This window comes from Micromys minutus (genome assembly GCF_963924665.1).
Source record: "Micromys minutus genome assembly, chromosome: 1".
In the NCBI taxonomy this organism is placed as follows: domain Eukaryota; kingdom Metazoa; phylum Chordata; class Mammalia; order Rodentia; family Muridae; genus Micromys; species Micromys minutus.
In genome coordinates, this window is record NC_137969.1 from 112,782,971 (window position 1) to 113,359,584 (window position 576,614).

Here is a 576,614-nt window from a genome sequence, read left to right on the forward strand (position 1 = left end):
TCCATGAGATCCAGCTATAAGGCATTTTCTCAACTAGTGATCAAGGGAGGAGGGTCCAGCCCATTGTGGATGGTGCTATCCCTGGGCTGGTGGTCCTGGGTTCTATAAGAAAGCAGGCTGAGAAAGCCAGGGAAAGAAAACCAGTAAGTAACATCCCTCCATGGCCTCTGCATCGGCTCCTGCTTCCTGACCTGCTTGGGTTCCAGTCCTGACTTCCTTTGATGATGAACAGCACTGTGGAAGTGTAAGGTGAATAAACCCTTTTCTCCTCAACTTGCTTCTTGGTCATGATGATTTTGTGCAGGAATAAAACCCTGACTAAGACTCTATCTATCTGTCTATCTGTCTGTCTGTCTATCTATCTATCTATCTATCTATCTATCTATTCATCCAGGGTTTCATAAAAATATCTCAGGCAAAAGGAATAACATATGGAAAGAATTTAGGAAACCTAATTCTATACCATGGGTCCATGAGGGACTGTGTAGAACCTTGGGGATGAGATTGGATGTCATTGTGGATATGTCCTTGGAGGGTTTATTTTGTCCCTTGGACCTTCCATCCTCTCTTTGATTCCTGCATCTCCAGAAGTGAGCTTTATCGAAATTTTAAGGAACTACACATTTTGACACTGACTTGGTTCCTTCCTTCCTTCTTTTCTATTTTCTATCTCACTATTTTCATGTTCTATCTCACTTGAACAAATTTCTCTCAAAGAAAAGGAATAAAGAAGAGGCAGCAAAACCAGAATATGTTAGCTTCTCATTGCTGTGTCAAATTCCTGAGACTATCTGCTTAAAAAAAGTGATTTATTTTGGCTTATGACTGTAGAAATGTAAGTCTGTTACAGATTGAATTTAAAGTGTTCCTTGTGAGGGTCTGGAAACTGCATGAGGTGAGTTTCTGACAGAAGAAAGTCAATAGGGACAGGCTCCCTCTGTTCCCAGATGGTTGTCTCTCAAAGAAAAGGAATGGTTGGATCAATGGAGCAATGGATAGATTTGCTCAAGTGAGACAGAACATAAAAATACTGAAATAGAAAACAGAAAATAAGGAAGAAAGGAACCACGTTAGTATCAAAATGTGTAGTTCCTCAAAGTTTAGATAAAGTCTTCTCATTGATACATTGATCCACTATCCATCCACCTGTCTGTCTATCTGCTTACTACTTGAGAATTATCCTTTACTGAGCTTCCATAGATGCTTCCTGCTTCCTCCCTCTTGCCCCTGTGCTTATGGTCTTTCACATGTGATGCTCACCAGGAATTAGAGGCTTAACAGCAGAAGATATTTTTTCCTGTCACCTTAGGTTACCTTGGTTTGTTTGCCGTCGTCCTTTGCTCTGATTTGCAAACAAGAAACACTCTTGTTCCTCCCCCCACTTGTGCCTGATGAAGAAATAATCTTTTAGTTTTACTGACAATTAAGTATAGACGGATGGAAAATACCATAGTCCAAAGGCTTTCCTGCAGGCTCAAGTCAGGGCTCGGAGCATAGGCACAGCGTTCTAGGACTTCATCCCTTGTTACTTACAGGATTTACAACAAAAAGTCGGACATGCCTTTTCTGCATGAATTTTAACTCTCACTTGAGAATTCATGACTTGTGGAAATCAGTCAGTCTGATATTTCTGACTGTCGTACAATAAATCTAACTCAATAAATTTAAGCCAAAGCTAATAGAAGCCATGCAGAATCGGAATGCAGAGTACATAAGACCCTGAGAATTCCGTGTTTGAGGATCAGAATCAGTGGTGGAGAGAGTCTCATTATAATAGCTTCTAACATTCACAGGAAAGAAAATTTAAAGTAGCTCTCTCTGCTTTTCTTGTAAAAACAAAGAAGTCACTAAGTCAATATAGACATAACCAGGCATGATGGTATGTGCCTGTGATTGTAGAAGTGGAGGGACCAAGAGTCAAGAGAATCACCACAGTTTTGAGGCTAGCCTGGGCTACATATAGTGAAACCATGGCTCAAAGTGAAAATAATAAATAAACAAATATAATAGATTATAAGGCCAGAAAATGAACTTTCTGCCCATTTTTGCTGATTTTACACAGTTTTGAAATTAATCTATAGCAACCTGAATAGCTACCTTAATTTTAAAGAAATTTTGACTCAAGTTAGACCATAGGGTGATCTCCATGAATTGACTGGGATCATAGCTGGTAAACTAATCCACTATGTCAGAGTATCAGGTAGAGCCCTGATGTATTTTCTATAAAACAGAGTTTTCCCCTTAGTTTTAATATTCTAAGAAAATGCAGGAAGGCCATACCTGGAGGTCATATCTGCATAGGACATAAGCAGGACTCATTGACTTTGTCCACATTCCCAAGTTCTTTTTCTACTCTATCTCAATCTAGGGTCACAATCTATACTATGTCTTTGTTAGAGCAGCAGTAAACGTCCATTAATGAAACCTCCTTAGGATCAAGAGACTAGGATTCCTGACCCGGGATGGAGACTTAATATTCTAGGCAGGTTTTATCAATCATCTGGCTAAAGGATTATCCTAGGTTGTGGGCTCACCTTAAGTCGTGCTAAAGAGATAGGTAGAATATTTATTTTCTTTAATGAGTTATCATACTTCTTGCTTCCCAGTGTCCCCACCCACCAGGGTAGGCCCTCTGAGTCACCGTGGACATGATGCTGGAGAAAGAGGTGTGAGTTCTACATCATGACGCACAGGCAGCAGAAGGAGACTGAGCTACCAAGTCTAGTTTATGAGACCTCAGAGGCTGCCCCCAGTAATCCACATCCTCCAACAAAATCAGGCCTAGTTCTGTAAGGTCACACCTCCTAATAGAGCCACTCCCTATGAGCCTAAGGGCGCCATTTTCTTTCAAATCCATGCATAAGCCCAGAAAAGTTCTTTAGGGATAATGAAAGTGGGGAACCAGGCCTTCGCTTTCTCTTTGAGTGACACATCTACAAGGCAAACTAAACAGTCCTTTTTCTGGTTAATCGTGGTTCCTAAGAGCAAGCCAGTTAGGAACCCTGTGCATTTTCATGCTAAGAGCCTTAGTGATGACTGAGGGTGAGTAGTCTGGATTTATGAAGTAGATAGGGAAGAGAGTAAAAAGCGGAGTGTGGAAAAGTTTTTTAGAATATTTAGCCAGGGACCCTGTAGCCATGACTGGAGTTTTCTCCAATCCAAGGCGTGCCTTCACTGACTGACTCTAGACTTTACACTTGTGTGACTATGCTTAATTTCTAAAGGCATTATCTTCTCCTCCATCCTTTAACTCAGGACGTGATTCTATTTGACACGGAGAAGGTCCAAGGGTCATGACTGTGGCAGGGATGAAGATAATTCACAAAGAGACTTCTGCTCACTGTTTTGGCTTTCAGACTTTTAAGAGTAACAGACCCCAAGGACTTAGTATTCCCCCAGAAATCTTGGTGGGACAAGGAAAACCATGTGGACTGGTGCTACCACAGGGCAAAATTGTCTTCTAGAAAGAGGGTTTACAGGATTCTTACCAGATAGCCTCGCAGGACAGAATGATATAGAGACAATCAGGATGAGCTCAACCGCACTTTGACTAGGACTGTCCTTTATTTGAACCCCCACAAGCTGGACATGGGGTGGATGGGGAGGGTCACTGGACCTCTTTGCTCTTCTCAATGTGGCCACGTGGAATTAATCCTTTTTTCTGCCCCTCAGCAACACTTGCTTCTTTAGTTGGCCTTTTGATGCCAGTGGCTGAGCCTTGGGTTACTCTGGGCGGTCATGGCTGGTGATGTCATGTCTCATGCTAGAGCCCTAACAGTTCCAGACACAGGAGCCTGAGTGGACAGGAGGCTAGGTTGTCTGGGTGTGGGAGGGACTATGAAGAAGGTCTGCAGCTACCCAGCCAGAAGGAGCCCAGACTGTTTCTCAGGTCAGGAGAACCTGGGATGGAAAGAAACACAGATAAAAAGTCACCCCACATCTGCACCAGGGACAGAGCAGCTTCTTTACAGCCAGGCAGCTGTGACAAATGAAGACATCGCCAAGAGCAGATAATGAAAAATTTTGAATTATTGCCATTGTTTCTCATATTTCTGAAACTCTTGGATTAATATAGCAAACGAAGGCTGAAGATGAAAAGCCAGAGACTTTATCAAATACATTAAGTCTGGCAGACTGTAAGAACTGACTCCAAATCTCCAAATCCTGGTTGGAATTTGTCTTAGTCAGGGTTTCTATTCCTGCACAAACATGATGACTAAGAAGCAAGTTGGGGAGGAAAGGGTTTATTCAGCTTACACTTCCACACTGCTATTCATCACCAAAGGAAGTCAGGACTGGAACCTAAGCAGGTCAGGAAGCAGGAGCTGATGCAGAGGCCATGGAGGGATGTTGCTTACTGGCTTGCTTCCCTTGGCTTGCTCAGCCTGCTTTCTTATAGAACCCAGGTCTACCAGCCCAGGAATAGCACCACCCACAATGGGCTGAGCCCTCACCATTGATCACTAGTAGAGAAAATGCCTTACAGCTGAATCTCATGGAGGAATTTCCTCAACTGAGGCTCCTTTCTCTGTGATAAGTTCAGCTTGTGTCAAGGTGACACAAAACCAGACACTACAACTGACTCCTTGCCGACTTGACACACAAACATATTTCCATAAAGCCTCAACCCTTACTTTCTTATTCATCCCCAAGATCTGAATAACCTCACAAGTCCCACAGTCTTTACAAAATCTTACATATTAAAATTTCAGTCCCTTTAAAATATCTATTCTCTTTTAAAATTCAAAGTCTTTAAAATTTAAAGTCTTTTAACTGTGGGCTCCACTTCTTCTTTCAAGAGGGAATAGTTTGGGATTTACTCTCGAAATTCTGTGATCCTCCAACAGCTTGAGTCACTTCTCCAGCTCTGCCCTTTGTAGCACACACCTTGTTTTCTAGGCTCCAGCTGCTGTTCCTGGTGGTCATCTCATGATACAGGCATCTCTAAAACACTACTGTCAGTCCTGGGGCACTAATTGCAACTGAGGCTGCACCTTCACCAATGGCCTTCCATGGCTTCTCACAGTGCTAAGCCTCAGGGGCTCTTCATGACCCCTTCAATCCTACAAAACAAGTACCACCTGGCTGACTCTTACACATTACCAAGTCCAGCCATAGCTCGAGGTACAACTTTGGCTATCTCTGGAACACAGTTTCTTTGTACTCTCAGGAAACAGTTCCCAGAAGATTTCACCTCAATGGTGTTGGTCTCTTCTTAACCACCACTAATTTCTTAGCTCCAGCTGACCAGCATCAATAGTTCCAGTAATGCAAAGGTTTTGCTTTAGTAGTTCTGGTATCTTGTTAATCACGGCAGATTCATCAGTCCCAGCTAGCCAAAACCACAGAATCTTCACAATCAAAAGAGAAACATTCCTGACAAGAGTCTTTAATCTTCCCTCTGAACGTTCACAAGCCAGGCCTCCATCTTCTGCACTGTTCTCAACACTATCTTCCAAGCTCCTACAGAACGGTCCACAGAGCTCTTAAAATCCCAAAGGCTTTTCTAGCTCCAAGTTACAAAGTCCTTCCACAGTACTTCTCAAAACATGATCAGATTGTCCAAGGAATACCCACCCCGCTCTTCTGGTAGCAATTTGTCTTAGTCAGGGTTTCTACTCCTGCACAAAACATCATGGCCAAGAAGCAAGTTGGGGAGGAAAGGGTTTATTCAGCTTACACTTCCACATTGCTGTTCATTACCAAAGGAAGTCAGGACAGGAACTCAAGGAGGTCAGGAAGCAGGAGCTGATGTAGAGGCCATGGAAGAATGTTACTTACTGGCTTGCTTCCCCTGGTTTGCTCAACTTGCTTTCTTATAGAACCCAGGTCTACCAGCCCAGGAATAGCACCACCCACAATGGGCTGGGCCCTCTCCCCTTGATCACTGCCTTACAGTTGGATCTCATGGAGGCATTTCCTCAAGGGAGGCTCCTTTCTCTGTGATAACTCCAGGTTGTGTCAAGTTGACACAAAAACCAGCCAGTACAGGTGGCCTGGATTCACCTGTCTTTTGTTTTTTTTTTTTGTTTTTTTTTTGTTTTTTTTTGTTTTTTTGCCTGCTTTGGCCTCCATTTCTGTGAAATAAGGGTGACTTTGATTTATTTTTTAAAGCTTTCTTTCTTCTTTGTCTTTTTTTTTTGAAGGGGGTACCAGGCATCAAACCCAGAGCTTTACACACCCTAGTCAAGCACCCTGTTTCTTAGCTACATCACCAGCCCTCAGAGTGCTTAGTTCTTAGGACTTCTGTACTTTTCTGTGGAGGTTTCAAAGATTCCCTTTTAGTATTAGGTTTGGGTTTATCTCCTCTCCAAAGCAAGGAGATATGATTTTCTATCGATCTCAGGAGTACTTTTTGGGTGAGGAGATAATAAATTTATAAATTTCTGGTTAGCGTAATACCCAGAAAGTGGGTTTTAAGCATTGATCTGTGGGAGATGCTCAATTTGTACAAGAATTAGTTACTTTTATAGTAGGTAAGATATATCCCTTAGTGAAATGTTTAACCTTTGCATTTAAATAGTTTTAAAAACCAGCTCAAATTCCAGATGCACTTGGTATGTTTTTCCATTGCTCCATGCAAAAGAATAGTACTTTGGTATACATTGTCCACAGACTCTAGAGTAATATGGATAGCGTTTTTACATATATTGTGTGAAAATAACACATCAGTATCGTCAAACCTGTGGCATTACACACTTTCTAGAAGACTTGGAATTTTAGAATTTACATAGAGTAGTCCTGGCCAGGGTTGGTCCATGTCTGTAGTCCCAGTATATGGAAGGCAAATAGGAAAGGATCAGGAGTCTAAGGTCATCCTCCACTACTCAGAGAATTCAAGGCTAGGCTGGGAAACACAATATGTGATGCAGTCTCAAAACTCAAACCAAAACAACTGGACTTTTAATCTAATAGATGAGAAATGATTTCTTGATTTGTGAACTTCCTTCTGACTGTGGTTTATAACTGTTGACATAGAAACTGTAGTTGGTGAGCCCAGTGTTTGGCATTTTGTACATGTCTTCATAGTCACATGTGCATTTTCATATAAAATCCTAAAATATAATTTGTTTATAATTATCAAATTTCTAATGGTCATAGTTTGAATTCCCCTTCCCTTCTTTCTCCCCCCTGAGACAGGGTCTTACTAGGCAGGCTAGACTGGCCTTCCTGCTTCAGGCTCCCGAGTTCCCTTCCCACCACATGGAGCTTTCTGACAGTGTTCTGAAAGTTGGCAATTTGGAGCACCAAGAGAGGGCCACTGCACCCAAAACCCTCAGAGATCTTTTGGGCTATAACATACTCTGGAACTGTAACATTTCTCTGATCCCCAATGGCTCTCTGTGAGCGTCATATTATTGAGAGTGTAAAGCTCTGTAGTTTAAATGCCACGGGGCAGTCTGGTTTAAGTGGATTTATGCTTGTAAGGTTGTTAGTCCCAAATTAGTAATTAAGTACTTCCGATATGCTTGTTCCATTGTCCCCCTACTACAGTCTCAGAACCTGTCTGGAGATAGAAGATGGTCCCTGCTGGAGACCTCATTGGGGCTGTAGCCGGGAGTCACGGTGCTGTCATTTCATAGTCTGCCTCTGCAGACAGAATGTAGGCCTGCTGGGCAGTGGGGACTTTAATCCCAGCATCCAGGAGGCAGAGGCAGGCAGATCTCTGAGTTCAAGACCGACTTGGTCTACAGACCTGGTTCCAGGACAGCCAGGGCTACACAAAGAAATCCTGTCTTGAAAACAAAACAAAACAAAACAAAACAATAACAAGCAAATCGAGAATGTGCATTTATGTCTTAAAGAAAGCTATGATAGATTTTTGTCCTAGACTCTTCCAAGCCCAGTAGAGAAAAATGGGACTGTAGCATTCCTAGTTTATTGGCATTTTTTTTTTATCTTGTTCTGTTTTGCACCTAACATTGTGCTTACAGAGTCAGTTAACTCAACATACATGGGATACTTCAAGGGCTTAAATACAGAAACAATTTCAATGTTAATTTCCCCAAAGAGACTTACTAATAAGTGTTTTGGAGGACATATTAAAAAATAATAAGTAAACACTCTCTCACTTTCATAACCCCCTCATGTAGTTATAAACCTAAAGATCTTTTGTTCCCATTGCTCCAATACTAGACTCACAAAATAAACCAACCATCTTGTAAAAGTCAAATAACATTGTAGTATAAAATGACAACCTATTTTTTTCTACCACCCCTACTTCTTTCAGCATAAGGAGTCAGCTCTGAACCTACATCTTTATAGTCACCATCTCTCTTAGTCTCGGATGAACATGGCACATCCGTTCTTAACATTGGTTTGACCACCTGGCTGTAAACATACTGAGCTACTCTGAGGGAAAGAGCCACTGACATTCTGTGAAGATTTCACTGCCTTCCTGGCAGGTCAGGTATTTGAAAGGCAGGTTCACACCTGTCTGAATGCTTCCCTGTGCTCTGTAGGAGCACAGCAGCTGCTGTTAAATGCTCTCATTTTCCCCTTGGGCATAGAAGTAGTTTCTCCCACTGCCAGACCACCAAGCCAAAGGTTTTCACCATGGAGGGGGTGTGGAAGAGGGCTGCATAAAAAGCCAGAACTTACTCACTGCTTCAGGGTTAAGAGGAGGCAAAAGCAACGAAGCGCCTGGATCAGTTCTCTGTGGTTCGGCACTGTGGGACTTGGTGGAAGTGGTGGAGGACCTGAGTTTTAGTTCCCAGGGCAAGAAACATTTATTCACTTCTCACTGGCTGGACCAAGCCCTTGGCAGACTCTCATCTCTAAAAAGTTCAATTTCCTCTGAGAACGGAGTTCTTTAAGAAGAAGAGAAAAGGAATGAAAAAGCACTTCATTGTTCTGCAAGACACCAAATCAATGGCAAAAACAGACCTCACCTAATTTCTTTCTTTCTCTTTTTTTAATGTCACATAGGAGAGAATGCTTTGTCCTATTGATAAGAGCTTCTCCTCTTAAGGATAAGATGTGTGCTGGGGTGTGGGCAGTGCAGGGGTACACAGTACACATGAAGTGGTGCACGACTGGAGGCCAGAGGGCGACTGTCAAGAGTTTGTTGGTTTTGTCTTCATGTTTTGAGGCAGGGTCTCTTCTATTTCTTTTGCTGCGCTGTGTAATACTCCAGCTTAGCTGCTCCCTGAGTGTCTAGACTATTCTCCACCTGTTTCACTGTAAGAGGGCTTAGAGTGACAGAGAAGTGTCACCACATCCAGCTTTTCATGTGGGTTCTGGGGTGTTGGGCTTGTACGACTAATGCTGTCAACAGCTGAGCCGTTTTCCCAGCCCCTGAATTCTTACACTAAGGTTTAAAGTATGTGCATGTTTGTAACATATCTGTGCTTTCACCTTACAGCTAAAATGCATATATCTGTCTATAAATGTATGAAATACCTATAATATACAAATATGTAATATATGGTTATAAACACGTTGTATGTTGTGTGTGTGTGTGTGTGTGTGTGTGTGTGTGTGTTTATTGGAAAGACAGGTACAAACTGCTTTCTATATGGTCAGCAAAGTCCTGGCCTGGCTTCTTAGGCCAGCTGCCTGTACAAATGCAAATGGGGAACAACTTTTCATAATGCTGTATAAAAGGCAAGCTCAGCTAGGCATTGATCACCAAATAGACTTGCAAATGACTGTGCCTGCTGGCATAAATCAGCGCCACCCAGAAAACAGAGGCGCCAGACCAGAACGTGGTTGTTGCTTTTCCTGAATTCTTTCTTAATATATCTATTATATATTTTTTTTGAAAAAAATGATTCTAACTGTCAACTGGGATTATTAGACTGCATAATGATATTTTTTATGTCCAAAGATATGAATAAAATTACTTTCTCACCATGTATATTATAGTTATACATGTTTTCTGAGAGTAAATTAACATAGAAATAAATCTATAATGTCAAGAATATGCATTAACCTGTTCGGGCCTTATAAATATGTAAAAATAGCACCTAGCTCTTTGCCTCTCTCTGGTAGGATAATATCTTATACTAATCCAGAGCTGGGCATTTGTATATTAGCATACCCAATTATATGTACTCAGTTCAATTTAACAATTATTTTTTTAAATGTTGTGAGCCTTGTGCTCTAAGGAATGTGACAGATGTTTCCAATGGGGTCTTTCCTTCCTCAACCAGATAGTCCTGCCGTAGGAATCTGCTTTGTCTTCGTAGCCGAGTCACCTGTAACTCTCTGCGAACTGCCTTTGTGGAGTCTTTTCTAAAAAAAATCCACCCTCGCTTCCTACCCACTTCCCCTCTTTTACTGAATCAGGACATCCTCACTGTCACTGGCCCCCAAGCACCCAGAGCCCTGGCCACAGGAACCGTCATGGTGACTGTCATTTGACATGCTCATACATCTCAGAATGTTCCAGAGAGTTCTTTCTCTGCTCCTGTGTCATTTGTCCACGCTCCTGTTCTCTTTGATCGCCTCTCTAGAGATCTTTACATACTATGAGCCGCCATTTCTGTTGATTTCCTTCATTAGCTTCAGAGCTCTTGTCTGGCAGGGTTAGCATCTTAGGGTTTCATCTGTCTTTGTACCACCACAAGGCATAGTAGGGCAGACTTCTGATAAATGCTTCTAAAATGCACAGTGTCTTCATCACTGAAAAGTGGTTTCCAAATACCACTGTGCCTGAGATAATCAACTAGGGGAGTGAAGAATTTGCTTTGGCTCATGATTCTGGAGGCTACAACCCATGATGAGTCACACAGCCTTTTGGGTCCATCTTGGTAGGAGCACATGGTAGCCAAACTGCTTACTTACATCATTAGCCAGGAAACAGATCAGAGATGGAGAGTGAACAGACTCCCACCATTTACTGGGACCTACCTCTAGGACCCATCCCAAAGGTTCTTTAATATGTGATTCATGGTCATACAAGAGTACCGAGAATGATACTGTCCTCATAGAGCCTATGTGTTAAAATCATCTCTGTGTCCCTTAGTTAAGATCCACCACCTCTTCTTCTTCCTTCTTTCTTTCTACTCTACTGACTGCTTTACATGAAGAAGAGCATATGTCACACAGTGAAGCCCCCTTTACTGATTTAATGCTTGAGCACAGTTTTCAATCATCCTTTGAATAAACTCCAGGCCTTCCTTTGGTCTGCTAAGCTGGGCCTGGTCTTGCCCTGTGGTCATGTGTTGGTATCTCAGACTCTGCTCACTGTGCTCAGACACACAGACCTCTCTTTTGGTTTCTAGAATGTGCTAGATTCTTCTGTCTAGAGGCCTTTGCAATCGAGGTCCCATCCTTGTTCTGCAGGTTGGGTTCCACATCTTTCAGATGTCAGCTGAAAGACCACCTTCACAACATCACTCTTCCTAACCTGCATCCTACCTTTTATAGACTCTGCCCTGTTTTATCCTACAGAAGCAGACCCACAAGTGGAAATTCTTTCTTTTCTCCTTCCCTTCCTTCCACCCCCACTCTCTCCTTTTATCCCTGCCTCTCTTCTTGTCTCCCTCCCTCTCTTCCTCTTTTCCTCCCTTCCATTTCTCTTTCTTAGTTTTTTTATTCTCTCTTTTCTTTCCCCCTTTAGCTCTACCTCTATGAGAACAAGAACTATGCCATTTTCTTTTCCTGCACTGAGTCCTCCAAGGTCCTTGGCTGCATACAGCAGTGTCAGTGATGATACTCCTTGAACATCAAATAAATGACTAACTCAAAGCAAACTTGTACCAGGGCTTTCCTATAAAATATGTTTATGACAAACAAATGAAAGGCATGTAGATATCACTAAAATTACCTTGTCAGTGAACACCCCAATGAAGGCCACATGAGGACACAGTGAGAAGGTTTCCACTGATAGATGCCACAAGGGATTGATCAGTGTCCCAACCATGCTAGTTCCCAATCTCCGGAGATCAGTGTTTGTTGTTTAAGTACCTGGTCTAGGCTTTTTCAATTACAAATGTATGAACTGGCTATAACTTGGTTGAAACCTGGCTCACGGTAAGCTTTGTCTAGTTTTGTTTCTCTGCTCTCTTATCTTTCTAATTTCAGACAAATTCTCCAGTGTCTTCTTGGAGATAATAGTATTTCAGGAAAGTAACCAAGCAAAGGGCACTATCAATTCTTCTCCTGGAGAAACAAAGCACGTATGATTTATGTTGGAATGTGCACATTTCTACAGCCCCACATAGGCTAGTGCTGGTGTATGTCTGGTGCTGCTGGTTGCTTTGGTGAGCAAAAGTTGATTTTTATAAAATATTTATTATTATTATTATTATTATTATTATTATTATTATTATTATTATTATTAGTGTGTGCATGATATAAATGTGGGTGCCCGTTTTGTAGCACATATGTGAAGGGGTAAGAGGACAACTTTAAGAATTGGTTTATGACTTCTATAGATTACAAAACAGTACCCACAAGGAACCCGATATTTAAGAGCATACCTGGGGCACTCCCATTGAAACCACAATACAAGGTAAGTACTTTGCCATCAGCTCCATCCCTGGTTCCGGACTCTTTGCTAGACAGAATGCAGACCACACTAGCGAAGGCCATCATCCTAAAGTCCTGATGTATTTTCACCCATTTTTTATACTGTGTGGGGGAAGCAGGCTTTTTTCAGGCTCTATTAAATGCAAGAGTATTTGTGATTCTTACTTGAAGCCTATATCGAAAGGCTATCCTTTAAAACTCTTGAGTATAAGTGTCAACCGTTTCAAACAATATTAATAGTTTTCTTTGATTGAAAATATTTTTTTATGTAGCTCATTCTGATTATGGCTTTCCCTTTCTCTACTCCTCCCTATCTCTCCTCCCTTCCTGACCCTTTCAGTCTCTCATTGGAAAGCAAACAGGGTTCTACGGGATAATAATAAAACATAACAAGAGAAAATGAACACATTGGAATAGGACAGAACAAAAGGAAAAGAACCCAAGGAAAGGCACAAAAAACAGACAAAGAAGTAGAAACTCCCCTGTTTGCACACTCAGGAATCCATGAAAAAAAAAATACAGACTGGAACCCATAATGTATATAACAGAGGACCTGGAGGAAAAGAACAAAAAATGAAAGAGAAGAAGAAGGAGAAATATGTAAAAAAAAAAAAAAAAAAAGAGGATACAATTTTTAAAAGCAAAAAGAGAGAAGGAAGAAAAGAAAGAAATGGAAAGAGAAGGACAGAGGCCTGGCACAGCATTATGAGACAAGAAACCTTCAGAGACAGGGCTGGAGAGATGGTTCAGTGGTTAAGAGCACTGACTACTCTTCCACACGTCCTGAGTTCAATTCCCAGCAACCACATGGTAGCTCACAACCATCTGTGATGGGATCTGCTGCCCTCTTCTGGTGTGTCTGAAGACAGGAACTGTACTCACATATATAACATAAACAAATCTTAAAAAAAAAAGAAATAAAAGAAACCTTCAAAAATGATTTTTGTTCCTTTTCTGTTAGCCATCTGCTGCTGGGGATGCAGCCTACCTTTAAGAGTAGTTTGTTTCCCCAGAAGAAAACTAAATTTTCACTTGCTAGTGGTTATAAACTGGAGAAAGCCCCTGGTTAGGTACCTTCTAGTACCAAGCACACTAGCCTGTAGGGGTGAAGCTTTTATTGGGGCACCTGCTTGACTTCTCCATGTTCAATGAGTTGTAAGGGTGTTATCTTCAGCAATAGAACCTTGCTGACCGTTTGTGGAGAGCAAACTATAGCCTTGGCAACAGCCTGGGTTGTTTGGTGGTTACCAAGGGACCCCTTTGGTCAACAACTCAATTAGATATAATCCATTCCCAGTACTGGGAACTTAATTTGGATTTGGTGACAAAAGACGTCTAGTTTGGGTTCTGTCTCCCTTATTCTTTTTTCAGTTTTATTTAGATTTCCTTCATATACGTATAGCTCTTACTGTGTTAGGTTTCCATACTACCTTTCAGCAGCCCTTAATTTTGGCTTTCTCTCACTTTCCTTCTCTCATCCCTCTCTCGACTTGATCCTCCTGCTCAGTCCTCCCATCCATCCATCCTGTCTATTTCCAGTAGGTTTATTTTTATCATCCAGTGTCATGCACCGAGTATGCTCACAGTTGCTTTTCTTTAATAAGCTGGTCGTACGGTGAGTTTGGGGGAATTTGTCTTTACCGAGAACATAACTGGTGCATTGCACTCTGACCCATGACTTGTGACAGCAATGACAGTGTCAGGTCGGGGACAGGATCTTCCACTGCCGCCTACACTGCCTATTCTTGCCTGACATAGGCCTGCATGCCTCTTTGACTGCAGTCACTCTGCAGAGGGAACATTCACTCCTACTCTATTCACGGTACAGCTATGCAAAACCTACTCACATTATCTCCTTTGTGACTGCTTCCCAGAATGCGCCTCAGCTGTGTAAGAGCCAGGGTCCATTTTGTAAAGGTACAATTACACATTAGATATATGCCTGTCATGCCAGGAAATCCTGTCTTCGGAATTACCAAGCATAGATGCTTACCTACCACTCCCTTTCCGGCTTTGTGTAATTTTGGGAAAACAGATAAAAATCATATTCTTTTTTATGTCTGTATTTTACAAGATGTAACAAGATGGGGAATGTAGACTGAATGATAGTGTCTTTTTTTTTCCATTGAGATCATGGCTGGAAAAGTTTTTTGTCTAGGAGTCTGTCAGTTGCTTAATTCCGTATGGAGGCTCTGGTTCTGGGCAGGAGGTCTATATGTTAATTGGTCTTTAGCTCTTTTCCCTTTTAAATAGACCACAAACTCGCTTTCTTTGAGATGCTAAGTGGCCTGGAAATGGGAAGGGAATGACCCTGCAGCTCCATAAATCCACTAGGCTTCTAATTCCCAGTAGGAGCTGTCTTGGTTCCCAGGTGTAGAAAGGAAGAGATGAACTCAAAAGCCTCAAGGATTCTCCAAGCAAGGATCAGAGCAGCTTCACCCTCATTCCCCTGTAGGGTTATGAGACCCCAGTAGCGGGAGCTAAAGATGGTAGAAAGCCATGGTGCAAGGTATTTGATAGAGCAAGTTTCAAATTCATGCCAATTTTGAACCATGTGATTTCCAGCAAGTATAGAACAAAAGTAACAAACTTGGAGTAAAGGCAGATGCCTGTAGTCCAAGGACAGGAAGGAGACCGGGCTTGAATCTGAGGTCAGCTTGGACTATCTAGGTGAGTCCTTATTTCAAAAAAACCAGATTAGACTTGTAAGTTCTGGTGTGAGTTTTAAAAGACACTGTTAGGTAAATAATTCAACATGTATATGTGAAGGCCACATATACAGAAAGAAAAAAAGAAGAAAGAAAGAAAGAAAGAAAGAAAGAAAGAAAGAAAAAAAGAAAGAGAGAGAGAGAGAGAGAGAGAGAAAGAAAGCAACCAGAAAGTTTAGTCGGGAATAAAGAAAAAAATGGCACAGTATCTCACAAGAAATGCTTGGAGGTACTGGGGATGCTTAGATGAAAGAAAAGACTATGTTAGGTTTCAAAAAGGAATGTCAAGGTGGGTATACAGTGGTCAGGGGTGGGCGCACAGCAGGCGGGGGCTCAATCTGGTCTAGTACCCGTCCTTCTGTGTGGCCTGTAAGGTAAGACTTGCCATCCAAGTTTGAAGTGGCTGAATATTCGCTAAAGGACAACGATATGGCTCCTCATCCACAAGCCAAACTTCAGACAACAATTGCTTTTCTCTTCCCTTCTACTGCTTGCTTAGGCCAGTGACCTTGGCAGACACTTTGAGGCTTGAAGACCTAACACTGCTCTCAGACTGTACAGAAGGTGTTTTCTGACACCTGCCACACCCCACAGCTGGTACAGAGAAGAGGAAACAGGCTTGCTCCATCTCCTCCAGAAACTGAATAGAACCACCTGGGGAAACTGGTTAAGCTGGTCATTAATTCACATATAGCACAAAGAAGAACTTCCTAAGGACAGGAGATACAAAAAGGTGAGCTGGACCATTCAGTCAGTTGGGGCAGGTTTCTGCACACAAAACTAGCTAAGCAAAGCTGTATTACTTCTGCAGGAGATACAGAAAGAATTCAGGCAAGGGAAGGAGGTTTGGTCCGAATATAGTTCTGAAATTCTAATTTTTATGACCTAAAGTTTTGCTAATTTTGGTCTCTTTTAATCCTCAATACGCATTTCTATGTGGTCACTTATTATTTAGACTAACAGATCACTATAAGGATTAAAGACCACTTTGTAAAGGGATAAACCCTTTTAAAAAGATGCACATTCTAGCCCTTAAAGACTCACAATCTGCCTACACTTTTAAAGTTTTCTTATAATTCAAGCAAAGAGCTGCAGTCCACAGAAAGCCTGAAACTCGACTCGAATTCAGCTGTTTTCTTTATCAAGCCATTTGGTTAAGGATACGTTATGCATTAGAGTTGTATAAGAATTATGCAATTGAAAGCACATTTATTCTTCTGTGTGTTCGTGTGTGATGTATGGCACGCTTTTGTGTATGAAGGCTCATATGAGCTTAGTGTGCACGTGGAGGTCAGCAGACAACCTCAACCTCAGGTGTTGGCCCTCATTTTCCAGCTTGTTTGAATCAGAGTTTCTCTTGTTGCTTGCTGTACACTGCAAGTCTTGGGTATTCTCCTGTCTCTGTCTCCCACCTCACCATAGGACATGCAACCATATATGGAAAACTTTGGAAACATGAGCCAAAGATGAATCTCTCCTTGTTTTAAGTGGATTGACTTGGTTATTTTATCAAGGTGGGCAGAGGAGGAAAGGTCAAGCTAACGGAAACAAACATGTAACCATTTTTGCAGACAGGGCTCATGAATCCCAGGCTGACCTTGAACTTGTTATGTAGCCAAGGATGATCTTGGATTGCTGATTTTCTCTGCCTGCATCTTTTAATTACTAGGAGTACAGGCCTTTCCTACCATGATTGGTTTATGGAGTGCCAGTGACTGAACCCAGGGCTTTGTGCATATTAGGCAAGTATTAAACAACCCCAGCCTCATAATCATGTGCAGTAACTAAACACTCCGAGCAGAAATGAAAGTGAAACCTGGAGTCTTTCTCTTTGTCCTTGCTGGAGAGCTTGCTGTGTAGACCAGGGTGACCTCAAATTTATAGAGATCCTCCTCCCTCTGCCTCTTGAGTACTGGGGCTAAATTCATATACTACCTGTCAAGTATTTAGGTTGGCCATCTTCATTTCTTGCGGTGTCTGTCTCTGTGTGTGTCTCAATAAATATTGTAGTGTTTTGAATGAGAATGGACCCTATAGGCTCATTTTTGAATGCTTGGTTTTCAGTTGGTAGACTGTGTAGAAAGTATTAGGAGATACTTCTCTGCTCTTGTTGGAGAAGGTGTGTCACTGGAGGTGAGCATTGAGGTTTCAAAAGTCCATCTCAGACCAGATCTGGTCTTGTTCTCATTCTCTCTCTCTCTCTCTCTCTCTCTCTCTTTCTCACTCTCTCTCTCTCTCTCTCCCTCTCTCCCTGTCTCCCCCTCTCCCCCCCTACACCTTGTGGATCAGATATGAGTCTTTACTCCAGAGCCCTGTCTGTACCCACACTTCCCCACCAGGATGATCATCGTCTAACTCTCTGAAACGTTCCCCATTAAATGCTTTCTTTCATGAGCACCATGGTCATGGTCTCTTTGCACAGCAGCAGAAGAGTAACTAAGACAAATATCATTTGCTCTTAGGAATTAATCTGCCATTTTTAGATACCAAGAAGTCAGTTTTTCTCAATATTTTGAGTTTGTCCTCAAGTTACTTGTTTCTAAAAAAATCAAGTGCCAGAAAGACTGGACAGATAAACAGACACCTGAATCAGTGAAGAAAACCAATAGCCCATAAACTTTTTGGTTATTAGTGATTTAGACCAAACAACATGATCAACAAGGAATGAGTTTCTCCCATCTCACCTTCATTAGATTATGAATCAGGACTAATGCAAACCTGCAATCTTGCCTATAGACAGTGGAGAGAGGCGCACAGTGGGTTACGGCCAGCTTCTCCTACACTCAACTTCCAGATTTCCATACTGGCTTGGGCTCCATGAGACCCTGCCCAAAAGAAGCCAAATAAAATAATATCAACAAAAGAATAAAATGAAATAAGTAAATGAGTAAGAACAAAGTAAAGTACATTTTCAGCGTGTGTGTGATCTGAAGGTGTTTTTCACACACTGGCTCATATTGAGTCCGAAGACTTAAAGCCAGGAACACAATAGGAAGTGACCTACATATTTTTCTCAAACCACATTTTTCTTCAATTGACCCAAGGACTAAAATATTCTAGGGATTTATCCCTTTGCAACATATTAGCCCAAGTTCTCCATTTCCTTCATTCAGTAGACTAGCGGGGTGACTTCTATTTTCTTCAAATGAGCATCATTCTATTACCTACTGTGATTAATGTCCAGTGCAAAAAATCCTGAGTGCTGTAATTTATATAGTTATGGTCACGCATGCGGATCTCTTTCTTTCGGAGAGTCACTGCTTTGAAAGTGAGGCTGGGAATGCAGAGGCTTCAGCGTGCTGGTACGGCAGAGCCTGTGGGCAGAAGGCCAGCCAGTCTTCCACTGGAGAGATAATTAAGAGACAGTAGCACAGGATGCGTGCTGCAGCACACACAGCAACACTCCTGAGGATTGACCTTACAGCTCCAAGCAACATAAAGAATGGCTGGCTTTTCAAAAACACAATTCCTCCCAGGTTCTGGAGGAAGGCACGGATAAGATTCTTCAGATTTTACACTGGTGGGGTGAGATAAAAATACCTAGTGTTGAGAATTCTGGCCTCCTCCTGGGAGACCTGGCTGAGATGCTGGAACCTCAGACGCATGACAGATGCAGGGCGCAAAGACAATCTGAAAAGTTGCCGGAAGGAAGCAATTTATTTATTTATTTATTTATTTATTTATTTATTTATTTATTTATTTATTTATTTATTTTTGTGCAAAGCTTTGCAATGTCTGAGAGGCAGAGGGAGAGAGCAAGAGAAGGGAAAGGAACAGGTAGTTAAGCCAGGTGACAGGCTGGGCTCACTCTTTCAGTTCAGAGAGTCCTGGAAGGGTTTCCTGTGCTTCACACCTTTTAATAAAGGAGGAGGAAGATGATGGGACTCATTCTAGGGATAAAGACTGAGACAACCAGCTCCCCCCGCCCCAGGTAGCACAGGGTTGTTGGGAATAATGTCCATTCCAAATTTCTGCCCAGCAACAGTGATAGAAGCCAGGGGCAGCCAGGGCAGCTGGATCCCTGGTTGCTATTATGGTCTCTTGACTGGCTTGGCTTAAAATCAATACAGGAGCAGAATAAAGGGGGGGTTGTGGGGAGGCTAGAGCAAGGTAAAGAAATATTTAAAGAGACCCATAATTCTATAAGCCCAATAACAATTAACATAGTATATGCATGAATGAAAAACTTAGGGAATAAAAATTTCCCCCAATCAATTATTAACACATTAACAATACTACTGACAATAACTCCTTTGCCCAGAATGTCAACAGCCTTCTGAAGCACTCAGTTGAGTACAGTCTGAGGCCACACAGATACATATCTATGCAGAAACTAAATCAGTATCCTTTTTCTTGTACAGATTATTTGGGGCTCTATTAAGTGAAAATAAATAAGGTTTCACGTGTAGAACCTCCCCATGTGTGCTTCCTTTTCAAAATATTGATTTCTTTTTATTCTATCCAAAAGGGAGAACCATGAGGAGTAGAGAGAGGAGGTGCCACCTCTGTATGAATGCTAATAAGGACATCAAGGGAGACGGTGGCACTTCAAGTTTCATCTTTCCTTTTCCTAGAGGCACAAACCCTGCAAGTTGTCACCTTGGTGTATTCAGTGCCTTTTGAAGCACTAGACTCCTCCAGAGAGAATGTCAGCCCCAGCCCTGGGCAGTTTTGACAAACAGAGTATATATTGATACATGATAAAGTATGCTAGGAATCACCCCAGCGCTAAAGGCTACTATAGTTTTAATATCGTCATTTGAATTAACAGGCATTCTGTGGAGAAATAATGAGCCTTCATTATTCTGAGCATCATCTTTTCCCCGGGAACTCAGAAACCATTAGCTCTTGAGAACTTAATGAAAAGATGATAAAGAATGTTTTAGATAAAAGTTTGAACGAGCACACTTGATAACTGAGGTGCAATATTAATGTTTGTTTGGATGATGGATTAGGGCTACGCATTGAGGCTCGCCAAAGCGATTGATGTCAAATGTGTGGTCACCTCACCCCTACCGGGATCTGGACCTCCCTGGAGACGGTGTGAGACGTCAGGCTTAGTGAACCTGTGCTCACTGAGTTCACAGCATGGAAATGTCTCTACTTGTTTCACAGAGAGCAGTGGGTAGAGGTAGGCAGGGCAAGGGGCATGGGTGTGTGTGTGTGAAGATGGTTCATAGGCATAGATGACTGTATCCAGCAAGTCACTGTGTCACAGCCTAGAGATTACCTTAGATTTCACAAACTTTAAACTTACTTCAGACTTTAGGGTGAATACTTTTCCCTTTTCCCAGCCAAAGGTTTAGGAAATTCCGAGTTACCTTTCCAGTTTTTAACGTTATAAAATTGCATTGGGAGAGTTTGTGCAATGTTTCCAGATAAGGTCATGTGCTTGAACGCTTGGTCCCCCGGGTGGTATCGTATGGGGAGATTGCAGCTTGTCTGTGTACTTTCAGCTCCACTGGGCTATGTGCTTACTTATTTGAGAGCTCATATGGCATAGGCCAAATCATGAGGCATATTTTAAAATCTCTTTTCTGATTGCGAAACTTACACAGGACAGTGGCTTACAATGAGAAGATTCTGGGTGTACTCTTTGAACACCAACCTGGGGAGCTCAGTCAGAGCAGATTTTGTACACTTGAAATGTCTAGAACTGTGTTAAACCGTCTGTTTCTTTGGGTATGACTGCAGGAGGTTTTGAATCTTGGGTCTGTCATTTAACAATAAGTATCTATGAACACATTACTTTACCTCCTTATACTGAAGTTGCTCTACATGTAAGTTAGGAGTACATAAAGAACATAGCTCAGGCTGTTTTAAGAATTACATGACCACAAACACATAGATTGTTGGCATATAATGTGAACGCAAATGTTAGTGATTAGTATTGTTATGGTTATATTAATCTTTATCTGAAGTTATGACAAGCGCTCGGATGCTTCCAACGGACCATTAGAATCACCTTTCTTCTTCTATATTTAAGAATATCTTTAAGATGATACTGAGGTGAACATGGTAGGTTGATATCTAATATATTTCAGGTTTTTCCTGCTGTGATTTCTTGCATATTTTCTAGAGTTTTTTTTTTTTAAATTAAAGATTCCAAATATGGTTTAAATTCCCCAAAGTAGAAAATTTTGGTACCCAGATATAAGATTTGGGATGTGAGATTCAGGCAGAGGCTGCCCTGTGCTTGGCTGTTCCAACAAGCAGAGGTGAGAAGTTGGTTTTTATGTTCTAACCTCAGGAAGAAAGGGACAGGTGCCAGATCATGGAGTGATTAGATGTGTGGGTTCACTTGTGAGGACAGATCCTGGTAGTCTTCTGGTTAGGAGGTAGCAGCTTTGCCATTTGGCAGAAAGCTTCCAAACTGTAGGAGGTGTCAGGATTTTGAGTCACTCCTCTTCCCCCTCTTTTCTGCTCCCCTCATTTCTCCTTCCCTTCTCTCCTCTCATCTTGTCTCTCTCTCCCTTTCTTCTTCTTCTTTTTGTTCTGAGACAGGGTTTCTTTGTGTAGCCTGGCTATCTTGAAACTCTCTGTAGAACAGACTGGCTTCAAAATTCAGAGATCTGTCTGCTTCTGCCTCTTGAGTGCTGAGATTAAAGGTATATGCCACCATTACCACCATCAGACCTTCTGAGCCATTTTAAAAATCTAATCTACAGGCTGTTTCCTCAGCTTTCCCAACTTGATACTTGATAAAATAAGTGCCTTCTGCTAAACCAGGCAGAATGGATCTTGTTCTTTGCAACTTAAACCTGACAAGTAGGATTACATTTACTGTTTGAACATCACTATTAAATAGGAATGTTCTCAGGTCTTAGAAGAAAAATGATAACAGAGATCATAATATCCCACAAGTCATCTTATTATCTTTCAATTTATTTACGTTTTTTGAGAAATGGTTTATAATGTATATATTTTAAAGATGTACAAAAGAAACCAAGAGCTGAGAATCTTGGCAATGAATACAGTCTTTCTTTTGGGCTCCACAGATCTGTTTTTGTGAAGGCCAAAAAAAAAAAAGGCCACTTTTTAAGAGACTGTGAGAAAAGTTTGCCCTTCAATAGCAAGTGTCAGTCCAGAGAGCATTGTTTCTGGTTTGAGGTGATCATTGAAAAATCATGAGCACAAATTGGCAAGAGAAAAGTATAGCTGAAGGAGCATTCCTGACAGTGGGAAATCAACAACCAGAAAGAAAGCAGCCCTCACAGGAACTCAGCTGAACTTCTGTAGGATGGAGGGCTGTCTGCTGCTGATCAATTTGAAAAGTACATTCTTGGGTAATAATTTTCTTCCCCCATGTCTTTGGTTGTATATTGAGCCAAGATATGGTTGTGTGTAATTAGTAAGAGCCAATAAACAGTCTCATGATAGAAATTCTTTCAGTTACTGTCCATCTGTCAAATAAAACTTGGCTGGATAGGATTTTTTTTTTTTTTTTTTTTTTTTTTTTTTTTTTTTTTTTTTTTTTTTTTTAGTGCTTAAAGTTCTGCTAAATTTTTCTACTGTAGCCTGGTATTTAGGGATCCAGGAAAAAATCTGAAGACAGTCTAATTTTTATTACACAGCAGATGATATTTCTGCATTTACTTATTCATTTAGGGAATGTAATTGAAAAAAGGCAGCAAAAAAAAAAAATTGGTCCACCCAGCTGGAAGGAGCTAGTCAGGAAGACACTGCATCTTGGAAGGTATAGTCTTTGCAAGTTACAGTGCATTCTGCAAAATGTAATTTCTTATGTACTTCTTAGACTTTGAATGGACCACTTGAGTGTCAAATAAGATTCTACATTGACAAGGTTTGCCTTTTTACAAGAACAAAAAAAAAAAAAAAAAAAAAAAAAAAGAAAAGAAAAAAACAATAATAACGGTAACAACAAAATGCCCACCGAGGAATGTGGCAGATACCAGACAATCAGGTTGCCAAGATTGATGCCTTAAGGAGACACAAAACATTAGAGGCACTAGGCTGGCTGGCACAAGAGAACTGCTGTAAAATTGAGGCCAGTCTGGACAGTGAGGCCCCGTCTTAAATTCAAAGTAAGATAGAGTCACAATAATAATGATAATTAAAAAAGGCTGATTAGACAGCTCAGTGGGTGAAGTGAGTATGAAGGTCCCATAAATGTAACAACCTGAGTTTGAATCTGTAGCCTCCATATAAAAAACCAGGTTCGGCGCTGAAGAGATGGCTCAGTGCTTTTAAGAGCACTGGGTGCTCTTCCAGAGGACCTAGTTCAGTTCTCAGCATCCTTACTATGACTTACAACCATCCTTAACTTCACTGCCAGGGGATGCAACACTCTCCTTTGACCCCAGAGGACACCAGGCATGCACAAGGTACACATGCATGCATAAAGAAAAACATTCATACACATAAATAATCACATCTAAAAAAGAAGTAAAAACAGGTATGGTAGCAGGCACTTGTAATTCCAGCACTGCAGAGGTAGGACCAGTGGATCTCCTAAACTTGTTGATTGGCAGGCAAGTTTAATTGTCCAGCTATAGGTAAAAGTCTAAGATCATGAATCAGAGAACAAGATGGACTTTGTCCTGTGGAATGACACCAATGATAACATCTGTCTTCTACATGCATAACAAAAAAACACACAAGAGCACAGATGCACACGAACATACACACACATATACACACATACATGAGAGAGAGAGAGAGAGAGAGAGAGAGAGAGAAATTGGGCCTGATATAAGGTTTAGAACCACCCCTCCAGTGGCACACCCACCCCAATAAGGCCACACCTCCCAATCCTTCCCAAATGGTTCCACTAATTGGGGACCACTTTCAAACATATAAGCCGATGGGAGCCATTCTCATCCAGACCACCACAGTTGTCTACTGCTCTTTTTGGTGCTTTTGCCTGTTATGAGCTGTGCCTCATCCTCTCACTCCAATTCATATGTTGAGGTTCTGGCTTCCCAGTCTTCAGTGTGTGGCTGTATTTGGAGAAAGGGCATTTAGGAAAAAGTAGAAGTTGTCTAAACAAACAATAGATAACAATTTGCATTGTATAGAAAACCTATATATATATAAATTACAAGTGAACTTAGTGACTGCTAGATTACAAAGCTGAGAATACTCTCAGCAGCAGAGACCTTATCCAGCATACCCCATGTCAGTCAGAAAAGAGAAAGAAGAAATGAAAGAACAAGAAAACAATGGACAGGAATTCTATAAAATAATCAACTGAGTCCTATTTGTGTGCCCATCTACCCACTAGTATGGAAATATTCACTGAAGCATGTTTGACCCACCACTGTCAGCCCATTTAACTACAACGATGACCGACTCGGCAAGAGAAGCTCACATAGTGGCATGGATGTCATGGGGGTAACCAACCACTTTCTGACTGAATTTAAAGCCTACTTCACAGGAGGAAATATGCCAGGCAGTGTAAATCTGGACAAGAGCTCAGATGGGAAGTGAGTCTACAGGCCCCAGGGATAGTCCTTCTACCATTATTTTGCTAAATGGACACAGTATCTGTCTTAGAGTTTTACTGCTGTGAACAGACACCATGACCAAGGCAAGTCTTGTAAAGGACAATGTTTAATTGGGGCTGTCTTATAAGTTCAGAGTTTCAGTCCATTATCGTCAAGGCAGCATCTAAGCAGGCATGGTGGAGGAGGAGCCGAGAGTTCTACATTTTCATCTGAAGGCTGTTAGCAGAATACTAGTTCCCAGGCAGCTAGGATGAGGGTCTTAAAGCCCACACCCACAGCAACATGCCTACTTCAAAAAGGACACACCTACTTGAACAGGGCCATGCCTTCTAATAGTGCCATTCCCTGGGCTGAGTATATACAAACCTTCACAGTATCAAACTTCTTTCCAAATTTATATTTCTATACTCTTAAATCATTGCAGTTCTAAGTTCTCCCCAGAGAGATTTCTTTATCCAGTGAATGGTGGTTAATGGAGAAACTCACAACTGGTCACAATGCAGAGGAGTGCTCATTCATAAATGGGACAGCATAGTATCTGTGGAGTGCTTGCCCATAAATGGGACATCACAGCATAGTCAGTGGTTGGAAAGAACCATGATGAAACAGTATCTTCTAGACACATCAGATTCACTGTTCTCAAAATGAACTTGCAACAGTTATGTTTGCCTCCCTAGAGGAACACAAAATAAAGCTAATCCACATCCTAGCAAGGCTGGGGTCAGACTCTACCAGTCTCTGTCCATAGCTGAGGAGCTATTGGGAAAAGAAGAGTCTATTTTTTTTTTTGAGACTTAAATTTTTAAAAATACTTTTAGTCTTTTGAATTTTCTCTCCCATGTACTATCTCTTCATAAACTTTTATTCTTATGAGATTAGTTCTATTTTGTAAGTGTTTTGTACATTTAAAAACTATGTTCTTTTTAGCATATGTTAATTATGCTAATAATGCGTATCATTCTCTATATTTTCATATGTGCATATAACGTATTTCTATCATGGTCACCTCCACATTATCTTCTCTTGTCCACGCTTATGTTCACTAATCCCCATCTTCTTTTCAGGTGATTCTATTTTATGCATTTATTGATTGATTTCACTAGAATCATTCACAGCTAGAAGTGTTTACAGATTATAGGTGGTATAAAGAGGTATCACAGATACCTCATTAATGTTGGTTTTTCTCTGTGCTTTAAGCAGTTATGAGTCTGTAGCCACCACAGCCCACTGCAACAAGAAGCTTTTCTGACCTTCTAAAAGTGACTACAATGCTATTCTCTAGGCATACCCACAGTTATGTAGATGGTAGTTCGACAGTCATATTACATCCATTTGCCAAATCACAGCAGTAGTTTGTATAGGTCTATGTATAGGTCTCTGATATACCTGGTCATGAGGTTTTGATCAAATTTACAATGCCACAGGAACTCATCTTGCTTGCATGATTAGTATTATTGTGCACCAGGTGCACTGCCAGAGAAGATTGTAGGTGATAATTCTCCGTGGTAACAAGCGCATCATCTTTTGGGCAACTATGAGGAGCTAGCTACCAGGAAGGAAGCTTCTGGGCTGGTTCCAGGAGCATTTTTTTTATTTTAAGATCAAGACATTTGGCATCTTGAGAATCAATTAGTTTTGGTGGGCAACCAAGAGGGGTTTTAATTGCCTATATTGTTTGGGAAACATTAAGGAACCTCAATAGTCAACAATCCAAGGGAAGGAGAGTCTGGTCCTAGAAAAGCATCATTTTTAACTGCCAAGAGAGTTTTGTTTAATAACCTTTAGTTTCTTCCAGACACTTCATTCAACTCGTTTTTTAAAAGAATTTTTTTTTGATTAGTTGGCCTTATCGTTTTCTCATACATTGTTAATTTGGTGGGTCCTTAGACCCTCATCTCTCACATCTTTCCTTGCTTAAACTTCTCGATTTTGGAGGCTACAAACTTTTGAAACAAGCCCTGAAAGTATAATCTTTCAACCTTGTCTTTTAACATGAACAGATTGTGTTAATTACATTTTATCTCAATTTTCAGTCTTTATAAGTGTCATTTTATTTTCCTTTATGTGTCTGAAGCTGGAGTAGCTGTGAGCCACCTTGTGTGCGTACTGGGAACCCAACTCAGGTCCCCTGGATGAATAGCAACATTTTTAACTGCCAAGACATTGCTCTCAGACTCTGTTGGTAGCCTTTCAATCTGTCTTTTGTTACATACAGCTTTTTCTTTCCTGCTATAATTTAAGCATGCTTTCTAGGAGAGCATTATACATTCTGAACAAAGTTTTTATTTTCTAATGTACACATTAACAGGCCTCTTCGTAACTCACTGGTTCATATCTTGGTTGTCTTAAGACTTAGATTCTTAGGTTCACCTAACAAGTGATAATAAGAAATGTGACAACATAATTTACCCATGAGAATTTGTAATATAGTGTATTATATCCTTGACACTTAACTGTTGAAGCTTTGTCAACTCATTGTGTTGATAATTACACTCTCTGTCTCTGAAATGTTTTTGGTTTTATTTTCCTAAAGTATCATTTATGTATGCTTTAATGATTTCATGCATGCATACAATGTATCTTGATTCTATCCACCTTAATTCTCTCTCCTCCCCTCTCTGCTCCATGCTGAAAACAAAACAAAACAAATAACAAAAAAGCACTGCACTAATTTTGATTAGCACTGCCTCCTGGAATGTTGGGTGATCTTGTTGTCTTGACCTTGTCTTATGCAGGCAACTCAGTTACTGTGAGTTCATGTGTTCAACAGTTGTGACATGTCTGGGAGACAACATGTCATACACAGAGCACTCCTCTGTTGTTTCTTATTGTTCTCTTTCCCCCTCTTCTCTTCACTTCTTACCAACCTGGGGCATGTTTACAAGCTTTCCATTACTCAACTTATAGCTTTGCTTTCTAATAGTGACCACGTTCTATGTGATGCCAATATTTGTTCAGCTAGCTTACTGGGTGGGTAAAAGTTAACTTAATCACAAATTTACTTTACCTGATATTTCAAAGATTTATAACCAATAAATATATATGAATAAATCATATTATTTATACTAGGTTAGTATATATTGACTATACTTTTTGCATTTCTAAAAAGCTTACAAAGAGACATCTGATTTGCAGAGTCACCCTCGGTGGACATGCCAAAGAAATACTCTCACACAAATCTAGCTTGGGGAACCAGTGTGCTTCTTGGAATTATTTTAAGGAGCACCGGTAACTCGAGGACAGTTGCACCAGCAAAAGGTCCATCCCTGCATGGGAGACAACTTAGGAAAGCTCCTAGTAGCTTCAGGAACAATTTGCAGGCAGCTCTACTGTGGGAGATTCTCCTCTCTGATAATTGTTTAGTGTTTATATAACTTTGGCCTCATGAATCTGGCAACTTTCAGAGCTTCTAGAGAAATACGATCCTCCCTCCTCCCTCCACGAGGAAATGTTTTGATTAAAATTTTGTAAGTGTGAGTGTGTGGGGTGTGTGTGTGTGTGTGTGTGTGTGTGTGTGTGTGTGTGTGTGTGCTCACGCCCACACAAGTTGGTTCTCTATTTTCACCTTTAAGTGGATTCCAGAAATTAAACTCAAGTATACAGACTGGCACCCTTACTTACTCATGCCAGCCCTGCCAATACCTGAGTCAGGAAAATCATACACACAGCAAGCATGGAGGTATTAGAAGAGTTGTTTTACTAAAGCCCTCTTGGACCTTCCATTCCTCCTCCACTGATCTCTCTGCAGTTCTCCTAAACTCTTTTTTCCCCCCAGACTTTTCCCACCTAGCTGGAATCAGATATTGTAGAAAACATTGAGGTTGGCTCCTCTCGCTTAGTAATATGCACCTTTGTTTCCTCTGCATGTTTTCATGGCTTAATAGCACTCATGTAGCCTAGGCTAGCTTCATACCAGGTAGCCCATGGTGACCTTGAAATTCTCTGATCCTTCTGCCTTTCCTTTCACTAGCTAAGACTACAGATACTATCTATGCCTGGATGGTGTGGGTCTGGTGATCGAATCCAGGGCTTTATGTGCTCTAGGCAATCATTCTACCGGCAGAATGACATTCTGCGTTAGCCCTTCTTAACTAATCTCTTTAGCACTAGATAAATGTTCCATTTACAATGTGCCCCAGATTTTTACTTATCCACCCACCAAAAGATGACTTGATTGCTGCTACATCTTAGTAACTATGAAAATCTATTTAGCTGTGTATGGTGATGTGTATCTATAAATCTCAACACTTAAGGTCCAGCCTGGGCAACATAGTGAATTCCAGGTCAACCTGGAATACATAGGGAGACTTTTATCCTAAAAAGCCTACATTCTCCCAATCCCTTCCTGCTGTCCCCAAATAAAATCAGAAAAGGAAAAGAAAGACATGCCATCAAACAAAACCCAGTAAAGCTATTGCAAACGGACATGTTGGTGTCTGAGTGGATGGAGAGTTTCAGGTTCTTTCTCAGTTGCTTTACTGACTGCGAAGAGATGCTTGCTTTCTTATTTAATATTTAACTTCTCTTATGGACCATGTTTTTAATCAATTTACCCTGTCTGACATTGACCCCTTAACTTTACTCTGAAAAGAAGTCCTTTGCTGTCTTAACTCAATAAGATTAGTAAAAGAAACTAATTGTTACTTACTGAAACAACCCAATGAAACATTTCAGTTCACACACTGTTTATAACATAAACTTTGTTTTAAACCTTTGTTGTTTTAAATTGAAACCTTTATTAACAATAACAATACTTCACTACTAGTTTGTTTTAGTTCACTTAAAAATTCAAACTGGTCCCAAATTCAGTTTGTCTTTGAAAACCTGCCACTAAGATTTTCCTGGGCACTGGGGCATGCAAAAAGCCTTCTTCTTGATGTAGACTTTAATCTCTGTGTTTGTATATAGGTTTGTGGGGAAATTTGTAGTTTAAAATAATTTCTTAACTATCTTTCAAAGGTAGACATTGGTATCCTATCTCAGTGCACACACTGTTGAAGCTTTATACAGCTCTTGACTTGGGCTAAGTTTAACCTACTAACGTATAATAAGGACAACGAGTTACTTTAGGTATGTGGTTGTCACGCTATGGATGCACACATTGTTGAATGTGATGATGACGATAACGAGAGGTGAGAGGAAGACCAAGAGCATTCATGAAAATGGAATGCGGAGAGGGGGTGGGAAGAGAGGGACAGGAGACAGAGACTGGGAAAGAGGGACAGGGAGAGGGGGATGGGAGGAGGGGGGAGAGACGTATGAGCAGAGCAGACTGGGTTTATACACAGGCGGGTGTGAAGCATTCTGGGAAATGGGAGTTGCCATTCTTAGAAATCCCTGTTGAGACGTTTCTTCTGTCATAAAACTCTGAAGAAAAAAAAATATATAAGCATTTCAGTTTTATCAGGTGTAAACCATTAAAGAGGTACTGTTTTCCTGCAGTTGATGTGGCTCACAGACTGGGCTGCTCACTGGAGCACAGATGTATCCCTGTCCAGGATGGACCAGAGACAGGTAGAGCAGAAATTCACCTGCCTTGCTTCCGAGTCAGAGGTCCCCTTAGGACGTAGAACCCATCATTCCTGGTAAGACTCCCCCTCCACCGGAAGTAGTGATGATGCAGTGCGGGGAAGCATGGGAATAAGCGTCCCGACCGCGTGTTTGTCAGTGATGATCGCTAACAGGCAAATTAAGGTGGATGCTGTTACCTCAAGAAAAGCTGTCTTCTGGGGATCCTTACCATAATTTTATTTTAAATTCGAACAGCTGTTGTTTAACTACCACAGACCACAATTTATCTACTGCTCGCGGCCATAAAGTTAGCTTTAATGGACTCTGTTTCTTTTCTTCCCTCTGTATTTGATTTAATTTCCATGCATCTGACACTCACATGCTGTATAGCATTTGCATATTTCAGTGTGTGCTTTTGCAGGTCCCTGAAGTACTCAGGTGTTCAAAGTGGAAAAATAGGTTTGCTTTCCTGTTGAAGATTCGGAACAATAAGAACATATTCTGAACAATAAGAGTTATTTCAGGCAAAAAGCAATCTCCCCAGGGTTGTTCATATATACATCTGGGTTTGTTTGTTTGTTTGTTTGTTTGTTTTGGACAACATAGCTTATTTCTCTGAACTGAGCCCTGGGGTTTATCAGGCAAGATCTGAGTGAGATCTTCTGCTTTATTTAAGATGTCAGTGACAGTATGACTGTGGTCTTAAATGTGTGGTCAGTGACATGTCTATAATCTGCTTTTCTCTTCTAAAATTCACATGCATTATCCTTTCATTTGCAGGATTTTTACAGATGAGGTTTTAGTTTGCAAACAGAAGAAAACTCTGGAGAGAATAGTCAGAAAATAATAATAATAACAACAACAGCACCATCACTACTCTTGGGGAAACTTTGCCAAAGGTCCCCTGTGGGCTGTTGTGTCCCATTTATCCACCACATTTTGTCAGACAGGCCATGAACTTGAGCAGTCACTGGATGGAAAATCAATTTTGGTCAGGGTTAGATGGACCCAAGATTTGTACTTCTGTCTTAACTACGCCATGTAAAACCTTCAACCAGAAGTCAGAAGAACTAAGGCTTTTTCTTGGCTTAGCTCTGTGGCTTGGTGGCGCAGATCCCTGACAAAGGTGGAGAATTCCAGTCTTCATCTCCTTTACATTTTCTAAGTTGACTGCTGTGTTTAACTTTCGGCTTCAAAGTTATTTAGTGACCTTTAGGCCTTGGTGATCTTCACAGTTTTACTCAAGGTTGAGTTCAGGAGAGGAGTGGTGCACACTCATTATGGTGTCTGAGCACAACTGCTGAGGACACGGAGATGACCATATCTACACACATGAGCTAAAATCACCATCACACAGAAGCTCTGTGGGTGGAACCAAACAGGCTCCATGGTCTTGATTTCTGAACCAGTACAGATGATGGGGGCAGGCTAAAGAGGAACTGAGAATGAGTAGGAGGAAGTACAGGGCTTCCCTAGTGCATCTGCTTTTGCAAATGAAGACACCCTGTAATATGAAGGAGGCTTGCACCTAGGAAGGCTGACTGCTTGTTTTATTAGTTGACCCTTGACTTAGAGAGGATGGAAAACTGAATCTGTTATTCATTTTTTTCAGGAAGTCTGCTGTTCTAGGTTTCATCGGATTATTTTTGAATTATGAGCCGATTTCCAAAGTGAGGAGGACTCTACAGTCATGATAGCGACCCTTCCATGGAGCAGTTTAAGAGTATGGCAAGTGCTGAATTAAGACACATCATTATACTTTCCTGCGAGAGCTAAAGAAAGCCATTTCATCACTTATAGGGTGCCAGTCTCCCCATTTTTCTCTTTCTCCTGAACAGCTCTAAGGGGCTTGACTCAGAAAGTTAGGGGACCACAGAGAATGACTGTGGGTGGGGGGCTACTCTTCATGGCTATGGGCTGCAACTTGGGAAACCACTTGATTTGATAATGATGACATCTCTCTCCCAGGTCCCTGAAGGTAGAAAACTTATGAAAAACACCAGGAGTCATAGACACAATCATCACCAACATACTATAAGAGATGGAAGAGAGACTCTCAGGCAGAAGGTATCATAGAAAACATAGACAAAATGGTCAGAGAAAGTGCAAAAATTAAAAAACACCTAACCCAAAACATCCAGGAAATCAAGGACATAATAAGACCAAACCTAAGTATAATAGGTGTAGAAGAGAATGAGGAGTCCCAACTAAAAGGCCCAGTATCTTCAACAAAATTATAGAAACAACTTTCCTAACGTAAAGAAAGAGATGACCATGAACATACAAGAAACCCACAGAACTCCAAATAGGTTGGAACAGAAAAGAAATTTCTCCTGACACATAATAGCCAAAACACAAAATATTCAGAACAAAGAAAGAATACTAAAAGCAATGAGAGAAAAAGGACAAGTAACATATAAAGGCAGACTGATCAGAATTATACCAGACTTCTCAACAGAGACTACAAAAACTAGAAGATCCTGGACACATGTCATAGAGTTCCTAAGATAATACAAATGCTAGTTCAGGTTACTATATTCAGCCAAACCTTCAGTTACCATAGATGGAGAAACTACAATATTCAAGGACAAAACCAAATTTACATAATATCTGTCCACAAATACAGCCCAACAAAGGATAATGGATGGAAAACCCCAACACAAGGAGGAAAACTACATCCTAGGAAAAGCAAGAAAATAATCTTCTTGCAACAAACCCAAAAGAAGAAAAGCACACAAACATAACCCTACCTCTAACAATGAAAATAATAGGAAACAACAATTATTATTGCTTAATATCTCTCAATATCAATGGACTCAATTCCATAATAAAAAAAAACATAGGCTATTAGACTGCATATGTAAACAGGAACCAGCCTTTTGCTGCATATAGGAAACTCAGCAACAAAGATAGACACTATCTCAGAGTAAAAGACTGGGAAAAATTTTTCCAAGGAAATGGTCCCAAAAAACAAGCTGAAGTAGCCGTCCTAATATCGAATAAAATCAACTTTCAACCAAAAGTTATCAAAAAAAGATAAGGAAGGACACTTTTTACTCATCAAAGGAAAAATCAGTTAAGATGAACTCTCAATCCTGGACATCTGTGCTAAAATAAAAAGGCGTCCATTTTAATAAAAGAAACTTTACTAAAGCTCAAAACATATTAAACACACGGAATAGTAGTGGGAGACTTCAACACCCCATCTCATCAATGGACAGACCATGGAAGTGAAAACTGAACAGAGACACATGAAACTAACAGAGGTTATGAAACAAATGGATTTAACAAACATCTATGGAACATGTCATCCTAAATCAAAAGAATATAGTTTATTCTCAGCACCTCATGGTACCTTCTTCAAAATTGACATCAGAAAACAGGCCTCAACAGATACAAGAAGATTGGAATAATCCCATGCATCCTACCAGATCACCAAGGACTAAGGCTGGTCTCTAATAACAACAAAAACAACAAGAAGCCCACATACAAATGGAAGCTGAACAATGCTCTACTCAATAATAACTTGGTCAAAGAAGAAACAAATAACGTAAAGACTTTTTAGAATTTAATGAAATTGAAGGCACAATGTACCCAAACCTTTGGGATACTGTGAAAGCAGTACTAAGAGGAAAACTCATAGGTCTGAGTGCTTCCAAAAAGAATCTGGAGTGAGCATAGACAGCACACCTGAAAGCTCTAGAACAAAAAGAAGCAGATATACCCAAGAGGAACAGAAGGCAGGAAATAATCAAACTCAGAGCTGAAATCAACCAAGTAGAAACAAACAAACAATCAAAAAAAAAACTATACAAAAAGTCAACTAAACAAGGAACTGGTTCTTTGAGAAAATCAACAAGATTGATAAATCCTTAGACTAACTAGAGGGCACAGAGAGTGTATCCAAATTAACAAAATCAGAAATGAAAGGGGAGACATAACAACAGAAATTGAGAAAAATCAAAAAATCATCATTTCCAACTACAAAAGACTATACTCAACAAAACAGTAAACTCTAGAGGAAACGGACAATTATCTAGACATATAAGAGTACCAAAGTTAAATCAGGATCAGATAAACCATCTAAATAGCCCCCTAATGCCTATAGAAATAGAAGCTGCCACCAAAAGCCTCCCAACCAAAGACAGCCCAGGACCAGATAGGTTGAATGAAGAATTCTATAAGACCTTCATAGAAGACCCAATACCAGTACTCTCCAAATTATACCACAAAATAGAAACAGAAGCAACACTACCCAACTCATTTTTCAAAACCACAGATACACTCATACCTAACCAACACAAAGAAAGAGAACTTCAGACCAATTTTCCTCATGAACATTGATGAAAATATACTCAATAAGATTCTTGCAAACCAAATCCAAGGACACGTCAAAACTATGGTAAAGCTTCATCCCAGGGATGCAGGAATGGTTCAAGATATAGAAATCCATCAATATAATCCACTCTATAAACAAACTAAAAAAAAAAAAAAAAAAAAAAAAAAAAAAAAAAAAAAAAAAAAAAAAAACCAAAACAAAAAAACCCAAAAAAAACCAAAAAAAACCCAAAAACCCACATGATCATCTCATTAAATGCTGAGAAAGCATTTGCCAAAATTCAACACCTCTTTATATCAAATTCCTTGGAAAGATCAGGAATGCAAGGTCTATACCTAAACTTAGTAAAAGCAATATACAGCAAACCAGTATCTAACATCAAACTAAATGGTGAGAAACTTGAAGCAATTCCACTAAAATCAGGGACTAGACAAGGCTGCCCACTCTCCTACTACCTATTCATTATAGTGCTGGAAGTCCTAGCCAGAGCAATTTGACAGCAAAAAAAGTCAAAAGGATACAAATTGGAAAGGAAGAAGCCAAAATATCACTATTTACAAATGATATAATAGTATACCTAAATGACCCCAAAAATTCCACCAAAGAACTTCTACAGTTGATAAACAGCTTCAGCAAAGTGGCTGGATATAAAATTAACTCAAATCTATGGAATATCCGTCTTCTACTCAAAGGCTAAACAGGCTGAGAAAGAAATTAGAGAATTGACACCCTTCACAATAGTCACAAATAATATAAAATACCTAGGTGTGACCCTAACCAAGCACGTTTAAGATCTGTATGGCAAGAACTTCAAGTCTCTCAAGAAGGAAATTGACGAAGATCCCAGAATCTCATGCTTATGGATTAAAAGCATCAGCATAGTAAAAATGGACATCTTGCCAAAAGTAATCTGCAGATTCAATGCAATCCTCATCAAAATTCCAACTCAGTTCTTCATAGAGTTAGAAAGAACAATTTGAAAATTCATTTCGAATAACAAAAAAACCAGAACATGGAAAACTATTCTCAAAAATAAAAGAACTTCCGGGAGAATCACCATCCCTGATCTCAAGCTGTTTTACAGATCAATTGTGATAAAAAACTGCATTGTGTTGGTAGATCAATGGAATAGAATACCCAGAAATGAACCCACACACCTGTGGCCACTTGATCTTTGACAAAGGAGCTAAAAGCATTCAATGGAAAAAGGACAGCTTCTTCAACAAATGGTTTGGTTTCAACTGGAAGTTAGCATTCAGAAGACTACAAATTGATCCATTTTTATCTCCTTGTACAAAGCTCAAGTGTCCAATTGGACCAAAGACTTTATAAAAAACCAGGTACACTAAAACTGATAGAAGAGGAAGTGGGGAAGAGCTTAGAAAGGCACAAGGGGAAATTTCCTGAACAGAACACCAATGGCTTATACTCAAAGATCAAGAATCGCCAAATGAAATCTCATAAAATTGCAAAGCTTCTGTAAGCCAAAAGACACTGTCAAGAGGACAAAATGGCAATCAACAGATTAAGAAAAGATCTTTACCAATCCTACCTCAGATAGCTGGTTAATATCCAATATATACAAAGAACTCAAGAAGGTAGACTCCAGAGAATCCAATAATCCTATTAAAAATGGGGTACAAAGCTAAAAAAAGAGTTCTCAGCTAGGAAGACCAAATGGCTGAGAAGGACCTAAAGAAATATTCAACATCCCGGGTCATCCGAGAAATGCAAATCAAAAAAAACCCTGAGATTCCACCTCATACCAGTCAGAATGGCTAAGATCAAAAACTCAGGTGACAGCAGATCTTGGTGAAAATGTGGAAAAAGAACATTCCTCCATTGTTGGTAGGATTGCAAGCTGGTACAACCACTCTGAAAATCGTTCTGGTGGTTCCTCAGAAAATTGGACATAGTAATACTACCTGAAGACCCAACCCTATCACTTCTGGGCATATACCCAAAAGATGATCTAACATATAACAAGGACACATGCTTCACCATGTTTATAGCAGCCTTATTTATAATAGCCAGAAGCTGGGATGTACCAATATGTCCTTTCATAGAGGAATGAGTACAGGAGTTGTGGTACACTTACACAATGTAGTACTACTGAGCTATTAGAAACAATGACATCATGAAATTCCTAGGCAAATCGATGTAAGTAGAAGCTATCATCCTGTCTGAGGTGACCCAGTCTGTAAAGAACACACATGGTTTACACTTGCTGATAAGTAGATAGTCGCTCAATTGGAAAAGAGAAAGGCCTTTGATCCAGTGAAGGCTCATTTTCCCAGTCTAGGTGAATGCCAAGGCACTGAGGTGGAAGAGGGTGGTTGGGAGAGGGAGCACCTTCAAGGAAGCAAGGGGAAGGGGAATAGAAGTAGGGAGAAAGGGGATATTTGAAATGTAAATACAGAGAATATCCAATAAAAAATAAAATAAAAATTTATCTTAGGAATAAACAGAAAATGGAATAGGAAAAAAAAAACTCTCACAATGTTTTAAGTGAGTTTAATATTTTGTTTTGTGCTACAGTTATATTTATTCTTAGCCAGATCTGGCCTGTGGACAATAGACCCAATGAGACATTGGGTATTTTAACAATATTAATATCTAAGGGATCAAGAATAAATAATTACAGACCAGGTAGAAGACAGATGAGCATTACCTGTTCTGAAGGTACAGAAGATCTTAGTCATATATTCAGAGCAAGAGTAAAAAGAGAAATGCAAAATGTTCCCCCCCCCCCAAAAAAAAGTAGAGACATTCTAATCAAAACCAAAAAGGCCATTAAAAAAAAACAACCTAGAAGCTAAGAAGACATTAGAACACACATGTTAGATCAGTGGACACTCTTTCAATTTATGAAGAACCCCTGCAATTGAATTAAAAGGTAAGCACATCACTATTACATAAGAGCCAGAACAGACCACATACAAAATGTAAATATAATCATTCAACAAAGCAAAGAAAGTCTAGTTCTATTCATAGGACATATAAATTACTCTGAAGTGTGGGGGAGAAGTTGTGAAAAGAAATATGGAAAGAATCGGATGAGAGAGAAGGAGGCTGAAATATTTGATAGTAGCTTAAATAAATAAATAATCACAAAAAAGGAAAACTTTATGCTATTCTAGTTTTTCTGTAAGGTAGGGAACTCAGTATCTTTAGTAGGAAGGCAGGTGTTCATACAGAATAAAATGGCTTGTATACTTTCTATTGTAGATACTGAGTCTCATTATGCCCAGCCCATCTGACCTTTGTCTTCTGGTGTGGGAATTCTGGTGTGTATCATCGTCTCTGGCTTGTTTTGTATTTTAATGGAATTAAAATTTTAATGGAATTTAGTATATATATATATATATATATCACAGTCTGGTATGCTATTTCAGACAAAGCTTTCAAGATTCAAACATCATTATGTATATTTTACTAATATACAGAAAACTTCAAAAACAAACAAAAAATCTTCCTGACTTAAGTAGTATATATATATATATATATATATATATATATATATATATATATATATAGTGATAAGAGAGGGGAGAATATAAGAATTTTTGATGTGAAGAAGATGAACTGTATTAGACATTAATGAATTAATTTTTAGCAGTATTAGAAATTAATATAGGTCAAGACACAATTAATTTGGTAGTAGCTATTAAAGAAACCTTCACGGCAGCTGAGATGAATAGACCAGCCATATCCTTTGACTAAAGGAAGTACTGTCTTGTTTTCAGTCGAAAACTACAAAGGACCCATGAACAAACTTATAAAAGAGTGAGCATAGTTTCATAAATATTGCCAGGAGATACAAAGCTCTTAGGCAGAAGAAACAAAGGTTTTCCTGAACCCCAGTTCTCGGAGCTATATAAAGTTAGCCAAGTGATACCTTCACATACTAAGGATTGTACAGTGGAAGGACCCTAAGCTTCTGTACCCTGAAGAGAGCCCCCTCCCTCATTCACTGGACCATAAACTTCATGGTCCAAAGGGCGATACCATCTTTCAAAGCTGTTTGCTTCACAGATATTGAGGAGCAAAGACAGTCAGGTGCAGAAACTTCAGACACATAGAAGGTTCTTTTCTAAATATATGTGTCTTAGTCAGGGTTTTACTGCTGTGAGCAGACATCGTGACCAAGACAACTTCTATAAGAACAACATTTAATTGGTGCTGGCTTACAGGTTTAGAGGTTCAGTCCATTATCATCAAGGTGGCAACATGGCAGCATCCAGGCAGACATAGTGCAGGCAGAGCTGAGAGTTCTACATCTTCATCTGCAGACCTCTAAGAAAAGACTGATTTACAGGCAGCTAGGACTAGGGTATTAAATCTCATGACCATAGTGACACACCTACTCCAACAAGGTCACACCTCTTCGTAGTGCTTCTCTCTGGCCCAAGAATATACAAATATGCAAACCCTATTTATAAGCCATCCAGATCTACTTCGTTGGCCACACTGACTAATAGGATCCTGTCTCTGATATGTTACATGTTACATTGTTTCCAGAATTGGCAACAGGATGGGGGCCAAGTCCATACTAGCTTCCAGATATAGTTATCTCTAGAAAGAAAATACCTTTAACCTTTCATTGGTTCCTACCTTAGATCTTTATCCAATTGGGGGCACAGGTGGACAGTCCTTTTAATAGCTTTCTGGCCTCAGCAAACTGGCATTTTCACTTGGTTTAAGAACCAAGTTTAATGTTTTTCAGGAGGGATTGCCTGAGGACCATGAATCCAGCCTGTCCTGTCTGTTTGTGGCACCAGTCCAGTGTCATGAACTCGTCCCATGGAATGATTAATCCACAGCTGTGGAGATGTGAGCTGGAATGACAAAAAGAGAGGTGGGTGGTTTTTCAGGAGCCAAGGAATCTCTGATGCTTCTTGAATCCTCAAGGGGAACAGTGACTAACTCAAAGAGCTAGAAACTGACAGCCCCAGCACCTTTGGAGAGCTGCCTCATGGTTATTTTTCTTGGTGAGTCGTCCTTTGTAGAGAACTCTGAAAGGCAGAATGATCAGTGTTCACTGCTCTTTTCAGCCTCCCAGGACCTTAGCCACCCTCCCCTCACTGCAAACATCAGGGTTATTGGTCAGCATCCACCTACACAACCTTGGTGCAGCCTGTCCTGAGAAGGGATTTTTCCATTCACTCCTATCACTCTTCACTAAGCCTATATTTAAAACATTTAATTATATTTTTACTTACCTGTGTGTCTTTGTATGTGTGTTCGTGCCTGTGTGTGCGTGAGCTCTCGAGCATTCCATGTGCACACATACAGATCAGAGAACAACTTGTAGGAGTCCACTTTCTTTCTACTGTTTATTTTATTTTTACGTTGGTCCCATGGATGAAACTCAGGTCATCAAGCTTCATGGCAGTGTCTTTATCATCTTGCCTAGATTTTTTTTTGTCTGGAAATTTTATGCATAGACAGATATGGCATTTTTAATAAAGCTTACAGGAGTGCATTCATTCCTATTTAACCCATCTGGGCCAAAGGTACTTAGCAAGCAATGTGCTCAATCTTAGAGGTTTTTTTGTTTTTGTTTTTGTTTTTGTTTTTCCTTTTTAGACTATGTCACTCCAACATGAGCTCCAAGTGGTGGAATCAGAATGAAAATTAACCCTTCATCCCCTATTCTGGCGACACTGAAATCCTCAGAGTTTGAATTTGCTACTAAGGAAAAGAAAAGGAAACATTTCCAGTAGTTGTTAGGGAGGAAGTAAGTGTATAAACCTATGTCATCTCTATGGTTTGATCATTTCTCCTATAATAGCAGAGAAAAATAATTGCTTTTATGAGACATTGAAACACCCAAAATTATTAGTAGATTTTGTAGAGTTGAACCTAGTGAATTTATCTCATTCTTCTTCATAGTGATGTGCCTTTTGTCTGGCAGGTACTTTCAGGAACCTAATTCTACAGAGAAGGCATAATCATGCTGCAGCCTTGAAGGAAGTCTACTTGAGTTGGTGGGTGTCTTAGTTAGGGTTTTACTGCCGGGAACAGACACATAACCAAGGCAACTCTTAAGAACAACGTTGAACTGGAGCTGCTCACAGGTTCAGAGGTTCAGTCCATTATTAAGAAGGAAGCATGGCAGTGTCCTGGCAGGCATGGTGCAGCAGAAGCTGAGAGTTCTGCATCTTCATCTGAAGGCTGCTAGCAGAATACTGGCTTCCAGGCAGCTACGTTGAGGGTATTTAAGCCCACATCCAGTGACACACTTCCTCCAACAGGGCCATGTCTTCTGATAGTGCCACTTTCTGGGCCAAGCATATACAAACAATCAGAGTGGGCATTCCTGTGAATCATTTAATATATTGCTTTTAAGATATCTGGATTATTTGCAAACAAATGATCCCAAATGCAAACATTCTTTCCTTTATTATGTTCCATGAATTTTAAGCCTGTGGCTTCGGTGGAGCTGGGGATGGTTCTGCTTTGTGCATCTTTCGTTGATTCTCTCAGAGCCATTCCATAGTCCTGAGTTCTTTGCATAGCAGGGGCTGAGATATAAGTGACTATTTTGACACACACGAGATACCTGATAGCTAGAAGATCATCCTATTTCCTTATCTCATTATCCAAGGAAATATTTAACTGAGCTGACATCCAAAGGCTAGGCTCCTAAAGGTCCCATAAAGAAGAGTGTCAACAAAGGGCTGGAGAACTTGAGCTCTCAACAGTTTGTCGCACATGTTAACAGAACAACCTCCATAGACACAGCTCAGTCACTCTCTGCTGCTTTGCCCCCATACGTTCTCCCTCCTACTGTTTATATCTTCGTCTACTCTAATCCGCTTGAGGCTACACTATATTTACTGACTTACCTCTGAGAAAAAAGTAACCTAAGATTATGTTGTAAAACACGTGGGTTTGGCTTTGCTCTCCCAATCCCGACCCCGGCCTTCTTTAGTTAGCATTTTCGGGTGAAGTCACCTGTTGTATTTAGGTTTTGGAGAGAAGGCCGAGGACAAAGATCACTAGCAGTTCCAGGAAATTTTCAACAAAAATCTCAATCCCTAAGTCTGCATGTCGCAAGAACATGCATGTTTGGAAGTAGATGGTATCCTAGTCACAACCAGGTGACTCTGCCTGTGGGACACCTTATGTACAGTTTGCCAAGAGACACTGGGGTAGAGTACTTTATGAGTCATGGCCAACAGAAACTTTCAGACAGTAAATAATGTTTGTTGATTCTCTTTGATAATGGATACCAAGGTCTCACAGGGCCAAAGCACATTTTGTTATGTTAATTTATTGTTTATATGTGTTCCTACATACAAGTAGTGGTATATGTGTAGAGGTCAAGAGGACAACTTTTGGAAGTAAGTCCTCTTCTCCTCCCAGGTGGATCCTGGCTAGGAATGGAACTCAAGTTGCCAGTTTTGTTCATCCCGCCTGCTGAGCGATCCTACTGACCCAGCAGGTTCGACCTACCCCTCTGTGCAGCACTTTGAGGTAATGTGTGCTGTTGGTTTTCCATGAGATCTGCAGTCAGGGCTGTCTGTCCTCAGAGTTTGGCTTGATTTGGCATCTCTTCTTGATGCTTGTGGTCTACTTAAATACATACCTGAGTATTTTATTAAAGAATTAGTAAAAAACAAGTATGGAGTTGGTTTTTATCTCACTGAATTTGGGTGGCTTTTCCCCTGCCCTTCCAAAAATAAAAGTACAAATCTGACTTTGGACTTTGATTTTGTATAGACTGTCAGAGAGCTCCAATTGTAGAGTTATATGAGAATCATTGACTCTGACCTACCAGTTTATTGAACAGATCACATCGATTTTGTGTGGCTCTGCTTTGGCCCAGCACCTCCTGTGGCCTGGGATAGTCAACCCAAGAAGTAGTAACTGTTGCTGTATTTTGGGCTGTGAACATCAGATTACTCATGATCCTCTCTGCCACTCACTGTTGTATGATTTCACTAAACTGTCCTTGTTGACTTCATGTCCCTTGTCTCTACATATATTAGAGTACTGAGATCTGATGATATTTATTATAAGACTCCATGATGTTGCCAGTCTCTAGGCTTTCATATAGTACCTGCCAGATGGCTAACACTCAATAAATGTTAAGTACAAGGAGTCCCACACATTCCTTGAATACTTATTTATTAATTATCTGTTATTGTGCTAGATAACAGGGTCCCTAAAATGAATTCAAATATTCATCTTCTAAGGAAAGTACAATCTTACAAATGAAAAACCATTTGCACAGCACCATTGCTTCCAATAAAACAGAAGCATTTGTGTCCATCAGTTGTTTATAGCACAAAATCATTGCTGCCCCTGTTTCCCTGCCTAGCCTCCAATTGTACAAAACCAATGGTCCAAGTTCTGAAAGAGTTTGGTTGCAATTTTAGGTCAAATCTAGATTCTAGTTGAGGACCTAAATGGTCACCTCATAGCCAGCGGGTGCCTTCCTTAGACTGTACCACATGAGGCGTGAGTAGAATGGAATGCTGAATGAGCAGGTTCTTGAGACAGACAGAAATGGCTTTGTTGATGGAGAAGAGAAATGGGAGGAACCGTCCATTGCATCTTTTCTGAGAATAAAGGTGAGAAAGTGGCTTTGATGCTTAGGGGAGCTGCTTTCACACACACACACACACACACACACACACACACACACATACACACTGGTCTCACACACGCACACACACAGGCACAAGCATATGCACAAGCACACGCACATGAGGAAAACACCAGGCAAACACCTGGATCCCTGTCTTAGTTGTAGTTTTACTGCTGTGAACTGACACCATGACCAAGGCAACTCTTATGAGGACAACATTTAATTGGTGCTGGCTCACAGGTTCAGAGGTTCAGTCCACCAAGGCAGAAACATGGCAGCATCCAGGCAGGCATGGTGCAGGTGGTGCTCAGAGTTCTACATCTTCATCTGAAGGCTGCTAACAGAATACTGCTTCCAGGCAGCTAGAATGAGGATTTTAGAGCTCATTCCCACAGTTACATACCTGCTCTAATAAGTTCACACCTACTTCAGCAAAGGTCACACCTACTAATATTGCCACTCCCTGGGCTGAGCATATACAAACCACCACAATACTCAATTAGTTTTCATGACAGATTCATTTTCAGAGGGAGAGCAGTTTAGCTTACTGACCATGTTGTCAAAAACCCAAATAAGAATAGTTCTCCTGGTCATGCCCTCTAAAATAAAATGATTCAGCAAGCAAACAGCACAATGAAATATCTAGCCCTATCAGGATGTGCTGGGTTTGCAGGCCCAGGTGACTGTGTGTCCTGTAGGAAGCAGGACTGAGCCGGTGACTTTTCATAGCTTCTGGCCAGAAGCTGGGAGGCCAGGTGCCGGTAGCTCCTTCGTCTTGCTGTTCATTTGTGTGGCCCTCAATGCTGTCGGGCATGTTTCCTTAGTGTTTTTCCCTTATTAAATATGAAAATCATGTCAAAGGTAAGTGTCAAGAGAGTATGAAATTACCCTTCCTATCTTCCATCCGTTCATCATTTGATAAATGGCGAGATGCTGCTGCCAAAATAACCGAATGAATAATTTATACGTGACTGATGCATCTCGTATGTTGTTGCAAGCAGAAAATGGTAGGACATCAATTATCAAAATAGGCTGGATTCATTTAGCATTATTTCACTATTGATACTTTTATCCAGATGCTGCCATTTACAAGACTATGTATGGCTTGGGAAGTCTCCTTCCTGCAACATTGAAGCTCTGCACCTAGGGCAGAAAGTGGAGAGGAAGAGCCCCAACCCCCACTTTAAAGGTTCTTTCCTTCCCTCTGATAAAAAACATTGTTAGCTGCAGCAACATGGGATCTGGGTCTCCATTCTCTCTTTTTCTCATTTGGTTGCTTGTTGTACTTAAGCCAAGAATGTGAAATTACCTTTTGATTAAAAAAGCCTCATATCAGCACTAAAGTGTGTGTGTGTGTGTGTGTGTGTGTGTGTGTGTAACATATCTGGATACCAGAGGGTGTTGCTGATTGCCGTTCTCAGTCACCTTTCCATTGTTTTTAGATGGCCCCTCACTGATCCTGGAGCTCTCTGAATCTGTTTGGCCAGTCACCGAGCCCCACGGTTCCTCCTGTTTCTACCTTCTCAGTACTGGGATTACAGATGCATAGCACCATCCCTGATGTTTTTATGGAGTGTTGGGATTTGAACTCAGGTCCCCTTGCTTGTATGATATGTACCTTACCGAGTCATCTCTCAAGCCCCTCATACCTGAATTTTAACATTTCTGTGAGTCACCTTTTCCCCTGACTCATGTTACATCCAACCACTCTTATTGTTGACAGCTTAGCTTCCTTAGCCAATCACCATCTTCACCACAACCACCACCATCATAATCATCCTCACCACCACCACCATCATCACCACCACTACCACCATCATAATCATCACCACCACCACCACCATCATCACCACCACTACCACCATCATAATCATCCTCACCACCACCACCATCATCACCACCACTACCACCATCATAATCATCACCACCACCACCATCATAATCATCACCACCACCATCATAATCATCACCACCACCATCACTACCACCACCACCATCACCACCTCCATCACCACCATCATCACTACTATTTGTATTTGCACACACAATGCAGGTGTACATGGAACAGCATACACACGGAGGTCAGAGGTCAATTTTTAATGGAATTAGTTCTCTCCTTCTATCATATGGGTTTGAGGCATCAGACTCAAATCAACAACTTGTTTAGTAAATGATTTTTGCTCTCTGAGCTGGCCAGGCAGTCTAGCCAAATATTTAAAACTTCTTTTTAAAATGAAATGGGGACAGAAAGCCACAGCTTTTGGCTAGTCGCCTGGCCATGCACCAAGAATCGGAAGGGTGGACCTGCAGGATTTCCTCCTGGACATATCATGGCTAAAAACACAGACAGAAACCAGATTGAGAATCTCCTGTACAGGGTAAAGGAGCAGGAAGTGGAAAGACTTAAGACAGAACAGGCTAACAAGATAAAAGATTCGAGGCCCTGGGAATATTCTTTAGGCTCTGGAGAAGCTAAGCCTGCTTCTGACATCAGAGCTCATGGCTGTAGATATGTAGCTCTAAAATTTGCCTCTCTGGGCTGGGGAGACTAGGCCTTTGCCAGTCAGGAAAACACAAGCAATGCCATTGAAGAGAAACTGCTTGAGGCTTTAACTACAACCCAACGAGTTGAAAGCAGACAGACGTCCAACTGCCACCGGTACGGTCAGACAGACAAAGGAGTTAGTGCCTTTGGACAGGTGATTTCTCTGGACCTACGTTCCAAGGGGGCAGGGATTCAGAAGATTCTAATTTAAGAGATGAAGCTGCTGATGTTGAAGAGATCCGTTAAACTCACATCCTCAATCAGGTGCTCCCTGCACACATCTGAGTATTGGCCTGGGCCCCTGTAGAACCGAGCTTTAGTACTAGGTTTAGCTGTCTTGAGCGGGCTAACGCTATTTTTTTCCCCGTGCTGATTTAAACATTGCAATCATGAATTATGCAACTCAGAAATATGTTGGCACTCATGATTTCAGAATCTTGTGTAAAATGGTTGTAGCCAATGGAGTGATTAACTTTCAGAGGACTATTCTGTCTGCACAAGTACAGCTAGCGGCCCAGGGCCCAGGTGAGGGGAGAAGGCAAGAAGCTCTCCAGTTATGTCAGTTTGAAGTGATTGGTCAGGCATTCTTGCGTCATCAAGTTCGATGTATGATGGCTATCCTCTTCCTGATTGGCCAAGGAATAAAGAAGCCAGAGATTTTTAATGCACTGCTGAACATACAGAAAAATCCCCAGAAACCTCAATATAGCATGGCTGTTGAATTTCCTCTAGTCTTGTATGACTGCAAATTTGAAAATACCAAGTGGATCTATGATCACGAGGTCAGGTGTTCAATGTTTCTCACCTAAAACAGCTGTGGGCTAATCATGCTGTTAAAACGCACATGCTATATAGTATGTTACAAAGACTAGACTGTTATGGTAACCTGTGCAGCAGGAACAAAGATGGATGAAGAGACAGAATGGAGAAACACTCAACCCTCTGTCATAAAGCACACCAGTGCCTTTGTAGAAGGAGAGGGAACGCACACATATGAGCCCCTCATGAATCGCCCCGAGTGCCAAGGACGGGAATCCTGGATCCAGCATTTTGTACGAAGAGGACAAATTGAGCACCCACATTTACTCCAGAAGAAAGAAAAGAAGGCCAAAAGGGACTGTGCTGACAAAGAAGAAAATACTGTTTTAGAGAATCCAGCGGAGAGGGTTTGTATAGTAGATGTAGAAATTAACAACATTGTATAATCCCAGGAATCTAGCACCTTTACCAGGATCCAGGAAGCAACACCAGTCAAAGTTCTAATGACTGGCAAAAGGTCTAACAAGTTCCTAAACAGGAAAGGGTATATTTTCTAATCCCTATCCAAAAGAATTATGAAATGGATGAAGCAAAGAGCACGTGTCAGTTATATGCACCTGGAAATCTGTGTCTTGTGTTCAAATCCATTAAAACCTGGTCTACAAATAAAAAAAAAAAAATGAAATGCTTTTAAAAATCTATGGATCCGGAGAGATGACTCAGAGGTTAAGAGCGATTGCTGCTCTTTCAGAGGTCTGGAGTCTAGAACCCAGCACCTGTGTAGAGTGGCTCAATGCTGCATAAACTCTAGCTCCAAATGACCCGATGCCTGTTTCAGACATGAACACACACACACACACACACACACACACACACACATGCACGTGCACAAACATTTTTAAAAGTAGAAAATAAAATCAAAGCGTCCTATGACATTGCAGTCTGGGTCACTCTAAATAAAGAGTACCCTCCCTGCCTTGTTCCTCCTGTAAGGTGCTGGCTGAGAAAGCGCAGCTCCATGCTCCGCCTACAGGCTCTGCTCCACCATAGGGGGGAACCAGAAGATTACTGGCCAGCAAACAGACATTGGTGATGGCACCTCACTGCAGGGACAGAAAAGGGACAGTGCGCCCCAGACAGGTGTAGAGTGCAGCCCCCGAGACTCAGCTTGGATTTGGAAGTCTCACTTGGAATTTGCTTTCTTGGATGGTTAAGAAGCTGCATACTCTGGGAAACACTAACAAAGAGTGAAGGGTTATCTGACCACTTCTTGACTCAGTTGGTGTTTTGGCTAAACAATAAAAAGTTATTTATTTATTTATTTATTTATTTATTTATTTATTTATTTAAGACCACAGTTACCTTATCTATTTGAGTGCATATGTGTCATTTTAGGTGGGATGGTAGTAGAGATGAAAGGACAATCTGTGGGTGCTGGGATAACCCACTCAAGGCTGATTTGCTTCTTATAGGAAGATCATTTCATAAATAAAACATTTGAAAAAAATCCCACCCTCACCAAATCTAGAGGCCTGCTTCTTTGCCTACTGGTGGTCAGAAGGGCCTTGCCTGGGGCCACCCAACCCTACCACATGAGAACAGGGACAGCTATCATGTTGCCCAACATCAGGCAAGGCTGGCCCTCCCATCACCACCCTGCCTGGGCTCCAAGTAGATGCAGAAACAATCCCTGGCCTCCCAGGACTCTAGGGCTCCCCAGCCAGGCAGTTATCGGCAGCTCTGCAGTTAGCTTACTGCTGAGATGGAAGAGAGGTGGGCTGGGGTGTAGGGTAGTCCCCTCCCGGGGCCCAGGGCTGATCTGCAGAATTGGCCCAGACCCTGGAACTTCACAGACAGAGTGGCAGAAGGCTCTCTCTTGTTTGGGCATTTGTTACCCGGAGCTAAATGTGCAGATAATGAGGCAGTGGGCTGATTCAGTGCTACGCAGCTGGCTAAGCCAGAGGGGCTGGCTGCCGAACCTGAGCTGGCAGCCCAAGATTTTACTGTTAGCCATTTTCCCTGAGCACCTCGAGACAAAACATAGGCTGCAAGATCAAAAAGCAGAAGTATCAATAATAAAGAAGGGGCGGGGTGGGAGTGGGGAGGAGAGAAAGGGAGAGATGGAGGGGGCCTTCCTCTGTTTTGAAGAAAGTTATTTCTCCTTCATCTAAGTTCCGGGTTAACTTCTTCCCACTCTTTGGGCCTTCACAGTCCGAATCAACCTTTCGTTAATGAATTCGAGTTTTTGCTTTATTTATTTTTTACTCTTTAAAGCCTTTATGCTTCCCAGTGCCTTTTGGCACAACAAACCCTAACAGATTTGTTTTCCCACCTACAGAGACATACACAGTACCTGTGATAGAGATGAAGGTGTGCCCTGGGCCAGCAACCCCAGGCCTGGATGAAGACTGACAAGAGACGTAAGCCAGGTGCTTATGGTTCCCCGTCTTTCTGTACCTGCTAACATTAGGTCATGACCCCCTTCTCTCCCCCACTAAACACCATATGCAATAAATATTAGGTCTTGTTTGATCAAATATGCTTAGACACATGGAGGCTCATCTGCTTGCTGACACAGTTAAACGGAACTCTAGGACGACCGGCTTTAATATGAAATCTATCGTCATCATCTTTTAAAGTAGATTGTGGGTTCCAGGACATGAATCCTAACTGTTATGGGGACACAGTGACCTCCAGACTCCCAGAGAGAGGCTCCCTCCACAGTTGGGGTTGCCTGTGAGTTCTGGGGAGCAGAGGAAGCAGACAGCATGTAGCTGAGTCTGTCAGGGGAAGCTGGGACTCTGGACTGCACACAGGTGAGCTCACCTAGGGTAGAGAAAGCAGAAAACTGCAACAGTTGCTCTTGCCTGCAGCCTAGAGTCTGCTTTTAGGAGCTTCAGGGAGGCATGACGTCAGTGCCCCAGCTCCCCAGGGTCCCCCTTTTTCCTCTTGGGAGTTTCCTACTCACGGTACTCTGTGATGTGCAAGCCTCTTCTTTTCACGGTCCTTAAATGAATGAGGGCACTTCATGAACTTTTAAGTGGCTTCTGTCCTAGATTATTTATTTTCCTTAAATGAAAGAACTTGATAAACCCAAGGGATGCACATGCACACACACACACACATACACACACACACACACACTTGACACACAAACACATACACACACACACTGGCCATACACACACACACACTGGTCTCTCTCACACACACACACACACACACACACACACACACACTGGCCACACACATACACACTGGTAACACACACACACACACACACACACATACACACACACTGGCCACACACACACTGGCCACACACACACACACACACACACACACACACACACACACACACTGGCCTTGGAACTCAGAACCAATTTACATGTGGCCAGCCTTGAACCTCAGTGTTCTGTAGATATGTTGTGATCCTAGCACACATTCATCCTTTTGACCATGTTGGCTAACTTACTTTGCAATGAGAAAATAAGAAGAGAAAAGAATAACAGGAAGGGTCCTTTTCAGTTTCAAGATCCTTTTTAACCTTTGGGAGAAACTGGTTGTCACCAAATCTAATGTCTCTGGTTTTGAGAGAACTGAGTCTCACAAAGAAGAAGAGTAGGGGAAGGACCTTGGTTCTGGAGAGGTCACTGGTCACCAGTGTGTGCTCTGTCATTAATGTGACTCATCTGACAGTCATATGTCTGTTCATCTCTGCTTTATGTTCCTCACATTCATTTTCTTTTCCTGTTTGCCTTTCCCCTCCCCTTTTGGACAGGGTCTCCTGTAGCACAGGCTACCCACAGAGTTGCTATGTAGATGAGGATGAACTTGAACTCTTTGTCCTCCTGCCCCACCTCTCAAGTGCTGGGATTTTAGGCACCATAATTGGCTACATTATTTCTAAGTGGCAAAGGTTGTATATAGTTACAGGGTCCAGTATAACACACACACATAGTATATGATGATTCGATCAAGCTAATTGGCATCTATTGCCTGGCTTAGTTATAATGTTTGTGGTAATAGCATTTAAACCCCACAGCAGTCTTTAAATGTGTACCATAGTGAGATTCACTCCACTCTCCATGTTAGGTAGCCAGTACTGGAACCTGGGTTCTTCCTGTCTGACTGAACATTCTGTCTCTGCCTTTGCCTCTGTATCCTTCTTCCCCATTTTCCACTCCAGCCTGTGGTAGCATCACCATATCTCTGTCTATGGTGGCATGTTTTAGACTTCATATAGACATGGGGTCAGTGCCTCGCTTATTTGAGGAGCAGAATATCCTCCATGTTCATTTTTAAAAGCCAAATAATATTTCAGTGTGTGTGTGTGTGTGTGTGTGTGTGTGTGTGTGTGTGTGTGTGTGTGTGGTAAGTGTCTTATGGTATTCCATTGTTGTGAACAGACACAAGGACCACAGCAACTCTTAAGAGGACAACATTTCATTGGGACTGGCTCCCAGTTTCAGAGGTTTAGTTCATTATCATGGCAGGAAAGATGGTAGCACACAGGCAGACATGACACCGTAGGAGCCGAGAGTTCTACATTTGGACCTGTAGGCATCAGGAAGAGAGAGACACTGGGTCTGGCTTTGAATTTTGAAACCTCAAAGTCTACCTCAGTGATGTACTTAAGGCCAAACCTACTGTAAGAAGGCCAAACTTCCTAATCTTTTCAAATAGTACCACTCCACCTTCAAACAATAAGCCAATGAGAGCCGTTTTTATTCAAATTACCACAGTAGATGCTCTAAAAAAGGTACTTAATGGTCACATCCAACGCATGTGAATTTGGATGCTCTGGGAATGAGAGAAGAAACTTTTTTGCTTCCCTCACTTGTAGTATAGATACTTACCTTCAACAAGCAGTAACAGTGAGCAACAAAACTGATGTCGAGGGTAGGAAACATTCACTGACATTGTGGGAGGCAATGCCATAGAGTCAACAAATATCTGGGTCTGGACTGTCCATGTGCACACAGCCTGTTGCAGCTTGTATGTGTGTGCCACGGTTATGGTGTCCACAGCTCACTAATTTTTATACACTTTTTCATTCCAAACCAAGGACCACAGGAGAAAAGAGTTTCATACATGAGCCATTCAGAAACATCATTTCCTCTGAAATCCTGATGGAACATATACATCTATATGGGGCACACTGAAAGAGGGGACTGAAAGAACAGTAATAAAGAGGTGTTCAAAGAAGTCCAGGGTAGAGTCAAGAAAAGAAAGACCTGATGGGGAAGTGCTCAAGAACTTTCACCTCTGGCAGTGTTTTGTAGAGAGACACAGTTCTAGAAGAATAAACTTGAGGGAACACATCTGGTGATGAGCATAGTTCCAAGGTAGAGCAGAGCACTACATGGCAAATTTGTGTGTGTGTGTGTGTGTGTGTGTGTGTGTGTGTATGCACACATGCATGCATCTGTCTGTCTGTCTGTCTAGGGTTCCTTTCTTATTCTTAGGAAACCACCAGGATTCTATCATGGGCCTATACCCCATGACCTTTTCCAACGTTAATCACCTTCCCAAGCTCTCACCTGTAAACACCACAGTTGGATGGGATTATGTTTCCACCCTCTAAATATTGCAAAAATCAGGATTAAGTTTCAACACATGAACGTTGGTGGGGCACACCTAAGCTATCTCCAAACAACAAAAGTGGTGTCACAAGCATGTCACCACAGCACGAGGCACAGAAAAAGGCTTTCCTGGTCTGGCAAGGGAAGAACTGTGGGAGCAATTATCTCCCAGTTCCTCTACAGTTCTTTCCAAGGTGCCTCCTGTGGCCGAGCAAGTGTGTGAGGTGGGGTCTACAGAGGACAAGGGAGGGCGGGATATAAAGTGCACAGAGGTCAAGGGAGTCTAGAATATGGGGATTCATGCTGGTGAAACATGTTTATATATAGAGTTCATGGAGGGATGATTTGAGGACATGGTCAAAGCCGAGAAGTGTAGAGCAAAGATCTGAAGAAATGAATGGAGAGTTACAGGTACTATATATACATTGTAGCTCCTTTCAAACACACCAGAAGAGGGCATCAGATCCCATTACAGATGGTTGTGAGTCAATATGTGGTTGCTAGGAATTTAGGACCTCTGGAAGTGCAGTCAGTGCTCTTAACCACGGAGCCACCTCTCCAGCCCCAAATTCTTACTTGGCTTTACCTGGAGGAAAACTAATCTATGGAGCTAAATCTATTTAGAGCCTTCCTAAATGAACAGCACCCCTCAAAAACTAAATGCTCTTGATGATATAATTCCACTTACAATGCTAGAAAATAAATACTCAGACTTGATGGCTTGATACTAAATGGACCCCAGCAACTTTGATGGGCTACCTTTCTTATTACACCATCATTTATTTATTCTATTTGTGTGTGTGTGTGTGTGTGTGTGTGTGCATGAGCGCACACACACACACACCATAGTGACTCTGAAAGGCAAAGGACTACCTGCCTTTGTTGGTTCTCTCCTTTTGTCATGTGTGTCCTGGGGGGTGGGGGGGTTGGACTCAAGTTCTCAGGCTTGTCAGTAGGACCTTTTCTTTACTGAGCTATTTCATCAGCCCTGATAGGCTACTTTCAAAATCTTAGGAAAAGCAGGAGAATCCTTTAGAGAGTAACTTAGATAACCACTAATAAACTATCTTGTTTCTTAGCATTATGTCAAACTATCTGAATCACAACATACCTACCTGTTCAGTAGTGTATGCTCAAAAGATTAAAGACATGTCCAAAGAGCATTTGCTATTTGCATTGGAGAAATAAGTCTAATGTTTTCTGACTTGCAATAGGAAGTCTCACCTGTGCTGAATTGGCAAGCCTGTCCATCCATCACACTAGATGCTGTGTAATGTCTGTGCATTTAATGATTATCATGTAGACAGGTGGAATGTCTGTTTTGGTAAGATGGTCCTTAAAGGTGACCATGACAACTCACAATAGTGTTGTGACAAAATGGAGTCAGGAAGCCATCATCTGAATGACTAACTCAAACCATCAGGCATGAACTGACTCACTAGAATATATTGTAAATAAAATAAGTGTAGTCTGCTCAAGTGGTGGTTCAAGCCTCTGCCAATAGCTAAACGCCCAACTGCTCAAGTCCCTTGCACAAATCATAGTATTTTTCTATCTCTTATGTACTGCCTCTCGTAATCTTTGACTCATGTCTCAATTCCTCGTAATATCTAACATGACGGAAATGTCATGTAAGTAGCTGTTATGCTGTATGTTTTTATAGAACAATGAAGAAAACTATTCTGTAGTATTCACTGCTGACAATTTCTCCTAACATATATCAGTCTGTAGCTAGTTGAAGGTATAGCCAAGGGTTTGGAGGTGAACTATGTCTCAGTAAGATCATGACTCTAAATAATATATTACCTAGACCACATAGTTTAGGTTAACACTGCAGTTGAGTTTTATTTGTTTGTTTTGTTTTGAGTATATACTTTTGCAAAGCTGAGACGAACCACTGGGCTGTGGTAAAAAAAAAAAAAAAAAAAAAAAAAAAATTCCCAATCGGGAAAAGGTTAAGGGAGGGAAGGTTTATTTCGGCTCATAGTTTGCAGGGCGCAGCACATACTCTTCTCTCATCGGGATGAGACACTGATCAAAGCAACTTACTGCGTGAAGAGCTTATTTTGGCTTACAATTCCAGAAGAATGAGTCTGTCATCTTTGGGAGGCATGGTGGTCAGAACAGGAGGCTGAGAGCTCATGTCCTCAGCTGCAGGGAGAAAGCAGAAGGTGCAAACTGGGCAAGAAGCAAAGATCTCCAAGTCCCCAGTGAAGTACTCCCTACAGCTACTCCCTACCCTCACAGCACCCCCACAACAGTGCCATCGACTGGGAAGCACATAGTCTAATGTCAGAGCCTACTGGGGGGAGAATCCCCATTTGAATCACCACACAGAGATATATCCATCAAAGGTACAGAATCAGGAGTGTAAGGTAAGGTAAGGTAAGGTAAGGTAAGGTAAGGAATGTGCCACATTCGTTGTCCTAGCATTCAGGAAATAGAGAGCAGACAGGAGGTTGGGTAGAGATAGGAAGCCTCCAGACCTGACTCCGGTGACTCAGAGAGGGTCCACCTCCTAAGGGTTTCACAACCTTCCAAAGTAGCACTACTAGTTAGGGACCAGGAGTTCAAACACACAAGCCTCTAGGGTCATTTCCCATTCAAATTACAATGGCTGTGTTCAGAGAGACCACCTCTACTGACAGAGAAAGCCAAGGCTTGGGTTGTATGCATACCTCTGTGAGCAGTTCTGTATGGACTTTAGCAAAGTAATTTGTGGTTTAAGAAAAACAAACAAGAGTCTTCCGCACCCCCCCTCCCTACACACACCACTGATCCTGGCTATTCTAGTTGTACAACATAGATGGTGTTTCATTTCTGTTTACCCAAATGACAAAGCTCTGGAAGAGCCTCTGTGAGGTTGTGATGTGCAAGTGTTAATGAATGACCATTAGTAATTACGCAGTTATCATCTTTGATGATAACAGTAGTAGCCATGGTAACACAGAGCAGTTATCGTGGGCATCTATGACGGTGCTATAATAGTGTTTCTCATGCCAGGACACTGTGGCCAGCATTAGGTGTGTTAGCATGCTCTTCTGAGAGAACAGAGGAGCTTGCTGGGAAAATTGAGGGCCAGGAACTACAATGCTTAGTTTGTCCTGGGACAAACAGACTCCACACATTCATATTCACATATAATTTTTAAAAACATGGCACGGTAATTAGAAACTGGCAGTAATAACATCACACAAGTGGGACTGGCAAGATGGCTCGGTGGCTAAGAGCATTACCGTTCCTCCAGACACCGGAGTTTGGTAATCAGCATACATGTTGGGTGTCCCTCAAATACCTGTGACCCAAGTTTCAATGGGTCAGGTGACCCACCTTTTTTTTTTTGGTTTTAGTGGGCACCAGCACTCATGTGCTTATACCTCCCCATGCATACACATAGCTTAATAAATCAATAATAAGATAAATGAATAAAATAATAATTATAATAATAAATATAAAAATAATAAATATAAAAATAAATCATTTAAAAAGTACACATATATCTCCCATGCACCCCAAACTCCTGTCACAAGCTTGACTAGTCCTTTGCTGAAAGGTTTCTCATTTCTAATGTTTTTGGCTTTTCAAATAATGAGATATCTTGGGGGAAAGGAAAGTCTGAACTTGGAATTCATAGACAACTTCTACACATGACTTGAAGGCAATTTTAGACATTTGAAATAAGTTTGCATGTGAAGTAACGTTTACGGTGTAGAACCTGATGTCAGGCCTAAAAGAAGATTTGTGGTCTGGATCGTTGCTGATTTTGTTACTTGTTGCTAGAAAATCTCAGTGTGAACATTGCCCTAGGTTCTCTGATAGTCATTGGGCACACAGAGCCTGCTAATCACATCCCTCCAACCGCCAACTAGATACTTACACTAAAACCAGAGTAGAACCTAGGGAAAAGAATTTCTGCACAATTTCCATTGGTGTATCTTACATTGTGTCTATAAAATGTCACAGAATTTTGTTCTCAAGGACACTCTATCCCAGGGTGAGACAGAAGCTTCAGTGAAAAGACCTCAGTGAACCCATGCTTTCAAGAATGCAGCTCTACAGAAGGCCGTTCTGAGTTTAGGTACCAGAGTTTTGTGACCTCGGACAAGTTCTTTACTATAGGACATGTGAAAGGTTTTGTCTCATTATTGAGTTGCCAGGTCACTGGAAACCAATAGAAGTGGCCTTTACTTACCACTCCTCTCTCCTGCCCCCAAACACACTCATGCCACTCGTAACTAAATCTTTGCAGTTAAATCTGCCTTTTAAGGCTCTGAGAACTGAACCTAGGGCCTCACATGGGCTCAGCACACTTATGCTGAGTTGCACAGCCAAACCAAGCATAACCATGTCACAATACATCTAGACCACATTGCCGTCACTCCCCATTGCGTTGTCACTAAACTGTAGGCTTGTACAAATTGCTGATGCTCACAACACAAAGGCTTGTGATTTGGGGGCCTCCCACGGCCCAAGTGGTCAAGCGAGAGGTATCGCTAAACTCAGGTAGATGTCTCTTTTTGACCCAGTGAAGATGACTCCTATGCTTATCTGTGTTCTGGGGGCTGTTATGAGGATTAATTAATGCTTACAAAGAGCTATAATCAGTATGGATGAAAGGCAGGTAGAGGGCTAATGATACTTCAGAACAACACGGTACCTTTCATCTGCTGATCTTCAAGCACTTCACAAGTCTGAATTAATTACATCAAGGTAATTGCAAGGTATAATGGCAATCACAGCAATGGTGGTAATTACCTTGCAAGTTAGCCTCAAGAATCTGATTTGAAATCAATTTCTGAACCAGCCTCCAAGTGGTATAGTTGCCCACCCGCTTACTCTTGGTGGCTTGCATCATGGATGTCTTGAAACTGCACTCCCCCGTCCCTTTGAGGCCTCCTCTTCAGCAGTGCTTATCGCTTCTGCCCTCACCATAGAAGGAATATATAGGCTTCATATAAAAGGGAGTTTAACTTTCTGGGTTGGTGCTTGTATTAGTGATGGGTTTTGGAACGAGAAGGTATGTGTTAGAGAGGGTAAGATTCGTGTACTGTGTTTGGGCAAATGCATCCTTATCGGTTACTAAAGCAGCTTATGCTCTTAAAATGTCGAAGGTGGTGGGCACTATGTGCTTGCTATGTGGTGACTTATTTGAGTTTCCAAATGCTTTGTGGGGTAGGTGCTGTTATCATTGTCATCTTTGTTTTATAGATGGGAAAACTGAGACACAGCACAATTCAGTAACTTACACAGGACACAGAGTTTGTCCCAATTAGGTCATAGATCTGCTGAGTGGCAGAGCTTGACGTTTATGTCTAGAGTAGTCTGAGGCTGGGAACGATGCTCTTTAGAACCTCTACCCAGAGGAATCTGAATGAGCACTTTCTATTGTTATTAATTTCCTTTGGAGACAGGGTCTTATTGTATCATCTAAGATTACCATGTCTCCTACGACTGACCTATCAGACTTATGACACTGTCTCAGATGACAGATGTACACCAAAGTGCCAGGCAAGAACAGCTAAACAGAAGAAACAGTTCTTGTGCGTGCGTGTGTGTGTGTGTGTGTGTGTGTGTGTGTGTATGTATGTATGTGCTTATGCATATAGAGGATAGTATCTTTGTCAATCCTTCTCCACTGTTGATCTTCCTTAGCAGTGACTGTGGCTCCTTTTTTCCCATGGAAGGAGTGTTGGCTTTGTGTAATGGGAAACTGTACTTCTAGGTGCTTATGTTACTGATGGGTCTGAAACTGTAAAGAATTTTCAGGCTCTTCACTGAACCTGGAGCTCACCAGTTCTGCTAGACAGGCTCATTAGCAAGCCCCAAGAATATTTTCTTTCTGTCTCTAGTGCTGGGATTCCATGTGCTTGTAGCTATGCCTGACTTTCATGTGTACACTGGGTGTTGAACACAGATCTTTAAGTTTGTGCAGTAAGTGTTTTTCTGACTGACCCACCTTCCTGGCTTCTGGTTCTACAGAAGTAGAAGTTCTTACAGAATACTTCTGCATTTTCCTTTAGTGTGTGTAAAGTGTGGCTTTGGAGTGGATCAACCTTAATGTGTTGCTTGGTGTCTTTTGAAACTTATGCCAGTAGATTGAGTTTTTTGATTCTTCAAGTGCTCCATCTGTAAGATGGAGACAAAGAATCCATTCTTCACACTGCTGGGTGATGCCTCAATCTATATGAACTGCTCATAATCATGTATGGTATACAATGCACAATCCAAAGACTAGAGCTGCTAAAGTTTGGATGGGGATTGTCTTCCAAAGGTCTGTGCATTAGACGCTTGGTCCTCAGTGTGACATTGAAAGGCAATAGCATGTCTGAGAAATGGAGTCTAATAGAGATGAATAACACACACACACACACACACACACACACAGAGAGAGAGAGAGAGAGAGAGAGAGAGAGAGAGAGAGGGAGAGAGAGAGAGAGAGAGAGAGAGAAAGGATCAATGCTTTACCTGCGAATTGAGTTGGGTTTCAAGAACTGAATGGATTAGTCCCTCAGATAACAGGAAGTTAGGAAAGAGCAGGCTTGGCTCCCTCTTCAGCTCTCTGCAATCCATGCTGCTTCCCTAGTCTCATGGTCTTCCTCATGGTCTTCCCCCAGATGCTGCCTACCAGCATGTCTTCCCTGGCAGTGGACATTAGTGCTACACCTCTATGCATCCAGAGCCAAGACCTATACAGGTATCATATAAAGTACTGACCCGAGAGGCTGAGGCAGGATCCCCGTGATGCTAAGGTTGGGTAGCTTCAAGGCATGTATATCGAAGCCTATAGCAAACAACAGGCATAATAATAGAATTTTAAAGATAAACCGTTATGTCTCAGATCTTTTATTACAGCAACACAAAGCAGAGAAGACACTTTACTTCTTGAAGTTAGCAGGACATTTACAAAGTGACTCTCCAAGAGAGTTTGCAATGTATGCCTAACATTAAGATAGAAGCACAGGTGGTGAACAGGCCTTTAACCCAGGAGGCAGAGTCAGCCAGATTTCTGAGCTAAGGGCCAGCCTAATCTACAGAGCAAGTTCCAGGACAGCCAGGGCTACACAAAGAAACATGGCTTAAAAGAAGACGAGGAGGAGGAGGAGGAGGAGAAAAAGAAGTAGTAGAAGGAATAGCAAAAGAAAAAATAAAGAACAAAGATGGAGGATGTCTTAGAAGTTGTTCAGGCTTGTGGAGTCTCATGGGCAAAAGAAGTTCTCCCCAGATCTCAATGGTCCATTCTGTGATAAAAAAGAGAATCTGGAAATTTTTCTGCTCTTAGTGGGCGTGGCCACCCACATAGTGGGAGGAGCCTCATACTTAGTGCCTCTCTCACCAGTGATTCACAATGAGTTTGGAATCATGTGACCCACTTACTGCCATTTCCTTCACTATTCCTACAACATAAAAGCTATCGGGTAATTCTGTTGGTAGTCTATTGCTTTTTTCTACGCTTACATATTTTGGGGCTATAGTTGGGTTTTTCCTAATGCTTTTGAGAAACCTTCCACCAAGTCACATCTATAATATCCTATTGCAATGTCTAGTACATGTTCTATGGAAAAGAAGAAAGAGAAAGTCTGTTGCTTCAGGGCTGGCTGACAGACCAAATGACATAGCTAGATCCCTCATTTCTCAAATAAGGCTTGGGGGCATCCTCTGCTTCCTGTTCTGAGGGCAGCATGAGCTCGGCTTGACACTGTTCGGATTCTCCTGTGACCAATTTCTTCTGAGCACAGGGTGACTTTAACGTGTCTCACATTTCAGTAAACCAAGTTGCCTGCAGAATCACCCAAGAAAGTATCCCTTATGTGGTGCTGTGTTAGCAGTTAGAGTTCTTAAATGGGAGAAATAATGTCCACCCAAATCCCTGACTATATAATCTGGAACTCATTTATTCTTTCCCACAGTTCATGATGCTTTCAGGTAGCTGTCTAACTCTGGCACTCTACCGAGGCCTCACCATTAGCAGCAGGCTCTCTGGGTAGGACCAGTGTTTATGTGAACCAGTTCTGTCCCTGGTCTCATAGAGTTTTTTTGTTTATCCTTGAATTAGTTAAGTATTGTAGATGCACTATCAGAGATACTGAATAAGGAAGTTAGAGAAGACCTATCTTGCCTCTCATTCTTACAACTGAATGTCTTTTTTTGGGGGCGGAGCATGGAGATGCCTACCTAGTTATTGTCCTTCAAAAGAAAGCCTAGGGATACAAGGGAATGAAAAGGGTTAAGTGTAGCTGCAAGGACCACTGGAATAGTGCACACAAGCTCACTGGTATGGTGCACACAAGCTTCAGGTAACATGTGATGCTGCTTCATCTGATTCATCTGAAGCAGAACACGAGCTCCGGTGCTCCACTGTCTTCACAGGGAGCTCACTAGGTACCAGGTCTGGAGTGTGCACTAAGAAGCTCTGCCCTCTCTTCTTATGCACATCCACGCATCCTGGTCACGTCTGCACTACACCCTGCGTTTTGGGAAAGCCTGTGGATGGGATAAGGGGAACCCCAACTTTCTGTCACCAGTTTTTGTTTCTTTATTGTTTTGTGATTTTTATTGGGTGTAAATATTTTTCTTTTTTTATTTATTCTTCTCTCATATATTACATCCTGATGGCAGTTTCCTCTTCCTTCTCTTTCCCCTGTTTTTCTCCCTCCCTTTCTCCCCAATCCACCCCTTTCACCTCCCCTCAGGACAGAGCTGGCCTCTCAAGGACATCCACTAAATATGACATAGCAAGCTATGATAAAACCAGACACACATCCTCATATCAAGGTTGGACAAGGCAACCCAGCAGGAGGAAGAAGGTTCCAAAGGCAAGAAGAGTCAGAGACAGCACCTCTGCTCCCAATGTTAAGAATCCTACAAGAATATCAAGATACACAACTAAACATATTCAGAGAGCTTACATCAGACCCATACAGGCTCTCTGATCATTGTGAGCCGGCGTAAGTCCTGATAAGTTGATTCTGAGGTCTATGTTCTTATACCTAATATTTGGCGGTGGACGCTGCTCTTCTCCCATCGGTTGCTAGACGAAGTCTTGTCTCTCTGATGACAGTTATGGTCTTCTTGAGGCCTTGCCAAGTAGCAGAGATTGTCCATTTCAGTCTCCATGTCACCCAGCTTTTCAGAGTGGCTCCCCACCATGTTCTGTACCCATCGGCTTTAATGGAAGGACAACACTGAGTGGTTGGACTTTCCCAGCTTAGCCTAAATTCAGCTCTCCAGCGAGCTGTTCACTCCAGATACAGTGAAACCATCACAAACCATTGAAGCTTGATCCTAAATTATGGACTGCTAATGGGAAAAACCCCTCAGGTGGCTGGCTAGGCTGGGAGACCCTGTGCCTGGTATTTTTTCCTACTTTCCAAAGCACATCAGACTGATGTCATGCTAATCAGCAGTTAGAAGACTTGTAGCTGAATTATCTTCTGCTTTATTCATAGCATTTGCAGATGATTTAAAAATTGCCTTAATGACTTCTCTTGGGGATCTAAGTTTTATTTCACACTCTCAGGATGGGAGCTATCTCCCATTGTATCTCACCGTGAACTTGTTGGTACTGTCCGTGGATGTAATACATGGTGAACCTTTCAGAATCGACTGAGGGTTCTTATTACCGACATTTTCAGGTTTCCACCCATGGCTACCAGGATCAGTAGTGTCAGCTGAGCTTTGGGAACAGAACTGGTTAACTGTCATGCTGCTGGGCTCAATGGCAGTAGAGCAACCCTAAGTACAATTAGCCTTTTAACCAATTGCTGAGCATATCTGGGTTGGCCATTTGCTGTTTTTATTTTGCCTTATAATGTTTTTCTACTACATTTACTTGATTGTTTCATTTCCAAGTGTGGATGTACCTCACGGTGGGAATCAGAGGACAACTTGTGAGAGTCTTTTCTCTTCTTCCACCATGTGCTTTCTGAAGGTCTTGGCTTGGTGGCCAAGTGACTCTCTCTACCTGCTTAGCCATTCCACTTGTTGGGAATGTTGCTGCTTGTCCAGTGAGTAACAGTAAAACTGTCCTGTTTGCTAACTCCATCCTTTTACGGTAACTCAGCTCTTCTCACGGAGGTTTGACTTTTGTAAAATTGGATATTGAGTGCGGAGACACGTGCAGATGCCCGGAAGTGCTCTGTTGCTGAACTACAGCCTCAGCGGTGACTCGGTTCTGCAGTCGGCCATAACTGATCTCAGGCTCCCGTACTGCATGTTCTCAGCCAATGCTGTTAGACCAGGGTCTCATGAGAAGCAAAGAGGATGAAGATTTTGCCAGCTCTCTCCAAACCTAGAAAGATGGTACTAGAGAGATGGCTCATCTGTTTAAAAACCCTGGCTCCTCTTCCAGAAGACCCAGGTTTGATTCCCAGCATCCATATTGGAGCTCATAGCTATCCAGTCTGGGATCCACTGACATTTTCTGACCTTCACAGACTCTCCCTGCACAGTGCACTGATGCACAGATACACATTTAAACAACACACCCATACTTATAAAAACAAAGTTTAAAACACCGTCATCACTAACATCACCACCACCACAGCAACACTGGACATAACAGTTCCTTCTTCTCCTCTGCCTCATCTCTTCTTCGTCCTTGTCTCTTTCACCCGCTCTCCACCTTTCACTCTCTTCTCGCCTTGTTTGTTAAGCTAATGGCAATGGAAAGAGGAAAATACCTTCTGGTCCTCACACACACTACCAAGAAAGGGGCAAGTTGCCTTTCTCTTCTGCCTGCGGAATAGGCTCAAAACAGACTTTGTTTTCTTTTTCCTCTACAAAGTCAAAGGCTATGTTTTTAGAAACACAGGCAGCAGAGCAGACAAGAAGATGAAAAATGTCTTCCTATGTAACACTGTAAAAACCTTAGATGAGAACATCCCGTTTTCTTAGAAAAAGATTTATTTTTATGATTTTTCTGCATGCCTGTCGCATGCATGCATGAGCGTGGTGTGCACGCTTGTTACCCTCACAACTCACTCTGTAGAGCAGGCTGGCTTCGAACTCACAGAGATCCACCTGCCTCTGCCGCTCAAGTGCTGGGATCAAAGGAGTGGCCCACAACCACCTGGCCAGTCTCTTGTGTTCTAACCTGTTCCATTTTTGCTCTTTGCCTGGGAAAGTTAAGTCAACCATGGGCATAGTTGGCCCTGCTAAGTGTGATTTGGGCCCTTTTTCCCCACTGTCTCTGTAGAAGTGACCCACCTTCCCAATGTCCCGCTGCCTTGAGCTCCCACTCTAGAAGTAAGATGTCTGTTGATGAGCGTTGGCAAAGAACAGTTGTAGCACACTCCTGAGAAAATCAGAGTACACTTGAGATATCCTTGAGGAGGAGCTCAAGGCCGACAAAGGCCAGGTTTGTGTGGAATGCTTCCCTGTGCCCATTCAGGCACTCCGTTCCTTCTACAATCCATGTTTTTCTCCACGGGGCACGAGGAGCTGGCAGGAAAGAGAAAGGTCAGATTCCAGATGTGGTCATGTGAGCTTCACCTTCACCATGCAGTGGACATGCTTCCACATACAGCTGGAAGGCAGAGGTGCTTCTGTTTTGTTCTTTAGCTGAGAGAAAGCAAAGGTAGGAAGTAGGGAATAGAAGAGGAATTTTGTGCATTTGTAAATTCTATTTTATTTTAAACCTAAGGCTTTGTCCATGGTGGGCAAGTAATTTACCACCAAGCCACGCCCCTAGCTTTCTTATCCTTTAATATTGATACAGGGTTCAGGTTTGATACAGGGTTGCCTAGGCTGGCCTTGAACTTTTACCTGCTGCCTCTGCCTCCTGAGCTGCTGCAATTACCAACCCTTGTCAGCCATGCGTTTCCAAAAGAGAGCAAGCAGGTTGAGCATGCGCCTCACTAGTAGAATGCTTTCCCATCATGCATAAGGCCCTGGGTACTATCCTTCCACCAGAGAGGACGGGAGTAGAAAAGAGAAAACACCATATATACTAGTGAAGGAAATATAGAAAGTTTAGAACCATCTGAAGGATGGGTCTGGGAGGGAGGCTTTATCCGACCCATAGTTGTGAATATCAGTTAGTTCTCTAAGTGACTCTGAAAGGAAAAACCCCAATTTCAAAGCACAGGCAGGTGTTGTAGAAACTAATACTGTACTCCAGACAGGATCTCTCTTTTGAAATGTGGAGGATGATGGTATCTGGCTCTGGGTAGTGAGTCATCAGAGAGTACATATACAGTCCTGACCCACAGTGCTGAGTGCACTTCACCCATAGCATGGACCTAGTTAATCAAAGCCAACATCGAAGCCACCTAACTGCAAGGTGCTGTGGGCTTGTTTGTTCAAAGCAGCTATAAAAATGTAAAGATAACAAGAGCATACAAAGTCAAGTTGATATTTCTCTTTACGGCAAGGCTTGGCTCAATAAATAAACAATGAAGGAAGGAGACAGAGATGGATTAGCAGTGGATGACAAAGGACTGAACAGGGCACCAGACACTGATAATTTGGCAACAATGCGTCCCCTCGTCTAGCTTCCACTACAGTTGGTTAGTTCTAAGACCCAAGGTATGGGTGTGACCTGGCTGTTGTTTGTTGACGAGAGAATCTGGGAAAAACTGGAGAACTTTCAGTGTCATGAACGAACTTACTTGGTGCAGTCAAAGGAGCTGGGTCTGAGTCTCACTTTTACCATGGTTTAGGAGAGCATCAGTGGACAAGGACGACGACTACAACAAAACCCAAAGTGACATTTTACACCCCTGAAGAGGTGCACACATATGTACACACACAGACCCACACACCACATACACACATACACACACACAAACACACACACATCCACACTATATACACATACAAACACACAAACACATACACACACATACAGACAATACACACATACACACAAACACACACACAAACACACACACATACACACATACATACACACACACACACATACACACACATACATACACACAGACACATACACACAAACAAACACACACCTTTGAAAAAGCATGGAAGTGGTTGAATCCTAACGAAAAGCAAAACACCTTTAATCGTATCTTAAAATGATCCAGGAACAGTCCTGTAAGTTTCTCAGGATTGAAAAGCCAGATGGCAGTGGGTCCCAAAGGCCCCAGCACAGGTACAGTCAGAACCTCTCCAGGGGGGAATTCTGAGGCAGATGATAACAGGAGATCACAGTTTTCTCCTTGGGCAGGATGTGGGTTTCTCTGTGGAAAGGCTCCCAGTTCCCAACCACAAGGGAACCCGCCACAATTCCTTCATGGCGTGACAACACATGCTTCCCGGCTACATAAAAGCAAAGCCGAGTTTGCAAAGAAAAAGCAACTCTGTGCAGAGGGCGCAGCGTGGGAAACTCGCTTGTCTGGTTTCGCTTGGGCTGAATCTGCTGTGAGCAATTTTCAATGTCAGCTGTACACCAAGTAATATTACACTATCACCCTTACACGAGTTTCTGGTTTGGTGTAAAACATGCACACACACACACACACACACACACACACACACACACACACACAACTTACTGAAAACTTTAAATTTACATAACTTCTCAGTTGGCCAAAGAACTTTAAAGAGTTAGAGAAACATCAGATAAAATTGTGTGTGTCAGTTGTGTTTGAAAGTGTTTTAAATACTTGGCAGGGAGTTGTTGTTGTTTTGAATATGCAGTAAAGCAAAGCGAGCTTTAACAGACTGGGAAAGAGCGATCCCTGTGTTGCTGTTGGTTTTTATCCTAGTCTCTTTGATGTTTTTGTCCACCCTGAAGGCAGGCACAGTCTGGTTTCCTCAGTGCAGGGCGCAGGGCAGAGGCTGAGACTGGAAGCCTGCAGCATTTCTGCCTCCTCGGGAAAACTGGGCCACGGGGATGTCAGCAGCCTTCCGCTGCCCTGCGCCGAGCGCACATGCAGGCTTCAGAACACCTTTGTCAGTAGAGCTGTTTCTGGAAGTCGGCCAGCTGCAGGGGCCAAGGTCATGCAACCACCATGACTATCCACAACAAGCAAAGCCTTGGGGAACCAAGGAGGTGACAGCGGGTGGAGAGGCAGTTAGTGAGTTCCGCAGGGTTGCCTGCTGACTGCTGTGGCTTCTACCGCCGCAGTAGCTAGGCTGAGTGCCGGGAAGGTTTTATCTACTGATCAACGCAGTGTGCCAGAGGGCTGATGGGACAGCCCATGTTGGCAGAGGCTACAGTGGTAGCCTGTAACTAAAAGGCAGAAGAAATAAGGGGGTTGGGGGTGGGGAGAGATCTAGTAACCAAGCATCAGGACCAGTTGCTCAGAGAATGAATATTAAGCCCAGGTCGCCACTGCACGCTACCTCGCTCTTGCACTGTGGCTGCCCATTCGCATGCATCACCTCTTTTCCCGCATGCATTTCTGCTGAGTTACTTTTAGAGTTTGGAGAGCAGGAGCCGAGTGACTTGAGTTGAAAGCAATTAACAAACAGGTTATGAAAAATTGACAGATTTTTTTTTTTTCTTTTTCACCGGGTACTTACTGTAAGAGTTTCTGTGTGCCGTGCCACACTGTAATGCTTTGAGTGGGATTTTGGGGTAAGTGCGTGTAGACGTAATTCTGAGAGTTTGTGCACCCACAAAAGTACAGGGGCGGGGGGGGGGGGGGCGGGGGCTAGAGCCTGGTGTCAAGTTTCTTCCCCTGGCCCTCCCTCGGTACTGCAGTGCTTTGAGGCAGGTCTCCCGGTGAACCTGAAGCTCAGGTTCAGGTAGGCTGGGTGGCCCATGAACTCTCAGCCTCTCTGTCCCACAGTGCTTGAGGACCAGGCACACACAATCATGCTCTGTTTTTTTAAGAGGATGCTGGGTATTTGAACCCAGACCCGCATATTTACAAAAAAAAAAAAAACTGTGCGCTTAGCCAATGAGCCATCTCCCTAGGTCTAAGAATATTTCCTTTAACAACCTCTCCAGTAGTTCTGTGAGATTGCAATAATTTATTCAGACATATTTATCAGAAGGACTGAAAAGGCAAATGCTTTGACAAATGTCTCTGCTATTGTTTGTTTGTGTATGCAAAAGATGTTTTAGTTTGTGTGGATGCACTAATTTGTTCTCAGTTTTTATTTTCATTTTGGATTTTTCTACCACTCCAGCAACACTTTGGTAGTTACCTTTTTTTTTTTTTTTTTTTGGAAGCATGGTGATGACTAATCTTGGTTGTCAATTTGATACACCTGGGAGGAGGGAACCTCAACTGAGACATTGCCTCAACCAGTGGCCCGTGGGCATGTCTGTGGGGCATTGTATTCAGTGGTGATTGATGTGGGAGAGCCCAGCCCACTGTGGGTGGTTCCATCCTTAGGCTGGTCTGCTTGTGCTATAAAAGTAGGTTAGATGAATGTCAGCCTGGGAGCAAGCCTGGGAGCAGCCCTCTTCAAGGTTCTCTCCTACTGTATGAAGGTGGGCTGTGACCCTAAGATCAAATAAACCCTTTGCTCCCCATGATGCTATCGGTTATGGTTTTACTGCAACAGCAACAAGCAAGCTAGGACAGCTATATTGCCAACTCCTGTCTGATATAAATGGTTATGGCTTTTCTATTATACCTTGAAAGTAGGTTCTCTGTCCATGTTGTCTTAATGAAAATGCTGAATGAAGAATGTATTGCCTCCTACAGTTCAAATCAGGTAACCGTGGAAGAAAAGCCCAGACTCGACTCCAAGATTCTCCAAGTGAATAATACCCTATCTATTGCTTCATAAATGAGTTTTCCATAGGAAAATGGCTTCCTTGACAGCATTCAACATAATTTGATTTGAATGAAGCTTTCCAGGGTCCTAATAAGATAAAGTAGGAGAATACCCTGTAGGTTATTGTGGGTGATAGTGTCACCCAGGGAGTAGATGTGTTTCCGTGTCGTTTAAAGCAGCAGTAAATTCATATTGATTAAAACAGGTGCAAAAACACGTAGCCTGCTACATTGCAGTAGGGCCTAGAGCACTGTTAACACTCAAGCTAAGGACAGGGCTGTGGTGTGGCTCAGTTGGTAGAGCACTGACTGACCTAGTTAGTGTATGAGTCACTTGTAGCTGCTGTGTTAAAACATCATGACTGAAGGCAGGTTGAGGAAGAGTTTATTTTTGCTTCGTGCTCCAGAGAGATGAGTCCATCTTGGCAGTATGGAATCATGGTAACATGTGGCAGACAGGGCGCTGGAGCAGGAAGCTGGAAGATGACATATTTTAGATTCTAACAGGACGCAGAGAGAGTGAACTGGAAGTCACAAAGCTCATCTCCAGTGAGACACCTCCCCACAAACCACCACTTAGTGAAGACAAGTGTTCAAATAACTGAGCTTATGGGAGACATGTTTCCCATTCAAACCACTGCATTTCATATACAAGAAGCCTTGGGTTTTATCCCCAGTGCTGCCCAAACCTGGTATGGTGGCTCATACTCATACTTGCAGAACTCAAGGTCATCCTCAATTACATAGTATGTTCAGGGGTAGCCTGGGCTACATACATAAAATGCTGTCACAGACAGACCAAGTTAAGGGCAATAATGTCTGACAACACTAGATCCCTCCCACTTCTCCCTCCCCCCTTTTTTTTTTAACAAATCACTGAATAGAAATGACTAGGTGTGGGATTCCAATTACAATGACTAACAGTAAAATGTGTTCTTTAGCTTGATGAAGGTCAGTAGACTTGGGAGGTTGTTCTCATCGATTCTTTTCCCCGTTGATTCGTTTCCTGGTGATACTGACTTTTCATTTCATTAAAGGACCAGAGACAAGACCCACAGAGTCATATCTCCTCCTACCCCCTTCCTTCTGCATTTCTTTCTTTTCTGAGGACAAAGTCTCCTGTAGATTAGTCTAGCTTCAAACTCATTATATAGTAGAGGCTCGCCTTGAACTCCTGATGCTACTATTTTTTGCCTCTAACTTAGGTGCTGGGCTTACAGAGGTGTGTTACCACACTCACCTACAAGCCCACATTGAGACAATTCAGTTAAATGCCAGGGTCCTAGATATAAGACTGTCATGAAAGTTGAAATGCAGATGATACAACCTCTAAGACAGTAAGCCTGGTTTCAACCAAATGACTAAGTGGGTGTATCATGAATTTGCCATGAACCAACAGAGTCATAGTTTGCTACTTGTAATGTTTCTGGAGAAAATTTGGCTCTTTGGGAAATACTTTGTCCTTTGGGGGGTGTGGCTTCTGAGATGAAGGTAGGAATACTGAATGCAAGGCTTGCCTAGGCACTGTGGCTGACACATGCTGGGACTTGAGTTTTCTGCCTTCTTGGCTTCCCCTCTACAGCATGTCTCTGAGAGGAGGTACTCTTTTTAGGTATAAAAGCCTATGATTCTACATAAGGAAATTCAAACAGAGGAAAATTTGTAAGCAACCGACAGGCTGTCAAGCTCACCAGAGAAATGGGTGAATAGTGCAAAAATTAGGGCTAGACAAGAAGCAGGGACCTGGATTGTGCTTCTATGTTTTGCTCTGAAAATATACTATTTTCTAGTCTAATGAGAAGCATTCTAATGTGTAATTTACTAGGCTGTGAAAGCAAATATAGAAACAAAAGAACGCCTAATAGTTGGGGTTCTGTAGACCCAACCCCTCAATTACCTAGCAACAGCCAGATATACCTCACCCCATCAGTTACCTGGCAATAGCTAGGTATGCCCCACTGCAGTGACCTGACACTAAAAAAGGGGCTGCTTGCTCCCTCCTCTCTCTCTCTTGCTCTCTCCCCTTACCTCTCCTTTTCCCCTACTTTACCCCCTTTACCTCCTCTTTCTCCACGTGCTCATGGCTGGCCTCTACTCCTCTATTCCTCTCTTCTATCTCTCTACTACCCTCTTAACTCCCCATGATCTGAATAAACTCTATTCTGTACTATATGGTCATGTGGCTGGTCCCTTAGGGAAAAGGGATTCACAACATGGATCCCCCAGAGGCATCTGCCTCGCCTCCATGCCTCTCAGTACCTCCATGGGCCATATCTCCCCACTCTCTTCATTCTTTTCCTAAAATTGGTGCTGAAACACGGGATGTCATCTTTGAACAACACTAATACCTTCTTCTTCTTCTTCTTCTTCTTCTTCTTCTTCTTCTTCTTCTTCTTCTTCTTCTTCTTCTTCTTCTTTTTGAAAAAGCAAACTATATTTTTTTCCTGTATATTATGCAAACACAATCCATAGGTTTGGGTCGTATGGGCTACTAAGTATTGTAGCTTTCTGTCTCCAAAACACATCCAATCTCATTTAGTTGTTTTCTTTCTTAAAGTGTAGTAGTCTTAAAAATTTGAACTTCACAAAAACAATGTCTTAAAATCCAGTCTTGGTCTCTGCAAGGTACGTGGACAAACTTGCAATCAGAAGAACATGATTATTTTCTCTCATTTAGATAACTAGGAAACAAAAACACTGATTGAGGTATAGCCAGGAATAGGATCCACCATTAGTTTAAAACCCTTTAGTCAGATTCATTTCCCTGTTTCCATTTGTGCGGTGACATTATTCCAAACCTTCTCTTTGGTTAATTTACGTGTACAAGCAGGGATGGGCACACACAGTATCCAGGCATTTGGAAGGCATCTGGTTTCGAATGGCCTTCATTTGCAGGATCCCAATCAATCTCAGGAAAGCTCCTGGGCTAATCTCTCCCAACAAAATGGAAAGAACCACATCCAGAGCAATAGAAGAACCGAGACAAGGACTTTACATGACTAGTGGGGATGCTGAGGCAGGAAAGACCTTTTCATAAAATCCAACAGCTAGCCAGGGTCAGTTCGGCAGATGCCTGTGTGTCTCCTAGGATGGAGGTGCGGGCTCTTTGGATTGCCTGCCGTGTCTGTGGTAAACATGCTGGCAGAGAGGTTTGCTTTGCAGATGGTGTGCTTCATTGCTTTATTCCTCTTTCCTCAGCTTTCTTGATAGGCCCGTCCAGGCCTCTTTCAGTAGCCATGTGACTGAGGGACACCGTGACATCCCTCCATGCAAGGAGTTACCATTCTTTACATTCTTGGTTCTTGTTTGTATTCTGATCATGCAGGGAACTCCTCCCCAGATCTGCAAAATTCCCTTCATTTTTTCTTATGCATCCTCAGGAAACTAAGAAGAAACATAACCTGCCTTTCATTTCCTATCCAGGCTTGTTCTTTATACATCAAATAATATCTGTGCCACCAGGCTCCAGTGAGGCCTTAAAGGGGCAACTTTTATGCATTATAGTACCCAGCCAGGTCTTTAAGGTCCTCATCTTTGCAGCCGAGTCTTTTAGGGACATCTGACATACTTCTAGGTTACATGTACGTTCTTTTGGAGTTTTGAAATAGAGTTTTACCATGTGGTTCTAGCCAGCTTTGACCATGCCATCCTCCTCCCCTGGTCCATCCGTTCCCCTTCCTCCTCCCTCAGTGAGTGTTGAGGTTATAGGCATTTGCTATGATGCCCAGAATGACAACTACATTTTCCTAAAGAAGATCTGTCACTAATTTGATTGCTCTGTGGGATGTTCTGTAGGAGCTTGGAAGACAATATTGAGAACAGCGCAAAAGATGAAGGCCTGGCTTGTGAAATTTCAGAGGGAAGATTAAAGACTCTTATCAGGGTTGTTGCTGGTTTGATTGTGACAATTCTGTGGTTTTGGTTAGCTGGGACTGAACAATCAGCTGTGATTAACAAGATACCAGAACTACTAAAGTGCAATCTTTGCATTACTGGGACTACTGATGCTGGTCATCTGGAGCTAAAAAGAAGAGACCAGTGTTACTGAGGTGTAATCTTCTGGGAAGTGGTTTTTGAGAACACAAAGAAGCTGTGTTCTAGAGATAGCCATGGTTGTACCACATGTTGCAGATGTATTTGGTAATTTGTAAGAGTTACCCAGGTGGTAGTGGTTTTGAAGGAATGAAGGGGTTACGGAAAGAAGCTGAGGGTTGGCACTGTGAGAGGCCATGAAAGGCCATTGGTGAAGGTGCAGCCTCAGTTGTAGTTGACTGCCTAGGACTGAAGGTGTCATGCAAAGGAGTTGAGGCTTGGCACCATGAAGACAGCCTATGACATGGCTGTTAGTGAAGCCTAGCTGTGGCAGAAGACCCCAGTATATTGAAGATGCCAGTACCATGGGATGATCACCAAGAACAGCAGCAGCAGTGAACTGGATCAACCTGAGCTTAGAGTGCTACGAAGGGTGGAGCCAGAGAAGTGACAACAGTCTTTTGGAGGAACCCAGAAGATCATGAGTAGATCCCAGACATAGAGTTTGATTTTGCTTTTGATTGTGACTGTGCCCTGATATTTTTCTCTCTTGAAGAAAGAAAGTATTTTAGTGGAGCCCACAGTTAACAGACTTTGAATTTCAAGAGACTGGATATTTTAAAGAGATTGAAATTTTAATATGTAAGAATTTGTAAAGACTGTGGGACTTTTAAATGGGAAGGGCCCAGCCCATTGTGAGTGGTGCCATCTCTGGGCTGGTAGTCTTGGGTTTTATATGAAAGCAAGCTGAGCAAGCCAGAGCAAGCAAATCAATAAGAAACATCCCTCCATGGTTTCTACAACCTCTCTTATCTCCAAGTTTCTACCCTGTATGAGTTCCTGTCCTGACTTCCTTTGGTGATGAACAGCAATGTGGAAGTATAAACTGAATAAACCCTTTCCTCCCCAAATTACTTATTAGTCATGAAATTTTGTGCAGGAATAGGAGCCCTTACTAAGATAGTGTGGTTCCAATGTTCTGAGCATTTTCTTGTATCAGCAAATAGTGGTGGGATTAGGAAGTCCAAGACTGCAAATTACTATGTCTTTATGCTGGAAATGTCGGCTCTGAAATTAATTTGCCTGGCATTAAGGAGGGTGCTAATTGCAGGCTCAGTAGGCACAATACATTTTATTAGCACAAACTATATTATCGTGTAATTATTGTTTGCTTGTAATACAATCATCCTATTAATTTGCCAGAATTTGGTTTCCCTTGCAATTATTTTTTCTATTGCTAATCAATAATAGGCTAGCAGCTAAAGAGTAAGGCAAGCAATGATGAAGGTGATCGTACTTTCTGTTTACCAATAGCAAGGTTCCTGATTGAGAAGGGAACAGAAAGAACAACTATTAAAGGACCACTGGTAGAAATAGAACTTCAGGGTTTGGGAGAATAGTGGCTCACAGGTCTTGCCTGAAGAAGTTGGAAGTGCTGTGTTCTGGGATTAGTTCTTATGAGCTAGCATGATGAGACCGGCAAGCTTCAGGGCTTTTGTCCTGTAAGCAAGCATCTCCTAACTTTGTTCGGAATGATGATCTTCTACAGGGATGTGGCTGCCCATAGAGGATGTAGTGGGAAGGAGGAAAGCAGAGCACAGATGTGCTTCTCTGGAGGGCAGGGATGGCTACTGATCAAACTCTGGTTTGTTGGGGGCTTAGGAGAATTTTTCTAACCTCATGTGAATGGAAATACAGTGGTGTCAGTAGACCTCTGGGGACTTCATCTGAAGCAAGCAATGTCAGAAGGGAATAAAATTCTGATTTGGGGACAGGTACCTCAGTATTGTTCAATGGCATAGCTGGCTGAAATATTCTGAGCCGCTTACAGGGTGTGTGTGTGTGTGTGTGTGCACGAGCGCCTGCATGCATTAACTTAAAAAAAAACAATGTTTTTTTTCTAGAAGGGGCTCAAGATTTTCAGTCTTTAAGTGGTGAGTAGTAATGGCTTCTTAAAATGTTTGCACTCTGTGGGAGGAGTTAGAACTGGGAAAGAAGGTCAGGTCCGCATCTAATTGGGCATTTCTGGAATTAGATGCTAATTATCTCATTATTATCAAATGGCTTTTTAGTCATAAAGTTCTCAGAATGAATAGTCTTATTTGGGAAATAAATAAGTCGAGAAAAAAATATGTAAGATCATTTTCTGCTTGCACAGCCTTGCCCACGTACCTACTTACCTACCTACGTACGTACTGGTTGGATGCCAAAATACCTCTCACCTTTGCGTTTTAACACTTCAGAAATAAGATTTATTAGGCAAGAAAGCATCATAACCACAGGAGCTATGGTTGGGGCTTGAATGGGAGAGAATTTCAAAGATCAGTGGGAACCGGAAGGTGACCCATCTTCCAGAGGATGCAGGCTCAGTTCGTAGCAGCCAAATGGTAGCTCATAGCTATTTGAAACTCCATTTCTAGAAGAGCCAATCCTTTCTTCTTGTCTCCAAAGGCACTAGGCACATACATGGCACATATACACACAGGCAAAACTGCCATAAGCATAAAATAAAAGCTCTTTTTTCCAAAAAAAAATTAAAAATAGTTGGTACATCATCCGAGAGTCATCAGGATGGGGTCATAGAGGAAAGGAGCAGCCTCCCTTTCCAAACCCAGAGAGGACCTTCATTAAGAAGGTTAGTTAAGTGTGGAGAGGCTCCTCCAAAGGCAGGGTGACAGGAGAGGGGACTCAGTCTTCACTTTCCTGTGTGGATCACCAGCCACTTCTCAGCAGGGACTCCTACCCACTTCTCTATTTCCTGATGTCTAGCAACACAGGGAAGCTTAGCAAACAAGCATCAAGGCTTAGCAAAGCTACCGCTCTGGTTCAGGCTGTCAGAGATGAATGTAGAACACCATTTTTGGTAGACAGGATGAAAACAAGCAAAACAAGCAAAAACAAACAAACAACAAAACACTCGCTTGAAAAATAAGCATTTTTTTATGTCCACATTAAATGAATACCTCTTTGTTCTACCTATAAGATTTATAAGGACATATATATTACATCCAGACATATATGTAAGCAAAGTGGAGGTGGTTTCATTTAGCATCTCTAGGGTCCATCCCTGCCTTTCTCTTAAATAGTAAGGTACAGATTGTCCAAACTGTGCCAATGATCCATCACTCCTACCAAATCTGAGAATCAAATTAACACAGCTTCACTGACCTCAGGCCTCATAACTGCCGCTTTAAAGATGTGGTTTCATTCCCTGGAGACGAAACCCGTGACCACAGAGAGAAGGGTCCTCTTCAGGAAGCCAAATATCGTGAGTCAAGTTGGAAAACCACTTCCAATGCTTTGGAATAGAAAGGTTCATTCCATAAGCCCACCGAAAATCTGGGAAGTGTCTAACTGACCGTGACAGGGAAACCCCACAATCAGAGGTTCAGGTGCCCATCATGTATGTATATAAAAATTCAACCCTCTATTTCTTAATCTGCATTTAGCCTCAAGACCCAAGAATCTCATCCGAAAGGATGAAATCAATGAAGATTTTAAGTTTTCGTCAATGAAAAGTTAAGTGTTTTAAATTTTCTACAATTGTATATGTGTATGAGGGCCATGGCTGCACAGTGGCTGCAGAGCCTAGAGGAGGACATTGGGTCTCCTGGAAGCTGAGTTCAGAGGGGTGTGAGCTGCCTGGTGTCTGTGCTGGGAACTGAATCCAGGCCTTCCGTTCTTAACTGCCGAGTCATCTCTTCAGCCCACCTCCTCTAATTCTAAAAGTAGAATTGTATTTCCTTCTTGAAAAATTTAAAATCTTGCACAACTTTTAAGGGAGAAGACGAAAAATGTATTTTGTAATGCCTGCTAATTTATCATTACCGTAACTGATTCTATGATACCTTTCTTAATAAGCTTCTTTAGTCTAATAAAAATTATTGATATTCTAGTATTTCCTTAAAATGTACAGCTGTAAATGAATAACATGTCTGCGTGTTTCTTTAGTCTGGATACTTTGGCATGCTGATAAAGACAATGACTAGTGTAGGGTTTGAGACACTTCTTTGTAATAAGTAAGTTGAGAAATTTTAATCAAGATGTAAGCAAAATAGTTAATCAATGCTTTTTAATGAAGATAAGTAGAGCTATAAACATCTTGAAGCCATTCGAGCACATGCGCAAACACACACACACACACACACACACACACACACACACACACACAAGTATGCTCACAGGTGCTTACTGTGATGATCCAATATTTGCCATTGTTATGCATTTTCTGTTCTCCCCACCCAAGAATACATTTTGGAAGCTTACTTCATCAAAGCTCTCCTTGTTTAATCCTCTTTCATTCCAGAGTTACCTAACCCCATTGTGTATGTGAGGTGAAAGATACCAGGCACCTAACATCTGCTGTCCTGGGGAGTAGAAGCTGAAGGGGTGGGTGGGGTGGGTGGAAGGAGGGACCATGATTTCCTCATGAACTGTCTCCTACAGCCCCAGAGATGCTTACCCCTTTGTTACCATAGTTATCTCTGTTCATCTTGTATTGAGTTATTTATGTGTTGTTTCTTCATCTAGCTGTGTTCTGTTGAAAGTATCTGCAATAGCTCTGGCTGCTCCTGTCACGGCTTGGATCTTAAACATACCCTAAAGGACACACAGAGGTTTGATCACTGGCCTATGGCACATTTGAGTGGTAATGGAATCTTTAGAGATATGGCCAAGAGGTAATCAGGGGTGAGCCCTTGAGGGGGATGTGGCACTTGGGCCTCTTTTTCTCCTCCTTGTCATCTGCTCACCACAGGATGATCAGTTTTACCCCACTATATATGTTCTACCATGTTGCATTCACTCAACACAGGTACCCCCTGAAGGAGTCAACCAAACAATACTGGACTAAAAAGTCACCACCTCCCTCACTTTCCTGTTACTGGTTCAGGGACTCTGCAGCGTTGGCAAGCTGGATACCAAGTCTTCTGCTGTTTACCTTCTTTACAGCTGCTCCTGTATTTGCAGGCACCTCGTATCCTTCTTGTCTTCTTCAGAACAACTTTCAGCACCCAAGTCACCTCCTGAAAGTGACAACTCACCCCATCGTTAAGTCTTAGTGGTGAAGGCTTGAGCTCCTGACAATGGAATCTGAGAAGAAGGAGGCAATCCCCTGGGGGAAAGAATTCTCTTTTAATTCTTCATACATTGGCATCAAGAACAGAACATTGCTCTTTCTTTATACACCAACCACCAAGAACTCAGTCCCTGTGGGCATCCAGTCTCATCTGGATTTCTCAAACCCTGTTTCGATCAGGATGTGAGTAGGTGAGAGCATTCAAAAGAGGAAGCCCTAGGGGCTTCTAGCAACCCTCTCTTCCTGTGATGCCTCCTTGGTGCTCTCTGGCCTGAGTCAAGCCTGGCTGTCCTGTGGAATGATAGATCAGACAGCTTCGAATCCCAGATCAGCACTGACCAGCGGGGAACCTTCCTAACATCTGTGCTTCAGTTTGCCCATCTAACATGTGACCTTAATAACATTATTTATGTCATACAGGTACTATGAGGATCCAATGATCAAATACATGTTAAAATGACAATATACACTCGGGAAACTGGGGGGTTGTGTATAGGTGCGTGTACATGCAGATGTGTGTGTGTGTGTGTGTGTGTGTGTGTGTGTGTGTGTAAAACTCAGGCCTATTAGCCCTGGCTGGCTTTCCAATGAGCCCGAGAAGTCTGTCAGTCTCTACTGCCCCTGCTCTGGGATTATAAACATAGCCCACATTACCTAGCATTTTACATGGGTTCTGGTGATCAAGCTTGGATCCTTATATTAGCTAGCATGGCCACCTTTTTGTTTAGTCAAATGGGCCATCTCCCCAGCCCTGTGATTTCCATTGACGTGTACTTTGTAACTGAATAGCTTATTTGCCTTCAAAAGCTTTGACTTCTTTTCCCTAGAACTCTTAAGAGAGTGATCCAATATTGTAAAGATGTGTGCTCTCTTGCTTCCTGGAGAAAGTAGTATCTGTCCATCAAGGATAAAGAAAGGCCGTGTCCTGGTGACCTCCGGGATGGATGAGCTAACACCTAAGTCTTTCCCCTGTCTTTTTCAAGTATTATAAGAGGCAAAATCATCTACATTGCCTGTTTCTACCTTTCCCACCCCCACCAGGGTTTTATTTGGCATCTTTCTCTTAAAGAGCTGACTTCAGAAGAAGTGAAAACCTGTAGGCTGCTCTGAAGTAGCTATCAGTACTATAAGAATTAAGTCAAATTGCACCAAGCGGAGTCCAGCCTTGGAGATATTTTCGGGCACCTTTTGCATTGGGGTGCCTTGTTTGATTTTGTCATGCCTAGGATCAAACCCAAGACCATGAACATGCTAGTGTTCAAGTTTCATCCCATTCCCACGTGGATCATTTAAATACACAAACATACACGCCAATAAGATGATTAGAAGACATTAAAATATACTGGGATCCCAAACATAACATGCCATATATATGACTGATCTATTTGAGCAGAGGAAGGAGTGAAATTTTTTTTCATCATTTACCAACCCACACATTTCTGTTATGAGTTCCAAAGAACTGTAGAAAGAGCATTTGTCAGTATGAACAAGGTGTTACAGTATGCTCCACCCCTAACACAGCCAAAAAAAACCCACAACTAAAACAAACAAAAGAACCCTGAAGAGGAATCTCTCTGAAAGACCCAAGGGGCATTTTCTTAACAGGTCTGCTTTCGAAGAAGTGCTCCAGGAGTAGAGGGAGGCCCCTGAAGGCTGAGGTCAAGGATGCAGTCATTCCTCCTGGGACCAGAGCCTTAAATATGTGTGAGGTGACTGTATGGCCTTAAGCCATACATTCTCTCTTTGTGCCTCAGTTTATCTCACATAAAATGAAGGCTCTCAGATGGGGAGGGGAGGGGGAGGAGGAGAGGGGAGAATTCTCTTGTGGTCTAACTTAGTGGGGCAAGGAAATGCACCCTTTTCTGACACATGATTGTTTATCATCAAACATTTGGTAATAAACCATTTCCTGACTCCGATTTATCAGTCAAAAGTTGAGAATGGTTGACAGATGCAAGCTATTACTTTTACTTCACTTGGGAGGGCATCTGATGGACAGTTCTTACAGGTGAAGGTAGATATCTTACTCATCAGTTATTCATGCATTTTCTTTCTTCAGCCACATTAGTCTTTTCTTAATTAACAATGAAAAGTATAGAATTGTTCATAGTCAAATTGTATGTAGCCTTGCATATCATATGTATGTTATGAAAAGTACTAAAATTGATGAGATAGTGCTGTATTTAGTCAGTTATTCAGTGTCTGTGTTGTGTGTGTGTATGGGTATGGTGTCTGTGGTATATACGTGTTCTGTGTGGTATATGTGTATCTGTGTGTATGTGCTCTGCATAGTGTGAAACGGTGTTGTATGTATGTGTATCGTGTGTGTGTGTGTGTGTGTGTGTGTGTGTGTGTGTGCAGTCTGCATGGTGTGGTATGTATGTGTGCACCCATGAAGTCAGATGTTGCTGTAAGGTGTCTTCCTCTATAACTCTCCATGTTTTTGAGACATAGTTTCTCACTGAACGTGGAGTTTGTTGATTTGGCTAGACGAGTTGCCAGCAAGGTTTCGAGGTCCATGGGTCCCAGTTTCCCCAGTGTTGGGACTACAGGTTCACCACACAAACATGTTCAGATTTTTACATGCTTTCATGGGATTTGAACTCAGATCCTTCTGCTTGTACAGCAGACATTTCAAGCCACGGAGCCATTTCCCCAGCCTTGAGACTTTGTTTTCCACTGAAGTTGCTGAAATACATAAAGGGGTGGGGGGGGGGTTGCCTACTGTATTTTCTGAACCCTCCTGATCTTTTCAGTCACATTCTATGGGGAGCTCTCCCAGTTGTCACCCACAAACTGAAAAGCAAGTTGAAGGCTGGAGAGGTCAGTAAATGGTACATAATTGAGTCACGATGACACTGGGTTTCTGGGCTCTTAATGGCTGCTATTGTTGCAGGAGGGGCTCATTACTTCCTAGGTGTGGTTTCCTCACCAGAGCCAGATCGGTTTATCAGAGAACTAATGGGCACATGAGACTTAATTGGTACCATGTGATGAGCGAGGCAACCTACTCTCCCCATTTAAAAGAAAAACGACTCACTTTTGCTTGGCAACCACACCTTCTAATTACTCCAAAATGCTGAAGACTCATTATCTTCAAAGTTTGGAGAAAGGGAGGAAAAAAAAAGAGGATAAGAATAATCACCTAGACTGGAAAACTCCAAGAACTCAAAGGTCTGGTCAGCCACCCTGGTGCTGAGCCCCATCTCGGCAAGGGTAAGTTGAATTGCCACCGGGCGATCCAGGTGGCTGGTGAGCTGGTGATGTTTGCTCACTCCCACTCCTCCTTTGAAGCAGCTGTTGAGCAAGAGTATGTGGTGGTGCTGATGGTGGTGTGTGGGAGGTTTCACTGGGGCTGTGTAAGCACAGAAGTGGTTAAATACTGCCACCTTTCTTCCCCTGGGCAGTCCCTGTGCCAGTTCACCTCTGTGTAGGGTTGAAAGGACCTTCTGTATCTGTGCACCTTGCCCTTGGGTGGCAAGCTTGCTGAGGAGTTTTATTGCTGCTGCTGGCAAGGGACTCAGCACCATCTCTACCTTTTCCTACTGAGCCAAGCCTTTCTACTTTCTCCCCATGGAATGCTTAGCCTGGGAGAGGCAAAGCAAGACTTTGAAAAGAGATGAGCAGTCGTGCTGGGAAACCTCTGAATCATAAGCTCAGTAGATTCCGCCCTGCCTTCCCTACATGACATCAGAAATTCTGGTGTAAAGTGCAGGTGATGTCATGTTTGGAGGAGCTGGTCCGGCCTGCCTCACATGCACCATCGGGCTATTTCTTCTCATTCCTGCATCTTGAAAGGTTGGTGTATTACTGCTGTTTTCATTCCTGGAACAAAATACCTGGGAGACGCTATCTAAAAAAGGGAAAGAGTTATTTGGTTCATAGTTCTGGAGGGCTCACTCAGTCTAGGGTCTGTTGACTCTGCTGTTTTGGGTCTGTACCAAGGAGCTGTAGTGTAGGGCACAGCAGGGTAGAGTTACTACTTCAGTAGAGGGTTGGAAATAGAGACATAGGCCTGGTATTCTAATATTCCCCAAAAAGACACACCTCCAATGACCTAAGTTCCTCTCATGAGATCTCACCTTCTAAACCTTCTACTACCTTTTAATGGCAACATAGTACCCAGCCTTTATACATGTGCCTTTGAGGGAGCTTTTAAAATCAAAACCATAACAGCTGTATGTAGCCTTTAAAAAAAATAAATTGATCTATTGGTTTGTATTTGTAATCAGTTTTATGTGTGTGAATATTTTATGTGTGGACCCCTGAAACTGGCGTTGTAGACAGCTGTGAGAAGCTGTGCAGGTGTGAGGAAGCACTGGGTCTTCTGCAAGAGAGCAATCACTCTTACAATAGAGCCACATCTCTAGCTCCAACAAGTGTGTTCTTAAGAAGGGACTACCGATACCCTGGTGCAAATGTGTTTAAATAAGTAGACAGGATTTTCCCCCATTCCTGAATTCTGCCCTATGTGTGTGCCATGAAATCCACTGAGAAATCCGTGTACTTTAAGCAAGAAGACTAAGACAATTCTCTTGACTGTGTTGTCTCTTTACCTCTGCAAGTGCTTCAGCAAGTTTTAAGCACACATGAAGAGAACCTAACTTGGAGGAAGCCGGATTCTGATCTGGAGTGAATTCACGAATATGAGTTTTCTTTGTTTCTTTTCCCTCCTTTTCTCTCTCAGAACTGTATCTCCTGCCCCTCCCCCACTGCTTCCTCTCCTCATTTCTTCCTCTTAGGGATACCAAGAGCATGCATCTCTTGCCACTGGTAAGCTAATCAGGGAGATACTTTCTGTCTTTCAGCTAAATTTGGCTGGTTATTCTTTCTTTTTTACATTCTCCATGGAGAATAACAGACCCGAGGAGACACTGGACAACTCTGAACATAGGGAAATATTCTCCAGCAGTGTGTCACTGGGACACTGGGGTCTCCGGCTGTCTCATCCCAGCTACCATGCCACAACTTATTGTTCCCGTCAGCCATCCCAAGCTTTTTATTAGAGGATGCTCTGGTTAACCAAACAGGGCCTCTTGGCCTTTGAATTTTTATGCTACTTTAAAGCCTTTAAAAGGGAGTGGATTTCTAAACTTCTTCTCTGTTAAAGTTAAAAAACCATTTTTAGTATCTGCTAAATGTTCATGTTGTGCTCAGCACTTAACCAATGCTGTAAATGTTGCTTTAGATGAGAACCATATGACAGGGACTCCTTCCTGGAGGCTTGGGCATACGGCAGGAGAACAAGGGACACTCAGCTTGTGCGTGCACATGTTTAGAGTGGAGTGTGTGTGTGTTTCAAATACACACACACACACACACACACACACACACACTTGAGTTCTTCCATAATCTGAAGTCTTAAATCCTAAGAAAATTTTATCTGACATTTTATCTGACAGAGTGAAATACCATGAGTTTCAGTGATTTAAAACAGCAAAGAGCAGAGTCGAATCAATATTTCTTTTCACCATCTTTTGCTCAACAAATAGTTCTAGCAGCTCTTTAAAAGAATTTGCTATTCTTTGACAATTTCATATATGTATCAAATATAGTTTGATCATTTTCATCCCCTCCCATACCCTCTCCTATTTCCGCCTACTCACAGGAAGCTCTTTCTTCTCAAAAGTTTCTACTGGGTTCAGTTATGGTTGGACTGGGGATTATTTACTGAAGTGTTGGAAGTTTAAAGATGGCTACACCTCTGAGGGAAATGATTGGCTCTTCCCTAGGAATCACTAGTTGATAAAAATGTGATGTTCGATCTTATCTTGTAGTCATTAGCCTTATTCTTGTCCCCCTGCCTCAGCCTACTGAGCATGGAGGTTGCAGGCTTGCCCCACCCCTTACTGAATGTTTAAAGAACCACATGAGATGTGTGGTTTATGGCCTCACTGAAGTCAATGTGATGAGCTTTGTCTGGCCCTCTGTCCAAGTATTTCTTGCATTTCTGATTTGATGCCTCAGGATGCCTTCTAGAGACAAGCGAGGCCTACCTTCCATTAACTTCCCAGTTTCTTTATACTGATTGGGAAAAAGACCAATAGATATGTCAATTTCCCCACTATCTTCTGCAAGATGTCATTTCAAAACTCAGCGTCTCTACTGAGCCCTTGACATCCCATCTTCTTGTTTCTGTAATTTGCTCCTCTAGTTTAGATACTTTAGGTCTAATGGGGCTGACACTGGTTTCACTTAGAACACAGAGGGGCAAATCTGAAGCCGAATGTCAGAATGTTTGCCTACCATGTGCAAGACCCTGGGTTCCATCTCCCAAACCACAACACAACAACAAACAACCGAGGACTCACTGGTTCACTTGTAATTCATATGGAATGCCTATTACTGTCAACATTGGGAAGTTACATGGGTGCCTACATGCTAATTGAGAGCTCACACAACATTTAAAAGAATTAAGTTACAGTCTTCTGTCAGCTAGTCATTTAACAACATTTATTGAGTCCAGGTATGTGATAAATGCAGAACCAAACATTGAACATGTTAAGGGGAAGAGGAACAGGGTGATGATAAAAATAAGAAGCAATTAAAACAAGCATGCTGTGTTCTCAATGATGCTGCACTTAGTGTGGGGGGCCCTCTCATCTCATGTCCTTAACAGCATTATGAGAGAATTCTGTCATAATGGGTGCTCTAAGGTGAATGTTCAGTCTCCCCAAATTCTTTTCAAACCTCTATCTCCCTGAAATAGTCATATTAAGAAGTAGGATCTTTGGGTGGTGGTTAGGTCAACAGGGCCCTACTTTTATGAATGAGATTACTGTTTGTACAAAAGAGGCCTAAGAGCCAAGGAGATAACTCAGCAGGTAAGTGTGGTCACCTGAGTTGGATCCCCAGAAGCCATGTGATAGAAAGAGAGAACTGATTTCTTCAGGTTGTCCTTTGCCACAAATAGCTGTGGCACGAGAGCGTGCGCGCGCGCGCACGCACACACACACACACACACACACATCTACATGCACATATGCAGACATACATAGACATACATACACTTGTAAACTCTCACGCACGCATACATACACATGCACTATAAAACCATAAAAACAAATAAATAAAAGAGGACTACAGGAGCACATCCTCCTTTTCCACCATGTGTAGACACACAAAGCTGCAATTCTATGAGAAACAGGCTCTTACCAGACACTGTCTGCTGGCGTCTTCACCTCGGTCCCCCTTGCATCCATATAAAGCTTTTGCCAAGGCAGTGCCAGGAGAATAAGACTAAAATTTGTAATAAGTGAGCTGTTTCCAAAAGAGATTTCCCCAAATGCAGAGCATCTGTGGAACTTTGTAGAGGCTGGGGCTTGAAGCTAAATGAAGCAAAAGCCCTTGCATTGTCTTGGCTGGAACATTAAGAACGTTGCTGGAGAGGGTGCAGAAGAAGAGAGCTATAGAGCAAGCCGTCTTACTGATCTCAGTGGTTGGAGCTGAACAGTGGTAAAGATACAGGAAGAGGGCAGTTCTATTGGATCACAGATGGAATTAAAATATGAACACCTCTTTTTGGGGGAAACCGGAGGCATCCAAATGTAAAGATCAGTGCATGTTGTGCTTTGTAAGAGTTACCTGGAGGTTTGATAGTTCAACTCTACCCAACAAATTCCCAGAGTTGGAACGTGGAATCTTAGCTTTAAAGCTCAACATGGCTTGTCTTTTTCTTTATGGGATGGGAAAAGCCTGCTGTGTTCTTATCTTACAGTTGAGAGCATGCAACATGTTTAGTTTCACAGACTCTCAGCTGGAGGACATTGCCTCGGAGCAATCTGTAGCTCAGGTTTCAGCTCTACCTGGCGTCAGCCATATTTGGATGACATTTTGAATGTTGATTTCTTAGCTGATGTTGGAGCATGATAAGAAAAGGCCATCATAATTTATAAATAAGAAAGTTGTAGGTTTTGGAGGTCAAGGCTGGGATGCTAACGGTCCGAATGGCTTTGTCTTTCCAGAAGCCCCATGGTATCATCTCATGCGGCCTCTAAGAGTAGCTTAGTTTATGGGGACAGGCTCCTGATGAGTGGGATTGGTCCCATTTAGGAGAGACCCAAAGAAGCTTGTTTGCCCCTTTCTGCCATGTGATGACTGATAGATGGAAATATCTACTCTCTCTCTCTCTCTCTCTCTCTCTCTCTGTCTGTCTGTCTCACACACACACACACACACACACACACACACACAAACACACACACACACACCACTACCTTCAACTGTTATACTTCAGTCCTCTAACTCCTGACAAGAAGATACCAGTGAGAGAGCTCAAGATAAGCATGGAATAGCTATTTTGTTCTAGATATCTCTTCTCTCTCTCTCTCTCTCTCTCTCTCTCTCTCTCTCTCTCTCTCTCCAGGATCTCACTCTAAAGCCCAGGCTAGATGCACACTCAGAGTAATCCTCCTGTTTCATTTCCAGAAATGCTGGGATTATGGGAGCGAGACATTACACCTAGCCAACATCCCCCTGTCTATGAAAGAATCCTCAGCCCTCTGCTGTGCTTCTGCCATATAGACACGCTCGTGTGTGAGCAGCAATGAGCACTTGGTCACTGTTAATCAGAGTCATTTTACCCTTCAGTGTGCATTTCTAGGTCATAAAGCAAAACTGGAAGAGGAAAACTTTAGAAATAGAAAGTTCAACATCTGAGAAGAAATGAGTGTACGTGAATAACAGTTAAACAAATTTAAGTAGTTTTATAGTACTGATGAGTAGACTGTTCACACTTTGATCTTTTTTTGATATCTTATTTATTTACGATTATTTTGACGTATTGATTGACTGAGATAGAACTCTGCTCTGTGTTTTAATGTTGGTTTTGAACTCACCATTCTCCCACATTAGTGCTCTGGGTTCTGAGATTACAGTTGGGTCTTTCTAGTTGTCGTTGATGAAATATGAAGTGCTCAGGTTGAAACTGTAAACTGTTAATCTCCCTTTTACTTTCCAGCTGGGGCAGTGTGATTCCACCAGCCCCAGTGCTCCGGAGTTCCCGATGAAAAGGTATGAACACGCATTGTCATTTTTACTACACCTTAACTAGACCAATGGCAGGCTTCTCCTAAACCTCTACATGGTCAGTACACTTTCCCCTCTGAAATTCCTGAGTTAACACTTTCTAAACTCTAGCTATAGGAGGCTATCCCAGACCCAATCAGGGGAGTGGCCCTGGGGCTGCTTTCTCCTGATTCTTACATGGTTGGTTCTCTGTCTTCTTCTGCTCTCTTCTTTCCATCTGTCCAGGGGATTCTCTTTTTTTCCCTGTTCAGGCGTTTCCTCTCTGGGAACCCTCAAAGTCCCGCCTCTGTCCCCCTGCCCAATCATTGGTTGCTGGCTTTTTATTGACCAGTCAAAAAACCAACTGCAGGGAGGGACCCAGATACGTGCGAATTTCCATGTAAACCCAAATCAAATGCCCAATATCAGGCTCATGCTTGTATGGATGCTGTCCTTGCGGCTCTGAATTACACAACATTAATGCAGATACAGACTTCATCATTAGAGGCTTGGGTTTCCTAATAGACTCCTTCCAGAATTAGTTGTCTCCCAATAGGCTCCTTCCAGAAGGTGTTATCCTCCAATGAGCTCTTTCAGGAGTGTGCCAGCCCACAGGTCCAGAATGCCTGTATCAGGGAAAAGCCTTAGCTGTAGCTTGGTTTCCCAGTCCTCTTCATTTCTGCCACCATATCCTTGAAAACAAAACAATACATCTTTCTAGTGTTTCATCTTTCATTTCCGTAGCTCTGTGCTTGTTCTAATCCCCCCCCCACAAAGATGACACTGCTGATCCATTTGAAGAGGGTCTTGTAGGTCATCTCTCTCACTAAATAGTCTAGCAAAGAGCCAAACGAGTACACGTTCTTGTTAACATGAAGGATTCTCTGAGCTTTCCTCTAAAATACCACCATGATCTAGCTTTGCTTCAATATATGGATATTTATGTTTTATTCCTGTTCAAATGATACGCAGGCATCAAAACAGCATTTCGGAAATGCATTCACCTAACAATTATTGACCTTGTACTGAAGTCTAAAATTATCTAAAATTAAAGTCCTCTCGGGAATTTGTTCAGCGTGGGAAAAACAAAATCCTGCAGATAAAATGGCAAACAGACTTTAAAGAAAGCCCTCTACCTCTCTACCCACCCTTCCTTTTTGCCAGCCATCACATGAAGATAAAAATTAAATAATATCTCTACCAATCAAATCATTATCCTAATGGATTCGTGTTCCAAAAACATTATATTAAACTCAACAAAGTCCACAGGTTTTGTTTTGTGGAAGAGATTTCTCTGGCTTCTGCAAGATGCTCTAGTAGAAAGCTGAGTTCCATGAGATGTAGCTCTCCATGTTCATCAGATCCCTCTTCTTACCCATATGCACATACAGACACACTTTTCTAAATTATGTGCATCTTTGCAGTGCAAATGGTTTTCTTTCTCAAACTCTCTTTCACTGGTTATAGTTCATTCACCCACAACCAGAGAAGTGGTCAATACAGATTAATGAACACAGCACAATGCTCATTTTGTCTGCAATGAAGTAGCATGGGGGTGAGCTAGACTTATCGGCTGTCTTAGGTAGGGTTTTACTGCTGTGAACAAACACCATGACCAAAGCAACTTTTATAAAGGACAACAGTTAACTGAGGCTTCAGAGGTTCAGTCCATTATCATCAAGGCAGGAACATGGTGGCTGGCATCTAGGCAGCCATGGTGCAGGAGGAACTGAGAGGTCTACATCTTCATCTGAAGGCTGTTATCAGAATACCAGGGAGCTAGGATGAGGGTCTTAGAGCCCACACCCATAGTGACACACCTACTCCAACAGGGCCACACCTTCTAATAGTGCTATTCCCTGTGCCAAGCATATACAAACCATGCCTTGGCCATGCCAACTTGTAAAGGGGGAGGGTAAAGACAAAGCTCACAGAACAAATTTCTTTCTCCTTAAGCAGTACTTCTTTTAAAGACACGGAGAAGAACTCACCGCAGTTAGCAAATACCTTTGTGTAAATTTGCCTGACACCCGACACCATCTAGTCATGGATCACAGAATGTTCAAAGGTGAAGAGAAGAGCCATTCTCCAAAGGACTCCATTCTATCTTGTACACCAAAGAGCTGGCCTGTTTGCTCTGTTCCTCTGTGATGAGCAGTCCAGCTCAGAGTTCATTCTGCTGAATGGAATTTGGGTTTCATAGCATTAAGAAGTCTATGTCAGTACCTGTTAGCTTCAACTATTCTCAATAGATCATGAGAATTGAACATCGATATTGGATTTTACTGCCATTGAGGAAATACATGTATATGTGTGTGTATAGACATAGAGATATGTATCCTCCACCTGACACCAGAGTAGTAACAACTTGATCATTTTAATGATTAGGATTGACCTAGACTCCAAACAAACAAGAGGATAAAATGTGTGGCCACCAAACATACACACACACACACACACACACACACACACACACACAATCACCATCACCAACCACCAGAAAAATACATTGTCAGTCTCAGACAGTGGTCCAAAATGGCTTTTTATAGAAACAGAGTTTCGTCATCAAAATCATAATAGAAATCAATATTCTTCAATAAGATGAAATACTTCAGGCTTTTAAAACTTAAGTAGAGCACGATTTCTGTGTCTGTAGGTGTAACCAAGTCTGCCTGTGAGTCCAGCCATGGCAGCAAAAGCATCAAAAATATAGGGAGGTGCTCAGGACGAATGCGCCCAGTTTTCTACAACACAGTTTTTACATAACAATTTGCAAATAGAATAAGAGATCCCTGAAAATCTACTCTTCCTGACTCATATATCCCTCTTAGCCTAGAAACATCATAAAATGCTAATACCCACAGGCTGGGAGAAAGGTTAGTGAGGCAGAAACATATCAGAAATCACGGGATAAGTCAGGACAGGCTGGTACAACCCAGAAGTATTTCAGTTATATAACGACAGGACAATACTTTCTCCTTAAATTTGCCTCATTCACATTAAGGATGCTTTACACTCGATAACTAATAAACTTCCATAAGCCATAGCTGACACTTCTGAGTCCTGACTCCCATAGGTACAAAAATGCAAAGAATTGGATCTTGTCATAACTAAAAATTATATATCCTGAGAGCTAGTTCTGAATTGAGTAAAGACATTTTTTTATAAAAAGGTAAAATGTATCTGTTCACTTCTTTGTGGGATAAGAAAGTAACTAAGGTAACCTTACAGAAATAATATCCTAAAAGAAGAGGGTACAGACATTAACTCTTTCTCTGTCATATGGCATACACAGAAAAGGTTGTTGTGTGTAGGCCAGAAGAAGGATTCCCTCCAAAGCAATGATGAGCCATCCCTTAATCTCAGACTTCCCGGTCTACAGTTGGAACAACGAGACGTTGATGCTGTCTATAAATCCAGTCTAATTTTTGTTTTTTGGGGGGTGGGGTTTAAAACTAAGGGTCAGGCAGATTTCTAAAACAATTCTATTGATTTTCAAAAGGCATCCACTCAAATCATCTAATTGCCTTGTTAACTAATTCTAGAACTCTCCCTCACTGAACGTTCAACTCTTAAGGGTTTGCCTAAGGAAGCAGCAACAAGCATGCAGAGGTTCTGTTAAGGTTACTTACAGTCTCATGGAAGCTTCTGGAAAGGGGTGGACTAGATGGTGCTTGTCTGTCCAGTGGTGTGAGTGTGCGTACATATGTGTGTGCGTGCGTGCATGCATGCTTGAGTGAGCCTGTTTGTATGTTTGTTGGAGATGGGGTTTATACAGATTTTTTTGGGATACTAAGACATAAAGGACAGTGTGTGTGTGTGTGTGTGTGTGTGTGCGCGCGCGTGCCCATGTGTGTTGGGGGTAGCACTCACATAGAAATTCATTGTAGCTTATCTAGATCTCGAGCTATAATATGATACACTGTGGATCTGCTTTAGGTTTCAGCCCCAAGCTTTTATTTTGAGCAACTAAGCATGTTCAGAGGCAGAAATCCCAAGCTGGACCATTTTGTATAAATGGGAGATTTATTTATACAGCAGAGACATCTCAAGGATCTCTAAACTGACCAAAGTGGGAAGATATGCAAGTCAAAGATGCTGTTACAATTGTTTTGGAGTTGACTAAGTAGTGTTCCTTTCAGCTAGCTGTTGGGTCACCTCACCACCTGGCAGAATTATGCCCTTCCTGGTTAGAGAACCAGGACCTAATGGTGGTTGTCACTTGGAGCCATCTCCTCTGAGCTGCTTAGTAGATTCATATTCTTTGCTATTGGGATGGGTCTTAACTGGTGGCAATCTTCGTGAACAGATCCTAACAGAAATGTGTTCCTTAAGTCTGATGATATTAGGATTTCTAACCAGTCTGGTTAGTATATTACTCACCCTTGAGTACCACTTTACCTAAACTCTACTCTGTGCAACTTAATAGTTCTAAGAGAGTTTAGCAGATCCTTTATGATGACAATTTATTACTCCCAGTTTCTCTTACACCAGGCACGTGACGTGAGTGGATATGTCCATGCCTGTGAGCCAGAAGACAATCATGGGTTGTTGTTGCTTAGGTGCTATCCATATTGTTTCTCAAGACAGGGTCTTTGACTGTCCTGAGCTTTGTTAGACTGGGCTGAATTTTCACTGTCCCCACTAGTGGGATTACAAGTGTTCATCACCATGCCTGGCTTTTCTGAGTCACTTAGGCTGCGATTCTCATGTCTCATCCTTCCTTTCCTGCCTCTCCACACACAGCTCCTGGACATAAGTGAACCTTCTGATGCTGTGCCAGCAGCAGCATCACAGGGTGAGCGTCACAGTGGTTTATACAATGCAGGAAGGCCGCGCCTCGCTCTGCTTCTGTGCTCAATGGAATCAGACAGCTTTTTGCTCCGGTGGGTTTTTGTTTGTTTGTCTGTTTTTGTTCTGGTCTTATCACATAGGCAATAGGTTTGGAAAATTCTCTGTCTTAATTAGATGGCGTCGTGATGCTCATTGTAATAGATAATAGTTGATGTTAATCAAGACAACCAACTTTCTAATTGAATTGATAAACCAATCAGTCCCCTAAGGCGTTTTATAGCAAACTATGTAGAATAAGAAGAATTACATGTATTTGTACAATATGGTGAAAATTAAAAGTAAAAAAATATGATTTGTAACTGTAATTTAAAACATTGGATCTTTTTTTTCCCCAACGGTAATTATCATCAGTGTTTCTCTGGGGAAATTGCTTGTAAAATTTATTTTGGTGGCACATGAGCCTAAAATTAAACAAGAAAACACATATCTATATTTTTGAAGGAGTAATCTACACATTAGCTTATTTGTTTAAATGGGATTATCTTTGTTCATCTGGGCATTTTGGTCTGTAAGAAATCTATACTGCCTTCAAGTGCTTGGATATTAATCTATTCGATCGGGTGACACTTTTTTTTTTAATGTTTGGGTGTGAACAGAGAGTTCCGAGTAAGTTCTATCGAGGCAAGGAGGATATAGTTGGGGAGATGGCTTTGAGTGAGGGGGTGTTGTCTTTGGAGCTTGGATGGTGTTAGAGACGGGGGCATGGTCAGGGTCAGGGTCGGGGTCAGGAGCAGGGTCAGGGTTAGGTGTCTCACTGAGTTCTCTGTGTTCCAGGAAGCTCTGCAGGGCAGCAATTGTTAACCCAAATCCCTACACACTGGCTTAAGGTTTTGTGCAGGTCCAGGTAGGATGGGTAACTTTTCAAGCTAACAAGTTTTTGCGTCCTGGGTGATGGAGAATAAAGATTGTTAACAGGACTTGTTAGAGTAACAAGTCTCTGGGCATGTCTGTGATGGATTTTCCAGATTATGTTAATTGATGTGGGAAGACTTCCCTACAAGTGGGCGGCACCATTCTACCTGCTGTATGTAGCAGCTTCCCAAACCAATAAAAAGAAGAAACATCAAGACACCAAAGTGCCTGGTCTGGCCCATGGGCAGTGTGTGCCAAGAGGGTTAACAAATATGTGATGGGGAGTGGGGAAGGATGGAGTATGTGATGGAGGAGGAGAAGCGACGCCGTTCATGCGCTCATGTGCTGACAGAGCTGGACACTCAGGCGACATGGAACTGGCTGATATGTGAGCCTCCGCAACCATCTGAGGCCATGGTGATGTTCAGCCCCGGCTGCTGTCAAGGACCGTGTCTGGGTCTGTGGCCCTACCCCAGCCAGGGTCTCTGTTGATTTCTGGGACCCATGTTAGCCATCGAGGGATGTTCGGATGCTTGTGGTATGGGCTGCAAATAGAGCACTACTGGAGAACCGAGAGAAGGCCGAGACTGATAGAGAAGCAGGTCCTGCTTGGAGGGGTTGCTAAGTTATTTTTCTTATTTTAATTTTTAATTTTCTTTTGTTGGGGGAGGTTACAAGGGTAGAGGGCAGATACATAAGGACTGGAAAAATGAGTGGAATTGGTGTGAAAGTCCTAAAGAAACAATTTTTAAAAATACACTAAGAAGAGGAGAAAGGAAGCTGAGCCATGTCTTTTCTCCCTGCCTCCTAATAGAGATATGGTGTGATCAGCTCTCTCATGCTGGCACCCCACCCTGGCTGTGATGGACTAGATCCCCTGTCCTAATTAGACTCACCATTTCTATGATGAAACACTGTGACCAAAAGCAATGTGAGGAGGAAACAGTTTATTTGACTCAAACTTCTACATCTTTGTCCAACACGGAAGGAAGTCAGGACAGGAACTCGAACAGGGAAGGAAACTGGAGGCAGGAGCTGATGCAGAGGCCATGGAGGTGCTTGTTCAACAAGGCAACATAAGGTTTACTCATCCTTTCTTATAGAACCCAGGACCACCAGTAGGGGTGATACCTTTTGCAGTAGGGTGTCCTAATAGTGGTTATTTTAAAAATCATCTTTTGTTTATGAAAGCCATTGCTCGAAAGTGTTTACCTGGAGATAACATAGAACAGTTGTTAGCTTGCTTTGAAAAGCCAAATTAGTACAAGAACAAACACCATGAGCCATAGATAGGCTTTTATCTCTAATAAGCTACAGAGATGCTGAGAAAAATCACAGAACGAACGAGGATAGCACTGGGTCTTTCATACCAGCTGAAGAGGCGGGACATGCACAGACTGACTTCCTCTTCTCAGGAGAGGCCTCATGGGGACAAAGAGGTTGTACCTCCCTTCCCTTTCACCCCCTTTCACAATCGCCCCTTGTTTAGTTTTGAAGCCTCTCCAGAGGTGGCTTATCTCAACATACCTGACATTTAAATGTTTACATTTCGTTCACGGATTTTTCTTTTTAAAAGTATTTCAAGTGAAAAACTGCACTGGAGACGAACTTTCCGTGACACGGAACAAAGATCGTCTTCATGTAGAAACAGGCTGTGAACCTAGCGAGTGGTCCTGGTGGGTTAGCATCCTGCCAGCTACAGAATGGGACTCGAAACCAAGGGGGCAGGGAGACAGCTTAAGGCTAAAGATTCAAGTAGTCCATTGTTTAGAAGGTCCCCATATGCAGCGACACAGCCCTCCACAGGAAAGACAGCATAGGGGAGGGTGTTCCAGGCTGTTGCCAGGCAGGAAAAATCTTGAAAGGGCTCCACCTTTCAAGGGTCAACATTATAGGCTGGGCTTCCAATTTCCACGTAAATTTATCTTTTGCAGTCCATAAAGTTTCATAATAAAGTCTTAAATAAACATAAACTATCCTGGGCAATTATTTTCTGATTTAAAGGAATCTAGCATTATGGTAATTTCTCTAACAGTGGTTCACCAGACACAGAAGTGTGTCTCATTTCACTGCATTTAGAGTCTTGAGGATGCAAACCCCCCTCACCGACCCCATGCAATCCTAAGTGGCTACCTTGCCTAGAAATGAGAGGTGAGAATGGGATCTTGTCAGGAGAACAAAAGAGTAGACGCAAATCACTTGGCAAGATATCAATGCCCCAGAGTGTGGGGTTCTTTTTTATGCTCAGAGATTTCCAAGGAACTGGATTATGAATGCATGGTACTGCAGTTGCATCTGCAAATGAAACCCTTCAGTTTCAACACTCTTTGAACTTCCGGAAATCATCATCATCAGGATGCCATGAATGTGTTACAAAACCAGTCTTGTTATTAGTCTGCTGATTTTTTCTCTTTTTGAATATACTTCTTCAGATGGAGAGAAGGCTTAGTAGTTAGGAACACTTATTGTTCTTCCAGTGAACTGGAGCTTGGTTTCTAGCACCCATACCAAACTGTTCACCTATACCTGTACTTCCAGCTTAGGGGGATCTGAGAGTCTCTTCTGGTCTCTGTGTGTACCTACTTGCATATGTGCATCTATAAGTACACACACACACACACACACACACACACACACACACACCACATAAATAACAGGTCAAATAAATCTTATAGATAAATATGCTAATATATCCTTTTCACAATTATTACAAATGTAATACATTGTGAATGAAATACACAGGAGGTAGGTATCACTGTCTAGTGTTTTATGGTCTGAGGTGTTATCCCTTGTCTGAAGTTACTGGGGTAGAATGCTATTCTTTCTAGTTGGAGGATAGCCTCCAGGGGTGTCTGTACACTTGGATGTTTGGGGAAATGGATTAGTTACCACCTGTAAGTTGCTTACCTTATGGTTTTTGCTGAGCTTTGGGCTGTATACTTTACCTCTGTTAGGTAGTACAGTTTGACTAATGGATGGGTAACAGGAAAGAGTGTAAGGGGAAGCCACTGTTAATGTGCCCCCTACCGCTTTTACTACAGTGGCACCACAGTAGTTAAGGTTGAACAGCTGTTTCCGTTATGAACTCCTATTCCAGGGGTTTATAACTGAGCTGTAAAATCTCGCTCCAGGCTAAAACTCTGCTGATCAGGTCTTAGCCTGGGAGAATATTTTCCCCTATGATTTTATTCTTTAAAGAGAAGAAACATCTTTTTCTCCCATGTAAAATAATCTAAGACTATAGACTTTTTAAAAAGTCTGATTTTTATCATGTGAATTGCAGATGTTGTAATGTGTGACAATAACATTACTTCTGTTTCAGAATTAGCATGTCCAAAGGTATTTATCAAAAGCCTTATGTGAATTATATACAGTACTTTCCTAAGAACATTTTTTAGGTCATAAAATCAATCACTATGCATTAAAATATCAATGTTTGGTTTATTTTAAGACTAATTAATTTGCTAACCGAACAGGCTATCAATTGAGATCAGTATTTCTACAATTGGTGACACCACTTTGCTGGTTCTAGCAGATCAGTAAATTGACACATTAAGGTGACAATCGGTTACTGAAGAGCTCGTGGTGCTCCATGCACCCACAAGTTGTTTAGTAGGAACACGAAGGCTTAGTGACCTTGTGTTTTAGTTTGCTTTCTATTGTGATTAACACCAGGACCAAAAGCAACCTGGGGAAGCAAAGGTTTATTTTATCTTAAAACATTCAGTCACCATCCAGCGGTGGGTAGAGTCAGGGCAGAAGCTCAGGCAGAAACCTGGCAGCAGGGCCTGTAACAGAGACCAGCAGGAAATGCTGCTTCCTGGCTCATTCATGGCTTTTTCCTTTGGTATACAACCCAGACTCACCCGACAAAGAGAGGCCCAAGTCTACAGTGGCTGCACCATTCCAATACCAATCATTAATCAAGAAAATACCCCACATACGAGCCGATAGGCTGAGTTGATGGATGTAATCCCTCCATTGACATTTCTTCTTTCTAGATGATTCTAGCTTGTGTCAAATCGACAAACATTAGCCAGTAGAACTGACTCCTCATCAAGTAGATACAGAAATATATCACTTTGAACTATAACCTTTCTTGCCTTGTTTGTCCCCAATATCTCGTTAATATTGCAACATTAAGCATTTTTTAATGCCACAATTTAAAAAATTTAAAAATTTAACAATTTTAAAGTCTAAAATCTCTTTTAAAAAATCTAAGGTCTCTTTATTGTGCCCATCTAGAAAAAATACTTTCTTATCATAAAAAGGAAGAACCAGGAACCAGTTATTATTAAATCAAAGGAAAACCCTAGTCCAGAGTGTGACTAACTCAGTGCCTGATGTCTGGGACCCATACTCTTCTGGGCTCCAAAGAACATAGGCAGGCCAACCTTTTCATCTCTTCCCTCCACCACCTTGTCTTTGTAGGCTTAGGCCAGTGCCAGGCATTCCACAGCTGCTGCTGTCCTTGGCGGTCTTGGTGCCCATTAGAGTAATAGATAGCAAACAAATTATAATAGGAGTCAAAGTATATCTAGGGGGAGGGGCACAATTAACATCTCAGGCAATTTCTGATGTAAGTTTTAAACCAGGCCTGGTGCTGGTTTGGGTCATGTGAAACTCCATCTCATTAAAAAAAAAAAAAAAAAAAAAAGAAAAAGAAAAAGAAAAAAGAAAAAAAAAGAATTCTAGGTCTGGGGAGACTAAGGGACCAGCAGATGTCAGCCATTAAAAAGGTAAAAAAGGTGTGTGCTTCCAACCACAGACAAAGAAGCGCACTATACCTTTGTGGTCCTGTGGGGAAGTACAGGGAGGGTCAGAAGGCAGAGGAAGAAGATACAGCCATAGGCAAGGCATGGGAGGGACTGATGGAATAAAGGAAAGAGGCTGGTGTAGATGATTTCAGAGGCCAGTAATGCACAGGGCCAGTTACTCTTACTCAAGGGTGTTAGATTTCAAAACTGCAGGGCACTCAAACTCAAAGGCAGGATGGCAGCTCCTAGGTACTCCACTGTGAGGTAGGGTGCTGAGTCCCAGGCTGGGATGCATCTGTGGCTCAGATTCTGCCTCTTAAAAGGGATAATGGCTACTCTGTCTTCCTCCCTATTGCAGCCTACACTTAGCTTCCTACTCTCTGTGTGACCCTGGGCAAGTTGCTAACTCTCTCTGGACTTTTCCTTTCTCTTTCTTTCTCCCCTTTCCTCCTCTTCCTTTTCTTTGTTTTCCACTTGCTCTTTTTCTAACCTTCTTCTCCTCCTCCTTCTGGTCTCCATCATGGCATTTCTGTGAGAAGTAAATGAAAAAACTTCTCATGAAACAAACAGCTCCTGCTGTCACATAGCCACATGACACAAATAGTTATTCCATAACCCTAACTTTCCTGTTCACCTGAATCACCATTGCAAGAGTCTATAGACCTGGATTACATATGAATATGAAATGGCCCTAAATTTGGTTGCATGGGGAGTTGTGTTCCACATCTGTTGGAGTCATGGGCAGTTGTTAACACAGTTACTAACACAGGAACTTACCATATGAGAGGAAGAGTGCCCCCCTGAGTCCTGGCCATGATAGCAGGATACCCGAAAGGGGCTGCCAGACAGGCCACTGTCCTTCCAACATGTTACACCTCTATCCACCCTTCTTAGCTGTCACTGATAGGATGAAATTTCTCCTGGCAGAAATACCCTGGCTACATGGAACCAAGAACAATAAATGCTCATTCTGTATAGAATGCCATAGAGAATTTTGTTTTTCCTTTTAGCAATGTGTCCAAAACATTTCTAAGAAACATTGTTTTAGCAGTAAGCACTTCTGAGGTTGACAAACACCTCTGCTTCCCTCCCCTCTCCTCCGAATGCACCCCAAAGCCCCAAGGACAGGTGAGCACGACCTGGCCAGTAACGGTTGTTCCCAGCCTTCCACATGTTCTCTTTAGGCACCCCGGGACCTGCCACATGTTCTCTTTAGGCACCCCAGCACCTGCCAAATGCATTTCCCAGGAGGCAACAGTTACTTTCGAAGCAAAGTCTGCTTCTGTGCAATGTACAAGCAGTATGTCAGTCACCCTCTCTACGTTTCTCATCTAATCTGGAATACAAATTTTTAAAAATTATAGACTGGCTTCCCCAACTATAGTGAGGCTGTTTGAAATTGAGAGAGGAAGTGGGGGGCTTCCTTCTGGGTCAAAGAAATGACATTCTTATAATAGTGTAACACACCTGACAAGTGTGCTCAGACAGATGCCAAGAGGCTGATGTGCTGAGAAGCCCTACTGTGGCAAACTACATTAGAGATCTAGGAACCACAGCTACAGGCTCCAGCCATATGTCTCCACTGGACCATGTTCATAGCTGCCGAGTGTCCACTGTAGATGCCCAGGTAATTCTGCTTTCTCTTAGATACTTCCCATCCTCTGAGCCCCAAATAGAAGGGCTACAGACTGGAAGGGAAGTAGGTGAAAGTTCAAAGGCAAGAAAGAAAGAGAGGTGAAATGAAAAGTAGAAATAATAAATCCTACACAGAACAGTTTAGGAAGATCAGATCACATGTTTACAAACACACACACACACATGAATTCCACACGATACTTAGAAGAATAATGTCAACAGCAAGGGCACACAGGGACTGAGCACATAGACACCAGGGGTTGCACTGCTCTGAGGATCTTACAGGAGAAGCAGGTTCAACAGAGAGAGCAAAGAGGCTTCAAACAATTAGAGGCCTGCTATCAACTTTAGGGAATCCTTCTTGGACCATGGAAATCTATGCAAAAAATTCTCCCATCACATTTTAGCCAGGGTGAAAGGCAAATATTCTTTTTGGTTTTCAAGTTAACTTTTCTATCAAGTGTCTCAGAGCCAAAAATATTTGTGTATGTATTTGTTTATATGCATGTGTGTGGGGGGGATATATACATGTATTTGTGGAGTATGTGGTATATATAGGTATGTGGTGTGTGCATGGTTATATATATTGTGTGTGACAAATACATTTGTGTATGTGCATGTATGTGCAGTGTTCTTGTCCATGCATGTATGTATGGCAGAGGGCAATGTTGGTGTCTTCTTCTATCATTATTCACACACACACACACACACACACACACACAATGTATATATAGTTGGGTTCTCTCACTGAGCCTGGAGGATTATCTACGTTGGCTGACCTGAAAGATCTCTGGGGTCCACTTGTCTCTGCCACCCAAGCAGTAGGGTAACAAAAGCATGCCATGCCCAGCTTTTAAATGGGCGCCAGGAATTGGAACTCAGGGTCACAAACTTTGGTAGCATACCTACTGAGGCAACTCTCTAGTGTGTGTGTGTGCGTGTGTGTGTGTGTGTGTGTGTGTGTGTTTAATGATTTGTTTAAAAATTAAATATATCACCTCAAGAAGTGATACTAAAGATAAATCCCTATATGGTCTGGAACATTCTCAAGGAGACTCAGAGAGGAGAAGGACCAGGATGCTACAGGACCAGGAGAAGAGGTGTGAGAGGAAAAAAGCCTTTCAGAAACAGGTGACTTCTTATATTAAAAAGTTCCCAGGAGCTTGGACAATGAGAGAGAGAGAGAGAGAGAGAGAGAGAGAGAGAGAGAGAGAGAGAGAGAGAGAGAGAGAGAGAGAGAGAGGAGGAGGAGGAGGAGGAGGAGGAGGAGGAGGAGGAGGAGGAGGAGGAGGAGGAGGAGGAGGAGATGGAGATGGAGGGAAGGAGAATTCTAGTCCCTGGTCTATTCCATGGCTGACTGGCACATACATGGACCAGTCCCAGCAGCTGGCAGAGAGCAAAGAAAATATTCTCAGTGGCTACACTGTCAGATTCTGAGGACATGTCGAGGCAGGGAAGAGATCACTGTCTTTGGGAAGAGATCACTGTCTTTGGGAAGAGGTCACTGTCTTTGGGAAGATGTCTCTGTCTTTGGGAAGAAGTCGCTGTCTTTGAGAAGAGATCACTGTCTTTGGAAAGAGGTTGCTGTCATTGGGAAGAGGTCGCTGTCTTTGGGAAGATGTCTCTGTCTTTGGGAAGAAGTCGCTGTCTTTGAGAAGAGATCACTGTCTTTGGAAAGAGGTTGCTGTCATTGAGAAGAGATCGCTGTCTTTGGGAAGAGATCGCTGTCTTTGGGAAGAGATCGCTGCCTTTGGGAAGAGGTCACTGTCTTTGGGAAGATGTCTCTGTCTTTGGGAAGAAGTCGCTGTCTTTGAGAAGAGATCACTGTCTTTGGAAAGAGGTTGCTGTCATTGGGAAGAGGTCGCTGTCTTTGGGAAGATGTCTCTGTCTTTGGGAAGAAGTCGCTGTCTTTGAGAAGAGATCACTGTCTTTGGAAAGAGGTTGCTGTCATTGAGAAGAGATCGCTGTCTTTGGGAAGAGATCGCTGTCTTTGAGAAGAGATCACTGTCTTTGGGAAGAGGTATTACAATTGTCAAGTGCCAACCCACATTCACAATCCAAAGGGATGGTTTTTAAAGAATTTTTAAAATGTTTTTGCTGATCTGATCTTGGGCATGGGAAGAGAGAATGTTTGTTGTTGAGAACCTTCCATTCTTAAGAGTCTTCTCTGGGCTGAGATCTCCAAGAGATTGTAGTGTAAATATTAAAATGATCCACCAACCCAGAGATGCCCCGCATCACTTGAGCCATATTATCTCAGTGGTGGCCAGTTTCAGCAGCCACTGTCTTCTCACAGCTCCCCTGGCAGCCACTGCCACACCAGCCCCCCATATCCCAGTTCTGTGACTGGCTTTGTGCATCTCACCACTGCCTTTCTCATAATCTCAGTCTTGTGAAGAAAAACACCACACAATAAGATCTGATCCAACTGATCTAATTTTCCCATCCAGACAAGACAAATATCCTATACAAATCCATCCCTTATAGAATATTCATAACAACCTGTAGTTATGCAGAGCTATGTGGATACGGTTCAGTCTTTTTCCTCCTCTCCTGCTTCCCCCCCCACCTTTTAAAACCCTGTTTCTGCCTATCTTTTTCCCTTGCCCAATGACAAGCCTCATTTTATCTTTTACTTGCCTTCACCTGCATAAAGACAACAACATACCAGAGATGACCTATCAAGTCCTACCTTTTTTCTTTCTCCCTCACTTTTGTTTTTAATGGCTTCAGGATCTTGTCTGTAGGCTGGGATCTTGTCTGTAGTTGAGAGTCTCAGTCACTCCATGCTGAGCACCAGAGATCTAGGAGTGGATGATGGGTATTGTTTTTTGTTCTATGCATCAAAGCAAGGGGAAAAACACAGTGTTACATGACATGGAGCCTTCTGCATCAAGACCCAGGGACTTGGGAGACCTGTCTACTGTTTTGATGCTTAGATTTGATGAGTTGATAACTGTGCAGATCCAGAACATAGTTCAGGGACTTGGAAATCACTCCAGGGACCATTTCTTCAGGTTTTCCTTGGTTTCCTGGGTACAGGACAGGACCTCTTCTGGGATCAGAGTTTTGTGACCCTCTGTCTTTCACAAGACATGTTAGAGAAATCCATTATGGCCAATTCTTCCACAAAGAGAAAAATGGGAAGAGGGTGTTGAAATAGTTTTTCTGGGTTTCATGACTGGCTTGGCAGGGTGGGGGTCAATATTCTGGTTTCTAGTCTTGAGGAAAGGAATTTTAATTTGTTTGGCTACCTTGAAGAAGAAAGGATGTGAGGAGAAAGAAGGCTGGAGAAAGTCAGAGAGAGACTTGACCTTGAGGGACTCCTCTATCCTTCTGTCTGAAGAGCTTACAAAGCCAACATACTATTTTGGACTATAATTTTCTCAGTCCTAATACTTTATGGATTATGTATTTGGGAATAGTTCTTGACTTAAAGCCCAGTACATAGGAGAGAGGTCATTGACATATCAGGACCCCTGGGGCTGATGAGACTGGTGGTATTCACTTTCATCTTGTAAGTGAATATCTTGTAAGTGCCGCAAGTTCACAAACGCACCCATTCCTTTCATCAGAACAAAGCATGCTGGGAAGCCACCAGTGAAATGGATCCCAGTGAAAGGAATCATTTGCATATAAACTTGTTTAATTACTTAGATTTTTTTAATTAATAGTGAATTATGACTGGTGGTGATCATGTTGATGTTCTGTGACAGTGGATTAGAGTGAGAAAAAAATAAACAAGGCAAAAATCTAAATATTTTAACATGTTATACCATGAGTTGAGAAGCTTAGGAAGCACTTTTTTTTTCTGTAAAGGAAGCATAATTTTGTAGGAAATTCTGGGAATGTTTGGATAAATTTGATTATAGGAAAAGGAAGGTTGTAAATTTTATAGGATATAGGAATTTACCCTTTATTAGGCAATCACTCTACCTAGTATGCATGTCTACTCTAAAATTAACATTCCAATGGAGGAGGGTACAGGAATAATGAAATAAAGCCTTTTAGGGCCTAATTTAAAAAAGATTCTTGATTAAATTGTGTTATAAAAAATACTTTGAGTCAACAGTTAATGAAAAGTGAAGGCCTGCGCATGCTGACATTCGTGCAGTGGTTCTCAACCTGTGGGTTGTGACCCCCATGAAGGCGCCTAAGACAACTGAATATAGACTAGGTGTTGATTTAGCTCAGTGATAAAGAATTCACCCAGCATATATAAAGCCTTAGGTCTTCCCTGACCTCAACATAGGTTCAAAAGTATATTTTTAAATAGCATTTATCTAAGTAAAAAATAAGATCTTGACTGTCTTGCCTGTCAACTTGAACCCCAGACTCTTATTGTCATTTTATGTCAGCTCTGACACCATTGGCTTGCATTTCACAGCTCCTTTGTTCTCAGTGTTAATTATCCCTATCCCTTTGCCTCCAGGTTTCTCCTTTGGCTTACCCACTTTCCTAGCTGAGTTCTACTGACCATTGAGAACAGAATTTATGTCAAGGTGGTCCACATTTCCTGTGCCCATGTGTTGGAGGCCTTCCCCCACTTTCTCTTCTATTAGATCCAGTGTATCTGCTTTCATGTGGAGGTCCTTGATCCACCAGGACTTGTACAAGGAGATAAGGAATGATCAACTTGCATTCTTCTACATGCTGACTGCCAGTTGAAACAGCACCATTTGTTAAAAATGCTGTCTTTTTTCCACTGGATGGTTTTAGCTTCTTTGTCAAAGACCAAGTGACCATAGGTGTGTGGATTAATTTCTGGGTCTTAAATTCTATTCCATTGATCTACCTGCCTGTCTCTCTTCCAATACCATGCAGTTTTTGTTTTCTGTTTTTGTTTTTGTTTTTTAATCATTATTGCTCTGTAGTACAGCTTGAGGTCAGGGATGGTGATTTCCCAAGATGTTCTTTTGTTGTTGTTGAAAATAGTGTTTGCTATTCTGTTTTGTTGTTGTTGTTGTTGTTACAAATTAAGTTGAGAATTACTCTTTCTATCTTTATGAATAATTGAGAGGCTTTGCCATATCCTGACCAATACAGATGTAGATACTCAAAGCCAACCATCAGACTGATTACAGGGACCCCAATGGAGGAGTTAGGGGAAGGACTGAAGGAGCTAAAGGAGCCTTATCTGGCATCAATGGGAGGGGAGGCCTTTGGTCCTGTGAAGGCTTGATGTAGAGTAATGCTAGGGTGATAAAGGGGATGGGTGGGTAGGGGATCACCCTTATAGAAGCAGGATAAAGGCAGATGGGCTAGAGGTTTTGCAGAGGGGACCCTGGAAAGGGAACAACATTCGAAATGTAAATGAATAAAATTTCTATTTAACAGCAACAACAACAAAGATAGTTCACATTGTGACCAAGTCTCTTCAGACCCCATGTTATTCCTTCTGGGCTATATTCTCAGATCATACTGTCTGAGACTCATGGTTTTTCTTTTGAGGGGGGTACAAATTTGATGGCTGTAATTTGTGATGAGTCTAAGAAGTTTCCTTTTGAATCCTACTTACTTAGTTGGATATATTTAGTCTTGGAGTTTAGACAATGAACACAACTGTTGTGGTTTGACTATGCTTTACCCATGAGAAATGGCACTATTGGGAGGTGTGGTGTTGTTGCAGGAAGTGTGTCACTGTTGGGATAGACTTTGGAGGTCTCTTATGCTCAGATTCCACCCGGTATGGAATAGACAGTCTGTTCCTAGCTGCCTTTGGAAAGAGATGTAGAATTCTCAGCTTCTCCAGCACCATGTCTGCCCAGACGCTGCAATGCTTCCTGTCATGATGACAATGAACTAAACCTCTGAACCTTTAAGCTAGCCACAATTAAATGTTGTCCCTTATAAGAGTTGCCTTGGTCATGGTATCATTTCATAGCAATGGAACCCTAAGACAATGTATTCAAGGAGATTTTTTTGTTTCTTTGCCTGTATGTATGTGTATGTCCACAGATGTGGATGCATATATGTTTGTGTGATTGTGTGTAGAAACTCAAAGTCAATATCAGGTGTATTTCTGATCAGTTTTTTCTTATGGAAGCAAGATATGTTGAGCCCAGAGTCTACTAATTCCTGCTAATTTAGATAGCCAGCTTGCTTCAGGAAATCTTCTGTCTCTGCCTCCACAGGAGCTGGGATTATAGGCAGACACCATGTCTGATCCACTTTTGCGTAGGTTTTGAAGTAGGGTCTGAAATCTTTTCTTCATGCTTGTGGGACCAGCACTTTACCCACTGACCTATCTCACCATCCTCCCCCAGGAACTTTAATTAGGTATCTTCTGTATTTGCTGTGCTGAGAACAAACATCTCTACAGTGTATCCTGGAGAAGAGTACAGCTCTGGCTACAGATTCATTATTTAGCAATGATGTGTTCCTTCCACTACCCAGGTAGAAAAAGTAGGACTCAACGTCTCACACCAGTGAGCAGCTACACATAATGACAGTGGAATTCTTCTTTCCTTTGTAGCCACTAATGTACTCTGACAGTCAGCTCTGTGCCCTTGTGGGCTTTTTCCCAGCTTAGCCAGTGATGGAAACTAGACAGCAAGCTTTTTCCTGGCTACCTCTCATCCAGCCTCACCCAGGTTTCCTAAAACAAACAGCAATGGAGAGCATCCCACGTTTCAGGGTGAGATTTTTTTTTATAACATTATAATCTTTCCTACAAGCTCTGGATGCCAAGCGAGTCTCTAAACTTTGCATGAATCCATTCTAGACTGCTTAAAAGCACATTATTTATTATTATTATTACTATTATCATTATTATTAGAACAAAATGTATTGGATTTGGGTTGGTATCAAAATGAAGATCTGGGAGGAATTGGGGAGATGAAACTATAATCATAATATCTTGTATGAGAAATCTATTTTCAATGAAAAAATAAAGAAGAAATTGTGAGCAACTATTTAAAAAAAACAACAACAAAGCCCCCCAAGACCCCAAAAGTCCAAACCAAAAAACCTCACAATGTCTAAGCTAGGCTTATTATTGCTATGAAAAAACAGAGTGTACAGAAAATAAAAAACAAAGAAAAAAAGAAAAGAAGGAAAGTTGAGGAGGAAAGCGTTTATTTAGCGTGAGCTTCTTCATCACAACTATTGCTGAGTGGTTAGGGCAGTACCCCAAACACAGCAGGAACTTGGCGGCAGGAGCTGATGACGAGGCAGATGGAGTGGGTGCTGCTTACTGGCTTGCTCCCCTGGCTTGCTCAGCTTACTTTCTTATAGAACCCAGGTCTACCAATCCAGGGATGGCTCCACCCACAATGGGCCGGGCCTTTCAGCATCAATTACTGCTTACGAAAATGGCCTAGTGATTTTCCCATAACCTTATCTTTCAGGGCGCTTTCTCAGTTGAAGTTCCCTTCTCCAGGCCTACTGTAGTGGGCGTCTAGTTGACAGAACAACCAGCAGGGATGCAGGGAACAGGAAGACAAAGTGACATTGCCACCCAGTGTCAAGTGACCATTTCCTTTTTTATAGGAAGCAGATGTGCACAAGAAGCTAGGGCAGACATGCTGTAGTCAAGGCTAAATCTTAACCACAAAGGCGATTAAAGGAAAACCGTGGATGATTTTCCTATGATGCACTCGAGTGCATAGGAATGGAGCTTCCCTGAAGAACAAAGCCGTAAGCTGGGTCAATGTCTTACCATCACGTCAAGTGTAATTATTGTTCTCACTGGTTACTTGTGAGCAGAGATCAAAGTCCTGACATACTGAATGTATTTGGTCGTGAACCGTTTCATGAAATGGGCAAGACAAACTTGTAAGTATGAATTTTAACATTTACTTATATACTGAAAAAACAAAAACAACAACAACGAAAACAAACAAAAACTCAACCATGTTAACAGAGTCACAGTAGACAGTGTAAGAAAATGATGTCATAAACATAAACTTTTTTGATCAAAAAAGAAAAACTTAAATGATTTGTGCAGATTCTGTCAAATCAGGTTTTAAATGATCTATTTATTCATGATTTATTTTATGGGTATGAGTGTCTTGCCTGCTGTGTGTATGTGTGCATACCTGTACGTGTGTTGTAACCTCAGAGGTCAGAAGAAAACTTCAGATCCCCTGATGACGGTTGTGAGCTACTGTGTGGGTGCTGGAAATTTCACCCAGGTCCTCTGGGAAAATTTGTTATTACTGATGAACTCCAGTCATCTCCCCAAACATACTTTTGATGCTCAGTTAATGCTTATCTAAATTTGTAACAAATTTTTGGATTTTCATATATTTGGATACTTTGAATTTGGAGGAAAAAAGAGAAAAAGTATTTTGGTGACTTTTACATCTCTTCCTCCCTTTTCTCTCTCTTTTAAAAACAGCACTTTTTTTTATTATTGAATACATTTTACAGCCAGGGATTGTTTACATCAGAGTCAGCATAGCAGTGATCAGTAGAAATTCAGGATAGAAATACTGAAGACCCACTGGGACATATCTGCCATCGCCCAGACCTTGGAGTCTGAATATTTCACCAGCTCTCTGGGTAAGTCTTACAGCCAAGGTCAGCTTTTTATAAAATATAGTTCAAAAATAGTAGGAAAGAGACCAGAATCTTGGTGACCATTTTATTCCCATGAAATCTCACATCTCCTTTAAAATAATTGAAAAAGGCTTTCTAATAATAATAATAATAATAATAATAATAAAACGACAACAACAGAAAAAACCCGTCATGGGCAAGGTTTTTTTTTTTTTTTTTTTTGGAAGCCACAGGATGGTAGTTTCATCCTTGAGACCTATGCTATTTGTGGAAGGAGGAACTGACTCCTACAGTTTTCCTCTGACCCCCCCCCCCATAAACAAGGTATTTGTAAAAGTCTATTTAAGTCATAATTTTCCTAACTCCATAGCCGTTAGAAACGTGTGCTTCCTGTTCTACTGAGTACGATCCGTGCCGAAGCAGAGAAAGAGATGGAGGATTGTAGCAGAGAGAGAGAGGTGGAAAATTCTGGAAGAGACCCTGTCCTGATTTTTCTTTATTTTTTCTCTTCTGTCTCTCTGATCCCTCTTCCTCTTTCTCTTTCTCTTTCTCTTTCCTTCCTTCTCTTTTCCCTTTTTTTTCCCCTTTCCTTTCCACAGGGTCGGTTTCCATAGGCGTTCCATGCCTCCTAGGCTTTGGGAAACTCCTCCCTGTGCCTCTGTCCTTTTATGCCTTGTGATTTCGTCCCTTGGCTCCATTTTTGTCCTTAAGTCTGAGGGAATTTAAGAGAGAATGCGGGACTCACAGATGACCACTCATGAATAAGTACAGCAATTAAGACAATGGGGCGAACAAGAAAAACCATCCAGAATGCTGCCTGGGAAGGAACGTGAGCAGGATTTACTAGTGAAGCCAAGGACACCGGCCAACGGAAGTGGTGTCTGATGGAGAGAGGATGAGTTATCTTGGAATTCCCTCCACTCGACTCAGAAGGTGTTACCCCCGTTGCCCCCGCCCCCACTGAGAGAAGTTTCTATAAATCTCTCAGCGCAAGGAACACGGAGGATATTATTTTGCAGGCATTTGCAGAGAGCTTTGCCAGGCAGCTTCATTAACACAGAACAAGGAGCTAAGAGGAGGGAGGGCAGGCTTTCAGTTGGCTACTCATGTCCATGTATTTCCAAAATGATATTTTCAACAATCATGACCCAGGAGAAATGAGATCATTATGACAGTATATTTTGGCTGTTTTATTTAGCCATCAATCTACTATTTTAATCATGTCTCTGGTTGGGGACTAAACCCCTGACCAAAGCTTTATGCTGAGCTTTGCCACCTGCGGGAGCGCTTCAGTTTCCGGTAAAGGAAAATTCAGACACGCGCAAGGATAGCTTCGGAAATAGGAATTAGTTGGGGGGGGGGGGAGAAGAAATTGATATAAGAATCAGAACAGATCAGAGATCATTTTCTTGTCATTCCTTTTGAATGGACTCATGAGTCTTTCTTTCCCGGGACTGAAATCACAGAGTCACAGACACAAAGTCTGACCATGAAGGCCCTGTTTTCTTGTAACTGTGTACACGCAAGGCATGGGCTAGTATCTCAATTCGGCAAGTCTTTTCTTATCCATTGAAGCGCTGGAAGAGCCCTTCGGGTAGGGTCACGGCTTGAGTGGCTGTGAGAACGCTCACGCAGACACTTGCTCAGAACACAACATTAAGAAATTAAGACCCCACAGAAGCGTGTCTAAGGAAGAATGACTCTGACTGGCTGCTCGCCTGGGGAACGGGTTGGGGGGGGGGTCCTGTAAAATGTTACTCAGTTGGAAGGCAAGACCTTGGCTGTCTCTCGTCTGCTTTGAATGGAGGGAAACGTTTCTTGTTTGCAGGCTTCGGTTTTCACTGATCAAGGCCAGAGAGAAGATTTGAATGGTGTGGTCGAGCCAAGAAGATCTCTAGAGTTTCTTGCAGTCCTAAGATTCTTTTGAGCATGTTCACTTTTGTGAGTGCTATATAATACTCCTTCATTCTAGTTCTTGCCCGTGGGGTCCTAAGATGCCTCATGGCGCCTCTTTCTCCCCCCCTTCTCCCTCTTTCTTTTCCTACTCCTTCTTGTGGGTGCATGCATGTGTGTAGGTGCATACGAGTGTAGAGAACTCAGAAGTTCCCTAGGTATGTCCTTTTTGCTTTTGAGATAGGGTCTCTTATTCAAATTTGTGGTGGCCAATTAGGTTATGCTGGCTGGTCAAGGACTCCCGGGGGGTGGGGGGGGATCTGTTTGTGTGTGCTTTTCTAGCACTGAGGTGACAGCTGCATGCCACCATGCCTAGCTTTCTCACATGGGGACTAGACTGGGCATTAGGTTCTCATGCTTAGGGTGCAAGCACATTACACACTGACCCATATCCGCCATCTGCACCCCCTCTTCTTTTCTTGCTTCATCGGCCTCTTTTAACTCGTTTGTTTGCACCTGGTCATGGCCAAGGAGGGGCTGGAATTCATTGCCTCAATAGCAGCATGTTCTCCACCAGACTGGAGCTACTATAAATCATTTTACTGGGTTCTATTTCCTGAACACTTCTTTTAGGGGCAGTGGGGGAGGGGGAGGGGGCGCCCAAGAACTGGAAACAGATTTGCTGAAAGGTCTCAGCAGAAAACTTCGAGGGATGACCCAGCTGCTGCTGTTTCCATACCACTGTAAGGAAGTCTCAGGGCAGGGTGGGGGTGGGGTTGGGAGACTAATAATTAGTTTCACTCGTAGGTGAAGGACGGTCTTTGAGGATGTCTGGCATTCATTAGAACAGTGACCACTACTGCTCTTTCCAAATCCTGCTCTTTAAAACCTGCCCATGCCAATCTGGACGGGGAGGCTTCAGAGCTTCTCTTTAGGAAGCAAGAGCCTTCACCGCATGAAGGTGACAGGTCTGCGTTGGATACTGTGTGCAAGGCTCAGAAACACAGAATGCCCCCCCATCCCCTTTGGAACACACATTCTTCAGGACAGAATTGCAGGTCCTTTTGCTCCTGTGTAACGGCGACTTGCCTTTAATCTTAAGAAATAGACCAGCTCTGTAAAAGGGAGCAATTGTTTTTCAGCTAGCCCTTCCGTGTAGCCTGCAACCCGAGTATGGGTTATCCCTTTTCTTTACTGCTTCATGGGTTCCATGTGCTCAAACCTCACACCATGCTAATGTCAAACCAGTGGCTTGAATCTGTACTCATATTTTGAGGGATTAAAAAAGAAATAAAAGCAGAAGCTCTACTATGTGACTTTGCTGGACACATAGCCTGTGTCTCAGGGACAATGAGCCTTTGAGTCTTACATGACTTGGCCTCAATGACATGGCAGGTCCCAGGGCCCACTGAGGCTCAAAGTTTTGCAATCATGAGGACCAGCTCTTCCTCTGCTCTCCTGTAAGTTTGCTTAGACACTGGGTATCACACTACCTACTGAGCCTTATCTATTGTTCCTGTGCTAGGACCCAAGGCAAGTACTGCCCTTGTGGCCACATGTAACCTCGGCAAGGGTGTCCGAAGTCCCCAAGTGCTCCATGTTACATGTGAAAGTAATGTGGCCATGATATACAGTGAATACCTGAGTTGGGTTTTTCATCCCGGACGCATTGGTTCCAAGGCCCAGCTGTCAACCCTGAGGGCTGCTACCTACATGGCTTCAGGAAGCCACGATCCAGCACCCATTTTACCTCTTGAGTGTGAGGTTCTCTGCATGACTTTGTGCCATGCAAGACTTCTGTGCCTGTAATAGCCTGAACTCAGCCTCTTAATGGATTAATATTTGTCCACTTCTAAGAATATGTTTGGATGTACATAGTATGTTATCAATAGACACCTGGACCCCAAATTACCCTGTTTCAGGAGTTCAAAGGGAATAATATTCCCTTGGGAACTTGAGAGTGGCCTTGGGGTTCTTGCAGCTTGGGCCTCTGGAAGTGATGGGCAGAATGGTGATCTTACAGCACCAATAAAAGTCCCAAGCTTCCCAAAGGACTTCTGTCACATGGCTCTCTGATGCAGGTAGGCTCAGCCCACAAGGGCTGTCTATGAGACCGCCTTCTTTCACTCTCAGTGAATAGTTCCCGAAAATTCCCACTCCAGATCAGAGCAGCAGTCCCAGCTTGCACTGTGGTAGCTGCCTCTAAACGCAGCCTGCTGCCAAGAACAGGCACTGGGTTCTACCTCTTGAAGGGAGACACGTCTTTTTAAACTACCACATTCGAACAACAGAAAAGGTTCATGTTGAGTTAGCTTTCCACCTCTCAGTACCGTATTTCCTTGACCAAGGCAACTGGTCTAAGAGAACATTCTACGAAGAATGAATCAGTCAAAACAGGTTCTGTCCAGAGGTTTTAGGTATGAACATGGGCCCTGGCTAACACTACAATTTTCTGATATGGAAATCGGGGACTACAGCCTGCTGTGGGTGCTTCATTCCCGAAAGTCCATGAGCTGGAAGCTTGGTTTCTACTTTGGTCTGTTGAAATGATGGCGGAGGTTGAGTCAAGCAGCAGGCAAATGAATTATTGGCTAGCCACCCCAGTGGATGGACTAATGGTGTCCTGCAGGAGTGGGCCAAATTGTGGGCCTGAATTAGTTCCTTTAAGGAAAGGTTGTTGCAAGCAAGCCTGGTAGCTCTCTTGGAACCTCTTCCACACACACGCAGCACCCAGGATGTTGCCGTCCTCCACAACACTGTCATTCAAGCCAAGCGGGCATATCAGCGCAACACTTTTAGCTCTCCCAAACCATGGTGGATAATAAACCTCTTTCCTCATGGACAGCCAGACGTAGGAGTTTTGTTACAGCAACACGAGAAGGAGCTAACTCATAGATTTCCCACTAGTTTAACATTGTGTGGATTTGCAACTTAGAATTTGTGTGAAAGAGCTTTAGAAAGCACTGTAGAAGGCATCATTCCGTGATTAATGATGCAAAATGTGATGTTATGGCTATCAAATATGATAATATAGAATACGGAAATAAATGTAAAGCCAGGGAAAATATATAATTTTCATATTTTTCTTCATTTAGCAGGTTTTATTTATTTATTTTTTTTGGCTTTTTTTGGTGTGTGTGTGTGGGGGGGGGGTGTCACCAAGTTCATTTTGTCCTAAATCTGAGTCATGGTAAACAGCAGGTAGGAAAGCACATAGTCGAGTAGATGATGGGATACTCATTTTGTTCAGGACACAGGCAAGCAACAGTCAGGAAAATAGGCAGGCAGACCACGGAGCACAGCCGAGGACTGACTCAAATATCAGGCAGGCGAGCTAAGTGTTAATCAATGAATAAAGAATCTCACAGAGTCTTAAGGATAATTTGACGACGCCCATTTCTTGTTAAAGAACATTGCCAACAGTTTCCATCACTGAATGCTAATAAAACCTTCCCTAGTCTCTTTTACAAAGTAAAGTCAACAGCAAAAAGAAAAAAAAATGGTTGTGATTGTAAGAATTTTATTTGAAATTGCAACACAGTGAAATTTGCATAAATTCTAATAAAGCAAAATTAAAATCCATTAACACTTGTCTCTGGTAATTAACGTAAGCTTGCTGCTTCAAATGACTCTTTCAGACATATGGAGGGAAGTAGGAATGGGGAAATGCCGAGCCATGGAAAAATATGAAGATTATAAACCAAGAATGATGTTACTCAGAAAGCCCCTAATTTTAGAAAGGAAATAAAAGTTGTTTAGGCTTTTAGGAAACATTGAAAAATGCTTTCTAGTTTACAATGTACGGATTCCCTCATGGTTTTTACCAGATGTTTATTTTATAAGATACACATGACACTTACCACTCCATACATTAATGACAATTTATTACTGGGTTCTAATTGCAACCCTCTGGAGAAAACAGATATGCTAACAAATATTGATTATTTAAGACAAACCACAAAAAACTGATAGTTTCTGATTAAAAAAAAACAAGATAATTTTTAAACTTTTAATAGTTTTTTTGAATACTAACAGAAAATGAGACTGAGGATTCAGTCTTTGGATTTAGTCGTTTGTTGCCGAGTATTTCAGCTTAATGATGTCGAACAAAATATGCTCTATTAAAGAGGAAAGAAAAAGAGTCTCTGTGGAAATAAGATTAAAGAATAAACTTTAAAAAAGATCCAAGATTTCTTTTATTGCAGACACACCTACATTAGAAGTAAAAACTGGAAAATCAAAATGTACTAACCAAAAAGATGACAACGACAACAATGACAACGATGACAACATGAAGCTGCTGCTGATGGTGATGATGACGAAGCCGATGATGATGTCTTCAAAGCATCCGCAAGGTGCCACGTGCTATGTTAATGTGGATTACTCCCTGCCTTTAAGATCCTGAGCGTGTATTCACACAGTAGCATGCCTGTGGAGGTTGCATTATTTGAGGCACGATCCTTTGCTCCTTTCTGCTGCTTATGTGAGTGTAGATGGCCCATGAATTTCTGAGAATTCTCTTGTCTCCTCTTGCCACATAGCCATAGGAGTGCTGGGATTACAGACATGCAGTACTGCATCTGACTTTGCATGGGTCTGAGATTCTAGACCCATGGAAAGGCCATTTCACTGAGCATCTCCTCAGCCCGATTATTTTCTCTTCATTTTAAACCATATTACTTATTTATTTTTTGAAAAAGTTCTGCAACTACAGAATGTAATCTGTACCTACCATTTCCTTTCTCTAGCTCCTCTTCGTGAGCTTGAATATTTTATATTTTCAGTGTTTAGTTATACAAATCATGACTTTCATAATACATTTAATATCTAGTATGACCAATGTTTGGTTATTGTGTTAGGTGGCCTTATCATAATTATGTAAGGGGCTTATACACGATGAACTAAGAGTCAAATGATTTAAGATATAATAAAATCCCATAAAGTGAATGTTCTGGTCACACATTTGACCAGTGCAGAAGCAGGGTTTAAGCTCAGTCCAACCTTATTCACCAACTTATCTATCCAATACGGTATCTACAATAGTGAGACATAAACCACCATTGCCCCCGAATATAAATGTATGCTTGAACAATACTTCCAACCTACAAAGTGCTGGCAGTAGGTGATTGACATCTGATAGAAAGATTGAGGGACTATCTCTCAAATAAAAATTCCTTCATTAAAAATAAAGCTCGCGGTAAGACACACAACACGGAGTTTGGCATCATAACCGTTCTTAAGTGTGTGTTTCTGCAGGGTTACATGAATGCACACTATTATGCAATCAAATCTATTTGCAACTAAATTACTTTCCATATCCCTAATTGAAACTACCTGGTCAAATGGGAACATTCTTCCTAATACTCCTTGATATAGAAGTGTCTACTTCACTGCGGATGGAACCATTCCTAGGCAGATGGACCTATAGTATATAAATAGCTGTGGAAGCCAATGGGAAGCCATCCAGTATGCCACGTGTTCTTCTGAAGCCAATGGGAAGCAAGCCTGTAGGTCACGTGTTCTTCTGAAGCCAATGGGAAGCAAGCCAGTAAGCCACGTGTTTTTCTGAAGCCAATGGGAAGCAAGCCAGTAAGCCACGTGTTTTTTGAAGCCAATTAGAAGCAAGTCAGTAAACCACGTGTTCTGAAGCCAATGGGAAGTAAGCCAGTATGCCATGTGTTTTTCTGAAGCCAGTGGGAACCAAGCCAGTAAACCACATGTTCTTCTGAAGCTAATAGGAAGCAAACTAGTAAGCCACATGTTCTTTTATGGTTTCTTCCTTAGGTCCTCCCTCCCGGCCCCTGCCTTAGAGTCTCTGGATGAGAAAGACTACGAAGTATAAAATAAGATAAACTCTTTTCTCACCTCGGCTCCTTTGGGTCAGTGTTTTATAACAGCCATACAAAAACAATACGGAAGTTTAACTTCATTTTTTTTTCTTCACTTTCAAATGTCCAGTCTCCCCAGTATCATTTGTGGAAGTCTTTTCTCTATTGAGTGGTATTACCACCCTTGTTAAAAAACCATTTTACTATATGCATGAGGATTGTTTTTCCGCTGACCTCTATGACCTTGGTCTGCATTTATCTCTACCTCCATACCATGGTCTCTTGATTACTGTGGACTGTAGTAAAATTTAGACTAGGGAAATGTGAATTTTTCCTGCTTTTTAAGAAAAGATATTGTTGTCCTTGGTGTTTAGCACGTACCAGGGTTAACTGTGAACATTAGAACTGGATTTTCTATTATTAAAAAGAACTAGGGATTTTTGATAGCAATGACCGGACATTGGCAGTTTGCTTTGGGCATGATAGCTAACTTAATGATAGAAGTCCTTCTCATTTATGAAAAGGACTGTACTTCCATTTCTTTGAGTCTTAAGCTTTCTTGTATTAGTTTGTGTGGTGTCTGTTGTACATGTCTCTCACATTCTCACATATATGGTTTCTTACGTGTTTGCATCTTTTGAAGGTATCATGATTAGAATAGTTTTCTTAATTTCCTTCTTAGGTTGCTTATTACTAGTGTTTAGTATTACCATTAATTTGTATATGTTGATTATATATCCTAAAATGTTGCTAATTTCATTACTAGTTCTAGTTTTATTTAACGTTAGAGTGTTTATCTTTCTGTTAAGAGATAACACTGTATAATCTACAACAGAATAATTTTACCCTCTTCTTTCCAACTTGGATGTCTTTTTATTTAATTAGTCTTTCTTGTTTAAGTGCTGTGGCTAGAGTTCCAGTGCTCTCCTGAATAGCTGTGGCAGATGAAAGCACCCTCAATTTAGTTCCCTTCTTGAAGGAAAAGTCTCAGCCTTTCAAAATTGACTTCGAGGTGAGGGAAGGAGTTTTATATATGAGACTAATTTTGAAGATTACGTTTATTTACATATTTTCGGGAGCTCTGAAGAGGTACCCACAGTTACCAGAGAGTGTTTAGAGGTCAGAGAAGAGGCTTCCAGAGTATCATTCCTAAAACTAGTTCATTAGGCACATAAAAAACTGCATACAGAGTTTGCTTATTAGCTTTTATAACTGGCCATATATTGATCTCCACATGGTGCTGGTTTCTCATCTAGCATTTTTTTTTCATGTTAATATGAAGGGATTCTTGCTGTAGTTATTATTACTTAATTATTAGGTTTTGTGTGTATATGTATGTGTATGCATGTGTGTATATATGTGTGTATGCATTGTGTGTATGTGTGTGTATGTATATTTGTGTATGTATGTGTGTGTGAGTGTGTATATGTGTATATGTGTGTGTGTATGTATGTGTGTATGTGTGTGTGTATTTGTGTGTATGTATGTGTGTGTGTATGTGTTTCAACAGTTTGCTTGTTATTTGACTTGTATAGTTCTCTACACTCCTGGAATTTTCCAGACTTCTTGTATGTTTATAGTTATGTTGTTTTTTTTTTTATCAAGTTTGGGAAGGTTTTTATCATTATTTCTTGAAGAAATGTCTTTGTCCCACTCTTTACTTCTTCTTTCCTGGGGATTCTTAGATTATTGGTCAGTTTCATGATCTCTGACCATCCTATAAGGCAATGTGTTTTTTCTCTAATTATTTTTCTTTCTGATCATTGGTCTTGGTAAAAACAACCAAGTGATTTTCAAGTTCACAGTATCTTCTGTCTTCTTAAGTTTGCCTTTAAAGTCTTTACGAAAATTCCATCTTAGTTACTGTGTTTTCTGTTCTACATAGTCTTGTCTTATTTTTATTAAAATATCTTTATTGCTATTTTCATTTGTATGTTCATGTGACATTGTCTAGAGTCTAGAATGTCTAGACATTCTCCATGTCATCCTTTTTTCCATAAGCAGCTGTTTTAAAGTCGTTGTCTAGTAAATCTGCCACTTAGTCTCTTTCGTGAGATGTCTGTTATTGGATCAACCACGATTTCTGTTCCTTTGCATGCCTTGTTATTTTGTCTTGAGAACTGGACATTTGATCACGTGTAAACACTGGAAATCAGACCCTCTCTCCCTCCTTCTCCCCTTTCCTTATTTCCTTTCTGTTTCTGCCAGGATATAAACTTGGGGCTTTCTTAACCTTTCTCTTAGCCCATACCTTTCCCTGGAAACGTGTAATAATTTTTCTAAAGTCCATTTTAATAATGATTGCTTTGGTAAATCCTAGTGTCTAAATGTCTCACTCCCAAAGAACAGAAACAGAGAATAAAATGAAGAGGAAAAAATGTGATGGCCCTTTAAATCTTTTGGCACTAATTATTGGGAAGACTAACACATGGTCCTATGGCTACTCCCTGACTGTAACCACAAACACAGACCTCAGCAATCAGTGGCAAGAGTGATCCATGATGTTTAGATGACAAGGACTTTACTGCTCAGTGTAGCTCTCTCACAGATGTGCATTTGTGGTTTCCCAAACACACACGCACACAGCACTTGCCATGGGTAGACAGCAGGTGTAGTAGCTGTTACAGGAGTAAGAACAGACTTTGATGAAAATGAAGCACAGTTTGCACTCCAAGCCAATGCCTAAAGAAACGTGAGCCCTGGAGCATATCCCAGGTTTCCAAACAAGAGCTAGATCCCCTTCTAACAGCGAAGGTTACCCTTTGTGCGTCACACTCTCCTTTCAGATTAGCCTTCATTTCTCATTTACATACAGGACACAGAGATGGCAGCTTGCTTAGACACACAAGAGATTGCTACAAAATAGAGGGGAAGGAGCTTCCATGTGGGTCCTTAGCTGACAGTTAAGATTCTTAATGGAAGAAGCTTATATGGCCAGATTAGTGTGTGTCTGTGTGTGTGTGTGTGTGTGTGTGTCTGTGTCTGTGTGTGTGTATATGTGTGTGTGATAATAGAGTCATTCATAAGTCACATTTGGACTTCAGTTCACAGGATCTGGAAGTTGCTGATTACAGACACACCTATATCTTCATCATCTGTGTCTCATTTTGGAGACTGAAAGGGAATCAGAAGTTGTGTCTAGGTCCTGAGTCTAAATCTTACCAGCAGAAGTGCCCCCCATTAACCTTTCTGCTGCTGGCAGGCAACCTGGGCTTGTTGAGCAGACAATGGGACTATTCTCCAGGATGTCACAGTATCAACAGATGCTCATTTCTGCACCTTGTAGGTGCCTAGGAAATTGGCTTCCAAGGTCAAGCTGACACCATCGTAAAGTTTCGTTCCATAAACTACACAGATTGTCTTTCTCATTTGGCAGCACCAGGGAACTGAATCTAGGGTCTTGTGCATGTGAGCGAACCACTCTACAATTAAGCTGCAGCTCCCGTCCACTAATCGTCTGTTGAATTAGTAATGCCATTATACGAAGCATATTTCTTTTCCCATTTCAACGCCAGAGCCTTCTAAGGGTCATGTGAATGCAGAGGAACATCCCAATTTTCCAGAAGCAATCTCATTTTTGAAATGTGATCCCTAGCTATACAAAGCAGCTCACTGTACATTGAATACCCTCGGGGGCACCATCAAAAATACGCTGTCTTCTTTAGTGAACCACACCATCTATTTAAGGAAATTGCTCTAAATAAATTAGGGAGGGCTCTTACTATTGTTTCAAGAGTGTTTTGTTTGTTACAGTTCTAGGGAGATGACTGTCCCCTCAGGCCAGATTTGTAAAGGACATAATTTCCAAACTGGGAAGAGCAAATAATGAATGAGTCGGCTTTGGGAGCTACGATTCAGGCTTCAGATCCTTCCTCCAATCTGCCCGTGGGTGTTGGCTGAAGCTTTTAGGAACCCTTCAGCTCAATTTATCCTTCAAGCTGTCATGGCTGGTGATACTCTCTCCTGTTTTGATGTCAGGCAGTGCATGTTCCACATTTATCCATGCTCAGATAAAAATGGATACTGTATGTCTCATACCTGGAGAGAAGGCTCAGCAGTCGAGCACTTACTGCTCTTTGAAAGGAACCCAGCTTTGTTTCCCAGCACCCACAGGGAGGCTCAGAACAGTCTTCAACTTTGGTTCCTGGAGATCTGAGACCTTCTGGCTTCTGTAGTCACTAGGCATACATGTGGTATACACACATACATGCAAGCAAAACGTGAATACAGGAAGACCAGATACCATGCATCCCTTTATTCAAGTCTGTAACATGTGCAAAGGTGCTATTGGTGGCCTGTCTGCTGAGAGTAGAGGAGTGAGTGCTCTTACCAAAGGACACCTCCTTTGGGAGCTGTACTACCTATTCAACTTGTCAGCTCCTTGTAAAGCAGCCGAATGTCAGGGTTCGGAAGTTTTTGCTGGCTGTAGCGTTCATAGTTGTTAGGGATGGCTGGGTGTCAGTTTCTCTATGGAGCTCAACGTTCTTTCTCCAGCACGTAGAGTTTTATGGCAAAATGGGTGTGTCTCTGGGTGAACATGGCATCTGAGAATTAAAGAAGCACATGCCATCTAGTAACTAGGGGTCTCTATATAATGCATGTCGTCCATCATCCCCGCCTGGGGCATGGGTCCTGTGTTTGGCACAAGCACAAAGGTGCTTTGAAGACAGCAGTGCTAAGGAAGTATGGCTGATTGTTCTGCTGAAAATGGTAAGTTCTTTAGCAAAGTGTCTCTGAACCATGTCCCTCAGTTCCATCACACCCCTCATTCGTATACTGCTGCTATGGAAGTCAGAGGCAAAGCACCACGGAACACTTTCTTGGCACTGCTGATCTTACAAAGCATATTGTATTTGAAGATTTCTGGTGTGTGTGTGTGTGTGTGTGTGTGTGTGTGTGTGTGTGTGTGTGTGTATGAGAGAGACGGAGATAAAGAAAGAGAGTAAGTGTAGGAGGTGTGTATGAGAGTCTGAGTATGTGTTTGAAACTTTGAGTGTGGGTGTATGTGTGTGAGTGTGAAGTGTATGTATATGTATGTGAGAGAGACAGAGAGAAAGTGTGTGATATGAGTGATGTACGCATGTTTGAAAGTGTGAGTGTCTGTGCACGTGTGTGGCCTGCTACTTTGAGATCAATGAAGAACATGCAGAAACAGGCCTCCATTTCACACAATGTTAGCGTGTTCTTAAGTCAAATACAAGGCCTTTGAATATAATGGCAAATCAATACAGAGCTTCAAGTGAGGCCTTTTAAAAGACTTTCCCTTGTCAAAAAAAAAAAATATCCGGCCTTGCATTAAAGTCCACCTTAGAGTCATCTTTGTCAGCACTGCATTCCCTTCCTGCTGAAGTTCACAGATGGAAACTTTTGACGTTAATCCCCGAGATTGTTTTTTTTCTTTCCAACAGGCTACTTTTTAATATTTGCTGATCTATACGTTACACTGATCTATAAGTGTACACTGTTCTCTGTGACGACTTGCACACTTGGGTTTGTGGAATTACTGAGCACACATTGGAGGGGCCCTTTGATCCAGTGTCTTTCTGAGCCTGCGCTTTCCACAAGGATCTTGGCTGCCTGGAGGAACTGTGACAGACGCCTCTTTAAGAAAACTCCCGAAGGATGAAATACGGTTTATGTAGAGCTTTCTTGCCTCTTATCCAAAGCTTTTCTTCTTGATGCTTTTCTCCCTCATTAGCTTCTTCAGAAGATTTATGTTTAAGTTTTTGTAATTGTGATAATAAAACACAGAGAGCCTGAGGTTCTGCACTGGTTTGTGAGTCACACCCCCCTCCCCCCAGCCAGCCAGGGAAGGCAGTTGACCACATGTCATCCGAAGCCAGGTGGGCCAGGCTTTCTTCTGGCTGTCATACCTGGCAGGTGAGGGCTACTGAAGCATCACTGTCTGTGACAGAGTAAGGGGGAAGAAGAAGGTATGCTCCTCGGAGAGTCGATGTTGAGATTACCTCTGTAAAGGCACTTGTGGCACACACAGCTACAAGCTCCTTTCCCTAGCAGGGAAAGTCAGGATCCGGATTTGTTCCTTTTTCTTTCTTTTTGGACATAAAGTTTCTTCTACTCAGTTTCTGGTTTTTTAAAATATTTATTAAAAAAACATATACTTATGACCTCTAATGTGTCTTTTTTTTTTAAATGCAAGGAGTTAAAAAGATGTCTACATTTTGTTTTTCTAGTATTTTATGCCTTTCCTTTGTGATTTTTTTTCCTTGCACCTAAGCTGAGGTTTGCCTGGAGGCTCACTTTGTTAGAGATGGATATAGCTCCTCTTTCACAGAATATGTTCCCTCTTGCATACATACTTAGCTTAACAAGTCCTTAAATGAGATTACCCAAATCTACATATCACACATGAACTGTATAAAACGTGCCATTTTTTTCCCCTTTGAAGCTTTCGCTCATAACCGATTTGGTAGGAGAGGCTAGACATAGGTGAAGGCTCATTAGTGGTTTTCTTCCTCTCTTCGTTAATTTTCTTATGGCTGTGACCAAACACCAAACAGGAAGAACTCAATAGGGGAAAGATTTAATTTGGTTCGTGGCTCCCATTCATCGGGGCAGGGAAGACAAGATTGAGGAGCTCCCAGATGTAGTGACCAGTGTGCGGCAGCTGTGGAACAGATACAAAGGACTGGAATCAGGGCCAGGTATAACCCTTCAGCATTCCACGACATTCTCCAGGTAAGTCTTACTTCTCCATGGTTTCACTGTCTCTCACAGTAATGTGCTCACCGGGGGACTAAGGGTTCAAAGATGAGCAGGCAGGCGACGTTCCATGTTCAAACAAATCCTTCTTTGCACATGGTGGATGAGAGTGTAGACACATGACTGGAAAGCATTCATTCCCACCGAATCTCAGATCAAAATGCATCCTGGAAGCTTCTCCAACTGAGCCGGGATACTTTAAAGAACCTTTGACATTATATTTGTTAAAGTGACTTAATTGCTGTGTTAGTTTTCGTGTTTGATACAGAAGCACTTCAGATTTAGTTCCATACAACATGTCTTTTCTTACCTCCAGCCAACTCTTGCTTTGAACACCAGTTACTGCCTCTTTCTACACAAGAGTAGAAATAAAACAGAGGGAGGGAGCTTTGCAAGGTGGCTAAATCGAGGCCTTGAAGCTTAATCTTAGGGTCACACAATGTTTTCATTAAATCAATTATCTGTAGCTCCAAACCACACAAGTGTTCTCATTTCATGTTACAATGAGGGTCAAACCATGAATACTTTACACTGAGTGACACATATTACATATTAACTTATAGGGAGACCTTAGAGCAGTTGAAGTCACACATAGACTGTAGAAAGATATTTGCCCAGGACTAGGAGGAACCTTGAGCTGAAAGGCACATAATTTATAAGCCCAGGGTTTAGTTAGAGAATGCAAAAGAATCCTGGAGCTCAGCAGGTGGTGGTGGCACAAAATAGGGACATGCACACATTATGTGTCGCTTCTTGAAGACACATATGCAGGTGAACAGTTCACTCCAGAAAGAAGAGACTACATCCAGGTCTGCTTTAAGGAGCTGGTGAGTTTATTGGGGTTACTTACAGGAGCATGGGGGTTCAAAGGCAGTTGCCTCCTTGAAATCCCACCACAGGATGCTTGATGACTCATAAACACTGCATCTCTGCATCTCTGCAGGATTTGCCTGGAGAGTTTCCTCAGACCAACAACTGGTACTATTTATAGAACCCAGGGAGGCACCTTGTGAATCTTACAGCTTCCTAAACTGTGCAGCTTTTCTGAGCATCCTAAGCCTTGTAAATTTCCTTTACTTCTGGAGTTTTGTAGAATTCCTTCTTTCATGCCCCTTCCAAGAGGAAACAATTCAATCAGGAGGAAAAAGCTTCAGAACAGGACAATATTGTCAAGCTTGTCAGAAGTGAAAAATATTTTAATTACTAGTTTTATTTTATTTATTAATTTTCATATTCACTTTACATCCCAATTGCAGCCCCTCCTTCTCTTTCCAGCCTTCCCCGAGGAATCCCTCCCCTTTATTCCCTTCCTTTCTCATCAGTGAAGGGGAAGCCCTCCTTGGGTACCACCCCGCCCCGTGGGACTCCTAGTCCTAGCAACACTTGGCACATTGTATCCTGCTGAGACTCAACCAGGCAGCCCAGGAAGGGGAGGGGGATCCAATGGCAGGCAACAGAGTCAGTCAGAGACAGCCGCTAGGGGACCTGCATGAAGACATAGCTGCACATCTGCTACATATGTGTAGGGAGCGTAGGATCAACCAATGTATGCTCGTTGGTTCGTGGTTCAGTCTCTATGGATTCCACTGGACCCAGGCTAGTTGACTTTGTAGGTCTTCGTGTAGTGCGTGTCCTTGACCCCTCTTGCTTGCTCAGTTCTTTTCTCCACTCTTCTACAAAACTTCCAACGCTCCAACTGATGTTTGGCTGTGGGTCTCTGCATCTGTTTCTGTCTTCTGCCAATGAAGCCACTCAGGAAACAATTATGCAGGCTCCTGTCTGCAAGCATAGCAGAGTATCATTAATAGTGTCAGGGGTTGGCTATCTCACGTGGGATGGGTCTTAAGTTGGGACAGTCATTGTTTGGCTGTTCCCTGAGTCTTTGCTCCGTCTTTCTTCCTGTGCATCTTGTAGGCAGGACAAATTTTGAGTTGAAGGTTTTTTGGGTGGGTGGCTGTACCCCTCCTTCCACTGGGAGTCCTGTGTGGTTAGAGGAGGTGTGAGGATGTGGAGCAAGAAGGGCATCCTTCATTGCTGGTGGGGGTACAACCTTGTATAATCACTTTGGAAATTGATTTGGTAATTTCTCAGAAAACTAGAGATAGTTCTGCACCAGGATCGAGCTACACCACTCCTGGGCATATACCCAAAAGATGCCTCACTATACTGATGGGATACTTGCTCCACTATGTTCATAGCAGCTTTATTCATAATAGCCAGAAACTGGAAACAACTTAGATGTCCCTCAGCTGAAGAACGGATAAAGAAAATGTGGCACATCTACACAGTGGGATACTATTCAGCTATTAAAAACTAAGACATGAAACTGGCAGTCAAATGGATGGGGCCTGAGAATATCATTCTGAGTTAGGTAACCCAGACCCAGAAAGACATGTACAGTATGAACTCAGTTATCAGTGGATATTAGTCATAAAGTGCAGGATAACCATGCTACCATCCACAGAGCCAGAGAAACTGGGTCATAAAGAGTGCACAAGGAAGGATGTGAGAATCTCCTTTAGAAAGGGAGGGAAGTGGGTGGAAGATGGGGTGAGAGGGCAGGAGAGGGCTGGGAGTGAGAATGGAAACTATTGGGGGCATGTCTGTGACTGAGGATGCTGCAGGGAGTCTATGGGGCTGACCCTAGCTGAGATTCCTGCCTACCGGCCGGGGTTATAAAAATTAATTTTATTTTCTATGACAAGTTCTTGTTGTGTACCCTAAGATGGCTTTGAACTCCTGTCACTCTGGCCGTGGCTTCCCAAGGACTGGAATTAAAGTTGTGTGCTACCATATCTGGTAGAACTATACATACTATGCTATCTAAATTTAACCATAAATTCTAAAAAAGATTTATAAAACCCATACATTTTCCAGTTTTGCAGAGCACTACTCTTTTTTTTGGGGGGGGAGCTTTTTAATTTACTTCAAATTTAATAACCTGATTGATCTTTATTTTAGTCTAGCCAATGTTAAAGGTCTCTAAAAAGAATCAGTTTTTTTAAAATTTATGTTAAATATAAACACATGGTGTGACATATGAGATAATTCCTGAATATAGGTTCAAGTGCTCATCACTGCTGAACTGGACGTTCTAACCAGGGGATGCAGAAATGTGCTTGATCCCTGCTTCTGTGAGAGGGGTGCTGAGAGTGTAGACACGTGTTTTTAGAAACAAATTACCTTTTGAATGATCACCTTAAACTCATGGCTCTCTACCTGCCATACTTTCACAGACTGGATAGTTGGGTCAGAGTTAAAATGTTTGCAGAAACAGATGAGTGTCCTGATGCCCCAGCTGCTGGAGCTCAGCAGAACACAGAAGGGGAGAGGGAAGGAAGGGGGGGGGAGGGAAAGAGGGAAGGAAAGAGAAGGAAAAAGAGAGGGGGACAGGGTAAGAGAAATAGAGGCAGAAAAGGGCAGAAGAGAGAGGAAAGGGTGGGGGAGTAAGAGGCAGAAGAAGAGACACAAGAAAGAAAGAAAAAAGAAGGGAGGGGAAGGGAGAGAAAGAGAAGAGAGAAAGAGGGAAAATATGGAAAGGACAGAGACCAGAGACTGGGAAGAGGGGGAGGAGGGAGGGAGAGGGAGGGAGGGGGAGGGAGGGAGGGAGGGAGAGAGAGAGACAGAGAGAGACACACAGAGAGAGAGACACAGAGAGAGAGAGAGACAGAACAAAGCAGGGAGCAGGGCAGGTTTGCCAGCATAAGCACCAAAATCCAGACCATGACCACTTCTGCAAGTACCTCCCTGTCAAGTTAACTTGTATCTGCATAGCTACAGGCGCTGCCTGTGGGAGGGGTGGCAGCAAAGGGCTGAACAACAAAGGCACAAAGGGTTCTGAGCAGATAACTTTGCGCCGATCTAGTTGATTTTGATGTTTTGGTTTGTTCCTCTTTGTAAAATAAATAAATAAATAAATAAAATAAAATCCCAATAACAGTGGTTCTCAACCTGTGTGAATAATGACCCCTGAGGTGTGGCCAAATGACCCTTTCTATATCCCCCAAACCCAGTTTAGTCTTGCTAATTCATTGTTTTTTGTCTCTGTCTCTTTTTTACACACACACACACACACACACACACACACACACACACATACACACATACACACGCGCACACACACACCTTTAAGTAGATAATAGAACCCAAGAAACTTCAAAACAGGTAACTTGGCAACTGTGGTCGGCTGTAATGTCCCCTATTACAATGTGGTGTCTCTCTACTACATTGTGAGTGCCTTGGTGGGTGGTATGCTGTCTCTTTGAATCAACTCCCTTAAGGCTTCAATGGCTCAGCATGGCAAATAATTTCTTATTAAACACGGCTTGACTGGCGATATGACAAGTAGTTTTGTCAGGAGAAATTCGAGCTCTAAAACTATGAATTCCTTCACTTTACATGAGGGATGTCCAGTGACCTGGGCTTGCTCCTAGGAGTTAGTAATGTGATACTGAATCTTTTATGTCGCCCATTACAACCTGGCTTCCCTTTACCTCGATGGAGAGTTATCACACTCCCTTAGGTCTCCCAAGCCTGGTGTTTACAGAAAGAGAGACATGCAGAAGCTGCTGATGTTGTGGGAGGTGGCAAGCTCACTTAAAAGTTTGCCTACATGGGTTAGGCAATCTAGCCCTGCGGGTATGCACTGTGATAGGCTGTCTACCGGATCAGGTGATGAAGGGCCCATTATCTTAGGTAAATGGCAAAATTTTAAGCCTACCTTTCATTGATGTTATAGAGAATTGTTTTTCCATTGGACACTCTTAAGGTAGGAAATGATCTGGGTGGAGAATCCAAGCTGAATGGTGCATAGGCTGAAAAGCAATGGGCTCTTGGGATCTCTCATGTCATGTATGAAAGGCCTTAAAACAGATTTCAGTCACAATTTATAACAACTAAGAGATGGTTTAGGTGCCCAGCACAAGGAAAAATGGAAATGCATATTGCTGGGTTCCTATTAAACACCGGGAGAAGTGATTTTATTTACACGGACATTACATTGTCGTGGGAAAATAAATAGCCTGGGATTAGAGCAGGTTTTACACACTAATTCTCCTATGATCAAGCTGTGGAGTTTGGTCTTGATGCCTGCAAAGGACACAATAGCATACTCTTGAAGAGATAGCTGGCTCTAGAAATTGTTCGGATCATGTGCACATTTATACCTCTTCTGTCATGCATGGCTTCAGAAGTTAATGCTTAGCTCTAAAATCAAGGCTTAGCATAGCCACTTACTTCCAGTGCATAAACTGAAGAAGAAATGAAGGTTCTGAAATGCAGAAAACCGTTCAACTTCACTTTCACTGACTCGGGGCAATACCACTGGCCACAGTGATTCTGCTGTTATCCCTCAGATGACATAGTGAACTGTGATTTTTGCTTCTATAGTGTTCTTTTCCCCAAAATGTAGGCCTGGGAAATCAGGAGTGGGCACCATACAAACACAACCGAGGGATAATATGTTAAACGCTGGGTCTACACTCAAGCCATGGAGAGCTAGGGAAGACTCTAAGAATTTCACCAACCAGAAAAGACTCAGACTGAACTAAGCCAAGGTGGTGTCCTGGGTCCCACAGGGAGGGGATGAGGGACATTAGTGCTGTTGCTGAGACCTGAGGGTGTAGTATAGCAGATAACATTGAACCAGTGTTGATAGTTTTCTTGTATGTCTATGTGTATGCATGTTTGCACACATACAGGTGTTTATGTTTGCATTTGTGTGTGTGTGTGCAGGTCAGGTCAGAGGTCAACCTTAGCCATTATTTCTCAAGAGCCATTTACTTCATCTTTTAAGACAGGGTCTTTCATTGGCCTGAGGATTCCTGATTAGGTTATTTTTCTGACCAGAGAGTTCCAGAGATGTGTCTCTCTCTACCTTACCAGTACTGGGATGACATGCATGTTCCACCATGTTCAGCATTTTACATAGGTGCTGGGGATCAAATTCTGTTCTTCATGCTTGTGTGGCAAGCTCTTGACCAATTGGGCTGTTTACCCGGCCACTATTTTTTTTTTTTTTGACAATCATAAAGTGTTTATTTATTCAATACTTCCCAAAAGGAGGCAGCTAAATTCTTAGCATATGGAACCTCTGTGTAACATCTTGGTAACCTTTCTGTAAATCCAAAGTTCTTTCAAAATAAAAGGAAAGCAAAGAAAAATGGTCATGACAATTGAGACAGCATCCATAACAAGACTTTGCAGACCCATAGGACTCTAAGAAGGTGTCACCCATTACAAATCTTTGCAGACACACAGGGGACAATAACAATATGGGTAGCATTATTTTTCCAGAGTGCTCCTTGACTTTAAAAAAAAACAACAAAACAAAACTCAGTAAGTTCCAGGAGCCTCTGTGATGCATTCATAGTCAGCTGGGAAACATTACATAGTTTTCTTTCTTTCTCTCTTCTTTAATCTACCATTTAAATTAGTGTGGAGTTAAAGATGGCCAGGATTACAATGTGATGGGAATCTCAAATAATTCAGTTATATAGTATTCGTGAATTATGTTCATAGGCAACTGTGACCCCCATGTGTACACTAGCAATCAAGCAAGAGAGTGTTCATGAATATGCAAATTTTATCTATAGAAACTTGGAAGATATTGGGCAGCAAATTGTGAATTCAAAAATCAGAAGATGTCTATAAAGATTCACATACTTTTCCATTTTCTTTAGAGTTGGCAGCACTAGCTAAAGCAATATCAATAGTAATTAAGAACCACCAAAGAAGAGAATAATAAATGATTGAGACATTTGAAAGAACTTGGGAGATTGATCTGAAATCCAGAATCATTGGCTTTAGTTTTTTTATTTGGAGAAGAATATTTGCTGGTTACCTAGGACCTACTAAAGATAGATATGGGTCTCCTGTCTCAATCACATCCCTCCAAGGCAAGGATCTCCTCTGGGGACAGATGCTTCAGGAATCTTGGTGCACCTGAAATCCTGTGCAGAAACTTAATGGTATGTATATGAGAAAATCCATTGCAGCTTCCAACACATCCATTAAATGGCCTTGGTGACCAAAATAATGAGAATATCTGCTCTAGAAATAAATGGAAGATAATTTCTTTTTTGTCTCTGTTTGTGCTTATTCTCAGTTATTTTAATACATGTGAATCATGCATCAGAATTTGATTGGGAAACTGGTAGCTAAGGTCTAGTTTGTTCTTTGGAGAAAATCCAGAGTTGGTACTAAAAATCCTAGTTGGTATTGTTCGAGAAAATCAGGGAAGTTTTACCTCAACATCTTACCCTTTGCTGAGAACAGAGTAGTTTTCTCGATGCCCTATATGTGTTTCCAAGATTGAAAGGTGAAGCTCACCGACCAATAGAAGAGTCATACAAAGTGGAAAGGTGGCTTTGGGATGATTAAGGCAGAGTGTTGAGCCCTTGTGGATCATGTTGGAGTCACCACAGGGTTTGTAGAGTTGGCATTGTTCTGTCTGCTCTTTCTGCTCTGTGCTGACACAGCATGTTTCTTCCTGATTAGACTTCAAACCTGGAAGAAACCAAGCTGGGTTTCTTACAGATTATACTGTATGTGGGATGATTCTCCAAAGGAGCAGAACCAATAGAATGTTCATGTGGGATTAAATATAATATGATATCTATATTTATCTCTCTCTATTTTAATATATGTATATAATGGCAGGAGACTTATAGTGTTAGCATATTGATAGGGGACTGGGCAACTCAGCAGTGGCTGTCTACATGCACAAGAAGTGGAAAATTAGGCTCTCTGTCTAGAAAATAAGACAGCTTGTTAGCTCTAAGTCAGCAGTAGGAGAGTTTGAAAGTTTCTTCAGAGTCATGGGTAGTGAGTCAGCATCAGAAAGCTGAAAAGGCTGGAGCCTCAAGCTAGCAGGTGCTAACAATGGGAGTAAGAGGTCCCCACAAAAAGAAAGGGCTTGCAGGTTTGCATGGTACCTCCTCTGACTTCCCTTTTCATTCCACAGTGAGCCTGTTAAAAAGCGCCACCCACATTCAGGGGAGATTCTTACTGTCCTACGTGTCAAACCTTCTTGGACAGACTTCCAAAGAAAAACAAGTAGTTTACCAACTCTAAACAACTATTAACCTAATCAAGTTCAGCCACAAGACGTCCCCATCACATCAAGTCTATGTGCTTTGTTGTAATGGCACAGATGGGCAGTGCCATTTTCTATGAAGAAGAATTGAGCTGCAAATGGCAGAGCTGTAGTGTTTGAAGGCAAGCTTGGGTCTGTCACTATGGCAACACAGTGGAATGTGTGTGGGTTTGGTATTTGAGATTCTAAAAGTGTGAGTGATTTGGTCTTCCCAAGAACAGGTTTTTCAGTTCTTTTTATCTAATCTTTAAAAGGAGTAATGATAGCGTTTCACTCATGAGGATGTTCTGGGGACAAAATGAGGTCATGTCTTTAGGGCTGATCGTATGGTGAGGCCTGTTGCCCAGTGCAGAAGAGTATATTCATTTCCATTAGCTTCCATATGTTTCTTATAGGGAAAAAGAGAAATCTTGAACAACCTTAATGTAGGGAAATGAATGTAGTAATATTTAAATTTATGCAAATTAAATTTAATACATTTCTTTTGGTCTTTGTTTGTATGGAGACAGGTCAATACATGTAGACTGGGATGTCCTCAGACTCACAGAGATCTGCCTGTGTCTGCCTCTCGTGTGATAGAAGTAAAACTATGCCTTACCAAACCCTGCTAAACTTCATACATTCCTAAACAGCCATTAAATGTTACCCTCATTCATACCAAACACGCAGGTCCCACCGGGTATTTTATGGCTAGAAAGGATGAGTCAGGTGTTCAATTGTTATCTGTTGGGTCTCTCTCTCTCTCTCTCTCTCTCTCTCTCTCTCTCTGTGTGTGTGTGTGTGTGTGTGTGCATACACACATGTGTGTGTTTTGGCATATATGCCATGCATGTGTGTGGACGTCAGAGGACAATCTCAGGTGTGTGTCTATCTTGTTTGTGGCTGTGGCTCTTTGTCATTATTGGCCTCTGTTGTGAGCTGGCTGACTCCTTTATTTCTATAGTTTCTCATCATGAGTCAACTCTCATCGCACAAGAGGAGCACTTGGATTACGGATTCATACTTTATATAGGCTCTGGGAATTCACACACAGCTCCTCTCATGTCTATGGTAAGTGCTTTAGCCAATAGAGTCACCTCTACAGTCCCCGGGAAGAAATTGTTTCTGATGTACTACTATACTTCATGTCATTCATCCTGTGGCCCGTATGCTCATATTATACGCATTGCAAAATAGAATGCAATCCATACGGAGAACTGAGGATATCAACACCTAACAGTTAGATGAATGATTTGTGGTGCACGTTTTAGGTGTCAAACGCTAAGCTATAATAAGGGCATCGCCAGCCCCTCCTATTCTCCTAGGGTGCCCTGTGAAGAAGTTCTACGGGAGTTCTGATTTGTAAAACACCATCCCCCCAGGCTCCTTTCCACTCATTTTCCTCCCCCTTTCAGGTTCCTAGGAAACTTTGCACAGGATCAAAGCCGAGTTCACACAGAGTATCAGTGCATGTTGGTGGCTGGCACTTGTGAATGTTCAGAATAATGGTACCCTGTTTAAAAACAAAAAAGGCGTGACCTCCGGGAACAAGTTGGAAAGGCCTTGGAATCAACTGTCAGTCTTTCCCCGGATCTGATAATATTCTGAGAAGAGAAAATTCCATTACGGCTTTAGTGTGTTGACTAGCTGCAGGGGTGTTGAGTGATCCTGACTCCAGAATTCAAAGAGAACAGATAGGAAGCCTTCCCACGAACAACACGCATTTCCTTCCATGTGTTTAGCGCTCGTGTACACCCGAGATACCTGCCAGGCTGAGAGGCTGAACCTGAGATCTGTGAGTCCTCCCTCTGGGAGTTGCTCCTCCATCAAATAGACCATTCTAAATTTAGCTGGACTGCTCTCCTCATCGCAAAAACACAAGTCCCAAAGTAGGTTCTAGGAGAGATTGTAAATCCACAATGTGGCATCAGACTAATCCTCATTATCCCAGACAGGACATAGTGTGAGTGTGTGTGCACGTGTGTGTATGTGTGTGTGTGTGTGTGTGTGTGTGTGTGTGTGTGTGTTTGTGATGTATGCACATGAGAATGTAGAAGCTATAAATCAACATCAAGTGTCTTCCTGAGTTACCCTCCACCTTATTATTTTGAAATAGGATCTCTCACCGAACCAAGTTTACCAGTTCCACCGGACTGGGTTTTGTATTGTTGCTGGGCATGTGACTCAGGTTCTTTAGTTTCCCGAGAAGACACTTGGTCCCTGATCAATCTCTCTCTCCTCTCATCTCCATTCTTTATAAACTGTGGCATAGGCCTATCAAGAAGTTCACTTCTCACTTTTGCTTTCGTCTTAATGCTCTTGAGTCTGAGGCAGAAGCATGTAAGTTAGAGGCCAGCTTGGACTACAGAACAATGCTTTGCTTCAAATGCCATAAAAAATAAACCCCCAAATAAAACCAAAGGCCAATATTCTTTTATTGCATCAATGACCCTAGGTTAAGCTATTCTTCAGGATTAGTCAGTTATTCAGGGCCAGATTTTCCTTGAGGAAAGAAGATTAGTAGAATGATGTGCTTTTTTTTTTTCTGATAGACACTCTAGACAAGCTTTAAACCTCCAGATTGAGGGGCCCAGTATCCAGAGGAATCAAGGCTGTGGTACAAAGCTACTCGGAGAGGAAGCTGTGGGGACCACTGTCAGAGGGAAATGGCTGCCTCTTTCCCAATTAGTTAGTTGCTTGTTAGAGAAAATGGAGTTTTTGAAGTTGTTTGAGTGATGGTAACGAGAGAGCCTAACTGGGGTGTGGTGTGTGTGACGGACCCGGCAGGTGTAAGGTGAGCAGTGGAGGGGGGTTGTGGAGAAAGCAGGAGCCTAAGACATGTTCCAATGGATTCAGAGGGGTGTGGTGGTACATACATGTAATCCCTGAAGTGGAGGCAGGAGGATTAAGACTTCAAGGTCAGCCTGGTCTATATGAGGCCCTGTCTCAAACAAAACACATCAACAACCCCCCCTCCCGCCCACAAAACCAAACCAGAAATGTAATAAAAATTAAGAGAAAGAACAACGGAACGGCTGGAGTTTTACAGAAGAGAAGAAACATGGCATATATGCCTCTTGTATGAGACTCTTCTCAATTTAAAACATCTTCAATGTAACCCTCCATGAAGCAACCCTGAGGAACAGATTCTCTCTGCTCTAAAATGATTGCATGACCCTCAGAGCAATCTTGGGGGGTACTTGAGAACCTGTGAACAGTCACAACAGGTACAGGCCCAGATGAGCCACTTGCCAAGCCCATCACTCAGAACCTGCAGGAAAGATCAGCAAACATGCATCGAAGAGTAGTTACTCTGCTAGAGAACCAAAAACCAATGACCCCGACTTCTGTCCCGTCATGCGTGGCACACTCCTGTGACAAAGCTAACGAGGGGCCTCATCTGCATGTAGGCTCACACAACCTAGGAAGCAGAGACACCTGGAAAAAATGATATCTGGAGGGAACTCTCAGCCCATTCTTGAAGGACAACGTTTTCTTATCTACAAAGGAAAGAAACAAAAGGCATATCTGGGAAGTTGGTACTGGGGAGTTGGTACTGGGGAGATGGTGCCGGGAAGTTGGTACTGGATAGTTAGTACTGGGGAGTTTACATGCTAGGTAAGATGCTTGTCATCAGGCATAAGGGTCTGAGTTTGCATCTCCAGTGTCCCCATAAAACTGAGCTCAGAAGACATGTGCTTGTGGTTTCAGAGGAGACTTCAATGGGAGGTCCCGTGGGGGTTTGCTAGCCAGCCAGTCTTGCTGAATTAGTGAGCTGCAGAGTAAGTGAGAGATCCTATGTCAAAAAAAAAAAAAAAAAAAAATCAGAGACTGAGGAAGATGCTCAGCGTTGACCTTTGGCTTCCACATATATATCCCAAGACATAAATGTACGTAGACATACATAAACACATGTACTTTTTAGAGAAGAATCATTTATATTTAGGGCATAGCCAACACAGGGCTGTCAAAAAAGAAACAGGCACATCTGAAGCCATCAAGGCTTCAAGGCTGCAGCCTGGTGACAGAAAGCAGAAGCAGACTGCAGATGAAAGGCCCAAGGTAGACTTTTCAGTTTTGATAACTCCTAATGCTTGAGGGCTCATCACAGCGCCTCAGATACTGATGGGGTAATGGTTAATGCTTGCTATTGTCTTACCTCGTCTGAGTCTAACTTAAAAGGGAAGAGCGATTAAAGCTAAATCTGAAAGCTCTTCACAGCCATAGGAGATGAAAACGGCAATGTGCCCGTCTGCTGATGGCTGAGGATAACAGAGAGAACAGAGAGAGTGCTCATTAGTGGAGACAGCTAACACTCTGTGTATGTCTGTGGGCTGGGGTTGGGGGAAGGAGGGAGTGGAAACCTCTGGGAGGCCATGCTTAAGTAGGTAGATGAGAGACACCACCTTCGGCTTCTGCTCTGGAGATTAAACTCTGGAATTCTCTCATGAGACCAAGTGTCATCTCCTTGTTATTAATTTCTGCTACTGTATACTTCTGAAGGAGGTCCTACCCACATTCCTCTGAAGTTTAAGCTACTGCTTTGGGAGCGTGCTTTAGGGGTATCTTCATAGCCAGAAGTTTCTGGAGCTGTTTTCAAATTCCTTTCAATGTGGAAATGAGCTTGGAAATACCAGGATGACAGGCACCCAGTGTGCTGAGGTCTTATTGCTTTTTATTTTCATTAGCCAATGACAGATTTTCCCAAAGCATGAGTTCCAGGACCACCCACTGCTCAGCTCTATATGCTAAATATATGCTACAGATCCTCACACGTTGATGGTTAGTCCCTAGCTGGTGGCTGGTCAGTGCATGAAACCTGAATGAACTCTTTGGAGGTGGTTGTAGGAAGTAGTGTGGGGACTGAGGTGCACTTTCAGAAGATGTATCTTGATCCTAGAATCTTCATGTCCTACACCCTTCATGAAGAACATTGTCAGCAGTCTTACTGCAGGGAACACTTCGTGCTAGAATGTTTTCCCCTTACCCCAAGCGAACAATTGTGATTCAAACCTTAGAAGCTACAAACTAATTGCTTCTTTTCTCCTTTATGTTAACTGGGTCTGTAATTTTATCACAATAAGGCTAAGAAGGCTAAAATTATCACTTCATTTTTAAAAAAAATAGAGTTATTGGGTGAAGAATGGGAGTTACTAATAAATATTCTGACTTCCTCATGTGCTTGTGAACCAGCCCCGCTTTGGGACTTGTGTACACTGGAGATCTTCTGAGCGTTTTCTGCAACAGTGTTCTGGGATGGCGAGTGCAGTTTCTGGCCTTTCCCCTGTGGTGCTAGGTCAGTTTGTCTGCCACTGTTCCTGCTTTATGGTTCAACTTCATAATAAAAATGAGATGAACGTGTGTGGATCCCAGTCCTGGGGCTGATAGGCTGAAATAGTTACTTATTTAGAAAGGGAAGATAGAAGTAGAGGGAGAGAGAAGAGGGTAAAGGGGGAGAGGGATGTACATAAGAGGGAGAGGAGCAGAGGGAGAAAGAGAAAAAGAGGGGGAAGAGGGCTAAGGTGAAGGGGAGAGATATGGGGGAAGGGAGGGAAAGGGGAAAGGGAGGGGAAGGAGAAAAAGTGGGGGAAGGGAGGGAGGGAGAGGGTAAGGAAGGGAGAGAGAGAGAGAAAGAGACAGAGAGAGACAGACAGAAAGAGAGAGAGAGAGACAGAGAGAGACAGAAACAGAGACAGAGACACAGAGAGAGGGAGAGAGAGAATTTGCAGTGGTTTCATTCTGTATTCTGTTATACTGCTGTGGGCTCAGGCTTGATCTATGTCTGGACTTTATCCCTCTTGAGAGCTGAGCACAGTATGAAGCTCTGCAGGGCCTGCAAGCCCGAGGAATACACTTTGAGCAGGCAGTGGGCCATCTCCGTGTTCCTCCATAGAGGTAAACCCACCGTCCTTAGCTCTAAAGATTGAGCTGCTTTGTAGCCAGCCTTTTAACCTTGTGAGGACTAACCCGACTGCCTCCCCTCTGCTCTAGGACAGCAGGGTAAACAAGCTGAAGGCACAAGGCGCAGGTGATGTCAGGAGTCAGTCACCAACCCTAGCCTCCTCCGAAGTCACCTTAAACCAGTGTCTGGTTTGTTCTTTGACTGAAAGGGAAGGTAAGTGAGGAGCTGGGCCTCCACATGGCACATCAGCTAAGCAGGACCCTGCCCAGGCTCCAGCCAACAACCTCTTCTTCTTGCTCATGCAACAACCCTAACTAAAGTTAGTGGGCCACAGAAGCAAGCAAGCAAGCAAGCAAAAGAAACATGAAAGTTAGTGGGGTATGATAAGAAGAAAAGGGGTTCAACTGGACTGGGGGAGGAGGTGATAGGGGAGATGGCATTGGCCAAAACACATTATAAATATATATTTAAAAAATTGCCAGGGCATTAAGAAAAAGAGATACAATGCAAAGGAAAAACTATGACCCCCAGACCTCCAGAGAAAGAAAAGCATGTAAACAAAATAAAACAAAGGAGCCAAAGAGTAACAGAGAGATAGGACTTAAAATGCACCCCCAGGCTGCCAAAGAGAGGGCCAGAGTAAGGAAGGGAGGTGACAGAATTCTTGCAACAGTTCCCTCCTTTCCTCACCCTCATCTCTCTTCTCCAACTTGGCCTTTCTACCCTTCACCCCTGCCCTGTCATTATCTGCAGATGGTATCTGCCCAGCAGATGTTGTAACCTGTGAGATCCCAAGACTTGTTCCCACCCTCCACAGCTTCCCTTCCCCCACACCCCTGTCCTGGACTCAGGGTTCCTCAAAAAGGGCCCGAGGCAGAGGAGCAGAGGAGACCCCAAAGGCAGTCAGAAACCAAGAAGAGCTCTTCTCACACAGTTTAAAAAGTGGATATTTATATTATGAGTCTTAAGTATTTGATTCCATGCAGTGAACTACAGGTAGGTTTTTGTTTCTAAGGCCCCTCTGGAAGGGCCTTTCAAAACACCTTCCTTTTATCACTAGGGCTAAGACTTGGTTACTGGAGTGACAGTTTCCTTGCTCACTGTTTTTGTGGAGGGATGTAACTTTGCCAGCCATAAAGTTAGGGAACCTCATCTAACTGTTGTATCATGAGAACCATTGGCTACGTTTGCCCTCAGTAAGAACAATCTCAGCCGATGGGACAAGAAAAGCGACTGTTTAACCCAAATATGAAAATGAAGGGTTTCGATTTAGCCCATAGTATCTCAGTCTTAAAGGGAAGCCTGCAAGTGAAGGAAGGCATTGGGGGGAAGTCAGCCAGTGTGCCAGAGTGTGAGCCTGTCTCTGAGAAGAGGATGCTGAAGTGCTATAGTGAAAATTATAAATCTAAAACCCCTCAATTTGCTTCACTAGCATTGCTAATTCATTTTCATTTGCTTTTGTTTTCCAGAATACAGACAAAAGAGATTATTATATATTGTTATATATAAAACAAGGTAAACTTAAAAAAAAATAAAACTAAAACATAAAATTACCTTATGTGCCAAATTTACCATCTCCTGCTTGCTTAAGATCCTTTCTGTGTGGAAGGGCAGGCGTCACTCTCTCTCTGGAGGAACAGCTCTGCCACCCTATGCCACCCACCACAGTGACAGTGAGTTTTCCCAAGCTCTCTGACTTTTACCTTTTTTTCTGTTTTCACAAGATGGTGTGCAAAGGACACTGGAACTGAAGCAGGTTTGTGCTTCCAGAAACAAGCAACCAGGACAGCTCTGGAGTCTGTAATGGGTTGCGAGGCAGTTTAAAATAAAGGAATCTAAAACACACCGCAAATATCTCTGTCCTCCATAAAGGAGAGAGAGAGAATGGTTAGCGCCTTATTCCCTTTGATGAGACAGAATTGTCCACAGACTTCAGAAAAGATTTCTACCAGATGTCTCTTCGATAAGATCAGAAAGTGTTAAGTAACGTGATGACTTTTAACAGGTTGACAATTGCAGCTTAAATTTCATAAGATCTCTGGGGAACCTCCGTGACCCGGAGCAGAGCCCTTGGGGTTTGTTTTCACACACCTCTAAACAATAAGCCCTGTTAGTGATTGTCCCGGGCAGCCTCAGAGACCTTGCTATCCGCAAGGGGTGATCAATTTTATGAAAACATACATTAGCCATTAAATTGAGATTTTTCCTTTGGGAAGTATGTTTTTGATAAACATTTGTATTTTTTCAGCTATCTTATCATAATATCACAGAGGACCATTAATTGGGAAAGGAAATGAGTGAAAAATCGGTGGTGGAATAGGGTTTAAGCCTATACTTGATTGCGACTTTTCTGCAGAGGGAAGAGTCTGATGCTGGAAGTCTTTTTATTTATTTATTTATTTGCGACTTTTCTGCAGAGGGAAGAGTCTGATGCTGGAAGTCTTTTTATTTATTTATTTATTTGCGACTTTTCTGCAGAGGGAAGAGTCTGATGCTGGAAGTCTTTTTATTTATTTATTTATTTATTTATTTATTTATTTATTTATTCATGCATTCATTCATTCATTCATTCATTTATTTATTTAATGTTTCCACCATGTCTTGGTTTATTCTTCTGGAATTAGCTTCCTCATTTTCCCAGCTGCATCTAACTACTGCTACCAAAGCGAACACTTAGGTTAAGGTGTCATGAATTTTTCTGAGACACAGTGCGTGGTAGAAATTGTGTGCTGGATTCTTTGCTGGTCTCAGAAGCCTCCAGGTCAGGGCCCCTTAGTAGGAAGGAGCCCATCTGTTTTCCGGGAACCAGTATAAGCACCACCACTTGTAGGCAAAAAAGAAATGACAGGAAATAAATAAATAAATAAATAAATAAATAAATAAATAAATAAATAAATAAATAAATAAAAGTCATCCCTAGGTAAAGAGCACCAAGAAAAATAGTAGGTACTTCTTTTGACCTTGCAGATTCCAATCTTCATCCTCTCTGGTTTCTTCTTCCACATCACTGTCCAGAAACTTCGGTGGCTTCGTTTCCCTTACAGATATTTAAATGACATGATGGGTTGATCATGTTGGAAACCACCACTTGGCATGTCTGAAGCCCTAGACTTCCCCCATGTCACGCCCCTAACAAAAGGTCAGGATCGACACAAAGAGGAAAAGATGAAACCAAGCCACCCGGAAGAAAGCTTGATTCATTTTCTGACTGAAGATACTGTTGTGCACTTATGAATTTTTTTGTGTGCATGTGAAAAGGAAACAAAACCAATGTTAAAAGACAGTAACTAAACTAAAACCCAGATTCAACTTTCTCTACTTACAGCTAAGGGGAAAAAATCTTTCACAACAGAACAATTAGAAAAAAGAAAGAAAAGGGGGGAAAAAAAGGAACTTTGATAAATTAGAGAACCATCTACCAGTTAAACTGACACTCCATATTCACGGGCCTCAATTTCCATGCATGTTATAAAAAATGTGTTAAATCAACTAACATTGATATAACTTCAAGCAATTAGGAGCATGCTAATAACGATATGAGTCTTCAGCTGTAAATAATTGTGCTGCCCCAAGGCTATGCTTTAATTCTTGGCTTGCTGTATCTATAAACAATAATCACACTGCAAAGCAAGTTGTGTTGTTTTTGTTCACAGTTTGTGAAATGATTTTTATACCCTACAGTGATGCTGATGGCTACTCTGACCTTCAAGAACTCGGGCCTGCGAGGCTAAGAGCTAATGTGTGCTTTCATCGATCCGAGTTGGAGGCACACAGCAGGCTACAGTGCCTGTTTCACCACCAGCACAAAAGCTCTATCGTCAATCAGAGAGTGATGTGAAAGGGGGCTTGCCGCTGTGACTCAATAAATGGGGACATTAGGAGGAAATGTTATAATTGCCACTACCCACATCTTGTTAATGAGTAATGTACACTCAAACACCATGCGACTGCAGCTAAGCTGTTTATACAATTTATTCTTATGTTGCAACTAACATTTAACATAATGAAGTATCATAATTGCGGCCATTAAAGTCAAGATTAAGATTTGTTTAATTAGAATTAAGGAAATGTAAAATAGAAAACTCTTTCCAATGGTAAGTGTACAGGATGGGTTCAGTGGTGTGCAGGGGGAAAAACACTTGGCTGGAGCTGGTTGCAGATACTGTGTACATAAAATTGCTCGTTGGAGGTCTCGTCTTGGAATATTTTCCCCCAATGCTCTAGTCAGAAGTATAGAGAACAAAAAATAGAAAGGGCATTAAGTTGGCTCTGGATAAATACAGAGTGTTATTATACAGATCGTTAGAGTTGTAGCTTTTACATTTTAGAATTTACATTACCCCTAGGCTAAACAAATAATATCTTAAAACACACAACTCATATTACCATCTAGGCAAGTTATCAAATGAGTTAGAGAGGAAATAAGCCCTTGACTTTGTATAGGAAATGTCATAACTTTGTAAAGCCAAATGGTCATTAAACCTCTATTTTAATTATCTGCATGTCCAAACGTAGGCACTTATATAAGACGATATTTTTACATAAGCCAAGGGACAAAGCACAGCTAATGGAATGCTTGGAGGAAATGCACCCTGTCCAGATTCATTAAGTGAACCCATCTCATCCGGGTCACTCATGTTTTCCTTGCCTTCCTACATTGTTAAGTGCTTGAAAGTCCCCCAATGCTGTTAGTAATGGAATTATTAGGGTTTGCTCTTTCTGAGGTGGGGTTTTTACCCTGTCAGAAGACTGTAAGCAACTCAGTTTGTCCTCCCCTGACCCCCGTGTGAAAAAAGAAAATCTTCCTAACTTTTGAAAGTTTCTGATGGGAATCTTTAAAGAAATTCTTTTATTTTTAAGATTATAACTATTTTTAATTTTTTTCCCTTCACACTTTTACCACTTCTAACTCTCAAATCTATGGCCTCTTTTTTCATTAATTGTTGTTATAAGAATATAAATGGACCATTCTCTCTTATATATTTCATTATAAAATTTGATCAATTTGTATACTGTTACTTTTATGTATGCTTTCAGGGTTGGCCTTCGGTATTGGCTCTTCCTTGGGTGATACTATTTCTCTCATTTTTAGCATCCATTAGTTGCCTGTAGTTTTTTGTTTAGGGTTGAGCCATATTAGTCTTTCCCCTGTTCACGCTGGCATGTTTGTTGTTGCTTTGTTTAGCTCTTGTTTCAGCAGTCATGTGAGCAAGACTGGGATGTATCTTCTGACATGATTAGGAGACATAGTTCACAGCAAACTCTGGAATCCTTTGAGTCTTACAATCTTTCTGTTCCCTGTTCTACAATGTATACTGAGCCTTTGGTGTAAGAATGTTTCATAACTGTATCCACTGAGTCTAGGATCCTTACTCTGAATTCTGATTGGTTGTGGTTTTCATGGAAATGGTCTTCATCTGCTGCAAAGATGGGTTTTCTTGATGAGGAGTGAGGACTAACCTTATCTGTGACTATAAGGAAAATATTTATAATGTAATTAGGGATTATGCTGGTTTAGTAATGTGGTAGCTGTAGATTCTCCCTCAAGATTCATGACTTCCCTAGCCCTGGATAGTTGGCTAGCTTCCCAGGAACAGGCATGATTTTCCTCTTGTTGAATGGGTCTTCAGTCCAACTAGAGAGTTGTTGGTTGCTGTCAAGTTATGTGTGCCACTACTGCACCCTATGGCAATTGTGTCATGCTAGTCATTTTGGTTCATAGGCATCATATTTATATAGAGCTGTTGGTTGCTTTCCTCCTTTGGAAGGTTGCATAGTGCTTTGTGGTACTGTTGAAGGCTAGTCCTCTGGAAGGAGACATTCAGGTCAATCTCAGATAAGGGGCCTGTGGTCTCTGTGTCTGAAGTGTGTGGTATCTTCAACAATAAGGGCCTGCCTTCCCACCTATGGAGGACAAACCAGGGCAATAACAATAGTCTATAATGTTTTCTAGAGTCTTGAACAACCCTGAATATTAACCCAAAAGAGGGATTCTCATGCCTAGTTAGGCATTTTGTTAGGTGTTCTCTGACTCTTGGAGGTATGATTGTCAAACTAAACAATGCCATTTACACTATATATGTATATTTATACACAGACGTATATGTATTACATTTTTTCCTAGGTAGTTAGTTAAGAGTATGCTTTTAAGACATCTTTACTGTTATTTTATCCTCTTCCCATTGGAAGTTTTTTATTCTTCTTCCGGAAGATTTCATCAGTATAATACTTTGCTATAAATAGAGTTGAAAAGAAATGGATTAAGCTCAGAGAAAGAGATTTCCATTCTTTAAGCCTCTGTCCCCTTGGTTTTGTGATATGACCTGGTCATCTGACATTTGTCTTTGCTTCTCCATCTGTTTCTGCCCTATGTCCCTAATAACAACTTTCAGAGAATCTAAGGTCTCCACAAAATCAAATGAAGTTGGCGCTTTAGTGATCAAAGTGAAGTGTATTAGAACTCAGCTTCTTGGGGTGACCCATAATGATGCCATTGGTCATACATAATACCTTAAATTGGGCGTTATAAAAATAATGTGATACCTTATCAGTCCTCACCTTTTCTTTTTATGCATCTTATATCCATCATGCCGTGAATTTTCTTATGTACAAATAAAGTCACCAGCTAGATAAAGTACTATCAAATCTTCGATTTACAATTTTAATCCAAATTTAAATACTGCTAATTACTTAAAAAAAAAAACAAGACACAAAAGAAACAAACAAAAATCCAGAGGTCAGGAATCTCTTTTCACATCTTTTTCAACAAAGCCATAAAAAAAAAAAAACCCTCTGATATATGTAAAAAAGCAAGTGATGATTTAATTTTTGTATCAATAAATAGTTCAAGATAATGGTGTTTGAGAATGTTATCTGATTGGCCTGTAGTCATGATGTGGTATGCAAGAGTTGATATCAGATTTCTTCGCTTACCCTAGAATTTGTTTTTACAGTCTTTTCTCCTCCACTATAAATTAAAAATGACAGGTTGATTTTTTATATGTACTTAAAACATTGGGTAAATTTAAAGTTTATCAACTTGTACAAATGCTTAGGAACTTCAACCAGAGAATGTAAGTAAAGGCATGTATTTAATTCATTTATTTATTGAGTGTCTTGATGTGCAGTAGCCACTGAACTGGGTAGAAAAGAGCATGAATTAAGTCGAAGTAGCTTTCTTATGGCTCTAAAATATACACTTTCTATTTTTTCTGTGGAAAAAAAAAACCGGGCAAGTTCAATATGTTGTCCCTATGAATTATCCTCTCCTGTTTTATGAAACATTTGAAAATTGTTGACAATTATTTTAAATTGTAGTTGCTGCTCCCCACCCCACTTCCAGGCCTGCACTAAATTAGTGTCTGAGTAAAGACATTTGTTTTAGCCTAACTACTCTTATTGGCGAAAGCTAAGAACTAACCTTCCTCCCTCCGTCCTTCCTGCTGCACTTCTCTTACCCAGGTGTCTATCACTGCACCCTGTGAGCACATTCTGGGGGTGTCAAGTGACCAGGACTGAAGAACAACTAATTATTTTTATATCTTGCTTATTTGTAGCTCAATTCAGTTATTTTGAGCAACTGCACTCATGAAATTTTATCCTTGCCAACATGGTGTTAATGTTAGGAACACTACCTTTCTTAATTGCTGAAATTGTATAGGATGGTGCTGTAAACAGGTGAGCTGTGGAGACATAGCAACAGTCACCAAGGAACTCAGTGTTGATGCATTCCCTCAGGTCATGTTACTCTTCTTGTGTAACATGTTATTTCACCTATGAAACATGATCATCCATTTATTTGAATATTTTAAGAGGATGATGCAGCTTACAATGATAATGACCTAAAACAAATATCAAGTGGCCCCATGGATGTACTTGATATTTTGGTCATCTCATGAACTTAACTGTAAATAAAATGAGGTATGCACATGTGCTTGAGTTTCAGACAAGAGCACTGGGTGCAGATTCAGATGTGTGCACTGTGATTTGGTTCATGCAGTTATTATTATCATTTAACTTGGAACCTAGCTGTAGGACGGGGACAATAACTGAGAGGCAAGATTAGAAGATGCTTAACAAACTTCACCAAGTATGGCAATAGAGATGGTAGCCTCAGAGCCGATCAGAAGAGTTGGCTCACTTCCTGTGCAAATACAAAATTGACAATGCAAAGAGACATTTTGAGAAAATGCAGAGTGATTTGATAAGAGGTTTGCTTTCTAACAGTCAAACGATATCAAAGGAATTTGGTACCTGAAGTCAGAATCAAATGTACCAAGAACAATTTCAAAGCAGTTTCTATAAGTAACTGACTTGACTTGGCTCACACTCACCAGCTACATAATCCAGCTTGAGTTAAAAATAAATTTTATTTTGACTATCTGAACTTTATTAGAAGATTATATAGATATAAAGCACACATCCATAGATGTATATATACACAGTTTATATACAAACACATACATATATGTACACACACCTATACATAAACATCTACACACATACACACATGCATTTGCTGTTGGGCATCAAATCCAGGGCCCCAACACATGCTAGATAGATGCTCTATCATTGAACGATGGTTATCTAGTTCAGAACTGTTTTCAAGTGTGGCCTACTTGAATGACATAAAGGACACCACTTCCCTGCCAAGGCTCAGTGAAGGACATAGAAAAGGGGAGGAAAGGATGTAAGAAGAACCAGAGGATGGAGAGGTGTTCACATGTACAGCAAAATGATGTCTTCTTGACCCGACACAGCTGTGATTATCTACACAGAACCACAGGATATCAGACCCTTTCATCCTATGTGGTGAAAGGAGCTATGAAGCTCTACTCCTCCCTCAGGAACAACTGGCAGTGTTTTTCTCAGCCATGTAGGCAGTGTAACTTAGACTATTCAAGAGATTCCAGTCTAGCTTGGCTTATATCGCAAGCTTCTATCTCTAAATGAATTAATGAATAAATAATTCGAGAGTCCATATATGTTGTGACTCACTGTCAATTTCTAGGAGTGCTGGAAGAAATACTAACAGAAGGGCAAGCACTTACTCCAACTGGGTGTTCTTGTCCAGCCTCCTCAGTGGAGTCAAAGAAGAGTTTCATAGAGACCTAACTACACTGCTCACTTAACCCATAGCAACACTCCGTGTATAGAACTCGGGATGCAATAACTCAAAGCCAGAATGGCAATGCGGTTGCTATTTTCTCACCCAAATATACAGAATGTGAATGAACCAAATTTGAATCTCTAAAGAAAGGAAGAAATTATTAGTAGTCTTAGGAGGCGGGTATAAGAATTTAGGTTAAGATCAATAATTATGATCGATAATAAGGAACTTAAACATTTTTTCCTAACAAGAATCAATACACAGACTATTTCAGCTGTGATTTAACGGCACTGTGCAGACTAAGAAGCTGCAAAGAAATGAACTGACAACTTGAGAGTCACTTTTCAGTTAATACACAGTCTTCTTGGTTTCACTGTCAATCCCAAGTTGATACAAGTTAATGGACAGCCACAACTGTGAAATTCGAATATACATTTGATTCAGTTAAAATACGTTCTTCCCAGAGGGATGAACTGGCCTCGTTAATGGGCATGCTAAGCTGTAGGACAATGATTTGTAAAATGTAAAATTATGATTGTGGAAATGTGGTGACGTGCATTTGTTTGCTCTTTTCTGGGTGTGTGTGTGGAATGACCTCAGATTCATGATGACCTTAAACTGTTTGACCCTCTTGTTCATTCTCCCAGATGCTGGAGTGACAGGTATGCACTACTTTATGACGTCAAAGGACAGTTCTTTCAAATGTAGGTCAAGTGGAGACATGCTTGTCAGGGGCACAAGCCTTGTATTTTTAAATGAATGTGTTCTGAGGATCCAATGGTCAGGATATTGACTATAAATAATAATCGTTTATTTGAAATATGCTCAGAAAAAAGATCCTCGTGCTCATCCCCATGCACACTGAGAATAATAAAGAATGCTATAATGGTGCTCATTTGATTGTGAAAATCACAATGTATATGCCTATCAAACCATCACACTGTTAAATTTGAGTTATAGAATTTTTGTTTATCAGTTATCCCTCAAGATGGGGCAAAGGAATAATATATAGGCTGCCTTTTTGATGAAAAATTATATATAGCATAAAATAAAACACCCAAGTGACGATTATATGTAAACCGTTTGGTTTCAGACATGGGACAAGGGGCTGAGGTGCACATTTTACATACCAAAGTCACGTGGCCTCCAGGTCCTCCTGGCATGTCTCAGTCTCTACCTGGCACAACTTGTCACCAACCCTGAACTTTCCAGCTCAGGAGCTGGGCTGCCCTTCTCCCATAGGCTCTTTCCATTTTGGTCTCCCCATTCCCTATCTCCTTTTCTTTCTTCTCAGGCATGAACTTTCCGTTTATATCTTCTCTTCCTCTCTACTCTCTCCCTTCTCATGGTGACTTCCCTGGCCTCTGTTCTTGGTGCCAGTGAACTCACCTGAGGGTAGCTTCTCAATGAACCTACATGTGTGTGTGTGTGTGTGTGTGTGTGTGTGTGTGTGTGTGTGTGTGTGTGTATGTGTGTGTATTTGTATATTTTAATGTCTTTTATTGGTTCATTTCACTGGTGAAGAAATAACTTATCACAAATTAGAATGCTATTACTTGGCTTTGATTGTGGCGATCACAGTATACCAAATTTTTAATAGTTAATCATTTTTAATACAGAGACTATGCATAGTGACTACACTATGCCTTCATGAGAGCAAAGTCCCTGGACTCAGTGTGTTGAGGACCACATTGGCAGAGAGAGTCTGCCCATCATAAAGTGGATGGAGCCATCTGAAGGAGGGAAGGAGACAGCACCAGGCAGCTGATACATCTGTTGTGTAGCAAGGTGGAACTTCTATTGAGGAAGCTGTGTTATATGTGAGTGAGTGCTGCTAATGGCTATGGTTGACAACTGCCGAAAAACAGAAGAAAATAGAAGTCAGAGTCCACTACCTAAACCTATGAGAGAGTTGGCCACAACTTTTGAGAGTCCCAAGACTCATTTATACCTGCCATAATCTCCATGAGAAAATACAAGAGGGAGAGGGCGAAACTGATAGTTCCTTTGGACCCCTTAAGGATGCTCCTAGAGTGATGACTGTCAGCTGTCTTTGTCACTGGGTTGCTTCTGTGAACCCTAGGATATGTATGGCCAGAGAGCTGGTTTCCTTGTTTCATCTCATTTACTTTCATTCATTCACTAATTCATTCAGCCCATGTTTCTTATACACTCATTGTGTGACATCAGGAAAGAGAATAAAGGTTGTACAAGTGAGACATGAGATTATATACAATTATAACAATTATAAGAGCTTCTATGGCTGCATAAAGGCAGTGAGGGTTCGGCATAGGGCAGGATGCTTCAGAAGACTGGAGAAGTCATGCGTGTTCCAAATACATAAGAAAAACAATGAGAGAAGTTCATAAAAAGTCACAAATTCAGAGCCTATGTGTGGAAAGCCAGAGCCTGCACACACAGCAAGAGTTGGGGAAAAGTGGCTGTAAAAGCTCTGAAGGGTCATAAGCCATCGGGTGATGAGCAACTGCCCAGTGGTTAACTGAAGGAATGCCTTGATCACATTTGTGCTTGAAAAAACTCATTTCCTGACAAACTTGAAGACTAGTCAGGAGAAATTCAAGGAGGTGAGCAGATTGCAAATGGACCATTAGCTTAGACCAGATATTATGTCAGCAGCAATGGCATGGTAGAGAAGACACTTCGCTCACTCTGCCAGGGGAAAGGAACAACCTTGATGTGTAGCATTTAAAAAGTTTTATGACATCACTGATTTCCATGGGTAGCTTGTCTTCTCCTCTCCTCTTCTATTCCTCCTCTCTGTTCCCTTCACTCCCTTCCCCTCCCATTTGCTTCTCTCCTCTCTTTTTCTCCCCATCATGCTGAGAGTGAACCCCAGGGCACTGTCTTTCACTCTACCACTGAGCCATGTCTTAGTCACTATACTGCATTTCAGGCCACACATTAGCATAGTACTTGAGATTCAATAGACAGAAACCACCTCCAACAGCACAAATAGTAGCAAAAATGTCGCATAGTTGGGAAGTCATGCAATTTAACCACTTAACACTTTGGCTTCTGATTTAATTGGCATGTTCAAAAATTTAATTTTTCAGATCTTACGTTTTTATTAAATTTTTTCAACATGATTATATATTTACATTGTAGATTTTATCTCACAATTATATAACTTTTGCTATTAGTTATACATGGTAAAACAGCTTATAATTTTATGAAAATTTAACAAAGAGTTTTGATGACAAAAATCTAACAGAACATTGAGGAGAAGAAAGAGAATTTAAAAATAGCCTTGCTTGTATTTGAGAAAGTGTATTAATCAAACTTTCTGAGTAAGACTTAAGTTACTAGGCAACAATCAACCAATAAACCATATCAAGTTAAAAAACCTTCAATCCAGCGAAGGAAACAGTTAATGGAAGGGGGAAAATAGGAGAACATCCTTTTCATCTGTACATCTGATAAATGATTAATATCTAGAACAAATAAAGAACTCAAACGCCAAGCAGAAATCAAACAAGTCAATAAATAAATGGTCCAATGAAGAGAGCAGACAGCTCTCGGAGGATGAGACAAAAACAGCCAATAAACATGGAAAAATGCTCGGAGAGCTGTCAGAAAACGGCAAATCAAGCTTACACTGTGATTCCCTCTCTTCCCAGCAGAAATGGCAGTCTTTCAGAAAACAAATAACAAATAACAAGCAATACTGATCAATATGTGGGGTGAGTGTAACACTTCTGGGCACCCGGGCAGTCAGTATGGTTGTCTGAAATTAGAAAAAGGATTAACCATATGGCCTAGTTCTACTACTCCAGAGTTTCTACCCATATGTCACCAAGTTGGCACATCCCAGAGACGCCTGCATATCGGTACCTACTCCATTCTCAGCACCAAGTTATGGGACCAACCTAGGTGTATAGCAACAGATGATTAGATAAATAAAACATGGCATAGCTACACAATGTTGGTTTGTTTTTTCAGTCAGAAACAAACAAGGGTATGTCATATGTAGGAAGATGGATTAAGCTGGAGAGAATCAGACTAGCCAATTTAAGCCATTTTTAGAAGAAAAATTTCATATGCTTCCTCTTACTTTTAGTCCCTAGATCTTATCGGTATGCAAAAATCATGTATGTGTACAAGAGATTGAAGTGGAAACTTTTGGTTTCTTTGGAAAGTCAGTTATGTCAGAGGATGTTTTACTGAAGCAGACACATGAAAGGACTTGTGATGAAGGATTCTTTGTTACTGACACGCATGTATTGGTTCGCCTTACATTTCATAGCTGAGCTCTGTTGTAATTCCACAGAGAGAAAAGTACCGGAAACCTTCTTGTGAGATTCCTGTGTCATCTTGCTGCTTGCTCTGACTTGCTGCTTGCTTGATTGGCAGAGTGATATCAGTGGATGCAGTCTCATGTGGAGTTTTACTAAGAGACTCATGTGCTGAGGCCAGACATGTGATGAGGGAAGCCCATGGAAGACAGGTGATGTTTGCAGGGAATATAAATAGGACTCAGTGGACAGTGACAGGGCTTACAGAGCTAGTTCTACAACACCTCTTAGTCTCGAATCTTCGCTGACAGAGGCACAACCAAGAACTTCCTCTAGTGTCCCTGCTGGTCTTGGCCATTCCTGCTGATCCCTGTCAATTTGGCTGAGGCCTGCGTGTTCCTGCTAGGTCATGCCACCTCTGCTGATTCTTGTTTGCCATCCCAACACTGCTGAACTGAACTGCCTGTGTATCCATGAAGTGTTCGTGAGTAGATCGAGCTACCGCTGTTGATCTGTGAATGGAACTGCTCATTTCCTGACAACGCAGATTGGATTTTTTTCCATAGAACAGCTTCTAAACAGGCCCACTTCCCCAGTATCTTAATAACCTTTCTTTTCCACTACCTCTGATAGGTGATGAGCTGGAAGGGAGGTTAAAGCATTTAAAAGTCATTATTAAAATTACGGTTGAGAAAAATTTAAACTTTACAAGCTATGAAAGTAGAAACAGAATTATCTAGGAGGAAAAAAAGAGACCCAGAAGAGGATAGGGCCTGTTAAGCTTCTGAGACTTGTAAGGTAAACAAACAAGCAAACAAACAAACCAATAGCATATGATTAAAGAATGAACATGCATTCAGAGGAGGCATGTGATAAAGAAATAAGCAAGTCTATTCACACATGGGTTTTAGACAGGGTTTCCTGTGTAGAACAGTGTGGTTGCCCCACCCTCTAGTGCTGGGATTCTAGGCACATGACACCTCACCAGTCTCCATTTGGCATGCGTTTAGGAAGACCTACTAATTTGGAGAACTTTAGGTTTGGACAACACATGGTCAATAGTGGTGGAGAAGAGTCCTTTCTAGCCAGAAGGTTCTAGATGAATAAACGGACGGGTCTATAAACGTCACCTAAAACAATAGGTGGGGGATGAACGTGGCTTGAGAGTGGATGTCGCCAGAGCAAACCAAAGGAACTGACATTAAAGCTGTGACCGGAGGGCAAGCAAGCTGGGTCACAATGGGGAGTACTCCATGCAGAGCAATGAGGGCAGGAACCCCGGGTGGCCAGAAAACTGACAGACATTCACCAAGATGTCAAGGGGGAACATGAAGATGGACGTGGAGAGACAGTGACCACCATGTCATACAAATCAAAGGATGGAAGAAATTAGGGTTTTTCCCTTAAGTGCAGCAGAGAGCCATAGACAATATTTTAAATGCAGGAGCAACACAGGCAAGAATCCTTATGCGGTAGGGAGGGGTTAAGGGCTTGCTAGTACTTTAGGCAGGAAGTTCTGGGAGAGCCCTTTAGTGTTGACCAAGGAGAGTGAACAAAAGATTTGACAGGGTTAAAAGGAGAGGCAGGGGATGGTGACAGATCAGTTTGAAAGGGTGAAAAGGGTTTTGTAATGTTATTTATGTATTTCAATGGACATTTTCTAGAACATGTCTGGAATAGCCCAGACAAGTCTTTTCTGTAAAGAAAGGCATCAGAGTCACCCACACAGAGATGTGTCTGAAGCCAGACTGTGAGCTCACAGAAAGTATAGAGAGCCAAAGGGCAGAGCCCAAGGAGATGCTGTCCCCAGTTTCTTTTCCTGTGTCTGTGATAAAGTACTCCGACAAATGAATTGGAAGAACATTCCAGATCACAGTTCAAGGGGACAGTTGCTCATGGGTGGGGAGGCAGGGAGGCAGGAGCTTAGGTAGCTCTGTTGTTATCCCATCTGGAACCAGAAAACAGAGATGGATAGATGCATGCCTGTGTTCAGCTCCTGTCCTCCACTTCCACGACCCAGTAATCCAGCAAGGGAGTCTGGTCACCCTTTATGACTGACTTTTCCCACCACTTTCACAATCCAGACAATACCCCACAGGCATTTCTGAAAGCCTGGCTAGATTCTGTCCAGTTGACAGTTAGCACCACCCATCACAAAGAGCCAACAAGCTTAGGAAACACTTGCATTTAGGGGAAAGGATATTGGATTGGTCTTACATAGGGAAAATCAAGTTAAAACAACACGTAAGTTTTATTGCTAATACTTTACTGCTGACTCCTCTCTCTCCTGATTGTGATCCACATATATGATTGAGATTAAAATAGCCAATGTCATTCCTGGGATGGTCTTAATCATTTTAAAGACCAACAATACCCTAAGTTGACATATAAGCATAAGTGTGCGTGTGTTTGTATGTAGCCCAGGTTGGAACCTCCCATATCAATCAGCAACAAAGAAAAAAGTTCCACAGAGATCCCCACGGGCCAGTCTAATGAAAGCAGCTTCTCAACCGAGATTCCATTTTTCCAGGCATGTCAAGTTGACTTTGAAGGTTAGCTATATCACAAGTCTCCTTACTCAATGGGAATCAGTCTTCATTCCTTTTATTTATAAGGATGCTACAAACATTGAGCGATATTGGTTTCTAAGATCCCTCATAAGGATTCCTTCTTCTAGGGAATGGTTCTCGACATTATATGTGCCCCCATGCAGAGGGAGATGCAGCCTGGTGATTTCTCTACTTCAAGTTTAGGCAAGAGGAAGCCACAGGTGAAGAGAACCCAGAGACCATTCTATTACAGTGAACCCATTTTCTACCTCTAGCATGCCATATGACCCCTTGAGAGGGACTGATGGGTGACCAGAGACAGAATAACAGAGCTATGGAGGTGCCTCTGTATGTAAAGTGCTTGTTGTATACACACGACAGCCTGAGTTTAAGTTTAAGTCCAGCATCTCTATAAAAGCTTGGCAGGTGGTAAATGGCTTGAACCCCAGCACAGCCTGATCCCTGGAGCTTGCTGGCTGGGTGGTCTAGTCAGATCAGTGCAAGCTCCAGGTCCAATGAGAGTCTCTGTCTCAAAGACTAAACTGGAGAGTTAATCTGACACTGAACTTTGGCCTCCACAGATACACATGTGCACAAGCCCCATGCACAAATTTGCTCACACAAACATGTACATACAAATAAAATATTTAAAAAAGAAATATGGGAAGTTAATGATGGTGTTCGTTAAATGCCCCCAAACACATCTAGAATAGTTTGAACAGCTAAGCATTGTCACGAAATATTGTCACTCCTTCTTCCCACAGACCCTTGTTAGTCAAGTCATCTAACCTTGGTCCCATTTTACAGATGAGTCAGTAAGTTCAGCACCTGAGTAATGGACAGATTAGAACCTGCCTTGCCCTACCTCCCCTTTCTGCCTAGAGAAAACTTAAATTCAGCGGCAAAAGCAGACTCCTATTTTCATATAAAATCTTTGTTGTTTCTGGGCTTATGGCTTTAAATACACAAGCAGTAGAATTCTAATTGTGAGAGCATCAGCGACCCAGTGAATTTTTAAAATGTAGAAACGGGGTCTTCCTGAATGTCCTATTTTTGCTGTGTGTATCTAGAGAAAGGGACCATAAGGGTAAAAGGAAAACCAAAGCATAATGACCTGAAATATTCAGCCAGGGGAACATAAACAATGTGCGAGGTAGAAAGTTTTTTTAAACTTGCGCAGAGCAGGTGACAACTGACTTCCGCGATTGCGATTGCTTAACACTAACGAAGCGATTTCTTTCTTAACAGTCTCTTTCCAAGGCAGAGTCCCCGTGGCTGTGGGATCTTACACCAGTCCACGGCAATCAATATCAGTCCTCCGTCAAATGTTATTAAATATCTCCTTGATACCTATTTACAACTAAGAGAATAATTTCACTGCCAGGGGATTGTAAATGTGTGAGAGGCGCGCCTGACAGCTTACTTCACTCACTGTCTGCGGTCCAGGGCTTGGTGCGAAGGCTGCCAGACTAAGATGAAGGACATAATTAAAGAAACATATGAAGGCTAGCAGAGGCCTGGAGATTAATTAGCTGTGCGTCAATAATCTCATCAATATCCGATTAACAAATGACACATGGCCCAATGAAACATATTGATTCATGCGCACTCCTCACTGTTAATAAATTGAAGCTGCTTTGCTAAATGAGAAAGCTGACAAAATGCTAGGCCGCTAATACTGCCCTACTCTTGTGATAAAAAACAGAAAATTAGCCTGAAGTATAAGGTGTTTAATTTAGGAGGGCTGCCACTCCACTCCTGAAGCTTGTTAATAACGAACTGGAAGAGGGCAAGGAATTTTGTGAAGAACTCACTCAAAAGGACCGGGAGGAAATTCTCTATGGCTGGCGGTGGGAAGGAGACATCACACAGAGATGATCTGAGCCATACACTGTATGGTAGATGTGTGTGGACAAAGCTTTGTTTGCCTTCTAGGGGCAGGATTCTAGTATAAGGAAGTCATTTTATATTTGTGGAGAAACTAGTTCATATATCTTTTATTTATTTATTTTTTAGTAATGTTGAGTCACTGTTTTTTTATGAAGACTTATACCTTCTTATGTGTATAAGTGGTTAGCATGCACTTTCAGTGTTGGACCAATCATTAACCTCGAGCCCCGCCCCCCCCACCTGGCACCATGGACACTTGCTTCTCTGTGAGTCCATCTTCTGAGGTAGTCCGCCTCCCCATCAGCCTTGCTTTAGGAAGGTTATAATTCAGTTTTCTCTTTAGCCCATGAGAGAGAGGTGGTAATAGGGTTAGGCAGGAGGGAATGAGGTGATAATAGTGAAGGCCAAGGCTTGCTATCTGTTGGGGCCCCAACTGAGACTGTGGTTGGGAAACTTGAAAAACCCTGCTGACCGAAGAGAAGGCTCTGCTAATGATGGCCCGGCCCACCCCACAGCTCTGAAGCTCAAATCTGGCCCTGGACCATCTGGAACATTCCCTGGGAGTTCAGGTGTTGAGCATCTTCTCTGAGGCAAACATCTGCTTGTGGAAAATACTTTCCCGTGATGCACACAGTCTAGGGAAAGGCAGCCAGGAAAGGCATTGGGAGCACGGTGACACAGAGGTGACTCTTATGGGTCCTACATCATTTTTATAGCACACGGATAAAGTGATGAGGGGCTTGGAAAACTGACTTCACTAAGTGGATAGGAGAAAGAGCCAAACAAGTGGCTACATACACTTACCTAAGTGCTTCACCCAGAGCCTGTTTGGTTTGCCATGCCCGCCCTGACCGGGAGAAGGACTAGTTCTGGACTCTGACTTGGAATCCTTGGTATTTCAGACCCCAGAATTTTTTTTTTTTTTTTAAATCAGAAGTAGGCACTTGCCACAATAGTCACCAGAAAACTTGAGCTAAAACTCGCTACATTGCTCTGACTCAGTCACACGAGACTGAACTTTTTGTGTGCCTATTTCTTTCCCTAGAAAGGAGACACCCGACTAAGTGTTCTCTGCGTTCCCTGCGATGCCAAGAGTTTTAGCTTTGTAATGATATCTAGGCTCAGCTGTGCTTATGATATGGTAGAAAGGTCTTCGGTATTACAATTAGCAAGATTAAAATTAGATACGCTCTCCTGTATGAGCTAGAGAATTCTCGAGGCCCCAGTGTTTGTGGGTGTTTTGGAGGTGGCTGGTCTGTCTCCTTCATGCACCCTCTCTTCTCCAGTGTATCTCCTGGGAGCCAAGGCAGAGGCCGAGGGCATCGAGAACTTGATAATAGTTTTGAGGAAAGTTAGGCCATTGAGTTGCATTAACTCTAAATAGCGATCAGGCGGGACTACAAATGAATAATTTCCATCAATCCCGAGAGGTCTGTTGAAGCCCATTTCCTCAAAGTCACTGTGCTCGAGAAGGAAAATTCTTTGGCAGGTTTCTGGAATAGAAGTGATCTGATCTCTTCACCTGAGGTTCACGAGAGAAGTTTACCTGCTGTGACAAATTACTAAGGAATGACATACTTCCAGTTCACAACTGGGGCCTTGCTAATCCTGAGGTTTCCGCTGGAGAGATAGAATGGGAGAGCTTGGTTTTGGCCCATTGTGCACTTGTTTGTGGTGGTCTTTGCTGGAGACACACCAGAGGTTATTAGCTTGTGTTGTTGAGTCTTCTCTGCATGTGTTCACAGCAATTGCTTGTGTTAAAAACATACACAGCTTCAGATGAGAGAGCCAGCGGTTAGAGAGGCTAAGGAGCTTAGCTCTGTCACCTACAAGAACTGTTTGATCTGTACTCATCCCAGACTGTCTGAGGCCGGAACCTAGGACTTTCTGCTCAGGTTGGGATGTTCAACTATTTGACATGGAGATATGACATCGTCATCTATAAATGTGTTGGTCTGCACTCCTGGCTCTCTAGGGGCACACGGCCTGTGGGCTACAGGTTGGACTTAGCTATTTGAGATATTCTTTAATAATTAATGCTTGCCTACATCCTGACAGGAACTCAGCATTTAGAGGTGGTTCATTATAACACCAGTTATAAACTCTGCAACAGACCACTGTCTGTCTGTCTGTCTGTCTCTCTCTCTCTCTTTTAATTAAATTTTATCTTTAGATTTTTAAACTAATTTATTTATTTTATGTGAGTACACTGTTGCTTTCTTCAGTCAAGCACACCAAAAGAGGGAATCAGATTCCATTATAGATGGTTGTGAGCCACCATGTGGTTGCTGGGATTTGAACTCAGGACCTCTGGAAGAGCAACCAGTGTTCTTAACCACTGAGCCATCTCTCCAGCCTGCACTCCTATCTCTTAAGTTCAAGCTTTTTAATAGATCCTTCTCTTTGATCTCAAATCGGGCAAATTACTGCATTAAAAAATAACTTCCCAATGCCAATAGCTTTTCTATCACCAAGTTAAAAAAGTATTCGGACCTTTGTACTATCTCTGGCTGGTTAGAAGCCATAGGACGAATGGAATGAGCCAGTGATTCATTGTGATGTATGAGGAGGCCAGGTGACTAGAATCCCTTGCAGCATCGGACAGGTGAGCAGGGCTGCATGCTCTAGCCTACACCAGCTTCAGTCGCCGGATGGGAGTTATTTAAGGGGTTTCACAGGCGGCTGCTTTGTTGGCCGGCTCCACTGTAACTTGTGCTGGTGAGTCGGATTTCATGCCCAATTAGGATACGAGGGGAAGCCTCCCTTGTGGAAAGGACACAGCTGTTCTGGAATTGCTGCCTGAAGTTGCTCGGAAGGCTTGCAGAAATCTGGTGTCCTTGCCCCTAATGCAGGCATGGAGAGTGAAGCAAGAAAACCCTCCACAACTCGAACTTGAGTTGCACTGCCTAACACACACACACACTAACGTATGCACAGTATATAAATGCAAATACATAATGACATATATTAGTTTATATAATATGTGTCCATATGAATATATGTATATGCGTATTTCTTTTTCATACACACACACACACACACACACACACACACACACACACACACACACACACACACAGTATATTTCTTTTTCTGTCTCTATGACCATGATTGTCTTTAGTTTTACGTAAAGAAAACTTACACACATGCAGACACACCCACATGTGGATCTTAGACATTTATATCTTAGTGGACAAAAGGAATAAATCATGCCACTAAATCTACCATGAAGATGAAAATATATTGGCTCACATTCATAGCATACCTATATACCTAGTATGTAACGGTCTGTTTACTATGTCTGTGTAGGAAGTGTACATGTATATGTATGTACACTGTATACATGCTATGACACCAAATCCATTCCCCAAAGGTTTGGTGCAGAAAGAACCACAGTGAAAGCCACTTATCTCTCACACAATGGGCTTGATATATTTAGTTTTAAATTTTGCCCATCCTCAGAATCCAACAGTCAGAAATGTGAGCATGTTCATATAATTTTTATTTAATCCACTCTGTTTTTCTAGGCAGTGTAGACAGAAAGCCTTTGGAGGGCCAAGTCTTACTCGTCCTAAAACTCACCCAGGGCAGATCTGGTCTGTTGGTAACAACTCGGGAGGCCTGCCCTTCATCTTACTTGAGATATGGTTGTTTTCTCCCTCCACGGAACTCTTCTCTGTTTCTACGTTTGCCTGGTCATCTCCTGACCTCTGTGGTTTTCTTTTCTGCTCCACATGTCCCCACTCCCTGTACACGGCAGTCAAATCCCATCCTTCAAGCCCTGCCATGTACTTGAACCGCTTTGCTCTTTGTATCCCTATTATTTTTCCCAGTTTGGTTTAAAACATCTCCAGGGCTTTGTGTGTTTATACTTTGTTCCTCATTCAAATTGTGCAGAAACAATCTTTGTCTCTCCATAAAGCACGTTTCCAAACAGTACCCTACGTGTTGGAGCCTCTCTCAGGCCCACAGGACGCACTTGAAGCTCATAAGCCCATTTGTAGCTGGTGCCTCCCAGGGCATACGCAGTCTCTTCTCCCCTCTTCTGCAAGGCCCTGTTCTTGACATTGCTAAGAAGTCCACATATTATTTTGTGCACAACACCCTGACCTCCCTAGTCTACCATGTGAGATTTTCATAGTCTTTAAGAGTCAACCGTGAGACAACATGTCTCTAAAGTCATTGTTTTCTTCATTCAGAATGTGGTGCCTTAGATCTGTGTTCATGTTTGTTGTTGTTTTGTTCTGTTTATTTTTTTATTTAGTTACGATTATAGCGCAATGTTTTTATTTCACAATATTGAAACTATTTTTGTTGATTCCTACCATGTAAACATTACAAATATTTTTCTTCAGGGACTTGTTTTTTTTTTTTTTTTTTTCTTTTTTAGAAATTGCTCAAGGTCTAATGTTAAGCAAAGAGGAGAGAATAGAGCATTTGATGGAGAGAAAGATGTCACCGTGTTAAACAGGTATGTACTCAGATCCACTGTGTATACATCCTGTAGCAGGAAGACTAGTTCTATCTAGCTATTGCTATTAATGGTTTGCATTTTGTCCTCTAATAGTTTTTCCCCCCAGGTTTTAAATGAATAGCTATGGAAGTGGAGTGAGGTAGAAAAGACCAATTATTAAGTATTGATTCAGTGATTTATTTAGTGATTTACATAAAGCACTGCCTGCACTGCCAATTTGCCAAGCGTGACTTCACTTCCTGCCTGAAACAGAGTGACTTGGAGGGACAGCTGAAACACTGGGCTGTTGCCAGTAACAACCTGCTGATTGCCACCTACGCTTGTGGAAAAGCTTGCTTGCCTGCCCAGCGAACCTTGCAGTTTTAGAGTATGCGATGGTAATACAGACGGGAGCAGGCATCACAGTCTTGCAGGAGTGTCCTGGCTTCATCCACCAGTACAACTTCTCTCTTCCACTCCTGTCTGAGATATGCACGCTGTAACCCCCAGCTAGAGTGGTGTTTGTGCTTCAGTGGAATAAGCTATGTGGCCTCGGTTCCAATTGCTCTTCCTGAAGGAGGCCTTTGCTTCTGGAGGTTGATTTCAATGGTGAGTTTTATAACAGAGAGGCTTCCCTATAATCACAGTGTGTGTGGCCGTGGCTGTATGTGCTGCACGTGTGCGTATGTTTGTATCTGGGTGAGTGGCTCTCTGTGTTTCTGTGTGAGCTCCTGTCCCTGTGTGTAGTACTTTTTATAAACACACACACACACACACACACATGCACTTACGTATTCAGATTTATTTCTCTTTATATATACATGAGAATTTTGCCTACACGCATGTTGGTTACCATGTGACTGCTGATTAGTTGTGGAGCCAGAAGAAGACATTTGATCCTCTGGCCCTGGTGCTACGGACAGTTGGGAGCTTCCATGTGGGTGCTGAGCTTTGCACCTGGGTCCTCCAGAAAAGCAGCCAGTGTTTGTAACTGCTGAGCCACCTCTCCAGTTTACCTACTACTTTCCAAGACTGGCATGAAGTTTGGGAAAATGACTCCATTTTATTCCCTAGTTATCTGCTCTGTAGTTCCGCACGAGGCTCACACGGTTTCTATGGTATCACTCTGTGTGTGTTGTTCTCTGCTTTGTGTGCCTGGGAATGTAGGAAAATTCTGGAAGCAGACTGTGAAGAAGCTGAAAGAAGAAAATTCGGTTTTTCTCTTACCGCACCACCTTTTCTGTTTCTCCATCTGCCACTTCAATGTACTTAAACACAGTAGATAATCAATATGCCAAACAATTGAATTTAAAAATTACTCTGTGAGTGGAGCTTAAACCAGGCCGATAGCTAAAATAATTTTCTAGCCACCTGTTTTTAAAACTTGTTTACTCCCATGCCCTAAGAGGACTAGGCTCAAACCATTAGTCTGATTGTTAGAGGGATCAAAAGGAAATAATTTGTGGAAGTGTCACTTTCCCAAATTATTAAATTGGAAACAAATCACTTCCCTAGTTATTGAGGCCCACCGGAAGTGTAATTCTGGGTAATCGCACAACAAACCTGCCGCTGTCTGTGCTGCTACAAAGTCACCGGGAAAATTCCTTGTTCAAATACACACGGGCCAGATGCAGAGGCTGCATGCTTGTGAGTGAGGGGGAAGAGGATAGCAAAGGGACAGTTCAGTCATGTGCTACTGAAAGCAAGTCATGTGCCTTCTGCTTTGCAAGTGCCGAGGTGGAGCCCCCCATCATAGGCTCCCTTTGTATAATGCCCACTTGCCTCCTACAAACGCTTGTTCCAAGATTAGTTTTCATGGACAAATTAACACTGCATATGCTTTTGATATTGCTATCATCTGGACCTGGGGTTTCCCCAACAGACTATGGGTGACAGCCATGGTCCCCAGCCTGTGGCAGTATTGGTAGGTGGTAGGACCTTAAAGAGACAAGACTTAATGGAAAACATTTGGTGACTGTTGGAGTGCTCTGGGCCCAAGCTCTCTTCTTTCTCTCCTCTTGTGGTGGCTGCTGCCAGTGTGACAAGCTGCTATGCTTTGCCCTGCACTCTCTGTCACTGACACGTGTTCCTATGCCAATGTTCCAGAAGCAATAAATCCAACAGGTTATGAAACCTCTCAAACCATGAGTTCAGACCAACCTTTTGCCATTATAAGTTTACTACCTCAGGTGCTTTGTCATAGTAAGGGAAAGCTGGGTAGCACAAGCATAGCACATGTCTATAAACATGTAACTATAATATAGTTGCATCTATAGCTAAATCATATGTGATTTGGCTCACATCTATTTGGGATGATAGTAAAATTTACTGTATTTGCAGTTTTCAAATAGGCAGGACATTATAACCAATAGTTTGTCACATTTCATAACACATCTCTTGAATCTACTCCTCTCCATAATTTATATCCTCTGAACAAACTTCCTAACTTGCCTTATCTCTCTAGCTTGGCTATTGACCGGCACCATGCTTCCTGTAAATCAAGACTGAATATATATACTTGTCAGACACTGCTTTAAGTTTGTGCTATGTGGGATACTTAAAATCACTTTTATGGCAAAGAATACTAGAAGGTACCAGGTTTGAGACAACAGAAAATCCACTCACTGGCCTGTGGAACGAACTAGGTCAAATTGTATCTAAAGCCAAATTTCATGGTGGCATTGGAGGCTTGCTCTTTATAGGGGAAATGTTGCCTTTGTCTAATGAAACAAGACAGTTTCTTAAAAAGTCAAAATTAGAAACTATGTTGGTTCAGGAAAGTAGCAGTAATAAAGTCTCCAGGGTCTAAGACATCTCCAGCCACAGGTTTAGAGTACCGAGCACAAATATCCACCTATTAAGAGGGCATTAAATTTAATTAGACAGCTGATAGTTACCCTCAAGATGAAAGTGACACTATTGCACCTTTGGGAATATCTCGCTACCATTGTGGTTCTTAGGCTTTAGAGCAGGTCAGACTAGTGACTGCTCTTCTCTCTTGGCAGTTTGCATGACACCTTCTGATTCAATAAGAGCTACCTCAGGAAGGAGGTTTCCAGGGTAGTTCCAGTTCCCTTCATCCAAGACCTACATCTACAGTGTGTGGTGTCTTCAGCAATGTGGTCTTGTCTTGGAATTCTAAAGGCCACTAAGAACAATGGCAGTAGCCAACAGTGTGCTGGAAGTATTTGGAACCCTCATGACCAACTACTTGAAAGGAAGTTTCCCCAAGCTTGGCACTGGGATTTTTGATAGATGTCCATGGCTCTTAAGGTGAGGTTTATCACCCTGTATGGTATAAAGCATACACAAGCATGCCCACCTCCAATACACCACACATGCATAAATGCACACACACACACACCCACACACACACACAGTTATATAAGCGAATACAATAATGTTTTTCTTTCCCTATGCCTTTAAAAAACATCTTTAGTGTTGTCTTTCCTTCATCTTTCTTCCCTCTGTATTACTCTTCCCAGCACTTCCCAGTTAAAGTATCTCTACTTCACCATCCACTTTCACGTTGACAGTGCCTGTGCCCTACTTTCCCTCTCTACATCACCTTCTCCCCGACCACCCCAATGGCTCCTATCTACTTTCCTCACTATTAAAGCTCAGTTCCTAGAAAAGGCTGGACTCTCCCCTTAGATAGATGACCAGAGTGGTTCCGGAAAGAGCTGGCTTGAACCCCTCAGCAGACACCTGCTCTGATATGTAGGATAACCAGAAGGCAGAGCTCATGATGGAGAATGAGGCTCTAAATCTCCAAGATTAATAAGTTTCTGCCTGGCTGCAGCCTGGCCTATGTGAGAAACATCTTTGTGCTCTAGGTCTACCAAGATGCCACTTTTTAAGCCCTGGTTTCAAGCTTTTTGGAGGGAATGAACATTGCGGTAGAAAAACGTGACCCTGTGGACAAGGGTTTTCAGTCAGTGCTCTGCCCCACTGAAAGGGTTTCAAACACATTCTGCGATGTTTTCATCTTGGAGTTTGAAGGCTGTGAGAGCAAGATCTAATCAGAACCCAGACATGAGGACTGAAAGTGGACCTCCCTGGGAAACACTGGGTCAGACCTTATCAGATTCTTCATAGATGAGTTACTGACCTCAGCTCCTAGCCAATCAGGTTCCATGTGATGTCAAAGTTTTGAGTTGGCAAAATATTTTCTTGCCTTGCAAGCACAAGGACCTGATTCTGTTCACCAGGATCCATGTGTCTTCTGAGTCAACTGGACACAGAATGCAGTCATCTGAGAGGAGAAACCTCAGTTGATCCCGTTGGTCTGTTGTTATATCTGTGAGAGACTAGTTATCAATTGATGTAGAAGGCCCCATCTCACTGTGGACGGCACCATTTCTCCAGCCAGTGGTCGGTCCTGGGGTGGATAAAAAATGTTTCTATCTAAGCATGAGTGAGCCAGTGAATACCAGTTCCTCCATGGTTTCTGCTTTAAGTTCCTATTTGAGGTTTTGCCCAGGCTCCTTTCATTGGTGAACTGTGATGAATATATGAGCCAAATCAACTCTTTCCTCCCTGAGCTGCTTTTGTCTACCATATTTTATCACAGTACCAGGATGAAACAAGGAAGTCAAATAAGAAAGACAGGCATGGTGGCTTAGGCCTGTAATCCCAGTTTTCGGGATGTGGGAACAGATGGGATTCCTGGGGCTGCTGGACAGCTTATTTTGTCAGCTCCAGGACAAAGAAGAATCTGTCTCAACACACACACACACACACACACACACACACACACACACACACACCAGCTTGCAATGAGACCTAGTGATGGGTGCCTTGCCCTTTCAAGTAGTCAATGAGGTCATATGAGCACAGCATATAGAGCGAGCGTGGTTTGGGATTTTGCTCAGGCTTCGATGTGCCCAGCTCCATCTCCTTACTTGTCAGCACGAGGGACATAGCTTGTTTATCCCATGCTCCATATGGGAAGTGGAGTTAATGCTCTTTAGTGCCTTTTCTTCTCTCGTCCTGCACCTCCGCCTTTCTGAGGCTTTGAGCCTGTGTGGTCAGGGGTTTCTCTACTTCTTCAGCCATTTTTCTTATAGAAAGGGTGAGTTCTGTCTTTAACATTTTGTGAAGACTGCCCAGTTTCCTATGTTGGACTCTGTGTCTCTTCGATCAGTTCCTGTAGTGAATTTAACAAATATTGGGTAGCGCGAGGCCAGTCATTATTTTAAGTACTTACAAGCCTGTGCATTTAGCATAAGTCATACAATCTTCACAGCATCCCTGTGAAATAAGTACTGTTGTCCTTCTTGCATAGATGGGGAAACTGAGGCATAGGAATTTAGTGACTGCCTAAAGTCAGTAAGCTACTGTGTGAAACAGTGAAGACTCAAACCCACGGTATTTACCTCCAGCAGTGTGGCCCTCACATACAATAATTGCAGCTGTGACCCTTTATTACTGACAAGGAAACATTAATTAATTATAATTGGGATAATCATCAGTAATCGTTATTGGGATAACATACAGACATATCTGGTTTATGTTAGTGAATGTGTAGTGGGGTGGCTTGGAAAGGCAGCTCTGACAAGGAGGAGGTGGCAGAGTGTTTGAGTTGCATAAACATTTGAAAAGCCAACATTCACTCTTGACTTCAGCTGATAGAGGACTGATCTCTGCAGGCCTAAGCTTGAGCGATCCCATCACATATACAAGCCTGCTGGTACTTGCAGCAATACAATTTTTCTCTTTGGCATAGCTATGTAGAATGGAGAGTTTTGAGTACTTATGTGACTTCATTCCTGTAGCCCTGGAAAGCCCATCCATATTTTCTTCCTTCTCTTTTCAACCAAGAATTGTTTCTTAACAATGTAAACACCTGTTCAACAGTTGCTTTGGGGCAGATAAGTGTGGACTTGAAAGGAAAAGGAAAAAGAGGAGGAGAAGGAGCTATTTGGAAGTCAAGCTAGTGTGACATAATGCAACTTATTTAGGGTCAGGATTTTTCCTGATTCCTGGCTACCATGAAGGGAAAAACCATCTCCTTGACATTTTCAGCCACCATCACCTTCTGCCCAAGGATATGCAGAGAAGCCACTGTAGACACTCCCTGAAACCATGTCCCCAAAGAAAAGCTTTCCTCCAATAAATTGTCAGTTACTTTATCTAACACATGAAAATAGGGCAGTAACAAGATTGAATCATATACCTGCTAACACTTTTCTCTTTTAGCTTTACTGATTTTTATGTGGATAAGTGTTTGCCTGCATGGAGGTACATGTACCACATGAGTGCAGTTCTTCTGGATGCCAGAAGAGGGCTCCAAATCATGTGGAACTGGAGCTACAGAGGGTTTTATGCCACCATGTGTGCTCTGGAACCTGAACTATGGTCCTGTTCAAGAGGAGGGAGTGCTCTGAACATCTGAGACATTTCTCTAGATCCTGATAACTCTTGATGAAAAAAAAAAGATTGCCAGTTTTATGGATCTTAGCCTAAAGAAGTAACTGAAAGTATGAATTGTTCTGAGAGTTTCTTGCATGAGCTCGGGCTCATTCTACACTTCTGTTAGCTATCTCTGGCCCTTGACTCTTTATTACTACCAGTAAAGACAAAAATCTCAAAATATCTTTTCGCTGAAAAAAAGAAAAAAAAACAAGAACATATTTTCTTTTCAAAATGTGAAGTTCAATTTTGAGTTTAGGGTAGGATGCCTTTGGAGTGTCTGGTGTTTATGAGCACATCTTAAGAAACCTGCACTATATGACAAAGGCTATAATTTACCTATTGTAAGACCTGGCATTTGGGAATGATATGGCTGCAATTTTCCCAACAAAAGATGAGAAGAAGACTTTGTTTACATCTTCTTCCTCTGTGGCCTTTGCAAAAAGAAGCAGAATGTAATAGATGCTGAGCTGGAAGGGAGCGGGGTCAGGGGGAGGGGAGGAGAAGGGGGGAGGGAGAGGGGGAGGGGTGGGAAGTGGTTATTGTGTTACTCCTTCAAAGACATTTAAGAGCAGGCAGAGGAAGACTTGCTTGATATAAGAAGCAAGCACAAAAGACTGTGGCTTTTAAGATGCTATTAGATATTTTATTACAGATAAGTTGAAGAGGATGTCTTCTTGCGGTGGATTGAATGTTGGATGAGCCATACAGGTTGACTTTGCAATACATGGATTTTTGAAGGAATCCAGGGCCTTCTACACCAGAATGGACTTAACTTTTCCTATGTTGTTCTTGAGTGCATTCAATGTTTTCATCAAAGTATACTCAGCAATGGCCAACTTCCCTACTATAGCTTCCTTTGAAAATTAAAATTAATTTTGTATATGTCTATGGTTGTAAATTTGGCATGGTATTCTAGTGGAAGTCAGAGCTTTCAAAAGTTAGTTCTTTCTTTCTACCTTGTGGGTTCTGGGGATTGAACTCAGACTGTTAGCCTTGGCAGCAATCACCCTTACCCTCTCTGAGCCATCTTGAGAGCCTGTTTGTGTCATATCTCCCTTCCCTTCCCTTCCCTTCCCTTCCCTTCCCTTCCCTTCCCTTCCCTTCCCTTCCCTTCCCTTCCCTCCCCTCCCCTCCCCTACTCTCCCCTCCCCTCCCCTCTCCTCCCCTCCCTTCCCCTCCCCTCCCCTCTCCTCTCTTCTCTTCTCTTCCCCCTCTTTCTTTTTCTTTGTTCCCTTTTGTTTTGCTTTTGTTTCTCTCTGTAGCCTTGGTTGCCCTGGAACTTGCTCTATAGACCAGGCTGGTTTCGAACTCAGAGAGATCCATCTGCTTTTGCCTCCTAAGAGGTGGGATTAAAGGTGTGTGCCTCCACTGCCTGGCTATGTACCGTTCTTAAAAATGGTTTTCCGTTCCTGTCAGCCTGCTCTTAGAGCATTTTTGTTTTCAGATATGTCACATGAAATTTTCACCTAGATATTACATAAATGTGATGAAAAGGTAAATAAAACCAGTCAGAGTGGTTTGTTTTGCTTTTAGAGAGACTTCCTTTTCCAGTGCTAGGGATAAAATCCAGGGCCTTCATGTGTAGGGCCGGTTTCCCTCCATGGGCTGCATCCTAATCCATATGGTGATTTTAGACTTTGACCTGCTAAAGCAATGGTTCTCAACCTTCTTTATGCTGTGTTCCTTTAACACAGTTCCTCATCTTTCGGTGACTCCTTGACCATAAAATTATTTCATTGCTAACCCACAACTGTATTTTTTGCTAGTGTTATGAATTGTAATGTCCAATGGTCTTAGGCGATCCCTGAAAGCTTTGTTCAACCCCGAGAGGGGTTATACCCTACGGGTTGAGAAATACTATGCTTAAGGGACCCCATCTCTCTTATAGGCATTGCAATACTGTCATGATTCTTTTGACCAGAAGCATTGTGTGTAAAAGCTCACAATCAAGGTATAAGTACAGCCCTTCAAAAATTTTTCTTTTAATACTAATGAATTAAAATTAGAAATCTACTTTTGTTAATGAGTAAATACTACAAAAATCCATATTAGTGTTTTGTTACTAAGGTAAAACTTCAAATTGTTTGGTTTCAAATATACCATAATTAGAGCACCAAATTAATATCAATGATATTCTAATTTAAATGGTATTAATCTTCATAGCTTGTCTTTTAGTCCATCATATGTATGAATTCATTTGAACATTTCACACCCCTATGAGGCAATGAACTATTACAATCCTCAATTTACTGCTGTTGACATCAAGGTTCTTATGGTTAAGTCAAGCTAGACAGCATGAAGAGGAGTCAGGACCTGAACTGATACAGTTTAGAACCTATTCAAAGTTATGTTGGCTTCTTTCAGCCCTATTTCTTTAGGGAGCCGTTTTAAAAAGTGGGTGTTAGTGAGTGACCTGACTTCTAGTTCAAAAATTATTTCTGGTGCCTGATGCTTCAGTGTTTGCAATAGTGAACATTTTCACTGCACTGGGAGATAAATACTCTGAGTGAGGCTCTGAAGATAGTTGAAATACACACACACACACACACACACACACACACACACACACACACACACACAAAGATATAAAATTAGAACCAGAGTTTATGTTTTTAACTACCACACTGTTTTGCCAATGGCTTGTTTTTATGAAACCACAGAAAGCTAGAAGCTTCTGGCTGATTTCACCTGAGTGGGTTTCTTGTTTCAAGGTAGACAACTCAGTAGGCATTGAATTCCAACAAGGTCCGGAGATGTGTGATGATCGAATGTTTTTAATCACTATTGCTTATGTCGGAAACTTCTGACAATTCTTTCTTTCTTTCTTTCTTTATTTAGGTTCTGAGGATTAATTCTTTATCAACCATAATAATATGTGAAAGATGCTTCATTGCCTGCCTTAGGCCATCCCTCCTCCAGACCATGCTTTATGTGTAACATTAGGTCCTGACAATGAAGCTTCTAGAGACTCCGTGTGACTGTTCCCTGATGAGCAAACAGACTCAAAGAGGCTGAGCATCCCCAGAGGAAGTATTTGTCATAGAAGGCTTTTTACAGGACCTATTGCACTTGGCAATCGTAAGCATTTGCGGAATTTGGTCAGACACTGAGAGGGGTGGTGGTCACTAAGAGCATGTTAAAAAATCTATAAGGGCGCCAAAAATCTGGTGAGCAAGTTCTGTTGACCTTTAATTATTGATGTGACCCAGTGTCCCTGATTGTAATCTGATGTGAAAAACAAGTCAAGTTACTGATTTTTCAGATTTAGCAGTCAGGACAATCCATTGCCTATAGGATTGGTAGCATCAGGTTTGTTTGTTTGTTTGTTTGTTTGTTTTTTCTTATTATATGGGTATGAGGAACTCACATTTACAAGCACGACCCAATCGTGCTGTTATTGCTGGTTTAGGAACCCCAGTTTGAGAAAGTTTGGCAACGAGTACTATGGAAGGCATGAATATGTTATTGTTGATTGAAGTTACTTCCTAACCTTTCTTTTTTTGCTCTCTTAATGTTTTTTGAAATTATATTTACAGATGCTATTTGAATCATTTTACTATTATTTTCAATTCTATTGGCCTGACCTTTCCTGAATTTATTTTGAAGGATATATGCCCTTCTTAAACACTTAAACACTCATTTTTTTGAATCACAAGACACAACTAACCCTTATCACTGCTTTACTCAGGGTAAGACACAGGAAAGGAACTGTTGTCAGGGCATCAGGCAACTTAGGGATCAGAGAGGGAGAGAGAGAGAGAGAGAGAAGAGAGAGAGAGAGAGAGAGAGAGAGAGAGAGAGAGAGAGAGAGAGAGAGAGAGAGGGAGGGGAAGAGAGGGAGGGAGAGAGCTTCAAATTAAAAGGAACACAATCTACAAGCACAGCATACATATCTTCTGGCTATCACTGGGACCCCCCCCACCATCTCCATCAGTGGACTGTTGCTTCAGCATAAAGCCAGGTCCAATAAAATGCTGCAGCTTCGGTGTGTAGCAATGATTCTATGAGCTGCTGAATATCTGATCCTAGAGGAAGCCAGCTGGGATGATTTTGCCCCAAGGTCTGCAACAGAGCATCTGTTTTTTGATACACCTTTCCTATTAATTTTTATCTTTTATGTGTTAGTTGAGAATAAAAGTTCTGTCTGTCTCTGCCAATCCCACATATAGATATCATGGGCACTTCCTTAAGGTATATTCCTTTCCCCAAATGGCCATTTATTTCCTTAAAAATTTTCCTTGCATAACTATATACTTATAATGAGGAAGGTATCTTCTAGCCTCATATGGAATGCAGAATTCTAAAATTTGATGTCTGTAATTATGCATGGCTGACATTAAAATTTATACAGTTTTGGATATAACATAAATAAAAGATGCTAGAAACACATACTTGTTCAATTTCCTCTTTGGAGAATGGTGTTACCCCTATTGTTCAAAGATGTCTAAATCATCCCTTATAAATTCTAGTGGTTTTCATTCCTAGGGAGGTAGAATTAGAAATTTTATTTTCAGTGAGACTTCTTGTCTGTCACTAGATTCTTAGGCCAGTGGGAACCTGAACTACTTCAGCTTCTGTTGAATGCACCGGAAAGCCTTGGGCCATGATGAAATCAAGACCTAGTGATCACCATAGGAACCACCGTGGGGAGAGAGAGATAGAATTTCGAAAGGGAATTGCTGCCTGGGACAGAGAAACAGGTAGGCTTTTCTGGAATTCTTTGGTCATAAATTAAACTTTGTAGTTGTTAGGAATCTTTAAGAGTAGTTTGGAACCTGCCTAGGGAGAGAAGAAATAAGGCATTGACACCTATCAGAGTTGTTTATACTACTTAGTGGCCTTAGGGTTTGCAGAATGAGTTATTTTGTGTTGGAGTGTACTGAAGTCACCAAGCCACCAAGATGAGAAAGCAAAACTAACTTCTCCTTAGAGTCCAAAGATGCTATTTCTGCACTTTGGAGAAGAAAGAATCTCTCACCCAATCACTGTGCTTGTTGGTTTTGAAGGGTCAGAGGGTCCAGAGTTTAAACAGTTGGTATGGGAGGGTGTCATGTCTGCGTGATCCTTGATACTGCACTTCGCTTTTATCTTCTTTTCAATAACTTTTATTTTAAAAGCATCAGTGATGAGATTGGGGTGCTAAGCAATGTCACATCTCCTTGACTTAAAGATTGTTTATTATTATTCCCCCCCCCCCCGTGTGTGTGTGTGTGTGTGTGTGTGTGTGTGTGTGTGTGTGTGTGAGTGTGGGTCCCATGGTGAGCACTTCGGGGAGTAAATTTCTTCTTGGTCTCTGGACTCTCAGGATTGAACTCAGATAAATCAGGCTTTGCAGTGTTTCTCCAAGCTAAGCCATCCCGTAGCTCTTACTTATTTGTGCTTTCAAAATTATTTAAAAGCTTTATTTTCTTTTTATTGTTTATGTCTATGCGTGTGTGTTTGTGTGAGATTTTGTACATGTGAATGCAGCCACCAGAGGAGACCATAAGAAAAAGGCAGCATCCCTGGGTGTGGAGATACAGGGATTTTTGAGATTCTGATATGGCTGCTAGGAACTGAACTTGAGTCATCTGCCAGAGCATCAAGGGCTTTTTTGAATTATTAATACCACCCTTTGGGGCTTGTTTATCTAGTTGTTGGGGACAGTAAATACAGTTGCCCCATCCATTGTCTTTGTCTTCCTAAACTAAAAAATGTATCCCTGAACTGTTGAAAGGCTAAAGGAAAGAAAATTAAGAAAGAATAAAGTGTAGACACTGAATTCACCTTACTCGAACTCAGCCTGCTGGGTTCTCAACTTAGAAGTCAGTAACTATGCCTGGGTTTTATCTGATCATAGTACTGGAGCAGCCTAAAGGTGTGACAGTGTATACACAGGGCAGGGAAGCAGTTCACCTAGAGGGTCTATGAGGAATCTTTCTTTTCCTTCCCCTTTCCCTCCCTTATTCAGAGTTCAAACAGAAGACAGGTAATTTACATACTTTTGATGCCCCCCAAAGAATTTTGACTTCAAACAATTTCCCATGTCTTGTGCTAGAGTAAATAGTTGATTGATGTATTCGTTGAAACTAAATGGGCAAAGGAATTATTAATGATTAGTGAGTTATTGTGGAGGCTTGCCTCAGGCTAGAGAGTATGCCATCACAGAACTATGGTCCCTTCCTTCTCCCCCTGCTTCTGATAAAAAACGTGCAGCATTGTTGACTATTTATAGCCTTTGGGGGGGGGGTACTCATGCATTTTATTACTAAAAGAAATTGGAAATAGCACAATTTGCAATAAATGGAATTTTAGCCTGGAAGAGCCTTGAGCACTGAATTCCAGGGTTAATTTTATTAGTGTTGAGTCAGATTTTGCACAAGAACCTACATCTTAGATGCATGATACCCACAGATCCAATCCTACCTGGACGTATTGAAGCTTGCCATTCATTGCTTATGACTGACTCTAAATTACAACCCCACAACAGGACAGTCTGGCTTCCCAGAAATGATTTCTACAGAGATGAGACTGGTAGTGTTTCTAATTTGGGGTCCAGTTGCTTCTTTGAACATTTATGGAATTTAAAACAATTTAGTGGCTGTTGAAAATAAAGAGGAGTCAGAATCAGTAGACTGTGTGGAAAAAAATTTTGCTAAGTTTTTCAAAAGCTGAGCTGTCTGCTGAATATAGCAAAACTCTGGTTTGTTTGGTCCGATGATTTCTTGGCTAGAAAAGGTTTCTTCTTAGCTAACACCATATCTAACTACAAAAGGACCATCATCCCCCACCGCCCAACATTCTCATGCATGTGGGATCTGAAGAAGAATCACATTTGTGGGATCACATTTGTGGGTCACTGGTGTTCATATGACGTCAACGAGGCACACTTCATAGGCCCTTGCAAGTTTTAGTAACTGGATGGTGTCAAAACTCAAATGTATAAATTAACAATTCACCCAATAGACATTCAAAATAAGAAACAGGTTTAAAAGAAACCAGTCCCTCCACATAGCTTCAGACTGATGAGTCTTGTATTAGGATCACACAGAAAAATATGATGACTAATTTAACCATCTTCAAGAGAACACATGGGATTACTTGGCTATCAAAACAGCAGATTAATGAATTGGAGATTATGATTTTGTTAGCACTAGCAGCACAAAGGGTTTGGTGGAATATTTGCTTCAGCGTGAAGGGATATTCAGATACATGTGCATTTTGCTGCCTTGGTGATTTAGCATTCTTTGTTTGTAGGAACTCAAGTTTAAGTTGAGAGATACTTCTTTAGTGTAATAATTATCTGGTATTGTCTGATGCCAGAAGCTGCCAATGTGGCCCTTCCTTTCTCCAGGAACTCCAGGGTTCCTGGTGAAGTCTCTGACCCATGGCTTTGCAGAAGGAGAGAACAAATGAGGGGTGGAGGTGAAGGTTATTGAGGGAACACCTTCTCCCGCTGATAATCCTGCTCCTGGTTTTGCTGAAACTGGAATTAGGTTGGTGGAGCCAGGCTTCTTTTCAGACTCAGATACCAGATCACAGTGGGACTTCTGGACTTCCTCCCTCTTATTCTATGGCTCTGTGGGAAGCTCTCCTTGGCAGTGAGTTCTGTGTCCAGCAGCAGACTTCTTTTCTCTGGGCACCTTCTTCATCATCTGTGAACTCTCTGCATTTCTCAGATGTTCTCTGGATTTTGAAGGAATAAGGCAGTGCCACACCGTAGGGTACTATTATTCAATGTGACTCTAGCTTCACTAAAATAACCCACTCATTTTATTATTCACAGGTTTTGTTGTTGTTGTTGTTGTTGTTTAATCTGTAATCATCCTCAGAGTTTTAAGTGAGGAAGTATAGATGCATTTCCTTCCTTTGAAAATAGATTATCACATAGTGCATCCAGATTATGGTTTCCCCTCCCTCTACTCCTCCCAGTACTTTCTACTACCCTCCCATGCGAATCCATTCTCTTTCCTCTATATGGGAAATAAAAGGCTGCTAAGGGATAATAATAAAATACGACAAAATAAATTATAATAAGATGATAATAATAAAATATAATAAAAAAATAATAAAATAATAATAATAAAACAAAAACCTGTCACAGCAGAATTGGATAAGACAAACAAACAAACAAACAAAAAAAGATTGCCAAGGAGAAGGCACAAGAACCAGAGACGTGGTCTTTGACACACTCAGGAATTCCATAGAAACACTAACCTGGAACTCATAATGTCTGAGCAGAAGACCTAAGGGAGACCTGGATAGACACCATTCTTGCTGCTTCAGTCTCTATGAGTTTTGAGCTCCCAATACGTTCATTTAGAGAGGCTCGTTTTTTTGTGGTATCGCCTGTCCCCTCTGTCCCTTACTTTTTTTTAACCTCTTTTTATGTGGGGTTCTGTGGCCTTTGGGGAGCAGGGATAGATTTGATGAAGAAGACATCCCATTAGGGCCAGTGTTTCGAAGTCTCTCATTAGTTCTCTGTATTAGTTCTCATCTGCTGCAGGAAGAAACGTCTCTGATGATGGCTGAGCAAGACCCTGATGTATGAGTGCAGCAAGAAGTCATTAGGAGACATTTCATCACTGCGTTTGTTATTGCTATTATTTGTTTGTATGTAGACAAGCACTCTTTTGTTTTATCCTAGGATCCTGGGTTATCTGGTCTCTGGTTATGGTTACCCAAGCAGTGTCAAGTATGGGGTTCCATCTTGTGTGGGCTTTAAGTCAAATCAGATATTGGGTGGTTGCCCCAGAAGCTTTGTGCCACCATTGCACAAAAAATTTGTGGCTACTTGGTGGTCATGCTTCTCTTTTGATAGTGTACAGAGTTCCTTCCCATACCAAAGAAGCCATAAAATAGGGGTGAAAGAAGTAGACACAAATTTGTTGACAGCTACTTTGTCAAACAATCATGAATACGTAATGTGTGAAAGAAGATCGGGTAATCATGATTCTAATTTTCTGAGTTAAGCTCCAAATTAACTCAGTTGATCTTAACTTTAGTGGGCATGAAACACTTAAGCCAGAGTTAAGAAAGCAAATTAACTCAGTTGATCTTAGTTTAGTGTCCATAAGACATTCAAGGCACATATGCAAATCAAGCATGCATAAAATATTAGGGGACCTGCACCAACCATAACAGATTGCATAAGTCTTCAAGAAAAGAATCAAAAGTGGTGGAAAACATGAAGGAAAATGCTTTTCTCTTTTCAACATGCCATTAATTAAATTATTATACAAAGGAGAGCCTTGGGAGTCTCCCATCTTGTTTTTGTTTCTTCTTCAAACAAGTGCTGACTTTATTATCTGAAGGTGTCTGGAAATTGTTTGCTTTGGAATTTGATTTGTATCTCTGTCATAATTAAAGCAGAGAAAACATAGTATATTTCTGAAGACATGCATGCTAGTTGACTAAAACTATTTGGGGACGGGGGCAATGGGTTGTATTTAATTAGTCTTGGCCTTGCAGTTGGATGAATAGCCTTAGGCACTCGTCTTTGAGTTTTTATTTTTTTCATGACATTCTGTCTTTTTTTTTTTTTTTAATGGAGTGGGTGATTGAGCACAAAGTCTTGTTTATGCTAAACACATGCTTTATCCCGGCTCATGTACCTTTCTGTCTGCAAAACAAATTACATCAGCTGACATGAACTGCTTTCCCTCATCTAAGTGTGGTCAAAAGCACATAGTCCCAGGCATACATGGTGGGCATTCTTTAAATACCATTGCGTTAACAGAGAGCTATGATTACTTTGCATGTAAGGTTCTTTCGCTTCTAAAAACCACATGTATAATTTCAAATTTTCGGGTAGTCATATGTTTAACTTCAATTGCATATTACACATAAGCTCATTGTGATGGTTTGTATATGGTTGGCCCAGGGAGTAGTACCATTAGGAGGTGTGGCCCTGCCTGTTGGAGTAGGTGCGTCACTATGAGTATGAGCTTAAGATCCTCATCCTAGCTCCCTGGAAATTAATCTTCCACTAGGAGCCTTCAGATGAAGATGTAGAACTCTCAGCTCCCCATGCACCATGTCTGCCTAGATGCTACCATATTCTCACCTTGATGACAATGGACTCAACCTCTGAACCTGTGAGCCTGCTCAATTAAATGTCCTTTATAAAACTTGTCTTGGTCACGGTGTCTGTTCACAGCAGTAAAACCCTAATTAAGACTTATATCTATCCAGAATATTTTATTTCATTTCATTATCTAATCAACATTAGTAGATATTATATATTTTACTTGTGTATGTATATATAGTTTATGTGTATGGATATATGTTTTTATGTGTGTAAGCATACCTGTGTGTGTGCACATGTGTGAGTCCAAAGTTAAAATCAGATGTCCTTTTTATTGGTCTACGTTATAGAGTTAGAGGTTTTTTCTGACTATGGAGATCATCAGTTCTAGCTGGTATAGCTAACCACTTTATCCCAGGCATCCCAACCCCTGCTTCTGAATGCTGGCATTACAAGTGACTGACATACCTGCCCAACTCTTGGGTGATTTTTTAGGCATTTTAACTCATGCCCTCATGCTTGCATGACAATTGATTTATCCCCAGTCTGATGCGAATCTTTCAATGTGGTCTTTTTATCATCAAAAAGCCTTTGAAGTTTTGTTCATTTTCTCCACTTACAAAACGTCTCAGTTTGGAACAACATCATTTAAATTGCCCAGTTATTTCACATGTCTGATGGCTTCCTTTCTGGGAAACACAATTTGGAAAGCAGGTCTTTGCTGGCTATACAGATTGATTCCGAGTAGCCATAAGCTTTACCATGGAATCTCTGGTTTTGTAATAACGGTCCCTAACTTGGGATCCTTTGCTTCCCAGGAAACATAAAGACAGAGCTAAATGTCTTACAACACAAAGAAAAAACTCCTCTCTCCAGCCAAGAACTGACTCTAGTGATCCTTTTGAGATACAGTGGTTGATACAGAACCACATGTTGGACAGTGAATATGGGATATTGGCTGCTATAGAGATGTTTTATCTTCCTCGTTGAACAATCTTTGAATCTATGATGAGTTTCTAGAGTCTGTGATATTTTGGGCTGTAGTCATCTGAACAAAAAGGTATGAGATTTTTTTTTTCTACCTCATCATTTATGATGCTTGGTAGATACTACAGTTTCTAGAATGATAAACATTATCAAGGTATAGGCTGAGTCCAAGTGGATCCGAATCAGAAGCTGGAGAAACAGCTACAGTGCTTTGACTCATATAACAAGGAAACCAAGTCACAAATTGCTAGCCCTCTGGTCAAGCACAGGATTCTGAGAAGGCCCACACAATGTCACAAATCAATTCATATGAATGAAATCAGGAGAAATAAACACATTTTCTATGTTTAAAAACAGTGCTTCTATTTTCTATTGCTACATAACAAACTGTGACACTCCTAGTTTAAGGAAGCATGAGTTACTGTCTCATCTTGGCTGTAGGTCAGGGGTCCAGGTATGGCTTAGATAATTTCTCTGCTGAGAATCTTGACAGAAAAAATTCACTCCTCTGGGGCTGACCTCCATTTTGAGGCTGGGTCTTCTTCTATCTCAGATTGTTGCAGAATCCTATTTCTTGTGGTTGCAGGACTGTGACCCTTTGGTCTTACAGGCCACTGGCTACTTCTCACTTCATAGACCTTTCTACATATTTGATGTTTCAGCAGGAAGCAGATGCTTCTGCAGGCCTCTCTGGGGTCTCCAACCTCTGACCACACAACTCTATTAATGTTCATGTCTTTATTTGAGATGCATGAAGATGGTGGGTTAAGGACTTGAAACCATCTGCCAGAACAGTTACTTTATAACTCAACAGATTTGTAAGTGTGATAGCTCACAGCCATCCTATGATCTTGGTGAATTCATGTACCTCTGCACTGTTTCAGTGTCTCTCAATGAGCAACAAAAGGAGCTTATCACAGGTTAAGAAACTGACTCTCTGGGGCAGAGAGAGAAAGGTCTTTATTTTACCTGCCATTTCCTTCATTTGTAAAACTACTCAGGATGAGCTCCCTTGACCTCCTTTGAGTCTCTTCCCTTGACACTCAGACTCCTAACTCTGTGGAGTCTATTTATACCTGAATTGATTGCTTTATTGTTACAGAACACAGGATCTTGCTGTATGGCTCTGGCTGCTCATGTGTTTGAGATAAAGCCAAAGTTAGCTCCAAACTTATGTCTTTCGCCAGTGCTGAGATTACAGACATGTTCTACCATGCCTGGCTTGCTTGTTCTTTTGAAGTGTTTTTTTCTTATACTATAATATCAAACATAGTTCCCCTTTACTTTCACTAAGCCCTCTCATGAATCCTTTCACCTTGTTTTCTTTAAGTCACTGGCTTCTTTTTAAAAAAATTATTGTTATACACACAGACATAGATATATTTCTATATCTCTTTCTGTATGTGTATATATTCCTAAATACATAAATACACTTGTTCAGTCTGTGTAATGTTATAGCATATATATGTATATGTGTAGGTGTAGCTGTATGTATGTATGTATTTGGGGCTAACCTAAAGTGGGTATTGGGTAACCGTTGGTGTTCTTTTCCCTGGAAGCAGGCCTCCCACCTTTTGGCACTCTTTAGACCTTAGAGTTTTGTTCAGTTCATCTTAGTTCTTATTTCCTTACATAATAGATTCTGCCTTTTGTTTTTTCTAAATTCTCTTATTTCTTTGGCTTCATTTATGTTATGTTTTACTCTGAACTGCAGCATCATTTGCATTGAGATATGATGTTGTAATAGAGGGAGGCCAACTCTCTTTGAAAATATTGACTTTATACATTCTTTCATTTCTGCTGAAGGAGGCTGATCCTGTCAGAATCAGTCAGCTCCTCCTAAGCTCACATGAAGTCTGATTGTGACAGATACATCAGATACAAGGCCATTTAAACGAGTGTGAATGAGAGCTATGGTCCTTTATTTCTAACTTGGGAACCTCAGTCCTGTAGGTTGTAGCCTTGTTTTCTTTTCAGGAAAATCAAAGATGTCCCAAGTTACCCAATAAGAGACTGAGGTATTGTTATTATTATTATTATTATTATTATTATTAAAATTATTATTATTATTACTAATTATACTTTTTACTGTGACTCAAGTAGCATTGCATTCATTTCTTGTTTGAGATAGCTTAGAGTAGTGGTACTGGACCACAGTGTCTCTGCTATAATTTAATCACATTTCCAACACTAGCTTAGCATCAATTTATACCACTTTTAAGTTTTCTATTCATAAAATATAAGTTTAGAAATAATGCATTTTCAAGGTTTCTAAATAATTATAGCATTTATCATCAGTTGAAGAAATAATGTAAAGACCAACTCAAATAGCTCATGGTGTAAACACATATAATTTTCTTTAACATAAAATTAACTAGGTTCTAACCAAAATTATAAATAAAGTCAGAAGTCACGGGATAACAGAATAGAACAGTGGCAAGGGTGGTTTTGCTTGGAATTGGCTGTGTAATCAATGTTCTATGAGCATGTACACATATGTGCGTGGTTTTACAGCCTGTCCTGAATAGCAAGATGTACTAGCTAGACCGGTTTTCAAGCACAGCTACACAATGGGTTGGGTGTCCATGCAACATACAACTTTATGCAAACTGCCTCCCATTATGATCATTATGACATTACTTTGTCATAGCAGGGCTTGGGAGGTATCTTTTCTCTCAATTTCTAAGAGGCAGATTGCAATTTTCTTTTCATAAAACCTGTTCCTTCTTAATTGGTTGAGTTATAACTGACCTAAGAAAAGGCTACATGTATTTTAGGTTTACATACGTACACTGTTATTTTGGTGTGGTTATGTTAGGAATTGAACCTAGGCCTTGCTCATGCCAGGCAAGTGCTCAGTCACCAAGCTACAACTACAGCTACTAACAGGCATCATCAAATCAAGAAAGCGAACATTCCTGTCAGATGCTTATGTCCTCATTTCTTTGGAAATGCATGTCAACTTAGTCACCACTCAGTATACGGTGTCCCACTTGTCCATGTTGGTTCTTTCTTACCTTCTAGAGTTTTTCCATTTGTGGCTTCACTCAGTATGCATTACTCTTTGCCTGGTCTCTTTCACTGATTCATCTACATTACTGCATACATTAATAATTCATTTCCCTGTAATATGGACCATTATGTGGATATGTTTTCTCTCATTTGTTTACAACTAGAAACAGAGGCGCTATGAATGCTCTCATCTTGGAAGTCAAACCGTTGATCTGTTCTCTCATGCAACAGGGGCTGGTACCAGTGGGGAGAGATTGTATACACAGGAGTTGTTAAGATTTGAATGTAAACTGTCACACACAGACTGTCACATGTGGGTGAGTCCTTCTCAGCTTTGAGGCTGGTTTAAGGAATTTGTAGACCTTCTGGGAGGTGGAGCTTGTCTGGAGAAGAAAAAAAAAAAAAACACAAAGGATCTCTGAGGGTTCCATCTTAGGGTTTACAAGCTTCCCAGTCTTCCTGTCCTGCCTTGTCCATGCTTCCTGATGCCCAGAGATGTGAGGTAGCCACATACTCCCACCACCATGGAGCTGTCTGCCTTTATGCTTATTCTACGGTTATGGATAGTATCTTTTCCAACAGTGGGACAAAATAAATCCTTCCTCATTTAAACTGATGTCGTGAGGTATTCTACAGCAACACGAAAAGTAAACATTACAGTTGCATTTCAAGCAATGGTTGAGTTGCTATCCAAAGTGTCCATCCCACCTTAAGTCCTCACAGACATTGTGTTTGAGCCCTGTGTTCCTTACTGCCTTGGCAGCTCTGGGTTTTAGCTAATCCCAGTACATGCACGCTGTCATCCTGTGGTCTCACTCGGGTTTGTTTGGCAGGCAGTGAAATTACACATCTTCTCTTGTACTTACCAGTTATGTTAGCTAGTTTCTGTTGCTCTGATAAAACACAAAGACCAAAACCAACTCATGGAAAAGTTTGTTTTGGCTTACGTTTTAGTCACTGAGCACACTCAGTATTTCTAAAGTATTTCTGTTTGGATCAAGAAATCTGGAATGGCTGGCTTTCCTTTAGATACTTGAATTAATTTTGTTCTTGAACGGTAACCACACATCATAGCAGTTGATTTGGCCTGGGAAGACCAGCTAAGAACAGAGAGTTTGGTCCTGAGATTGATGTTCCTCTCATGGTACATTTCCTCTGAGCTCACCTATGACATCCTCCTCAGCTAATTCAAAGACCATGATAGAGCAGAATAGAATAGTTTAACTAGAAACCTTCACCTAATGTTGTTTTAATTCACTGTTTATCTCACATAGGGCAATGGTAACTGGAGAATCTCATGAGACAACTATGGTGAGCTGCCACAAGGATACAAGATATATTTTCATGTAAATATGATGAGTATTATCGACAGATGTTAAAGGCACCAGTCCCCAAGGATGTAAAGAGAGCACCTTCCTCAATGTTGTGTCTAGGGTGACTACTTAATGGTCCAGGGATTGAGCAGAAGAGCCATAGTTTACTGGGATTAGGGACTGGAGGCTTGGAGATTTGAGAGATTACAGAAAGACATTTTAAAATGAATACGTACCATTCATGATCCCCACTTTTCCAACCACAGGCACAAGGCTCACGAGTAGAAAAACAGAATTCTCTCAGATAGTTCCAGGGGGCAATGTGCAGGTATTTATTTTGATTTACGTCTTCCTTTCATATCGCTAGTAGATCATTTTTTGCTCTTTTTCTTCATTTTAGTAAATCTCCTTAGAAGAGCAACACCACATTAAGAAATAAAAAAATACTTTTAAAAATATTTTAAATTGAAATTAAAGATAATTACATCATTTTCTTTCTTTCTTTTTCTCCCTCTAAACCCTCCCATGTATATCCCGTTTTCTTTCAAATTCATGGCATCTTTTTATTTAATTGTTTATATATATCCATAATTTCATAATTATATAAATATAGCATGCTTAGACAATATGATATTACCTGTATGGGTATGATTTCAGGTGTGATATGCTTTTTTAAAGATTATAATTTACTTTAATCACCTTTCAAGATAATATTGTATGTTTTTTATCATTGAACAGATACTTGTTTAAATCCCAATCTCCTCCTGATATATAGTTCCATTGTAAGTTGGTTCCTAACAGCTTGTCATACCACTAAAACATATCAGAGATTTTTTAATATAGGAGCTCAGCTGTGTCTGAGTGTGTGTCTTCTGCATATGACAATGTAAATACTGTAGGCATGTGAATGGGAGGGTATTTGTGGGCAAGTAAATACCAGTATGCATGTAAGAATGCAATCATGCATGATTGTGTTTATGTTTCTGTGTATAAAAAAAATCAAGACAGACTCTGAGAGACAGTCCTGACTGTGGAAAGAACCCTGAGCTTGGAACAGAAGATCTAATTTCCTAACTGTGATGGTATGAATTGGTATGGTCCCCATAGATTCATGTGTGTAAATGCTTGGCCATAGGGAGTGGCACTATTAGGAGGTATGGCCATATAGGGGGAAGTCAGGCTTTGTTAGAAGAAGGGTGTCACTGTGAAGGGGCTTTGAGGTCTTAAATGCTTAAGCTATGCTCCGTGTGGAAGACATTCAATCGCCTTCTAATGCATGTGTATCAGGATGTAGAACTATTGTTTCCTCCAGAACCCTGCCTGCACACTGCTGCACTTCCTACATGATGACAATGGTCTAAGCCTCTGAAACTGTAAGCCAGCTGCAATTAAGTGTTTTCCTCTGTAAGACTTTCCGTGGTCATGATGCTTCTTCACAGCAATAGAATCCTAAGATACCCTATAAACTTGAAAATGCCATTGAGCTGTGATTTCTTCATCAAAATAAGAAATGTACTCACAATTTACAGACTCTCTTTAGTTTGACAAGTGTTCAGTGAATTGACAGGGCTATTGTGTTTTTTGATGACATCATCATGTTATTGAAAGTGTAAGATGGAGTGTGTCAGCAAAATAAGTTATCCTCACAGTACTTTTTGAGGGTCATAGCTATGTGGTTTATGTGAAGAGTAGTGGGAAACAAGAACCATAGCATTTATGATGTTCCTGGACCCCTGTGTCCACTAGTCTGGGTCCACAGTTTCTGCGGTAACATACCATGAACAAAAGCAACCAGTGTAACATAAGGTTAACATGGCTTACATGTTCAAATTATTGAAGGAAGACAGATAGAAGCTCAAGTCAAGAATCTGGAGGCAGGAACTGATGCAGGGACCAAGAAGAAACACTGTCTACTGGCTCACTTCCCCTGACATGCTCAGCTACCATTTTTTATGCATGCCAGGTCCATCTGCCCAGGGATGGCACCACCCACACCAGGCTAGACCCTTCTACATCAATTAACAATTAATAAAATGTCCCACAGACATGCTCACAGGCCAGTCTGATGGCGAGGGTTCCTCTGTAGGGGTTCCCTCTTCTTAGGTGTGTCGAGGTTTGTGTTGTGTTGACGGAAAGCAACTGGCATAGTACTTCAGCTTTTCAGTGTGGCTACAGAAATGTGATTGGAGACGAGTCCCAAACACAATCATTATTTGAAGAGTTAATGAGAAATGATGTTATGAGCAATTAAAAGCTGATCTCAGTGTGCAGAATGGCTGATCTCTGGATTAGCAAAGGCTGGGCTAGAGAGAATATTGGTCTCCTTGACTCTCTCTGGCAAGTAGGATTCATATTCTCTGGAAGCCTAATTGCTTATTGATTCTCTGGAGACTGGGGCTGTAACTCTCGTGGTGATTTTATTCTACTTTAACCTTTTTATTTCTCTTCAGGTTGGTTGTCCATTTTTCCTTCAGTGACATCATGGTTTTCCTGGGAAGGCTTCACTGCATTGTGAAGTGAAACCAGGGCCTGCTTGCTCAGCACTTCCTGGCTTCACATCAACCGCTGATTATTTCTAAAACCATTTTCTAGGTCTGTAACACATCCCTGCCACTTGTCTGCAGAGAGCTTGGACGTAGTAAACTAGATCTAAACATTTTGGCGAACCACTGAGCAGTGAGCATGGCTTGAAGCCTGCAGCCGCTGTCTGTGTCTCTGCCTCACATCTGGTGTCTTAACTGGAGCCCTTTATGTCAGGACACAATCTACTTAAAAAGTTTCTGTTTATGTCACAAATAATAAGCCTGGTGGTTCTTTACAACATTCAATCTCCTTCAACTGCCTTTTGAGACAATAGCTTTTTTTTTCCAGCAAAGGACTGGAAAGCAAGCCCTTTAGACTTCTTGTAGAATATTCATTTGTATCTCTGTGTGTGTCTGTGTCTGTTTGTTTGTGTGTTAGAAATGTAATTGACATTGTATCTTAACCATGTTCACAGCATGCACCCAATGACACTAAATATAAAGGAAAGTGACATGATACATCATTATTTCAGATATAAAATATGTATGTCATACATATGAAATAGATTCTAGGATACACATGCATGTAATCTATGAGAACAGAGTTCTTTAAGAATGTCCATGCCTGATGAGTTTCAATTTCATGGCCTCACCACACATTGTTTTGATCACAGTTGTTTCTCACCTCCATTGTTTCTCATTCCTCCTCCTCCTTCACTGCATCCACCTTCCCCTAATTTTCACCAACATCTTCAAGCATCTATTTTCACATAGCCAGACTTCACCAAAGACTAAGTCATTTTTCTTTTAGCATTGGGTAGATTTAACAGTTTTATTTTATTGCCTGCTTACAAGCAAAAGCAGAAACAAAAGAACCATGGGCCATCCTAAAACCCTGGGTAGAATTAGTACCACTCAGTGTTATCATCTGAGACAACAGACATTTTATTAGTATGTATTGATGTATGTTGTCCTTGAACAGTTTGAACAGAATACAAAGAGGATGACCACCTGGTCCTACTGTTCTACCAGGGTCAACTATGGAATTTGGCAAAGTCAACATATATATCTTTTATTTTTAGATGAATTTGGGTTCTAAACAGCCAATAAACCCTAAAAAGAAAATATCTACTTCTTGCAATGACAAATTATGAGTAATATAGCAGTAATTAGATACTGATGAATGGAGGATTGGTAAAGTAGAAACATAAACATGAAGAACTATAGACCATAGACCAGAGACCACAAAGTTGTTGGCAATAGACATTAGAACATAAAGTGTATTTCAGTCCTAGATTATAGCTGAGTAATAAGATTGTCAACATGAGATGTTTTCAGAGTGGCTAATTGATTCTCAGTTGTTAAAGTTTGGAAGTACAATTTAATTTTCAAAAAAAAGCTGACTGAAACTTTTACTTATTAAATTTCTATTTATATACATTATCATATTTATATTTATAACGGTGGCATTGAGGGTAACAAGGCAAAACTAGGTAGAACTGTACTGTTGAATGATAATATCTGAGATGTTTGGATGAGAAAGGTTAAAATACTCAGTAGTCTCTACTTTGACTGGACAGAGCCTTTGACAGGAAGGCATGCTAAATTTCCAAGAACAGAGAGAAAATTGTTCAATGAAAGCTGAAATGACATAGTGATAACAAGTTAACTTAGGAGGAAAATTAAGAAGCAGCATGACACAGGTAAAACATAACAAGACATTGGATAAGATTAATACGAATGAATCAAAATTAGTGACTACACTACATGTAAATGGCTCATTTTTACCAGGAGCAAGGCTGATTATCAAACTGTCTGTGGCTGCTTACAAGGAACAAATCTAAATCAAGGAATTTTGTGTACATAAACCAAGAGACATGTCCACAAGTGTCTCCACATGTATTGTGATTTTTTTTTCATGAAGAAACAAGAAAACTGACTACAATTTAAATGTTCTTTGGTGTGGATATAATTCAATACCTTGTGGCACATTTATTTGTATAATATAATCAATGACAGTGAATAGATGGCAATTTAAAGAAAAGCATAAATGACTCTAAAATCATGATGTTTGGTTTGTACCATCTTCATAATTCTTAAACATATTGTATTTAATGAGTATATATGTAGGAAAGCCTTTAGTTCTGTGAAATCCATATTTAGAAAATTCAGCATAAGAGTATCTCTCTGGGTAGTAGCAGAGGTGATTTTAAGAATATATTTATGAAGGTATGAGCTGTGACAAAGGTCCCTGAATTCGAGACTCAGGGCATGGTTTGTGATCCTAATGTATTCACCTTTAAATTCCCAGTAATTTTGAACCTTACATTTTACACTGTCTTTTTTATTCTCTAGTTTATCTTAGAGTTTTTAAATGTTGATAGGCAGTGGGCACTCTACCAATAATTTTATTTTCATAATCTGGGTGATAGTGATCTAAAATATGTTATTTCCATAGCTAAATGGAACACACAGGCAAAAGAATCCCATTGTCACAGCCTAGGTACAATCAAATACCCTGTTTTTATGTGGTAGTGAGATGGAAGTTGGTCTGAGTTATTAAGTTATTATACCTAACATATGCGTTGGACTCTGTAAACTACGGGCAAGCAATATCAGTTTGTAGAAGTGTATAGGCTTAGATTTTTCAAAATCTACTTTAATAAGAGTTCTCAAACACTTTAACCCCACTTCTAACCTTCTGTCCAAAGGTAGGAGAGAAAAGATGGTAAATAAGACAATGCAATGTGGACCTTTTTAGAAGGAGTTCTTTGGAGCAGTTCCAATGTCCATTGTCAGGATACTAGCAGTCCAGTTCAGTAGTGTCAGGATATCAAACATGAATCTGTAGTAATGGCACCATCCACCCAAGACAGCCATGCCTTCTCACCGTGAATCTGTTTGAGTCAGCAGGAGCAACCAGAACCAGCTGGGATACCACAAGTTCTCGGTAGTGCCTCTCTCAACAAAGTAAAGACCAGCGAAGACACAAGATCGATGAAGTGTAGCCACACTAGCTATGCAAGCACCATCACTGTCCACTGAGTCCTATTATACTCTCTCCTAACATTAGTTGTCCTCTCATGGGTCTTGCCTCCACATAATACCTTGTGGGTCTGCATCACAGGATACAACCAGAAACTTGTACTTCCGAAGAGCCTCCATATCTTTTGACATAGTTGGGTATTTAAGTGTGCATGCTTTCCAATTTTTTTTGCAACTGTCTTACCTCCTGCATTGTTTGGAATCTCTGACATTAAAAACCAGGCAGCATTTAAAGATTACAGTGCATAACCAATCTGGGGCTACTGCAGTCGCCAGCAGCTGTGGTAAACACTATGCAACTCATTTGAGGAAGTCAATGGCTCACTGTGCATGTGTGAACAGAGAGGCACACCTTCTACTTCCATGGGATGTGGAAGCTTCAGCGTTCACACCTGAAAATGGTTGGTGTGTTTGCTACATGTTGAATCCCCTCCTCCTTCAGTTGCCTGGGAGATACAAGTGTGCCCACCACTTTCCAGACCCTTGGTTGATAACCAGCATGGATCTCAGTTCTTTGGGAGTAATACAAAACTGCCATTCAGTGTTTCTGATAATCATGTATCTCCTAAGTGGATCTCAACTCTGACCCTCTGCCCACATGTACTATCCTGTCATTAAGCTTTGGTAGTCTCTAGTCATTTAATAAATGTTATTAGATCACCCTAAATCTTGACTCAACATCTGTATCTTAAAGCTTTGGCCCACTCTGCCTCATCCTTGCTAGTTTTAATGCTTTCTTTCTGGTTATCTCTGAAATGGGGTATAGGATTCTGGCAAACAGTCTACCTCTCTAACTCACCTCTGACTCTGCTCCCACCCATCCCTCAACCTCTAATCCCCAGCCCTAATTACATCTTTGAGGTAAAGCTCTCTTCATCCTCTAGGAGTGTCAGCTAGAGTCCTCCCCTTAGGGGAACTCTTTGAATTTCCTCAGTGTCTGTTTTAATTTCTCCCCTTCTGTCTTTTCATTTCTGATTTTATTAATTTGGATGCTGTCCTTCTGCCTTTCAGAGAATTTGGCTAAGCATTTGTCTATCTTATTGATTTTCTCAGAGTACCTGCTCTTGTTTTCCTTGATTCTTTGTATTGTTCTGTTTCCAATTGGTTGGTTTCATCCCTGAGTTTGATTACTTCTTGCAATCTACCCCTATTGAGTGTGTTTGCTTCTTTTTTTCTCTATAGTCTTCAGATGTACTTCTAAGTGTTAGTATGAGAACTCTTCAACTTCTTTAGGAGGACATTTAGTACTATAAACTTAGCACTGCTTTCAGAGTGTCCCATAAGAGTGGGTATGTTGTGCCCTTATTTTCACTAAATTCTAGAAAGTTTTAATTTCTTTCTTTCTTTATTCCCTGAAGCAGTGATCATTGAGTAAAGAGTTGTTCAGTTTCCATGAGTGTGTTGGCTTTCTATTGTTGAAGTCCAGTTTTAATCCATGGTGATCTCATAACATGCATGGGGTTATTTCATATTGAGGTTTGTTTTGCTACTGATTATTTGGTCAGTTATGGGAGAAGGTTCTATGAGGTGCTAAGAAAAATATAAATTCTTTTGTGACTGGATAAAATGTTCTAGAGATATTTCATAGTTCCATTTGAATCATAACATCTGTTAATTTCATTATTTTCTGTTTAATTTCTGTCTGAATGATCTGTGCATTGGTGGTGAGGTCTCCCACTATTAATGTGTGGGGTTTGATGTATGATTTTTAAGCTTTAGTAATGTTTCTTTAATGAATGTGGGAGATAGATGTTCAGAATTGAAATGTCCTCTTGGCAAGTATGAAGTATCTCTTTTAATTACTTTCTGATTAAATATCTATTTTAGCAGATATTAGAATGACTACTTGAGCTTGTTTCTTGGGTCTATTTCCTTTTTCTAACCCTTTATACTGAGACAATGACTATATTTGTCGCAGAGATCTTTTTTTTTATATAGCAGAATGATGCATTTTGTTTATGAATTAATTCTGTTAGTCTGTGTCTTTTTATTGGGGCCTTAAGTTCACTGATGTTTAGAGATATTAATGACCAATAATTAGCAATTCCTGTTATTTTAGTGTTGTTGGTGGTTTTGTGTGTGTGTGTGTGTGTGTGTGTGTGTGTGTGTGTGTATCTGTGTATACAGGCACACACATGGGCATGTTTCCTCTATTGGTTTTAATAGGCCCCTGAAGGTTTAGACAGGGACTTTCTTGGGTTCCAGCAAGGCTCCTTTGAACTGAAGAAAAAGGCCAGATCTAGACAATGGAGCTCAGAGGACTGGATGTTGTACCACTCATCTTTGCAGGCTGTTCTGGGCAGATCAGCTCCAGTGGCCTATTTTGATACATGTGCACTCGTAACCCTTGCAGGAATGATGACAGCATTGTATATAATGGTGACATGCCAAACACTTCCATATCTTTTCTAGATGTTGTCACACAGATGCCAGAGGGTATTGTTATTAGTAGTTTCATTAACCTTTTCTATTTTCCAAATGAATTTCATATCTCCGGCATGTACAGAAGGAGTCAGTGTTTTAAGGAAACAGTTCAAGGCCATTGGTTTAAAGTGAAGGCCTTTTAAAGTCAATACTTTCGGGAACTGCCCTGGCTGGGGAACATTGTCTCCTTTCATGTTGTTTAGGTTTTAATGGCATTTTGTGGGTGGTCTGCCAGCTGACTGCCTGTCTTCTATTCTTAAGAAGACTATCTATAATTCTTGAAGTGGGTATTTTGCCAATTTTCACATGCTTTGTTTTCTCTTCTCAAATCAACATGACTATGTATTTATACAATTCATGTTCAAAAAGCATTCACTACCCTGCTGTCACTGTACAAAAAGACAATCAAAACATATTATTCCCAAGTCTAAAACAAGATCCAACTAAGTGAACAGATGTGTTGTATGAACTGAAACCTCTCCATGTTGTTCCTATTTATTCCTGTGTTGTTTGGAGGGTGTGCCTAGCTCTGTAAGGTAGTAGATTAAAGTTCTTGCCAATGCCACTTACTTAATGAATCATTTATGCACATTTTGTTCACCAATCCTTGTTGTATGTCCTTTCAGTGACAGAATAGTTTTAAAGAGTTTAGTTAAACCTGTCAGGGCTTTGAAATTGCTTGAGATCTATTTTATGGCTTCAACATTAACTGCATTTATTTCAGAAAATAAGACACGTTTTCTTGATTTGAAGGCAAAGATAATAAGCTTTCAAAATGCAGGTAGGTTATCCAGGAAGATTCTATTCAGCTTTCAAACCTTTGCACTGTGCCTTTCTAATTTTCTCACGGTTATTTCTTTTCCCATGTGCACCTTTAGCATTGAAATGAGAAAACATAAGTGTGCACCAAGGGAAAATAGAATCAGGATCTCTCTCTTGTGGAAGACTCAAAACTAAAGATAGAATAGTCATGTGCTCCAACCAGCCAACTACTGTTGACATAACCAACAGATACATTAGTAAATTACACAGTGGAAATGTGTCTTACCTGAGTTGGGTTGTTAGACATTATACATGTGTATGGGATCATCACAGTGTATGCTCTACATATGAACACTTTACATACATCATAAAAGTGGGACTGAAAGAATTAGAGGCTTGTCAGTAGCCTTTCTCCTTAGGTCACCTCCATTATCTGTGCTCCCCCAGAGCTGAGGACAGTGCCTTCCAATCAGCATCAAGGAAAAGGTGTTTCTCACTGCTGCTGACTAGTGTATCCAAGGAGAGCACCAGGACTGTATTTTTTAGACAGTTTCTCTTGTAGTCCAAGCTATCCTTGAATCCTTTCCTTCTTCTTTAAAGTGATGAGACTGCAGGTGTCTGCTACCACACCCGGCATGTCCGGGTATCTTGGAAATAAACATCAATTGGGCCTACCTGGTCATAGCTTTTTATTCATGCTTGCTACAGGCAAGAGGATTAGCTGAAAATCATTGGGATTTCAGGATGAGAAGCACAAGTCCTCCAACCTCCCAGCTATTGTTACAACAGTGTCCTCTGTGTTCGGCTGGTCTTAACTAGGAGCTCAGTATAAGCCACTTGGTCCCTCCTCCCTCCCGGTTTTATTGTTTAACTTCCAGGTGTTACTTACCTGAGCCCAATTTCTGGTTGTGTTACTTCTGATAGCAGTAGACAAGGAAGTCAGCCTCTGCTGACTCCAGTTTCTTCACTCATGCAATTGAGGGCACCATTGAGCACCTTCAGCGAAGGTTGAGCTTTAAAATAATAGCAAAAGTGCCAGCTGCTATCTGTGTGCTGGGTCCTGCTTAACTGTCTAAAGAGCGTTCTGATGCAATGGAAGTTTCAGAGGGTGATGAGTCAGACAACAGCCATAAGGCTTTGGGTGTTTCCTTTGAAGTTCCTGTAAACACAGTGCTAGTCACCCTGCCTTCAATTCTTTGCCAAAGTCATTATTCTTCCTTTCTTGGGCCCAAAAAGAAGTCCCTGTCTGGCTAGCAGGTGGTAATGACGACCACAGGTGATGCTGTGACCTGACCTACAGTGTACAGTCTAAGTTCCCGGAGAGGACTTAGAATGTTCCACCAGAGATATCCAAGCACAATTCTTGCATCATAGGTAACATTAGCAGAGGTGACAGCCTATCCAACCTTGTTTTCTTGATGTAGACAACCGCAGGGCAGATTTTTATTTTTCCTCTTATCTTAGTTCCTCAAGTGAACATCACATAGCAACCACTTTCATAATTTCTAGAAAAATAAGCTTTAGGCAAGAGATTCTGTAGTGTGCCTCTCCTCCTAATCTGGCGGACTCTAGCTTCTGGAATTGGGGCTGCCTGAGCTCCTCTTGCTTTAGAAGGTCCTGCTCACCAACTCGAAATCTTTTGAAACCAATGCGTGTGTGATAAGATCAGATTGCTGATAGAAGATGCTGAGTTTGCTGTTAAATGAAATGACATCTTTCCAGCCTGCAGCAGGGGGCTTGGTCCCAGGCACATCCTGACTCTCAGTGACCTGACTCTCTCACCAACCACCAATTGGCGCAGCTGTTTAACATGAGAAGTAATGGCTTCTCACCTCCCAACTCCATCTTCAGTACACAAAGATTATTCACATATTATTCTTGTAACAATAGCCAGCTCTCCATCAACTTTCTCTTCCACTTATCATTGCCTCTGACATAACTGGTAGATGGCAAGATTACACCTTTTCTATATGTCCATACCTCTTGCTTATATTATTGGGGAGAGAAAAAAAATTTAAACTCCATATGATTTTCGCAGAAAAAAAAAGCAAGCCCCACAGAACTGAGTTTAAGAATGACAGGAAGACAGTCCCCTCTTTTGAAGATTCTGACATCCACAATCATTTCCTTGCCACCCCACATGTGCCTCCTTCTCTATTTGTTTCCTGCTGACTTCTATGTGAGCACATGTTAATTACATGTTTCTTCAGTCTCAACAGGGTGAAAGACAAGAAATGTTTAATTTGATAAGGAACCTCCAAGACAATGTCATTCCAGGACAATGCTTCCTCCACAAACAAATACTGGTTTATAGACTTCCTTTCAGCACCAGCCTTTCCCAATAAAGTAATTAAAGCCAGTGTTTTAGCTACAGAGTGGGTTTGTACTGGCTGGTTTTATGTCAACTTAACACAAGTTGGAGTTATCAGAGAGAAAGGAGTCCATCTTGAGAAAGTGCCTCCGTGAGCTACAGCTGTAAGGAATTTTCTCAACTGGTGTAAGGGGGAGAGGACCCAGCTCATTGTGGGTGGTGCCATCCCTGGGCTGCAAGACCTGGGTTCTATAAGAAAGCAAACTGAGCAATCCAGGAGGAAGTAAGCTAGTAAGTAACATCCCTCCATGGCTCTGCATCGGCTCCTGCTTCCTGACCTGCTTGAGTTCCAGTCCTGACTTCCTGTGATGAACAGCAATGTGGAAGTGTAAGCTGAATAAACCCTTTTCTCCCCAACCTGCTTCTTGGTCATGATGTTTTGTGTAGGAATAGAGACCATGACTAAGACAGCGTTGATGTAATACATGTAGCACAACATTCGGTTTAGTTGATTCTTTGCTTAGACTGAAATGACTATATCAGGTTTTCACTAATTTCAAAAAGCTGTGATTATTTTTCAATTTTTAAAAAATTAAAAAAACTTTTGGCGTGTGTGTTTTCCCAAATGCCTGACTCTTCTTATAATGTGTTAGAAAAACCCCATCTAGCTATTTCAGAGACTTAGACTTCTTGAGACATGATACTTCCATGGGTGGTCAACCTTTAGAGCTACATCATCACAAACCTGCTGACACCACTGGGAATCTGGCCAGGTCATAGCTGCAAGATGGTTCTGTATCATTCATGGATCACCAGGCCATAAAAAGACCAAGTTACTTACAGAAAAGTTAACTCTAGCTTAATTTCCAAAACTAAATAAGACCCTCAGTGTATTTGTGTTAATTAGTTGTTTCTTGTTCTTGTTCTTGTTTTTGTTCCTATTCCTGTTCCTCTTCCCCCTCCTCCTCCTCCTCCTCCTTCTCTTCTTCTCCTTCTCCTTCTCCTCCTCCTCCTCCTCCTCCTCCTCCTCCTCCTTCTCCTCCTCCTCCTCCTCTTCCTTCTCCTCCTCCTTCTTCTTCTTCCTACAGAAATTTCTTATGTCTCATGGTTTCAGAGGGTTTGGCCAATGTTTGGGCTCCAACTTATTTAGTTCAGATAAATGTATGTCAGCTTATGGCTAAGAAGCTCCTTCACCTGGACAACACACACACACACACACACACACACACACACACACACACACACACACACACCAGAGAGAGAGAGAGAGAGAGATACAGACAGAGACAGAGAGAATGAGAGGTAGAGAAATATAGAGAGACAGAAACAGAGAGACATATAGGGGTGGTCAATATTAGGGGTGGATAGGAAGGGGCCAAGGCAAGAAAGACCCCCAAGAGCACAACTTTAGTGAGCTACTTATTCCTGTAAGGCCCTGGCTCCTGGTTTTCACCACCTCTCAATAAAGACACCATGCTTTTCAGTCTTCAAGTGATGTAAGTATGTGTGCATATCTACACACACACACAGACACACAGACACACAGACACACACAGACACACACACACACACACACAGAGACACACACAAGATTAGAGCCCTCATGATCTGTTTATGGTACATAGGCACACCCACAAGTTGATTTTACTATTTTAAGTATTTCTTTCTTTTATTATGTTTATTAATTGTTGAAAATATATTTTTGCATATGCTATTTTCTGACGACAGGTTCCCTCTTCTTCCCACTTCTTCCCTTACACCAAACCAATGCCTTTTATTTCTTTTTCTCATTGGAAAACAAACAGGCATCTGTCCCTAACCCAGAAGGTATCTCCAATTGATAACTGCAAGCAAAGGAAAAATTAGTTTTCTCCAACTGACTCTCACTGGGCAGACAAACTACACTTAAGGACAGACCTTATGCCTAACAGCAGATAGACAGCACAAAACGAACTCAATGGTGATTTGGAGGATTTTTTTTCACAATGCTTCGTTGAGGAATTTTCCCCCTTACAGATCCTTTGCTGATATGTTATAGTTTCTGACCTTGTTTTTCATGGGTTCTTTGTGTGTACGGATGTGTGTGTTTCAGCATCCATATGTGTTTCTTATGCTTTTACTTTGGTTTTCCCATGTTTGTTTGTTTTGATCTTACCTAAGCATTTCTTATTATAGTCAAAGTTAACTACCACACTGATGGAGGGTACACTTAGAAAAAATACAATCTTGAAAGTAAGTGATTTGTTAAATGAAACAATGCCTGTTTGAAATAACTAATTACATTCTTTAGGTCAGATTAAATAAATAAAACCTCTTTGTATAAAAACCAACAGAAGATTGCCCTGAATTCCTATTTATTAGGGTAAACAAAAGGGACAAAAGCCTGCATCCATAAACAGAAGTGGAGCTCTCTGAAAGAGGACTCAAGAGTCCTTTTGTCATGTACCCAGGAGTGGCAGAGTTGGCACACATGGTATTTGTATTTCTACATTTGAGAAACCTGCACACTGATTTCCACAGTGGCTGAACCAATTCTCACTCCCATCAGCAATGAGCAAGGGCTGTTTTTTCCTCATGTCCCCAACATCCTTTGTTTTGCCGATGTTGGCTATTTTGAATGAGGTGTGTTAGACTTTAAAAAAACAGTCATTTGTATTTCTTCTTAGACTTATCTGTTCAGTTCATTTGCTTGTATTGTAGGTCAAATGGCTATTTCTTTTGTATTTATTTTTCACAGCTGGTTTTGTATTGTAGATATCGATCCCATGTCTGACTTATGGTTGGCAACGATTTTCATTTTTGTAAGTCACGTCTTCACTATGGAGATTGTTTTCTCTGTGGTGCAGTAGAGTGTAACATTATTTATTATGTAATAGTACAATACCATTTTGTGGCTTTTGTAAACAACACCATTTGTCAATCCTTGCAACATAGTCTGTGGTATGAGAATACTTTTTGGAAAGTCCTTGTCTGTGACTATACTTAGGTGTTACTATAGCTCTGTAAGACAATTTGAAGTCAGATACTTGACATCTATAGCATTGGTATTTTTTTTTTTTTTTTTTACTTAAGATTGACTTTAACTTTCTGAACGTTATTTTCTAAATTTTTGTAAAGAATTTCACTGGAAATTAATGGATATTGTATTGTGTATAAAATTCCCTACAGTAAGATAATGGTTTTCAGAATATTAACTCTGCCATTTTATGAATATTGCAAATTTTTCCTTTTCCTGGTTCTTTTTCCTTGTAAAGTCTGTCAGGTCCCTGGCTTGCTTTATTCCTAGGTACTTTATTTTGCTTTTATGTTTGAAGCTATAATGGAAGAAATGGTTTCTTTATTTTTTTCTTGAAAAGCTACTTATTGTTTTATAGAAAAAACATACAGTTTTTAAATGTTCATTTCATATCCTACCACTTTACTGTATTAGCCATGGTTTCTGTTGCTGTGATAAAGCACAGTGATCCAAAGCAGTGTGGGAAGAAATGGCTTCATTTCATTGTACATCCTATAGCCCATCACACAGGACAGTCATGTCTGAAGCACAAAGTAGGAGCTGATGAAGAGGCACCAGGGTAGTGCTGCTGGCTGAATTTTTCTTCATGTCTTCTCTTTCAATCTTTTGTTCTTCTAAAAGCGGCCAGGACTACCAGCCAGTGGTGGCGCTGCCCAGTGAGCTGAGTCCTTCTATATAAATCACCAATCAAGAAAATGCCTCACTGGCTTATGCACAGTCAAGTCTGGTGTGTGTTGCAGTGGGGCATTTCACAACTAAGGTTCACTCCTCCAAAATGATTCCTTAAATTTGTATTAAGTTGATATGAAACCAACCAACATATTTATTGTACTGGCTGGTTTTTTGTCAACTTGACACAGCTGGAATTATTACAGAGAAAGAGGCCTCAGTTGAGAAAATGCCTCCATGAGATCCATCTGTAAAGTATTTTCTCAATTAGTGATCAAGGGGGGAGGGTCCAACACATTGTGGGTGGTGCAATCCCTCAACTGGTAGACCTGGGTTCTATAAGAAATCAAGCTGAGCATGCCAGGGGAAGCAAGCCAGTAAGAAACACCCCTCCATGTCCTCTGCATCAGCTCGTGATTCCTGACCTGCTTGAGTTCCAGTCCTGACTTCCTTTGGTGATGAACAGCAATGTGGAAGTGTAAGCTGAATACACCCTTTTCTCCTCAACTTGCTTCTGGTCATGCTGTTTTATGCAGAAATATAAATACTGACTAAGACATTTACTTAAAGCATTTTAATAAATTCAAAAGTTTTATGTTGGAGGCTTTAGGATATTTCAAGTATTGTATTATTTCATCTGAAAATTGAGATAATCTGACTTTTTGCTTTCATATTTATTTCCTATTTATTTATTTATTTATTTATTTATTTATTTCCTATTACTTTCTCTTGTCCTATTGTATTATCTGAGACTTTTATTTCAGTACTATATTTCATGAAAGAAAGTAGTCTCCTTGTCTCATTATAGATTTTAAAGGAGAGGGATGCAGGCCTGGTGAGACTTCTCTGCAAGTAGCCTGGGCCCAAAGGGGTCTGGGGGGAGCACACAGAAAGCATGCCCCCACCCTGATTGATTCAGGAGAGCAGGAACTCTGCCATAGGGACTCAATTTACACCTGGGGGGCCCATGCGTGCAGACCAAACGCTCAGGTCATCTGCCATGGGGAACAGCAGAGATCCAGGGACACAGGCCAGGTGAGACTGCACTGTGAGGTCTGGGCACAGAGAGGTCTGGGCCTACAATGCAGAAAGCTCACCACCCCCCATTGGTACAGGGGAGGAAGAACTCTGACATAGGGACTCGGTTTTTACCTGGAGGACCCATGCATGTGAACCGAACACTCAGGCCATCTGCTACCGTGAACAGCAGAGATCCAGGGACACAGCAAGGTACACAGGAGAGACAGGAACCAATCACTGACAAGATGGAAAGTGGAAAGCAAAAGAACTTACAAAATGAAAACCAAGACAACGTGGAAACACCAGAACCCAGCTCTCCCATCACAGCAAACAGCAGAATGCCAAACACTCCAGAAAAAGAAGACTCAGACCTGAAATCATACCTCAAGACAATGATGGAGATCCTTAAACAAGAACAGGAGGAAAAGCGTAAAGAAATAGAAGCTTTTAAAGAGGAAATAAGAAAAACACTCAAAGAAATCAAAGAACTAGAGGAAAACACAAACAAAGAGATGAAAGAATTAAAGAAGGAATTTAAAATGGAAATGGAAACAATAAAGAAAACACTAAAAGAGACAACCCTGGAGGTAGAAAACCTAAAGATGAAATCAGGAGTCACAGATGCAAGCATCTCCAACAGACAAAAAGAGATGGAAGAAAGAATCTTGGGGGCTGAAGACAACATGGAAAACATAGACAAAATAGTCAGAGAAGATGCAAAAACCAAAAAGTTCCTAACCCAAAATATCCAGGAGGTCCAGGACACAATGAGAAGACTGAACCTAAGGATAATAGAAATAGAAGAGAACCAAAAATATCAAATAAAAGGCACAGTGAATATTTTCAACAAAATTGTAGAAGAAAACTTTCCTACCCTTAAGAATGAGATGACCATGAGCATAAAAGAAGACTACAGAACTCCAAATAGAGTGGACCAGAAAAGAAATTCCTCCCGACACATAATAGTCAAAATGCCAAGTGTCCAAAGCAAAGAAAGAATACTAAAAGCAGTAAGGGAAAAGGTCATGTAACATATAAAGGCAGACCAATCAGAATCACACCCGACTTCTCAACAGAGACTATGAAAGCTAGAAGATCCTGGACAGACATCATGCAGACCCTAAGAGAATACAAGTGTCAGCCCAGGCTGCTATATCCAGCAAAACTCTCAATCACCATAGATGGAAAGACAAAGATATTTCAGGAAAAAACTAAATTTACACAATATCTGATCACAAACCCAGCACCACAACGAATTATAGGTGGAAAACCCAATACAAGGAGGGAAACTACATCCTAGTAAAAACAACAAAATACCTAAGCAAGAAAACCAAAAGAAGACAAACAGGCATAATTCTACCTCTAAAAGCAAAAATAGCAGGAAACAGCAGCCACTATTACTTAATATCTGTTAACATAAATGGACTCAATTCCCCAATAAAAAGATATAGGCTATCAGACTGGATACATAAACAGAATCCAGCATTTTGCTGCATACAGGAAACTCATCTCAGAGACAAAGACAGACAGTAATTCAGAGTAAAAGGTTTGGAAAAAACCTTCCAAGCAAATGGCCCCAAGAAGCAAGCTGGAGTGGTCATTCTAATATTGAATAAAGTAGATTTTCAACCAAAAGTTATCAAAAAAAAGATAAGGCAGGACACTTTTTACTCATTACAAAAAAAATTTGTCAGGAGGAACTCTCAATCTTTAACATATATGCTCCAAATAAAAGAAACCCTACTAAAGCTAAAAAAATACATTGCACCCCACACAGTAATAGTGGGAGACCTCAACACCCCACTCTCGTCAATGGACAGATCATGGAAACAGAAACTAAACAAGGAAGAAGTAAAACTAGCACAGGTTATGAACCAATTGGAATTAATAGACATCTACAAAACATTTCATCCTAAAACAAAAGAATACACCTTCTTCTCAGCATGTCATGGTACCTTCTCCACAATTGACTATATAATTGGTCACAAAACAAGCTTCAATTGATATAAGAAGATCGAAATACTTCCATGCATTCTATCAGATCGAGATGGTCTAAGGCTGGTCTTTAATAACAATAAAGTCAACAAAAAGCCCACATACAAATGGAAACTAAACAATGCTCTATTAAACGATAGCATGGTTAAAGAAGAAATAAAGAAAAATTAAGGTCTTTCTAGAATTTAATGAAAATGAAAACACAACATACTCAAACCTATAGGATGCAATGAAAGCAGCACTGAGAAGAAAACTCATAGCTCTGAGAGCTTCCAAAAAGAAACTGGAGAAAGCATACACTAGTAACTTGACATTGCAGTTGAAAGCTCTAGAACAAAAGGAAGCAGATATACCCAAGAGGAGGAGACAGCAAAAAAATTATCCAAGACATGGGATCGATTCCAGATGAGGATCCACAAGCGACTCATTGACTTACTGAGTCCTTCTGAGATTGTTAAACAGATTACTTCCATCAGTATCGAGTCAGGAGTGGAGGTTGAAGTCACCATTGAGGCTGCCTAAGTCAACTGTTTAAATAAATTGACTTAATTGTTTAAAAAAAAAAGAAATAATCAAACCCAGAGCAGAAATAGACCAAATAGAAAGAAAAAAAAACCAAAGAATCAACAAAAACAAGAGCTTGTTCTTTGAGAAAATTAACAAGATTGATCAACCCTTAACCACACTAACTAGAGGGCAAAGAGAAAGTATCCAAATTAACAAAATCAGAAAGGAAAGTGGAGACATAAAACTAAAACTGAGGAAATTCAAGAAATCATCAGAAAAGCCTATACACAACAAACTGGAAAATTTGGAGGAAATTGATGAATTCCTAGACAGATACCAGCAGCTAAAGCTAAACCAGGACCAAGTAAACCATCTAAATAATCCCATAACACCTAAAGAAATAGAAGCACACCTCAAAAGTCTCCCAACCAAAAAAAGCCCAGGTCCAGAAGGGTTCAGTGCAGAATTCTATCAGACATTTATTGACAACCTAATACCAATACTCTCCAAACTATTTCACAAAATACAGTCAGATGGAACACTACCTAACTCATTTTTTGAGGCCATAAAAACCATTGTTCCCAAACCACACAAAGACGCTACAAGGAAAGAGAACTTCAGACCAATCTCACTAATGAACATTGATTCAAAAATACTCAACAAAATCCTTGCAAATCGAATCCAAGAACACATCAAAATGATTATTCACCATGATCAAGTAGGCTTCATCCCTGGGATGCAGGGATGGTTTAAAATACAGTAATCCATCAATGTAATCCACCATTTAAACAAACTCAAAGAAGAAAAACTACATGGTCATCTCACTAGATGGTGAGAAAGCATTTGACAAACTCCAAAACCCCTTTATGTTATAAGTCTTGGAAAGAACAGAAATCCAAGACCCATAACTAAACATAATAAAAGGAATATGCAGAAAACCAATAGTGGACATCAAACTTAATAGTGAGAAAATTGAAGTAATCCCACTAAAATAAAGGACTAGACAAGGATGACCACTCTCCCCCTACCTATCCAACATAGTACTGGAAGTCCTAGCCAGAGCAATTAGACAGCAAAAGGAAATCAATTGATAAAAATTGAAAAGGAAGAAATTAAAAACATCACTATTTGTAGTTGACATGAAAGTGTAGTAAGTGACCCCAAAAATTCCACCAGAGAACTTCTACAGCTGATAAACAAGTTCAGCAAAGTGACTGAATATAAAATTAACTCAAACAAATCAGTAGCCTTCCTCTAGTAAAAGGACAAACATGTGGAGAATGAAATTAGGGAAAAGATACCCTTCACAATAGTCACAAACCATATGAAATACCTTGGTGTGACTCTAACTAAGCAAGTGAAGGACCTGCATGACAAGAACTTCAGATCTCTAAAGAAGGAAATTGAGGAAGATCTCAGAAAATGAAAAGATCTCCCATGCTCATGTATTTGAAGGACCAACATTGTAAAAATGGCCATCTTACCAAAAAAAAATCTACAGATTCAATGCAATCCCCATCAAAATTCCAACCCAATTCTTCGTAGAGTTGGAAAGAGCAATGTGCAATTTCATCTGGAATAACAAAAGACCTAGAATAGCGAAATATATCTTCAACAACAAGAAAATATCTGTGGGAATCAGCTTCCCTGACCTCAATTATATTACAAGTCAATTGTGTTACAAATTGCATGGTACTGGTACAGAGATAGGTAGGTAGATCAATGGAATACAATAGAAGGTCTAGAAATGAGCTCTCACATATATGGTCACTTGATTTTTGACAAATGAGCTGTAAACATTCAATGGATAAAAAACAGCCTCTTCAACAAATTGTGTTGTTCCAACTGGCACTCAGCATGCAGAATAATGAAAATAGACCTTTTCTTATCTCCCTGTACAAAAACAAAGCTCAAGTGCAAGTGGATCAAAGATCTTCACATTAAAGCAGGTACACTAAAACTATTAGAAGAAAAAGTAGGGAAAACCTTAGAACACATAGGCACAGGAGAAAATTTCCTGAACAGAAAACCAATGGTTTGTTTTTTAAGGTCAAAGATTGACAAATGGAATTTAATGAGATTTCAAAGTTTCTGTAAGGTTAAGGACACTGTGAAGAAAACAAAATGGCAGCCAACAGATTGGAAAAAGATCTTTACCAAACCCATATCTGATAGAGGCCTAATATCTAAGGTATACAAAGAACTGAAGAAGTTAGACATCAGAGAATCAAATAACCATATTAAAAATGGGGTACAGAACTAATCATAAAGTTCTCAATTGACGAATATTGAATGGCGCAGAAGCATGTAAGGAAGTGATGGACATCCTTAGCTATCAGGGAAATGCAAATCAAAACAACCCTGAGATTCCACCTCACACCAGTCAGATTGGCTAAGATCAAAATTTCAGATGACAGCAGATGCTGGCAAGGATGTGGAAAAAGAGGAACATTTCTCCACTGTTGGTGGGGTTGTAAACAGTTACAACCACTCTGGAAATCAGTCTGGTGATTCCTTAGAAAATTGGACATAGTGCTACCTGAAGACCCAGTTTTTCCACTTCTGGGCATACACCCCAGAGTTGCTCCAACATACAACAAAGACACATGCACCACAATGTTCATAACCACCCTATTTATAATAGTCAGAAGCTAGAAATAACCCAGATGTCCTTCAGTAGATGAATGGATACAAAAATTGTGTAAATGGATACAAAAATTGTGTAAATGGAGTACTACTCAGCTATCAGAAACAATGACTTTATGAAATTCTGAAGAAAATGGATGCATCTAGAAAATATCATCCTGAGTGAGGTAACCCAGTCACAAAAGAACAGACATGATATGCAGTCACTGATAATTGGATACTAACCACAGAAATCTCTGAATACCCCAGAAACAACTCACAGATTATATGAAGTTCATGAGAAAACAAAGGCCAAAACAAAAACAAAACAAAACAAAAAACAAAAAAAACAAAAAAAAGAAAATGAAAAACCATTATGCTTAATCTTTACACACCAAGAAAACCGACTATTTCTAGGTTAAATCTTGTTTTACATGTACTTTATGCTCATTGTAACTAGTAAGATTTTAATGCATACTAGCAAATCTTTAACAAAATCAAGTACTAACAAAAATGTTTTCATATACTTTTATGCAAAAATGCTCTTTAAATCTGTACATTTATCTTTGTTTTTTAAAATAACATTTTTAATTAAAAATAGATTTTAAATGAAATAAAATAAGTCTTCCTCATTTAACACTTATGGTAATAGATTTGTCATATAACATTTATTATATTGAGGTATGCTTTTTTCTATTTTAAATACTTCTGGTCTTTTATCATGAAGAAATAGTGAAATTTGTTAAATAACTCTTCTGTTGTGATGATCATGGAAATTTTACTTCTAAATATATCATTATGTTGTGTTGCATCTTAAAATTGATTTTGAACCATTCTGGTTGTGTTTGTATGAAACATGCCTGGTTTTGACATACAATGTAATGTTCTTGCATTTCTTTTACAAATATTTTCTCGAGAAATTTGCATCTCTGTTCATTAGAGAAATTGGTGAGCAGTTTTCTCTTAAACAATTTCTTCTAGATTTTTCCAGGTCTTTGTGTTATGCATGAAGTTTAAACATATGTCCTGGATTTCACTGGAGTCTGTAGTAGCATCTTCATCTGTAAATGTGTTAATCTGTGTTTCTTCTGTGCTTCTCTTGATTAGTTTGACGAAGGGTCAGTCAGTCTTGTTTATCTCTTCAAGGAACAACCTCTTCAATTTATTCTATGTATTGTCCTGTGAATCTCTACTTCATTCCTTTCTGTCCTGATCTCTATTATTTCTTGCTGTATACCATATTTGAGTTTGATTCTTCTTTCTTTTGTTTTTTAGAATACTGAGTTTATCTCACATGTACATTTTTGTCTCCCTACCATTTCCACATCTGACCACCACTATTACTATGTCCTATTGTAACATTCCATATATATTTAAAAACAAGTAAATGGTGGATTCCATCCTTGAAAACTAAGCAGGCATTTTAGACAATACATTCATGGCAATTGAACATGGACAACATTTATCAAACACAGTAGGGAAAGTTCTTCCTTTGTATTATAAAAAGGACAGCCAGAAATTAACTATTACAGAAATGAAGTAAGACTGAATATTTCAAACTGTTTAAAGCATTTTCTTAAAGAGACTTCCTCCATTGCCAGAGATCATGAATAGACTCCTGGTTGCTCATCCAGAAACAATTCTTCACATAATTAATGAACTTGGGTTTTACATTGGGAAGAGAACCACTTTTTTCTATACTTGCTTGTATTTTTTTCCATAATGCCTTCTATAGAACTGGGTCCTTTTGGTGTTTTAGGAGTTGTTTTTTTCCCTGTTTTTTTTTTTTTTTTTTTTTTTTTTTTTTTTTTTTTTTTTTTTTTTGTTTGTTGTTGTTGTTGAAAGAATATTGATCCTTTGATCTTAATGCTTATGGTTTTAAGCCTTTTTCATTTTAGTTTGATTGTTGTGAATTTTTGGCTGGGGTATCTCATCAGGTTTCTTCACTGGAACCTTCAGTTTCCTCTTCATCAAAATCATCATCATCTTTATCCTCCTCCTCATCTCCATCTTCATCAAGTATTACTTTTTTCTGTAGGACCTTGTTACCACCTCAAGGAGCAGATCTCTTTCCAGACATGCTTAAGGGTTTTACATCCTCCTCATCTCCATCTTCTGACTGTGCATCTTCTTCTACATCTAGTAGGTGCTGTCCACTCATGTGCACAGGCTCTGAACCACACTTCAACCTTAAGACCACAGGTGGAGTAATTTCAACGCCCAGAAGAGAAACTGTTGATGGTACAGACATTTTTAACGTTGCCAGTGTTACTTTAATTGGACTGTATTCATAGTTCATTGCTTCTGCCTCTATGATGCATAATTCATCTTTTGCCTCTGCCCCTAAACTGACCATTCTTAATGATAACTGGTGCTCATTTTCATAATTATCCACTTTAAAGTGATAGTCTTGTCAGCCTTTAGTTCACAACTGAAAAGGTAGTTCTGAGGCCTAAGAGGGCTCATGGTCCGTATTCATTGAGTCTTCCATGAGGTGGAGGCGCACACTTTGGTGTGGGAGAAGTCAGATGGAAAACAGCTGCCTATTGTTCCACAGAACACTCACAGGATGGAATCATGCCAAGGAAGCTCTCCTTTTTTTTTTTTTTTTTTTATAACACTCAGAGGTGCATAATTAGGTTATTTGTTTGAAATTGTTCGAAGTTTTTTGCAATGTAAGTACATGTAACTGTAAGTGTTCCTCTTAGAAACACCTTAGTTGTATTTCAATCAATCTAGGAATTCAAAGTATTTTTGTCTCATTTCTTCAACCATCCACTCTTCACTCAAAGTGTAGTGGTTTAAGTCTCCTACAAGCTATTATTTTTATCAGGACCTACTTGAACTTTGAAATCTTCTTTATTTTAAATACAATCGGTAGCTCCAACCATTGATGGCTAAGTATTTGCCATTGTTTCGTCTTCTTGATGATTTGTTCCCTTTATTTATATCACTGGAGCTCTGGGTCTTTTGTCAATAATTTGGTGTTAAAGTCTGTTCTATCTGATATCAGAAGCAATTTGGCTTCCGAGTTCATTTAAACCTACGGACTTTGCCAGTAGTGTGAGTTTCCTGGAGACAACTGTAAATTTTGTGTTCTAAGGCAATCAGCAAATCTGAGCCTTTTAAATATTGAACCAAAGCCATTCATTTTAAGGTTTTACTTTGTTGCTTTTTTGATTTTTGGTTATTTAAGTCATTATTTATCATTTTCTTTCTCCCCTATAAGTATTAGGAGTTTGTTAGTTTATTTTCATGATATAGTGGAGTATTTTCTAGGTCTCTCTTGTCCATCTATTCATTTCATGAAATGTTTTTGTTTAACTTTCTGTGTTCTTCTGAATGAATTTCTCTTCTTTCTCTGTGTAAAGTATTACTTCAAGGATTTTTTGGTAGTGTTTATCAATCATGAATTACCTTAGTTTGTTCTTTTCTTTACGTACATTATTAGTGTATACGCACAAAAAGGTTAGCTTTTTGGTGTATAGAAATCTCAGTGGGTAGTTATATGCTTTCAGGGCTAGAGAGTAATTAGTAGTCCAGGCTCTTGTGGATTTTATGGTTGTGGGTGGGAAGCTTGATAATAATAGAGATATGATATTCTAAGGTGTTTGACCCTTTGCTTTTGTAATTTTTAATATTCTTTCTTTTTCTTCTGTACCTCTGACTTCTTGTTCACATCTGCTTAGGTTTCTAAAATGCTTCTTACATCTAAATATCTACTTGTTTTCTATAATACATTTACTATTGTGTTCGTGTGACACATGTGGGTGAGTATGGTCACAAGTGTAAGTGTGCTTGTCAGAGAATCACTTTGAGGAGTTGATTCTTCTAGGAGCTAAGTCAGCTCATCAGGCATTTATGGTGAGTGCTTTAATCTGTTTTAGAAAGATTTCTGCTTTAGTTTTATAGAAAAAAGTCTACATTGTTAAACTGGAATTCAGACCCTTATATAGTACACATTCTTCTTAGATTGGGTCTCTTAAATATATCCCAGAGTACTTAGAAAGTTTGGTCATGTAAATTCATTATTGTCTTAACCCTCTCTTTCTCAAAAGCCATTCTTCCTTTTGATACTGTCTGTGACACTTTCTACTTTTTTGTTTTTTAATGATGTCATCATCATAATCACCACCATCAATTGGCTCTTTTATTCTCAGATCTTCTATTTGATTCGTTGTCAGTGTCAATCTCCTTGTTGATACCCCACATCTTTAAACTTTCCTCCGTATTGGACACTATTTCAGACATCTTCCCAACTTTCTTATCTAGGCCCTTAGCTCCTTCACCTCTCCCCACTTTCTCTGGTATATCAGCTACCCCCCCCCCCGGGCTTTGGAATTGAGTTGTGAGATTATGGAAGTGTGAGAGTAGACATTTCCTCCTAATTTTTGTGCTTCTTTCTTGTGTTTTGAGCATCTGTTGGGATAGGTGTGTCTTTTTGTTTCTGTTTTTCTCCTTTTCTTCCTTTGGTTTATCTTATGTAAGTCTTCATGAAGAGTTGTCTTCACTTGGATTTATGTCCACTATTATTGAGGAAGAGGAGCTGACTGCAGTAACGGATAAAGAGATGTTACACCGCTGTTCCTGTTACCTTGCTGTAGGATAAACTAGTGCCCCAGTAATATTCATAGTAAACAAAGATATGAATCAGAAAAAAATATAGTTTGTAGATTTTTAAGGCTATTTTTATAAGTCTAATGAGTAAAATGAGCATAATATGACAAAGAGGAAAAAGAGGATTGCACATGAATAAAACAGAAAGTATATGTCTTAGAAGCATGAGAACTAAGAGAGAAGCTACAGAAGAGAGGGCACAGAGAAAAAAAAAAGACATTCATAAAAGTCTTCCAGGTAAGGAGTAAGCTAAAGCCTAATGAGTAAACAATGACGTATAATGTATAAATAAAGTAAACACATGAAGTAGAATAGATTATAACATCTGTCAGTGTTTCTTTGTGGTGGGGATAAATGTGGTTTCCCCTTGACCCTGGTCTGTCTTTTGTAGCAATCTCTGCAGGTTGGGGAGGGCTGCTAGTCTCCCTAATTCAAAGAAATTAACTCAATATATCCTCTCTCCTGAAAGCAATCTCTGTGTGTGACCACTCTCTCCTAGAATGCCCCAGTCTGAGACCCCCCCGTCTTGCCAACTACAACTTCTCTGGTTCTGAGACTCACTGTTTCCAAGGAGGAGATTCTAAGACTGTGGTCCTGTGTCGATGTGAAAGGTCTTCCCATCTGTGTTTACTGTAGTTGCTGGGCGTTTTCTTTCTGGCTACTGATTTTCTTGTGCCGATTAGCGAGACTTTAAGCACATTGCTTACCTTCCATGCTCCTGCATGCCCAGACAGTGACCCAGGTACTTCCTTTTCAGAATACTCTTCTCTGGTACAATGGTGGGGACCTGGCATTAGCCTCCTTTTTTAGGATGTCTGCCTCCATCTTCACATCCTGCCTGCTCTCACATATCTCTCCCTAGGGTGTATATAGACCCTCCTTGTGTCTCCTCAGCGGAGTTAGTCTCTCCAGCTCACTGATTTTTGGTGCCAGGATCAGGAGGAGAAGGACCTTTCTGAAAGCCACAGCTGAGTCTGGCTCAGCTCAAGAATCATAGCACCGAAGCTGGGTGATAGCCGGCAGCCACTGCTGGCTGCTTCTCTGTGGAGGAGATTTTCCCTAGGGTGATTCTTCTTTTTTTGTAGCTTGTTCTCTGGTAAGAACATTCCTTTGCCTAATATCTTTTCTCTGTTCTTTCGCTGTGTCATGTAGAAGAAACTTCTAATCAGCCATCTTACCTGAACAACCAAGAGTTAATTTTTACTATAAAATTAAAAGATACATTTATTTCATTAATTACTATGCCAAGTTGCTTTCATCATAACAAATGAATTACATGTATAACAGAGAATGTTTTTAAGTCCTGTTATGATTGATTTTCAGTGATATTGGATTTGTATTCATCTGTCTGTCTATGGATTGATCTATCTATTTATTGGTTAATCATCTGTCTATCTATCTATATCTGTCTATCTATCTATATCTATCTATCTATCTATCTATCTATCTATCTATCTATCTATCTATCTATCTATCTATCTATCTATTTATCTACCTACCTACCTACCTACCTGTGTATGCCTTGGTTCCCAAAAAAGTTTCATGGGTGACAATGTGTCATAGTGGAAGGAGCTCAAGAAGCTGCGTTGTAACTGAGCCATACAGTATACCATTCTGGTACTTCCATTTTGAAGAGTATCCATATGATTCAAGCAGTGGATTCAGTTGCCTATGTTGTCATCAGAGTCTGCACATGTCCCCTTTCCCTGCACTGTCAGCACTTTTAGTTGCCATTTGCCTTCTTGATTACAGATATTCTGAGCAGAGTGAGAATCTCAGCTGCAGTTTGGATGTGCACCTCCCTGTTGTGAAAGGATAGTATGGGCTTCTCATGCTTTAATAGGTCTTTGCATTTCTTCTCTGAAGAGCTGCCTGTTGAAATAGCTTGTCAGTTGGTGGATTGGATGGTTTAGTTTGGGGAATGTTTGAGTTAGTTTGGGATATATGATTGGAAAATTTTTTTTCTCTTACTGGGTAACTTGTTTCCTTACCCTGTGGAATAATTCTTTTGCTGTATACATATTTTTAACTTCATGTAGTCTCATTTGTGAATCCATAGTCATTTCCTAAGCCATTCGAATTCTTTTCAGAATCTATGTCTGTATCTCAAATGATTTCTTCCATGTTTTGCTTTGGAGGCTTTCAAGGTGTGCCATTACACATTAATATATATTCTATAATGTATGAGAGATAGATATTTATTTTAAGTTTTTTTTCTTACACATAAAGACCAAGTTTTCTTAGCATTATGGCTTGAAAGGACTTGTTTTAATGTAATGATTATTCCTAACACTTTTATGTAAAATAACAAGTGACCGTAGTTATGTGCGTTGATTCTGGGTCCTTGCTTGATTCCATTGCTCTGCACACTATGCTGGTTTTGGTTAGTATGGCTCTGAGGTTAAAATTGAATTAAGTAATTTAAGATCTAAAGCATATCTCTTTATCCTTTGTGTTACCTTGGGTATTGGAGGACTATTGTATTATCCTATGAGTTTTAGGACTGGTCTAGTCCAATGAAGAGTAGCATTGAAACTTTTCTGGGAATGACATGGAATCTGTAGATTGCTCTTGATAATATGCCCATTTTATGGGGACACAAGTGTATTCTACAGAAAGATAACACCAAAGACTTGGTAAAGTCACTGCATTTGTCATTATCTTCACCTCCTGATTCTAAATAATGAAAAGTAAGTGAATTCAAAGACTTACATTAAACAAATGAGGAAGAAGGAAACATAAAACAAACAAACAAACAACACACACCTGTTCCAACAGATGCTCAAAACAAAGAAAGAAGCACAAAAATTAGGAGGAAATGTCCACTCTCACACTTCCATAATCCCACAACTCAATTCCAGAACCGAGAGAGAGAGAGAGAGAGAGAGAGAGAGAGAGAGAGAGAGAGAGAGAGAGAGAGAGAGAGAGAGAGCTGACATGCCAGAGAAAAAGGGAAGAGGTAAAGGAGCTAAGGGCCAAGATAGGAAAGTTGGGAAGATGTCTGAAATAGTTTCCAGTACGGAGGAAAGTTTAAAGATGTGAGGTATCAACGAGGAAGTAGACATTGACTACAAATCAAATAGAAGGTCTGGGAATAAAAGAGCCAATTGATGGTGGTGGTGGTGATTATGATGACAAACAAATCATCAAAAACAAACTAACAAAGCCGAAAATCTAGCCATTGAAAGGTGTCATGTATAAACAGTAGCTACCAGAATAGATTTCAAGAGGGAGAGAAAGGTTAGGACAATAATAAATTTTCATACAACTTCTGGCTTTTAAAAATTACTTTATTTATTTTACCAGTGGCCCACTGACAACTTTAGTACACATGAGTTAATCCAAATGTATATATGTCATTCATTTATCATTTATCTCTCATATTAGTCTGAAGTTATTTTTATTTTTTTATTTGTTAAGACTTACATTTTGGATATAAATATGTTTTATTTTAAATAAATTTCCATGGTTGGTAAAAAAAAATCTGTTCAATTGTTGTTCAGTTGAATTATCTGTAGATAAATCAAATGAATGCAAAAAACCCCTAAGGACTAAACTACCAGTATTAGGCATTTTCTTGTTTGAACATTTTTTTATTTCTCCCATGCTTAGGATTATTTTAACTGTCTTCTCTAATGCTGGCTTTGATGACTGTGAATTACTTAGTTTGTAGTTTTTTTTGAAATAGTTTATTATTTTAGTTAATTTTAAAAGACAACATTGCTGAATATAGTAGATCTCTGTTGGCAGCTTTTACTTTTAGGATTTGCAATATGTTTTGCTGTGATTTTATTGGTTTTAGAACTGATTGGTGTCTATTTTCTTTCCTTCCTTCCTTTCTTTTTTTCTTCTGAGACATGGTTTCTTTATGTATCGATGTCTGTCCTGGAACTCATTCTGTAGACCAAGTTGACCTCAAACTCAGAGATCTGCCTGCCTTTGCCTCAGGGTACTAGAGTTAAAGGCATTCATCACCATACCCAACTGTTTCCCTTTTAATGTCAGGGTGTGTGTGTGTGTGTGTGTGTGTGTGTGTGTGTGTGTGTGTATGAGAGAGAGTGTGTTTTAAGCCACAGAGCAAATTCATGTATGTTCTTCAATCACTGTTGGAGATTGGTTCTAAATGCTTTAATTCAATCCAGAGTCTGCAAACAAATGTTAAAGATCCTTGTCCACAATTGATTTTTGATTGATCTATAAAGATGCCAGAGGTCAATTGCTTAACAAAGGGAGACGAGAACCCACTATTATAAGTAATTTAGGGATTCTAGGATAGAATGTACAAACACAAATGATATAAGTCTATATCTGGTTTATCATTGAGCAATGCCAAATCACATGGTTCCAGTGCAAGACACTAGAACAAAGGAACACAGCTGCTGCCAGAGAGAGCTCAGAGATGCTGAGTACCCCTGCTGTGCAAAGAGACAGACTGGTTTTCTGACTGGGTGCTAAAAGGAAGGCAGCAAGAAGCAGATAATAAAAACTGCCTGCCTCCAGCCAGCAAATAATCAAAAGTTAGGAATAAATAAAATTTGATTTAATTGATTTTAAGGTAATTTCATTGAAGTTAAGTACATGGATAATAAATATTAAAGCTTCTTATCCTTAAAAATTAGACCAAAGAACAGGGTATAGGGAGCCTGATCTATCTCAGACAGTAGAAACTTAGGGCACAGAGATATTGATCTTTATAGAAGAGAGAATTTAAGTTTATATGGATGGATAAATAATTTAGGCCTTCATCTCATGTAGGTCAGTTCAAGGGATAGCAAAGAAGCAGTGTCTCAATAGAGAATATTTTTTTTAGATTGCTTTTATTGCTCTGAATTGTTTTAATTATCAAAACGCATGTAGTTATGATTTTGGCAGTTATATTAAATTTTCTCTGGAAAAGAGGTCAAGGTATGATTTCTGGTTACTAGACCACAGACATGAGATTTTGGGAAAGAAGCTCTGTATTTGCTTTGACAGGAAAGGAGAAAAGGCTTTGGACCCCCTCCAGAATGATATAGATCGGATATGACAGGAGAAGACCCCTGGAAGATCTTGAAAATTTTGAGAAAATCAAACAGGACAGGTAACTTGATCTGCTGATTCCTAGACATGGGAACAGCATAGTAACTGGCTTCAACATGTCTCTAGCTAAAACTTCAGCTAAAACGAGAGAATAAATCTTGTTTGTTATGGAATCCTTATGATTCTTTATGCCTTTCTTCATAAGGCATGAATGAAGATTTGTTATAATTGATTACAATTTCGGTTGTGAGACTTACACATTACAGAATGTACAGTTCTGGCACAATTCATCCTCAGAGATGCTGAACTGATGCTGTCCAGAGCAGCTTCAAAAACTGCTACTGATTCCAGATGGTATTGCCTCATCCAACCTTTTATACCGATCCAATCAGAGCTTCAGTCAAGCCCTGAGTCTTTAAAATATGCAGAGACTGGGTAACCAATGCTAAATTAGATTCTTAAGTCTAGCCACTTTTTCTAAGTTTCCCACCTCTCCCCAAACCTCAAAAGAATTTCTCATCACCCCTATTCAGTAGAAAAAAGCCAAGAAGAATCATCAGCCCAATTCCCTAGGTTTGGGTGTCTGGTTATGGTTATTTCGCAAATTATAGATAGGTTGTCATTTTAAGGGGTAAGTTTAAAATGGTCATAATTTTGAACGGAGAGGAAATGATGGACTGGATTACTAAATGTTATTCTTGATCAAAGCATTGTGTAGCCATAATCTTACATTGATACAAATTTTTGTAATTGATATAAATTTGAAGTTATAATTTCTTACTTTGGTGCAGAATTTACATATTGGTAGAGTTAATGTTTTCATTGGTATAAATCTACATATTGATAACAAATTTGAAATGAGTACTGTTGCTCTTAGATAGGGATTGTGCCTATGCGCCTCATTTTAGGACACAAGGTTCTATAGCTGCTGTTACAACTGTTTGTCATGATTAAGTAACACAAGTTAAGGACCAAGTGGTAAACTCATGGTCTTACTATATTTTAATTTAATTATAATAAGGTGCTTTCAATTTATTCAAATAGAATTGGCTAAGTGTGGCTAAAGTTTCAGAGTTTAAATATACTTTACATAGATAGTCGTCAAAAACATCAGAAACCCACAGAATGTGATATTTAAGGTTCTTCCGTTATTAAGAATCATTTGATGAGTCATGTCTGCTCTTGACCTTTTTTATGTGTATGTGTATGTTTAGGAATCTTTCACAGTTATTGGTAACACAGTAATATGGAAATATGTCCTTTTGAAAGATCTTTAGTGTTATAGTGTTATTCTTTCTCCCTCCCATTTCTTCTGTTTGTTTTGTTTTGTTCTTTAATTTTCTTTTCCTTTCTTTTTTCTTTTGGTGAGACAGACTTTCACTGCATAGCCTTGGCTATATACTGAATAGGCCAAATTTACCTCAAATTTGCTACGTCTCCTGTTTGTGCCTCTTAGTTCTGGGATTGCAACTGCATGCCACTATCCTCAAATTTTCCAGATGTCACTTGAGACAATCATAAGACTTGTAGTTTATGGGTCAGGCAGATTCTGACTTGCTCAAGAAATTTCTAAGTTTGTACAGATTGAGATGTGTAATGTACTAGCCAAAAGCTTCCTGTGAGCTGTGTTGAGCTGTGTTGAGCTGTGTGGCACCAGGAAGAAACCAGGGTCTAATGCTACAGGACCTTCCTCAGAGCTCTCTTAGCTTCTTTGGTATCAATACTTGGCACGAGGGAGCCACCTCGTCTTTAGAGTTCTCCATCCCACAAATGGAAAATTGCATATCATAGAAGAAATCACAGAGTTTAATCTACCCAGTGCCACTGAGCTTAGAAATAGTAGAATCTGAAGGTATGGTGCTTCTTGCCAATGACAACAGAACCAATAAACAGAGCCTTTACTGCCCAAGCCTCCTGTTACCTGAGCTTTGTGATGGCATGTCCCTGTGTCTAGTTCTGTGGGGGGTTGTGTCTGTGTCCAGAGACTCCCAAACTTGTGACTGTTTTTTTCCCAGGCCCCTAGAGTGTTTCAGTCTCAAGCAATATGTTACTTTTGAAGATGGTACCTGGGCTCTACCCTCCAAAGTGTCTTCCTATGGATTTGTCACACAGAAGGTACTCTCATACCTTCTTCCATCTCCAGCTGTGTTTAAGGCTGGTGATGACTGTGGACTTGTTCCATGTCTAGGTTTGGCACTGGATCTTTAAACCAGAGCCACTTGACTTCTTAGGTAGAAGCTGTGGAAGAGTCTTTTCTCCCCTTGTCTTCCAGAGAGCGGGCGAACCTGTGTCCTTGATTTTTCTGCTTACGGTTTTGATTTCTTTGGACTCTTCAGCCATCTTGTGATCTCTTTTGTACTTTCTGGTACTTTCCCCCAATTTCTCTCCTCTATGTAGAACCTAACCTTTTTTTTTTCCCTTCAGTTTTCTCAGTGCCACTATTACTTAGAAGTTGCTTCCTGTCTGTTGTCTGGATGTGTCTCATTCAACAGTTTCCAATTACAACTCAACTGTGGTGTATAAATGGTGGGAACATTTTCAAGCTGTGGGGGATGCTTCAAAAATAAGATGAAACTACAAGTGAGCTTAAAATCTGAGCCAGGGAAGTATCTGGGAAAATACCCTTGCTATAGACATCTCAGGAATACAAAGAAACCAAGATAAAGTCTAGAAGCTAGAGTTGATAATAAATGTGTGGATAGAGCAGCAGAGAAACATGGCCCTCTATTCACAAACCTTTATAGAGTTCTTTTGTATTTGTTTACATGGTGTAAGATTAATCAGAAGAATGTCTTTGGCCAATTTCCTGATGCTATGTGAAAATAACTGGATCTAGGTTATTCATAAATGTCTTTCTTGGGATTTTACTGCTGTGAACAGACACATGACCAAGGCAACTCTTATAAGGACAACATTTAACATGAGCTGGCTTCTAGATTCGAGATTCAGTCTATTATCATTAAGGTGGAAGCGTGGCAGCAACCAGGTAGATGTGGGGCTGGTGGAGCTGAAAGTTCCACTTCTTCTGAAGTTAGGAAGGCTTCCAGGAAGCTAGGACAAGGGTATTAAAGCCTATGAGCACAGTGACACACCTACTCCAACAAGGCCACACCTCCTAATAATACTATTCCTTGGCCCAAACATATATAAACCATCACAATAAGGAGCAATATTTTATTGGGTTCATGATTCTTGAGGTTGGAAAGTTAATGAGCATAGTGCCATCTGGTGAGAACTCTATTTCTACAAGATGGAAGATATCAGATGATAAAACAGCAAACTAACCAGAGGGACATTAGGGTTTATAAATGCTGTTCCAATAATATTTCAGTGAATAAGTTCAGAGATGTATTGATCCATTCAAACGGTGGAGTTCTGCTGACCTCATGAACCTGTTACCTCTCAAAGTTTCCACTTTTCAAAACTGCTAGACTGAAAATCAAATTTTAATCACATCGAGTCTAGGACACACTGAGACCATAGCAAAGAGGAGGGAATATATTTAAACTAAAAGTTACAGTGAGAGGACAAATGGAAGATTGTGCCTTAGTAGATCAAGGAAAGATCAAGATAGGTGGGAGGACAGGCTCCATCAGAAGAAGTAATCTGGTGGGATGCAACCTTCTGGAAGTAAGCTCCACTAACCAGGAAATTATGGGTTAGGAAAGAAAGGCAGATAAAATTCTCCATGGCCCTGAGTTGAGACCTTATAATATTTACCAAGATAACCACTGTGCCAGGGCATTAGGACATCAGTCAACAATATATAATGAAATATAGCACAAAGGTTTTGAATAATTTAGAAAAGGTTTCCCTAGATATGTGGATTCCAGAAAATGGATCTATATCAAGAGATCACCTGGAGAATAGTCACATCAATGACCTCAGGTGTAATTGTATACTAACATCGATAGGAAACCTTTGGAATGAGAGCAGGGCTTATACCTACCTATTGAGAAGAGACCTAGATTTGTTATAACAATTTCCCAAATGATTTTAATGTGCAGTCAGGTGGACTAAGTCACTGATTTACATTGGTCAGAGTCAATTGGAATGAGGACGATTCCAGAATATATGGTCCCTGATTTTCAAATTTGAGCGTGGAACAACATCACCTTGATATTTGACCAGTTTGCTTATGCTTCATTGAAAGAGTTTCTGATTAATCCGATAGAGGGTGTGGTCCCAAGACTTACATGTTTCTCTGGCTTCTGGGTGACACTGATTATGTAGGTCCAGGAAACCTTGAAGGAATGAGAATCTGTGCTATCACAGTCTTCAATTCCTAGCACAAGGTTTCTCCGAAATCCCTGATGTCCTGGGCAATGGAGCAACAGTGGTGCTGATGACATTCACAGTAAGCCCATCCAGGAATCCATGGAAACTACATGAAAGGCTTGGAGGGACTTTAGGTTGGTGAGCTCACCCTGCAACAGTGTAACTGGGATCTCATGGAGATCTAGGGAGAGGAAACAATACATAGACACATTCTTGCTGGTTTTGGCTATCAGACTGTCATCTTCAAAATTAGCATGCTTGAAGCTAGTGTTCAGTGAGGTGACATAGAGGGCCTATACGATTAGCCTGTCCCCAGGGGTAGGAGGAAGCAAGTACCCAAGGAAGAGAACTCTATAAGCCCAGAATGGCATGGGATCTCACATCCCATAGAACCACCAAGATGCTCAAAGTGGGTGATCTTAACATCCCATTTTTTTTCTAGGCCAGGAAGTGAATAAAACTCATCTCTGCAACAACAGAAAAACAAACAAACAAACAAAGGGAATCCAGAGACAATGGAGGCAGTATTCAGCCCAGATCCTCTTCTCAGAGGAAATTAGATTTCCTTTTCCTTATAATTTGGCCAAACTCCCTAAGTAAATCCATTTTCTACCCCAATTTATATAGAACACAGGGAAGCTGAGGTTGTGTGTTATGGAGCAAAGTGTGGGTATCACAGGGTGGTGGCGTATCCCGTTTCTATGGGAACAGAGCTGTTGGTACTTGGGACTATTCTGAGCTTTGCAATCTATTCTTCACTGGGATGTCTGTGTAAATCCTTTACAACCAGCTGACAGTAGTGACTGAGTAGTAAGAAATGCCAAGAAAAAGAGACGATTGGAATCTCCAATTCGCAGTGGAGCTGGACAGAAGCTGAGGTAACTTGGGAACACACTACTTCTAATTACATTCCAAAGTGCAGGGAGGGGTAGACTTGGGGGATCAAGCTTTTAACCCGTGGAGTCTGTTAGCTCTGGGTAGTGTCAGAATTGAATAAATTGTAGGACTCCCAGTGGGTGTCATAAGGAATTAGAGGATTTCTTGGCATTATCAACCCCCACACATCTGGTGTCCAATATTATGAATAGGAAAATAGGATTTTTATTGGGTTATTCTATTTTGCTTTTCAACATTCTGTGTGGCACAATTTTGTGCTGGGCTTACTGAGGATGGTTCTGGTTTGACTGCCATTGTGGCAACCCTCACAACACCTGTTATGATCAGCGCTATGGTCCTCAACCTTGTTGTCCAAACTGGGGTCCTCGGGTCAGCATTGTCCTGACTTGTACATGTGCTACGTATGAAGAATGAAGAGCATCAGCGCCGGGGAGGTGGCTCAGTGGTAACAGTTTATGCCTTATGCAAGTATGAGGACCTGAGTCTGAACTCAGTTTCTAGGTAAAAGCCAGGCTTGGCTCTACATACCTGCCACCACAGCATGGGGTGCGGGGGAGACTGGTGGATCCTGAGAGCTTATAACATAGTCAACATAGATGGAACCAGAATGCTCAGGTTCAGTGAGACCCTGTTTCAAGCCAACCAGGTTGAGGGTGATAGGAGAGACATTTGACATTCTGCTCTGGCTTCTGCATGCATGTACCAGGAAGGGGTTCACTCTCTGTCTCTCTGTCTCTGTCTCTGTCTCTGTCTCTGTCTCTGTCTCTCTCTCTCTCTCTCTCTCTCTCTCTCTCTCTCTCTCTCTCTCTCACACACACACACACACACAGAACCCAAGACTTTACCAGAAACCAGAATCCCCACATATCAGCTCCTTGCTTTCTAAAATAACGGGATCACATCTGTAGACCTTGATTGTCACTTCATACTATAATCAAAACCCCCACATATGTAAAAGGGGGCCTCCAGAAGTGAAAAGTAGTTTCCCTGTGAGATATTTGGTGGATCATTCTGAGAGCAGCTACAATTGATAACCACTAATCCTGAATTCCACCGAAGTCCTATAGTCAAGTCCCTTCCAGATTTGCCTTGTCCTGACTTACAGAACTCAGAAATAAAAGAGACCATGAGTGCATGCAGAGAAGAGATAGAGGAGGCTATGGATATGGGGTAATGGCACAAAGACAAAAGTGTAAATAAAAATGGGCAGTACTGGGTTGAACAAGCTAGGCATTGGGTCGAAGTGCAAGGAATGTCTCTGTTTCTTCCTGGAAACTGTCTATCACTCTGGTCCTTCAATTAAACTCATGGTACAGGTATCTATGATTTATAACTCTCTTAGCTTCTCCTATGTTATACTTTATCTCATCCTTATTAGCTTTTCTTCACTCAGTAGACCATGGACCCATTAAATGCAGAGAAAAGTACAGCTGCCACATCTGGATCTCAAGTTCAACCCTGCCCCAGGCTTGTGGGGTAAACACTTATGCACTGAGTTCCTGCCCTGCCAAAGCTGTTGTATTATATAGAGAATGCTGTTAGCTTGGTAGAACTATCCAGTCGCTTCATTTATATTTGTTTATTTAAATCTGAACATCTACATCCATCTACTGCCTAAAAAGCCCAGCATAACTTTGAAAATTCATTCTGCTTTTTTAAAATTTTCATTTGGTTCTCATCCTTCATGAGTCTGAAGTGGTGCCTCGGCACTGTGGCATGTAATTAATGCTCTCGGTGTCTCTCGCTTTCCCGTGATTCATTACCAGGCTAAAAAAGAGTTTTAGAGAGTTTCTCTTTTGTAACCTCAAACAACACTATTGTTTCTTGCATTTTGATCAAGCCGTGTTCTTTGTGAGCAGCTAGTATATTTGGACATGGACTATTTGGACTTATTTGTGACGTCTCTAATAAGGAGACGTACTGTCTTACTACTTTAAAGTAGAGGGATTTCTTTTTCCTTTTTATTTCTATATAGCAAGAATGCGACCTCCCCAAAACGAACAATAATTGCATTGCAGTTATTTTCCTTCCATATACTGGGAAAGCTTTTCTTTGTGCACTTTGAGCTCAATGTAATAGAGATTCCAACATGAGGCTCTGAAAAAGCAACCAGCACAATCAGTTAAACAGCAAACAGTGGTCCACGGGCTCCGCCATCCTTCCGGAGAAGATGGGAAGGCTTCTCTGTGGAAATGTGTGGCCAGGATGCAACACAATAGTCCCTCCATATCTGAGGAAGGTTAGATCTCAGCCATGACAAAGGTAGTAGCCAAAGACATACTTTCATCTGAACACAAATCAATGAATGGGAAATGCAGGTATGAAAATTCTTTCAATTCTTCATATGTCATGGAATTTCCAGCAACTATTTTCAGTGCCTGTTTAGAGTTTCTCTACCTGATTACCTTGAGGTTAACTGACAGCTTTTGCTAGGGGACTTAGGTTTATCTTAGTCAATATTCACTTGGAAATCCACGTAAGAGACCTTCTGCTGCCTGTAGAAAGAGCAGCGTTTTCAGTCATCCCGAACCTTCTGTTTGCTTTGCCGGAAGTGACAGGGTGGCTTAGCTAAGAGCCCAGTCTTGGAGTATCACACATGCTGGTTTTTAAAACATGGGTCCTGATGGCAAAGTCTCATTGATTCCATGCTTCACGGATGCCTCGGCTGCTTTACTGTCTGCCTATGGAAAATGGAGATAATACAGCTTACCCACTGTGCTGCGCTTACGGTGGGCCATGACCAAATTCTTGGAGGAAAGCCAGATTCAACAGTAGGCATGCGTTAAGACGTATGCTTTCAAGGAGTACAGTGCCATTTCTTAACTTATGCTTTCAAGGAACATGGTGACTTTTATTTTTCCTGCTTCAGTCTAATTTTTTTTTTGAGGACTTTAGGATCTGGCCAGTGGTTAACTAGTCTTTTTGTGCTTGTTTTGATTTCATCATGGCAGCTTTCTTTCTGCTAGTATAAGTGCTACTTACTTTTCTCCTAGTTCTAGAAAATGGGACAGAGAACATTTGATTTTCACTTATGTGCTAAGGGTAGATAAAGAAGCAAGGGCCCGGAAGATAAAAGACAAGGTAAGATAATGAAAAATGCCTTCACTTAGAACAAATTCCAGGTTTAGGGTGTATTGGGGAGGTCATAGTGTTCCTTAAAAAAGATTACTCTGGAATACTATTGTCCCTTCACTGTGACAGCCAATGTCTTACTCTTAGTTATCTGACAAAAGGCTTGGAACCCATTCTGTGTGTCTTGCTGTGTGTAGCTGGTGTCAAGTTGAACATGAGGTGAAATGGAGGGGAGAAATGTGACCATATAAACAAATGGCCCCCGTTGCTTCTCATGAACTGGTATGTGACACTAATCCAGACATTCCTGCCATGGGCAGTTGAAATATGCTTTGAATTACTTGCAGGGACGCTTCCGGGACCTCTCATATGGCATGATTTATGTCCCAATGTTTTCAATCAGATTCCAGGGATCGATTAATCACACCATCAATAACGAAGAAACAGGTGTGTTTTCCAAAGCCATGTGTCTGCCAAGGGCAATCTGTTTTCCCCTGTTGGGGCCAACTTATAAATGCTGGCTGGGGGTTTCTGTTTTTTTCTGGTACTAGTGAACCAAAAGTGAAATGCTTGCTTAGAGAAAGCAGGTATGAGTTTCTAATTCAGAGACTGTAAGTCTACCACTCAGGACACACTGCTTCTTAGAACGCTGTGAATTATACATCTGAATGGCAAAAAGTCAGGAAAAGCTGTACTGTGCTGAGCTCATGCGCGGGGCAGGGGGTGGGGGGAATCTCTTTCCCTGCTTGGAGTGACAGTAAGCAATACATTTAGATTAATTCACAGAAATGACTGTAAGATCTTTCTTTGAATTTTTGGTTTCAAGATCATACCCTCCCCCCCTCTCTCTCCCTTTCTTTCTTTCTTTCTTTCTTTTTCTTTCTTGCTTCCTTCCTTCCTTCCTTCCTTCTTTCCTTCCTTCCTTCCTTCCTTCCTTCCTTCTTTTTTTTAAAAATTTTCTCTTTATTTTTCTCTCTTGAATTTGCACTTAGAGTTTACTAGTGTGTGTAACAGGAGGGAAGGAAGTGTGGATGAGAGGGCATGATAAATTTATGGAAAATAAAACACAGTTGAGCAAGCACTGGGTGATGAAGGAGAAGAACGATAGCCTTAGGGAGGTGGAGGTGGGGTGCATAGGGGAACCTCACCAGTGAGAGGGCAGAGCTCAGCTCTAAATGAAGACTCCAGACTTCAGTTGAAAGCTGGGGGTAAGCTTGGTGTGGTGGGACATGCCTGTTATTCTGACCCTCAAAAAGCTGAGGAAGCAGGATCATAATTTCCAAACAAGCCCAGGCTGTACACACACACACACACACACACACACACACACACACACACACACACACACAAATGTATATTCTGACCTTCAAAAGGCTGAGGCAGCAGGATCATGTTTCAAAATAAGCTCAATCCCTGTCTCTCTTCTCCCCCCCCAAATATATATATATATATATATATATATATATATATATATATATATATATATATATATATTAAGGGCAAACAGCAGGATCATATATTTCAAATAAGGCCCCGGCCCCCTCACATATGCAGGGTTTAATTTTCTATATAAAATTAAACAAAGATTTTCATGCCATTAGTTTTAAAGCAATGAACTTTAGAATTTGTGTGCTTCATCAGCTCTTTTTTTTTTTTTCTTTTTAAAACTGATTTATTTTAGAACACAGTGACTGGTTTTCTTCATCCTTCCCTTTGGTGTCAACTCTTGAAATGGACATATCTGTCTCCCATCTCTAAATGCACAAAACCATCGCTGTTGGTTTTACAGTAGTTCTGGAGCATAAATATCTGCTTTTTAAGTTTTTAAAAAAACTGTTTCTTGTGTAAGGTACTTCAATCGTATTTCTTTTCTTCCTCCTCCAACTCATACCAAGTTTGTTCTACCTACTTAATTTCATGTTCTCCCCCTGTCCCCCAAATAAACCAAAGCAAAGCAAAACCAACTAAAACACAACAAAAAACAAAAAAGAAAGAGGGTATACACAGACATGCACTACACAATCACGCATGTATGCACACTCAGGCACTTCAGCAGGTGTGCACCAACTCCATTTTGTGTTGCTAACTACTCCTGGATGTAGGACCTCCCCTGGAATGTGACTGATATATTCAATGTCACTCCACTGAAGAAAACTGACTTTCCATCTCTCAGCAGCTGTCAATTTAAATGGCTTCTCAGTCAGGGGTGGGAATGTATGTTCACTTCCTGTTGTTGGTCCTGGGCTTTATCTGGTTTAGACTTGTGCAGGTCTTATTCAGGCTGTCATGGTGTCCATACACTTGCCGTCCCTGACATCTCTGAAAGATGCTGTTTTCTTAATACTGTCTTCTTCCTCTGGGTCTTTACAGTCTGCCCACCTCCTCCTCCACACAGATCTCAAGGGGAAGAAAGAGGACTTTTTTAGTCCTCTTTTAGGACTGAGTACACCAAACTCTCACTCTCTGCACATTGCTCAGCTAGGGATCTCTGGGTTAATTACCATCTACTGCAAGAAGAAGCTTTTCTGTTGATGATTTTCATTAGGTTGATAATAAATTTTCTCATCTAGTAGCCGAGAAGGTTATAGGATCCTAAAAGTCTTAAATTGAGGTGCCAGCTAGGTTGGTTACTTACAAGTGTTGTGAAAAACAATAGGTGCTGCTCCCTCCCTAGCTTCCCGAATCAATCTTTGGCTCGTAGAAGCATGCCCTCAGCTTCCTTCTCCTCATACACATGTGTTTTTACCACGTATATGTCTATATCTGTGTTCAAGTTTCCATTTGAACTGAAAAAATTTAATTAGAGCCATTGTAGTGACCTTATCTTGGTTTCCATATATGTGAAGACTTTCCAAGTAAGGTCTTCTTCATAGGTACTGGGTTCTATATGTCCACTTTCAGGGAACTATTTCAACTTAAAACACATTGCAAAATTATGGAAAACAATGGAAAATCTGGGGGGATGGCTAAAGTAAAGCATTTGTCAGACAAATCAGAGGATTTGAGTTCAGATCGCCAGAGTTCACAAAAATCGAGTAGGATAGCCTATACCTGCAAGCTTGTAGATTGGCGAATGCAGTTACCAACAACCAAAAGACACTGTCTCATGCCAGGTAGAAGGTAAGAACCATTACCCAAGGTTAGTCTCTGACCTCCAATTGCATTATGTGTCATGTGCATGAATACTCACATACACACACACACAAATGCACATATACACACAAAGTCATAAAGAAAAGAAAACAACATAAGAAATATTTTAAAACATAAGTTATAATTTAATTTCATTCATTTTTATTATTTCAATATAATGTATGACTATGCCATCAATTGTAAGATTTATATAATTACATTAATTACAATAATGAACCTAACTAACATATGACACAAAAACTGAAATAGATTAAACTCTTTCTCCTTTATCAGTCACAGATTGGGACAGATAAATCTTGGAGAATGGACATGAATGAACTCTTTTGTTGTAGTTTATTGGTTGATACATTAAATCCTTTGATAGGAACTAGTGAAATTAAGAGTTTAGTCTTTTCTGAGTGACCTTGTCTGTGTTCAATTGCAGTGAAGAGACCCCATAATAGAGGAAACACTTATAAGAGAAAGCATTTAATTGGGGCTTGCTTACACATTTTCAGAGGCTTAGTCATTATCATCATGGTGGGGAGCAAAGCAGGGAGCATGGTGACATACAGGCAGAATGGTGCTGGAGAAGCAGCTGAGAGTTCTACATCTGGATCTGTGGGCAGTAAGAGAGAGAGCCACTCACTGGGTTTGGTTTGGGCTTTTGAAACCTAGCCCACCCTCAGTAACACACTTCCTCCAAGAAGGCCATACCCACCCCAGTAGGGCTAGACCTCTTAATCTTTCTCAAGTAGTTTCACTTTCTGATCCAAGCATTCAAGTATATGAGGCTGGCCATTCTTATTCAAACCACCTTAATGAGCAGTCTATTAGTATATATTATATACTAATTTATGTTTCCACTTTAATTAATATTTTTAGTTTGCATACAGAGAAGCAAGCTTCACTGGGCCACTTTTTATCTATCATCTATCTATCTATCTATCTATCTATCTATCTATCTATCTATCATCTATCATTTATCTATCTATCTATCTGTCATCTATCTATCTATCTATCTATCATCTATCTAAATATCTATCTATCTTATTTTTCTATCATCTATCTGTCTATCATCTATTACCTATCTATCTGTCTGTCTGCCTTTCTGTCTGGCTGTCTATCATCTATTAATCACCTATTATCTATCTATCATATATTTATCACCTATTTATTATCTGTCTGTCTGTCTGTCTGTCTATCTACCTATTACCTATTTATATTTTGTTCACACTTTCCCTTCTCAGGTCTGCCCTGAGAAACCAGGTCTCCTGCTGGTTTATTTCTTCCCTCCAAAACTCTCCTTATTCTAATTTTAGGACATGCATATTTTGTTACTCTCTTGTGTAGGTTTGTCTTATTAACATATAATTAATATGCAATATGATTAACATGATTTTGATAATTGTAATACATTTAGATAACCATAACCAAGACATGGAAACTTAATCAATCCCCTTATCCCCACCACAGCGTCTGCATTTCTTTGCAGCCAACTCCTTTTCCAATCTTAGACAAAAATAACTCCTGTCTATACTTTTATCTTTTCCAAATTGTCATACAAATAGAACTTTATACTGTGTGGAATTCGAGTCTATATTCTTTTCTTAGCAAACACAATTTATACTTATTTAGCCCTTATCATGGATGTACCATAGCCGTGTGTTTACTATGCATTATTCCAGGGTGATTTGGACTATTTATAATTTCTAGCAACAAAAATTCATTGTAAACATCAACATGTGGATTTTTGTGTACACAAAAATTTAAGTCTTGTTTTAAGAGATTCATAGTAGGGGCATTGACCCTGAAGTGAGCATCTTATGTATCCATTAGACATTTTATAAATTTTCCTTTGTAATTTGTTCTTAAGTTTGAATAGGAAATGTCCCCTACTGACTCATGTGTAGATTATTTGATCCTTAGTTGCTGGTGTAATTTTTAAAAGTGGTGAAGACTTTGGGAGGGGAGGAGCCTTTAGAGGATGTAGGTTACTGTGCTATACTGTTGAAGGTTTAGCTGGTACCTGGTACCTGTCTCTCTGCTTTATATCTAAAGAGACTCATATACTAAGTTGCATGCTCTTATCACTAAGATGCTCAACTAGTATTGAATTAACACAGCCTAGGGCTAGAATCTCTGCTACTAGAGCCAAAATAAGCTGAATAACATGAATGTCTATCCATCCATGTTGTTTATTCCTGGGTTCCTTGCCAGAATAGTGTGTTGTTTGTAATCAACTTGTTTTGGTTTTGCTTTTTCTTTCTTTTTGTTTTTTTGGTTTTTTTTTGGTTTTTTTTGTTTGTTTGTTTGTTTTTTTTTTTTTTGTTTTTTTTTTTTTTTTTTTTTTTTTTTTTTTTTTGATTTTGCTCCTTCAAGATAAGGATGTGACTAGGAGCTCTGACTGTCCTGGAACCCACCATGTATACCAACCAGGCTGTCTTCAAACTCAACAAAGATCTACCTTCTTTTGCCTCTCAAGTACTAGGATTAAAGACATGTATACTACAACCAGGGCCCAATTACTTTTTAATTACAAATATCATTTTCAAATTCTGGATATGAGCTATTAGGTATACACCTTAAAAATAGCTCACCCAAACCTTTAGTTTTGTTTGTTTGTTTTTTGGTTTTGATCTTGTGTTTTCTGTTTTCATGTGTTTCGTTGAGCAGAACTTTTAAATGTCCCTCAAGCTTGAGCTCCCCTAAGTTTCTGGCCCCTAGATATTTTATCAAATCTAGGTATTACTTCAAACCCCACATCACCTGGTATTAAGAGGCATAATCTCTAGGCCAGATAAGGTTTTTTTTTCCATGTTGATTCTTTCGAGTGCTACCAGAAGAGCATGGCGGAGCATCCTGTGCTTCAGAGGACAGCGTAGCCAACCCGAGCTCACTCTGAACCAAAACATTCCTGGCTTTTGACTATGGAACTGTAAGCTCAATGGGTATTTTATGCCATTTGATTTTTCATCATGTGTTTTAGTAGCAATACAAAATTGATATAAATATCTTTTAAAGATGAAGCTTTCTAAATTTAAAAAGTCAGTATACTATCTTCCCATTTTCTTTTGATGGTTATTTTGGTGCTGTTTCTAACTACGAAAGACTAGCAAGGCTGTAAGAATTTTTCTCCTAAAATTCAAATAGTTTTACCTCTAATGCTTATTTCTTCAGTACAGTCTGAAAAGAAGATACTTTTTTTGAGTGGGGTGGGATGTAGTTTTAAAGATATACTTTATAAAAACAATCATATTTTAAATTATCTTTTTATAATTTTAATATTTTTCTTATAATTCTCTTCTTATCATTTTTAATTCTCTTTTTTTAATTTTTTGAGCTGGGTTTCATCCATTTGCTCATCAACAAGATGGTGACTCTGGTGAACAAAACCTTCCCAGCTTGGCTCAGGGTTAATTCCTATTGACAGGTTACTCACCAGAATATAGGTCACACTTATTTTTCTGTCTTTGTGTTGTAAATGTTTGCTGAAAATGGGACATCTTAGCCAACACACCGTAACAAATAGGATTCTGGATGTTTTCCTTGAAGGCTTGTTTATTCTCTTTTGTTTGTGCTATCATCTGGCTTGTTTTAATTTTAATAAACTGTTACACCTGTTAAGTCTGTCTTTCCTGGGATGTGTGGCTACTAATGTTGAGATTTCAATTCATTTTGTCAACATTAAAAAACTAAATTGTAGTTATTGCTATTATTAATTGTGTGTGTGTGTGTGTGTGTGTGTGTGTTTGCATGTAGGCATCATGTGCCACAGTGTGCATGTGGAGGTCAGAGAATAAGTTTTGAAGGTTTTTTTCCACATTTATCATGGGCTCTAGTAATTAAACGTAGATCATCAGACTTTTGTGGTAAATGTGCTAAGTGCTTTTACCAGCGGAGCCATCAATGGATTCTGCAGAGGCTCATTCTTTCTTTCTTTCCTTCCTTTCCCCTTCCTTCCCTCCCTCTTTCCCTCCCTCCCTTCCTTCTGACTCTGTTCCTTTCTTTGGTGATGCTGATAATTGAACCCAAGGTCTCTTGTATGCAAGTATTTCATTGCTGAATTATATCTTCAGCCCTAGCACTGTTTTCAGTGGGTGACAATTAGCATTTATATGGCTCTTGCACGTTTTCACAGTCTGCCCAGCTCATTGCTCACCCAGTGTTCATCCTCAAACCCCTTAGTGGGTGTGATGCATCCTCTGCTACCAGGTCTGTGCGAAGGATTCAGTGCACTTTCAAATCTCAGGTTTCAGATGTTCACAGCGGACTGTCTTCCAGGCTCTCCTGTTCTCCTGTTCTGTTTGGTGTGCTTTGCGTATTTGCACAGCATCTGGTGGTGGTGCTGATGTAGAGAGCTCAGGCCCTCCGCGTCTTCCCTGAGCTGTTGTTATGCAGGATCCGTGGGACATCCAGCTCAGTCTTCTTTGGCTCATCCCCAGGTTCTCCCTGCCAGATTTCTGGCTGGCCGAAGATCTGTGACTGAGCTCAATAGGGCCAGGTGCTTCTGCTCTCTGAGTGACAGGTTCTATTCTTTGTGTTTCTCCTCTTCCTGTATTCTGTTGATAAGTGTGTGAGACTTTTTGAGAGCCATTGGCTCTATAGTCTGTCACATTGAGGTTTTGGATGGCATCCTGTATGCTGTGGAGCCATTCCTCCCATTGTTATTTCATGCTGTCTTAGTCAGGGTTTTTATTCCTGCACAAACATCAGGACCAAGAACCAAGTTGGGGAGCAAAGGGTTTTTTCAGCTTACACTTCCACATTGCTGTTTATCACCGAAGTCAGGACAGGAACCCAAGCAGGTCAGGAAGCAGGAGCTGATGCAGAGGCCATGGAGGGATGTTACTTATGGGCTTGCTTCCCCTGGCTTGCTCAGCCTGCTTTCTTATAGAACCCAGGTCTACCAGCCCAGGGATGGCACCACCCACAATGGACTGTGCCCTCCCCCCTTGATAACTAATTGAGAAAATGCCTTTCAGTTGGATCTCATGGAGGCATTTCCTCAACCGAGGTTCCTTTTTCTGTGATAACTCCAATTAAGTCAAGTTGACACACAAAACCAGCCAGTACATATACATAAACATATTTTTCCCGAGGGGAGAAATTTATACATTTATTCATTTATATATCCCACTTTTTTATAGAAAGAACACTTCACACATTATAGTAAAGTATTCACTAGTTCTAATATCTGGGTAACAATGGATTTCTGTACCTTCGTTCATTTGGTTATCTACATATTGATTTGGTTCTTTACTTTTGTTAAGTTTTTAAGAGTTGACAGTCAAAAGAATTGGTCCCACTGTGGTATCCTTTGGTATTTATGCCATTGTATTTTGATGCTCATCATTTGTGCCTTTGGTATTTCCCTCGTTGTACCTTCGTGCCCATCACTGCTGCATGGCTCAGCTTTGCTCTACCTTCCATGTGCTTTTGGGTCCCTTTCTTTTACCTCTTCAATAGTCGTCTATGATTTTGTGCCATGTGTATTTCATTACCATTTCCCACTGCCTTTAAGATTTCTTTCTTCTATCATGGGACCCTGCAGAAGAAGAATCTATATATTTCAGGGTGTTTAATGACATTTTGATCTCTAATTTCCATACAAAATAGGATCTTCTGTTCTGTGGCTGTACAAATACTCCTGGACGTTGCCAAAGTTGGTAGCAAAACTACTCCTTGTTTAGAACCAGTTCCCTGTACTCATCTCACCTCATCTTTCTTCCATGAGCCTTCGGAGCCAGTGGAGAAAAGCAGATTGCCTTGCCTCTTACTGTCATGTGAGGTCCTTGTGCCAGGCAGTGCGCACCATAACAGAACAGCTGGGATGACAAAGTTGAAAGAAGGACAGTTTTATTCTGGTTTATTGTATCAGAGGCCTTAGTCTGAGGCCCATTAGTGCCATTTTTGGGCACACGGTGATGTGATTATGTTCTGGAGAGAACATGGTATTCATGGCAGCTGAGAGGCAGGGAGGAGGGAAGGATGGAAGGGAAAGAGAGAAGGGGGAAAAGCATGCTGATGTCCTAGGCTGAGTATTCAGCCACCTATTTTCCATGGGACCCCACCTCTTCAGGGTCTCACTGCTCCCTTTCAGTATCAATGATGGGAGAGCCAAGCCTCAAACACTGGATTTCTTGGGAGACCCCCAAAGAATGGCTGTCATATTCAGATTTTTGAAACCTGTCAATATGGTTTCAGTTGATCTCTTTTTTCTGGTTTATGAAAGGTTTGTGCATGTGCCTGAGAAAAGTGGTTGGCTTTACTTCTCCTAGAACCTTGGATCATCTCTAGACTACATGTTTACTGATCACTTTGTGACCTCAGTTCTTATCAGCTCTGTGGAGAGTAACCAAGTCCTCACACCCTTCCCAGGCCTGTCTTATACGGTTCTTTTCACTTCCTCCTCAATATAGATTGAGATGGGAGAAAACATTTGGGTAGAATGAACTTGAGAAGTACATCACGGTGGTATCGGACCCAGGCTCATTACTCCTTAAGAGTTTCAAATTCGATGCCTGTGGGGTTCAGAAAAGAAGATGGAAGAGGAGAATGTGCTCAGTCTGTTTGCTTGTATCTTACCTGACTTGTCTCTACTTTTAGTGCCAGATACAGAGATAAATTGTTTGTGAGCACTCTCTCTGCCTAAGGATCTAGAGAATTTATTTGGCCTGTCTGTATAAAAATGGCATGTGTCTTATGAAAGTTTTGCACATATTCTATTGTCTTAAAGCTACTCTTTAAAGGGACGTATCTACCCTTACAGCAGTTCATTTATATTAACTATGTAGCAGGCTCCCGGTACTTTTCTGGCCCTGCCCTAGGCTCTGAGGTTACAGCAGTGAATACAACAAACCCTGTCTGCCATATTTATTTTTAAGATTCTATGCTTCAGTGTGTGGTCAGCAATAGAGAGGGAAGGGACTATCAGCCTGGAGAAACTTCTCTCGCACTTTGCCCACCGCTAGCCCATCAACTGCCAACCGCAGCTCTACACCTCTGTTGGAAAGCTTTGCATGTTGCCAGAGGATGAACGCACCAGAATTTTAATCACAATCTTCTCAGTTTTGAATAAGAGCTCAAGATTTTAAAAATTACTGTGCAGCGTTAAACAAAACCCATTTGTAAGCAGGCTCTGGTGTGTGATCTCTGTCTAACTCTATCTCTGTCCTTGCTGGTCGGCTTGAGAAGAGAAATGCAGTGCAGTGACAGCGGGTGACAGCAGTCCCTATGTTCAGCCCTCTCTGAAAGCAACGAGGCAGTCGGCTGAGATTTGGCCATGCCAAGGCTTTATTTGCAGCAGGAGTTAATAATCCCAGTGAAAGCCACTTGGAAAACTATCCTTAAAAGAAATCTTTTAGAAGTGACTATACAAATCAGCTGTGATTATGCAACCTAGTCTTCATAGGGTGCAGCAGACAGGTGACTTCTCAGTCAGAGTCATTGCCATGAATCTGATAGTCACATCGAAAGTGGCTTTGAAAGAAAATGAGATTTCCAGCAAAGAACCACCCTGGACTCCAAATCAGTGTGTGTTGTGGAACGGGCTCATTCGTTATTAAGGTAAGGGTTCCAAATAATGTCCATACTGAGGGTGGGTTTTGGTCCTGTAAATTAATTTGTTACATTGTAACAAACATTCACTTCATAAAGCAAAGATAGTTTGGAAAGAGTAGATATTCTGGATGGATTAGCAAATGCAACATTTTCTGATGGGCTCCTTATTTAGGCGAGTATTCAGTGGCTAGGCTTTGTGGAAGGCCTGGTGGCTTTGTGCTCACCTCTGACTCACTGACTTTATTACTGACTGGAAAGTTCTGCCCACTGTCCTGTCAACTTGTCACTCATTCCCATTGCCTTCTCCTTTGCTCATGTCCCTTTTCCTCCCCTTTTGTCACCTGATGATACAGTCTGTCTATCCACTCCCCAAAGGTTTTCAGAGCCATTTGAATCCCTCTCCAGGGGTCACTGAGTCTGTCCTGTTTACCTTCTTTCTTTAGCTTCTGAAACTCCATGTTCTGCCATTTGACTTTACCACAACTCTTAGCAGTTGGTGAAGGCCCTTTATTGGAAAGGCCTCAGAACAAACTCCAAGAATGGTATGAGGGACACACTTTCACACACCAGTGTTTCCATCGGGGCTTCAATCTTGGCAAAATTGTTTTTGCCCCAAGTCACATCACAGGTTTTCTGATTTTCCTTAGAGTCAAGGTGAGCTAGTCTTCGTCAGCCCTACGATGATGTTTGTCCCTGAATTGTGAGAGATGTGGCTACATTACCCAAATTCCAGTTCATAGAAACTTGGGGGCTGAGAATCTTTTATTGCAAACATTGCCTGACCCAAGCTTCCAGAAGGGAGGTGTTCCAGGAGGAAGGTACTTTGGGCCATGCCCATTGCTCATGCGATGAGGAAAAGGGTGTTTTAAATCTCTTTTCATGATTGCTCTTTTAAAATGACATAATGCTTGTTTCTATAAAGTTACACTTCAGATTCAGATAAATATATATATTTTTCTATGACATAATGAGCGATGTTATTTCACATTACAGTCTTTCTATGCTGAGGTTATAGCTGGATATTTGTGTAGGCAGGTAAGTAAAATAACCTCCTCCAAAAACAGCAACAACAACAACACAAGGCGAGATCACCTTGAATCAATGTTTGTGAACATTCTATGGGTCTTAACAGAGGTGACATCAATATGTTCTCTGGGCAAATCCATTTCCATTACATGTCCGAGAAGTGTGCTTATGAAGACGATGAAGTCAACAACTTTGCAAGTCAAAAACATTTCAAAAAATAAACTTAAGACAAAATTCAAGGAAGCACAATGAGTTTTTGCACACGATGATTTTGCACACCTACAATTCAACCACCCTTCATCACTGTGCTGGGGAGGGGGGTGTCCCGATGCATAACCCCAGTGCCATGTCTGCAAATTGTCTACATTTTCACCATTCTGACTTTTTTGTTTGATTCATTTACACACATCTCATTTATTTTAGCAAAATGATCCTTCTATGTAAATCTTTGAATCTTCTATGTCACCTATATGTGAAAAGGAACAGTCTTAACATGCGCTGTAGAAGGACAAAGGTTCCTCAGCTCTTCAACACTGGTAGGCAGTGCAAGCTCACACACACTCCAGGAAGTGACTGAAAAGATAATTGACAGCTGCAAGAAGTGTCAAGTATAGCCATCCTCTACCATGGGGTCTGTGCTCAGTGCTAAGTAGTGACAGTCACTTCAGAAGGGCCAATTCTAAGGGCAAACGGTGTCTTCCTTGAATCTTATAACAATTTAACAAGTGCTAGGGTCTTTGTTCATTTGTTAAGATTTGCCATTTATTATAATCATTTGGGCTCTATTCAAGGGCAATATTTTGTCAACTGAAGTAACTCAAATTGAGGAGCTTGAAGCAACTTATTATTAGTCATTTATTTATTGCATGACCCCAAGGAGGTTTAAGAATGTTGAAATCTTATTTCCCCTCATTAAAATTTTAATAATCTACAGAATACCTTGGTGGATATTTTCAGAGATATCTTTTTGGCTCAAAACACATGTTTATTCTTGATGTTAGCAGATTTTTTTTTTTTTTTTTTTGTATTTATAGTAGTTGCAAAAACTAGATCATTGCTTTAAAAAAAAAAAAAAAAAAAAAAAAAAAAAAAAAAAAAAAAAAAAAAAAAAAAAAACCACTCCAGCATCCTAGGATATGCCAGCACGTTTACACTGGGTCTTGGATGAAGAATACATTTTTTTGAGTTTTGGGCTGGAGATGGGAAAATTGGTTCTCTGAATTAAGTCTGATTTTCGTTTTCCTAGAGCTGGCTTTTCTTAAATGTTTTATGAGCGTGTACTGCTTGACAGTTTCAGAAGCCCGACTGAAGGAACAGCCACAAGAAGACACCAGATTAGATCCTGCTTATAATTGGAATTCCGGAAACTATTAAGTTGGCATCAGAGGCCCACAACTCCAAAATTTCTCCATGTATCTTTTGATCAGACCAATTTATTCTGGCTTTTCTCCCCCCTCAGGAACTCGATTTAAATCTGTGTACCGCCGGCGGCAGAGAGCAGACGACATGGATAGAGAGGTGAGATTCGTGTTAACAGTAGCCCCGCTTTTGATATTTCCCCTTTAAAGCAGCCTCACTCGCTTGATTTTTTCATAATATCCATGCCCGGTAAGTACAGGACAGAGCCGAACTCCGCGTCCTTTGTAGCGCTCATGAGTAAAGAGAGTGATTAACGAGTCGGGCAAAGAGCACGGTGGCAAAGAGCGTACAGACGTTAAACAAAAGTGCCTTCAGAATTTCAGGATTCCCATGATCCACAGAGGACCTCACTGCGCCTGTCCACTGTTTCTATTTTTGATTAGATTTATAAACACAGCGCCACATATTTTCATGTGGCTTATTGCCCCGGGGCAGAATTAGATTGACTGCACAGAAGCTGGGAGGCTGGAGAGTTTTGGGCCCGGGCTGAAGTGAAATAAGTAGTATAATTGTTTCTGTGGAGCAAACGTGGGACCTCTTCTGCTCTGAATTACACATGGCTCAGCCCTTTGACCTAAGCGGGCTCAGCCATGGCTGGCGCAGCTCCTAAAGTTGCACGGAAGGGTCATCGCCTAGCGAGCTGGAACGTCATCTGTCAGGCGAGATGCCAGCCAAGGACTCTATTCAATTACGCCCCTTCCTGGTGACACACATTTGCTACCACCTCAGCTTCATTTAACCCTCTGTCACATCCGTTATTATTGCAGCAGGAAGTGCCGACCAGGGGCCTCGGTGAAGCGGCAGGAACCTTGGGTGCTTTGAGGGGGCCTCTGCTCTTGGTTTTCAGCTTACTAAATTTTAGATCCTTTTCAGGGATGTGCCGAACTATTCGAATGTCAAGATGACTGGGTCGGTGAACAAGTAAGGTTTTGAAAAATGTTAATAAGCCTGCAGTTCTTCTTGGTGAATGTAATTGAAAGGCTTTCAGAACAGGTGGTAATTCATAGATTCAGCCCTTGAAATAATCGGGACCAGAGGGGGACAGAACTATGAGAGAAATGCTACCTGCTGACCATTTTGCAGTGACAGAGAATTTATAGTCCTCAGAATTTTTGACACATTGACCTCTACTTAGAAAAAATTCCATAGTCAAATACCTGCATCTTACTTTGTTTCCTCAGTAAACAAAATTTCGAAAGTCATCTTCACTGGAGTACCCAGAGCTTACAATCAGACATCTGTTATTTCAAAAATTAGTTCTGTCTCTAAAACTAGTTTCAAATTTTTTAAATTGCCTTTTCACCTTGTTGATTTTATAGGTAAACATCTCCATAACCCTTGGATAGGTCTGATAACTTGGAAATCATTCAGCTAAGCCTCAGATCTAAGTTATATGACATTTGAACATTTCCTTAAACAGTGTGCAATGTCGCCTTAAAAAAGCACGTATTAACTTAATCTGGGGACTCTGACATAAGAAAATGGCGGAGCCAATATCAGATCGGCCACAAAAGAATCAAAACCATAAGCTCCCCTCCCCCATAGCCTGAGCCCCTCCACCTTCCTCTCTCCTTTCCCTCCCCTTTTTCCTCAGGTTAGTGTCATTAGCCCACACTCCTGTTGTGCCCCACCTGATCTGACACACAGTGCTCAGAGCAGACAGGTGCAAATTGCAAGCTTTTCACTGTGGCTGCTTTTCTTTAAATTGACAAAGTAATAGAGCCCTGGGAACAAATCAGGTTCACGGGGAGGAAAGCCTAAACAGGGACTGGCCAGCTAGATAGGGTGTTCAATAGAGTGACCTGCTAAATTGTACCTCCACGCCACTTGCCAGGGAAGGACCCTCCAACCCATTTTTCCTCTGCCTTTTTTTTTTATTTTTTTCTTATTGAAGGGAAGGTGCTGCTGAATCACACTCTGGCTCTGATGTGTTGTAAAAGCCAAGGTGAATGAGACCAGAATCCAGTATACCTGATTTTTGTCACCTCATCTCCCTTTCCCCCCAGAGCAATACAGCATGCTTAGCTTTCCGGAGCAGCACCAGATTGAGAATGCTTCCATCCAGGTCTCTTGTGTGTGACTCACAGGAAGCCCAGAACAGTGAAACAACAGAGTGTTCACCCTCATCTCCACCGCCTCCCCTGCTCCCAACCGGACCAATCTGCTGAGCTTGTCTGTCAGAAAAACAACACTCTACTAGAAATACCCAAGTTCATTTCACAGAAGAGACATACCACGCCAGCCCTGTAGGAATCAAAACACACATTTTTGAAAAGGGACTGGGGACCTTGTCATTCCGAAGTGCCTTCTCTTTGTGACTATCCAGGGTGCCCTAGAACTGTTGCATGCGAGAGGCCGTTGGAGCTCTGAGGCCTCTGCCGTCCTCTGACTGTGGGATCTGCCCATGTGGATAAAGGTATCGAGACGCCGTGCTCACAGCTGGACAGAATACAGCCAGACACAAATGAGGGCTGACGCTTTCAGAGAGCACGCTGGCTGATCCCAGATGCAATGTGACTGCCCTGAACTGAGCGATGATCCGTACAGTATGCAACATTCTCTCTCTGGCTGGTCTGTGCCCACCAGCCTTGAAAAGTCCTCCTCACACGCCAGAGCCTCGGCTTAGTGCAACCAGAGCTGAGCAGAAGCACCCGGGGACGGGTTCACCCCGGGACGGATTCCTTCCGACAACAATCACATTCTTTTACAAACTTATGGATTTGGATTGTCACTGGTTATAAATGAGTTTGTTGTTGCTCAAGTTGGCTCACTCCATGAGAGATTTTCTTTCCAGTGGGGAGTGCAGGCATCAAAACGTGCTTGGTGCTTTTCAGTCAGAAGAAAGAAGATATTATGGAAAACTTGTTACCTTTTAAATTTTTCAGGTGGTGTTTTTTTTTTCTTCCTTTTTATGGATCAAAAATCATTGTTTCTAAAATGAAACATTTATCAAATGAAATAGAAATCGATTTGTTTTTCCTTAAGAGTATATATGACAAAAAATGTGTTACAAGATGAGTGTTTTGGAGATCTATGACATTGTGCTTACAGTTTACACTACAGTATGTCACACCATCACAGTATGTATATAACACCACAGTATGTATCCAACACTACAATATGTATGTCACACCATCACAGTATTATGAAACAACACAGGATGTATGTAACACCACCATACTATGTATGGAACACAATAATATGTATGTAACAACACAGTATGCATGTAACACCATCATAATATCTAAAACTATATGTATGTATGTATGCATACATACATATACATACATACTATAGTATGTATGTATGCAACACCACAGGATGTAACACTATTAGAGTATGAATTTAACACCACAGCATGCATGTAACAGCACATTCTGTATGTAACAGCACAGTATCTACATAGCAGTATGCTATGTCTCCTTAAACATTTAAAAAGACTGATCTCATGCTATCTTTTCACACTCAGTAAAAATGGGTTAAAATGCAAGATGAGAAACTGCTCACCCTGACTCGATGGACAAAGCCACTTTGCTTTTCAGCACCAATTTGAACACAAATGAGGGAGACGGGCTTGGGCTATAGTCACTGGAGATTTCTAGACGATTTTTTTTTTCTTCAAAACGTAATTGCTGTCGGGGAGAAGCAGGAAGATGAGGGTAACTGTCTCTAGTTCTTTCAATTTACTTGAGTTTGGAAATCCACTGAATGTTATTTAGTAAGTTTAAGAGAATCTATTTAAAGTGATGCCATTTCCTAGAATGACAGTGGACGGGATGTTGATGAGAGACAGCTGGTATTCCAGGAGGTACTGAGATGGAAATCTCACCAGGAGAGAGGTCTGGATTGAGAAAGGGTGGAGACGAGCATAGTTCACACGCAGAGAAAAGTCAGGAAATTGGTGGAGAGAAGTCAGAAACCACTCTTCATTTCCATGTTAGCAGCTAAGAGGTCACAGAATACAAAATGCCACTCAGTAACCCTCCCGGAGAACCTGGGGGTGTGTGCAACCAGACATCGAATCCCATTATAACACGTGACCTTGACGAAAGATCTTTGAGACCTTTCTAACGTCCGAGAGCAAGCGTCCGTGATTTCCTTTGAAGTTCTTTGGAAGGAAACAAGGTCTATCCATAGGGCCATATCCTCCTATCTTAAAAGCGCGTTTATCTCAACTGGAAAGGACTGAAGTGCCAAATTTACTGAACCATGTCAAGAAAACTAGTACCTGCCGATAGCTCAGATGAGGGCTGTGAAAAAGAAATCACACTTCAACCTTGTTCTTAACGAAATGTCAGAACACGTTGCAAACCACATTTCTAGGAGTTTACTTAGTTTTTAATGAGTATGGTCTACTGATTAATGATTAAAACAGAAATGATGTCAACTGTGTGGACGCGCTCTTCTTATTATTATTACTGTTATTATTATTATTATGTGTATGTGGCTGTGGATGTGTTTGTATGTGTGTTTACCAGGATACATATGTGGAAGTTAGAAGGCAACTTTGTGAAGTTAATTCTCTCCTTCCCCCTTTATGTATGTTCCTGGGATCACACTCGGGTCACCAGGTTTGCATGGCCTGTGCCTTTACCTGCTGTGCCATTTCACACTCCCAGCCTATGCTAACTGATGACCAACTACAGTTCCATTCATCTAAACAATCTATTAGATCGGTGTCAGACTCCATGACAACGCCCTGGATGCTGTTTACATCTTCTAAACAGCAGTTATGCCCATGCATATCTCTATGAATGTAAATAAGAAGTATTAGGAGTTCAAAATTCTTTTAAAAAGGTTTACCCTTCAGTTTAAATTGTGTGTGTGTGTGTGTGTGTGTGTGTGTGTGTGTGTGTGTATTAGGTGCCCAAGGAGTCTAGAACATAGAATCTCTGGAACTGAAGTTTCAGGAGATTTAAATCATATGGCATAGTGTTAGGAGCTGAACTTGAATGCTTTGGAAGCTCGCACTGTTTTCTGAACTGCAGAATGATTTCCCTAGCCCTAGAAAATTCAGAATTCATAAACTGAGAGGAAAAGAAAACCATAAAAATGGCTGAACTTTAAGCAAGATATGCCCTGATTTTTTAAAGGGATACATTGGAATAGTTGTTGAGGATGTTTGACTCAGAGACTTGAAAAAAGTGTTCCAAGCTTATCCGGAACTGGCTCAGTTTGTCCTAACCTCCCGAGTGCTGGGATTTCCCATGTATACTCTAATAGTTTTTAACTCTTTCTTTTATACAAGGTCTTAATTTCTTTGAACTTGAAGACAATCCTCCTGCCTCACCCCCTTCCCTCAAGTGCTGAAACTGTAAAACTGTATCAACATGCCCAGCTTCTAAATATCTTCTGAGTAGACTTATTTTCACCTTTAGTTTGGGTTCTAGAATATGAAATAACTGCAACATATTGTAGGATAAACATGTTCTTTGAAAGAGAATATTCTTGAAAAACAAGGTCTTGCATTTTAGTTGACTTAAGACATCTCATTTTAAAACTTTTTGTTGTTTCTTTTTGTTTGTGACACTTTGTATAATAATTTAATTGCTCTACAATGCTGTAAGACTGTTAGAAGTATTTTTGAAAGAAGTCAGACTTACTGTAAAAACTTTAAGAATTGGATCTAACACTCAATCCTCCCCTATCTCATCAGGGCCTCAGAGTGAACAAGGTATTGTTCGTCATTTTGAGTATCTTCCTCAGACACCATGGGCTATCTAAGAAATAGTATCTTTTGCTTGGCGATAAGATGTCTTAGAAGGAGCAGCATCCTTTGCATCACGATGGACTGTCTGAGATGGAGCATCTTTTCCATCATTTGTTGTTTCTGCAGACTTTATCTTTTGTGCTGTTTCACTTCTTATTAACTTGAGTTTTATCCTTTGTCTAATTGTATGCATTTCTACCCAAGTTTTGTTTTTTAAATTGAATTTTACAGTTACCCAGGATTCATTTGGAACCTATAAGCGTCTAGAAGCTCTGATCATATTTCTGGCTATACATTTGCAGTTTTGATCACTCATTCTTCTGCATAATAGTATTAATGGGCTTTTCAGACAGATTATGGATTTTAGTTTTCCCTGGTGTAGCACCCATGAAAATTTGGAGACTACTATAGAATATGACTCTCTTGGTATGTTGGAGCATCTTGCCTGCTACTGAAATTTACCAAAGTTGCATTGTACTGTTGATGATAGCATTTAAATCAATAGTTACTTCACATAGTGGACTCTAGCAACTTAAAACAAATGAGGTTGCAATCAAAAGCAAACAGAAAGCAAATGCAAGCTGTCGTGTGTGTGTGTGTGTGTGGTGTATGTGTGTATGTATGTACGTATGTATGTATGAGAGACAGAGACAGAGGGGTGTTCCTGTTCATGTGTGTCTGTGTGGGTACATGTGTACCATGGTATATGTGCAGATCAAAGAAATATAGGTCCTTTTCTCCCACCTTGAAATATAGGGTCTCTTGTCACTTGTTACTGCATATGCCAAGGTAGCTGTCCTAGGCCCTTTAGGGACTCTTCCTTCTATGTCTCTCATGTTACTGTAGGAGCACTCAAAGATAGTACAATTGCTTTATGTATGTTCTAAGGCTCCAAATGCAGGTCCACATGTATGCCGGGCAAACACTCTAATCATTGAGCAATCTCTCAGGCCACATGCAGATCTTCTACAAGATAATTTTGTTCTACCAAAATGAGATTGTATCTCAACCCAGTCTGAACAAATGCAAATTGAACTGTGTAAGTTTTCCAGTGTTCTTAATTTGTTGAGGGCTCTTTGTATTAATTAAAAATGATAAAAACAAAGTATTTTAATGTGACCTTCATTTGGCATTTGTATTAACTTTTCTTATCCTATTTTATTTAATTCTTCCACTTCTGATGTTCAATTAGTGTTTGACCCCTTTAGGAGAGATGTAAATTAAATGACATTTCAATGCCATCCGCCATCCCATATTTAAAATACTGTGTTAGTTGTGGATCATAAATGATGATCTTCATTCTTTAGCTAATTTATTCATTTAACAATTTCCCTCCAGAAGTTTCAGCAGAAGGCTGTGAAGCAAACTAAGCAGAAGAAATCCACGTCGGCTGAATTTCTGATGGGTGAGCCTTGCTTGATGAGTTATTGCTCATAATTTGTGTAAGGATTAATTAACTAATTACAGACAAATGGCTGAGGGCGAAATTTTGCTCTAGCTTGTCAGGGTGCAATTTGTAATTATTTTAATCATTTATTCTTTTTTTTAAGAGTTAATTTTAACCTAATTCTGTTTTGGTGACATTTGAGGACGATACACTTGAGTCTTTCTGCACAAGAATTACTGAGAGTAACTTTCTGCTCAGCACTGAAATCCATCAGCCTATTGTGTGATCTTCTGACCTCCATGCTTTGCTCTAGTTAAAGAACACACAGAAGCTATGGAAGGTGCTGGGAATCCAGGTTTTAACACGAGCAGCCCAGAACTCGCAGCACATCAGACTCCAAAAGAGAAAATGATTAGACGTGACATGCTGGATCACACCCTTGCAGCTCATCAACAAAAATCCAGGTTGCCAGCCTCAGCAGGACCCAAAGGTGTGACTTCCGTCCTGATTATGCTCACACCTGGTGATGCTCGATGCTCTTCTCATCTGACCCGGGCATCCTGAACAGGAACCTTGCATTCCATTCAAGCATGCTTGTGCAGATTCTGAGGAAGATTTGTTTGGAGCAAGGGTGGGTGGTGCAGCTGAGGATCTGTGCAGCCATTGGGTACAGGTGATGCACAGCTTTGTGGGTCAAGGGTATAAAGGAATGGATTCACTCTTTGGACAGACGTGCCAAACAAGTCCTGCAATGCCAGAATGCTAAGACTCTTGGCTATATTGCAGACAGGGCCTTGAAGGTTGACATTATTGCTTATAGAATGTCACCAGGCCAATATAGTCGAGAACTAGGTTGATATTTCTTTTGTGGGGGAGAGACTTCAGACTGTAGCTGTTCTTCCTTTTAGATGAATCATATTTTCTATATAGGTTCTAGAAACCCATGCAAGAATTTACAAATAAATAAAGAAATAATATTTTAATATTTAGAATCCCTTTGTAGTAATTTACTTGCAAAGAAAAGTTTCTTTATCCTCTGGCTGAGTGGTCGGTCTCTCTGACCATTGATCCCATCCCTGAGAGGAAAATCTCTCATTATAGTCTGTCTGGCAATACCTGTGACTGTTCTTTCTGTCTGCGAGTTTTTCTTCTAAGCTCAGGTGAGTCTCTACCTACAAAGAAAGGAGCCATTAAAACTTGCTGTCTTTGCTCTCATCTTCACCCTGAACAAGCCGGAAGACATCAGAATTTAATGACCAAATAGCATTTTGAGGGGAAACTCTGAAGTAATGAAGCGTGAGCCGGCGCAGATGTGCTCTCTGCTGGTCCCACTTAGCAGGCTCATCATGATTCCCACCTGTACAGAGCAGGCCCTCCATATCCCAGTAGGTTAGCTTGTGATTTTTAACTCCTGAGGCTCAGGGGAGATTCTGCCTGCTTAGCAGTTGCTACTCTCTGTAATCAAATCACATCATCTCTGTTCCCATCAAACAGATTCAGTTTGGCTCTTCCTTTCTTTGCACTCTGTATACAAGTGTTTTTCTATGAAAGGATGGATGGCTAGCGACAGTGTACGTCCATGAGTGTCTATAATATATTAGCCATACATTGGCCACAGTGTGCACAGCATATCCTTTAGTGTCACAGATCTCAGGAGTTTTGTAAGAGACAACATATTCAGCAGTGCAGTTGTGGCAACCCTCATAGTGATGAAGACCTTATAATTCTTTAGCTGTTGTTTCTACTTAACATCTAAAAGTCAGTCAATAGCATCTCTTTGTTCCAAGCATTGAAAGAGAAGGCTGAGTACAGACCCAATATTTCTCTTCTTACGTCTTTGGCTGGATTTAGTCCCTGGCCACAGGTAGATGCAAGACAGTCTAGGAGATGGTGTCATTAGCAAGGAGCCAAGTGTCATGCTTAAACTGGAACTCTGCAGCTAAAGAAGAAGGTATCATTAACTGGCAGATCTTCTCCTAGGTCCACCCGGCTGTTATCTTTATTTTATAAACAAGGGAGGAAAGTATATTTTGGATCATGATATCAGAATTGATTCATGGTTATGACTTGTATTGCCTTCAGCCTGGGCCAGCATAGTATATCATTGTAAGAGAATGTGGCAGAAGAAGGAAGAGGAAGAGAGAGAGAGACAATAGAAATAGATAGATAGATGATAGATAGATAGATAGATAGATAGATAGATAGATAGATAGATAGATGGGTGGGTGGGTGGGTGGTTGGATGGATTTATGGATGGATGGATGGATAGATAGATAGATAGATAGATAGATAGATAGATAGATAGAACAAATGCCTGATCACCACAGATAAAGTACCCACAACTTACCAAAGTAATGATAACACTAAAATCCTACTAGGTAAAGCATGTTTCTTGGGGTTCTGTATAGGCATGTGAGTGAGGCGTTACAGGAACATAGATGACTCAAAGCTATCTGCCTCCGTGAAAAGCCCAGACCAACATGGATGACAAGTCATGAAAATTCCTTCTCTGGAGTTCCCTGCAGGATGTGCAGGCAGCTTCACAGGTTCTAGATTCTTCTCGAGGGAGCTCTGCTAGCCTCCTTTCTCTCTCCAGGAGGGAATATTTCAATTTGGAAAAAATTGCTACTTGATCCAGAAACAGGTAAATATGTACTTCAGGTAAAAATACATATTACTGGCAAGCATTAGCTAAAAGAAAAAAATAGACCATTTAAAATAAATCACTTTAGTTCTTTTAAATTCCTAAGAGCTATCTTAATAATGTGACAAAAAGTTATTTAACTTTAAAAACATCTTCTTAAACTAACACTGTCAAAATAGCATAGTATCAACCTACAATCAATGTAGAATGTTCAGTATTTTGTGTTTTTTCTTTGCCAGAAAGTATATGCATAATTTCATATCTCAACACTAGCAAGTCCAAATTTTCATTTCTCTGGAAGTCGTCCATGGACTCAGTATCTCTCTCAGCAAGACAAGAATGAGCACGGGAGGTAGTAATTTTCCTGAGTGATAGTTGTCCTGATTCTGCAAAAACAGAGAAAAGCTGTAACTCAAAGTAAAGCCAGGTGGAAGCACCCAAAGATGAAAAGAATTTTATGGGGAAATCCAGGAAATGTTTAGCATCTGCACCAATCTCATCAGACAGTGAAATAGAGAGGGGTTTCCCATGTCTCTTCTGGAACTCAGCCAATTTAGAAAAAGTACATTTGATGCATCGCTCCCCCACTTTGGGAGAGCCTCTAAAAATTCAATTGCAAATGAGATGTGCGATTTTATGGTCTGTGAACTAGGAAGAATATTTTAAATATGTGAATTTAGGAACTGCCAGATAGCATAGAACACAACGTTCCTTTTTAAACAACTTTAAGAACACTTAGACCGTCTGCCAGTGCGATTACTTAGACAAGGAGAAGAGCCATCCATTCCCCCCATGATACTGCTGCAATTAGCACAAATGATCATCTTTTTAGTACATATCAGCACACTTGCCCCTTAAAGATGCATTTTAAAGGAAACCGTTGTGAATGATGGCAGAATTCCAATGTTACTTATTTTCATGGGCTATCTCAAGAACATACGAAATGATTAGATCAAAAATAGCATCTGAGAGAGAAAGTCTAGAAGAGGGGTTTTCTAAAAATAAACTTTATATAAGAAAAATATTTTAAATTTATTACGGTTTGAACCCAGAGGCAGAGTAAAAGAGCCACGAGTAAATTCATACCTGCTGCGGTTGCTTGAATGAGAATGTCCCCCAGAGGTTCATATGTTCACATATTTTGATGCCTAACTGATGGAACTGTTTGGAAGAGATTAGGAGAAGTGGCCTTGTTGGAGAAAGTCTGTCACTGTGGGTGGGCTTTGAGGTTCCAAAAGCTCATTCCACTCCCAGTTAGCTTACTCTGTTTTATAGTCTAGTGTCAAGATGTAAGCTCTCAGTTCCTGCTCCAGTGCCATGCCTGCCTGCCTTCCTGCCTGCCTGCCTGCCTGCCTGCCTGCCTGCCTGCTTCCATGCTTTCACCATGATGGTCATGGACTCTAACCATCTGGAACCATAATCCCCAAATTAAATGCTGTCTTTAATAAGTTGTCTTGGCCGTGGAGTTTTGTCATAGCAACATCTGCTTTAGACACAGATGGAATGGACCGCTCCTGGAGAGTTGTCTAGAATTTTGGAAGAGTTTGGATGTCCTCCTTTGTTACTTGTGCATCTTATTAGAAGACATCCTTACAAGTTTTCTACTGAGATCTTCTTAAGGAAAGCTATTGTGTGTTGTGAAATATGTCCTAGATTCATATTAGGCATTTTTTTTTGTGGGGGATGAATGGAAAGTTAATTGGGATAGAAGGTGCCATTCCGACCCTCCTGCCTGCTCTTGCTGTACCTGGAGCTGTTCTGCCTTTGCATATTGACTTCCAGGGGAAACTGACTTTATATTCTTTCAGTGACCATTGGCCTTTCCTTTATAGACAAGGCCTGTAAAGCAAATTATTAGTCCACCACTGAAGTTCCAGAGAAATGCACACACATCATTTGGCGTTGCCTGTCTTCAGTTGCTTTGTTCTTTCCGGTTCACATTTCTGTTCAGGTACCAGCTTCCTTGTCATCATTGCTCAATGTTGGCCATGTGTCAGCCTGGTGATAACTAGAGTTCTGAGGATGAGGACAAGAGGTTGAGAATTCCAGACATTGAGAAAGAAGAGAGGTAGAGAAGCCACAGCCGCTTATAATTTCAATGAGAGCAAGGTATTGGCATAGGTTCCTAAGGCAGAAAAGCCTGAGGCTGGTAGAAGAAAGGGCATCTTCATCATTAGGAATATTTAACATGGGGACAAAAAAGTAGTTAATGCCCATTCTAAATGGCAGGAAAATGAAATCTGGGGCAGGTACAAGAAAGAGCCATGGAAAAAAAAAGAGAATAGATAGTGGGCAGTTTAGCTAATATAAGTGATGTGATTGTAAATAGGAGACTTCGTTTATTTTTTCCTTTTCTTTTGTTACTTAAGTGTTACCTAGACTATTGTGAGAGAAATAGAGGGAAGGAAATGATTAAAATTACTTCGGTGTATAACAAGCAGGTAAAACTATTCTATTTGTTAAAAAGCACCTCCTGGAATGCAGAGAACACCCTTCCCATTCTGTTCTCTCCCCCAGACATCCGAGTTGACAGTGTTCCCATGATTCTTTGCTGTACATCTCAGGGTGGCATCTCCCTCAGAGGCAGCTGGGCTGTCAGAGTACTTGAGTGAGCATGTTATACTGAGAGTCCACTAATGATTCCCAACTGGTTTAGATGGAAAGATTTCATGAGCTCAGAGAACTAACAGTGTCATTGGACAGAAATCAACATGTCTGCAGGGTTAGGAAGTTTGAAGTTCAGTGACTGTCATGGTGGCACAGTCGTGTTCTGACAGAGCCCTCTGCATAGTGATGACTGATTATCGTGTTGGTTCTCTCCGAGCTCTAGGGGAACATCCTCCATTGGTCCAGCTTAGGCCACATTCCTGCATCCTGGATTTTTGATGGAGGGTGTGGGTAGGTTCTGCAATGGTAGACAGGCCTCTGGAGTTACTGACCCATCATGCCTACACAAGACAGGCCCTGGAAAGGTGGCTCAGCAGCAGTCAAGAGCAGCACCAGCTTATCTGAAGTTGGCTTCAGTTGCTAGCACCCACATGATGACTTACATCTTTTGTAACTACAGTTCTATGGGATTTAAGCCTCTTTTGGCTTCCATAGGCACAGCACACAGGTAGTGTACAAACATTAATCCAGGAAAAACATCCATACATATAAAAAGAAAAAACTATGAACAACAAGAACAAGAAATTATAATGTAATTGGTGACAGGAAGCCAAAGCAAGACAAAGGAAAAAAATAAATGAATTAATCAAGAATTTACTTAGGATCCACTGCCGTTCATATGCCCAGAATTATCTGTTGAACACATCTCACTATTGATAGAAATGAGCTGTATTAGAAAAAGGACATGGTATACACATAATTATTTAGACATTATTTCTGCAATGTTTTGTTTAAAATTATGGATATCATTAATTTCCTTATACATCTCTTCATTTTAATCTCATTCATTGAAGAGGACATTTATTGGGTGTTTTCTACTTTCCTGGTATTATGCCAAGTATAGGAACAGATGTGCGTGCAGTAGACGTATAGGACCTCCATGATGTCCAGAAATACTCCAGCAGCAAGGTCATTCTGTGGGATCTGTGGAGTTTAGAACTGGCAAATTCCAGTTCATTGAATACTTTCCAAAAGCAAAGACTGTGAGACTGTGTTTCTTTCCTTTCTAAGGGATTCTGTTTCTTTACATAAAGTTTTTATAAGTATTTTATGAATAACATTACTTAAATTGGGCACTCCAGAGTCATGAGACAAACAAAAAAGGTGTATGTATGTGTGTGTGTGTGTGTGTGTGTGTGTGTGTGTGTTCATCTTAATACATAAGACTGAGAATATTTAATCTGAATATGATGGGTTGTTGCCAAAATGCATTCTCACTAAAAGTATTATATGAAATTATAATCAAGGGACAGAGAGACACATCAGTGACAAAAACTGCTTGTCAGCACATCTGCTAATCTGAGCTCTATTCCAAGTATCTGTATGGTAGGAGAGAACCGACTTTCTCAATCAAAATATACAAATAAGGTGCAAAATAAAATTTTAAGAGAGTTATACAATAAAGAACATAAAATAGTCTCATGTTTAGAGTTGGGTCCCATCCTCGATATATTTTATAGAATATATGTACATAGTACAAAATGCAAGAAAATCAGAAATTTAAAACATATTTATTTTATGTTTTGGGGGACTGAACTTACAATCTAGCATATGCTGAGCATTGAGTTGTGTTCCGACCCAAGCACTTTGTGGATAAAAGCGACGGAGATGGTAGAACTGATCCCAGGCAAGTTGATTAAGTTAAAGTTAGGACTTAGCATGACTTAATATCTATGGGCTAGAGTGGTCTTCTGTGAACAGAGACTTCAGAAGAATAAATGAGCTAGGAAAATAGGCTTTTATAAGTCAGTGACATGGTTTGGCATCTTAGCCATTGGATAAGAGTTGCTTTTATAGAAAGAGAAACATAATTTTCTCTAGATATTGGGTGGATTCCTCGAAAACATTTCTTGGCCACCGGAGTAAAAAGTTGTGTGTCACTGATGGAATTCTACATTGAATTCAGCCTTCATTATAACTGTAGCAAAGTTCCCTTCCAGAGAACAGCATTATGCTCCCTGGAAGAGACTGTTCAGGCAAGGGTAAAGCATACGACATGATCTTGTGCTACTGTCTCAGGGCCAGAGACAAGAGGGTCTTAGGAGAATAGTTCTGTGATTTCCATTCGTTTACAGTGCTGTGTCTGCTGTTCATGCCCTATGGTTTCATCTCAGGCAATTATTCCTGAGTCTTAGGGAGAGATCCTTGACCAGATTGTTGCCCTCCACTGACCTCGAAGACAGTCACATCTCTTCCCTCGTCACTATGACGGAACAGGCATGGAAAAGACATGAGTTCAAGACTTGACCAAACCAAATCAGGTACTAGACAGAACATGGCTTGACCCAGAAAGATATCAGCTGGAATCAGTGTTGAAACTAACAGAAGTCCTGAGAGCTAGTGTGGTTACAGCTTTAGAAATAGCAGAAAGTGATTTTTTCCATTAAAAAAAATTTATGTGCATAGGTGTTTTGCCTGAATATATGTTTGTATGAGGGTCTCAGATCGCCTGAAACAGGAGTAAAAGACAGTTTGTGAACTGTCACATGGGTGCCTGGAATTGAACATGTGTCCTCTGCAAGACAAGCCAGTGCTCCTAACCACCGAGCTCCTCTTTTATGTGGCTTAATAAAGATGCTTCATGATGTGGTTTCATGATGGAAGTGTGGTCAGTTGATGCTGAAGAGGTGTATTATGTATGTAGAATGTCAGCAGTAGGCAGAAGGGCAGAGGCCATATGGTAAGGACAGGAACTGATAGTTGTCCTGCAGATGAGTAGAGTGTGTGCTGGGTGTCTGTCACTGAAGATCGTTCCAGGAAAAGTGAGGGCTCTCATGAATGAAATACAGGAGATCTTCCACGCTTGAGTGGAGGTTAGAGTTTTAGGATTGTAATCCTCAATTTGTCTTTATCACACCTGACTAGGAATGTCTGTGACTCAAACACAAGAAGAACAATTTTCCCTGTAGTGCACATAACCTGGGTGATTTCAGGAGTGATTTTGTATAAAATGGTTTACATTGTTCTCATTTATAGCTGTGTTTCCCCAAAGATGGAGAACAGATATTGTATTAAATTTATAGAATGGGTAAAACTATATAATTTTTTTGCTTTGGGACATTTCTACTCTTATTAAGAAAAAGGAAATATATAGGAAAATCATTTGCTTTAGGTTTATTGAATTGACCTGAATTTGTGTCTTTAGAAACCATTTGGTTCCTAAGTGATTTTAATCTTTTTCATTGATTTAGCGAACTAAAAATAAACACTCAGGAATGTACCTTACACATTGAAACAGAAACATTTTACGTAGATACTTGACTGACAGGATGAAATATTCTAATGCTTTAGACAAACCCAATTTTTACAGAGATAATATTTACATAAATATCTAATTAGTTTACATAAATAATTTAAGTGTCCCATTCTTATTTTCGGTGTTCTTTAAAAAAAAAAAGAATCAGAAAATTCTAGAAAATTTTCCAATTGAACAGATTATTTTAGTCAAGAACGTCAGTAAAATAGCAAAACTTTAATTCATTTTCTTCTGCAAAGACATTGCTTATCTATAGAGACTCACACAGACTTGCCCAGAAAACAAAGGGTCGATTGTTATTTTGTGTGTGTGCTCAGATCCAAGTGTGTCTGTGTGTAGCTATGCTTGCTTTTGCACATAACTGTGAGGGCCAGAAGGAAAGGCTCGCCCTCTTCCCAGTCTCACTCCACTTTAGCTTTTGAGACAGCGTCAGTCACTATTCTTTGAGCTTTCATTTTCAGCAGTGGGGTTGAGCAGTGATCCCCAGGATCTGCCTGTCTTTGTTCTTCCAGTGAAGGAATTCACAGACACATGTTAGTGTCAAAGAGCTGAACTTAAGCCCTCCCATTTAAACAGCAAATGGTTTCCTCACTCAGCCCCTTTTCAGATGTTTTTCTATTTCCTTTTTTTCAGATTTATTCATATATTTTATGTATTTGAGTGGTCTATCTTAATGTAAGCCAGAAGAGGGAGTAAGATCCCATGATGATAGTTGTGAGACACCATGTGGTTGCTGGGAATTGAACTCAGGACCTCTGGAAGAGCAGCCAGTGCTCCTAACCACTGAGCCATCTCCCTAACCCTTCTTATTCTACTTCCTTAGGTGTGACACTTGAAGCCCATCTGGCAGGCAAGGGTCACTTCTATATCTTCTCTTCAAGTTAATGTTAGGGAAACACAAAGATGAAGTTTTGAAAATGTTGCATAAAATCTGTCAGAGACTGTTGGATAAAAAGAGAATAGTGTAAGACTTACCTTAGTGGTCATGTATATACTGTATTCCTCAGTGGTGACAGATGAGATTCCTGAGTTATATGCCAGTGAAATTTATGTCCCTTTACTACAAAAAATATGAACCTAAGAATCAGTCCACATGATGATGAAAAAGATGTTGAGGAATTTTCACAAACAGAAATTCTGGAATATAGGCCATAGCACTGTGCACAGAGATCTGGGGACTTGCCTAACACAAGCTCAGCTGTGTGGCATCAACAGAACCAGAAAAATGTCATTTTTTTTTCCCTGACATACTAGTGATGTAATAGAAAATCCTCGTAGGAGCAGGACAGGTTGCTGAGTGATTTAGCTACAGTCCCTGAAATACTTGATAAAAAATTTTAAATGTTTGCTTGTTTGTTCAACCAGACACAAATTATTTTATGCCAATACAATTCTTTGGGAATCGTTGTTAGGTCTGAGCTTTAACTGAAGCTCAATAGCTATTCTTCCATTTTAGTTAAACACTTAGTACAAACAGGGTTTATAACCATGGTTTTCAGCGGAAATCAGATCTTAGTGTCCAAACAATTTTATTGAGAATTACTTTAGGCTATATTTTATCTTATGTTAAAAGGGATTTAGTGGAAAATAAAATTTCTTATCCTTCACGTGATAGATTGCTTAGAAGTCCTATAAAAGGTAGAAAGTCCTTTTTATAAGGTAAAATGCTTACGCATGAGTTGCCAGATTTGTTAGCAGTGAGTTATTAATTTTAACTAAACTAAATCTAGTGATTCATTATGTAAATTGTTTTCATATTAATGTAAGCTTCCATTGATGAAAAAAGTTAATCTCAATGAAGCCTTAAGTGCATAAACATAAGTATTCCTGCAGCTCTGGGATGGGCAGAAGGTCAAATTAATGAATGTGCAACCAGAAGGGGGAGGGCTGTGGCTGAAGAGGGACGGACAGCCAGCATTTCAGAATCAGAGGCGCAATATGCCACAGGAGAATGTTACTAAGCCTCAAACTTTGCAGAAAGAACACCTTCTTTGGTATGACTTTCGAAGGTCTTTTGTATGTGCGAGAATAAGGTGTACTTAAACTTAACCTATGAATCACCACAGTTACTTACACACAGGAAGCTCCGTCCTATTTTGGCATTAGGAACTTAGGGACGCACTTTGGTTCTATGGAGGGCTGCAGGTCCAGCGAGCACAGGATGCGTTCCTGCCCTGGGGAACTCAGAAGAGAGCCCCGCAGCAATTATGCACTTCATGGCACCCTAGTGGTTTACCCGTTAGAGAGGGCCTTGGGGGGAAGGAAGAATATGGCTCAATTAATTAGAACCTGTTAGCAAACTCCAACTATTACCCTATTTAGCTTTTCAAATCACTGATATAGGAAATACCCACAAGGTTTGGAAAGGAAGTGAGACTCAACAGTCAGTCAAGTAAGCTGATTTGTCTAACAGGACACAAGCTCTTGTGTGAATTCTCAGACTCTGAAGTCCTGGCTGCCATTAGGCTTTAACCACAGACCTCACCCTCTGGTTATCATCTTATTGATTGAATAGTTTTCTCTTCCTCGAAGCTCTTGCAATGAATGCTACATGACTTACATCTAAGTCTTCATTATGGTAAATGTTTTTTCATCAATGGACACTTAATTTAGTATAAAAACTGTGTAAATAATGAGCATTTTCACAATTTAGCTTTTTTCAGAAGGGGGAAAGAGGAAAACTTGTCTTATCTTTGTAGTCTTGGAAGAAGGTTCATAATCATGATGACCATGGTTGAACTGACAGGGGACAGTAATATTTAAGAATCAATTATGAGGGCTGGAGAGATGGCTCAGTGGTTAAGAGCACTGACTGTTCTTCCAAGAGGTCCTGAGTTCAATTCCCAGCAACCACATGGTGGCTCACAACCATCTGTAATGGGATCTGATGCCCTCTTCTGGTGTGTCTGAAGACAGCTACAGTGTACTCACATAAAATAAATAAATAAATCTTTTTTTAAAAAAAAAGAATCAATTATGAAGGCTTATGTGGAACTTAGATTACAAGCGCTGCTTCTTTAGCTCTTTGCCACAACCCTGAACACCCTCGAGTTGGAATCCATAGCAGTTAATGGCTCTTGATAATAATCCAGGCATCAGTACATTTTTTTCAGGTAATATCTTTCTTGTTCTAACAACATTTTTGAAAAAAACCTACAATGTTCTCATGGAACAGAATCATACTGTATAAAAATTATAATTATACAACATAAACTTCTCAGTAACTTTATCTTAGGTATTCCTTTGTGCTGGCTAGTTTTATGTGAACTTAATGCAAGCTAAAATCATCTAGGAGGAGGGAGCCTCAATTGAGAAAACTATTAGACATATTCTTAATTAGTGATTGATGGGGAGGGCCCTGCCAATGGTAAGTTTTGGTCTTGGGCTAGTGGCCTTGGGATCTTTAAGAAAGCAGATCAAGCCAGACATGATGAGCAAGCCAGTAAGCAGCACCCCTCCATGGCCTCTGCATCAGCTCTTGCCTACAGGTTCCTTCCCAGTTTCAGTTCCTGTGATGACTTCCAGAGACAATGAACAATGATAGTGAAGTGTAAGCCAAATAAACCCGTGCCTCTGCAAATTGCTTTGGTCATGGTGTTTGATCCTAGTCATAGTAACCCTAAGATGCTCTTATTTTGTCCTAACTACTTTCATGAAGGTAAGGGTGTTGGGTAGCCACGTTGATGTTTAATGTTTGTTATTAGCTTTGTATTTGTTTCCTGGTGGTTTTGTTGTTTTTCTTGACATGTAGTGTAGTCAGGACTTGATTTTAAAAGACCTATTCTTAGTTTACTAAGTCATAGGCTTTTGAGTGGTGAGGTAGGCCAGTGCAGAATCCTAAACTAAGGTATGTGAGGCCCTGGATTCCATTCTCTCTGCTGAAATGAAAAAAATAGAGGGAGGCAGAAAGGAAAGAAAGAGAAACGATCAAGGGAGGAGTGGGAGAGAAAGAACCTCTTAAACCTTTGTTTCAAAGGCTTTGAACACCGGACTTATAGAGACCAGGCACAGGTTTATTGAGAGAGAACTTGAAAGATCTCCTGCCACCCCATATTGTTCTGTTGTCTACTAATTCCATGGTTGTATTTCATGGATCTAGTTAAGCTGTCCAGACCTGTGGGCATTTAGAGCTAAGATCTTTGGGTGAGATTTTCAAAATGAGGAATGGTGATGCAAAAATGTGATCTCATGTATTTTTAGAAAGCCCAGAGGAATCAAGTCAAACTTTGGTTTTCTAGGCCTCAATCCTTTACCATTTAAGAGAGTGTTCTAATTTTTAAAATGTTGCTAAGCAGCTATGGTCACAGAATATAAAGTCTTTAGGTACATAGTCTCGGACGGCCTTGTTTGTATTGAGTTTATGGTGTATTATAGAAAATAAGAGTGGCTGGTGGTAAAAATCGAGCTGAAACAGGTTGATTTATGGAAAAAAGCATCAGAGCAAAGCCAGCAACTAATCCCTCCTCGACATGCACACGCGCACACGCGCACACAGGCACATACACACACATCCAGTAGTCACAGATGGTTGCTTCTAAGTTTCCTTTCTTTGGAACTCACGCAGCTGATGAAAGAGGAACTGTTTAATCATCCTCTGCTGGGTAATTTCATTTCACTCTCACTCTTACAGCTCCCAAGGAATGGCTTGGGCGCACACAGGATGGCTTCCTGAGCAAAGTTCATGCGCAGCATAGTTTTAGAACTCTGATTATGCTCTGTGATACTCTGAGTTAAATGATGGGAAAATCCAATATGAGGGGAAGGGCAGAAGGCAAGCATGAACGCTTTCTTCCCCCAGCTCAGAAAAGCAACAACACGAGAAGCATTCTCACCAATGCTGATTCTCGACCCTGAAGAGCTACAATTAGGAAGTTAGAAAGGATGCTGGGCTGTGAAGAGTGCTACACAACCACTTTACCAATTTGCTATTTTACATGTTGTGTCCAATTGCCTCGATATATATGAGCGTGCCTACTCACATGCGAGTGCTTTTCATCCCTCCTACACCCGGTATCACAGAGAGTTAACTACCAGCCACACAAAAACCTATTGTATTTGTATTGCTAAGTGCCCTACTTTGAATTTCTCAGTGGGTCTGTTAATTTCCCTGTGAGATGATTTAGTTATATCCAAAAGCATATTGTGAATGATGAGGACGTTTTGAGGAATAATTCATCTTATTAGTAACCTAGCTAGAAAGGAACCTGGAAATATCCGCTTGATCCTCAAACAGCCCCACTAGATTCAGCCCTGATGTTGTCCAGTGAAACACTAGTAATGGGCTCAAGGACTGAGACAAAACTTCAAGATTCCATGAGCCACACCTTTCAGTCCCTGTATCACGTTAACATTTTTGACTTGTTAGGTAAGCAAAGAGTAGTCAGTGGAGGGGAGTGACCCTTTTAATATTGGACAATTTGTTCTTATTTGATTTGGAGATTGTCTTAAATTATAGGAAGAAGCTGGTAAGCACTCTGTAGGCATTGGAGGTATGAGGAATTCAACAGACACCACATATCAAAACAAATAGATATCACACAGCATGAAGAAGCTTTGGCTTCCATTGCTTACTCTGATAAATTACAATTATAAGTACCTCAGACATACTGAGGTTACTAAGAAGATGTGCTTACTGTACGTGTGTGCTTTTGAGATATTTGATTTTAACCACGCTTCCCTTTCCCAGTCATCATGATCTGGGTGTTCCTAATCATAAACTTCCTTCAGGTAGCTGTTCTCCAGGAAGGCCAGCTTTACCAGCAGGCGGTGTTCTGCAGGCAAGGCCCATAAGGTTTTTGTCTTAAAAAAAAAAGACATATTTATTATTTTATGTGTATGTGTTTTGCATGTATATGTGAGTATGCATGTATGTAGTATTTATGTATGTAAAAATGTATGTATGTAGTGTTTAGTTATGTATGAATGTATATATGTAGAATATAGGTAAGTATGTAGTAGATAGATGTGTATATAGGTATTTATGTAGTATGCATGTAGTATATAAGTATGAATCTATGTGCATGCACCACATGTATGCCTTATGCCCACTAAGGTCAGAAACAGACACTAGATCTTTTAGTGACATTTCTGGTTTTGGTTGCGTTCTCTGCAAGAGTATCAAGTGCTCCCAACCACTGAGTAAAAAAATTGAGATGTATGTTTGGTTCTGAGACAATTATTACCCTAAAAGAAGTACGAGGTATCAAAGGTAGTGAAGGAAATCAGAGAGGGGACAGACTAGTCAGGACTAAAAGAATCAATGGTGGTGAAAAGGTTCTCATTAGACACAGAACACATCTGCATGGTAGAATCTCAAGGGAATTTTACTCAATGAATCCACATTGAGTTATGAGCATGTCCCCACACCTGGCGCTTTGCTGGGCACTAAGTGTGTTACAGAGAGCAGTGAGAGCAAATATTTGCCTTAACAGAGCTGGTGTTCAAGTAGGGGGTGACAGACAATGGTTAGCATACAATACGGGTACTAAACATACGAAACAGTACAGAACACAGGGTAAACGCAATAGAAAAATATATGAATTATACAACATATGACCCTTATAAATATCTAATATCATAAAACAAGCATACTAAGGGGACCAATTCTAAGCATGTAAGAATGACCTCTCGGTATGGACGAGACTGTTAATATACCTTTACTTCTGAGACTACATGTGATATTCCACAATGGGAACTACTCAGGGAACGACTGTCTATCATGTGCATGTTTACCCATCCACCTGGAACACAGCAGGGGCAATCCATGTAGACGTAAAGGTGATTCTCTCTCAATCCTGTAAGCGATCCTCAAGTGAGCAGGGAGCAGCTTGGCACCCCGTGAGTGCAGGGGTGTTCTCCGTGCACAGGTGGGCAGAGCCCATCATCACACATGGAAGGAAGATGGGAATGACTGAGCACACCCATTCCATGACTGCCGAGGGAGTTTGTTGGAGCTTTCCATAATCCATCCAAAGATGTTCAAGTATTGGATCCAAAATACCACCAGGCTTCCATGAGAATCTTTACAATACTTATAAATACTTGTGTAGGTATTTAAATCTTCTCTAGAACAGTTATATCTTGCATGATAGAGACACTGCATAAATGAGTGTCATAGTTTATTATTCAGTAGGAAGGGAAAAAAAGAAGGCATGGGCATGTTGAGTATGGATGCAACTTATTTTTCAGATTTCATCTGTCTGTTTGTTCGTCTGTCTGTCTGTCTGGCTTGCTTGCTTTTATTCCTTTCCTCTCTCCCTTCCCTTTTTTCTTCCTTTCTTCCTTCCTTTCTCCATCCCTCCCTCCCTTCCTTCTTTCCTCCCCTCCTTCCTTCCCTCTTTCCTTCCTCCTTTCCTGCCTTCCTTTTAGAATATTTATTTAATATGCAGGTATGTAAGACACACAAACAGAGACCGATGGTCAAAAAGCAAGCAAGCAAGCAAGCAAAATGCTTCTTTAGAAATAGAAATACAACTGGGGTCCATGTCAGAACTTTCTTTAGGCTTGGGAACAGAAGCAAACACACCATGGTGTTCCAGCATCCCCGGTGTATATTCTCCTTTCTCTCTAAGTCATACTGACAGTGCTGGGCTTTCCACCCTGGGATGCCCATGGCTTCCGCTGTGTTAAAGGCATCTTGAATTCTCAGAGCTACTGAGCACCAACTTCTAGCAGCAGACATGTGAAGCAAGTATGAGACTAGGTTTGAAAATGTGACAACATGTCCTTTTCTGTATTACAGTCAAGGTTGATGCTACAGTGCCTATTGAGGACTGTGTAGGTGGCGAGCAGACGGTGAGAAATTTGGAGGTTGAAGTTATCGATGTATGCTGAATAAAATTTTGGGATAAATTATTTTTACCCCTTTTCACATCACTCAAACTGACATAAAATATATGTAGACAGGCCTTTATTTCCTACTTTCCTTCCATCCCTTTCTCCCTGCTTTCCTCTCTTTTTTCCTTCCTTCCTTCCTTTCTTCCTTCCTTCCTTCCTTCCTTCCCTTTCTTTCTTTCTTCTTTCTATCTTTGTTCTTTTACCCCCTGTGATGTATGTGTATGCATGTGTGTGTATGTGTTTGCACTGGTTGGTACACATGTATGTGTACACACATGAACACAAAGGCCAGGTCACAGGTCAATGTCAGTTGTCTTCAATTTTTCTCCACTTTAGTTTTTATAACAGGTTTTCTCACTGAACCCAAACCTCAACACAGGAGCTGATTTGGCAGCAGGCCGGAAGGCTCCTCCTGCCTCCACTTCCCCAGTGCTGGGATTGGAAGCACATGCTGACCAGCTTACACATGGCTGCTGAGATCCAAACTCTGCTCATGTTTGTGAAACAGCTGCATCACAGACCGAGCCATCTCCCCAGAACTCACTTTTCCTTCTGTTTCTTCTGCTTTCTTCCCTTTCCTCTTTTCTTTCTTCTTTTAATTCCCCCTTTTCTCTTTCTACATGAAATGTTGGCTAGTTTTCATAATTTAAGCAGGACTGTCTTAAACATCTGTACACAGCATGATATGTTAAAAAAGACACCAGCCCATAAATAAAATCACCAGAGTCCATGGTATATCATTCTTCTCCAGTTACTCCTATTTCTTGGGTATATATGTAGCAGGGTTTAGCATGATTTTTCTCTCTTTTTAATTATTACTGTCTAAGCTTCTATTTGATAATTTTCTCATTAACATTTTAGCAACAGAAAGTCAGCAGAAACTTATTTCTTGAATTACTTTTTCTGACCTTCTACAAAATGATAATTACAGAGAGAGAGAGAGAGAGAGAGAGAGAGAGAGAGAGAGAGAGAGAGAGAGAGAGAGAGAGAGGCCTAGAAAACTTGTAAAAAATAAGCTTATAAAGTAACTAAAACGATCCTTTCATGCTGGTGTTGATTTCAAAATTAACATTTGGTTCATGTGCTTCTAAAATAATCGCCGACCCTTACCTTGTGGACTTTCCACAGGAAATGAATACAGCAGAAATTACTTTGACCCACTGATGGAGGAGGAAATAAACTCAAGGCAGTGCGGGATGGAGGTCAGCAGACGGGGTGAGCTAGAATTAAGTATGTAATTTTTGTGTCAGAATATTCTCTTCCATTCATGAAAATGAGGTGGCAAAGATCACGCGGGCGGTTCCAGTTCCATTTCACATCTTACAATTTAAATGGTAGGTTTCAGCCGTACACCTGATGGGCAGAAGAGGAGGACGTGAGCTCTCAAGGACAGCCAGCCTGTGGGGTGAAAGATGTAGGGTCAGATTTCATCTGCTGCTTTGTGCATGGCTTGGGTGTGATGTGTCCCAGAGACATCGCACTTTGCAAATGCTCTGCTCTTGGAATTTTAAAGGAGCATCCTGCAGGCAAGCACGGACCCCAGCACTGTCTGTCCTCTTCAGGTTCTTCAGCCAGCCCAGAAAATGACAGCGGAGCTGGCAGCAAGGTTGAAAGCTCAGAGAAGAGACTGTCAACAAGTCATTCTTCTGTGGGCTTTTCAAGATTAGTTTCTTAATGTAACAAATCAAGGAGATGGTTTTTTTTGGGGGGGAGGGGATTGTTTTGTTTTTTGTCATTTCCCCTGGTGGTCAGGTTTTCCTCTGTCTTAAATGTTGTGTGTAAGCAAGCTACTGTCAGGCCAACAAGGTCTCCTAAACCTCTTATACCAATGGCGTTCCAGCTTAATTGTGACATACTGCTTCTAGGATCCTGCATACTTGTAAATTCCTGGGGGTGACGGATCGATCATTCCACATAACCTCAGCACCCAATGTTCTATTTGTAGTTTTCTAACATACTAAATATGACTACAGTTTGGTATTTGTAGACTAACACCAATAAGCTCATTGACTTCAAAGATTCTAGATCAGCATTCTTTTAAAAATACGGTTGTTACCCAAGGCTCTGACCCTACAAAGGCCCTGTTTGCATGCACACACTGATGGGAGAGTTTCCACTTGGGAGGAGTAGGGGTATTAGACTGTCATTCTTTGCTACCTTGAATCGGTTGTAATTTTTAATGCTGCTAGTTTTACTTTTATAAATATAAATTACTATTTAATCTGTCATTAACACATTGGTTATAAGTTGGCTGGTTAATCCCATAGCATGGTGAGACATTGTTGCCTCAAATGAAATTTCTGACATAAAATTTCCAGTGACAGAGCTTTAGCATTTACTAAATTTATACACCATTCATTCTTTTTTCAGGATCATTTCTATTTTCATGTGCCTGCACGAGTTTGTGCATATCATGTGTGCAATGAAAAGGTTCTTATATCTTCTGGAACTAGAGTTACATTCAGTTGTGAACCACAAGCCATAGGTGCTGGGAAGCAAACTCAGGTCTGTTGGAAGCACATGCTTCTAACTGCTGAGCCATCATTGCTCTCGGCCCCATGCCCCGTTCTTCATCACCGAGGTATGTGTAGAAACCAGCCAGTACCTCGAGGTGCAGCCTTGAATGTTCTCATTGTACTCTCAAAATAATTATGAACTAATTAGTTGTTAGACTTTTTAAAGTTCACAGAGCATAATTTATAACAAAAAAACCTTGCATAGAAATTATTCATCTTATCACTTCTTGGCCTTTTGGCTAATATCAAGTGTAGAAAATAGTAGTTTTAAGTCATCCTGTAAATAAAAATTATTTTTAGTAAAATAATTAAATATTTTATATTCATTTTATTTCACCATCGCTCCCCCTCAATTTGTGCTCATTCTTTTTTATCCCCAAGTAGTGTGAAATGTGTGATATTTTGTCTTTCTCTTTACTATCTTGTTTTCGTTGTGCCCATTTAGAATTGTCTTTCATCACAGTCTCCTCCTATCTTTTCCCTTCCCTTCTGCACATGTGTCTGCGTGTATATATGTGTGTCTGCATTTATGTATGTTTATATGTGTGTGTCTTTATGTGTATGTATGTGTGCATATGTGCATGTGTGTGTATCTGTGTGTGTATATATGTGTGTGTGTATATATATATATGTGTGTGTGTATATGTGTGTGTATGTGTGTGTATGTGTGTTTATATGTGTGTATATGTGTATATGTATGTGTGTATTCATTGTGCTGATTAGTTTTGTCACCTTGACACAATCTAGAGTTACCTGGAGAAGGGATATCAGTTGAAGATTTACCTTTATCAGATTGGACTGTGGGTATGTCTACGGAAAATTTTCTTGATTAATGACTGCTGTGGGAGGGTCCAGTTCACTGTGGGCAATGCCACCCCTGGGCACAGAGGACTTGTTGGGCTAAAAAGGGAAGCTGGATAAGCCATGGGAACAGCCCTCTAAGCAGGGTTCCTCTGTGGCTTCTGCTTCAGTTTGTGCTTCAGGTTCTTGTTTTCATTTTTCTCAGAGATAGATGGTGATGTGGAAATGTAGGCCAAATAAATCCTTTCTCTCTAAAGTTGATTTTGGTCAATGATTTATCATCACCCTCCCCAGCCAGGCACACATGTGTAGATTCAGCAGAAGAGAGGTGGGATGTGCTGCATGTCTTTCAGGGGTTGACTTGATTTACTTATCACAATGATCCTTAATTCCAGCCATTTTAAAAAAGTTTGAATCTGGTTGTAGTTATATAAATAAAAATAATATAAATGGAAAATTGTTTCCTAGGTCCTTACCACTGGGAAGATTGTGTACAAAATACTCTAGGGTCTATGAAGGGTACTGTGGGGAAATTGAAATCACTGTTCCTTAGAGTAAGGCTCAATCCAGATGACATAAACTATGTGTGCTAAATATCAAGTGTATATGTCTCAGTGGAAACTTGGGCTAGATTCTTACACATCAAATACAAAACAAAGGTTGTTTGACAAAACAGTTCTCACTGATGCTATCAAAACACACAATGTCAAGATGAGGGTTGAAAATCAGAGACAGTTTTTTACCTGTCCCTCAAGAGTCAGTGTGGTGAGATAGAAAGATGTATGGCAACTCAGCTCATTGAAAATGTCACAATGACCACTTGCAATAAATAAATAAATAAATAAAACACTGTCAGGCAAATGATAAAATCTCAATCTGTCAATTTCCTAAATATACCTAAGAGGTTAGGGTATACCCCAGTCACTACTGGGGAGGCAAGATAACCTAGTCATTAGTTTAAGCTTGTCTTTCAACCCTTAGAGAGCATAACATGCACCTTGGGAGTGTGAGGATCCTCTGGCTAGGAAGTATGTCTCCACAAGCTGTGCTAGAGGAACAGATTGTACACAGGTAAGTTCTGAGAAGCAAGATGTTGGCCAAGCATCCTTTACTAGAGTGCTTAAGTCCAGAAAGAATTTCAGACTTTAGATCATTTTTCAAATTATAGAATATTTATATATCTGTTATGGAATATTCTGGGAATGAAACCCAAGTTTAAATCATTATTTGTTCTGTACACATCTAATATCTGCGAGATAACTTACACAATGATTTTAGACATGGGTTTTATATAGACTTCTGTGCTTATATTATTGTGTCAATACATAACAGTTCTGGATTTTTAGTGTATTTAGGAATTCACATGTTCAGGTTGGGGATGTTCAACCTGAATCACTGCCTTCTCTTCCTGGCTATTATTGCCCAGCCCTTGTGGCTGATCTGGAGTCTGTTTCTTAGAGCAGGCAGGCCATTCCATGTCTACCATGTGGATTACTTTACTCATCACTGTGACTAAAGCTGAGGAAGTCACAGCATCACTTGAGGCAGCTGCTGCTCTTGCACTTGTAGTCAGGAAGCATCAAAAGATGAATGTCCTTCACTGCCAACTTTTCCTCCCCCTTATATTAAATCTGAGGTCCTAAGCCAATGGAAAGGTGCTGTTGACAATGCTCAGAAGTTTGTCTCCTAGGTAATTCTAGAACCATGGTAGCACAAAGGTGATGGTTACTGGATCAGCTTGCTTTACATTTCCTGTCCCATCCTGGAATCATGGGTCACATTATCTCCCTTCATAGTCACATAACTTTGCCCAACGTGAGTGAGTGATTGACCTGGATCCATTCTGCATGAACTTGACAATCCTAATCCTAAATTTTGTGGCCAATATGTCATCAATTAGGCAAATGTTCCTGAAGGCTCTGTGTGGGAAATGTCTCTGTGTCTTGGGTGGTTGGTGTATCTTTCATGAACTGACTGCATATGTATGCATATGAAAATGTGTGTGTGAGGAGAGAACAGCAGAGGGTAGTGCACTCAATTGTAGAAGTTTGTGATTTTTTGGAGTGTGGGTTGACAGGTTATAAACACAGATGAGCATTTCTATGAAGTTCAGGTAAGAAATGATGTTGCAGTCAAGTTCTACCTATGCAGAGCAGCAGGCTGAAATCTGAAGGGAGATTTCTATATTGAGTGTTACAGAGAAAACTTCTCTGAGAAATCTCAGCCTGTTCCATGAATTCTTTCAACCAACTGGTCCACCATATTTTGATGAGCCATTTGGTGTCCTTAGAATTTAATTGTTAGCCTCTCATCAAAGTGAACTGTTAAGTACCCAAAGGAAAAAAAAATAGCTTCACAGAAACTGGTCTGCCTAAGGAAGTGCATACCAGAGTCAAGCTGACACTTAAGATGAACCATCACAGGTTGCATTTAATCGTTCCATTACAATGATGCCTTATAAGGTGCTGAGATCTGTAGATTGGACTTGCTTAATGTCAAACCTTGGCTTCCATTTTTATTTCCCAGTTTTTTTTCTTGTCACTATCTAAGATGTTAGATGCCATTGGTTGCCATGATTGTTCGTTTCATAGCTTTATTTTCCACTAGCCCTTAGGTGGCCTTAGGATCTGGCACAGTACTTGACTCACAGGTGATGCTTAATGTCTATTTACTGACACAAAATACATCTTTATGAAAATAAAGATTAATGAAAGCTCGCATACTCTGTTCTCTCAGCACACCCATTGTGTGTCAAAGTTAGTAAGCACTGACCAAGTCAGACAACTAAGAAGAAGGCATCCTATGTTGAGTGTGTCCTGCAAAAGTAGCAGGAAGCTTGACTTAATGTTACTCTCATGATATTCCTTCTTCACAAGCAGGGGTATTGAGCTGTTGAATTTGGTGTAAGAAACTGTTCCCCAAATGTGCAGAGCTGTGAAGAGGCAGTCCTGGGATTTAGATAGAGATGTTGCTGTTACCAAGCCTGTGCCATGCTGTGTGCCTTCTGAAAAATAAAGATTCTATATAAATCTCAATGGGGTAGTAAGTACATCGGCATGGAATTCCTCATCTCCACATCGAATAGAGCTCACTGCTAACTTCCACATAAGATTTTTTATGAGCTATATATAAACTTTATACATTTTGTTACTGTCCCACTAAGAGTTATAAAGCATCAGGCAATACTTGTCTGAAGGCATGCTTCCATAACATGCAATCTACAAAGCAGACTGTTTCCCTCTGCTGTGATCTGTGCTGGCTCATGGCAAGGAAAGGAAATTTGTAGGTCACCTGATACTTGATCAGGCCATCTGGAGTGGACAAGGAGCAGGCGCTGCTAACTTTCTAGGTTTTTCTATGCCATTCTCTCCACTACCCCAGCTGCTCTAGCAGCACTCCAAGTCCCTGTCATAGCCAAACTGGGCTGCTCTTCTAGATAAGTCACTGCTGAGTTGTCCCATTCATGGACGGGAGATTTGCAAGTAACAGAATCAGAAAGGACAAATTAAAAATGACACAATAAGAATGTCACATAGTTTGACCTTAGAAGAACTTTGTGATTAAAATAGTGACTATGTATGTGCCTTCTGAGGGGAACAACATCCATCTAGGTGACATTTTAACCTTTAAGAGTTTTTAGTTGCAAATTTATCTGAACATCTAAATAGCACATGAGACCTTTGATTTCCTTTGTAAAGCCTGTAGATATGCAGTATATCACATTCACTTTGGCCAGGCTGTGGTTACCTCACTCCAAACTTAAAGATGACCATACATGCATACTCATGGACACACGCACACATGCACGCACGCATGCACACACAATGTGAAGGCATGGAAAAGTTTTCCACTTTCCAGTATTTTTCTATGATTTGGAAATGGAAGTGTATTTTCTGCTTACAACGTGTACCAAGCTAGCTGGATAGGGTATGCTGTAGAAAGTCCTGCTTTCAGATGGCCTAGGGCTAGAGTGTGAGTACCATTTACATAAATACGGGCAATTCTCTGCAAACAAGGTGGGCCAGATAATGTGCCCCTGTGTGTGGAGATCAGAGACTGCCTCAGAGACCTGGGATGGGGGAAGTGGGCCAAGTCTGCTTTGCCTTTCCTACCTACAGCCATATCCCAAGCTGGATTAGCCTCATATCCAATTCAAAGTAAGATGCTCATGACAACATATGACATTTAACACATGGGCAAAACCCATATGACTATCTCATGCTATGCTCAGGTAAAAGGAAAAATGGCAAAGAACACTTTGCCACTTTGAAGGATCACAGGAGGAACAAAGGAGGTTGTGACTTAGTGTTTAAACTGTAAGACTTCTGTTATCCTAGTATATTTTATAAGAAACAAGTTATTGGATTTAGATAATAAAACCCTCTTATTCCATACAAGGAAGAAGTGAAGTCATAGCTTTCTGTACCTACTTAGTGTTGAAACAATGAAGGAGAATGAGATTCTACATGTTCTTGGGGTCAACAGGTGGAAAGTCAAAGGCTGAGACGCTGGATCAGGACTCACTCAGATGTTCCAGTAAGAGCCTGGATACCCACAGAGAAGATGAGGAAGATGCTCCTTCATACACTGCAGAGGCTGAGAGGCGAGCTCAGAGAGGTGTCATTCTGCTTGCTGGTTCCCCATCAGGACAGGTCAGCAGTGAAAACATTTCTAAAGCTTTTGATGACTTGCTATTAAAATGGCAAGTTCAAATGTCAGCCCTACACAGCTGGTGTTGCTTCCTTGCTTACTAGAATGTGTGGCTTGATGTGTGACTCTCTGACACTGTTCCTATATTTCCACATACATTTAACCAGGCAGAAGTTATAACAATTACTGGTGCTGCCCGAACCTTTGCAAAATGTTGTTATACTTCACCTTATTTGAGTTTGTGTTGCAGTGATCACTTCTAGCAAAGTCGGAAGTATCTTCAACAGAAGCTCATCTGGGGTAAACTTATTTGGATGTAACAAAGACACTACTTGGAAATATTTGTAGAACACAGCATTAAGACACGAATATTCTGGGATCTGTGAGGTTGCCATGTGGAGATTTAAATTGCACATTATAGTTTCTGTGATGTCAGAGAGACCTACTTTGCTTGCCATGTCTGTCCTTTCTATAGATGGGTAATGTAATTTCATGGCAAGCTCTGCTCCATGAATGTTGCTTTTATCTAGTCTCCTAGACATGAGTCCCACATGTGTCACTCTAGTGTGTGTGTGTGTGTGTGTGTGTGTGTGTGTGTAAAATGTATGATGATTCAGAAATTTCATCTGATGAGACAGATTTTTCACAGTAATACCTTTAATAATATTAGTGAGCTGAAATATCATTGACTTTAATAGTCAAAGGCATTGCTTAGTTGGAGTGGGCAGGTGGCACTCTCTAATCAGGAGTGGGGCAAGTCCATAATGGTGTCTAATTTATTCCTTTGTACCACTTAGAGCTGAACATGCTGGGTCCATTAAGGGTATGTCTATTTTGAGCTTTCTCATGTAAGTGACCTGAATTAACAAGTACATCCAGAGCCTCCTAAGAGTCTAGTAGTGGGTTGAATTGTGTCCTCTAAGAGTCCATTCAAATCCTGCCCTCCAGTCTCTGCACATGTGATCTAATGCAGAGCAGACATACAGGATTTGGGGTAGGTCCTTAACCCAATGACTGGTGTCCTTTTAAGAGAAAGAGAATGGATTTGAGACATAAGCACATGGAGGGGACAAGCTCTGGAGTGACATGCTTATCAGCAAAGGAAGGTGTGATGGTTTGAATCGGAATGACCCACAAAGACTCATGTGTTTGAATGCTTCATTTGAAAAAAATGACACAATTAGAAGGTGTTGCCTTGTTGGAGGAAGCTCATCACTAGTAGGTGGATTTTGAGGTCTCAGAAGTTCAAGCCTAGACTCATTTGCTCACATTTACAAGAAGATCTGCTACTTATGGATCAAGATGAAGAACTCTCAGTTTCTTCTCTAGTATCATGTCTGCCTGTTCACAGCCATGCTTCCCACCATGATGATAATGGACTAAGTCTCTGAATCTGTAAGTTGATCAAAATGAAGTGTTTTTATTTATAAGAGTTGCTATGGTCATGATATCTTTTCACAGCAATAGAAACCCAAACAAAGACAGAAAGCTAAGAATGGCCATCAATTACAAGAAGTTAAAAGATATGGAAAAATTATTCTCCTATAGGCCTAAGAAGGAAGCGATTACAATTCCTTGATTTTAAACCTCTGGCTGCCTAAATAGTGAGACAATAATTTTTTGTCATTTAAAACTAAAGAGTTTGTGATAATTTGTGAGTATCCATGTGTACCTATCCTGTTGTTGTTGTTGTTGTTGTTGTTGTTGTTGTTGTGTGTGTGTGTGTGTGTGTGTGTGTGTGATGTAGTGTGCACTTATATACTTGGAGTCTTGAGGTTTATTCTTAATGTCTTTCTTCAATTACTCTCTACTTTTATTTTTTGAGATATGGTCTCTCACTGAAACAAAAGCTCATAAAGTTTTCTAGCCAATGAAATTCAAGGATTTTGCCTGTTATAGACATGTGTAGATTTTTACATAAATTCTAGAGGCTTGGATATAGATCCCTGAGCTTGCATGGTAGACACTTTACTGACTGAGCAAAGATAGTCTTTAAAGGAAGCAACAAGATAACCCATATTCTAAGCTGACATTGCATGAGGGAAGCTTTGCTGCTTCAATAATTTATAACAGTGGTGTCTGTCTTTATGAGCTAAGATATAAAACAATTCTTAACCTGTGGGTATACTACACCTTTACGGGTCAAACGACCTTTTCACAGTGGTCACCTAAGACCATCTGCATATTATAATTATATATTTACACAACAATTCATAACAGGAGCAAAGTTACAGTCATGAAGTAGAAACAAAATTATCTTAGAGTTGGGGTCACCACAACATGAAGAACTGTATTAAGGGGTTTCAGCATTAGGAAGGTTGAGAACCACTAATAAATGAACATTGAGGTGAAATGGGACATTAAACATTGCCTTTGTGTATGAAATTTGGTTTACGTTATGTTTTTGTGAGATGTAAATTGTGTGAGGTCAAAAGCTCACGTGTCAATTTTATTTTTCTAGCATGTAGTACCAATTCAGGTGAGTCAAAGTACTTCGGGTTCTCAAGATGGCAATCCCGATCTTTTATGATGTCATTTACATCTATTAACTGTGAGAGGTAAACTGAGAACCACAGTGTCCATGTGCGAGCATGCTACAAGGCTTTTATATAAAGGGCCAGTATATGGCAAAGCTAGTAGAAACAAAACCCAAGCTTGCTTGGTTTCCACTTGCCTGTAGTGAGAAGATATAAATACATTCATGAGAAACAGAATGTGTCATAGAGGTGGCTCTTTCCTGAACCCTCTACCAGTAAAACCTATGATCCTCTCCTAATCTCTGTGCCTTAACTTTTGCATGAAAGAGTTAGGTGTGTTGGCACAATACTGAAATCCCAGCACTTTGGAGAAGAATGAAAAGGGTTACAGGTTATATAGTGTGTCTGAGGCTAACCCACACCACAGGAGACTCCTGTCTCAAAAACAACATAACTTACATATACGTTTGCTTAAGGCAATTGATTAAATGACTGGAAAGGAAATAATGTAATAAAAACATGGTCAGAGTCATGTTGGCAAAGATGCCAACTTTGTAGTCAGAACTCTTGTGGAAACATAGCCAGGCCTCTTATAGGGTGTTGGTTTGTATATGAGTCACTCTATTTTGCTGGTCTCAGTAATTTCATCTGGAACTTGAAGACTTGATAGTTTGTATATGAGGGATGACAATTCTAAAGAATCTCACAGGGCAGGTTCTGTTTGAATCGCAGGGGACACCACAGAGAAAAGTTTCTAGGGCCTGCTCTGAGCCCAACATACATATTGTTCTCAGGTGCATTGTATCAGGATTCCCATGGATATAGAAGAATGTATTACATAAAGGAAGAAATCTTCAGTTGGGTTACATCTTTAGTTCTGATGGCTTACGGAGTCACGGGTAGGAGTGTTAGATGTTCAAGTGTCTCGAATTAACGTCTTCCATTTTTCATGAGTTGTTTATACCTTTTTGAAGGCAGGAAGTAGCCCACCTGTTTATTTTAATGGGGAACTCATAGCTGACAAGCATTTGACGGAGCTCTGGAGTAGAATGAATCTCAGCTGAGGTGAGGACGGTTATGGACATCAGTGATGTTGTTGAAGATGTTTTCTGAGCCTTTGAGCTACGAGCCTTCTCCTTTGTCTATTCCTGCTATTCTCAGATTTGGTCATTTCATAGTGTCTGAATTTCCTAGATTTTGTGTCATAAAATTTTTCAATTTTGCACTTTCTTTGCCATATTAATTTCTTCTATTGTATCCATTATGTCTGTAATTCTCTCTCCATCACTTATATTCTGTTGGTGATACTTATGTTTTTAGTCACTGTTCCCTTTCCTAGGTTTCCATCTCCAGGACTGCCTCACCTTATGTTTTCTTGTTTCTGTTTCCATTTGGAGGTCTTGGACAGTTTCACTGATATTCTTCATCTGCTCGATTGTGTTTTCCTGTATTTCTTTATATATATTTGTTTCTTCTTTTAATGCTTCTACCTGTTTAAATGCATTTTCCTATATTTCTTTAAGAAATTTACTCATTTCCTCTTTAAAAGCCTTTATCATCTTTGTAAGATTGGATTTAAGATCGTCTTTTCATGTTTCAGTTTCCTTTGGCTTGCTGTAGCAAGATAGTTGGGCTCTGGTGGTGCCACGTTGACCTGCCTCTTGTTGATGTTACTCTTACACTGTCTTTTAGGCATCTTGGTTTTCTTGGTGTTGGCTAGATGATTCTGATGGCAGCAGGACTTCATGAGAATGGAGGGGTCAGAAAATGAAGGCTAGGAGACCTGACTCAGCTGGCTATGCTTCTGGTGGACATTACTATAAAGGGATTAGTGGGGGAATGTTCTAAACTGGTAGTTATTGGGGCCTCTATGGGCTTCCTCTTCCGTCTTTGCTCCAGTTAAACCAGACTGGGAGAGAATTGATGGGGTGGCTTTCTAAGCTAGGTATTCTTGGGGACCCCTGCAGGTATCTATGGGGAATCAGAAAGCTCTTAGGGCTCTGCAAGACTCCTCAGGACCAAAAAGCAGGATCACTATTGGAGGTTAGGGGACAACATGCAGTTCACACCTTTGCTGGCTGTGCTCCAGCAGAGCAGACTGAGAGAGGGTATTCTTAGGGCTCCGCAGGCTTTCAGAGAGAAAGGGATGGTTAATATTTCTGTATTAATGTTCTCCAGTGCAGTTGAGGTGTAATTATGTGGAGGATTATGATATGGTCTGATACTTCATGAATGTTATTTAAGCTGGCATAAAATAAAAACCCTTAGTAAAGCAATAGTGTACATTAATCATGTATCCACTGACACAATTCTAAACAATGTGCACCACAGAATCATTTGAATGGAGAATCTTATGGCCTCCATCTTGCAGAACAGCAATCAAAGGCATGGGTAGGGTGAGTAACTTGAGATGGTTTTAGAGCTTGTATGTTGTTGAGCCAGGATGTAAACCTAGGTAATTTTACCCACTCCGATACACTGCTAATTTTATATGCTATATGCTAATAATAGCCTATAGCATTTTAACAACAGCTTCTTCACCAAAAGCCTCTCCTTCTTTTCATTTAGCACTTTATATTTCAAAGGATTTGATGTGTGAGGCTAAAGGAGCATCATTGCTACCCTTTATGTTGTTCTGCAATGGGATATAGACCAAGACAGTCTATGAGACAAGTGATCACAGCAATTCAGATTATAATTGATGAAACATACTTGAGTTCTCCAGAGAAATAGAATGGTATACACAGGCACATGCATATACATGCCTACCCACATAAACATAAACATCTATGAAGACCTGCAGTGTGGACTGGCTCACAAAGTCATGGACACAGAGATATCTGCAGGTTGTGCCAGTGGGGCTGATGTTATCAATCCTGATTCTTGTTCAAAGACTTGAGAACCAGAGAAGTTGGGAGGAGCAGTGGTGTGTGTCTTGAGGTTCAAAATGCAAGTAGGAGTTCTCAAGACTGAGAGCACTATGGATGTCTTAGCTCTAATAGAGAGTGAAACTGGTCTCTCTCCCTTTAATAGAGAGTGAAATTGGTCTCTCTTCCCTTATGTTGTGCTCACACCCTCAGTAGATTAGATGATATCAGCCTATCCTGGTGAGCTCAAAGACTTCCTGCTTGGCTCCAATTCAGATGTGAAACTTTTCTGTAAATACCTTCAAAGACCTTCCTAGACAATTCTTCCTCTTGCCTGGGCATCCCATAGCCCAGTCACCCTGCCAAGTAAAACTACCACACACCAAAGAAAACAAATTTAAGACAATCTTATAAAAGGTCAAAGATCCAGTGGCATTTCTAGCAGCTAAATTATTAAAAAATGGTCAAGAAAAAACTATTAATTTTTTAAACTTGTAAAAAATCATATCATTTTGAATTGATCACAGCTGTGGACAATTATGGAGAAGAAGGTAATATTTCTCCATATATAGTTACTATGTGTATGATGAAATCAAATTTACCTTCTTCATGTTGTCACATGTAGATTCTCTTATTCTTAGGCTTAGTAGCTTTTTACTGTTGTATATATTGTGGCACACTTTTTATCCATTTGATCCCAGATGGACAGGTTGGCTATGTTCATGTCTTGGCTTTTGGGAATGGGGCTACAATGAGTAGGAGGGTACTGATATCCCTATGGGACACTGGCCCTGTACAATTTCAGTACAGACACAGGTAGGGAACTGGGTCACATAGACTGTTCATTTTCAGTTCTCCCTCTCCCTCTCCCTCTCCCTGTCTCCCTCTCCCTGTCCCTCTCCCTTTCTCCCTCTCCTTCTCGCTCTCTCTCCACTTCTCTCTCTCTCTCAGTACATCCTCATCTTTGATGTAGCTACATTCTTTTCAGCATTTGTTGTTTTCACATATATGTGTGTGTGTGTGTATATCATATGTATAAGTATATGTATACATATACATACAAAGTATTCCTTTGATAAATATCTTTTGAAATTCCTTTACTTATTTTTAGACTGGATTACTTGCTTTCACAGTGTTAAGGTATTCAGTGATGTTGGACATTTTCAATACTGACCGTTTGTCAGGTGCATGGTTTACAAATGGTTTCTGTAACTGTGTGAGCTGAGTCTTCCATTCTTTGTTCTGTTTTCATGCAGATGGTCTTAAGTTGGGTGCAGTCCTTTTCATCAGCTTTGCCTTTGCTGTTTACACTTTTAAAGTCACACAGAGAAAAACCAGTAAGACCAGGAAAGCAGTTTTTCCTTAACATGCTTTCTTTTGAATTTATTTTTCTCATTAATTTTAATTTACTTTACATCCAGTTTCTCCTTCTTCCGCTCTTCCCAGTCCTTCTCTCTCACCTCCCCACCCTGTCCACCCCCTCCTTCCTTTCTCCTCAGAAAAGCGGAGGCCTCTCAGGAATACCAACCAGCCTTGACATGTCAAGTTTCAGTAAGACTATCTCCTATGGAGGCTAAGAACAGCACAAGTGGCAGCTCATGCTGGTGAGGATGTGGAACAAGGGGATCACTCCTCCATTACTGGTGGGAGAGCCACTTTGGATATCAGTTTGGTGGTTTCTCAGAAATCTGGCAATATATCTACCTCAAAACCCAGCTACACCACTCCTGGACATATGCCCCAAGTATGCTCCACCATAGCCTAATGACACAGGTGGAACTATGTTCATAGCAGCTTCTTTTGTAATAGCCAAAACCTGGAAACAGCCTTGATGTCATTCAGCTGAAGAATGGATAAAGAAAATGTGGTATATTTACAGCATGGATTACTCAGCTATGAAAAAAAAAAGACATCATGCAATTTGCGGGCAGATGGTTGGAACTAGAAAAGATTATCCTTAGTGAGGTAACACAGGCCCAGAAAGACAAATATTGTGTGTACTCACTTATAAGTAAATATTAGTCATAAAACATGGGCTAGCCATGCTACAATCCACACATCCAAAGAAGCTAACTAACAAGCAGGTTCTAGGTGGGGGGAATCGGGGACGCTTGAATCTCGTGGAATTGTAAGTTTCATGCCTTTCATTAAGTCTTGGTTCATTTGCAGTTGATTTTCAGATATGGAATCAGCCAAGGACAAAGCTTTGTGCTTCTGTATGTGGTTATTACGTCCCCCAAGACACCGACTAAAGAGATATCCTTCCCTCTGTGATGCCTGGTACCTTTGCCATATCATAGCATAGTCATTCTAAATGTAGGTTTACTTATTGGATTCCTACCTCATTCCCGTGGCTAACTCATTTGTTTTATCATATAGTCTCAGGATTATGATTCTTCTATATTACATCTTGAAATCAGAAATCATGGTGTCTAAAGTAGTTTCTTTGTGCTCAGAGTTATTTTGGTCATTTGAGATTATCTAAGTCACACACAAGCATTAGCATTTCCTACCTCTGTGAGAAATGCCATTGGAACTTTGTTTGAGATCCCATGAACCTATAGACTTCTTTTTGCAGTATGGGAATTTTACAATGATAGTTATTCCAGTACATTGAGATGTTCTAACTTTCCATTGATTTATAGTATTTTTTTCCAAATTATTAGCACTTCAGTGTTTAGGACCCAGAACTTAAAAAAAATGTTTACTCTCAACTAACTATTTCTATGTCATCACAAATAGAGCTATTTTTCCCAGTTTACTTATTCGGTGGTCTTTTATTAGCATGTAGAAATACCACTGATTTTTATATGTTGGTTTTGTATTGGGAAATTTCATTAAAATAAGCTGTCATTTCTAAGAGTTTTTGCTAGCTTTGATTATTTCTATGTATGAGAAAGTCCTCATCAAATAGAAATACTCTTTCCACTGGTCCTTATTTCTCTGTATTGCTCAATTGCTCTGGCTGGCAGTGGAAATCCTAAGTGTAAAAAGAGTAACAAGAATTTATTACTTATTATCCTGTCCCTAATGTTAGCAGGAGGTTTTCCTATATGACCTTTATGGAATTTTAAATGTGGAAATCTTTTTATTGTAAATGAGTTTTGGCTTTTCAAGGATGTATTTTTGGAAGTGTCTGATAAGATGGTTATAAAACTGTAGCCTGTATGTTTTACACACAGGATAGTAAACATTGCTTTGTCTATGTTGATGCGCAATTGCGTCACAGCCCTACTTGATCATGGTAAAAGTTTTTTTTCATGCATTCTTCAGTTGCATTTTCTGATATTGTATTGAGAAAATTTGCATAGAGATTTGTCAGACATATTATTTTATATTTTTTTCTTTGTCATGCCTTTGTTACCAGTGAGACCTCTTAAAGCGAAATTGGAATTTTCCTCTACTCTTTAGAATTTTTGTAGGAGTTTGAGTGCTGGGCAGAGTTACATTCTAGTCTTGCCAGTGTCCCCAACATTTTCAATGGGACAACAAGAATAAGGCCTTTGTACAGGCCGTGTAATGTAATGATGGGGAGCCTTAAGGATTATGTCCAACCTTTGTTTTCCTACTGTAGAAAGCTTGGATCCAGGGCAGTTCTCTGCCAATCAAGGGCAGCATCAGGAACACATCTCTCTCTCCATCAAATTATTTCTCACACTGTGGTCTCTGTGGGTGACTCAACCTTGCTGCCAATTCCAGAAATATTAATATGGTTGCCTTCGCCTGCAGACCATTGCTAGCTGGATTTCTGCAAGGTGGGGGTGGGGTGTACAGCTGGAGAACCTTTACTCCTCCATCATGCTCGCATGACTCCTTTATTTATTAAAGAAAACACTGAATTAACAAACTTAAATGTCCCCATTTCATTTTCCTTAGAGGCATTTTCCCATTGTAGAAAAAAACCTACTATTCTCAAAATAGACACTACATTAAAATAAAACCAAACAGACCCCACATTCCCTGTCCTGATGCCTGCCTCCTTAGGTCTGTCCTTTTCTTCTGAAAATCCAAACTTAGGTGATTCTCTTCTGAAATTGTGTCTCAGTTGCTCTGTCAATCCTCCTTTTCACACTGTGTTTTCCAGGACATTAAAACTCTAAGCTGTTTGTGTGAGTGTGTCTCGTTTCCTCCAACAACAACCTGGAATTCAATAGTCCATTCTTGGATATGTATCAAGTAAATGCTTGGCACACACCATACTGAAAGACACCAAGAAGCTATTAAGGTCATGAATCCAGTTAGAATTATCCTTGTCAGGTTTAGATAGAGTCTCCCACAGGTCTTTCTTTTGTTATAGCTGTTGTCAGAACTGCTTTTCTTAAGTATCAGCTTGGGTTGTTGGATAGCTTAGAGGGCTCTGAATACAGTTCCAGTGGCTGGAAATTTGAGACCAGGGTACCAGTGTGGGCAGTTTCTGAGAGGGTCTCTTCCTGGTAAGTAGATTGCTCCTTCTACTCTGGGCTGTGCTAAGATAGACAGAGACAGAGACCCAGCCCTCTGGTTTCTCTTCCCATAAAGACATTAATTCTATCCAAAGGATTCAGCCTCATGACTTCATCCAAACCTAATTATCTGGAAACAGTGCCATCTTCAAGAAATAAATTACATGAGTGTCCAGGTCAGAATGTAATACTCTTTGTTGAAAACACTAGATTTTCATGCAACTTTTCTACATAGATCTTAGGTCATGAAAAATTCATTTGCCTTGAGTACTGGGAAGTGTACTTATTTTACAAGTATTTTAGCTCAAGTGCTTCTTCTGGCTGAGTGCTTCCTTTATTTTAGGCTAAAGGTTTGGACAGGACAGAGGCCTGGGGCTGAGGAGCTGCTAAGAGGTGTGTGTGGGGGGGGGGGGCACAGCTAGGCCCTGAGAGGTTGTCCTTTTCGCTATCAGAAACAACAAAGTGCTTCTCTGTCTTCCTGGGAGAAGATTTTGACATGCACTTTTGAGGAGAAACAAAGTAAAACAAAACTCCTCATTTTATTGCTAAATATTTATAAACTCCTCTCCAGTCATCTGAAGGCTTATTTGTTTCATGCTGATTCTGCGCCATTGATCAATTTGGAAGAAGTGAAGTCTTTCCAAACACTTACAGAGTGTGAACCTTTGTGGCAATTTAGATGGAGCACTTTGAGTGTGTAATGGGTCAGACACTGTCCAACGGTGTAACAGACAGGAGTTTGAAACAGAATCAAGAATAAATCCAGGTTCAGGGTTGTAAAGTTCCAGCCACATTGATGATTTGTCTTTTGGCCTCTCTAGATAAAAATTCTGATTTCCACAGTCTCAGAGCACACTGAGATGTAATTTACATGTATGCATGTATACAAGAGAGGGTAGGGAAACTACATGTGAACTACCAAAGGAAAAAAAAGGAGGTTTTGTAAACATTATCTTAATGTCCATGTTTGGATGGTGTGACCAATTCACTGAGAATGCTGTCATGTGAATTTCATTTACAGTATACGACTTCAAGGAAAATTCCCAGTAAACTCGAGCCTTTAGACACAGGATATTGGGGTTATGTGCCAAGGAGTCTCCTCCACCAGGCACTCTTACCTAGGAAGCCTTGCTTTCAGAATGTCTATATAACATTAATTAATATTAACAAGAACTACGTCTGAATTCAGAGAGGAACAGCTTTCTTCATATCTACCTCCTGGTTTGTTGTGGTTTTTGCCTTTCCTCTTGAATGAGTTATTACGGAGCCCGGTGCTCATTAGCGGCACAATAAAAATGTGCCGTTAGTAAATAAAAGTAACTCTTTGCAGTCCCATCATGATTTTGATCAGTAGAGCTCAGAGCTGTCACGGCTCATTAATTTTTGAAATACCTCAGCAAAATGTAAAGGTGTCAAGAATGACTACTCTCATTTTGTGAACAGAGAAACTGAGGTATTTTCAGTACACTCTCTCAAGGTCACTTGGGGTTTAGCAGAATCAGGGTTATGACACATTAACCAGATAATTAGAGCAAAGATAAGCTGAGTTCAGCAGAAACCGGTAGCTCTGAGATGCTGAGACCTGAGCCACTGGAGAGCAGCGTCATTTGGAAACAAATGATCTTCACTTAGTTCTTATTCTGGATTCTTTGTTGTTTTTCATGTTGGAGAGCTATCTTTAACTCCCTACAAAGACTGTGAAAAGGTGGGGAGGTGATCCAGTGTCTAAAGTGCTTGCCCTATGAAACAAGAGGAACTGAGCAGGATTCTCAGGAGGCCCTACAAAACAAGCAAGCAAACAAACAGACGATGGGCCCAGCAGTGCACATGTGGAACCTCAGTTCCGGAAGGCAGATACAGGCAGACCTCTGGTGATTTCTGATCAGGCAGTCTACCCACATCAGTGAATACCATGGTCAGGGAGAGATCTTGTCTCAAAAACTAAGGTGAAGAGCAATGGAAGAAGACATGGAAATGGACCCAGGCCCTCCACCGGCATGCATACATGTATACATCCTCACATGAACACATGTATACATCCCACAAATGTACACACACATACACACAAATTTTTAAAAAGATACAATAAATAATATATACAATAAATAAAGAATTGTACATATTATGTTTTATAATTATATATAATTATGCATATTTATAATATACAAAAATATGTATAATATATTATATAATAGATATAATACATAAATATATAAGTATGTATCATTATATAATACACAAATATATGATATATAATATACATACATATATAATTTTTAGTCATCTAGATGTAAGCATTTTACTACCCACTGATTTTGAAGGATATCATGATACAGACATATTCTACTCTAGTTTTCAGATGAATGGAGGTTAAGAACATAAACTCTTAATTTATTTCAAAGGCCAACTTTTTTCCAATTAAGTGATATGCAGGACACAATAAATCATAGGTTGTTGTTCCAAAGTAGCTAAGTATGAGGACTTGGCATGCTCTCGTGCAAAGAAATGATGAATGTTCGAGGAGATGGAAATTTTATGGACCCGAGGTGACCATAATGCAGTGTGAGTAACTGCAGATTCGGAGCACCATGTTCCACCAACAATACATTGGCTCAAAACTTTGACGGAGACAGCAGATCACATCTGTCTGCCAAATGAGTCCCCAAAGAAGCAATTCATGAGTTATTAGCATAAAGTTTTTCCTCACATAATTACTCTTCATGACTTTTCTGTGTTATGGGCACTTAAAATTTCAAAGGCTTATGCCTTGGGGGTTCCTGTAAAGGGTCTGTAAGAACAAGGATTACCTAGGTTGTGTGAACACAGGCAAGGTTGCATACACACACACACACACACACACACACACACACACACACACACATATCTCTTACACACACCCTTCACACACATGGATACATCTTACACACACACACACACAGAGAGACATACACACACACACATCTACACATACACAGAGATACATGCTCCACACTATACACACCCCACAGAATACAAACACACCACACACATACCCTACACACCTACAGACACACAAACAAGGAAACTGGTATTTTATATCTATATCTCCACTTCCCAGTTCTTAATGTGTAGCTGTTTTCTTTGTAGCAGCCCTTCAAGGCTGACCTGGTTCTTTGGCTGGTTGTTTGTCTCTTTATAATGTCTATTTTGTTTCCCAATACATCATACTTCTCATATCATCATCTCTGGGACTCCTCAGATGAAATCCAACATTGCTGCTCTCTTCAAACATAGCCCATCACCCTCTCTTGGGGCACCCAGGTGCTAATTAAAGTGTATACTCCTGAGTTCAAATACAGACAACATCTCATACTCTCTGCAACAAGAACCTTAAAGTGTATAATTTAATGCAAACCCTCTAGGAACTTCATGTACACATTAAACCCAAGACCTTTTCCTGTCTTATAATCATAGCTTACACTCTGCAGCCCTTACTGAGCCCTGGATATTAAGCACTTCATGCATAATAACTTCTCCAGTGCTCACAGAAACCTTTGACATGTTATGGCATAAAAAGGTTATGTTCATGGAAAAATTTCATTGTGGACATATATCACAATCGGCCATTTCCTAACCTTGAAGCAGCTAGCTTCATTTCTAATTCCAAACCTCAGAAGCAATTAAAATGTTCCTCAAGAGGAGGATGGATATACCCTGGTATTTTCAGACAATAGAACATTCTTCAGCACTAAAAAGAAATGAGGTTCTCAAAGCCACTTGTTCCCATGAAGACCCCAGAACGCTTCATATTAAGTGAGAAATAGAACCAATCAGGAAAAGCTACAAGGTTGGGCTTCCAACTGTTTGGCCTTCTAGAAAACAGTATCTATGGGGATGATGCAAAGATCAGTGGCTGTGAGTGTTTGAGGTCAGGGAGCAGGGAACAAAGGAGCAGAGAGCATTGTTTCCGGCTACGAAAGTACACAGCATGGCATTCTATTGCCAGACACATTGGTCCAAACCTACAGACTATACAATATCCGGAGCAAACTTAAAGTAAGCAATGGCTCTGGTGTGATGCCTATGTGTCTGTGTGAGGTCTTCACCTCTCACACATGTGTGACACTGCTTTCATGTGTCCACAGAGGAGACTGCTGGGTGTGTGGCCCCTGGGACAGGGCCAGCATAGACTGTGTAGGAATGCTTTTTATGGACCTTTACTTGCTGCTCAGTTTCGCTGTCAACCTCACATTGCAATAAAAACAGTCACTATGTAGCTGGGTGTGGTGACTAATCTCAACACCTGGGAGGCAGAGAAAGGAAGTCAACAAAGAGTTCAAGGACATGTTTTTTCCTGCATAATGAGTTCAAGGCCAGCCTGAAGTCCATAAGACCCCATCTGAAAACAAAGCCCCAAAAAAACAAAAACAAAAGACCCAAACAGTAACTTTTTTTTTTTTTTAAGTCAGGGCCAATTTTTGTAGAGTGGAAATGATCTTTGTATCAATGAAGAAAATGTCTTTTTGAGAGATAAACACTGAGCTCATTAAGAGTAAAATATCAAATGTCTGTGGGTTAAGCTTCTCAGCTTTGCATTTATAAGTGTGTAAATTATAAATATAAATGTATGTGAGTGTTGATATAGCAATAGCTAGCTATTAGTAAATTTAGACAGTAGCTGTATAGTAATTTCATTATGGTTTATTCTATTTTTATATATTATCAAGCATTTATTCTTTTGGTTGGTGTTTCTGAGCTGGTGAAACTCGTGCCATTTCATCCTGCCTCAGGCTCCCGGATGCTGAGACCCCAGCCCTGCACCATCATGGTCTGTCAGCTTAGACCACTCACATCAGGGCTTTCCACACTGCAGAATAATCTGGTGTGAAGTGAAACAGTTCAGAGTGGGGGAGGGGAGCAGGTCAGGGTACCCACATTTTTAAAAGAAGCACCAACATGCATCAAGAGCTACAGTTCACTCTTGTAGCTTCTCCATCCCCAGCTTCTGTATATAAGATAGCCCAGAAGATGCAGAAGATAGCTCACTGTAAAGTAGTTTGCCTCTGAATTGGCCAACTTGGATTTGATTTTCAGAAGGAGAGAACCCATCCCTTCAAACTGGCTTTTATGCACATACTACGACATTTGTAATCCCTCCCCTCCCCACCCCCTGCGCATGCAGAGATGATATAATGAATTTTATCGTTGACTGTAAATACAGAAATATAACTATTAGCCATTTTATAAATATAGGGAAGGTCATTTCATAGTGGTGTCCTCATCCTGAGCCCAGAGACCCCTAGTGACCCCCTACTACCCCAACTGGCTGGTACAACTGCTTGCTAGCTAGACCAGAGATCAAGTATACTGAATTTGAGATTCAGTGTATTGAGCACGAAGCCTGTGTCCAAATCAGGTTAGCATTTTTCAAGTTTCTTCTCACTTTTATAAATACACACAAGGTAGGCATGATGGTGGCTGTGCTTTGGATGAAGGATGTTTATTGTTTTCTTCTCACCAAGAACTTTTAGGTATTCTTTCCACCTCAAGGTTTGGGGATTTCTGTGCCCACTCCTTGATGTGCCTTGTGTAGGATCACCTCTAGGAGGTCACACGTAGGTGACTGCCTTCTATTCTCTGTGACTTCTTTCATTGCTCATTGCTGTCCAATAGCAACTGTTAAAACTCACGTCTCATAATTGAGAGAACGGACTAAAAAATATTTAAACAACACACCATTCAAATTATTTTTTAAAAAGCAATTTTCTACTGTAGATTTAGAAACCGACAGATCTATTTTAGCCCGCATAATTTCTGATTAACTAAGCTAATCTCTCAGAAATTACATACACAAACCTGGAACAAGCCACCATCAATTTCTTGCCTTTGGATGTAACATAATATTTTCAAAAATAACCAAATAGAGTAATTAGCCCCCGGGCAGAGCAAATGATTCGAATAACAATCTCCTAGAACATTTTGGGGGGGAGGGGTGGGCAGATTGTTCAGGAAAATAAAGCTGTGGCAGACAATGGGTTAAAGCCTTGTTTGTGTCCTATTAAGCAAATCCTTTGCAAACTAATGCCTAACCCAGTACCTTATAGGAGGAGGTAAGAAAGGGGAGAAAAGCAGCACTTTTCTGCTTCTGTTGAACCACATTGGACTGAGCAACGCTCAACTACTCCACTACCTGCCATGGTGCGGAGAAAGATTGTACTTTGAAATTCTGTAGTGAATTCAGCTCTGGTTTCTATAAATTCCTGGGCAGACTACAATTACAAACAAATATCCCAGCGGTAGTAGGTAGAGATCTTCATATTTTGAACGGGAGGCATATGGTGATCCATGGGCGAAACCCAGTGTGTGCAAAGGGTAAAAATGCTGAATTTAGGGTCTGAAAGCTGAGACCAGCTCGGATTAAAGCCTCGCAAGCAAACTGGACCTTGGCCAGAACATTTTCACAGAAGGCTGGATTGACTGCCCACAGAAGGTTCTGTTCCATTGTGAAGTCTAATGGTTCTTTTCTACTAAAATATAGTAGTTTTCAAAGATAGTAGGTAACTCTTGAGTTCATGACACAGCTAGTATGATCGGTGACAATTTTCTTTGAGTTAATTATACATTTTGCAGGTACCACTGAACTTTTAAAGCATTATAACCCCTGAACCGCCCTGACTGGGCAGGGTGTGGACTTTAATTGGTATGAAACCAGAACAAGAGTCTACATCTCAAATAAACTGTCCTAAGAAGATTTGGATGCAAATTGTCCCTAGCTGATATTCTGAGGAACTATTTAATTCCTGTTGAGGAGGAGGTTCAATTCTTTTTCCTCCTTCAGATTCACCAGAAAGCAGACTGTTGGGTTACAAAAGCCACCACCAAACTCCTGTTCAAAATGTCATCCAATGTCAGATACTAAGTATTGGGACATTTCATCTTACTTCGGTGTCTGTGGGTGGGACCTTTGGGAAGAAATGCAGGTTAAAGGAAGCCATAAGGGTGTGGGCTTGAATCAAAGGGACCCAGCTTTATTTTAGGTGTGACCACGCACATGTGATTGCTCACACCAATGCTTGGCGTGTGGAGACCAGCAATGGTCTCAGGTGTCTTACTCCGGCACTTCATTACCTTGGTGTCTGAAACAGGGTCTCTCATTAAACTGGGGGTGCAACACTTTGTCTAGATTACCTCACTAGCAAGAATTGGGGCTCCCCTCTCATGCCGGTTTCTGCCCGCCAGTGTTGGGATCTGAAGTTAGGTTCTTATTCTTATGTATCCAGCACCTGAAGCAGCTACAGGACTGTGGGTTTGTAGGAAGATCAGAGGCATAAGACAGGAGATATTCTGTTTCACCAAAGGTGGTGCCATTCCTGGGATGCAAGGACTGTCACCACTACAAAGAAGCAGCTCATCAGATGCAGCTACAGAATCTCGAACTTTCAGAGTCACAAACCACATAGGCCTTTGTTCTTCTTAAGTCATTCAGTCTGAGGTATTCAGTCAGACCGTTGGTGAACTGAGTACAACACAGACCCTCCCACAGAGACTCGACCTTCTCTGTCTCAGTGACTCTCTCTCTCCAGAAAAGTACCTGACTGGCAATGGTCATGCACAGCCATCTTACATAAGAGGAGGTGTTACTCTGAACAGCTGCATGCCTGAAAAGGCCCTTTAGAAGAGGTAGGTGGTGGTGACTGGCAGATGGCCTTGTGGAAAGCCAGTCTAACTTACACCGTGGTTAAGAAGCACAGAATAAGAATCTCCTAGATTAGTGTCATAGGGTTTCAATTCCTGCACAAACATCATGATCAAGAAGCAAGTTGGAGAGCAAAGGGTTTATTCAGCTTACACTGTCCACATTGCTGTTCATCATGAAAGGGAGTCAGGACTGGAACTCAAGCAGGTCAGGAAGCAAGAGCTGATGCAGAGGCCATGGAGGGATGTTGCTTAATGTCTTGCTTCCCCTGACTTGCTCACCCTGCTTTCTTATAGAACCTAGGTCTCAAAGCCCAGGGATGGCACCACCCACAATGGGCTGGGCCCTTCCTCTTTGATCACTAATTGAGAGCATGCCTTACAGCTGAATCTCATGGAGGCATTTCCTCAGCTAAGGCTCCTTTCTCTGTGATAACTCCAGCATGTGTCAAGTTGACACAAAACCAGCCAGTAGTTAGGAAGCACATTTCTGAGTTTATCTGTGATGTCATTGCCAGAGAGGATTCACTAAAGGGGAAGACATGTGCACCCCAAATATGGATGCATGATCCTCTGAACGAGCAGGGTGGGGGGGGAGACAATGTGGAAAAAAAGGAATAAAAAGGGATCATGGGAAATTCCTCTAGGTTATTCGGTTGTCCTTGCGTGAGCTCTTCTGCCTGCTCATCTTTCCATGGTAGAATAAAACAATGAACCAAAATGAAAGTCTGATTAATACATTATATAAAACACTGTATATAAAGCACATGTGATTTTGACTCAATGTGCTCATTACATTGTTAAACATTATAGAGCAAAAGCAAAGTGAAGAACCTCGAAACAAAACTCAGAGCCCTTGATCTTAAATCATTCCTTCCTTGTTCTGTGTCAGCATTCTCCTTACTGTTCAGATTACCCCTTCCAACATTTTCTGCCCCCACCCACTTGTTTATACAATTTTTATGTTCTAAGTGGGCCCCTGAAATGACAGCGCTAATGGCATAGTCATTATTGGGTAAGCAGAAGCCTAAATTCGGCCTTACTTAGGAATCTCTAAAGGCAAGTTTCTGTTTACTGGGAACCTCCATTAATCTGCCCCAAAGGCCAAATTCCTGGGGCAAGGGCATCTAGAGTCCTAAAAGAATGGGCTTGCTAGTCTGCCATTTTGCCTCTCTCTGCCTTCTTCCCCTGAGAGATTGACTTGGCAGTTTGATCCCCACTAAGCTTTTCTTTCTACCCGCAGAGTGGTCTAGTTCGGTGGTTTCCCTTGGCTTTCATCTATTAGTTGTTGTTTTGTATTTAATTAATTTTCACATTTGCTTTAATTATTGCCTTTTTATGGTGTGTGACACTCTATAGCTATGGGATGGTCCCCTCACCCCAAATTTAATAGGGGTGTTGAGGTTGGTGGTCCTATATATGTGTTCTGGGAGTGGATAGCAAAGCTCACACTCAGATGACCCCACTCTGGGAAGAGCGGGTCATTCCTCACCTGTTCATTTGCCGTTGCAGCAGAAAACTTACCTGGCTTTTAGGAGATGGACATCAAAACTTCTGACCTACACAAAAGAAGGGAGGGGCTAGCCTTTCCAACTAGCTTGTTGCTTCTGGGATAGAAAGGGAGAGGAAGGAGAGAGTTTGAGAACTTGTCTGGAGGAATGACCTTGCAGTAAGCTGAGCACATGCTTGCTTAGTATGCATGAGGCCACGGGGCCCATCCCTACTGCTACATTTCATTACTTGTCCTGTCCTTATTTCAGGACCAATTTTCTCATATCCTTATAATATCAAGGTAGAAGCAATACAGTATCCCTGACCACACTCTATAAACCATTCATATCTAGTTATTTTATGTCTTTAAAATGTTCAAACATTTTAATTTATTGATTGGGGGGGTGGCAACAATGACTAAACTTGGCCATATTGCTCATTGGCCTTTGGAACTGGCTAGTGGGAGGAACTGGGAAATCCTTGGAGATATGACTTTGAGATCTCTCGATTGCTGTTAGGCAGTGCTTAGTGGGTGATGATCTTGGGAAGGTGAGAAGAACCCAATGCTGATATTAGTGGGAACAATAGATATTATGCTCCCAAGGTTTCAGAAGGGAGTAAGACCTTCCTTGCTCACTGTACCAGAGGCATTCCCAATTGTCATGGAAGAACCATGTCTACATTTCACGTTTGTCCTGTGTCACTGTGGGAGAATGAATTTAAAGTGATAAACTAATTAGCCCAGGCACCTTAAATTCAGATTGTGGCATGGTTATTACTGGCTGCTTTTAATAACTAAAGAAAAAAGAAAAAATGAGCAAAAATCAGAGTTGAAAGTCTTTAAAAGGTTTACAATTTTCCCAGAACATAGAACAAATCGACTGGACTTTGCCCGTTTTAGGGTTCATAGGATTTACCCCACTTGAAAGACTTTGCTTTGAAGAGAGAGGTCTTGGGCTCCCTTCTGGAACAGGGCTTCCTAAGAAAGTATCTCCCATATCCAGTAACCCAGATATTCTGCATCTACAAAAGCAATGGTCAAGAAGAGCGTAGTACCTGTTCAAGTTTCAGCAAACCTCCATGTTTGTCCACATGATTCTGATTTTCCGGGCATATAAAAATCAAGTATTGTGAGGTCAAACCCAGGTCTGGGATGTCAGAAAGTACAGAGTGTAGTGTCCTAGCTAGGTTTCTTTCTTTCTTTCTTTCTTTCTTTCTTTCTTTCTTTCTTTCTTTCTTTCTTTCTTTCTTTCTTTTTTGTCAATTTGACACAAGCCAGAGTCATTTGAAAAAAGGAAATCTTAATTGGGAAAATGCCTCCATAAGACCCAGCTGTAAGGGATTTTCTCTTCCTTCCTTTGTTCCTCCCTCCCTCCTTCCCTTCTTACTTCCCTTCCTCCTTTCTTTCTCCCTTCCTTTCTTTCTTTCTTTTTCTTTCTCTCTCTTCCTTCCTTCCTTCCTTCCTTCCTTCTTTCCTTTCTTTCTTTCTTTCTTTCTTTCTTTCTTTCTTTCTTTCTTTCTCTCTCTCTTCCTCCCTTCCTTTCTTCCTTCCTTCCTTCCTTCCTTCCTTCCTTCCTTCCTTTCTTTCTTTCTTTTGTTCTTTCTTTTTTAAAAGAAAATAGATTTTTTAGACACACCAGAAGAGGGTCTCAAATCCCATTGCAGATGATTGTAAAACACTATGTGTGTGGGTGCTGGAAATTGAACTCAGGACCTCTGCAAGAACAACCAGTGTTTTCAAACTCTGAGCCATCTCTCCAGCCCACGTGATTGATCCAGGAAGATCCAGCCCATTTGGGTGTTGCCATCCCTGGTCTGATGGACCTGGGTGCTATAAGAAAGCAGGCTGAGCAAGCCATGATGTGCATCACAGTTAGCAGTACCCGTCCATCATGTCTGCATCAGTTTCTGTCTCCAGGATACTGCCCGATTAGCATGCCCGTGTTGACTTTCTTCAGTGATGAACAGTGCTTCAAGAGTGTAAGCCAAATAAACGCTTTTTGCCACAACTTGTTTTGGTAATGGTCTTTCATCACAGCAAAGTCTTCCCAATGGGGTAAAACCTTCAGGCATGCATAAGGCTCTGATGTGAGCCTAAATTTTGGTAGAAATCCCAGTAAGTTAGAGGTGCCAGACATATGGATGTGTTTGCCTTACTGAGCCTCAGTATTTCTTTGGTGCAGACTTTCCTTGTTATTCATTTAGCCCTTGCTCTTGCAATTGAAATGTTCAAATTGTTATTGTATATTGGAAATTTATAAGGTGTTTTTGATTTTATAAGACCTCACAGCTGACAGTTTATTCTGAGTCATAGAGAGAACTTTGGATTAGGACTTTTGAACCAGACTGTAACTTCAGCTTTGGATCAGCAGAACTGGCCCTTGCATGTGACTCAAACATTTGAAGATGATAGAGATTCTGGGGTGGGCCAACTCAGATCCCTAGATCTAGGCCTGGGTGGTAGCTGAACTGTCCAGCCCACTGGCTCTCCATTATCTGTGCCATCAGGGCGAGTGCTCCAGTACAGCTCCAGCTAGACCATTCAGTTTTACCCCTGGCAGGAGGCGGGGTCAGCTTCCCTGCTTTCACATCCTGGGGCAGCTCACCCACACCCATGCTTCCAGAGTAAACCCCACTGTGCTGCATAGTCAAGGTTCGAGGCTACAGCCTGTGAGAGACTGGGTCAGCTCTCAGGCTCTTACACCCTCAGGGCTGGCTCACCTGGGACATCAGGGCCAGCTTCACTGGGCTGCTCAGTTGAGCTGCAGGGCCAGCTCTGCTCTACCAAGGGCTGTAGCCAGTGAGGAGGCAGGGCTAGTTCTCCAGCCTTATGCCCTTGGGGCCAGCTTTCCTTACTACTGCAGATGGTGGGGGTGGGGGAAAAGGGAGGGCATTTTTCCTGTATACATGCCACCTCACACCTGAGGAGTGACAGGGACCTGTCACCTTTGTTTATACTCCTAGGGCAGGCTTACTCCTGCCACCGAGACAAGCGCTACTCCGCTGTAGCTAGCTGGTGAGGAGCAGGGACTACTCTTCTGTTCTCCTGGGCACAGCTACCTCACCAGGGATGTCTGAATGTTCTCTAGTGCAAACGTGGGCTGCTGACATCAACGTCCACTCCTGCTGCTGCTTCGCCACAGGCTCAGGCATTGTCCTCAGTGGCAGCTTGAGCTGGGACCTTGCCATAACCCTAGATTCTAGGGTTCTCCACTCACGTCAGCCTATGCCTGTCCTCTCCTGAGTCTCCAGTTCCATCTTGCTTTATAATGTTCAAGACGTTCCACTTTTATTCTTCTTCCATCCGACCACCGCATATTCAGACACTGAGTTGGCCCCTACTGCAAGCAGGTTACATAACAGGCAGGTCCGTGATCACATCTTCTGTCTGTTTATGGCAGTCTGTCAGTCTGTCTTCCTCCTCCCGTACCTGGATTTTGTTTGATTTTTGAGTCTCAGCCCTAAAACAGCTTTGGCCACCAAGCTAGGCATCAAGGTAGAATGCACAAAGGACTGTCATCTGCTCCGCTATTGACTGATGTAACAGCAACAACACCAACTGGGTGTCTCTTTGCCCATTGCTGGTGTGGCACTTAGGGCTTTTACTTCAGAATGCTCTGCCCTAATTGGCACATCTCATTCCTCCTTTCAAGGCTCAGGGACCGCTCAGCAGTTTTCATTTTGTTGTTGTTTATTTGTCCTGCTTTGCTTTTGTTCTTCTTGTTGTTATTTTAATGAATCATATAGTCACATAAATCAATGTTAGTTTTCGTGTGGTCCATTTTTATGGATGAGTGTGAGCACTCCATTTTTTTCTCCACCCGCCATGTACCATGACCGGGCAAAGCAGGGATGTTCTAGGCTTGGTTTCTGAAGGGGAGGGACTTCTATTCAGGAAACGACTCTCAACATTTTACCCCCAATAAGAATGCAGTTTAACCAGAAAACAACGAACCAAAAACAAAGAAAAGCTTGTGGGAATCAGCTTTTGTTTTATCCTTAGGTCCAACAACTGAAGACAGTTCACTTTATTGTTTTAAAAAATACAAGCAAGACAGAAGAGCTCTCTGCCACATCATAAAAACACGAGATTTTATATTCGCCAAGTTATAAACTAGTGCTTTTTCATGAGAATCTTACTACACTGTGTTCTAATTGTGCACTCCTGAATAAGATTAGCTTCTCACTGACTCTGTTTGTATAGAAGAGGAAACAGGACCTGCCTTTGCTCATCATGGCCAGGAATGCAAGTGTGGTAAACCATATTAAAGTGTCTTAAGTAATTTGAAGACCTATACAAAAGTAAATTATTATTAGTCTGATTTTTTCATGACTAGATCCTCAGTTCAGGTCGTACTCACTGGTCCCCTAGGGGAGCTATTAGGATGTTTGAGGTGTCACATCCAGGAGAGTGCACTGACTCAGGGGACATAGAGAATTTGGACTCCAGTTGCTCTGTTGCGTGACATGGGAGAAGCTTATTTCTTTTAAAACTGCAACTAGGGTTGGTGAGAGGTTCAAATTCAGACAAAACAATCAGAAATAACTCAAGTAAAGTCTTCATGGAGTCTGAGATCATTATAAGTACGTGGTGAAGGTCACTCTGGGAAGCAAAATCTCCCAACTCCTCTGAATGAATGGCCAGGAATCTGATGAACGGTTTTTGAACCAATTATTGCTTAAGAAAATATAAATTTCACAGAGGGAAGAAATTTTTCTTTTCTTTCTTTTTTGAGCCTATAGATCTCTATAGTTTTGATGAAAGTTTTTTTTTTAAAAGCAGTTTGTCATCTCTCAAACTCTGAACATTGCCTTCAATAGACAAGCATCCTACTGTGACGCTGTGCTGTGTAAGGACTGCAGATAGCTGGGAAAACTTCATTCATTATTTACTTCTCAACCTCTTTCACTTTATTGGGTGAAAATACGTAGTAAATTTAAAATATTGTTATTAAAAACAACAGCAAAACACTATCACCCAGTATTAACGGAACTACAGGTTATACATGATTAAATTAGACATGGATATTTATTGTTTACCAAATGGGATGAGTTACTTGGGCACTTTGTATCTTAATGGGTCCGTTACTCATGCTATAATATGGATAATGTCCCCTCACACTGAGGAAAGCAATGCCAATGCTGGTGGTGTTAAATCACTTGCCTAAGGTCCTACAAGGAATAATCCAAAGCACACAAGTAAGCAATATACCTAGCCTCAGGGAATCCTGGGGAAGCAGGTGAGAAAACACATATTTATCCCCATGAAATAAATTCAAGTTGAGAGGTAGCAGAACAATAGGGTGTATGATAAATCTAAAACTCTGCCTAATGAAAACTTTAACAGCTTAAACAATGAAGATTTACATAGCAGAGAACCTTAGTGTATGTTAACTGTCTTGTCCCAGCTTCATTTCCAATGGCCCTAAAATAACTATTTATGGGAAAAAGAGTTCATTTACTTCAGAGTTCCAGGTTACATCATAGCTGGGAAGTCAAAGTATAGAGACATGAAACAGCTGGTCACATTCAGTCAAAAGCAGAGTAGGCTTGCAGACTCACTTCCAGGGCACAGCCACTCTCCTCTTCATTTGCCATGCCTCATGAAATAGCCCCGCCCACAATCCAAGAGGGGTCTTCCCATCTCAGTTACCCTAATTAAGAAAATCCCCCAAATGTTGATCTCATTCCCACAAGTCAACCTAATCCAGACAATTCCCCAGGAGATTCTCTTGGCAGGTGATTTTAGGTTGTGCCAAATTAAGCAATTAAAACTAACCAACACATGTCTCAAAAAGATGATCTTCAAATTTAATCAGTTGTTCCAAAGAATACAAACACAGACGTTCTAGTTTTCATGGTTCTGTAGTTCTAGATCAAATAGGTTTATGACACTGAAGAATTAGAGCTAAAGGAATGCAATGAGTGCAGTTAGTGTACTAGTTTTGGTTTTAATACATCCCAATAGAGATTAGCTATGTGCTGTATTTAAGGTGTAAGCCTTAAGAAAATGTGACAGTTGGTGGGGCAGCAGATTGCACCCAACAAATCAGTTATTGGCTATTTATAATTATGCTACTGATTCAGTACAAATTAATCTAAACCATTCTCCATACCTCTTAAGTTAGTCAGAGGGTCTTCTATATCTACTGAGGTACAACATTGCTTGATGAGCAAGCAGTTTATAAACTAAGTCTACTCTTATGCAAAGCTACCCAGTTTGGGCTAACCACAATGGAGCCACATCACATATCAAACTAGCTGATCTCATTCAACCCCAGATTGAAAGGTGTCAAATTGTTTTCCAATAAGGCAAATGCCAGACATCACCAGTCTGGTAGTATCCTTCCTTCCTCCCTCTCTCCTTTCTTTCTCTTTCTTTTTCTTTCTTTCTTTCTTTTTTTCTTTCTTTCTTTCTTTCTCTCTCTTTCTTTCTTTCTCTATTTATTTCTTTATTTCTTCCTGTCTTCCTGCCTTTTTTCTTTCTTTCTTCCTGTCTTTATTTCTTCCTGCCTTTCTTTCTTTCTTTTTTCCTTCCATCTTTCTTTCTTTCTTTCTTTATTTTCTTACCACTTTTTTAAAAAAAATAGGGATACATATACAGATTTTAAAAGGAATTTTGGAATAACATTATATGAATATTTTTGTCAGTACTTAATTCTTTTAGTGGTTTGATAGCATGCATTGAAATCCCACTAGTTACCATGAGCATGAAGTACAGTAGGACAGAATGTAACATGGAAACAGATTTTTTGTTGAGTATAGATTAAGCGTAAGAAACTGTGAATACCAAAAATTGCCACAGGGCTATCATCTTAGTTCTTGGATTATTAATTAATTAAGGTCCAGGTATACCACACTCTGAGAGGGTGCTATACATTTATTTTTTTTTCCTAAGAAAGACCGAGGCTTTCGGTTTTTTTTTTTTTTTGTTTGTTTGTTTGTTTGTTTTTGGTTTTTGATTTTCTTGTGCTTCATATATCCTGTAAGTTGTTTCTGGGGTGTTCAAAGATTTCTGGGGTTAGTATCCAATCATCAGTGACTGCATATTATGTCTGTTCTTTTGTGACTGGGTTACCTCACTCAGGATGATATTCTCTAGATGCATCAATTTTCTTAGGGATTTCATAAAGTCATTGTTTCTGATAGCTGAGTAATACTTTATTGTGTAAATATACCACGATTTTTGTATCCATTCATCTACTGAAGGACATCTGGGTTCTTTCCAGCTTCTGGTTATTATAAATAGGGCTGCTATGAACATTGTGGTGCATGTGTCTTTGTTGTACGTTGGAGCATCTCTGGGATATATGCACAGAAGTGAAATAACTGGGTCTTCAGGTAGTACAATGTCCAATTTTATGAGGAACTGCCAGACTGATTTGCAGAGTGGCTGTACCTGTTTACAACCCCACCAACAGTGGAGGAGTGTCTAGGAAGCTTTTAATAGATATAATTCTGTCATTTTGCCTAAAGTTTGTTGTGGGGAAGTTCCTGTTTGTCTTATATATTTGGAGTTTTACATTCTTTGTGTTCGAATGTCCATCCCTGCTCAGTGCCCACCATCCCAGATGTGTCATTTCTTTCTATATTTTTATTAAATAGGATTTTCTGTATCTTCAGCTTTTATCTTGGCTCCTCCTATTCCATGCATTCGTAGGGCTCTTCTTCCTCTTTCTTTTTCGTCTTCCTCATATTCCTCCCCACTTTCTTTCAATCATGTGCTAGAGTTTTAGAAGATGTTACATAGTTTTTTACTGATATATAAATGTCAAATATAAGAATTAGTTTTGAAAACACAAATGTTCACTATGAAAATGTTAACAACGCCTCTCCAGTGGGTGATTTCTAGGATGACCAGGTAGCACGCATTAGATTTAAGGTGCTTATGAATATTATCTATGATTATTCATTTCTCTTTGCTTCAATTCTTCCTTATTTTGTTTCTCATCTAAATCTCTCACCACTTCATCTCATAATGAAAACTTGAAATATTTTCACACAGGTGTTCACTGCTCATGTAAATTTTTCTGATTCTTTGATGTTTCTGCTGTACTAGAGGCACTCCACTAGCAAACTGTGTATTTCTAATCCCCAGGACATTATTTTTCTAATGACTTATAACAGAACCATGGAGTAAACTTGAACTGAAAGGTAACTAAGCAACAGATAAAGATTTGAGCTCTTATGACATATGTCACCTTAGACAATTTACCTAATTTCTTAGATATCAGTATTTTAATCAATGAAGGGCAATATAACCTATATCATATTACATAGTATAACAAGCCCAATAAAATATAATGGGATAATGAAACAATTAGTTATTAAGCTATATAATAACCCAGTACCTGTATTGATCAGGATATTCTTAGTCAGGTACCAACTTCAACACTTTTAGCATTTGTTCCTACACTACATTAAACCATTGCTCACATATATTTTGTGACTCTGCCTTAGTAATAACTTTTTCATAAGCAAGGTCTTTTTCATTTTGTATATAATAGATACATACATATATGTTTAGTTAATGCAAAACCAAAAAATATTTATTAAGTACCTAGAATGAAGAATGACTCATATAAAACCAAAGCTTTAAATGGCGAGAAGGTGGAGATAACCACCATTTCTTAAAGAGATTCAGCTGCCTGAGGATCCCTCTAGGGTTTTCCTTGGTTTTCTGGCTTTTAGAAAATACCTGTCTGTGTTATTTGGGAAAGTCTGTGTTGCTTCCCTTCCTGATGATTACTTGCATCTCCAATCGTATTATTGCATGGGAAGTTTCTCATACTTCAATTTTCTTGATATTTTGACAATAAATGCTTGGATCATTTATATATGTATGGTGGGCTATGAATTCGCTCATCCCTAACAAGTAGCAACATTTGTTATTCGAATAGAAATCCTAAGTACTCTTTAAAATTAGTAACTCCAGCAAAATAGGGGAGGTATACAGAGTGCCAAAGATTAACAATGTATATGTTTGAAAATTCTTATGTACATATGTTTTCAGAGCAAAAATTAATAGTTTTTAAGAAAGGTCATACACTTCCTTTAATTTTTTTGGTGAAAAAAATACCAATAAATTGTGCATGTGTGTGCATATGTGCGTGCGTGCGGGCGTGTGTGTGTGTGTGTGTGTGTGTGTTGTTATCATCACTTTTATATCCATAGGCTGAAATTTATATACCCAACATTGACCATTTGTGAGTAGAAAAAAGTTTGTGGAACACAGTGAATAATTCACATTTTCGAATTTTCAATTAAAATCATACCTTAAATTAAAAAATGAGGTATGGATAAATTTTATAAAGAACCCGAACTCCTGAATATTTGACCCCTTTTTTTCTAGTTTAGGTAAAGAAATGGCTAATCATGTTTATGTCCAACAGTATAATTTAGTAGGACTTTGCCACTGTAGTGACTTTTCTAGGGAGACGAAGGTTGTTTCACCATCTTGGTGACCTCCATGGTGCTTTCCCCCTCTCTCTAATATTCAGTCATTTTGAAATAAGATAGCCTCTGTCAACAAAGAATTTTTCCAAGACATACACTCAAGGCTGTGTGCCATTTAATTCTCGTGCCATGAAAAGTGTGTTTGAACGTATATCTTCTAGAGAAATCATGGCTGTCTATGCTTATCATCCCAGTAATGTGGGAACGAGGCAGAAGATATTTTAGGCTACAAGGAGGCCACCTTTCTCAAACCAGAATAAAGCAGAAAGAATCATATACAGTGTTCCAAGTATGAAAATTGGTTCTGAGCTGTAGTGTGTTCCTTTGGTGGAGGGTGGAGTGTGTTGGATGGGCAGGGGGCAGTTAAGAACAGAGAATTGGTATAGTACAGCCATGTCAAAGAAATACACAGTGGAAAGCAATATGCCTGGAGAAAAGATACTTATGTGCAGGGTGAGGATTAGGATGATAAACTATATGACGTCCTGACTGAATGTAATACGACAAAATACTCTGTTCTTTAGTATATTAACTTAATGTATGTAAAAATATATTCCAAAAGGTTAAGTTAGAAGTGTCTATATTGCTCTGCCTGGTTCCCATTTCCTCTTACTGGTTACACTCCTGGTCTGTGAAGAAGGTCCCTGTAACTGCTTAATAAGAAACTTCTGGATGTTGTCAGGGGAGGAGGAGTTAATGACTGGCTATTAGTTTTATAAAAACGCATGCAGAATAAATCCAAAAGCATATGCTTTGTTATTTATAAGAACCTAACCCAAGTAACATCAACATATTTAGGAAGATTCGTAGTCATTTTATGTAATATTCAGTGTGTGCTCAAGACTTCACCAGTCGTCCCTTAAATATGCTTTACCACATGTTTGGAAAGCAGGACCCAGTCAGAAGCATGTACTGCAGCTGTTTTTCCATCCAGCAAGCCTGACATACCAATTGGATTAGCTGTGCTGCAGACATCCTATAGATACCCTTGACTACTGCTTCCTCCTGGAAGCAATTATTCATCTTTGAATATTTCATTTTGTTTTCCCTGATACCATGTCTACAAAAAAGACAGGATATGTGGAGTAACAGTTCAGATGACATCAGGTCATTGGTAGGTACATTATTTAGTTGGAAGGCAGAAAGCGTGACTTTATGTTTAACATTAGAAACATATTTTCTCCCTTTGGGCTCTAAAGTATGTCCTATAACTCAGTTTTTTTTAATACCCTAAACATTTAATAATTCTGGGATATCTGCCAGGTATGCAGGTTGTCACCAACTTTAAATGCAATGTACTCATCAATCCTTAGGTTTCACACCTTTCTGTGCCACCTCGTTACTATTTTTCCATCTGATTTTACATTTCAGAGAGCTGTTTTGCAAATTATGTAGTTTTATGATCTATGTCTTATTATCAGTATGTACTGATAGGGCACTGTTGTGATTAGAATACTGTGTGACTGAGACCCAAGACATTTATGTGCAGAGTGTTGGGTCCCCAGGGTCTGAGTGATGGCAAAATCACTGAGATGGGAAACTGCTTAGCAGGCGATTTGGATATGGGTACCACCCAAGGCTGGGTTAATGGTGTCCACAGGAGTTGTAGCTCCTATGGGACAAGCGAAGAACTCAAAGGGTGGATTGTTAGAAAGCCAATCTGCCCTACTATGATGGTCATTTCTGCATGCAGTTGCCATTTTTTCTCACTTTTCTGTCATGCAATATAGTTAATAGAAGCCTTGTCATAGGGTAAAGAGATTTTGGACTTTAGAATCACAAAACTGAGTTAAACCAAATTTTTCTCTGTAAGCTGTGGTGGTTTGTATTCGGTTGGGCCAGTGAGTGGCACTATTAAGAGGTGTGGCCCTGTTGGAGTAGGTGTGTCACTGTGGGTGTGGGATTAATACCCTAGTTTTAGCTGCCTGGAAGCTAGACTTCCACTAGCAGCCTTCAGATGAAGATGTTAAACTCTCAGCTCTGATTATATGAAAGAATGGGTTCCATGATTAGCTTTCTATACACATCATGGATGTACATCACCCATTGCTTCATTTCCCAAGCAGGTATAATGGTGAAAATAATGTATAAAATTATCTTCAGTGTCTGGTCGTGATCCTGGGGGTGGGTCTTAAACTGCATCATGCTTGGACTGCAGACCATGACTCTAATCGGGTGTTAGTTCTAACACTGGAACATGGTTTATTGCAAAACCCAAATCTTCAGGGACCTTGAAGACTCACAATGAACTTTTAAGGAGAACCTGAGTGAAGATGTGAATTATCTTAAGAAAAATGTGGCAAGAATCCTCACAAGTTTTCAGACATGGTGGTGAAGCCTTCCTGTGTGAGAAGCAGAACAAACTCTCATTGCAAAATGGGGAAAAGAAACTCCTTCTGTGGGCGTACCAGAGGGACTGGCAGCCAGCTGCCTGCAGAAATTCTTAGGAAAATAGAGACCGTGGTTAGCAAACAGATAGTAGAGATAAAAAAAATACCAAACCCTAGGCCTGTTCATGCCACTTGATAGATTCTTGCTGCTTCTGGTAGAAAAAAAAATGGGATGAGAGAAAGAGATAAACTAGAAGCAGGAGTCAAATGAGTCAAGTCTCGAGGGCTGTGACACTCATAGCCTCTCGTACATCGAGCAACATCGAAATGGTTCCTGAATGAAGACTGTGGCTCAGGAAGTCAAGAGGGTCACCACTGAAGCTTTTGTTAGTACCACAGAAGTATCAGAAGCAAAGCCCCAGAGTACTGTTCATGGAGGGGAAAGAAGGTTGGAGGGGTGAAGGGCTGCCCCGCTCTTTTCAATCAAACAATACTAGATTCCTGGAGAGTTGAGCATTTCATACTTCCTGTCTTGGAAGTCTGAGACACACAATGTCTCACTTTTGCCAAAGGAAACAATTATCAATAAAAGACACAGAAATCTCACAAAGCTAAGAAACCTCTGCTTCAACTAAAAGGACCCAAGAGACCACCAGATGCGGATATGTCAAGCTTCTTAGATTCACCAGCAGGAAGCAGGATGAGAATCCAAAGGGCAGAGAGATGTGATACATCAAAAAACCAAGCCAAACCAAACCAAACCAAACCAAAACAAAACAACAACAAAAACAAGTGGAAATAATATCAGGGAGAAGCTCATTAACACATGCAATTAATATGTACTGAGAGGTTTAAGAATATCAGTGAATTAAAGACACTAAAAAAGAAGGAAAATTCAAGCCATGGAGCCTGGAGTTTATTGGGCAAATATACAGAGCCACAGGGACCCACTTCCAGGTCTTGAGACTTTATCAAAGAGAATGCAAGACCTGCTGGTCTGGATTTCACAGCCTCCTGAACCTGTGAAACCAGCCAACACTCACCCCTGTGTCTAGCACTTCCCCCCCATAGAGTATGCCTATGTGAGTTACTATCACTATATATGTACAATATTAATAGTTAATAGTCTTATTGTTCTAGTGTAATTATTTCTCCTTTTACTTTGGAAGTGGGCACATGAGTAAAACACTATATTATCTCCTGTAATCTTTACATTTAACCATGTGTCCCTGTTTTTGTTGTAAAGCCATATAACACGAGAGAGAGAGAGAGAGAGAGAGAGAGAGAGAGAGAGAGAGAGAGAGAGAGAGAGAGAGAGAGAGAGAGAGAGAGAGAGAGGAGGGAGAGAGGAGGAAATGTGCACATGGAGTATGACTTGGTTGAGATTGAGATGCCTTGGCTAGTAAGAACTAGAAAGAGACATGGGAGTCTGTGTAAGCATCAACTGTTTGTCCTCTTTGGCAAGGCCATCTCTTGCTCTCTGTATCTTCCTGGGCAGCAATTATGTGAGCAAGGAAAGTCAGCCTTCATGAAAATGCAGTCACCCTAGGTAGAATTCCCCATTTGTCTTGGGGAATCATAACTTTGGGGAGGGGGGTCATGTTCTGGTTTGAGGAAGTCCAGTTGCTTCAAAGACATTTCAAGTGTGTGCCGTATACGTTTTGTAAATTTTGCTTTCATCTTTCTCTTTTCCATGTAGGGTTTGAAATTTGAAAGAAGAGGACTCAGCCAGGATATTGCCATGTCATGTTTAAAGAAGGAAAAAACATTCAAAAAGTATGTTCCTTAATGTTGTGTGTGTGTGTGTGTGTGTGTGTGTGTGTGTGTGTGTGTGTGTGTGTTTTGTCTTCCTATGAATTAAGTAAGGATGGATAGCAGGTAATAGGTGCTCCTATGTTAATTGAACTAGAGGGCTAGGATTTAGGAAGCTATGTTTCCATATAACCCTGGGATAGGTCAGTATTCTTCATCTCTGAGATGCCAGAGGATGGGCCTTCTTCTAGCCTTGCTGATGTAACTGGAAGCTGTGTTGGACTGACCTCTCCAATAACATTCTGATTCCTGGGCCAGTATAGGAACTTCCAAGGTGTGGGCACTGCCGTCAGCCCATACCACCACACCCAGAGCTGGCATGGATTAGGAGTCAGCTTTCACCTGGCACAGTCTCATTTGCACTGCCCTTGAACAAAGCTGTTGGCATCCTTCAGCATCAGTTGCCTGTCAGTTAGGCAGGAATGATGACACCTGTTGGGTATCCTGGGGGCTGAATGAGGTAAAAAGTAAAGTATGTCAGGCAGAGTTTCTCTGAGCTTGCTGAATACTCAGTGCTACATCATTCCAGAGAACATCAATGTCATCCCCAGGGAACATTTGGCAACATCTAGTGGCATTTTGATTCTGGAAGCTGGCGTTAGAGAGGTTGTCTAAGAGTATTCAATGAGCAGAGGGCAGGATTCATTAAATAGTCCTGCAGTGCACTGAGCAGCCTCCACAACGAAGCGTTACCTGGTTAAAAAGGTCAATGGTGCTGAAGCTGAGGAGACTGCTGTGCGTAGGTACTGCCTCTTTATTGCCACTTCCCTTGGCTTGTATTCCAACTGCAAATAGGGTAAACACTAGAGTGAAGCCTGTCTCCCTCTGAAGACCACGTAGTGTCTGAGACGCTAGCTGTGCACTTAGGATTATATATCATTAAGGTGCCATTTCTATGTCCAACTAGAGACCAGTAGAACATGGAATAGCATCCCTTCCATGCCCAACGTTTCTAATGATAGGACTTTGTATTATGGAAATTGCCAGGGAAGCCTGCAAAGACTTTACACGTGAGAGAGCTAATTCCAGGCTAACTTGCAACAGCCAAAATCGGAGCTAACCTAAATAGCCAACAATAAGAGACCGTTTTAAAACGTTGCAGCAGACAGAATTAAACACTAGAGGTACTTAACATTCTAAATGTAGCAAATGGAAAAATAGGCATATGACGGACCAAGTAAAAAAAATACAAGTTAGAAAATAATATTTCTAGCATCCGTTCTACTCTGTATTAAAGATGAATAATTTAGCTATCAGGTCATGGAGAAGCCAGTGTTTTGCAGAGGTTACATCTGGTCTGTAGGCAGTGGGAAGGGTTTTGATGATGCACAACTGAGCACCTTTCGTGTTGTGTTGAGTGCACCTTGTCACAGTCTCAACCAGCCTTTAGCTAGAAAGTATGCATAGGCCCTGGAATGATGGCCCAGTTGAAGAGCAATACGGCTCTCTCAGAGAGGGCTTAGTTTTAGTCCCACTAACCATATTGGGTGGCTCCAAATCACCTGTTACTCAAACTTCATATTAGTGGTTCTCAACCTTCTCAATGCTGTGACCCTTTCATACAGATATTCATGTTGTGGTGACCCCCAGCCATAAAATTATCTTTATTGCTACTTCATAACTGTACTTTGGTTACTGTTATGAATCGTATGGTCAATACCTGATATTCAAGATACCCACAACAGGATCAGCACCTGTGGGTTGAGAACCACTGTTTTAGGTGATCTGACAACCTCTTTGGGACTCTTGGGATACTGTCCTCACATGTATGTACTCACAGATGCGTACATATGTACACAAATGTAAACTGAAATAAATTTTAACAAAAAAGTATTTGTTAAAAAATAAACAAAAAACAGACCAGACCCAACATATATACTGAAGACATACAGCGATTATCCCCCTGTTACTTTTCTAAACAACCCAGCCCAGAAGCTATTTACATAGAAGTTGCACTATGTTCGGTGTTGTAAGTCAGGTAGAAATGACTTCATCTATGGGGAAGCCTGGATGTATAGAAAAGGTTCTGGAGCATCTCCGGGTTTCAGCCTCTGGAGAAAACAGTATATATGGAAGATGGCTGTACATTCATCAACATGAAGTTAATAATGCTTTACCAGAGTGAGACAGAAATGATAATCTCCGTTTGGTCCTGTCTTAGGGTTTTATTGCTGTGAGTAGACACCCTAACTACAGCAGCTTCTTTAAAGGAAACTAATTGGGGCTTGGTTATAGTTTCAGAGTTTGGTTCAATATTCCTCTGGTGGGAAGCTTGGTCCAGTGCAGGTAGACATAGAACTGGTGGAGGAACTGAGAGTTTGAAATCCAGATTCAACGGTAGCAGGAAGAAGGAGTGACACTGGACCTGACATGGCCTTCAGAAATCCTAAAGTCACCTCCAGTGACACACTTCCTCCAACAAAGCCCTATCTTCCAATAGTACAATTTCTGAGTCTATGGGGGCCATTCTCAATGCAGACAGGACCTCATCTCTGCTCCTGGCCTCTGACCTTGACCACAACTGCTTTATAGGAGCTCAAGTCAAAAATGTCTCTGGGTACTTGCTCCCCTTTTAAAATTATTTTTAAAAATTAATTGCTTATTTTATTTATTTACATTCAAATGTTTTCCACTATAAACCCCCTATACCATCTCCCCTCCCCTTTGCCTCTGTGAGCGTGCTCCCCCACCCACCTACTTCCACCTCACTGCTCTAGCATGCCCCCACGTTGGGGCACTAAGCCCCCACAGGACCAAGGGCCTTCCCTCTCATTGATGCCCAGATAAGGCCATCTTCTGCTATATATATAGATGGAGCCATGGGCCCATCCATCTGTACTTTTTGGTTGGTGGTTTAGCCTTGAGAAGCTCTGAGGGGTCCAGTAAGTTGATATTGTAGTTCTTCCTGTGGGGTTGCAGTCCCCATCATCCATCTGTCCCCTAGCTCTTCCACTGGGGTCCTCAGGGCTTAGTTGACGGTTGGCCGTGAGTATCTGCAGCTTTTTTAGTGAGGTGCTGGCAGAGCCTCTCTGAAAACAGCCATACCAGACTCCTGTAGGTAAGTACATTTTAGCATCAGCAACTGTGTTGAGTTTGGTGTCTGAAGATGGGAAGGATCCCTAGTTGGGTTAGTCTCTGGATGGCCTTTCAGTCTTTGCTCCAGTTTTTGTTCCTGCATTTCCTTTAGACAAGAAAGCTCTGGGTTAAAAATTTTGAAATGGGTAGATGGCCCCTCACTTTCTTTTAGCTTGCAGGAAGTAAGTTTGAGAAAAAGGTGGGCTATTACCAGAGACCATGTTTCTTTTAGTTTTTTGCTCTCCTTTCTCCCCCCCCCCTCTCTCTCTCTCTATATATATATGATATATATATATCCTAATAGTGAATATAACATCTTTGTGTTCAGATTAAAATCTTAGGACATTTCTGAGCACCTTTTAATTTTTACTAAGGGAACAAAGAAAGAAACTGAGGGGAGCCATCTTGCTGTGGTTAACATAAGTTGTTTGATGTTTACTAATGAAATCTGTTTACCTTCATAACTGTATAATAGGGCCATTAAGGACAATAGATACAGTAGTTTAAAAGTAATAAAATTTACAACAAAGTGTATTTAATTTGAAATTGAATTGCCAGCAAATGTGTGTCCTAATGAACCCCTATGTCAACTCAGCTCCAACAACATTAAGGGAGATAATTTGTATCTTAGAAACTGTATCAGCAGTGAGACCCCAAAAGGCTATTCCTCTGGTGGGGGTACAGCTATTGTCACAGATGGCCCTGCTGATGGAATTAAACTTAAGTCAGGAGAGGTGGGAGATAAGATTCTTCGTAATTCAAATGTACTTGGGAAAGCAGACAGATGATGTCAGGATTTGAGAAACAAGCAAACAAAAAAGTCAAGAATGAAGAAGAGCCTGGTATAAAGGGAGTGCATATTAATAAGAGGGCAAGCACCCTGGGAGCAATCGAAGGAAAGAAACAAATCTTGATCTCTAGCCCTTGCATTAAAGACAGAAAATATGTCTGTCATTTTGGCTAAGGATGTATTTTAAATAAATGCCTTTTTCTCTAGGTTATATGAACAAGTTGTAGTATCAAAGAAGAGTGGGTAGAAAAAATGAAATGACAAGAGATCTTATCAAATACTGATGGTCCTCTACATCTTGTGCATCTATGCATTCAAGCCCTAATGGATGGGAAATGTACTTAGATCTATGTGGCTTCAGACATACTGAGCATGTTTGCTCTGTTGGTATGCTAATGAAACTATGTAGCAAAGCAGGTATCTACACAATTTTTACATTCATCAAGCATGTAGCTAGAGCGGTGGTTCTCAACCTATGGGTCTCCACCCCTTTTGTGATTAAGTGACCTTTTCATAGGGGTTGCCTAAGAGAATCAGAAAAGACAGGTGTTTATATTATGCTTTATAATAATAGCAAAGTTACAGTTGAGAAATAACAAAAACAATGTATGGTTTGGGGGGGTGTCAATGCACCATGAAATCTGTATTAAAGCTTCACAGCATTAGGAAGGTTGAGAACCACTACTCTGGAGATTATATCATTTTATAGTAACAATTAGGGCTGCAAAGATGACACGGGGGTTTCGAAGCCTCCCAGGTCTTGTATGTGACCAGAGTTTGCTTCCCAGCACCCATGTGGGGTGACTCCCAGTTATCTGTAACTCTGGCCCCAGGGAATCTGATGCTCTCTGCTAACCTCCAAGAGAATCAGAAGCCACAGGCCCATATTTGCATATGCATATATGCACACACACAATTAAAATAAAATATTAAAAATATAGTGTATGTTCATAGGATGTATGTATATACCATGGTGTATTATCCAAGAGACAAGAGCCTCTGTGGATTCTGGTTTTCATGAAGAGTCCCTAAACCCCATTCCTTACAGAAGAAGGAAGACAACTGTATTCGATTCCCTGGTTATCTCTGAAACAATTGACATTTTAACTGTTGGGAGCTCAATGCCTTATACAGCACGTCATGTATTTTATGGTGTTGTACTTCAATAACCATGCTTTAGTACCATGCAACACCTGCAATGTGCCATTTACTTAACTCCTAATCAGTCCAAGAAAAGAAACGTCAGACTGTGTTGTGGATCTGAAAGTAAGTCTTTTCTTCCTGCTCCGGTTTCAATATCTTTTCTTCTTTTTTAACTTCCTTTTCATACCTGCTGCAGAGCTCTGAGTCAGCCATGCACTGCAGATGGAAATCCATGTACAAAGGGGAGTGACACGAAGCAGCGCTCATTTCCACAAGCGACCAAAGAATCCGGAAGAACAGAAGGAATTTGCTGGAAGGTGAGCACTCTCCGCTTGTTTCTCCTCATGCAAAGTGTCAGATGAGAACATCCATTTTGTGGCCGCCCTTACCTGTTCTTTTCCTCCTAAGGGTTTCATGAGAGAAAGCAGGTCTTACTAAATGGTTTTGATCCTAATAACGGTACGCAGGCCAAGCGCTGTCATGGAAACGTCAGGGGGGCACTCCTTAGCACAGGGTCCAGTATGACCAGGCTCAGTCTCGGCCGTTCATGGAGGTAGGCTTGCCAACACGCAAATGACGCAGGCGTGAGATCTGACGAATCTTCGTTCCCCTTCTCCCTCTCTGCTCGGCATGTGCTTGACGGAGGTTGTAAATGCAAGAGAGATTGTGGTATAATTCCTCAGACTGGCATGTCTGCCCCCTAGTCACCATTCGATTATCCTCCAAATTGCTGTGTTTCAGAGAGATAAAGATTCTTTATGGCTTGCTGACTTGAAACAAGCGCAAGAGCCGCCACAGAGAAGGCTAGGCAACCATGCATAGTAATTCTATTGGTAAATGACAAAATCTTTGTTTGTTTGACATTTCCAAAAAATTACTACAGAAGATGAATCTAAAACACAAAATGTCACATTTGGCATGCAAAACTATCACAATATATTTCAGTATAAAATTCATAGAGGCGTTTAATTTAGAATGTGTTTAATAACTCCGTCTGCCTGCATCAGTAATCCTGCCTTGAGGTCTAAAAAGATTGTCTTATTTATTCAGATGGTGTTAATTTTCAAAAATATTTTTGGAAACCAAAATATTAAGGTTAAATCTTTGTTGTTAATTAAGATTTTCTAATTAAACCAAAAATAATTGTTATTCTGATTACATTTTAAGTATGATTTGAATGGGAAACAAAAGAAATTGAACTTTCTTTGTTTACTTAATTCTAGGAGCATATTATCTATACGGAAATATTCAGTATCTCAATAAATTCTTGGCAGGATTAAGAGGTCTCTCTCATGTCAACTGTAGGTTAACCTGGTAGTACCTGTACCTTCAAAGAGAAATGTGTCCTTAAAAAATGGCATTATTTGTGATTGAAGCATAAAGTACCAGTGAATTCTTTAGGGTTGAATTATTCAGGAACTTGTAAGACAAGAGATAAAACTTAATGATATCTGAATTTTCAACTATCTTGCTGTAGTATTTACTTAATCTGAAACAATCGTTCACTAAAATCATTAATTCGTATAAACTTCTTGGCAATAACCGAACATGAAAACAGCCTGCTCCAGTCACTTGGGAATAGGCAAGGACACTTGGATGTTCCGTAAAAACTGGGTCCTGTCTCTGTTCCATGCCATCAGCCGAGACGCAGACCTTGCCATTTCCCTCTTTCTTGTGGGACAGGCTCTCATTGGAAGCCTGTGGGCGAGCTGATATGCTGAGAACACCTTGGATCAGACGAAGTGTAAGTCTTACATGTGTTGCAGGTCACTTATCAATGTGGTGTTATTATCTGTGATTAGTATTGTTTATGATTGCCGCCTTTCTTATGCCATGTGTGAGGCTCCCCGCTGAGGTTTCACATTCCCCAGTATCATAACAGGCCTGCTGTGTGGTTTTCAGACGTGTTGGATTCCAGCTAATTCCATCTTACTATAATAGATTAATGGTTTCTGATGGCATAGCTTATTAACATACCATGCTTAAACACTAGTTAAACTTTCCCTCCCACCACGGGGGAGTTTGCTTTTTGACCTTCTAATTATACATTGTGGGCCCTTGTCTGTTATCATTGCTAATACCTAACAATTACAGGTTGAGTAAAAATAATTGTCTCCCTTTTTTACCCTCTGAAAAGCCCATTGTTGCTAATTGCTTGGTTTTACTCAGTTCCTGTGTAATTCAAGAACTCGTCCTTTTATGTAGGGTGAGCAGTCTCAGTTGCCTAGTCTACAAATACAAATCAGATGCATCAGAGGCCTCAAAGATAAGGCTCCCCAAGGCTCCTACCTCCTCAGAGTGTCTCTGCTCAAACAGCTGGGGTGCGGTGTCTCCCAGTGGTGTCAAACTGAGTGGCTGAAGACAAGAACATGTCCAGTTCACCATGGTGGCAGCTTTTATGACGTGGGGCTCTATTTCCACGAAAGCCTTTCTGTGGTAAGATGATCTTCTGTGTATACATATTACTTTGCATTTAATTAAATTTTGATGCCACTATCTGATCACCATCCCTCTCTGTCCAGAATCAATCTACTGTCATCAACATAAAGGATCTTATTCATATAATCTTCTATGATCACTTTCACTTTCTCAAAAATATCTACTATTGGTCTATCTGTCTCTGTCTTTGCCCCTCTCACTTTCTTTATCTATCTATCTATCTATCTATCTATCTATCTATCTATCTATCTATTTATCTATCATCTATCTATCATCTATCCATCTATCTATTCTAACCTTATTGCAGGTAAAGAGATATTTAGTTGTGTTATTTGTTAAGAGTGTAGTATAGATTATTGATCATTCTGTTTACAGGATCTCTTAGCAAATAACACTAACACATGTACTGTGTGTGGCACAAGTATATGTGTGTAGGCAGCCAGGAGTTGGAGGAACTATACATATAGTAAGCAATAGGTCATATTGACTATTCAAATGCATTCTGAAAAGAAGAGTGCTGGGAGAAAACATGTGGGCAGGGCTAGAAGTGATTCAAGAGAGGAGGAGGACATCATGTTCAGAGAGAAGCTATACAATAGGAGCAGTGAAGCCAGGCTCAACTTTCTGGAGTATCTGCAGATGGTATCATCCTGGGTAGATAAAGAACAAAGAGAGAAAGAAGACCTGATTAGTCCTAGAAGCCCAGGTCACAACTGCGGTAACAGGGACATGGCATTGACAAGCACAACTGCCTTTTACTCTATTAATTTGAATTATTATAAAAATGATCAGAATTATACTGGTACTGAAGGATAAGGTACAAGAAGAAAATATTTTTTCCCTACTTGGGAAAAGAGTTTCACATTGTGTCTTTCACTTGGAAATGTGTTAATGTGACCTCCTCCTCCTTTTTCTCTGTAACTAAGAAACAACTCAATAGCAAATTGTCACTATAGAAACCAAATAGCATTGATCAAAGCCATTAGACAATATGATCACTCTGCCATTTAGAAGGAGATAAGTAGTGGCTACAACCTCCCCCTGAAAAACACTATCTTCATCTTCATCATCATCATCATCAACAACAACAACAACAAAACAAAGGCAAGGATGGCCCATCAGTGGAAGATTTGCAGTAAATAATGGGAATACCTGTGGACATGTACGGCCAGCTTTAAACATGTTAGAGTACTCACTAAGGCAATAACCATGACATCAAAAGCTGCTTTGAAACAGGAATGTAAGAATTCATTTAGGGAAATGTTTAGTGGAAAAGGGACTGTGAGTGACAATATCAAATGGAGGGAACAGCCAACCTTCTATCATGGGCCTACTAAGGAGATAGGTGTAGTGATTCTCTCCTACCAGAGGTTTGTACAGAAAAATGCCTTGCCAATGCATAGCAGGAATCTCATAAACCCCCTTATTGGTGTTGTAAATATAAATATTACAAAATATTGAAAATTATTTTAAAATTACCTTCTGGGCTTTTAAAAATTAATATGTTAAGTGTTTATAGTTCATATAACTTTCAAATTAACCTTTGGTTAAAGAACAATGTAGGTTAACATACTTTTTTGTCATTACATGATCGCATTACTCTACAATTTTATTGTTTTGGTCCATTTCAAACCTTCTTGTTTTTAGACGTTTTTCACTGAGGTGTGCTTTAGTTTGGTTTTATTACTGGCTTTTGTTCTAATGCCATTCTCTCTTAAGTTCCTGGGTAAAAACATGAACTCTGGATGCAGGAGCTTCCTTTATTTTTGTTGGCTTTGCAGAGGGTATCCCATATGAGCTGTTGAGTCATTGTTTTACTCCATGTATGGAGTGGTGCCACTTGGAGTTTGAATCCCTTGGTCCACATAATAGAACTATTAAGCCTTTAACATGGTGGGTTCTTTAGAGGCAGAGAACAGTGGGAGACCCTTCAAGTCCACCAAGGCTACATCTTTGAAGAAAGACTGTGAACCCTACTCTTTTCTTCTCATTTTGCTTCCTGGCTCATGAGGTAAGTCGTTTTCATCATGCCACACCACGGCACCATGATATGTTGCCTTGTCAGTGGCTGAAAGTAGTGGATATCACTGAATTTGGACTAAAAGTTTCCAAATTAGGAGCCAAAGTTATTATAGAAGCTAATTGCCTTGGATATTTCTTTAGCGTGCCAGCGTGTGTCCTGCGCAACCGTCTCGCCAGCAAGAACGACACGGCACACGAAATAGGATTCTTCTGTGGTAAAGCTTTAATGCATCTCGAGAGGCAGAGCATAAACTTGCAACAAGTGAAGACGAAGACCCCGAAATATCTAGCCCGGCCCTTTATATAGGAATCAGTCCTCGCCTTGGACGTGGAGCCCCCTGATTGGTTGAAACTCATCAAGCCCTATGACGCCATGGGAGAGGCAGAGCTCAAGGAGTGGAAAGTTACCCAGCGCGTGTGCACATGACTTGTTTAGTGCTAACTCCAGCCGGATGTCAGCGCCATCTTGTAATGGAGAATGTGTAGGCAGCGCCCCACAAGCGTGCTGACTTGTAGCAAAGTGCCAGTAGAAGGAGTTGAACCATACAGGTCTGGAACGATGCTCACTGCAAGCTAAAAGATTGAGGATGCAAAGATTATTTACAATGTCAAACCTACATTGAGACTGTAGGACAGACTGATGATTCCTAGAATGAGAAAAGTATTCCAGTCTCCTTCCAATCAGAGAGGGAAACATCTTGGAATGGTTAAATGTACAGTCCTAAAATTTCTGCATGTGTCAGAATAAAAGCAAAACATGATTACCCCCTGCCATAGGCAGGCATATGTAGTCTTTAGCAGGCTGACAAAAGAACATTGAATTTGTCAGTCCTTTCATATTTATGCTCAGCAAAGTATGGGAATCTTACCCCACCCCAAACAAACAAGCAAATAAAACCCCACTAGACTACTACATATTCAGTACATATATAAACAGTACAGAACTCCCAACAAAAAATTAAAAGAGGAGAAACACTTAAGTCAACCATAATTTGTCAAGAAACAGAAGACACTGGAGTCTCTCTGCTTCCAGAATGTGACAGGCTACTACTCCAAAAAGTCCCATTTGCTCTGTCAGAGTCACCCCAAGAAACATCAAGTTTTCTCATTAAGTATACAGCTTTGCCTGCTGGTCTCACTGCTAATGTTTGTAGGAGACTGACAGTTAAGACAGTGAGTTTTCAAGCAACATATTGTAATTTTGGTTCATTTATTTACTTAAATATATTTACGTATTTATTTTTAAGACAGAGTCTCATGTGTCTCATGCTGGCCTCAACTCATTTCACTGTGGAGGATGAACACTGAACTTTTGATCCTCCTGTCTCTGTCTCTGAAGGACTGAGATTACAGGCATGTTCCACCCACCTGGTCTATGGTAGTATTGTATGGTTTAGGATTTGAATGCAAAGCCTCCTTCCTGCCACCTAAGTTCTCTACGAACTGAGCTATACTATACCCTCAGCCATAGATAGCATCAAGATAGTAAAAATACATTAAAAAAAAATCCCTTGAGTTTGTAATGAATACTGAGACATTTGAGACATCTATCTACTTTATTCCATTTAAGAGACAATTCAGAGAGGCTCATTTTTTTTTCTTACTCCATGAATGGAAGCAATTAGCTTCCCTAAGGCAGCTGACAGGCACCTGGAGCCATACGAGTGCTAACTAGAGAGAGATGACCATGTATCTGAGGAAAATAAAATTAAAGAAAGAAGAAGGCATTACCTAAATAAAAGAATAAGGCCTAATTATAGGATCTACATGAAGTCCGAGCACGTGTCTGTAAGGTGATCTTACTGATTGACCTTTAGCAAGGACATAATGTCACAGCATCACAGGTGGTATACCTTTGGCATCAGGCTGAGCTAGGAAGCCAACACTTGAAGGACATGTGAGACAGCAGCTACTTTATAGGTATTGGAAAGGGTTCCTAAGAGCGGCAACAGGTGTGTTGATAGAATACTGCTGTAGATATCCTTGGTAGCAATTTCATATCTAGAGTTTCATTGTTGTTCTTGCCCCCAAATTATTCTACATATTAACATGGCTCTTGCTATATCATAAAGTAGGGGTGGACAAATAAGATGAGTCAAGGGAAAAATAGGAGTCAGAGGCCCCTCAAATCACATGAACAATACCAATTACTTTTCATCAGCATCAACTACATTACATTAGGCCTACTTTACATTAGCATGGTAGGTAAAGTTCATTTGTGGATTCCAAGTTTAGGCCTAAAGATCCGAGTGCTTGCCTGAAGATTGTTGATCAAGGCCTTGGTAGACACATTGGGAACCCACTTGTCTTCTGCTGACATTTATCCTGGCAACACTTCACATAAAGAGATTGCCATCTTTGTTCATGGTATCCATTAACAGCCCACAGATGTAGATCTTTGGGAGGATATAAGCTATGTGACATACATGCCTTTTGACTTCTAGTCCTGGCAAGATGATGAAGTGGGTTAAATATGTAGGATATCTTAGTCTATTCTGCTAGAATCAGGGGTTAAAGTCATATTCATTTTCAGATTTTCATTTTATAAACATCTTGAGTCTACATAAATGTGGGCAAAAGGCATAGAAATGGATAAACCACCAAAGAACAAAATGGATAGCCTTGTGCATGAAAAACAAACAAACAAAAATACAAAACAAAACTAAACAAAAAAATTTAAAAATCAAAGAGCACTGGTAGATTAGACATTGGTAATATGTAAAGGACAAATAGTCAAATGTGGCCATCTAAAGATTTGGAATGTAACACCTATTCATGGGACTAGGGTTTGTGTATCTGATATAAAATTTCAAGTTTTAGATGTTTTATTGAATAGTATGCAGAAGGGACACTCAAGACCAAACCTTAAACAAAATAAAACAATCCAGTATCTAAAATACTAATGACATTTATATCATCATGTAAATAACAAGAGATATTCCTTGAACATGTTTAAAGTTATGTTTCTCCTGATTCTACAATCTCCTACAATATGATTTTATAATAAAAAAATGACTGGAATGAAAAATTCAAAAGGTACATTGAAGATTAGACCTTTTGAACCAAGTGCAAATCATCAGAAATCCGGGTGAGAAGTAGTTCTCTAGGCTGCTGAAGCTATAGGTAAAAAGATACGGAAAATGTGAAAAACATATGCACATAGTCATTTTTGACAATTTTCAGACGGAAAGAAGAAGGAAATGTCACACAAAAAAATGTATGTTAATTATTTCCCAGACTCATTCATTGCAAGATACTTATACTATCTAACTAGAAAGGATGACATCAATGCAGAGGAGCACGTTCTGGTGACAGAAGTAAAGGACTAAAGGTCAGCTAAGCAGCATGATTACAATCCTGATAACAGTGATACACATGACAGTTCATATTATCAAGTTGATGGATTCTGGGATCACCTGGGGTCTCTGGACATGCCTGTGGGGGGCTATCTTGACCACCTTAATTGAGGTGGGAAGACTCACCCACAATGTGTGGCATCACTCCCAGACTGGGATCCTGAACTGTACAGATGGAGAACCAGAGCCATAGGGCAACTCATGGTTATTGCGCTCTGCTTCCTGACGGTAGATAGGGGTGCAAGCTGCTTCAAGTCTCCTGTCATAAACTCTACCCTGGCCTTTGAATCAGCATAACTCAAGTCGGAATAACAGAAACAATTTGAATTGCTTTGTCAGAAACTTTCAAAGGACCAGGAAAAGAGACTGAGATAACATGGTTTATCTCACCTGTCACTCAGGCTTTGGGCCAAAGGTACCACAAATGAATGGAACCTTTCTTTCCTAAGAACACTGGGTTTCTTTCCTAAGGCTGCCATAAAAATGTTCACAAATTTTCCAACTAAAGTCACAAGGGAAGCAGGCAAGATTTTATGTGTTTCACATGGATTTTTGCAATCTTAGAGGTTTTTCTAATTGTGATGTCCACTATGGTCCTCACCATGTCTTCCCTATATGTAAATCTGCCTATCTGCATGCAAGTGACTATTCTTCATAAGAATATTTTCATGTGGGTTCATAGACATATTAAAGACACCATTATAATTTAGCTAAATAAAAAAAATCCCATTTCCAAATGTGGCTGTTTCTGAAGTACTGTATATTAGAAATGTTAGAATGTTCAACATATTTCCTTAGGCAATACTCAATTCACTCTACAATAAATACATTCTTACTAGAAGTTTGGTAAAATAATTAACAAAATGGCATTCAGTATCTAGGAAGAATGCAAGAATAAGTGATAATTTCAGTCTTTTAGAACTATGTTTGAAATGTTGTACAACTTTCAAAAAGTAATGTTAGATGATATGCTCTTTGTATTAGAATTAATATTTGACAATTCAAACCATTTAAATTGCAAAAGAAAATAAAGGATCACACAATGTATTTAAGTACAGGATTATATTTTTAATTAGTTAACCAATAAAAATTGAAGGTGACGTTCCCAGTGAGGACATCTGCATTACAGGTTGCCTAAGAGAGACAGGACATCCCAGAAGCTACTGCACAGAGCCATTCATAAATGCACAAAACAAGTGTACCATGCTTAGTGTTGCTGTGATCGAAAGTTCCAGAAAACATTGATAAGAGCACCAAGAAGATACTGGAAGATGGCAGCAATGGTTACAGTAAGCATCAACAACATCAAGAAGATGTAGGAAAACTAAAGAAATGGTTACAGAAAACATAGTTAAGACTAAGAAGATGTAGGGAAACCATCACAATCTGCCAGAAGGTTGGTGAAGGATGCCTTTAGTTGTTTCTCTACATGGCTTCTAAGTCATTAATGTTGCTAAATAAACAGATCATTCTTAGTACTTTATAGGACATTCAAAGAGAAAGCATATCAAAATTACTTTTAAGAACATAAAGTCAAATATAAATTAAGTTGTTTGACCATTTTTTTGTCACATTAGCTTGCATGATAATTCTTTTGGGTGACATTTGAAAATATCATTATTGACCTTTAGCAGTGGTAACTGAAGAAACTTCTGTTAATTATTAGCTAGAACTGTTATGCTTGCAGTTCTTAGAATCGTTGGGTATGGGGATCAGCCAACTTTAAAAAAGGGATACAAATAGTAGGTTAAAGAAGCAAAACAGCAAAACTCGGGCAAAGAACATTGATTAATGAATTTTTAAAAATTCTTAAAGGTCATGTGCTGAAGTTTGGCTGAGCCTCGGGCAGATCTAATGAACATGACCAAGCCTCTCTGTGTGCAGCAGGTAACCCGTACTGACTCGGAATTTGCTGACATTACAGGGTTATTATTTCTGGAAAGATGCAGCATTCTGGAACAATTTCTGTAATGATTCCATTAAGACCATGGTTTCCTTCAATTTAGGGTAACATATTCTATTTTTTTTTTTTTTTTTTTTTTTTTTTTTTGCATTATCCCTAAACACAGAAAAGTGTGTCTAGGATACAGGGTTTGTGTCAGCCAAAGAAAAAGGAAAAAAAAAAAAAAAAAGGAGTCACTTGATTTTGATGGTATTTAGCCTCATTTTTTATTTGATAAGCACATCTGTTTGGTGGATCATATATCACTGTGTAAGATTGCTTAAAGCCAGAAAAAATATTTTAGTTTAAAAATCATTAGTTTATTTATGACAATCTTGAGGATCCCTTAATGTGTAAATAGGTGGCTGCCATTAGGTGAGTGGTACTTTAATGCCCAGGCCAAGGCAAAGATCCCATAGGACCAGGGTCTCTGAGAACAGAATGGGGAAAAAACGTTTTCAGATGGAGGGTCAGAGAGCAGGCACTTGGTAGTCATGTATCACAAGAGTCTGCTTTTCTCTTTCATTTGCTGTGAGCACACATGGCTAACTGTAGAAATGCTAACTACTTCATTGGAAGATGCTCTTATAAGATATTTCTCAGATTACACTTAAAAGCAAAGAATAACTACAACAGGCAAGACATGGATGTGTGTGCTAGGATGTATGCTCTAAAGCCCACGTTCTGGCTCTAGACCTCTTCGGTGAAAGGACTCGCCACAGTCAATTTTTTCCCTTTGTCTTTGTGATCTCTACTGTGAGAGTCATCACTGGAAACCTTGTGTCCCCGGAAGCCATGTCACCAACAGAGCAGAGATCTGGAGTCAATGCTACAGTGGAGCCAAAGAACACCTTTCTTTTAAACAAGCATTAGCTTCAATAAGGAAGCCTAACCCCAGGATATACCTAAGGTCTGAGCCACTGTGGAGTTTATCTCCTTCCATCCATCCTTCCTTCCTTCCTTCCTTCCTTCCTTCCTTCCTTCCTTCCTTCCTTCCTTCCTGTGTTCCCAGTTCTATTATTTGAAAGAACACATGAGTGGCTATGAACACTATTAATATTTGAATTTCTTAAATCTTTTATGTATTTCTAGACAGCAGTAAAGAGTTTGTTATTTCTACTGATATCAAGGTACTTATAGTTGAAGGAAATATTGGTGGTCAGCATGAACATATGTAATTCACACATGGTAATCTGAACTGTGGGGAAGTTTGTCAAGTTACTCAAGCTCACATACATTCTTAGGCAATGTTGAAAATGGAAACTTTACTCCATGACTGTGGGCACTCAACTATGGTACTCTAACTCCAATAAGATATTCCAATTGTATAACATATAATTACCTGGTATCTAATTATTGAATAATTCCTAGGGACATCCTGAAGCAAAATAATCTTTCTGAGATATCATCTTGAATGTTGGTTAAAACCATTGGTTGATTTCTCCCTTCTGTTAGGACAAGTCAATTTTGCTGTGTGTTAATAGACCCATTGATATGGCTTTCTCCTCTCTTCTCTGATGTTTCTCCACATTAGACAGAGCCTTCCATTGATCACCATGTACTCAACTACACTTATCTACAACTTCTTCCAATTCAGTATATTTTCCCAATATCCAGATTCCCACCTGGAATTGGTAAGATGTGTAACTCAGTTTTTAAACTCATTCATTTGCCACAGTTTATAGCCCCAATAAGACTCGAAGAGTTTGAAAACACACCCACACCCACACCCCCCCACACACACAGCTTTGTACTTCAGGACACAGACCCCTTACAAGTAGCAGATAATAATAATAAAAACAAAAAACAAAACCGCTTCTAAAATGAGAGCAAAACATAACATAAAATTGTTTAAAGAAAGTCGACATTAGTGGAAATTTAGATTGTCAAAAATATGAACTGTTCTTTAAAACAGAAAGTGAAGGAAATGTTAATGGGATGTCAAAAGACATTATCATGTGAACAGTAATCTTTAAAACAAAATATATGCTATGGAGAAGAAACAAATCAATTCTGAGATGCTATTTTAGTATTTATAAATTAGTAATATGTAAAAAAATAATAGTATCACTTGGTTTTACTGCTTCAGAATGACTTGGTCACTTCTTTCCTTTTTAGAAAAGTAATATTTTGAGTAAGACTTTTTTTAAAAAGCAAAATGAGCTCATACCCTCAGTTCTTTGAGGTGCAAGCAAAGTCAACTCAGCTTGTTCTCAAATGAAAAAGAAATTTGGGGTTCAAACTTAAGCCTAAAGGGCTAACAACGTCTGTTTTCTGTTGGGTTGGAAATCTTCCTCTTGTCTCTTAAAGGCTTTTTGTAAAACACCAAGTCCACTCCTGGAGTGACCAGAACGTGAGGCTGTGCCTACAGGAGAAAGAATGTCCAAGTCTAAACTTTTAACTTGTCTCTCCCTGACAAAGAGCAAGGTTTAGGTTATCTGAGACATGCCCTCCCCCAATTTCAGCACTGCTATGAGCCCAGTAGCAGACGTAAAAGATGTATGTCTCCCGGGTGTCATTTGAGAATATTTGATATGTGTAAATATATACAGGCTCCTCCCCTGTTATCTGCAGCCTTGATATTTATAAAAAACAAACAGGCCATTTTCTAAATCATGTTTGCTATTTTTAAGTGATAATCACTGTTTTTGCCAAGTTATGGGGAAAAAAGTACAAATCTTTATAGATAAAATCAGTCAAGTCATAAAAAAATAGTTTCCTTATAGCCTGTATTCTTGCTCTGGAACCTCACCAGTGAAAGAAAATGTAGGAGTTATTTGCCTTCCTTGCATAAACCCATTAATTCTGCCCTGATGCTCCCATTCCTTCATCTAAACCTGAGTACCTTATAGAGGGCCCACTTGTAAATTCCATGTGTGTGGGCTGAGGCTTAAACATATGTTTTATAAGAATTTTGGTCCAGTACTATGTGCACATGTGTAGTGAAGGTATTATGTAGCTAAGCATCCTATATTCAGATAAAAGCATACAACAGGAGAGTCAAAGAGATATGCAGGGGGTGGATGGAGAGATGGCTCAGTTAAGAGTATGTACTTGACCTTTAGAGAACCAGAGTTAAAACACCAGCAACCAAGTCAGGGAGCTCACATCTGCCTGTAACTCTAGCCCCAGGACAGATCTTCTGCGGGCACCTGCATTCATGTGTGCACACTTAGTCATAAATAAAAATAACAAATATAATTTAATAAAACAAAATGTAGAAACTTGGCAGCTAGCATTCTTTAATTATGAGGGGTTTTTTTTTTTATAAATTATTGGAAATCTTTGATGTTTGACCCTAATTCAAGTGGAAAGTTCTGAACTAGTCTAAGGCTATTATACTGTACACAGCCAAATAGATTAATTTTATTTGTATTACTTTATTTTGTATTTTTATTCATTAATTTAGTCATCAATAATCTATTGAGTTAGATAAAGAAAATTATAAAATTTTTGCTATTTTTCCACTAAAGGGCCAGGTCTGTATTTTCTCTCTTCAGTCAAGAAGGAATCACCGACTTTTTAGCTAAAGGAATGTTGGGGAAGTAATATTTTAGAGTTTGGGGCTCAATCATATGTCTTAATGGACTGACAGCTTTCTTTTTCTGTAAATCCCTCTTGCATCTTCACCTCATCTTATACAAATACTATATCTACTGCATGAGAGACCTATGCCTATAGGAGAGGGGAGGTTTAAGCCTAAACCAAACTTCTCTTTGTCCTTGACCTAGCAGGATTATCCTGGACTTTTCCATTTCAACTTAGCCATGATCTCAAGAGCAGCTGAAAGTGGTCCAGTTTTTGACATGTAGAGTAGACAAGTCATTCCACTGAATTCCCCACACGCAGAACAGGGAAATTAGTTATACTAAACAAATATCATATTTTAAGCTACTATGTTTTAAGTAACTTGTTATTAGCAAGAAAAGGAGGACTTACTTAGTTCCCTCTTTACCAAGTGTGATAGTGTGTGTTAGAGAAATAAACATGGCTATTCCTTTGAGGTGACCATGGTCCCAGTAGCTTCCATTGACATAACCTTGTATGTTTTAACAGAAAATTTATAACAATCTTATTTCTCTATTTGGTTTTAAATTTTCTAAAAAGGTATTTGCATCTCCAGTGAAATATCTTAGCTTTCAGATATACTATTTGCAGGTAGAAAAATAAATGTAAGGAATAGAAGTAGGGGATGTTATAGACTGAACTATATATTTCCCCAAAATTATACATTACAATATTGGTGCCTAATAGTACCTTGTGGCATAACCCCAGGATATTTACTGGGACAATTAAGTCAAAATGGGATATAACAGCAATGTGGATGAGAGAAAAGGAAGGAAAATGGGTGGAAGAGAGAGGAAAAATAAGGGAAGAGAAGGGAGAAGATAGAGTAAAGGGAGAGGGAGGGAAATAAGTTAGAAGAGTTAGGACACACTCTAAGGGAAAGCCATGCAAAACCTAGAGAGAAGCTGGGTATCTAGAAGCCAAGGAGAAGTCCGTTTAAAAAAGCATGAATAACACCACTCCATGGGAAATCTAAGCTCCAGATTGAAGAATAAACATACCATGGACTTTTTTATGATGGCCTAAGTGCTTAATACAGTTATTATAAAGAAGCACCCACACAGGCCAACAACAGCCACAGCAGCATCAGGGTTTTTCCAGGTATATCAAATCTCTGGGAGGACTGCACTTCTTGTGGCTGCCCAGATGGCAGGGCAGTTCACTGTGTGAGAACAGGACCAAGTGTCCTGTGGACAGACATAGTCTACGTGTAGTATGCAGACAACTCAATCATTAAGCTTCATGGCCAGCTAGTGGCAACATAGTCCATGTTGGGAACCAGGGCAGAGGATGTTGTCTAGCATGTGATTACACTCTCACATTTTGTAAAGCCACATTCTGGGCCCTAGTTCCCAGAGTCCGATGAGTCTTCAGGAAAGCCAAATTTATGTGCTTAGCGTGAGTGGCAACAGCTGCAGAGGTGGCAAGCTCTACAGAGGGAACATGTTGGGGTTCCTGTAAGGCCCATGGTGTGCATAAATGAGCTGCCGGGGCAAGGCTTGATCTTTATCCCTCTATCAGTGTGGTGGATCTGAGTGTCCTAGCTATAGCTTTTAATTCTGACACAGGCCTTAGTGTCAGGCAACCTTTTGATATGAGCCAGGCAGAGGCTGGAGAGAATGCACAGTGGTTATGAGTGCAGAATGCTCTTCGAGAAGCTCCAAGTTCTATTCCAAGAAACCCACATAACACAGTCATCTTCAAGTCCAGTTCTGAGAGTTCATCTGGCCTCTGAGGGCTTTGCACATACATGGTGCACAAACATACATCCAGACAAAACATCCATACACATAAAACAACAGAGGGCAAGAGCCTTCAGCCTGCTATGGTGGCACACACATTTAATCCCAGTGCCTGGGAGATAGAGAAAGGTGGGCAAATATAAGTTTCAGGCTACCCAGGACTATACATAGTGAGAGACCCTGTCAATCAAACTGACAGCTGGAGGCTCATGCTGGGTTCCTGGAGGTAATGTACTTGTATATATTCTTTTCCCATTTGAGTGTGATTAGACTGTGAGGGGTCTATACAAGGCATCTGTATAATAGGTAGACATGATGACGTGTCATCTCTGCACTTCTATCAGGGAAAGTTTGACAGTTTTGTCTCATTCTCTCTGATGAGACAGTCTCCAGACAACTGAGGCCCAGCCTACTGTAATAACTAAAGCTGACAAGACCACATAAGTTGCCTTGAACTCCCTGGTTTGCCTTGACTGCAAACCTACCAAGGACCTGACATCCGGAATTCATAGCCACACTTGGATTCAGAATTCACAAAAATAGGAAGAAAACACATTTGCTGTTAGTAGGCTTGGATTTTTTTTTTTTTTTTTTTTTTTTTTTGATTTTACTACCCACTTTATAAGGGTTTTTAAACACTTTAACCTCCCTTGTAGCCTACTTCCTTGTACCCACCAGAGGTAGTGAAAAAGGACTGTTAATGGGAAATGAGGGTTGTGGCTCTGTTTAGAAATAGTTGTTTGGGGGATATTTTAATTTTCGTGGTCAGTAGTCCAGTCCTCTAGCAAAAGACCAACTTGAATCAGCAGCAGCTGTCTAATTCATTTGGCCATCACCACTCATAAATCTTCAATGGCAGTTTGATGGAGAAGAAACATGAAGTGGCAAGAAGCCCCCAGAATGTCATGAGTTCATAGCAAGCGAAGATCAGCAACATGATGCAAGGTGGACCAATATAAAAGCATTGTCTGTGAAGACTAGCAAGGCAGAGCAAGGCGAACCAATGCCGGAGCCTCCTCCCACTGCCTGTGGGGTCATATTGATATTCTCTCTAAGCATCACATGTTCCCTCATGAGTCTGCTTCAGGAAAATGTTCTCCCACTGTGTCAACTTCAATATTCTTTCACGTGTCTGCTTTAGCAAAACACCCTTTCACCTGTTTGCCCCAGCAAAACATCATATGACATTTCCAAATGGTTCAGAGGCTCTCGTTCTCAATATGACATCATAGGAGTTTCCAAAGAATCCAGAAAATTTCTCTTCAGTCATTAAAAAGAAGCAAAAAAAAAAACAAACCAGAAAACTAAAGCAATAACCCCTCCCTCAGGGAGACCATGATTTTGGTGGGAGGTTTCACCCAATGGTAGGGTAAACATAGGAACTTTAGATGCTATAGAAAAAAAAAAAAACTTTTTCTGAACTCACTGAGCAAGTGGACTACTTTGAGGGTATGTAGAATTAAAAAAAAAACTGTAACAGCAGTTAATATTTATATTCAGTGTGACAAGGTATTATTGTTATAGTGGGAGATGTGCACCATTTTTGTCTCACTGGAGGGAAATCCAATCTGAATAAAGCTGTAACTTTTACACATGACTTCTAATCCATGCATGTAAATCAAACTAAGGATCTGTTATTCATTATTAAAAGAATAGCATATTATTACATTGAGAATGAAATACAAATACTGTGAAAAATTTAGTGCCCTTTCTGGAAATTTTGAGACACTCATCATGTCGTTGTCTAGCTAGTGCTGGTTCTCATTTTTAAAATATAGCCACAAAATTAATAAGTTTGAAGTTTTATGCTAGAAAAAGAGGGATGCTCTATTTCAATGTAATATATTTGTTTTTTATTTAAAGCTTCTTAGATACTTAAGATGGAAAAGCACCCAAGTAGTGCTCAAATTCCAATATGTATATAAAGAAAATAGTTCATATTCTTGTCATTATTCATCATGGACACAGTGTTCTTCCCTCAAGTGCTTTCTGTAAATGGCATCTATATCAGAAACTGATTAAAATGACCTGAAGTATTAATTCGTAAAATATGATGAACCCAATACTTTGCAAGAGGTTATTTTCTGTGTGACATTTAATATTTAAAAGTTGAAATGATTTTAATAACTCACAGGAAGGAGAGGTCCCAGGAAATCCAGACCCTGAGTGTGATAGCATTTATTGATTATTAGTTATTTCCAGTAGAAGTCCAGAGCTCTCTAATATATTATATTTTCTGACTTCAGAGAGTTTGCCCTTATGTCAGTTGATGGAAAACCCTTTTCTCAGTTCTAAAAAAGAATGTGTTAGCTTGTTAAGGGAACCGAGGACTTGTGGAAACTTTGGTGGCCACACTGGTGAACCCTGGGTGTTCACTGTCATCAATGACTTTTCCTGACTTGTTCCCTAATTTATATTCTAGGGTAACTACATAAATTTCTCCAATTAGATGAAGGAAGTCAAATTCTGTCACACTCCCAATCCCTGACTCCTACCCAAATACATTTTAGACATAAAGAATATTGTCACAAGTGAAACTCCAGGATGAGACTTAATGGAGTCTTGGTTTGGCTAGCATTCACTGTCATGACAATTATAAACTCCTTTGGCCCAGCCCTTGCTTTTAGAAAATGGGAATTGAACAGGTAATTCATATCAATATCATAAGCTTTAAAAGCTTTGTGCAAACAGATTATCATAATTTCAAGTGAGGGATGGTAAATATTTTTTCTTTCGTTTATTTGTTTTATCATTAATTGGCAATCCTCTGTCTGGAGTGTTCCTAGCTTTCCTCTGTATTTTATATTTTTTCTGGCCCTTGAAATTTTTCCTTTCCGAAGTTTAATCTTTTCCCTCCTATAAAAATACTCAACTTCATGCTCTTTTGATTCTATTGTGTTCCCATTTCCTGGTTCTAGATGACATGGAAGGTTTGTATGTCCACCAGTGCAGTGTCCCTTGCAATATATTCATTCTGAGAAATACCTAAGACCATCATTATTCATTGCTGTTTGGGCCCTGAACTCACTGAGCAAGTGGACTACTTTGAGAGTGTATAGAATTAAAAAAACTGTAACAGCAGTTAATATTAATATTTAGTGTGACAAAGTATTGTTATAGTGGGAGATGAGCACATAGCAGGAGCTAAATTTCCTGATTCACAGCAGGTGAAAGACAGAAGCACAGCCCCTCCAGTGCTGATTTTCAATGACCCCAATTTCTTCTTCGTGGTCCAACTTCTTAAAGACTCCATCTCCTCATAGAACCAAACAGAACAAGTCATTAACATGGGAGACTTTAGGGAACATCTCAGGTCAATATGATGTGATGAGAAAGTAATAATCCCACATTAATCACTCTTTTCAGTTACATCACTATACACGTAAGAGACCCCACCCCATTAAGAGCAATATGAGAACCTAGTTCCTTGTTGAGCCCATTTTACAGGTGAGATACACAGGGGTAGGACTTTCCAAGATAATTAAAATGAGCCTCAAAACTAGTATGGATTGCTCCACCAGGCTCTCAGCCTGTTCTGAAGGAAGCAAAATTGAAATGCTGTTTTTGTTCTGTCTTTATTATTTTTCTTTCTTTCTTTTTTCTTTCCTTCCTTCCTTCCTTCTTCCTTCCTCCCTCCAGTATATCTCTGTCTCTCTCTGTCTCTGTCTCTCTTCTTTATTTTTCTCCCTCTCTTCCTCCCTTCCTTCTTTCCTCCCTCCTTCCCCCCTCCCTCTCTTTCTTTCTTTCTTTCTTTCTATATTGGAGAATCACTCTTCTATAAGAGTGCCTATAATTTTTTCTTTGATTTTTTTTCACAGACTAGATTTTATTTCTAAAATCAAATTTCTCTCTTTTCTTCCTTTTCTGTCGTCTGTGTCTGAAGACTCAAGCTCTGCATCATGTAGTAAAGCTGTCCTTTGAACAGGACGACTCTACTGACCCATGCCAAAGGTAGTTGTGTAACCTTAAGCATAAGCTTTCTGAAAGTAGAGATGTCACATTTCCATGTAAATTCTCTAGTGAAACAGAACCAATATAATGTAAGCAGAACTATAAGAAGAGACTTATTTGATTGCTTCCTATGGTCAGAGAAAGGACAGTCTCATAATGGTCATGTGTATCACACATTCACCTATGACATCTCACTTCCTCTGCTTCTTACAGACATATATGCCAGTCATGCTTAGAAGCACCCTCACAGACCCACCCAAATATGTGTCAACTTGACAAGCAAGGATTATTCTCATAGGTCCTCTTTGTTCCCTGATGTATTGCTGACATCTAGAAATGTATTCATCTCTGTGTGGATTTCCAAAGTTAGCCAACAGATTTGAGAATTTCAGAGCCCCATCAACACCTTCAAAGAGTCCGGTGAGATTTTTTTTTTTACTTGTTTTTCTTGCTTTTTCTTTTATACTAGAGATTGAACCCAAGAGCTTGAGACAGCTATGCATCCGCAGAACTAATAAACTACTGTTTCAGGAAAACCTGAATTATCTTTTTTTAAAAATGGTGTTTTATGTAAATTTGCATATTTTATTTTACTGGGAATTCTGCATTTTTTCTTTTGTTCTTTGTGTCTTTTCATGTGCACTGCATTGTGAGTTCAGAATACCCTAGTTACAATATAGCAATTCTTGTTCACTTTCTGTGCAACTCAACAATCAAATCATTTTGAATACTCCAAAGACGAGGATCTTGCTTCTGTCTGAACTCACATTTCCAGGAAAAATGTTTCAATATTTCAACATGTATACAAAATGCTTTATAGTTCCTTTTAAGGTATTGATTTTCATATGAACAGCATGTGAAGTTACAAAGGACGGTAGGGCAAAGAATTTCTCCAAGGTCACCCCGCCTGTTAATTACAAAGGACCAGCTTGCTATCTTTTCCCATCCACATCTGATTCCCACATACACTAACCAGCAGTGAATGACTTTGAATTGATAAAATTTTCAAAGCTTAGGGGGTATAGGAACAGTATTCATATTCAAACCCCTAGAACATTACCAAACTCAAGGGCCAATAAAGACTAATGAATAAAGCAAACCAAAACATGTCATATCTTTGCTGGCTAGTTTTATGTCAACTTGACACAAGCTTACGTCATCTGAGAGGAGGGAACCTCAATTAAGAAAATGCCTCCTTATGATGAGGTTGTTGGCAAGCCTGTAGGGTATTTTCTTAATTAGTGATTGATGGAGGAGGGCCAGTCCATTCTGGATAGTATCATCTTTGGACTAGTGGTCCTGGACTCTGTGGGAAAGCTGGCTGAGCAAGCCAGTAAGACCCACACTTCATGGCTTCTGAATCAGCTTCTCTGTCAGTGCCTCCCATGTTTGAGTTTCTGTCCTGACTTTCTTTATTGATGAAGAGTGATCTGGAAGTATAAGCTGAATAGACCCTTTCTTCCAAAGTTTCTTTGGTCATGGTGTTTTATCACAGCGATAGTAATCTTAACTAAGACAATGTCCCTGCCTTAGGATCTTCATTACACTTAGAATAAATCCATATCACTTACTTGGGCCTGTACAAGGTGTTTTGTCCTTTATTCCACTTTCTGGCTTTATCCCACATTGGTTTTCTGCTTCTGTATTTAGTTCAGTCTCCATTTTCTTTTCTGAATAGATCAAATTCCTTCTTCGCACAAGACCACCAAACTCAGCAATTCTCATTCAAACCCCTCAAACGTTACTAAAGTCAAGGACTATTAAAGATCAATGAATAAAGCAAAACAAATCATGTCACATAGGTGCTGGGTAGCTTTGTGTCAATTTGACACAAGTTAAAGTCAAAGGTACAAAGATGCACAGAAGACCCTGCTTAGCATGTTGTCCTTAAACTCTGACATAGCAGCAGGTCTCAGTGCTGTTTCTGCCTTTAACAAAAGTTTCTGAACAGAACACACATGTCCTATTATAGTGCCTTATAATTTATGATTTCAGAATCAATTGAGGTAGGGCAAGCATTTATTACTATTAATAAAACCTTATTAATTGATTCTCTATTGTCTTTCCACCAGTTTATAGATAATGGAAATTCATTGTGCAAGTGTCAATGCTTCAGTTACAGTAACATTTAATGAATATAAGTGAATAAATTATGCAGAAGAAATAAAAACAGTAGATACAATTGTTGATAAGAGTTAAATCAGTAATTTAGCTGAGAAAAATCTTACTTTGATATAGACCTGTGAAATGGGCAGATGTTAAGTACATAGGAGATCTGATGTACACACCTATCACCACAGTATGAGTGCAAGAGTTTTGTGAAATACGCTGATACTGTCATGACACATCGTTGGTGCAATGTGGGCTGCCCAAAGAGAACACGTTTATTAGCAGTTATTGCCCAAAGTTTTCTACTTTTCAAATGATGTATCTGCATGCTCCTTGTAAAGCCATTTGCAGCTAATTTGTTGGTCTTTGATCTAATCAGACTGCAGATGTTCAGAAAGACCATCTTTTTGTGCATTGAGGCTCACTCACTGGGGTTTGTAAAAGTAATGGGCTGTGCCCAATTTCGCCCCAATGTGTTCAACTCTCAAGGATGATGAAGGGAAAGATCTGTCTTTTGCCTAACAAGGAGAAAAATGAAAAAAAAAAAAAAAACAAAAAACCCACAACTTATTATTTCTCAAAAAAAGAAAAGAAAAGAAAAGAAAAAGATGAGGAAACAGCGGAAAGACTGTTAATCCCAGAACTGAATTTTCCAAATTAAAATATTCAATTAAAATTCTTCCATCACTATAGAGTGAAATGTTCTTAGTCATATGCTTGAGTAGCATGCAAAGAGATGAGTTATAACAGGCTGGGGCTAAGCTAAGGTAATGACATTGCATATCATTGTACCATGAGATGAAATTCCATGAATTTCTTCTTCATCTCAGTCATGTTTCATTGAGCCTGGTGGGAAAGTCATATGGTAAACCCTGTAATTATTTAAATAGGACTCAGTCTGATTTCAGATAGAAATAGCATTGTTCTAATTAATCAGGTGGATTGATGAGAGTTCATCAAAGATACACAGATCTGCCTTGCTTGTCTTTGTATCTGCATGGGGTAATGAGTCACAAATGTCAGCTGAAGGACCTAAGGCCATCTGATTCATCATTCGAAGTTTGGTCCCATCTGCAGACACCAAACAATGCTATATCTGATGCCAAGAAGCGTTTACTGACAGGAGCCTGGTATGGTTGCTCCCTGAAATGGTCTATCAGCACCTGACCAATACAGATGCAGATACTTACACCCAACAATCAGACTGAGCCCAGGATACCCAATAGAAGAGCTGTGGGAAGGACTGAAGCACCCTCATAGGAAGAACAATGTGGGCTGGCCGGACCACCCAGAGCTCCTAGAAACTAAACCACCAACTGAAGAGTACTCATGGAGGTACCCATGGCTCCAGCTATATATGTAGCAGAGGATGGCTTTATCAATGGGGGGAGAGGCCCTTGGTCCTGTGGAGTCTTGATGTCCCAGGGTAGGGGAATGCTAGGGTGGTGAGGTGGGAATGGGTGAGTGGGTGGTGGAGCACCCTCATAGAGGCATGGGGGAGGGAGGAGATGGGGTGGGATGAGGAAGATGTGGAGGGGTAACTGGGAAGGGAGATATCATTTGTAATGTAAATGAATAAAATGATTAATAAAACAAAAAACAAAACAAACAAACAAATAAAAAACCTCAAATTGTGGTTCCCTGAATCACTTCTACCCCTCATACTGGTTAAAATGTAAGAATGAATCAAATGATAACTGCATTTGAAATAAGTGCCCGTCAGTAATTCTTGTGCCAAGCAAATATGGGGAAACTGTTGCTCTAAAGCCCTCAGACTTTGTTTAGATCATTAGAGACTTTTGAATGGCTAAATTAATCATGAAGAAATTGCACAATTAGGTGCAGAGGTATTAGGTTTTTAGATTTCAAGACTCTGCCCTTTATCTGGGTAAGATTTCTACTCAGAATTAGTTAACTTCTAAAGTAGAAGGTAAATTCAGTCTTTGGAAAGTTTTGTTCCTTGAGGACACTAGAATTTATTGGAACAAAGATTTTTTAACTCAAAACGTTCTAGATACATTGTAGATTCCTGAACCCAAAATGAGCAACTTGAAGACAGGCACGTGGAAGAAGAGGCCGCGAAGCTCACTTTGTAGAAGTGATGAAGAGATGCTGTGGGGCAGAACAGAGTGACTCTGAGAACTCTGGGCATGGACCCAAGGGTGGCTTTATGCATTGGTTTCTCCTATTGCAGGAAGCATAGCTCAGGTAGCTCTCCAAGACCTAAACTCAGATTCCCAGCTCTACCTTACACGTTTATTGGAATGTCAGTAAACCTATCTATTCTAGCCCTAGTCCAGAAGTTTATAAAATTAGATCCATAATAGAGTATATTTCGTTGGATTACTGTGGTTATTAAGCTAATGACAATGGGAATGGAGTGCTTTGAAAAGAAACACCTTGAGTTTAGCAAATAAGTGTGGGCTGTTGTTATTATAACAACATTTGGCATTAAGAACTTCAAATACTATTCTAAAACATAGACCTTGAACACTTGTATTCAGGGGTGCAGGGAGTGAGAACCTCTTTTCTATTCAGAAGCTGTGTACTCGTAATTCTATGGGCTTCGGTCCTTTCACCTAGGTCATAATAAATTTCCAAGAACAACGACTTTTTAAACCAGGTAGCAGACAGAGAGGGGATTAGAGCTGACTTGTCTATATTTTAAGTTCGTGACTGGGAAACTGGAGGGAAAAGAGAATAGCACTATAAAATTCTGTCTGATAATCTAGATGACCCTGGACTCCCTATCAATGCCCAAGCACCTTTCTGAGCTGTCTGCTTCCAAAGGAATGTTTTTTTTTTTGTTTGTTTGTTTTTTTTTTTTGTTAGCTCTATTTCAAATTAAGCACCAATTTACTTCCATGCCTCCTGTGGTATTCTCAGCAGACTTTAAATTCAGGAAGGCACTATTTAATTTACCTCCATTTTGTTTATTTGTCACCATTGCTTCTTTCCCCACCCTTTATAAATAGTGACTTCAAGATTTGAAAGTGCCATGTAGGTTATTTGTTTCAGAGATAAGGTAGAATTCATTCTCATGGTAATCTGATGCCAATGTCTGTGTTTCACTGCTAGGATATACAATGAGAGCAATAATTACACTTTGTGTAAAACTAACACAGAGTGACCATGAGGTACAGTCCTACCTCAGGTTTGGAGTCTGAGGAAGCAGAATGAACTGCTAAGTATAATTCATGACCCAGTGGCTGCTCAGTGGGCAGAGTCACCTCCCAACAACTGGAACTGTTCACATGTCGACTGCATTATATTTTACTTTGCCCAGTCTTCGAACCAGGTTCCGGGCATCAAGTGAACAAAAATAATGCTGAGTTGATAACAATAAGTTTGCAAGGAGCCAGAGAATGGATTACTTTCTCAGATTCCAGAGACTGGATGTAACAGTTTCTCAAATTTTGGGGCATATCTTCCATTAGTATCTTTAATAGCTAATTTCCAAAATATTTTAAAATGTATGAATTTTTTGAAGTTTTTGCTATTTAATATAAATGCTAAGGACTCAAGTGACCCCTAATTTATGTTCAGGTTTCACCAGTACCTGGGCCAACACATCTCTTGAAAAGCTGTGTTGGGTATGAAATGTTTTCCTAGTGGAGACACATACGAAGACATGGTTCATTATTTCAGCATGCACAGGCATTTCAGAAAATTATACAACAATCATTTTGACCCCTTTTAATGTGTATTTGTATCTGGGATATCTAATCTTGGTTTTCAGATTCACATACATGGGAAGAGGGAACCTTAGTTGAGGAATTGCCTTGAGAAATTGTGTTTATCAGTTGACCTATGGGTAAAACACCACAACCACCTGTAAATTCAGCTGCAGGGAAATCTGAGGCCTTTGGGTACCGGGCATATGTTAGGTAAACATGTATGCAAGGAAAGCATTCATATACCTTAAGCAAAAATTAATTAATTATGAAGGAACATGTAGCTTTCATCTTGTCTTTTCCCACCAATCAGTGGAAAGATTTTGCTCCGTTCCTCTACTTTATAATTTGAGGAGCAGTCAGGGCAGCTTCCCATGACCACTCTGTGTTACAGACCAGATTTACCCTAAGTTCCCATGTGGACAACAGCAGGTGATACAGTACTCAATGGTACTCATACACCCTGTCTGGCAACTTCAATGGATAGGTCATTCAATAAATGCTAGCATTTAGCATGGTTACTGACACATTCTCTTATCAAATATCTTCTTCTTTTTATGTGTTATCTAATAAGTGGTTGGGATCAGTCATAAATACAAATGTAAGACTAATGAATAATTCATATTTTCCTGACCATTGTTAACTTGGCATAAATATGCCACCTCTAGGAAGAACATATATCACTGTGTTCTGGTGTTTTATTGCAATTTTAGATTTTTGATTAGTGCCACTTGAGGTTGGACCCAGGACCCACATAAGTACTCATTCACTTAGCCTCCCATACAATACTTTTTATGTTTTTTCCAGAAAACTCGAGTGCATACAAACTAACTTGTAAAAAGGGAAGTAACTTACATAAACCTACCACAAATGCCATCATGGTTCTGCCATTCTTGTCAGTTTCTTATTACAACTACTTCAAATGCATTTTTGAGAAACATTGGTTAGTACAAGGCTGGTCCTAGCTTACAGGGCTAAATCCAATGATAACACTAAAGCTGTGTCTGATAGCATGGATTCAGCTCTATTTTTCAATCATGGCTCTAACCAGGGTTCCGACTCCATCTCTCCTCCTTCATTTAGCTCTTGTTCTCTTGCTAGAAATGTTACTCGTGGCTGGCTAGCCAAATGAAAAGTACAGCTTGATTAAGGATCTCTTCTGTCAGTAATTTGTCCTAATGTCTTTAGCTTTCCCATGGGCTGTTGTAGAAAATGGTAAATCTGGTTTAAATGAAACCTGATCCTGTTAATGGCTTAATAGCAGCTGCCACAGGGTTATGGTGTTTCCAACAGATGTCTGTGTTACATTTTGTTCCTAAACTTAAGTCTTAAGCTATCCGTATACATCATATAAATATAGCTGTATGTTTGAATAAATGTTTTGCAAGATAGTCTATGACAAGACTCTTCTCTGTCCACTTAAAATTATCCACATGGGATTTTGCAAAAAAAAAAAAAAAGGTATATAATATTCTTTAATAAAAAATTACTTTGATCTTATAGTTTTCTAATTTTTGAAGCTAAAAAATGGGCTTCATCTCTACACCTAGGTCCCTAACTTGGTTAATGTGACCAATTAATTCATCATTGCCTACTGCTAATCCGATAGTGATGAGCATTGTAGTGTCACTTCGGGTAAACAGTAAGTACCCTACATTGTCTCTATCCTTTTCTTTCTTATAATAGTAATTGTATTAATATCATGAATAGGGTTCATTTTTCTGAAGTGTGGTAATTTATTCAGCTACTGTTATAGTTGGTACTTCTTCTACATAAAGTTCTTGAGCCAGATATATGAATGATCCTGAAGATAGAAACCAGGGACCTAACATCCTGAGTGAGATAGGAAATAGAAACAGACATGCAATGAGTCTGTGTCTATGCTATGAACAGAATACTTTCCGGCATGGTAATTAAAAGACTGGTTTGGTGGGTTTGTGGTTCTGTAGGCTGGGAAATTCTGTAGGCTGGTGACATCTGGCAATCGCCTTCTTACTATATCACATTATGAAGGAGGGTGCTGTGGAAAGGGGCAAGCAACTAGTTTAAGCCTGAAACCCATTATTCCTTCCTTACAAAGCCTCTGATTCCATTCTGAAGGCCTCAATCTCATGACCTCATCTAATCCTATTTCCACAAAACTCTATCTCCAAACACCATCAACATATGAATCAATAGATGAGGTTTATAGCACAGGAACATTGATGAACACATTCAAACCATGACAGCAGCAGACATACCAGCTCCAGCCATTCAGAATGAAAATACAGAGTAGTATGTTATTTGCAGTGCTGCCAACTTGATTCCTGAAGTTTATAAAAATGGAGTCTCTGACAGAGCCGCATTTTCAGGGTTGTGCGGTTGCTAACTTACCAGAATCTAGAAGGCTTATTTGTAAATTCATCCAAGAGTATGTATTTGAAGGCAACAGGAGGAATGGAAAACATGTTCCTAGGTAGTTTTAACCTGTCTGTGAGTATCTCTGGGTAACAAACAGCAGCCTCCTGATGTCTTCCTGTCTTATTTTCACCAGGCACTTCCTGAAAGGAAAGCTGTGGAGCCTGGCTTGTCTTTCTTGTTTGAACTCATCCTTCTTCACGGAACATATGCTTACAATGACCTGATCATGGGATGGACAGTCTTTCCTGTGTGTGACAACAACTTCCATATAGTAGAGGGAAAATTCAAGTGTCCCCTTCTCCGAGGACTTTATGACCCAAAACTGGACAGTTTCAGAAAAATAGAAAATTTGATTTGTCAAGACTTGGATCAGTGGCTGTGCAACCTATATTTTCAGGTTTGTAATATGATGGTTTTGTTTATTAATTTCCTGCCACTGGACTTGACCCTGCAGTAATGCTCTTCTCAAACTCATCTTGATATGAACCCTCAGACTTTGGAGAGCTGCCTAGCTACAATTGTAGGTTTAAAATGTGAGGTTTTAGCTGGAAAATAATTTCAAGTATCTCCCAAAGCACTTTTTTTCTAGCCTTTTGTCCCCCTTGCAATTATAAAATTTACTAAACTGTCTTTTAAAAAGTAAAAGTAATTACATCAGATAAGTGACTTCTGAAAATGCACATGGATTAATATTTAGAAATAAGGAATTACATTGTGAGTTCATGGGAAAAGTCAAAGTGAATTAAATACAGTCTTGTACGTTGAATGAGTTAGAACTGCTCCCCAAGGCCCCAGTTTTCTGCTAGTTGCAATCTGTAAGGTCACCCACCCCATCATGCATCCCAAGAACTGATGCGTTATTTCTTTTCCTTAAGTATTGACCAAGCTTCCCTTGTGTGTTGAGAATGATGGGATACAGAAGTGATGAGGTGTGACTTCTGCCTTCTGAATGCTCATCTCTGAAAAGAGAGACACCATAAGAGGGTCCTGCCACAGAAGCAGCGTGACTGAGAAAGATGTCTTTCTCAGTCATTTCAGTGCCAAGCATGGTTTTTTGTCAAATGCTAATGTTTAAAGCAAATAAACTTAGATGTGCATATCTTTATTTTTCTGTGTACTGCTGAACCCAGCCTTGTAACAAACATGACAGTACATAAATTCACAATAGGCAGTCATCATTATCCAGAGAAGAAAATGGTTGTATATGTTAAGAATAACGTGTCCCACCTGTTTGTAGTCTATTTTAATCTTTGTTTCTAAAATTGTTATTCTTAATTATAGTATTTTTCCAGGTTGACCTTATCATATAAAGTGCCATGACATTTTATTCTTTGCCTACACATTTGATTATATACTATCATCTGTCTGTCTGTCTGTCTGTCTGTCTGTCTGTCTTCTAGCATCTGCCTATCATCTATCTATCCCTCTATTTAATCTTTACCTATCATCTATCTATCTATTTGCCTATATGCCTATCCAATTGATGGACCTGATAAAGATATTTTCAGGAAATGTATAACTTTGGCCTCAAGTTTTAGAACTTCCTATCTGTCTTGAAGGATTGTTTTTTTTTTTTCTGATACCTTTTTATTTAGGGTAAAATTATCTGGTATTTTATTTTTAGCATTTCCCATTATAGTGTTATGCTGAAAGACTTTGTTGAGGTTATGTAGAGAACCATTAAGAAAATAGTTCTTACCTGGATATGTGCTTCCCTAGTCACTTTGGAAACTGTGCTATTGTGAGACAACTCTTACTGCCCCTGAGACTCACTAAGAAAGACATGCTCATAAGTGCTCTGAGAGCTTTGTACCAATTATTTTTTTGTGTTACTTCAAGTATTAGAACCATTTACAGCTCTTAAGAATTGGAAAATGTTGATATAAACAAGCTTAAATCAAAGAATGACACTGGAGAGTGAATAACTCTAAAAGCCCCATAACAAAACAGTTTTAAAATTGTAAGCTTAAATATTATCCCATGAATCTAAATGAACTGAAAATAAAAAACAGTCACAAAAGAAAGTACTTTTTGTTATATTGTATGTAAAAGACATCTGTAAGTGTGTCTGTGTGTGTGTATGTATGTGTGTGTGTGTGTTTGTGTGTGTTAGTTTGTATGAGTGTTTCTGTATGTATGCACTAAGACATATGAATACACATTTAAGTTTGGGTATTTCCTATCCTACTCTCTTATATGGTGTGATGTCTCTCAGTAAAATACAGAGCTTGCTATTTTTAGCTGGTCAGTGAGCCCTTAGGAGTCACTATTTCTACCTCCTACTCCATATGACCCATTGCTAGAATTAAAGGTATGGGCTCTCTATGTTGGCTTTGCAGATCTGAACCCAGATCCTCATACACCACAGCTAGTATGTCATTTACTGAACCATCTCCTCAACCATAGCACCTGTGGCATTTAACTCCCTTTTTTTTTTCTTTTTACTTTCTTTCGAATCTCACTGCCCATGGTGTGGACCTCAAAGCCTCACATCTGCTAGCCAACTCGATCACTACTGAGGTGTATCCCCAGAATTTAATGTTCACATTTATTGGTACATATAGCTTAGGATTCTGTAAATATGGCTTGGAAGTACTAAATTCATAAAAGGCAATTTAAGTACTGGTATCAATTATGAAGACCAGGTACATTGAGGTTAAATCAAGACTTAAAATCTACAAGATTAAAACATTGATTATTAAAGAGTTTCAAAATAATTTGGCTGGATCACAGTCTTCTTGGACATAAAGACCAAATTTTTCTCCTTTTTAATTAAGTAAAATGTAATGGGGAAAATCTAACACTTTGATTTACCCATAGAGCATGTCTGTGCTACACAGATAAATATAATTGATTTCCAGTTCTGTCATTTACTAGACAATGGTGGGAACTGTTGCCCAGTTTGAGAGGAAAAATAAGTGGGGATAAAGACTCTCCTCCTTCATAAAGGTGAAAACAAAAAGTTCTTACAAAAAAACCCTGCTTTTATGTAAATTTCTATAATACATGAATTTTCCCAGACTGAGTTCTCTCAAAAGCAAAATGTTATGATCAGGGTTGGGGAGATGGTTCAGGTGGTGCTTGTCCCACAAATATGTGTACCTGAGTTTGGATTCATTGCATGAAACCAAACTATATCAATAAGACAACCCCCTCCAAAAATCATATAAAGCAGAATATGTTTTTAACTCCAACATCGAAGAGACAGGGTCAAAAACATGGGATCCTTTCAGCCCACTGGCCTGTGATTTCCAGGTTCAGTAGAAACCCTGTTTAAAAAACTTGAGAATGATTGAGGAAAAAACACAAAGTCAACCTCTGGCTTCCATAGGCAGGAACCCCAATCAACCATATGGAAACTTCTGATCAAGTAGTAGATGGAAATACAAAATAAATAATAAATATGATAAGAAAATAATAAAGAATTTATCAAATATTTAAGAAATAAGAACTATTAAATAAGAAAATATCAGATGGAAGAAAATATCAAAAGGTGGAACGGAGAAAATGTTTTTTGCAGTTTAAGTTTTTAGAGATAATTAACAAAATCCAAGGGAGCCCTTCTTTCCTTTTCCTTGCACGGTCAATGGTTGGGAGGGGAACACTACGAAGTGGGCCAACTGAGAGAGCACTCATGGCGTCCCACTGACCTCTATGTCCCATGCCATTAGGGGCAGTAACAGGAACCCTTGGGAAGAGGCTGAATTGACTAATTCAGTCCCAGAATTTGTGGACAAGGAGAGAAGAGGGAAGATTCTGCAAGCTAGGAAGGTTCACAGTCCTTCCTGAGGAGATACTCCTTTCAGATCCCCATCTTTCTCAGTGTTTCACTGTCCTCCTCAAGCACCAGGCTACTTTAGACGTGTGTGGAAAAACGTAGTGAACAATCACCTGTTCACTTACCAATGTGTTCTGTAATCTTATTTATAATCTCATTTATTTTTTGTTTTTTTTTTTTTTTTGTTTCTTGGAGGAGAAAAAAACCTACAAATGAATATTTGTTAGTTTCATACAAGTATGATATATAGTAATACAATGTTTTCTTATAAAACATTAATAATAATAAATCATGTAAAACACATGATGATATTTAAAGTGATTATGGAGACCATTATTATAACTTAGACAAAAATCCTTCAGAGTTTAGAAAACTTAACAGCCCTTTTAGAAATCTCAATCACACACAAACCCGCATTGTTCTCTAGAGAAAATTTAGCTACATAGGTAATATTTACAACAGTTTTCATTAACTGATTTATCTCTTAATAGGTAATTAAAACTCCTTTGCATTTGGATGATCCAAAAAGCCATGAGAGCTGCAAACAGCTTTCTCCTGAACGTCCTGTGTGCTTAATGGTGAATCCAGAGGATACAGAATTTGATATGGTTAATACAGCCGGTCCTTCCAAGAAAGACCCAACAGGAAACACTCATGCTGTAATGGGTGGCACCCCCCACTCTTCTCAAGGTTGGTTGACCATCCACTCTTCTTAAGGTTGGTTGACCACCCACTCTTCTCAAGGTTGGTTTACCATGCACTCTTCTCAAGGTTGGTTGACCATCCACTCTTCTCAAGGTTGGTTGACCATCCACACTTCTTAAGGTTGGTTGACCACCCACTCTTCTCAAGGTTGGTTGACCACCCACTCTTCTCAAGGTTGGTTTACCATGCACTGTTCTCAAGATTAGTTGACCAGGGTGGGTTTACTCATTTTCTTCGGTATTCAATACAGTGTTGAGGACTGTGTCATAATGACTGAAGCTAATTAAGAACTACTTATTTTCTAAGAATGCATTTTCCAAACTAAGGCATGGAAAGTGAATATAACTATTAAGAATGTTAATTTTCATATCACATTGTCTATCATAAAAATAAGTATAAATTATTCCCTTTAAATGCATATTTTTCTTCATGATTGGCCCCACTGTTTTTAGACTACTTTTCTTTCATTTCTTGTGGGAGGTGCAGGATTATTAGACTTCTTTAGGGGGGGTGCTTCTGTTTAAATTTCCAATGTTCTTGTATGTATTTGAGAGTAGTAACCAAAAGTATGAGTATAAAAGATAAATTATTCTCAGCACAAAATTTTCAGGTAGGAGAATTTATGCTGTAGGGCTTTGTTTTTGAAGATCAGTTTTATCCAACACTAGGTAAATCAAGTTTTTCAAAAATTTAGTTTTTCAGAAAAGCCACATTTGAAACTATCTTCCATATTAAAAGCTTATTACCTTTACCAAAGGCTTTAGTCATGGGTTTCTGAAAATTGATAGATACTCAAACAGTAAATAATATTAGCCTGCCTAACAGGATGGGATGGATTGTCAGCTATTTCTGAACAGCTCCATGACAAGGTGTGGCCCTTGTACTAATTACTAATGGCAAACTCTATAGTCAGTATTTTCTTTGGAATTACCAAGTGATTAAATAACATGACACAGAAAGTAACATGTACCAATACTCTGTCCTCTACTTTGGCAATTCTGTTTTGCTATATTTTCCGTACATTTTTTTAAATTTCACTCTTCTTTTCTTCCACCCCTTCCTTGTTTCTTTGTGTGTGTGTGTGTGTGTGTGTGTGTGTGTGTGTGAGTGTGTGTATCTGAGTGTATAAATGGGTATGTATGCAGGTATATATGTCACTATGTGTGCATGCATGTATGTGTGTTGGGGTATGAATGTGTATGCATGTGCATATATGTGTGTATGCATATGTGTATAAGGGAGGGGTATGTATGTATATGTGTGTATGCCGAGGAGGCCAGAGATGAACATTGGGTATTTTCACTGGTGTCTTTCTACCCTATTTTTTGAGGCAAGTTCTCTGGCTAATTCCACTGGACTGGCTGGTTATCAGTGAGCTCCAGAAATATTTCTCACTCACTCTTCCTCCTTCAGCACTGAGATTACAGACACCTGACACCATGGCTAGCTTTATTTTCCAATACAAATCCTGGGGAACCAAAGAAGAGCCTCGTGATTGTATGGCAAGTACTTTCCCATTGTGAAAAAAAAAAAAAAAGATAGGACAGTCAGGAAAGAGGATGTGGGAAGGAAAACCAGGTTCCAGATTGAACTGCTAAGTGATTAGATTCAACCAAGGAAAGTGTATAGAGACATAATGAAGCGGGGCTGAGGGTATAGCTCTGGGAATTATCTGGGATTCTGGAAAAGGATGCTGGCGCTCTTCCATCATGGTCAGACTGGCCACGTGGTTCTACTTTCTGGAGCACCTCTGCTTTTTATTGTTGTTGTTGCTGTTTAGGTTTTTGTTGGCTTTTTTTTTTTTTTTTTTTTTTTTTTTTCTGTCTGTTGATCAGTTAGCAACCACAAACTTCTGGCTAAGTGCTAAATACTTGTTACATCATGTTTGGAACTTTTTAGTTCGTTTGGACTGAGACCAGATTGGGCTGAGAAAAATTCTAGTTGCTAGGTACGAGTCATGAATATTTGCTCTTCTAAAATATTGATGTAGCATGAGCTTTGGTCTTTTTATGCCTGTCTGATCTGTGGGCTCACACGTGACTCAGACAAAGTCATCAGCTAAGGACTACTGAGGTACCACACTCTCTGGAATCATGTATAACTGAAAATGTTATGTTAAGATTTTACACACCACATACCGACACTGGCCTTAAATAATCTTGCTGAAGATAAATTAGGACCCAGCTATACATTGAAGGCAGGTAATGCATTCCATGGTTACGCACAAGTTTTAACTAAGTGTATTGTTCACACTCATCAGATCTTGCACTTATTTTACTCGTAGCAGGAGAGAGCAGCTGACTGCATCCTGCTCTGCTTTGGGGAGACAAGGAGAGTTGGTAATCCTCAAACTGCACTGTAGCTGAGTACAGGAACTTCCTGTTGGGATGTAAGATATTTAAGCATCTAATTGTTTACTTTAAATGCAAACATCTGGGGTATTTAACCATGCATCTGTAATGTCAACCAGAGAAAGTAGAAGATGGGGGTCTATAAATAAAAGAAAAGCCTTGATGGTTGAAAAGGAGCAGTTGATGCTATAAAAGGGTGCCAAACCAGAGGCCAACAATGCCATAGGTAACCCCATTCCAAACATCCTTCTGGGGGATGATCCATGGAAGTGGTGCTAAAGTCTGGTCATTTTTCTCATCAAGATAATTGCTTTTATATCGGATCTTGGTTGGGTCTAACTGATTAGACATTTCAGCTTAAACATCTGAGTTATCCCTGCTCTATGGGAGAAAAAAAAACAGCTTTATCATTGCATATCTATTGCGTGAGTGTTGCTGGTTTATTATGTCCCTAAGAGTCCATATTTTGAAAATTTAGTTCCCAAGCAAAGCAGCACCAAAAGATAAGTTTTGTTTTGTCTTTTGTTTGTTTGTTTGTTTATATGCTTTTAAAGGGGGCTATTGTGTCTTTATGGTTCTGCACTTAATAATGAATTAATAGATATGGGTTATTGAGAAAGTACATTTGTCATGATCAAACAACTCCAATTTCCCAGTATTCAATCCTAAGACTCCTAGGGTCTCTGCAGTGTCCCATTCAATTTGAAGATTCTCACTAGACATAGCCTTTTGAACCACCTACCCCCAGAGCTAAAAGAAACAAAGCCTTCCCTTCACAGATGGCCCAGCCCTAGCAATTCTAGTGGAGCCACAGGAAATGCACTAAGATACTGGAAATCTGAGATGTAGAAAAGACAGTCATTGTCAAAGCCTCTTCTGATGGTCGAAGAGCATCATCCAAAGAAAAATAAAGGGAGAGGCAAAAAGGGAATAATTGTGACTTCATTGGACAAAAAAGAAGAGAAAGCATGCCATTGATTTTGCTTAAATATCAAGTTCAAAGGTCAACTCTGAAGTCACTGGACACTGTAAAATATGTGCACTTGCAAAATGTATTTCTTTTTATAAAGTGTTTTAGTATAACACAGTCTTATCTTAGAATTCTTGACTTTTAACAGAATGGGTTCTGAGTTAACTAATGATATTTAATGTCACTGGTATTTTTTATCTTGTTTTAGAATACTGGGTAGAAAACGGGAAGCAGTTATTCTTGGACCATTTTCCACCATAACCTTTTTGCTTTCTCAGCTTTTCTGTGACAATGTGGCTGTATTCCCTAGATGAACCTCACCATGCTACGATTTTGGCTTTTAGAGTGGTGCTGTTCTGTTGTCCCACGCTCTCCTCCAAGAGGACAAGTGGCACTCTGGTAAAGAGGAATGCCATCACATTCAGTATGCACCAAGAGGGAGACTTTCTTGGGCTTTGTTTTAAAATAACCTTTTATATTGTTTTGCTTTGCTATGAGCCTGGAGACTAACGTAAGCCTCACTTTTAAAGACAACAGAGGGACTGTTTCCTCCTGTTGTGATCAGATCAATACAGAACAAGAACACAAAACTTTCCTCCAGTACATGCCTTCTCTATTGTGTACTTTTATTGTTTTTGGAAGCAACTAAGCTTATTACTCGTGGTTAATATCTCCCTTGGGCTTGTTTTCCCACATATCCGGACTCTGATGCAGTGTGCAGTTTCTGCCACTGATACGTGGCTAAGAAACTGAATAATTGGTAAACGTACTTAACATGTGGTAACTCTTTTCAAATTAAAAGTTTCTTAAACTCTGGCTTGATGACTTTCTGGATATTTACATGTAAAGGAAGGAAACACGGGGAAGGAAGAACCACGTGTTATGTTCATGACTGCAAAGTATCTCTCTGAAAACTGTTTATGATCTTCTACAAGCCGTTCTACATCTGTAGGCTCCGAAGATAATCTGTCAAATTTACTATACTGTCCGCAAATCACACACAAAAAAAGTGGCTTTCATGTTTCCTTGTAAGTGTGCTTGTGTACACACTTTCTCCTAAGGGGATTTTGGACTCAGTCCATGGTTGATGGTGGATCAACATCGTTACGATGAGCTATGCCTAGGAACAGAAAATATTTATAAAAGGCTGGAAGAAAATATCTATGGTAAAACTTATGACTGTCTTCTTCCAAGTTATTTATTTATTTTTTTTTTTAGTTTAGGGTGACCACTAGGGAAATGGTGATTGTGTTTGATAATTTTGTTTTATACAGGGATGTTTTGCAAGAACAATAGTTTATAGAAAAGTTTATGGATGTTTGATGATACTGAATTCAAGAGGATCTTATTGTGCGCTCACAGTGAACAACCACACTGCCAAAATCTAAATGCAGTTATAAGCCAAAAGTACCTTCAGAGGTTTACTTGGGCCCATCTGCTCCATTATGTTACAAACATGGACACATGGTCAGGAGGATGGGTAGGTTCTTTGAGCATCCTTTTCATCAAGGTCAGAAAACCATTTTGGGGGGTGGGGGGGGGATCCAGACCTGGAAAGACGCAAGTGTAGCTGACTAAATAACTATTTAGTAGTAAGATGAGGGAACAATTGTGAGAAATGTATGTTGCCAACAAGTTATTTGTACTATGTCTCAATAGGCTCCAGCCCTCGAGAATACTGTGCAAGAAAACTGATTCTCTCTCTCTCTCTCTCTCTCGCTTTCTCTCTCTCTCTCCCTCCCTCCATCCCTTCCTCCCTTTACCCTCTTCCCCTCTCTCCCTCTCCCTCCCTTGTTCCTTCTCACTACCTCCCTGTCAATTCTTGTAAATGATATCAGTTAGAAGAGAAAACAAAGAACTATTGTCAATTATAGTAGATTCTTTGACATTTAAAGAACGGAATTAAGATTTTTTTTTTGCAGCTTACAATGTCAAAGAAACAATACACATTCAGTAGGAATTATCTGTGAAGCACTGTATTAGAACATTTTCTCAGACTCATGGTAGTAGACAGCATAGTTCCCTTTCTTGACAGTGGACAACAGCATGGTGCCCAAGCAACAGTCAGTTGTGTGGTCAAGAAGAGCCACACCAGCACTCTAGTCTCTAAAATTCACTTGCTACAGAACAGTTTTAACTTTGACTGGATTTTTTCAGTGTTTAATCTCCTCACCAGTCCTGGAACATATGTATCCCACTGTGCATCTCATACTTTGCATGATAGGGTTTAGGCTTTCAGCATCCAAACAGGCCACTCAAGCTGGCTGAAATTGGAGGGTTGTCACAGTCAAAAACAGCCCCAGTGGCATTAAATCATGTAAAAACTTGATTTATACCAAGTAGACATTTGCATTCCAGTACAGTTTAACAAACTTAATGAAACAACTAATTGTTTCACATATTATTTTATGGTGCTGTTAATACACATTGGCACCTGAGCTCTGCTCAGATCCAGTGAGTATGGTTTTCTAGGGTCAGGTGCTTGACATTGGTGGATTCCAAGCTAAGAAAGAAGGAAGGTTCCTTGGCATGGTAGCATATACCTATAATCCCACATACTGAAGGAGAAAGAGAAAGGAGGATCAAGAACTCAGAACTAGCCATGGTTACAGAGTAGGGTTGAGACCACCCTGAGTTACAAGAAACCCATCCCAAAAAGAAAACCAAAACCAAACTCTACTGGCTGTTTTCATGTATTAACTCTACACAAGCTAGAGGCATCAGAATGGAAGGAGCCTTAGTTGAGGAAATACCTCCATGACATCCAGCTGTAAAACATTTTCTCTATTAGAGAACAATAGGGGAAGGCCCAGCCCAGACTGGGTGGTGCTAAGCTTATGGTCATGTGTTCTTTAAGAAAGCAGGTTGAGCAGACCAGGGGAAGCAAGCCAGTAAGCATCACCCTTTATGGCCTCTGCATCAGCTCCTGCACCAGATTCCTGCCTTGATGACTGAGTTCCTGCCCATATATTCTGTTGAAGGAGGTATGAAAAGTCATTGTCCTCATTCTTTGGATTTTGGGGGGTGAAGGTGGATATTGTAAGGTTGTTTTTATGAATAATTTAGAAATGGTCATAACTTAACAGGGAGGAATTAGCCAGATTAATCTATACAGCCATAATCTTCATTTGGTAACTAAGGTAAAATCGTCTTACACTGGTAGAAATCTTTCTAATTGATACAAAGTTGACATTATAATCTTTACACTGGTATAGAATTTATTTGATACAGGTGTAAGGTTTTTAGTGGTATAATTTCTCATTGATTTAAAATTGTAATTAGTATCATTGCTTTCATGTAGGTATTGTACCTATACAATACATTTGGGAATGCAAGGCTTAGACCCAGTCCTATAACTGGATTATACACTGTTTTTGAGTTGATTAAATAATGCTAGTTAAGGGCCACATAGAAAATTCTTGGTTCTGAGTCAATTGAAAGGGTGTTTTGAGATATTTCAATTTAAAATGGCCAAGAGTAGTCAAGGCTTAACAGTTCAGAAGTGCTTTTTATTTTAGATGGTTTTCAAAAATGCCAGAAATCCATTAATTATGACATTTAATGTTATTAATCTTTTGTTGAGACATAGCTACATCTTACAGTTCCCCTTGGGTGAATTTAACAAAGATACTGTGAATCTCTACCTCTAGGTGAGCTATATATTGTGGCTAGATAGCCACTGGGCAGAAACTGCCTACTTCATCTACCGAATATATCCAGAAAGGAACACATTATGCAGAATACTCAACTGAAATTCTTTGCTGAGCCAAAATTATCAGTTCTTCAAGATTTCTGCATTTCCAAGTCTGTCAGTGATCCTGGGCCAGAAGGCTGTTGCTACCAGTTGACTGCTAGTGGAGATTTGCCTTTACAATCTCTCTCAGCTCTGGAAACCGTATTATGCTTCCTGAGTTTTTAGATATTTGGCCATTCTCAGATTTCTGATAGAGATGAAGACTGATTTAGTTTTATAGCCTACCCAAGCTAATTAACTTTGAGAAAACATAGTCATTTAGAATATTTTCAAGTGGTAATAGTTACACACAACTTGTATTTAAAGGTAAAGTTATTTTTTCCCTTAAAGTAAATAAAAAGGATGATGTGTAGGTTTAAGTTAAGGCAGTACGTGATTGGACAGAACAGAGGTGGGTGGGGAAAGGTTCAGGAAAGTAGAAGATGAGGCAAAATGGAGGCAGATGTGTATGTTTCTCTCAGTGCATGTCTTTATAAATGAGGGTGTTATGAATGTTCTATAGGGGATGGAATTGTACAAGACCATTTGACTTATCTAGGTTGGCAAACTATATTATACCTATTGGATCAGAGCAAAATGCATGAATGAATTAATCCATTCTAAAGTACATAATACTTGCTTCCATTTACCAATTACACTGTGGCAGTAGGTAAGGCAGTATGGAGTTAGCATCAAAGATTTTGTTGCAAACCTCAGTTTGCTACTGACTACAGTAGAATCATTGTGAAATAGCAGGTCTAACTCTGTAAGAAACTTCCTTTCTCCAGAATGGCCACACTGTCTCTTCTGTATGTCAAACTATAGGAGCACCAAGTTTTCACAAGTTTTTGAGAACTCATTCTAATTTGTGTATCAAATCATCTTGTGATTTCTTCAATGTTCACATCCTTAATCATCTCCATATGAACTAGTTTAGAGACACTTTTGTCCAGTCTTTGTTTGTTTTGAAACAGTATTCTAAAGCTGGTTAGGCTGGTCTTAAGCTCACTATGAAGATGACCTTCTGCTTCTGATTCTCCTACTCCACGCCTTCTGAGTACACAGACTGTGATTTAAATGGTGCTCCAGATTCAATTTAAGGCTTCATGTTTGCTAGGCAAACACTCAACCAATTGTGTCCCATAACCACTTTCGAAGAATGAGCACCTGTACAGATTATAGGCATAATTTGAAGAATTTCCAGTGACTTCTTGAAAATCACCATTTGTGGAAACTCTGAAGCAAATGTTAGACTCTGTGGCATTTGGTCTTTAAAATTTGTTGGTGGTGTTTTCAGATATACCCAAATCCTTCATCTGAGCACAAAACTGAGCTTCAGGGAACCACAGAATGTATCAAAATGATTAATCTGCATAAAGAGCTAATTACCTGCATTTTAAATGACTTTACAGAAGATATGGAAATGCATAAAATAGTATAAGTCATAGAAAAGTGTTAGCATTATTTAATTGAGATCATTATAAAAATGTAGAAATTTCTAAATTTTTCTCCTATCTTCCCTGTACATCCTCTAGTGTGTGTTTCTTTCCCTACATCTTGCTTTCCTTTAGCCCTGAGTTTGTCACCTTTTAGCTTTATTTACAAGCAGAATAATTCTCCCTGTACCTGTAACACTGGAATTCCTCAACAGGCTTAGTTAAGATTAGTCTTCTCACTGTTAATGGCAGCCTGTAACTCTCTAACTATTAGCAGATTTTGTCAGAAAGGAAAGCATCTTAATTTGTTTTCATCTTGAGCTTATTTTCTGGGGTGCCAGACCATCCCTCAGAATCAATTACAACATTTAATCTTGTTTGATCCACTTCTATCTGAAAGTCATGTCTGAAACCCAGTGGAACTGAGAAAGCTTTAAACAGCCATGCAGGTCTGCAGATTGGTTTTGACAGGACAGTGATGCAGAGTCCTGCCTGGGCCCACAGTGATGCTAGCTGACAGCCCCTCGCTGCTCCTGGGAGGAGGGAACATGTGGAAGGAATTGCTCTTTTCCTTTTCACAGTTTGTCATTTCCTCTGCAGGGCAGCCTCTGACCCCTCTTGAGATCCCGACACCCATACAGGAAGTGTTCCCACTGATGTAAAGGAAATGGGGAAGTAGTTAATGCCAAGAAAGGAGGGATGAAGAGTGTCAGAATGATGTGGGGTACAGAGAGATGGGCTTAAAATGTTTCCAGCAGGTTACACTCTGTGGAGAGCAGTACCCACTGATCTGTTGCTGTTCAAGGAGTCAAAACATTGTAGGGAAGTTACCTTAGAAATTGCCCCCCCCTGCTGTGCACACCACCTCTGTGTGTGTGTGTGTGTGTGTGTGTGTGTGTGTGTGTGTGTATGCATATTGCTGATTTTAAAAGTGGAGATGGAAATAAAAACAGTCGTATCACAAGCAAATTGTGAAAAAAATAAAGGTTGAAGACGCAAAGCAATGTTTGCTAGCCTACTTCAGTTCATGAGTGTGTGTGTTATGCATGTGCAATTAGTTTGTGGGTTCGAACCGTGGCGCACCAGAGCTTGAGATTTCAGGCCCATGCCTATGCTCAGTGTTTTGTGTGGCCTGATGAATTCTCCATGTTTATCAAACAGTCCAGTAGAATAACACAAGAGCTAAGAGCTAGGTGGTCAACCACACTGATTTGGCATTTTTTTTTTCTTGTGCTGGTCCCAGAGCATTCTCAAACACCTCAGATTATCCGTATTCAGGAGTGAGGAAGGGATTCAGTTTCAAAAGCACAGCCACACATCATTTAATGACAGGTTATGTTCTGAGAGAGAGAGAGATTGCAAGGCAATTCTACCAAAGTTAAAATGGCAGAGCATATCTGCAGGAGCCAAAGTGGTAGAGCCTGAAATGCACCCAGGTAGTGGGGAGAGCCAGGATCATTCATCGCGCCTGCGCCCACTGAAGGCTTCTTAGGTGGCATGTGTTTGAATATTTGGAAATATTTTTCAGGACAAATACTTCCTAAGAGCACTCTTAACAATACCTTACTTTTAACTCGGCTCTCTGAGTCTGTTTTATGGTATATAGGTATATGTGTGATATGTATGTTCCTTAATCTTTTCAGATAGACTGTTCACTGAGCAAGCATTATGTATATGTATATGTATGTATATGTGTATGTGTATATATCTCATATGTAAATATATACTCAGTAGTCACTCATAAATATATACCTTCCTGAAAATATCATCTGTCATTGGTCAGTTTCTCTAACTTAATCTGTACCTCAGAATTAGACAAATGTCTAAAATGGTATACACACAATTGAGTATTGATGGGGAATCACACCCCTCAATCTGGGCTAAGTATGAACCACTGTGATTGACCTATCAGGGTAAGAAAATGAGAGCACTCTGAAATAGCCTTGGGAGTCACGGTTTAAGCAGAGTAACGGTGACACTTTGATGGGACCCACTTATCTCTGTCCTCACTATTTAATCTGAGACTCCCAGGAGTACTGAGAGCTGAACGCAGATGGAAGTTGAAGGGATAAAATATACTTTCTGCCTACTTTTACTAACACACGAGTCATGATGAACAAAACCAGGACTGTCTGCGGAGTCATGACAGAGTGGCTGCCAATCTAATGTGAATCCCAGTCACTACAGTTGGGGTCACGAGCTTTTATTTCAGGCTCTTGCTGCAAGCCCCAGAAGGTGGCATCTCCTTTGGTCAGTCCCATTTTTCTCCAAAAGATAAATGAAACTGAGAATTCACACGAGTAGGTGGCTCATTAACTAATCTTTCATATATTTTCTTAAGTCTGTCTTATGTTTCTGTGTACAAATGTTGGCTTATGGAGGCCAGAGAGCAACCTCAGGTATTTTCCTTGTCTTCTGCCTTATTTCAGAGAGAGACTCTTGCTTATTGCTGTGAATGACAAGCTATCTGGTCACCCAGCTTCAGGTCACTCCCCTGTTGCTCCCTCCCACTCATCATAGGATGAAAAATTTCCAATTCATTACTTTCTCCTTTTATGGATCCTATGTTGTGTATCAAGTCAAATATTTGGTTAGCCCTAGTTTTTGAGAACTATCCTTATTTTTTATTGCATATTCTCTGCATCTACATTCAGATGTTATCCCCTTTCCCCAATCCCACCCCTCCTCCTTCTCCCATTGCCTCCATGAAGGTGCTCATAAGTTCTGTGAATCATTTCTGGGGTATTCTGAGATTTGGGGGCTAGTATATATTATATCATGAGTGTTCTTTTGTGACTGTGTTACTTCACTCTGGATGATAGCTTCAGATTCCATCCATTTGCCTAGGAATTTCGTGAAGTTGTTGGTTTTAATAACTGAATAGTCCAACTTTCTATCTTTTAAGTGCAAGTATATTTTTAGGGTGTTATATATGTGGAGTGATGCTTGGCTCAGTTCTTTCACCAAGAAAATATCAAATTCTCCCAATACCATTAGTTCAAAATCATCTATCTCCCATCAAATTGGTCCATATCTGTTGTAAAGATTAGCAGTTGGTCACAGTTCTGTAGACTTCCTACTACTTCACCCACTCACTTCATGACCTGCCTCTCTCTTTGCTCACTCCACAGCCTCAATTGTCATAGCTGAGCCACTGAGCTGGAGACTGGGGACAGTGATTTCTCTCATTCACTTTCCTTTGTTGAGATGATGTCAACCATTATTTTTTTTTTCTTTTAGTTCAGCATGATGCGTTTAAATAAAAGAATTAACATGTTGTAATTTCCAGTCTAAAAATTCTGTACATTTTTTGGGAAGCTCCGAACCTAAGTACTTTATTTTCTGTGTCATAACTGTAAATTGTTCTACATTTTCATTCTGGTTTTAACAAGTGCATTGCTAGCATATAGAAATGTGACTCTATTTGTGTTATTTTTCCATAACATTTTATGGATGTTCATGGAAGACTTTTCCCATTATGCTTATATGTAAATATCATTGCACATCAATGCCGGTGCCATCAAGAACCAGAAAAAGGTGTCCAGTCCCCTGGTTGTAGAGTGAATCCAGGTGAACGGGTGGCTGGTTGTAAGTTGCACAGTATTGGTACTGAGAATTACACTGAGGCCCTCTGCAAGAGAATCAATACTTTTACCTACCAAGACATCTCTCCAGCCCCATTACTTGGAATTGTATGTTCAGTAGCATGTTTTCATCTAATATAATAATTTACATTTTTCTACAATCTATATGCCTATACCCTCACGTCACTGTCAAATACTCATTACTTCCAGAAGTTCCAACACTCCATTAACAGTAGCAGAGAGAAAATGTCTTTGTTGTGTATGTGTAGCTATGTGTGTGTGTGTAGTGCATGCATGTGTGCACAAATGTGTAAGGGGCTGCAGCCAATGCCCTGCAGAGATGGCGCTGGCCTCCGGGGCCGTGAGTCAGCTAAAACTGATAAACAACCTAAAAGTGCATTCGCGAAGAGCAAGGCAAGCCAAAGTCACCGCCCATCTCCGGGCATAATCATCAGACCACCAGCGAGCAGCCAATCAGGTAGAGACACGCTTCCCCCGCCTCCCTCAGGGGTATAAAACTGGGTGCTTTTCCGACCTTCGGCGTCTTTCTCCATTAAAGTTTTGCTGCAGAAGGATCTTTGTGTACCTCGTCCGTTCTTGCTGGCGAGACGGTGGCGCGGGACACACATGCAATTGCCTGTTGCATATTGCATATAAAGGCCAAAGTTGGGCGTCTTTCTGTCTCCATCTATTGCTCCCATCCTGTTTGGTGAGACAGGATCTCTCATTGGAATGGGAACTTGCTGTTTCAGCTAGACTGGCTTGCTGGGACCCTCTCTGCTTCCCTTCTCTGCATCCCTCAGTCCAGGCATGTGCCACCATGCTCAGATTTGTCACGCAGGTGCTGGGGATGAATGATGGTCAGACACTCAACCCTTCACAGCAAAAAGTTTATCAGTAAGACGCCTCTCAAATGCTTTCCTGTTTTCTTTCTTTCTTTTTTTTTAAAACAAGTTAAGCATTCAAGTTTTTCTTGGTTTTTAATTATTCCTTTCTAATCAAAAGGAAGCATTTCCGGGCACCACAAATGAGTTTTGAATTCCATAAAATTTGGTACTGTTGAATAAATACACTCATATGATTTGTGTAAGTGAGACCACTAAGGATGAAAAATTTAAACATCTGAATGAACATTGCATATGTAAAATAAACTCCAGTTTCTTCATTCATATTTTCTTTTCATATGGTGTTGATTTCAATTTTCTCAGATTCAATCTGCAGAGGACTGTTTCCTGCTAGTCTTACTTAGTGATACTGATCCGCTGCCTTTTATTATGTCTTTCCTTTGTCTGCTTTTGATGTTAAGATTATAGTAGCTGTTTAAAACAAGTTAGTAAATATGCCTCCCTCAACTTTGCAGAACAGATTGTGCAGGTTAAACGTTAAGAGTCTCTCACTGGCTCAGATGCTGACTGTTTAGTCTTCAGTTGATGAAACTATGGGAGGCAGTGGAAACTGAGGAGCTTGGTCAAAGATGGGGGTATGATATTACAGTAGGTGTGCCTTGTACCTTTGAAGGTGTTTTATGCTCTGGTTTTATCTCTGCTTCCACATGAGCAAGGAGGTGAAGATGCTTCTCTGCTATACAATTTGTCTGTCATGATTCTTTAAGAGTCCGTGGTACCAAATGACTAAGCACTAAGACCTCGGAAACCATGAGCTAAGGTGAGCCCTCCACATCTAAGTTGTTTATGCCAGCACTGTCACAGAGCCACTAAAACTGACTGACTTTTGTAAGATTTGTGATATTCAGAATTTCAAGAAAATTAGATGAGCCTGATGTTTTATGTTACTAATTCGACTTTTTAAAAAATGGTTACAGGACTGTTCTAAATATTGGTTTATGCCAGGCCTTCTTGAGCTACATAGCAAGTCTAAGGAGAGCCAAAACTACACAGAGATGCCCAACATCAAAAAAAAAAAAAACAAAAAACAGTCAAAGAAGTATCTGTCATAACCAAGTGCTGCCATGTGTGATACATGGGAATTGTTCTATTTTTCCTTAGTCACTGAAGGTGTGGGCAAGGCACTGTTAGAGACATTTCTTTAACTTCGTTTCAGTGGCTTCATTTCCTTCCTGGCATTTGGGACCTGTATCTCCTCTAGTTTATCAACTGTATTGTTCTCAAAGAACCAGTTTTTGTTCTATTGTTTCTGACTTTCCCTTGATTTCATATTTATTAATTTATATTCATATTACAGCCACTTTGATCCTTCTTTTTGCTTTGGATATTTTTGTTGCTGATCATCATTTTGAACCTTGGATGACTGACTTTTCTTCATTTCCAATGCAAATGTTTAGTGCTATAATTTTTTTTCTCAGCATGGCTTCTTCTTATGACATTAATATAAATTTTTCTTTAATTTTTGTTGAGACTTTTTCTTTAAACGAAAGGTTATTTAGAATTGTGCTGTTTAGCTGCTAGGTGCTCACATTTTTTTTTTTTTTTTCCTTTTTACCTTTCAGTTTTTGATCACTAGTTTAGCCTCACAATAGCCATGGAACAAATTCTGTATGACTTCATTTCTTCTAAATGTTATTAGGCTTACTTCGTGGTAAATTATTGATGGGTACTTAGTGGAGACTGATTTACATATGTGTGTATGTGCATAGATTCTGTGTGTATGTGCATAGATTCTGTCTATTGGCTACTTTTTCAGATCAACTTTATCTTTCTTGTTGTTTGCTCATTCTGTAATTCAATCATCTGGGGGGAGGGAGGGTTAAATTACTTAACTATAGTTGATAATTCATTCTCTCTTCAGTCTGATTTTTGTATAGTGATTGTTGAAGGTCCATTATTTGTCCATAAATTCTCGAGACAGTAACATCTTACTGGTGCACTGATAATTGGCTTGTTATATAATGTTCTTCACATGTAACAATCTATTTTTGCTCTGAAGTCTTCTTTATCTTATATTAGTCAATCCTGACTTTTTTTTAAAATTAGTGACTAAATAATTGATTTTTTTCAATTTTACTTTGATTTATTCCATTGAATAATCACTATTATGTAATAATAACTATTACATAATCAGGGTGGCTTTCAAAAGCTCATTTTGCAATTATCTTTCTTTTAATTGAAGTAGTCAGACCCTACATTTAAGATAATTATTAGTATGATAGAGTCTGGCACTTTAAGTTTTGTTTTCTTGTTCTTTCTGCTGTTGTTCTCTTCCACTGGCTTCTCTTTATTGAACACTGACTAGGATTCTATCCTAGCGTGCTTATAGTCTGGGGGTCTGTCTCTTTGTTTGGTCTTCCTATTGGTTCCATTGTTAGAGATTCTATCATGTGCTGAGTTACAATCCTTTTTTCAACAGCAGAGCAGTGGTTCTACCCACAAGATTGTATCTACTAATGTCTTCTACCTCAACTTAGTTCTGCAACTACATTCTGTGACGCTTGTATAATGCTTGTACGACTCGTTTCCTGTCATCAGCAATCACATGATGGTGTGCACGTATGACATCACTTTTGCCTGTCTGTGTTTTCCCATCTTGAGTCAGTAGCGTATACCTTTTTCCACTCTAGGTCTTGTACTCTTACTCTCTTGAAAATATCGTTTTCTTAAAAACATGTGGATTATAAATTTTGTTTTGATCAACAAATATGATTTCTGAAGCTCATGAGAGCTTGAAGGCAAATGCATGTGTATTTGCTAAATCCTGAATATCTTGTTTTTCTTTTATCCTTTTCCAGAAACTTCATGGTTCCATCACCTTGCCTTTCTTTGTTTTAGTAGCTCTCTGAGGGAAGATATTATAGTGACACTTGTCCTCAGTTTTCCTTCATCTGAGAATGTGCTTTCTCTTTCACCCTTTAATGATGATTATCACATAAATTTGTGACTAGGAACATTTTATAGCCAGAACTTGAATAATACTGAATTATTTCAATGTGAATGTCTCAGTTTGCTTCTTGGCTTCCTACTGGGGAGTTTCTGTGAAAGCTTAAAAGGATGAAGAGTTTCTGTGGATGAGCCACCTAGTTTATATGACTGGGTTTTCTCTGTACTCATGCTAAGAGCTATTTATGTTAGATACTTGTAGTTGGATCCTTTATGGTTGTTTTGTGAGAGAAATGTCTCAAATAGCAGGAAGGGAGAGAATCAGACAGGATCCTAAGTCTTCTGGCCAAGGACTCAGTGCAACTTCTCTTGAACGAGGAAGATGGCAGTGACTCTTTGGTTTACAGATTATTTCTAAGAGTATTGTTTAATTGTTGACTGCAGAACAACTTTCCTTCTGTCTTTTCATTTTGACGGATAATTCAAGTTTGCTGTGATCATACAAGTTCATATGTTGGCCACATGAGGTTGAGTACTTAAGGTGCTCATGAAGCCACCTGTTGTTATTTAGCAGATTTCTTTCTTTTTTATTTTTTATTGGATATATTTTATTTACATTTCAAATGTTATCACCTTTTCTGGATTCCCCTCCGTATCACTTACCTGCTTCTGTGACAGTATTCACCCACTCACCAACCCCCTCCTACCTCCCCGCCCTGACACTCCCCTACACTGAGGCATTGAGCCTTGGCAGGAACAAGGGCTTCTCCTACCACTGATGCCCAAACAAGGCCATCCTCTGCTACATGTGCAGCTGAAGTCATGGGTCTACTCTTTGGATAGTGGTTTAATCCCTGGGAGCTCTGGTTAGTTGGTATTGTTGTTCTTAATGGGTTACAAACCCCGTCAGTTCCTCCGTTCTTTCTCTAACTCCTCCATTTTCAGTTCTGTGGTTGGCTGCAAGCATCTGCCTCTGTATTTGTTATGTTCTGGCAAAGCCTCTCTGGGGACAGCTATATCAGGCTCCTGTCAGCATGCACTTTTTGGCATCAGCAATATTGTCTGGGTTTGGTGGCTGTATAAGGGATGGATCCCCAGGTGGGGCCGTGTCTGGATGGCCTTTCCTTCAGTCTCTGCTCCAAGATCTGTCTCCATATTTCCTTTTGAGAATACTTTTGCTCCCTGTTCTAAGAAGGACTGAAGCTTCTGTACTTTGTTCTTCTTTTTTCTTGAGCTTCATGTGTTCTCTAAATTGTATCTTGGGTAATCTAGGCTTTTGGGCTAATATCCACTTATCAGTGAGTACATACCTTGTGTGTTTATCTTTTTGTGATAAGGTCACCTCACTGAGGATATTTTCTACATCCATCCATTTACCTAAAAATTTTATGAAGTCATTGTTTTTAATTGCTGAGTAGTTCTCCATTGTGTAAATGTACCATATTTTCTCTATCCCTTCCTCTGTTGAAGTACATCTGGGTTCTTTCCTGCTTCTGGATATTATGAATAAGGTTGCTAAATACATAGTAGAGCATGTGTCCTAGTTGTATGTTACAGCATCTTTTGGGCATATTCCCAGGAGTGATATAGCTGGGTCCTCAGGTAGTACTATGTCCAGTTTTCTGAGGAACCGCCAGGCTGATTTCCAGAGTGGTTGGACCAGCTTTATTTAGCAAATTTCCATAATACTTGATACATACTTCATTATACATAGAGCTTGCTAAATCGGGGTGCCAGTCTAAGACATCACCTAGTCCTCTCTCAGTTTTTCTAGTATCAATAGTAACTTAAATAGTAGTTAAAATAATTCATTATTCCAAATAACTTTGACTTCTTTAAGTTCAATGAAAGTTTTAATTGATGGTAAATAGGAAAGCTCTCAAACAACACATTGAAATTTCTGACTTCTTTCATTGTCTGTAAAATATTTTTAAAACTAAGGAGGAAAAAACTGATTTTCATAATAGGGTACAATCTATCTAATATAAGTATAATTGAAAAATATTTAAAAGCTATTTTTTAAAGAGAAAAGCAAAGTATATCCTTTTCTTATATTATGGCAATATTTTATAAAGAAAGGTATGCAAGCATAAGTATTGTACAATCTTATGGATGAACATGATTCACATATTAGTAATATCTTAGTAGACATTCTCTGCTGGCTATGAAGTTCATTAACAACTTGAGGTAAGTAAATAATGTGCAAATGTCTTCAAAAATATAAATCTCTTGTGTAGAAAATCTACTGTGTTCTTCTTAACTGACTGACTGCAGATGTTCATAAATCTTACTCAAGTATGCTTTGGTATGCCCATCCACAGGCGATGGATGGGGGCTTGCTGGTCTAGACAAGTTGAACTTAAGAATAACTTCATTGTATTTTTGCTTCTAGTTACATTAACATATTGAAGCCTTTTCACCATTTCTAGGAAAATAATTAATAAAACATTCGATACATTCTATCATTCAGTAAACACTTTAGGTGTTAGACAGTCAATACTTTTGTCAACTATACCATTTAAATTTAGTTTTATTTTAAAGATATAGTGTGTGTGTGTGTGTGTGTGTGTTGTGTGTGTGTGTATTTGTGTGTGTCTGTGTTGGAAGGTATGTCTGCTTAAGTGTGTGGATATTAACAGAGGCCAAAAGAGGGCATTTGGTCACCTGGAGCTGGAGTTATAATTGATCGTGAGCCACCTGACAGTGGGTGCTGGGAACTAAACTTGGTTCCTCTGCATGAGCAGCAATTCCTCTTAACTACCGAGTTAGCTGTCCAGCCCCAACTGTTAATCATATTTTCTTCCTGAAAAAACAAATCAGAACAAAACAAGAGAAGAAGCTTGTTTATTTGTCTGTGTGTTTGCTTCTTAACACTGTGGCACATGCTGATACATTGATAAGTGAGGCATCTTGGCAGTTCCCAATCTCATTGGATCAAATCATGCTGTTAGCACAGAATGCCGTCAACCTCTGTGTTTGTATAGGTCTTAACTTGTTTGCTGTGCAAATTTTTAGTTAGATGTTTGACTGTAGTTTTGAGACAGCTTAAATGGTTTGCTATATTAACCACCACATGTCCAGTATTGGTAATCAGTATTTTTGAAGCCAATAAACACATTAGTACTAGGACTTGGGTCTGTGGCTGCAGCCGTGCTCATTAGAACACACTGCTAAGAATTTGAAGTTTGTTTCTTATTTTTGGCCTTTAAACTGTTCATTTGTCCTGTGAACTAGATTATGTGCTTCTGACAGTTAGCTGAATGCATTTCAAGTCAATTTACTAAAATAGTCACTGTTAAGCGGTATATTTGGACAGAGTTGACACCTTTGACATTTTCTAAAATGGCAAAAATGGCTGTATTTAAGGCTATGATTTATGAATGTTGTATGCCTCCAGAACCTCCATCTCCTTCTGGACTTTAGTTTAGCTACTGTAACTCCTTCTACACGCTGCTGCGAGGGCCAGTAATTAGTGCTGTGTAATCAGATACTTCATGATCAATGGACAGACAGACATTCACACAAACACAAAACTATAGTATTGATTCAAAAACTGCGTCTTTATTGCTCATTACAACTTCCTTATCTCAGAAGGTTAGAACTGGGCAAACACAGAGGAAGCAGAGAGAGAGAAGAAGGAGATCAACGGTGGCTTTGCCTTTATGAAGTATGCACCGCTTGGCCTAAATAGGAGACTCAACTTGTGACGATTTCTTAAAAAAGCATTTTGAACCTTCAGTTGTCTTCTAGATTGCTGGCCTCTATTAAAAACTTCTTAAAATAATAGATATGTTTAATTCCTCGAGCAAAAGAAAAATTATGTCATCATAAGGATTTTCCTTATTTATTATATAGATGAGGCTTGGCTGTGGCCAGAAAAGGAGGCAGATCTCATGTATTGCAAGTTTTAAATGTATCCAGCTAAGGTTTACTTAATTGGAACCTCCAGGCAATAAGGGAGCCCTTTTTAAAATTCTGTGATTCTTAATATGCTAAATAATGCAAAGCTTCCCTCTTGAAGCATGGGACACACATCTGGCAGCTTAACATTTAAATTACAGGGGAAAACGCCCCACTTCAGTTGTAATTTTCTCTAAGAATAGGAAATGGAATACAACTGAATTTAATTTCTGCCAAGACTTCCATCTTGTCTAATTGCAGGCATTTTATTTCTTCGTTCTTTGTATTTATATTTTTATACTTACTTTCTGTATGTTTTATTAATCTTTAATTCGAGATGCTTCTCGGTCTCAGAGTGCTTGGAAAAACAGGGTGAATTTTGCTTAGTGAATTGTTTTGAAAAATCTGTTGGATTTCAAGCAATAAAAACAATAGGATAGAAAATAAAGGGGAAATGGAATTTCAGAGACCCATAAAAATGTTTCTGACAAGAGACGAGTGCTTTTCAGTGGGCTTCCCTTTCAAGGTTTAATATTTTTCCTCCAGTATTAATGTTTCCTCTGTTTTGTCATTCTCTGACTGTTTTTTATGCAAAAGTTATTATGAGAGGCATTCTTTCTTTGTATTTCTCCAAAGGACAGTGTCAGATCCTTGATTAATTTTGCAAAGGTCATTTGGAAAAAACCATTAAAAAACATGCCAAGTAAAAAAGATTAGCATGCAGGGAGAAAATACACTTTCATAAAGATATGCATTTATATACAGAGAGAGTACTATAATATTATACAGTTTTGACAAGTGTTTTCTTTGTGTTCCTTATGTATTATTAAAAATATGACTGTTTCATTTATTTTGTCTGGGTGATACCATCTGACATACTCCAAAGGCATCTGCGGGTTAGTATGACTTGTAAACATTTTATCTTTTTCTCAATGTAGGAGGACATGCTCATTAAATAGAATGTCTCTCCATAAAATAAAGGGGACTTTCAAAAATAATTAACCTACATTTGTATTATTAACACATCAAATGGACCATAGGTAGTCCAGACAATGACATGTATTCATTTCCATCTTTTAATTAAGATATTAAACAATTTTTCCATTTCTGGTTTTAATTATCGTAGGATAGCTGGATTTTCACTATCAAACTACAGAGAAAAATTAAAGCTACTGCCAAGTGTTCTGGTATCTAGAATCATGGCCATGACACTTGAGAGCAGAGATATTCGTGTGTGAATCCTCACAAGTGATATGTGTCCCTTTACCCAAGCACACATTTCAGCTGTCAACTGACATGTCATCACAGCAGTGGCGTTCTGAGTTAGAAAAAGAGCTCATCCTTCCGAGAGGCTCACAAAACCAGAACCTGCAGAGCAGACCTGGCATCAAGGAGGTGCCAACATGTAGCCCTTCCTAGTCTGGGACTGAGAGTGAAAGAACACACAGTCAGACCTAGACTAAAGTGGGCTTTGCCAAGTGGCTGAGTCCTGTGGCTGATGTAGACCTGGAATGGAACAGTAGCAATTCTAGAATAGGAACAGGCAGCAGTCAAGCCCACTGGGAGACGTTATGATAATAACTCATTTTGAATTTAATAGCAAAGGTACCTAAAGCGTTCATGTGTGAATAAAGGGTGACATCCCAGAGAGTTTACTCCAAATTGTCCCTACACTGCCTTACCATTACCTAGACTGCCTGTAGACCATTAGCAGATGCAGACACTCAGTTACTCCTTGAGACAGGTTACAGCCAAGTTAGGCAGGACTGGGCAAGCTTGTGAGTTTTTCCACAGACCACTATGGTAAGATATAAGTTAAAGACTAAAAGCTTAAACACAAAGGCAAGTAAATGAACTGCTTTTGACAAAAAATACTAAAACATTTCAGAGGAAAATAACAGAACTCAGCATCTTTTGCACTATATATAATAAGAATTGTAGTTAATAGAAATGGAAAGAAATGAGAAAATATAAAGCATACCGTAAGAAAAAAAAACTGTGAATAAAGATGACTCTGATATGACTCTCTTATTAAGTTGATTAGAGAAAATTGTCTAAGAAGGCAATATAGATAGACTCACAGCTTTAAAGATGAAATAAGGGAAATTCAAGATATTTTTCCACAGACTGGAAGTCATCATTCAAAACAAAAGCAAGTAACCAAACACAAAACTGGAAGGCCACATGACAAGGTTTGACAGTAGGACAGAATAGTAAAAGGAGGAGACTGTGTTACACAGTGGTAGAAACCAACCAATGTAAACTGTAGGGGACGGGGAGAACCTGGGCCGCCAAGCAGATCTCTTCAGGTCAGGTCCCCAGTTTGCTGTCTGGGTGGTAGAGACTTAGGAGGAAAAGGAGAGTAAAAAGCAAAAAAATGTACTTTGAAGGAGCCTCTGATTGGACTCTCTAGTATTAGCTAAAAGAAGACAGTGGGAAAAAGGGTCTGTGTCTGAGAGGAATTGGGGGAAGAGGTGGGAGTTAATATAATAAAAACACATGGTTTGGAATTATCAAAGATTTGGTGATTAAAAATTTAAAAACCAATTACAGAAACTTTCCTTAAAATTAAACAAAAAGTGGGCTCAGAGCATTAAACATCCTCGGTTAAACTGAACACCAACAATATGAAATAGAGCCTTGTGTTAGAAACTTCACATTTGGATGGTGAATCCCCAGGGTGAGGTGAAAATCCTATAAGTGAAAAGCAGGGAAAGTCAACATATTCTACAATACAAACAACGCTATCAACTACCAAATGGCTGTCACAGAAACTCACAGTGGTTGGGACAGCATGCACTAAACTTGTTTAAGTCCCAGGCAGAACAAGCCCCATCCAAGTTATAGCCATGGGGTGATTGGCAGTGATTGGAACTAGACAGTTTTCCCTAAGAGTTCATAGTCATTCCTCACTACGCTCTAGTGAAAGACTACACACCCGGAATACTAGACAACTCAGGTCGAAGTCTTAATTTTCAAAAGATACCAATTTGGGTGGGTTGGAAATGAGGGGGTTAGATGGGGGTGGGAGTGGAGAGTCAGGAACCCACCAGGCAACATCTAACGTTGATGTTTATATCTGATTATACATAGTAAAAAAAAAAAACAAAAACAAAAAAACAAGAGTTGTATTGAGATGCACAGGAGAATACAGACCTTAAGACAGAGTTCAAAACAGAAATGATACCAACGTGGTCCAACCAGCAATACAGAGAATCAGATTATATGAATTAGAAAAGCAAACTAAATAAAAAAAAAGAAGAAATTGTGTTTTATAATATTTGAAAATTCCTCTACTATAAAATACATTGTCAAAGGAGTTAGTAAGAAACTTCTGATTATACAAAGTATACATTACATGCTCAAAAGAGGACAATAAATATTTGACCTTAGAGAACAAGTTACTGGTGTTCTGTTCAGTAAAATTTCCCGTTCCTATGTGTTCTAAGGTTTTCCTTATTTTGTCTTCTAATAGTTTCAGTGTACCTTGTTTAATGTGGAGATCTTTGATACACTTGCACTTGAGCTTTGTACTCAAGGAGATAAGAAAGGGTCTATTTTCATTCTTCTGCATGCTGAGTGCCAGTTGGACCAACACCATTTGTTGAAGAGCCTGTCCTTTTATCCACTGAATGTTTACAGCTCCTTTGTCAAAAATCAAGTGACCATATACTTGAGGGCTCATTTCTGGATCTTCTATTCTATTCCATTGATCCACATGCAATTTTGTCAAATAATTTCTGAGCAACTAGGGAGATTACTATGTGGTTTTTTTCTTTGAGTTTGTTTATATGGTGGATTACATTGATGGATTTCTGTATATTAAACCCTCCCTGCATCCCAGGAATGAAGCCTACTTGATCATGATGAATAATCATTTTGATGTGTTCTTGTATTCTGTTTGCAAGGATTTCATTGAGTATTTTTGCATCAATGTTCATAAGTTAGATTGGTCTGAAGTTCTCTTTTCTTGTAGGATCTTTGTGTGGTTTAGGAACGATGGTTATTGTGGCCTCGAAAAATGAGTTAGGTAGTGTTCCATTTGACTCTATTTTGTGGAATAGTTTGGAGAGTATTGGCATTAGGTCGTCAATGAATGTCTGATAGAATTCTGCACTGACCCCATATGGACCTGAGCTTTTTTTGGTTGTGAGCCTTTTGATGACTGCTTCTATTTCTTTAGGTGTTATGGGATTAATTAGATGGTTTACATGGTCCTGGATTAACTTTAGTATCTGGTATCTATCTAGGCATTCATCCATTTCCTCCTGATTTTCTAGCTTTGTTGAGTATATGCTTTTGTAGTAGGATCAGATGATTTCTTGTATTTCCTCAGATTCAGTTGTTATGTCTCCACTTTCCTTTCTGATTTTGTTAATTTGGATACTCTCTCTTTGCCCTCCAGTTAGTCTGGCTAAGATTTTATCAATCTTGTTAATTGATTTGTTAAAATCTTGGTTTTGTTGATTCTTTGAATGGTTCTTTTTGTTTCTATTTGGTCAATTTCTGCTCTGAGTTTGATTATTTCTTGCTGTCTATTCCTCTTGGCTGTATCTGCTTCCTTTTGTTCTAGAGCTTTGAACTGTGCTGTCAAGTTGCTAGTGTATGCTCTCTCCAGTTTCTTTTTGGAAGCACTCAGAGGTCTGAGTATTTCTCTCATTGATGCTTTCTTTGAATCCCATAGGTTTGGGTATGTTGTGCTTTCATTTTCATTAAATTCTAGAAAATCCTTAATTTCTTTCTTTATTTCTTCTTTGATCATGGTATTGTTTAATAAAGCATTCTTTAATTTCCATGTGTATGTGGGCTTTTTGTTGTCTTTGTTGTTATTAAAGACCAGCCTTAGACCATGGTGATCTGATAGGATGCATGCGAAGATTTCTATTTTCTTATATCTATTGAGGCTTGTTTTTTGACTGATTATATGGTCAATTTTGGAAAAGGTGCTGTGAGGTTCTTAGAATGAGTTTGATTCTTTTGTTTTCGGATGAAATGTTCTGTAGATGTCTATCAATTCCAATTTGTTCATAACCTCTGCTAGTTTCACTGCATCCTTGTGCAGTTTCTGTTTCCATGATCTGTCCATTGATGAGAGTAGGGTGTTGAGGTCTCCCACTATTTTTGTGTAAAGTGCAATGTATTTTTTGACCTTTAGTAGGGTCTCTTTTATGAATATGGGTGCTCTTGTATTTGGAGCATATATGTTAAGGATTGAGAGTTCCTCTTGACAAATTTTCCCCGTAATGAGTAAAAAGTATCCTTCACTATCTTTTTTGATAACTTTCGGTTGAAAATCTACTTTATTTGACATTAGAATGACCACTCCAGTTTGCTTCTTGGGGTTGTTTGCTTGGAAGGTTTTTTTCCCAACCTTTTACTCTGAGACAGTTTCTGTCTTTGTCTCTGAGATCAGTTTTCTGTATGCAGAAAAAAACCTAGATTTTGTTTATGTATCCAGTCTGATAGCCTATGTCTTTTTATTGGGAAATTGAGTCCATTTATGTTAACAGATATTAAGAAATAGTGGTTGCTGTTTCCTGCTATTTTTGCTTTTGGAGGTAGAATTGTGCCTGTGTGTCTTTCTTCTTTTATTTTTCTTGCTTAGGTATTTTCTTGTTTATACTAGGATGTAGTTTCTCTTCTTGTATTGGGTTTTCCACCTATAATTCATTGTAGAGCAATATTCATGTGTGTGTGTGTGTGTGTGTGTGTGTGTGTGTGTGTGTGTGTGTGTGTTTGTGTCTGTGTGTGTAGGAATGAATAGATGGATGGATGCATGGTGCCATTATGTGACTGCATTTGTGTGTGCTTGTACCTAGGTATGCATTGCCTATGGAGACTCAAAATTAATGTGGGGACTCTTTCTTGATGGTTCCCCCATCTTATTCTTCCCAGTGGAATCTGTCAATTTAACTAACAACTCCCCAATGCTACTAGTCTAGCTAGTCAGCTTGTTCCCAATAGTCCCTTGTCTGTTGTTGATGATGGCAGGCAAACAAGCCTACCTGACATGTATACAAATTCCTGACATTTGAAATGCAGTGTTCTCTCTAGCATGGGAAGTGGCTTGTCCATCTCCTGGGGCCCAATGTATACTTTTAAAAGTCTAACTATTGATGGCTACTGTAGTTGCTACATGTAATTACAACAGTTGCAGCCCTATTAGCCAGGATGATAATGAAGAAGAAGGCAACTTGAACTACATAGTGAAGCTGTTAAAAATGACAAGAAGAGATACTTACCAACATCTATTAATATTCAAGACAGACACTATCTTTGTGTTTCCTATTCTTCCAAATAAACACCACTGAGGTGATTTTATTGACTTGATCTCTTGGGTAGAGATAAATAAAAATAGATAAGGAATAAATAAGTGAATGTTCACTGAAAGAGAATATTTATATAAGTTACTTTTCCATGTTGATATGATGCTATGCTACCTATGAAAAATAGAGTAGGTTCCAATTTTTGATTTAAAAGGAATTTAATAAGATACCATTGAGTGAGAAGGAATATAAGAAGAGTCAGACAATATTTTTTTCTTTTATGTACTTTATCAATATCTATGTGAATGATTTCATGTATATGTGTACCTGGAGTATAAAATACAGGATGGCAAACATACCACAGCTTACATGAGCAGGTAGAGTTAGGAATTCCTTGGCTATGATATAAAACTTGGCTACAATACAACAGAGACAAAGGGGAAAAATCAGCTTAAGAGAACTGATAAATTCATTAGAAAGATTACTAATTTCTCAAATTAAAAATTGAATTTTATAAAAAAGTATATGCTGTGATTGCATTTAAGCTAACAGTACCTATTAATACCTATCTATCTATCTATCCATCTATTTTTCATCTATTATATCATTTCTAGCTATTATTGTATATGTATATACATACATCTTTTATATACTTTCTAAGCTTTGTATATGCTCTTACATGTCAATGTTATAAGATAATATCATGGGTAAAGTAAAAAATTTCTATAAACTATTTTTTCATCTCTTTGTTTTTAATTCTAGGGAATCCTTCTAATAAAAGTGACCACTGCTCTAGGGGCTGTGATCTGTGTCTCTTCAAAGAAGCCTATGACTTACATGCTAAGGTAAGAGGAAGGCTAGGCTAGAAAGACCATGAAAACAGTAATCACTGGTCATTAGCTCTGATTTCTTAAAATGTATTTCCAGGTTGAGGGTAATTTATTCTTTAAAGCAGGTTTTAAAGTGTGGGGTATGCTAAAGTCGCTAATGTCTGACAAATCTACAGAGCCAATAAAGTTTTATTACATTCCATTCAGACTTCTTTATGCTATTGAGAAGTTTAGTTTAAATTAATCTCTCTGGGTGACTGTCCATCTTAAGAGGACAATTAGAAAATGTGTAAATCATTCTGTATTTCCAGAACAATAGACAATATTTAAACCAGTGTAGAAGCCGTATATACTGATTTTTCAATTATGCTTAGGAAAAGTAATGCACATCCTTTCTTCTTTTAGTTACGCACATATTTTCTCCTCCCCAGCTTAGAGTGATCATAACAAGGGATATTTGTCAGGGAGAAAAATATCTATGGGCCTGCTAGGGCATCAGCCTTTTAATACCTTCCTTAAAGCTCTAATACTTACTGTTATTAATAAACTTTGCAACTAGGAGAAAAAAAGAAAGATGCTCATGAGTAAAATCAGTATAAAAAAACCAAAATATCCCTGTTTTATGATTTTGTACATTTAATTAAGCATTTTCTTCCTTCTTTTCTACTTTCTTTTCTTTCTGTTTTCCCTCCATTCTCTATTTCTTTCTTCTTTCTTTCCTCGCTTTTCCTCACTCCTTCCCTTCCTCCCTCCCTCCCTTCCTTCCTTCATTCTTTCCTTCCTTCCTCCTTTCTTTCTTTCTTTCTTCCTTCCTTTCTTTCTTCCTTTCTTTTTCTTCCCTTCCCTTCTCCTCCCCTCTCTTCCCCTCCCTTTCCTTTCCTCTTTTCTCTTTCCTCTCTCCGGCTCCCTCCTTTTTCTGTCTTTCTTTTTATAGTACGAAATGAAGCACAGGACTTGTCCCCAGCAAGTGTGCACTGTCCTGTTCAGGTGTGCACTGTACTGTTTAGGTGTGCACTGTACTGTTCAGGTGTGCATTGTACTGTTCAGGTGTGCACTTTACTGTTCAGATGTGCACTGTAGTGTTCAGGTGTGCACTGTAGTGTTCAGGTGTGCACTGTACTGTTCAGGTGTGCACTGTAGTGTTCAGGTGTGCACTGTAGTGTTCAGGTGTGCATTGTACTGTTCAGGTGTGCACTGTACTGTTCAGGTGTGCACTGTACTGTTCAGGTGTGCACTGTAATGTTCAGGTGTACCCTGTAGTGTTCAGCTCTCTACTGTTCATATCTATGCCCAGCATTCCTCACACTTAGTTTTGAGACAAGGTCTCTCTAAGTTGCCCAGATAGGCTACAAATTTGCAGTCCTCCTGCCACAACCCTCTTCACAATGACCCATCATTTGGACACACCAGACTCCTAAATAGACCTCATTTTCACGTGGTACCTGAAAATACAATTGATATTCATTGAGCAGCTACAGAGGAGTAAGGCTTATCCTGAACTGGGAAGAGCAGCGTTGGTTCTTCAGATATCAAAGTCAGAGAACCATTTCAATTTATGGTTCTAAAAAGGCAAGGGTGCTGGCTATTCTATGCTAGGCTGAAAGAGAAGCCCAATGGGGTTGGTTGCTAGATGGAATGTGACAAGTTTAACCCTGAACTGTGAAGCCCAAGATTCTTTCTTTCCTGTAACAGTCTTTGGTTAACACATTGGTGTGGATTTCAAAAGGAGAAACAGTATTGTTTGGTTTTAAAATTTAGGCTTACAATTAGAAGCTCCTATATATCTATCTATCTATCTCTCTCTCCATCTATTTCTATCTCTCTCTCTATCTCTATCTATCTATACTATCAATATCTAATTTATACATCTACATCTATATCACCTATATCCATATCCATGTCTATAAATCTGTACATATGTATGTGTATATGTATATGATGCATATGTATATGTATGTCTAGGTTGACTTTTATCAAACTGAGATCTGATCTGTATGAGACAAGTGTCTCTATTCTAAGACTAAGTCTTTGATTCACGGGCTGTGTACACCTATATTCTATAAGCGTGGCATGGATGTGCATGTACATCTTCTGTTGGTAGTCTGTTTGGCTTCTCACTACAGCCTGGGTCCTATGCTCTCAAGACATAATTTTTGAAATATATTTAGTGTATAGATACAAATATTTAATCTTTAAAGAAAATATAAAGGTTTAGAAAACTTTCTTGAATTTTGAAATTCATCTACACTTTTTTATAACTTCACAGCTGGAGGTGACATTCATTATTGCTAGTTGTAATGTGGGTAAAATGGTCTAATAACTGCTTCTTCAGCATCTAGCGTGGTATTATTACCATTCTAGGAGATGTGAAAGAGCCAACAAGATATACTGAAGCTGACCTTTGTCATGTTTCCTAGAGAAACAGAATAGATATTCATAGACTAGACTAACCAAATAGAAAGCAATACTAATGTTCTCTAGCATAAGACACCTGCATTTACACAGGTCAAGATGGTATTGGCACCCATTTCAGTTTTCTTTTATTTTTATTTATTAAATATATGTATATGAGTATTTTCTGCATGTCTTTGCCCTATGTCTTTGCCCTATGTGCATGTCTGGTACCCTTGTGATCCCTTAGGACTAGAATCATATATAGATGCTTGTCACCTGCTAAGGGGCTGCTGGGAATCCAACCCAGGTCTTATGGAAGAACAGCTAGTGCTCTTAGTCAGTGAGTTACCTCTCCAGGTCCCGTTTCAGTTTCCTATAAGGGAAGATAGACTATAACAAGAAACCCATAAAGAAGTGCAATCAACTCATAATTTAAATGACTACATAACCATATGGGGCGATTCAAAGATCTCATCTTTTCTCCAAGAATTTTGACACTCTTCAGCTCCCTTAGCAATGAGGTAATTAAGAACACCACTGTGAATAATCTGATCTGAAGGATTTTTATTGATTTAAGAGCTCTATAAGGTAAGGAAGATAAAAGGGACCACAAGAAAAAGTGTCTCAAATTCATGGCTGTCATAACTGGATTTTGTTCTTAAAGTAATCAAACCAATCAATTCTAAATAAAGAAATAAGCCTTGTGGGGTTCAGCAGGGATTTGATGACATATTGACTCCACCTGGGTTTCTATAGTGTTCCTGGTTACTGCAACCTGCCAACTCAAAGCCGAACGTGGCGATTGCAAAATAAACTCTGAGTTATGCTGAAACGTGGATCAGCATAGATCAAGGAATTTCAAACAACTCACCCCTAACAAATGACAACAGAAAGCATGAGAGAGATCATGGGTTTTAAGGCAGCTGTTATAAATTTAACATCCAGTGTTCTAATGTTGTGGGCTTCTGTCCTTCAAAGTACCTTTTCTAACTAGCCTTTGTATTACAACCTTCCAGGAGACTCCCATACATGAAACAGGTAAACCATGAGATGTTTTGGTGGAAACAGAAGAGAGGGTCCTGTTGGGTTAACCACTTTCCCATTCACCAGCTCCCTACCATAGCAGGGCTCCCAAATATCATAGGCTGGATGACAGGTCTTTATGTACAGTATCATGTTGCATGATTCTTTCAAGTGCTAATAAATTAGCATCACAGATACTGTACAAGTGCTGAGTTTAAGATTATGCTGATGAAAGTCCTAGGTTAGGGATTCAGAGGTTAATAGGGTCAAAGCTAGGATGCAATGGCCTACTATATAGAAGTGGACAGAGTCTTAAGAACTCAAATCCTGTCCTTTTTTTTGACACCCAGATACCTCCATTTTCTCCAAAGACTGGCTGTGTAAAAATGTCTTTTGCTAAGAACTGATACAAGGTACATTCTTTTTTTCACTGGGAGCCAAGATCCTGATTATGGCATAGCATAATCATGATTACATTTGCTGTTTAGTTGCAAGAACAGTTATAAACGCGATTTAGTGTGCTTCAATGCCATGAACACCCTGTGCTCTTACCCTTGTGCAGAGAAGAGCTTTAGAGAGAATACCAAATAAGAAGCAATGCAAGAAATATCACTAACTTATTTTGTAACCATAGATTTCATTGGTCATCCGGGAGAAAACACACCTGAATGTAGGTGAACATTTCATCTGCTATTAATAAAATATTTCATTTTCTTATTGATTAATTCTCCAAACAAGGGCAATAGTTTGGCTGCTCATTCTGTGGAGGAAAGATCTACCATGTGGAGACCTGGAGATCCTAAAGATTATTTAGGAGATATGTCTTACCTAGAGGAACTGGAAAAACATCACTTTTCAGTTTGGTGAGTGACTGTGTTCTGCATTTAAAATTTTTAATGTAGACTCCTTGACTCTAACAAGTCTTTGCCATATTCTCTTTTTATTTATTTAGTCCACAAAAGACAATTACACACTCATTGTGCACTATAGTCCGCCTACCCTGTCCTGGAGATATTCACAGTCCATGATAAGTGTGGATGTATACATTAGTGTGTTATGAGTGGTTCAAAAATATTTTCACAAATCGCCACATAGAAAATATAATGATCAAATTGACTAGAGAACAAATAAGGTTGTAAGCAAGTCTGAAAGAGGGGCCTGTGATGCAGAAATAGTGCGGTGGAGGCAGGGATGGTAGGGTGGAGGCAGGGATGGTAGGGTGGAGGCTGGGATGGTAGGGTGGAGGCAGGGATGGTAGGGTGGAGGCTGGGATGGTAGGCTGGAGGCAGGGATGGCGGGGTGGAGGCAGACACTGTGCGGTGGAGGCTGGGATGGGATGCTGAACTGATGTGGCTGGGTGTGCATGCGGAAAGCTTGCATTTACATAACATCTGTGACAACCTTAACTCTGTTGTCATTTATTACTCTCCTCATGTTTGTGTTGTATTTGTACAAACACGTGTGACACATGAAACAAGATGCGGGGGGGAGTGTGAAGAGTGGAGGTTCTCAGAGGAAGGAAGTGCATCACATTCTAGTGACAATTTGTCTGAGAGCCACGGTGGCCATGTGACAGAGGCAGTAAGCTTATGAAGGAGAAGAAAGAGACAGCAGAGCCATCTCAGGTCCTGTGTTTCCATCACCGCCTCTCTCTCTCTCTGCCCACCCCAAGGTCTTTTCCTTGAACGGATTCCTGTTGGGCAATTTATCTTTATTTATCAATGTTTACGCTTCCAGCCAGAGCTACTGGCTTGAGGTTTTAACACTAACTCTAATTGCATGATTGAATTGCATGTTCTGTGACTCCTGCTCACATTTGCTTGACTATCATGCTCTTAACCCATCTACCCATGTTTCAAAAGTGGCAGGACTCTGGTCTTCAGGCTTACGAATATATCGTTTTCTATATGAAGTTGCTTAATCCCCTTTGAGCATCTGTGCTGCAGAAGGGAAACATTGGCTTCACCTCTGTGGTTTCACATTCACATGCACCTCTCTGAGCAGCTCCATTCCGGCATTCCCACCTAGGCACTCATTTCCTGCCTCCAGAGTTTTTAATTTTCCTTCCTGCAACCTGTGTACAAGCCTTTGTCTCCATATACCTTACATTTGGCATGCCTGAAATCTAGCATCCAGTTCTGTTGACAGGCCAAGAGGGAGCTGGATACTCTGTGGTCTGCCTGCAGAAGTATCTAAATGAATAGCGGAAGGAGGAGAATCACTTTCTTTATGAGGCCTGTTTGAACAGTGTGCCTCTACGGCAGCTGTGTCTTCTCTTCCTCTGCTTTTTTTTTTTAAATCTTTTAAGTGATATATTTTTGTTTGTTTTTGTAACTGATAACTTGCTCCACCCCTCACCCTTGTAGTGAATGTGAGAGTACAACAGTAATTTACATAGAGACTGGCCACTGGGTGCAGGCAGATTTTCAATAATGAAAGCTATTGTCAAGAGCATTCTTAAGATAAGCTCTAACTGAAAGTCAAAATCAAGGACTGTTAGTACTAAAAGCTTCGACACTTGATTATGGGACCCAGAGCTGAGATGGCAGCACCTCAGGAGATGAGTTTGTGGAAGGGAGTTAGGTCACCAGATGCACTTCAAGGAGAACATTAGAACAAAGGCTCTCTCCTGTTCCTGTCTGTGGATTCCAGCCATCACGAGATCAGAAACATTTACCCCGATGTCTGTTCTCTGTCATGTTATACTGCATGGATACAGGCTCCAAACGGGACCACACAACTGTGAACTATAAGTTTGGGAACCGTAAGGCCAAGCAAACTTTTTTCTCTTTGAAGATACTTAACTCAGGTAATTTGTCACAGTGACCAATTACTGACTAACACAAAGGTGGAGGAGGTTATTCAACAGTTGTCATTGCTCACAGACATCTTCCTTTTTGTTTGCCAGACACACTAAGCAGTAGATGACATGACAGCTTTTGTGTTCCATGCCTTCATTATCTGGAATGTTCACCTACTTCCTACAGCTATGCTTAATTAGGACATATGACAGATCTCACCATCAGTATTATGTTTTAGGACAGGCTATGCCTGGTGATGAGTCATAAACTTAGAGTCCACTTAGGCTCTGACTATTCATCATTGTTTCCTTTACATATTTACAATAACTTCAAACGGTATTTTTGGTGTATTTGCTCATTTCTGCTCTGTCATGTTATAGCAAAGCTGCAAATAAAAGGGCCTCTGAGCTGCTTCTAGCTGAGTTTTCAGGCCTAAGACACCCAGTCCTTGCTTTAGAACTTGATCTCATAAGTTCATGTGTGTTGAGCCAACAAACAGAAAGCTAATGAGTGAACATTTATTCTTCCTTTCATCGTCACACCCTGTTGGCTGTTACATCAGTTACGTTACTTCTAATCATTTTCTTCTCTTGAAACTGCTTCTATTTTTAGAGGGGGATATAAAAAGATTTACACATTTTTGTTTTAACCAGAGCTAAGGTTATGGAGGTTTGCCGCACCACTACAAACTTCTGTTTTCTCTGTTTCTGAATTACAATCTGAATAGTTTCTATAATTTTTTATCACAGCTAGTAAAATCATGGGGTAGTGCAGACTTTTCCTAAATCCTCTCCAAATCCTCATATGATACATTTAGTATAAAACACTGAACTACCTGGTTTCAAAGCTAAATATGGTACTAAGTGTATGCTTACCTCAGTGAGTTAGAATGATGTCTTTCCCTCTGGGTGTCTGGATGCTCTGTCTTATACTCTGACTCACACTGGTAGTACCATGCCTCCTTTGTAGCTACCAATTTTGGAAATTGGTAAATTGGTAGATTTCTGAAATCCTCATTTCTTTTCAAAAGAAAATTTTAAAAATCCCTTTTCCCCCAACACATGAACACACCAGCTTGTTCAATGCAATTTAAAGACTGTTTAGCTTTTCTCTCCCAGCCAACAAGATAGTCAATCAATTTTCTTGGGAGTGTAGAAGAGAATACTATGCCTGTCCTCTCAGCTGGCCAGAAGAGTCCTGGAAAGCTTAGGGACACTCCCAGGAGGAATTGCAACCCACTATCTTCCAGGGTACAAAGCCAATGCAACATTATGTTTACATTGTGTTCTGTCATGTACATACTCACGTGATAGCTTGGGTGTCTTCTGCTTGTACGGTAATTGCCAAAAGACCCCCAGTTCTTTTGTAAACTGCAAGTATTTAATAAATCCCTCCAGAACTGATAAGTGAGCAATAATCTAAAAATGCCGGCATTTCCAGAGGAGTATTCTGTATACTTGAAGACATTCTGAGCTAAGGTCTCTTTTGTGGCTGTTTGTCAAAAGGCTGAGAATTGACTGGTACTGTTTGTTCCCATTGGCCATCATTCCCTCTAGGAATGGTCCTATCTTCTGATAACAGACCTCTCCATCCCCATACCTACATAACCGAGGCTTGGTTGATCTGTGCAAGGTTCCTGCGACCACTCAATTTGATGAGGAATTGTCAGGCCATCTGAAGAAGGCCTCCACACTCTGGCCCAAGGTTTTGTTTTGTTACTTAGACATCCCTCCTCTTTCTCAAGGGGTTGAGCTGGCAACCTCTCAATGGCCACACCCTTCTTTCTGTTCATAGTTATCAGTATAAATAACTTGAAACTAAAGGCCAGAAGTCTGTTGTCAGTTGTTACGTTTCATCAGTCTAGGTGGCACACTTAGTATATGGATAAAATCGGCTAATGAGAGAGTGGGCAGTAGAAGGTATGACAGTGTTGGGCTAACAAGAATGAAATGATATGAATGTGTGGGAAAACATATAGCCCCATTCCCAGTCTCTGTTGCCTTTGATGGTTGTGGTTATATGCAGGAAGAGATAGTCAAAAAATACTAAATGCAAGTTTCTATAAATAGGAAATGCATATGTACTTAATTGTATACAGTGCAGAGGAGCATGATGTAATCCTGCACCATCTGTGTGTCCAGCCCTAGCTATGAATCGTTACTTGGATTTTTCTTCATGCTAACAGTACCATCCATCCTTAGTTAACGCTGAAAGCTTGGTCACCAGACTGACTGTCACAGGACCCCAGGGTGTATGTTCAAGTAATTCTTGCACACTGACCTAGGAGTATGTGCAGTTCCTGTTACCTCTTTTCATCTTGTCACATTGGCTTTGTACTGTCTGTCATTACCACCAGAAGAATGAGTTCAATGCACATCTATAAGATATTTGGAGAGAAAGGCTATCCTCACATATCTTTACTACAGCATCATGCTATAATTGGTCTCCTTTGCTATTAGACAGGTTTTTTAAAATACCTTCCTATTCTTAATATATTCATTTAACATGACCATGAGTTAGTATGCACTAGAAAAACATAATATACAGAATTTGGTTCCAACCATAGACTCAAAGAACTGTTGGTGGTGGACAGTCATAAAAATATGCCCTGCAGAAAAGAGGTCTTGTTTTATTTTAGGTCAGAAAAGACATTGTCCACTGGGAAGCTTTAATTTGACTTTTTTTTTTTTCCAGTGAAACCAGGGACATTGGGGAGAAAGTTTATAATGTCCATTTAGTTAATTACATAAATAACCACTCATTTGGCCGTTTAAACATAGCCATAGAATCCTATTGCCTGAGGAGAAAATTGGGTTCTGGGCTTTCTAATGCAGCACCTTAATCTTTGTGCAGTGATTTGTCTGAACCAGGAAGCCAGGGTCTGTGTTAAGTACCTCTGGAAGCTGCTCTAATAGGTGTTAGAAAGCAGCAGATACCACTCTAGTGGTTTAAAGAAGTTAACACAGTTTTCCAAGGTATCTAACTTCCAACTGGGGAGAAGATTTCCTGTCAGGAGCCAACCTTAAAAGAACTCCATTACTATTCAAATGCAACGAGGCGGTTAAGCAACTGGAGACTCAGACACATTCAGAGCAGGAAGGGATCTGGGGGATGACTTAGTTCTGCCCTGTCAGCTCATACAAGTTGCATAAAGCTGGGACCTGTCAGAGTACAGTGATTGGCCTGAGGTCATAGAGCTGGCTGTACCGGAAGTGAACTGGATCCAACTTCCTCTTGCTCTGTCAATTCATCTCAAGTGTACAGCCTAAGCTCTCTTGAGAACAATGCTGCTCTTTTTCAGGCTCCTGTTTCCTCTCCATTGCATAAGGCTTTGATATTTATCAATGCATTGATAAGAGGGTCCTGATTTCCCAGAAGGTCGTTTAACAGATTAAGGCAAGTTTTCTTTTGTCAGGGAAGGGAGGGACAGATGCTTGCAAAAGGCACACATTGCTGGCCCTGCTTGTACACTGAGACCTGTAAGAGCTTATGTAGCTGCACTGGGTGTGATGCTTAGGGAAGGTGTGAGTGAACTCTGCGGGAAAACTATCGTTAATACATGGGATACACTTTACTTTTTATAACACACATGTGAGCTGACATGGAAATAGAATGCAGATGCTTCTTTGATTGGCGTATTCCCCAATGTGCTTCTGTAAAACACCTTCACATATGGTCTGCCTCATTCCTGAGGAATGACTTATGTCAGACAGGCAGAGCAGATTGATTTTACAGTGAGCACAGAGGTTGATGGATTGTACATTGGAGGGAAATCCTTGTCTCAACAATCTAAACACTTGGAAATTAATGTTGCCTTTTGGAAAAATCTTTCTTGATATGCCCCTGATCCTTTCTAAAGGGGTCAAATAGAGTCACACCTGTAATCTCACCATACAGAATTGTCTAGGTGCTTAACGATCAACTCAAAATTAAAATTTTCTTCTTGTTGTTAAACATATGCTGAGAACTATCAGGTCAAAAACTGGCAGTGTTGTCCCTAAGGAACCAACTCCAGATGGTTCATCATCTACCCATACCGTAACCAGAGTAATTCACTCTAAAGTGGGTAGAGAGCAATATTTTTTTCTTAGTTTTCAAGGGCATCTTAAGTACACAATTCTTGTGTTAAGTAGCATTCTTGAGCCCCACCCCTTTTCTTTAAAATTTTTGCTCTACAGTGTTTTTCACTGCATTTTCACACCTGTGGCAATAGACTAATCACAACCACTCACAGAGCTTTGCACATTGTAAATCTTGCCCATTCACTCCCCTCCTCCATTTGATGCTCATAACTGTCATGTGATTGGTTTTAGCTGGGAATCGAACTTAAGGTGCTGATACAAAAATAGGAAAGCGTCATTTTAACACCAAATCACATCTCCATCCCACAGTTTATTTTTTTTATTTCAAGACTAGGTTTACCAGAGTTTCTCAGGGCCAGCCTTGAACTTGCTATCTTTTGCACCAAATTCTCAGGTAGCCAGGATTGCATATTCTTGCTGTATATTGGAGTAACTCCTTAGTGATTAGGCTGTGTGCCTATCAAAACTTTCCTGATGCTGCTGTGCCCCTGTAATATTTTTTACACTGTAGTTTGTCACCTGCTTCCCAGTCTCAGAGATACATGCAGGCTTCAGGTTTTGTATGAAATGCCCTCTAGTCAGCCCCCCCCCCCCCCCCCCGCTAGCATCAATGGAATAAAGAGAAGCCACCAAGAAGAGTCATATAAGCCAGAATTAGAATGGATCAGAAGAACAAAACACCTGTAGAAAGCTGGGCTTGGGGGCATAGGCCTGTTCATGGCACTACTTGGGATACGTAGGCAGAAAAATCTGAAGCTCAAGTTATAGAGGTCATTCAAATAAAAACAGTCTGGAAAACTTGGTGAAACCCTGTCTCAATGGAAAAAGCAAAAAAAAAAAAAAAAAAAAAAAAAAAAAAAACCCTGATGAGCAAGCTCAGCAGTGGAGCACTTGGTTTACTTACAAGGAGAACCTACATTTAGTTCTCAGCCTCATAGTAGAAAAACCAAATACAACTATGGGGCATGTTTCTGGAAGTAGTTGACCCATGAGCCACATGCAGGTAGGTGTGTATTGATTGATACTTTCATCTTATAAGACTTGTTTGAAGTGTGGCTGTGTATCTATCTGGAGGTCTTGATCTTAGTGGTTAACTCTATTATCTCTAGGGGCATAATCCCTTAGCTCAAACTAATTCACTCTACGGTTTCAACTAGGCAAGTCAGGAGTGTGCAGAACCATGAAGGCTCTCCAATTTATTAGTGAAATGGAGATAGTGGCACACACCTATTTTAAAGTAAATTCAAATATGAAATGTTGGATAGAGAACAGTGGAGCTGGAGGTACAGCTTAGTAGCACAGAAAACACTGTTGCTTGTATAAGGACCTGAGTTCTGTCTTCAGCATCTAAGAGATGCTGAAGTAGATGGTAATAGTAAGTGCTCAATAAATTCACTAAGTGCTAGAGATTATTACTAGCCAGATGTCCTTGACACTGTGTTCCACAATGATTCTTGCCTATATTTGAGCTATTGACATTTTTTTATTAAGAAAAGTATCTTGCTATTAACCAAAAGATCTTCTACTGGCACATAGGATGTTAGTGATGAAAGCTAGAGGGATAATCATGACACATTCTTTTTCTATTCATTCATTCAGCACCACGGCAGACACATTGTTTTAAGCTCCTTGCTTCTATGGGTGCAGTTACTAGACACAGCCCAGCTGGTCTCTAGGCAGGGTCTCTGAAAGGTGTGTTGGATTTTTAGCTGTGTGCTCAGTTGGAGGACTGTGTGAGGAGGAATTCCCCCTTCACCCTCTTGCAGATTATGAGCTGAGTTTTATTATCTGCAGCTGTGTGGCAGGGAGCCCCAGCATTTTGCTGGCTCGGACTGCCCGCAGCTCCTGATAGGCCAACTGCTCTTCTCTATGATCTGGCCTTCTTCCGTGTAATCAATTGTTCTATGGGCTACACAGGGGAGTCTCGTCTTGGGTGGGTCCATTCTCTCAAATACTAAGTCAGGAAAGCGATTTTTTGTATTCTTTCTCAAAACCAACCAACAAACAAAACCAACAAACAAACCTCCCAACAACAATAGCATCAGCAGCAACAGCAACAACAAGAAAAAAAACCCAAAGATACCAAGAACCAAAATGGTTTATCTTCTATAAAGAATACAGTGGATGGAGTAAAACAACAATGGTGGTTTCCAGGTTCAGTATCTAGTCACAAAGGAAACAGGGTCAATTAGAAGCAAATTATTACTATTAGATGCCTTCTCCTTCACCACTTTTCACTAAGCTGAATGAAGTCTGTGTAGACTCCACCCTCATTTCAGGTAGGGAACCCTGGATGGTAAGAGTCACAGGGTCTTCTCTTAGCATCGTATGGGAATCCATCCTCCCAGGAACTCAGTGGGGACAGGGGACTGCTTTTGCAGTTGCAGTGACTGTTTACCTACCCGTTCTAGAATTAAGCATTCTGTGTGTGGGAAGACTGCAGGACTGTCTACCATTTCATTCTATGCGCAGACTTGAGGCTGGGATAACCCTGTTGGTCTCTGATGATCCAAGTCTGATGATCCTGTTCTCTGAGAATGCTCTGCAGTAGTGCCTAGACTATATGACTATAGTCTCATCTCCCAACATCTACTCTTTCTTTCAGGTGGGTTTTGGATCTACTTTTATGAGCATCACTTCACTCCTCTTCTGGAGCTAAGTAGCATTCCTATTTCCTACCATGCCGTTGATTTTTAGGAAACTCATGAAAAAGATATTCCCTAACAAGATCTCTCCTTGATCAGTATTTTTAGATATGCACCAAGGCAAAATGGCTCTGACAAATAGTCTCTCCTCTCAGACATCATAGTCTACTAGACTGCTAGATTGACAAGAAAAACCACAGTACTTTTGACCTAATCTATTTCCATAAAAATAGTATAACAACAGTAAATTGACATCTTCTGGGACCCAAAGCTTTGATCACTTTGATTTCCCTTATGTTTAAAAGTAAGAGCTTTACACTGGGTAGTGGTCCTCATCTTCTACTTTATCTCTGTATTTATTTATTTTTTTTTGTTTTTAGTATTTTCAAATTTTTATTAGTTATGTATATATGTGTGCATGTATGCATTTATATGGGTAAGGTTGGCATGGCATATGTGAGAAGGGGAGAGAAGAACCAATGGGAGTCAGTTCTCTTTCCATCATGTGGGTTCGTCCTTGACCTCAGGTCTGCGGGATACGTGGGCCACCCCATTGGCCTCTCTTTCCTATTTCTTATCAATGATACTGTCTCCAGTGAAAGCGGTAGACAAGAATCTATCATTCAGTATGAATAGTCAGGTGTTTGGTTCTAGCCATTGAGATGTGAAGGAGGACCAGTGTATGTTTCCTTTCTTTTGAGAAAGAAAAAAGCACCTTTTACCCCCTTTGTCATACCAGCCTTGTACTTCTCCACAGCTTTTGCCCAAAAGTTTCAAGGCATCAGATAATGAAAAGAACGGTTGTTCACAACAATCAGATGAGCATTTAGTAGCTAGTAACTGGAAAATATGTCGTTTTGAGTCAATGAGCCTCTATAAATGTGTGTGTGTGTGTGTGTGTGTGTGTGTGTGTGTGTGTGTCCTGTGTCTTTGTATATGGATGCTCACTCTTTCATTCAGCATTTAGCAGGTTTTAGTTGTAGCCCATCTTCTAAACACATAATATAGTCACAAACATAGATTTATTCAGAACTCTCTAATACATTGTGTGTCAGTAGTGATTTCTTTTTAGTTTAATATGTCTTGGAAATTGAGCACAGTGCGTTGGAGGAGGCTCTTCTCCATAGACACCACACTGATTCAGTTGGGAAGATGGAGAATGAGGTGAACAGAATTAATTTAGTCAACTGTCTGGAAACCTAACATGACATCAGTGATAAGACTTAAATGTCCAGGAACTTCAGCTTTTGGTGTCTCTCTGAACTCAAGCATCATGATTTAAATGATGAAAGGGCAAAGCTGGGCACAAAGCAATGTAGGTATTCATTTGATGCAAAAACTCAAATGACCAGTAAAACGGATAACGCACTGTTGTAATAGTTTGCAAACAGCATCAAGAAAACTATTGAGTGGTGTGTTTGGAGCTTCAGGCATTGTAAATTCTTTCACTCTCATATACTTTATGCCTTCTTTAATAAAGTGGAGAGTCTTGGGCTAGCTTCATTGGTGACGGTAGGTGGTCATTCATTTCGCAACCCACTAATTTTCATGATTATTCAGTATTTTATGTTACCTAAACAGCTTTGGATTTTGTCTTGCTCAAATTGTAATATGGCAATAGCTTATATGATTTCGGATCCATTAATTCAATGGGTGCTTTCGGCCCAGAGAAGTTACTCCCTCGTCTCCCTAAAACGAGCACAAACTTAAGGGTTTTAAGTGTGATAGCGACATATAAGCATAGCAAAAAAAATACACATCAGTGATACATTTACCTACTGAGTCATGGTGAGGGCTGTGATGCACACAGAACATCACATTAGCTCTCAGTTCCCTTTATGGAGACAAGAGTACAGCTACCTTAAAGTAATCTATGGTTTAACAACTGAATCTTATATAATATGGGACACACAATGAAGCCAAGGTTATGTCAGTTTTTAGGAACATTTTATTCTAAATGTTTTTACACAGCTTTTACAGGAAAAGATCAGGGATGTACCGTAAGTATGTGCCATGTTTTACTTGGGCCTCCTTCAGTTTCTTTTGCTCTGGTCTTTGCTACCTAAAGCTTGAGAGCCACCGATGGCCTCTGCTCAGTTGTCACAGGTTCTGTGTCAGTGTGAACACTTGGCTTTGTCTTGTTTATTATGTTTTAGGACCCTCCAATTTATCCTGAGAATTTTTTTATGGTTGGAAGTTCTTAACATGAAAATCTATGATTTTCATTTTTAAATGATTAATATCAGTTTTGCTCACTAAAACCTCAGTAAAAAAAAAAAAAAAAAAAAAAAAACCAAACCATTGTTCTGTCATAAATTTCTCTCTCTCTCTCTCTCTCTCTCTCTGTGTGTGTGTGTATTTTACTTACGTATCTACCCATCTCAGGATGTAAACACCAATTAGTCATTTGATTATTTTATCAAAATTTCAATATTCTTTACCATCTTCCTGTGTCATCATTTCATGAATAGAAATCTAAAACTAGTGTTAAATGACTCTTCATTAGAAGTGCTGTAAACAGCAATGCGTTGATGCACAGCATTACAACGATGATTACCTGATTAACTGATTGGATCTTGTGGCTTTGTGGTCTGTCTTTGACCATAATTTTGTCACAAATGAATGAAAGGAGCCTGACTTAGTTAAATTAGGGATTTGATGGCTGTGGCGAAACATCATGACCAAAACTACTGCAAATTGTCAATATGTCTGCTGGGTAGTGTTATGTCAACGTGGTAGCTCTGTGCATTGCAATCCCACATGTTGTCTTCTCCCCTGTCTTAAGTCCTGAATCTCTTCATGCTTAAGAAAGATAGTCCCTTAAGATTCCAGTTGCCCACCGATGTCCATGTTATAAGTATCAAACCAAAGATGCAATGTTACATCCCGTCATCACTACACGATACTCAGAAACTTTCTTAGACAGGACATCTTTCTCACACCTTCATTCAGACTTGGCTGAAATTGTTGCTCGAGAATGTTATCCTCTGAAGCCTTTATAAGACTGGCATCACTATAAACTCCAATTTGCAGCCAAACCCAGAGATCAACAATGGTAGAATGAATGCAAAAACTGTGTCATGTACACACAGTGGCATTTTTAGTAGAAGGATGATGCCATGCTGTTTGCAGGAAGATGGATGAAACTGGAGGAGGTGATAGTAAGGGACTTAGCCATTCAGACAAGCAAACGTCACATTCTTTTTTTGTTTCTGGTTTCGATGTTTTATACAGATCCAACAAAGCTTCTCCCCCACCCCCCACACACAATCACACCTCACACATGTTATATATAGAGAGACATAAAACTGGGTAGAAACAGATTGGTAGGAGGTGGTAAAGGGAGAAAAGATGGTAAGATGATATGAAGGAATATGCTCAATATATAGTATATACATTTATGGAACTTTAATAAAAAGCTGAAAAAATATAAGCACAAAAATGTGCTGCTCCACGTTGTTTGTTCATGTTGATGGGAAATGATAATAATGCTTCTTAGTTTCCCACAATGCATTCATCTTACCAGCATTTAATGCACTGGAATGTGGGGCAGGGCTAGCCTCCTGTCCATCTGACTACAACAAGAGTACATTCTGTTATCAACACACTTCAGAAATTACAAGAAATCTTCTTATGCCCTTCCATGTGGCTGAGGTACATTTGTCATCAAGAGAGCGCTTTTGACAAGGTTTTACTCTTGAGGGTGCCTTAGAATCCTCAGTGCCCCATGATACGTCCTTGTAACACCTCTACCAGACATCTTTCTTTCTTTATTCTGGCTGCCACACTATTGTGATGACTCCTTTATGGTTTTCAAAACCAGAAAAACTGTCTAGACTATTTCATAGGCATTAATTTTAAGCCTCTGGCACGATGGGAGGGTGGGGATGCTCAGGGGTGGGTAGGGCATAGTTTGTTGACAGGACCAGTGACCAGCAAACCATGTGGTAGCAACCTGTCTGCAAGCAAAGCTATGAATTACGGGAAGACCTCAGAAATGGGACGCCCGTCACTGGAGTACAGGTGCAAGTTTCCTTCTAACTGTTTTTTCCCTTTGCTTCTTGGGAGGCTCATTTGTTGTTCCCCACGGACCCTCCACAGGAGAATTGCACTCAATAAGAGTAAATCTTACATTTATTCTTATCTTGGGTCCCTTTCTGATTCTGGCTGATATCAGATTGGAACGAAATGGGGAGGGGGAGTAGCTGAAGAACAGTAGAACTCTGGATGTCTTAAATTAAAGTCGTTCAGGGATTTATCAGGCTCCAGCAGTCTCCTCTAGATAATTCAGTTTATGGATTTGGGGATAGAGGTTCTTATTCTTATGATAAATTTGATTTCTCACCTCCCTCTCCTCCCCCACACCCACCAAATCTTTCCATTTTAATTTTACCTCTAAGCAAATATCAGGCCAAAGAAGTTTCAAACAAGAAGTTTGGCTTATTCTGGTATCCCAGCTCTAGGTTTAGCTTGCAATCCCTTTTGCTACAGCACCTCCTCCGTCCCTACTGCATCTCACCTCACCCCTCTTTCTGTGGATGTTAATCAATAACTGTTCTTTATCTGCTTTATTTTTTTTCAGGAGCACAACATCCTCCATCTTGTATAATTTTTAATAAGTTGGTGGTATCATGAAATTGCTACTCATGGATTCCATTGTCTCTCTGCTTCTTTATTTCTCTTTTTTGGCTTTAAAATTTCATCTAGCAGCTGACATTCAAATCTGAACATCTCCCAAGTCCCATTGCTTAGATAACTTTCAGCTTATTATTTAGGAGTGCAAAATCAAAAGATACAGACCCTAAAGCTTTCCCCCAATCTGACAACTATGTCATCTTTACACACACACACACACACACACACACACACACACACACACACACACACACTCACACACACACACACACACACACTGTTATAGCATCCATTCAAGGCTTGAGGGTAATTTATAGTCCCTATATTTGTTTGCTGCATTTCATTATTGATTTATTCAATATGCATTTATCAGTTACTTAGAACTCTGTTAGGTTCCAGAGATAGAATGATGTATAAGATAGTTATTTTACCTTTGCAGTGCAATTGGTGTGTGTCACTATAAGTGGTATGGTTTTATTTCATAAGGGGTTTCATAGAGGATGTGAAGTTATTAACACCATTCTATTACTCGTCCCTTGTACTCAGCCCTTCGGCTTTAAGTGTATCTTGTTGATGCTTGAGATTTTCTAATTAATATCTAGCATAATACATGCTGTATACCAGTCGCTAGCACAATGGATGTGGTATTCTAATATCTGTATAATGCATATAATACTGAGAGAGCCATAATGATTTTGTATTTTAGACCTGATAACAAAAATTGTTTTATAGTATCCACTTTCTCTCCTGGTGGGGAGTAGACGCTTTCCACTTAGACTGTCAGAAACAGTATCAAAGAGAATTTTTATCTTCAGGGCACTTTGTGAGGTCTCTAAAATACACACTTGTGCACAGGATTATTGGACCCTAGTGGGCATCTGTGCTTTCTTTTTTGTTGACATAAGGTCTCACATAACTCAGGATGACCTTAAGTTTTCCATGTCACTGAGGAGGACCTGGAACTCTTAACCCTCCAGCTTCTACTTCCCAAGTGGGGACTTGCCCTATGCCTGACCACACAGCTGGTAATTCACTGGGGAGTTGCAGAATAGCTGCTTGTGCCTTCTATGTGTCAACTGTACGGGATGGCTTTGCTCTTAACAGACTCTCTGTGCTCTATTATCTGTCTTCTGATGTGATCATTTCAAGTGGCATTCCACTATTGCTTTGCCATTTATTTATTTATTTAGTGTTATTGAGACAAGGTTTCTCTATGTAGTCCTGGCTTTCCAGGACTGCCCTATGCATTCCAAGCCTCCTGTGAACTCAGAGAGAGCTGCCTGTCTCAGCCTCTGAGTTCTGCGATTAAAGGTCTGTGCCATTCTGCCTAGCCCTTTTCTTATATATTTAATTTGCAGTAATGACAAGTTGGAGTGCTCTTGCTTTTGTGAACTTGCTATTGTTTGAAGTTCTCTGAGAAGCTTGCTTACTTAACTTGGTTATTTTATATGGAATTTTTGACTTGAGTTTGTTAATGTGGGGAAATGTCTTATACACTTTGGATATTTTTTACCTTGTGTTAGATTTCACCATGTTTTACTGATATATCATCTGTTCATTCAATACCTTTGCACAACCATCTGTCTGCTAGTTTTTTTTTTCTGTGTGATCATGTTAAATTGAAACCTTTAATTATAATGTTACCTAGTTCCTTGTATCAGTTATGACATGTTTTTAAGTTATGCTAAAAAGTTCCTGTGCCTTCCATCAAATTAATATTCTCTTACATTTTCTTTCTGGTTTAAAATTTATGGTGACCTCACTATATATGTATCCAATTAGAGTTAAGTTAATCTTACTTTGTGGATAACCCACACAGCAAACCAGTTTTCCCCTTTCTGTCTCATGGAGAATGCCTTGAATACAAAATGAAGGTGAGGAAATTGAAGACATGTAAATTATTTGCTCTAGGACAACAGAAAGTAAGAGAGCTGTGATTGACAGAGAGGTTTCCTCACCATGCAATTCCCGAGTTCTCTTTTCATTCTCCTATCTTCGTCCCCACTTGCATTTCCTTGCACGTTGAGTTCATACACTGTCATGGTTTTGTGTACACATCAACACCTGGACAATGACATCAGTTGCAGTTGTTCATGGAGTTTGTCATTCATGCTGGAGTTTCAGGAGATGGCTCTCTCACTCGGTGTCCTTTTGCCCTCTGTAGATCACCATTGCAAGTTCTGGAAAGTTCTGGAATTGGCTTTTCATCCATTCTGCTGACAGTCTCCTTTTCCAGTGTCCTGCCATTTGATTAGATTGGCCTCCACATCTGGGTATGGTCCAAGGATCACTGTTACAGATTTGACACCATCATTTCACTTGGAGAGGGGCGTGCTTCAGCAGATTTCATGGATCAGCTCCAGGAACTAACAGGAACAGTTATAATATGGTTTGAATCTGGGCCACATTAAGGTAATTGTGTGGACATAACAATTGTGGAGACGTAGATTTCATTTCTGTCTTGAAGCTGAATCCTTGTCCTGTCCTGAGCAACAAGCTTCCTGATGATGTGCTCACAAACTTAATGGGAACTGCTGTCTCCTTATCCAACTGGGCATTGTTGGAATGAGTAGTATGGAGGAAATTCAAACTCCTAATGTTGGTTTTCTGCCACGGATGACAGTATTTGGATGCCGCTGTAAGTTTTCCAGGTGTTGGCTATGTCCGACCTAACTTTGTGCCAGCTCATAATGCAATGTGGCTCCAGCAGGGAAACTAGCAACGCGTCCCTGAGTCTGTTTGCTCATGTACTGCAGCCAACCATCAGCATTTGTCTGAAAGACGGCCTTGAGCTCTCAGTGCCGCCTGACTATCTAATGGGAAAAACCCAAAGCTGTGCATTAGAACAGAGTTTAAGTTTTATGATGATGCCTAAGCTTTGATTGAGTTACTAGTTGGGAGCAGAGCATGGAAAAATAAAAAACCAAACAAAAGTATCAGATCAAGTTCATATGACTTCATATAATGATGGGATAGAGTTCCAAAGACTTGCAGAAATGTTCAGCCTTAGGTGTCAGAGCAGAAAAAGAGGGGACCAACAAGATTTTTCTGAGTAAGGAAGTCTAGAACTCATTTGTGTTGCAAGGGGAAGGTCATTCTTTTATGTGTGGCTTTATCATATGCTCATGAGGAGAATGATATTGATTAGATGCTGAGAATATGAAATCTATCCGAGGAAGCCTTTGGCAGTTACTCTAAGCCACTAACTACAAGCAGGTTGTAGTTGTAATAACTGAAACTCAGAAAGTGTACTCACCTACTAACTACCATCTTTAGGAGTTAGTTCTGAGCCTTCTAATTCTATTATGTGATCTCAGCACAAGGTTGTAGGACTGAGGGACTGAACCATAATGAAATTAGAGGAGAGTGTATTAACTTTCACTCACTAGGTATAGAACGAAGGAGACACACTGATTCCATGAAGAAGCAAAGGAGAATTTTGCTTAGTAAGAAAATAGCCCTAAGGATCTGGAGAGGTGGCTCTGCAGTGAAGAGCCCTTGTTGCTCTTGTACCAGAGCCACATTAAGTTCCCAGCACCTACATGATGGCTCACAATCTTCTGTAATTCCAGTTCCAGAGAATCCAATACCTTTTCCTAACCTCTGTAAGCACCAGACACATATGTGATGCACATACGTGCATGTAGGCAAAATGCTTATATATATATATGAATAAAATAAATAAATCTAAATTTTCAAACAAAAAGAGAGGCACATCTAAGTCTTTAGGGGAAGAGAATGTATTATAGATACCCCATTTATCTTCTAGAACACGAAAAGACCATTACACTCATGAACTCATAATATCTGTGATTGTCTGCATGAGACATAGACAAGATCAGACAAGCTGATATTCCATCATGGATGGAGGAAAAATTCTCATTCCAGCTAAGACACTCCTGACAGTTGAGGATTTGGAAGGGTGAGTGGTATACATGTATGACTTTCTCAAAGCATAAATAAAATATATATATTAAAAGAGAAACACAATGTACTTGTATGAAATATCAGAATAAATCTCATTATTATGTATAGTTAATCCATGCTAATAAAACATTAAAAAAGGAAATTCTTCTAGAAGTATTGAGCAACACTTTTTATATCTAGCTTGAGCTCACCTTTGTTTCTTTGTGCTGTTTCAACTCCTGACTCTTGGAACAGAATCTAGAGTAGGGTTGGTCAAAGACCCTGTCAAGAAACTTGTAAGAATGTTTAGGTTTTAAGTTTAGAAGGCTAGGCTTAAAAAGCATTGAGCAAACTATATGCTTTTAATCCTTCATCCAGTATGTTTTGAATAAGTATATTTTTGAATGACTTCCTCAAAGTATTTGGATACAGATTTAATAGAATAAATACAGTTATTACATCAACACACACTATTTCCTTTCAAGAAGTAAAGCCATCATCAAACCTCAGAGTTGAAAATGATACTTAAACCAAACATTTAAAACCACATGTTGAACAAAACACATTATACTTCACCTAGACCAACTATAATTAACGGAAAATGCAAGGTTTAACTCACAATTGCCATTGGTTTGAGGTGGTTTTATTCTTCCATACTTTTCTGGGATGTTGCTTAGAGGTATTTTAATCCAGAAATATGATTTGACTTTAAAGGCAAGAAAGACAACCTACGTGATTTATGAGTTGGGTTTGCCTCTTGGTTTTATCATTTAATAGTGTGATTTAATGTGTCTGACCACTCTTTGTTTTGCTTTCCTAAGGTGTAATAACAGTGTCTCTCTCATAGGGGTATGGTAATAATTAAATATGAGTGTTTTAGCAGTTCATATGGAGAGCTGCCTCACACAAAGTAAAGTCTGATTTCTATATGTAAACCCAATTTATTTATTATATTTTCTCTAGTTCCAATAAGTACCAATAAAATCATAAAGTCAAAACAAACCTGTTTCAAAACATGTACTATTTTCCAGAGGTGGCAATTATGTATTTATGGATGATATTACTTTAGAGTGATTTTAAATGTCTGGCCAGGGAACGGTTCCTGTTCATATTCTAGCTGAGATTAGTAACACCACTAAGTACCCAGTTTTCCCCTCTTTCCTTTCAAGCTTAAGTAACTACAAGTCCATGGTAGAACTATGTTCCATATATTAGTAAACTAATCCTAGAATTTAACCAATCCTGAATACGAGGAATCAATGGGAGATTAGAGGCAAATATTGCTTGGGATTAATTCTGTCCTAATGATTATTATTCTCAAGCAAGTTTATAATTATGAAAAAGATGAAAGACTTTCTCATTCTATTCATGTGTTATTGGTCAAACTAATATGCTGTGTATTCGGGGGTAAGGGATAGTCCATGGGATAGGATTGATTTCTGCGTATGTGGACCTATTTTTTGTAAGAAGGTCTTGTGATGTCCTGATTAGGATTAAGCTTCATGAGTTGGTTGGTCTATGCAGTAGAGAGGGTAAGTAACTCACAGATCAGCTATGTTTTCTCTTATGATTCTTTTCATTCTGAGAGGTGAGGGCATGGTCTTAGTACCACATACAACATAACTCAAAATTAGCAGAATGCTTTATTAAAAACTTCAGTGATTCACATTAATTCATTACTTATCATAACTCAGATGCACAATTTTGGTTTTGGTACACACACACACACACACACACACACACACACACACACACTTTCAGTTTCTCGGGTTGTTTGTATTTCCAGTTGAGCTCAGGTGTTGCAATAGATTATAAAGCTCCAGTGACTAATATAATCCCTGAGGATAGAGGAACATGTGTCTGAGCACCATAGATAATATTGGACATTACTTCTTCAGTTACTAGAAAGGTCCGTTTTCCCTAATGTTTTCATTTATAATATATGAGTCTCTTCTCTTTAGAACTTTTTAAAAGATCTCTCCAGCCTTTGCAAACTTTCTTTTACGATCTAAGATAATATTATCCCCCGTCTTTGATTCTCTGTAAAGTTTATGCATATTATGCTGACTCAGGGGTGATTGGTGGAAGAGGTGCTTCCATAAATCTCTTTGAGATCTGAGATCCTTACGTCTCAATTGTGATATAATTACTACTATTATAGCATTGCAAACAACACTGGAATGGCCATAAAGTCTCAGCTAGCAGTTAGTAGCTGAATTAAGTTACATTAGGAAAAAAAAATTCATCTTCTGTCTCCTATACTATCAAATTTTAATTAAAGCAAATTAACAGTGTTTTAATATGAGAATTAGTAAATTGTGAAGTACACAGATAATTCCATTACAGATTGACTCTTGACACCATCTCTTTTTTCTTCTTACCCCAACTCTCAGACATTTACCCATTTGGGGCCGTATATTACAGGTCAAATGACTTGACAAAAAAATCACATTTTTAAAATTAAGAAGCCACTGTTCTCTTTTGTCCAACCATTCAAACAGAAGAGGAAAAATAAAGTCAGTGATTTAAGTAAAATTATTTTTAGATGGAACGCAGTATATTCACAACTGTTAAAATATTGTATAACTTGCCAAATTTAATCTCCAGTAATAATATTCTCATTCCTTCTTAAGAAGAAGCTATACCACACCTGGGCATATACCCAAATGATACTCCAATGTATAACAAGGAAAAATGTTCCACCATGTTCAGAGCAGCCTTATTTATAACAGCCAGAAGCTGGAAAGAACCCAGATGTCCTTCAACAGAGGAATGGATACAGAAAATGTGGTACATTTACACAATGGAGTACTACTCAGCTATTAAAAATAGTGATTTCATGAAATTCTTATACAAATGGATGGAACTATAAAATATCCTGAGTGAGGCAACTCAGTCACAAAAGAACACACATGGTATGCACTCATGGATAAATAGGTATTAGTCCCAAAGCTAGGAATACCCAAGATACAATTCACAGACCACATGAAGCTCAAGAAGAAAGACCTAAGTGTGGATGCTTAATTTCTTAGAAGAAGAAGCAAAATACTCACAGGAGGAAATTTTGAGACAAAGTGTGGTGCAGGGAATGAAGGAAAGGCCATCCAGAGATTACACCACCGGGGGATTCATCCCATATACAGCCACCAAACCCAGACACTATTGCAGATGACAAAACTTTCATGCTGACAGGAACGTGGTCTTCTGAGAGGCTCTGCCAGAGCCTGACAAATACAGAGGCTGATACTCACAGCCAACCATTGGACTTAGAATAAAGTAACAAACAATGTAACTAAAGGCAGAATTTACACAACCATTTGGCTTGCTATTTCTACAAAAGGCCAAGGACTTGATGCCCCATAGATGATTCTTTCTTTTTCCTGGGTTTAGGGTGATAAAACTAGAAAGAATTTTTTCACTTCAATGTCATTAGCTATTGTGGTTCAGGGGTTATGACCTTCATTTGAACTCATCAAGAGTATCACATCATGTTTTCAACATCCAATCTAAGCAAGAAGTTAATTTGAGAGTAGGGGTGCCTAGAAAATGATTTAGTTCTTTCTTTCTTTTTTTAAAAGAGGCCTTTTGTAAATCAACATTTCAATGTCTCGGATGTTCTTAATTAATCCTATTATTGTAAGGGTAAAGGGTAAGTTATTTTTACAGGGCTTTTAGCTAGTTACTGATGTAATTTGTTATGCATTGTTTACTAGTTAGTTCCTAAGTTACCCATATCTTTGAAGTGTTCTTTAAATAATAGGAGACACTTTGACCTTATTCTGCAAGTGGGACAACAGCCAAATCCGTTATTTGTTTATTTAATCTCCAATTTTCAATCCATATTTACTACATGCTATATAGAGGTAAAATCTAAATATTTAAAATATTCAAAAATAGATTTGCATTCAGGTTATTCTTTTCATTCTTGGAAGACAAGTGAATTTATAATTTTAGTGTAGTTTTCAAAATGTGTAACCTAAATCCCAATGTTTTATATTCTTAGAATCCTTTTTATATTCAGGAAACATCTTTGTTTCTGTAAATGATTATTAATTTAAATTATAGTAATGTTTAATTCATGGAGTCCATAATGATTATGAGGGTGTCACTGAGAACAAGTAAGCCTTGTTTCTTTAATCTGTGCCATGACGTCATACTAATTGTTACCTTCTCTTCTGCTTTGCTGCCAGGGTTGGTAGTGGGCCTTTGTCTATTTTTTCCATACTATAATAAGATATCCGAGACCAACTATATAAAAGAAAGAGTTTTATTAACTCACAGGTTTAAAGGCAAATGGCCCAGATTAGCCATTGTCTTTTGTTTGGCTTCTGGCATGGTGGTGTGCAGTAGAAACATGCAAGGAAGGAAAAGAAAGCATTGTAAGAGCCAGAGAGTAGATTACAGGTTGAACCTTCTATTACAGAACTGCTTGTTCCAACACTGAGACTTCAAGGTCCCCATAAGAACTCTTTCCATTCCTACTGAGGACATCTCTACCAATAACCCAACTTCCCCCTATTAGGCTATGATTTGTAAAGTCTTGCATATCACTCAAAATTGTCACACTGGAGACCAAGCCTTCCAACCTATAAACTTTAAGAGATATAAATCTCACCACAAATTTATCACCATAAGGAAGTAGCAATAATTTATAAGGTGCTTCCCAGTTTTAATCACGTTGCTTAATGAGTAAGCAGGTTTCCATTCAAGTCACATTGCAAAGGTGACTTGGGGAAGTAGTGAAGACATTTTGTAAATATCTAGGGTTTACCCAGGGATGCATAGCCACAGAATATGCTAAGTACATGTGCATACATGTGTAAAAACTGGATGACAGCAGTATTCTAGGACAATTCATTAGCAAGTATACTAGAGACATGAGCATCTTTTCTTAAACATTTTTCTAGACATAAAGTATGATTAACCATATGCCATATCATACCATAGTACACTTTTGAACCTCTAGAACCATTACTTAGATGAACATCTTTTGTTCTAAGTAGCCTACTTTATTATTTTGTTGTAGTAATGATAAAGGGACTAACAGAATATATTTGCCAGTTCTAACTGAAGCTCAGTGTATTGGTTCAGGGGCTGTCAGGAAAGAGAATCTGTTAAGAGGTGCATAGGTGTGCTATAGGTTCAATTATGGAGTGGCATTTCTAGAAACCTATGCAAGTCTCTCTGGAAGTCCCTCTGTTCAGAGAAGTTAGACAATAAACGATAAATAAAAAAAAATCACAACAGGTCAAGAGAGAATACTTATAACTCTCCCCGTCAAAAAAAAAAAAAAAAAAAAAAAAAACAACACCCCCAAACTAAAACCATAGACAAATTTTACAGTTAAGTATTTTAAAAAGACATTTCCCTCTATCATCTGAGCAAAATACCCTACATTCTTTTTGTCCTAAACCCTGCAAATCATATCATTGGTGCCAACCTTTTAATAAATGAATCAGCCCGGTTTCTGGGTAATTCTATTCCAGAGCTCTACAGGAAACAAGACTGTCAGATGGACAGAGTGCTCACTCATGTATACAGGGCACAGACACACATCTTGTGTGTTCTCAGTGAGGTGAGCACTGGCTTTTTGAGCCCTGACAGCAGTACACAATGAATATAAACATCATTCTTGATTCTTCCACAGACACAGGGGCCTAGATACAAGTAGACATTTGTACAGTTTCCTTGCTAGAATGGATTTCCATTCAGTTCCTCTGCAAGGTGTAACTTCTGGTCCCCAAACTAAACATTGTCATAAGCACCTTTCACTGAAACTATAATTTGATATTACCAGACTGTGTCCCTAAGACAGAAGCATTTTTCTTTTTCTCCCAAATCTCAAACCTTTGTAACTCATGTTGGATCTGATGAGTGCAGTGCTTGTCACCAGGTGAACCACCTGGACCCACACATATGCATCATTACCCCAGCTTTTATTCTTACCTTTGTTTCAGTGAACTCCCAACAAAACTCTGCTTGGGAGCTATGCATTAACGGTTGTTTCATTTCAGTTGTTGCTAGAAGCAGTGTGTTGGAGATCAGCCACAAGCAGCATTGTGCCCAGTGGAACTTGGCTTCCTGCTCTTCAAAAATGGAAGAGGATTAGAGACAAAAACAATTCTGGGATTCATTGACTAAAAGAATCAAAATAGTTCCTAATTCGTTTTTTAATAGAAAATTAAAATAGACCTTGGACATCCCCCTTTGCACAGAATGATACTGTTTTGGTATTTATGATTTTCATGGGACAGTCTTGAGCCTTTCCATAAATGCATAAGACTTCTTAGAAGTTGTGAAATTTTTTGAAAGAGTAAACAAACATGTCATTTCTTGAAATGCTTAAAGAGTCTCAAGACACTTTCAAAGCAATTATTTAAAACACCCTGCTTTGAAGAGTGTATCTCTGTATATTTTATTGACCTTCACCTAGTGCCCAGGACAGTGGTAACTAAAAAAATGAATCTTTATATACATTTTAAAATGTATATAGAAATGAATGGAAGTAGTATCTCAGGATATCTCAGTTGCCCCAATAATTAGCTTAAAATTTTGATATACAAACACATTTAAAGCAATCCATGCCTCATGTATAAATAAATGTATTAATGGTTCTGCCTTCCAGTATTATTACTCACTGCAGTCATAGGGAAACCATTTTGGTTTAGGCTTGTCTATTTTTCCACTCAAGAGTCAAAAATGGCATACTTACTTGTAAATGTTTCTGGAAGGAAAACTTCAGGAATTTTTGAGATGGTTTTACCAGCATTTGATGTATCCTTTCCTTCCTTTGGAAGATAACTTGTCAAATGGTCCTGGATTAGACATTAGCTGCGAAACTGCAAATGACCAGTGAGCAAGACTGGTCTGGAGTATCCGCCAGCTCTTCGTGTCCCGTGCATCCCGCTTACCATTGCCTTCTTCACCGAGATGGAATCTCTAAATCAGTATGCCTGGTTCCCTGATCCCTCATCTGCTGCAGACCAGGGGCTCGAAACCGTCCCGATGCTGTAGCCCTTTAGCACAGTTCCTCATGTTGTGGAGACCACAAAACCATAAATTATTTCATTGCTACTTTATAACTGTAATTTTGCTATTGTTATGAATCATAACTTACATCTCTCTCTCTGTCTCTCTCTCTTCAAAGAGGGGTGGTGACCCACAGGTTGAGACCCGTGGCACTCAGTCCACTTTATGGAGTGAGCGAATAGTGATTGCATTTTCACTTCTCTAATGACACATCTTCGAGCCAGCTTAGTTCCTTTCCTCCCAGATTTTCCCGTTCAGGAAGCTCTGTCATGTCTGACTTCCTGTTTTAGAAGTGGATAAAGTTGAAGTCCAGAAAGGATGCTTTATCCCCAGCACGAGGCTGCTTGCTCCCTGGCACACACAGCTTCCTAACCCATGGCCATGTGCCAGGACATGGCTGCTCCCCAGCACACAGCTACTCACTCAGCACTGACCTGAGCGAAGCTAACGTCTACAATCTTTCCACAGCTCCGCCAGAGAATTAGAAAAGCCTTTGCAAAGGCCATCTGATTTATGGTTTCCATTTTCTCTCTATTTCAAAACATAGCACAAACAAGTTGTGGTCACATTCAATGGCACCCACGCAGCGGGTGGCACGTTACATATTTACACTTCCCAACAATGTGGGAGTCATTACTGCAGGTTAGCCAAATGCTGCACCATTTGCTCGTTTGTGTGTGGCCTGGATAATGATTAAATGTGCATAATGTTTCTGGGTTCATTGTTTAGCATGCCTGCTGGGATTCTTTTTTGATTATTTTTATTTGTTTATTATTAAATCAAAATTTTCCAAAAAAAAAAAAAAATTTCAACTTGAAAAGTAGATGGGTTTTTCCTTCAAGACTTTAAGTTTGGAGTCCCTCAACAGCTATCTCGCTGCATAAACTTTGAAAGAGAAACTCCGGAATAATTTGGTCCAATATAAAACCAATACGATTCTTTTTAGTTTTATGGAGAGATATATTTTGGAGTTATATAGGTAAGAGCTTAAGACAGAAGGAGAAAGAACTGAGCTTTTGTTCCACAGGAAGATCCCTGAAACTCTCAATATGATTTTTTAAATCAAACAGTCTAACTCCCTCTGTTTTGAGAAGTATGTAATTTGGAATATTAACAATCAGGCCCTAATGGGTCTTTGAAAAATTAATCTAGTGTTCAAAGTCTTTTTAGAGGAGATATAATTTCTTCTGTCTATAAAAACAACAACAACAACAACAACAAAACCAGCAGCAACAATAGCAAATGGAACGCATCGGCGAGTGTCTGGTGACTTTACCTGGACTGTCACACTTTTTGAAAAACACTTGATATTGTCATGAACACATGGGTCCTGTGCCTGCTGCAGGATGTACCCAGATAAAACCACTTCCGTCTTTTGCATTTCTTTTTCGACTGTCATGATAGTCAGATAGGTATTCTTTTATCAGCCAAAGTCCTGCAAATGAGGAATATCTTCTTTGACTATTTTTAAAGTTTTAATTAAAATTGTTTTATATCACTTTCCTCTCTCCCTCTTTCCCTTCTGGCTCATCTCATATCCCTGCCTCACTCCCTCTCATATTAGTACCCCTTTATTACTATTGCAACAAATGCGTGCATGCACCAACCCCTCAATAAACCCACTAAGTTTGGTTTGTGTTGCTCCTTTAGATATCATTTCAAGGCTGACCACTTGGTGTTTGGTTCCCAACTAGGGTACCATTCCTGAGAACGTTCAATATCTCCTTTCTCAGAAGTTTTTACTTGCCTAACATTCTCTGCTTAGGGGTAGGACCTTGGGAGTTAGTTGTTCTCCTTCTGCGTTAGTATATCAGTGGGTCTTGTTTAGGCAGCCATATTGTTTGGGTATTTTGAATGTAACCTTCCTGTCATTTCCCGGAGCAACTATAGCACAGCAGAAAGAACCCCCCCTCCCTTTTTTTTTAAAGAAGATTCTCTAAAACCCCTGTAGATGTCAAAAGTCCTGCTTATTTAAAGTATATAAAATAGCATTTGTATGTGTCTGGAGACCCTCCACTAAGATCCTTGTTTTCATCTTTAAGTGGCTTATATTACATGGCAGGACTTTATGTTGTGGGAACAGTAACAGTGCTATAATGTTTGAGAATAAAGGCAGAAGAGCTTGCACGTGCTCAGTGTCAACATTATAAAAGTTTCATGACAAGCATTTTTTCACCCACGAAAGGTTAAATCCAAAAATACTGGAGAGCTGTCTGTTCACCTTTGCCCCATCGCTTTCTATGCCTACCAAGGTGTTGGTTGAATCATACGTGATGAACAAAAGAATACTCCACACATCCAATCAATTTCTGACTTGAGAAGAGAAGAATGATCTCTTCTCTCCATTTCACAGTTAGACATGCCATCCTCCACAGAGTTGCTAAGTTCCAAATGCCATGGCTTCCAGGATGGAAGAGCTGCTACAACTGAGTCATGGAAATTGAGGCCCCTGCTTGGAGATTTAGGAATTCTACAGGAAGATGAGGTGAGATGCTACTGGCTGCGGCAGCATCAGCAAACAATACTTGTTGTCTGTTAATCCCGTACAATTTACACTGATGAAGGGGGAAATAGAGCTTGCAGAACTCTAGTGTGATCATAACATATCCCAGGAAATCATGTCGGATTTAATCGCAGGTGTGAAATTAACCAGTGCTATTTTCATAAATGCTATAATTAACCCAGATTTCCAGTAAGAGGTCTTTAAGGTTCTAGAGAATTCTCTGTAGTCATTTTTCCTTATGTATTTACTTCTGAGCAGGTGGGTATACTCATGAACAAATTTTCTTCTCTCCATTTTGACCTACTCCTTGTTCAAATCAAAGAGGTACATACCAGATCCATGTTTGCTTACCCACAGCCAGTCCCCTTTTGTTCCTGTGTTTCAAAATGTGTGTTGCAGGTTTTGGTTAATGTTTAATTTTGCTTCCAGGAAAAACATCATCTATATTTGGCTTTCTTGTATTTGCCACTTAAGAATGCAGAATTTATTATTATGTGCTTAAAGCAATCATTTAACACTGACATTTTAAGTATGACAATAATCCAAGTAATTGTCACCCATTCAGTTAACTGAAAACATCTTCACTTCCTGAGAGGGGTAATTATAATGCAGTGTTACTGTCTTTTAATTGTAGACATGTTTGTTTTTGTGTTTATTTTGGTTTAGGCTGTCTTCAAGGACATTACTAGTCTCAGGCTTGGCAATCTGCCCTCTCTTGTTCTCTCTTTCTTTCTGAAAAATAAATGAAAACTCTGTGACAACAATTTTGAAGGAAAAAAAAAGGCAAGGAGTTTTATAAGCTTTGCTAATGCCTATAATATGATTCTCGAATATGAACTATTTTGGATATTACTGTATTATTATTACAATTATTGAAATACATTGTTTAGTTATTTGACATGTGTGCCTTTGTAGGTATAAATAGCAGGCTTTAGTGCATGTGCAGTGTCAGAGGACGGCTTTGTTCATCTCCTTACCTTGTTTAAACAGGGTCTCTAGTTTATGACTGCAAGTACCAGGCTAACTGGTTCATGAGTTTCTGGAACTTCTCCTTTCTCTACCTCCTGTTTCCCTGAAGTAGGTCCTGAATTATCCACATCCACACTGCTCTGTCTAACTATTACATAGGCTTTTGTGATTTGAGCTCAGGTCACTAGGTTTCTACAGCAGTTCTTTACCCAAATAGTCACCTCTTCAGCACTTCCTTATTTGAGATAGAAGAGCATCCAGCCCAGCCTTGTCTTGAACCCCCTATGTAGCTGAGAATGACTTTGGAATTGTGATCTTCTTGCCTCCACGTCACAAGTGCTGGGTCTATAGCACCTCACTCATCTTGATTATAAACTATTTTAAAACTATGTGATGGGGTCTGGGGAGATGGTTCAACAGGGCACAGAACATACTACTCTAAAAAGGGATCAGAGTTAAGTTCCCAAATCCCAGAATGGGTGGCTCATAGCACCTTCAGTTTCAGGGGCTTCAACACCTTCTTCTTGCCTCTATAAACACCTGTTATCTCTTGCACAAAAACGGCATGTGGATGTGCTCACACACACACACACACACACACACACACACACACACACACACACACAATTAAAAATACAGTAAATCTGTAAAATATAAATTACTATATAAATAAGACTTAAATAAGTATAACCATAGGGTTAAATTTGATTGTGTTTTACTTTGTATGAGGATTTACGAAGTGTCCCATCATTTTGGAAATCTTAAATCAAAATTGTTTTATTTTCCAATTTTGCACCACATGTTTCCTTTCAGAGCTCATTTCTGATGTCTCTTTTTAATTGATTATTTTATTCATTTGCACTTCACATGTTATCCCTCTTTCCATCTATCCCCCACCTCAGAACTCATTTCCAAGGTGTCCATTTTTTCATATTCTATACCCCTATTTTCCATTAATATGTTATGCTTCTGAGTTGTACACTAAAAGATCTGTGTATATCATTACCCTTTGTATTGTTTTCATTGTGTTGAATTCTGTAACTAATGCTTTAAGGAAAAGAACAGGAAATAAACATTGCTAACAACAACAGATATTTGGTATGATTTTATGTACATTTGCATTCGAATTGTCCATAATTACACTCCCCCGTGCCATGTGTGGCTGTGTGGTGTTATGAAACACATAGACACAGGTACGCATGTTCACACAAGCAGTGTGAGTCCTCATAGAAAGCTACCTCAGCTTTGTTGAGATGATGGTTTTGATGGGTAATTTCCCAGATACCTCTCTAAGCAGCACATAATGTTTATGATATGTGCACCTACCTAATAATCATCTCATCTCCTATAAGCCACATAGTGCCAACCCCAATATTTAAATATTCAGTTTTTAATTATTCTTTCACCTCTGCATTCCCATGAAATCACAGGCATCTTGGCCATGTACTGTTGAAAATTTCTACTTTATTCTCTTTAGACAATTTCGTTTGTGTGTTGTGTGTAGTATAGCTTAGTGTTGTATACTCTCTTTAATGTCTTTTTTTTTTCTCGATTGAATGGGCTTACCAGAACTGTCCGTATGACTCTGGGTTTGCTACTCTTTACTGGAGAATAGTGAGTACCTCTGTGGAGACACATTAAAGACCATGTATGACCTATTCTCTGTTCTCTTCATCTCACATGGAAACATAGGTGGTCTCTCGGATAGTGCCTTGTTTGAAAAGTGCCTCCCATGCTGATGTGGCAACCCCTGATTACCTCAATAGCTTAATTAATAAATCTCAAAATTTTCATAGCACTTAATTCCCCTACACCATTTTATTTTACATAACGTTTTACTAAAACAAAATGACACCCAAACCGTCTGTGCTAAGTGAATGTAATCTGACAGGTCAGATATACAGATGTGTGCATACAGCTGCACATACAATCTCATGGGCCGGACACCTGCATCTTCCCATGATAACATGCTAGGGAACCATTGGCACCATATCTTTTCCTTCCTTCCTTCCTTCCTTCCTTCCTTCCTTCCTTCCTTTCTTCCTTCCTTCCTTCCTTCCTTCCTTCTTTCCTTCCTCCCTTTCTTTCTTTTTCTTTCTTTCTTTCAGAAAGATGGTCTTTAATGTTTAAAGTAGGTTGCATGAGCACATAAATTAGAACCCCTGACATTTAGCACGAATGGTCCTGCATTTTTCTCTGGGCTCATATCCATGTCAGCACAGGGGAAGAGGGCCTTTCTGAGCAGCTGGTGGAAGAGGAATGTGCAGAAGCCCCAATGAGCCCCCAGGAAGCTGTCGACTAAATAGCCTTTCCATGGGTACAAATGGCACCATGTTTCAGTTGTGACTAGGTAGCTAGTAAACATTTCGTAGGGGCTCATGGTAGATACAAGCAAGCTGGAGGTCTCAGTCAGAGGCCAGAAAAGGAAATGATGCACTTTAAGGACTTTAGGGAACTAGAATGTAGATTGACTTTGGGGGGATTTGAAGTGTAAACAGTTTTGTAAAACAGCTTCCATCCTACCAATTATATGTCCTGAGACATTTAGTGGGTGGTTGAAACCTCAGATATTACAATATTGATAAACTGGAAGAATAAGAACAACATAGTGGAATAAAAAGCACAGACATCACCACTGTTGTAGTTTAGGACCACTATTTGGTAAAACAAGGGACACCTGAACACAAGCACAGGGACAGTGTTAGTGTCTGGTAACCAAGAAAATTCCCGAATGACTAAAAAAAGTAGCTTATACAGTGTAGATACACTAGATGCTGGCATGATGTTCACCTCCTGGGAGCAGCAATGTGAGGGAGGTTTATGTGTTACTCACTGTGATACACAACTTAGAACTTATGAATGGCTTATTTCTGGAATTTTTCACTTAATAATTTGAACCATGAGAGGTAGTCTTTTGGTAAGTGAAACTGTACTGAAAGATTGTGGTTAAATGGGACTTCTGTGTTGCCTGTGGAATACAACCAAAAAAAAAAAAAAAAAAAAAAAAAAAAAAAAAGGCTAAAAAACAAGAAACAAAACAATTTTGAGAAGCAACCCAGAGAGAGGCCCTAAAAAACCAAGGTGACAAAGTAATTATTTAACAGATGCTTCTCCCTATCACTAGTTCTATTGGCCCCAATGATCAAGTAGCTCAAAGGGCATAGGTGGGGCTCCTTCTCAAGCTTAACTCTAAAGACTAGCATCCGTTAACATCTGCATTATCTACCACTGCCAAATGTCTCACCCATCACCCACTGACATACCTACTGTCCCAGACTAGCAACCCTCAAGACCTGCCAGAGCCCTGCTTCACTGCACTCCCATCCTCTGAAACCCTTAGGAAAAAGCAGCAGCTCAGTTTGTCTAGGCTCAACTCATATTCCAGATACAGTTTTGTATTTAATATCAACACAGCCATGGTCAGGATCATTATATGAACATTTACAGTTCTCCATCCATTGACTCAGAAACTGCACCATGAACTCAGAAAGTTGAAAGTTCTCATTATGTCAGAAAGGAGATATAGCAAATCCACCAGGCCTGACATATTTCCTACATCAAGAAGCTTCTAACCCAAGACACTGAGAGGACAAGCTCTTAGAAAGGCAGGTGAGAGGACCGGCTTGAAAATGTGGCCCTGGAGAGATGGGGGGCACACAAGCATTTGACCACAGGAAGAAGAAAAGTGGTCATCCCGCAGTCTCCCAGTGACCCATTTGGGTCTCCTCATGCAATAACTAGATTTGTAATCATGCAATCCCAAATCTGTATAATTCCGGAGACCCTTGTTTCCAAAAGAGACACAATCTCCCTCTAAGGACCTCAAAACTCAGGGCATTGAACTTTACTACACAGTCACTGTGCGGTCACAACCGGCTTCTAGGCCAACACTTACTTTTACAAGACTTTTACAGTTGTGATTTTAAAATTTCTTTTTGCAGTGCTGCACGGGTCTGTGGTTCCTCTGTGGCTTAAAGGTTAGGTTTGTGGTTCCAAGCGAAAGGGCTGGTCAAGTCCTAGGAAGTCATTGTCCTGACAGATCCGGCAAAAAGGGCTGTCTGATTGTATGCCTCTGTATGTATTTATTGACACACAGACTCAAAAATTGCTCAGAACAAATTTAATTAGCTCTTTAATTTCTAGATTTCCTCAGAGCCATCAACACAAATTACTTTTTATAATAGGTGACTAAATAAAACAGCTCAGGATTACATCGGAAAAAAAATTAATATTTTTATATTCTGTGTTTGATGCACTGAATTATGAAGGTATATTTTTCCTCTTCTTTAGGTCTTTATTTGGGATTAAAAGGGAAATACAAACCAATAGATGTTAAAACTTTCCTTGACATTCTAGGAAGGATTTAGATATTATTTCTATAGAAAGGTACTTCTCTGTATGCAGAGACAACAGTAGAATTTGAGTTATTTTTCTATTATATGAGAAAATATCATAGTTATTAATTGCACAAAACTGATAAAATAATCCTATTGGCCAACACTGCTTTATTAATAGCTTTATATGTATCTGTTTTTTAATTTCTCCATCCAGTGTCCAATGGCATACATACCAGCTTATTTTCCAGACATTGACTATGTTACCTAGCTGTGCAGAACTAGTCTGTGATGGACATGAAGCTGGACACAATGCCATCTGGTCTGAAATTCACTTTTAAAATTATGGTAGAGATTCGTAACTAAAGTTAGGTTTAGATATCAAATAAATCTTCATGTATTCTCTCTATATGTAAGTAAAGCTCATCCCTGATGCATTTTTAATTTACAGAGTCTGAATTAATTGATTTGAACTTGCTTTTCTGGGTAGATCTTTGAGTGACCCCTTGATTCTGACATTAATAGGACAAAAAAATGCCATATCCCAGACTTCTTCTTAACATTGAGCCTTCTTAACATGCGCTGTATCTGTGGCAGACAACTCTGCTGACCTGGAGGTACATGAGAGCCAGTGTATTTGACAGGTGCCTACATTTTGTGAGATAATTAGGATATATCCTTCACATTTGACTGTTGCTGTATGTGCTACATGCTTGAAGCCTGGTGACATGGATCAGCAGACATCTGTGTCTGAGCCTGAGGATTAAAGTTTGATTCCCAAGCCCCACATGGTGGAAGAAGACATCTGACTCCCATAGGCTGTCCTCTGACCTCCACCTCTACCTCCACGTCGATGTGCTCACAGGGCGTTCATACATGTATATTTAAATTCATATGCACAGCATGGGTATATTTGACCCTCTCTCCTCTCTGACTTTGGAAATATCTGGTGTTTCCTGTGACTTGGGCCACCTTTACAATTCTGGATTTTTAAGAGTACACCACTTGTTCATCCGGTTGTTCACGCAGCCCAGAACTTTGTTTCTAGGAAAGACTCAAAAGAAAGTACAACATTCGGTTGTTTCCTTTTCAATACAAATGTCTGAGTGTATTTGAGGCACCTGTGGTGCTTAGATAGAGAACTCAAATCTGACTTTGGCGCTTAGAAGCTTATTCCTTATCGAGTCAGTGCTCCCTGTGCTTATATCTGGAGTGATCCTTCTTTCAAGATGACATGTCCCTTTCTATGACTCTAAGTCACTCCCTTCCTTAGTCCTCATAATTTCAAGAGATGAGGCGTGTAATTGCCTATTTTGGGATGGAAGCATCTAGGGTTCACAGACTAGATAGCTCACAAAACAGTTTGAAACTGGTAATGGGAAGACCCAGGTTTCAGTTTGAGCTCTCGCCTCTCAGCCATGAAGGGTCTCTGTCTCCTCATTCTTAGCTCGGGAGTCTTGTACATCCTGGGGAGACCCTGCGGTGCTGTGTTTGGGAGCTCTGCTCTGTGTTGTTTTTCCTGTACTGCTTTGCCAGAGCATTATCATGCTGTTCACCCACAGAAGTGTTTTCAGAGCTAACGGCTTTTATATTATTGCTCAAATTATTAATAAAATTTCCATTATGCATGAAGTATTTAGCGAGCTTCTTTTATGAAGTACTTTGTAAACACTATAACTAATTAGGCCAAGGAAAGAGCAGGAAGGTAAATACTCTCTTCCCTACTTACAGATGGCAGTGACACTAAGTGGCTTTCTAGCATCAAGATGTAAGTTACAGTAGCAAATGCAAAACCCATACCTTCTGCCTCCACTTCCAGTGTCATGGTCTAGAAAGGAAGAACCACTGTCATGGCTCCAAGACATTTTAGTTGTCATGAAGCACTGGACCTACCTATCTTTGCTTCTGGGAAAATTCTCCATGGAGAACGAGATGACTCCTGATATTGCAACTGTATAAATTATTGCAAAGTGCTGAAGAAGATATTAACTGTGGGTGCGAAAATTAACATTCTAAATCAGAATCACACTGCATCAAACAAAAGTAGATTATTTTCAAAAATGCAAAACAGGTTTTGGTTGCCTTGGCTTTAATTCTGACTTGGTTTTGAAGTTGGATCTCAATTTTCTTTTCGTGCCTCTGTCCCTGTCTCCAAAGCTTCCTACTCATACTCAGAGACTGTCATTGGAAATAACAGCCTAAAGAGTTTGGAGGTCTCCTTGGACTCTTTCGATAGACTTCAATTCCTGTTTTCTCATTAGAACATTCATACTTTTGTGCCTCCGTGGGAAAGATCAATTATTTCAATGTCAGTGGGGGTAATATTACCCCTAAGATTTAGCAATTTTCAAAGATCTTTTAACTTAATTAGAAGCATTTGTTGTAAATTGAATTAAACCTGCTAAAAGTGCAGTGTGTTATATTAAATGCATAATATCCAAATTGGCCAAGGAGGCACAATTTAAGGAGAATGTTCCAGTTTAAAAATGGTCACATTGCAATAAACAGGAAATTGTTCCTTCCATTAGCCTTCTGAAAGTTAAAAAAAAAATACTTAAGAAATTTATTCCAGGTAAATGCTTTGTATAGACAGACATCTTTGGATAAAACATACACATTTAATGCAATAACTTAAAACATGAAAGATAAAGCAGAAAAGACACAACATTATAATAGCTTAAGAATACAGCCAATGCCATAGATAATTAATATATTCACATTAATAAATGTCCAGTACATAACTGTATTTTATAATTAATTTTTGATGAATGCCTTTTCTTTCCGAAGACATACCTCCTAATCCTCACATGTTTTCTCCCATTCCCTTGAAGATGTGATCACCATGAAGTCCCCCAGAGAATGCCAACAAGTCAAAATGGTTAATGACACAGCTTCATGACTTCACTGGGTTTTCCTTCACTGACCTTTAGAAAATTTCAGAATAGTTTTCAAATGTCTTAGGCACCAGGAAAAGATGAGGGGTGTGGCTGGATTATTTGAATATTAAAAAGGGTACATTAAAGGATACGACAGCTAATGGGGGCAGAGCTTTATGTGGACTGGAAAACCATTTGGTTTTAAAAATATGCTCAGGTATTTTTGGAAAGGGCTGTCCTGGAATCTTCTGAGGGTATATGGCCTCAATGGTACTCTCATGTCAGGCTTTAAAACTCCAAAACTGTGAGAGAGTAAAGGTTTTGGACATTCTTCTGGCCTTGGGTCAAACCCCTCACAGATGGTGAAGGCCTCAATGGTTCAGGTCCCTAAGAGAGTCCTTCGTGCTGAGTGTGTAGAAACTACGGACATCTTCACAGCCTTTGGTATGCCTACATCCCAGAAATAAGTGACCAGTGAACAGCAAAAAGTTTTCACATGCTCAGGACAAATATGAGTTTTAGGAAGGTTTGACTTTTTGGGGGGGGAGTGGGTGTGTTCATACATGAGAACTGTAGTCCCATGATTTCCAGCCCTTTCTCTCTCTCCCCACCGAATTCCTTCTGTGTAACCTTTTCAACTCCCTCCCAAATTCACAGCCTCTTCTTTAATTTTACCCATTAATGCATGCCCTCTTCCTTATCTATGCTAAGTATCCTTCTATCTTGGTAACAAGCCTAGCACCTCCCAGCACTGTGAAAGCTAGTCTTTAATGAGAAGGCTTCTCGGCTGGTTCCAGTTCGACTCTTTCAAGTCCTGCGCTGAAAATGCATGGCGTCCTCAATAATAGGGCCTTACCTTTAAGTTCTGGAAGGCAGTGGAGACCAATAACATCATTCTATCTTGTTTTGGAATTTTATTGAACTCTGTTGACTAGACTGGATGTTTTCCATACCCAGTACTGGTGTTTTTGTTAGTCTGTGGCTCTTGGGGAGAGCATTATCACTCAATGTCGTATAATTATTGGCCATATATACATATACATATATATATACACACATACACATACCCACGCACACACATACACATACATATAATTCATATACACATATACACATATATTTGTATGTATTCATGTATGCATGTATGTATTTTAACCTTCTGAGTCCATTTAATATTGTTGTACATATAGGTGTTTAGAAACTAGATCCTTATTTTGGGGGGGAAGTTCTTTTTTCTCTTTCAACAACCATTGACTACTGATAGCTCTTATCAAAGGGTGGGGCCTTGTGGAACTTATTATCCAAGTTGGCATGTAAGCTGTTTATGCAGCCATTTCATTGAGATTTTAAGGGTTTAGTTTTCTAATCATGACTAGAAGATAATATCTCTCAGCTTGTGCCTCATAACTTTTCAAAAGCTAGATAATGCTGCTGCTGTTGCTTGCCTCCTAGAACTTGATAGTACGATCCTAGTCCTGATAACAGCATATACTTTGAACACAGACCTTGGAGGAATATGACTGGAACTGATCTTGAAGCCTCTTGTCTGAGGTCTAACTTTCACTATTGGAAGGTGCTATAAAAGGAGCCAAGAAACAGGACTAATTGATAGTCCCACTTATCTGTACAGCACAAGAAACACAATGGCAGACATTGCAGCCTATCCCCAGTGGAGCAATAGTAGTACTTTCATCTTGTGGGGAACCAATAGCTATCTAATTGAAATTAGGCCTCCTCCATAGCCATACCTGGTACTGTAAACGTAGCTAACTCCCCATGACCTTCCAGTTGATTTTCCTAGGCACACTGGCATTCAGTCTAGACAAAGGAATGTATTACAGGTTTGGTGAGAGTTTCTTATATCCAAAAATTAAATGATGGGCCAGGAAGATGGCTTAGTGGGTAAGCGCACTTTCCACAGAAGCCTGGTGACTTGAGTCAGCTTTCTAGAACTCATGTAAAGATGGAAGGAGAAAGTAAGCTTTACTAATTTGTTACATGTTGTGGCATGCACACACACACACATGCACACACACACACATGCACACACACACACCCGCACACATGCAATTTTAAGCTGTTAAAATTAAATAGGGTAAATTAAATCTATTGTCAGAGAAAAAGAATAGGCTTTAATCTTCTAAGAATTGTAGATGTGGTGATGCTCTGTGCCACGTTCCTATTCTGCCTCCACTACAACTTTTCTAACTTCTATTCATTTTGGATAACTCAGAGAAGTTCGCTGTGATCCAGGTTGAGATGGGAATTTGCCCTGTTTCCTCATAGCACTGTGTGTAGCATCAAAGTATGTGCACAGTGTCTCTCTGTGTGCATTGGGGCTTTGCATTTGTCTGTTCTGTTAATGGACTGAATGTCCAGTGAGTAGGTGGCAAGGCCTCTCATTCCATATTCTCCTTGAAACAACCTTCCTATTCTATTGCTGCTGGGACAAATTGTGCATACCTGTGACTTAGAGCCACAAAGAATAGTTCTCTCTGTCTCTCTGACTCTTTGTCTCTCTGTCTCTCCCTCCCTCCCTCCCTTTCTCTCTCTCTCTCTCTCTCTCTCTCTCTCTCTCTCTCTCTCTCTCTCTCCTCCCTCCCTCCCTCCCTCCCTCCCTCCCTCCCTTTCTCTCTCTCTCTCTCTCTCTCTCTCTCTCTCTCTATCTCTCGTTGTTTTCTAATTTTGTACTTCTGGAATCAGAAGTCTGAAATGTGTTTCTGGTAGAAATGAAGATTTTCTAGAAGTGTCAAGGGACAATGCTTCCTTGTTCGTTCCCCACTCTATAATTACTCTTAATGGCATGGTTGTCTACTTCTACAATGGCTACAAATTCAACAAATTCAGACCAAGGTTTTGCATGCTGCCTGCTTTCTGGCTATTCCTCTCGTTCTCTCTCTGTCTCCTTGGATGTCATCTTCCAATCTTTAAAGTACCCTGTTATTAGAGTGGGATCACTTCAAATAATCTACAATAGTCTTATTTTAAGCTGCAATTAAATTTTCTCCTGCTGCTCATTTCACCATTGCCATATAATTTTACACAATCACATGTTCTGGGGACTAGGAAAGGTGATATTTTCTGGGATGCCATATTTCTAATATCACTATCACAGGGCCTGGCATGTCACACACACTCAGTGATCTAGGAGTAACCAGGATTTTGCAAAGGAAGCAATCCTTCTTTTGGGTTACAGGGCAAACGACTGTTGGACTTCTGATGTCTCTTGATCTTGACTTTTTTGAGATAAACTTATTCAATAGGTGATGTGGAAATGTCCTGATGCAAAAACAGGAACACACAAAGAACATTCTTGGCTGCCAGCCATGTTCCCTTGAGCAAATCATGTAACTGACTTGAGCTTCAGTTCTGTTTCTGTATCATTGGAGACATTTAAGTGTGACCTCTGCATGTTCTTTACTGTCTTCATTTTATTTATTTTAATTTAACAATTTTAAATATCTTCCTTTGGATGACTCCTTGAAATACTGAATAACAAGTTTCAAAAAGACTCAGAATCACTGAGCATAGTTGATTTTTAAAACAATGGAACTAGAGAAATCACTCAGCTGATAACGAACTTGCCTCCTAAGTGTGAGAACATTTGCTTAAAGCCTCAGAGGTCATATTAAGCCAGACTCAGTATAATGCATATGTAATCTCAGCATGCTTGGGATGAGATAAGAGATTACAGCAGAACCTTTAGGCTCCTACTGGTGTACACAGTGTTGAAAAATAAAATGTCCTGTTTCAACACAAGGCAGAAGGTGAGAACTGGCACTCAGGAACATCCTTTGACCTCCCCCACACCCTCACATTCACACACAGACACATAAAGACACATACCCACAAATAGAAAGACAACCTCTTAATCAACAGTGGAAAAATTAAGAATGACCCTATGTTATAAGTATTTATCTGCAATCACTAATTTTTAAAAAATGTCACACATGGACTTTATTTGGTTATTTCAGAAAAAACTGTGGAAATGTTAGTACCATCTATTGGTACTGGATTTAAAATAAAGGTTATCATGGCCAGTTGATAAAGCTTTATAGTACACAAACTCTTTAGGGTTTATGCTCACTACAGAAGAGAGTTTAAGAACACATTTTATGTTTTTCCTCTCCAAAGCAATTTGGTCTTTTTAATTTAATTTTTAATTATTTATTATTACTATTATTATTATTATATCATTATCATTATTATCATTACCATTATTATACTGATGAATTGTAGAACTCTTGCTTCATTTCAGGTCTCTATAAAGGTTGGGCAGGCAAGGGGAATATATGGCTGTCCTATGAAATGTGGCTAAAGTTCAGAGGCATAGGTTTCATTTAGCAGCTGAAGATTGATTGGCCTCCTTATTCCTCTCTCCCTCTGGCAGGCAGCTCACCCCTGAGCAATGGAAGTAGCAACTGCCTTAAGCATGGAGGCGCTGCTGTCTTCAGTGTGCTTTTCCAAGGATCTGTGTACTCCATGGCTTCTTCCTCACCAACAAATCAACTCCCACCCTAGATATTACGTACCCCAGTGTTGGATACCCTTTATTATCCTCTGGATGCTCAGACTCTTTGTGCCTAACTGGGAAGAACCATGGAAATGCTGATGGGAGTAGTTTAAAAGTGCAGGACAACCTGTAATGTGAATTACATGTTCTCAGGCCCAACAAAGAGGCTCTGGCAATTCGATTGTGATTGTGGTCTATGGGGAGACAGTGGTAGGTGTAATTCTATCTAACTCTGCATTGAGACTCAGGTACAAACTTTACATGATTATAAGGCATGAGCTGTTGTATATTGTAATAGGGCATCAGTTACATGACTATCCCTCATTAGATTCTCTAATACATTTTAATTCCTTTTTTATTTACAATCACCTAGCACCACCAGATTTTACATTAATATCAAATTTCCAGGCATATAAAATGTCAAACATCAAATTATTAACTTTTTCTAAATTCTTTGAACCCTCATGTGGGGTTCCCACCATTAAACAAATGGAGACTAACATTGATTTGTCTTAATTGAGAACAAATATTTATTTGAGTGACATGTGAATGTGGTTACTGTAACCCGAGTTGCCTTTTTTCTAAATCAAATAGCTGACACTGATGTGTTCCTCAGTGGGGGTGGGGGGACTTAATTCATGGAACCAATTGTGAGTGTGGCTTTGGGGCAGTTTCTGTGCACAAGGACGCAAACTGCTTATTCATTAACATCAATGGACGTGAAAAGAACAAAGGAAAATTTCACTCATTAAACAAGCTTGCATCCTTTCTGTTTTGCACCATTTGGGGTTTTCCAGCATTCAGCAAACAACACAACATGAAACCTGCATCTGATTTCTCTTTTCTTTGAAGAGGCCAACCAGCGATGGAGTAATTAGCAGAAGAGATCATGTACAGGATATTTTTGCTTGAGTGGTGTAGCAAAGTCTGTGTTTCATTTCCCATGGTGGAAAAGGAATAAGATATTCTGGGGTTCTCTCATAAGAGACTCCTACCCTGACAGTATCTCTGTAACCAAGGCCTCAGAAGGGCGTATATGCATGTACACGTGTGTGTGTGCATGTGCATGTGTGTGAATGCTCTGTTTCTTATTTCACTGTTCATTTGTGTGACTGAAGGGTGTGCTCAATACAAAAGTGGGCCCACTTCTCCACTCACCACACTCAGGGAACTGTCAGTGTCAGCGCTGGTACCTTCTACTCTCTGATGACCAAGAGGTCACTGCCTCGTCCCTATTTGTTGATATTCTGTTGTGAGACTCGTGTTTCTGTGGCTTACCTTCTCTGCCCATGGCATGCTTGTCATTGTATCCGACAGTCTTCAGACAGTGGTGAGCTCTGTTAAATAAAATCTTTTGAACGTGCACGTGGATTCTATGCTGCTCTGTTAAGTAATAAATCCTGTGTTTTGATTTTTGTTTGTGCATACAAGTGATATATAAAATTAATGATATTTTAGTGGTAAATAAACAAAGTAGTTCATTTTTTTAATAACAGATAAACTTAATTTTTATCACGTTTGATTTATGTGTGTGTGTGTGTGTGTGTGTGTGTGTGTGTGTGTGTTCTCATGTATGGATAGTGGTGGTCAAAAACATCTTTGGGAGTTAACTCTTTTGTTCTACTGTGCGGGTTCCAGGGACAAGCCTTATGTTGTCAGGTTTGCTCTCACACACCCTTATTTGCCAAGATATCTCACGGGTTCCAAATAAAAAAAACCCTACTCTTAAGAATATATGATATGGTGGACAGGTGAGATAAGACAGAATGTACTTTAAATTTTCAACTTGTTCCAGAAGAATTAAATTTACTGTGTATAATAATTTCTTGCCCTACTCCATGACATAAGCATGTAGCTTAGTGATGTCTGTTTTCACATTGCTGTTCATCTGATCTCAGGGTTGTTTCTTTTTGCAAAACCTAAACTGTGACTCATTCTACAGCCGGAAAGTGTTGTATTTTTGGGGGGACGGTGTTTTCTTTTCTTTTGCTTTGTTTTTGTACCCCATTAAATATTTGCTTTTCCTGACTTTAAATGCAATGAAAAGGGCATGTAACAGAATTCTGTTGTTCCTATTTTTTTTGTGACTAGATTATTTTACTTTCATTGTTCCCAAGGCTTAGCATATGTCAGAGGTCCCTTATTTACTTTGTGTTGGAGAATCCTTTAGTGTGCATTCTCAGATCAGTCTCTTGCATTCGTTCAGCAGTGGGCATGTGCGTTGCTTTCATGTCTTGGCTGCTGAAGATGCTGCTACCATGCAGGGATGTGGCTTTCACATCTCTTCTCTGCTTCCAGTCCCTCTGGGTAGAATTCATAATTGGGATTGGTGGGCCAGATGGTAATTACAGTCTTTAATTTTGGTATTATATTTACCATACTGTTTTCCATAGTAGTTTACTGTTTTTATGTCCCAGTTAGGGATCAAGAATTTTAATACTAATGCCTGGGATTTTGTTGCTGTTATTGTTGTCTTGTTGGTCTTGCTGTTTTAATATGCCTTGGGAGGAGGATGAACTCATTTCTCGTGACTTTTACTTATAGTACCCTAAGTTACATTTACCCATGCTGGCTTCAGCCATCCACTGCAACCAAAAAGAACATTAGTGTGTTTGACTTCCAAATGTTTAGAAAACATTTTATTTAATTCTGTTCTTTTGGGGGTATACTGTAGGTCCTGAATTTACCCATGATTCTTTGCTTGCAGCAGCCCTTTCGTTGTAGATGGCCGTGGATCTGGAAGGTTATTGAAGCACCTCCATTTTGCATTGATGTCCTTATTTTCAGAACTTGAATTAGCTCAATGGCAAAGCCAGAGCTTCTGGTACATCCTTCTGATGACGGCTTCCCTCTGGTTCCTAAGGCTCTACTTACATTACCTGGGCCAGTGGCTTTTCCTCTGGGTTCTTTCAACTCCAGTTACAAAGTAAGTACTTTCCCCTGCATGTCAAGGGGAAGTATTTTTGTCTTGCTAGTGCAAAGCAAAGCTCATAACACTTTTCCTCATTAACTCACTGGAAGACCTGAAATGGAGGCATGGTTTGAAAAGAAAGAAAAATTGTTGATCTGAGAAAAGGGGCTTTTATTATTATATTTGAAGTTTCAGGCCATTGGTGGCTCTGTATACATAAATTATTAACTCATGCATCAGCATTCATTTAAAATTCAGCAATTCAAATATGTCCTGATACCCGAGCAAGACCCAAAAAATAAATTGGCAAATATGTGTTTGTTCTATTTTGATTGTATAAGAATGACACAGGTTGAAGGTATTTTAGAAGTAATGTGGATTTTTCTGATTTATCACCATAGTTATCAAAGCAAAGATTGCCTCTCCTACAGAATGATTGAATTAAAACAATTACCAAAGTCAAGCCCAGACAGCTTTCTGGGCCATTATCCTGGGAGGGGAGAGAGAATATTTTAAAGGTTGTCTGTCTATAACATGATCCATAGGCACTCAAGATAGACACAGTGTGTGTGTGTGTGTGTGTGTGTGTGTGTGTGTGTCTGTGTGTGTATCCTTAGTTTTTAAAGTAGAAAATATAAGTGTGCTGGCCTGAGATAATTACTCACAGTTTTACCCTTCATTAGTAAAGGAAACCTTGGTTTTGTTAGTTGTTAACTAAGTAAGACATCATAGAGTAGTGTGGCAGTTCATTTTGGTTCATTTCTTAAGCAAGAGACTTGAAATAGTATAACATTTGGAAGGCTATTGCCTAGATCCACAAACCCTGACTCACATAGGAGCTTTAAGGCACATCTCAGCCACAGTAACAACACCAACAGTGAGCACTAGCTTTGCCCTCCCTCTGTCATGTACTGTGCTAAGAAATCGATATCGTTCTATTTCATACCCACTACAACAAAAGAGCATAGCATCAACCTTTCATTGAAGAAGTAGTCAAAAAAATAGATAAATCCTCTTTCCAGTGGAGTTCTTGTGATTCACAAGAAAGGTGAACTGTGTCCCACACAGGTTTCCACAGGCCAAATTGGAGAGAGATCTTCACATGGACACACGTCTCACAGGGCAAGGACTGATGATGTCAACGCCACACTGGAGGTGGCCTACGTTACTCGCTTGAGTTATATTTAACCCACAGGGCTGGGACTTATGAGGTTAGCCCCTAGCTATGAGGTTTCAGTTGTTAGTGCTGACTGTGGTTTTGATACTTGGAAGTTGGAAGTCACTCAAGAAAAGCCATAAGCAAAATCAATAAGCTTCAGCCAAATTCTGAAGGCTCATTAGATTTATGTCTATCAGTTTACAGGGCATTGAGCCATTAGAAGGTTCACTAGTATATTTTGCATTTAAAATTGGTCACTAAAAATATCCTGTGTATTGCAGAGAAGTTCCAGGTTTACAGATGGCTCTACTGAGTGTCTCAAACAACATGCTAAATACCCCATTTATTTACTGAGTGAGAACAATGCATGGGGCAACTTGCATTTCTATGGTTGTGAAATGTCCTGGTGGTGCTAAAGAAAGATTGAAGATTTCTAACACTCAATTTTAGGTGCCATTTTGGGTCAAGCATTTTCTTTTTCTTTCTTCCCACCCCCTGGAATTGTTAACAAAGAAAGCAAAGCACATGCACCTGTCAATCATCCTGCGTACTTGGTTTTTGCGAAATTCTTGTTGGGTGCCTCTGCTTTGCCTCCACAGGTTCCAGTTTTATTCCTACACTGTTGAGCTCTGCTACCCGGCTTCTTCACTTCACGTTGAAGAAGAGCTGGCTGTGATTATATTGGGACCTTTAGCCCTAAACACAATCACATTCTCCTTGCTTCTGATCAGATGGGGCTGTCAGCTACTGTTTGACTCCTGCCCGGATGCCCTGTCAAAGTTAATCATCATAATGGGACTATGGACAGTTCTAGACCCATTGGCAGTGTTTATAGTGGATGCTTTCCTGGGGGTAAGTCAAATAAAATAACCAAGATATGAATCCCTGGCACACATTCAGCTTAGTGCATGACTTGGTTGATGTGGGATGTTTCAATAATGATGTCGTTCAGTATTCATCCCGAATTGAAGTTATTAAGCCTTGTTGCATAAGAAAAGATAAATATCATGGATGCCTCATATAATTGATTCAAATTCTAACTATTACAAAGAAATTCTTTAAAAAATAAGTAGGAAATTACTGAGAAGGTAGAATGGAAACTAGTTATCACATTTTGAAAAATATTCCTGAAGTCCTTTTTTTTTTTTCATAAAATTAAAAACTGTTGGTAGCTTTTTTTTTTATTTTTTTTATCAAAACTAAGGATATTTTTCCAGAAAACCTTCCCAGAATGCACTTCTCCCAGAGTTCTTTCCTTGTGACTGGCAGCCTGTGGAGACAGCCTTATGTAACAAGTGTAAAGGCAAGAGATAAGAGCCACCATAACATTTTGAAGTCTTAACTTTTCAAAAGTTAACCCTCAGGCATTTGTTTCAACTTTTGTGATGGCTACGAAGCGACAAGCACATTTCACCTTAAAATACAGGCTTAGCACTCTGAACGACTCCCAGTAATGTGCAAAGGTGTGTGAGGAAAATATAGAACAGGATTCTAGTGATAGGAAAAGGGTATGTGCCTTGAGACATCACCATACAATTTCTTTGTTAAGTATGCATGAAACAGAGTTAATGAGGTAAGTAGTCCTTTACTTTACAGTGGAAAGAAATAGTTATAGTGTTTGATCACTTATCTGAGGTAACACATGTAGCTCAGTGTGGAGTTACAACTAGGACTCAGAGTTCTGAATTCTGAGGCTGATATTTCTCCCACTGTATCAAAATCTCACCTTAAAACTTTGAGTATCCATATGTTGTTCCATGAAGCTAAATATATGCTCTTTTTCATAATACTTGCTCAGTCTTAGTAAAATACTTAATTTGCTAATAGATCTGTGAGCTGTTATTTGATATACAATTGTTATGGCTGTTGTTGTGAATTTGTTACCACATCCAAAGCTCTAGTTGCTTGAAGTTTGTAAAGTATACAATTTCTTGGCTCACACTACTGATCAGTTTCCCATACTGGGCATCAAACCCAAGGCTGTGTACAGGGTAGAGAAGCAGTCTTCACTGAATTACATCACTGATGTCTGAAAGGATAGTTCCTAATGTTTATTTTGTATTGGAACCTATTCCAGGTCTTGATGAAAACAAAGCTTTCTAGACCCTGCACCACAGTTTCTTTCTTAGATGGGTATGAAGGGAACACAGAGTTTTGCTCAAATCCTGACATGATATAGACCCTGTTGGTCAAAGACCATAGTTTAAGAAACTGGGGTCTTATGTGTGCAGGATGCTTTGAGGAGGATACTGGAAAGACCCTCGGATACTGATATCACTTGGAAGACAAAAGGACAGCATCCAGGTTGCTGTATATACCCTTCACTTTTCTTTCCATTATCTGGGACTCCAATCAAAGTTAAAGTCCAGCATCTTTATCAGAGTTTCTTTCTAGTTGCCCAAAGTTTTATACTAGATTATCAAAACACAATTGAAGACAGTGGCCAAAAATATGATAATTTAAACCAAAGAATATTTTAATCTTGGAAGCAGTAAAATTGTAAGCAATTTTAAGATAAATAAAAAAGGGAAATCTAAATTAAACATTTTGTATCTATGTCTGGTGATAATATAAATCACCAACCATGGGCAGGTCGCTATTTTAAATTAATTCAATGTGATACTCATTCATAAGATAGTCTGAAATTAAGCGTTGATGTTCTACATACCGTATGCACATGGAAGGGAAAATTTTATAATTGGTATGCATGGGTTTAGTCTATATCACTAAACTAAGCAGATGTTAGTATTTTGATGGACTATTTATGCCTGAGATTACTGCTCTCAATCTCATAGAACTGAAACTAAAGTCCAAAGTATAGTCTATGATGCACTCCTGGGAGAATTGTGCACCTCAGGTGTCAGGGCAGCTCAGGACAGAGCAGCCTATTCTATCTCTTTTTCTTCTCCCAGGCTATCATATGCTATAACACTGCTTCTCAGACTTGAATACCTGTGAGATTCAGGGTTGTCATTGTGGCTCATCAGGAAAGGGATAATTCTGTAACCCTCATGGTCCTAGTGATGTCAGTGATGCTACTTCTCAGGACCATTTCCTAGGCCAGACACTACTAGGTAACTTGTAAAGGGAGCCTTCTCTACGACTGCTGTTTTCTAGGCTGAACTTTCGTTTCCTATGGATTGCTAGAACTAGGGATTTTGAATACTTAATTGACCACTGCTAGGAAAGCTTCAAAGTGGTAGTACACAATTGTAGACAAACAGCACACCAGTCATTTAGCATTATTAAAATGAAATTCAAAGTGCACACTATTAGTGTATTCAGATTCTCCTGCTGTTGTGGACCAGAAGCAGGTGTATTTGATATGCAATCTTCTTCTCTTTGTGTGTCCTAGATGTGATGGCTTTCTGAACGCTCAGTACCATGAGCCTTATTGCTGACATGGAAGAAGATAGAACTGTTTAAGCCAGTAGTATGCTTTGTACTTTATCCCCAGGCAGCTACTCTCATTGTGAATCTGAGAGGAATCTGTGATTCTGAGTGGACTGAGCTAGCCACAGCTGGATTCTGTTCCCAGTCTTCCTTAGGAGTCTCCAGACAGGCAAGGAAAAGACTGTACTGTCAAGCCTGGTTGAGCAGGAGATGTAAAGATGCCATCTTCACTATGGACAAACCATATTCTGAGGTATCTCACAATTTCTCCCAAAGGCCTGACTGGCATATCCAGCAGGCCTAGTTCCCATGCTAAGCTTACTACAGTGCCACAGGGGAAGTCAACTGAGGAGGAAAAGCAGCTGTCCTTGATTATCTTCTGAGCCCTTCTCAGAATGAATGTCTGCAGCCCTTGGGAAATGGCCTTCCTTATTTCAGTCACCTCCCTTAGGCAGAAGAAAAGCCAACCAGTCCACTGTGTACAAGCTGGCTCATGAAGAGGGCATACATAATTGACTCTGATGTCTCCGATGAAATCTATAGGAAGGCAGCCTCCAGTGTGGCCATCTCAGAATGGCCTTACCCTGAAGAAGCTGACATGAATGTTACAGGATGAATCTGGTGTATTTTTTCAAGTCACAAAGAAAAAAAATATGTTTATTCCATGCCCACAGATCAACTCTCCAACTAGTGTCCTTTCAGCTTCCAAAACATTTGATCTAGTTCTGTTACTTTTTCTCAGGATGTAAATACTTCCTAGTAGACCCTGTGTCCCAACACTATTTTGGGGGTAACTATATTTCTAACTCATAATCTTTGGAGACCCAATCAAATTACAATGCCTCCTCAGAAATGTATGGAATGGTAGAGGAGAAAATTCACAGAGTTGGAGGGAGCTGTTCACCCGTCTCCAGTCTGCTGTAATTTGTGGTGTATATAACACCAAATAACATAGTTAAACAGTTCAGCCTTCATGAGCATCATGTAAAAGTAGTAATACATGCCTGTGGAATCACTTATTGAATTTATCTCCCAGTATTGCTGGGTGAAACAAATGAGATTCTAAGTGCAAATAAAACTTGGTAAATTCACATATTTAACTAATAAATAATGAGGCAAAGGGCATAAGGAGGTGATGAGGCTCTGCTAGGAGCCTATTACAGTTCAGATCTTAAATGTTCCCAGTAGGTCCACATTTTGAAAGCATGGTTTCCCATCTGAGTGCTAGCAGGAGGAAATGGAATCTTTGGGAAGTAGAGCCCGGGGGTGGGTCGGGGGGAATTAGAACATTTCAAGACATGCTTTTCAAAGGGGGTAAGTGGGGCCCGAATACCTTTTGTTTTTCTCCTCATTGTCATGAGGTCAGCAAATTTGGTTCAGCCATAACGTGTTTCCTCATCTCAGGCCTTATAGCAATGGAGCCTGCTGACTATGGACAGAAGCCCTGAAATTCTGAGCCAGAATAAGGCTTTCTGCCTTCCAAGTGTATGGCACATTGCATGTTTTACTTTCTACTTTATAACAATGCCAGTAGGCTATCGTACCTCTGCTGCTTTAAAAACCTTTTTTTCTTGTCATGTTTCTTCACCATATGCTATTTAAACTTTCCTGAGATTTTCTTTTGGCTCTGCAGTATAGAGGACTGGCAAGGTCTTGAGCAAGCCAGGGCAAGTGCTCCATGGATGAGCTACATCCTACCTTCTTGTGCCTTTTCTGTTTCTGAGATGAAGGTCTGATGAAGTGATCCACACTGACCCGGTGCTCTCTTTGTAACGTAGTTAGACTCTGAACCTGCCATGCCTCTCCTGAGTAACAGAATGTAGACCTGCAACACAAGCTTGTCTGTACCACCCAGCACCATACGCATGCTCACCCTCATCCCCACTCACTTCAAAGAGAAGCACAAAACCTAGTGTCTTGTGTAACTTTATTTTCTCTTATTTGAAGAGCAACTAATGGGTATTCGGTGGGTGAGAACCAAATAAATGATTAGCACCTGCTATTCAGATTATATCATTGAATTCAGACTCAGATTGTGTTCTCTTGCTGTTTCCTCAATGGGTCCTTTTCATCTATTTCTTTATAATTAAGAAAGCAGACAGAGAACTGGAAGAGGACTTATGCTCAGCAGCCGCCATCCATCTGTGACTCGGTGTTAGCACTGGTCCATCCTTTGCCAGATAAAATGATTAACAAGCACAGAGTATAAAACTGAATTTGGTGTACTAAAGAGGCAGCTGATAGTTGGGACCTCTGAATCGTAGTTATTGCCCAATTACAGAAAGATATTTTGGTGCAGGGAAAATACAAATTAACCCGTCTACTCTTTGGTTTCCTTCTCACATATGTGATTTGGATTAGCTACTTTTAAAAGTGCCTTTTCAAACGATATTTACATAATTGCCAGTTTAAGCACTAAAGAAATGGTTTTCTCTCTCAGCTTGAAGAAGAGATTCCTGCTTTTGAGTGCTCATCACTTCCACCTGATATCAGGGGAAATCACATCTAAGGGACATTCATGTTCCCTACAATTCTGAGGTCCATGGTATACAATATGACGACACTCTAGGTTCTTTACAATACAGAATTTCTTCAAAGACCTCATCTCTTTGCATTTATTCATAACCCAGTATAGAATATGTGTTTTCTCCTATCATATCCGGGCATGTTTTTAAATTAACCTAACATTAACTTTAGTTTTCAAGCTCACATGAAATAGCCTGGGAACCTTTTGTTATGTTTCTAAAATAAGCTGTCCCTTCTATGCATAGCACAAATTAAATTCCTATCAAGTCTGCCTCAGAAAAAAAGGTAACCTTCCACCATCACATTTAATTTCTTTATATCTTGTGCTCATTAAATTCATGAGTTAATAGCACATAAATAAAACATGCCTTTTGCTTCATGAATTGCACGTCAAGTGCATACACTTTCAGGCCTTGCAAGGGAAAATGAGAAAAATCTGCTAAACCAAGCACGCAAAACCCACCCTATTTTCTCTTTTTTCTAGTGCAATTTTCAGTACTTACAAGATTTAATTTAGAAACAAATTATGGTACCTTAGAGTTTCATGTACTTAAATTAATCTGACAGGATGTTGTCTCCATTCTTATTTCATCCTATGCTTTCCCTTCTCAGCGGCTTGCACAGGATGGGGAGACTCCTATTGCAGATGCAGCTAAACTCTACTGGATGTTCCTGAGAGCCAATCAACCAGCCCTCCTTGGTGCTCTGATCACAGTGGTCGTTTACACTCTGCTGTTTGTCATCTCTTCCTTGATTTTGTACTTGTATTGCCTCAGGTAAGGTCCTTCTATTAATACGTTCTTCAGCTTCTAGTCCTGAAGTTGAGCTGTAGTGGAAGGGAAGAAGGAAGAAAGGATCGATGGAGAAAGGGAGAAAGAAAGAAGAGATGACCTGGTTGTGCTCAGTTGTCAACTAAGGAAGCAAAGTGTGTGTGTGTGTGTGTGTGTGTGTGTGTGTGTGTGTGTGTGTATACATATATGTGTGTGTGAAAGCACTATAAAACCAATATATACAAAGAAGAAAAAAATGCTACTTTTATCTGACAGCTGTTTCCCATGTTGTGAAGATGCTCTGTAGTTGAACAACCTACATTAAAGCTCCTTTCAAGATCAATGTCCATTTTACCTGGCTATTTGTGCCTGGTGTAAACTGTGGGTCTATTTACCTGCTTTGCTCTTGAATATCCAACGAAGCCACCATTACACAGTAAAGAAGCCTATTTTCCCCTGATGTGTTGTGTCAGATATTGAAAAGCTCTGCCAAACACTGTGTAGTTATCACTGGATCCTCTTATCTCCTGTAGTGGTCAGGGCCTGTCTTTGTAATGATGTTCTAGACTTGACTATAGCTCTGTCATATAGTCCAAACTTACTTCGGGGTATAAACCCAAAAGGACTGAAATCTTAAAACACTAGTCATACTATGATGTGAAAAACACCCAGAAATCTATCAGGACAGAAATATATGATGAAGAATTAATATGTACGATGATTTATTATAGCCACAAAAATGAACTGTACACTGTGATGTACACTAATATGGATGAGAATTGAGAACATTGTGTGCTAAGTAAAAAGAGCCCATCACAATAAAACAGAAAAAAACAAAACCAGAAACAAATGCCTCTTTACTACAGTGAGATGTCTACAACTATCAAAGCCAGAGAATCAGAGTTGAATGGTCGTATTTAGGGACTGATGGAGAGGAAAGCAGATGATTGCCATTTGACAGGTAAATAATGTCAAATGCTTACGTGGTAGAAATATGTTGCACAACAATGTGTGTATAATTTATGATAATGTGCTGTGAACCTGGGAGGGTGGATCTCACATTAATTCTTACTGACAATTTATTTTAAAAATGTAGTAAGAAATCAAGACGGTGTTTGGGGGGAAGAAGAGGGGAGATAAGAAGCCAGTGCAAGTCTAGAGAAGGCTGATGTAATATCCAGAAACTTCAGTGGGAGTCAGGGGTAATCACTGACACTTTAGAGTGATTTATCCAGAAGAAAGACAAAGGGATGCATGACACCAGAGAGAAATGAAAAGCCACACAGTTTTGACTAAGTATAAAACATACTTGCTATCGAGCCAAAATATTGCCACACACATGGCAAGAGTGTACAGAAATTAGATTGATAATGTGCTCACAGATCACATGACTAGATGATTTTTTTTTTGGTCGATGCTACAGATTTCTTATTCTTCTGTGGAAAAATGAAGGCAGTGAGGGACTGTAACCGATTTTCACTTTAGGAAGATCATTCTCATAGAAGAGCTGGAGTTGGATTTCATGGGTGGTAGGTGGAAAACAGGAAAAGCTCACCAAAAAGCAACTGAAATTATGTGAACAAAAGATAACCAAACCTTAACAAAAGTGAATGGCAATGAAATGGAAGGTGGAGGTATGCTTTCGAGATGGGTAAGGATCAGAACAGAATTGGGAGGGTGCTGATTTGAAGGTAGAAAGTGATGGAGAGGATGCTATTTCACATAAATTCATATTTTAGATTTGAGCTGATGGGGGTTGGCTACAGCAGTCCACAAGGCAAAGATTATTAATAAATAAGAAATAAAATGGTCATGGGAGTTAAAATATGAGTTGGATTTCTATTCTGCTTGACTTTGTTTTTGAAGGAATGAAGGAATTTTTATTCTCTCTCTCTCTCTCTCTCTCTCTCTCTCTCTCTCTCTCTCTCTCTCTCTCTCTCTCTCTCTCTGTGTGTGTGTGTGTGTGTGTGTGTGTGTGTGTTCATGTGTGTATAGGTACATCTAGAGGCCAGAAGAGTGTGTCTGATCCCCTGGAGCTGGGATTACAGGATATTATGAGATGGTTAAAGCAGGTGCTGGGAACTAAACTTTCTGCAAGAGTAGCAACTATTCTTAAAAATTGAATCATCTCTTTAACATTCAACTTGAGTTATTAATGTTTTTAAGAGGACATAATCTATAAAAACTTATAAGAATAAAAGACAAAGAACACAACCCTGACTATGAATTTGCTTTATTGACCCCTTGAGTTTTAATGCATGTCAGGAAGTATATTATACTGCAGGTGATGGACTCAACATAGAAAGGTAACACGTTTCCAGTATTTGCTTGTTTTGTGTTTCTTTACAAAGCTGCACACAAATGAAATATACCTAGAAAAAGAAGTCTTTTATATATCTATAAGATTTGAATCTATTTCTATGTAGATATAAAAAGGGAAGAGTACTTTTGAGAACACTCTAAGCAAAGCAGATAACTAAAGTCTCTGAAGACAGCTATAGAATAGGTTCAGACATCTTTGCATGTTGTAGAGAAATGTTGGCTCATGATATCGAGGAGAGTGGGGCCCTGGTGAATTGCAGATGCTTGGAGCAGGGCAAAGAGGGGATTCTCATAGGATAGTCATTGCTTGAAGATTAAAACCCCTACTTGAATTTCCTTTCAGTGGACAGATCATCTCCTAATGTGGCCCTACATCACTAGCATAGCTTGAGCTGAAATCTTAGTTCTTTGGAGTGAATTGCATTGTTTTGACCCAGGGCTGGCTTGTATTTGAAATGTCATAAGGGGTATATGTCATCTTTTTAGGGAACTTACTTTTCTTGGTAAAGGAAGTTTTCTCTAATAATTTACATTTGAGCACCCCTTGTAGTGTGGCCCCAAGCAAAGTTGTTCATTTACTAGTAGATGATGAGAGTTTTCTTGTGTAACATGGTGAAATATAGCACACAGGCATGGATTTTGTAAGAGGATCTACGTGAACAATCCCTGTATTACTTAAAATGAGTACAGTTTCCAAAAAGTGAAAGAAATAAGAGCATAGGCTATGAAATTTATACATTTGCAAATTAAAAATTACAATATAGTATTATATATCATTTCTTCCTACACAAATGGATCTCTTCTCAGTCAAAAATTTTATAGCTGCATTCTTAACTTGACATCTAAAATTTAATAATATAGATTATTTGTGAAGTATGACAAAGTTAGCACAGAATTGATCCAGGAAATAAGTAGAATTTATTTTGATATCAAAGGACAAAGATATCTAGAGCCCTGTAGAGAAGTAAACAGAGGAGAGAGAAGCTTAATAACAGGTAGAAATTGATAAAGGGAAAGAGTAAGATGGACGGGTTATGTACATATCATATATAATTAACAGAAGAATTCAGCTTCATGAACCTTAGTGTATGTCCTTAAACATAGTCTTTATTAACCCCTATGTCTAATCTGTCTGTTAGAACTAGGCATGCTCCAAAATCCAAACTAGGGCTTTACCTATATTTTAGAAGTCAATGTTTTAGAATAAATAAATCAACTCAATGCATCAGCTGAACAATCTCTCTTTGAACCATTTTAAAATACCTTTCTCTGTGATGGCATGGTACTGGGTAGACCAGTTCTCTGAAGGAAGCACTGCCTACAGAAGATGCATGGCAGTGAAATAAAGTGGAGAAGTTTTTTGTTTGCTTGTTTGTTTTCTGGCATAGATTTAGTAAAGTGATGCAGAAATCATAAGAGCTTATTGTAGTGAAAAATGTCACTGAAAACTTGAATATGCTGATTGATTGACATTGACATCTAGTCAGTATATGCAGGTAATGATCTTGGTGCAGGGATATCAACACAATGCAGATAAACAGGTGGGCGTATAGAAACACAAAAGAGACGGAGTCAGTGATGCTGGCTGGTAACAGAGAATTTGGTATGGCTCTTGGCATTGGAAAGTCTTCATTATGGGAACTGGACCCTGCTGAGACTGGCTGACTAGTTCTCATGGCTCTAGTCTGGGTCATTTGTTACTGAAGGGTTTCAGTGCTGAAAGAATTTCCATTCCCCAAGGTTCTGTTGAGAGAGCTGATGGAACAAAGATTTTGCCTCTGCACAAAATTCTTAAAAATAAGTATAGTTATTTGGGTTTATTTTTTATAATAAAAACGCATTTGTGTTTTAAATTTTTTTGTTATTATTGAAAGATTTGCTGCTATGTGGAAACTGTTAAAAAGAATGGAAAAGTAAATTAAAGACGACAAAACTTCAATCACCTAGACAAAGAAAGTACTGTTAAACTTTGATATATTTACTTTTCTCTTTAACGTCCTATGTGCTTTATTTTGCAAAGTTGTCTGTACACCATAAGAACAGGTTAGGTATTGTGTTCCTATTAAGTAAGATAAAGTTTTTACTTTCTTTACTAAGTTCTTAAGCATGTAATGTCCATATATTTTATCCAGCATTCTGTATGTGAAGGATGAAGCATATAAATATACTTATTGTTGGATGACAGATAGCTTCACATTTATTTCTGCATCTTTTAAATAATTCTGATGGACCTCTGAAAGTACCGGAACTTACCCACAATTTAATTATTCTTTGATCCTGGAGATGCAAACATAGGGGTTGAGAAGGTAGAATGTCCTGAAGAGAACTATGGTGGGAGGGTGACCTAGAGAATTTTCATGGCATGTGTTTCGGCAGGAAAGGAAGAGAGGCAGGAGAGATTGATCACAGTATGACACACAATACTCATGGAAGAACCAGAACCCTGCTGCTTTTCTCAGTGTGAATCCTTTTATTTACTTCATAGTCTCAATGTGCTTACTACTGAACTCATTCATATTTGTTTTTGTGAATTGTTCTTTAAACCTCCCCTTTGTCTTTCCTCTAGAGATCATTCCAACGCTTTTGCTCACTCAGTTATGAGTCTACATCGCCAGTGCCAGTCCCTGTGTTATAGTTTCAGCAGATAATTTCCACACTTAAAGCTGCCTTGCAATTTTTATTTGACTTTTCAAATAAAGATATTTAACAGAGTGTGGTCATGCATACTTGTAAGTCCATCACTAGAGAGACCGAGGCAGGAGTTACTGCTGTTAGTTCAAGGCCTGCTTCTTCTACATAGAATCTAGGCAACCTAAAGTAAAAAGCCAGACACTGTCTCAAAAGAATTATGTTTAATTTTTACACACCAAGAAAACTTTGGCTATTTCCACGTTCTATTCTACATGTTCTTTATGCTTATGGTAGCTAGTAAGATTTCAGTGCATATTATCAAACCTTTAAAAAAAATCAAGTACTGAAAAAAAAATATCCATATAGTTTTATGCCAAACTGCTTTTAAAAAACTGTACATGTATCTCTCTTTTTTTAAAATAAAGTTGTAAGGGAAAAAAAAGAATAGACAAAACAAAATGGCAAGGTGTTTAAAATTCGCCACCAACAAAGCGTTTCCCCCCAAATTGCTATAACTTAGGCAAGTAGTTCAAATTTTAAAAATAATTTCTCATGAAAAAAAAAATTACAACTGTTCTTTTTTTCCTCTTATGCAGTTTGATGTTTTAAAGTTAAATTTCTTGTGGTAAGGCACACACACACAAATTTTTTTTTTGTATGGATAATCAGTAGCTGAGCAGAATGTCTTTTTATCTTTTTTTTATTTTCCTGGCCTGCTAATTTGATATAATACTGAAATATAAGTTTTTTTTGTCATTCTATTGTCTTAGATTTGTGAAGTGATTTAAATCCATCATTAGGCATTTTCAGTGTGCTCCAGGATCGGCTTCTTCTTTCTGCAGCCTTTTATAAAGTTTATTTTTTTTATTAAACCTTTATAATCAGTCTCTATCTCAGTGTTTAGCCTTGTAGCGAAGAAATGAAGTCTCGGCTGACATTGTTTGCATAGTTTAATTGTAAAACCTTTATCTGCATTATATCAGAGATCTGCAGGCCACTTATGTGTTTGTTAATATTAGGCAGAGAATTAGACACCACCATTTAAATGCAAGTTAGATTCAGTTAAGTATTTAGATTTCTGGAAGCTGTATACAAATTTAAAGCACTGGTAATCAAGTTAATTAATTTGGGGGTGAGGTTGTTGCAACCTCTTCATTTTTGACTTAACAATTCCAAATAGCATTATAACTTTTAGCTGCTGCTTTGGAAAATTAATTTAGATAAAAAATAATTTAAGAAACAGTTTTGGTGAAAATATCATGAGCATATTACTGTCTGGGGGATGCATGTGAAATAATCGAATTATTCTCTTTTGTAAATCAATATTTCTTACAGTGGTTTTCGTTAAAGAAAATTTATTATTTACTATGAAACATTATGAAACAGTGTTGCCTGGCTTATAATCATTTTACAGAGACTGTGCACTGGAAAACATGCTTGCATGGGAATAAACATAACTCTCATATTTGGGTCCTTCATTGTTCCTCCGTGTCAGTGGTTCTCAATCTCCCTAGTGTGGTGGCCCTTTAATACATTTCTTCATGTGGTGACACCCAGCCATGAAAGGATTTTCAATTTTCATTGCAACCTTATAATAGTCATTTGCAACTGCTAGGAATTATAATTGAAATATCTGTGTTTTCTGACAGGTTTAGGTGACCCCCATAAAAGAGTCCTTTGAAGTCTGCCACTCACTGGTTGAGAACCCCTGTTTTAAGTAGTGTGATGTTATCAGAATTGTTCCTTGCTGAGGGAACACACACTTAAATGCATTCTACCTTTATCTGTTAGACCCCTATGGCTTTTGGTATTGGCAACAGGTCCATCTACCTGCTTCCTGTCTTTCTGTCCTGCTTTCAGTAGATCTCAACCTCCCAGATAGAGAGGATAAGCTTGGTCAATATAAACTGAATATCCCTCCATGGACTCTTTCTTTCTTTTAGAAAAGTCACAGTAAGAGTTGGGTGGTGTGATCTGTGTACACTTGTAACCTCGGAATTTGGGATGCTGAAGGAGGAGCTTCTCCACAAATTTGGATCACTCTGGGCTACATAGTCAAGTCCAGTCTGCTGCATCATATTGAGACCCTGTTTCAGAAACAACATGGAAAATATAAAGAAAATAAAACTTTCATAAACCTCATCACTAAAACAATGGAAGCTGCAAGTTAGTTGGTCAAGATTAAATGACTAATAAATAAATCTGTCTCTTGGTGAAGTGATTTCTGATAAATCACTCCACTTCTGATGCCTCCTGGATAGAAGAAACTAAAGCAATAGGCTAAGGTTTGTCCTTTTATGTAATGGTGAGAAGTCTCAGAGAATGTGAGTTTGGCTGGTGGCTGTCAGGAAGATGTGACTATCAGGATGAAGACTGGCAAAGATTGTCTCATGTAGGCCAGTCTCTGACTTGAGCTGTTTTGAGGTCATGTGGCATAAGGAGCTTCCATAAGTACTTTTGCAGAAGCATTTGCCTCTGAGAGCATCAGTACCAAGGGAGAATGTCAGTTTCTTTTCCAAATAGTTCTGTTTCCAAATATTTTTTTTTCTGTAAAAGCTCTTCCTAAAAACACTCAGCAACCATATTGCTAAACAGTTTAAGGACTAAACAACAGAAATATCTTCATTTTCAGCTAAGAAATAAGGATGGTTATTTGTGTATTAAAACAAAACAGTATGCTGGGTTCACTCTACACTGAATTGTAGTGCCACAGAACTGTTGAAGATCATTTGTGGCAGACCAGATAACAGGAGATCTTTGTACTGAGGAGCAAGGTGTTCGAGTCCTCTCTCTGTGCTGACACAGAAGTTTCTAGAATACAAATAAATCTCCAGATTCAAAATTTCATAAATAAATAAACGTGCTTATTTATAGTGTGAAGACATGTCTTTACTTTCACATGAAATATAAGTGTCAAATTACATGTTCCAATGGAGGGTGTTGTGTTTGTAAAACTCCTCCCAGCATACAATGCACATCACAGCTCTCTTGTGCATTCAGTCACCTTAACAATGTCAAAAGAACTGGATTAAAGTTTGAATATTTGGCCTTATGCACTTTTTAAAAATACAGCATAATATGTTTGCAATAGGGGTAAGTCAAAAAAATGAAAAAAAAAAAAAAAGAAAAAAACCCAAGGCAAATGATAACTAACCCACAGAGGCATAACATTCACTAACTGTCCCCCTGACAGCTCTCTACTTTAACTTGGTGTTTCAAAGTTTCCATTCAACTCTCTGAGCCCTCTGCTCTGCCTCCCTGCCCAAGTGATGGTTTCCCACTAATGATCTGTTAAGTGGGTTAATATGAGCCATGCTCACATGCTAAACACTTCAGATGGGTTCCTGGTGATGCTGATGTTAGTCACACATACTAGGAAACTGTGCTTTATGGTGGCAGACAGTGTCTCATTCTTGGCGGTGGGTCTGACAATCGAGCATAGACAGTCATCTTGGTCATTCACATTGGTCAGGACACCAGCACTGTGATCAGCAGTGTGTTTTACTGGTGGCTAAGTATAAGAAAGTGAGTTAATTGGAGAAAGGGCTTCCACTGTTTTGGTTGCTTTTGCATGGTGGCTTTCCCTGGAACAGATCTTAAATCAGGTCTATCTGCATAATAAGGGCCTGAGTGGGATATCAGTTAGTGTGGGCTCACACTAACAGAGCTGATTCTTCCAGACTGGTTCTTAGAAAGAACAGAATCCCATGCCTAACCAAGACATGGATAGCTCTCAAAATATTCTCAGAATTCCCAATTACAGATTTTTAAAAATCACATTTCTTTTGGGTTAGCTTATGACAATGACATGCCTAGCGCTCAAATTGCATGTTTTTGTTTTTTTTGTTTTTGTTTTTTTTTTTTTTTTTTTTTTTTTGGCAGTGAGTTCCTAACTATGACAACAAATGCACAGGTCATGAAATCTAAAGACAGCAAATTTTATTCAATAAAACTTGCAGATTTGTACTTATTCCAGGGAGCAATAGAATGTAAAGATACAGAATCTAGGACAATAACAAAGGGCTTTTATCTAATAACCTGGTTGAACAAAAATATTTCCAAAACCATAATAAAAAGGTTAGTAACATTATTCAAAGACTGGAAGAGATCTCTGTTAAAGAGTACATCACCAGTAAACATGACCTGATGCTCAGCATTACTAATTAATAGGAAAATGAAGATCAAAACTGCCATGAGTAATGACATCACACACCAAAGGACTGTTACTGTCAAGAGCATTGAAAGAACACTGAGAAAGGTCTGAAGAAGTTAGAACTCTTGCACATTGTTGGGGAGAATACAAACCAGTGCTGCTTTTATACAAAACAGTGTGGGTGCAAGGTTCTTAAGTAACTAAATGCACATTTCCACATAGCCTACCATCCTATTTCTGCACACATATCCGGGAGACTTGAAGCTGGAAAGCAAAGAGATGCGTACTCAAATTCTGTGCTGCATTATTCATTATTCAGAAGAAACCCAAATGTCCACCAGCAGAGGACTAGATGGGGCAAACGTGAACTATGTATACACTCAAATATTATTCCTCTCTATCATACAGTATGTACAACTTCAACCAGGCTTTGTCTTGACCACATTCAGGCTGTTATGATTTCTGGGCTCTCCGGTCCTATACCTTCCTGTGGCCAGGAATCCTAACCATGCCTCACCCTAGCTGACTGTGCATCTATCAACCCATCACACTCCCAGAATAAGGCATGGCAGCTATGTGTATTAACCGAGTGAAAACCTTGAGGAGTGTTAGGAGTGGGTGACTGTCCCCACACAGTGTGAGATGACCCAGATGTTAAAAATGTTCACCCCAATGTCTAGATAACTGTGATGGTCTCACTGGAAACAGGGTCGGGAAAACATATTGACTGTTTACCCCACCCTTGAGACCTTTTAATTTTCTGAATTTGTTCCTTTCCCGGAAATTCTGTTTCCTTCTTTATTTCTTCTTTGTTCTTTGTGAGCAGTTTTTGTTTTCCTCTATTTATGATTCCAAATTAGTCTCAGCTAAGTTTCCTTTACTGTTAAACATAGTTGTGAATACTCAATGGTTTCTAGAAAGCTGACCCCATCTTCATGTCTATATCAATGCCTGGCTGGGTTGTATCTCATTTAAGGGGTTTGACAGTCCCACTGAAGACCATGTGCATTCCAACACATAGTAACAACAAGAGTAGATTATAGCTAACTGACTGTATGATGTCTATTCATAACCGTCCCTAATGTAATGGCAACAGGAAGTTCTCACCACAGACATGCACTGACCACTCTGTAAAATGACACTTTTTGATGTGAAACCTACATTTATATACATTTGCACTTGAAACAGTTAAAAGTTGCAGCCTTCTGTCTTCTCTTAAAGCCCTTAAAATAGTGCAGTACCTGTTCACACTTGTCCTTTTTAGCTTTGAAAGAAATGTCACATATTAGGTTTCTGGAAATGACCCACATTCCAATATGAACAAATGTAGCATCTTCTGCTATGAATTGCTGCATATGTAGGGCATAGGGTAGAGGACTGGGCAAACTGCTTGCTTTCATTGGCCATCATCAGCACCTGTGGCAGAGTATGTGACCTATTTCTTCAAACAACAATGCCCAAGGCATTGCAGACAGGTGGAGTGCAGCTCTCCTTTTAATTACATCTTGAAAAGAGCTTAAAATACAAAAAGAAAAAAAAAAGCAGGCATTTTTAAAAGTTCTGTTGTTAGAGAAAATCTAGGTTTGCAGTGATCACCAAAAATTTTGTAATTTTATTTAATAGATGTCCAAAAATACTAGCCACCTCTTAAACACCTCAAATCTGCAAAAATACTGTAAAAAGTTTATACCTCTCTTGGGTTCATTAGCTGGTATTTGTATAGTTTCTCTTGCTCTCTTGCTCGGTGGGGGACAGTGTCCTTCAGTGACATCATTTAACTTGATACATACATACATTCAAAATGGAGCATACAAAATATTCTTTTATTTTGCTAATCAATGTCACCAATACACAATTTTAGAACAAAAGTAGAACTTTTTGTTTCTGTTTGAAATTCAGCAACTATCAGCTTTCTGAGAACATGAAAAAAAAAGAAAATTCAAAAAAACTAAATCAAACCAAAACCAACATCAAAGAATAAAATCTCTTCATATCTAAAAGAATGAAGTAATGTTTGGGTATGTGTTGTATTGCAAGATTAATTATATAATAAAACTACATAACTAGGAATTTTTTCTTACCATGAAAGCTAGAAGATTCTGGACAGATGTCAAAAAAAAAAAAAAAAAAGGAATTTTCTCTTTATTTATTTTTATCTACATATATTACCACAAAGTCTCTTTTCCTTGTTTGTGTAAACTGGCTTTATAGAGCTGTAAAATATGCAGAAAACTAATAAAGGTTTGTAAATTGACTCATTAACAACACAACATGGAGCTTTACATTGGAAAATGCCACCCAAAATGGCAAGAAAAAATTAAATATGACTAAAATGCAATTAATCTTTGCACAGCTTTCCATATTCCAACGCGCCATTTTGTTCTCTGTCAAAACATTTGCTAACTGTCCTGCAGATCCAGGCTTTGATGTTTACATAATTATTCTTTCACATGGAATAGAAGAGAAATAAAAAGAAAACAGACATTTTCTGGGCAAAAGGAACAGAAGCCAGAATCAGGACTGTGAGTCCTAATTAATTCAAAGTTAATTGCATTGTTGATAATCCTTAAATCTTCATATAGAAACTGTTTACGACACCATGTTGATAGTAATTTAACTGCGCTAAATCAGCATGGCAACAGAAAGATGTACCTTACATTGAACAAACAGAAGAGAATGGTCAAGCATAGTTCTTGCTTAATAAGCCAACTAGCAAGCCATTCAGACGGCTGGGCCAGAATCTCAAAGCAGAGCCGAACAGAGGAAGCGTCCAAAATGGTGTTAGGATGGCTGGGGATGCAGGTATGGGGTACTGTATGAACATTTGTGTTTGTGCTGCATGTGGAAAATCTTGGGTTAGATTTCCAACAGATGTAGACAGATAAACACATTAGATATTAGGTTATATAACCAGTCCTGCAATGAATTCAAAGTCATTGAAAAATAAAACAAACCTATAGATTTTATTCAGAAATGCATTTTTTTATAAAGTAACTGACACTGTCTTAGAAAGAATCCAGTTAGAAGTAGTTGAATGAAGCTATTAGTTGTATGTGTTTGAGACAGGGTTTCACGATGAAATCTGGCTGGCCTGGAACTTGTTTTGTAAATCAGGCTATCCTTGAACTCACAAGAAATCTACCTGCTACTGCCTCCCAAGTGTTGGAATTAAAAGTTCATGTACTACCATACCTGGAAATATATGATAAAACTTAAGTCAACAGAAGAGAATGAAAGAAACTTTGGACTTAGTTCTTTTAAATTCTATTTTTGTTATGTTTTATTCAGAATAAGCAAACTTTAAAAAAAATGTAGACTATTAACATATAATGTTAGGATTAAATTAGGTGTTGGCTAGCACAACATAGTGAAGTTGACTGCCATTATAATGAATAGTCAACACATTCTATTATGGATTGTTTGAATTAATTAGAAGAAAATCACTTTATTCTGACTAGAAAAGTAAAATGCTTCCAGTTTTCTAAGTGGTATGTTCCAAAGATAATTTCTAAGTGTTTTTTTCTTGAGGATTTTATACATAAATATTGTATGTGCATCACTCTCCCCCAATTCCTCTAGAGCATCCCCTCAAATTATAGCCTCAAATTATAAACATTATATACACATTTGTATATGGATTTACACACACACACACACACACACACACACACACACACACAAACACACACACACACACACACACACACACACACACACACACATACACATACACACATGTTTGGAGAAGCTCCAAGAGGCTTATCCCTAATGAAGACCAATTTTGTCTCTCCCAGAAGCCATGAATTACCTGTAACTCTTCATTTAGGAGTAGAGCCTTGTGAGCTGTCTCCTACCCAGACAGGTATACCAACTGGTTGTCATTGTATTGGTCTTGTTTAGGAAACCATACTGAGATATCACAGCTGTGGCTTCCCTGACATATATAGAAGTCACTATGTTGTAGCAGACACCTTGCTCCTCTGGCTCTTACAATTTTTATGCCCTCCTCTTTCATAATGTTCCCTGAACCTTAGACATGGGTTGTAGATTATACCCATTGTGTACTCTACAGTCTGAAGCTCTTTTTTTTTAATTTTAGCTGATGGAGACCATCTACCATCTCAGAAATTCACAAGTGGTTCATAATCAGAGAACAGCTGGCTAAATGTCTTGGGTGTCCAATACACAGGACAGTTCCTTTTGAAACTTTTCTTGGTTAGCATATTGTCACTGACCTTTGAGGGACCTTGGTATAGCCTAGAGGTTACCAACACACCTCTATTGAGGAGTAGGTCTTGTTATATAAGAAGAGCCAAAATTACAAAAGGAGGATAACCAGGCTCTTTCAGAGTTTCACTTTTTCTCTGGATTTCAACATATACATTAAAATAAATACAAGTGGATTAGGAATAGCAAACATATGGAAGATGTTCTTAAACATTAACTTAATTAATGTCCAAAATACTCCTATAGATATTACTTGCCAGTGTCAAGGAGTTTACAGGGCATAAGGAAAGTGGAGACTGAATGGAGAGGGGGAGGTATTCTAAAATCAATTTACAGAGGAAGAATACGTCCAAATTTAATTTTCTTCAGAAAAATTTCAAATATTTACCTATTTTGAATGCTCAGTCAAAATCAGTGGCCAATTATCCCCCATTTTCTGCAGTCTGTTGGGCATCACCAACTAGCCAGTGGGGAACAATAGCATAGCACCTTGATTGCATTTGTTGGGTTAGAATATGTAGTTGAGAAAAATATTAAGTCATTTCTGGAAACTTAATCATCAAATAATTTTTGAAGAAAAAATTGAGATATGAGATAGATGAGCCAAATAAATGGATGTTGAAAAGAAAAAAAAAAATCAAGTTGTTCAGTACTTTGAAAGAACAAAAGAATATTTGGAAAAATGAACTCAGCTAAGAATTCCTCTTTCTTTAGGGTATGCAATGACTCTTGGATATTAGATGCATTTCAGAGAATCAATAGTGAAGAAGGAAAGTTCTTCATGCCACGTGATTTGGAAATTTCCAATAAGGAGCTGAGTCACATTGTGAAAAGGTCTCATCAGTGGAGAGGGATCCATGGTGAGAGAAGGAAGGTGAGTCAAAGTGAACCTGGCATGACTGTGCAAAATGAATTCCTAACAACTCTACCATGCCCACAACTCAATGCACCACCCCACTGCTTCCCACATGCATATGAAAGTTTTGCTTTCCCTCATGCTGTTCTGAAAGTGGTTCAGCATCTTGCTTGATACCACATTATGAATTTGGGGATTTGATGTTCTACTTGTTTCAATTTATTAGTCAAAACAAGGTGGTTCTTAGTGCAGACATTATTATTTTCATACACACACACACACACACACACACACACACACACACACACACACACATACCACTGAGAGACGGGCTTCAATGAAACTTTGAATAGGCAGAAGGAAGGAAATAATAAAATGTCCCCTCTATTCTTTTGTTGCCTTTCTTAGTGAGTCCTTAGAGTCTTTTTCTTCTTTAGGTTTTCCCTATAGGCTTTAAATAAATGAATTTTAATCTTTTTGGTAGAACTAGATTCCCCCCTCCCCCGTGGCTTCATCTCTCTCAGTGTCATCAGAGTCTGCATAGCTATTTTTCTTGCTTGTTTTTTCTCTCTACACACATCTTTGATTAACTGCTCTCAAAGTATTGCTGGCCATGTTAAAAGTTGTCACATATACATATGAGGCCACACCTCCCCTTCGAGTCCCAACAGATATAGGCCTATAGCTTGTTTTGATATTTTCAGATGGATAACCCAAAGGTAAACTACTGTGGGTCAACCCAAATCCAAGCTAGACTTGTTTTTACTTAGAACATGTCCTCTACTTGGGTCAGGACACCAAAGGAATTAGACTCCTGTGGTTACTGATCAGAGTATTTTCATCTCTTCTGAAGTACAAAGGACCAGAAGGCAGAGTTTTGGGTTGTTTTGTTTTTTTTTTTTTTTTTTAATTTATTTTTTCCAAAACATCCCTTATCTTGTTGACTTTTATTTGAGCAAATCCTATTGAACTTCCTGAGATTTTTCTTCTCTAATCTATTTTCCTTTACAACATAGATGCAGGCCCTCAGTGCCCACTGAGACAGAGCTGCAGGACCCGCAGAACAGCAATGTCTATTTGTAGTTTCACCCTGCTGTTGCTCCATTTTCACCATGGATTCCTTCTCTGCTCTGGTTATCACGATTTTTCTAACATGTAAATGCAACCCTGCCTTTCTTCCCATTCACTGTTTCTTAACCACTGTTGAATCATAGCTCCTGCATCTTTACTTCTCTCACCTCTTTCCAATCAGTATAAATCTTTGAAAATATGCAAGTAGTTCAGATAAGTATGAACACTTTTATGAGCGCATGTTTTCGAGGTCACATACATTCCCTTTTAAGGGTGACTCGTTAGCTTGTGTGCATGCTAGGAGGAGCAACCATGCTCCAAGTCTTAAACCAAAAGCCTTCTCTGTAAATTTAACCCAGTCAAGACTGTTTGCTTTGAGTTACAACTTCCGGACAAGAAGTGTTTCTGACAACTCAAGAATGTTCAGGAGTTCCTTTTTCTCTGTAACTAACCTCTCCATCTGGATTTAGAGCCATCTCTTCATCTTTATATCATTTGCATCTTTTAGTACATACTTACTAAATAAATGTGAATATATTCATGAACTATTTGCATGTTAGTTATTTATTGTGATAAAATACCATGACTAAAGACAACTCACATGTTTCTTTTGGCTTATGGTTTGAGAAGGTCTATGATGGTAGGAGCAGTAATTTCAGGATCACATTTCAACCATACACAGAATGTTGAGAGAGAAGTAGAAATGGGAATGAATGTTATTCCCTTAAAGCTCATGTCTAGTGATACATTCCCTCCAGCAAGGCTTCACCTCCTATAGGTTCTATGACCACCCACAGCACTTAAACTGGAGACCAAGTTTTCAAATGCATGAGCATATTGGAACATTTTTTCATTCACTTCACCAGAGATGAACATACTTAGGTTGCCAATGGAATAGAGATATATAATGAGCCTTATCCAGCTATCTACTTAAACAAGATTATTTTTCTTCACTTAGGTGTGTGCTTCTTTACATATTTAACCTGACAGGGTAACTGACTTTTCTTACATCACTGTTCTTGTGTTGAAGCAAAAACAGAATTAGGTCTACTGTGTATTCATTCTAGGTTCTTGGTGACTTATAAAACATGTGTAAAGGTTCAAAAGAGTTGAAATTAATTATTCAAGAGTACTTCCTCTGGGTGACAATTTCACAGTGCCTAGGGTATCTATAAAGAGCATTTTATTTCATTATTGAGTTTCACAACATGGAAGTTTAGAAACTTGGAAGCTATCCAAAGTTGAGTACCAGGATGATCTGATATGAACAGCAGTAAGGTTTTTTTTTTTTTTTTGCATTTGTTTTTAAAAGACAGAGGAAAACATTATTGTGATAGTTATTGGCTCTGTTTAGCAAAGGGATGATAAGACTAATAATTTTGTGCTAAAAGGAATATTGAAGAAGGTTACAAAATTATTAATGTTTATGTTGTTTCTTATAAAATTACTTAGCTGATTCGTGTTGGAGGCAAAGTAGAATTTGGGAGGAGACTTTAAACTTTAAGTGGCAGTAACGTTTTGCATTCACATTCAGATATAGCAGAGAAAAACCAAATAGACTAAATGTTATTAAAGTAAACAATTTATTCAAAATGATGGTAAAATAGGTTTTGATTTAGATGAAATGGGGCCATATGTCTATGGAAATATCTACTATTCTCCTTACAACACATACTGACTCAGCTTTCATCAGGGTAAGAAATATGAATATGTTTCATAAATACCTTGAAATCACACAGAATACCTGTTATTCTATATTGAGAGCATTATGTCTATTAAGACTACATAGACTACAAGTCTATTGCTTCTAAGACTGTCAGCCTGAGTCTGTTCCCTGGTATTCATGCTGTAATATCAGAAAGTCAACTTTCACATCTTGTTCTCTGACACACACATGCATGCTATGGAACACACATGTACAAACATGCACACACACACACACATATATATACATGTTTACATATGAATAAAATGTAATTTTTTTAATTTTGGGGAAAAAGTAGGCCTGAAGAGATGGACAAGTGGGATGTGCTATTATTCCTGGGGAATCCAAGTGTGAATCTTCACACTCGCAACTGTTGGTTCAGCCTCCTATAACTCTAGCTCTGGGAGAGATCTGACACCTCTGCTTATTAAGTCACCTTCACTCCTATTACATAACCACACAGAGCCACACACATACACATAACTGAAAATAACAAAAATACATATTTAAACATTTTAAAATAAATTCATAGGCTCATCTTTGACTCGTCAAGTCTCGTGGGTCCTGAATGTTTGTGTTTTTCAGGTCTTACAATTTAATTTTCATGTGATTCTTCTCATGTTGTCTCATGTTTGCTTGGTTAGTCTTTCTCAGCAAGCAAGAACACCTGCCCCTTTGAACAACTGGCATTCTAATCTCAAGATACAGTACCAGTTTAACTGAGAACAATCATTGATAAAGTACAAAATTAAGAATGGAAGACAGATTTTGATATAAAAATATTTTCAATGTGTAAAGTAGAATTCTTTTTGACATTCATTCATTCACTCACTCATTGTGTGCACACATATCTATATCCCAGGTTACATGTACAGCTCAGAATATAACTTACCACTTCATTCTCTCAGTCCACCATGTGTGCCCCGCAGGGATCAAACTCAGGTCTTCAGGCTTGGTGGCAAGTTCCTTTGCCCACAGATCCATCTCACCTTTGCCTAGAATTCTTGTGCTCTCATCTTAACTAAGAATTTTGTCATAATGCTATTAAGAATACAAGTCTCCTTTTTGTATGCTAGAAAAAAATTGCACCATAAATGGACACTTTATAATATGCTTAATTTCCTTTTATTAAATTGGTAAGTGCAAAAGCACAAAGCGTGACACTATGATGTGAACTTAACACTGTTGAATTTTATAAGTTTACATTTCCATTTATATCATTTTTATCTGTGCAGTGACATCCAAGAAGATAGTTTCAAAGTATTTTAGCCATAATTTTTTATAAGAAAAGGTCACTTTCAGTAGTCAGAAAAGACATCATTCTATTAAACTAATTTGCCTACATGCAAATTTTGTCATTTTTACCTCATTAACTATTTATCATGGAGTAAAAAGTATATATATTCATGAAGGGGCAGCTTGCAGCCTGATGGAGCTGGAACTAATATTTTGCAACTCTAATGACTTTTTTGCATCCTTAATTAGATACCATAAGGTTGATATGATTAGGTCAGGATGTAGTGTTTTTCATTAAAATACATTTTAGAAGCTGTATTCATAATCTGCCCTTGCAATTAAATAATGAGCCTATGAATTTAATATTATCGACCCAATTATTATCCCATGCAAACGTATACCTTTAATAAATTTGTGCCGTAGGACCTTCATTAGCAGCAGAAAGAATGATATTTCTAAGTCTGTAGATTGAATAGCTATGGTTAAACTTATGTAATGATCTTAAATGTATCAGGGAGGAAAGCTTCAATACATAGGCATTCAAGTCCAAATGTGCCTTACTATTTGCTGAGGACTCATTTACATTGTAATTATTTTCTTAAAGAAACTACCACTTTAACATAGGCTACTGGAGCTCATTAGAAAAGAAGCAAGGTATTAGGTGGGAAGGAAGATGAGAGGCAGCTGAACATTATGGGACAATAATGTGCAAAAGTTAGAGAGCTCCTAAGACCAGTTGGAAAGCAAAGCAATCTAAAATGTCTGTTTCTCAGTGTCTATATTAGCCACACACAGCCATAGGCAGTTGATAAGGTGATTGTTTTGGTTGTTGAATATTAGTGTCATCATTTGAAGATGATTGTGTGGAAGTGCAAAGGCTTTCATAAAAAGAGATCTCACCTTCTTCTCAGGTGAATGTGTACAGGGAAACACTTTTGTAGCAACAAATCCATTTGCTTACTCATTTGGTAGTTGTTACTGACCTACGACTCTTGTGCACTGGAGCAATAAAAACAATTGATTAATATCTTCAGTTCATTTTTCAAGAAAGTTACTAAGAAAGTTGTGTACAGATGATGTTTTAATAAAATGAAATAATAGCCCCCCTACTTGTTTAGTGATGAAGTATATAAAAAAGCCAACTAACAGTGTTTACAAATAAACTGCACACACATGTAAGTAGACCTAGGGCACTTGTACCGAGGTAGAGCTCATCTCTAGCTGGAAGTTCAGTCAAGATGAGCAGAATGCTTTGGTCTGTGATGTTCTGCTTGGTAATGTTACAGACAAGATGGCAGTGGTGATGGGGGAGTTGTGGATGTGTACCAGGAGTGAAGATGCTAGGTTTTTTTTTTTTTTTTTTTTTTTTTAATAAAAGAAGGGAACAAATAAAATGGTGGACTAGTACCAGAAAGGCAAGTAGTACTGAAGCCCTTTTCTCCTTCAGCTACAACAGATAAAAGGATGTAAAATACCAGACTAAGACCTAAAATTGCCTAATTGTGGAGACTGTATTCTTCCTAGCGGTCGTGGTTAATGCAAAGACCTAACTTATGTATCTGGGCCTCTGGGCTACCTTTGCACAAACTTCTATAAATCGGTTAACTTCAGGACATACTATTTTTACATCACTGAGATAAATTAGTTTAGTGTTTTCTGTCCAGTGTTCTACCACTAGAATATCTAAATGACTCATGATGTTTTCTAAATGCCCAGCTGACCAGATCACACAATCACAGTTTGAGTTGTTGCACGTGCTGTTGAGTGGCCCTTACAGAGACCTGAAGCATGTGGATGGATCTTTGAGCATTTCAGTAGTCTGATCAGGACTTGAAAATGAATGAGGAGAAGTAAAAGGCCAAAAAATGAAAGCAGGGAATTTGAATTAGGGAGTTGGTAGAAATGGAAACTAGCTTCAGACCGAGTTCAAAAAAGTAGCTGGAAGAATAATGCCTACAAAATACAGAAGATTGACTTTTCAATATAAACGTTTTATTTGTGCATATTCATTATATGGAAGAATGGTTTCACAAAGACAGCTTGTACAAGTGTCCCCATACTTCGGCCACATTTGTCTCTGACTCTCTCTCTCTCTCTCTCTCTCTCTCTCTCTCTCTCTCTCTCTCTCTCTCTCTCTCTTCCTTCAACACTTGTAATTCAAGATCAGACCCCAGGAAATCTCAGTTATACTTTTATGTCCCACATGTATATATGCACTCTCTCTGTCTCTCTCTGTCTCTGTCTCTGTCTCTCTCTGCCTCTCCCTCCCTCCCTCCCTCTCCCCTCCCTCCCTCCCTCCCTCTCCCCTCCCTCCCTCCCTCCTCCTCCTCCTCCTCCTCCTCCTCCTTCTTCTTCTTATTCTTCTCTCTCTCTCTCTCTCTCTCTTTCTCTCTCTCTCTCTCTCTCTCTCTCTCTCTCTCTCTCTCTCTCTCTCTCTCCCTCTCTCCCTCTCTCTTTCACACGAACACACACACACAAACACATCAAGGATCATAAAATAGGAAAAGCATGTAGTGGGTGTCTTTCTTGGAATATTTAACTTAAATATACTGATCTTCTGTTGTATATATTTTCAGTGACATAATTTTGTTCCTCCTATTGTTGAAAACTCCATGTGTGTATTTTTCATGAGTTCATATGTAGCACATTTTCTTTATCTATTTTTCTGATAATGGGCATCTAGTTTTATGCCATAACTAGCCTACTGTGAGCAAATACACAGATACAAGTTTTTTTCTATATTAGGATTTAGAAACCTGTGGGTGTGTACACAGGAGTGGCATAGTTGTTTCATATGGTAATTTCATAGGATAGTTTCACTCAAATTTTCATAGTCACAACAAAAATGGCTAGGGAGATGGTTGGTAGTTAATACCACTCCCTGCTTTTCCAAAAGACCTGAGTTTGGTTTTTATAAGTCATGAATAACTATCTGTTACCTCAGATTTAGGGACATGAATGTTCTCTTCTGAAATCTGAGGTTATCTCCACTCACATGAACACATAATTCCTCACATCTAAACCCATAATTTAAAAAATAACAATATATAGTAAAATTAAATAAACAAATAAATAATAAAAAGACACTTGATTCTTCCTGGTTGATGCATAAATATGTTGTAGGTCTATACAAAGTGGGTTTCCAGAATTTACCTTCTTTAGAGTTAAGGTGGCTGAACAACACCTGGATGGTATAGAATCATAGATGTAACCCTAGATATTTTAATGCTGGCCCTCTAATGGGTGTTTCAATGGGACTCTTCAGGATTTCAATGTATGTCTCTAAGTTTTTCAAAAGGGTGTGGATTCACCAGTCACTGGGTTACCCTAATAGAGAACATGTTGTATTGAAGGCAGCTTAAGAATATCTCCCACATGATCTCAGCCACAAATATTTCTGTTAGGGAATTAAGTTTACATTCTGAATCATATATATCCTGAGTTATTCATTCTCTCGAATATTATATCACTATTCCTATGACTATCAAGAATTTTATGTGAATGTAGACTATGATTAGAATACGAAAATGTAAGTTTTTCTGTAATAAAGAGGTTGACAGTAACAGAGTTAATTGGAAAATTCAAGTTTTAGCAACATTTTTGATAATACACAGGAGAACTGTTTTAAGAAGATATATAGCAACAGCAATTTCACTTGTATATTTTCAAAGTCATAGCAAAGAAACAGCAAAGGAGAATATCCTCTCTCGGTTGGGTGGTCTTGGATAATTGAAACACCTTTCTTTTTATCTCTAAAAGTCCAGGATGTTTGTTTATAAGTGAACCAATACATTGTTAAGCTTTTGAAAGGCTATTTAGCCATAGAGAGATTGATCTCTTCTATAAAATGGAAATGATAAATAACAACTAAGGAAAGGAATAAGTAGAACTTTCTGAAGACACCTCAAATGTTTGGGCTTTAAAATCGACAAAGATCTATTGCGTTCCGTTAAGTACTTTCTCCCTTAATTCTAAAATGATTTCTATTTGAAGTGAAGTCCAATCCATATGTTTTTGATTCATTAACACTTAGTTTGTTAGCATCCTTTTACTGGAGTCGTGTATACCAGTCTTTTCATCTTTTTTTATAAGCTTATGTTCCTCAGACACAGGAAATCAAGTTTTTCTAAAAGTAAACAAACTTGAACTCAGAGAGACACAGGGTTGGGGGGCCTTTGTGTGTAGACAGCACCTATTAGCTTTGAACTACTTCTCTGATTCACTATGCAAATTTTTCCTTAGAGTGCCCTAGAATTAGATGTATTGCTAATTAGTTGAAACACAAGATTCAGCTTTATATTTTATTATTTACTGAATTTTTTTCGTACATCAATTCTTCTTCATGATCAAACAGCCAACTACTAGCATATTAATGAACAACTCATTAATAATGGTTATTTAATTGTCATCTCTTTATTCTCATTAATAATACAGGAGCTACTTCTTTTTTAATAATTATGTAGTGGCAAATGAAATTTCCTATAAACCTCACAAAATGTATCCTTGTCTTTTATTTTCTTTGAGAGTCAGTGTTCTTTACCAGGAAGGGTCAAAACCACTTTTTCATGTTTTACTAACACCAGAGAAACACAGGCTTGTCTTGAAAGCATGTATATTTTAGAGGCTGAAATGCAACATTATCAATTTTTGTCTCTCCTACGACCTTAGTTAACATTAATTTATTTCATTTCTACAGTTAGGTGCTCTGAACATTTTTTTTATTAGTGACAAAACTTGGATAATTTGGTACTGAAAAACATCATCAGAATATCCATACCTGCTAAGAGAAATTGTTTTCACTGATGTTTTCTCATTGACGGGGCACAAGCTAAAGGAAAGTGAACAATGCATCTCTATGATCACTGTTCAAAAACTATAGAAGCCCTTTGTAGGCGATTTATATGGTGATTTATTTCATTATTAAAGCAAATGTATGTGGCTTACTTTACAACTAAAACTTGCTAACAGATAAAAACCTAAGACCCACAGACATTAATGTTTTTCTTCCAACTCTGCATTAATTTTTATTCTCTAAGTATTTATTGATCACATTGAATAAACTACGCAGTTTTGTTTTATGTGAAGGCAACTCAGATAAGACAACCTCATGTTTTAATGGTGATATCAAGTAGATGATAAAGTCACAACAGTTCAATTGACAAAATCAGCAAAGACTGTATTAACTCTGAAGGGGTAAATATATGATGATTAGGAACAATATTTAAGACCTACATAGTCTCAAAGAAAAGAAGTGGTACCAAAAGAAAGGCATTTGAATCAAATAAATGAAATACAGTATTTCTGAAAACAGAAAATATTTATAGTGGTTGAAACATACCTGTTGTAATTGCTACAGGCCTAAGTCTAAATAGGGATGTCAGCAATTCCTGTAAGCAAAGTATACGCACCGAGCTGGACCACATGCCATAGTTATTGGTCGGCCATAGGGGTTAGTATAATTGGTTACCCGCAGGGTTAGTATCATTTGCTACTAGTCAAAGACCTTTAGACAACCGTAGCTCCAGGTTTCAATAGTGAAAACCTATTCCTTGTCTACCACTCATATCCTAAATAACCCCCTTTGTGCTACCATGTTCCCATTCAACAACTTGGTCTAGTAATTAACTGGAGAAATAGATCATTTTGTCTTCCCATACATTTTCTTATAACTTTGCTTGTGAAATATTTAGTGCTCCTGCTTCATGTGCTGGGAGGGGGAGCCCAGGAATTCAGACCATGATATAATAACAATACTGACATCCATCCTGTCTCTGAAATAATGATGAAAATAAGATGCACAAAGGTGACTTGTAAGCAATGAGAGAGTGAAGGAACAATAATGCAGAGTTTCACCCTAGAGTGATGGAAACAGTAACTGGATATCCAGATTTAACTCAATTTCTGCAGTATACAGAAACAAAACCCACAGTGTCCAATTCATCTTTGACCTTCAAAATAGCAGAACTGAGCCAAGTTGGGAGAATTAAGGTTTTAGACGCCACCTTCCCGATCATCACAGGTATGCACACGTTGTCAGAAGGATCTGCCCACAGTTCCACAGGAAAGCACAGCAGGCTTGACAGATATTCAGGGTTATTTCTTCTCACAGCCTTATGAGCATCTTTTCTGCATCCTTAAACACATTCCCAGTACAAGAGGTGAAACAAAACAAACATGTTCCATGACACACTGTAAAATGCAGAGGGACCTGGGAGATGGTGAAATGACAGTTAGAAATAATCATAGAATCTAGAGAAAGGTAAAGATGAGAAAATTGCTTGCATAGGCTAAACTGAGTCATTAGGTATCAAATAATTAGTGGAAAATGTCAACAACTAGATTGTTCATATTAATTGTTAAATTGCAAGATTATATCAATTTAGGGACCCAACATAGAATTCTATTTTCTATGCTGATTTTACATATGACCTTTAATTCATAATATTTATACATTATTTTCAAACTCACAAAAGCATAATTTTCAAAACATAGTACTAGAGTGTAAAAGATCACAATTTACTGGTATCTTTAAATATTAGGTGCTCAACTGTTTTGTGAATGGTAAATGCTTACTTCTAAGGACTTTAATACCTAAATGTACTCCGTAGTAAGTTAATAAAGAGGTTGAAAAATCAGCTTGATCTTCATGTGGTTTCCAAGCTTGAAAAAAAATGGAAAGGGCTCACAGAGTTTTAGAGAAAAGAAAGTCACTCCAGACTCAACCCAATACCTATATGTAAAAAAGTTGAAAAATTGGGGAAGGTTACCATTCCAAATAATAACTCATTGACAAAAGAAATATAAGTTTTAAATACGAAACCCTATCAGTGAAGGCTCAAAATTTAAAATTTAGACTGGTTTACCACTAAGTTGTTAGTGAGACTAATAAAAGCACCTCTATCTGCTTGAAAAATTTTCAAGTTTTAAAACTGGCTTTATCATATCATTCTGAGTGAGGTAACCTACAAAAATACACCTATGCTATGCACTCACTGATAAGTGGATACTAGCCCAAAAGCTTGGATTAACCAAGATACAATTCACAGACCACATGAAGCTCAAGGCCCACCAAAGTTCAGATGCTTCAGTCCCTCTTAAAAGGGGGAACAAAAATATTCGCAGGAGAAAATATTGAGACAGAGCTTAGAGCAGAAACTGAAAGAAAGGCCGTCCAGAGACTGCCCCACCTGAGGATCCAGCTCATATTCAGCCACCAAACCCAAACAATATTGGTGATGCCAACAAGTGCATGCTGACAGGAGCCTGATATAGCTATCTCCTGAGACTTTGCCAGAGCATAAACAAATACAGAGGCAGATGGTCACAGCCAACTAAAGAACTGAATATGGAGTCCCTAATGGAGGAGTTAGAGAAATGATTGAAGGAGCTGAAGCGATTTGCAACCCCATAAGAACAATAATACCAACCGACCAGAGCTCCCAGAGATTAAACCACTAAGCAAAGAGTGCACATGGACAGACCCATGGCTCCCGCTGCACACGTAGCAGAGAATGGCCTTGTTGGGCATCAATGGAAGGAGAAGCCCTTGGTCCTACCAGAGCTTGATGCTACAGTGTAGGGGACAGTCAGGGTGGGGAGGCTAGATGGGGTGGTGGGTGAGTGAATACCCTCATAGAAGCAGAAGGAGAGATGATGAGATAGGGGATATGGAGGGGAATCCAGGAGAGGGGATAGCATTCAAAATATAAGTAAAATCTATCCAATAAAATCATTTTTTAAAACCTGACTTTCCAGGAGAGGACACAGTGTAACCCTTGTTCTGGTACACCCACCATAAACTCATCTTAATGAATTCAAGAGTAAAGAATAACTGGCAAGTGAGGGTTTAGATGATTGAGCTGAACAAAATCAACCTTTCCATCGTGAGCATCTATCCTCTTGTCTAATAGAATGTAAGCCAGGAAAGCATTGAATTGTTTTAGGATGATTATTTTAAGAATGGTCTTAATGCCTGATCCAATAATTCCACTTCAGTGAACCCAAGGGAAAGTGCAAATTCAAATTAGCCTGGAGCACTCACAAGGGTGGTATATATTTGTCTCATTAGAGACTCATCCATAGGTGTGTTGTGCTGTCATATCTTTATCCAATATCCTTCCTCTTCATCTTCATCTTCTTTTCTAACATTCCTGTCTTTTTATGACAAATACATTATTTTTATATATCAGGGAGAAAAGACCTCTGAAATCAGTTTTTTAGATTTCAGGCAGGACATTGAATTCTACATGGATATTCTTATGTTGTTTTTTTTTTTTTTTTTTTTTTTTTTTTTTTTTTTTTTTTTGGAGCATCTACTTGGAAGAAGAAGATGAGCTAGACTCAACTAGCTCTTTGAAATACTGTTTTCACAAGTAGGTATTTGAGCCTGATTGTCTCTTACAGACTGGTTTGTCATCTGTCTTCATCAGGGATGGCAGAAGATCATACAAAGCCCCTGTGTTGTAAGAATGGTTGGCCAACGTGTTGGTAGTGTATTCTCCGTGCTGATGGTTATCATACAAGGTTTTATGACACATAAGTCTTGCTGAAGTTGGTAATAGAACTCCATCAGACTGTATCAGGGTGAGATGTGCTCTGTTGTTCTCTTTCCTTCTGCTTTCTTTCTTCCCCGTGTCCCCTGCCAATGCAGCTTGGTTCCCATTGACCAGTACCAACAGCACAGGTTCTGATTTATGTCACAACTAGGTCCTGCAGCACAGCTGAGCTAATGTGAATGTCCCTGCTGTACACTTGGCTGCCACAATCATCTTGTTGTACTCGTGCGGACAAATAGCTTCGTCTCTACTTCCTGTCTGCCTGCTAGTCCCTTGGACCACTCTCTTTGGCAAACTGTTGCAAAAGCTCTAACTTTGTACACTACGACCTGCCATCACTGGCTCACACACATGATTCACCCATTTCATGGGTATAGATACCTGCTCACGGCTGATTTTTTGATATGGAAAAATATGTTTTATGAGGGCAATCGGTGCATACTTCATGATTTTTAGAATATATCCTCATTTATTGAAATGAAAACCTTCACACTTTTGATTTTATTCCCGCTGCTATTTCTTTCCCAAATCTTTTCTAATTGTTTCATTTACACTCAAAACTTAGAAAGCATTAGTTACAATTTTATTATTTGTCATAATGATAAAAGAAGCAATGCTAATAAGATATTGTTGTTAAACCCAAAATAGGAGTATTCCAAACAGTTAAACATCTTTAATATTTATATGATGATTTTAGGTATTGCCAAATCCAACATATAATTCAAGAAATTTAAACACCAGTAATTGAGTAGTGTTGATCCAGTTGTAGATTATAAATTGTGTACAGTGTTACACGGGAGAAATCAGAAATGGAGACAGTATGGCTCAAGAATGGATAACTCAGTGGATAAAGTGAATACCTGACATTCCCACCACTAACATAAGAGCTACACAAGGCCAGAAATGGAAACTCCAGTGCTGAGAAGGGGTAGCGCACAGGCATCCTATGAGCTCATGGGTCAGATGAGCTAATTGGTTAACCTCAGGTTTAGTAAGTGACCTTGTCTAAGACCTAGAGAGATGGCTCAACAGTTAAGAGCACATCTTTTTCCAGAAGGCCCAAGTTCAGCTCCTAGCACCTAGTTTGGTGGGATCTGGCACCCTCCTCTGGTCACCTGGATTCATGTGTCCTATATACACACAGACACATAAATAATAATAAAGAAAGTATTTAGAAAGCAGGAACAGTTTTTTGAAGAAGTAAGAAACAAGTAAGATAGAGAAGCATCTGAGGAAGACAATAGAGTTTGACTTTGAGACATCTATACACATTGCCCCAACCTCCCCTTTCCCAAATAGGAAGAATGGAGAAGTGTCATATGTATGTGTACATGTATGTATATGTGTATAAGTCTGTGTATGATGACTTTGGATTATATTTTTAACATCATGTACTACCAAAAATAAATTTTGAATTAAATTTTTTTAATTTTTTGGTTACCATAGGACAAATTATGAGCCACGAGTCATAATGTCTGTATTCTACTTATGATATTTATATTTTCATTTCTTAACCTCTACTATATGTCTGCCTATTTTAAGAACAAGCTAAGCATCTCTTAAAACAGGAATTTCTTAGACTATAGCTAACAAGCTCATAATCAGGTCCTCAAATAACAAACATTAAACAATAGAAGTCTTATTTTATATTTTTAAATATATATTTCTTCTTTATCGTGAACAAAATAAATTTAAAATAGTTCTATCAAGATATAATATTTCTGCTACAAACCTACTTAAATCACCAAGTTCAGTAATTTTTTTAAATCATGTTTACGGAGTTCAGCAAACATCACCATAATCTCATTTTAGGACATTTTCATCTCCCCAAGTATTACAAAGAAATAGAAACTTTTATAGAAAGTCATAGAACATGAGCTTGCTGAGAAAGCATTTTTTAAACCCAGTTTAAGAATCAATGTTTCAGACATTAGAGGGGCTCAGGATAAACCTGGCCTCATTCTAAAGAGTTTAGCAATGTAAGCCACTCTACAGTACCCAAAGATAATGCCAATCCATACCCTCTCCCTGACCACCAGACTGTCATCTGCCACCTATACCTAAGGCTTTATTTACTACAATGTCGACTTTATTATACTATCTATCCTGTCAGGCTTTATGAACTGCAAGACAGTAGATTCCCTTCTGGTAAATTGTCTTTCTGTGGCTTTGTTTTGTTTTTCATAGATTCAGATACACAGAAAATGATAGGAACTGTAGTTTTTCCTCACAATAACAATATTGTAGTAGTATTTGGGGGTATATTGTAAGATTATTGCCATTCTGGATGGAAAATGTTATTTTACTCAACCTTTCCACAAATCAACTGTTCCCCTGAGTTTCTGCGTTCCTAACAGGGAAGAACACTTTAACTAAGCTCTCCTCACAGCCTGTCACAAAATTAGCCATGCATGATTGCCTGCCATATAATTGACAGCCGTGCTCAGTACACACCACACTTGTGCCTTCTGTCCTCAGCTCCCAGATGATGAGTTCATCAGGTCTACTGCTAGTTGGCAGACTGAATTCATATCCAATGTCATCTTTAGTTGGTAGGTTGAATTCACAACAAGGACTACCAGCGACTCTTTGAGTGAATAGAATTAGAGACATACTTCAACTGCTGTATTATGACTTCACCTTTGAATCTTTATATTCTTTTCTCTTTTTTTCCCTTTGGGATAGGGTTTCTCTATGTATCCTTGCCTTTCCTGAAACTTGCTCTGTAGACCAAACTGGCCTCTAACCCAGTTCCCCCTGCCTTTGCCCCACATGCTGGGATTAAAGGCATGTGCCTCCAGATCTGGCTAAATTTATGACTTTATAAAGTCAACTTTGTGATCTAGATACTGCTAATAATTCCCGCCCTCTTCCTAACCTGACTTTATCTTTATATCCCCATCTTTCTTTCCTTTCTGCCTTTCTTTCTTTCCTCTGAGTAGCTCTTGCTTACTGCTGGAGAGAAAGCAAATATACGATTTGTAATTCTCATGTTCTAGGACTTTATAGGTTATTTCAGTGGTGATGCTAGCCATGTCTACTCATGCTTTGAAAAGATTGCTTCCTCCCAGTATTTTCTCATACTCAACATCCAGAAGAATTGCTGCAACTGAATTTTTAACTTTCATTTATTATTTATTAATTATGTGCACATGTGTACATACATGTACAGACGCATGTGTACACACTCATGCATGAAATTGCTTATAGATGGAGGTTCATATGCATGAGTTGGTTCTGTTTTAATGTATGTAGGTCTTAAGTCCTGAATTATGATCTTCCCAGACTTGGAGGCAAACACTGAGACATCCTTCTTGCCCCCCACCCCCTGTGCCACTGTATTTTTGAGAGAAATATACTAAATTTAGTATCATGGTGATGGAGTAAGTAACTGATTTGAAGCACTTTTTCAGAGCTGTGTTCTAGCTGAGCACGATGGGGGAACATCTGTAATTCTAGCACTTGGGCTATGAGTCCCAGACTGATGAGTTTAAGGCAAACCTTGATTGCATAGGGAATACCAGGCTAACCTATGCTACTTGGATATTGCATCAAAAACAACAAAAGAGTGTGTGTTTTAATATATAGATTTAGCTAGCATTGACATCTCAGAAAGTGCACTGCAATGGTGGTAGCCTATGTTTCTTCTCAGACTGATTCATTAAAGATTTTGTGGGCCAATGAATTTGTGGTCAGCTGACTGCAAATAGACAAGCTTATTTTTGTTGATAGACACATCAAAGGAGGCATAAATGTTGTTTTAGTAGGGTTACTTTTACTGTGATAAAGCACAACTAGGAGCAAGTTGGGGAGGAAAGGGTTTATTTGACTTATACTTTCATGTCACCATTCACCATTGAAGGAAGTGGGAACAGAAACTCAAACAGGGCAGGAATCATGAGGCAGGAGCTGATGCAGAGGCCAAGGTGCTGCTTACTGACTTGATCTCCATGGTTCGCCCAGTCCTCTTTTTTTAGACCCCAAGACAACCAATCCAGGGTTGGTGCCACCTACAATGAACTGGACCTTTTTAAAGCAGACACTAGTTAAGAAAATGCTCTACAGTCTTGGAATCCAATCCGATGCAAATATTTTTTCAACAGTGGTTCCCTCCTCTCAGATGACTGTAGCTTGTGTCAAGTTGAAATAAAATTAGCCAGCACAAATATATGTTTCACATATTTAGAATATGCATGTAGGATATACACATCCATGAGCCAAATAGTCATTTACTCTTGTAATAAAAATAAAATTGTAATAAAAGCTCATCAAAATTTGTTTATATAATTTTACTGCTTCTGATGGAAGATGCTCCCCTCTAAGTAAATGTGCATTCCTTCCCAATCGATTATGGCATTCAAAAACTTATACTGTAGTAGGAGATAATTTTTACACACATGTAGAGTTCTGGTTTAGAATCAGCTTGTGGTGTGAGAACAGTCTATCCACACTGAGGTGAGACCACAGAAGACATAGGTGCTGAAGATGATGGGAGGAAACATTCTCTTAGAAGTCCCTGCTTTGTCTTCTTAGCTTCATTAAAAATGACTGCCCTTCCATCATCCGATGCCTCTCATAGATGATGGAAGCACAGCCGGTTTGTACATTTGCACATAAAACAGTGACAAGCTTAGCAGTATATGTCATCAGTGTCACACAGTGGAGTCTCCAATGCATTGCCACATTGTACTGTTTTGTTTTGTCCCCTCGACACCTCCTTACGTAAACCTTATGGTAAGGACTCATGCATTTCACAATGAGAAAATTAGTCTTTAGAAAATTACTTATCCTTCTTTATAGATGTCTCAACTCTTAGACAGTTTTTCAGTCCTGACTGCCATATATATCACAATATCTAAGAAAGAAGTGAAAATCTCCTAACCTACACATCTGCACTGAGTGAGACAGCTTACATCATAAACATGCAGAATTGCAGGTGAAATTTTTGATGAGCTTTTCTTGTATTTCTATGCTTATGTAATTTTGACTCATGTATGTATGGGTTCCACATGTAAGTACCACATACAATGTGAGTCGTGTTCTATATTTTATAGCTTATAGTAATAATGTGTAAATATGTTACATTGCCTGTGTTGTCACCATAAAATCTACAGAAAGGAGAAGCAATCCTGATGGTTTGTTGTGTAGAAAGAGCTCTCAATGGGTAGTCAAGCTTCACAAGCAGCCATGAAAACTATGGCTTTGATCTTCAGTACCATGGTAACACGTTGGACATGGCTTCATGTGCCTGTAAACCACCACTGTGGGTGCTGGAGACAGGACTGTGGCTGGGGCTTCCCAGCCACCACCCTCACGCCAGTGAAAGACTCTTCTCAAAGAACAATAGAGAAGGACACCTAAAATCCTCTGACAGTCATTATGTGTTTATTGACATGTGAATCCACACGCACACATATGTGTCATAAATAGACTTACACAAACACACTCAAACCTGAACATTTAAAATAATAGTGCTCCATGTTAGATGTTCAACCTACGAGTCTGCTCTTATTTGCTTGGATAACATTAGCCATGTGACTAAGCATTTAGATTTTTAAAATTCTACATCAGTTTGGAAATGAAACATTGTTCCAGTGAAATGTCATGTATGAGTTTGACCATATGGTAAGATCTACTGTCAAAATGTTGAGAAAGCCTTGATGAAGTCCACAATCAGGATGCTGTCTCCAGGCCACAGAAGACCACCTATGGAATCAGAGTAGCATGATGCTCCCAATCCTATAACAATACAGGAAGTTCCAAAGCCTTATGTGTTAGTACGTACCAGTAGGCAGATTCTAAATTTATCCTTTCAACACCAGAAGTATAGAGGCAGAAGAACATGTTGCTTTGTTCACAAAGGGCCAACAAGACTGAGATTTGGCACTCAGAGAATGTTGTTAGCCCTCAAAAAGAGCCACAAAAGCAACTCTTTGGTTCTTCCCTTTGCATTCAGAAAGTCAATCTGTAAGGAAAATGAAGACATCTTACCTGAAGGACGTCTGACTCTGGGTAGTAGAGGCATACTTTCTCCCTTTGTTTTTATTCTCAATGCAGTTTGTACCTTGGTGTTGATGAACAGAATATGCCAAGTAAAAAGCTAATGGTGGTTTACTGGTTTCAAGGCCTGAGGACAAACAAGTGGTCTCGAGTCCACTTGTCTGTGACCTTTTAATCTTCAAATCTAGAAGATCCTTTAACATCATTACCAAAGGATGCTGAAAAGTTTGGGACCCTCTTCAAGAATCTCTATCTCCAGACACCTGGAATAAATACAGTGTAGAAAATAAATGTCTGCAGAATTCAAACAAGTACCTGAGCCTACCTCCACCAGCAGAGCATGTGGGGTCACTACTGAATTCCCTCCTGTGCATATCAGAAAGCTGGAGTTGCTACTGCTGTAGCTGCCATTGCCCCATATGGCAGGAAGATTAATGCATTTGCAGATATCACAGGTGGGGTCCATGGGTAGGGGTTCCCCAAAGTCCAGCAGATGCCTGCTCTAAGTGGTTTGAGTTTTGCTGAGCATATTCTTTTCATCGCTTTTGTCCTCATCATGGTATGTCTCTTTCCTTTTATTTATATTGTGTTTCTCTGAGGCAGAGTATCACTATGTAGTCCAAGTGAGCCTCACACTTTTAATTCTTTCTCAGCATCCAGAATTCTGGGATCACAGGTCAATATTACAACCAGTTTTTCTCAGTCTATCTGCTGTATTCCACTCTATTCTAACCCTGATATATGTAATTATAATTTAGTTGCATATGTACATTTATCAGGGGTGGCAAGGGACAGAGACTGGGGAATGTGTATCAGTTCCTCTTTATCTCTTGTTTTTTCCCGTTATCTTGTATAAATCACTGCATATGTTCCAGGTTAGAAGACCTGGGAGTTTAATATGCTGCTAGTAAGCATAGGTTTATAGACTTGTTATGTCATTACAGCTTTGTAAGCAGCCATGATGGAAGCCATGCCTGGTTTCTTCTGTTTGGCCTGATGACATTGCAAGCATTTATGACTTATGTATGGAGAGCAGTCAGGTTGACTATGTCTACCTGCTTTCCAGAGGGAACCATAGTTTATGTTGGGGAAGTGCTGCTGGATACATATTTCAGGGTCCATGCTTTCTGAGGTCTCAGCAACAGGCTAGGACCTGGTCATTGTCTCTCAAGTAGGATGAGCCCATTGAAGGAGCAGGCACAAGGCTAACTTCAATTGTGGCTTTGTTTTGCTTTTAACCTCAATACTAAGGTACCTTGTTTATTAGTCTCAATAAAATGATGATATGCTTTCCTTTAAAAATTGGCATTGCTCTCTGAAATAAAGAATGAAACAACTTGACATTAGGTTGATGTTATTGGCGATTCCATCTTCTCTCCTCCTGTTTCTTCTCTACTTCAGGCAAAACCAACCACCATTACATGGGGATCTTCCTTGGTGAATACTGTAGTGAGCTTAAGTCACATATATGTAAATTATTTAGTTCCATAAACTGCAGTGATTGACTTGGACTGCTTTCATAGTGTCATGTTTAAAAAAAAAAATTCTAGCTAAACTTCCAAAAGTGCTTTTCTAGAGCTGGATGCAATTAGCCACATGAGTTTCTTTCTCCTCCTTTGACTACTTGTAAATAATTCAGTAAAGCCATTGCATATCCATAGTTTTAAGTCATCACTCCAGTGTCACCATAAAGACTTCATTGTCATATTTAATAACTAAAGGGTCTTAGAAGAGACACTAAAATAGCACAAAGGTGCTAAGGGGCCCAGCCCAGACAAAAGCTTTGTTCTTCTAAATTCAACACTCATGTTATCTCTCTTTGGTTATTTTCCCAAAGCTATTTGAATTGATTAATGACACAAAGTATTATGATTAGGTGTAGGTCACAGAGAAAATGAGGACAAGATGCAATAACATTTATATCTGATAGGATAAACTACAGAATCTATTAAGTTTCTTTACAAAGGAACGTTTTATCTAAGTTAAATCTAGATCATGGAGATGACAGGACGGCTCAGAGGATAAAGACGCCTGTATCGCTGCACCTAAAGTCTGATGACCTGACTTCAGTTCTGAGGACACACATGGTAGAAGGAAAGAACCTTCTTTCACAAGTTGTCTCTGTAGACACAAACACACACACACACACACACACACACACAGAGAGAGAGAGAGAGAGAGAGAGAGAGAGAGAGAGAGAGAGAGAGAGAGAGAGAGTAAATAGATAAATAAATATAATTTAGAAATCTAAGTCATAATCCACCTTCTAAAAATGTTTAACTGTGTGTGTGTGTGTGTGTGTGTGTGTGTGTAGGAGAGCGAGTGAGCAAGCAAGAGGGGAGGACCTCATTATGTCATAATCCTTTTGACAAGACAAGTCACACACCTTGCAAAGACCATGCAGTATAATCAAAACAGACAAATGAAACATTATAAACCAGGAAATAACCTAATAACCTGAGATAAGTGCTTCTGTAACACTGTTCTCTGCGGGACTTGCATATTTAGGAGCTCATAGGAAAGGAATTTGAAAGCACTCAAAGCTTCAGTAAGACTGGAGCTCTGAAATGGTCATCTCCAGACACAGAAGAAGTGAGCTGATCTGGGACCTATGAAGAATGCTCTATGTCTCCTTCTCCCTAATAAAACAAACCCTGCTACTGCTGGTTTAAAACCACTTCCATGTTCAAATGGTCATTCTTAGAGCTATTGAGAGAGTTCTTGGTTCTTGGATATTTTAACAGAGCTCATGTAGGCCTGAACTTACACCGAATTTGTTAAATTTTTAGAGCTAGGAAACAATGAAAACATGAAGACTTTCAAGCTCACAAAGATGTTTATGGTCCCTTCATGGCTAATTGACTCAGTTGCAAATCCCTGCCCTATTAAAAAGCACTTTGTAGACATGGCTGCCACACCTCCTCTTCTCAGAGCCTGTATAAATTTTTAGGGACTTCCTACTTCCTTGCTTTTTAACTCCCAGTGTGCTTCTAAGCAAAGGAAACTCTTTACAACCCATGGGATTGAAAATGATCTCCTAGGGTATTTGATGGTGGCAAATGAGGATCTTTATGGAGTTCATTTTCTGGTCTGAGAGACACAGTTTCCCCCAGGTGGTTCACAAACCTTGGCAACTGATGGGATGCATAATCTGACTTCAAGACTGAATAGGGTTTTTTTTCTTTCTGAAAGCATAATTATCTCATAACAAGCTCAACCATAGTAGCAGGTCAACATAAGAAAATCTGATATTTGCAGCATAAGAATTACACATTTGTCTTCCAGGGAAACAGAAACACATAAAATTTGCAGATTTTTAGATCATAGCACGGAAAAAATTTGGCAAACATAAGTATTCAGTGGGTCCTAAAATGATGAAATATTTCATATCTTAATATGACATCTTGAGCCTGACTTTCTAAAATCCAATGGTATTTTGCCAAGGATAAGAAACATTCTTGCATACCTTTAATCAGAAACTTCTTAACTTGAAGGGCATAGAGAGAAAAGAGAAAAGAGTGGGAAGGCTTTGGCCCAAGTCGTTCCCATGTTGCTTACAAGTTCAATAAACTTGCTTCTGTAAAAGAATTTCTTCTGCAGGCAGCAAATAAAGTTTTATTTTTCCCTAACATAAAATGGATGCCAGACAGACCACCAGCCTGTAGTTATAAACTCCTCTTCCAAACCAAGAACCTCAGGGTTTATTTGATGTTACAGGTCAGAATATTAAAATGTCACATGGGGAAATAAGATTATAAGGGTATCAGCTTGCGTTTATGAACATAATCACAGAAAGGGAAGTCCGTGATCTCTTGTTCTTTGGGTTCACTCTTTAGAAAGCTCTAAAGACATAAGCTGGTACTTGTAAAGAAACCGAGAGCCGTGTGGGATTTTTAACAAAAGAGCCAATGGTTACCTTGCCTTTAAATACAAGGATTAGGAAAAAGAAATACAAACAATAATAGAATGAAATTCACATTATCAGTTCCTTTTCTGTCTCTGTGACTACATTACCTGCCACTGACCATTTAAACGGAGAAGAATATAGTTCACCTGACAAGTCCAGGAAGTTAAGTTCGTCGGAGGTGAGAAGCAAAGTGGAGCTGCTCCATTCATGTCCTAGCAGGCCAAGAAGTGTTGGTAAAAACAGTACATAGGCCAAGTGATCAATCCCTAGTCATCCTCTTCTTTTCATCTCAGCCATCCCCTATTCTCCCAACCTTATCACAGCACCCCTAAAGAGTGGCACCTTTTAGGGACAGTATTTAAAGCTTGAGCCTCTGGCACATATCCTATTTTTAATCTACAGATTTTATTATAAAAATCTAATATATACTGTAGATTATTTGGCAGGAAAAAAAACTTCAGCCTACTTGCAATCAGTGGATATTTGCTGTATTGCTTTGAGGCTTTAGAAAGCAGTGTTTGTACCAGACAAATGAATGTTTATTTTATGTCATGCCACATTGACACACCTCATGTGGATTTCTATTTATTTCCCTGTACCTGTGTGAGGTCAGGGCCATTGCAAACAAGGATTTTAAAGTACACAAGAGTTTGAAATTTTGCTTATGATGACACAATGTGTAAGCATGCAGATGAGCTTAGGACATATTAAACCAGGAATACACTTATGATAAAGTTTGTGTCTTGGATTTATCCTGCCGCCCACATGGTGAGTCCCCTGGACATCTATACAAAAATAGATATGTGAACCTTTACATTGTCACAACTAACATCTACAAAGAATTCAAATATTCATTACCTGGGGAATGGTCAAATAATTCATATAATGAGATATTATTCATCAGTAAAAATAAATAAATTATGATGTGAAATAGAGCACAGAATAACCTCAAGAATATGCTAAGTGAAAGAATGCAAATGCACTACGTCCCCAGGACAGAATAGATTCTGAGAGGATCCTTCAGATTATATTCCCTGATTGCACACCCAGCTCATCTCTACCCTAAGGAAGGGAGTGGTAAGTACTGAGGGGGGATTACTCATGTTCTTAGGTTAGACACGGTAGAAAGGATAGGAGGATTCTGCAGGTGTAATCATTTTAATGATTAGGTTAAAGACTTGGGATTATTGTAGGTAGACCGAGATAATCAGTCAAACACTTTAAAAAGAAATCCAGATCTTTCTTGAAAAGCCAGAGTCATTATAGGGATTCTTTGTCTTTGAAGAGATATGTTATGAATTCCTATGGAAAAGGATCTATGCCCCAGACCCAAGGATCTGAGGGGCTCAGAAAGTTTTTAAGCTCCAGGCACTAAGAAGGCAGATGAGTCAATTCTATAGCCACAGAGAACAATCTGCTGGAACCCTGAATGGCTCTGGAAGTGGACTCTCCCTTAATCTGGATGCTAGTAAAGTCCAGTATGGTCGACCTCATGACTGAAGTTTGCTGAAGCAGAGTACAGAGGTCCCAGCTAACCTGGACTTAGAAACTATGAAGTCAACAAAAGCATTTCATTCATCAAGTTCCAAGTGCCTTGTTACACAATAATAAAAAATTAATTTAGCATATATCGAACCATTACTTGTACGTAAAATATTTTTAAATGCCCCTAAATCCCTGAAAGAAACAACTGTAGCTGTGGATATAAGAGCCTAGCTGATGATGAACATGTATGTGTGTTCATGTGTGTATGTGTATGTGTATTTGTATGTGTTGCATATTTCTATGTGTTTGAGTACTTTTACATGTATGCATGTGCATGTGTGGTGTATGTGTATGCATGTGTATGTATGGGTATACATGTACAGTAGGGGAGATGCTGTGTATAAAGTGGCAAGGCTCAGCTTGCCAAGCTGTGCATGTATGGAACACATGAAAAGAGGCAATCAATGCTGTTTCTAAATAAGCTATAGTAAAAAACCAAAATCTTTGATCCACTTCTGACTGGCTTGAACATTGCAAATCAAGACACCTTGCAATGTCTTCTTCAGATTGATCTGTTGCAAGAGCCCCTTATTGGAGACAGTTCCTTATGTTGACTCTGTACAAGCACAGAAATACAGAGGGATGATGGTTCCTTATGTGCTAAAAATGTTTAGAATGTTAAGGGCATGAGCAGAGGTAACTCTATATACAGAACTGAGCAAACCTGACAGGTTTCCAGGAGGAAAAATGATCAAACAGATGCCGGCCTTGAGAAAACCTGGTAGTTGAAGAGACCACAACACTGGATGTTGATTACATCTTTAGTGAAGTGAAGGGAGATCCTTTAAAATTAATGGAAAGAGAGATTTTTAACAGAATAATTGGCACAGGGAAGATCTAAATGAAAATTTCAGAAACTAGAAAGAAAAAAAAAATACATTGTCTTTGAGTTACTTAAAAAGCCTGAAATGACAGGAAGAACAGCAGATGCTTTAAAAGCAGCTTCATTTGTGAGTCCAGAGGCCGGATGAAGGTCATGGTAAGAAGCCAGAACATTAAGACAGCCTGTGTGAAGGCTAATGCTTGACTGAGTGACCAAGCCATCCTGGCTCACGCCTGGACCCTGTCCAAATAGAGGCCTTGCTCAACAGGACAAGCTGTGACCAGGAAGTAAAGGAGATTGACCTAGTGGACAGTAAAGAGATGCCAATAGCAACCAAGATCCGTTTGTTTTACCCTTGATGGTGTCTCCTAGACTGTACTGTTTTGTAGCACCCTGTGAAGTAGTATTCATGAATCGAGGACAGAAAGCAGCAAAGAATATCAAAAACACTAAGATTTCTATAATGGAGGACCCCAACCCCATCACTGCAAGGAAGGTTTCTGTGAAATTGCTTTGATATGCTGGATGAAGAGACCATGATGGAAGAAATTAGACAAATAGAGGGGAAACTGCCCAACCCACAAAGGTTCCTGGGATGTATCTTTGAAAGACTGGAGAAAAGGGAACAAGAAGGAAGAAATAAGAGGTGGAAACCAGGTGGAAAGTGTCAGCATTCAGGGCGGGCGGGATTCATTGACCGGGATCAAGAAGGACCAAGGAAATTCCTCTTCGAAGTTGGAAGCCAGTGGTTCCATCATATTCAATTTAAATGTGAAATAGCTGAAATGTGTCTTTTTTTAGCTAGGGAAAGAAGTTCTGGGTAAATGACTTAAATTTTAGTCATTTCAACAGAGCTGTGTTTAAACTCAAGAAGAGAATACTAAGAAGTCTTCTAAAGGAAAGGGACAAACATAGGGATCTCTGGCAGCTATGATGATACTGCCTGTAAAAAACTTAATATATTTAATGTCTTGCTCACCATCTGGTGACATCACACAGATTCTATTCATATGGACACACATGGGATTGAGAAAAATTGATGACTTAGGCAGCATTAGGCATTTAAGAAGGAATAAATAGTGTGGCCCTTGGTACATTGATGATGCTACCGTGGATGGCACCCCATCCATGAGTTTGGGCACAACACAATCTTCATTCAGTGGGTTCTTAAAAACAAATCACAAGACTGAGAAAGAGTATGCTGAAGACGGATCCCAGAGGAGTTCGAGAGGCCAGTGGGGGCTTAATCTAATCAAACTACATTGCATGCACGATTTAAATCCTCAGAGTTAATAAAACGTATTTTAAAAGGAAATTATAGCAGATAAGAATACAAAAGTCAAAATAAGGCACAAAAAATTGGAAAAAAGAACGGAGGGAAAAAGTAAGTCAGAGACACATGTTCAGGCAAACTTCATTTTCATCAGAGCTCGAACCCTGGCCCAAGACTCCCGCACTGAAGTTGGAACCCCATGCTCTGGGAAGGCAAGCCTCCCATTGTTTTGTAGGCTGTGTGTTAATAAGTTTGGGAGACATAACATGAGGAAAAAGTGGATAAGACGAAGCTGTGTAGTTCTGTATGAGATGATGGGTCCTAAATGTAATCATCTGTATGACTTTTGTTGGACTTGGAGAGACAGCTGGCTCTCTGTGGTTTCCAGGAGAACATGGCTACCTCACCAGGACAGGACAGTGAGAAGGATTTTAACAGCATAAATGAAGACGGATCATTTGTCCAGACCCACAGCTTTTTTTCTCCTTCAGATTACACAGATGGATGGTTTTATAGCCACCGAACATAGCACAGCTGTAGATATGCTATGTAATAGAACAGGATCTTATCTAGAAATGAAAGGGGTAGTAGAAATATTATATTCAGGAGTTGTTTGTGTGGATCACCGTGGAGCACAAACTCACTGTGTAGGTTCGATAACGTTCCAGTCACGTTTCACCTACAGAAAAATTCTCAAAATTGCATCTTTTCTTTTTTTTCTTTTTTAATGTAAATTTCTGCCGGATCCAAGAAATAATGACATTGTTGAGAACAACCGTATCATTTTCTGTAGCCCTTTTCCCTGAACCCGAGGCCTATCTAGCATGCTGCGATGTGAGGGCAAACTCCCAGTATTCCCGTTGACAGCAGCGGAGTCCTCTAAGATGCGAGTTTCCTTGTGATTGCTAATTTTCAAAAAGATGGAATTTTACAGTCATTCATACGGAGACCCCAGGAGCCTGAAACAATATTGAAATTAAGCTTAGTATGTGGAAGCATTATGAGCTTTCTCGCCCACCCCTCTGCCTTTATGTCTGTTCTCCAAATGATAACACAACCATAAAAGCTCACAGCCACACTGGAGTGTGTCCCTCTGCCTACACCTAGGGGTGGGAGGCCCCTGTAAATCTTGGCTCTGCTGCTGCTCTGAGATGATTAAAGTGTTCTGGCTTGCGCTGGTGCTTCTGTGCCTTCCTGCATTTCCACTGCTGTTGCCAAGTACCAGCAGTCACCAACAGGGCTCCCTGGTTGGCCTCTGCCAAGTGAAATGTTTTGAAATTAAAAATCTGAAGGAATGGTGCTTGATCAGGTGGTGTCCCCTCAGGAAGCTGCTTAGCAGGAGGCCAGGGGGACTCAGCACCCCCTCCCAGTGGTGGCTCTGACACAGAACTGAATTTAAAGAAACAGGATTCCTTTCCTAAGTTACACTGATATGCTTGCTTCATCAAAAAAATGCCTTTGTGTCTTGAGATATTAATTTTGGAGGACAGAAAACATTCCCAACTGTAATACATGCTACTTTGTAAATCTGGGGAAGTCAAGAAAAAGGAGAAAGTCCAAACAGCCCAAAATTCACTAAAAATCAGATTTGTAGATAGAAATTTAAATGCGTAGAAAAATACAGAGAACAATACATAAATTGTCCAGGGTTAGATGTGATTAGAATATTTTATAGAATTAGTTTGAAAGTCTATGACACTGTGTTAATGTTTGTGTTAAAGTCCATTGCATGGAAGTAGTAATTTACACACTATTAAATACTGGTAGTTAAATACTCAGCACAATTAAATTAGCTTTCTTTTCTTCTTGGTTTTTTTTTTTTTTTTTTTTTGGTTTTGGTTTTGGTTTGTTTTTGTTTGGGGTGTTTGTTTTGGTGTTTTTGGTGTCTGTGTCTAAACTCAGGATTTCATATATGCTGTGAGCTCTCTGTCATCAAATTTCATTTCAGGCCCTACAATGGCCACTTTTTTCCCAGAAATCTTGGTCCACATATGTGATGGTTTTAGTATATTCATTTTCTAGAAATTTAATTATCATGCTAAAACATAATATTTATTTATTATCTATTTACTTGTTTATTTTTGAGACATAATTTTTCTTGTTATGTAGACTGTGTTTGTTTCAACTTACAGTATTCTTACTGCACACTTTCAAACCCTAGAAGGTCACACATCAGACATCACATATAGCTTAACCCAAATCATCTTAAAAGACCCACTTGACCACACTGTAAATGTGCTAGACCACACTGTAGATGTTCTAGACCACACTGTAGATGTTCTAGACCACACTGTAGATGTTCTGGACCACAATGTAGATGTTCTGGACCATACTGTAGATGTGCTGGACCACACTGTAGATGTTCTAGACCACACTGTAGATGTTCTAGACCACACTGTAGATGTTCTGGACCACAATGTAGATGTGCTGGACCATACTGTAGATGTGCTGGACCACACTGTAGATGTTCTAGACCACACTGTAGATGTTCTAGACCACACTGTAGATGTTCTGGACCACAATGTAGATGTGCTGGACCACACTGTAGATGTTCTAGACCACACTGTAGATGTTCTAGACCACACTGTAGATGTTCTGGACCACAATGTAGATGTGCTGGACCACACTGTAGATGTTCTAGACCACACTGTAGATGTTCTGGACCACACTGTAGATGTTCTAGACAACACTGTAGATGTTCTGGACCACACTGTAGATGTTCCAGACCACACTGTAGATGTTCTGGACCACAATGTGGATGTTCTGGACCACAATGTAGATGTTCTGGACAACACTATAAATGTTCTGTAGACCAACACTGTAGATGCACTGAAGTTGCCATTATCACCGTGGAGTAAGGAACTCACATTTAGCCTCATATTTTCTGTACTGAGGAGTCCCTCATAACTGGATTTGATAATTTTAACCAGGTCTTCATTATGAGAGATTCTTTGATAATGAATTTGAATTTATATGAAATATATAGTACCTATTTTTATTTCTTTCCACTTATTCACTTTTATTAGTGGATGATTTTTCTTATATATGTGACCTTTTTTTAGAGTATGTTACTATGTAATATATAGTATAATATATAATAAAAATAAATATATAACATATTTATTTTTCTATAATTTTATTATAAGCATATTTCTAGTTGTTAGTAACCTTCTAGTAATTATGATAATCCTGAACTCTCAACAAATATGAATGACTATACCAGCTCTACACAGAAATGGGCATCCAGAGCTGGGCAAGGATGGAGGAGAGACTTGGAAAGTCTTTCCCTTCACTGCTAAATATCCCTACAGATGACTTCAGGGAAAAGGGCAGGGCTCACTGCCTTCTGTTATGTTGCTACTTGGGGCCCCCAACTTATCTAACAGTCACATAGGTGACTGGTTACATCCTGTGATACCAAATAAAACCCAAAGTCATGAACCTGGGAAAGAGACAAATAGGAAGCGTAGGGGATATTAGGGGTGGGAGAGCAGTTAAAGCAGGTGAGGAAAGAGCAACCCAAGTGTGTTATATACAGGCATGAAATTGTCATTATTAGATAGTTAGCATAATCATAGAACCCAAGACAAACATTAAAAATTAGCAAAAAAATACATAATAGTTTAATGTAAAAATACATGTTTAAGAAAAGTTTTTTTAGATTTTATTATGTGTATTCCTCATCTGAGTTCATGTATGTGCAGATGAGTGCAGGGGGGTGTCACAAATAGAAGACATGGGATCTCCCGGAGCTCGAGTTACTGTTTGCCTCCCTAAATGGCTTCTGGAAATGGAATTCAGGTCCTCTGAGTTCCACATCAATATGACCTCTTAACTGCTGAGCTACCTCTCTAGCCCTAGCATTCAAATCATGACCCAGGCATCTGGGACCAGGTTTCAGTCCTATTAGATAAATATGATGTTATGCAAAAACATAGGTGAAAATTGAATTGGGTTTGTTTGGGGGGAGGGGTGGAATCACATGATTTTCAATAACCATTAAATCAAAACACAAATAATGATTTCTCATAGGTCTAGGCAGTGCTCGCCATCCATAGAGAAAGCTGAGAGAGTTGTTGGGAAAATCCAGGCCTAGTTATCTCAGGGTACATCTGCGTCTCAGCAACATTCATCAATAAGTAGGCAGAAATGAGATGTCATCTTTGGCAACCCACAAAGTTTGCACTCCTGTCTTTCTCCACATGCCCTTTCTGGATAGCACTACAGTGACTGTGACTTCCTCAAGGTTACATTGATCACACAGTTGATCTTGCTGGAAGCTGTGTTTTAAACATGCCATTTTGGCTCATTAAGGAAGATGTTTCTGTGGGTCATAGAAAGGGGCCAACGAAGCTACAGTACCACTAATAAGATGTCACAGGACTATAAACCTGTTTGACTCTTGAAAAAATATCATTGGAAGTACGAAATATCCTCGACAGCAAACCTGGCTAATGGAAACAGTGTTCTGTCTGCCTATGCAGTGAATACTTCAGAGGATAGGGAGAAATATAAAGTATGCAGTAAAGGAGCTCACTAGCCAGGAGTGTAAGACAAAAATTAAACACATAAAACAATCACAGAGCCAAGAATAACCGCTATAACTAACGACAATTGTTTCCTATGGTCCAGAAGTGTAGATAGAACAGTCAAGAAAATATGCATGCCCATATGCAATGGGACATTTCTACATATCAAAAAGTTCAGGGGTAACCTTGCTTCTCAAGATTTCCACCACATGAGAGAATGTATTTACTTCCAAATGAATCAGTTTTATTGCCACCCGAGGTACTGTTGCAAGCAAACGGTCCTTAGAATTGAGCCCAATAAAGAGTGCACTGATAAATTCTTCTGGTCCTTTGGCACCATTGCTGCTGGTATCATATATGATCAACGGGTCTCATAAGACTGGGCTCCGTATCGTTTCTCTCTGCACTGAAACAAGCGCACCCTGGCCATGAGGAGATGGAGGCCTGTTTTGCACAGCATCAGACATCTAGACATCTTGGCAATCTCTCAACACATTCTTCTCTGTTCTTCCCTCCCACCTTCTGTCACCCGATTCTTCCCTCTCTCCATGGGTCTGTTTGTCTGTCTGTCTTTTTCTTTTTTTGTCTAGGGAACCAACTGCAACATTCTACTACTGAAGTACAGTCTCAGATGTTTGTTTTGAGACAGTTTCTTACTGTAGCTGATCTGAAAATTCACTCTGTAGATAACACAAGTTCAACTCTAGATGCTCCTGCCTCAGACTCTGAATTATCAGGCATTAGAAGTTGTGACACCAGGTCTACAAGAATGTACATTTTTGTGAATGCTGTCGGAATGAGGGACTATCTTAATGTGCTAGGAACAAAAGTGTTGTAAAACAGGAATTTGGTCCTTATAAAGACATCACGGTAAAGAAAATGGCAACAAAGAAGTATTAATGTTGTGAGCTTAAAGGTGTTGAATCCCAATCTTTAAATCAAAATTACATACAGCACTATACCAGCTTATTATTTTATTGCTAATCCCCCACCAATAGAGACATACTTACATTTTTGCTTGTCAGGGTTATGGGCTTTGCATGAGAGAAATCAACAGTGAGTTTAAGAAGAAAGGGGCCTATACATGGTCTCCTGCTTGAAAGTTGGTTGGAAAGTGTAGTCTTGGGCTTCATCTACCTACCTTTCTGGCAGGTCTTGTGGCAACTGGTGGAGCTTGTGCTGAGTGAGCCAATCTTCAGGATCTATCCCAGAGCTCCAGAAAATATACCCAACTGAGCAAGCTTAATTTTATTTAAAGCTTGATGTCTAGAAAGCTTTTATGATTTTTAATCATTTTCTACTTTTAAGCTTTTTCTAACACATGCAGTAGCAGAAGTAAATGTATAAAGTTTTGCTCTGTTAAACATTCATCAAGATGGCAAATGGTAAACAGGTAACACTGGAGATTTGGAGGGAAACAGAGGGCTCTGGTGCATTTCTTGCTTTAAGGTAGTTGTGCACCAGAGGGAGTGAATTTCAAACCCTTTGTTTATTCACCTTGCTGGCTCTGTGCTGTGCCAACACAAATGCGTACCAATCAACTACCTTGTGCCTTTATTTTGGTACAAAGCAAAATTATTCCCATCGAACATCTATAATTTGGGGTATGAAGACAAAAGGAGATAATTCAGAAGAGAAACAAAGACTACTTCCCTAAGAATCAGGGTTTCTTGGCATGTCTCAGATAACCCTTTGAACAGTGACATGTCTAGTCCTTGCATAGCTTATGTACGGTTTGACCAAATTAGTATTTCAAGCTAACTCACTGCCATTCCTTGCTTGAATGTTAAAAGGCAGATAAAAATTAAGTCTATCAAGTGCAGAAGTCAAGCGACTCCTAGTCTTGACTCTACAATGAACTCCAAATGAATTGACCTTAAAGTAATCAGATTTCAGGTCACTGGGAAATATATGTTAGATCCTGGAATATATGTGAGGCCAGCTGGGCCATTCTGGGTGGAAGAACAAGGTAGAATAAAACCCTAAGCAATGGGCTCTGTTACACAGAGTGCTGAACTGTCAGGTTGGTTTTTTTTTTAGACTCGTAGCTCAGGCACCCGCCAAGCCAGAGATTTGCGATGAATAGCGCCCATATTGATTTTTCCATAATGGAGTGTAAAAGAAAAATGGCTAGATTTTGTTGCAGGTATTTTCATGGGGTGCTAAATTGGAGGATTAGTTGCAAACAGCAGTACTGATAAAGTCTGCTGTCCATCTTGACGGTTGGGTCTTTCTATTAAAATGGCACATAAATAACCTATTAGATCCCCCACCCATGGTAATTCAAATGCACCTGTCAACTTGATGAAGTGCTTGCCTGGAGGGAAGCGCTGTTTACATTTTCACTCCATTCTTCAGAAAAAGTAAGATTCTAATTATTTCTCCCAGTGTAAATTAACGCTGACTATGATGGTTAGCATATCTCCATACTGTTCCATCTTTGGGAAAGTTAAATAATAGAACTGATTCATCATCTATTATACAACGTGTGTATTTATGACAGGCTTCCCTGGGCTCCTTCCGTCTCCTCTTGCTTGAAATGTTTCGTCATTCCCTGGCTCATGGGCTGTCTGCAACTTTCTGGGGTTTTGTTTTATTTTTTGTTTTTGGTATTGGTTTCGCCTTTGAGAAGGCTCTGTGGATGTTCAACTGGTCCCCAGATTTGAAGCACTGCTCAGACCTTATTCTTCCCTTCGTCCCCAGTTCGAGGCCCACTGTTCTGCTGGACATTACCTTTCTCGGTGACCACAGTTCACTATGCAATCAGTAGTTTCCTTCCGGGAGACTTTCCTCGTTATGTATATCATATGTGAAGGTGGATAATTTTGTTCTATTTAGGATTACAACTTTTTTAGATACCCAGTTTCTTTCTTTCTTTTTTTTTTTTTTTTTTAGTAATTTTTTTTCCTTTTGTTTTTGTGGCTATCCCTTGGTTAACATCTTGTTTTCTTGGTCACCATACACGGCAATAATTATGGTTAAATTATGTTTCCTGTCCTAGGGTCTTAGGACTTAGTGCATGTATTTCTACTTCAAGCATTCCTTTTCCACACACATATTCTAAATACCAACAAGGTTGGGGAATTGTTCGTGGGGGGAAGAAAACCACATGTAAGGACACACAATCCATATGAATTCTTGTAACAGTGTGATAAGTTACCTGAGATAAACTTGACTATAATATTACCTTGTAACCCCAAATTTAAAAACTTTCTATTGTTTCCTGTACTCAGACAGTTCAGTATTTGTCCACTGAAACTAGTTGACTCTAGAACTAAAAGATACGTAGAAGACAAAGAATTAAAACATAAATTACTGCCATCAAATTGCCCGACAGTTTGGGACAGATGCAGACTGCTCCAGGTCCTTTGCTCTATGCAGACTTCACAGCTGTTCTCTAGGAGGTGAATTGGTTCAACTGTTTCTCTGCCCCACTTTGTAGATCTCCAGCCATTCTCTACCTTACTTATCTCTAATTGTCATTTTCTCCAACAAATAACTACCTGCCACAGTTCAAAAAACTATTGGCCAAGATGTTGTTAGCAAGAACATTGTCCAGCTGAAAAGAATGTTTTCAGCACGTATATTTAAAAAAAAAAAAAATATATATATATCCTTTTGCTGAGCTAATTTAGCAAAAGTTGAATTAATGACAATACCTTTTAGCTATAAACACAGCAATTTCATTATTTTTAACTCATTAGTTTGGAAATCAATTTTTAATAATGGAATTATGTCTTTTAAGGTTCTAATTTGCCCATCAATCAATCAAAGACTATTTCTGCATGTTAAACTTTCTATTTAATCTGCAAACCTTTCTTTCTATCTCAAAATTATATTTGTGGCAGTGAACAAGCTTCATCTCCTTTCTGTCTTCATTCTTGCCAAAGAAGGGGAAATATTTCGATACTTTACCTCTAAGGAGATTTAAGAACAGAATTAAATTGATATAACATCTAAAAAATAGACAACAAACCACATATGTGCATACACCTAGCTACTTATAAGGTTACTGATGAAAAAAACATCTCTAAATTTGACAAAGATGGTAGCAGTTTGTTACTAAAAGGTTATAGGTGCCTTTAGAGCCCTTCAATTGATATTTGTAATCTAGATTACAACATTTACTCTCTCTCTCTCTCTCTCTCTCTCTCTCTCTCTCTCTCTCTCTCTGTGTGTGTGTGTGTGTGTGTGTGTGTGTGTGCGTGTACAAGCGCTCGAGTGCTCGTGAGGAATGGACATAGAGGGAAAAGGAGGCTGGTGTTCCCTGCTCTTATCTAATAATATAAACAAACCTGGGAGTTCTCTCTCTCTCTCTCTCTCTCTCTCTCTCTCTCTCTCTCTCTCTCTCTCTCTCTCTCTCATTCTACTAGCTTTTCTTTCTTTCCTTCCTTCTCTCTTCTTTCTCTTTTTTTTCTTTCTTCCTCCCTTTCTTTCCTCCTGATATTTACTTATTTTATGTGTATGAGTGTTTTGCCTTCATGGGCATGCATGTACCACATACTTGCATGGTACCATGGTGGCATGGTGGTCAGTAGAAGTAAGTGGATCCATTAGAATAGCATATGGATGGTAATGAGCCAATATGCGGGTGCTGGGAATTGAACCCTGGTCCTCTATAAGAACAACAAATGCTTTTAGCTTTTGAACATATCTCCAACCCCTCTCTTCCTTTTGATAGAGAATATTCACTTTGTCCAGTATTTGTAGATCAATCATCTTAGAAGAACCAAATGCCAGATAAGTTTCCTGCTAGTAAGTAATATCTTAGAGACATTTTAAAACAGTTTTTTTTACTCTAGACCTCAAGTAAGCAATGTTTGCTAGTAGCGTTCTATCACTTGAGTTGTAATTTTATGGGTCTGTAGTCAGGGAGAGGGGTGATTTTTGTGTATTTATTTTGGCATCCTACTTTTTCAAATTAAAACACAGGCAAGGGGGCGTGGTTTACCACAGCTTTCTGAGCTCCAAGGCTATGAAGTGAAACTGCTGGCCCCTGTGCCTCTGACAGCGACCTGTGTTTCTGTTCTAGTGCAAGTACACCCTGCATAGTTAAAATCTGGAAACCTCTTCGAAATCCTGAAATCATAGATTGTATTTGCGGATGGTCTTCAGAGGATAGAAATCTATCCAGGACAGCTAGAGAGCTAACCCAGAGGTTAAGTGCATTTGTTGTGCTTCCAGAAGACATCCACCCATAATTCTAGCTTCAGGAGATCTGAAACCCTCTATGGCCCTCCACAGACATGGCATGCATGAACAAACCCAGAACACAGATACATACACGATTGAAGATAAAAATGTAGAAATCATTTTCAAGTCTAGACCTGGAAATCTCTTTGCAGAAGAACACTGGGTATAGAGATAAGGAAGCATAGTAAACTGAAAACCTAAGTTATTGTGCAATGTGTCTGTTACAGGCTTTGTTGTCCCTCCAAGTACAGTCAACAAACCATGATTACATTGTAACTACCACATGCAGCTCAGCCTCTGGGGTGATCTGTTTCATTCTCACCTCCTCTCTATTTCTTGGGTTTGGCATTGTGTCTGATTAAAATTCAGATAATTTTTCTCTAAATAATATGTCTTTTATTCCATGGTTGCATTATAGAGTTTTTTGGGGGGGTAGCTTCTTGGTGATTAGAGTGTGATATATCTAAATAATGTCTATACTTTTACTCTACCTGGACTCTTTGGGGTTTCTTCAAGAGTGCTCCCACTTATTTGAAAGATTTCCTCCCACTGCTTAGCAACATAAATCTGTGGTTGTGATCCTACCTTTTTTTTTTCTACAGTTGTGTTTGGGTGAGCATTGGGATATTTCAGATGTTCCTCTATCCTGGTTGGCTTTTTGTGGTTTTCTTGGTCTTCAGATTGGTTGATTTATATTTAAAAAATGCATTTATTTTTAAGGTGGGAACAGTGTGAATATGGACACAACATACACATTGAAGTTGAGAGTCCATTCTCCCCATCAACCTCATGTTGTCAAGCTTGGCAGTGCCCATTGAGAACTTACACAAACCCATTTCTCCATTTGTTTTCTCTATTTACTTTTTTATTCTTCTGACTGGATAATAGATTTTTATCTATTCAAAGCTACTATTTCTTTCTTCTGGCATGTAAAAATTTGTCTTTTACCCTAAATGAATTGCCATTTCAGTTACTGTACATTTTATTTATAGGACTTCTGCTTGGATATCTTTTGAGGTATCTATTTACTGACAGTTTCCCTTCTCATTCTTCACATGAGGGACATGTATCAGTTATTTGGTTACTTCTTTGAACTCAGACATAATAAGTATAGTAAAACCTTTTAAAATAAACTTTCAGTCCAGCATTCTGGAAATTTTATTTTTTAATTAATTTTTAGTTCATTATTTATTGTGTGTGCATGTGTGTTGTGTGTTGTGTGTTTTGTGTTGTGTGGTGACATATGGAGGTTGTCACTCTGCATGAGCAGGTCAGAGAACAATGCTATAGAATCAGAACCAAACTTCCAACTTCAGAGAGTTTCAGGACAATACTGGGGTCACCAGGTTTGTACTTCAAGTGTCTTTAGCTTCTGAGACATCTTATTGGCCCCTGTATAACTTCTGTCCCTTGACTCCAATCACCTATCATCTAAGGATTTTTATTAATTGTTTTTTTGTGATGCCACATTAACTGTTTTATTTTAATATGTGCATTCATTGTATTTTCTTTAGACAGTGAAATAACAAAAGATGAAGAAAAATTATCATTATACATTAGATGATTTATATAGAGAAAAAATCTATAGACTCTACCCAAAACTATTACAACTAGTAAATTATTCAAGAACACTGTGGGATAATATATCAACATGCAGATAAAGAATAGAAGCTTTGTATATGAACTATCCTGGAAAGAAATCATAAAAGCAAACTCATTGGCCATAACATCTGTAGAGAATATTTAGGAATTTGTTTAGTCAAGGAGATGAAAGACATGTTGGCTAAAACATGTAATGGTGAAACAAATAGAAGATGACAATAATAACCATGTGAAAGATACCTAAACTATACAGACTACTCACGGCAAGTTTCAGATTCAGTGTAATCTCTACAAATATTCAATGGGAGTCTTCACAGAAATGAAAAAATTCAAGTGGTCAAATACCACCTAATAGGCAAACACCAGAGCATAACCAACCACGTGGGAGGAACCACATTGTCTGATTTCAAAATATATGGCAAAGCTATAGTGATCCAAACGGCATGGTACTATCATATAAACAAACACAGAGAGCAATGGGACAAATAGAAATCATAGAAATAAATGGAAGCATTTGTGGCTTTCAACACAATGGCTAGAGCACATATCATGGAAAGGTGCGTCTGTTCAATAACAACTGTTTCAGACTGGAAACTCACATCTAGAAGAAAGAAATTAGATACTGGCCTGATAGTATATTCAAAAAACAACTCAGAGTAAATTAAGCACCCAAACATTACATGATGTAGCGTCATTGTGACAATTTCCTATCAAATATATGTACATTATATGTTATATATCATAGCCACACACAATTTTGTTAATTACGTTTCAAAAAAGTTGAATGTGTTTCCTTCAGAAATAAAAATTTTTAATTACAAATATATTTTTTAAAAAGAACAGCAAAACAAGATCCAAAGTTTTATAGGGTTCTCCCTCAACCATTTTTCTGAAGTTTCATGGTAGTCCAAGTGATGCTGCTGAGAGAAAGTCTGAATCCTCTTTAGTTCTGACAGGAGGTTGCAGACAGATGTACTATTGGTGGCAGATCCTAATAAAGTTGAGTCACAATTTTTTTTAGGTTTTGCCTAAAAAAATGCCATGATTTTATTATATATATATATATATATATATATATATATATATATATATATATGCATATATATGTATGTATACATATGTACATATATACATACATACACACACATATAAACACACACACATACACACATGTTTATTCCCTAACATATCTTATAGACCAGGAAGATGTCATAAAAATTATTTAACTCAAGAAGTCACTTTGTTCTGTTTAAATGAGGACTTCAGGAGTATTTTTCTATTCTACAGTTTAGTGTTAAAATGTCTTTTAAAAGAAGAGCCGAAACCATTTAGAAGCTTGGGTCTCGGGGGTCAAAGAACCGAGTTGTCACATTTTGACTCCACTGTGTTTGTCAGCTGTCTTTAATTTTAGTTTCAGGTGATCCAACACCTTGTCCTGGCTTCCATGGCTACTAGGCATGTACATGGTACACATACATACACACATATGAGCATATACACATACATGCATGCATACATACAAGCAAGGCAATCATACACATTAAGATATTTAAAATCAAGATAGTCCTTTTCTTAGTTGTGCGGTTGTGTGGTGATTGTTTAAGAATGTACCATGGTGTCAGAGGTAGGTGTTTCATGTGCGTGTGAAAGGCTGTTATTCCAGAAGAGGTAGACTATAGCAGTCTCTGACTTGTAGATGGTGTGGGTGGGGTGAGGTAATGAAAGAATGGCTGAGAAGCACTCCCTGGACTAGGAAACAGGGAGTGCAGGCTTGCACTGTAGAATGTTGGTAGAGAGTTCACTCCACTGGCACTATCGGGGAAATGGGACACACTAGTATATCAATATATATATATATATATATATATATATATATATATATATATATATATATATATATATAAATTTGAAAAATACAGGAATTTTGATTCAGAAAAAAAACAAAGTAGATTCAGAAGCTTCAAAAGGAAGCATGATAACAGCCAAACAATAGGGAACAAATCCAGGTGTCCCCCAATATTCATTTCGTTACTCCTTTAAGAAATACACATTTAGTGCATCTCAGCAGCCAGGTTCCATGAATTCGCATGTGCATCTGTACACAGAAGGGGGAGTAGAACAAACAGAGAAAGAAGTGCGTAGGGGATTTGATAGAGGTACTTCCATGCCACCATGGTTCCAATCACCGGGCAGAGGGTCTGGATGATGGGCTGCAGCATCTCCCCAGAGGTGGTGGACCTCACTAATCGATGACATTTGTGACAATAGTGACTGAGGAGAGCCATAAGCCAAGCCTGGGAAGCACTCATCAACACCTATTGCAAAGTTAGTGTTGGAGCATGCTCAGTGGGTGATAGGAGCCCAGTGGTTGCCAGTTCTCCCTAGATAGGCAGCCAATCGGTACCACTGACTTGGCTTCAAAATAAGATTAGGCAGAGGATAAACATTCTATTATCCATTCACCTGTTTTTGTTCATTCGGATGATTCAAAAACAAATTGAGACATACTTTATCTTGAAAGCAAATTAAAATGCACACACATAGACCCAAGACCTCTTAGCATATGTTATTTTGGCATGTTTCTACCACTACAAAGAAGTCAATTTAAAGAATGTACTAAGAATGAAGTATTATCTGTGAGCATTGACAACAGGCCCCCCCTTTGAGACAGAAATTTCTCATAGAGGAATGAAGGTCTTCAGATTTCAGTGTCATGCTCATCAAAGCAGGGAAAGTATCACCTTAAAGTTGTCCATCTCTCATGTTGCCCAAGCTGGCTTCCAATTACTGGACTCAAGGGATCTTCCTGCCTCGGGACCTCAGTACCTTCCAAGTACCGTAGAGCACACAGGTCTTCTTTATCATACCTCCTTGAACTCTTCTAAAACTGGAAGTTTTTCACATGAGTTAATAGCTTAAAATTTTACTACCGAGGATGTAGTGATTTGGTTATGAATCTGAGTCAACTTTAGCCAGGCCCATGGGACCACATTTCAAGTGTAACACCAAAAAAAAAAAAAAAAAATTTAACAAGTTGGTTAATTTTGTTTCCTTCAGATCCCAGGACATCCACAATTGGGTGTCTAAAGTAAACGAGCTCAAATACTATTCCTTAGGTCTAGCATTGCATAAAATAAAACATTAGATCAAATACATAACAACCTTTAAATTTCTTTTCCTTTTAGTAGAAAGAGGAAAAGTAGGCTCTAAATTTGAAGGTCTGGATATTTTGTCTCATTTTCAAAAACAATCTGGTTTTGGCACTCTGACTTCAAAGGTTTCCTTCCTGTAACCCTAGGGTAGAGTGTAGGTGTGGGAAACAGGGCTGGCCACATCACTTAGGACAACTTTGCATTTAAACAATGCCTTCACCATCTGTAGAATTTATCTAAAATCATAGTGGGTGGCTAGAGCAAATACGTGGGTTTTCTTCTTCTTCTTCTTCTTCTTCTTCTTCTTCTTCTTCTTCTTCTTCTTCTTCTTCTTCTTCTTCTTCTTCTTCTTCTTCTTCTTCTTCTTCTTCTTCTTTCTATTCTTTTTCTTCTTCTTCCTCTTCTTCTTCTTTTGTCCAGTCTTCAATTCCACATTCATGCCCCCCAAATCCTCTCCCAACCTAGGATTCCAGGACCGGTGGTGCTCTCTCCCTTTTAACCACTGTTGGCAGGAACAAAAAGCTGCAGAAGGGAGGGGTTGTTCTAAGCTGCCATTGGCTCTGAGATTAATCTGTAAAATGTTTAAATATGGCCACAGCGCTACCATTATGAGCATTTGCATACATATCCAGAGGCAAAAAGCAATGGGACTGCTGCCAAGACCTGCGATTTTTATCCTTTAATAAAATAGCACCCAACTTTTCCCCTTGTATTTATTGCTGTAGCTCAGAGTTTTAAATAATGGCTTAACCAGAAGTGAAAATTCTTAAAGGTTTCCTGGTATGGCAGTGTCTGAAGGCAAACAGTATCTTTCTGCCAACAGATGAATGATAGAAAATTGGTGATTAGGAAAATTGAAGTTGTTCAATAGCAGATCCTAAAGAAAAATGTACTCACAAAAGCACATGGAGGTGTGTTAACTTTACTGCAGTGGCATAATTAATCCCTATCTCAGTTGAGCAGGGATAATTTTGTATAAAAATGTGGCTTACTGGCCATTCCATAGTCTATTACTTTTCTCTACATTGGTCCAGATTTACGTAGGTTCTCCTTTTGTGACAATTTGGCATCATCTTCCGTTAGTTCTTTGGTCTTTTGTTGTCAAGAAATACACAAAATACATGAAAAAGTGTTGCAAAATCATTGATAAATACAGACAGTACAGAAGTCAGAATAGCAAGAGGACAAGTCAAATCATCAAAGTTCTTCCAGGATGCTGTGTGTGCCAGGTTTTAAATGTTAAATCAGGCCATGGTTTCTGTTCTCATGTGAACCAGTTTTGAGTTTGAACTCCAAAAGAATTCTGATTGAGACAAGAGAGGACATCCTCATCCCCTTGGGAAAAAAACCTACTCTCCTATTACATCCTCTTTCTATGAACTGGAGTTGACATTTTACATACGACACAATTTTTAAATTGTTTAGATTTTTGTCTAGCTTAGACAATTGATTCTCAAAAGAATACTGCAGTTTGAATGTCCCCTCCTACTCCTGAAAATGTTCAAGCACTGGCAACTTAATGTTCATTATCTAGTAGTGAGCAGGTCAAAAAGCCTCCCTGCCTTCTGGGGTGGATCAGGACCATCGCTGTGGGAACCAGTTAGTTATTGTTGGACTACATTTGTCATAACACCCATAACCTTCAGTGGAAGTCATAACCTTCCATTGTTTGCCTTCTGTTAATATTGTGCCTTCTGCAGTTGGTTGATGTGCCACAAAAGCCCCCCCTCCCCTTCAGGAAACTGTGAGCTTCATTAATTTCTGTTTGATATAAAGTATCCAGTTTCTGGTGTTCTGTTACAGCAGCAGCAAACAGAGGAATGCATGGCTTTTTAAGACAAAGCAAAGCAAGCATTTCTGTAAAAGTGAACCTTTCCCCTGTTTTTGTTGTTGTTCTGTTTTGTTTGTTTTTAACCAAATGGTCTAATCCTAAATAATAGTGAAGAAAATTACCATCATCAACCACAAATGATTTGGAGCTTTAACATCAAATCCACAGGAGGCCCACAGCATCATCCAGGGTGACCTAATTTCCTGACCCTGACTCCTTCTGCTTGGTTTGCCATACTTAGAAACGGCACGTAAATACAAGCAAGAAAAGAAATCAATCCAAAAGCTATTAGAAAAAATATATTTATGCAGTAAATCTATATACTGCTGTATAATTATAATAACATAAGCAACTTCAGTATGAGGACATTCACATCAGACCTAATTTCATGCTGAACTATTATAATGCAATTAACAGCCTCATAGTCTTGTGTTAATTAAGCTCTGTTGTGAAATATGCTGTATTTGAACCTGTTCTGGCCCGTTTCATCTACTATTGAATCATAGGCCTGAACTTGCTTTCCTGCTGAAGGATGGACTTCATTTATGCTACAGTATGTGGGGCTGGTGTTTTGTGGTTTCTCTTTATATTTTTATGCTTCCAGATTGAGGTTAGCTTCAGTTCCCCAGATATGTTCTCTATGGGTAGTCTCTCAATCCACTTGTCTGGGTAGGTTTGTTAACTCACTCTGGGCTTCCCCAACAATGCTAGATTGATTTGATATTTTTAGATGCCAGGAGAGAAATGTATGTAGCAAATCTCAGATTATGTGTGATTTCAGGATAGAGTAACATAGAAAATTCTGACTCTATGCATTTACAGAGATATAAAGGACTCCAGTTTTTCCTGAAAGTCACTTATTTACCTTAGCAAGTAGTTAAGCCCTTATTCATTACAAAAATGAAAAGCAAAAGTGTGTATAAAAATGCTGGTTAAAGAAAAATCACCTCCTGCTTCCTTCTTTGTCTCTCTTTCTGTCCTTCACCTACTCTAGACAGGACTGTCCACAACGTGTGCTATTTGCTTAGCAGATCTTTCTGTCCTCTATTTCCATTGCCTTTGTGACCTGAAATGAAATTTAATGTGAGAGATTTACATGGAGGCTTTTGTTTCAAACAGCAAATATTGTGCAGGTCACTTTGCCACATGGTTTCTCATCAACTAGATTTAAGGGCACAGATTTAAAATATGAGAGAATATCATGTTCATATATAGGTTGTTCATGAAAGAACCATATGATCCAAGAAGAGAAAGACGACGTCTTCATCTCTCTTCTCCTCTGTATCTGCCTCTGATCAGCAGCTCTTCCCGTATTTTCTCTGTTAGAAAACATTTTTTCTTTCTACCTTGCCCTACTTTCTTAACCCTGGGGAGATTTTACAAAGTCTTAAAGCCAAGCATCCCTCATGGCTGGAGGCTGTTTTTTGGTTTAAGTTAGAAGATGTAGCAATTACCCGAAGGGTAGGGTGTTTTCACAGCCCCTGTGCAAAAGCTCAATACCTCAGCACAGAACTGAAATACTCTTTTCTGTGGGGAAAGTCTGCCTCAGTTCATATAACTCTCTCTGAAAGGCTCACTGGATTTCCCCCTTTGTCTCTGTCACCTTTTCGGAAGGTGAGGTGACTCCATGACTCTATTTGTTTCTCTGGCTATCTAATATCTCCCACTCTCTCAATACTTGCCATCCGGAAGCTCTGGGGAAGAGCACAGTTGTTTGGTAGGTGGATAGAGTCTTAACAGAGAAAGAAATGTGGTCTAGTTTCCTAGTTAATCTTCAAAGAATTTTGAGAACCCTAATGAGACCTTAGTAGAAAGGATGGACACTGGTCATTTGAATATGACATTTATTTTAGGATGTTCCCACCAAGACCTAGGATGGAAAACTCAGAATCATCTAGATAAACACTGAACTAAAATGAAAACCCAGCCTCTAGAGTCATATCCAAGCATGTCCTCATCCCGAGACTGCACATTAAAGAGAAAACACAACTGTATGTCAATAGGTGTGATCAAAGATTGAATAGTAATAAATTCATGGACTTTAGAGTCAGACCTACCCGGGCTCACATACAGTGTTCACATCTTGAAATATACAGTGCCATCCAAGGGAGGAGTACAGCTTTGTTTAACGCTGAATGTTGCATTTCCAAAACACAGAGGCTCCACTTTTAGAGTCACAGATGCTGCCCAATAACTTTTCTCCCATCAATATTTTGTGGTAGGTATGATGATTCTACAGTATTCCAGAACATGGCAAAACCTACTTTTATCTATTCCCTTGTTTTCTGCATGAGTTTGGAATGAAATGTTTTACATCCAGATTTTGGGAACCATCAGAAATTGGCTAATTCTAGAGACCAATGGAGAGCCCAGACCGGAGCTGGATGAACAGAACAGCCACAGCCCAAACAGTCTCACAGCTGGTGCAGCCTCCGAGCCCAGACTCCACAAGTAAACAAGAACCTAACAGGACATGTGATCTGGTGATGTCATCAGCATGCTACCAGCAGACTTAGCATTAATTGTATATGACAGTGCTTGCTACTGTAACAAATGTCTCCTTCAGACATGTCTGGTGATTTAATTTTTGTCCTTCCTCATATCTGTCCTGATTGCTCATTAGAAACCTCATGCCCATGTCTAGATAGCATCATATCACTCCAGACTCTACATCAGAGATGAAAGGCTGTGTCTATCCTATCTGCCTCTCTTCCCTATATCGTGTCACATGTCCACTTCAGGTACTGTGGATGCAAACCTCTTTTCCTTCAGGTTGGTCCCATGTGCTGCCTATCCTTTTCTGATTTTACCATAAGTTAGTCAATTAGTTCAGCTTTATGATCCATAACCTTTGTTACAACCAGGTGGCTTAGACACCTTTACAATTAATCCCCATATTAAGATACAACTATGGCTCAGGCAGAGCATGTTCAGATACATCCCTGTTCGGCACTTTAGCTTTTTAAATTTGTGGTCCATGTCCTTGAGCTAAGCATGCCCATAAATATGTCTACCACATTTATTTTTTCTTAAATAGTGTTCTTAAACCAGGCATGCTGCTTGACATGGTTTTCTATATAAATACATGTATATGTATGTATGTATGTATGTGTGTGTATGCTTCCTAATTTTCAGACTTCCTTTGTTGGCAAGGGTTATTAATCTTTTTACCTGTTGTGGTGAATAAGATTTCTTCTCTCTTCTTAATTGGCTAAGTGTGTTCACATCATATCCTCTGAGGTGTGAGGCCCCCTGTACTTCGCTTCATGTGTCAGCACAGCCTGTTCATGGCTGACATTCAAGCTGTCTTAACCCAGTTTCTGGAGTCTTCACCACACCAAATGATCTTCTGGCATCACATCTTCCTATGACAACATCACAGAAACCTTTCCCGTACACTTTCACCTCTCAGTGTCTTTAACTAGGACCAGGCCAGTGCTGGAAGCAGCTAAGCAGTGTCTGTGCCCATGACAATCCCAAGACCGTTTTGTTGGCATTCGTAATAGAAACAGGATGACCACACATGCTAAGGAGTGATAGATAATGTTTCAAAATATATAGATATTATGTTATTGTCAAATCAAGGTACTTATTTGACCAGCCATTTCAAACACTTATCATTTTCCCTAGTTTAGATTCATCATAGTTAAACCAAGTTTCACCCTACTGGGAGTTAGGTTTCACTAGCACTCCTTCCTGCTAACTCTTTACCTGTTGATCATCTTCTCTCTTTTAGCTCATCTGGATAAAGGCCATATAGAGCAGAATTCAAGATGCAGTCTTTTCTCTACAACTCTGGTGTCAGCCTTTTTCAGATGCCTCAAATTATTGGGACCATGCCTTCTTTATGCTAGCTCATCATATTAAATGTCTTCCATGCTCATGTTGACTTAAAAAGAAACAGAATTTTTATCATTTTACAGCTTCATAAATTCATGTAGTCTATATACCACATTTTCTTCGCTCTTTTAATAAACAATTATATTCATTGCTTTAAAAAGAAAAAAAAGTTGGACTTGATCTGGGAAGAAAAGTCCCTTGTATATATTGTCACAGTCAAACTTTGTAGAGTTAGCTCATGCATACGTTCCTGCAAATCTCTGCACAACTGGGCTTCTTAAGTATCGCTTCTATTGACTCAAACCTCTGTTTTTAATCCTATAAGATCTCTAGCTTTTCAGTCCTTCGAATACTTTCGCAAAATTTATGACTTTATTTTCTGCCCATCCATATTTTAATTATACCTGTTTGGCCCCAAGGAAAAATATTTCTCGCTCGCTAAAATTTTATGAGTTTATTGTCAGTTTCAGACTTGCATTAACTAGTCACTGGGCAGCTTTTTCTTTTATATTATTACGTCTTTCCATGTTCTTGGATATTTTCAGTACCTTTAAAGAGTTGTTTGAGAGAAGTTAGCATTTGCTTTGTGTTTACAATGAAACTTGCGGATCACAAAATGAATATTTTCTGTCTCTGCAAAAAATGCGAGTGCAGAAAGAATCCATAGAAAACTTGGCTAAATTCTAAAAATATGAACATCTTGGAATACAAAAATAGGGAATTGTAGAGAGTGTCAGTATATCTGAGGAATCGAAAGACAAAACAAAACAAACAAAAGCAGGAAACCAGAAGTTTTATTGGCCACACACAAGTTTTAAGGTGCTAAAGTCTAATTTTCCTTGGCAGTATTTTAAACAATCAATACAGGTGTATCTTTTCAAATGCATTATAATTCATTTAACTTAATTTAACTCTAATAAAATACACAGGGTGTGTCACAGTAGATGAGGAAAATGTCACCTGAGCGGCTTTATTGAAAATAAAACCCAGTAAGTCCAGCGTTCCAGGATTACGAGGAAGAATCTCAGTAGTCAGTACATTCACATACAAAACGTGACCCGTGTCCTGCTGGGAATGTCTGTCGGACTATGGTTGGCGCATTGACTGAGTGGTCTGAGAAGCTGGCCACAGACGCAGCAGCACAATCGGTGGAAGGAGAAAGCCTTCCTTTTTTGGTGAGAAGGCGAGCACACCGCCCCCCCAAGCCATTTGTAAACATTTTTGTGTTTCAATCCACACCGCCACTCTACAGCCTGCTTGATCTTCCTGCCTTTGGTTAATATGGAAGTCAATTACAGCTTCATCTGTGTAGAATTAACTTTGTGGAGCACACACCAGGGATTTGTCTGTCTTCACTATTTAGATATATGTCAGAAAAACGCGCATGGCGCATAGAGCAGAATGCAAGGACTGCAGAAGGCAGACTTTTAGATTTATTGTAAAAATCATTTAAAATTGTCTATGTTGTTCACAAATCTTAATTATCATTGTTTTGTTTATTTTTTTTCTTTGCTTATGGGGAACTTGGGCTGGGGCTGGGGTCTCACTAGGTGGCAGTGCACGATTACGTCTGCAAAAGCTATGGCACTGAGTCCAATGTCTCCAGCTCTTCCCCCCGCCATCACGATGAAACTTTTGAGTCTGCAGTTGGTCCAAGAGGGGTTACTTCCCACCTATCAGTATATACCGTGTATCCTAATGGGTTTCAAGAGCTGTATCGCCATTTTCTCAGGCTCCCGGATGGCACCATCATTGAGGTATGTATTACAGAAACATCCGGAGGCAAATGTTCTATATGTTATAGCTCATTAATAGAGATGCATGTTTATGTGTGTGGACTGAAACCTGGTGTCTAACATGTCAGCAACACTGGACACATAGGGGTTAACTAGTATTTGTAATACAGGTTTAGAGATGTGATTTAGTCTTTGTCTACACAAGGGTATGACATAAAGATTATGAAAGTTTCTGTTTATAACCACATTAGGGGAGACATATCAGAAAAGACAAAGAAGAAACATTAATTATTCTACCTGCAACATATATAGCTAGGGATACTTACGGACATCAGCAGGCTGATGGAAGAACGCTGTGAGTCCATACTTCAGATGTGCACACATTTCACTCAAGTGAATCCACAAAAAGAGGGACGCTGGTGTTTCATTGCTCTCCGAAGGAAAGCTATAAAAATCCAGAAAAGCACCCCATATCTAAATCTTGAGGACTATTTTGAAGACATTCACTGGGGAATAAGCTCAAAGTCATGTTTTCTGATGAAAATGTGTTAATTTTTCAGAAGACTGATTTTTGGATTTAAAAACTCATGTTATGTCAGATTTGTAGAATCCAAATTTACGGCAATTTCCATCCTGAGGTGTGCTACATTCACTTGGGCATTGCTTTAAGGGAAGCCTGAAGTGATGTCAGGAGGGAAAGGAAGGCTAAAGAGGAAAAGCCTGCAGCCACAGAGCCTGCACCTTAACGAATCTCTGTCCCCCACCTTTCAATCTGACCAAGGCTCTTTTTGCTTTAAAACTGAGGAGAATAAAACCAACCAACCAAACAAAAAGAACAAAAGCCTTTCACTAAGTCTTGGAAGAAATTTCAAATTGTTCAAAGCCCAGTCTTGCAGTTAGGATCTAGATATTCACTCGAGGTACGTCACAGGCACACTCCTGAGAGAAGCACAGCAAAGTCCTCCGGGAAGCCAACCCTCTTCCCCACGCCATGAGAGAAGAGAAGGTCATGAGTGAATCTCAGTAAGGCAGCAGGTGAGCTGGTGTCCAGTGTGACCTATAGAGTCTGATCCTGGCTACTCACAGCTCTGCCACATGACCCATCTGAGACATTACTGTGGAAGTCCTTTTTTTTTTTTAAACAGTATGAGCTGATGTGGTTTCCCCTTTTAAATTTGCAGAAGTGCGTGTGTTTAAATATGTGCTTGCTTCGTGCACTGAAGCGGCATGAATTGGGGGATGCAAAGGTAGATTTTCTGTTCTACTGTGTTCTGTTTCTCTTATCACCTGGCCGGAGCATCAGGAGGGAAGTGTCCTGGTCCCCTGAGCACAGTCACCACCAGGGTCCTCTGTTCCCTCTCTTGTTCTTTCGCTCCATAACCTTGGCTTAGTCATTTCTCACTACGCTGCCTATTTCCTGATCTATAAAACTGGGTTATGCATACTTATGTTACCTGGCTCACGGGAATTTGGCGTAGATTAATGAGATAACATCTTCAAAGTACTTTTAGCTCTTTTTCAAATGGTACAGTCAGAATCGAAGAGTATTACATATCTTGTACAATTAAATGCAGTAACCCTTGTAAGCATTCCTACAAATATTGATGATATTACACTAAAATCAAACTAAGCTAGCTTCTAGAAGGACTGGGTGGTGGGGTGGTAGGCACCAGAGCCACCTGGCTCTTCTTCCTTTTTCTTTTGTAGCCTGTAGCCTGTCTGTTACAGTGAGAAGTGGTGGGCACACATGTGGGGAATTGGTAGTTCTTTTGCACAAATGAAACCTCATCAAATAGAGCCTCTCCTTGCGTTGTTTATTCAGGTCACAGAATGTGCACTGGGCCTGTCCTTTCTTCTGTGTGCACTTGATCTACCAGGCTTTTCTTCTTCTGCGTCCTCTACCACTCTTCCCACCAACAAACATCCTCCTTGTGTTTCCCCTAATGTTTACAGTGAGTGTTGGATTTTGTTCTCTGATTTTTGAATGCTTCCTCCTGGGCTAAGTTTAGGTCTCCTAGGTGATAGAATCCTGGAGCTAACTGAAGAGTAGGCACATTTCCTTGCAGTACCTGGCCCACTCTTTACAGCTTTACCAGACTCTATCTTCTGACCTCACAAAGATTTTTAACACTGCCTATTATAAACCCTTCTCTTCTTCCCTCTCTGCCTCCTTCCTCTCATTTTCTCGATTTCTTCCCCTCCCTTCTTCTCCCTCCTTCATTCTCTCCCCCCATTCATTTTCCTCTCCCTCCCTCCCTCCCTCCCTCCCTCCCTCTCCCTCCCCCCTTCCTCCCCTCCCTACCTCTTTTCTCTCTCCATTGCCATCTTTCCCTTCCTCCATCCTTTCCACAAATACCCAGCCAGGTGTGCTATTGATCTCCAGAGCCTGAAATTAAAAAGGGTTTGAACCTGGTCTTTTGGAGTCATAACAAGGAACACAATTTATGTTTTTCAAAATATAAAGAAATTTCAAACATCAGCAAGCAGGTAGGCAGATAACACTTTAGGCGTAGAAAAAGTCTCTTACGCTTTTAAAACGGTGGTTTCTAAACAGCCAGAGTATGTCCTGAATTGGTGTCTCTGTGTTAGATACTAAATTGGTTCTCAAATATATATAATCAAGTTTTACTGGATCTAAATTCTAAACTGTGCTATTAATGGTCCTACCATTCTGTGGGGTCCTTTTCATTGTAGCCCGTTGGGAAGCCTGAGCCAAGATAGGATGTAGACCTACTTACAGATGTGGGTAAATTTAAGCCGTATTCTGGTCAGATATTCTGTATAATGAAAGAATCAGTCCACAGAGTCTGAGATTAATTCATTTACAAATCAGACATGACACTTAGTTCCAAACTGAAAAGAGATGGAACTTGGTGCCCCTCCCCAACAGCCCCCTACCACAACTTGAACTTCACCCTTTAAGGTTCCATGGTGGATTTTTTGAAGAAGGGTCTCTAGTGACCCAGTCCTCTTTGTACTGAAAAAGCTATTATTTGTGTAGTAGTGTGGCTCTAAGCCTCTCCTAAATCTGATAAGAATTATATGCCAAATATTAATTGTTTTTCTTTTTTTTTTTTTTTTTTTTTTAAGAAAAAGCCCAATTAGGCCTCAGCCTCTTGGCGTGGAAATAGTTACTTTCAAGTCTGTTTATGTGAGAAGATATTCTTTTGGAAAAGAACAGTTTTTGTACAAAAGAGGTCAGATACAGACTTTCTACTGAAAACCTGTTTGTAGCCTTTCCCCCTAGGCTTGTGCCCTCGGTTGACAGTCTTTAGCTGTCCCGTGTTCATCATCTCCCTCTCCTATTTCAATCAGCCTCTCTGGAACAGGTGCATTTTGCCGGGTTTCTCTTGAGTAACGTTTTATCTCTTTGTTCCATAGGTAGTGTGATCTTCAAATACAGTCAGCACAAAGTTACTGTAAAGTTTTTTAGTTCCTCAAAACCTAGAAACCCAGGCAAGCCTGGTGGAGATTCATCAAGTTACAAATAAGCTTCCTGTTCCCAGGGTAGCTGTCGCAATTAAGAAAGTCCTCGGAGCATTGGTTGGGGTGGAATGGGAAAATGGATTTTTGTCATTAGAGGCGGTGTCGCCTGGTGGTCGGAGTGGAGAACTGGGAGCCAGGAACTCGGCGATCTAAGGAGGCCCTGCTCAGCCCTCCTGGAGGCTTCCGGCAAGCAGCTTGGGTCTCAGGAGGCCAACCTCACCTACTTTGAATCTCCCATCTGAGGAGCTCCTTACCCAGGGCCAGGGGATGCGCAGCTGGAAGCCGGATTCCTTGCCTGCAAAATGAGAATATTAATACTTGCCTAAATAACGGATTAACCAATTAGTATTAGCATTCTGCTGATAGAAAACAGCAGGAGAAGGAAGGAGGGAAGAAAACCCAAACTCAATTTTATGATTAGATGGGTTTTACTCAGCTGTGGGTGTTCTGATGAGCAGGAAACCCAGAGCCCAGAGTGCGGAAGAGCCATGTACAGAGAGGCCCGGAGCAGAGAGCAGGGGGAAGCCTGGACTCAGGGTTTGCAGGAAGTCTGGCCTTGAATCCAGTGAAGTCTACAATTGGGGAAACATTGGGAGTTTTTCCTATTGAATTAGACGATTTTAATGTCTTCCAGATATGATAATCCAGAGCATTGTCATTTCTCATGTCTGTGTTCTACAAATATCAACCTGTCCCCTGCACCATGTGTGTGTGTGTGTGTGTGTGTGTGTGTGTGTGTGTGTGTGTGTATGCGAGCGTGAGAGGGAGGGAGGGAGAGAGACAGAGAAAGGGATATATAGACAGAGAGAGACATAGACAAACAGAGAGAGACAGAGACACACAGACACAGACACAGAGATACAGAGAGAGAATGAGAAGGAATTACTAAGAAAACTCAGGAATGTGGTGTCTGTAGACCACATTCCTGAAGTAGAAGAAAATTGTTCGTATTTTGAATTTCTCAGGAAGAAAATTGCCCCATTAGTTTCTCCTTTTGTTGAAAGACAATGTTGGGGAAGGGGCAGGGCTGGGTGGGGGGAAACTGCTCTTGTGTTTCCTATTCTGCATAGCTTTAGGTGGCCCTGAAGATGATTATATTACATTAAACTCACACAAAAGTAGAGGAAAGAAGCCTTTTCCACCCCTCAAACTGAGAGCCTTTGACCTTTTGTGTGCAACACCTGCGCAGGAAGACACAGCCTATCTTTTGATTGCTCTGTGCTTTCCTGACAATACGGACAATACTCGCTGACAGGAAACCTTGGCAGCAGATGGTAGTGGATTTGAAGAAAATGTTGCTATGAATGTCAACTATACTAATATCCTATATTGCTGGCTTTCAGATTCAAACTTGGTAATTCCAATTTATATTGATTTTCTTTTTAAAAAAAGGTCCTGAATGTATTTTGCTTTTTCCTTTCACAAAGAAAGATTATCTATTTTAAATAAGCTGTAAAGTGTTGTCATTCGGTTCTGTCTAAAACGTGAGCACCCTTAGGAGCAGGATATTAAAGAACAGACTAAAAGAACTAAATAGAATGCAATTATCAGGTGAGTATGAGAACATAATGTTTTTCATGAGATATTGTCCTACAGGCCAGAGTGAAAAGTCTTAGGCAGATAAACTTCTCAATTATTTAGATAGATATGAATTTAATGCCTCTCAGAATAGCACCTGGAAGACATGCTACCTGCATATACCTATCAAAACAGTGCTCTGGTTTCTCCCAATAGGTCAGCATAACTTGTTCTGTTCCCCTTGTCTTCCACAAGACCAAGAGAGACAGCCCTTGCCTTAGACTTTGCTCACCGTTGCTGTACATTTCTTATGTGTGTTGGTAACACCAGGGAAGCTATACAGCTTTACTTTTTTTTTTTTTGTACAAGATTTAAAGACATCCCTTAGCCTACAGACACCTTTAAAGGAGTGTAGTTATTTATTTTAAAAACCAGGTAAGAATATTTGTGTGGGCCATGTTGTCCTTCCTGCAGCCACATTGTCCTTTCTTCCTGCAGCCACGTTGTCCTGACTTCCTTCAGCTGTGCACGTTCTCCTTAGATAAGCATGAGAACTATTTTGATTCTGTTTACTGTATAGGACTTGGGCTTGTGCTACCTGAAATGATTTTTAATAGGCTACGGATTGCTCATAAATAACTGACATTGCTGAGTCCTGTACTGTGTTTCTGCTTTGTTGGTACTCATATTTTTGGGCAAACAGTCTTCAGATAGATGTTCCTGTAATTTACAAATTCTATGCATATAAAAATATAAATTTATGCATATAAGAAAAATAATCCAAACTTTTAAAAAATACTCTTGAATCCATAAAAAGCACAATATTAGATTTCTTTTGAATTTTCAAGTCATCCAAAATGATTAAATCTATAGTAAATAATTGTTCTACTATTGTATTCATATCTACCAAAAAAATCAATGTGTTTTTGTTATATTAAAAAGAAAAACTTCTCTGGATTCTAAATCAAAAGAATTGTTTTAAAAGTCATATTAAAACTATTTTGAAACAGTCAAAAAGTAACCTTAACGTGAGAATTAAATATTTGGTTAAATATTTAATATAAACACTACACAGGTGGGAAACTAAATCTGTAATATACAATTTAAAAATATTAAATGTCTAAAGTTAATTAAAGCACATTGTTCTTAAAATCTGTTTATTTTTCCCTCACACTGAACTGGGTCTTGAAAAAGATATTCAGGATAACAAAGGGAAAAAATACACTTCTATTAAATCATTAGTCTTAATATATTAAACTACTACAGAAATCTCTGCAGTGTAATATTATAAGTAAACTTAAAATTCATAAATACGAAGGTTACTGCTTAAAAATGAGTAGCTTCAGACTTGCAGTTTTTATCATACTCCACTTGACGAGGTTGCCTGATACTAATTTCTTGAAGGATCAAAAGATTCACTTGTGAATAAAGGCAAAAAGACATCCTCAAATACAATATATCTTCTTATATTTCTATGTAGAGATATTACCTGAGATTTTTATGCATTTTGTAATTGTGCCAAAAACTAACTATAGACATAGCATTTCTCTTTAAGGATTAATAAATATTAGTTCCTTCATCTTCCCTGACAGAACAGATTTTTTTCATAATTGTCTGAAATAATTATTTAATGACAAAATAAAATGACATAAAAAGCTTTCTATGAAAAAGAAATCTCAGTTGCTTTGCCTCACTTAGCTTTATGAACGTATCGTCTGAATTATATTTAGCATTACTTACAGTTCCCGAACAGTGATATAAAATCATATAAGTTTATTTTATGCATAAAATCACATCCAGTATGCTGAGTGACACTTGAAAGTACGGAAATAGTAACAGTGGCTTATTTTCTGAAGCAATCTTGACACTAATGCTGAATTACAATGTGGAAACATCCAGCGCCTCTACCTTTATGAGAAAAGGCTTTTTACATATTTAACATAATCACGAGGAGAATAAACTAGAATTATGTATAAAGATATGTACAGTGTAACCAAGGGGCATTTATATTCCCCTGTAGAATACTTACAATGATTTTATTGCCACTTTGTGTCATTTTCTAAAGGATTTAAATAGAGCCAGTAAACAAACTAGACTTTAGATTTAAGGCGACAGCTGCTCCTTCAGAAGCAATATTCAGATATTTAATCTTAAGAACCTTGAATATTTCCCAACCGAGGAGAGTGTACTTTTGCAGAAATGAAAGGAGGCTGTACCTGGGCTTTTAACTTTTGCAGCTGTGAAGATTAGCCTAGCTACCTCCTCCAATGGCCATCTCTGTTCACCCAGAGGATGAGGGGCAAGTGTGGGTCCTTTGCTTTATATTTCGTCACAATGCAAACCTTCCTCTTCTAAGGTAATGCTGATCCCACCTGTAACAGGGAGTATCGTATTATTTCCAGATCTTCAGATTGATGATTTATCTTAATTTGAACATGTTCTTTGAATATATTCTTTGAACTACTTTGCTGCAAGTAGCTGCTGAATTCCAGCTTGTAGAACCATCAGTAATTTTCCTGAGCCTCCCAACACTGCCGTTTTTCTATAGACATTGAACTGGGTTTGGGAATACAGAAGTCCTGCATTCAGTGGGAAAATGAAATTGTAATCCATATGCAGAATACTTTGTATTACTTCTTGCCTATGATTTTAATGGCTTTCAAATCTATACCAGCCTCCCATATTTTGGGCATTTTTGAAATAATTCATCCCAGGAACTCCCGCATAAATTATATCAGTCAACTTTGTTTTTTCAGTTCAAATTTGGGGATGTACCTACTTCTACAAGCATTTAGCTAACTCCCTTAAGAAGACTGCTTAGTCAGTACTTCCTTAAGACATGCAGACACTTCTTTTTACCAAGGAGAACCAGTCCTGCTTTGAGTATAAAAAAGAGAAAGTTTGGGTAATGTGGGCTGCAATGCTGTCCCCATTGAACAACAATTCTGTGTGTCTGCAGGAGCCCTCAAACACTCCCTTATGGTGCCGGGAGGTATCTTTGTCTGGACTTTATTAGTTCACCATCATAAGCATTAACAGCAGACTGCAGAATCCCAAAATCAGTGCTCCTGAGGCTTTAGCTTCAGTCACCTGACAGTTCGGGACAAAGTTTCCTCTGGGAAGGTTAATTTTGAAATATCTTGCAAAATGTTGTGACGTTACTTTTATGGGTAAGGAGAATTTAGGGTTCTGTTCTTTGCTATTTTCACTAGTGACCCATATTATTTTAAAAAGGTGGATCCTGAAAGTAGATTCACTGGTTCAAAGAATATGAAATGCATAGATGTGTGTGTGTGATATGTATATATACCTATATGCATGTCTATCCAACAGAAATATGAACACACATATAACCAAAACTGTAGCAAAGGAAGTGGCCACTCAGTATTTTGGTCACTTTGGTTTTTTTTTTTTTCCTGCTTTTTCATACAACCACAGAAACAATACTTTTTGTGACTCAAACAGATTACACTGTTTAAAATACAAAATATCACATGGTATTACAGGGTCCATCCCATTTTGCCTTTGAAAGATGCTACCTGATTTGATGGAGCTTGCTTTTTTTTTCTCCTAATTTTTTTAAAGTGATATTTATAATGTGTTTGTTTTCTGGAGACATTTTTCTATTAGTCTACAGACCCAATAAAGGAATGAATGCAACTGTAGCATGTGTAACATCTTTTTGGCCTGGACATTTGTTTGAAATAAATAACTCTAGCAATCCATACAAATTCAAAGCAGCCTAAGATTTCTCTGTGGTCACAGTGCAAATAATGGGAAACAAAGTGTCTTTAGGCTGAGCTAGTCCTGAAGTGACACCAAAATGTTTCTTTAGCAGGTGTAGTTCTGGCTAGCTACAGTTTTATTCTCTCTTTCTTAAACTCCACATATACATATGTATGTATGTATGTATGTATGTATGTATGTATGAATGTGTATATATATATATATATATATATATATATATATATATGTACATTTGACATATCTCACATGTGCATGTGCAGCAGTTGCTGGTATATGACCCCAAGAAGAAATTATCCAGCTAGGAACCACTGCTCTTAAACCTGCAACAAACCATACCAGTAGCACTTTGGCTGCTTCTAACCCATTGCTGCCCAGCCTTCCTAATGCTGTGACCCCACAATGCAGTTTCTCATGTTGTGGTGACCTCCCAAAATGTAACATTAATTTCATTGTTACTTCATAGTCATAATTTTGTACCATTATGAATCATATTGTAAATATTTGTGTTTTTCAGTGTTCTTAGATGACCCCGATGAAAAGATCTGTGGACCCCAAAGGGGTCAGGACCTAGATGTTGAGAACCACTGTTCTAACCCAAGCACCTATGACATTATGAGGACTCAGACAGACTTAGTAAGGAGCCACTTCAACAGTTTCTTCCCTAAAATATGAAGCAAGGGTTGATGTTGTTGTTATGCTAACCCTAAATAACAACTGCAAATGACAGGAAACCAATGGTCCTGTCATTTAGGAGTCACAACTCTAGTGATGACTGAATGCTACTTACCTCGATGTTTGCAGTATATGCTTCAGAAGTCTCAGCAGAGTTGAATTACAGCTCTCAGAAATATCATGAGGATCATAGAGAAAGTCCTAGAGATGTCTAAAAGTCCTGGTTTGTGCTTTTAGACAAGTTTGGATGAAAGAGGAGAGAAGCTATCTCAACAGCTGCTTTGGAGTCCACAATTCTTCCCAGCATATCTCAGTGATGAAATATCATGTGCACAGACATAGAAATGTATGTAAAAGACAATGAATATAGAAGACTGGGAACTGACTTTCCTATAAAATGGCACTTCACATATCTGCCAAAATTTTTTTTATTTAAATCTATATTTTATTGGAATGTATTTACATTTTAAATGTTATCCCCTTTCCATGTTTCCCCTTCCCCCCCTGCTTCTCCCCCTCCCACCCACCCACTCTTCCCTCAATATTCTGGTGTCACCCTACACTGAGGAAAGCAGCCTTCACAGGACCAAGGGCTTCTCCTCCTAATAATGCTAGACAATGCCATCCTCTGCTACATATGAGGCTGGAGCCATGGGTATCCCCAAATTCTATAAAAATCTCAAACTGAACAGAACTCCATGACAGTGGAGGATTAAAGCATTGAAGATTTCAGAACCAAATTTTCTCGGGTTATCTTTAGTTCACTTAACAGCCAGCATTCATTATTATTTCCTGCCTCTGACTTAGTATCCCTTGGACTAACAGGAAAAACCTTTGCAATTTATTCACTTAGAAAACTCTGAGCTTGCGCCAAGCCTGAAGCCAGGACTGTCTTTAGATAGTACCTGAGACCTAAAGCACAGAGTCTCCAGTTCATCATAGCCTGTGTATCTGATCTTCCCACCAATGCATTTGGGAAATTCCTCTTTTCTTTTGTTGCTATAGAAACTTCACAAAGCTGTTTGTTGCGATGTGTATGTGGCCTACATTTGTATTACTGGGACATCCATGCTCGTGTTTTATTGAATAATAAACTGCCTTTGGTTTGGGTGGTAGGACAGTGGGTGAATGACTTGCTGCTCAAGTAAAAAGACCAGAGTTTGGGTTCTGGAACTTACTCTGTAGTCCAGGTTGACCTTGAACTCAGAGATCCACCTGCCTCTGCCTCCCAAATGCTGGAATTAAAGTCATGTGCCACCACTGCTTGGTACCTATTATTTTACCTGTCCTGAGCTCATTAGAGGATGGAAGAGTTATTCTAGAGAGAGAAAATAGTTTCTGCTACCAAAGAAGAGCTTGTCTGATAAACAGATATCCTCTTTGATATCCAGAGAAATTCATTCAATCTGCCAATTTGATATATGGTTGTAGCTTTCTGCTTTGCTGTGGTAGACAAGATTTTCAAAGATGTCAACTTTGGGGAAATAATGCTTGGAAGTACAAGATATATTCAAAATACAGGATACATATGAAGTCAAGGACCTTGGTGATTATGATAGACAGTCCAGGAATAAACCCAAACGGTGTATCTGAGAGTTCTGCTGAAGTATCAGTCAGTCTTACTATTAAAATTGTGTGTGTGTGTGTGTGTGTGTGTGTGTGTGTGTGTGTGTGTGTGTGTGTCTGTATATGCGCTCTGTGCATGCAATGCCCATGAATGCCTGAAGAGGGCATTAGATCCCCTGGAACTATAGTCACTGTTGTAAGCCAACGCATCATTATATGTGGCTACTTGAAACAAAACCTAGGTTTTTTGTTTTCTTCAAGAAAAATGCTCTTAACCATAGAGATAATTCTCTAGCCCTCAGGACTGCTTTTGCTTTTGATGTATATAATTTTGGTTTCAGAAGATTAGAAAAGTCACTTTCTATATCTATTCTGTTTCCTGTTTCTCTGTATTCTTTGTAGGCACATCATAAAATTGCTGCAAGGATTAGAAATGGAGTGGTTTGTGAAATCTAAACCATGCACTTCTGGTTTAGAAGTAAAACAGTGTCTGTTTAGGGTTTCTCAGTCTCAAGCTTCCCTTCCTCCAGGGGGTAATGGGAGAAGTAGATAGTGCCCTGTACCATTCTACTCAAGTGTTTGTTCATCTTATCAATACTCTTCAGGTGTTTGGTGACATCAGTGCCTTAAGGTTTGTCCCCAGTGAGGTGATCACTGCTGTTGAGGAGCACATAAGAGAAATGGACACCGTGAAGAGAGAAATCTTTGCTTCTGCCCAAGAGAAAGGAGCAGTCTCTGAAAATAGGAGGTATTTTTTCTCTATTGATTGTGTATTATGTTATCACTGTGATTATACTTACCAGAAGGAACACCGAGTCAAGTTCTTATTATTTCCACAATTTCCCAGTGGGAGGGTGAAGTTCAACCCCACCCCCACATACACACACCAATGCCTTATGGTGCACATTTCATAAGGGTAGATCTTGGATGGTGGTTGCTGACACAGAAGAAGGTGCTGAGATTTTAGCTTTGAGGAGAGATGGGATGACATTTATAGTATACTTGCAAACAACTTTTCTTTATTTTGGTGTTTCTATTTGCTTGTTATTCATGTAGACAGAATAAGGGATGTTGATTAAACATGCCCCCCAAAATACCTCCCCCTAAATTTTTCACTGAAAAACTTTTTTTTCTGCTGAAAATTTCTACACTATTTTTTTCATGGGAACTTTAAGGGGGAAAATTAAGTATCAAAAACAAATATTCCAAGTCTCAAATATTCCAAACTTATTCAGTTGACCTGAAGAGTTTATATTTTATATTCTAGGACAACAGCATCCATGCCCCGTCTGTGTGACTTGGACTGGGACTTTTAGGATTTACTTCAAAATAGATCAAACAGCATCTTTCCTTTTTATTCCTTTGTCAATCTCTTTTCTTCGTCCCATATTCTTTTCTCAGTTTTTGTTTCAACTAAAAATTTGTACTGACGTTCATTATCACATAGATAGTGATCCACTGAAAGGTTTATAGATCATAATAAACCTGTACCATTACGAATCCCTGACCTCATCATACAGTAATGAGTGCAGTGGACATCTAGCCCTGTGCCCTTCCTTGGCATCTAAAAGGAAGGGTGATAAATTAAAAGTACATTTTCCAAATAGAAGACAATGCAATTTACAAAGGGCAAGACTGATGTTTATAATGAGAAAACATGATATGTATCTGATTCTACTGGCCTTTTTTTTCAGTCTCTGTACCAGGTATTATCTAAGTAACATGTCAACTTTCTAACATAAGAAATTTACAATAAGGATTACATTCAGCACTCCCTCTGATGATAGGCTCATATACACTGCAATTCTTAGCCAGCTAACATACTTTCATACTTCTGTCGATATATCTCAACTGTGTAAAAACTGGGAGATATTCTTAGTACTGCACAGAAACTAATAAATACTTAAATGTAGTTTAAATCATCGTGTCTGCTCTTCGTAGGCAAGTGGATTCTTCTTGCAGATACTTACATATCTTTCCCTGGCTTCAGCTACTACCACTGTCTGCACTGATATCCCTGACTAGCCAGATGTTCATGCCCACAGTGACATGACAGCTGTGTATACAGACCATGAACCTTTACTCTTTCTATTAGCACACGCACATGTGCTACCACAAACAGAACATTTTCAAATGTATCCTTCTATTAAAAGAAATTAGAACAGAGTTGGGGGTGAAATGCAGACGCTCAATAGAGATTTTCTACTTGAAAGAGATTTGAGGAAGTTAGGGTGACGTTGGATCTCGGACTTTATCTTATATGTAGAAGGTGAAAACAACCCCCGAATGATCTAGAAATGTTAAAATAAATTGTGTGATATACATGTATCTGAATAAAATAATATGAGCAGAAACGCATTTATATGAATGTAGATGTTTGCATCTGCAGCTGCATTTCATTTGATTACTAGGTCAAGGTTATGAATCAAATTCAGCTGAAAAGACACCGGGGCATCTTTCGCTGAGCATCCACCGGCCTAACTGAATAAAAACGTCATTGGTCTGACACTTCTGTTTGACAAGGTCTCAGGAAAGTTTAAACCTGGTGAAGGCGAGGACCATTTTCTGCTTTATCTGTTGTTACACTCAGTTAGGAAAAGTGCATCTTATTGGATGAAAAAGCAAACGGATGTGTCACACTTTACTTAAATGTATCCTTCAGGAGTTTTAAGACAGTTTCCTAAATGAATAGAAGGTATCAGCAATTAATCAATTGTTTTTTTCTTCTTCCTTTTCTGTTTTTTTTTTTTTAAGAGATAATTAACCCACCTGGAAAAAAAGCGTGATTGAGGACCACGGCTTCTGTCCTCAGATGGGCACTAGGAACATGGGAACATACCCTTCCTTAATCTGTGGCATCATCTAACGCAGTTTTGAAAAGTATGTTTTTTTTTGTGATTTTCAGTTGGTAGTCTGTATTATATTTTGCTTCTGTTGTTTCTCTATTTTGCTTTCCTTGCCCTTACACAGACGATACTGAGCATTGAGGCGTAGGTGATATATGTTCAGCATTTGTTTGACTAAAGCTTTGTTGATGCTGTATTTATCCATGTGGTTTGTGGTAAAGACTCACGAAAATGTTTCTCTGAATTCTCCCTTCTTATTAAAAAGAACCTTTCTGATGTTCGTGTGAGCTGTGCTAGGCAACCCATTGATGAAAGAAGAATGTCAACATCAGAGCTAAGCAGTAAGCAGTACATTTTCATGAGAATTTTAAGAATCTGCTTTTTTATTTTATTTTATTTTATTTTATTTTTTTGCTGAGGATGTTGTTGTTCGGTCAGGTTCACAAGAGAAAGAGAGGAGAGGGATGAGGGGCTCCATCCAGATGCCTCTAGCCTTTGTGGTCCTTTATGAACTATAGTTAATGATTGTGTAGCTACAGAGAGACGAGACTTGTATTTGCAAACAGATGCTCTGCAGAGCAAGCTCTAATGCGGCAGACACAGTGCCCTTAGGAAAGAGTACATATTTATATACAGTTCAAAGGACTATTTCAAAATTAAAGATAGGTTTCTAGGGGACTATATATCTGTAAATTGAGTTGTCAGGGTGTCTTTTTTCCTCCTTTAGCCTACTGAGGATAATTTATGATGCTAATAATTAATTTTCAAGACTGTATTAGCAAAATACTACCTATAAGTTATGCATATATTTTCTGTGATTTAACTAGAACCTCCTTTTCGTAGGGACATGTAGTATTGTTATTTAATTTGATCTTTTTGTCACACTATGGATGGAATTATAATTATAAACTACAAATAAAAAGATCTTTTATTGGCTCACTTTTGCTATCACCAATATACTCTTATTGCTTAGCAGATGATTTGGAACTTAGTTCTGAGAAGGAATAAAAATATGAAAAAAAGTGACAAACTTATCTGTTCTATGTATTATGTCCAGGAACAATAGATGGATCCCAGAACATGTCAGTTAAGGAAGAAGATGAAAAATGAGTGATTTTCTTTCTTTAGTTAAACATGATGCTAAGTGTTCCACACAGCATTAAAATCAAATTACTTCCCACTTCGGTGATCACAGCATGAACACGTGTGATCTGAAAGCTGTGCTTCCACTTTTCCTTGGCCCCCAGTTTTTATATAAATCAGCTAATAGAACTTGGATAAATAGAAGGAATGGCTCTGATGCCTTTTCAGCATCTCTGCCTTGTGGATGTCTGTGCAAGATGTCTTCTAAAGAGCATTTTCTAAATGCTGAAGTCATTTCGAGTTCCCACTCCAAGGTTCTCTGTCATAGTCACATAGGTGAAGCATGAATCCTTCTGTGACATCATTTCCAGCTGGTCAACTTGCTTAACTTTAAATCTTTCTGCAGGTAGGAAAGGTGACTGTTTCCAAAGGGAACTTTTACAAAATCCTTCCAGTGGTTCGAAATGACATTGATTGGCTTTCAGGATCTCACAAGGGCTGCTGACAACACAAGGAAGGCCCATGACAATGGGAAACCCAGTCTCAGGAGCCACTGTCTAAGTAACAGGAAGCAGGCTCATTTGCTTGTTTTTTAATATGAAATATTTGCTTTCAATACAGCACAATTCACATACAGTTTCCTTTCTGTGGCTGACATGGAGTTGACATGGGTTTGGGCAGGTACATATATGGTTGAAGAAAATGACACTGACTATTAGCATACAGTGAACAAAATACTTTCCTATGAAAAAGTTAAAATGCCTTGCTATAAATCTCTTGATCTTACATAATAAAAAAATTCACAGTTCACCTACTTGTCTTTCTTTTTGTTTCATAATAATATTTATTGACTTCAGGAAAAACATTGACAGTACTCCGTATTTCTAAATTATAGATAATAAATAATTATCCATAAATAATTATAATAAACAAGATTATTAATTGTTCATGGTTATAGAGTGTTTCTGTTATTCTAGTATGATGGCTTACATTTCTAGCACTTTCCCTGCTATTTTCAAATGCCACTTCTGTTATATAAGGAGCACATTCAATCTGTCTTTCCTCCCTAGAAAATGGTGTGTTTATTTTCTATTTCATGACCATTTTGAGCTGTCCCATGTTTGCATCCATCGCTTTCGTCCATGTGGTTCACTGATAAATCAGGGCTATCTGGTCGCTACATGAATCCCACTCAGGATGGTTTGCTGGCAACATGGGAAAAGGTACAGATGGAATTGAGTGCACCAGGAAGATGGGTACTGGATCTACTTACAGCTGTCTGAAGGGTCATCACACACTGCTTTTCTACTTTTGAGTCACTATGTAAGTTTTCATAGGAATAAATTGATCAGTCAGTGCAAAGGACATATGGATCAAAATAAATGTAATTTTAGGTAGCCATTAAAGTCTTATATTCAGTTAATAAATAGTAATGTGAGGAAACATTTAGTATATAGTATGCAAAAACACCATGTGAGACAGGTACACTTTGATTCCTCTTATAAAAATATGCTTTCTGTAGAAAGAATCAAAAGGACACACAGATATATTAAGATTAGCTACTTGGTATTGAGATGTATGATTGATGATTTTATTTTCTTCCTAATACCACCTCATACTTTCAATATGCTGTAGGATTGGGTTATGATGCTTTTGTAACGCTCACTGAGACAAGCTTTTCACATGTGAAAACCAATAAAGAGAAAAGAAAAATCCCCTGCTATCACCTGGAAAATTAAAAGTTGTGTTGTGCTTTTAAACACCATCTACCCAAGAGGGGTACTTAAAATATGATTCTAGAACATTTTAGAGAAAACTCTCATATGATCTTGAAGTAGAAGTCTATAAACAACAGATAAGGCCTGTGAGCAAGCGGAAAGATGCTGAATCAAAAAGGAAATCAGTGGGTTGGTGATTCCCAAAAGTAGAAAACACATCATAGGGCCAACTATAGCACATTTCAGAAGACAGAACTGATGCTGCAGATAGATATATAGTTAAAAAATTGATAGAGATAAAAATATATTTGTCAATTGATCAAAAGACAAAATCAATAGATGATAGATAAATAGATGGTAGACATAAATGGTAGGTAGATGATAGATATTGATGATTGATAGATAAATGATAGATACAGATGATAGGTAGATAGAAAGATAGAGAGATAAATAGATACATAGATAGATATATAGATAGATGATAGGCAAATAAATGATAGATAGATGACAGATATAGATGATAGATAGATATAGATGGTAGATATTTAAATAAATGATAGATAGCTGAGAGATATAAATAGATAGGTGATAGATAGATAGATAGATAGATAGATAGATAGATAGATAGATGGATACATAGATGGATAGGTAGATATAGATGGTAGATATTTAAATAAATGATAGATATCAGAGATGTATAGATAATAGATAGATAGATAGATAGAAAGATGATAGATAGATAGATAGATAGATAGATAGATAGATAGATAGATAGATAGATATAGATGGTAGATAGGTAAATAGATGATGGCTAGATGTCAATTATAGATAGTAGATAGACAGAGAGAGAGAGATGGACAAATGATAGACAGACAGATAGAATCCTGTTGTTTCTGAGCATTACCCCTACTGTCTTGTCTCATCTCCCCAGTCTACATCTGCTCCCATCACAGGCTGTGTCCCTTTCCCCCTCTTCGGCATTTTGTGTCCTCCCTCTCATGCAGCTTCATTCCTATGGTGGCCCACTGCCTTCCCTCCCTGCTTCCATGGCTCCTGTATCTCTCACCACTCATTTCCTCTTATCACTTGAAGAAACCACAGCCCTGGCTGAGCCACCTGGGCCTAATTTGTGCCCACTCCCACACAATTAAATGCAGCTGTAAAAAATGGACATTGGCATGCATTTGACTTTAAAATCCTGACTGGAGCTCTCAAGGGACCTTTGGAGCTTTCAGGTAGTCAACATCCTGTCTTCTTATTTTATTTAGTCTGCAAGGACACTGTGATTGTACCATATTTTACCATCTCTTCCCAAGTCTGTAATACTTTTCCATAGCTTCATATACCAGTAATGAATGGGAACTTCCCTGGGAAAGTTGGGAAAATTACCATTACTGATATCTGTTGAACATACTATTTCCCACACCTGGCATGGTGCTGTGAAGAGAAAGGCTAGTTTCATTGTTCATGTATTGGTGTGAGGCAGGGGGATTACAGTAGGTGACCTTTGGGGCTTATTGGTTAGGATGAAGCAAGATACTCAACAGCTGCCAATGACTAACATAGACTCCAGAACTGTGGGAAATTAATTTCTATTCTTTACAAATTATCTAATCTAGTGTGATCTGTGATTAGTAGCAAAAGACACAAGTAAAACATATTTACTTAAATTCATGTTTTTAGTCTGGATGTTGATTGAAAAACTTTAGATATAATTTTCAAGCGTCTAACAAACATCTCCACTTGGAATGAACATTTCAATGACAATCAGGTCCACCCAAACCATTTTCCTCTCAAAAGTTCTTTCTACACATTGTCATGTAACTCAGTTGATGGGAGATTAGTTTTCCAGTTGCTCAGCTCAGAGTTTCGGTATTATTTTATGCTGACCTGGACAGGCTAGATGACAGGGTACTTACTGACCACCACCACCCACACTTCATTGCCTTGCAGTAGAAAAGGTTCTGCCACACCACCTCCTCATCAAGGAGGAAGCATTGCTTTCTGTCAGTCACCTTCCTAGACCTAGACAGAAGAATTCTCATCATATGGAGAATTCATTTGACCTAAACTTCCACTTGCATATCACACATATTAGGATATGGTAACTACATATTGCAATGTGTTTCATTATGACATTTTCTTACATGCATATATTTCATTCACATTCATTTATTGCCCTCTCTTGTCCCAGTTTAATTCATCTAATATTTGTCCAAGCAGTTTGTCTGACTCCAGCTTCAACTAAGTAAGTAAGTTTTAACAGGCCATCCTCTTACAAGAAAACTAGAGTATCTATGAACTACTAATGATTACAAGAGTTGGCCACTCAATTTGTCAACTTTCTGTTACTATAACAAATATCTAAGCTAGTAAACTTAAAAAGAGAAAAAGTCTGTTCTGTTTCTACTTATAGGTTGTGGGCCTTCTTGATTTTGGGTCCATGATTCCCAGAAGAACATAGTTGTTCACCTAATGGTCAGGCAAAAAAATAAGGTTAGTGTTCCAATATTATTTTGGAACCCATCCATAAAAACAAGAAGATCTTCCACTATGTGAGATTATTTTCTATTGCTCATTTTTAAAACGTAGTCAATGTACATTGCATTTAAATTTATTATAAAACAAAATTAATTCTATTGACTCTCTGCCATCTTTAATCCATTCCTCTGAAAAATCTTCTATTAGCCCACACCCAGCCTACTTCATACTTAAATATCATATTCCTTTAACCCTCTTTACTCAATACCTCCTTATATTCTCTAGTAGTCTTCATATTTGTTTCATATCCTACATATTGAGTCATTTCTGCTCATATATGTGTGTGTGTGTGTGTGTGTGTGTGTATACACACACACTTAATATTCTCACATACATATAGTAAGCTAGGCTACACACATTGGAAGGGAAGATATAATTTTTTTTCTGAGTCTGAATTGCTGCATCATTTTCAATAAAACTTGGTGGAGCCATCAGTCTTTCTCAAAATTTTATGATTTTATTCTTTATAGTTGTGTAAAATTTCATTATGTATGTATATCACATTTTCATTGTTCTTTCTCTTATGGATGGACAGCTTATGTGATCCTGTCTATTGTGAATGATACAACCGCAAACAGAAGTGAGCAAATATGTCTGTGGTAGGATATAGAGGATTTTGGGTATTTATTCCTGAGCTGGATCATATGGAAGACCTAATAATACAGCTTCTGCCATTGCATCCCAATAGTGCCAAGCTAAATACAAAATCGCTAACACACAGCCCTTTGGGTGTATTATGTGACACTGTTCATGAAGAGATGTCAATAAATACTTACCAAAGATCAAAAATTAAAGACAGGCCAAAGTAGGAATAGCACCAAAGTCCAACTTAGTTAATCAATAAGTTTTATTGAGATTACTTGGAGTAATTTGGCTAAGAGATTACTTGCAGGAGCAGAAATGACACAAACACAGCTGTATCACTAAAGCCCACCCCAGAGTGGGTGACAGTTTAGGAAAGCTGGTACCATAGAGAGCACTACAAGACTTTTAGGCAGCTCTGTACACTGAGGGAGGTGTGGTATTATCTATTCCAGAAAGCTCCAGTGGTCTGAGTATCTTCTAAACAGTTTGTTTGTGAGTCTTCTTGGCAGAAAAGCTGTTTTCCATTACTTTCACATAGTCTGGCTGGTTCAAGAATGTCCTCTGTCAGCAGTTTTTACTGCTTAGGCGCCTAGTAGATCTGGTCAGTTTCAGGGACTTCCTGAAGTGTCTAAGTTGTTTACTTCCTGAGCTTAAGGAGAAAAGCTTCCCTACAGCATGTAACCTTTTACCTTCCTCTAGAACATCCTGTGTCTTAAGAATCTTTGCTCAAAGATACAGATTTACATAAGAATGAATTGCTACAAAACAGAATGGCATTTAAGATGCAATTGAGGTTTATTTATATTGTATTTATCAAAACACCCTCACTTGCACTTAGAGCCTTGAGACGGAGTATCTGAGAATTTTAGTTGCTGTAGTATGCTCTAATAGCAGGTAGTGTGGTTCTAAATCACAGCCATAGAATGAGTGCAACTACTCTATCCAATCAGAAACTTATAAATATATAAGAAATGTTAGTTATCATCCCCTGTGCCCACTGTGTGGTTGAAAGATGTGATCACAGGAAGTACCTGGAGCTCAGTGATAGTACATGTGCTTTGTGGGTAGGAATCCCATTGTTCAGCTCCTTTACTGATAAAACAAGAGATTTTTAGAAGGGTTAAGTCAGCCACTGCTTAGCTACCTGTACCCACAGGACATGGTAAAAGGTCAATAACAGTTCTTTATGAAGCCTAGTTGGTGATGGGGCCTCAGTTAGCATCAAAAAGAAGTCACCCTGCTTATCTCTCCTATGAGTCCTAGCTCCATATTCTGGGAATTCTTATGTTTGCTACTATCTGTTTAATTACTCCTGAAATGAATATTTTAGAACATGTCTATCCTGCTTAGCTTTTGTCACCTTGGCACCAACAAGAATTGCCTGGGAAGAGGGTCCCTCCATTGAAGACATGGCTTCCATCAGACTGTCCTATTGTCCTGCCTGTGGACCTTCCCTTCATTAATAATTGATGTGGGACGGCTCAGACCACTGTAGGTATTGCTATATCTCTGGGCAGGTGGTCATGGGCTGTGTGAGAGAAATGTAACTGAGAAAGCCAAGGGGAGCCAGTCACTGTCTCTGCTTCAGTTACTGCCTATGGGTTTCTGGCTTGAGCTTTTGTGTAGGCTTGTCACAAGATAGGCCAATTCCTGAAAGCCATGGTAAGCTCTTTCCTGCCCAAAGGACTTTTGATCAGTGTGTATCACAGCAATAACAAGCAAATTAGAACTGCTTCCTTGGAGCCTATGAAGCCCCATCAACCTGCTTCTCCATCTTCTGTGCCTCTCCTCAATTGGACCCTGTCCCAGCTCTCTGAATTTAGGTTCAGAGCTCTCTTTGGCAGTGAAATTGTAATAATCTGAATGTTCTTCTCCACTGCCACCTTACCTGCTTTTCCTCAGCCTTCCTCTTTTTTCTTAACATCTTCTTCCTCTTTTTTGTTTACCAGGCCAGACTGAAAATCACTATACAGCTCTGGCTGAACTCAAACTAATAATTCTGCCTCTGGGTCCAAATGATAGGACCACAAGTGGAGTATTCTACTCCTGATGAACAACATTTTAAAATTCATCTGTTTATGATATAGATGGAGCTAGATAGGATTACATAAATATGCTAATAATAATATTTCATCATTACTAGGTTTTTTATGTAGAAGAATATGATTTTATTAGATATATCATATACTTCCCATGTTATAGCTAAGAGCAGTTGCTAGCTTAAAATGTGTTTTTAAATCCTCAGTATGGCCTTCCTCCATGCCTCCTGGAATTCTGTATAGTATAGTTGTTATTTATTCCTGAGGACCACATTTAGTAAATACTTTGTTTGATTTCATCGCTCTTGTTTCCACACAGGCTTCCATATAGTGTAAATACCCCATCCAATGACCAAACTTAAGTCACATGTACAGAAAAGGTAAGTGTTTAGGGAAGAGGGGACGGGGCAGACATCAGCAACTGTGCTGACTCAGCAGCTCCTCTCTGTGGCCTCAGTCCAGAAACTGTACAGGTGTGCAGTGAAACTGCAAATTCTTACTGTGAGTCAACTCATTCTCTAAGCCCCAGTCTGAGCTGCTCATTACTCTTGGGCTTCTGCACTGGGCCTCCTTCCTGTTTCATTTGCTCTCTCTTAGCACATCGACTAATATCCTCCTTTTAATGTAAGGAAGGCTGTGGGACTCTTGGTCCAGCTCCCACTTTAGAGAAGAGCACGATGTGAAGTCCTCAGAGGAAAGTCAGTCACAGCCTGCCTAGCATCACCTCTTCTGCTGGCTGTCCCAGTTCCTGAGGCTCGCTTATTCCTGCTCCTTTCTTGTTCTCAAATGCCCTTGTTCTTTTTGCTTAAAAGCCTGTGCTGGGCTTTTGGTTACTATTAACACCTGCATAGCTATATTTTCCCCACAGGTCCACTTGGCTAACATGTTCATCTCACATGCATTTGTTCAAATGGACCCATCTCTTGGGATGCTAACACTCATTCCTGTATTTAAAAATTGCATCTCGCTCCACCTGCCCTGTCCATAGAGAGCCCACTAAATCTGATTAAGTTTTTCTTTTTAAAGTCCATGGCTCCTAAAACTGTATCACATTAAACCCATAGGCATATGGGATGGGTTTAATTCTTTTACTTATGACTACTCAGTACAGCCACTTGAAGAGACAAGAAGAGACTCCTTAAATTGACTTTATAAAACAGACAAACAAGCAAACAGACTGTATCAAGAAAGGCTGTCAGTCTCTTAGTAAAAGGTAGGGGAAGCTGTTGGTAAATCTTTATTTACGTTGAATCAGAAAAACATAGACAGCTTGGGAAATCTCAAAATTATATGCTAAACCGGAATTTACACTAAACCAAAGGAATTTACACTAAGGAAGTTAATGTTTTAAAGAATCATAATCAACAACAACAAAAGTCTTATTTTCTGACGTTACTTCTGCATTTGCGAGACTCTCCCATGCTCTGAGGCTCCCATTCAACCCAGAAAACTGAACTAGTAAAGTCTAGCACACAGCACGAGTTATGGAGCCGGCATTCAGTTAGTGATAGATATAAACAATAAAGGAAGGATAGAAGTTCATATAACAAGAACAAACAGAAAGAATTTTTAAATGACTTGTGGGCCAAAGAAAGAAAACTTTGCAGTGATACGCTCTTAGTAAGGTGCTCCTGCTGAAGGAAGTACACCAGTGCTTATGCAGCCTCATGAGATGGAAAGACTGCATCAATGTGACTGTACTACTATTGGTCTTTCAATGCACCCGAAAACTGGGAAAATCTACAGAAAGCAAAATTTGAAAGCCATTTATGAAATATTAGAATAGGAGCTAACTAATTATAACATTAGTTAAAATTAATAGTCTCTTAAATGTATTGAAGCTCAGCATTTTTCTTCTAGTAAGTCTGACAAAAGGAAAAAAAGTAAAGACATATTAGGGACTGGAAGTTATGATTACACATAATGAGATTATAACATAAAATGCAATATACATGTGTTTGGTGAATAATACAAATGTATTAGTAACCCAGATGATTTTTAAAAGAAGAAATACATTTATGGAAGCTATTTAATTTCCTGAAAAACAATTCTGGAATATGTTCTTAAAAAGAAATGAAAATGATCCTTTAAATATCACAAGACAAAAAACTTATGCTTGATTTAAATAAAACCACCCCAAAACAGATAAATTCTATTTCATTAAAATAATTCAAATCACAATGTATTAATTGCTAGAAACTTAAAGTATATATGTGCAAGTGATATGTATGTCTATAAATCTGGTGGTATACCCAACAATCTCTTTCTCTCTCTCTCTCTCTCTCTCTCTCTCTCTTACACACACACACACACACACACACACACACACACACACACACCAAGAACTTTGAAAAAATGTACAAATATTTGTTTAGCAAGACATTCTGGAAACCATCCTGCTCACAGGGAAGATTTCCATAGTCACCAGGCACCATTACCAACTTCACTAGTACCACACATAACAGTACTAAGGGAAAGAGAAATGCACTGGGCTCCCATTGAAAAACTACTCTTCATTCAATATTTTCAATTAAGAAAAATGATTTAGTAAATATCAATGATTCATTTGGCCAGCCACTTATTTTAGTGAAAAGCTGAAATTCCAAAAAAGTTTTACATGAGAAGCAGATATGTAAGCCTCATAGCCAAACATTTCATTTTTTTAAAGAAGGCCTTGAATATGTATAAAATTATATGCATATAATATTGGTATATATAATGTACACATACATATAATAAATGTATGTATATGCCACACATACATTTTCACATTGTGCTATTCATCATTATATATTATAACAAAATATATGCTAGTCATCACCAGAAGTTTGGTGACATAAATCCTATCTCATTCTTGCAGTGGGATTTTTTAGACTTGGAGGAAGCAGATAAATCCTAATTGTCAATATCTAACCCAAAGTAATGTATCTTACTCATTTGGAGCACTTTCCTACATCTTTATTTTACCAGACATCACCAAACAGTGAGGTCAGAGCTCCTCACACTGATGTTCTCAACTCAGTGTGTAGTAGTACCTGTATCTGGATGACCCAGGTTTCCTTGACCAGCATGACATGTTCTCAAAACTTCTGAAGGCAGGAGAAGATTGTCTCTAAGAAATTCTTTAGTATAGGGGCTGTAGGTTATTCTGTGACAGAACCTCGTATTCCAAAGACTACACCATTATTTTATCCTCTCAGCATCTTTGCTATGACACAAAACCACCCAGGGATCGTATGTGACAGACTGGAAGTAACTATGCTCTGGTGAGACTTGCCGAGCCTGAGTTTGCTGACCCCTTCTGGAGCATCACATAGACTCTTACCGCAATGTAGAAACTAACTTGGAAATATAGCTGTTATACCTTAATAAAGTAGATAAATTATTGCTTAAATTGAAAGAGTATTTTATCTATTTCTTTTACATATGCAAATAATTTGTAACTTTGCATGGCAATAATGGAAATTCATATACCGCATTGTTAATTCTGGTAATTTGTTGGTATTTTCCATTATTATATGATTTTTAATACTTTCAGGATAACCATGTAATACTTAATCAAAAAGAGAAAGAGAGGGAGAGGGAGCAAGAAAGCAGAGGAGTAAAGAAAACCTGGACAAACAAAATTTGAAATGTACAGAAACCTTTAATTACCCCACTAGTCTGTGGTCACAAACGTGAGTAAACAAATTAGTTGAGTGAAATAGAAAGCCTTAAAGTATGTTCAGGATAAGTCAAAGAACTTCCTATTCAGAAAAGAATTTTTGTTGAGATAAATATATTTGTGAGTATATTACTATAACAAAATACCTAAGTCAAGTCATTTGTAAAACTGAAAGGTTTATTTTAGAAACGGTCCTGAATGATTTAATATCATTTGGTTTCCACTGAGGGGTCAGATGGTGGGGTAAAACAAATGTCTAGAGCATTTGGATCAATAGTGAACACATACATACACACACATAGACAGATACACAGACAGAGACACAGACAAAGTAGGGATAAAAGCTAAATCATCAATATATAGATTTTTGAGATAAATTATCCCAACTGTGAGCATATACAGTAATGCATATATTATAAATATATGTAATATTTCATATATGAAAATTCCCAATACACAACTATTGAATATTCAGTGAGTAAATTGGGATATTGATTATCTATTGATTAATTCAAATATTTTTTCTATGCTATATATTGTTTAAAATTTGCAGGTAAGGGGTTTATGTTTTGTTTGGAGTCTTTTTCTTATCTACCAAGTCAAGTATATCAAATTTCTTATATTTTTATCTTCCCTTTATTGAAAATACTCAGACATAAAATTATATTCTTTCCTCATGTTCCTATTCATTTGTCTTTTACAGTTAATACTTTAACTCCTGGACAATTTACCTTATGAACCAGACTCAGACTTGTCTTTTTTTTTTTTTTTCTTGTGCTCAATTTTTCCCAGATCATTAATTACTTAATACAACCAAGTATAGTTGGTGTAAGGACAGGAAATTTAGTCTTGCCCCCAACTACTAGACCAACTGCTGGGCTGCCCTCTATGGGTTTGTGTCAACAACAACTCTAACCCCTCAGGACAGATAACCAGCTCTATGATAATTAACCATATGAGTAATGACTGTGTTATGCAAATAGACAATGCAGAAGAGTCATTTCATTAGATAAACACCAAAGGGTCATTAAGTTTTGATCTCTGTCTTCATCTTTTGGGGAGAAAGACCTTCCCATAAACGGTTCTTCTGAACTGGCAATCTAGGATCATCTACAGGTTCACATTAAACTGGGAAATACAGAGTACGTGATTTGTACTGAGTATGTGCCTCTTGGTTGAGACACTGCTGTAACGAGCTAACCCACAAATCACAGCTTAATAGGACTCAACTTTTACATATTGCTTAATTAAAAGTTGTGAGCTTATTAACATGTGTCTTTGGCACTGAGATTTGGGCATGTAGTCTCTGTGAAAATAAGACTAGGCTGTAAAAGTTTGATAGATTTTGACTATGATATTACAGGTCATACCAGAATAACCCATCATTTCCCCCAAAGATTTTTTTTACATTTTTCCTTCTTGTCAAGGCAGAGCAGGCTCTCTCTGTTTTTTCCTTTTCAACAATATAAGGCTTACTGTATCAAACAGAAAAAGATTGTTGTATCTTAAATATTTTATCTGTACATGCTTTTATCATTTAATGTTATTAGCAAAGCTATCTGAGGGCAAGGCACAGGGCCCTTTTCATTAGATGGGCTCTAGGTAGTGTGAATCTATTAGGTAGGGGTTCCTAGAATTTCCATTATAAATCTCTATTTTCAGGGATTTATAATTCAGCTATAAAAATTTCGCCCCAGGCTTCAACTTGGAATGCAAGGCCTTAGCCTGAGAAGAAGACATTGTTTCCAGGTGATGAAGGAAAAAGAATGTTGTTTTCATCTTCGAAAGCAAAAAGTGATATCCAGTAAATGCCTTCAGATGCTCTGTATGCCACAGTAAGAAGGTGTGTGGAAGAATGTTTGTTTTGGTTGCTTCTATGTGACGTCTTACAGTGGCTGGTTGGTAATTTTGACACAGGCATTTTATTTTATTTTTTTTAAAGAGGAAAGATGCCTTTCCCTGCGGTTGTTGGCCCTGATGGTCAGTGCTCATCTTCTTAAGTAGAATTTTTGACACAAAGCATTTCTGAATTCCCTGAATATGCATTTGCTTAATCACACCCGTTATTGGTATCAGGAGAATGCTATGGGTTGTTCAGAAGAACTGAGACATAGTGTCACTACTTCAAGGCATCATTCTGCATGTTTTGATTGGAAACTGTGTTGAATGTCCTAGGATATGAAATATCAGAAAGCACTGACCAAATAAAATAGCCATGAGCGAAGGTCCCAACTCCAACTTTGTTATAAATAACCTGAATCTCTTTCAATAGCCATTAAATTTTTTTTTTTTTGAAGAAAAGACATTTGCAGTCTTCTTTTAGGACTCAAAACCGACATTTTTCTGTTCTTTTTCTACTTCCCCCCTCTTTCTTTTGTGGGGGGAACAAGAGATGCATATACATAACAGAGGTTGACCTGAGACTTCCTCCTCTATCCCTTTTCCACTTTTCTTTTTTTTTTTTAAACTAAAATGTGGACAATTTTATTTTATTTTTTTTAAAAACAAAGATAAATGTACAGATTTTTAAGCATTTTTGCATAAAAGTATGCAAACACATTTTTATAAGGTTGCAATTAAGTATTTGTGGGTACCTATACATACACATATGTATATATGCAAACATAATATAGGAAAAGAGGTTATTAATTTGAGGAGATAGGAGAGAAACTGGGAGGGGCTTTAGGAAAAAAAAGGGGGATGTGATTCAGTTATATTTTAATTAAAATATATTCTTTTCTTTTCTTTTTTTCTTGATCTTTACACAGTTTGTGGGTTGTTTCTGGGGTGTTCAGGGCTTTCTGGGGTTAGTATCCCATTATCAGTGACTGCATGTTATGTCTGTTCTTTTGTGACTGGGTTATCTCACTCAGGATGATATTCTCTAGATGCATCCATTTTCTTGAGAATTTCGTTAGGCCATTGTTTCTGATAGCTGAGTAGTACTCCATTGTGTAAATGTACCACAATTTTTGTATCCATTCATCTACTGAAGGACATCTGGGTTCTTTCCAGCTTCTGGCTATTATAAATAGAGCTGCAATGAACATTGTGGTACGTGTATCTTTGTTGTATATTGGAGTATCTCTGGAGCTAATGCCCAGAAGTGGAATAGCTGGGTCTTCTGGTAGTACTATGTCCATTTTTCTGAGGAGCCACCAGACTGATTTCCAGAGTGGTTGTATCAGTTTACAACCCCACCAGCAGTGGAGAAGTGTTCCTCTTTCTCCACATCCTCGCCAGCATCTGCTGTCATCTGAGTTTTGGATCTTGGCCAATCTGACTGGTGTGAGGTGGAATCTCAGGGTTGTTTTGATTTGCATTTCCCTGATGGCTAGTCAGGGTCTCTTGCTGAACCTGTTACTCGCCATTTTTATTAAAATGTCTGCCAAGCCATTACACCCAGCTTTGTATGGTTGGTGGGAATTCTCTTGCTTGTATAGCAAGTCCTTCATACATCACATTATTTTTTTTTGATAACTGATAATTACATAGAGATCACAAATTCACCACTGATTTTCTGCTACCAAATTTGAGTTGCATGTTTTTTATCTTATACTTAATCACTTAGAGCATTCAAAATAGAACTGCATATACAATCTATTAATATTTCTAAGACCTTGATCTTTAAGTGTCTGTGGCTCTCAGCTCCCCTGCACCTCCTGCTGTTTTGTGTCCCCTCTCAACCAGGCATTAAACATTGAACTTCAGAAAACTCCCTTTGATGGATTCTTTCAGCTAATCATTCAAAGTCTTTGGCTTCATCCTGGTACCATCTGTTTTTTTCCAAACCACTAAGGTTCAGTCAAATTTTCCAATGTCTCAATGACTTAGTTAATCCCTCATGTCACTTCCTTAGGTAAATCCAGTAATATCTTCTTTGATAGATGTCAAAACACAGGCTTTTCTTTCTACCTCTGTTTTCTCCCTTGCCCTATAGACTGCAATGTCCAATGTGCTTTCAGGGTGATGACACATTAAAATAAATGAGTACCATCATTCTCTTCTCACCAGACCTTTAGTTGACCACCATTCAATAGTACATTCATTTACACTATAAACTTATTTCTTTCTACGAATGTCTGGGAATCCACAACAATCCTGCTCTCTTGCTTCATCGCAGACATATCTCCATTCTTAGTCCCCTGAGTTTCTTTTGCTTCCTTGTGACATCCATGTCTTTCTTCCTTGAGCTCTTGTACACCATGACGTCCATCTGGAGTGTCCCTATTTTTTTAGCATTTTTTTCTCTCACATTCTAGTTCATGAAGCAGAAGAAAATTAGTTCATAGCTATGCCTAGTGGGATGCCTTTCTCTAGAGATTTCACTTAATTCGTCCAGTGTTCTTTCTATCTTTCAGAAATCTTTGCAATTCCTGTACATGCCCAGCACATAATAGTACATAATGAAAAAATACTGTCTTTTACACTGTAAGGACGGAAGTCCAACAAAAGGCAGATGCTATGTGCAGATTAAAATAATGTCTCTTTATGGTCCTGAGAACTACCCATTCCACTTCCTAACACCTGCAACTGTTGTGCCACACATGCTGAAGAATATTAAGAACAGTTGGATGAGTAAGAGAACTCCTGACATCACGATCCTTGATTTATGATGACCAGTAAACAAGATTAAGATCAGCTCAGGAATACCATGGAGACCAGGCTAGCCCCCTGAGACAGAGAGAATTCTTTTTCTGTTATTAGTCTTCAGTCTACACCCTCTTGCTGGGTGTAGGTGCCTAATTAATATGAAAGTATTTAGCAAAAGCTTAAATCTATAAAGTTTGCACACATGGGAATCTATACTCTGTAGCCCAGGCTTGTCTCAAAGTTACAACAATATTTCATTATCAGCCTCTCAAGAATTAGATGCAGGCATGAGCCACCATGTGTAGATTAAAAAAATGATTTTAATAAATCTTTCAAGAAGAAAAATAGTTACCCAATTCTTTCACAGACCATTTTCAACTGTTGGTGTGTTGTATGCATCTTAGAAAAAAATGTTCTTGAATTGAAGCCTTCTTTCAAACATACTGGAGATGTTAGATAGTTTAGTTTGTATTATATAAATTTCACTGGACATTTCTAGTCTAAATCTGTTAGGAATTTCTAAGACTCAAGCTCACTCTACTTGTGGTTATTTTTGTCAGCCATTATAACTATTCTAAAAAGCCACTTGTTTGACAAACAATATATCTATCTATATCTATATCTATATCTGTATCTGTATCTGTATCTGTATCTGTATCTGTATCTGTATCTGTATCTGTGTCTGTGTCTGTGTCTGTGTCTGTGTCTGTGTCTGTGTCTGTGTCTGTGTCTATGTCTATGTCTGTCTATCTATATCTATATCTATATCTATATCTCTATGTCTATGTCTATGTCTATGTCTATATCTATATCTATATCTATGTCTATGTCTATGTCTCTGTCTATGTCTATGTCTATGTCTATGTCTATCTATCTATATCATCTATATCTATATCTATATCTATATTATCTATATCTATATCTATATCTATATCTATATCTACATCTATCTATCTATCTATGAGATAGAATTTATAAATTGTAGAAGCTGATTTCCAATGGTTATCATTTGATTGGTAAAACATACATGTAAATATTTTATATGAACTGATATCATGGGTGTCACAAGCAGGAAACTGTGTAGCATAATTACCCAGTGTGTTTAATATTAGTGAAAACACCATGCCAAGATCTGCCAAAAAGTGATAAGTTCTCTTCCTTTTTCTGCTTTTCCTCCAACCATCACACCATGACCAAGCTCAGGCCAGTTTTAAGTAGACTCACATTCATTCAGTAATATATGTAGTGTTGGCTATTGGCTAGCCATGGCTTCAACTGGGCAGATTTCTGCTGTGCTGCGGGGAGTTAAACTGTTTACTTTGTAAAGAGGAGAGAGGAATCCAGCAGTTTAGAGAACAGAGGGTAGAGAGTATGGTGTTGGGCAGAGGACCTCTGCAGAGCCATGAACCCTGTGACTAAGATGCTGGCTTAGGGTTATAGCAGGCATGAGCTTCAATTACATCACACACATCCAGCTGTTTGCCTCTTGTTATCATAAGCGGGATTCTGTGAATGTGTAATACAAATTAGTTCTTAAACCTATCTGAAAACATTTCTTAAGATCTCTCTGGCAGTGAATTCTATGGATGAACTATGTATGCCATAATGTATCTACAGTGCTCATTAAGCAGGAAAGCATGCACTCTGGCTACTACAAATTGAGACACACATACCCCCTTTGTTGTCTTTTTCTTTCACTTTTGTACATTGTAAGTTTTGCTTAATAATGCTTTTTTAAAACATTAGGAAGTGCTTTTCATTTAAGATGGAGGACTAAAGTTCAAGTCCCTGACATTCAGGGACCTGGAGCTTGTGGCAGCCCAGCTGTGCTTAGGAAGTAGACACAGAGATCTGCAGGGACAGCTGACCCACCAGAAGTCACTGTGGGTTTGGTGATAGATGCTGCTTTAGTAAAAAAGAAAAGGGGGGAGGGTAATGGTAAAGAAAGTCATATCCACCTACACATTTGTGGTGTGTGTGTGTGTGTGTTTGTATGTGTGCACGCGCGCGTGCACGTGCATGCTCACACATAGCAAAAATATATTATGAAAAACACCAACTTCATTGTTGAGTGTGCATATCTATCTGCAGATGAGCACAGTGAAGGGTGTAGCTGACTGCTGGGAGGGCATAAACTCACAGGATGGACTTGCGGATCTTAGGTTTCCCATTGGGCTGCTGTGATATGGGTAGCTTTGAGGTTAATTCATGTCACTTTTAAATACATACAGCAGTATAAGCTTTTAAATCTAGCTGGAGATCTTATACAAATACCATTTTGATTAATTGATATTCCTATGAAATTCTCCTATTTTAATGGAGTCTATAGCTGTTCTTTAGTGAGAAATCAGCATTTTGTGTGAAATTAGTTATATATTGCTTAATCAAGGCATTCTCAATTTAATTTACTCACAAGAAGTATTCATGGGGGTTCACTTTCCAGAAAGCCTGTGTTTCATTTTATCTAATAAATTTGATGCAGTTATATCTAATTATCAAAGAAAAACTAATGAGACTTTTCATGAAGGCTAGACTGAATTCTGTTATTTTTAAACAGTCTTCTCGCTATATTATTTCACTAAATATCATAAATATTCAACATGTTTTAATATGTAAAAAGTATCTATATCTTTGACAAAGTAAGCTCTGAGCTCTATTTGATCTCATTTTTAACTATTTTTATTATTTACATGAAGCATATTTTTGTGTAAAATATTCTAGGGGATAAATTAATTAACTATAAATATTAGTCAGGATACTTTTAGTTTTAGCAATAATGACTTTTCTGTGTAGATCATAAGTGACACTTTTTCCTAGAGCCCCTAGACTAATATTTGAGTATGTAGTGACTTCTGAATGCGTTTTAAACAGATGATAAGAGCTAACAATCATGTTTACTTTTTAATTTTTCACTTTACCCCTCAATGACTACCTCACTTGCTGAAAGGCCTTTCCTTGGTCCATGATGGGATTCTTCCAAGGGAACTATAGAGATTTTATGCATATAAGGAGCAAACACAATTTCTTTTTAACTTCACAATTTTTATTAGCTAGGATCACCCTATATATTCTGAGCTAGTCTTAAACTGTCATATGTAACCAAGTTGGACCTCAAATTCATAAACCTGTATTAACCTCTGCTGGTATCAGGGCCACAAACCACTATACCCATAGAAGTATAACATTTAGTTCTAGTTTTGTTTTAGATGATATCATGTCATACAAAATAATTTTAAAATTTCATTTTAACTTTTTTTTGTCTGTCTACAATTATACTTCACATGAGATCATGATGTATACTTTTCCTGAACACATAGATAAGGTCAGTTGAATATAAACTATGTTTCATGCATAAGTCAATATCTGCCATTTATGGCGAATGTTATGAGTCAGGTCCATTTTCATCACTGTGGATCACAGTTCCCAACAGAAACCCCTTAGAGAAAAGGTGCATGTTGGCAAACACTGTCAGAAGTTTTCTAGTCTCTCCTTGTGAGAAAAATGCTGTATTAGAGTTTCAATGAGAGAAAGGATACAATGGGAACCAGGAAAACCAGAGGCCCAACCTGGTGATACACTTCAGACAGACCTACTCCCTGTCTCGTAAAGAATCCTCCACAGCCTCCCAAAAGATCACCACCAGTTTGGAAACAGACATCTGAAGCATGAGCCTTTGGCAGCCATTGAAGGTTCAAACCTCAGTACATAGTGGCTATCTTCCAGCTCCCACTTTTTGTTATTTGTAAAAAGTCAGGTATTTTTGTGCTCTAAGTGGAAGAAAACTGAGTTATAATGACACACAAATCATGTTATACATTTCCAAATATACGTATCAAACTTCTAAACATTCCAATCTAGACTGTTAGAAATGTTACTGGTGGGGACTTTGGTCATAATTTTTCATGGTCTGACTTTTAGTAAGGAAGTTTTTAAAATTGGCTTTCAGGTGGTGGTGACACTCAGTTCTGTCAGATTTATAGCACTCCCTCTCTCCCCAGTCGTTCAACCATGACAGCAAGCAATGTTTGACTGGCAGTAGGGATCTTGGTTATTTCTCCTCAAATAAGTCACCTGATTAAACATTTCAAATGTTTTGCCATCAGACTCACTTGGAACTTGCCGTGATTCTTGCCAAATGTTGGTCTCAAGCAATTGTTCGACTTAAGTCCTTCTACATGAACCAACAACAGAACACCCCCTCACAGCAGTCTGAGAATTTCTTCAACATCTTTGAGAATAAGTTGATGAGATGACTGGTAAAAGTTTATGCATGCTAAGGACCTCGCATTTAACATAATTTACATGATTTTAAAGACTGTAGTACTAATACATTCTACTACATTTTGTTAATAACTCAAACTCCCTAATTGTCCTTATAAAGAACCTTTCCAAAACAAGTGCAGACTTTGATATTTTCATGGTCATGCTAATGCCATTTGGTTCGGTGAACAGAACCGGCACTGCTTTAGGGCACAGAGATGTGTACCCCATTGATAACCAGCTCTGCTTTAGGGCGCAGAGATGTGTACCCTACTGATAACCAGCTCTGTTTTGGGTTTTTCTGCGGCGTTTTTCTCCAAGGAGAGCAATAAATGATCTTTTTATAAATTAAAAATTTTAAAGTTTTGCTTAAGTATTAAATCAAAGCAAAATACAATGATATCAACTAGTTTAAAATCCTGTGCATTTCTCTCTTCCCTTAACCTTGTCTGCTAGCTACGTAATTCTGCTTCATGTAGATTATTTGTGATAAAATAATAATTAAGATGTTAAAGGATGTGATATGGATGCACAGACACAGGTAACAGTGCTTCTTGACAACAGGAGAGACCTTCTATGTGGCAGAGTGGAGGAGAAGGCAGAACCTTCCTATCCAAACCTGGCTCCCACAACACATACTAAATCTGGATTAGGCTCATGTTGGATTTTTCTCCGTACTTCTTCAAAGTGTTCTAGGCCACAGCAAAATAAAACAGGGAAATCTCATGAACACTTTGCAGGCCAAGCCATCATGAATATGAAGGCATTACTACTGCCTCATGGAACAGGGTCAAGTGAGTCAACACACAAAGAATGATGATCCTACTCTGCGTGACTCTGGATGGCACACTACAGGTGTCAGTGAACAATGGGCCCTTGATGTTTCTATCATGTACTACCTTCCTATTGAAGAGGACTTTTTCTGAGGAGTGAGATAAAATGGCTTTTGAGAAATGAGGTTCTTCTGAAAATAGATTTAAAAATAATAACAAAATAGAGTTATTGTTTATATTTAAAGTAAGCAGGTTAAATGTAGTGGTGCACATCTATAATACCAACACTCTGGCTAAGATAAGAGGGTTGAAAATTTTAGTGTGTAGACAGCATAGTGAGTTCAAGAACAGCCTGAGACATATCAGTAAAATTCTGTCTAAAATAAACACACACACACACACACACACACACACACACACACACACACACACACAAACTATGATTTAAAAAATTCCAGATAACCATAAAATTAGACAACTTAAAGTGTAAACATAAAATCCAATATAAAGAGTGTTATCAGTTGACTGGACATAATGGATGGATTGGGGTCATCTTAGTGAGCAAGGTAGACTGTATCTGATAGGACTTGTGGACCATTTCAGTATCTTCTCAGTCTGACCTGTTATTCAAGCCCCAGAAGAGATGGGTTAGTTCTAGAAAGGCATCTACCTGCTATATGGAGGAGCAAAGGCCAGAGGCTCATCACCTAAGCATAGTATGCCTTTTACTCTGTTCGTGTGTGTGTGTGTGTGTGTGTGTGTGTGTGTGTGTGTGTGCAGTATGAAGGCATCTGTGGAAATCACTGAGGCTCTTTTTAAATTCATGTGTAACCTACAGGAATTGAGAGGTGTTTCTCTTCCTATGTAAGTACTAATCTGTTCCAATCCTGCCTAACTTTTAAAATCAAAACAGAGTAGGCATATTTAGAGTGCTTTGGTCATAGATAAAAGTTGTCTTCTAAAAACTGCACTTGAACTCAGCGATGAGAGAACCAGTGTGGGGTCCTGAGTTCAATACTTAACCCATTTCCCCAGATAAAATGCCCTGTAGTTCAATAGGTAGACACTTAACTAGTACCCATAGGGGCTTGTGCCTGACACCAAACGTTACCTGTAATCCTAGCATTTAGGAGGTAGGGGCAGAAGATTACTAGCTCTACACTAGTCAGGGCTAAACAACAAGACCCAAAGAGACAAACCAAACCAAATGTAATAGAAAATTCAGTCTGGTGCTCCTCTTAATATTTGAAAAGAACACTTTAAACTTTCAAACTAAAAATTAATATAATCCTCATTTATAGGAATTCAGATATATCAAATTAAAACATGAGCATCTACAGAGCATCAAATTTTTGTGATGTCATATCTAGTAACATTGAAAAGAAACACCAAAGTTATCTCTTTACATGATAAGAGTTTCATGACAAGTTCAGATGGTAAAAGACACGGTACATTTATAGAAAGTACACAACACGCTTGCAGTTAACCATCAGACTGAGCACGGGGACCCCCATAGAGGAGCTAAAGAAAGGACTCAAGGAGCTGAAAGGGTTTTCAACACCACAAAAAAACAACAATATCAACCAACCAGACCTCCCAGAGCTCCCTAGGACTAAAACACCAACCGAAGAGTACAAATGGAGGAACCCATGGTTCCAGCCACATATGTAGCAGAAGAGAAAATTTTCTGGCATCAATAGGAGGAGAAGTCTTTGGTCCATTGAAGGCTTCTTTCCCCCAGCGTACAAGATTGTCAGGGTGGCTGCGAGGTGGAAATGGGTGGGTGGGAGGAGGAGTTTCCACATAGAGGAAGGGGGAGGGGGGACGGGAGTGGAAGAGGAGGGGACAGAGGAAGGGGATAATATTTGAAATGTAAATACATAGAATATCCAATAAAATGCAAAAAAGAAGAACATAGTACAAAATACATATCCAGTGCACCAAAACTAACGTGTTATGTGAACCCCTAAGATTATGGCCACATGTTAATGCCTAGAGCAAGCAACACTATATAGTGTTAAAAACAGGATATTTTTGCTTAAAATTATTTTGGAGCAATAAAATGAGAAAGAAGAGGGCAAGGCCCATGTCTGGACAACATCAAAACAAAAAACAAACAGAGGATTCTGAGTCAGAACTGAAAGAGTAAGTCATCTGGTCACTAAGTTCACTCTGTGGGAGCTCGAGCTTGTTTGTAATCTCAAGGCCCAGGAGAAGGAGGCCAGAGAATTGCAAATTTGAGGTCCGGTACGGGTATGTACTAAGAACTTGTAGCTAGACAGCTAACTTGGGAGGGAAGAAAGACTTAGAAAAACACCTTTACCCAACCTTTATTTTTCCTCAAAACGTTGTTAGCATCTTCTGGAGAATTAGGGCAAGCATTGCTGGGCATGGAAGGACCCCTGCTCTCATGAGCTCACAGCAGCCGTAGTTGCCTACACAAACCTGGACAAGATTAAGACACTGAGCCCTCCACATGGTGTGAAAAACAGCATCTAAGCCCTACCTCTCAGTTGAATAGCTGTTGACATTTGATAGCTCATAGGATAGGAAGAGTCAGTGTTCTTTAAGGCTATGACCCCTAATAGGGTGTGGATGGCCCTACATCCTACACACAATTGGAGGAGAAGGTGCAGGGTAGATCTGGGAGGAATTAAGATAAGGCATGGGAGGAGACAGATATTATCATAAACTATATGAAATGTTCAACAATGAGTGAAAATATGCTAAAATACCTGATTGCGTTTGAGGAATGCAAGACTTAAATTCAAATTCATTTATGAATCAAAATACTGTCCACTTTCAAAGATTTCGGAATTGTGGGAACAGCAGTATTTTATTTAACTCTTAGACTCAAGTGGAATCGATAGAGTTAACGAGAGCAGGTTAACCCCGAGATATTGGTAGCATGTGTGTAGGCGTACGGCAAATGCACATGTATATACTAATATGAGTTCCTAGTCCCTAAGTCATAAGTGAGTATGGTTTCGATGTAGGAGGCAATTTACTGGGGGCAGACAGAGAGCCATGGGATTTCCCAGCCCAGACGAAGGGGTGTGGGAAAAGGTGTCAGGCTTCCCTGAACCATCCAGGAAGTCTTTGTGAGGCAGACAACTTAAGGGATATTAAAATGTCTACAGATGTGTAAACCTACTCATTTCAAGCATATATTTATCCCTGAAATTGAACCCATGTGTTTCGAGTCACTGACTATTTATTTCAAAGGGAATCAGGCCTGAACCATTCGGCTCCGTCCAGGTCTCTTTGTAGCAGCCGCTGCTCTGGGTTAAAGATAAGGACTTCTTTTACCCGGGCAGATGCAGCAGTCATCAGAAGCTAATTTGCTGGGATATTCACATATGCAAATCATGTCACAAAGCTGAACTGCAACCATGTAATGACTGGAAAATGTTACACTCATAAATCATAGCACGGCGATCATCAAAATTTCCACTCAGTCAGGACAAATTCAACAGCATTTATGTCTTTCCAGCTTTTAGCCCATAAAAACTCAGAGTTTTTTTTGGAGAGTGTGTTACACTGGTGATCTTGAAACTCCCAAGTCTGGTATAATGAGTCCTCAAGTGCGTTATAACTTACCAGTAATTACATTTCAACGTATCGGCTTTCAGCAGTTAGTGTTTTATTCATAAACATTTAAACATTGAATTAGGCATAAAATAAGAATGTTGGCAACAACCCGCCTTAATTTCATTAACTATTAGGTAAACTTAGTATTTCTTCTTCAAATAATTCTTGGTTTTGAATGCTAAGGATGTAATGAACTTCATGGTTCATAGCATCTGACATTGCTTAATTAATGGGTGCATTTATAGTACATAGGCCTTGGTAATTGATTTATATGCATGATTTGCACATACAGCTGTTAGTTCCTGTAGGAAAGTCATAATTCAAATGTGTGCACACTTTGCAGATATGGAAGAAAGAAAAAAAATTTGAACTTGACAACTTCCCCCAAAACACGAGAGCAAATTAATAGCTTAGAAACAGACCTTCGGGGTGAAGCATTAAAGTTATATAGTTTAGAATTTTAACAACACATACATTTCAAGAAATATTGAGAAAAGGCTTTGGCTTCTCTTGGAATCTTTACCTACATAAAAAATAATCTGTTTGCATACTCTTCTTGCTAGCATGTATGCTGAAAGAAAAGGATGGCTACATTCTCTGTGGCCAGACTTGACTTCATTCATACGCATCAAAATCACAAGAAAATCACTTACCCTGAGTCCCTCTTCCCTTCATGTAGGTCAGATGATTATGGAAGCACTTTTATTTTCTTCATCTGAAAGGCCTATTAATTTATAACAGCTCAGATATGAGAAGCACCCCTTTCTAGAAGAAATGATAGTAAGACTTTTCTGGCTCATTTCCCAAGTGATCAACGCTGCTAACCTAGGAGTAAGATCCCCTTAACCTAGGGCACTGCTTGGAAGGCTAAACATAGAGAAACTCGCAGACTCTTGAATGGAAGGGGCCAGTCCTCTGCAGGGGTGCATGTGGAGACACTATGAACACCAGGTCTCTGTTTTTTGCCCCCTGGTACCCAAGAAGCAGCCCTGCTTCTGTGTTTAGAGTCTTGGCATAAATATTGTTCTATGGAGGACACATGTTGAATGGGCAGATATGACAATTCTGTTTCTCTGTCGTGAACAATGGATTAATCGTGAAATCTACCGATACAAAGGACAGGATGGAAAGTGAAGAGCAACAGCTTAAGGAGCAAATGACTCCCGTTGCATTTAACACGAAGGCAAAGAAAGGCAGAATTTTAGGTGTGTTCTGGGTTGTAGCCCTACACTGCACCTGATGCCTCTTTCTCCCACTTACTGTGCTGTTTGCCAGAGTTACTTCACGCCTTCCCAGTGTCATTGCTAACCCCTCACCCCTCTGTTAGCTGACAGCGGTGTTCAGTGAAGCTTTCTGGGCAAACACTGGCAAACACGTAAGGCAGCTATCAAAGTGCTTGAATGACATGGAGCCATTCACAAACCAGGCACCCGCTGGTTGTGTTCCCTGGAGCTCTCAAACAGTCCCTAGCTTTTCACTTATGAGACCTATGGGTCTCCATCTGCTCTTCTAATACTTTGATTCATCACAGGATGAACAGGTGTAAATTTTTCCAGTGCATAATTCTCACATCCTCTTGTGTATGTGAGTCTACATATGTGTGCATGTATGTGTGTGTGCATACTCACTTGAAAGGCATTCACAACCAAGTCTGTACTGGACAAGCATGATGGGCTAAAAGATGCAAATCTATCTGACTTGGTTATTTGTTGATGTTACTTTACATCTTTCTAAGGTTACATGGTAATTTACTCTTTGAAGATCTAGAAATAGTAACACATTTTGATGGATTGATTGCTTTAATGTAATAGAGGACTCTGTTTGAGAGATACGTGTTCTAGCCAATGGGTTATAACAATTTGTGCTCATGTGTGTGTGTGTGTGTGTGTGCTTGTATGTGTACTACATGCATACATATGAGTACTTGTGTATGTGCCAGTATGCTTGCCTATGTATACTCTTATGAAGGCCATATATTACACTTCATTTTATTTTTTACAACAGATACCTTGATTCTCTTGTAGCTCATAGACTGGCCAGTGAGCGCCCAGAAACTGCTTGTGCCTGCCCAAACCCAACACTGAAGTTATAAACATGTGCTGTGGTGTCTGGCATGGATGAGGATGTTCGATATCCAATGAGTCCTCATGATTGGGCAGCAAGCACACATGGTTCACTAGTCCTGTTTTATCATGCAATATGAAGAAATAAGGCAAACGAAGAGAGACACCATGACTTCATCTGCTTGTCTTCAGAACACTGGAGTCCACAGATACACTACCCATGAGACAGTCTGCTCTTCCTCATTGACTTCAGTGTCTCCTTCCCTGGACCCTCAGAACTGCAGATAACCCATAGTAATGAAATCTGCCTATGTTTCCTTTGGAAGGAACACTGTCTTTACACCCAAGAATTTGGCTTCAGTTTGAGTTTTACACTGAATTCCAAATGCTTTCCTCTTTCATCCTTAGTAATGATGTGTATGAGGTACTTAGTAATAATAATATGTAAGTACTTTGAAGCAAGGTGTACAATGGATTAAAAAAAACAGAAATGTGAGATTTTACATCCTGTTATAGAACAATACACAATATACAACACCAGGTCAATGTTCCAAGATCCATTAGCTTACAATTGTTTATGCAGCTCTGCCACAGACAAGGCTAATCTCTGCACATAGCCCAGGGTTATTATTGGCTGCGTTAAGAAAATATGGATTACAAATTTCTCTTCATCTGTTAGGCAAGTCCCACTTTCAAGTCATTTGAGTCTCAAAAAGATATAAGATATTTCTCATCACACATGTTAAACATACTGGTGTTTTCCTTTTTCTGTGATAACTGAAGTAAATGGGATAATCAGGAGGATTGGTACATACATGTAGGTCCTTTAATTTCTGAATTTGTGATCCTCTACTTCACAAACCATTCTGCTGAGAAAACTTTCACCACAGATATGTTTAAATGTTTATCTTAAGGTAGAATTTACAATTCTATTTTTAATTAACTAATATTAAATATTGGAGGTATCACTGTGATGCTAAATTATCCCATGATTCTATGCACTCAGATTTAAAAAAAAATCATATATACTAGAGTAGCAATGATCGCTATATACAGACAAACATAAATGCTCAGCCCAACCATTTCATCAGTGAATTCATTTTCCTTTCCTTTTTAAAAACATGTTAATTGAATACTTGTACTCTAGAATTCAGAAACTGACACTCTGAAGAGAGAACAACACAGACATCTTGAGGTAACCCCACTGAAACTTCCCTGTAGGTAGTAAGTATCTGAGGATTCAGCAGAGCAAGCAGGCTTGTGAATCATGGAGGAGCCATATTAGACAGATAGCACCCATTCTCCAACTCCATCATGGTACTAAGCTGAGTTTCTCTAAGTTGGGCATGAATAACTCCTGACCATCATGCCTGTTTCTTAATAAATGTTGACTTAGGTGTTAAATGAGCCACTTGAAGAAATTTGGGGGCTGAAAGGGAACATGCAGTATAAGTCCCTCAAGCTAGCCATGAAGACACAATGGGGTAAAGGTTTTCTAGGAAAAGAGTTATATCGTATGGTTTATTTTTAATTTTCAAATACCTCAAATAAAGCAGTTTTTGTAATTAGATGAGGTTTAAGCCATCACAACATGTAAAGGTGACAAAGATTTTCTGAGTCTTCCATGTTTCTCAGACCTGTGTTGAATACTTCAATGTAAAAGTACTTTAGTACCACCGGGCCCTGTAACGTTCCTACCCAAAGCCTCACAGCTTACTTATGGACTCACTTATGAGCATGATTATCAGCAACCATCCATATACATGCATGTTCTGCCTTCTTTCTCTTCACTTTGCTTCTCTCTGATGGTTTTGGGTCACCTCTGTTTTCATGAATATACAGAGTCCACTCCTCTTCCCCCTTTCCTCCTCCTTTTCCTTCTCCATCCTTCTTTCCCTTATTGCTTCCCATCCTTCCCTCTTCCGAAAAGCATTTACTATAGCCACTGTGTAGAAGATACTACACAGTGTTCTCTGGATAGAACCAACAGCAGTGGTTCTCAACCTTCCTAATGCCGTGAACCTTTAGTAAAATAGTTCCCTGTGCCATGGCCACCCCAACCACTAAATTATTTCATTGCTGCTTCATAACTGTGATTTTTGCTACTGTTATGAATCATAATGTGAACACAGGTTATGCAGGATGATTGATATGCTACTCCAAGGGGTCACGACCCACAGGTTGAGAACCACTGTCCTTTTGTGTATCATATTTTCATTTGGACTATATTTCAATTGAGCTAATAGAAGCATGGTGGGCTGTTGATGAAAATAAACCAGGATGAGTGCACAGAGTGGGGAAGCTTCTGTCAGCTTGTGTGTCTCCTGTCTGTCTAGCCAGGAGAACTGACTGTCCTTTGTTTACTGGAACTCTTACCCTGCCTCCTGACTCCATGTCAGCTTCCTCACATCTGGGGTCCATATGCTTGCCTTTTTATGTTTCTAAACTCATCTTTGGCACCTATTGTTAGCACCTGATTATTTAGAACGACTTTAATTCTCCACTTGTTTTGTTCAATTGTAGCATAGTGGATTCGACTTGATTCAAAAGGTATTGAAAACAGAGAGCATGAGTTATTGAGCATTTGCAGATCTCAGACCTGGCTCAAAAGCAAAAGCTGATGGCATGATCAGCAAGTACTCATCAGAGGGTGCATTTATGTACTTTATAGAAACATGAGTATTTGTGTTGGAAAATTTAAGTACTATAACAAGTTTTAATGAAACCCCAATATAATCAAAGTTATGTCTGGTTGGGAGGTTTTATTTTCCCCACTCTTAGACTAGAACACCTCAGGAATGTAAATTTCTATATAACCTTAAAGCAACTTGTTCACTGATTTTAAGTCATGGATTTTAATAACAATCTAGTGAAGCCCAATGATCAACCTTCAGAATAACTGTTGTTTTAAGATACAAAATAAGATGCAGAGAGGTATTCAAGATATTAGTTGTGTTGCAGTTATCAAAACACAAGTATTTGTCAATTTCTTATACAGCAACATGAAGTTGCTGATATTACAGGTATTTTCATGTTGACTGGGGCTGATATCTCAAGCATGTCAGAGTAGCTACTGGGGTGGCTAAAGCAGGCACATCACAAGTTCCAGACCTAGGCTGAGATTCCAGACCATCTTGGGCAACTTCATGTGACTTACCCTCAGGAACAAATGTAAAAAGGATCTGTCAGTATGCTTCTGTCCTAGAGTGTTTTACTGATCTACTCGGCATTTAGTTCAACCCTCGTCATCCCCAAAATGATGCATAAATATGACAGCATTTGTCAAAGTCATAAACATAGAGCAAATTCCAGGAAACCATGAGTGCTATAATATGACAAATATTATGATTATTACTGTTCACAAATATGTAAGGGTGGTTCATATTGCCATAACCTTTTTTTGACATATTGCAAAGGAAACCCTAAAATTGTGGACCACATAAAAATAAAAACACCCGAGCAATTTTTTTACTAGTCAGCATCCCTTTTTCTTTTCCTTCTTTCTTTCTTTTTACCCTTTTATTTTAATTGCCTTGAGGGCATCTAAATGTGTGTCTGTGTTGGACTGTGAGTCTCAGGTAAAGAGTCCCACTGTTAGTTGGAAGGTCTTCAGAATTCAAATTGAGTAACAGTGAGCTGTTAGTGAAGAACCTTAAATTCCTTCAATCCACAGCACAATATGCAAAGCATAAATGACTTAGAACAGTTTGAGGTACTGGTGAAAAGCAGAATTAATCATAGAAATGTATACCGAAATTAAGCACAGCAGGTAGATGCAGACCCTATGTGGATTTGAGATAACACACATCAGGGCGCTCACACACATGCCATCTTTCTATTTCTGATGCAAAGAGGTCTTATTGGAAACAATTAAATATGCAAATGAGAAATGAAAGCCAGAGCTGAGGATTTACAGATGATGGAGCCACTCGCCATTTTATAAATTCTGTCTCAGCTTTGACTCCCGAACTACTAGACCACCCTGAGTTTGACGCTCCGATGTCTGTGGATAAAGAGATCCCAATGATCAAATTTGATCAATTGTCTTTTTTTCAGAAGGGTAGAAGCTATTCATTTTGAAAATTTCTCTAGTTCTGCTTTGAGTCAATGGCCAAATGGACACCCTGCTAATTTAATGGGAACTTGGTCTCAATGGAAACCTGTAAGTTGTAAGAATGCTAGACAAGAAGGAAACCAGAGAACAATCCCACATAACACTTCTTGTAACTTACACTTGTCTTATAACTTGTAACTTACACTTCCTTGCCTCAGAGACACTGAAGACAATACTGCATTAATATATTCACACAACATTTGATTTTTGTTGAATAGTGGCGTTACAACAGGAAATACTTCTGGGTGCAAAAATGAGCTTTTCTTTCTTCATCTCAGTCAGAGTTGGTAACTCCACATCTCTTCAAAGCATATAGACTAGAAAAAAGTAAGAAATACTCACTGCGTTATATGCTTTTCATCACCATGATAACTCCAGTCAAGTTACAAAATGGAACGGATTATATGCGATTACAGACTTGATGATTTCCATTCATGGTTTCTTGGCCAAGTTGAGCCCCAGTCTATGGTTAGAAAGTACAACAGGTTGGAGTATGGGGGAGGCAGCACATTCAGCACATAAAATACAGAAAACAAAGAAAGGGAGAGGGGAAAAATCCAGTACCAAGATTTCACCAATGGCTATCCAACAACTTCCATTAGGCCCCATCATTTCAAAGTTTCACTGCTTCCCATATAAAAGGAACCTGGGCCACGTAGATCAATCTACAAACACACAGGCTGATGACATGAGCTTAATCTACTTTATAAAACAAAATTTATTTATTCTATTTATATGAGTGCACTGTAGCTGTCTTCAGACACACCAGAAGAAGGCATCAGATCCCACTACAGATGGTTGTGAACCACCATGTGGTTGCTGAGATTTGAACTCAGGACCTCTGGTATAGCAGTCAGTGCTCCTAACCACTGAACCATCTCTCCAGCTCCCTAATCTGGATTTTTAAAATAACTAAGTTAATTAATTAAATGAATCATATAACCACTAAAATAGTACTGTAAAGAAATAATTTATGACAATTTAAATAATTTAAAATTATGTTTAATGAAGGGCCTTTAATGTTGGATCAGCATCACTGTAAGTATGCATGAAAGTAATCTCGCAAATAAGCATTGTGATTTCTATCATGGAAATACATTTTGAAATAGGTTTAAATTCTGTTGGGTTTTTTGTTAATGGTGTCTTTTGTCTTTTAAATGTTTAATCTGCAGTAATGCTTCCCTCCTCCTAAATAAAAAGTCACATTTCTTTGTCCAGACAGAAGAAATAGGTCTCATGATTAATTTGGTTTCTAAAACTCAATGCAAGTAATTTCCCTCTACAATCCCATATTAGACTTTTCTCATTATGAGCAACTTCTTTTATGTCTGTGGACTTTAACCTTCTTATTTTTACAGTCATTGTACAAATTGATGTTGACAAGGTTCAAGGTGCCAGTATGTGTAAAGCATGGTACCTACATTTAGTAAGTCCTCAAAAAGAAAAGAAAGAAAAGAAGAGAGAGAGAGAGAGAGAGAGAGAGAGAGAGAGAGAGAGAGAGAGAGAGAGAGAGAGAGAGAGGAAAAAAGAAAAGAAAAATGATTCATTTGGGAAAGTATCTAATGAAGGAGGCACTTAAGAAGAAGGCAGTAGTCACACTGGGATTTAGGTACAGATATATTTGTCTCTGGTACATTGCATTCAAACATGGGGTTTCCATACCATCAGTGGCCCTCTGAACTCTACCAGAAATACATTGTTATAAAAGATTTCTTAGATTTTAGTTTATAAAACTAAGCCAAAGTCAAGATTGTTTGAGCATGTTAGTTCACTGCCATGAAACACAAGCATGGTTATTGAAGCAGCTCACTAGGCTGACTGCATGCCACCATGAAAGATACCCAGCACTATTATAGATTCCTAATGCTTGAGTCTGAAAGTCCAGGGGCCTGACTCATCTACAGTGGCCACAATGAAGTCTGGACTAGTTGTCTGGGCTTCCTGTGCCATCTGTCCCTCTGTTTCCCCTCCTCTGTCTCCTAGATATTTAACAGACACATGTCCCATTGCTTAAACAAGTTCTGCTCCTGCATGTCTCCCTATATTCCTCTAGTCTTAACTCAATTTGGAAAGATACATTAGTGCTGTGATCTTGATATTATTTACTTGTGAAACTCTTGTTGAAACCTTTTTTCCTGAGATGTGTGAGAGGTGACTGTGTTATGGGTGACTCGGACCTCATGAGTATATTCATGCGTTTCTTATGGAGTAATGAGTGATCACAGGGGCTCCTCATCTATGTCTCTATGTATACCAGTTCTCCTTCTGTGTTTTACCATCAACTTCAGCATTATTAGACTATAACCAAAAAAAATTTGAGCTAATGGCAACACCTCTAGTTTCTAAACTGATAAGCCAGTGTATAGGATTTTACTTTATAAAACCCTCAGTTCCAAGTACTCTGTTATGGGAACAGGAATACAACTAAGGTTCCTAGGCTTTCTTAATGAGCAAAGCTGAACAGAAAGAAAGACACTGCCCCAATAAAAAAGGACTTATTGTTCCTGAATCTTGGTGAGATGGATAGTTTATTGTTCTTACTGCATTAAGTCTTTTATTTCATTTCTCTTTGCATCTTCGTCCACATAGTGTAATGGTTTGAATAATGACCTACATAGGCCCTTATAGCTGAATGCTTAGTCACCAGGGAGTGAAACTGTCAGAAAGATTAGAAAGCTTAGGAGGTGTGGCCTTGTTGGAGCAGGTATAGTCTTGATGGAGGAAGGGTGCCATTAAGTGCAGGCTTTTCAGTTTCAAAGACCCACATCAGGCACAGTGTTTTCCTTTCTTTCTGCCTGCTGCCAGGTCACCTTTCTAGCACCATGTTTGCCAGCATGCCACCACGCTCCTTCATGTTGATAATTAACTAAGCCTCTGAAACTGAAAATAAGTCCCCAGTTAAATGCATTCTTTTATAATCATTGCCTTAGCCATGATATCTCTTCAGAGCAATCAAACAGTGACTAAAGCACGCAGTAAGATAAGGCATTTCAATATTCTTTCTCCTTTACTTCACAGAGTTCCTAAATCCAACATTCCATTCTCAGATAAGATTAGTGACTGCCTAGGCTTTGCATAATGTACCTAGAATAAAATCTAACCACTGCATAGGAAATGCTACTTAGAACTTCATTCCAAATATCAGGTCCATTTTTATTAGGTGTGAAATGAAAGATGGTGTATTTGTTTAGGGTATGGTTGTACATAGTAAACAGTACTTGCTCATTTATATGTGTCAAATGCCTTATTATTTTTATCCCTAAAAATTGTCATTATTTTATTCAAAATGGCACCAAGTTCAAATCTGTGATTAAAAATAAGTTTAAAATAAACAGGTGTGTGTGTGTGTGTGTGTGTGGAGTATGTAGAATCTCATGGCTATTGGAAGGGATTATAGTTAATTCTCAACATAGTGCTCTTTCAAAGTAATATGAGACAGTAATTTTTGCAGTTCTACAGATGATTAAAAAGCCATTTTCTAAAATATTCTCACTGGAGGTTTTTTTTTTTAAAGGAAACATTTAATTGCTCCAATCAAGCATAACTAGTTTGTGCTTCTGCTATAATTTGTATACCCTGATCACACGGTATGTGGCGATTTGTCATAATTCTCTAAGTGTATATTCCCCACTGTAGGGATTGGCTATCATTAATTGAGAATAATTCCCTGCTTGTTAAAGAACTAAAGGAAGAGGAAAAGAAGAGCCCAACAAACAAGAGGCAGTAGGGAAGCCTAGTCTAAAGCCCTCATCATATGAACACACTGATTCAACAGACTTAATAAAGTAGGTATGTCTATACTGTCACTTGAAAATGCTAGAAGCCATTGACAAAAGGAGGCATTGCAAGATTTCCTGGGGAAAGCAGAAAGCAGCCAGCCCAGTGCTGTCTTGATTGTGATGGCAATCACTTTAATGCAACAAAACGAGGTTTTTTTTTTTAAATATCCAAACCTGCTACAACCCTTCTCATCACAGCCTAGGTTAAACCATACTGACAGGAAACAGGAAACTGCACACAGGTTGTCCCAAAGGGGCCATTTCAGGCCACAGTAATCCCATTACCTAGTTAATAAACATCAAATGCTCATACTGTGCAAAAGGCCCTGGTGATATAAGATGGAGGAGAAACACTTATCCATGGAGCTGAGATTAAGCCACTCAGGGTAAGTTCTGTGATGGTAATGAGATCTAAAACAATGCAGGTTTTGGAGTAGAGCAGACTCCACAACAATGAGAACAGAGGCTGCTAATCACACACATCTGTACTCAGCGGCCTGTGATGCTGTACTTTTATAGAGTATATACAGCTTTCCCCCACAGTCTGCATTTCCTTAAGTGAGATATTTGGCCTCTTTCCCCTTCTCTGACCACTGTGCTGCTATGCAAAGAATACATTTCCATTCTACAAACTCTCCTGCAAGGTATCGAAGTGGTATTCCCAGTGGTCTCTCCAGCCAGGCTTGTGTATCAACTCAGACGAACTCACAGGATGCCAGTTATTATTTCTGAAGATCATTATCATTATGGTAAAAACCTTTTATAATTGAAGCAGAAAAAGAATCACAACTAAGTTCCCATAAGTTATGTCAATTGATCTGATTTATTTTATCATGTTTCAAAAAAAATCATAATTTATTTCATGACAACATTTGTGTGTGTGTGCATGTGTGTGAGTGTGTGTGTGTGTGTGTGCCTGCATGCTTACTAATTATTAATTGTAGGTTGGAGTCTAGGCAATGTATGATTGGAGAGTAGAAAGTGGGGCGGGGACAAAGTTCAAAAAGCAGAAGAGGTGGAGAGAGGCAGGAGATTCAGGAGGAGGCAAGATGGAAGCAGACATGGGTGTTTCTCTCGGCTCATTTCTAGATGGATAAGGTTGTTATGATTATTTCCAAGAGTTTCTATGGATCTATTTATCTTATCTAGGTAGGTAGTTTATATCTTTGTTCACTTGTTATAAGTTTATTGTGTAGAAAGATTGGGATTGGGAACTTAACATATAAACCTGTTTGATAAGGTAATGATTGTGGAGTTATGTTTTCACTGGGTGGTGAAAGAAAGTGAGTGAAAACAACACATTAGAGGCAGCCTCTAAGATAAAGATACCCGCAGTGCCATGTGGCCCTATGGGAGTTGGTACTATCGTGGGATAAAAGGTTATGTCACCTTTTTAATATTTACCACAACAACCAATGATGCTTTTCATAAAAGCAGTTTCCTCCAAATAAGCTGCCAGCAACCAACTGTAGGCACTCAGTTTTTCTGATTTTCTCCTTCAGCCTTACCTCTGTATACCACCATTCTTTTTTTATAGTTACTTGATTTGGTGGCTTTTATTATTTGCTTCATATGTCCTCTTTGCAGTAGACAAACATAACTTTTCTCTCTGGATTTAACATTATCTTTGATCAGAATTGATAGAAATAGTCCAGTTCAATTTCTCTCTGTTACTTCCTGGTATTGCATTGCTTTGTCTGTTCTTAGCTCTTAACATTCTCAGGATGTTGGTGTGCACCTATCATGAAATCTTGGTAAAAATTTCCTGAGTTAAAACTCAAAGGGTGAGAAAAAAAAAAACTGCATGTGTCTTTCCTTCTGATCTGCTGAAGAACAAAGGACAACAAGAAAATGTAACCTCTATTCCCAATGAGTTCATAGTCCAATTGAGAAAATAAATTTCTAAGTCCTCTTTATTAAGAAGTATGGTAATTGTGCAGCAAAACATCATGTAAACTGTGCAACCATTTGGAAAAAGGTGATGCCTCAATCAGGAGCATTTTAAAAATAATTAAACAGAAGAGAATATTATTTCCCCAATTTTACATTACATTAAAACAATAAAAACTGATAATATTTACATTATAATAGTTATGCAAAGAAGATTTTCTTCATCAATTAATTTGTCATATATATCAAATTTAATCAAGATGGCATCTCATTCCATTAGCAAGGTACACATGTAGAGTCAGTTTAGGAGAAGAGATCTGGCTATAAGTTGATGTTACTTGTAAGGAGAATAGAGAATAGAGCAACATAAGTGGACATTCTTTTCTTCTCTAGAGTCTTTGTAGGTACCTATGCTTTCTTCTAAGGCAAACTGAGATTCACACACACACATGAAATAAAACGTACTCAAACATACCTGTGGTCTCAGCTGCTAAAAAGACTGAGGCAGAAGACTTGGGTTACAGAATGAGTTCAAGGGACACATTCATGAAAGTTCACCTAAAATTAGAGAAGTAAGAGGCTGAAGGTATAACTGGGGGAGATTGGGGAAAATTAGTAGGACATGAATATGATCAAAACACCTTGTATGCAATATGAAATTATCAAAGAATTAATAAAAATATTGTATTTAAATGTGTGTCTGAGAGACAGAATGAGACAAAGAGAGAGCGAGTTATAAAGAAAAATGATGTAGTTTGGGGACAAAGTACTTGCTTAGATGTGCAAGGCCTTGGGCTCCATCTCTATTACGATGAGAAAAAAAGTATATATCATTATATGCAACTATCTCATTTATATAAATGACTTGAAATATTTACAACTACTTAAGAAGAAATTCTGCTGAACTACTAAATTCTTCAACTCAAAGGCTTTTAAAGAGGAGCATTAGTTATATACCAACAAAAAGGAGGTAAAAAAATTAGAAGATGTGATATATAGAGATAATCGGTACAGCATTATAATGACAAAACCAGGAGGGGTGCTGTTAAAACAAAAAAGGGGCTAGAATAATTTGTAATATATGTGAGTGCCTATGTGAATTAATGTAGTCTAGTCTGCTTCTCTGTTGCTGTGATAAACACCATGACCAAAAGAAACTGGGAAGGAGGGGGCTTATTTGCTTTATATTTTCATGTTGTTGTCCATCATCAATGGAAACTAGAGCAGAAGCTCATGGCAGGAACCTGGAGGCAGGAATCAAAGTATAAAACATGGTAGTGTTCTGCTTACTGGATTGCTCCCAAGTTCGTGCTCAGCTCCTTCCTTATACAACCCATAATCACCTGCCCAGGGGTAGCCCTACATCAGTAGGCTGGGTCCTCCCACATCAATCATTAATCAGTAAATGCCCCATAGACTTTCCCTGATGACTAACTTGTGTTGAATGGCAAAAACCAACCAGCACATAATAGCATCTATGTTTAAGCAGAAAGCTAGTATGAAAATAAATTCCTGAATTATTTTCATAATTTAAACAGTTAAAAGATGTATGAAAAAATTCTTTTCTGGATTTCAAAAAGTATTATAATGCCAATTTGAGAAGAGACTAAGACAAGAGATTATGTGGTTACACCAAGTTCACATAACCCTTCTAAATAATATTGGAATGAGTTCTTATCCTCAAGTATTTGAATATTGTTAAATGAGGGGGTAGAATGAACTAAACCTGCCTTGCCTATGTTTCATACAGGATATTAAATAAAAAACCACAAATATAAAGTAAGCTAACTGTAATGACACCGATTGCTGTGGCTGTCTCTACCTACCTGTTCTCTTCATTACACAAACTTGTAGCTGTGGTATATGATTAATCTTTGGAGTAATCTACTATTGAAATTCATTAGGATCAAGTTATAGTATTGTAGACAGTAAAATAAATATATAGACCACAGGTACACACCAAAATAAACAAAAACAAGCAAATAACCCCAGAAATCACTTTTGAGGTGTTTTAATGTCTTATCTTAACTAACTTAATATTAATTTTATAATATTAAAAATTAAATCTTTAAGGTGGTTTTAATGTATTTGAATGCATGATACATAGTTTGTAAATTGTTTGGGAAAGATTGGCCTAGTTGGAGAAGGTGTGACACTGGGATTTTAAGATTTCAAAAGTCCACCTTTCTTTCTCCCTCCCTCCCTCCCTCCCTCCCTCCCTCCCTCCCTCCCTCCCTCCCTTCCTCCCTCCCTCCATCTCTCTGTGCCTGCTGTCATGCTTTCTGTCATAATGGTCATGGACTAATCCTCTGAAATTCTAAGCAACTCCTCAATTAATTGCCTTCCTTTTTAAGATACCTTGGTCATGGTGTCTATTTAGAGCAATAGTACACTAACTCAGACAATTTTCACCTGTATGTTTTTTATAGATGTACAGTTAATGTATATATTAATGACATTAAATCCCACTTCAGTATTAGATTAAAATATAAATGCAAGGAGCAAAGACAAGTACTTTATAAGCAAACATACACACACACACATACACCCACACACACACAACACACACACACTAAACAAAACAGAAACAAAAAAAAAGAACCTTATTCGATGCTAATCTTCTTGTAATATGTAAATATTGAATATGGAGTTTAGCAATTTCAAAGGTGTGGTTGGTCTCCCTTTTCAAGTCTAATGTTATCTTTTATACTCCTGGCCCCTTAATTTATTTTATACCAAACTGCCCAAGCTGGTTAAAATGCCAATATAGAAAAGTAGGTATGTTCTACTCTATTTATAAATCAATGTTCTAACTGTAGCTCTCCCACCAAGTGTAAAGAGCCAGCTCTTCTCTATAGGATGAATTGAGTTATTTATTGTAGGAACATTACCTTCAAACTTCTTGCTCTGTTGCCTTGCTTTTTAGCATATGTGTTCAGGCTGAAACATGACTCAATCTAAGCAAACAAGCCAGCAGTAAAATCCCCACTGCCCAGTGGCCTTGAGCTCCTCTCTAACACAGCCTGTTTGCCACCTTCTTTTTCCTCTAAACTATCCAGCAAGTACATAGAAGAGGAAGCCTGTACTTTAAGTTCCTTTGCTCTTCACATTCTGTCCCTCAGTGAACAACGCAAAGTATGTCTTCAGGTCACTTTAGTTCATGAGGTTGTGAGGTGCAGTTGTCAGACTGAGCAAGGAACTGTATCTCATCTCACTCTGTGTCCTTCTTATGCTGTTGGTTAATGTCCTTGGAAAAAGGCCCTTGGGTCACCTCCCACCATTCTTACCATTATTCATTCCTGCATGCCTTTCTTCTCTTTGTCATGTGGTTTAGAAATAAGGTGTTTCCTCAGCCCAGTTAAATTCTATCCTGCCTCAAATAGGATAAGCTCCTAGCTTTAGCCATTACTTCCATGTAGATTAAAAACATCTTACTTAGACCATTAGACAGAATCACTCTATGAATTCCATATCTTCACATCCAGCTATCTTCCTGATATAATTCTTTAAAGGGTTCCAAAGTGCTTTATGATTACAAAGTCCAAAATAAGATAACTTCTACATGTTTTCTGTTGTAGTTGGTGGGTCTTACAGGGTCAAGCAAATGTGAAACTTTGAGAGACAGTCTTGACTTTTGTATCTTAATAGTTCTTGATGTTATCAATTAACACTCTGAATTGAAGAGCATATTTTACAATTTTTAAATGTTATCCCTGTCTATCAGAAGACTACATAAAATATAGTTAAGAATTTTATATTCTTTTTTAAAACTATGCAGTAGCCAGCTGTATTTGCCTTTGTATTTATTCTTAGTCAATTTTAATCTCCATTTCATGGTTGTTACAAAATAACAGTGCTGGAGTTAACATCAACTCTCCAATATCTCTGCCAGTAGCTTGTCAGGACATTGGCATAGCAAGCTAGCTTTTCAGAATGCCATGGCAATCGTCCTTGGTGCGCTTGTGCATGTGACTGGCTCCACACTGGATTAACTGCTGAACCATTCATTGGAGCCCTCACAAGCTCTGTAGCTTGACTTTGATTTAGCCTGTTCTTCCTACATAGACACATCGCTCCAGTGTATTCCGTCAATTTACCCTAAGCTGTTTCTCACCTCTGAAGATTTTCCACACCACCAACATTACTCTATTCCTCTGCACTACAGCAGGTGTGGAAAGACATTCGTTCTCTGTGCACTGGTCAGGTCTTCCTCTGTGTGATTCCACACCAATTCTACCTATGCACACTTGTGAGTGTGAGCATGTTCATTCTTCCCCAATAGATCTTAGGAACTGCTCCCTTTTCTTGGGAGTGGCATCAAGGTCACATTAAGGAAAGAGACATGCCACAGGCATCATAGGTTTTGTTTTCCTAATAAGTGACCCAAGTATAACATTGGGTAGGTCTAAAAAGTTAAGAGGTCAAAGGCAAAAAGGCTTGGGGAAGATTTGTCTACATAAATAAAGAGTTGTTTTTAATTTTTCTGTTCTGTCCAGCAAGAGAATGACATTAATAATAGTATCACAGGACTAAAAGTACCTGAACTAGACACTCACAAAGATTAGAAATATTGGAATATCCAGAACCAAAACAAAACAAAAGAAACTCAACTTATAAATAACTTATGTTTACTTTTTAAATACATTTTATTTATAATACAAAATAATGGAAAAGAATTGCTTCCGTCCTCCTCCTCCTCCTCCTCATCATCTCTTTCTTTCTCTGCCAGTCTGTTTTTCTGTCTGCCTCTCTCTCTCTCTCTCTCTCTCTCTCTCTCTCTCTCTCTCTCTCTCTCTCTCTCTGTGTGTGTGTGTGTGTGTGTGTGTGTCTCTCTCTCCCCCTCCTTCCCTCCCTCACACACACACACACGCAGACACACACACACAGACACACACACAATTTGTTTCTTATTTGCCTTTAGGTACTTTATTACACCCACTTACAGAAACAAAAATTTATATTGCTTTTATGTGCAAAGATTTCAGAATTTAATCATAATCACAGAATTATGGGTAACTATTACCTTTCATTTTTTAAATGTATTTTTCTATATCATAAAACAAAACCCTTTACATTTATGATCACACTGAACACATGCTAATAAGTATGAGATTATTGCAGTGACATACTCTGCTACTGCCTAGCAAACAAACTGATTTAGGTATCTTCTCAGTCAGCTATCACAGAGAGGGAAGTATCATATGTACAATTTAATGTCATGGTTCTCATTCTGGCATTCTAAAACACCAGAATTTTGAAGATATGCAAAGGACAGTGTGATGCTGTTTGGAAGACGGCATCCTTTCCCTCTGCCACAGTGCAGCCATCCCAGCATACTTTTAAATAGCATTTCATGTACTTGAAAAGTTATTGAGTAATCAAGCTTTGACCTTTAGTGCTCCACCAAGAAATGCAATTCAGTTTTGTATGGTATCCAAACTAATCAATATCCCATTATGATCACAGATGGGAATTCTACAAGAAAGACAAAGCCGTGAGGGTATCAGACAACTCTTTGGTTTTGTTTGGTTGTTTGGTTGGTTTTTGTTGTTGCTGTTAGTTTATTTTTTCCAGGAGAAATTAGATAGCTTCTAATTTCTTGAAACTATATCAAGTAAGAATATCTGATTGTTTGTCTCTTTGAAAGAGAAATGATGCCTTACCTTCTATCATCATATCACGAAAATAAGATCATTAACTCATGTAGACTCACAATTATAAAGAGGGAACATAGATAAATCAACTGTCATCATGCATGTACAGTAGATGTGCAGTTGTACAGATGACACAGGCCATCTATGGTTCAGCCCCTGGCAATGCCTTGGGACACTATGCTCACATATAGCCGAATTGATCTTTAGGCTACATCATCTAATTACCTAGGATGCTATGATTCTTTTTACAAATTACTAATGATCAAATCAGCTCTGCATTTTCATTCACATAAAGGGAACATTCTTTCAAGGTGACTGGGTGTCTGAATATTTTAGTAGTAAAACCCAAGTAGAGGGTCAGCTGTTGATTTCTGCCAGACTGGGCTTCCAGAGAACCATGGCGTGTACCAGAGGTGGAGGTGTGGGCTATCAGTTGACTCACTGATAAGTTACTGCAGTTCAAATGAATATTTCATACCAGTAATCTCAAATAAATATATAACCAGGTATTTGACACAAGGATAGAATCTCTCCAATATTCTACCATATATGGTAAACTGCTAGAGACATTTCTCTCTAGACTTTTTATTCCTTAAATATTTGTAGAATTTGGTAACCAAAGATTGGGTTGTTTTTCTACAATGCTATTCACTTTACTAAACTGCAATGATGTTTTGATGACTCAAACTTAAAACAAGCATTTTAGAATGTTATTAAAGTTGCTCTTTTGAAGCAGTACAGAAATGTTTATTATTGATCTCAATAAATTAACATATACATAAGTGTCATTTCCACCAATAACAAGAAATTCTCAAGTCACTAGCTAATTAAAGAAGCAATTCATTCTACAAAGACATGGCCACCAGTACTAGAAACAAATGTTGAATTTCAAATAATTATGAAAATTCTAACAGCAAAATCCTTATAGATTCTCACTAAATCCAGTACCGTGCTCCTCAAATTTCTGACACTGGAGAAGCATGTCTGTGAAAATCAGAGGAAGGAGAGCTTTAATCATCTCTTGGGTGCTCAGGTCTCAGTCCACAATTGGCTGCCCCCACTGCCTTTGTGCCTGCAACAGGGGAATGTGCGAAGGCTAGGAGACTGTGAGCGAAGAGTGCAGATTCTGTCATGATGATGAGGAAGAGACCTGGGGGCCAATATCTCCTTCAGGGTCGCATCTTTAATGACTAATGTCCTATCAACTCCCATAGAACTGCACATTAGGGGAAACCTTTTAACATCTGGGGTTCCAGTCTATCACAAATAGTTTTTTATACTGTAGATCTGTATATCTTTTCTTTGTTTGAGTGTGATGTGGTGTGGTGTGGTAAAGGGCAGGGTGGGGTGGTGCAGGGCAGGGCAGGACAGGGTGGTGGTGATGGTGGTGATGGTGGTGGTGATGGTGGTGGTGGTGGTGGTGGTGGTGATGGTGGTGGTGGTGATGGTGGTGGTGGTGATGGTGATGGTGATGGTGGTGGTGGTGATGGTGGTGGTGGTGATGGTGGTGGTGGTGATGGTGGTGGTGGTGATGGTGGTGGTGGTGATGGTGGTGGTGGTAGTGGTGGTGGTGTGTGATGTTATTTCTATATCCTTTCACAGCAATCATCTTTAGAAGTCTGGAATAAGGAAATTTCTTCCTAAGAATGACCAAGGAAGCAAGTACCAAGTCGTGACACAGCCTTAGAAAGGATTATACTTTCTACTTTGATATCTATGACAAGGAGGGCATTTTCTTCTTTGAAACTGTATTGAGTCAATGTCTCTCCTTCAGGTGGAGTCATGAACTTTCTCAGGGAGTTCACTAAAGCCTAGCTTATTTGAATCATTGGGATTAAGAAAGAGAACTTTAGGACAGGCAGGAGTACAGAAGTTTACTTTGGGATTGTATGGTGAAAAAAAAAAAAGAGGAGATGATAACAGTAACTGATATTCCTTGCAAACATGCTGTAGGTTTTCTTTCTTCTTTCTTCTAAGTTCTTTTTATGGATGGAAAGTATATTAATATTACTGCCAAGCACACTTTGCATGTTATTATTGTACCCTATTTTAATGAGGAAAGGGGGGAACCTAGGAAGAACCAGATTCCTGTTTGTACTAGGTCAGGCAGCTTCCTAGGCCACAAGAGTGCTCAGCTCACCTTCACTCTGAAAAATTCCAGCCCCCCAAAAAAATGCTCTCTCCTTGTAGTAATTTGTTTTTCTTCCTAATGACTGAAGGGAAGATTTTAATAGCACCAAGAAGGCCTAAATTCTGTGGCCTGTTCATTGGCAGGCATGTGATCTAGTGCCCTCTAGAGGGGAGAAAAATGAAGTCAGTATTTTAAATGAGTAAATGCTGAAGAGATTGCATCAAGAAAGCAGACAGCAGGACGTGCCTGCAAAGTCTACACTTAGTGTTACATATCTCTGACTTTAAGGCAGATCTTCGTTTAGGATCTGTTGGAAAGGGTAAAAGTTCAGGATGCTTCAGCAGTGTATGGAAGGCAGGGTATACCTTTCAAATATGGAGCACTGCTGAGGATGGAGTAGAATATTCCAGCAGCAAACGTGATCACTGCCACATCACGGTGTCCAGAGGTGTACAAATTGGTTAAGTCAACAATTCTTTAAACATACTCTGAAGAAAGAGATGATAATGAAGACTCCTTGTTCTTTTGCAGGGAGTCTTGGTATTGCTCAAGAAAACAAACCAAACCAAACTCTAGGTCATCTGTATCTTGCATAAATATTCGCTCAAGCACCCAATACCCAGTCTGATTTACAACTGATCTCCACAAACCGGGGCTCTGCCGATGATAAAAGTAAAGGCCTCTTCCTTTTCTTCTCCTGCTAAGGCAGAAGATATACCACTAATATTTTGGGTAATTGGTACTCATTAACTGCTTGATAAATTAGTGAATAAATTCTGGTTCTAGTTACACTAGAAAGGTCAAATACTCTCCAGTTCTTCTTCCTGTACTGTCGAACTTCTTGCCCATCTTTGTTGTACTAATGAAATGACGATATCTATCATGCTGTAACTGAGCCGGGTTCTAAATTACCTTCGTCTGGCACCATTCCAACACACTATAAATGAGGTAATTGTCCTTGACTATAAAATTTGCATTTTCAAGACTTAATTGCTATCATTACATCTTTTTGTAATTCTATTAATTTAACTGAATGGAGCGTTTGGTTTTTATGGTTAAAAATTTGCATGAAAACGTTGTACATCTAAATAGAATTTTAATATTTTTTATCAAAAGTTCTAGAAGCTGGTCCCAAAGGAGATACATAATTTCTCAACAAAAAGTGGGGAGCCGTCACCTCCAGAGGTTTTACCTTCAGTGATCATTAATGGACCTTCAAGTCACCAGCCGATGCTTCATTCTAGGACATGAAAAATCACAGAGGCCATGTACTTTGTGGATTCTTCCCACTTAATCATTAACAGGAAGTTGGTTAACCAGAGCCCCGCCACGGCTGGCTGCCCTTTGTTAGGCTCCTCTGCGTGTTTGAGGTTGATTCCTTGTGTGCACTGTATGTCTGTGAGATTAGGTTAGGGTTAGGGATAGAGATAGGACGCTCTATGTGTGCAAGTGGCTCAGTGTGATGGTAACTTTATGTGTCCCTACAGTATTCTTTACTCCTGAGCAAGACAACGTCAGCTTTTCATTGCACAAGCTGGTAATGAAACCACATAATCCTTCCCTCTTACTGGAGGGCTCAAACAGAATCCTTCTCTCCTATTGGAGGGCTCAAACAGAATCCTTCCCTCTTACTGGAGGGCTCAAACAGAATCCTTCCCTCTTACTGGAGGGCTCAAACAGAATCCTTCCCTCTTACTGGAGGGCTAAAACTGAAAGTCCTTTTTCTTTTTTTTTTTTTTTTTTGTCACTTTCAAATGTTTTATTCTCTAGTCAGAAACAAAGAATATAGAAAAGAAGTGGCGATTGTTTCCCTATCAAATACACACTCACTTGAGAAACAACTTCTGTTTGTCAGAACTGAGTTGGGCTGAAAGTACTTTCTACCTCCATTCCCGGAATCCTCACCAGCAGTTGTTTTTTGTTGTTGTTGTTTTGTTTTGTTTTTGTTTTTCCTTTTGCAAATGCAACATTTTTATAGCCCAGTAACAAACACTTAAATAGAGTGACATAGAATTCAGGTTAACCTAATAGACCAATTTTTATTCAGTAACTTTCCAACCTTTTAGACCTTTGAAAGCTACAAGAATTTTAGTTATCAACACAGCTGTGATTAGTTTCCCACACATTGGAAGAAGTGTAAGAACTGGGAGGAAGTCTTTGTTTTCAGAGATTTTGGAGTAACAGTGGCTTCTCATGGATCTGGTATCACTTACATATGGAAAAGATAAAAAAATATTAGCAGAAGGTCGACCGGAAAATGTCTTTAAGAATAACAAAGGTCAAAGCATGCTTTATTTCCAGCACATTCAAAAGATGAGGAACAAAACCTTTCACATAAGTCCATGGTTCAGGTAGATGGAGAAGCCAACAGTCTTGATTCCAGGCCATTCTTTCAGGCCTCACAGCAGACTTTCCTCTCTGGTGCTGAAAGATCTGCACAGCCTCACTACATTATAGTCAGTGGGAGGAAGCTGGTACCAGCCTGGATGCCAGGTTTCATTCCTCATGCACTGAATCATGGTTCATGAGATTCCTCTATCTATTCGCAGACCCACTCCTGAAAGCTCAACAAAGCAAAGGAGCCCAGTCAACCAAGGAGCCCTTGTGTGCCCATTTTGCTTCTTTATTCACCAAGCAGACACACCCACAGAGTCCCTCTCTGAGATCATTTGCAGTTCGTATAGGAACATCAAATTAAAAGTATCAACTCCTACTTCGAAACACATTCAGAGTATAGTCACCAGGAATGAGGAGGAATGCCATATTATTATGACGGAGCATGCTGTAATGTATCTACCTAGTGATGACGTTAGCTGTTAACAACAAGTGAAAAGAAAAACACTATGGATTGATTAACATATCAAAACATTACAGCTGTGCTCAGCAAAGGACACAATATGGGACATTTTGACTGAACGGAATCTATCATTTCAAGGAATCACACTAAAGAAATCATCCAACAATTTTCAGATTAATATTTAGTAGAATATTCCTTGTGCAAATGAAAGTGAATTTGTGCCTCTGTATGTTCTCCCTGTCTTGCTGAGGCATAATGCAGTTAACCAAAGTTTAGAGAGAACCTTGGTGTCATTCCTACATAATATCAGTTCAACTTTTTTGCTGGGAGAAAGTCACACAGATTCTCACAAACTCATTTTCACCATGTGCCAAGACCAAAAAAAAAAAAAAAAAAAAAAAATCACCAGCTCCACTGCAGCTTCCCCAGTCACATTTCTAAACAATTTTTTTTTCTCTCAAAGAAAATCAATTCAATGTAATAAACATTTACTGAGTTTCTGGTATGCATTGGAAACTCAGAAGTTAGTAAAGCATGACCTTTGGCTTAAGTAATGTATTTTCCTGTATGGAAAGACATAACTGTTATCCCTTGTCTATTTCTTGCATGCTAAATGAAATAACACACACACACACACACACACAGGCATACAGAGACACACAGACACACACTAAGAGATACACACACACACACACACACACACACACACACACACTCATTGAAGCTTAGAACCTGTGCTTAAGGGACTGGAGAGATCACTCTGTCAGTAAAGTATCTGCCACCACACATGAGGACCCAAGTTCTAATCCCATCACACACATAAAGGCATTTTGGTAAGTATCTGAAACTTACATGGGTCTAGAAAGCACTGCATGATCATCCTAGGGTGTATCTGTGGCTGTGATGTTCAGGAGGGTGTATTTGGTCTAAGTTCTAACTTGTAACTTTTCTTAACATGTCTTACCACACAATTATCCAAAGGTGGGTGAACAATAACAGAACTGTGATTGTGGCTATTACTTTTATGTGTCTTTATGATACAGTTTCCATTGCCTTAGCTTATGTAGAGGCATCACAACTATATTTTATCTTTTCTCAACTTATGTATGGAGAAAATGAGATCAAAAGAGTTGGGTGACTATAAAAGTACAAAGGTGAATGGATGAAGTTATATATGTACAAGCATACACACATATATACATCAATAGCAAGGCTCAGTGAAATAAGCATATGATATTACGTATTCACATGTATACACATACCACACACATACACACACATATATACATATATACACACATACATGCATATACACATAAATATACACACATATACACATATACACACATACACACATACACACAAAAACATACATATAACACACATTTACACATATACATACATACACACATATACACATACCTACAGATACACATACACACATATAAAAAACCTACACACATACACACATATACACACACCTACACACACACATACACACACCTATACACATATACACATACATATACACACGCATACACAAACCTACACACATACACACATACATATATACATACACACATATATACATATACACATATTTGCACATATACACACACCTATACACACATACATACACATATACACATACAAACACATAAACACACATTCTCATTCATGTGCACATGCATACGCATGCTCACACATTAGACCAAATGAAATGGAGCACATATGCTCATTTCTTCCAGTATGTGTTTAACCAAAACATTTTAAAGTTATGATATTCTTCACAATATTTAAAGTAGAACTTGTCTTTGGATGGAAGAAGGTGGTTCTTTCCAACACATTAATTGCATATAATATTTACAGAATATAACAAAGGCATGCAATGAATAGGTTTTTATAAAATTACTCTTTAATATTTAATCTCCATATATTATAATTTAATTATTAATTATATTAAGGATTTGTTTCACTGTAACTAATTGTCAATTTAACAGTTGATGTGAACTATGTTTTAGGCATGGTATTGACTGTTACTGGCTATCTCTACCATCCCATAAAGCTCACAGCTCATATTATTATTATTATCCATTATTTTGGTTTTAAGAGTAACTTTCCCTTCCTTTTATGCACAATATCGTTTCTGGGGCTTTAGCACTAGCCTTTCTCCATGATTTATTTTATTTATTATGTATTTCAGTTACCTTATTTACATCTTAAACTGCCAGAATTTAGTGGAAAATTATAGAGATGTTAATTAAGGTAATAATTTATACCTTTCTCTGCACAAAGTGATTTTTTTCCCACAAATCTTATAAAATTCCAAATTGTCAATAGCATATCACACAATCTCATGTTCCTCGGTATTTAGAGGGAGACCTTTCAGCTACACCTCCCAGAGCATCTGCCTCAGTTCTTCATCTCTCTGCCACTCTTCAGGGATCCAAGCTTGGGGCATGACTTGGCCAATAATATCCAAGTGTGACCTAATGTGGCCTGTCCCACCTGGAAACCATACACACAGAAGTCAGGGCTCAGGAGATGTGGCAGCTGTTCACCACGACATACAGCTGGTCAAATAGAATGCTATTATGAGAGTCCTTTGTAAATGGAACAGTTATCAACTTTTTACCTCAACTAGATTTAATGATGAGATTCTGCATGTCAGAAAGTCTATTCTTTATGAAGATTAAACATAATCTTAAAAAAATAACTAGAGGCTGGAGAAATGGCTCTGTGGGTAGGTGGAATACTTGGAAAGAATGCTCTCTGAGATGACCAAAGCCGGGAATTCACAACAGTGGTTAATTCCTGCTCCGGGGTACTGCCCTTACATGCATAAAGTAACCCACCGACCAACCCCAGACACATAAACACATCATTTAAATTTAAATCTCTCAAAATGAACAAGTTTCGCTGCTGTCTATGTTCTTGGAAAGTGCTAGCTTCGTTTGAAGACATGCAGAGAGCAAACCAGAAGGTTACAGCTTTACAAGTGCAACCCTGTGAGAACCTGAGTGTCTGAAGTACCCTTGCAAGGGACAGGCCTCTGACCCAATCTTCTGTAGATAATGTTGCAAATAAAAGGAAAGCTGTTGGCAATAATTTATCTTTTAGGCTCTATGTAGCTATTTTCCTTTTAAGATAGATTGATCAGAGTCTGATAACAATTTTGAAGGCTAATAGGCTCTCATCTGCTCTGCTCCGACCCTCTAAAACCATGTTAGCGACATGACATCCTGATAAGGTATAGGGGCCATGAATATACATTCATCATTTCCTGAAGCAGCTGAGAGGAAAAACAGGAGTGTAAATATACCAAGACCAAGTTCTTGAATGAGCATTTGATACTCTGCTAGAAACTCTCGTCTCCCAAGGATCAGTTTTTACCATGCAGATACGATTTAATCTTCTGTCCATTTGCTTCCAAAATACTTGACTCTGTCACCCTGTTTCCATATTGAAACTCTGTTCCTTAGCGACTTTTGAGTCGCAGTTAAAATTGAAACATTAGTCTGCAGCACCATATGTGTTATACTGAAGCCAAAGACGTTGACAAGAAGCAGAAGGCTCAAATCCAGTTAATTGTCAGGATGCAAACATCCACTGTTGAAGATGTTTATTCGCAGTGGTGCTCCGCTAACGGTTTATCATGTTCCGAGATACCATTAGAAGGGAAGAATGTCCTAATGTCTCAAGGCAAAGTAGGGTGAGTACAACTAACAATTTATTATGTATTTTATAAAGACCTGGAAGCCAAGTTTCACAATCCAATGCTCCTGTGCAACTAGGAGGCTAACCACTCTGGCTTGACTCTGTGTTCATGTCAAGTTATCAAATTGTGGTCTATAAAGTTGTACAATGTTTATATATCAATAAAAACATCTTGCACATACTTTTGCTCACATGAAAGGCCATTGCTGTTTAGAAGACACACAATTCCCTGGTATTTAAAACTGCTTCCTCTAAAGCTGGACTATTGAATTTTAAGCTTGGATCTATGATTTCCTTGTTCTGACCTTTGCTACTATTTCCTCACCTGTAAAATGGGATCAAAACTTTTACATCATGCACTTCCTGGAGTGAATAAATGAAGTAACTCACATAAAACTGTCAGGACATTGTGTGGCACATAATAAATGTTCAATAAATGCTGGCTGTCATTATATCCAGCACTGGAGTCATGATATGTTTCTTTGTGTCTGACACTCAGTGACATTTGTCATGGAAAGGACTGATTGACAGGAATGAGCAGCCAATACTGCCATAACACTTTGTATAAATTAGGTTTAATAAAATTACCCCAGAAAGTCATGCAAATGAGCAAGCCTAGGCAAGAATAGAAACAAAGTAGACTGAGTAAAATTTCAACATTCAACCGCACATGCTATTTAACTATTTTAGAACGAGGGTGGGGGTGTCCCCTGAGGACGGTTGCAACAAAAGGGTGGTAGTACCTTGTTTGTTCCTGAGAGAAACTGTCACAAAAAGGAAACTTCAAAGTGTCAGAGAACACTTCCAGCGCTGACTCATAAGAGCCACTTCTGCAAGAACAATACCTTCTGCTGTTCCCCACTCTGTCCCCCAAATATCAAAAGAAAGCTGTGGTGATGAAATTTATTATTTTAATCAAGCTTCCACATTCAAATCCCGCCTGGCATCACTCTGGCCAAATGTCACAGCAGGAGTGATTTTGATCCTTTGCCACCATGTATGTTGAAAGAGTCTGGTGTAAAACTTGGCCCTGGCACACAAAGGTCTGTATATTTGGAAACAATCAATTGGCATGCTGACTCAGTGGCTTCCACGATGTTATCTGATGTGGATCTGTCTGTCTGACTGGCAGATCCAGCACCTCCACCAGCCCTGCAGGGTGTGTGCCCTGCCAAGGCCAGGTGCTAAAGAAAGAGGCAGAGCCTGAAACTGACTCCAGTAAACCCACGGAAGCAGCATTTCTGTTCTGGAACCATTGCTCTTGTTCTGGATGGCTGTCTGAACCACTGTGCTATCAACAATGACTTGCATTTTTCTTGTACTAAGAACCGTCAGCTCAATGAGACAAGAGTCTCCTTCTACCAGGAGCACATATGATTCCCATGTTTTCTATCACTCTTGATTTGTTCTCTTTATCCCTGGAATTTCCATGAGTAGGGTACAGATAAAGGCTCTCTCCTTTAAATCTCTTGGGAGTTCGTTTATGGTTTGTGAAATTCTGTTCTCACACGTTTGTGATCCTTCTACCTCTCCCAGGAATTTCCTGCCTGTGTGCTTTACTCATTTTTGGGAGGGTGGGAGAATGATAGAGAGCTAGGGGTTTCACCACGGACTGTTGGCTGCCCTAGAGAATGAAGCTTCTCTTGTCTCAGGTTTGCAAATGTGGGGATTCCATGTGCGTGTGCCTCACTTGGCTTTATGTTGTAAAGTACTTTTATTTAGAAATGATTTCAAAGATAGGAGTGCTTCAAGAATGAAAATAGAAGCTATGCATGATGCCCACCATGTGGCTAGTCTACATCTTTCAGGGACAGCCTGGGCTACAGCGCATAATACTGTCTTGAAACAAGTTTACCTAACCAACTAAAGAATAGGATTACAGAGAATACACCTGCTCATTTTACTCAGATTTATATGAAATTATTTGTATGTATAATTATGTAAATGTTTTATGAATATGTATACATGATGTTTTGATATACACAAAACACCCTTAATTTTAATGTAGTAAATATTTTCAGTTTCTTCCTCTTGGCCTATTCTTTGCGAGCTTCAGAAAGTATTCCTTAACTGCTGAAGCATTAAGACTTTTCATCCCCAGTTCCTTCCAGAAATAGTATGCTCTCTTTTCCATTCAGGAAAAAAATCCACACAGTCTGTGCATAGGATGAGGTCAAGATCTATTTCTGTTTTCCCTGGGAGATCAAAACACTTCACTCCACTCTTAAGTGAATCAGCCATTCTTCCACACTGGTCTATAATTAGACTTCTGTTGTGGGAGAATCAGAGCTGGGATCTCTTAGTTAGAGATGCATTCTGAAAAAGGCACCGCTAGGAAATCTTGGTAATGCGCAGGCAGGACCGAGTCCACATACACATACCTGTGGGTTAGTTTACCTCTCATGAAGGCAAATGGTGCAGCCAGGAGGGCAGGGCATCGCTGTACTGAACATTGTAGACCACTGTTGCATAATGCTAAGTGTTTATGAATATAGACACTGTTAAATAGAGAAAAGCGAGATCAAAACAAGAGTAGGGAACTTCACAAGCTTGAAGAATTCAGGACAGGAAGCCTCTGTGTCTGTCTTGAGTGTATGGTAAAGAGCAGAGGTATGTTCAGTACCCTAGACTTCACACACATAGACACCCAGGCTACATTTTATTTGTAAGAAAAATTTCTTACTACCCAATAAATCTACTTTAGCTTACTATAACTTCATTTTTCATGAAATTTAATTTTTACATGATGATTTATTATATATAACATTTAGCTTAAAATACAAACACATTGAAGCAATTGGAAGTTTTGGAGTTTGCTCGAGTCTTGAGTTTACTGCTGAATACAATGTTACACAATAGGGACCACACATGTGTACATGTGTTTGTGCATGTATGTAAATATATATGTTCATATATGTGGTAGTAAACATACTAGGACAGAGAAGAAACAAACACACAGTACTATATAGATGCATATTTACTGCATGTAATATATTGTAAAATACATATTTAAATTTTATATTGGTAAATGTGCATTCAGAAGTTTGTTGAGTAAATGTGCATACTGACTTCATATAGAATATATATGTGTATGAATGGACTATAACTATACATATGCTATAGACATGTAGTAAATATATATCTATGTGTATCTTACAGAAAGTATGGTGTTTCAACCAGAGCCCTGTCAAGTATACCATGCATGTCCTCATAAATCTCTCCATGTGGCTGTTTATCAATGGTGTCCTGGTTTGGGGGCTTGTTTCATTGCCTGTTACTATACTTTCATTCAGAGATTGGTTAGAAAATTATAAATTGCATTTTAATATTCTTTTACCATATATTAGTATGGTATATGGATGAAGCTAGCTCACTGTCATTTAACATGACTCTTAAATTTTACCCATGGACATTTTCTATGTGTCTTTGCTGAGTTTATTCTGGTAGACATTTACTTGATTGCTTTTGTTTTCTTCCTGAGAATGACATGTATTTTTCCAAGCACACTTTACAAGTCATCTGTTTTTAATTGTTTCAGTCACTTGATTAACTTTTTTTTGCTATTTTTATATTTGTGTGTGTGTAGGCTATGGGATGTAGAAGTAGGTAGGTCCAGCTTGCGTGTGCTGCGGCGTGCTTGTGGAAGGTAAAGGATCATCTGTACTCTGGAGTCAGCTTTGTCTCTCTACTGTTGGATCTGGAGATTGAACTCAGGTCATCAGGTTTGTGAGCCAAGCACTCTCATTCCCTTCCGTGCATCTCCAGCCATTTTACTAGTTGAAACTATCTCTATAAATATTCTCTTGGATCTATACAACAAAACAGACCAATTTCTGGTAAATCATTTTACGTGGTGTTTTCTATCAGTAACCCCAAACAATGTGGAAAACAGCTGTATTGTAGGTCCTTTCTTTAGATGTCGCAAATATGTCTTCCCTTACTAATAGTCACTCTTTAATACAGATATGAAACTGTGGTTATTTCTCTCAGCCATCTAATAGAAAGTAATGAATATTCTCTGTGAGTTCAAGCTTAGTCAGTAATGACAAACTGTGCATAGAACTATATCCATTTTAATTGGGTTATGACACTTGGTATTTATTTTGTTGTTGACTTGGTATGAAAATGTAGTAACTATCATGAAAATATATATGCATGCATGTGTATGGGGGGCATGTGTGTGTGAGTGTGTATGTGTGTGTGAGTGTGTTTGTGTATGTGTGTGTGTGTGTGTGTGTGTGTGTGTGTGTGTGTGTGTGTATGTGTGTATGTGTGTGTGGTATATGCAACATACAATAAGTGTTTAAGCTAACTATTATCACTTCATTTTCACTTCACTGTAGTTGTTGAACTTATATAGAACCCTAAATTTTGTAAAAAGTTACCAAAGTCAAATACCAGGGATACCTTGGCAATAAAATTCAGAATACATTGTGAAACTAAAACAGCATATTAGTGTTAATTTTTATAAACAGACATATTTAATGACCACAACACCAGCAGTAATTCAGAAAATTAATACATTTATTAATATTTAAACCTTAAACACTCTTCAGGTTCTCTTCATTACTACAAAATACTCTGTGGGGGAAAACTCCAAATACTAATCATGAGCTGAACTGCTATCACTTCCTGTGAGTCACTTCACCTGAAAATGGTCTCCATCTCTCCTCAGCTGTGTATTGCCATGGTTTTGAATCTTATAGACCAGTGTTTTCAAGAGTGTTCATTTGAATTTGTGGGGCCTTTCCTCATGAACAGATTTGGGTTGTGAATCCTTGACAGGACTATGATAGGACAGAACCACCTCATCAGGAGTGTGTGACCTCAGCTGTATTGTTTATGACCGTCACAGCACAAAAGTAACATCTGCTAGGAATTCCACAGGAGGTGTTGGTTTTTCCTTCTGTGACTGAGGTAACCTGGAACTGTTGTGCATTAGCCAAAGTTGAACCCTGGTTCCCCGTGCAATTCTGAGTGAGCACTGGCCACCAGAGAACCTGAAACAAGGTCCAGATGGTAGGAATGACAGAGCAGCCGCCGTGGTTGTGGTCTAAGGACCAGTGTGCTCTTAGATGCATCCACAGCCCATGAATGTTCTCATAAATCTCCCTCCCACTTAGTTGATCTGAGCTAGCATGTCTATAACTAGCCTCAGCTTAGAGAGAGCTTCTGAGAGAAGGGTTGTCCGAGAGCAGTGAAAACAAATGACTTTGAGGTCAAATCGTGGGTCCAGGCTGGCAGCCTGTGTTCTGCTCTAGACAGTTTTCCAGATTGCTCTCTGTGTTCTGCTTTCTCTGGAGATTGCCAGACAGCTCTTTCTCTATTTTTTTTTTCTGCCAGAGACATTTCTCCAAGCACTTCTCTCTTGCATTTCTAAAAATTACTCTGGATAGCTCTTCACTTGCAGGTAATAAACCACAACTTTTAGTTTATATATCAATCCAGTCATTGACTCCAGGTTCCCTTTTGACTATTCTATGAATCAGCATCTTAAGTTCCCAGCTTTTTGATTTGTAGGAGACAGCAAGCACATTTGAAAAAATCCTTTCAAAAGAATTCTGACATCTATTTGCCTCTGTTAAACTCAAAAGATAAAGTAGCTGGGTGGGACCTTGCCCTGAAATGACCAGTTCTACTAAGCCTAGGCCTGGACCTAAATTCCCTCTGCACCAGGTTAACCTTGAACTCAGGAACCTGTATGCCTGTGGAAGAAGGAAAAAAAAAAAGTATTTGGGTGGATCTCCTGTGATCAGCACTCCTCACATCTCTTTATCTCCTTAGTATTTTTCTGATTAGTTGGATCATAGTATTGCTGCTTTTGTTCCTTTACATTTCTGAAATTCCTTATATACTTCATATTTCATCCTAATGTTTTGCATAGTTGAGAAATTATATATTTCTGAACTCATGTTTTTAGAGTTCTTTTCCACAGCTTTGAGAGCTGTTCTGAAGGTCCCAGCATTTAGCATTTTGCTGACACATTAGCTACACCTTCACCTCCTGGACTCATGCTGTCTCTGATGATCATAGTTTTTAGTAGGGAGGACATTTTGTGAAGTAAGAACATAAAAACATTCAAACAAAACTTACACCCACAACAGCCACTGACACTCACCGAGCCCCATGCCTGATGGTCCTATCCCAGGGGCAGGAACCGTGTCATTGTGTCCCTACCAAGGCTATGCCTGACTTGGGAGTAGCATCAGGATTTCAAACACCTTTCACTGACTGTTTGAGGACACTTAACAAACAAATGCATTGAGGTATGAAGGCTTTCAACCTACAAATACCAATTTGTCCAATTTTAAAACAAAGTTTGATTTTACTTGTTTGTGTAATTTTAGAGATATTATGGTTTAATAATTAAACTTTAATTCATGGTTTCTTCTATTTCTGTTTTTTAAAAAATGAGCAATATCAATTCTAATTGTCCACCATAATAATGAACATCTTTCTGCTTGGTTGCTGTAGAATATTAACCTATTTCTCCGTTCAATGGGTTTGACTGTTTATCTACAACATTATATTCATCTAGGGATGTTCAGTTTCATTTTCTGATGAGTAATTGCAAGGAACATTTGTTCTAAATGCATTTCGTACTTATTAAATACTAAAACTGTGAACAGGGATGGAAACATTATCAATAAACTTGCAAACTGAATTCAATGACAAATTAAAAAAAATATAAGCTAAGATCAAGTTGGTTTTATTTCAGGAATGCAAGGATTGTTCAGAGCACATAATGTTTTAGTAGAAATACATCATATAAATAGAATCAAAGAGCAAGGGAATCATAAAATTGATACAGTAAAACTTGGGCAAAATTCAACATTCCTTCATGATAAAAGCTATGGTGGAAGGTTGTGGAAGTAGTAGTGTAAGAATAATCATATAAAGTCAATATATAGCAAATCTATATTCTACTGAAGGACTCTAGGGGCTTTCATCAGCCTTACACCCACCACCTCAGGTCAAAAGCAGACCAAATATCAGCTTCCCACATCCAGCCAAGGCTAGGCCAAGTTTCATTCTCCACCCACAGTTCTCAGGAGGAGCAGGAACGTTTTTGAAAAAAACACAGAATGTACTGACTGATAGTCACCTCAACCTCTGGTCCCAGATAGAGTTTGAAAGCATGTCATATGCTTGCTAGCTAATAGATTCAAAGGTCAATATGGGTAATGATTGATGTAACCTGTACCGCTAAAAAAGTATAAAAAGTGCTGGTTAAAGACATTCAGGATCACCTTCCAGTCATTAACCAGGAGGGGCTGATTGAAGGTCGGTCCCAACATGCTGGAAAATAAATGTTCAGCATTTGCATCGAACTCCATTCTCATGTCTTACTTGCGGGGCTCTCCCTAGTAGTTAAGACTCACTTCAAGTCTTATACTAACTTATTCAGGATGTGGAAAAATGGAAATCATGTCTTCCAAATACAAGAATTATACAAGGTTGTCTAGTATCACTACTCTTACTCTGTGTAGTGTTTGAAATCTTAATGGAAGCAGTCGGTGAAAGGAAGAAGTGAACAGGGTGCAAATAAGAAGATCCAAGTATATCTGCGGATGATATATATCATATGCATAAATTAGTCTAAATGGTCAACCAGAAGATTCACAATCTGGGAACTACTTCTAGCAATGCTGTAGAATGCGAGGTCAATATACAAGTACTAATGACATTAATCAACAACCAATTGGGTGAGAAAGAAACCAGAAAATCAACCCCATTCAAAATAATGTTGCCAAACTAATTAAATAACCTAAGAATGAAGCAGATGACTGTGTGAATGACATATGATATTATGTTATTCCTGGTAGCAAATGATAGTCAGGAGCCACTAGAACAACAAATGGGATGACATGTTATCTATCGTGATTGAGCTGAGTAGTAGGCTCTCTTCACAGTAAGAGATCAAGAAACTGGTAGCTGCTCAGTTTATAATGCAGATTCCTAGGCAGTCCAGGCTACTGATGAAAGCTTACACATCCACTGGTCTCCCGTCTACCTTGGCAAGGCAAAGTATATGGCTTCTAATGTCAGCAAGAGATATCATAAGAAAGCAGGATCAATTGCCGATGACGTGACCACAGGGAAGATGAACCTATCGGCAGAACATAAAATTCAAGCAGGCAAAAACTTCGTTTCTGGGATTTCTTTCCTTCTTATATTTTTCGTTTTAGTTTTAAATTTTGAGAAATTTATGTATGCCTATTTGTTTTCCAGAAATCTACCTCCATTACCTACCCCCAACTCCTCCCTTATCTTCTCTCCCACAGTTTCCTTCCAATTCTGTGGTTTTGGTTCATTTTTATACCCAATAAATACACTTATACTGCCAGTGTGTATGGATATAGAACCATCTACTGCATCATGGGCAGTCTCTCAGGTCCCGATTTCTGTATAAGTACATGAATCAACCCATGCAATCATGCATACATGTGTGCACGTGAACACACACACACACACACACACACACACACACACACACTAAATGTGAAAGTATAAAGAGTTTCAAAGATTAAATCATATAATTTATAGGATGATGAGTAGAACTTGGGATTACCAGGCTAAGTAAAATAAACTATACTCAGACATGTTAAGCTTTTTATTTTCTCTATTATGTCTGAAACAACAGGAAAAAGCTGTGAAAGTAAGATGGAATTTACTAAAGAACAGTATGGGAGAAGTGAAAGGGGAAGGGGTGATAAGTGTGAGTCCCAGGGGTGAACAGAACCACACATTATTCTAGTTGTTTACATGCATACATGACGGTTCATATGAAAATATCATAACAAGACCTTGTATTCTGTGCAATTAATTTGCATAGTATAAACTTATAAAGTGTCAATTGGGTTCTTCAAATATTGAACGTTCCACCATTTTGTATAACCCCCACTTCTAATCAAACTAATTGCAATTAATACTTTTTCAACAAAGGGAAAATCAGTTTTCTCCAGTGACATATTCCAGCCACAATCCAGGGCAGGACTCATGCCTAGCATTAGTTGGCCAACACAAAATGAACCCTCTGTTTTGTGTTGTGTATGTCTGGGATGTGGGTGGGGTGAGTTTTTGTTTTGGGTTGTTTTGCTTTAGAATTTTTTGTTATTTCTAATTTCATTTTTAACATGACAAATCTGTTCGTTTTACTGTATTTCATTATTTTTTTTGTTCTTTTGCTTTCTTGTTAGATTAGCCCTATTCTATAGCTCAAAGATTTATCACTTCTCTGAGTAATGTCAGTCCCATTGACTGCCTCAAAAGTGTTTTACTTTTTTTCAATTCTATATGGCATTTAAAGACACAATAATCTTAAGGTTGCTTGACTTTGGGTCAAGGACTTCACAACTGTATTTGAATTTTCTTTTCATATTGAAAAGGACAATAGTAATATATAAATCTTTGGGCTGTGATAATAAATGAACACATGCAAAGATTTTAGATTAGATATTGGTAGAAATTATGCCTCTTCTCTCAGCAATTATCACCCTTTATTGTTTAAAAATTTTGTGTATACCATTATTATATTTCCCTGTTCTTGAATCATTTATGCATATTAACAAAATTAACTTATATTTTACATAATAATAATAGTACACTGTTACAGTAATTTATCTTTTCTTAAACCTGCTCTGAGATTCTTCAAAGCTCTTTGGTTTATTTGCTAGTATGACAGTGTTTGCTTTTCTTGTCTACTTTATGCCAACTCCACCAACTTAGGAACTGTCTTATTGAACCCACTTTAAGATCTGGAACAAGGTCAAGGGACAAAATCAGACTCTCTCAGTCACCATGACATGTAGGAGGTCCTATGCCCTGTTTCCAAGCTAAATGATCAGCTTTTCTGAGACCTGGGCAGAAAGGCTGAACTTCAGGGCTGGATAGTATTGCCTGGCACTGTAGAGCACATAGGTTCTGTTCCAAGCACCCACCTGGCAGCTTACAATCTAAAAATCCATTTGCAAGGAACCTAGCATCCTCTTCCAGTTGCCTCTTCTGGGGATGCATGTGGTACAGAGAAATACGTGCAGACAAAATATTCTTACACAGTAAGTGATAATAATAAATAATTGTAGCAGTAATTATATTTTAAATTAAACTCTGCTTGGTACCTTGACTTTTGATTTTCTGAAAGTCAAAGCTACAGATAGAGGCTAATCCTACTTTCTGCCTAGGGTTTTGTATCCACAGTGTGAAGATGATTCTTCTCCTTATTTATACTTGGAGAGTATTTTCTCCCCTCTTCCTTTACATCTTCCTCTTCTTCTATCTTCTTTATATTTATGTTTGTTTTATTTGCTGGGTGGTCATGCCACTGCATAGAGTTGAACATTAAAGAACACGCTGCTCTGGGGGTCGAACACAGATTGTCAGGCTCGGTAGCCAGAGGCTTTACCACTGAGCCATTTGCCAATCTTAGTCTCTCCCTCTGTAAAGGAACAAAACATTCAGTTGTCATTGTCGCTATTAGCCATCTCTTCACTCCTAACATTTTCTTTTTTGTCTCTCTTACCAGGATATTCCCCGTTCTCTTGGGTGTGCCCTAGTACTTCTTCCGAGATCATATTTCTATCTAGCATTTGTTATGCTCAATGTCAGGACGGCAATCGACATTTGACCTTCCCAGCTTAATTTCATTTCGCTTCTTTTGCAGGCAGTCAGCATTCTGTATCTGTGGCCAGTTCCTTTTAGATTAAAACCAAATGTGGATTTCAAATATTCAAAAATAAAGAAATCTTTCTCTATTGAGCATGTGCCAATTTTTATTGCTATTATTCCCTAAACAATAGAGTATGAGAACCTTATTATTTTACTTCATATTACTATGTAACAGCTATTGACACAGCCTTCAGTGGATCAAGTATTACATGGAATCTAGTGAAGACATGAAGTACAAGACCCATCCCTGTAGGAGCTACATAAACCCCCAAATCAATTTAGATGAAACACAATTTCACCAATATCATGGACATTCTTGTCCACAAAATGTCCTGGAACCCATCCATTTTGGGAATTTCAGGGGGCAACAGTAAATTGATTGTGTTGTACATGTTTAAATGGACAGAATTCCTTTTGCTTTTTTTCCAATGTGGCACGTAGGCTCACATCACGTGCACCACAGGTCACACCTGCACATACTGTGTACACATAGCCTTGAACACCGAGTGGATGCTCTAGGCTCAGCCTAGCAAATGTCACCGGATATAAATGCAAAATCATGCCCATAGGGTTGGGAAACCTACGTCAGTTGGTCTTTGTGTGCAGGTATCACACAGAAGTGCATGCAAAGTTTTATAAAATGCTTCTGAAGGAGAATTCACATCCACAATGACAATCAGTTCGTTAATACGACCCTCATCCTGAGGGACCTGAACAAACAAATGATTGATCTTAAGCTCCAATAGGCATTGCCCTTCATTCTGAGAATCCTATGTCTCACTGATTTTGATGCTAATTTGCTCTTAACATGAACTAGTTTGTTTGCAAAGTTTGAAAGGTTCAACATGTAATACTATTATTTCTGAGAAGGGGCCAAACAGTGGTGCCTTCAAGAGAGTGAATAGGGCTTGAAAACCACAGTTCCCGCTGTCAGACAAAGGCTAGAAAATGTAATGTTTGAATGGTCTTTAAACAATAACCGAGTACTGAAAGGGAACAATGGTAATGAAGAGTCTAGTCAATAAGGATGCATACCAAAGCCAAAATTGTACAGAGAACCAGATTTGCATGACTTTCTGATTATTCATTTCTGTCATAGAAAAGAGGCTGGCAATAATTTTTGGATTGTATCTTGGGTCCCACAGGTATTGATCCTTCTCCCAAAAGTGAATACTTACCCAAGACACCTAGTTCAGAGTTATCTTAGATCTCACTAGCGAGATCTCTTGAAAGAATATGACAGTGAACCAAAATGAGCAGAATATAGAAGAACATGTATTTGTGGAACATATGAGCACACAGATGAGTTCTCTAACATAGACTCTTGGGAACACTGTGGTGTTTCTTATTGAGCACAGCATTTCAAGTTCAATCTTGAAGGAAAAAGAAGCAGATGGGGTCTATGACAAGAACAAAGGTCCCATGTGAAGGGGAAGTAGTCTCACCACACTGGAGAAGATGCACTCTTTGTTCATAAGGAAAGCTGTGAGAATGAATTTCTTACCTATACAAAAGGAAAGACACTTAGAGAGACCCAGGAAGTAACTGCAAGAATTTCTCTGTCTCTGTTTCTCTGTTTCTATTTCTGTCTCTGCCTGTGTCTGTCTGTTTGATTCTCAGATTATCAGATTCTCTCTCTCTCTCTCTCTCTCTCTCTCACACACACACACACACACACACGGTAAGAAGGGTCTAATATCCATCTTACTATACAGATCTAGGCAGAAAAACACAAAAAAATTTAAATTTTTCCTCAATTACTGAAACTGCACACATTTTATTGAGGCAATCTGGTTAAACATGTAACAAAGCCTGATTTTTATCAGTCATCTGTAATCATTTAAACAAACAAAATCCTCCCTGTGCAAAGATGCAAGTGACCAAGATATAACTGCAGGATTATCTTCTGCAGGTTTCATGGCGCTTGTTAAGCACAGTGAATGGGGCCAATGAGAACATTACTTCATAAAGTGGCTGTAGAATCCAGAGAGGGAGGGGGGAGAGGGGGGGCATAAAACAATTGGCTTCTAATACTCATTGTAAAATTACTTCAGTATTATTTTTCTGTCCTAACTTTTTTGTATGACTCAATTGAAGACCCAAAGAGGAAAAACTTTTCAATGATGTCTTCATTATCTCCATCATATAGGCATCCTAATAAGGTAGGTGCTGCCTGCAGTAAGGATGCAGGTACCATACTCAGTGATGCCCAGAAGTCTACAGGATGGTTCCTGGATAAAAACATCACTACAAAAGCCATCATCCTGAACCTACGAAACCAGTTTTTCTCCTCAGTCTTGTGTTTGATTATTCAGTATTTTAAAAGAAATCTTGATTTGTTTTTCTATTTTTTTTCTTGGATATTTTATGTATTTACATTTCAAATGTTATTCTGTTTTCTCTCTCTCCCATCCCTCTGCCCCCTAGAAGGTTTCTGAATGCTAAAATGTTCAGATCCCAATTGGATATAACCACATACCTGTCATTTCGTTAGATTTGTAGTCCAGGTAATTAAAACAATATCTTCTCCCTTTGATACAGACATTCTTTAGACATTAGTGATGTTGGGTAGATTTTGGGCTGCTGGTGCACTTAATCACTCCTTCACCATTTGCCCAGAGACTAGGGTATGTTTTATGGACACGAGTTACTCCAGCACTCTCCACTGGGTAGCAGACATCTTCATCTTCAGTCACATGTGTGTGTTAATTTATCTTCTATATTGTTTCCCATGAATCTGTTTTTATTAAGGTTAATGGTAAGGATGACGAGACTATTTTGGACTTTGGTTGAGAAATACATCATGAAACCTAGTCATGGTTTGAAATCCGTATCGAGGTTGCTTTAGTCAATGGTTAGAGAATCCAGTTCTTATGCAGGAAGAACTAATCATGTTTAGAAGAATTTAGAGCTGGGAGAGGCAATGTCCTCTGAGTGTGTTATATGCCTGCCGGATGGAAGAGGTGGACAGTTTATACTTCAAGGCCAGTGAATGGTAACAGAAATGTGGATAATAAAATAATTGGAAAATAAAATTTCTGTTTTACCAATCTCAGTATGAGTCTGTTCTACTCAGGAAATACCCTAGTGAGCCATGGATGAGTATCATGACACATATTTATCTTTAGTTTTGGATTTATAACCATATAATCAAGATATTTCCTTTAGGAAAGAACTATTCATTTCACCGTGGGACTAAAGAATCTGTAAGAAAACAGTGTCTGATACACAGAGGACAGAAGTTATGAGCCTGCCACTTGAATATATAGGTCTTGTTTAAACCTAAATTTATCTACATGTATCTGAAACTATTATGTATGGGGTAACAGTTTTGTGTGTCTGGTAAAACTGAGGGGACTGATTTGGTTTCATGAACATTGTATGTAGGAGTCTCCAAAAGCAAATGGATCATTCAACATTCCTTACTCTTTGTTTTTCTTCTTATTACTCTATCTCCTTTTAAACTTAAGCTTATTTTTTATTGACACTAACTTACATATATGTATATATGATGCAAACTATGCTGCTAACTTATTTCATATATTGTATATATCATCCTTTGTGGGATATAAAACCAAGCTTATTGGCATACTTAGCATATCCTCACACTCGCATTTAACATTCTTTTTGTAACAGAATACTTAAATTCTAACTTTAAAAAGGTTATCTTTATTTGTGTGTGTGTCTATATATGTATATAATTGAATATGTGAGTGCAGGTAATTGTCGCGGCCAGAAGAGGGCGTCAGAGCCTGAATTACAAGTAATTATGAGCTACTCAAAGTCAGTGCTAGGAACTGAACTAGAAATCTTTAGATTCTTTGCACAAGCTGTATGCACTCCTAAAAGTCAAACCATCTCTCACCCACTGTTACCCATTTGTATCTGGATTGCTATGATATTTATTAACTATACTCACCACCTTGTGAGCTGGCTCTCTGTAAGTTTTTTGCCATTTGATTATCCGGTCAATTCTCATGCCCATAGCTCCTGGAAATCGTTGTTCCCCTCGGTGTGTCTGTGATCCATTCTTTCCTTTCACATGTGAGTGAAATGGTCCTCAGCTTCTTAGTGGAGTCCCAAGTCTTATTTTAGATCGAAGCTTCCACCTGCATCAGGCTGGCCGAAGCAAAGTGGAACCGCACTATTTCGCTTTACCTGACTGTAAGAAGTAGCTCATGGGAAAGCCATCTATTATGGAGAAAACACCAGTCACTGTCATTTTTGCACATGGTCACCCTCCACTATTCAAAGGAAAGCACTGCGAAAGCTCAGATCATTTCAACAGGTCCAGTTGGACCCACTCTGATCTTAAAGGACAGTCTTGAGTGCACCTCCAAAACTTGACTGCTACATTGATTTAATCCCCATGGTGATTCATCTTCTTGCTACCTGGCACCTGTTTGGTGACTGGCGATTCCTTCCCTTGAGCAAGTTGAGACACTAAAAGTCTGGGCGGTGCATTTGAACACACCCAAGGTACAAAGCGTTTCTGCTGAGTCGTGTTCTCAAGGGAGGGGGTATGCTTTATTTTACTACACTATTCAGAGGAAATAGAGGGTACAGGTATTGTACGTTAAATAGATTATAAAGCAAGAAGGACAATACAAATGCCCTACATAAGCTAGACAGATTCTTTCAGATACGAATTTCTGGACACCCAGATGCCCGCAGGGACCATTATGCAGAGCAAATCTTGAGATTTTATTCTTTGCAATTGCATCCTTGTACCATAGATCTGATCTCTTTCTACAGACAGCAAGGCTTTTTGTTCCAATGCCTGTTAAATTACTACCTGATCTAAAAAACATGTTTTTATTTCACCTTTAATTATGGTCAGAACAAGCCACACACCGGAAGTTGAGTTTTTTGTTTATTTCTTTATTTTTATTTTGTCTGTTTGTGTTTCGTAATAGGGATTGAATGTCAGAAATATATGCTCTACAAGCATCTGACAATCTACCTATGTTCTCAGGCCATTTTTCACTTTTTCTTTGGAGGTACGGTCTTACTAGATTGTCTAGGCTATCTTTGAACTCATAACTCATACTGTAGGCCAAGGACCCTTGATGCTGCTTGAGCCTCCAGAGTAGAGAGATGAGCTTTCAGGCCAATAGGATGACTCTGCTCCACTAACCTGTTTCCTTACATTTATTCTATCCAGAGACAGATGGCTCCTAACTTACAATGGTTGGATCTAAAAAGTTTTTAAACTTCATGGCTATGTAAAAATGATGCATTTTCATTAGAACCTCTACCTGGAATTCTGATTTTCCTTCGTAGGCAGGCTGGAGACAGCTGGTGTGTCCTGTCCTGACTCTGTCACTCCAGTGATAGCTCTTATCAGCCACATGTCCATGAGGGGCACAAGGGTCATTGTGAAATATCAAGCAGAGGCATTATAATATTCACCAACCACATTTAAGACTCAGACAGGTGGCGATGGTGTTATGTGTCTTTAATCCCAGCACTCAGGAGGCAGAAGAAGGTAGATCTCTGTGAGTTCAGGACCTGGTCTACATAGCTAGTTCCAGGACAGTCAGGTCTACACAAAGAAACCCTGTTTCAAAAAAAACAAAAGTTCAAAGTTAAGACGCAGTAGAGAGTTGCAGAGAGTGATGGGAATTCATTAACTCAAAGTACTACCTCATTTGCTCATTCACTCTCCCCTTCACAGATTATCAATTCAGTGCCAGGTACAGCGATTACAGCCAGACCTTGTATGCATCCTTTGGGGACAATGATGGTTGACAGCATGAAGATCACTACAGGTTGGCTGCCTATAGAAATGGGAAAGGTTACAGGAATAAAAATTAGAATCTTCCTCTGATTTTCCAGGCTTAGGGATAGCTAATTTAAGGTCTGCTCTTGCTGGGCCACAATGGCAGAGACTTTGACAAAAGAGGCCCACGCTTCCTCTGGAGAGCTGTGGAAAACAAACGCAAGCTGCAAGCAGGTCAGTTTTTATTTGTAGGCGTGGAGGGCACAAAGGGAAGGGAGAAGAAAGGGAGAGACGCTGTAGCCAAGTCTTTGAGTTTACACACCCAAATTCCTTGGGTCCGGAGCTGATCACAGCAGATTATAGATTGATCGCTGGGTAAAGTGAATACTGGCTTCCTCTTTTGGGTACTGTATCCCTTAGGAATGCTGACCTACAGAAGAAAGAACAGGGGGAGCAGACAATACTGCACGCCATCCTGTAACCTCAGCTCAAAGGCACGGATGTTGGCTTCTCATATGCCCACACAAGATAAGGTGGCCAACAGGAGCCCCTGTTGTGGCCAAATCCCCTATTGGTACCAAGTAATGAAGCCACTCTCTCACACCAATCTTGTTTGTGTGGCTTTGGTCTCTAAGTTACTCTGTCTGAGTCACATCCCTAACACTATAAGCCACAGAACTGTTTATAATAGCCATTGACAACTGTATGCTGTTTTCATTAGCCAACATGGGCAGAACTGTGGGGATGGATCACATTGCTCTAAGGTTTGAGAAAGTTAGTTCTACAGCGTATCAGTTCAATAGCTACTGGTTTCATATTGTGACTCAAAGAGCCCCTAATGTGGAGCATGAGAAATGGTCCAGAGTGGCAGAAAGATCAGCAGGGTTAGGAAAGTAAAAGTTTACATGTCCAAGAGGGAGGATGCTTTCTTTGCTCAAATAATGATGTGCATTACGTGGCCTGGCTTTTGTTTCTGCTGCAGTTTGGGCTAGTTAAGACTGGCGATCTTAGATAAAGCTCCTTGAGATATGAAAGCCAAAAGCCAGCCTTGTGCTAATGTGCAGTGGTGAGTACCTAGAGCACATAAGACAGGAACACAGGCTACAAAGAGGGGGAAAATCTAGGAAAAATGCCAGTATTTTGTTCAAATCTTGTAATAATATCTTAAACATATCTCAGTTAAATTAACTTTGCCTGGGTTTTTGCTTTTTACTTCTGTGTTTTCATATTGTTATCAGGAGCTTCAGGTTATAGGTTGACTCGTGCTTGTGGTTCACATGTCATTTCTCATAAATAATCCTGAGCTAGGCTAGAAGGAAAGAGAAAGTCTCTGCCAACAACAACAAAAAAATTCATTGTAGACTTATTTTTTATCACTAAGGGGTTTGTGACAAATGACTGTTAGTCTCAGATGTATGTGGCAGTCACCTGTGAGGTTATTAACATGCATATGAATAGTCACATATATTTGAGATCCAAAGTGCTATACATGGGCTGAGTATCCCTAATCCAAAATTATGAAAGCCAATATTCTACAAAACATGAGACATTTCTTAACACTGTCATGATATTAAAGGGAAAATTCCATCTCCATTAAAGTTTATGTTGAAGTTTATTTAAAAGGTTGTATGGAATTACCCAGAAGCCATATCTTTAAGATACACATGAAGATGAAACCTGCATAAACTTATGCTTAGATTTACACTTCCAAATATCTTGTTGGTCACATGCAAACATTCCAGCATCTAGAAATAAAACCCTAATCTGAACTACCATTTGTCCTAAGTTTCTCAGTTCAGGGGTGCTCAACCAATGTGGTATGTGGAAGAGACAATAAGAACTAAATAAACAACATCAACAACCACAACAATAATAAACCAAATAAGACACTTAGCACACAAAGCACCAGTGATTTTATATAAGGAAGTGGGACACATATCAAACATCCGTATGAATTTGTCTTTGGATAACATGGTCCATTCTTCAACATGTAGCTTTGTTCTAGGCACGGTTTGCAGATACCTTTCATACACATGCAAATTCATCACCTACATTCAAGTGCATGCAAATACACCATCAACTCCACCTTCTCAGATAGGAATCTATCCTTTGCACCTTGATGTATGCTTTCTCCAATGAATGGTTAAGTGTCTAGGACAAATAAGAAGCCCAAGACCTGAAATGAACTTTTTCATAAGTCAAAATGTCTAGAAGACAGATTTACGATCATCAGTGGGAAAATCACTAGTTTATAAGATTAAGGGTAAGAGAAAACTTAAAAAGAATACATCTCGAGGTCACAAGGTCTTTGGAAGCTTGGGGAAAGTTGGAGTGGAAGACAAGAAACCTAAGGTGCCTATAAATTTCAGAGTCAGGGAACTGGGGTATTAAGGACTCCTCCTATGTCCTCCACAGCCACACCTCTGTCACTATCAAGTTACTACTTGTTGGGAAGGTTCTTTGTGTCAGTAGAGCTTAGGGACATGTTGTGAAGGCTCTAGACAATCCCCCAGAAAGCCCAGAAAACATGAACTGGATTTTCCTCTGTGCTGTTGGGTTTATGATTTCCAACCTACTGTGAAGTTCAATTGTGTCCTTTCACCCTCTCCAGTATATGTACTTGTCAATGGCCCTGCCCCTTTATGTAATGTTAGAGCAAGTATTTGAAGAGAAGCAAAATCCCCTCTTTCCTTCCGGGGGAAGAGAAATGTTATTTACCAGCCTAATTTTAACACAGTTTTAAAGGATATTTTGCATAAAACCTTGGCATTTGAACTTCCCTGTCAGCATTTCCAAGAAACCATTCATAGTCATAGCTTTTAAAAGGCAGATTTCCTAATTCAGTCAATCCCACCGATCCTTTGGGTGTGGCTCTGGGTGGAGAGACAGAAAACACACCCTGTTACATCCACTCTGAGCAGCTCATGACTGCCTGTAACCAGCTTCAGGAGAGCCAATGTTCTTCCTCCAAACACACAAAGCATACACAAACACAGCATGCATGTTTGTTTGTAAATGCCCCCCAACACACACACACACACACACACACACACACACACACACACACACACACACACACACAACATACACATAGTTTAAAATAAATCTTTGAAAAAAATTTATTGAACAGCTAATACATCTCAGGCACTGCACTAAGTACAATATGTCTAATTTAACTCTTCTCACTGGCCTAAGATATAAAGTAATATCCCTTATTAGGATATGTGAGCTTAGATATCATGCACTAGGTAGTGGTGTGACTGAGGGCCTTAAACTGTCAGACTCTGATTATGTTTTACTTCACTTATTTTGCACTTTCTTCCATGAACATTTTAGTTCAGACTGCGTACATAGGGATCCTGCGATCCAGAAATAACACCATCCAAAATCCCAGCAGAGAGAAAACTAATGCTTGCCTCCAACTTTTAAAGCTTGTTTAAAGGGATTAGTATGTGTGATTAGTTTTTTCTGATTAGCATGTGTGTATGTGTGTGTGTGTGTTTATGTGTGTGTTTGTCTGTGTGTGTGTGTCGGGGGTGTTTCTAAATCAGAGATGCAGTTATATCCAACTTAAGAGGAGAAGGAGTGGCTGATAGGTTCATCTGGATTGTGCGTGGCCTTGAGCCGCTGTCGGATGAGTCTGAGTGGATTGTGTGCAACCAGCTCCAGGCCACGTGCACGGTGGGTCCCGAGATGGGGTATCCCTAAATGAGATAGATGAGCATGTAAGTAAAATAAGAGGCTAAGTGAGCACTGAGCTACCTCAGGGACATATTCACATAAAGCAGAGGTTGAAGTGTGAACATGGGGATGTACTGGATTAAACAGAACATTATTAAAATTAATTGAATTGCTTTTTCTCTACTCCATGTTTTAGTGTAGGCTCCAGGAAGATTTGTGTGTATGTGTGTTTGTGTGTGTGTGTGTGTGTGTGTGTGTGTGTGTGTTTCCTATTGGCTAGTACTAGTTTAGTCCAACCTGAAAATCATACGGCCGTGACAGAAAGCAACGCCAGACAAATGCTTTCAACTCCCCAAACAAGTGTTTATTTTCTCCAATGTGGAAAGCCCTCTGCAAAGCATGGGAACAGAAAGAGAAGGAAAAAGTCATCAAAGGGAACCAGCCGCATGAGTCACAGGGTGGAAGTGATGAGCCAGGAGGGTAGGAGAGATGATACTGAGCGTTGGCAGCCTTCCCCTCACAAGTTGTTACATTCAAACCGGCTTGGTTAGAGTGACTAGCAGAAGAGTTCAGTCAGCCCACACTCCCCAAGCTGCCAGACAGACACAGTGCCATGAACCAGAGATTCCCAAACAGGCCTGACGGTGATGCTCCTTGCACCCAAGTTTTGAGTATATCAGTAAACTGAACTCAAGTGTTTCCTTTACTAAAGAGCGGTGTTTGGGCCATCCTTCCCAGTTCAGGGCTCAGCAACACCTTAGAACTTTCTGAACTAGATGACAAAAGACCTCGGACCTTTTTTTTTTTTTTTTTTTTTTTTTTTTTTTTTTTTTTTTTTTTTTGGCAAGTGGAGTATTGGAGCACAGTAGCAGTTTGGTATTTGACCGGATCCTTCCCAATTATCATGCATGTGTATATAATAAAATTAATTCTGTGTGTCTGCATCAGGGCCTGGGGCAAGAAGCGTACAATCAGCTCTGTATGTATAATACATCACAGCGTTGTTCATGAATAATACAAATGCATCGAGCAGATACTAGTGAGAGAGGATGTTTGTCTTTGCATGGAATCGAAGTGAACATGTAATATTGTGATAATATATATTTGATGAATTCAGGTCTGACTTGTCTTTGCCATACTCTGCTAATTCCCCGACAAGGCTTGCCACAATAATTGAGTTTCCAATAACATTATGATTATTTCCACATGATAATTTAATTGTGGGTATTTTTTAATATTGTAATATTGTAGATTTGTGATTATTATGCATTTGCATGCAGATTTTCATGGTGACTTGGAGCACATCCCTACATTTATAACTTAATTTTATATATTATTGCATATATATTTGGGGATGAACTCATTAATGCAAATAAAAAAATGGAGGTCTGTTTAGTCGTTCAGCTTTCATTATAAATGGCTGAGAGTCTTGCTCATTTTTTATAACAGTCTTAACAATACTGTGAATAAAACAAACAGAACTTTAATTCAAGAATAGATTCATTAAAAAGAATGGTAATAACTATGATAATTATAAATTGTAGCATATTTGTTCTACCTAATTGCTATATAAGATACTATATATTATTCTGTATAAAATGCAAAAGTTCCATGTGTGGGTTCCATTGACTGTGTCTTCCAAGCTATTTGCTGAAGGAGTTGGAGATAGTGACTTCCTGGTAAGTAATAAAATATGTAAGGAAGAAAAAAATCTCAGTGAGATTCATATTGTGCATCCTGAGAACCAGAGATACACACCTTGATAGAGAATCTGAGTTCATCCAAAAATCTGACTTCATCTTACTTTAGAGTGTAAGGTAGAAAATCAAAGATAGATTTTTAAAAAATATTTTATTACAGATGTGTACTGGTAAGTAATTCCTTGGGGAGGGAAACAATTTGAAAACAGTATCATTAAATTTGATTTTAATGATAAATATCAAAAATCAATGACTAAGAAATAATTATGTGGTAATAATTTAAAGGGATGGAAGTGGTATCAGTTTAGAGAATTTTCATAATCTGAAAGATGAAAGGCTAAAGTAATGTCAGGCTCCCAAGCGACACAGGAGGAAACACTGACAATAGACACAAAAAATTATGGACAATAAATCTTCAGAGATTGCTTTCGGTGGAACTCATTTCACTTTTATTCCATTTTGCCTACACATGCACTTAAATTGAGAAAAGGGAATTTAAACTATCATTGGTACAATGGCAGGATCAGAATTGTCTAAATCACGTTTGGCAGGGCCAGGATACTTTATTTAGCATAATTTAGACATTTTTATTGTAATATTAATTTTATCCCAACTTACCAAAATTAAAATGACAACAATATATAAAGTTTGAAATTTATTTATTTTAATCATTATTTGTTGTTCAAATTCTTCAGGCATTTGAAAATTGATGCTAAGTGAAATCATGACCCAATCACTGTTGATGTTCCAAGAACACCCATCGGAAGGACACCCCAGTGTTGAATGAAGGCAGGTTGTAGTATAGAGGTTGGCAGGATACAGCAAGGAATAATCCAGAAGTTCTCCAAATCTAGGAATCTGAATTGAGTAGTCTTGGGGTTGGACATACTTCAATGTGGAGTTTCTTGTCTAACAAATGCAAGTCTCTGGCTTGGAGGCCAACAGCATAGGAATTCTGTTGAATGTTCTTCTACTGTACTAAGTTATGAAGATAAAGATGCAAGGAGATAATGTGTTATTAGGTTTAATAGGGCCACGATGATTAATGAAAAGAAGACATCTTTAAAACCAAATAAACCAGATACAGTTTACATTTCTATGAGATTTATTAGTTTCCTTTCCAGTTTCTATGATAAAATAGCCTGACAAAGGAAATGTGAAGAGAGAAAGGATTTATAAGGCTGATAATCAAAGATCACAGCCTGTTATTGTGAGGAAACCATGGCAGCAACTGGTCACACCCACAGTCAAGAGTGGGTAAAGGATAGGTAACATCAGCTTAACACTCAACTCACTTCCCTCACCCTTACACCGTCCATATATCAAACCCTGTGAATGTAGCTGTCCACAGTGGACTGGGCCTTCACAAATCAGTTAGTCTTCCTTAAACCTTCCCCTACAAAAATGCTTATAGACAATACATCTTTAGGAAATGACTCGTCTACCCCATTGAGTGTCTCTTCCTGGAGGTTTTAAGATATATCAACGAGACACCGAGAGCTGCCTGTCTCACAGTCCTCCCATTAAACTGGGCACAATATAGTTTGCAGAATTATGGTAAGAATTAGTGCTAAGAATTCTTACAGCAAAATTGTTTAAGGTTTGGCAATTGAAGGACAACACAAGAATATAAAAAATAGTATATATATATATATATATACTGAATGCCTACAAAAGTGTTGGATACTGTTTCTGAGTAGGCACCTCCTCATTGCTTGAGAAAAAATAAGAAAGCTCCAGTATCAATGGGGTGTAAATATATGTTCAAAGTCATGCAGGCCTTTGGACCTAGAGGTTAGGTTCAGGGCTCAGAGCCAGATACTTGCTCATGCAGTTCTCTAAATGAGCCAAGTTACAATATTAACTTACACGGTAGAACAGCTTCTACTCTGCCATCAGAGATGGAACGCACATCCCTAGGTTCTATTATGTTGATCATGAGTTGGCTTAAGGCAGCCAAACTTTGAATTTACACTAGGAGTTAGGGATTAGACTGAATTGTTCTTGGTGAATGGTTCTTCATGGATGGTATTGGAATCATGAACACCACTTGGGAACTTGTTAGAAATGTATGTTTTTAGGGCCTCATCAACTCTGGAACTGTAATGTCCAAGCCAAGCCAACTGCTTTAAGAAGTCCTCATCTTGATCTTCAGAATATGCTGGGTAATAAAGAAAGGATCCTAGTGGCAAAGTTAGACCTTTACTCTAGGAAGGTCACTTGTTGCTCTTACAGGCCAGAAAATGTTCAGGAAGGGTGCTTGAACTTGAAGATAAGAAACCATAGGTGGATTTGGGGCATACTAGCAACTATGTCAAAGCAGAAAACATAAATGACATTGAGAATTAAGATGCTATAGTTGGAATGTCTGTGCATTTTCCTTGTCCAAACATCCTGTCTGGTGGAATTAGAAAAAGAAAGCATTGGGAGCCAATGGGGTTACAGGATAGAGTTGAGCCCTGCTAACCTGGACTGGACCCTCCAGACTTTGCCTCTGACACTGCCATCACATGAGAACCCAGTAAAAGTTACCATTTATGACCAGGAAATATACCTTGACCAAACAATAAAGTCTTCAATGTATGTTTGTCTCAGTTGTCTCAGGTTGTATAACTACCAACTATTGATTCCAGTTCAAAACCACCCTGCCAATGATGCTTAGTTTCAGAAATCCACTTGAGCTTAAACCTGTGGCAGCCACTTTAGGATAGGAAGTGTCAGAGAGGCACCAGTGAAGAAGACAAAAACACCACTCTCAAGGAAGTTATATGAAGATGGATCCTTTGACCAAGATCAAAAGAAAATAAAGAAGCAGAGAAAATGGCCAACCCTTTAGCCCTAGGTGGGGCAGTTGCTCAGTTCTTTCCAACGTGTTTGTCCATTATGAGCGTTTTGTTTGTTTTATACAACCTTCCCAATTGACAACTCTCAATTTTATTTCAAAAATAAAAAAATTGAATGGTTTTAAATTTCCTTAAACTTTTGTGATGCAATTTTTCCCCTTCTACCTTTATGGTAGGATGTAGAGAGTTTGAAGAGGGTCCTTAGAAACTCGTGTCCTGTGTTATTTTCTTGCCAAAGGCTAGAGAAAGGGCTTGGTCTAGTGAGATTGTAGGAAAAGAGCTCAGCTTGTTTGTTCTGTATCTATTGATCTTTCACAGAGTTAAAAGCTGGAGACTGAGGTTTTTCAGTTCTTTGTTACTTTTCAGAAAAGTAAGGATGTGAATTCATGGAATTACATGGCATAATGGGGGGAAAGCTTAACGACAAGACCTAGTTACTATTTTCAGGCACTTTTAATATTAGCTTCAATTTATTGTTGTTGTTGTTCTGAACCAATAACTGAAATCAAAAGAGACTGTAAAAATAGCAAATAATTACTATTAAAAGCTCAATTACTGGGTTTTGCTAGAAAATAGATATATCTCTCTGCCAGCCTTTCCCTGAGACCGCATGAGTACATCTACGTTTTCTTCACTTAAATATACTAATCCTAGGCAATGAGAAAAGCAGTTAGTAGCACGTTTTTCGTCCGGCTTAGGGGCTGGAGAGATGGCTCGGTGGGTAAGAGAGCTTGATGCTCTTGCAGAAGACCTGAACTTAGTTCCCAGTACCCACAACAGGCATCTTATAGCACTGCCTGTAACTCTAACTCAAAAAAGAGCCCATGTTGCCCTCTTCTGGATCCCATGGTCACATGCACACATGTACACATAAATGCAAGCATATACACATGAACATAAATAAATATATAAATGCTATGACACTAGAGAGATGGCTCAGCAGGTACGAGCACTTGATATTCTTTCAAATGTCCTAGAAAGTCCATTACCAAAACCCACTGGGTGGCTCACACCACCTGTAACTTCAGTTCTAGAAGACAAGATCCTGTCTTCTGGTATCTAAAGGCATCAGGACACACACTTACATTCAAGCACATACATTAAAAAGAGTTAGTCCTGGGAACAGTATATGGAATCTAATGACCTCATTTATCTTTGTTAGTCCTTTTATTAGTGTTCATCTTTGTGGACAACCTTGTGTCAGATTCTAAATACTTTCTTCCAAAAGGAAAAATGTCCAACTCAAGAAAATTTATAGTATTTGAGGAAAAAAAAATCACAGCATTTTTACCTTAGATACTCCCAATATCCAAACATTTACTCCATTAGCCTAATACAGAATGTCAATATGCATTTTCAATCTGCAATAAATACCTGTGAAAATTCCCCAAAATATATCAGTAATTTCACTAGTGAAAAGGCATCTGGCTAGAAAAGCTAACTATTTTAATCATCACTTAGAAATAACAGCCCATAGCCCCCGTGTCTAACGTCATTTCACCTAGTATGGAATATCCTCATTAAAATTCATACTTAGATATACGAGAGATTAACATTGTTCTTTCCCTATGTCTGCATTTTGACGAGTCAAAGATTTGCATGCCCATATTCTAGGTGATAATTGACATCCACCAGTGACTAGATAGTGAAGAGAGAGCAGCATGGCCCCTTTGTTTCCCTAGACACCATCTACTAACAAGTAAACCAGAAGGAACTGGTTTTGTGGTGCTATCAGATACTCTCCATAAAGCGTTCAGATTGTAGTTTCTTCCAAATTCTTTAAGTCCCTTAATAAAGAGTTTATATAAAAATTATATGTAACTTCTGATTATAAAACTCTGATTCCTTCTGAGTTTTATTTTAATTTCCCTTTGGTTTTCTAACCCCGTGGTAAGATTTGTGTCTTTGTAGTGAGTTATTGGAAGAACAATGTTTTGCTCACACTTCAGTTCATTCGTCTGTGACAGAGAAACGTTTTGTGAATAATGACTGGATAAACTTCGTTCCCATCAAAGTAGCTAGTGATTAATCCCAACAAAATGCCCTAACAACTTACAGTTGATTTTTAAAGCCGAGGGAAAATAAGTAAAAACGTTCTGTGCTTTGTTTATGGATACCACGGTTCCATTTGTTCTGATTAGTGGGGACAATGACACCCTCCCATGGTGCACTGGCAATACATACTTCTTGCCACCCCGGTTCCTTTATGCAGAGCAAGAGCATGAGAAAGTGAACAGAATCGCAGGGACCTCCCATGGGGGTTCAACAGGCAGGGGAGTTTCTCACATCTCTGTGGGTAGCAAATCTGTAAGGTTGGAATGTTTGAGGAATGATTCCCTGTACCTTGGCCAATCAGATTTCCTGAATAATTGCTCAACATTCCATTTGCCTTACTACAGTGTGTATCATTTTAATTTCCTCCAGGTAATTATATGATGGATCTCCCATGTGTACCCTGCCACTCATTCTTCCTCCCTTCTGTGCAACTGCTGTAAACAAAGATTTCATACTTCAAGAGGAAAAAAAAACAAAAATGTAGGAATCAAAGCCTATGAAACAAGTTTCATTCACTTGGATATATTTTCTGTTCCTTGTTGTCTCCAGAAGGTTCCTGTTGGGAACTGATGCATTCTGTCTGCAAAAATCACAAACTGGAGATAAAAAAGGAAGATGCATTCCCTGGGAGGTCACATTCCAACTATATTTTTACCCATTGATTTCTTGTGTGTGGCTTTTGCCAGAAGAAAGACTTGCTTTGTGTGCATTTATATTTTAAGGGCCATGTGATGGTGGAGCCATCCTGAAGGTTCTTCTTCTTCTTCTTTTTTTTTTGCTCAAAGAATTTGCTTCTTGCCCAAATTCTGTGAAGACAACCAGAGAGTCACGATGTCTGCAGAAAGCCAGTTGTACTTCTTAAGGCATAATTTTCCCATGAGTTTTTCTCTTGAGAGGAAGGGTTTGTTAAAGGATCTTTGTTTGATAACAGAGAGGATTTCTTCCATTTGGAAGAAATTGGCAATAACTGTCTAAGCACGGGAAAGTCATGGAATTATAAGAAGGGCAACTGTATGGCTCCTGTGAGGCCGTTTTCATGGTCGGCACAGCAAACAGCAGCCAACCATGTGCTATTTGCCTACACATCTCACACGGACTTGGGTTGAGCTGGTTTCCTGGACCCTGTCTTTCAATTTCTCTATTTACCAAGAGGTAATGAGACTATATTTCCTCTGTGACTCCCACCCGAAGGTTAACACCTTACTCATCTGTTTTTTCTTTCACTAAAGAACATACTAGTTAAAGCTAGTTACAGGACAATTGCGTGGTGTTTGCACAATGTAAACCATCATTTAAAAAATGTAAAAAGTCTCATGAAAATCCCATTAAAAATAAAAAAAATGTTAAGAGATACTTGTCTGAGATCTACCTTCTTCTGAGTTCAGAGTTTTGGGGTAACAGTTGGATCCTTACCTGAGTTCTGTTGCATTCCATCCCATGGGATAATCACATTCATTAAGTTCCCTTTATTGTCTAAAAAGTCAAAGGACACCAGCTCTGAGCTTTCCTTTGGGCAGTAAGCCTGTCTGAAAATATGAACAGAGAAGAGACATGTAGATGCTCAGAAGATGCAGTTCTCCATATTGCTGTGGAAATATGCATTTTCAGCCTTTGCTTTCTCTTATGTGTACACATGTTTAGTTTGCCATTAGTTACATATAATCTGGAGTCTTAATGATCTCAATATTTCCTATCAGATGCCTTTGTTATGTTTCCAAAAATCCTTCTAACAATAGTTTTTCAAAGTCCTAATATTTGACCCTGTTACAATTTTGGCTTCCATTTTTATGCTCATTCGTCTTAGAGTTCAAATGTCCTATCAGATTCCTCAGGGGTGAATAGGAGGCAGTTGGGGAGTTGGTGCTGGCTACTACGTATCTTTACTTTTATCAGTTTTGAGGTTCACCACTGCAGTATCTCTCTTTATTTCTGTTTATCTTCAGCAAAATCAATTCATAATTCACACACAACCTGTGCTTGTCAAATTGAATTGAGTCAGCAGAGTCTGGAGAAAGGTTACCACCACTTCTATATAAAGCACACTATCCAAAGCAAAGTGGACAGATGGAGTGGCCTCAAACAGAAATGCGCTGTAAAAAAAGCTATTAATGGACAAAAAGAACACATGATCTGTGTGAAGAGAAAAATGTGTGTTATTGACTCATTTGATAAGGACCATGAAAACAGCAAATGCACGGATGCTTTTGAGCATCAACTAATAATCAGGAAAAGAACCATCAAAACCAAAACAAAGTATCTTTTCACTTTGGAGGAGCCATAAAAAGGAGGAAAAAATAATACACATGTCAGAGGTGTGGGAAGGGAAAGACTATTACATATGCTTTCTGGGAGTGGAAACAAATATAACCAAGGTGGTAAACTATGGCAACTCCTTAAATTCTAGAAACAGAGCTGTAATGCAACTTAGAAAGCCAGCACTCATCAGATATCTAAAGACACCAAGGAAGTCAGCATGCGGATGAGGTCTGCCATGTCATTGCACTGCATTCATAGAAGCTGAGATCCCCGATCAACCTCAGGATCTGTCCACAGGCAGATGAAGAATATGTAACCTATACAACAGAATAGTATTCCGCTATTTAAAAAGACAAGAGTCTGTCATTTTCCATAGCATTAGATAGAGAAAAGCAAATGCTAATACACACACACTCACACCACACACACACACACACACACACACATACACACACAGTTTTTGAATGAGAACTAGATTGTGTGAGTGTGTGTGTGTGTGTGTGTGTGTGTGTGTGTGTGTGTAATGAGTGCTATACTGTGTGTATGTTATATGTGTATGTATCTAAGCATATATGCAGGTATATATGTTTGTATACATATGTGTGTACATGTACGTGTATATACTACTGGAAGCCAGAAAGTAACTAACCTCAGATGTCATTCATTCCATAATGACTGCCAATCTTTGATTTTCTGGACAGGGTCTAACACTGGCCTAGAGATTACCAAGTAGGAATTGGCTGGCCAGCTAGTTCCAGGGGTCTTCCCGGCTCGACTTCCCGATACTACCGTGCCTGGTTTTCTTGCATAGGTTGTGGGAATCGAACTCAGGTCCTTGAGCTTGTAAAACACTACTACCTGAACCATGTCTCCTTGAGAGAGAGTCACTTTGCAGTGCAGAGTTTCTAGTTAAATTCCTTGTTAGTTCCATTTTAACAGTGAATGAACATTGCTTTGGGGGACACAAGTATTTTGTAAATGGTGAATTATCCTGAAATAAACATTGGTTCCTGTTTATATAGAAGGACATATGCTACCAGAATACACAGGAGACTCACAATGGAGACAACTCCTGCCCCATTAGAATGTTAAGGACCCTAGCTGAGCAGGAGGTTATTGTCAGGAAGATGGAGACATAAAGGTGCAGAAGTGTAGGCCACAGCTGTCACTGTAGAATGTGGCTCAGTCTTCCTTATGCAAATTCATGCCTGGGAAAAAAAATTTGAGCCCACATAGTACCTTCAGTAATATCTGATAATAAAACACTTTAAAATATTTTAGGTTTTTAAATAAATTTCATACGTGGCACCCCTAACTCCCCCTGCTTCCAACATACCTTCTCAACTTCTGCATTTGCCCCCTCTGTCTCTTTATTTTACATAATTCCCTGAGTCCAAGTAATGCTACCCATATGCACAGAGCCATGAGGATGCCCACCAGGAATAGGTAATCTATCTTAGGACACACCCACCTCTGAGAAACTGGCAACACCCACAGTCATTAATCTATGACTCTTCGGTTAGAGGTGGGGTCTCAAGAGCCCTGTTTGTTGTAACCATTTTGATTTTTTTTTTGTTCAGTTGTAAAATCCATTTAATGTTTTAGGTACACAACTGCCACCCATGCTGAAAGGAATGGGCACTTTTGTCTGACCTGGGAAGTTATTAGCATTTGGTCAGGATTTTAAAAATCACACCTCCACGCCTCACTGTTTGAATGGGACTCCTCATTATTCTGATACTAGGAGACCCTTTCTGTCTCAGGCCACAGTGTGGGCAGAAGCATTCAGAGAGCTTTGCTTTAAAACTCCGGACTCACTCCTTAGATTGTCTAGAACTGTTGTGTCAGAGCATTTACAGAATAAAAGGCAGATTTTTATCCTGTCAAATATTTCCTTTTCCTTGTTTACACCATTTTAATTCCTTAGTTTTTATATTTTAAGGAGTAAACAATCAGGTCTACCTTTCCATCTGTTCTCTTCCAATTTCTTTCCTAACCCCCACTCAGTTTCTCCTTGTAACTTCATGTCTTCACATGCTTCTCCCCCTCCACTGCCATCTCCTTCTACCCCAAGTCTACTTAATACTACCAGCATGTATATGAATGTAGAACCATCTACTATAGGATAGGTAGATTCTCCAATGCTGAGTCTGTAAAGAAAACTAACTCCCTGTCGCCCAGTAGCCATCAATCAAAAACTAACTCCCTCTCCCAGTAGCCACCAAAGGCAAAGACTTCTTGCTAGGACTGGGACTTGTGGTTCCCATTCTCATTCAGTCTTGGACTTTGTCTTGCTTGATCTTGCCCAGAGCTTCATCGTGTAAGTCACAGCTGCTGTGAGTACCTGTGTGCAACTTCCCTTTTATGTCCAAAAAAAAAAAAAAAAAACACAGCTTTGCTATTATCACCCACTATCTCTGGCTCTTAAAATCTTCCCACCTCTTCTCTTGCAGTGTCCCCCAAGCCTTTGTGAGAGAGGAGTATGATCCAGACCTCATGTTTAGAGTTGAATACTTCTCAGACTCTTGTTCACGGCACATGAACTGGTTATGTGTTCCTATATCAATGGGCATCTACAGCAAATAGAAGATGATCTAGCTAGGATTGAGAGGTGCAGTAATCTATGAAAATAAAGATTAATAGTTACGGATTCTATTACTCCAAGTTTTCATTTCAGGAAGGTAAAGTCAGAAAACATGTCGATCATTAAATGGAGTGCTGAGTCAGAAGGAGCTGAGAACTTCTGGTAGAATGGTCTAGAACACGTACACTAAAACGAGTGGCATTCCTTTGTGCCAACTCCTTCCTGCCACTGTCTGGATATGTGTCTTTACTGAAGACCCTTAACACGTAAAAGAATGATCTCAAATACACAAGAAAAAGAACCTTCCATCATCACTTGAGAGGATTGTAAGAATTAGTTCAAGAAAAGACCTATATGTCATAAGGATGCAATGATGATTAACTACAAGTATCCTTAGCCATGGACATGCTTACTTACTGTGTACTGCTACAGTCTAGTTCTTCCAAAGCCCATGTGAAAAGACATGGCTTCAATCTTGGCTATACCACACAGTGGAAACGTCAGGATATGGAGTCCTTTGGGAGGATGTTATATTACAAGTGTAATGCTATTAGAGGTATTAATAAGGACCCCGGTTTCTTGTATTTTCTTTACTTTCTAGCCAGGTGGTACAAGAAGAAATACTTCCCAGTGTTAATTTTCTCCTGCTCTTGGTACAAGAATTATTTGTATTTAAGTACTATTGGCTATCTGTGTTTTGTAAGCATCAGGATAGCCCTTAATTACTATAAGGGATCAGGGAAAACATCTTTTTAAGACATAGGAGACAAGGAGAGTTTATGCTGAAAGTATACTTAGGACTTAGAGAGGCCTAAAGAGGATATTTGGCTTCATTAGCAGGAGATCAAGCACAATGACCCATCTGAAACTCTTTGTTACAGAAGCTCTCTGTTCTAGTATATACATGCCTATTCTAGGAGAACCAAGAAGCATAGATTTTATCATTCTTTAAGGCATTTCTGCTTGCCTAAGGGTAGAAAAATCTTGAGAGGCAGACAAAGATGGGCATGTACTACTTTAACAAACTTAAGAACTGGGCCCAGTGACACAGGTTTATAATCTCAGATACTCAGTAGGCTGAAGCAGGTGGTTCACATGTTCTAGGACCATAGGGGCTCCTGGGAATTTGGGGGTAACCTGAGAAAGTGAATGAGACCCTACCTTAAAAAACATTTATAGAAACTAAAAAGAGGGCTTGTACCAACTCAGTAGAGGCTGCTTAGCACCCTACCTACAATATTTAAGATTTTACACATGTATATTTAGGCAAACAGGAGCCACTCACGGCCTAGAGTAAAGAAACAAGTTACATCTGAGATTTTAACAAGGTCATTCTGATAAAGAAGATGGGGAAAGGTACAGTTTGTATTTGGGGATTGTGACCTGTGCTCGGTAATATGAAAAAAAAAATGAAATGAAAGCAGTGAATACCTATAGAACAGGGTAGATGTTAAAGACACCTAAGAACCGTTAATAGTGGACTGAAATAGAAGGTGCAGGCAGATGGCACCCAGATCTGAATTAGCAACAAACCTCTGGGAGTCTGCAGGTAGACAGTGTATGAAAGTGATGACTCATGATTTAACAGTGTGGACCTAAAATAGTCCCGATAGTGACAGCTGAGGTCACCATGGTGGGTTTCAGTGTCACTGAGGGGCAGAGACTGGGTACAGAGAAATAAGTGCAAAGAAGGCTATGCCTTCAGGGTCCTTATTGATCATCTCGAAGTATAATTATCAGGGTACAAGTCTGATTGCTTACTATATTGTTCTGAGCAGCTGGGACCATCTTCCCAAACCCTGGTTTTGAGAAATGGCTTTCCCTATGAGGAGAGCTATACTGTGAGAATTGCAGGGTGTGACAACAAGGGATTCACACTTGGCTTCACTCACATCCCCCTACACACACACACACACACACACACACACACACACACACACACACACACACAATTTTAATAGTATTTCCATAGGGAAATGATTAACTCCATCATAGAAGTGTGGTTCCTCCCCCCTCTCTTCTCTCTCTCTCTCTCTCTCTCTCTCTCTCTCTCTCTCTCTCTCTCTCTCTCTCTCTCTCTCTCTATTTTATTTTATTTTATTTTTGGTCCCTGAGTTTACCTGTCTCCAGCACGGACTTGTGTACCAGCTTGGTTTGGGAGGCTAAACAACAAAGCTCTCATGAGAAACATTTCCATCGTTACTCTGATTGTGTGAGACAAATTCTAAAATTACCACGTGGGTTTAAATGTTCAGTATTATGTGCAAAACTTGAAATTCATCTCCAGTTAGTAATTAAACTAGGTGCACTGTGGTTTGTGGATTCCTTTTCTCTTTTAAGTTTGGGCCTGGCGTAACACATTCCTTTGTAGTTTTCTGGGTAATGTCTGAGAGTCTGCATGTAAGCATCATTTAGCTTCAGCAAGGGTGGCAAAGTTTCTGTGGGGCTCTTCGCTGAGCTCTGGGTGAGAGGCGCGAAACGGGCACACTGTGAAGAGAGGATCATGCATCTTTAAAGAAAAACTGTAAGGAACTCTAACACCTCTTGATTTACATATGGTGACATTTTGCAGAAATACGGAAACATTAGCGGTGACATAATGAAATTCTGCCTATCAGCCATGGATGGAAAAATGGGACTGTTAAGGTGGCTTGTCCACAGTTTGTTATCAAGAAAATGTTCTTGCAAGCAAAATATATTTAGTGAAGCATGATATGGAGGGAGAACCCCTCCCTTCTCCTCTCCGGAGTTATCCATCTTCCCCACGGATTTCCTGTAGGAACACTCCCTTTACATGCTAATTACACGCAGGTCTGGTGAATTTGTTAGTGGTGACACTTCTGGGACCCAGTGGGACCACAACTCATTATGTGGCAATGTCCAGATATATCAGATATTATTAGCTGTCATTAATCTGCTGTGGAAACACTGAGTGGGAGGCAGGAGAGAGGAAGGTGGTCTGTGCATATGAAACCTCAGTAATAGCCCAGTCCCCAAAAGGTCAGGAGGAAACTCAGCCACAGAGGGAACTACGGCCTGCACAGGACACTTGGGCTCTGGGTTTCACCCCAGCAGTTAACAGGATAGACCTGGAAGAAAGAGAGAACCAGAAAACATCACTTGGTCCTCTGTTATCTTACCCACTCCATCAGCATGGACCTTTTACCATAATTATGCACATTACACACATCATCTTTATTCTCTTCCTAGAAAAACACCAGTGACCAGAGGTAGACATTAAATCAGATTTTACTTACAATTCTACCCAATCGTTCCTAGGATAAAATATCCTGAAGCACAAAGCTTCTGCTTCTGAATTGTTGAGATGAGAGTTATCACTAGGTCTTCAATGACCATCCTTCTACCTGAGGATTTATGCACAGTTGAGAACGGGAAAGGAAGAAACTTTAAAAATTAAAGTTAACTGTGAAATTTCATCTATTCATTATAGTGATGGTGTGTGTGTGTGTGTGTGTGTGTGTGTGTGTGTGTGTGTTTGTGTGTGTGTGTTGGGGGAAGGGTGCACAGGATCCTGCAGGACTCAGTTCTCTTCTACTATGTGGGTTTTTAATGGATTTCAGATATTTAGGCTTGGGGCAAGTGCTTTGACCTTCTGAACTACCTTGTAGGCCCCAGATAAAAATAGCCTTTGGTGGTGTAACTAGTGTTAATGTTGCCCAAAGACCTGTAAACAACTCCTCATTTATACTCCCATAAACAGCCTTTATGATATATCTGGGTCATCAAAAACAAAGGCTAAGAAAAAAGAAAGTGGAACAGTAAGAATAGAATACTGTTTGGGAAGACAAAAGGAATCAGTGGGATTGAGAGGGAAAAGGAAGAATAATGGGTGGAGATATATAAATATGATCAAAATATATAACATACATACACCAACATGTCATAATAAAACCCATCACTATATATAATTCATAAATGGTAATAAAATACATAAATAGAGTATAAGTCCATGTAAATGGGTGTTGGTAGTACAATTTTATAATTTTAGTAATAGTATTTAGGATGCTGGCAGGATTTCTGAATCCATCTTTATTTGCCGATGAAATGGCTGCTTAGAGCATTAGAAATGATCTCAGCCTGTGGCAAGTGAGGCAGCCAACTTTCTATAGCTTCACCAATACCTAAGGTCATGCCAAGAAAAGGTGCTTTTATAAATGCTCCTATCTGTGATCTATCAGTTTTGCTGCTCTGGGCTGGTAGAGTAAGAGGGTTTAAGTGCGCTCGTGGCCAAAAAGCAAAGGAAAGAGAGCAGGGGATCATGTTCTTTGACATGGCTAAGGCTCTCCCCTAGACCTCTACATTTCAAATTTCCACCATTTCCCAACACCACCATCAGACTTTAGCATGCATATTTGGGGGATACTGTGCAGAAAGCAAGGACACGCTATCTAGTGGCTTAGACATCATGTGATACCAGCGACGTCCTCCTCTACAGACCATAGTTGATACTGAAGGTGTTACTTCAGAGGCTACATCCATTGATTTGGTAAGAAGAGAAGATTATGCAGGATCATTTTCCTAGAAAAGACATAACATATATGTATATATGTATATATGTATCATATACTAGAAAATATATAGTATATATATATATATATATATCACGCACGTATATATTATATACTTGCACTTGCTTCTCATGCCATACTTGTCTACAGATCCATACTATCTCTTTAAAATAATGTTTAACATTTGCATAAAGCTCCTATTCATCCCAGCAACCTTAGTGTTCTACTTGTTAGATTTAAGTTGTACAATTTTTCTTGCATTAAATATAATATGAAGGATAATTTTATTGGTATTTTTATCCTTTAAAATAATGTTCTCAGAGTAAATTCCAAAACATAGAACCATTTCTAAGGACCTTAGAACATTTTATAAATTATATTGAAAATCTGGAGAGATTTCTATTAGAGAGTATTGCACAGTGTGTTCTATGTGTCATTGCTGAGTCCGGAAGTTCGAGAGGAGCCCAGGTTCCAGTTCCCAGCTGTCTTATCATTGCTTTCTCTTTAGAGTATCCAGCTTCTTTCTCAGTTTCTTCCGAAGCTACAAAGTACATCATATGAGTTACAGACACCAGTCAGCCTGTGTTATTAACAGTAAAAATTCTGATTCCTCCATACAGTTGTGCTGAAGTAGTCATTTTCTGGTCTCTAGCTTCTCCCTCCCCCAAATCCTAGTCAGCTGCTAAGATTTACAGTCTGACCAGCTCCATTTTAGCAGCTATGCACATTATCTGTCTTTCTGGTCTTATTTTGCATAATAATCCTGGTCCACTTCCAACTACATCTGAACCAGTG

General features: G+C 39.6%; 1 protein-coding gene and 2 pseudogenes across 3 annotated transcripts; 2 read left to right on the plus strand and 1 right to left on the minus strand.

Annotated features, from left to right (window-relative positions):
- Window positions 1–45,431: 45,431 nt before the first annotated feature.
- Window positions 45,432–46,851, plus strand: LOC308438386 (tRNA pseudouridine(38/39) synthase-like; annotated as a pseudogene). Its single transcript has one exon. The product of its transcript is annotated as a tRNA pseudouridine(38/39) synthase-like (transcript).
- Window positions 46,852–201,281: 154,430 nt separating this feature from the next.
- On the minus strand, window positions 201,282–202,200 carry LOC308426963 (nucleophosmin-like; annotated as a pseudogene). The gene has a single exon. The product of its transcript is annotated as a nucleophosmin-like (transcript).
- Window positions 202,201–233,742: 31,542 nt separating this feature from the next.
- LOC308438465 (uncharacterized protein) lies at window positions 233,743–487,259 on the plus strand (the record flags this gene model as incomplete). Its single annotated transcript, XM_080939852.1, has 19 exons — window positions 233,743–233,808; window positions 237,777–237,843; window positions 238,139–238,315; window positions 255,357–255,443; window positions 262,031–262,197; window positions 294,632–294,708; window positions 299,949–300,069; window positions 301,958–302,188; window positions 327,088–327,351; window positions 331,224–331,422; window positions 358,231–358,313; window positions 362,454–362,578; window positions 404,716–404,934; window positions 406,678–406,930; window positions 412,610–412,773; window positions 426,815–426,974; window positions 474,769–474,975; window positions 486,549–486,691; window positions 487,211–487,259. The coding sequence occupies 19 exons, from the start codon at window positions 233,743–233,745 to the stop codon at window positions 487,257–487,259; spliced, it is 2,859 nt and encodes a 952-aa protein (XP_080795978.1).
- Window positions 487,260–576,614: the final 89,355 nt, after the last annotated feature.